We start from the raw sequence: 575354 nt of genomic DNA on the forward strand, positions 1-575354 counted from the left end.
CAAGGCACCTGGAGCCTCCAGGAGAATCTGGAAGAGGGAAGGAGGCGCCTCCCCTTGAACCTGCAGGGGAGCAGGGCCCCGCTGACACCATGATTTAGGACTTCTGGCCTCTAGAACTGTCAGAGGATGCACTTCCATTGTTCTAAGCCCCCAGGGCTGCTGGTGATTCGTTGCAGCAGCCCTAGAATAATGCAGAACCTTGGAGATTGGGGAGTAAGAGGACTGCATTCTCTCTTTAAAATAAGCATAATGTCTACAATCATAGCCACGTTAGTCATAACTGCCCCAAATGACAAACAACCTCAATTCCTATCAAGGGGAATTGAAAAAAACAACTGTGGTCTATTAACACAATAAAACACACTCAGTAATACAAACAAACAAACCAGTGATCCATCAACAAGGGCGAGTCTCACGAATGGCATGATTGTGAAGGAAGTCGGACACGAGAGCGATACCCAGTGTGATTCCATTTACCTCAAGTTCAAGGACAGGCAAGAACGACCCATGATGGCAGAGGTAAGGACAGAGCGTACCTTGGAGGGTGGCGACTGGGAAGGGGCTGGGGGGGCTGGGGGCGCTGGGGTCAAGTTCTACATCTTCATCTTAAGGGTCGTTCCTCTCGCTAAACATGGGAGAAAAGTCACGGGGCTGCCCACTTCAGAGGTGTGCACTTCATGGTATATAACGTATACCTTCATTTAAAAAAATTTAAAAGATGAAGATTAAAACTTACCGTGGCACAGGTAAGCCCTACAAAGAGCTAGAACCTCCTTTTAAAATGCTTTGACTGGCATTCCTGCCGTGGCACAGTGGCTTAAGAATCTGACTGCAGTGGCTCAGGTCTCTGCAGAGATGCAGCTTCAATCCCTGGCCTGGCGCAGTGGCGGGTTAAAGGATCCAGTGTTGCTGCACCTGCAGCAGAGGCCGCAGCTACAGCTTGGATTCAATCCCTGGCCTGGGAACTTGCATGTGCCATGGGACTGGCCATAAAATAAATAAGTTAATGAACGTGCTTTGACAAGGACAAAGAACGAAGGATCCATGCTCAGCACGAGGTCGTTATGCCGGAGTCCCAGGAACATTCCAGCAGCTCAGAGGATTTTGGCAGGGACTTGCTTGCCTTCACTAGGTACTGGCCCCCCCACCCCACTGCCCCGAGCCTGGGGCCTGTGCTGTCCACGCCTGCCATGGGCACCTGGCACTGGCCCTCAACTTGAATTGCTTTCAGCCTCCAGGGAGGTGAGACGGGCAGCACCCTCTAAGGGTCGGAGCTGCCAGGCACAGGAGCAAACAGCCTGGTGGACAGAGAGCAGGTGCCCAGCTGGCTATTTACAGGGCCGCTGTGCCAGAAAGGACGGGCCAGGAGGCTGCAGGGAGGTCAGAGTTAGGATCTGGAAGGAAGAACGGGGGTGAGCCTGGAAAGGGGAGCTGGGCTGGGAAAGGGTCTTCCCAGGCAAAAGGAACCACACGCCCTTCCACTGTGTGCAAAGATGCAGAGAATGAAAAAAGAAGATACATTCTATCAGGGAGCTGCTGCTGTGGCTGGGAGCAGGCTGGTGGTGGTGGAGGAACCGCCGTATCACATCGCCATGGAGACCCAGGGAAGCCAGGGCCAGCCATGGGGGAGGGCGCCCTGGGGAGGAGACACTCACCTGGCTTCCCTACCACCTCCTGCAGGTACAGCAACGCTCGAAGTGGTGACAAGGAGGTGCTGTGGGCTGGAAGCCATCCTCAAAGACTGTTCGCAGTGTGGTTGCTCCTGTGACCTCACAGGGGGTCAGTGAGGGCTCAGGATGTCATGCAGATCATCTGGTCCAGACACCAGTTCATCTGTTCATTCATTCACTCCAAGCATTGACTGAGGAGTTCCCATCGTGGCGCAGTGGTTAATGAATCCGACTAGGAGCCATGAGGTTGCGGGTTCGGTTCCTGCCCTTGCTCAGTAACGATCCGGCGTTGCCGTGAGCTGTGGTGTAGGTTGCAGACGCGGCTCGGATCCTGCATTGCTGTGGCTCTGGCGTAGGCTGGCAGCCACAGCTCCGATTAGACCCCTAGCCTGGGAACCTCCATATGCCGCAGGAGCGGCCCAAGAAATAGCAAAAAGACAAAAAAAAAAAAAAAAAAAAAAAGAATTGACTGAGTACCTACTACGCGCAGAGTCCTGCTCCAGGTGCTGCTGACAGAGCCATTTACGGAGACAAGGACAGATATGTTAGATGCTTTTGAGGGCTAAGGAGGAGGTCCCTTTGTGGCTCAGTGGTAACAAACCTCGCTAATATCCATGAGGTCGCAGGTTCGATCCCTGCCCTTGCTCAGTGGTTAAAGATGCGGCATTATGGGGAGTTCCCGTCATGGCTCAGTGGTTAATGAATCCAACTAGAACCATGAGGTTGTGGGTTCCATCCCTGGCCTTGCTCAGTGGGCTAAGGATCTGGCGTTGCCGTGAGCTGTGGTGTAGGTTGCAGACGCGGCTTGGATCCCGCATTGCTGTGGTTCTGCGTAGGCTGGTGGCTACAGCTCCGATTAGACCCCTAGCCTGGGAACCTCCATATGCCGTGGGTAAAAGACAAGAAAAAAAAAAAAAAAAAAAAAAAAGATGCGGCGTTACTGTGGCTGTGGTGCAAGCCGGCAGCTGTAGCTGCAATTTGACCCCTAGCCTGGGAACTTCCATATGCACCGGGTGCAGCCCTAAAAAGCCAAAAAACAAACAACAACAACAAAAAACTTAAGGAGGAAGAAGTTCGCATTGTGGCTCAGTGGGTTACGAAACCAATACAGTGTCCATGAGGCTGGTTAAATCCCTGGCCTTGCTCAGTGGGTTAAGGACCTGGCATCACTGCAAACTGCAGCACAGGTCGCAGATGCAGTTCGGATCTGGTGTTGCTGTGGTTGTGGTGTAAGCCAGTAGCTGAAGCTCGGATTCGACCTCTAGCCTGGAAACTTCCATATGCTGTAAGGGCGGCCCTAAAAAAAAAGAAGCATTAACCCAGACTCTTGGGTGCTATTTTGCAGGGCTCCACTCTGGCCCTCCCTAGTGGGCACTGGACCTTCATTGAACACATGAATCTCATCTTACTTCTCTCAGTCCTTTTAAAGAAACTGGAGGAGCCCGGGAGGGCGTAAGGTGTGGGCTCCACCCTCTAGACACAGCCATCAGGGGTGCTGCAAACACAGCTCAACCCTGCAGCCTGCAGAGCAGGGGCAGGGAGCAAAGTTCTGGGGGCTGGGATGGGGAGAGGGGCCTGGGATGGGGTGGGGGCGCTGGACCATGGGGGGGAGGGGTGGGGAGGAGGAGTGGGGAGCCGATGTGTGGGTCCGGCTGCAGTCAGGCAGGGGTGTTAATGCGGCTGTGGGGGCCCTGGCTGTCCCCTTACTGAGCAGGGCAGGAAGGGAAAATGGAAGCTACCTCTCTGGAGGGTGTGAAGTTTCCCATCCATTTCCTAGTTCCCTGTGTGACCTTGCGCATGTCACCTGACCTCTCTGAGCCCCAGTTTCCTCCTCTGAAACATGGGGTTAAGAATACTTCCAGGTCTGCTGAGAGGAGCAAGAGCCCATTACAGGAGCAGGCGCCACCACAAGGATTTGTGTCTTTGGCAAGTAGGTATTGAGCGCCTACTGTATGCCAGGCAAGGAAGCTGACCTGAGGTTGGACAGGGAAGGGCGCGGGCTCTTGGCTTGGCAGGGGTGGGGGGATGGCCGAGTCATCAAGGCTTCGAGAGCGCTTGGGGGGGGCTCGGGGCAGGGAAAGGCATTGCCCCAGATTGTGGGGGAGGGGAGCTTCCTGGAGGATGACTTACTGGAGGGCTTGCAGGAGGAGACGCTCCCTTAATGAGAGGAGAGGGAGGAAGAGCAGAAGCCAAGACCTGGGGCTGGAGTGGGGGTGGGCGTGGGGAGGGCCCTGACCCCAGGCCTGTCATGCTCCTGGGGGCAGGCCTGCCCCCACCACACTCGGACATCTGTCCCCACAATCCATGTATGGGAGCCACTGCTACCTGGTAGCTGCAGTGGGCAGAAAGGCTAGATGTCCTGCAATGTGCCAGCCGGTTCCCAGGACAGTGACGGGCTCTCGTCCCACATGACTGTCTGACGTCTCACCGGGCATCCACGTGGGCAAAAACCCTGCTTGAAATTATCTGCATCTAGAATCTAACTTCATCTTATATATAAATGCAAATTTTCTTTTCCTGCTCTATCTTAATAGTCACTGAATTTTCCAGGAGTGCAACCACCATGTCAGTGGAGGGAAGGTTATTCTTTGTCTCGTTTGGACGTTACCCAAGAGCTGGTCACCATTTCGGAAAACCACGTCACCAACGGCCTCACCCACGGGGCACACCTGTGACCGTCTACACGGCAGCCGTTGCCTTCCTGGCGATCCTGGTACAGGACAAACTTCTGATTCCTTCTTTATTTCTCTGAGGGGGGTCCAGTGTCCCCACGTGATGCAATGACTGATTACCTTCCTTTTAACCCTCTTTCGATTCTAATTAGGGTATGACATTGGTGTTTTGAAAAATCACACATACCGGTGAATTATATAGCTGTGAACTCCACTTGAGGATAGAAAGGCACGTTACAAAATATTAGTTTCATAAAAGAAGCATCGGGTGTGAATGTTGGCGAGCCCCTGAGTCAGGAGCTGAGTCGGGGAACTGGTTTTGTGAGGGTGTGAGCTGGGGCTGAATGGAAGGACCACAGCCCAGCACACCCACCAAGGAGACCTTGGGAATGAGTCAGGATGGGGGCTCAGAACCTCGCACCCCCGCCCAGCAGTGCCACCACATGGGAACCTGAAAAGTGCCTTTGCCTGGTGCCGCCCCAGCTATGTTCTCATGTGTGGGTCCTGGGTGAGGGCCACGGGTCCGAGAGCAGCCAAAGACACACGGCTGACCCTATTCGGCAGAAAGGTGGAGGCTCTTCACAGCCAATAAGACTTTGAAACTGAATATACCTGACAACAGTCAGCCTTTAAGGAGGGGGAAGGACCCAAGAGTGAGGGCAGGGCATGGCCAGTGAGAGAAGCTTCTAGACCCAATCAGCAGGTCCCTTGAATAGAGTACCTGCTCTAAAGCCCTTGGGTTCACCGAGACAGAGATGGTCTTTAGAGTCATAAAAAAAATTGTAGTTTCTCTTTGGGTAAATGTGCAAGTATTTTAAAACTATTAAGACAAGTATCAAATTTCCAAGCTCCTTGCCATGGAGGGACCCTGTCATGTCACTCAGACAGATGAGGCTGGAATGCCAGGCATTGTCAATTTGACCAAAGGCCTTGTAAATCATTTCAAGGAGCTGAAACTTAATTCCAATTAAAAAAAAATTTTTTAAGAGCCGTACCTGAGGCATATGGAAGTTCCTGCAATTGGGGTTGAATCAGAGCTGCAGCTGCTGCCCTATGCCACAGCAACATCAGGTCCTTTAACTCACTGAGTGAGGCCAGGGATCGAACCCACATCCTCATGGATACTAGTTGGGTTCTTAACCTGTTGAGTCACAGTGGGAACTCCCTTCATTCCAAATTTAATGGAAGCCTTCTGTGGATACTGAGCGGGGAGCAACATCATCAGATTTGCATTTTAGAAAAGTCAGTTTGGCCACAGGGTAGTTGATGGGTGTGATAGGTCGGGGGGTTCAAGACTAGCAGAGTCGGTCGGGGGCAGGCAGGGGGCAGGAGTCCCTGAGGGGCAGAGGACAGGCCCAGATTGGGTAGCAGGCAGGAGATGACAGTAGGGGCCTTGTAAGGGGTGGGGGGAATGAAGGTGGCCCAGGTGGCCTGGTGGGGAGGAGGCGGGGTGGCCTGGATTGTCAGGGGGCTGATGACAGAGGCTGGATTAACCAACAGGCAGATGCGACCCTTGTGCAGCCCGAGCCCTGGGCCGGCCCTGCTCACACAAACCTCCCAGCAAACCTCTATGGCAGGTCCATGATTAGTCCCATCAGGTGTACAGACGAGGACATGGAAACACACAGAGTTTAAACCCTTGGCAGGGTCACCCCGGTGGGACCCCAGCTTTGGCCACCACACACTCTCAGAGGTTCTGGGGCTTTTTCAGAGGCAGCACTGCCAGGTCCCATGACTGATCTGTGCTAAGGAAGAACACGCAGCTGCATGGACGGTCAGGGTCGGCCTAACCTCATTCAGGAACAAAGGGCTTAGGTTTTTCTGTCAAGCCTGCAACTGGGAAGGTGGCCCTGCAGCGGTGCCTTGCTGAGAAACGGGGGAAGGGTTCCCAGCGGGCAGCAGCGAAACTGGGTGGGGGCAGCCGAGAGCCTCTCGTTCCAGTGGACAAGGCTGCCCACCGCCCCCTCCGGGCAGTGGACCCTCAGACCCTCCTCCCACCTCCCAAGGTCATGGGCAGCTCAGCTCAGGTCCAGCAAGGGTGCAGGACGCCCCTCCCTTCCTGCTTCTCCACACCACAGCGAGAGTCACTTCGCCTTGTCCAGAGTCCAGTGGTCCTTCCGCGGGTGACCTGGCTGGGTGCTGGCTGGGTGCCGGCTGGGAGCCCAAACGCAGAGCCGCCCCTCCCCCTCGCCTCGCCTGGGCGACCGCGAGCGCAGGAGCCTCGAGCCCTATGGGTCTGGCGCGCCCTCTGCTGGACATTTTCGTGCGACGCCGAGACCGCTTCTGGAACTGGCTATTGAGCGTGTTTGCGGCAGTGGGGACGCGAAGGATGTGGGGAGAGGATCTTATTGACCCTCACGACGGGAAGGGGAGGCAGGCAGAGGCGGAAGACGGCTGGTCTCCAGCCACTGTGAAAGAGGATCCAGGCAGATGAGCCCACAGTGAATTTTTGCGTCCCCATCAACAGCGGTCAGCCCTGCTGGCGCCCCCCTCGACCCCTCCCACAGCGGTCTTTTATCGCATCTCTTACTTAGGATTCACAGTAGCTCACCGTTATCACAGTATTATAATGAATGTATCTGCTACTTGCTTTATTGGATATTATTTTTTGGCTATTGGATTCGCAGTAGCCCATGAAAATAGTATTGCAATCATTTTAATGGTTACTTATTATTCCTTATTTATTAGATATTATTTGAATGAATATACCTACTATTCTGATTTACGGATATTTTCTTCAGTATTGTTAGGTTTATTTATTTATTTTTTGGTTTTTAGGGCCGCACTTGCAGCATATGGAGGTTCCCAGGCTCGGGGTCCTACCAGAGCTACAGTTGACCGCCTACACCACAGCTCACGGCAACGCCAGATCCTTAACCCACTGAGCAAGTCCAGGGATCCAACCCGCCACCTCGTGGTTCCTAGTCGGATTCGTTTCCGCTGCACTACAACGGGAACTCCAGTATTGTTCGGTTTAGATATATATTGGATATAGGATATCACTGTGTATCAGATATTATTTATTGGATGTTGGATTCACAGTAGCTTGTGAAAATCATAGTATGAATCTCACTTAAATGGCTAAAACCACTCCTCATGCTAACTTATTGGATATTTGATTGGCTATTAGTTGAACGGATAGAGCTACCATTGCTAAGAGCCATCACTCAGTGGTGTGACCCAGGCTTCATTACCTCATTTACTCCTCACTTTGATTCTCAAGCCCATTTTTCAGATGAGAAAACCGAGGCCCCCAAAGATTACGTCCCAACAGGCCCAAGAAACAGGCCAGCACTCTCCCACCTTTGCCTCTCGGGCAAGCTCCCTCCCACTGACCCAGAGGGAAGCCCACCTCATCCCCCACCCCAGACCCCCCTGGAGGCTCCCCCCGGAGGTAGTTGTAAAGACCTAAGTGGGCTCCCTGGTCTCCTCTTAACTTCTGCCACCCTGTGGAGCAGCTGCTTCTTTGAGAAGCATCTGTGGTGGGGTGGGGGGGGTCTCTCGAGGGCATGTACTCACCTGAGCTCCCGCAGGGTCTTTGGCGCTGGGGGTGGGCCGTCAGAGAGTCTCAGGCGACGGAGAACGGCCCATGCCTCTCCCTGTGCAGAGGTGAGGAGGGCTTTGGCTGCATCCATCTGTGTGATCAGGAGTGTGGATTAAAGGAAGGTCATTGTCGTGGCTCAGCAGTTAACGAATCTGACTGGCATCCATGAGGACGCAGGTTCCATCTCCAGCCTCGCTCAGCAGGTTAAGGATCCGGCGTTGCTGTGGCTGTGGTGTAGGCCGGTGGGTACAGCTCTGATTCAACCCCTAGCCTGGGAACCTCCATATGCCACGGGTGCGGCCTTAAAAAAAAAAAAAAAAGTCATTTCTTGGCTGGGGAAGGGCAGCCTCTTCCAACAACGTTCTTTCAAAACAAGCCCATCTCAGCTCTGCGGGCTGTGCTTTCCAGGCGCCCGTGTTTCATGAGGGCCTGCCGTGAAGGCCTCGGGGGCCCCTCGGTTTGTGTTTCTGGAGACACACCTGAGAGACATGGGGGGTGGGGGAGGAAAGGCAGCTGAACACCCTCAACCCTCATTTTCCAGGCCCTGGGCCGGGTGTTTTCATTTGCTCTCTCAGCAGCTCATTACTCGCCCATGGGGAGACGGAGGCGCAGAAGCGGCAAACGGCTCCCTGGTCCAGGGTCACGTGCTGGGGCCTAGGACTTGAACTCCAACCCTTTCCCGCTCCAAACCCCCCATGCTTTCCCCGTTAAAGTGACATTCGTATTTGGCTTGTGGCCCCCTTTGACTCCCGGATCTTTTTCCACGGGAGCACAAGGCCAGTCCTATCCCACCGGGCAGCCATGTGGCGTTGTTTAAGTGCCAGGCTCAGGGTCAGCCTGTCTGGGATTCCACCCTGGGCCTGCAACTTGCTAGCACCAAGCAAATGGCTTCGCCACTGTGTCTCGCTTTCCTCAACTGCAAAATAGAGATGATGATAGGAGAACCTACCTCTGAAGGATTCTGCAAAGAGTAAATGAATTCGTATTTACATATACAAAATTCTTATTGCCTGAGACAAGATAAATGCTCAACAAATATGGGCTTTTAATCTCTAATGTAGTTGCTTTCAGCCCTCGTTGCGAATCCACCCGGGAGCTTTAGACAAATGCCAACATGTGGGTCCTATCTCAGGGGTTCTGATTTAATTGGTCTCCGGTGGAGGCTAAGTGTAGCTGTTTGTCACCGCTCCCCAGGTGACTCCAAGGCTCAAGCAGAGGTGAGATGCACCCAGCCCAAGTCTGCCTGGCGGGGCTTGTGTCCTGGGCACCCGGGAGAGTGGGTGGCGCCCAGCAGGTGTCAGGAAACGCTGGAGGGCTGCTCAGATGCCCTGTGGGTCGATGTCACTCTTTATCCCACATCAAGATCTCTCATCTTCCATCAGTTCAGAGGGAGGTCACCCACTCAGACGGAGGTCACCAGCCCTGAAATAAAGACAAGCTTTGTCCCATCCTGAAAGTCCCTAATCCAAATATGAAGTCATCCCAGCCCTGCCTCTGCCAAGGGCTGTGCGAGTTCCGCCCGGACGGAGCTGAGTCCCCAGGATTCCTGAGAAGGGACCCGCCCCGTTTCTCTCCTAGTCACAAGCTGCCGGCCTCTGGCTTCCCTGGGACGTGTCAGGAGGAGACGTTCAGGTCCAGGAAGATGTGGGGGCAGGCGAGGCCTCCGAGCTCCGGCCCCCCACTCTTAGGTCACCCAAATCCTTCTTCCGCTGAGGACGTTGCTACAGGTTGGCGCTTGAGCCCACTTGACAAATGACTCAACTCTCTGGGTCTCTGTTTCCTTGTCTGAAAATGCTTAGTGGGTTTCGGGAGGAGTCAGATGACGGAAGACACAGAGGAAGGCTGCACTAACCGTCACCCTGGTTAGGTGGCCAGAGCATCCTTCTGAATGGTGGGCTGCAGCCATGTGCCCGGATGAGGGGCAGCTGGCAGTGCTGAGTGGGGAGATGGCTGCTGGGGTTCAAGGTCCAGGTCTGACCCTGAGAGGAGGGGTCATTTGCTGCCGGAAAGCGAAGGGCAGGTGGCCCCAGCGTCAGACCCATCCCCTGCTCTCTGAAATGTCCCTAAGTGGGACCTGGCTGTGGACAGCGAGGACAGACTCTTGGGCTACCCCAGGGTTCTGTTTGCGGCTCTGGAGCCCAGCAATTTCATCTCTGTTCTTCCGACTCCAGCTGCAGACCCCACGCATGCTGGACCACGCCAGAAAGTACTCCCCCCGCTCCAAGACAGCATGTCCCCCCAAGGACATCAAGGGACCAACGTTTCCCTGGTGGCTCCAGGCGGGGCAGTACACGTGCACAGGTGCCGCGTGCATCTTGGCTAAGGCTCCCGCAGCCTTTCAAGGGGATCCCGGCCTCGGTTTCCATTTAAAGACGGCCGTGGCTGGGAGGGGTCAGAAGCTCCAGAATCCACACCCAAATTTGCTCAAGTGTGAAGCCGTGCCTTTTCTACTCTGTGTGTATGCTAGAACGGGATGTGGCCGAGAGAGCAGCCAGGGCTCTAAGGGACCTCCCTAATTTATCCTGGTAAAATAATGTGATGGAAGATGAGCCACAAGGCTAAGAATCTATCAGCTCCTCATGGAGGGATGGGTCACACTTACCTCTAGCCTGGTGTCTTGTGACAGAGGCTGGCATCACAAATGTTTGCTGAGCACCTCCTGGGCACTGGATGAAGCAGTAGGAGCTCAACAAGGAACAGACAGACAAGGCCCATGGGCTGATGGAGGCGGCACTCCGGGGTGTGAGTGTGGGGGAGCCGGGGGAGCAAGGAAGAAACCAAAAAAGTGAACAAATAATGATGATGAAAGCTTGTAATAAGCGCTATGTATCAGTTATCTTTTGCTGCGTAACAAACAGTCCTTGACATATGGCTTATAACAGCCATCATTTATTTCCTCCCAACTTTGCAATTTGGGCTGGGCTCGGCCGGGTGGGCGGTTCTTTTCCGGGTCTTGCCTGAGGGCCTTTGTAGCCTTAGCGTTTCAGTGGTCTCACCACTTGTCTCCTCTCTCTCCTTGGTTTCTTATCATCCAGTCGTCTAGCCTGAGGGCTTCCTTAAGTGGTGGCCAGAGAGTCCCAAGAGGACAAAGGCAGAGGCCATCTGGGACCCAGGCTTTGGGACTCATGCCATGTCACTTCTGCCCCTTTTTACTGGCAAAGGAAATCTCCAGACTGGCCCAGATTAGGAGATGGGAAAATTAACTCCTTCCTTTTTTTGGGTGTGGGAGACGATGCAAAATGATATGACCCCATTTTTCAATCCTTCCCAGGCCAGGAAAGAGAGAGACCAGGTGATGAAATTGGGCGGAAGTCAAAACTCAGGCCCAGAGACACATGTGCTTGGTTTCAACAGCGTTCTACTCAAAAAAGCAAAAACAAACCAAAAAAGCCAAACAAGCAAAAGGAACAAACAAACAAATAAAAGACCCCAGGCATTCCCGTTGTGGCTCAGCATTTGAAGAACCTATGTATCTGGAATCTAATCTATGGCACAAACGAACCTTTCCACAGAAAAGAAACTGAGGGACTTGGAGAACAGAGCTGTGGTTTCCAAGGGGGAGGGACTGGGAGTCTGGGGTTGCAAACTATTGCATTTTGAGCGGATGAGCGATGAGATCCTGCGGTAGAGCACAGGGCACTATATCCAGCCTCTTGTGATGGAACATGATGGAGGACAATGTGAGAAAAGGAATGGATGTTTATACATGTAAGACTGGGTCACTTCGCTGTACAGTAGAAATTGAGAGAACACTGTAAACTGACTATAATGGAAACAATAAAAATCATAAAAAAATTAAAAAAAAAAAAGAACCTGACATAGTGTCCATGAGGATGCAGGTTGAATCTGTGGCCTCACTCAGTGGGTGACGAATCTGGCATTGCCGCGGCTGTGGCGGCTGTGGCACAGGCCTGCAGCTATAGCCTGGGGACTTCCGTATGCCACAGGTGCAGCCCTCAAAAAAAAAAAAAAAGAAACAACAACAACCATAACAAAAAACACCCCAAACCCCAAACAAAACAAATTCACTTTATTTATGTTTTGTCTTTTGTCTTTTTAGGGCCACACCCGTGGCATACGGAGGTTCCCAGGCTAGGGACTGAACTGAAGCTGTAGCTGCCAGCCTACACCACAGCCACAGCAACACCAGATCTGAGCCATGTCTGTGACCTACACCACAGCTCACGGCAACGCCGGATCCTTAACCCACTGAGCGAGGCCAGGGATCGAACCCACAACCTCATGGTTCCTAGTTGGATTCATTTCCATTGCGCCACGACGGGAACTCCTCCAAAACAAATTCACTTTAAATGCAGAAACCCAGAGCACTTCACGTAAAACTCTGGATTTTCCAGTGTCTCTGGGAACACCTGGCCCACCGTCCCACATGGCTACAGAATATCTGCTGCAAGAGGGCTGCCTCCACCAGACTGGGCGTCAAATTCTCACCTCCCCTAAGGATTCCTAACCCTGAGGCTGAGGGTCCAGGGACATTAGGACCCTGCTGGCATTGTGCTCCTGACAGCAGAGCTAAGGAGAAAAGCGAAACCTCGCTCCTACCCGTGGAGAAATGAAAATGGAATGAGAAGAGCCCAGGTTTGGTTATTTGTATCGTGTTTGCCACTTGTACGTGTTTGCCGAGAATCAGCAGGTGGTTCGCCACACCTCTGCCTCCCCTTGGGATCGCTCAGGCCCTTGGGCATTGTCCACTCTTCAGGGTCAGAGGAGAGGAGCAGAGACGTTCTCCATAAAAGACAAGCCGTGGCTGTGCCCCGAAGAATGACAAGCCAGGATAAGCCCTTAGCTGAGGAAGCGGCATAGGATGTGCCAAGGCCCTGTGGTCACAGAGGGTCCCGAGGGCTGAAAGGGGAGGGCTCCGTGGCAGAGAATGAAGCTGCAGCAGCAGGCGAGGGACTCCCTGCCGTACTTCCAAGGCCACAGACTGAAGGTCGGGTTTCATTCTTAAGGCAGTGGGACCGCAGCAAAGAGTTTGTAAGCTCAGGGATGACAGTCGGATTTCTAAAAGCTGAGAGGGCAGCTCGTGAAGGGAGGGGGCTGGGACTCGAGGGCTGGGCTTTTAGAGATGCTGAGAGGATCTGTCTGTCAAGACGCCTGTCTGTCTGAAGGACGCCTGGGCAGAGAGAGGTCTCCCGTGATAAGGTGGCCCAGAGCCTCTGCTGTAGCCTCTGCAGCATACAAAGTTTGGGTGGCAGGGACCTGGAGGAGTGGGGCCAGCAACAAAAGCCTCGGCAATGTCCCGCCAACCCTGGAAGCAGATGCACCGTTTCCAAAAGTGTCTGGAAGACAGAGGGTCTCCTCTGGCTGAACAGGAGAGTCAGCTGGGGCCTGTTCCTGGGCCCCTCCTGAATAATCAAGGTCAGACTTGGGCGGGAGGGTGGGGTTGTGGAGTGTCCTTCGGCTGCTGTAACAAGGCACCACCATCATATATCATCTCGGGGTGCGGGGTCAGACGTCCCACGTGGATCTCCCTGGGCTAAATTCAAGGTGTCTCACGGATCGTCTTCCTTCTGGAGGCTCCAGGGCAGAATCTGTTTCCTGCCTTTTGCCACCTTCTAGAGGCCACCCACATTCCCTGGCCTGGGGCCACGTGTGGCCCCAACCTCTGCTTCTCTGCTCACCTCTCCTCTCTGGCCCTCCTGGTGCCCTATTATCAGAACCCCTGGAATGATGCAGGGCCCCCCTGGATAGTCCGGAAGCATCTTCCCATCTCAAGTCTTTATAATCACATCTGCAAAGTCCCTTCTGCCGCATCAGGTCACAGGGGCGCTGGGGGCCCATCAGGGACGAGGACACAGACGTCGCTGGGGGCCGAGGGTGGTGCTAGGGGCAGGGCACAGTTCCACTGATCACAGGAGGTAAGGAATCGCGGGGCCCCGGGCACCGCTGGCTTTTCTGGCCAGGTCTCCAGGCCAGGGGCATGGGGACCCATCAGAGTGTCAGTCCCCCCGGGTTGTGTCTCATGACAAAAAGAGACACCATGAAGGTGAGAGGACAGCTGTAGGAAGAAGCCAGGCCTGTGCATCAGAAACGCCCGTGTCCACACCCCCACGCTGCCTCTGACGGCCACATGACTTGCAACAAGGGACTCGACTGGCCTGTGACATTCTTATCCACTGGCTGAGGGTCAAGATGGCCCCTTAGGAACGAGGTGAGGATGGCCAATGGCAAAGGACCCACCACTAGGAAGGTAGCGTTGCCATCGATGCTGGTTCCCCAGAAGCCTCTGGGCAGCTTAAAGGATGGGAGGGAAGGCGGCTCAGGGGGCGCCGACACCCCAGGCAGGTGACCCCCCTCTTCCTCCTCCTTCTCGGCCTCCCCGCTGCACTGGGCAAACACAGAGATAGAGAATCTGGCCGGGCTGGGACTGTTAGTCAGTTTCCCCTTTCCTGGCCATAGCTGATAAGTATATCCTGCTGGATAAAAATACATCCACGCTTACGGTAAGATTCCCAGGCTGGGAATTCTCGGAGCACCCCGCCTCCAGCCTGGCGGGGGGCGTGTGTTGCCTTGCCCGACAAACGTTCCAGAAGAGGCTGCGGCTCCTGGGTGCGGGGTCCGGCGGCCCTGCCAGGCTCTGGGCTGGAGAGGAGGTGGTTACTGCTGCTGGGGAAGCAGCAGGCCAGGCGGGGCCGTGGGTCAATGCGCTCTGTTTATAACCTATGGTGCGGATGGGGCTGAGAAACCAGAGCCCAGGAGCTGGTGCGGGATCTGGCTGTGCACTGGCAGGGGCTTGGGGCCACAGAGCAGCCCCTTCAGCCCTCCCTACATCCCTAGGATGAGGCCACTGTCCCCAAGGCACAGGGGGCGAGGGGCGGTGGTGGAGACTGGCTTTGAATCCAGCAGGCTGGGGTTTACCGGGCTCCTGGTGAATCTAATTTAGCAAGCTGTTCAGGTTTTCAGTTTCCCGAGGGTGAGGAAGAGGCCTGTGGAGGCCCCAGACTCCAGCAGACACACCCAGACACTCAGCAGCGCCCCCCCCCGCCCCACCGTCTTCTTGTCTTCTCGCTGCACTGTTTTGGATAAGAAAGTGGATTCCACATCTCCTCAGGCTTCCCAACAATGCAGCATCTAGGGTTGGTCTTTCTTTCTTGTTTGCTTCCTACATTCCACCCCTCCTGTTTTTTTGAGGTAAACTTTGCATAACACAAAGGATTTTAAGGTGTGGGATTCAAGGGCGTTTGGTACATGTACGAAGTCAGGCAAGCATCGTTTCTTTCTGGTTCCAAAACGTTTTCTTCACTCGAAAGGAAACCCCAGGCCCATGAGCAGTTCCTTCCCACTCCTACCCTCCACCAGGGCCCCGGCAACCTCGGGTCTACTTTCTGCCTCTAGGGATCTGTCTTCTCTGGACATTTCATATAAATGGAATCATGTAATCTGTGGTATCTTGTGACTGGCTTCTTTCCCTTGGCGTACTTTCAAGGTTCTTCCTGTGGGAGGCCACATCAGTGCTTGTTCCTTTTTAATGGCTGAATAGCATTCCATCTAAGAACAGACCACGGGGTACGGATCCACTCATCTCTTGGTGGACATGCAGGTTGTCTCCACCTACTGGCTAAGGTGAGTAGTGCTGCTGTGAACATTTGAGCCCGCCTTCATCTGTCTTGGGAGCGGAATTGCTACCTCACGTGGTAAGTCTGTTTCACTTGTGGAACAACTGCCAAATCGTTTCTACAGCAGCTGCCCCATGTTCCACTCCCACCAGCAGTGCACTAGGGTTCCAACTTCTCTACATCCTCAGCAGCACTTGCTATTTTCTGTTGCTGCTGTTTCAGGATAGCCATCCTAGTGTGTGCCAAGTGTGGACCTGATGCTTTGAAAGTGGAGCTGGGACACCGCACAGCACCAGCTCCACTGGTCCAGCTGGGGAAGCGGGTTCCCAAGGTCATCCTGGAGCTCAAGCCCTCTGCCCTTGGCCATCCCAGTGCCTCTGCAGCCCCAGCGGTGACTTTATCAGCAGGGAAAGCGTGGCAGAGAAAGATCTTTGGGTACAAATGGCCTGGGGCCAGTGGAAGCTGCTGACTCAGCCCTTAGAAAAAATTTGGTGGGGACGGCTAGGGGGCATATCCTACTCTCACCCAGATTTCAGGAGCTGCTCTAAATCCCCACAGGCAGGGGACATGAATGGAGTCCCTCAAGTTCTCCAGAAGCTATAGGTTTCTTTTAAACACACACACACACACACAGAGCCTTGATTCCAAAAGGGTCTTGGATCTTGAACCACCACTTATTCCAGATGACAAAACAGTGGCGGCAGCAGCGCTGGAGCCCCGGATTCAGCTCCCATCTAGGAAGTCTTCCCTGACCAACCCTTCAGCTGTTTGATTTCCACCCTTGGCCATTAAGCAAACAGACGAGCAGCTTTCAAGAAGGTCTGTCCCCTCTCCCAGAGACAGGCCACTGGACCGCCTGGCCTTGAACCCAGCTCTGCCCTCCCACCACGGGGCCTGCGAGTTTGGCCAAGGGACAACGTCTCCAGGCCTCAGTTTCCTCTGCTGTAAAATGGGCTGTTGAGAGGATGATGTGTGTTAACATGCGAAGCGGTCGAAGCAGCCCCTGTTGCAGTTGGTCAACATGATACTATTATTCTCTAAAGCGGGCAACAGCGTCAGGAGGGGACCCCGTCAACACCTCGTGTCCCATCTCCAGGTCTTTGGGGTCATTCCCCCAGAACTGGGTTCCTCTGCAGGGCGGGCCTCGAGCAGACCGGCATTTCCTGTACGTTAGATGGATGAGAAATGGAGGCGCTGAGAGGGTCGACACGGCTGAGTTTCCTGGGAGGCGAGGGGCACAGCCGGGACCCCTCGGAGCTGCCAGCAGAGGCCTGGGCGTTGCAGGGCCGGGCTTCAGGCCCCGGCAGCTCTGACCACACCCTTCTGCATCCAGCCAACTTAGGCACTGGTTTCTGGCCAAGACTTTGTTTAAAGAAAGGGTTCCACAGCCACCTTCCCACCCTCCAAAGATAAAAGGCTTGCAAACCACTGGACCATGTAAGCATCTTGCTATTTATGGAAGGTGGAAAAAAATTAAAACCAGCTTCTAAACCTACCCGACACTATACTATATGATTGAGGAGGAATGTTCCTTCTCTTCTTTCTAAGGGATTTCAGAGGTGAGTCTGGCAGACGTCGCGGGAGGGTCGCTAAGTTCCCTGCCCCTGTCGTTGGTGGAGATCTGCCTGTGACATTCTTCAGCACCCCTGGTCTCTGTCGCCTTGTCATCTCTGGACGTTACCGTAAGAAGAAACTACAGAGAAGTCCGTTTGTCACCGAGGGAATTCTCCGGGATCTAACCAGACCTTTGAGGTCAAGGTCCTCTATCGTCTTACGCCTATTTCCTTCTCGCTTCCAAGCAAAGGACATCTTTCTGGGGGAGAGAGAACGGGGACTTATTCTCAGAGCGAATGGGAGACACCCAGGCAAGGCCTGTGGAGTGTGGCCAAAGGGTGTATTAGACACGGTGAGCCAGGATCCAGGGAGCTGGCACCCAAACCATTCCAGCTGTGGCATTAAGGAAAAGACAATATTCCATTTAGAAGCCAAGCCAAGCTGTATCGACAATGCTCACCTAGCAGGAACTGCTGTAAAAATCAGAACCGATCACAATGCCTTCCCCATCGAAGTGTTTTATTAGGCGAATTAAACAGCTTAAAGACGATTCTCTTGTTCGGTACCCTTCTAGAAAATATTTCAAGTTTTAAATGAACTTCCAATACATAAAACAAAATTTACTTTACCATAGACAAATTTCAGATCAAAATACAACACTCTGTTTCTGTTTTCTTACAGTTATAAAAGCCCGTCGATACAAACTACATAAAAAAGATAAAACACTTTCACTGATCCTTGGTACAAGAGAACAGCACAATTGCAGTATGTCCCCAAAGCACAAACCCTGTGCTCGTGAAACGGGATCAACCCCACGGTTACCCCACAATCAAATGAAGCAGGTAAACAAAGCACGTGCTACTTAATTCAAGAAGTTAACACACCCTCTTTGCATCAGTATTATTTGTAAACCATAAAGCGACTTGGTAAGAAAGGTTACTAAGTCCAAATTACTTCAGCATCACGAAAATGTCATACCGGCAACGGAATAGAAAATTACTTCTGCAGAACAAACGAATCCACTTGGACCAGAGGATGCTGGAGACAGGACATTTCAATGAAAGCACATCACCGCAATTTACTTCTCTGCTATCCTACTGAATGCGGGGAGTCTAATTCTACAGGTTGCAACTTCCCAGTGCTTCAAAGAGTTTAAACTTTCTACATCATGTCTTCTGTCTAGCTTATGTATATGGCGCATTGCAAAGCTCCGGTTTTCTCAGCAGCAGGTCTTTCTTTAAAAATCTGGATCCCTCAGTGCACACAACATAACCTCATCTGGGTACACGTCAATGTAGACTCCTCAACTTGGACCCTTACCAGATAATAAGAGCTGCAGGGTTTAAATTAAAAAACTATTCTATAGGCACGCCACGTCAGAAACTAAGAGATACACTAACTAAGCAAAGATCTGTGTTTAAGAGGATGAATTCTGATACGGAACTTCGGGAAGTCGGTACTCACGGACGTCATGGTATTAAAAGCATCAAAAAGACGAATCGAGAGTGTGCTACAACCTGACCAGGGTGACTGTCACGTACAGCGGCTGGTCCCATGCAGACAACCCGTCAACGGGAGGGTTGCTGGTGGTTCTGCTGGACCAGGGCCCGCTGTGAAGGTGAGCCCTGAACTTGGGAGGGTCAAGCTGAATTTACAGTCCTGTTTTAAGGAGTTCTCTTGGTCGTCTTCTCTCGGAGCAGAAGACGGCCCTGGTGATAGAAAACGTTTAGAATGAGTGATGGATGGACCTGGTTCACAGACAGGGACACGCATCTCTGTCACCAGGAACGCACAGTGAGAAAGCGAAGTCTGCCAGAGCCTGCTTGAGGGGCTCCTAAAAGCCAGTGTCTGAGGAGCGGGGAGTGAAGGGGTGGGGTAGGGAGGGGCTCTTGTTTAATCCACGGATCCCTCCCAGCTCCGCTGCTGCAACTGCAGAATGGGCTCTAAGGGGTGTTCCAAAGTTCTGCATGGTTATTTTTCATGGTCGTCACAATGCACAAATGGTAAGATTCAGAGTGGAACAAGTGTCACGACGTCACTAGCGACGTGAAGGGGGACAGGAAGGAGGAACCACACAAAAGCTGGGTTATAGGTGAGTCAAAATGAGAGAATCCCATCAGCAGACAACGCCACTGACGCTCAATTAATTAGGGGAGCATTGCTAACCGGCCCGCACTTTTCTCATCCAGAGGCCACTTAATACACTTCCCACCCTAAGGTATCTCCTCGTGGAATCTGGTGATCTCCGATGTCATGCGCAACTATCACATGCAGGTTCCCCTACAGGAAAACGATGCTGTAAACTCACCAACATTGGAGGCTTATTTTTAAGGTGATGACACCCTTTGGCCCCACGTATCAGATCCTACGTAATTTTTTACAAAAAGCATAAAGAGTCAAATTCAACGAGCGAACACAGAGATGACAAGAGTACACTTATTTTCTGGAGTTTCTTCTGAAGCAAAAAATTCCTTTTGAAAAAAAAGCCATGAGAAGATGCTTCTCTTCTTGTACACAAGCAATTCTGGTGTCTGATTTTAGTCTCAGCTGGGAGTGCGGTGGGTTCTGAAGTCAGAGCTAAAGCAGAGGAGACACAGCCTTGCCCTGCTCTCAAGAACCCACGGGGGGTGGCAGACGCCGTGGGGCCTGCGTGGCGCCTGAAGGCCGGGTGCTGAGGTAGTGCGTGCGGCGTCTGGAGCCCCTCTGTCTGGCTCCAGGACGCAGCCCTGAGAACCTCGGGGGCAGATGGGGAAGGGGCGGGGGGGCAACTCGGGCCTTGGAGAGGCTGTTCTGGTCAAGCTGCTGAAGGAGCTCAAAGCTGCACTTGGCCACGCGGGGGGCTGGGGGAGGCCCCAGTCCCCCCCCAGCCCCCCGTTCTCACCCGGGAGGGGCAGAGTGGTGCAGCCTCTGGGAGCTGCCCGGGGTGACCCGCCTGGCTCCCTGGCAGCAGAAAGTGCTGGTCGCAAAGGCTAGGTCGGCGGCTCCCGGAAGAACGCCTTTCTCCAAGTATTTTTAGGATAATGGTCTGGGGCACCAGAAGAGTCTCCCCTGCCTTTTTTGGGGGACACATAATTCAAGCAGTTAAAAAACCAGGCTGGGAGAGGAAAGGGGTGAGACGGTGGGACGCAATGTCGGGATTAGCCTGTAAGTCAGGGCGCTCTCAACACATGACCCAAACCATCTCCTTCCACCTGACTGAGCTCCTCGGCGGCCCAGCAAGGAGGCTCCACCTGCAGCCTGTGCGGGCAGAAGGGGACAGAAGGGGACAGAAGGGGACGCGGGGAAGAGAATGAACACTGGTCCAAACAGGTTATTCGACGGTGCAGACACCGAGGAGATGGGGAGAAAACCCACATGCCCGGGAGAGCAGAGCAGACAGCTCCCTCCCTAAGACCAGAACCTGGACCTGGATGGGAACTGGGGGTGCCCTGGTCCCCACTTGTTCCCTCTGCTCTGGGGCAGGGGGAGTGGGGAAGAGACTCAGACTCAGATGGGGGAGCGACACCCTCCCTCTCCCTCCAGAACCAGGAGTGAGACTGAGGGGGATGGGGTGGGGGTGGGGGTGGTCAGAGAAGGAGGAGAGGCAGAGCCCGAGGGGAGGCGGGTCCTCTGGCAACGCCTCTCAAGGGATGACACAGTAACCCTCCAGCGAGCGGACCCGTACCTGGAGGTGGAGGGGCTGGAAGAGGTCGGCCCAGCCGGCTGCCCCCGCCCATCCCCTGACAGCCTCCCAGGCCCCGGGGGCAGCCAGGCCCTGCTGAAAAGATGGTCACTCGGCAGCTTTCCTAAGCCTGCAGAGATCCTGAGAGATTTAGGAAAAACAGCACAGAGAAAGCAGGAATCACTGTTCTAGGTGACAGCACGGTTTGAGGGCCATCTCTAGAAATATGTTTGTTTCTGAGGGTTCTGCTGCTGCAGCTGTGGCCACAGTCAAGGGAAGGTGAGTGGGGGGGGGCGGCGGGGGGTGGGGGGTGGCATGGCGAAAGGACAAAGACGCCTCTCAAAGACAAGGTGCGAGTTAGAGGACGAGCCTTGCTCGCCTTCCCACTTTGTCACTAACCTGCTCGCCCAACCTCCTGTCTGCAAGAAGCTTTGCGGACTGGGACCCCTCTCCTGGCACCAAGCAGGACTCCTCTCGCTGACACCGAGACCCTGGCAGTCCCGGGCGCTGGGGGCCACCGAGGGGATGGCCCTCGGAGCTGAGCCCAGCGCTGCAGGGCCCGTTGTCTTACCAGGCAACTCTCGGTGACAGTTCTGAAGCTGATGGACACGTCCTGCCTCTACAGCTTTTGTCTGGTGGCCTGAGCGAGGCGCTCTGCTCGTCCCGAGGGCCGGAGCCTGGCCGCCAACCCAGCTGCCATCCTCCAGGTGGCCTCGAGGCTGGCTCAGCCTCTCTGGCGGAGGTGCGGGGCCCGGGGGCCCGGCGTGCGCGAAGCTGCAGAGCCACCTTTCTGGCTCCCGCCCCCACGCAGACCAGGGCACCGGGCTTGGGCGAAGCGGTTGGCTCATGTTCACATGATCCGCGATTCCCGCCTGCCCGCTCTTTCTCTCCCCTTCACATGGGAGCCATCTTCTCTGAACCTGGACATGAGGCTACACTTAGCCACGTGATTAGACTCTAAAAAGCACTGCAGAGCCTGGCACCCAGCACTGAATTCCGCCACCACTTTCCTCTGCTGTCTGTATTTTTACACAAGTTACTAATGAAAACGTTAAAAACAGACACTGCTCGAGTGGCTCCACCGACGACGCCAAGGCTGCAATCGGGTCAGCGCTGCCCGGTACTTCTCAGCCCTCTCACGTCTGCTTCTACTTCCTTTTCTCAATCACAAAAATACCAGGAATGACTTTATCAAATGTCTAACTGAAATCAAGATAAGCTGGGTATGTCACGTACCTGCTAAATCCGCCAGTCTGTGATCTGAACTGGAGAGGAAGGGATTTTATAAAAGGATTAAGCAGTTCACTTTGGGGATCAGTTTCTTAAATAACCCTTCTTTATCTGAAGGTACAGAAATTACACACACATACAACATAAAGTTTGTTTTTAAGTTTCACATAACATTCAAGCTCAGGAGTTTCCTTCATGGCTCAATGGTTAACAAACCCGACTAGGATGCGTGAGGATGGGAGTTTGATCCCCGGCTTCGCTCAGTGGGTTAAGGATCTGGCACTGCCATGAGCTGTGGTGTAGGTTGCACATGTGGCTCAGATCCCGCGTTGCTGTGGCTGTGGTGTAGGCCAATAACTATAGCTCCGATTCGGCCCCTCGCCTGGGAACTTCCATGTGTCATGTGAGGTGGCTCTAAAAAGCAAAAAAAGCAAAAAAACCAAAAAACATCCAAGCTCAGAAAGCATCGTTTAGGTCTACTGATCTCAAACAGAGGTCTTAAAATATCCTTATCTGACCAATGAAGACAACTACTTTTGATATTTCAGGGAAAGAAAAAAATTCCAACTTCAGGAAAGAGTTTTAAATATTAGAGTACTTCATTAGGCAAATCCTGAAATAAGAGATATTTATGACCACTCTAAACATTCTAAACATGTATTTTGGGGTTTCTACTCTCTAGAGTTATTGTGAATTTAGGTATTGGAGAAGCAGAGCAGAATCACGGATCCAGAAATTAACTAAATTTGTAAAAGCAAATGCACACATACTAGTGGACCCTGGGGTGGCAGACAGGAGAATGACAGGGCGCTGAGGCCAGAGTGGCTGGGGGCAGGCAGCGCGGGCCCCAAAGCCGCTGACGGCATACGTCACTCCAGGCTGGCGGGTGGCAGCAGCAGCCACGGTCATAGCTGCCCAGTTCTCACCTTCCTCACTCTGCTGCCCCCTCACAGCAAGCCTGGCAAGGAAACACCTGTTACCTGCTTGTACAGGGAAGAGCTGGAGCTTCAGGGTTAAAGGGCTTCCAAGCTCACAGAGCAGTCGGCGTCTTCAAGCCCATGTGCACCTGCAGCGAGACCCACGGGTGCTCATGACCACTGGGCTCGCCTGGGACAGGACACGGCCCATTTACAGACACTGTCCTCAAAAATAACTAAAATGGGAAAGCTGGGGCTTTCGACGGGTGAGCCTCGTTTCTCAGGAAACCACTCGGGGGGATCCCCCGTGACTGATGCTGGACGTGCTGCCACCCGAGGAGAACTTAGCTGAACTCTGCCGTCGGCAGCAAGCCCTTTCGTCTAAAAAGCGCGAGCATAAATGTGATCTCTCATTCATGCACAGGGGCAGTTAAGGTTTTAGATTTTACCCAGTATGGAAGTTACGCCTCGTACACTAAGTTTTCAGGAAGGGGCATATCTCTTTTGATCATGAGTGGTACTGGGTAATTCCTAGAAGAAATCACCCCCAGGAGGGGTCTGTCTATAAGAACTGATGCCCCCACAGCTGCCCCTAACTTACCCACCAGCTAAGCTGACACATGCGGGGCGGACAGCGCCCACGTGTGCCCTGTAGAGGCGCTGCAGGGGGAAGCTGGGGACGCTCCACAGACACAAACCGAAGCTGATAGCTTGTGATGGCAAGTATACTTCGATACTGTGTTGTTCGGTCACCTCAAACCTGCACTTTGGGAACACGCCAGCGTTTCCTTTTCAAACCCCAGGTTGTGAGAACTAAAAGAGGACAGGAGCTTTGTGATGAGCCCTCTGCTTCCATCAAAATTAAGATTCTTGGGAAACAAATTCACGAAAACACTCAAGAGATCCTTAAAATGCTATCCGTAGCACCTTATAGAAAATGAAACACAGTGGCCCCACGCATCAAAATTCCAAGCACTGGGGTCCAATTACAGAGAAAAAAAATGTCTCCTGTCTGATCCCACCGAGGATGGCAATGAAGCCGTCTATTTGCCACACAGCAGTGGCGTTTAAATATACGGCTTTTCTACGTTATGAAAACACAGCCTTGTAAAGACTCTTTAAAGTTCAAGTCGAGTTTCAAGTAATCACTTTGCAGCAGCTCTAGGAGAATTATTGTTCCTTCTGATTAAAAGTGCCTATTAAAAAAAAAAAAAAAGAGGCGGTAAAATGGAAACTACGCCTTAGAGAATTGTATTCGTCAAGGCCGCTTACTGCTTTGCTTCCAGGCTTTTGTTAAAGGACAGAATGTGTTGAATTCTTCTAAACTGGCAGCGGATCAAGCACAACACTACATAATGAGGTAGCTGAGAACGGTTTTTCCTATAAACACGCGGAACCAGGGAATAAGTGCATGTGTAATTCTCCTCCAATTAAACAGGAAACATGATAAAGCAAACTGCTTGCAGTCATCTTTCAGCCGCCAAGTTCCTCAGTTTAACTTGGAAAAAATGTAAGCCCAGGTTCTAAGGTACACCTTCTTCGTGACTGGTGGGTGAGAATAATAAAACTAAGATACTTAAAAGCCAACAACTTGTACTGAAATGCTAAAAAAAAGGTCTGAGACGTGTAATTCACCAAGCAGAAAGAAAGACGGACCTGCATCCACTTGGGATCTGAATTAGCTGAAGGCGTCGCTGGTCTACACGGGCCACGTGAAACGGCGAAGCCTCCGCATGTCACCTCCGGCAGTGTGTTGCCCACTCTCCCGGCTATCACCCTTCCTACCTGCGTGTTCTCTAATTCAAGTCACAGCGATTTCAGAATTAACTCTATAGGGCCACGAGGACATCGGTATCAAAAATTGTCATTAGCCCGGAGTTCCCTTTGTGGCTCAGCAGTTTACGAACCCGACTAGGATCCAGGAGGATGCGGGTTTGATCCCTGGCCTCACTCAGTCAGTTTAAGAAGCCGGTGTGGCTGTGAGCTGTGGTGTAGACTGGCAGCTACAGCTCCAATTTGACCCCTAACCTGGGAACTTTCCATCTGCTGTGGGTGTCGCCCTAAAAAGCAAAAAAATAAAATAAAATAAATTAATTAAAAATACACACACACACACACACACACACACATAATTAGCCCAAACTTCAATTTAGCAATTTTAAAAGATTAGTTTTTATCTCAAAATACAAAAAGAAAAGGCAAGAGACATGTCTCACGAGATCCTTACGCAATGTTGCTTTATGCGTCAGATAACTGATTTCGTAGGAAAGGGAAGAGTGCTCAGAGAACTTCGATGACAGAACTGGACAAGAATTAACTTTCCTGAACGGTATGCAACTGACTGTCCTATCTGAGCGTGCCGGATGTCTCATTTGCGATGAGACAAAGCTGAGATGTGCTTGAAATTCAAATACAAAAAATGTAGACTTTTTACCGGCTGGCTTGCCAAAAATATAGAGGAAGTCTCCAGCCCAATAGGACTGAGACTTCATGTCAGCAGGCAGGACAGACTGAACCCGAGTTCACGTTCTTCTCAGTGGTGGGCAAGCGGGGTGTCCTCACCCCTGTACCGTGCATGTCTATGGTTTCCACGACCAGCTGTAAAGACCGCTCTAGGGATGACCAGGAAGCTAGCAAAATGCTCTCAGCATCCTAAGACACAGCATCTTTCCCCTTGCTGATAACACGTGCTAAGAAAGGGAGTATAAATGAAGCTTCAGCTCTTCAAAGATAAAAATGACTTCTCCTTCAAACACACACACACACCCCACTTTCATTCTTAGGACTTGGGAAAGTTCTCAAATTTCCTATGGCTGACTGACAAAGAAAGCCAAAGATCGTTTAGTTTATGTTTGTGCAACTTACAAAGGGTATGTTGGGGGTTTAAGTTATACCACAAATGATCATTCCATGATTAAAATACCTGTAGGCCTAGGAGTTCTCCTGCGGCCCAGCGGGTCAAGGATCCCGGCTGGGGTCACGGCTGTGGTGCACGTTTCACCCCTGGCCTGGGAACATCCACATGCCACAGGTGTGGCAAAAAACAAAAACCAAGCAAAAAAACTGGTACACCTAGAAAAGTAAGTGACTGTTTAACAGACTCACCAGGAAAGGATCATTCGAAGACCTGATCCCGCGGTTGGTGTCCACTCACATCGGAAGTGGGGAGTGGAGCTGTGTCTACTGGGCCTCCGCCCTACGGAGAGCACTGCCCCACGAGAGAGGCGACATCAAAGCAGTTATGTTCTGGAGGGGACTCTGACCCGGGTGAAAAGCAGCAAACGAAACCCACCATTAAATGTGCATTAAATCATCAGGCGTGCTGCGTGCAGGGTCTGAAAAATCCTGCAGAACATGGGACCACAGAGCTGTGTGTCCCAGAGGCCAGGCATGTTTTAGTCTGGCCTGGTTTCCTGCTCTGGATGACGAGCCCGGCCCATCTGTGTACCACGTTCCTCATTTAAAATCTCCTTTGCAGCTAAGTCCTTTTCAGGGCGCTGAAGACCAGCGCCTGGATCATGAGGACACTCTAATCGGTGGTCAAACATGTACTGACTACCTCCTGCGTGCCAAGCACTGGGATTAGCAGAAGACTGAGACGGCGTCCCTGCCCACAGGGAGTTTGCAGTATTTCATCTGCCTCAATGCTGGGCTCACCAGAAACCCAAGCGGAGGTCTGAGAAAACGCTCAGTCAACATGACTGATCGAATTCGGGGCGGGCTTCTCTGCACCCGTCGGGGGCTCTCCTCTCCCCAAGGCTCACGGCCTCGCCCCTCCCTTCCCTTCCACAGGGTGCCCTGCCAGGGGGCTCCAGCATCTTTAAAACTGATGCAGTGGAAGTGCTGTCTCATTCTTTTTCCAGATAATCACGTCTTCTGACCACAGGCAGCCTCCTTCTGACTCAAGAGAGCCAACATTCTGGAAGTTAATACTGCAGTGCTTTTAGCGCTCCTTGGAAAACTTTTGGGGATCCCTGGTTTGGTGCACTGAAGCAGGAATGCACCGAACGGAATCCCAACGGACCAAGGCAGCTAACACGTCTCTCCAAAAACCTAACTTGCCGCCCTGAGTTACTGAAGTGCTGCAGCCAAGGGGCCCTGTCTTCCCATGTCCACACGAAGGATGCCTTTCCTGTGCGTTGCCTAGGGAACTCCCCACTCATAAATGACAAAAATGGCACTTCCAAGGCATCACCGAAGAAAGTGCCATCATTAAAGTGGTAGTGCAGGATAAGAGAACACTTCAAGACAAACAACAGGCCCAACAGGCCCTAAATATTCTTTTTTGGTTGTTGCACAGATTGACAAAAGCCTACTGCTAGCTATCAACTCCTCACAGCAATGAAAGAAGGAACGAATGAAAGAAACAATGAATTTCTGAATTTCTTGGGCTAAATCTTCGCAGCACACCAACTTACTTGTTGGTAAATACTGTTTAATACACTCAAGGAAAGAAACATGAAGGCTATGTCAATATACACACTCAACATGAGTTTAACACAGTAGTATTAACTGAAGGGCCACAGGCTCAAGAATTTATCTGAAGCACCAGGAGACAATAATATAAGTAGTTTGGAACGGCAATTCCAAAAGTAAACATGTACAAACAGACTGAGCAAGTCACCTCTCTCTCTCTCTCTCTCTCTCTCTCTCTCTCTCTCTCTCTCGCCCACACACACACACACACACACACACACTCTCTATCTCACACACACTTTTTACCTCTCACAGAATATAAGCACTATCATATACATACAAAATAATAAAGACTTCATTTTGAATTAAACTCTTAAATCTTTGAAAAAAATCTATATTTGGATGTATTAAACAAAGAAACAAACAAACCTACTTTATACCGTAGCCTGAAAGAGATCCTTTACATAGTCACTCATTCTAACCTGAGACAACTTTCCTTCTCTTGGTGGGACAATGAAAATAAATTGCACTTCCCCCAAAGATACTGTATTTAAAATTTTGAGATCGATTCTTTTGCCGCTAATTCCAACATACACTTGGTAAAAGTGCCTTATGGAAAAAGAAGTATCAAAAATTTATCAAGAAAGGATGTTTCAAGGCCTAAGCGGAATGTTAAAACACAAACCTGTGTGAAATGAGTTAAAATTTATTTCACAATACTGAAATAACTGTAATTTACCAAGAATCATGATTAATTTTGGAACATAATAAAATTAAATACATCCCTATACTTCAACATAGTATTTTTATGTTTATATATAGTAAAATAACAGTTTGGCACTTAGCAGCTTTTGTTGGTTATTGCATCCCATATTATGTGGCAAATATATTTAAAAAATACTACCTAATTTCGGCAGCTACAGTTGTCAATGAACTGAATTAGAAAAAAAAAAAAAAGAACTATTTTTATAAAATGAATTGACTGGGTTATGCAGGCACTGGTAATATTGCAACAGGGACCCATTCACTCCCAAACAATGACCTGTTTCCTCGGAGAGGCCTGGTGTGGACGGGGAAGGACCTGAAACTTTAGAAAGTGAAGAAAAGGGAATTGCTACCTGTCACGGCTTGAACAGGACAGCAGCTGCTACTTCAATGTACCTCAGTTGTGGCTTCTCAAGGCCAAGGTTCTGTTTCGTACGGGGCATTTTACCACAGAGAATTCACTTTTCAGCCATGTGTGTCCTCTAAAACTAGCGTCTCGTTGTGAAAAGCTGCAGTGGCCATTTGCAGCTCTGATTAAAAGACATCCAGGGTATCTGGGAAGAAAGTGTGCAGACAACGGACCGGCAGCCAGTACGAAGCAACGAGGCCGGCTCTGCCTTCCGAACCAAGCTCGGCCGTGCAACCCTGGCCTCGTGCCACCGACAGAGACAATGACAACCTCACACCTTCTCTGACCCACCTCCTGGGCCAGGGCGGAGAGTTACAGTGGACACACACGGTCCCTAGAAGGCCCACCGGCAAGGCTCCTCGGCAGCTGTTCCAGCGCGGGGACTGACCTCGAAGAGGTGTGAGAAACAAAACCGGGGGCAGGTTCCCCTTCCACTGTCCGTGGGTGGGAAAGCACAAGCCATGGTTCACAGGCACGGGAAAAATACACAAACAGTGCATGCAGGAAGTTTCTAGAAGAAATTCCTCTTCTCAAATTAGAACCAAATGATACATTGATACCTTTGTTAATCTTTAAAATCAAATGCTGCTGCTTCTGTATACTGGGGGCGGGGGGCTGTAGAAAACAATCCGAAATGAGGTGCTCCATATTAAACTGACCGGAAATCCGAGAGTGCATAAATTCAAATTATGAAGTAATCAAGCACACCGAAGCCCCTGGTTCCACACCACGGTGGCAGAATTTGAATGGAAAACAAAACGTCTCACAAGGTGAGCGCCACTGGTGACAGACGTCCTCCCCTCACGGGCAGCGGGGCGGAGGCGCCGACCCGGGAGTGAGAGCGAGCAGAGGAGGAAAGGATTAATTCATTCGACTAGGAACAGAACGAAATTAAGTTGAGGTAGTTGATTCTACCAGCTAAACCTTACTTGTAATTTGTCTAAAACTCGTACTAGTGAACGGCACTGAGAAAATTCTGCTACAAAGTCTAGATTCTTGACATGGATTTTCATTCTAAGACACGTTTTCCAACCCTAAACAGTAGTAAACAAGACTGTGTGTGCTTTCAGACAGATTGTTTTAAAAAGTTTTTGATCCCTATATATCTTCTCTGGACAGGTTTCTTTTCTTTTTTCTTTTTTTTGGTCACAGCAGACCTGTATTAGGTACCCGACCCAGGTCCTTCTTCTATAAAGTCGCCTCCGAACATCCTCATCTTTATAAAGTGGTTTTGGTTGCGCGGGGACGGGAGCAGGGCAGGGCACGAGGTCCTGCACCGCTCGGAGCGCGCCACCCCGGGAGTGGCGGCCTGGCACCCGCTCATCGGAGTTAAGACAGAAGCCAGCAACTCCCCTCCAGCTCATGGGAGGCCTGCCACCTGACGCATTCATGGGTCGCCTCTTCAGGTTACTAAGATAGAGTGTCATAAAGGAGACATTTTACCTTAGTTTCCATTCATCACAACACAATGTTAAAAAGGTTCTTAGGACAGAGTACTAGTAGTAAGTGGGCCTGGAGTCCAAGCTAACACTGCAGGCACAAACCTCAGCTTGTTGGGCAGAGTTAGGCATAGGATGTCCTCCCAAGTGCGGTAGAAAAGCAATCTTGGTATGTCTGGATATGTTGAGTTGCATATACGGATGTTTGTTTGTTTACCAAAGCCGGATACAGGTTCCCTCCAGGGAGAATGCACCTTAGTATTCTAACTTGGATATTTTACAGCACACCGATTCCCACTTCCCTTTTCCTTTGACAGTGACTAGCCCCGGGGGGTCTACAGACACATCTGTGGGAGGAACCGAGTCCTCCCAGGAGCTTCTCGGCAGACACCGGTTCTCCCCAGCAAGAGCTGAGGCCCAGGCTGCCGAGCGACAGCAAACCAGCAGAGTTACCACACAAAGGCCGGCGCGCAGAGCAAGGTTCGGCTGCCACCTCCGGTCCCCGCACGGAGCCGTGTCACGGCGCTTGGTCAGGAGCTCTGCTGCTGCTCTGCGTCCTCTTCAAGGGGAGTGAACACGGATCCGGAACAAGCCTTGCTGCAGCTGCAGGCGGAAGAGCTTGCAGTTGGCAATACGCAAGGCTGCGCAGCCGGTGCGGCGGAGGTCGGAGGGCAGCAGGGGCTTCGTGTGGTGCCAGGTCCCCGTGCTCCTTTTGAACTCCCGCACGTAGTCGTAATTGGTACCTGTGCCAGGAGAGTAAGCAGAGGTGACACACATGCCTCGGCATCCCTGGGAAACAGTTACGACCAAAGCACCCTAACGTCTGACCTGTGTCAAGATCTCCGATGACATAAATACTGGCTCCTATGGGTACGGCTCCATAAACAAAAGAGGAACTGGTGGGGATGCATAAATTCTGGTCATTAAGATAGATCCACCTGAAAACAGAGGGACAAAATTAAGGCAGTCGAGAGGATGGCCGCGACATCTGTGCAGACTGAGATGACAAAACTTGCTGAGCCACTCACAGCTCAAGGCGCGACCCCCCGCACTGCACTTCCGGGGACCCCGTGCTTCCTTCCTGGCACGCTCGAGGGCACTGTGCCTGTTCCAGAACGTCACATCTACTGAATCATCAGGAGGACGCACTTTCAATCTGCTTCTTTTGCTCAGCACAGTGTTTCTGGGACTCACTGGCGCTACTGCTTACATCAGTATCTCATTTCCTGTTATTTCCAGCGGTATTCCACTGCACGGGCACACGGAAACTTGTCAACCATTCACCTGCTCACGCTCATGGGAACTTGTCAACCATTCACCTGCTCACGCTCACGGGGCAGGCCATCGCCTGGGCTAATGGTTCGGCTATTGTGAGCAAAGCTGTTTGGGATGAAGCTCCTTTGTAGGCTTACCTTATGGACTTGCTGGATGACATGGTTAAAGGTACACTCCCCCCCTTTTTATTTTGCTTTTTAGGGCCACACCCCTGTCACGTGGAGGTTCCCGGCTAGGGGTCCAATTGGAGCCGTAGCTGCCAGCCACGGCCACAGCCACAGCAACGCCAGATCTGAGTCAAATCTGTGACCTACACCACAGCTCACGGCAATGGCAGATCCTTAACCCACGGAGCAAGGCCAGGGATCAAAGCCTCATCCTCATGGATACTAGTTGGATTCACTGCTGCTGAGCCACAATGGGAACGTCCAGAGGTATACTTCTTTTGATAGGAAAAGGCTGCACTGTTTTCCAAGTGCTGTGCTGTTTGTATTCCAGTTGGCAATGTATGAGAAAGGCAATGGTTCAGCTCTACGGCCGGCTCTTGGTACCATCATCTTTTTCATTTTAGCCATAGGAGTTCTGTGCTTTTCCCTGAAGACGAATGATGCTGTCATTTCTGCATGTGCTTATTGGACATTTTACATATCCACGTTCATGAAATGTCTGCTCAAAGATCTGCTCATTTTTCAAATTGGGTTTTCTGTCTTCTTATTGAATTTTAAGATTCCTTTTTTTTTCATGGCTGCAAGTCCTCTGTTAGATAAGTACATCAGATATTTTCCCCAACTAGCAGACTTAGAATGTCTTTTCTCTATCTTTTTTTTTTTTGGCTGCATCCATGCCATGCGGAAGTTCCTGGGCCAGGGATTGAACCCGTGCCACATCAGGGACAATGCCACATCCTTAACTGCTAGGCCACCAGGGAACTCCAGTCTTTCCATTTTCTTAACAGAGCCTTTTTGAAGAACAGAAGTTTCAAATTCTGATGAATTCCAATTTATCCTTCTTTTTTAAAAAAATAGTTCATGCTTTCCATGTCCTTCTAGGTAATCTTTGCCTACTCCAAGGTTGCAAAGCTTTTTAAATTAAATTAAAACTTCTGGAAATTTTATTGTTTCAGGTTTTTTTTTTTTTTTTTTTTTGTCTTATGTCTCCTTTTAGGGCCGCACTCTCAGCACGTGGGGCCTCCCAGGCTATGGGTCTAATCGGAGCTACAGCTGCTGGCCTACACCACAGCCACAGCAACGCCAGATCTGAGCCTCATCTGCCACCTACACCACAGCTCATGGCAACGTCAGATCCTTAATCCACTGAGTGAGGCCAGGGATCAAACCCATAACCTCGTGGTTCCTAGTCGGATTCGTTTCCGATGTGCCACGAGGGGAACCCCCTATTGTTTCAGTTTTCACATTTAGATCTTATGATAAAACTTGAGTTAACTTTTGAGTATGGTATGAAGTATAAAAGTCAACTCCTTTTTTTTTTTTTCCAACAACTACAGACATCTAGTTGTTCCAGCATCATTTGCTAAAAAGATGTTTCTTTCTCCACCAAATTGCCCGGGCACTTCTGTTGAAAATCAATCTAATAACCACTAAAAGGATCTGGGGCTCGAAGAAGTGGCTGCTTCCACAGCGGAGACAGAAAATACAAGATGAGCCTGGAGCATCTTGTGCTGCCAAAGAGGAAGTGCTTAAAAAAGGACGAGGGTGTGTCAAAAGTCCGCCGGAGCTGATGTGCAGAAGCCGGGACAATCTGAGCAACAAAATAATGACAGCGCTAGATGTATAACTTATAGAATAAATATCCAGGAGTCCATACTGATATAAATAAGTGACTGAACACATTAGAAAAGGGGGGAGAGGAGGGAGAAGGGACAAATCTTCTTTATAGAAACCCAGCTGTCAAACGTAGAAGGAATGAGGCAGGTAGAAAAACTGCTGTTAGGCCAACTCTGCAGCAATGATACTGTGAGGCTAGTCCATTGATGGGTGTTCAATTAGTGGCGGAAGTTTAAGGAGAAATAATATATTTGCATATTCTCAAATGATCTCTTCTGAGATAGTCATTAATTACAAAGGGAGAGAGAGTCACTTCGCAGTGGAGAAACCCAACGGAGGCCACCTTAAGCAAGGCGTCAAGATGAGCATCAGAGCAAGGAGACATGGGCCCCACGCTTCCCGCCACGTGGGGCAGAGGAGGGCCCCACAGCACTTCTGTGGGATTCCGGCCCCGAACACACCACCTCGGCCGAATCATGAGAGGTCTGAGACAAAGCCAGACGAAGAGACATCCTAGTAGAAAAGTGACCATTAACCTTCAAGGGGGTCAAGGTCATGGAGGGCGAGGAGCCGTCAGAGATGAAAGCATCTAAAGAAACACAACAACTGAAAGCAGTGTCGGCTCCTGGATGGGATCCCGAAGCAGAGGGAGAAAGGGTGTGATGAGCAGATGAGCTGTAAGATGCCAATAACGTCTATAGCTTATTTAATGATATTGTGCCTACACAAACATCCTGGTGTTCATACCTGGTATGTAAAGATGTTAACATTAGGAGAAGCTGGGTGAATGGTTTATGGGAACCCTGACTATTTTGCAATTTTTCTACCAGTCTAAAATTATTCCAAAATAAAAGGTTTTTTTGTTTGTTTGTTTTTAGCTGCTCCCATGGCAGGTGGAAGTTCCCAGGCCAGGGACTGAAGTTCCCATGCCACAAGCAGTGACCCTATCTACAGTGGTGGCAACACTGGATCCTTAACCTACTGAGCCACCAGGGAACTCCCATAAAAGGTTTTTTTTTTTTGAGCTTTAAAAAAAGAACAAGGGAGTTCCCGTCGTGGTGCAGTGGTTAACGAATCCGACTAGGAACCATGAGGTTGCGGGTTCGATCCCTGCCCTTGCTCAGTGGGTTAACGATCCGGCGTTGCCGTGAGCTGTGGTGTAGGTTGCAGACTCAGCTCGGATCCCGCGTTGCTGTGGCTCTGGCGTAGGCCGGAGGCTACAGCTCCAATTCAACCCCTAGCCTGGGAACCTCCATATGCCGCGGGAGCGGCCCAAGAAATAGCAACAATAACAACAACAACAACAACAACAAAAAAGACAAAAGACAAAAAAAAATAAAAATAAAAAAAGAACAAGAACAAACTAGACTCTGCTGTGTAGTATGCTCACTCAAGGTAATAATCTGACCAAATAATTTCCCTTTAATAGCTAAAGGCACAGCCAGGTCACAGGAGACCTCAGTCAGACCTCGGGAATGTGGCTAAACCCTTCAGGACGACCCATGTCCAGGCCTCCCGTCACCACTGGAGCCCGCACGTGCCCCAGCACTGCTCCCGCCTCTAACTCTAGGCCATCAACTGTCCAAAAAGCTGGCAGCTAAGGTCCACAGCATTGTGATATTAATAACAAATGTACAATTATTTCACGAAGAACAGCACTGTTATTTCAATGAACACTCTTCCCAGACTGTTATCAAGCAGTAGCTTCCGTATTTTGAATCCCAAGAAACACCAAAGCGGAATGATGCATCCGAGATCACGTAACAGCTCAGGAGCAAAGCGGCTGTGCACGACGCTGCGGTACTTCTGAGTGCCTTCGCCTAACGCTGGATTCCTCCAACATCTAGATGCTGCCTGGAGTCAAGCAGTTTGCTGCGACTGGGAATACTATGGCTCTTGCCTCCAATAAATAAGAAAAAGGAAAAAATCTAAGAGCTCGCACTGCAGAGTTAAGAGGCCTTTAAAAGAAACAGTTGTAACAATGTCAAATAGAGTAAGTGGCTCTTTCGTATTTTGTGTCTTCCGGGCTAGACATAAATAACTAAACTCTGACATTTAAATTCTTCCCAGGTCCTAAATCAAACAAAGCTGCTGAGTATCCCCTGCCTTGTGTGAGGCTGAGCTGCACCCAGGACATGCCTACGGGGGAGGCCTGTAGCTCCTCCAGCAAGTCCATTAACAGGGCCACACCCCTGCTCACCAGGGAACTGGCCCTTCTAAATTAGGACATATACGACTAGATTATCTAGTGAAAGAACACGGCAGAATACAAGGATGTTTCAGAGTAATTTTGTAGAGTTGAGAATTCAACATAACTCCTCCCTCGAAGAGTCCGACAAAGTTGAAGAAGTTGGTCTATACAGACAGTCTACCAAATTTCATCCAAAGCAGATCAATGATCTGGAGTCCCTGGGTTTCAAAAAAAATAATCCTAGGTGACCTACTGTATATACTGACGAGGCTTCTATTAAGAAAAAGAGGAGAAGCTAACTGGATCGTGCGTAAGCTGCTGCTTATAAAAACGGTATAAAAGCTACCTGGTCGGGCCTTTCTTTCCCTACTGTTTCCCACCTCTCTGGCCTTGGACAATGTAGCCAATGCCATCTCTCTTGCGTCACTTGTAAGGTGGGGACACTGTCACCAACCTCCAGTGGCTGTTGTGAGGGGAATGGAAGGTAAGTGCTCTGCTCAGTGTCTAGGACACAGCAGGCATCACTGAGGAAGGGTCATCCTGGGAAGGGCAGGGCGACAGCCGTCTTTAGGATGCTGTTCTCACTCACGGGCTCATCAGGAGCTGGGGCTACAACGATGTGTCCTCTGCTAACTCGGAGCTGAGAGTTAAAATACGGCACGGATCCTGGTGGCGAGCTTCTGAGAGAGCAGAGCAGGAGGAGGAAGACAGGCTCGGGGAGAGAGGGTGAGAAGAAGAGGGAGGAGTGGCGGGAGGGAGCTTGAGCGAAGGTCTGGCTGAGCCTCCTGCAAGGAGCAGCTAAGAACGCTGGCCAAAATACAAAAGACAACTGCCTGAGGGCTCTGGAGACAGCAGAAGCTGGCAGATTCCAGAAAGAAACTGAGAGTTGAACAAGCACCCCCCCACCCCCCACAGTGAGGCTCTGGTCCCTCGGTCTCTGTCTGGAGGCAGCCTGGGGCTGGCGGCTCAGGGAGCAAAGCCCCTAGAGAAAACCCTGCCGGCTCTCTGGCCTCCGGAATCAGGGGAGAGGAGAATCACCCAAGTGTGTGGGGGTCCCGGAAAGATGGGAGGTACACAAGAGCCCCAAAACTGAGGGCACCCACTGTCTTGTGCCTGACTGACACTGGATCCACGAATAGGTGTCCTGAAGGCTCGGAAGAGCCCCTCAGGGGTCACAGCCACAGTCTGAGTTCAGTCCTGTCCACTGCCTGCTAAACCCCTGGAGCAAGAGAGGAGACCTCAGGGCCTCAACAATGTCCCACTCACAACGCCACAGACACAATCCAGAATCACTGAGCCAAAGAAGAGCCAGAAAAATAAGAACCCCTTCCCAAGGAAATAAACCGTCAACAGATGCCAACTCTGAGATGAACTCAGATGGTGGGATTATCTATCCACCAGGCGGGGGCGTGAGCGCAGCTACCCTGACGATGCTCGATGCTTGGTAAGAGAAAGGAAAACACACTGTGATGAAAAGAAAGGAGACCGCAGCAGAGAAAGTTATAAGATCTGATATGCCGCCTGAAGAAACCAGAAAAGGAAGAGCAAAATCAGCTCAAAGTGAGTGAAAGGAAGGAAGTAACTCAGGCAAGAGAAGAAACCAGATGAAAGAGAAAACTTACACAGGGAGAAAATGAACATCCAGGCGCAGTGGCAGGCCTTGTCAACAGAGGGCGCTGGAGGGACTGCCAGGCTGGGTGGAGGCAAGGCTTCTTCCTGATGCCAGGGGCCTTTTTCTTCCTCCCACTGCTCTGCCCCCTCCAGAGAGCAGGACGCCCAGAGGTGCCCCTCAGCGAGCTCCTTGGGCAACCAGAAGGCGGCTCCCAGTGCACCAGCTCAGGCTGGCAGCTCGGGGCTCTGCCAAGACATGGGCCACGGCACCCCCTCCTCCGCTGAGGGGAATCCCAGCCTTGAGGGGTGGGGAGGAGTCGTCCCGGCTGCTCCTTTCTGGGTACGTTCCCGCAGTCCTACAGGTTGTGGCTGCACCTCCTTCACAGGCCGTATGCCTTTGCGGGAGGGCCCTGTCACCCGCCAGCAGCTCCCGCCAGTGATTGATGACACACGTGAAATCGTCCCTGCAGGTTACTGGCGTGGTCCCTGTCTCTGGCCAGGAGCGGGGTTCATCTCCCACCCTCCGGATCACACATCTTGCAAAAGCACGTTGAGTGCATGCTCCCTCCCCAGTCATCAGGTCCATGCGGCATAACCGACGCGGGGCAGACCAACGCGAGGTTTTATGGAACATCAAGGTATCAAAATCTCGGGAACTAGTACCACAGGAAGACAGCAGAACTGACACAGTCCTGGGGCAAGACGGTGCAGCTCCCACTGGTCCTGCGGGTAAAAGAACGGCTCCTGGCAGTCCCTGCAAATTGCTGAGCAGGGAAAGCGGCAGCTGCGTCGACAGCAGCCCACCAAGGCCAGGGATCGTGCTGCATGAAGACACCACTCGTGTGGAGTTCCCATTGTAGTTCAGTGGGTTAAGAACCCTTCCTATGGTAGCTCAGTGGGCTAAGAACCCAACTAGTAGAGCTCCCGTTGTGGCACAGTGGTTAACGAATCCGACTAGGAACTATGAGATTGCAGGTTCGATCCCTGGCCTTGCTCAGTGGGTTAAGGATCCCGCGTTGCCGTGAGCTGTGGTGTAGGTCGCAGACAGAGCTTGGATCCGCATTGCTGTGGCTCTGGTATAGGCCGGTGGCTGCAGCTCTGATTAGACCCCTAGCCTGGGAACCTCCATATGCCGTGGGAGCGGCCCTAGAAAAGGCAAACACACACACACACAAAGAACCCAACTAGTATCCATGAGAATGCGGGTTCAATCCCTGCCCTTGCTCAATGGGTTAAGGATCCAGTGTTTTTGCAAGGTGGGGTGTAGGTGGCAGATGTGGCTTGAATCTAGTGTTGCTGTGGCTGTGGTACAGGCCAGAGGCTATGGCTCTAGTTTGACCTCTAGCCTGGTAACTTCTACATGTCATGGGTGTGACCCTAAAAAGACCAAAAAAAAAAAAAAAACCCCCAAAAACAATCCAAAAAAACCTGTACATGGGACTGAGCCTGCAATCAGCCTAACTACGTAATTAAGTTTATGAAATTGCACAGATATTGTTGAAAACCCCGCTGACTTTTCTCAGTGAACTAAATGGGGATATAAGAGGTGGCACCACGCCCGCATTTCCAAGTCTTGGGTGGTGGCACTAAGGGCCTGCACATTCTTCCAGGAAGCAGTACTGCTTCTGGTTTTCCCAATTTTGCAGGAGAACCCTTGAACCAGAATGGTCTCCAACCCGCAGGTCAGAGAACCACACAGTGGGGATGCGGCCAGTGGTCAAAGACGTCTCCTCAATTACACGTCCGGCATCAAAAGACGAAAGGACAGGTGTTGACTGTTAACACAATTTCTCTATAAAAACGCCAGGCGGAGGGCAGACGGGCCGGGCAGACGCACAGAGGCACGAAGACACAGGATGGTTGTGTGAAGTGAGCGGGAGGACAGAACCCACGCGAGGAAGAAGGTGAAAAGGGTGGAACATGGTCTCAGCTTCAGGTCACGGAGGGGCCTGAGTAGGAGGCTCAATATTCTCGTTGGTAAGCAACGGGGAAACGGGAAGAATTTTCATCAGAGGCCAACGGCCAAAGTCAGAGTAAGCTCTCCCAAGTGCAGGCAGGTGAAACGTCTTAGAGGGACCGCTTAGCAGGCTAGTGACATAGCCCTTGGGACCGAGTGAGCGCCCTGGGGCAGGGGTAGAGGAGGACACGTGGGTATGTGTGAAAAACCCTAGAGTTCAAAAAAAAAAAAAGACCTGGCAACTCATGAGATGTGAAGCACTGGCGAGAATCCGGGACGGCCTTTTTTTTTTTTTTGCATACAGACCCCCAGGAGGACGGCGTGTTAGTAAGAGAACAGGGATACAGGGAACAGAAAGAGACAGCGTCTTTCTGGATATATCAAGTTGCTACTATGACTTGGTATAAATAATGGCAGTTTTTTGCTTTCCTTCAAATAGTTTTGTTTTTAGTCAGAAACACAGAAAATAATAAGATATGGCATGTTTCCAGGAAAGTTTTAACCTAAAAATAGGGAACAAAGACAGGAAAGACAAGAGATTACTTAGAAACAATAAATGGTCTCCAATCTAATGCAGACGGATCATCTGGCAATGGTTTCTAGAGTATGCAAATGTCACATACTTGGAAACATCTGATCCTGAGAGAAAGAAACTACTTACATATGGTTTTTCCCTCTTCAATAGGTATTTATGGGAAAGCCTGTATGTTTTAGGCAGTATCATGTGGTAGCTGAAAAGGTGGAACTCGGGGGCCAGAACAGCTGAGTTCAAATTCCAGCTCGGATACCTGCTACCTGTGTGTCTTCAGACATGTTACTTAACCCGTCTGTGTTCTGGTCTCCTCATGTGCAGGACAGGACTCAAAAGAGTACGTGTATCTCAGAGGGTTGTTCTCAAGAATCAATGTGTTAAGTGATTTAATACAGGCCCTTAGTGTTATATATGGGGCTTGTGTTATCTAAAAAGGAATCCTATACCATGACAACAGAAATCAAGCTTTCTTTATTCTATTTGTAAACTAACGTTAGAGAGCTTGAAAATAACAAAACTAAAGACACATGAATGTTACTTGCAAGTGCTTTTAAACAGAAAAGAAGTAACACTCATGTTTAACAATTATGAGCTGAAAGCAAAGAATGAGACAACAGAAAGAACAACTAAATATAATTAAAGAATACAGTAACTGAAATGAAAAATACACAGACGGAATCAATAGTAGACCAAATGAGGCAGAACAGAAAAAAAAAAAAAAAAAAAAGGAGTTCCCCTTGTGGCTCAGCAGGTTAAGAACCTGACTAGTATCCATGAGGATGTGATTCAATACCTGGCCTTGCTCAGTGCATTAAGGACCTGGTGTTGCTGCAAGCAGCAGTGTAGGTCGCTGATGCGACATGGATTCCGTGTTGCTGTGGCTGTGGTGTAGGCTGGCAGCTGCAGTTCTGATTTGACCCCTAGCCTGGGAACTGTCAGATGCCGTGGGTGCGGCCCTAAAATTAAAAAAAAAAAAAAAAAAAAAATATATATATATATATATATTCTTCTGCCACATATATATGGCAGAAGAATGGATCAGTGAGCTGAGAGACAGAGTAGTGGAAAGAATGAAGAAAAATGAGGCCAGTTTAAAAGAGCTTCTGGGACAACATGGAGTGTGCTAATCGCATTACAGGTGTCCCAGAAGGAGAAGGGGTGGGGGACTGAGAAAATATTAAAACTTCACTCACCCGGGGAAGCAAATAGTCACCCCAGTCCAGGCAGTGCAGAGATCCCCAAATGGGTTAACCCTGTCACTGAGGAATACACGTCTATCTAAAGCTCATCAACTAGTCACGTGAAACAACCGGATAGAAATCTAAAGGCTCTAAACAATTTACAGCATAGCAAGAGCAGAACGAAAACTTTATGCCAGATTTCAGTCCTGGACAGTCAAAACAGGGACAGAAAGTGGTAAAACCATAAGCAACCTTGATTCCTCCAGCAGCAAGTTACAGCACTCTGGCTCACAATGTCCAAACAGAAATGCAGGCATCACGAGAAAGGCTTATATCAGTATCTCCCCAGAAACCAAACGTTCTGACCACTGCTTGTTAATGAAATTGGGCAGACTGTCTCGAGATTCATTTGGCAGGAAGTTAATACACTACTTCACAGCTTGCACAGTCAGCCCCCACAGTAACACACTGAGGAAGAGGCTGTAGAAAAGTATTTGAAATTCTGCTCCTGACCCCCACCCCAGAAGTGCCCTCAAACTGCTCTCAGTTTGTCTAAGACATTTCCCTAAGATTGTCTGTCTCCCATAATTGAAGGAAAGAAAACAGCTATGCAAATATCCTACATTTAATACATGGTAATAGGTAACATTTATATCAATTTCTAAAATCTTAGTAACTGCCCATCGTTTGCCCTCATCTAAAATAATATAAAATTAAACATTGTATTATGCCGCCCTCTTCTGGTAACACGACTGAAATGCTACCACGAGATTCATTTCAGCACAGCACTTTCCCTGCAGGATGTGACCATATGACTGCAATAAAAACACCCTTTGGTGGCTACAACTATCAAATGTGTCAGCGGAGGGAGTGAGGGGGTTGGAAGGATGCTGCCTACTCTATAAGACGTACACGGCAGGCTGTTTTGTTGTTTTAAGCATCGCTGACAGCACATTCACTGAGTGTCTGATACAGGCCAGGTATGAGCCAAAGCTAGAACACAAAGCTGACAGAGGTGGAACTCGCCCCGAAGGAGCTTTCGGTTAACAATCCCCATCTGAGGGAGCGATGCTGGGGGACCACAGACCAAGGAGCCTAAGACAGACTGGGAGATGCAAAAAGGCTTTCTCTGGATAGTGATAATTCAACAGTTTTTGGAAGACGCCAAATTAACTGGATAAACATGGGAAGGGAAATTTTTGGCAAAAGCAACAGTACAAGAGCACAGAGCTGAGACAATGACAAGTTTTGGTGGAAAAAAAAAATCACTCAGTGGGACTCAAGTGAAGCATCTAGGTTGAATAATAGCAGAAAGAGTGGACAAAGGCCGTATCACAAAAGGCCATCCATGCTAAGTTAAGGAGTTTAAAGTTTCTCCTAAAAGCTATCAAAAGTGTCAAGGTCTGATTTACATTTTAGAAACATTTTTCTATGACTTTCCTATAAGCTACCAATACTTCTGAAGTCACTGAATAAATACCTAGTATGCATTAGACATAAACAGATTAAATTCAATGAAATAATTTGAAACAAAACTAAGTAACGCTAAAACAAGACTTTGAGAGCATAAGGAAAAAAAACGGCAGCAGCTGCATCAACCGTTCCTAGTTACCTTTTAAACTCGTCGTGGTAGAATTCCGACTTGCAAGTCACCATCTCGCCCCCCTGGATGTCCTCACGACTCCTGACGCCCCCGAACACATACAGTTCCATGGCTACTCCACAGGCTACCGCTCCAAACCTGCAAGGCCACACAGCACACCAGGTGTTGGATGTACAACTCACAGCCCGAGTCCCTCATTCCTCCTACGCTCAGCAACATTCAGTGTTTCACACACATGCACGTCTTTCTCTTCCAGGAAATGGACTGTTCGTTTAATGCTCTCTAAACCGGACGCCAGGTCAAACAAAAGGTCAGTTTGGAAGACGGGAAAAGCCAAAGCCAGGTGAAGGGGACTCTGCGCAGTCCACCCCCCGCCTTCTCACCTTCTCTCTTTCAGGGGACAGATCGCCGTCCACTGCTGGGTCCTCGGGTCATAACACTCCACAGACTCAAAGAGTTTTCCATAGGAGCCTCCACCCATGGCATAGATTTTCTTTTTCATAGCTGCATAGCAGCCGATCTGGACGGAGAAACCAACAGCGGGGGAGGCAACATTTAATATTTAAGGAGACGGGAGACTATTCGCTTGGCTAAAGCACACTGTATACAAAAGGGTCCGACTTCTAACAGAGAAATACGGTACCTTCCATTATTATAACACGAGGTTTTAAAAAGAGAAGAGCAAGGTAGCACACTGCTAATCCTCGGAAAGGGATGAACTCCCTCTAATACTCTTCCACTACGTGAGTTAAGTAAATAATGCTAATTTTTAAAGGCGCTTTCTAGTCTCTGTTCTTTCACCACTATTTGAAGATTCCAAGACGTCAATTCCATGGAGCAGGATGCCACTTAATTCCTGCCCCAAATAATTAGGTTGACGGCGTGCAGACAGTGAGAAATCACACGGTGAGCACACCCCAGTACGTGAGGTGTAGACCGCCTGGGCACGGACAAGGCTCTGGCCTGATGCGGCGTCTCCGGCCTCCACCGGGGAATATAAACAATACGAAGCTCTCAACGGCGAACGTGGGAGCCATCTGTTTCCACCTTACTCAGTGGGCAATGGCACTGCTCACGGGCCCCCCTCCGTCACCCAGGACGAGTAGAAAAACGGTCTGGGAGAGCCGATTCCTTCCTGGCTTGGTGTGCTCACCTGGCACTTAGCGAGTGCAGGCCTTGGACACGGCAGTGCTGCCCAAGCCTCCTGCCACACTCAACCCTCTCACACGCTGTTGCCCAGCGTGGCACGTGGCTGGAAACCATGAGGGCGGGCGCCCGACAGGGGACGAATTCTGTAAGGTTCATTCCTTCACCAGCCCAGTGGTATTAAAAGGCCCATGTAGGAAATGAAGCAACGGCAACTTTAAAATCCCATGTGTGAATTAGTCATCAGGAGATAGGAGTTCTCACCTTTCTAACCATGGTCAAATCAGGCTGCTTTGTCCAGGTTTTAGAGTAAGTGTCGTAACACTCCATGGAGATGAGCTCTTTCTCACCGTCTTCTCCCCCCAGCACGTACAGCATTCCGTCTATCTCCACGATTCCGAAGTTGTGTCTTGCCTGGAGAGACATCACAGAGCTTGGAACAAAGGCCAACTAGCAGACTGGAGGCTGACAGGCATACGCTTGATAAACACCACAGCCGTCCTGACATCCCAGCATTCTAGCCAAGAAACACCCGGCTCAAAACCACCTCTCAAACACTTCCGAGTTCCCTAGCCGTGCACGCTTCTACCACGACAGACAGAGAAGCCAAGGCCAGGAATTTCCCAGAACAAGGGAGTGACATGCATGGGGAAATGCACGGCAGAACCCCTACTTTTACTCACAAGAGCTGATGACAAGAAAAAGAACTGTTACTTCTGGTTCCACGCAGTGATCTTTGTACAGCAAGGGGCAGTCAGGTGGTTCCGAGCTGATGTGTGGAACCCAGTCAGACCCACAGCACAGGACTGCCCGTGGCCGGGAGAGGCGAAGGGGGACAGGTCCCCTCAATCCTGCGAAGGCTGCTGCCCAGAGCGACAGCGCCGCAGTATTTCACACCCCCATTCACACCACTTCCTGTTCTTTTTTAGGCCACGCCTCTGGCATGTGGAAGTTCCCGGGCCAGGGATCGAACCTGAACCATAGCAGTGACAACACCAGATGCTTAACTGCTATGCCACCAGGGAACTCCCCACACCGCCTCCTTAGTGCCCAGTGCGTCTCTCGCACTGAAGGGGGCACTTCCCAGACAGACAAGACCCCCGCCCTCGCAAAGTCTGTATGAGCAACTGAGAAAGACCGAGTATGTGAGAAGATGCTACGAGGTACGAAGTGAAGGAAAGCAGGGAGGGGACAGGAGCGCTGAGGCCTGGGGGGCGGCCTCACCAAGGAGCCACACGGACCACACAAAGGAAGCAGGCAGCGGGGCACGCGAGGACCTGGCAGAGGTCCTGAGGCAAGTGTGTTCTCATGAGTTGGAGACCCCACGAGGAGGTCAGACTGACCGAGGGGCAGGCATGGAGACCAGAGTGTGGAGGGGGCACTGGCACAGCAGGCGGGGGCTCGCCAGGGCTGCCACCTCTGCTCTTTTCTCTTTTTGATTAATTATCTTTATTAAAGCACAGTTGATTTTCAATGTTGCGCCAGTGTCTGCTGTACAGCAGTGACCCAGCCACACATACAAGTCCATTCCCCTTCTTACGTTAGCTTCCATCATGTTCAGCCTCAAGAGGCCGGAGAGAGTTCCCTGTGCTGTGCAGCCGGACCTCACTGCTTCTCCATTCGAAATGTCACAGGTTGCATCTACCAACCCCAAACTCCCAGTCCATCCCACGCCTCCCTCCCTCCTGCCAGGCAACCACAAGTCTGTTCTCTATGTCTGTGCGTCTGTCTCTGCTCTGTTGACAGGTTCATGAGTGTCGTATTTTAGAGGCCGCACAGCAGTGATGTCCTATGGTCTTTGTCCTTCTGACTGACTTAGGATGAGGATCTCTAGTTGTATCCGTGTTGCTGCAAAGGGCCTTCTTTCACTCTTTTTTATCTAGCACCTCTCTTCTTACACTCAAATGCAAAGCAAACAAAGGCGATAAAGGGAAAAACGAAACATCGACCAACTTCTAAAACCAGTATTTTACCTCGTTCATTGGTGGCAATGCAGTCCACGTATTTGCATCTGGGTCATACTTTTCTCCTGAGCTCAGGGTCTGCTTATTTTCATCTTGGCCCCCAAACACAAATAAAAATCCCTCTGCAAAAATCAAAGGAAATACGCAAGAAAGTTGAAACGTGAGTTTTCAACACCTGTCTCGCATCAGATATAAATGCCAGCTGGAGAGACGGCATGCGAGGAAACTTCCTGACGGCAGCGTTGAGCTCATCATCACACTTTGCCGGATCCCGGCGGGAGAGCCGGCGGGTGAGTCACTGACCATACACTTCACTGAGGATCTGAGTGGATTCCCACTACCCTGCAGCTTAAAGGAAGAACTGACACTGCCCAGCAGTCACCAAGCAGCCCTGGGTTATCTCGGTTCATCGGTTCTGTTCCCCGGCCTCTGTGATTCTCACTCAGCGTCTCAACCAAAGCCCCCACCCGCACATTCGAGACCCCGGGAACATTCAGATCCAGCACCTGAGTGCACTTTATATTCAAAACAGGATCCAGGAGTCATTTTGAACCTCCCATTCTGGGTAATGGTGTTTTAGGTTATTCTATCAACTCTTGTTCAAGACTATTTTATTTTGAAAATGTTTTACATAGCAATTTAGCTAGAGAAAAACACTTTCAAAATAAAACAGTCTTCTTAAAGGAGAAGAAGCCAAGGAGACAATATGGCAAAACTAAAGGGAGATATGGGCCCTGGAGAGGTTCCCATGCATGGAAACCACTTTGCTCTGAGAGCATTTGGCACTCCGGGAAAAACCAAACTTTCATTTAACGGCTTTGCGAGGATGAAAGAGACAGAAATCTAAATCCCAGTCCCACAGAGTGGCTTCTGGCAGGAAGACCTCTCCAAAGTTCTGACCCTCAGGATGAAGGCCAACCAGAACTAGAAGCCAGATTTAAGTCTCCTTGCTTGTCTAGGAGATCTCACAATTTGAATCTGATTTATAGTGGTTACAAATTAGCAGTGTTTTCAGGCAACTGGCAGAAACCATGGAAAATGTCAATGGAAGAAGTACCTTTATCTACATTTTAGTTTCTAACATTCTAAGATTTTAGAACATCATATTATTCCCACAAATAATTTTTATTAAAATGATCAGCACCCAGCCAAAGATATTCAGGTATGCAAAGAAACTAGACTCTATGAAGAAAAACCAGCAGAAGCAGAAAACAGGAACTAGTCTTATAAAGATTTCAAATTTCAAATATTGGAGTAATCAGAAATATGACAAAATAATAATGCCTACTTTGCTTAAAAAATCAAAAACATATTTGAAGATAACCCTATATAGATGGGACTACAGACGTGACATAGCAGATGGAAAGAAATGAAGAGAATTTCTAGAAATAGGAACAATAAAAACAAAATACAGTTTTCAATGGATGGATTTAGTGGCTGATTCATCACAGAGAGAATTCATTAAATGCAACATTAAGTCAAAAGAAATCAGGAGTTCCCGTCGTGGTGCAGTGGTTAACGAATCCGACTAGGAACCATGAGGTTGCGGGTTCGATCCCTGCCCTTCTCAGTGGGTTAACGATCTGGCATTGCCGTGAGCTGTGGTGTAGGTTGCAGACGCGGCTCGGATCCTGCGTTGCTGTGGCTCTGGCGTAGGCCGGAGGCTACAGCTCCGATTCGACCCCTAGCCTGGGAACCTCCATATGCCGTGGGAGCGGCCCAAGAAATGGTAAAAAGACAAAAAAAAAAAAAAAAAAGAAATCATAAAGAAGACAATATGGGGAGGCAAAAATATGAAAAATAAAACAAAAAGAAAGTAGAAAGCAGAAGATGGAGTAAAAAGGTCTAGCCATGTTTAATCTGACTTCCAAAAGCGCAGGGAGAGAACGGAGCAAGAACAACATCTGAATACAGAATAAATAAGAATTTTCCAGACTTGATGAAAAGACCAAGCTACAGGGTCAACAAGATCAACAATCTCCAAATGCAGTAAAATTTCAAATAAAATGTTCACTTAAGCACAGTGTAGTGAAAGGCAGAACAACAAAGACAAAAGGAGCCCAGGTAAAAGACAATTTTATTTTATTTTTTGTCTTTTGTCTTTTGTCTTTTTAGGGCCACACCCACAGCATATGGAGGTTTCCAGGCTAGGGGTCTAATCGGAGCTGTAGCTGCCGGCCTACACCACAGCCACAGACCCAGGGGATCCGAGCCGCATCCTCGACCTACACCACAGTCACAGCAACACCAGATCCGAGCCACGTCTGTGACCTCCACCACAGCTCAGGGCAACGCCGGACCCTTAACCCCCTGAGCGAGGCCAGGGATCGAACCCACAACCTCACGGTTCCTAGTGAGATTTGTTTCCGCTGTGCCACGACGGGAACTCCAAAAGACAATTTTAAACTGACAACTGACTTAACAGAGGTGGGTGGAAAACCTTTCAGTGTGCTGAACAAGAATAGATGCCAACCTAAAAGTTTATACCCAGCAAAAATATCCTTAAAAGATGAAGGCAAAATAATTACATTTTCAGACAAACAAGCAAAAAGAGTTTGCTACCACTAGAATCACATTAAAGGAAATTCAAAAGGATGAACTTCAAAGAGAAGGAAGACGATCCAAGCTGGAAAGTTTGAGTAAGAAGGAAAAACAAAGTGGTAAATATGAGAATGAAGCTAAACAAATACTACCTATACATATGTGTCTAAAACAAAGTAATAAACATATGTATACAGATATTTACACATAAGTAATCATATAGTTTGATTCTGTAAAACTGTGGGATGTGAAAAATAGAGTCTAAATGTACTGATTGACTTTTAGACTCTGTTAACCTAACAAAAGAGGCTGTGGTTTCTCAGGTAACCTTCAAAGGAATATAGATAAAGAATATAATTTCTAACTTGGTGGAGAGGGAAAAAAACTGAATGACAAAAAAAGTCAATTAATTCTTTTGAAAAAAGGCAAGAAAAGAAGAAACGAGGAACAGGCTGGACAAAGAGGAACTGCTCAATCTGGACATAATTCCTCTCTTCATTGTCTCCCGTTTCTGAAATGCCAATTCCTCTGGTAGGTGTGCATGTGTGAAAATTATACACATGTGTACACATTATGGGAGGAAAATTTAAGGAAGTTAATTCTGAGAAAACACAACAAGGAAATCAGACCCATCTCCTGTTGCCTACACCACTCCATCCTGCTGATTATTACTGATAAAAACTCCAATAACTGTGGGACCTATAAAATGATTCCACTTCTATTCAACAGCTTCAGCCATTTCTAAAATGGGGCACAGTGTGGTGTAACGTAAAACTGTTAAGGTAATGCCAGTGGGCAAACAGAGACCCTAAAAGAAGGACTCGCGGAAGACTGCCGAGAATAACGAGAATGAAGTGGGTGGCACCTGTGGAATGAACCCAAAGGCAGATCCAACATGAGGAGGAGAAGGACAGCAAGGCTGACCTTTCCATCACCTGCTGGAGCGAAAACTGCATAACATGGAGCTCTGCTCAACGTTTTCTGGAGTAAAATAACTTTAAGCCGTAAATAATTTAAGTAATATTTTCTCAAGCCTCATAGGAAACGCCTGCTTTTACAGGACACTTTTACTTTGGATATATTTACATGCTGTAATTCTAAGCTGCATGAATTTCAAAGATGGGGGACCATCACTGCTCAAAGAAATTCTGCATTTCAGGTATGATCATACAGCCAGCTGGTGGTAAGAGCCACTGAGTCTCAAAAACCGGGGCAAAAATGGGAACAATAAAGACCTCAGGCATTCTTCTTACCATAGTCTTGAAACCTAGAGCTACTTTGAAAATGTCACCACAGGGGGATAATCTGTATCTTTTAATCTTTTAATGCCTGTAAAAGGTTTTGAGTCATTCTGTACAACCCTGAAATTACATACTCCTTTATTTTTTGTTTGTTTGTCTTTGCTGTGCTCGTGGCATGCAGAAGTTGCCGGGCCACGGAGCAAAGCCATGCCACCGCTGTGACCAGAGCCACAGCAGTGACAAGGCTGGATTCTTAACCTGCTGAGCCACTGGGGAACTCCACATTCCTAGATCTTGTGTTAAGTAAAGTTGACCACACAGCATGGTACCTGCTGAGAGGACTCCGTGGTTAATTCTCGGCATGCTTAAAGGGGCCAGTTCAATCCAAAGCTGCCTGTTAGGGTCGTAAAGGGGGCACATGCATCGCATCGCCGCTGTTGGCTTCCGTGAACTAAGAAGACAAAGAGTCGATTAGCAGTTCATGTGGCTTGGGGAGCTCTGCTCATAATAACCATGACTAGTTGTACTGCTCTAAAGGATGTTTAAAATATTTGGGTTTTGGCCACGCGGAAGTTCCTGGGCCGAAAACTGAACCTGTGCCACAGCAGCGACCTAAGCTGCTGCAGTGGCTACTCAGGATCCTTAACCCGCTGTGCTGCAAGAGACGTCCCTAACATAGATTTAAAAAATCTATCAGTAACATGCTTTAGATACTGAAACATACTATGAATTCCTGTTTACGCGGAAATCCCTCTTTCCTGACACCGCCATCTCTCTCTGAAGCCACGCACGGCCACACTTACACCCGCTCTTCGCCACCGACGGTCACGATGCACTCCGAGTACCCCCGGGGCTTGAAGCTGGCGAGCATGGCCTCGCCCTGCTGCGGCTGGCTGAGCGGGATGTTGCTGCACTCCTTGACGATCTCGCGGACCAACGGCTCACTCAGCATCTGCTCCCGCAAGTAGCTGGAGTCCAACCCTGAAACCCAGAGTGCTGACATGACGTCTTTCATGTGGACCTGAAAGCACGGGCAGGGAAAACGCAAGAGAGCGACAGTTTGCAGAGTTTTACGTTTTCCGAAGCGCGGCAACTAAAATCGCTCAACAGGCAGGTAGTCAGGGCCAGCCCTGGGTGGGGGGGGGCCCGGGAGCCTTTCCCTTCTACCTCCCACGGCTCTGATAGAAAGAGGCTTAATGTGCAATAGCATCACTCCGGATTTACATGTGATGCACCGCTGTGAAGTTTCAATACTATTATTAATATTATTAATAATACATTGTTTCTATAATATTAATGTCGAGACATTTTCTCTATCTGGTTTACCATATTCTTAACCCACTGAGTGAGGCCAGGGATCAAACCTGCAACCTCAAGGTTACTGGTCGGATTCATCTCCACTGAGCCACAACGGGAACTCTGAATTTTTTTTTTTCTTTATACAGCTGCACCTGTGGCATAAGGAAATTCTGAGGCTAGGGGTCAAATTGGAGCTGCAGCTGCCAGCCTACACCACAGCCACAGCAACTCAGGATCTGAGCTGCAACTGCAACCTATGCTGCAGCTTTTGGCAATGCAGGATCCTTAACCCACTGATCAAGGCCAGGGATTGAACCTGCATCCTCAGGGATACTAATCAGGTTCTTAACCTGCTAAGCCACAACAGGAACTCCATAATTATGGATTTTAAAAGCCACTCTGGGGCGCTCCCTCAGCAGTTAACAAACCTGACCACGTAGGATCCATGAGGACTCAGGTTTGATCCCTGGCCTTGTTTAGTGGATTAAGGATCCAGCGTTGCTGTGGCTGTGGCGTAGGCCACAGATGCAGCTCGGATCTGGCGTTGCTGTGGCTGTGGCGTAGGTCACAGATGCGGCTCGGATCTGGTGTTGCTGTGGCTGTGGCGTAAGCCAGCTGCTGTAGCTCTGATTCAACCCCTGACATTAGACCTACGGAACTTCCATATGTCGAATGTACAGCCCTAAAAAGGAAAAAATGAAAATAAATAAATTAATTAATTAAATAAAAGCCACTCTGAAACCTAATATATTTCTTTATTTTTAAATACAGTATTTGGAGCTAGTCTCTAATGTACAAATATTAGACTTAAAGCCCTGTCATCTGGCTCCCTCCCCCAACATAGTAACACGGTGGATCATGAGCCTGATACTCCCTAAGACCCTCCCAGACTGTCACTCCCAGAACCCTCCTATTTGGAACTGCACTGCCACAAAAGCTCCCGAGGACTCTCCTGCTTTCTCCTTGGGTGACGCCAATCACTCCAGGGAGCGCCCACGCCCCTCACCCCTCTGCCAGAACGCCTTCTGCCCTTTTCTCACCCCACTCCTGCGTCAGAGCCCCTGCGGGGTTAGCGCGACTCCGTAGCAGGGAAGGACGCTGAACGCTGGGTGGGGTCAGGAGCACACATGGCGCACTTCCGTACCCTTCAGCTTAAGCGTGAAACACAGTTCCCATTAAAAGCAACATGCCGTAGTTCCCACTGTGGTGCAATGAGATCAGAGGCATCTTGGGAGCGCTGGGATGCAGGTTCGATCCCCAGCTCAGCACAGTGGGTTAAGGACCTGGCATTGCCGTGGCTGTGGCTCAGATCCCAACTATGGCTCAACTCTGATCCCTGGCCTGGGAACTCCATATGCAGCTGGGCAGCCAAAAAAGAGAATAAAAAAAGAGCATTCAAAGGATATTATATTGCTTTTAAGTATTAATACTTGCATTGCTGTGTTGTGGGTTACATGGACCTTGGGAGACTGGTCTGAAAGACCAGCTGCTTTAGTGATCCTACGGGAAGATGTTTCCAGGATACCTTTGAGATCACAACTCTAAACATTTTTCAAGGTGAAGGAGAAATATAAAACTGCCAGAATTTGGATTAAAAACAAACAAAGAGAAGTTCCCTGGTGGCCTACTGGTTAGGGACCCGGCGTTGTCAGTGCTGCGTGCGGCTCAGGTCACTGCTGTGGTGTGGGTTTGATCCCTGGCCATGAGTGAGGCCAAAAATAAAACACCATAAAAAAATAAACAAACAAATGAATATGTAAGGGGAAAGAGAAAGTTAGACCACGCTGTACAGTCCAGGTACCTTTCTTATTTCTGTGTCATGCGCTATCCACCGAATGACTGCTTCAAATACGTATCTTTCGTTGCCAACGTTTAACTTCTCAAGAGAAATCACTTCTTTAAGCTTCTGAGGACTCAGTTCTAGGAATTCTTCTGTGCTGCTGACATCTCGGAAGTGCGTCTCCAGGTATTCCGTGGCCAGGTAATGGACGTGGTGCAGGCAGTAATGAAGTGCAAAGTCTCGGATACCGATGCAGTTCTCGGCAGCAATGCAGCCTTCCAAAAACTCGCAGCACAGAGTTTTAAGATCCGTCAGCAGGAGCAGGTCTGCGGCCTGCACAACGTCCTGGATGGTTTCCTCGTTCAGCCGGATCTGTGAGCATCAGCATAGGAGGGTTATACTTGAGCGTCTCTATTTAGAAGCCAAACCACCCATCTACCGGGCTGAACCACATGAAAGCTCCACTTCTGCAGGTCAAAGACGACTGGAAGTTGGCAATTTCATGGGGTTCGACTTTGTTTTCAGGAGGAGTCGGCGGGCACCATGGCACCCTGGGACGCCACGGGCGGTGCGTGGCTGGTGGACCTGCCCCAGGCCTTCCCTTGACTTACCGACGTGAAGTGCCCATAACCCTCCCAAGGTGAGCCGTGCAGGCGCTCACGGCCACACTTAGAGAAAAACCTTCAAGGACTGAAATGGGGAGCCCTGCATTCTACGGTCAACCACACGTGATTTCTTTAAATGCAAGCACCTCAACTAATGAAACTCTTGCCTCTATTCAAATAAAGGTGGCCCTTCGACCAAATGGTATGTGAAAGAGAGTGCATGGCCCCTTGAAGAGAAGGGGCATCAGAGGGCCTGGGGGCCTCACTCTGAAGGCCACCCGTTGCACTTGGTGCAGCAGACACAATCAGGTCTCAAAGCTGCTTTCTAGAATAAATCCCTACAAAGATTAAAAAAAAAAATCATTGTGGGCATTTCCTTAATTTTCCTCAGTTTTCTGATGGATGCTTCTTCCTCCACCCACTTCACAGTTTCTCTACGCAACAGCAAGACAACATAAAGAAACAGGCCCCTAAAATTCTGCCACCATCACGAATGGTCCAGGCTTTCCCAAGGATGGGTAGCTATCCGCCGTTAGGAAACGTGCGGGAGGATTTCACAGAGAAGCACAGCGAGAAACACTGTACCCTGATTTCCACACTTTGCACCATAGACTTAAATGAAAAAGTACAACTGCCGGTACTTCCATTCTGAGCAACAAAATCAGAAAGAAGTGTGTTGAGGGAGCTGCAAATGAGGGGAAACGTCCCATTTACATGACATATTAAATTCAGCCAGAGGAGAGCCGACAGCTAGAGACTATGCGAATACTGGCGTGTGGAAGAAAACACTGAATTCTGTGTAAAGTAGACTGCCAAATTAGGACTTTGGTACAACTTACACTGCAACTAGGGTTTTTAAACCATAGTTAATTGAAATTAGGACCAAAATATAGAAGTCAATCTGTAAATAAGATTTCAAGTTTCAAATGCAAGCCTAAACATGAATATGCTCTTATCGGCTCATAACATGTTAGAACTGCCACTGAACCGATTTTGTAAGTTACGTAAGAGTGGGGCTCTAAGCCTGGTTTTGTGATGCCACAGAGCACCTCCAGGCTTTTAAGGGCTGTCACCGGAGTGATTTAAATTCATTCATTTTTAACTTTCATACACATAACCTAACTTCCACACAATCACCACCTAATGTTGAGAGAAAAGAGAAAGTGATAATATCATGAAGTGAACTTAAAACCTTCAAAAAGGATGATGATCACAGAGTCTGACTCTGGACAGAATGCATATTTGGAGAAAGTAAGCAGTACGCTCAGCGTATGTACGGAGGAGACCGAGCCTGTGAAAAAGGAAAATGGAAATAAGAAGGAGCAAGAAGGAATAAAGTGAGAGCAGGACGCGAGCCTTCAAAAGGAGTGAAGAAAAGGTACCCTCACGTAATCAGACGTAAGGCATCAGAATGTCTTCCTAATTCACACCTGAGATGATTCTTAGAGCGTCCTCATGCTGGACGTCAAATCACATAAATGGGGGGGGGGGGTAGGGGTGGAGGAGGGGAAAGGAGAGGAAAGGATGACCGGTCACCACTCACTTTCCTCCGTGGGTTTCGTGAAATCCCCAGAAATGTAAGTGGGTACAGAGAGCCAAGGAAAGTCAGAAAGAAAGAGTGCAGGTGGAGCAGGGGCGGCCCTGCTGCGGCATCGTGAAGACAACGCAGGGGCCTGTCACTGCGTGAGGCTGGAAGTCTCATTTCTACAAAAGAATCCCCCTGCTCAAGGAGGCTCCCGGGTGTGGGCACAAAGCAAGACTGGAATTAGGACGTGGAAACAAAACGGCGGCAGTGAAGGGAGCCCCCCAGGGTCTCCACGACCCAGACCGGGCGCGGGAGAAACCAAACCCGGGATCTGGCTGAGACCTCATGCGGTCTGCGTTGCTCTCGAGGGCAGGGGCCCGGAAGAATGCATGTGGCGCCAGGCCCTGCGGGAGACCCTGGCCAAGCACACAGCGACGGAAGATGGAGACGGCAGGGGTGCTGGGCCACAGAGGGGGTGGGGGGAGACCCGCACCCTGAGCCTGAAGACCCTCGACTCGGGCCTCCTTCCTTTGCGTCTCATCATACCTGCCCACTGAAGATGTAATCCAGGATCTCTCTCATAACCATTACCGATATCCCTTCAAGTTCAATCTTATAGGTTGATCCATCATCTTTTGGAGGGTTATAGTTTAACTTTGTCCTAAGAAAGGGAAAAAAATGTAAAATTTGTATGAAAGAACAGAAATAGCTAGAAATATTATGCACTGAATATAAAGCACATGAAACTTATCAGCATACGAATCCCACGGAGAACATTTTGTTACCTTCGGATCAATATTTTTTTATGACTTTCAATGACAAAGCTTTTGTTCCAGGATTCAGAGCGCTACTTAAAAATCAAAACGAAACAGACCCCCAAAGCGCTAAGGTCCACGTCAGCAAGGATCTCTACTTGACCTTGGGAACCCCAGGCCCTTTAGCTTATTTTTTCCATGTACTTAATTATCTAACTATTTTCAATACTGTAACAAGGACCCCACAAACCTACCACCCAAAATAAAAGCTACAATCTTGACAATAACCTGCTTCTAACCAAACCATCCTCCCCACCAACTGATTCTTCTGCCTCCCCATCTGAAATAACTATCATCCTAAATCCTAGGTTCAGTTTTTCCTCGCTCTCTTTTAGTTTTGTATCCATGAAATATATATATATGCTATAGCATAATGTAGATTTATTGATAATCAATGTATATACACAATTTTCAGGTTTTTTTTTTTTTTTTGGCTTTTTAGGCCTGCACCTGTGGCATATGGAGGATCCCAGGCTAGGGGTCAAACTGGAGCTACAGCTGTCGGCCTAGACCACAGCCACAGCAACACAGGATCTGAGCCACATTTGCAACCTACACTAGAGCCCATGGCAACGCCAGATCCTTAACCCATTGAGGGAGGTCAAGGATCAAACCCACGTCCTCATGGATACTAGTTGGGTTAATTTATTGCTGAGCCACAATGGGAACTCCAATTTTAACTTGTTCTTAATTATATAAAAGTGTTTCATGCTGTCTGTAATCTTTTGGTGCTAACTTTTTTCATTTAATATTATACTGCTAAGAGTCACTCATACTGCTGCATATCATACTGGTTCTTTTGTTCTTTCTGCCGTCAAATATGCCACTTTCCTGGTGACGGACCCCTGGGCTGTGGCTCCAGGATTTTGGTATTGTGAACAGCACTGCTGTGACTATTCTTTTTTTTTTTTTTTTCCCTTCTCTTGTCTTTTGTCTATTTAGGGCTGTACCCCCAGCATATGGAGGTTCCCAGGCTAGGCTGGAGCTGTAGCCACCGGCCTACACCACAGCCACAGCAACACAGGATCTGAGCCACGTCTGTGACCTACACCACAGCTCATGGCAACGCCAGAACTTTAACCCACTGGGTGAGGCCAGGGATCCTTGTCGGAATACGGTTGGGTTCGTTAACCATTAAGCCACAACAGGAACTCCATGGTTTTTTTTTTTTTTTTTGTCTTTTTTTGTTGTTGTTGTTGTTGTTGTTGTTGCTATTTCTTGGGCCGCTCAAGCGGCATATGGAGGTTCCCAGGCTAGGGGTCTAATCGGAGCTGTAGCCACCGGCCTACGCCAGAGCCACAGCAACGCGGGATCCGAGCCGCGTCTGCAACCTACACCACAGCTCACGGCAACGCCGGATCGTTAACCCACTGAGCAAGGGCAGGGACCGAACCCGCCACCTCATGGTTCCCAGTCGGATTCGTTAACCACTGCGCCACGACGGGAACTCCTGTTTTTTTTTTTTAAAGATTTTTATTTTATATATTATGGTTGATTCACAATGTTATGTCAACTTCTGCTTATTCTTTTTTTTTTTTTTTTTTTTTTTTTTTGTCTTTTGTCTTTTGTCTTTTTGTCTGTTGTTGTTGTTGTTGCCGTTGTTGCTATTTCTTGGGCTGCTCCCGCGGCATATGGAGGTTCCCAGGCTAGGGGTTGAATCGGGGCTGTAGCCACCGGCCTACACCAGAGCCACAGCAACTCGGGATCCGAGCCGCGTCTGCGACCTACACCACAGCTCACGGCAACGCCGGATCGTTAACCCACTGAGCAAGGGCAGGGACCGAACCCGCAACCTCATGGTTCCTAGTCGGATTCGTTAACCACTGCGCCACGACGGGAACTCCTGCTTATTCTTTTTTTAAATTTTTTTTATTTTAATTTTTATGGCAGCACTTGTAGGATATAGACATTCCTGGGTCAGGGACTGAACTCAAGCTGCAGCTAAGACCTAACTGCATCTGCAGGAATGCTCGATCATTTAACCTACCACACTGGGGTCGAGGATTGAACCTCCGCAGCGACCCAAGCCACTGCAGTCAGATTCTTAACCCAATGCGTCACAGCAGGAACTCCATGACTATCCTTATACATGCCAAAGAGTTTCTCTAGGGTGTATCCCTGGAGTAAATTAAGCTAAATTCTTCTCCCAAGTATGAGATAATGCGCCATTATTCTCCGAAGCAGTTGAGCCATTTTCAGCCTAGTGTGGTGTGAGAGAATCCATGGATTCGCAGCTCTACCACATTCGAGTTCAGGAAGCACGGTCACGCTTCCCAAATCCTGCCCATCCAGAGCGTGAACCCGGTCTCCTGCGACGGCTGTGATCTGCAGTCCCCTCGTTACCCAGGTGCCGTACAGCTGCATAGGTCAGTGGCCACATGTGTTTTCTGTGAAAGACACCTTCACTTCCGGTCTCATTTTTAGTCAGGTTATCTGCCTTCTTCATATTAAAGTGGAGGTGTTCTTAATTATATTCTTGATATTAAACTGTTGGCAGAATTGACACTTTTTTTTTTAAGGTGATGAACAATTTGAAGAATGGTTTTTTGGAGTTCCCAGTGTGGCGCAGGGTGTTAAGGATCAGGTGTTGTCACAGCTGTGGCATAGGTCGAAGTTGCAGCTCAGATTTGATCCCTGGCCTGGGAACTTCCAAATACCATGGGTACAACCAAAAAAGAAGGGAAAAAAAAGGAATTTTTTTTTCACAGTCAGTGCCTTTTGTGTCTTGTTTAAGAACGGGCACTTGACCCAAGGTCTCAAGGTTGCTCCTGATTTAGCAGCGAAGAAAGCTAAGACACAAGGTTCAGAAGTGGGAGGAAGAGGCAACTGCGGGCGGAGAGGTGGAGGACGAGCTGAGCATAGAACCGGAGAAAGAAGAGTCTCAGGAAACAGCGCGTTCCCAGACCCTTGCTCCACGTAGCTACACGACTGCCCGCCCCGTAGAGTAAGGCTTCCCAGCTCCAGCAGAAGACAGGTGACAAACTCATTAGAGTCTAAAACAGAGGAAGGGTCTCTGGACAGGGAGACAGCAGGTACAGCTGGGGGTAGGTGCCCTGTACCAAACACTGAGAGAGTATTTACACACTGAATGCTGAGATCATCAGTCTTTTTTTTCACAACTTTCCTCCTAAAATACTTAAAGCCAGACCTATATTCTTCAGGCAAACAGCTGGATGACTCTTTTAGAGAATGTGAACAGCCCCAAAGGAAAGAGCTACAGATAAGGGGACAGGAGTTTCCACTGTGGCGCAACAAGTTTGGCTGCATCCCTGCAGCACCAGGACGTAGGTTCAATTCCCAGCCAGGAACAGTGGGTTAAAGAATCTGGCATTGCTGCAGCTGTGGTATAGGTCACAACAGCAGCTTGAATCTGATCCCTGGACCAGGAACTCCATATGCCTAGGGGTGGTGAAAAAGAAAAAAAACATGGGCATAGATCTGCCTGGAGAAAAGGACCCAGCGGGAGCATGCAACAGTGAAACCCACATCAGTAAGCCCAACCCACGGGCTCTGATCTCACTATATATTCTGGTGAGCACTTCTGAAACTTCATGTCACACCACATGCAGAAAATATAATTTGACTCTGGGGTAGACACATGAGGCTGTGTGCAGGCCAGGTATGGACAGGGTGACCCAGCCTCCCCAGATTCCATCCAGCCACTCTGAGGGGCAGCCCAGCATCTTCACACACTGCAAAAAAAAATTTTTTTTGGCACATGGGTTAAGAAACTCTACTTTAGAGCCCTACACTTAAAATCAAACAAACAGGACTCAACAGATGTCTGACAAAGAAGAGAGACAGAAACCAAAACCAAGAGAAAAAAAGTCAGCTTGGAAGAAGTACAGATTATGCAGGATGAAAAGTCAAGGAAAAAAGAAAACTTCTCATTAACATTCCCAAAGTGAAAAGAGAGGATATTACACTCGTGAAATAAGAATAGGATGCTTAGAGTTCCCGTTGTGGGGCAGCAGAAACAATCCGACTAGGAACCATGAGACTGTGGGTTCAATCCTTGGCCTCACTCAGTGGGTTAAGGATCCAGAGTTGCTGTGAGCAGTGATGCAGGTCACAAACTCGGCTCAGATCTGGCATTGCTGTGGGTGTGGTGTAGGCCGGCAGCTGTAGCTCTGAAGGGACCCCTAGCCTGGGAACCTCGACACACTGCAGGTGTGGCCCTAAAAAGAAAAAAAAAGAAAAGAATAGGATGTTCCTAAAGGGAACACTCAGAGAACAACAAAATTTAAAGGGCTACAAAAAATTTTAATGTAATGTCAAAATAAAAAGTTGTAAAAATCTCCCAGAAAAGAAAGCAAAAAAGGTAAAGGAAGAAAATAGGAGAGACAAGTTAAGAAAACCAAAAGACTACTCTGGAAGGCTAAACATCTGAAAAATAGGAATGCTCACACAACAAAGAGATTATCAAGTAAGTGTTCACAACAAGGGATAAAGACACCCCTCTCCAAGGCACATCATCCGCGTACCCCAGAACACTGCAAACAGAAACATTCTTACGAACTTCCCGACAGAAAATCAGGTTACACGGAAAAGAATGGGCATCCGAGCGGCTTCATACTTCCAAATGGCATTAGACAGCAATGTGGAAATGACTCCGAAATTCTGAAGGAAGATTATTTCCAACCTAGATTTTTATAACCAGCCAAACTGCCAATCCAATGTCGAGACAGAAGAGACAGTCTCAGCTATACAAAGTCTCAAAACGACTGAGTTCCCATGCAGCCTTTCTCAGAAGACTGTTGGAAAAAAATGCCCCAACAAACGGCAAGAAAGAGGAAGATTCTGGACTGAAAAACACACGATCCAGCACAGGAAAGCAGTGAAGGGAATGGGGAAGGATGATTCCAGGGTAACAGCTGTGGACCAAGGGAAGGAAGCCGGGCTATTGCGGGGCAGCGGGAGGCCTTGGCAGACCTTTAGGAGGAAGAGATGATGGGACACACAACGCGTGTGAAGGGGTCAAGGCTATTTAGACAACTCTGGCCCCACCTGGGATCCTTATCAGCTTTTCTTGCCTCTGCAGTTTCTACTCCACTAATAATTTAACTCTAAAGGCATTTCTTTTCCGCTTGCTGCACCCTAGGTTTACACATGACTGACCCTTTTCTTAAAAGTAAAGGAAAAAATTTCAGTCAATTCTCAGTCAAGAAAGAAAAACAGTGTAAGTGGCAAGAATGGCACCCAAACCATTAACATTTGGCTCTAAAACATATCGTATGCAGACGTATCTTCCGGGAGTGTCTCACTCCGGAGTCGTGACTGCCCGTGTTTCTCAGCTGCTGTGCTCGTCAGCAACTTCCCGCCTCTCAGCTCCAAAGCCACCCTTTCTGCAGGCTCTGTGAAAACGGACCTGAGCCTTTTGAGGGGTCTTCCTTCCTTAATGGCAGGATGTTAAGCTTTTCAGTAGAGTGCTGGACGGACACTGCAGGGGGAGGAGAGCACGGGATATTATTATAGGGTCATCAAGTTCTCTTTGTTTTTTTCTTTTGGCTTTTTCGGGCTGCACCTGCGGCACATGGAGTTCCTGGGCTCCTGAGTGCACAGCACCCGAAGCACCCTGCAGCTTTTCTGGAGGTAGTTCTGCAGGAACCTGTTCCTGGGGAGACACCTCCCTGCTGACAGCCTTCCCAGACCCCTCAGAGGGTAGAAGTCTGGCAAGTTCCTGAGGGTTGATTTCAAGCAAATTCCACCAGTGTGGCTGCTCTGCCATGCAGTGAGCTGTGACGGTGTCCTGTCCAATAAAGTTGGGTCTCAGTCATGGGGGTGGTGGCTGCTTCTTATATCAGCTATTCCTTTATTTTTTAGAGTTTACTAGCCAATTCTTCATTACCCCCAATCTCCTGGTGTAGGCAAAATTTTTTATATTAAACTTCCCTTGTTCACATTGCTATGTCGTTTCTTTCTCCTGATGAGATACAGACTGAGAGAGTCTTGAACCTATTTAAAGGCAGATGCTCCAGATAAAGGAGGAGCACCTAGAATTAGCATTGTTCAAGCAGGAGCTGGCTGGGCCTGCCTGTGGGCTGTGGACCGCGTAGGAGGAGGGAGCCAGGCTGATGGGCAAAGCCGTTGACCAGGGGACCATTCATTGTGTCCCTTTTTATTTTGCAACAATGTGACTTTTTTTTTTTTTTTTTTAAACAACTACATAGCCATCCCTTGGTATCCATGACGGACTGATTCCAGGACCCACACAGATACCAAAATCTGCAGATGCTCAAGTCCCAGAGTCTGCGCTCCATATCAGGAACCACAGATTCAATCAATTTCAGCCCGTGTACAGCTGATCCTTGAACAAGATGGGTTTGAACTATACAGGTCCACTTACATGCGGATTTTTTGCCAGTTAATCAGTGTACAAGTAAACTCATGAAATATTTTTTTAAAAATCCATGTATACGTAGACCTGTGCATTTCAAATTCACATTGTTCAAGGGTCAACTGTACCATCCTATGTTTTCACAATGAAAAAGGATCCCTTTCAAAGAGTATGGGTTTCTCTCCACAGATAGCAGAGTGGAGACAATGGCTAAGAGGACAGAAAACAAAACAAAACACTAAACTCCTTTAAAGATGAGCGCTGACCACTTCAGACTTCTACAAAAGGTAAGCCTTTTCAAAGCCCAAGAAAAATGAGTCATTGTACTACTGAAATCTCTAAACATCTGAGAGTGAAGTTACAAAGTTTTATTTTAATTATGGTTTAAATTCAGACCCTTACACTTTGCCCCAAATTTCCCATCTTCCTACCTGGCTTTTGATCTTTCCTAATGTCATCCACGCAAATTCAACTGCTAATGCCTTCTAAAGACTAGTTTGAGTGCCAGTTTCACAAAAAAATGTCCCTATATCACTCCCTCCTGCCAGAGGCTGCTCGTCCACCCTCACCTCCTCGCAGGGAGAAATAATTTCTCCTGTTATAAATGTCCCCAGCACTTGATATTATGGGACCATCAAGTTCTGTCTCTCTTTTTCTGTGTGCTTTTTGGGCTGCAACTGAGGTATATAGAAGTACCCCGGCTAGTGTCAAGTTGGACCTGGAGCTGCTGGCCGCATCTGTGACTTAAGCTGCAGCTCACAGTAAGGCCAGAGGTCGAACCCGCATCCTCATGGATACTAGTCGGGTTTTTAACATGGTATGCCACAGTGGTAACTCCAGTTCTGTCTCTTACTATGGTATTCACGTACAAATCACATTTCCTCTCTCCTTTCTTTGGGGACAGAGCCCTCTTTATCACTGTAACCCCCACCTAGCCTGGCAGTTTACAAAGAACACATGATCAATAATTCTTTGTAAAGGAAGGTTTTGAATTGACGGCAGTCTTTAGATATTTGAAGGGCCGTCACAGGATCTCAGATACAGTGAAGCAGAACTAGAGTCAGTGTGAGGAAGAACTTTCTGACAGTTTCACCTGTCCAATGCTACTGAAGCGCAGAGCTTCTCAAACTTGCACATTTGTGCGAGTCATCTGGGGATTTTGTCAAATGCAGGTCCTGATTCAGAGGGTCCGTGGTGGGGCCTGAGGTTCTGCATTCGGCACAAGCTCTCGGGCAATGCAGATGCTGCTGGTCTGCAGACCACGCTGCAGCAGGGGGTCACGTGATGCTTTTCAACCTATCCATATGTGTTTTGTGTTTCTAATCCATCTCAGGTGATTCTTTTCCGTAGTACGATAAAAATGTAATGAGGATGTAAGATATAGCACAGTAACAACAGTTAATAATAACATATTGTGTATTTGGAAGTTGTAAGGGAGTAGAACTTAAAAGTTCTCAGCATAAGAAAAAAATTTGTGTAATAACCTATATGAGAAAATGATGTGAAAAGGAATGGATTCACTAACCCAGTAAAACAGATTCACTCTGCTGCACACCTAAAACTAACACAACTTTCTAAGTCAGCTTTATTCCAATAAAATTTATTTTTTAAAAAATTGTAGCTATGATGGAATACTCAGCCATAAAAAGAACAAAATAATGCCATTTGCAGCAACATGGATGGAACCAGAGACTCTCATACTAAGTGAAGTACGTCAGAAAGAGAAAGACAAATACCGTATGATATCACTTACATCTGGAATCTAATCTACGGCACAAATGAACTTTTCCACAGAAAAGAAAACTCTTGGACTTAGAGAACAGACTTGTGGTTGCCAAGGGTGGAGGGGGAGGGAGTGGGATGGACTGGGAGTCTGGGGTTAATAGATGCAGACTATTGCCTTTGGAGTGGAAGCGGTGAGATGCTGCTGTATAGCAGAGGGAACTATATCTAGTCATTTCTGATGGAGCATGATGGGGGATAAAGTGAGAAAAAGAATGCATGTACGTATGTGTGACTGGGTCACTTTGATATACAGCAGAAAAACAGAACACTGTAAACCAGCTATAACGGAAAAAATAAGAATCTTTAAAAATTAATAAAAAATTTAAAGAATAAATTAAAAAATTTAAGTTAAAAAATAAAAAAGTAAAATGGGAAAAAATCTGTAACTATGTCTGACAGATAACTAGACTTGTGGTAACTATTCTATAATATATACAAATATTACATCATTATGTTTTACAACTGAGACTAATAAAATAACGTATATCAATTAATTATACTTAAATAAAAAGTGAATGAAATCAGAAAAGTAATTTTTTTTTTTTTTTGCTTTTTAGGGCCGCACCCGTGGTGCGGTAAGTAAATCAGCTCTTCTGTTTTCTTTCTCTTTTTAGTGAAGTATAGCTGATGTACAAGTTACAGGTGTCACTACAGTGACTCACAATTTTTTTTTTTTTTTTTGCTTGCCTTTTCTAGGGCCACTCCCGAGGCATATGGAGGCTCCCAGGCTCAGGGTCTAATCGGAGCTGTAGCTGCCGGCCACAGCCACAGCCACAGCAATGCAGGATCCGAGCCGCGTCTGCGATCCGCACCACAGCTCACAGCAACGCCCGGATCCCCAGCCCACTGAGCAAGGCCAGGGATCGAACCCGCAATGCCATGGTTCCCAGTCGGATTCACCAACCACTGAGCCACAACGGGAACTCCTAGTGACTCACACTCCAGTTACAGTGATTATCAAGTACTGGCTTTGTCCCCTGTGGGTACAAATGTACTTATTTCATACCAAAGAGCTTGAACTTTTTTTTTTTTTTTTTTGCTTTTTATGGCTGCGCCCATGGAATATGGAGGTTCCCAGGCTAGGGGTCTAATCGGAGCCGGAGCCGCCAGCCTACACCACACCCACAGCAACGCCAGATCCAAGCCGCATCTGCGGTCCACACCACAGCTCACGGTAAGCGAGGCCAGGGATCCAAACTGCATCCTCATGGTTCCTAGTCAGATTCGTTTCCTCTGCACCGGGATGGGAACCCCAGATCTTGTACCTCTTAATCCTCTACCGAGACACAGCCCCTCTGTCTCTTCTTTTCTGTTTTCTATCTTCGCCCGAGGGAGATATACTCAGATGTAAACTGGAAGTCACCATATCCTTGCTTTTATTATGATATGATGTCAACTTACAAACTCTCTCCTAGAAACTGCAGTTGTCTTAAAATATCCCTTTGAGAATTTCAAAACACTCTGAAAAAAACTAGAAATAATGGGGAGTATTATGAGACTGGGCCTCTGGCGTCCAGACATAAATATCCCTGCCTGTCACATCCTTGCCCGGTTTTCCGTTTCTAGGACAAGACACTCCCCCTCTTTGCCCCTGTTCTCTCGTTTGTAAAAAGAAGAGGTTAAATCAGGCAATTTGCAAACTTCCCAGCCCCCAACACGCCCAGGCTCCACTGAAACAGAGCAAAGAGCTGCTGCAGAGACTCAGCTCTGGAGACCCATCCTGCTGGGTCCCAGAGGTCAAGTCCAGCCAACTCGGTCAGTTCCGTAGGATCTATAACCTGCCTTCTGGGGCTGATGCAGTATAAGTTTTATTTTTCCTCCAATCACCTATCCTTTGGGCAAACACTTATTTTCTGTTCTATTAAAGTGGAACAGAAGAGAAGAAAAAAAAAAAGTTTTTCTTGATAACACTGAAAAGAGGTTTTATATAAAGAAAAAAAGTTGTGGGCTAAGAAAGAAGGTGGTATCAGGCAAACTTGTACAGCCAAGAAAGGGGGCCACACTTTGAAGTAAGTGCCACCGAGCCCAAGGGCTCTGCTGGTTATACACTGGCCTCTTCTTACCGGCTCCTACTGGCTGGAAATGTTCAGTAGGTCTCAAAGTCACAACAAACAGTCCAGATCATCGGGCCTGACCCCCCTCTTCCTGGAATCGCTGCAGGCCTTGCTGAATGGGATGGGCTGGGACGGTGACAGAGAGCATCCAGATGACGTCTCTTCCCCTTGGATGCAAAAGCTGGTCTCCAATAAAAGCAAGGAAACATGCTCCAGCAGGACGCAAGAAAAAATGAAGTTCAAGGAATCGAGCTTTACAGAGAGTCCCGGGCAGTTCACAGGCGTTACTCATACGGTTCCAGATGGTTCCTGCCACCTCAAACCGGGCAGGGCCCCAGAGCGTGGGCCCCCTTAGGCCAGACCTGTGGGAAGCCTGTTTTACACACGCTCCTCCCCCTTTTTCATCTTCACGAGCTCCTAGAATCCACACCAAAATGGATTTTAGGGCAGAGACACTAGTCAGTAGGACAGCACGATGGTCCACACCCGGAAAACGTGCACCCAGGATGCATCCTGATGCAAGTCATGGACTCTGGGTGATGATGTGCCAAGGAAGATTCGTCCACTGTGACCAAGGCACCCTCTGCGGGGGGTCACTGCTGGGGGAGGCTGTGCACGTGGACCAGTAGCAACTAGACGTGAAACCTCTATGTTTTCCTCTCATTTTTGCTGTGAGCCTTAAACAGCTTTAAAAAAAAAAAAAAAACCAGTCTATTTTTAAAATGTATTTTGGGGTTTCCATCATGACTCAGTGGCTAACGAACCTGACTAGTATCCACGAGGACGTGGGTTCGATCCCTGGCCTCACTCAGTGGGTTAAGGATCCAGCGTTGCCTTGAGCTGTGGTGTAGGTCGCAGACGCAGCCTGGATGCTATGTTGCTGTGGCTGTGGTGTAGATCAGTGGCCATAGCTCTGATCGGACCCGTAGCTTGGGAACCTCCATATGCTGTGGGTGCAGCCCTAAAAAGACAAAAAGATCAAAAAATAAAACATAGAAAATAAATAAAATGTACTTTTTTAGTCCCAGTCAGCTTTATGAAGTAGCAACGTGCAAGTAACATTTCCATCAACAGATGGCATCCTCTCTCGACGAAGCCTGCTTTTCATGGAAGGGAGTGAGGAACCTGCTGCCTAGGAATTCCACGGAGACAGAAGGAAAGTGTTTCCACAAATGTCTGGGGTGGGACTGGGTTTCCCGAGGAGGAGACCCCTAGGCCAGTGGGACAAGCAGGTGCCACAGGCCAACCTCCACAGCCACTGTCCTCTCACACACCGCCACCGCCACAGGCCATCTCGCCCCCGCCATGCTCCTCCCACAGGACCGAGCAAGGTCAGGGTGGGAAGGACAGGAGGCCACAGAAAGCACAGCTGCGGTGCCGCGTGACCCTCCTGGGAACTGCCACCAGCCGGATACTGGTTCCCTCAGAGCAGGAGATGGCGAAGAACAAGCAGAAGTGGGGACACAGCCCTCTATTCCTCCAAGAGGTGACCTCCACGACAAGGGCGCACTCTCATTAAAGCTCAGGACTATTGCTTTTCCTTCCTTATTTCCTTTCAACTTCCTCTCCTCATTTCTCTCTGCCTCTAATTCTTTCTAGCCAGAGAGATTACGGTTTTTACTGACTTACCATCAAGCCTGTTTTCCTCATACAGATCCTGGAACGACTCATACTTTTAATGGCTTTTAGGAGTCGCTCCCCAAACTGCTTCCCAGAACCTTCGGGAGAGCTTCCATAGAAAAGCAGGTCCCTGGGCCCCCACTAGACCAGTTACGTCAGGTCCGAAACAATGTGCGTTTTAGAAGTTTCCCAGCTTTTTCTAACTCAGCCCCTCCTGCCTGGAACGTTCTCTCCACCTCCACTCTCCTCATCACACGTTCAGCCCTCCCTCGACGTCAGGGCTCTGTTCCATCAACACGTCCACAGAGCAACCCGGGTACCACGTGTCTAAGAATAACACCTCCACTTCCCTCCTTGCTCTATTTTTCTTCTTAGAATTTACCACCATCTACCAGGTGGCATTTGTTTAACGTCTACACCCAGGAAATTGGGGACTTTGTTTTGTTTACTTCTCTCCCTCGGCGCCCCTGGAACTGAGTAGGCATCTGGAAGACACGGCAGACCTGACAAAAGCACGCAGCCAGGCGGGGACCTGACGGAGTTCAGTGCTGCAGTGATCAGTTACTGTTTTCATTTGGCTCGGAAACAAAATGAGCTCAAGTGTCCAGAAGTGGTGTCATGAGCCAGCTCAGCCGGCAGCTGGGCGACTCCCTGCACAGCATCCACTGGTTGGTCCATCCGGGGGTGGGGGGAGGGGGTGACGCTTTCCCCCAGCATCCAGTTCACAGCATGCTGAGCTCAGCAACTCCAGAATTGAAGGCTGACCATGTAGCAATCATCTGCCTTTGTGCTGAGGCCCAAATGTAAACTGGACGCTGAGGCCGGCTGTGGGGGAGGCCTGTCTCCTGTGAACAAGCCTAACGCTCCGGCCCCTCCATCTCACCCGGCTTCACTGCCTGCCCCTCGTCCCCACTGGTGCACCGCATGGAAAATTAGGAGCTAGAGTGAGAGAAACCTGAAAAAGGTAGGAAAGCCTTCCAGAGAATCAAAGGCTTACTGTTCAGGTGTCAGCCCACGCCCCAGCCCCAGCCCCAGCCCAGGATGAAGCTGAAGCCGAGCCACCTGGGCACCGAGGATGCAGAGGCCACAGTCCTACGCCTCCCTGTCCCTGACCATGGGACACATGGGGAGCCACAGAGATGTACCCACCCCCTCCTGGTGTCACTGCATCCGTGCTGAAGATGAAAGGCGGCGCTTCATATTTAGATCCGATATTTAGATCCGCTCTGAGGAGCCACATCCAATTACAGGAATATCTGGAAGAACTATGAAAGCACAAAGCATATGCCTTCCAGAGTCATGTGGTTTGAACAAAAGAGAAATTTATCGTAGAGAAGATGCTGTTTTCTGAAAAGAGAAAGCGGCAAGTGTGATTTACAGCTCAAACAAGGACAGCCCAGGGACACTCTGCAGAGTGTGAGTCCGTGTGTGTGCTGGGGGACAGGCAGGCAGGGAGGGAGCCTGGACCACAGACTATCACAGGGACAGGGGGTGCGCACAACCACGAGTGACATTAATCCCCACAGGCAGAGACACAGCAATCCCTGGAGGGAAAGGTAAACGATGAGCAAAGCAATGAAAACCATGACTAGTTCCTTCGAGGTTCTAGGTACAGTACTCAACTCAGCACTAGGCATGGGATGAAAAACTGGATCTCAACTAGCTGGTCCATCTGAAGCCTTGAGCATGGTGTTCCTCTAGACCAAGGACCCATCATGCTCCACAATAAATCTTTTTCCCAGCCTGCTGGAAGCCTGTCGCTCCCCAGGCGGTCCCCATCTCAGTCAACAGCACGATTTTTTTAACCAGCTTCTTAAGCCTAAAATTTAAGAACCTGGTGGCTCCCATAGTGGCACAGTGGAAATGAATCTGACTAGGAACCATGAGGTTGTGGGTTCGATCCCTGGCCGCGCTCAGTGGGTTAAGGATCTGGCATTGCTGTGAGCTGTGGTGTAGGTCACAGACGCGGCTCAGATCTGGAGTGGCTGCGGCTCTGGTGTAGGCCGGTGGCTACAGCTCCGATGAGACCCCTGGCCCAGGAACCTCCATAAGCTGTGGGTGTGGCCATAAAAAAGACAAAGGACCAAAAAAAAAAAAAAAAAAGGTTAAGAGCCCGACTAGTAAATACAGAAAGAATGGATAGGTACAGAGCCTACGTGGATGCTCAAACCATCGAGTAAACACTGATGAGGAATGGAGTGTTTACATAATCTCAGTCTTACCCTAAGCTCCACCATATTACTCCTTCGTCCCAAAGAGGAAACAAGTGGGCTGACCTGGTGGACACTAATGCCACCAGTGCTGGGACAAAGGGCCATCACAGGCCTCCAACATGACACACTGAGGGGAGCTCGGGGTCATTCCCATGGTTTTCTTGCCAAAAACGCGTACCATCAATCTCATTGTAGGAAATAAACAAACCCAGGTCAAAGGACTATGCAAAAGAATCTGGACTTCACCTGGAGGGAGATGGGCCACTCCTGAGGAGGTCTGAAAAAACTCTCTTTATTCTGAAACAATTTTAGACTCACACGAAAAGTTGTTAAGAACTGTAGGCTTCCTACATTCCCTTCCCAGAGCCCACCGATGAATGTCAATAACTTACATCATCTTAGTACGATGATCGAAACTAAGAAATAAAAACCGGTACAGTACGCGTCAGTACACTATAGACGTTATTCACATTCAACCAGGTTCCCCCCCTCAGGTCCTTCCTCTGTTCTGGGACCCAAGCCAGGGTTCCAAACTGCATTCAGTTGTCCCCTCTACCTGCAACAGTTCTTCGGTCATTCTGGGTCTTTCAAGACCTGACACTCTGGTGAGCACTGGTCGATTCTTTTGTACAACGGCCCTGAAGTTGGGTTTAATTTCCGATGGTTTGGCTGAGGCTGTCCATTTCTGGCAGGAACATGACCCAAGTGAGGCTGTGCCTTCCTCATGCGGGAGAACGTGACGCGATGTGCTATTCCTGCTGACACGACGCCTCGGCCACTTGGTTAGGTGTTTTACCTGATGGCTTTCTCCACTACAAGCTACTGTTTTCCCCTTCCTAATGCATAAGTATATTGGAGGAGGTACGGTGAGAATATATAAACATCCTTTTTCCCCTAAAACTAACTGTAGTATCCACTGGGAGAGCTTGCCTGCAACCATTACTTCTCTGGTGTCCTAATGGTGATTTCCTATTCTCTTATTCCTTCTTCTACATTTTTTTTTTTTTTTTAATTTTGGCTGGGCCTATGGCATGCGGAAATTCCTGGGCCAAGGGCTGAACCCACAGCACAGCAGCGACATGAGCCAGAGCAGCGACAATGCTGGACCCTTAACCCGTTACACTGCAAGGGAACTCCTCTTCCTCGTTCATCATCTAAAATTCTTCTGTACGAAAGGATGGTCTCTTCTCCCCCATTTGTTTATTATTTATCCATCCACTCATTTATGCAGCCATAGACACACAGGTGTTTCTTTTACTGTATGGATTAAAATCCAATGTTGTTGTTCTTTCTCTTGCTCATATAGTTCCAGCTTTGGCCACTGGGACTTTTTTCTGGTGGGCTCTGTGTTCCGTCAAAAACCTCTATCTTCTTTGGAGCACCTCCTGACCTTCTGGCACACAGTATATTCTTCCTGCCCCAGCGCCTGAATCAACCAAATCTGCAGAGACAGCAGTGTTTCGAACATTATCTAATTACATTCTAGAAACTTCACTCTGGCGGCAGCTTGTGGAAGACTGATGGAGACTGGCGTGGAGGCAGACAGACACACAGCTAAGGGAAGCCGGGACGCCAGCAGCAGTGATGGTGCGGAGGAGGAGGAGACGGATGCCAGAGGCCTGAGAGGTCGAAATGGTAGGTGGTGGCATCAATTCGAGGGTGAGGGTAAGGGTAAGGGGAGGAGGCGGTGTCCCACGGACGCCTCGTTTCTCCCGGAGGCTTTGAGCACCGCATGGAGGGCCATCCAGCTGGGAGAGGGGCCTGGGGCTCAGGAAGGAGGGGCAGCAGCACCTGTGGAGGAGATGAGCATAGCGGGGTGGGTGGGGCAGAATCCTGCACCACACCAGGCTGGGGACAGACAGGAGGAGCACCGGAAAAACAGACTGTGAGGGAAACAGGACAAAAGGTGTCCCAGAAGCCCAGAGAGAACAAGTGTCAAGAAAATGGCCAGAGTGATAAGCATAGCACGCAGGCCAGGCAGGATAAGCACTGAGAGGTTTTCACTTGATTTGGCCACTGTATTTAGCAATTTTCAAAAGAACAGCTTTATGTTATTTTTAGGGCTACATGTATGGCATATGGAGGTTCCCAGGCTAGAGGCTGAATTGGAGCCGCAGCTGCCAGCCTGTGTTAGAGCCATAGTGACGTGGATTTGAGCCGTCTGTGACCACAGCTAAAGGCAACGCCGGATCCTTAACCACTTAGCGAGGCCAGGGATCGAACCCTCATCCTCACGGATACTAGCTGGGTTTTAACCCACTGAGCCACAAAAGGAACTTTTTCTCCAAAGGGTCAGGAATATTTTAGGCCTTCCAGACCACACATGGTCTCTGTCACATAGTCTTCTTTGCTTTTGTTTTAACAAACCTTTTAGTCAAACAAAAACAGGCTGTGGGTTGTAGTTTGTTGATCAGTGATGTTGCGTATTTGATTTTTAAATTCTGGACACGCAAACTCAACTCTGGGGCCGTCTTTAGTGCTGTTTAAATGTCGTGAGACGGTCTGCGTATGGGTCTTGCAGAGAGCAGAGGCTCGTTCCTGGCTCTCCCTCCGCAGCTTTCCCACCCCTTGTAGTCTCTTTCTTATACAATGTTCTGTTGTGTATCTTTTTCCTTCTTCTTCTTCTTTTTTTTTTTTTTGTCTTTTCCAGGACCACTCCCGCAGCATATGGAGGCTTCCAGGCTAGGGGTCTCATCAGAGCTGTAGCCATCAGCCTATGCCACAGCCACAGTAATGGGGGATCTGAGTTGTGTCTGCAACCTACACCACAGCTCATGGCAATGCTGGATCCTTAATCCACTGAGCAAGGCCTGAACCCGCAACCTAATGGTTCCTAGTCAGACTCGTAAATCACTGAGCCATAACAGGAACTCCTTTCTTCCTCTTTAAAATTTTTTCCCTAGCATAAAAGTGTGCCAGAGTCCTTTCCCACCCCCAGCACACAGGGGACTTACACATGTTGAATGAAGGCGTTTTTCAAAAGCAAACATATTTGGAGTTCCTGCTTTGGTGCAGTGAGTTAGGAATCTGACTGCAGCGGCATCTCTCTGCAGACATGAGAGTTCTATCCCCAGCCTGGCACAGTGTGTTAAAGGATCCGTGTTGCTACAGCTGTGTGGCTCAGATTCGATCCCTGGCCTGGGAACTTCCATATGCCACAAGTGTGACCATTTAAAAAAAAAAAAAAAGTAAAGGGAGTTCCCATCGTAGCTCAGTGGAAACAAATCTGACTAGCATCCATGAGGACACAGGTTCGATCCCTGGCCTCCCTCATTGGGTTAAGGACCCACCATTGCCATGAGCTGTGGTACAGGTCACAGATGCAGCTTGGATCTGGCCAGTGACTACTGCTCTCATTCAACCCCTAGCCTGGGAACCTCCACATGCTGCAAGTGCAGCCCCGAAAAAAAAAAAAAAAAAAAAAAGAAAGAAAAAAAGAAAAATCTCGGGGGAAAAAATCAGATCCACATTGCCAGGGTCTTGATATGATAATCCAGTCTTCCTGGAAAGTAATCTGGATTCATGTAACAAGAACAAATCTGTTTCTTTCTTTACCCACCAAAAATACAAAGAAAAAAGAACCAAGAGGGTTTTTTTTTCCTCTTTCTAATTTGTTTATAGTATCACTATTCAGAAGAGACAAGAACTAGAAATTAACATGTCAAAGGGAATGATGAAGCAAATTATACGGCAGAGCAGTGTGATGTCGTAACGAAAAGCTATAAAGATGCTTATGAACGTTACACTGAGATACAGGAGGGATATGAAATGGCTTCAAATGAAAAGATGAACCAGAAATGGTATGTACATAGAGATGACAACTTTCACAACATATAAGAACGCTGTTCAGAACCGGAATTGGTGGTGACATAAATAATTGAACTCTCATGTGGTTTTCCATAAAACTTTTTGTATAAAAAACAAATTCTTAAAATTCAAATCTAGTTCTTGTAATCTTGAAAGGAAAGCAGTCAATAAAATTTACCGCTTAAAAGACAAGTTTTGAAAATGCATGTTAAAATTTTAAGATGAGTTCAAAGACAGAATCATGATGCAGCAGCTTGTGAAGCAAAAAAATTCTTCTCAGATGAAACAAGCCTGATTCCTTGTTCTGGTCACACCCTGACCTTTTGGAAATAAAAGAAAGACATTCATGCCTCAACCTGTCAAATAGTTCCAGATTTTCTACTCAGGTCAGATTTTTCTGATGCATTTAAGAGGCCCCTCCCATAACCTTAAGACCCCATGAAAGTGACCAACTCCAGAGTAAGGCCCTTTGATGGGGGGGGGGCACTCATACAAATCTTCTCTATTAAAAACTGGTGGGTCTGGTTCTTCTTGGCAGCAGCGCACAAATGGCACTGAAGGCTGCAGGAGCTCCAGACGGCAGACGTAGGACCCTGTCTCTACTCACTTTCTATGCCCTCTCCCCACTGTGAAGAGTCACAAGGAGGGGGGATGCCTTTTCAAAGGGAGGGAAAGTGAAAGTACCAAATGAATATAAGAGAGAAGTAAGAATTTACGTGCATTTATTATTCTGTGTATTTATCCTTTCAAAGCCATTTCAAACCAAAGCACTAAGTATTAAGCATTAAGCATTCAGACTGTCTTTTTTCTTTTTAAAAAAGGAGACAGTGAGAGTAGGAAAACAAAAACCAAAACCCAACCACGGCCTGAAACACACCCCCTTTCAGCTCCCTTGAATAAATGAGAGGCAGCTCAGAGGGAGTTTGACTGCAGCGTTTTAAAGCCATCTTTCTGCTTCTGGCACCTCCTTAATTTATAATCTCCTGTTATAAACTTCTCCAAACAACTCGAAGCTGAAAATGCCTTCCAAAATGTTGTCAAGGGAATGAATGCTCCTCTGTTCATCCTTTAGTCATGCTGTAACAAAAGCTCTCTCACTTGGAGCTACTACTTTGGAATCAAGAATCTGGTGCCTTCTTCTCCCAGGTTTCATGGCACCAGAAACGGGCTTTGCGGAGCTGACTGTGCCATCTACAAGAGCACAAGATCAAATCTCTCCTCCAGGTTGCTCTCTGCTGCAGGGTAGTTTGCTCTGGCCCCACACAGACTTAGCTGTACGGCCAAACGCTATGTCCAGAGGTTTCACCTTATTTGGAGGCGTTGCACGTAGTAGCATCCTGAGCTCCCTTCTTGCACTTGCTCATCAGTCCTCACAGCCGGCAGTCATCTCAATTCTCTTACCTATAGCCTTTCCACTAATGGATTCAGTGCCTCTGGCCCTAGAGATGAAAGACGCTTTCAAACTACCCAGCCCAGCCCTCTGCTCCATTTCTCTCCACTGAATAAGACGGACACGTGCTGCACTGAAGATGCCAGCCATCCACTACAGGGGAGCTTGGAGAGGCGGGGATTATCTGGCAAAACTGGGAAAATGTTACAAAGGCAGAACTGGGTCTTGAAGGATGAAGAGGAATTTCTCTGCCCATAAAAAGCAGGAGGACAAGAGAGGCAGAGGTGAGAAACACGCATCCTCAGATCTGTGCCACGCTCCACAGAAGTGAAGGGCAGGATCACCATGTTTATAGAGGAGTGGCTGAATTCAAGCCATCAAAGACAGACTGTTACCTTCCCCACTCTGCGTAAGCTGCTGGACTCAAACCCTGTGAGCTCTTCCCGCCTCCTGAGCTTAGTTCCCGCATCCAGTTAGCCGCTGGCCCCTACGCTTGGCCTTGGCCGCAGCCACCACTACAGACACCTGCATCAGCCGGCAACGCCGGGGCCCTAGGCCTGTGAGCAAACGACAGCCAGGTTGCCTTCTTCAAGGAGAGTCCTGTTCCCAGTACTACTGGTGACTGACTGAGTAAAAACCTAGACCCGTCAGCCTGGCACCTGAGAAAACTGTCCTTATGTGCCCATGCACCTGCACTTCCCACCATGCCCATCCCAGCCCAGCCCCATCCAAGCAGTGGACTCACTACCCTGAGAGCATCCCTAAGGCCCTGCCCTGGCTCCTTGGTTCACCTGACCCATCCTCCTCGCCCCCTCTACCTACCCTGTTCGCCCAGCCACCTCCAGCTCCTCCCCCCCAAGGCCTCGCTCAACTCTGTTTCCTCCATGAAACCTTATGAATCATGCAAGTGGTTCTTCCTCCTCGGCATCCCTATGGTGAAGCACCCACAATTTAAACAGCCTTGGTTCTATCCTTTGCTCTCTTACAACTGCAAACTTTGAGAACACGTCCTGAACTTTACCGAGTCTTTTACAACTGTCCATAGAGTTCTTGCTGTGGATCAGTGGGTTAAGAACCCAACTAGTATCCATGAGGACGCAGGCTCGATCCCTGGCCTCGCTCAGTGGGTTAAGGATCTGGCGTTGCCATGATCTGTGGTGTAGGTCGCAGACGAGGCTCAGATCCAGTGTTGCTGTGGCTGTGGCATAGGCCGGCAGCTTCAGATCCGATTCCACCTCGAGCCTAGGAACCTCCATATGCCCTAGGTGTGGCTCTAAAAAGACCAAAAGAAAAAAAAAAAAGCTGTCCTTAACACTGACGGTAAGCGATGAGAAGTACTGCGCACTGGGGAAGAGAATCCAGCTGCTCCTGGGTTTTTCCTCGTTCTCACCAATAAGTCCTGCTGACAGTCTCTCTCCTCCAGCCACTTCACTCCAGCCCCCGAGAAGCCTTAGCCCAGGCAGCCTTGTGTCCTGCTTGAACCACTGCTGTGCCTTCCTAAATGGCTCCCATCAATGCCTAATCTAAATCCTTAAAACCCAAAGTCTCCCCCACAGACTAAACCAAGTGGGAAAAAAATTTTAGGTCCTTTTCCCACACCCGCCACCTCCCCAGCAGCTCCCCAAACACAGCTCTGTGGGGAATGTTACAGCGGAAGCCTGAGCTTACTGGGGAGCAGTGGAAGTGCCCACTAAGACTACAAGGCCCCTAATCTGTTTCCTGCCTTTCTACCCACTGCTCACCACCTCCTGGTGCGGGCCTTTGGCTCCCTGGGGGTGCCAGTCTGTTTCTGTCTCTTCTGCACTTCTATCCCCTGTGCCCTCCTCTGCCCCAGCTCTGCTTGCTGAGTTCTCCCCGCCCCGTCTCAGGTTAGACGGCTCTGACCGAGCTCCCCTGCCTGGTCCACAGCAGCACCACGTCCCTGCCTCACCTGTCTCTGAGATGAGACGTCTTCACTGTCTGCACCCAGCTGGCCCCCACGGATGCTGCGGCCATGTCGGTCCAGACACGGCAGTGCCACATGCAAATGCTCAAGAAATGCTGAATGGTACAAATGCTCAAGAAAAGTTTGATTGAATGAACAAGCATTTAGGGAATCTTGACCAAGGAACTATGTTCTCTACTTAAAAACAGTTGTTTCAGGAGTTCCCACTGTGGCTCAGCGGTAAGGAACCCATCTAGTATCCATGAGGACTCAGTTCGACCCCTGGCCTCACTCAGTGGGTTAAGGATCTGGCGGTGCCGTGAGCTGAGGTGTAGGTCACAGAACAGCTCCGATCCCACGTTGCTATGGCTGTGGTGTAGGCTAGCAGCTATAGCTCCAACTGGACCCTTAGCCTGGGAACTTCCATATGCCACAGGTGAGGCCCTAAAAAAAATTTTTTTTTTAAATTTAATTAAAAAAAAAAACAAACAGTTTTTCCAGAGTTCCGGCTGTGGTCTAGTGGGTTAAGGATCTGGCATTGCTACAGCTGTGGCACAGGCTGCAGCTGTAACTCAGGGTTGATTCCTGGCCCGGGAACTTCCATATGCCGTGGGTGCATCCAAAAATCAAACCAAACCAAACCAATGCCATTGTTTCTGTAATGTGATGAACTGGGGCCACCACCACGGCAGCAAGGGACTGGACGAGTCACTTAGACACACTTTTCACAGCAGACTTTCACAAGGGACGACTCCAACAAGAAAACCCATCTCTTCTTTCCCCATTCTTGAGAGTCTGGTACCACCACACGACACTAGGATATACAGCAGTGAAAAGTGAAGCCAACATCAAAAATAATTTAAAACCCATTAGTTTCCCGTTTCTTTCCTTTACTGGCCCCGCAGCCATAGGAAGAACACGTTGAGGGATTTAGGTCTCCACGTGCTTGGTCTCGGTTCCGACCCTGTTTACTGGAGACCACTGAAGGCACACTCGACGGAATCTGGCAGGCCAGAAAGCAGACGGAACCTTGGAAGGCAGAATGTCCTGGAAATCACCAGGTGGGAACGCCAGCCTGTCTCTCGGCACCAGACACCCCAGCACACAGCTGTGGCTCGTCTCCAGTTTATTTGCTGAATGAACGACTAACCCGAATTAGTCAACACTAGTTATATAAGATCCCTTCACAGGGAACTCTGCGATGAATTAATACACAGCACATTTTGGTCATTTTATTTTATTATTATTTTTTTCTTTTTACAGTCACACCTGCGGCATATGGAAGTTCCCGGGGCCAGGGGCTGAATCAGAGCTGCAGCTGCAACCTATGCCACAGCCACAGCCATGCCCGATCCACACCGCACCTGCAACCTATGTCTCACACAGCTTGCAGTAAGGCTAGATCCTTAATGCACTGAGCAAGGCCAGGGATGGAACCCACATCCTCATGGACGCTAGCTGGGTTTTTAACTCACGGAGCCGCAACAGGAAGTCCCCATTTTAGACAGTGCTGATCCCAAACTGCACTTTACTGCTGTGAGCACAACCCACAGCATACGGATTAAGACGGTGATGACATTTCTAAAGACTATGCCAACAGCTGGGGCAGTGGTACACATTCTCACAGGCCCCATGCCTACCGACAGGAAAAAGGATGGTAAAGGGAGGAGGCAGAGCAACTGCTCTGTTCCTGCTGCACTGCAGGAGGTGAGAAAAATGAGACTATTGCTCCCTCTCTGCCAACCATGGGGATTATCACTTTCAGGCAAGGGGCAAAGTTGGCAGCTCAGTTCACACAAGGCAGCGGTGTTAGGAAGCCAGACATGACAACAAACAACGAAAGCAGACCTGAAGGGAAGCCCCTAATCTGCGAGTTTAAGTTTGACCTCCCCACACCTCAGCACAGGAGGAAAAGCTGGATGGAGGGGGACGCTCTTCCCATAGCTGACCGAAGGGAACATTCAATAAGATGATAGGTTCTGCCGGCCTCCAATTCCATCCTGGAAGCAGTGGTGGGCTCTGGCAGGAGGGAAGAGCAGTGAGCAAGGACCTTTCTCTCTAAGGGTCCCCTCCGCCCTCTGCCATCCCACGGTCCTTACACCACTGGCCACTCCCAGGGAACCTGCTCTAGGCGCCAGAAGAGGCTCTTCTGACCTCACGCCCTAAATGTGGGGTCTCCTCCATTTCAAGGACTCATCAATTTCAGTGCCAAGAGCCTGAAAGCAGTTTGAGCTCAATAATACTAGACAATTTGCAATTATTCAGAGGCCTAGGTAGCTGCTTACTGATGAATGCAAACCTGACTATAAAACTATGTTTTACAGTATCTCTACTCATCAGGTTAACATGAAAATGACATGCATCAAATGGTTTTTTAAAGAGTCCCTAAAAAGACACAGAAATACTCAGCAGCTGTAAGAATCCCAAAATACCTATGAGCAAAAATGTACCTCTAAGGTTCTACATCCATTAGCACATTAACTCTAGAAGGGAAAACAAAGGACACTGCACTGGTCTATAACCCTCTATCACAGTCTATTTTTAAAAACCAGTCCGCTCTCCCGCTTCCATTTGATACGTGCTGCCTCTTGAAGCTTTACTGCCTGAAGGCTAACTCTGTTTCATCCAACAAAATATTTCACCACCATCTTATTTTCCCTAAGTGTTCTATTTCCCGAAAATCTCTGAAAAGAAGAAAAAACTATTATAATTTATTCCCAGGGAGCGATGGAACATCCGACCATCCTTCTCTGGCTAAGACACTCTTTGGCACTAAGCACTTAGGAAGAGGACTCCCTCCCTGCTCTTCTGCGCACAGGGGTCAAGAACCCCGGCTGAGTGACAGAGGATGTTGAGAAGGACACACGACCTTGAGCTTCCACAGAGCGACAAATGCCACCTTTACCTGAGCCCTTCCTTCTGTGGACTCGCAGTGTCTGAGGAGCAGAGGACCCGTGGAACTCAAATTCAAGGTTGCAACCATAACCTCCTACTTGTCACACCCACACTCCCTCATCTCCACCCTTAACCTAGAATTCTAAGTTACAAGTTATTCATTTGTATTATAGCTCTAGAGTACAAAATGATAGGCCTGTATCCTTCCGAAGCCTGATGCAGTTCCCCAAAGGATGGACTGTATGGTGCTCTAAGCCAAACAACTCCTTATTTGTCCTAATTATGTTTTCTTTATGGCTTATAAATAGATTTTAAGCCCCACTTTGATATCATGAGACACACTGATTCACAGGTTAAACAATGGATAAGGTGGTTCTGTAGTCTGGATGCTTAGTCTGTATTATCCACTCTAAATCCAAGGAACCAGACTTTCTACGTGGAAAAGCACTTGGCTTAACTCGCTAAATTATATAATAAAAACGACTTCACGAACACTGAAGAGGACTTGCGGGGAAAAGTACAAACTGTAAGAAGAGGTAAAGTCCACAGGTGAAAGAGGAGAGCTTATCAGTTAGTATTCACAGGAGCCAGGGTGCACGTCTGAGACATTACTGTTCCTCAAAACAGCCACCCTCGGCAAAGTTCTCCAATAAATCTAAGCATTCAACACTTCACTTTATGTTAGGCTCACTAGTCCAGCGAGAATTTTATTGATCTGTTTCCTCGCTTGAAACCTTCTGAAAACCACTCCACAATGAGAGCATCCACTGCTACTAAGAGTGGCAACCGCCGCCTTATATAAATAAACGCATATCTTTCCGCTGAAATGAGTAATTTGTGTTAAACTTAGAGCTCCAATGTACAAGTGCTTAGTTTCCTTAGATGCCCAGAGAAAACATTCTTTGATCTTCTAAAACTGAACATACTTTCATATCAGTTTTGAAAATCTCTCATTAAGAACAGGGTTTAATCAAATACGACTGCAAAAATTAAAGAGGAGGAGAAGGGGAATGGAGGTGATCGTTTTGAACCATGTGACTGTAATCCCATCAGGACAGATTTCATCTTTTCAAGCAGTTGTGAGGGATGCCTTACAGGTGATGGATAAAAACAAACAAGGCCTAGATCCCCGTTAAATGATATTCAGGCCCAACTTCTTTCCCAGCTCCATCAGAGGACAGCAAGAAACAGGTAGGGGTGATCTGATTTAAAGATTGCCCAGGATTCCGTAATCATCTCAGAACCTGGAGCTCCCTTCTAGCTGAACCCCTGAGCACGAAGAAACTAACAGCTTACAGTCACTATTCAAAACCCTTCTGATCATGATTCATGAGCTGCTATATACACAGGTGACTACGAACTCAAACACAAGTGAAAGACAGGGACTTGGGGGCAAAGAGCATGCTCTGCACAGAGCAGAAAACAGACGCCGAGTGCTCATAAACCACAGGGCAAATTTCAAATACCCAAAGAAAGGGTGATGACAATGTCTACACTACCGTGAAATCTGGACTCCTACAGAGACCACATTCCTCTCCTTAACAAGTTTCACCAGCATCGTCTCTGAGTCAAATTTTAGATTTAAAAGGCAAAACAGGCTCATTAATAATTAGGCCTTGGAACACATCCACATGAACAGCATAAAATAAATGCTTGTTAGAAAATAACTCTCCAGGGCTGGGTTTATACAGCTGAATATCCAACCAAGTCCTGTATGACCAAGCAAAGGAAAGGCTGTAACATCCATGTACAACAAAACTTTAGATGATGCAGTAAAGCTGTAAGAACAGAGACTGCTCCCCTCCCCAGGACACAGACACACAAAGCAGAACAAAACAGCATGGAGCCACCCAACTCAGACTGAAAGGGATCGGCCGCTCACACAGCCCCATCACCCTCACTTCACAGATGAGAAGCCTGAGGCCCAGAGAAGTTGTCCAAGAGGATCTAGGCTGGATTCTAGGCCCAATGTCTGCACTCCACCCTCCCCTGTCAAACTTTCTTGCAAAAATCAAGGGACAAATATGCCAATTCCTGTTGGCTAACTCATCAAAGCATCCCGAGGTCTTGGAAATCTCTTTTTCCTTTCCTCTTCAGGTCTAAAAGTTAAAAACACTCATGTCCCAACAGATTCCCTAGAAAAAACAAAATTCCCCCAAGTGGATACAGGACTGGGACCTGTCCGGAGCCACTAAAATGCCACTGTGGAATCACACAGCAATTCATTTCCAAATCCTTTTCATATGCATCACTCCCTAGAACCACGGCTCACGGCAGAAACGAGTCTGAACTCCACATCAGATCAATGGCACTGTGCCAGAATCAGAAGAGCCTCAGACAGGAGCAAAGCAAATTTTGCAATATATAAGAGAAAGGAAAATTTCCTCTAAGCCTCAGGGAACCTATCCCAGAAGTTCTCAGGGTTGCTGAGGAAGGAAGCCATGAATTCAATTTCATCCCCCTCACCTTTTTTTTTTTTTTTTTTTTTTTTGCTATTTTAGGGCCACACCCTTGGCATATGGAGGTTCTCAGGCTAGGGGCTGAATCAGAGCTACAGCTGCCAGCCTACACCACAGCCACAGCAACTCGGAATCTGAGACGCCTCTTTGACCTACACCACAGCTCAATGGCAACACCGGATCCTTAAGCCACTGGGCGAGGCCAGGGATCAAACCCTCGTCCTCACGGATCCTGGTCGGGTTCGTTAACCCCTGAGCTACAAAGGGAACTCCTTAATTTCATCATTTTTAAAGGTCGTCAGCTACGTATAGATTTTGTTTTCCCAAAGGAAAAATGTCATTCAGGAATCATGGGAAAATGCTGGGAAGAGGCCATGCTGGGAAAGCCACATTCCACTTCCAGAGCTGAGGGACAGACTGTGGATGCACCTGCCTGCATGATGCCCATAGCATGGGAACCTTAGGGCTGCCTGGCACACACCCCGCACCATCTTTTCTCAGGTTATCATTGGGGTTTTGTTGCCAAATGTGGGGTTTTCTGGCTTTTGCCTTTTATACTGAAAATCTTTCTTGTGTACTATGACTGCTAAGACTATTGGGAGGAAAAACAGCTGCGGAACCAAAGATAAAGCACAGGAAGAGATTAAATCCGTAAGTTAGGTTAAAAGACTTCTATACTCAGCAGAGGGTATATCAAATGAGTTGCTAGTGTGACAATGTTGGATGGATTCCTTCCGTTGATCTGACAGAAGCAGTACATAACATTGTTTAAAACCATACAATTTCGGACCCCCATAGCAGTTCTTAAAACTAGGCTAGAGACATTAAACAAAACCCAGACTTTTATACAACTTGAGAGACAACCAAACTCTTGAACACTCAATCCACATGTTAATGACATCACAGATCTCAATGCTTAAGCTTCAAAAGGGAAAGTAAGAAACATCAAATTCTAGAACATACAAATTCCTTTTGTTTCACTGTAATTCTTTACGTTCCTTTCAAACCAAACAGCCATGTTATAAAAGCCCAATATCATTGGTAGCAAAAACAGTTGCTAATCAGTGACGCAAATTAGTCAAATTACTTTGAAGAACAAATATACCACCTCAATAGCCAAAGAGACTTAGGGCAATGAGTCACTGAAAAAACATATAATGACTAATTCATATTTATCTGTAAAATGTCAAAAATATCAGCTCTACTTACTATCCAAGATGGCTGAAACTGAAAGGCAAAATCAGATACTATGTGAAAGTACTTAATAAGCACATAAATCATAACACATCGCAAGTCAGTAGGCCGGAGAGTTTACACAAAGAAGAGTTAAACACAAGCAAGGCTGTAACGTGGTGTGGTAACCAAATAGAAGACTAGGCATTATCAACCCAGAGTCTGATTCTAGTTCCACCGTTAAATGTTAGTAACCTCACTGTAATACAAATCATTAACACCCACTGAGGCTCACTTTGCATTTGGAAAGTAAGCGAACCGAACTCGAGGGGATCTGAAGTCCCTTTGGCTCTGCTACTAGGATTAGCAATATTTCACACCTAAATGACAGCTATTACAAATAACATTTCACGTTACTACGTACTGGCATCATGTGCCCCCATGCCACAGGCGGATTACCCCCCCCCTTTCCTGATTAGGTGGACAGAGCAGTGATACTGCTACCTTTGCAGACAGACCTATGTGCAGACCTGTGCGGGATTCAAAGAACTGTTACCTATTTCTTTACAGCGTGCGTCCAAGATTAAATGAGACGAAGATACATATTCTCTCTCATTATCAGACTAGTGAGCTGGAGCCAAGATGAAGTCCTCCACTGACATCTCACAGCTAAGAAGAGTGAAAGCTGGAAACAGAAGGCAGGTTCAGGGCTCTTCTCAATCGGGAACATGTGAGCCTCTGAAATGCAAATGCCAGAGCCGGTCCTCCTGTGTCCAGTCTGCTGTGGCAGAAAGGAAGGCAGTCCCTGCTTCTGCCCAGCTGCTAAGCACTAGGCACTGCATGCCAGGGATACATAAGGAACAAAAAGGAAAAGCCCCTGGCCTCAGGGAGCTTCCAGTGTGGCTGGAAAAGACCCACAAAGTAAATGAGTAAAATATAGGATATATCAGAGTCATAAGTGCTACAGACAAAAATGAAGCACAGACGGGGGAGCGCGTGTATTTGGTGATTTTCTTTTTCTTTCTTTCTTTCTTTCTTTTTTTGTTTTTTTTCTAGGGCCACACCTGAGGCATACGGAGGTTCCCAGGCTAGGGGTCTAATCGGAGCTATAGCTGCCGGCCTATGTCACAGCCACAGCAACGCAGGATCCGAGCCACGTCTGTGACCTACACCACAGCTCAAAGGCAACGCCGGATCCTTAACCCATTGAGTGAAGCCGAGGATCGAACCCGAAACCTCATGTTTCCTGGTGGGATTTGTTTCTGCTGCACCACGACAGCAACTCCTGTACTTGATTTTTGATTTTCTTTTAAGCCAAGTGGATGCCACTTAAAGAAGGGAAATAATGCATCTAAAGTAGTTTTCCTGAGCAATTCCCCCAACAGGGAAGAATACTCTGGATACAGGGAAGACTCTGGCCTGCTGATTTCAATTTTATGTTGATTGCTCACAGCTCTGAACTGCCAGCTATGAGCCGTTTGTCCTGTTGGCAATCTAAATTCCACACTAACGGCGACACCCCCCAAACCCATTATTAAATCCACAAGGAGTGCAAATGAATTTAAGAAGGAGAGCCAGGAAAGTTACCAGAGCGCTTGCATTGCTTCTGAGTTGGCACAAATGTCTCCTAATGCAAAGGTTAAAATGCAGTTTGTGTGTCGGATTTCTGCTAGGATAAAGCACTAAGAATACAGTACACATCATTTTGCTTTTTCTGACCTGTCAATTTCAGTGACATTCTCTACTATTAGTCTATATTTAACCAGCTTACTGGGCAGTTTCTATAGCTTTTAGCAGTTTTTTTTCCTTTTATTAAAAGACCGACCCAGTTTGCAAGAAAGTTGCTAAAACAGACCCCTTCCAAATGGGATACAATTGCAAGTGCACTGTGTCTTATCAACCTTTAATTCACCTCATCAGCTGAGCTAGCAAATCAGGTTAAGCTTTGTTTTAAAACGCCTCCTCTATGTCGCTAAAAGCTCGTGGTCCTCCGGGGGTAAGCATCCTGAGAACTAGTCCTTAAAATGTGCTACAGCTTAGTCTAACGTGTGTCTATAACGCACTACCCTTCCTTTTAAACACTTCCCACAAGGGATTGGAAAAGTCACTTTTGAGAAGAACTTGGGCCTTGAGGGATCAGATCATCCATCCTAAGGAGGAAATCCAATAGCGTTTTCCCTCTGCCCACACCCGAAGGGAGGTGTTTGTTTGGCTCCGCGAGAGGGGCGCTCCCTGGCCGCGTTCTCGGCGCCGGGCCCGGCCCACTGTGAGTCGATTTGGAGGCGAACGACGGGCCGGCAAACTTCAGCCGGGATCCGCGAGCTGGGCCCCGGCGAAGGGGCGGGCTCTTCCCCGGTGCGGCCCCGCCCTACTTGCGGGTGCGGGTCTGGGGCCTCCGGGGCTCGGAAGCCCGAGTGAGCGCGAGGTGGTGGGACCCTGAAGGGAGAGGATGGGGGTATTGTGGTGAGGGTTCAACTCCAGAGGGGCAGTGGTCCGGTGGGGGCATGGGCCCAGCCCGGGGGCGACCAAGGCCACAAGGGCTGTCCTGGGGGGCGGCGACGGGTGAGGCCCGGCCGGGGTGTCTACCTGGAGGGACACCGCGCTCAGCGGTGACCAGAGGGACCCCAGCGGCTGGGGGGTGGGGACCTTGGGCTCCCGGGACACGCCCGACTCGCCCCGCCCCTGGGATCCCGGCAGCGCGGCCCCGCCCGGCCCCCTCCTCACCTGATGTACGGGCTGGCAGCTGCCAGGATGTTCTTCTGCACCGGAATCTCTTCCCCGTCGAGGACCAGGTGCGCGTCGCAGAAGCGGGACTCCTCGCGGAAAGAGCTGAGCGCTCGCAGCAGGCGCGCGGCGTGCTGAGGGTCGGACACGGCGCTCCCCTCGGCCATCGCGGTGCCCACTCCTCAGCTCGTGGGTCCGGCTCTCGACACCGCCCAACTAGACCCCTCCAGCGGCCCGCTTACGGCGCGCGTCCCGTCTGCCCAGCCCGCGCGCGCCCGCCTGCCCGGCCCGGCTCTCAGCGCTCGGAGCACAAGCGCGAGCCTCCGAAACGCGCCTGCGCCATCCGCGGCGCGAAGGGCCGGCGCCTTTAAGGAGCCACGGCGTTGCGTCATTTCTCCGCGACGCCCCCGCGCCCTAGCGCCCTCCCTCGCGCCCGCCGTCGCCGGAGGCGGCCAATCAGAAGCCTCGTTGCTACGCGGGACCGGCTGGTGTCCGAAGGGCGCAGTGATGAGGGGCAGTCTACGGGTTGGAGAGATCCCTGCAGCGGTGGAGGGGTGCGCGGGCAGGGTAACTCTGTGGTTAAGCCCGTGGCCTCTGGCGCGGTGAGTCTGAATCCGAGTGTGAGCTCTTCCACTCACTAGCTGTGTGACCGTTGGGTAAGGTGCCCATCCTCACTTTGTCCATCTGCAACACGAAATCGATTTCTTAGTGTTGCTGCAGACTCCTATGAGGTAGCGCAAGTAAGCGAGGGCGCAGTAGGTGTAGCTTTTATTATTTACAGGGGAAAAGGCGCTTCCCAGGTAAGAGCACAGAGACTCGAGAAAGGGGGCCCTTAAAAGAGGGTTTGAGTTGCGGGCAAGACCCGGGGGGACATGTAGATGAAGAAGCAAGCAGGGCCTCCTTAGTTGTCATGAGGTTGGTCTTGACCCTGTAGGTGTTAGGAACCATGAGAGGGTTTTAAGCAGAGCGTTTGTGTGAAGATCAGTCAGCTGCTGCGTGGAGAATGGGGGGTGGGGGTGGAGTGTTTGCAAAAGGCAGAAACATGCTTAACTGTTGCTGTACTTGAGGGAAGGGAATGGTGGCCTGGATGGAATGGTGATGATGGAGGTGGACAGTAGTGGATGGCTTTAAAAGAACAGGCAGAAGGGGACCAGCATAATGTTCTGGGTTGAGTAACTGCATGATGTTAGTACGTTGCAGAGGGACATAGAAACGCTGAAGGAGTGGAAGGTAGCGAGGCCAGATGTTCATATACATCCAGGCTCCCCACCCAGTGAAGATCAAGGTGCTGACTTTGGATCAAGCACCTCCAGGTCAGGTTGGCTTGCAGGTTGTCTGACATTTCCTGGAACGTCGCTAAGGGTACATGGGAATGTGGATTGTAGCCCCCATTTTGTACAGACATTAGCTGCTCCACAAGCTTCTGAAGACTTAGCTGTTTTAGGAGGGCCAAGGACCAGAAGACTATGTTCAGCATTCTAGAGAAGGCCATGTGAGACTTTCACTGGATCACCTCAGTGTTTTCCTTCTGCCAACTCAGAAGCGCCAATAAAGTCCTGGATCTTTACCCTGAGCGAGCCAAGGCTTTGGAGTTACTGGCAACAATCAGAGTATGTAACTCTGGTGGAGTCACTGGCAAAAGAATAGATTGGGAGAATGATGTTACTAGTGGAAGGTCCAGGTAATACAGCCCAGTGTTTATGGATGAAATGATAAAAAGAAAAAAACAAAAAAAAACCATCTAGGATTGGCTTCAAAACAAAACGAAGGGACAAGGGAAGTGGGTGGGGATATAAATGAATCAAAGTAGTTTCTACTTGTTAAAGCCAGGTCCTGGGTACCTGGAGATTCATTGTACTAGTGTGTGTGTGTGTGTGTGTGTGTGTGTGTGTGTGTGTTTTAAGATGTCGTAATACAAAGTAAAGAGGATAAGCAGCTGGAGCGTATCTCCTCCCAGGATCCCAGCAGTCAACACTTTTTCCCTTGAACTTGTTGCTGTACTTTGAACATTGCTCTGGCAGAAAACCGACTGCAGTGGGTTTATTTTCCGTGCTGCCTGGCATGTATGTTTTAGTGCATCTCCATTTCCAGGTGCCATACTCAGTGACTGGCCCTAGTAGTGCTCACTGAATGTTGGATGGATGGAAGAAATTTAAAGAATTGTAAATACTGGGCATTTAATAAATGTTTTCTGAATTGTAGTCTGTTTTTAGTTTGTGTTTGTCTTCCTTGTCAACTGGGTTGTTGTTGGAGTCAAAAAGGATATATGTGACAGAGAGTTCATATCAAATATGTAGGTATTTGATAAACACTTAGCTGATTAATTACTTGGAATGCTGGTCTATTCTTCAAATGTCAGAGTTTCCAAAACAAAGAGCTCAAATAACAGAATCACCCTCAGGTAACCAGTTTTCCCAGAATGGGAGTGTTGGCTTAGTTGAAGGAAATGGAGGTGAATGGGGATTAGTCAGGCAGGCTCTTCCTGGTAGAGGTGAACCCTCTCTGGTGTTTTGACAGAAAGAAGCAATGAGAGGATGTGGGCAGAGAGTTGTAGCCAGACCAGAATCCATCAGGGGAAAGGTTGTTGCCAGCCTGAGAGGGCCCCCATGCAACGGGCAGCGACTCAGCAGACCTTATAAATACCTTCCACCCCATCCCTGCTGTCTGCATATTCCCACCAACCCCACCTGCTTGAACCACTCCTATCCATCCTTCAAAATCCAGCTCAGTGACCTTCAGGGAACCTCCAAGCAGCTTCCCAGGGAAGAGTCCCCATGCTGTGCCACAGTCACACCGTCTGTGTTGCACTTACCTCACCGCACTGTCATTACCTGGTTCATGAGTTGGTGCCCCTCCAGGGTAGGAGCTGTGTTGTGTTTGTTCACACACTTCAAGGGACTTGCTTAGTTCCCCCGAACGCTTCATATAATGAGTGAGAGGTGGCTGATTGGGTAACTGAGCGCAGGAGGCAGGATGCAGCTCTGAGGGGCAGGTGGGACCCCAGGGAGGTGAAGAACACACACCTCTTACCAGGAGGGACTGCTGGCTGACTGCTCCAGGGGGTAAGGGCCCAGTGGTGCCAGATGCAGTGACCTTTCAAGAGATCTGGAAATTCAGATTCAGATGTCCAGTGTTCCAGTTTTTCAGCAATAGCCACAAATTCCACTGGAGAAGAAAAATGCACCATGCATGCGCAGACAGGATCTGGCTTCCATTCATTTCCAGAGGCAATCAGAGGACCATCTTGGTTTACTGGGAAGGGAGTTAATCAGAAAGATGCTAGATTCTCAGTAAAAACTGTTGAGTTGAACTCAGCTGTCCCAAACCCTCCTGTTGGTGCTGGAGAGAAGGAAGAGGGCCCACGTGTGGGAGGCAGGATCTGTGGGGCAGCTGCTGCCAGAGCCACTCCTGGTTAGGCTGTGGACTGCTGTGCTGCCCTTGATATTGCTCAAATTGAGCCGCCCTTGGTTTTGTTTATGGCCATCAGAGTGGCGTATTTAGTGTTATTGTTTCCCTGCATTCCACAGATATCAAACATCAGCTGTTGTGAAAGGTGTAATCTAAGAGATTCGGTCTCGGCAGTTTGGATCTCTGCTGCTGTAACTCACCCCTCTTTGAAACTAAAAAGAATGGATTTTTTTGGGGGGGGGGGTCCTGAAGACTAAAAGGATGTTTTCAAGTGATACAGTAGCCATCCATTCAACAAATATTTATTAAGCACCTGCTATAGGATACATGTTGCAGATACACTGATGTCGAGAATAGGATACATGTTGCAGATACACTGATGTCCAGAACAGAGTTATCTCCGTGATGTCATTGTAGCAACTTTTTACTCTCTTTGTGCTTTTATGACCATGTATCACTCTACAATCAGGAAAAGGGTTTTCATTTGCAAAAAGAAAAGGCTATACTAAAAAAAGAGAAGAATCACTTTGGGGGTTGGGGTTTTATTTTATTTTTTAAAATAAATGTTAGAAAGAGGAATAAGTGTCCAGTAAAAGAAATAACACAAAGAAAAAAATTAATAGTTTGGAAGCTCTTTAGAAAACAATGACTCCAGTGGATTCATTTTCTTGAAGTGAAAACTGAAGCAAGATGGGAGAAGGACTCAGTCAAGGGCATGCATGTGACCCAGTCAGGGCAGAGCAGACAGGCCGAGAGCTTCTGCCTTCCAGCCCTGTAAGCTTTTCCATTACACCAAGTTGACGCTTCGTAAACATTAATTCGGTTGAGACAGTCTCTTCTGATTCATTTTAAGGCGGTCTTCAAATATTTTATTAGGTAAATCTGTCATTTGTCCAAATCTATATATAGCTCCCTTCTTTCTGAAAATCTGAGCTCTTCCAAAGTGCTGAGTCAGAGAACATCTCAGTCAGTATTTATAACTCTTGAGAGTTGATTCTATACATTTACACAATATTCAGAGAAGTGTCTCAGAAACCAGTGAACTAATTAAGTTGTAATGAAGACAGGAACTGTGTCTCTCCAAATCTGTGCTTTATTCCCAGCACCTGGCATGTGCCTGACACACAGTAGGTGCTCAGTAAATATTTGCTGAATGAATACATGTTAATATGTAGGAAGAACTGGGATTTTTTTGTCCACAAGTCATTACTGCAGATGTTTTCCGCAATCCCCCACTGACCTCCAAGCTGCTCCGTGCAACAGTAGGCTAACATCTCCAGTTGAATATCCAACAGACACCTGCAGCTTCACGTGTCAGAAAACAAACTCCTGGAGTTCCTGTCGTGGCGCAGCGGAAACGAACCCAACTAGAAACCATGAGGTTGCGGGTTCAATCCCTGGCCTCAGCAGGTTAAGGATCTGGCGTTGCCGTGAGCTGTGGGGTAGATCACAGACATGGCTTGGATCCTGCTGTGGCTGTGGCATAGGCTGGCGGCTACAGCTCTGATTAGACCCCTAGCCTGGGAACCTCCATATGCCACAAGTGCGGTCCTAAGAAGACAAAAAAGAAAGGAAGGAAGGAAGGAAACTCCTGATTTTACCCCATAAACCTAATCATTCTCCCTATGAAGTGGCAGCATCATTTACCCAAAGACAGCAGTTGAGGGACATTCTTGTCCTCTGTTCTCGTGCTCTTCATCCAGGTAATGAACAAACCGTGCAGCCCCTCCTGCAGACTCTCCTGAGTCATGATCCCACTGGTGCCACGGCAGTCCAACCACCAGTCAGCCCCTCTGGGCTCCTGCACTAGCCTCCCGGCTGCTCGCCCTGCTTTTCCTCTTGTCCCTTATTAGCTCTTTTTCCCCTTAAGTTAATCAGATCAAGTCACTTCCCAACACAAAACCCTTCCCCACAAACCTTGGGAAAAAAAAAATCCAAAGTCTTTAGGGTGGCCAGGAAAGCCCTGCACAACGTGGCTCTGTGACCTCGTTGCCTACCACTCTCCCCTCCCTCCATGTGCACTAACCAAACGGGCCTTCCTGCTCTTTCTTGAGCAGACCTTCACAAGGGCTCACCCCCGGGCCTTTGCACTGGCTCATGTCGCAGCCTGGAAATCTTTCGTCATATTCTCAAACACTGCCCTTTCTACTTGGATCAGAGCTCAAACGCCAACTCCTCAGAGAGGCCCTCACTTACCTTCCTACATAAAACCTGCCTCAACCTGCTTCTTTTTTCGCCATTGCATTCAATCACTACCTAAAATAATTTATGTTTATTTGTGTATTGTGTGTCTCCTCTGACTATGATATTGGTTTCATGAGTCCTGGCAGGAACTTCCTATATTATTTATCACCGTATCCCCAGCTTCTAAAATAATGCATAGGCATTCCCTGGTGGCTCAGCAGGTTAAGGACCTGGTGCTGGCACTGCTGTAGCTCTAGTTACAGCTGTGGCATGGGTTCAGTCCCTGGCCCAGGATCTCCTATGAGCCTTGGTGCATCCAAAAAAAAAAAAAAAAAAGCAAATAAAACAATGCATGGACTATAACATACACTATAAGTATGAACTTACTGAAAGACACAGTCTGAAGGGAGAAAATCTTCCTGGATCTTTTCCTCCCTTGCTGCCCAACCCGACCTTGCCGACATGGAGGAAGATGAATTATCAAGGGTGATTCAAAAGATGCGAACCTTCCAAACCTCAGAAGGTCACAATATAACAGCTCTGGGCAGAGGCTGCCCCAGGTACTTCTTTCAAACCAAGTCCTGTCCAAGAACCTTTATTTCCTCCTTCAAGCCACACCATTGTCCACGTTGTCCTCTTTAGTTTGGGTATTGTATGTTGTTAATACACCCGAAAGCATAGCAAAGATACTCAGTTTCCGTCCTCCCCCTAGAATTCTAGCCAATACGCTACTGGATGTAGGAGCTGGTTTCTTCTGCCGCATTGATGTCAGGTCAGTAATGTGCCTGCTCCTTAGGCCTGTTTACACGTGTGAAGTTGTTTGAATTCCCTTCAGTCATTGCATTTCCTCTCTTCGTCCTCTTCTTGGAGGCTCCAGGTAAATGACTCCACTTCCCGAGTTTCTCCCTGAAAAGAATCGTAGTAATTTTCCAGAGGGGCTGCGAGGATTAGAGGAAATCATACCAGGGAAACACTGACAGAGGGCCTGGTACACAGCAGGTGCTCCATGAATGCTGAGTGTTAGGCTTTTTATCACCATCACTGACAGAGGGTCTGGTACACAGCAGGTGCTCCATGAATGCTGAGTGTTAGGCTTTTTATCACCATCACTGACAGAGGGCCTGGTACACAGCAGGTGCTCCATGAATGCTGAGTGTTAGGCTTTTTATCACCATCACTGACAGAGGGTCTGGTACACAGCAGGTGCTCCATGAATGCTGAGTGTTAGGCTTTTTATCACCATCACTGACAGAGGGCCTGGTACACAGCAGGTGCTCCATGAATGCTGAGTGTTAGGCTTTTTATCACCATCACTGACAGAGGGCCCGGTACACAGCAGGTGCTCCATGAATGCTGAGTGTTAGGCTTTTTATCACCATCATCCCCACGAGCATCGTCCGGGTTTTTAGTCCCATCCTTCCCAGCTCAGAATTACTAGCTTCTAGTTAACTTTCAAATAAAAATTCTAGTCTCATCGCCTCTACCATCAGGGCCCTGCCAGCTACATCCTCTCAGGTCTGGGTGGACAACCTCACTTCTCATTTCTCCTTGATATGAATGCTGCGCTACAGGGCAGCTTCATCCACTGTCTGACTCCATCTGCCATTCTCCCCTCCTACTCTAGCTGTTTAAACATCTCATTCTGCTCCTTTTTATTTCATGCCCCCTGCCCTTGATTTTACTTTTAAACATTTAAATTCATTGTTATATTTTCTGAAATATGTTAGACCTCTCTAACGAGCAAGATTTGAAACTAACACTTACATATGTTTATTATCTTCGAAAAACATCTTGATTGAGATCTAACATGAAGTATGTGGCTCAGTGAGTTGTTCCATGTGGATACACCTGTGAACTCACCAGTGGGATCAAGATAAAGAACAGTGCCAGTGGCCCAGAAGGTTCCCTGAGGCCTGTGCCAGTCAGTACCTCCCAGAGGAAACCACTGTTGTGACTTGTCACTATTGATTGGCTTTTCCTGTTCTTTCTTGAACCTTTGCATTTGGTTTCTTTCACTCAATACAATGTCTTTGAAATTCTTCCATTAGGTGCTCACAGCAAGAGTTGGTTTGGAGCTTCCATCGTGGCTCAGTGGTTAACGAATCCAACTAGGAACCATGAGGTTGTGGGTTCGATCTCTGGCCTTGCTCAGTGGGTTAAGGATCTGGCATTGCCGTGAGCTGTGGTGTAGGTCACAGATGCCGCTTGGATCTGGCATGGCTTGGCTGTGGCTGTGGTGTAGGATGGCAGCTATAACTCCAATTAGACCCCTAGTCTGGGAACCTCCATATGCCGCAGGTGCAGCCCTAGAAAAAGACGAAAAGACCAAGAAAAAAAAAAAAAAAAGAGTTGGTTCTTTACTCCTGTGACTATACCATTGTATGACTATGTCACCGTTTCTGTCTTTATTTTCCTGTTGGTGGATACATGGATTGTTTTCAACTTGGGGCTATGACAGTAAAGCTGTTAGGAACATTTTCAAGTCTTTCTTTGGGTGGACTCTGAACTCATTTTCCTCGTGGATGTGCCCTAGTTCAGTTGCCGGCTCAGAGAACAGGCACATGTTCAGCTTCAGCAGATACTGCCGGTTCTCCAAAGTGGTTGCACCAAATGATACTCCCACCAGTCGAGCATGAGAGTCTCGGTTGCTCCACATCCTTCAATAATTGGTGGCGTCCGTCGTTCAGTTACACCCATTCTGGTGGGTGTGTAGTGGTATCATGTTTTAATTTGTATTTTCCTAATGAATAATGATCTTGAGCGCCTTTAATTATGCGTTTTGATCATGTGGATATATCTGTTTTTTCAGTGCTTAAGTTCTGCTTCATTTTAAAAAAATGGATTTTCAAACTGATTTTTAGGAGGTTTTTTTAATATATATGGAAACATAAATTTTTTCTCCCAACCTGTGGCTCGCCTTTATACTCTCTTTGTCTTGGATGAACTGATATTCTTTTTCAATATAAATTTTTTATAATGATTTTTATTTTTTCCATTACAGCTGGTTTACAGTGTTCTGTCAATTTTCTACTGTACAGCAGGGTGACCCAGTTACACATACATGTATACATTCTTTTTTCTCATATTATCATGCTCCATCATAAGTGACTAGATATAGTTCCCAGTGCTACATAGGAGGATTTTTTTAAATATAAATTTTATTGGAGTATAGTTGACTTACAAAGTTGTGTTAGCTTCAGATGCAGATATTCCTTTTTAGATAGTCTTAATTTTAATGAAATTTATCAATCTTCTCCTTAATGGCTAGTGCCGCTTTTTGTGTTCTAAAATCTTTACAATCAAGGTGATACCCTCCTATGCTTTCTTCTAGAAGCTCTTTTGTTTCTCTTTCACATTTAGATCTGTGATGCACATGCATTTTTCTTAAATCCAGCTCCAAATTCAGTTCTTCAGAGACTCATTCATTCATAATTTTAATCATTCATTCATTTAACGGAATTTTTAAGCACCTACCATAGGTCAGGTACTTGTGCGAGAACAAAAGCAATTAGAGTCAACATTTCAGGAGCTTACAGGCTATTAGGAGAAAGGACAAGACTTGCACATAAACAATATTTAGAAAGTAGTTATTTAGTTGGAAACTCTGCTGTGGCCTAATTATTCAGTCATGCCGCCCAGAGTAAGTTCCTCTTTGAACATAGGCATAAATGTCAACTCCATGCCATGACCCTCTCTTTCTCACCCTGCTTTGGTTCCCCAAGTCCCTGTGTCTGGCTCACCAGGTGTCTCAGCATCTGGCCCGCTCTTCCCTCTCTTCCTCTGTGCCCTCATCTTCCAGGCACCCACCCCCATCTGCCATCCCAAACCCTCTAAATTCCTGACCCAGCCGAATTCCCAAACAGAGCGAGCGGTTCTCCTGCCAGCTCTTCCCTCCCATGACAAACTGCTCGCCACTCCAGTACCTGCTCTGAGAAGCCTCTCCCAGCTTCTTTCTGTCTTTTTGTGCCTTGACTCTGCCTCTGAGCCAGACTGCTGGGTTCAAAGCCACCTTCTGTCACTCTCCGGCTCTGTGACCCTGAGCGTGATACTTAAACTGCTTACACCTCAGACTCCTCAGTAAGAAAAATTGTGGTTCCTGCTATATACGGTTTTGTGCAAATAAATGAGATTATCCAGGTACAACCGTTTTAACACGGTGTCTGGCACAGGGTAAGTGCTCTGTGTTAAAAAAAAAAAAGTCAAAAAATAGTCATAGCCATCATGCTAATGATGTTTATCTGTGAACATGGTCTTTTCACTAGATTGGGAGTTTCTTGAAATCAGGTCATTGTCTTATTATTATTTTTTCTATAATGGCCACCTCTCCTAGTGCCCCTTTGTGGAGCTCTTCATGCAGTTCCCTGCACAGGGAGATTTATGTCCATCACCCCAACAGGTCTGTGCAAGCGCCTCCAAGATCTGGGATCTCCATGCCATGGTTTACGAAACTCAGGCCCTGGCCCATGTCCCTCAGCTGCTTCATGGAGGAGCCAGGATTTTGACTCCCTGATCCCCTGCAGAGTTTGTGAGACACTCATTATGCATCCCTGCCTCTGGGTGCATGCCCCATCTCAGCACCTACACGGTGAGCTTGGTAAATATCTGAATTGAATCTAATAAACCCCAACCTACCCAAGTTTGCCCGAAATGAATGTGGGTTTATCCATGCTGCTGCTAGAGTTTGAACATGATCCTCAAAGGCCAAGCAATGAGAGACTGAGACTCTTCTCCCAAAACAGACAGCAGCTAGAGCAGGTGACTGTTTTCAACTTTCCCTTCTTGGGAAACAGCACTTTCAACATCAGTAATTTGTCACTTGAAGGTGTGCTCTTGAATTAATAAAATGCTGCCTTTCCAGAGGAGCCGGCTGTCACTTTTCACAAAATTTGTCCTATTTTTTGTTTTGTTTTGTTCCCTTGTTTTTGTCTTTTTAGGGCTGCACCTGTGGCATATGGAGGTTCCCAGAATAGGGGTCCAATCAGAGCTACAGCTGCCAGCCTACGTCACAGCCACAGCAACGCAAGATCCTAGCTGTGTCTGCGACCTACATCACAGCTCACAGCAATGCGGGATCCCTAACCCACTGAGCGAAGCCAGGGATCAAACCCACCACCTGATGGTTCCTAGTTGGATTCATTTTTGCTGTGCCACAACAGAAACTCCAAAATGTGTCCTATTTAATGAAACTTTTTGTTTGCTCTTAATTAGCTACCACCTCATCTGTTGCTGCATTACAGTCCCAAACTTTTGTTTGTTTGTTTGTTTTTGTCTTTTTAGGGCCACACCTGCAGCATATGTAAGTTCCCAGACTAGGGGCTGAGTCAGAGCTGCAGCTTCTGGCCTATGCCATAGTCACAGCAACTTGGGATCCAAGCTGCATCTACAACATACACTGCAGCTCATGGCAATGTCAGATCCTTAACCCACTGAACGAGGGAGTGAACCCACGTCCTTATGGATACTAGTCGGGTTCCTTACTGTTGAGCCACAACAGGAACTCCCCACGCTTTTAAAATGCTATGCCAAGAGTCTTGGGGAGATCCTTTTCAGGAAGCTTCTGGAAGCTTGGCCTCTCTAGCTGAGTTGTAAATATCTTGAGAACAAGAACTGCATCATACCATCTGTATCTCCCAGGAATTCAATACGTTTTGCCAAATCCATTATCTGCATGCTTGTTTTATGCTGGGTCCTGATCTAAGCCTTGGGAAGGAGAAAGGAGGAATCAGACTCAGATCTTACCCTCCAGGAGCTTCTAGTCCAGCCCAGAAGATAAGGCTCAAACATAAGCAACAAGCATCTGATACGGAAAATGGTGTTTGTGAGGGGATAACAGCAGAGAGCTACACTGGGGTACCCACCCCCCAAAACTTCACTTGTACTTAGAGATTGCTGGGAAATTCTTTATGATGAAAACAAGCATGGGCATAATGTGGAATACACTCTAACAGGTGCATGCATTTTACGGTAAAATACAAGGTGCTGTATCAGGGAGACCTATCCCCCTCCCTTTCTTTAGGCTGGGGCGCTCCTCTCTTCTCTGCCTTTAGGAATGTTTCAGTGCGCATGATGTTAAACACTGCCACTGGCATCACACAGAATTAGGTTTTCATTCAGGCTCTGCTCCATCATTTTCTAGCTGTGTGATTTTTGAGCAAATGGTCTGAGCTCCTTGGACCTCAGTGGTTTTTTGAGGATCAATGTTTTATAAAAAGCTTTTGTCACATACATGGTAGCTTTTATGCATGTTTTGAAGAAACACATTTGTGGGAGGGATGGCTAGAAGGAGGATGGGTGGATGATGGGTGGAGGATGGATTGAAGATGGAGGATGGATGGATGGAGGATGGATGGAGGATGGATGGATGGAGGATGGATGGATGGAGGATGGATGGAGGATGGATGGATGGAGGATGGATGGATGGAGGATGGATGGAGGATGGATGGAGGATGCATGGATGGAGGATGGATGGATGGAGGATGGATGGATGGAGGATGGATGGATGGAGGATGGATGGAGGATGGATGGATGGAGGATGGATGGAGGATGGATGGATGGAGGATGGATGGATGGAGGATGGATGGAGGATGGATGGATGGAGGATGGATGGATGGAGGATGGATGGATGGAGGATGGATGGATGGAGGATGGATGGAGGATGGATGGATGGAGGATGGATGGATGGAGGATGGATGGAGGATGGATGGATGGAGGATGGATGGATGGAGGATGGATGGAGGATGGATGGATGGAGGATGGATGGATGGAGGATGGATGGATGGAGGATGGATGGATGGATGGAATAAGGAACAAGGCAGTCTTGTCACATCAAAAAAGGCACGTATTCCCTTTGACACTAGTAATGTGCCATTCTATAGCATTCTATAGCACCCTTGAAGCACTTTCATATTCACACTGAAATCAAAGACAGTAGAGCCATCCCAAGTCTACCTTTGAGAAAAAAACAAAACAAAACAAAAAAATTGGACTTCAAGAAATGCCCAGAGTCATAGAAAAAGTGAGATTGGTCATCTTGAGATTTGAACCAGCACCTGGTTCAGCATCTCTAACCCAGAGCTTGGGGACTTGTTGGTGGGAAGAAGAAGGCATACCTTTCAAACTGCTGCCTTTCTGAGCTGTGTACAGCCTGTTAATTTAACCTGTATGTCTTAAGTCCCAGAGTCCTCGTTTCTGGGGCAACACACAAGTCCTTCCCTTTACTTGTTGAGAAGCTGATACAAAAGATGAGCTCTACTCTCCTTCAAATGTATAGACACACACAACTTTGGCTTCAGGAAGCCCCCCCCCCCCACCATGCCCCCTCAGGCGCTCAGGTTCCCTCTACAGCGACCACCCTGAGCCTGACCAACTGCAGAAACCACAAACCCATCACCTCCAGCAGACCAGTGGAAACAGTATAACCCAACCCAACAAACCCCAGCCACTCCAACCAGTGACAGCCTACCCTCCCAACCCTGCAAGCATCCACATTCGAACAAGTTTTATCCCTCAAAATACATCCAAAGTCAAACCATCCGTTTCCCTCTCAGAGTTTCATAAGTCTTGGTGGAGATGAGAATTGAGGTTATCTGTGTTTTGGAAATCAAAATTGCCAGTGTGTTAGTTAATAGGACAGGGTGGAGACCCATAAATAGGGTAATACAATACACAGGTTACCTAGAATTGACTGCCTTCACCAAAGGCAATGCCTTTGTTGTCATGAAAGCCCAGATCAGCCACAAAAGATAAAGAACCAGACTGGCAGCTGAAGAAAACATGGTGAGGCCATTCAGTTTGCATGTTCATTCAACCGTCACGTACCGAGCACCCGCTGTGTGCCAGGCACTATCCTAGGCCCCTCAGATACATCGGAGACTAAGACAGAAAAATCCTTGCTCTGAATGTCATCTTTGAGCTAACATTCTAGTAGGGAGATGGGCAAATACCAGTAAATGGAGAAATAAATGAACGTGTAGTATGCTAGAAGGCAACAGTGCTATGGGGAAAAAAAGTTGAGCAGGATAGAGCGTGTGTGTGACAGAGGAAGCAAGTTGCTCTATTAAACTCAGATCAGAAAATTGGCACTGAAGGTGACATTTGAACAAGACTTGAAATCAAAGAGACCACACACACGTCTTGACCACGAATCTTGAAGCCAAGATGATGCCAATGACAATACGAAATGGCTAACATTCACACTTTCACTCAAAAGATATTTATCGAGTGCACTGAGAGCTAGGTGCTTTGAGCTAGTCTTAGTAACGATCCCCAAAGATATCCAGGTGCTAAGCCCTGGAACCTGTGATGTCACCTATACGGCAGAAGGGCCTTCATAGATGTCACAAAGTTAAGGATTTTAAGATAGAGAAATTACCCTGGATTATCCAGTGGGCCCTAAATGTAACCCTAAGTGTCCTTCTAGGAGGGAGGCGGGGGAGATTTGACTATAGGAGGGGAAAGTGATGTGATAATGAAAGCAGGGAGAACATGGTGAGGTGAGGTGGGACCACCAGCTGAGGAATAAGGGAGCTGGAAAAGGCAAGGAAACGGACCCTTGCCTGGAGGCTCCAGAGGGAAGCTCCCCTTCTGACACCTTGATTTTATTCCCGTAAGACTCATTTTAGACTTCTGACCTTCAGAGCTTAAGAATAAATCTCTGTTGCTTTATGCCTCCAAGCTCATGGTAATTTGTTACAGCTGCCCTAGGAAACTAACAGCGCTATTTTAGATGGGGCAGTAGTGCAGAGCACTGATGACAATCCCTGCCCGTTGACTGTTCCCTCTGCCTGGTGTTGCCCACGCCCTTGATAGTAGGATCCTCTGTGAGCACATCAACCCCAGAAGACGGTTTCTATTTGAATTAAGACCATGTAACTCGACTATCTTGTTCTTTACCCTTTGGAGGGTCTTCTGATCATACCTGGTTAGACGGTTTGTTGTGCACTGGCTATTTTGGGCATGCCCGTGATCTGCTTATGTCATCTCTAATGCCACATGTCCCCTGGGTGGACTGGATTACTCTGGGTGCCTGGGCCACTGACCCCTTCCTTTCTGACCACTCCAGGATCACTTTCCAAAGAGAGGAGGACCAGCCTTCACTCAAGGGTTTACATGTAGCATCCTTTGCATGAACGGCCTACGTAATCTTAGCCAACTCAGGTGGTGTAACTAAGTGGCAGACACTTCTTCTAAGGGCTATAAAAACATTATTTAATTCTCACTGTAGCCCCATAAGGTGGGTTCTAATATTAGTCCTATTTCACAGATCAGGAAACAGAAGCACAGGGAAGTTAAAATAACTTATCGAAGGTCATATGACTAGTGAGGATTTCCGGGAGCACAGGTTCAAGCTCTTGACTATATTTAAGGCTCATTAATAAAATAGCTAAAATCTACTGAGCAACCGCTATGTGTCAAGAAATCTTCATTTAAGTTTCACAACCTCTTGAATGGGAGACAAGCACTACCTCTAGTTTATGGATGGCGAAACTGGGGCATCATCGGGTTTCAAGAGGATCAGAATCCAGGCAGCGAGGCTGGAGCCCCTGTTCTTACCTCTTGTGTTGTTCTTTAATGAAGCACCCACTGTTTCCCAGTTACTATCCTGAGTCCCGAGGTGAAGAAGTGAGTAAGATTAAGACAAGAGAAGTCGTAAAGGAGTTAGACTTGGGAGTCTCAGGAACCATCTGTGATCTTGGGCAAGTCACCTAACTGTTCGGAGACCCAGTTTTCTCACCCATTAAATGAGAATGGTACCAGGACCTACCTCAGGCCTGTTGTGAGGATTACGTGACAACCAGCACTTAGTGTGAGTTGTCAATACGTGTCAGCTGTTGTTACACTGTTACTCTTATAATAAGCCCTTAATTACAGAAGATGCCCAAACAATGTAAACATCACTGTTCCTCCCACATTCATTCTGATGGCAATTTAAAGAACCCTGAACTAGGCTAAGACCTCCTGCTTGCCCAGCCTAAGTGGCAGACTGAAGACACAATCAGAGGACCCATGCCTTTCACTGGTCCCAAGCTCCTGGAATGGGTTAGCCTTTCAAGGAACACCAGTCACGCCCAGCCCTCCTGGGACACAGTGGAGGTACCTAAGAGAAGAAAGCCCTGGAAAGTCCTACCGGGGGCTATGACTCTGAACTGAGCGTGCCTATGCTGGGCTCCCCGGGAACTTTGCCAGGGCCCAGGGATGAATGGGTGGGCAGATGCTGAATCTCTACTGGCTGAGGCTTCCATCTTGGTTTCCTTGTCTCTGAACCAAGGCCTTGCTGAGACCAGCAGAGAGCTGCTCAACAGCTGCTTCTCACTGGTTGAAGGGAATATCTTCTGGGAATGATGGAGGAAAAGGAGATACTTTTTTTTTTCTGTCTGGAGGCTTTATCAACCTTAAATCATGACTTTTATGCTGGGACAAATGGGCATCCATGTGCAAAAAAAAAAAAAAAAAAAAAAAGGTATGACTCCAACCTCTTGGTGTATACAAAAATTAACTCAAAATTGATCATAGACCTAAATGTAAGAGGTAAATTATAACATTCATAGTAGCAAATATAGGAGTAAATCTTTGGGACCACAGATTAAGTAATGGTTTCTTAGGACATTAAAAGTAGAAGAGATAAAAGAAAACTTAGATTGAACTGGACTTCATTAAAATTTTAAAACTTTTGTATTTCAAGGAGTTCTCATCAGGGTGCAGTGGAAACAAATCTGACTAGGAACCATGAGGTTGCAGGTTCAATCCCTGGCCTCATTCAGGGGGTTAAGGATCCAATGGTGCCTATCATGAGCTGTGGTGTAGGTCGCAGACACAGCTTAGATCTGGAGTTGCTGTGGCTCTGGTGTAGGCTGGCAGCAACAGCTCCGATTAAATCCCTAGCCTGGGAACCTCCATATACCATGAGTGCGGCCCCAAAAAGGCAAGAGTCCAAAAAAACAAAACAAAACAAAAACCAACCAAACAAAAAACCCACAAAAAATTTTTGTGCTTCAAAAGGCACCATCAAGAAAATGAAAAGACTACCTACCCACAGAATGGGAAAAAAATACTGCAAAGCACATATTTGATGAGGGTTTTATAATATATTAGTATATATAAAGAACCCTTATGACTCAATGATACCCCCCCAATATCCCCATTTAAAAACAGCAAAAGCCCTAGTTTCAAGGTTAACCCTCTTCCGCAGTCTAGAAACCACCTGGGACTCCCGCTGCCCTTCTTCCAGATTGGAAAATGTTCCTCGATATGCTCCACCAATGCTAACGCTTAGTAAATGGATGTAAGGTAAATGCACCCCACCCCCAACTGGCTTCATATGAAATTAAATACACTTTTTCTTTTGACAAGGTGATTTAATGTACGGGGTGCTGGGCATTATGCTATACCTAAAAATATTGTACTAAATAAAAGTCATAGTGCTAGTGAGTATTCACTAACATAAAATAAAAAATAAATAAAGATGGCAAAGGATTTGAGTAGGTATTGCCCCAAACACAATACACAAATGGCCAAAAAGCACGTGGAAAGCTGCTCTAGGTCATTAGCTATTAGGGAAACAGCAATGCACGTCACCATGAGACAGCACTTCATTGCATCTAGGAGGACTAAGATCAAAAGAGCAGACAGTGACAAACAGGATGTGGACACATGAAACTCCCCAACGCTGCTGGTGGAACTGTAAAATGGTGCAGCCACTCTGAAAAACAGTTTGGCAGCTCCCCCAAAATGTTAAACCCATTTATCCTACGACCCAGCAATTCCACTCCTAGGAAGACACTCACGAGAAATGAAAACACTGGTCCACGGTAACAACTTGAACGTGCACGTTCCTCAAGACAGCTAAAAAGAGGAAGCAGCTCAGATGTCTCCCAACTGATGAGTGGATAAACAAAACGTGATCTGTTCATACAATGGAACATTATTTGGTCACAAAAGGAATGAAGTACTGATTCATACGCCAACCCAGATGAACCTTGAAAACATTATGCTGAGGGAAAGAAGCCAGTGGTAAAACCCCCATACACTGCATGACTCAGCTGATGTGAAATGTCCAGACTAGGCAGGTCCATGGTGGTAGAAAGTAATGTGGGGTGGTCAAGAACTGGGCGGGGGGGATGCAGAATGAGGGGTGACTGCTAATGGGTGCAGGGCTCCTTTCTGAGGTGATGAACACGTTCTAACATTAGACAGTGGCGGGAGTTACACAATATGCAATATACTAAACACCACTGAACTGAATACTTTCAATGGGCGGACCTTATGATATATGAATTCAATCTCAAAAAAAGCTACAGTTAAACAAAATTACTATCAGTCCTTGATCATCCTTGAAGAAACATGTGGAGACTTCTCTTTGGTTAACGCCAATTTCACTTCTTACTGAGCACGGATAAACCGGGGTTCTGCCTTTTCTGCCTACCATCTATGCCACCGTGCCACCCCCACGGAGGTTCCTGGTGAACTTCTACCCTTACTTTACCAAGCTCTCTCCTGTGCCCACACCCTTCTTTTCATCTGCATTGTCAATTTCACCTGGTAACCTGCTACCATCCCTCACCTATCAGCCACCCCTGGCTTCCAAGACAGTAGAGGGGGTCCCTTGGGGTTCCCTTTTTACCGTCATTCCAGTGAATTAGGTTGGTTTGTTCCTTGGTGCTGTGTCTGTCATGATGCTACACACTCCCTGAGGACAGCGGAGTTGCTGTTTCTGTTGACCATATATGCCACCAACTAGAGTCACCACTGAATGAGTAAGTGAATGGGTGAGTGAGTGAATGAGAGAGTGAATATATGCCTGAAAAGAACAAGTATCTGCATGCAGTGGAAAGATACAGAGGATAAGAAAGACTGGAGCAAAGGAAGAAGGGAGGGTTCCGGTGTGGACCAAAGCTATATTCCCAGGTATCCATTTTTCCCCATTTCCTGAGAAATGTCTACTTCAACAGCCCTGCAGCCACTCTGACCATGTGAACCTCTCAGATTCTAGCATGGCTTCTCAGTTTCTTATGAGTCAAACCCAAACCTCTGGCCTTTCAAAGAACTCCTAACCTTGTTTTTCTACTCTTTGGCTCAGAAATCCATGGTTGGGAACCTAGCCAGAAAAAATGACAATAACAGCACCTGAATCCAGAGTGAGAGGTGAGGTGGACTCTATTTTGTACACACAAGGTCACTAATCTGGTGTTGTTCTGAACAGTCAAAAAGCTAAATGTCCAAGAGCAGGCTAGCATACATCATGCCATGTTCCAAAGATGGAATGATATGCACCATTAGAAGAATTTAGTGATTGGGGAAAATACTTTTATCTTACAGTAAGTGCAAAAAAGCAAGTTAAAAACTGGTGGGTTATAAACTGACCACTCATATGTAAACTGTGCATAGAAAAAATTTGAAACTTGGGGAAAACCACACCAGAATGAGTTGAGGGGTTTTCTTTTGGTTGGGACTATGGCTGTCTTCTTTCTTTCTTCCTTTCTTTCTTTTTTTAACATAAACAGGTGTTCTACCATGAATATATATGACTTTTGTAATCAGAGCAAACACACTCCCCAATTCTCCCACTCTTTCCACCGCTCTTTCTTGGGGAATTCACTCAACACCTGCTTTGTTCAGCGCCCCCACAGCCGCCTCCAGATCCTTGTCTTGAGCAGCATGCTCGGCATCTGGCCAGGGGCTCCTTCGGTCCACCAGGACACTCCCAAAGGTGCAGCTGTGCAGGAGGCCTTTCCTGGTCACTAGGAAGAGGGCAGGCTGGCCTGTCCCCACTTGCCCCAACACAGGGCTCCCACATCTCTCTCTGCTCACCGTGTCCAAGAAAACTTCTTTGCTGGGGCTTCACCTTAAGAGACAACTTCTTGCTGCGGCCAGGCGGCTGGTCCTATGTGGTCTGCGCCTGGCTGGTCGCTGAGTCCAAACGCCTAGAAGGACGTGGATGTGCAGAGGCCGTGGGTCCCACTTGTTGGATGAGGAGGGAGGTGGCAATGACCCTCTGCCTGCACGTCCTGATTTGCCACAGGAAAGACTTCTGGACATTTAAAAACCACCCAGTCTTCAAATAGCTGAAGTGATCAAAGGTGTTTGCCCTTAACCTGGACCAGCAACCTTCTCAATGGAGCCTGTCTGACGCTCAGGAACTTTGAGGGGAAATGAGAACAAACCAGTAGTGTGGATGGAGCTCAAATGCATGGAGATTTATCGTGGGTTGATTTGGCCATGTACACATCCAGCTCATTCCTGGGGTGGCATCAAATTAGAGAAACCCTTGAAGGAAAAGGTTAGTGGGTCAAACATTTGGGGACTTACCTGGCATATCGTGGAGCGCTTGTGAAATGCTGGGGCTTCATCAAAGCGGTAAACAAACCTGGGGGAATTTTTCCTGCAGAACTTCCTGGCCACGCAGGACACCCACGTGAAGCATAACAAGGAAGCTGTGCGGCCGAGACAGACTGTCTTGGCTTCAAGAGAGGCGCATGCGTCTTGGCTCCTGCGGCCTTTGGAGCTAATGACCCAGGCCTGTGTCTGAAATACGACGGAACCAAGGCTGAGGATTAATTGGATGTCCGGGCATCGACCTTCAGGATTTCTGGAACAGGAAAAGCTGTGGTGTGAAGGCTTCCTCATCGGTCCGGTATGCCAGCTGTCATCTCGAACAGGGTAAACAAACCACAGGCATACTTTCCTTCCCCGCAGAGCTGCGCCCTTTTGCCTGACCAGGTCTGGGTCCTGCTTGGCAATGGGAACTGAGCAGAAAAAAGTGGGGAGGCATTTTTAAAATATTTAAAGCGGAATAGCACACAGGCGAGTGACGGTCCCACTTGTCAGCTCTTTTCCATTCCTGCCACCCAGTGCAGGCCTCCATCGCGTCTTTCTGAAGTCACGATGGTTGACGCTCCCTCCCAATCTATCTCATCAAGGCTGGAGGTGCTGAGGTGCCCAGAGAGTCAGGGGAGCGAGCAGATGGTCTTCGTGCTGCCATCCCAGGGCTCGGGTTTCTGTCTAATGGGCTCTGTAAGCTGAGTGGGAAATGGAAAAGTTGGGGTGTAGGGGAGGTTTTCAGGGACCAATAGGGAAAGAAAGGAGAGACCAGGGGCAGCAGAGAGGGGAAGCTTTGTGGGGAATGTGGGGTGTTGTCATTGGGCTCCACATGAACTGTCTTCCTGGGAGATGTCAGTAAAATAGCTGTTTCTTTTTTTCATTTTGTAAAAAAAAAAAAAAAAAAAAAATCCATTTCTTGTTGGTACATGATGCAGGTGGATTTCTTTGTTGACGGAATTCATTCATCCGACACATTTTTAATTGAGAGCCTGTATCTCTGGGCAGTGTTCTGGATGCAGAGGATGGAGTGGTGAATAAAACACACCCGACACAGGACAACATGGGTGTAAACAAACCACCTGCATGAATATCCAAGTTCTGCTGTGAGGCAAAAGCCCATTCCCAAAGGTTAACACTGTGTGATTCTGCTTATGCGACGTTTCTGAAATGACAAAGTTTTGGAGATGGGGGTTACCAGCGGGTAGGAATGGGGGCTGGTGATGGGAGAGAGGTGAGTGTGGTGACGGCAAGCACCACGAGGGACCCCAGTGTGGATGTGGTCTTCACTGTCTCGACAGTGGCCATGGATGCAGGAACACACGCCTGTGATGAAACTGTATAGAACCACACACACACACACACACACACACACACACACACACACGCGGAAAATCAGAGAAATCTGAGGAAGATCTATGGGTTGACTCAAGGTCAATGTCCTGGCTGTCATATTAAACAGTAGTTTTCCAAAATGTTACAATTGGGGAAACGCCGTGAAGTCCATATGGGAACTCTCTGTGTTATTTCTTGGAACTGCACATGAACCTACAATTATTCCAACAAAAAATTCAATGAAAAAAATTCCCATATGGCACAAACGCACCTGTCTACAAAACAGATGCACAGACATAGAGAACAGACTTGTGGTTGTCAAGGGGGAGAGGGGAGGCGTGGGATGGTCCGGGAGTTTGGGGTTAGTAGGTGCAAACTATGACATTTCGAACGGAAAAGCAAGAAGGTCCTGCTGTACAGCACAGGGTCTCTTGGGACAGAACATGATGGAAGCAAATAGAAGAAAGGGAATGTACCTGTATGTGTGACTGGGTCACTGTGCTGTACAGCAGACACTGGCACAACACTGTAAATCAACTATACTCTAATAAAAAGTTTTTACAAGTAAGAAAATGAAATTGAAAAAAAAAAATACCCTGACCTGATGGCGCCTCCATTTGAGTGGGAGCTTCACGGTGGCTGCAGAGGTCTGCCCCTCTGTGTATCCACGCACTGTTCCCAGAGGTTCCTTCCTGTCCTCCAGACACATTCCTGAATCTCCTTGGAGGCGGAACAAAATCCCAACTCTGGGGAGGGGACAGGTGCAAAAAAAGCAGGTGATCCCAACCCCCGACCCTGTGACGTGTGTGTCTGGCCTGACGTGTGCGGCCGGCCGGCCTGCCTTTGGTTCTCTAAACCAGGCCCCAAGCACCTAGCAGACCCCCAAGGCGATGCCCAGATGCCCGCAGTCTCGAAATACTCACGCGGGACCCTGGTCGGCTTGCTCCCTCCATCTCCACACTGAGCTCCTTCACTTCTGCCCAGATGCCTGGTCTGCCCTGGGAGCTCATTTAGCTGGGGGCACCTCCTTTTCTATACCACTCTAGGGCCTCACTGCCCTGGTTCTCAGCGTCAGGCCAGACAGGACCCGATCCTGATGCCAGCTTCTCGGCCACCACCAGGCAGTCAGTGTCCAGCCCCCACACCAGTCTGCTGTCCCATCAGTTGTACTGTGAGGCACCTGTCAGGCCATGAGCCATCTGGATCTGCTGCTCTATGTTCTTTTTTCTTTTCCTTTGTCTTTTTAGGGCCACACCCACGGCATATGGAAATTCCCAGGCTAGGGGTCAAATGGGAGCTGTAGCCACTAGCCTACACCACAGCCACAGCAATGCCAGATCCTCTAAGCGAGTCCAGGGATTGAACCTGAGGCCTCATGGATACTAGTTGGGTTCTTATCAATGAGCCACAACAGGAACTCCTGCCGCTCTATTTTCCTGACTTAGAAGTTCTTCAGGGGAACAAAGCCATGTAAAATTAAAGTCTAAACAGACTTTAAATTTTTTATTATTTTATATTATGCTCTGCTTTGCTTGGAATGTCCACACAGCAACACACCTTCTCGGGCACATCATTTTCTAACAGAGCCTGATTGAGAGGCTAGACCTCCTCGTCTAGTCCACTGGAAAGAAGGGAAAGGGGGAAGGGAGGGAAGGCGGGGAGGAAGGCGCAATGATAAATCCTTCTGTCTCTTCTCCAACAGGCCAGTGGTTGCCCATTCTGCCAACAGTAATAACATGACAATACAATTTCTTTTCTTTTCTTTCTTTTTTTTTTTTTTTTTTTTTGGTCTTTTTAGGGCCACACCCAAGGCATATGCAGTTTCCCAGGCTAGGGGTCCAATCGCAGCTACAGCTGCTGGCCTACACCACAGCCACAGCAACACCAGATCCAAGCCTTGTCTGCAACCTACACCACAGCCACAGCAATGCGGGATCTGAGCCTCCTCTTCGACCTACACCACAGTTCATGGCAATGCCGGATCCTTCACCCACTGAGTAAGGCCAGGGATCAAACCGGCGTCCTCATGGATGCTAGCTGGGTTTGTTATCACTGAGCCACGATGGGAACTCCCACAATTTCTGATTCATGGTCATGGTCTTTACACTAAAGGAAAGGCACTTTCTTAGACGTGCTAGAGCTAATCAATAGAAATTTGATCGACTTTCAGATAGGGTTTTTACGGCCAAAATAAAATGAAGAAAAGATACTGACAAGCTCTATTACCATAACCTTGTCTCAAAGCAACCACAGCAAGAAGAAGCCCCACATGAAAGGAGGGACCCCCTCCAGCCAGGGAGGGACCAGCCTTGAGTCCCATGGAAGCTGTTCTCCTGGGCCTGAGCCCCAACCGTCAGGTCCGCGGGGCTACCCCGTGGTCCACCGCCCTACCCTGCTCCTCCTGGGAAGGGGTCTGCTTCTCCACATCCCAGGCTGTGCCCGGGATGAACAGCCCGTGGAGATCCAGGTGCATGTCTACGTCAACGGAAGCACGAGCCAATTCCGTAAAAGTTTTGGCATCCAGAACAAGCAGAAACGGCAGCTTCTGGGGATCGGTAGAGACGATGGCTGATAAGATAATTCCTTTGAGGAAAGGAAACAAAAAGAAACTCTTTATAAAAGTGCAGCCTTGAACCTCCTCCAGCTGCAGGGATAAGCTTCCCAGCTCTGGCTCCCTGTCCTTTGATCGTAAGTATCTAATCGAAACAGAAGGGACGTGAATTTGGTACTTCGCCCAAGCAGAAGGGAAAGACCAGGAAGAGCCGAAGGCTGGGGATGGGCAGATGCGGTTCCAGTCCTGGCTGGGCCAGTCCCTTCCCTTTCTAAAGCCCAGACTCTTCAGCTGTAGAGGGGCCCTAATCCTCCCACCCTCAGAAGGGCTGCTGAGAGGATCTGCACAGTCAATTACAACAGCACTTTGTAAATTACTGTCTGCTGTGAGGGGGGCTATTTTCCTACTTTTCAGAAACTCCAGTCACAAAGAATCAGCTTTGATGCCTCACTTAGGCTAATATACGCCACTCCACTAAACTCGGACCACTGTGCTGAGTGAGTCCAATTCATTTCATGCCTCTGCAGCACGCCTGTAACCTCAGCGTTCCCCTCTGTAAAGTGGGAACGTTCTAAATCCTTGCAAGGGAGAGAGGGCTAAATGAAATAATGCACACAAACTTCCAGCAAATATTCATGACTCCTCCCGAGGCCTCCCAGGTTTCAGAGGGACCGAGTGTGGGTGAGGTCAGATTGGCATGGATTCAAACCCTCCTTCTGTAGGCACTGCTTGTGTGACGGTGACGACATGACCTCACTTTCTGAGCCTCTCCCTTGCTAAAATGATGACCAGGCTGCTCTCTGCCCACAAGAGAACGTGTGGGACACCCTTGCCCAGCCCAGGGGGAGGCCAGCCTCAGCTGGCAGTGGTACCCCCCGACCCTGGAGGTGGCAATGACACGGGGTCCCCTGCCTGGCATGCTGTGCCATGTAGGTCGGTAGGAAGACGAAGCCTGGATAGAAAAACTACTCCCTTGCCACCTGAGGGAAGTAGCTAGCCGGCTCAGGGGGGCAGCCTGCCCTCCTCCAAAGGTGTGGGCAGTCCCACCCAGTGTTCTGATTACCTTCTAGCACCACCAGGGGGTGGGCAAGGCTTTTCTGGGGCAAAGGAAGAATCAAGGAGGGAAAGGACCATTGGGTCCCTTGGAAACCCAGATAAGAGAGGTGGGCCACATGCGTTTCTAGGGGCTCCATGGAAAATTTACATGCTTAAGCAGGAGTTATGAATTCCAACTCAGCCATTGCAATGAATTTTAAAATTAAGATTCTATGGGAGTTCCTGCGTGGCACAGTGGGTTAAGAATCAGACTGCAGCTGCTTGGGTTGCTGTGGAGGTTCGAGTTTGATCCCTGGCCTGGCACAGTAGGTTCAAGGATCCAGTGTTGCTGCAGCAACAGTGTAGGTCTCAGATGTGGCTCTGATTCAATCCCTGGCCCAGGAATTTACATATGCGGCGGGTGTAGCCATAAACAAACAAACAAATCAAAACAAACCAAAAAAACCCCTGGGAGTTCCTGTGTTGGCTAGTGGTAACGAACCCGACTAGTATCCCTGAGGACATGGGTTTGATCCCTGACCTTGATCAGTGGGTTAAGGATCTGGCATTGCTATGGCTGTGGTGTAGGGCGGCAGCTACAGCTCTGATTTGATCCCTAGCCTGGGAACTTCCATGTGCTGATGGTGCGGCCCTAAAAAGCAAAAACAAACAAACAAACAAATAAAACCTACACTCTGGGGGAGAGTAGCACTGCTCAGTGGAAAGAAAGTAGGATTTTGTGTTGCAAACTATTTCATCCCCCCAGAAAGGGAGGTCTGACCTTCTGCTCCTGGGAGACGACCTCCAAGCCCTTAGACCTTCGGCCCCATGAGTGTGCCTTTATTTACTTGGGGCTTTGCCATATAACCCATCCAAGCAAAGTAATTTCAGGGGAGGCTTTGGGCCACTGGTATCAGATTGACCTCCAGAGGGGCTGAAGACTAGAGGTCAGCATGTCCATGCAGGCTCAGACACAGGCTGGGTGAGCTTCCCTGGCTGCCCACCGCCCCTGCCCCCCGCATGTTGCTGGGGAAGTTGGCCTGGTGGTGACCATGACCCCTGCAGGAAGGGACCGGCAGAACTCCCTGCATGGGGCTCTCCTGGATTCTGCCCTACTCGCCTTTTCTCTTTCCATCTGTGTGCTTTCGCTGTGATAAATCCTGACTGTAACAGTTTTCAGTGTGTTCCACGAGTGCTTCCCCTGAAGCTGAGGGTGGTCTTGGGGACCCCTGAACTTGCAGCTGGTATCAGAAGTGGGAGTGGGTTTGGGGACTCCCTCACCCTACAGCTTTGGACTCAGACGCATCTGGGCTTCAAAACATGACTCCACCCGCTGTGTGACAGGGGGTCGCCTGTCCCCAAATGATGTCTGTCTGTGGGGTCATCACAAACACAGTGCAGCCCCTCCTGGGGCCTTACCGTCATCCTCGTCCTGGGCACCCGGCGTAGGCACGAACAGGGGCTCCGCGGGCCAGCAGTGCGCCTCACCCCAACTCAAGGACGACTTGGTGAGAAGGTCATATTTTATGACCTGTGTGTCCAAAGGGGAGAAACATGGGAAGGTGGCTGGAGAACATGCTTATTCCCTGAAACCAGGAAGTAATAAAGGCCCCAGAGAGAGGGGGGTGAGCCCCTCAAACGTGGACTCTGCCACTGGCACATAAACATCTCAAATCTGCCTCCGGACATGTCACAACAGGAATGAAAGCAGCTCTCCTTCTGCTCAGACTTTAAGCAAAGGTCCTCCCACTGCAGGGATGACACTACACAATGAAATTTTTTTTTTTTTTTTTTTTTTTTTTAGGGCCTAACCTGCAGCATATGGAGATTCCCAGGCTAGGGGTTGAAACAGAGCTGTAACTACCGGCCTACACCACAGCCACAGCTATGCGGGATCTGAGCATCTGTGACACTACACCACAGCTCACAGCAACACCAGACCCCCGACCCGCTAAGTGAGGGCAGGGATCGAACCCGCATCCTCATGGATACTAGTGGGATTCGTTTCCACTGCACCATGATGGGAACTCCTCACACTGAATTCTTTCAGAAATAAAAACCCTGGACTTGCCTGGTATTTGGCACTGTACTGTAATTTTCACACGTGTTAGAAAAACCAGTGTATTCAATGCAAATCTTCAAAGTATAATATGATTCCTTTGCTGTTGTCAAAGTGAGAGTCCCTGGCCTTCCCTCCAGCTGTTGTCAAAGTGAGAGTCCCAGGCCTCTTTCCCTTTAGGGTGTGGACCAGAGGGGAGTGACTTTGGGTGTGTGTGCATGTGTGCGTGTGCGTGTGCGTGTGCGTGTGTGTGTGTGTGTGTGTGTGTGTGCCTTCATTTTTTGCTTTGTACATTTCAGTACTGCTTACATTTTTAAAAAGAGATCATCCACTTTATTACTAAAAAATGAAGCTCCTACGAAAAGTGACGTCTGTACAGAACTCAGCATGGTACCTGGGAAATAGCAAGTGTTCAAAACCAAAATAAATCCTCTGAGTTTCAGCTCCACCCTCTTTGCTTGAGACAGTGAGCTGCCTGGGGGCAGGAGCTGGGATTACCCTCGCTTCTCTTCCTTTTCCTCAGGCCTACCATGTGGGAGCACATAGCTATGGCTCCATAAACATGCTTCCAGGGAGTTCCCTGGTGGCCTAGTGGTTAGGATTCAGCATGTTCACCCCTGTGGCCCAGGTTCAATCCTTGGCTGAGAACTGAGATCCCACATCAACCCACTGCATGTCTTGGCCAAAAAAAAAAAAAAAAAGCATCCAAAAAAGAAATCAGTGGATAAACTCCGGTCACCACCTCTTTCCTGAGCAATAGGCCCTTAGGTGCTATTCCTGTCTTGGTCCATCTTTGCTTCCAGTATATTTTGTCCCAAAATGACCTCACTCCCTGACTTAGACCCATCCCTGAGACCTGGGAACTCAGCTCAGTAGACAGGCACAACTGATACAGGCATCATCCCAGAGGGACCAGTACCTTGGTTGGGATGGGGCTCCACTGGACTTCGGCAGCAAAGACGTAGCGGTATGGCTTCCCGTTGTAAGCATAATTGATCCGAGGCAGCTCTAAGCCTATAAGGAAATGACAGAGCTGACAAGCCCCCCTTCACTGAGGGCTGGGACCACTGCCCTTCATGGCAAACAGTCTGGGCATCCTTTCTACAAAACCAGCTTCCGAGTTAGGATCCCTGAACTTGATTCAGGCCCTGGACTGGACCAACGGTGGTCAAAGGCAGAAGGAGGGGACCTCTGACAATTGCGCGGCTCTATTAGAAGCTTCAGGAAAAACATAGGATAGACCTGTTTTTGTTGTTGTTGTTGTTGCTGTTGTTGTCATTTTAGGGCCACACCCATAGCATATGGAGGTACCCAGGCTAGGGGTCAAATTTGAGCTGAGGCTGCCAGCCACAGCCACAGCCACAGCCACAGCAACACAGGATCTGAGCTGCATCTGTGACCTACACCACAGCTCATGGCAACGCTGGATCCTTAACCCACTAAATGAGGCCAGGGATCAAACCTGCATCTTCGTGGATACTAGTCAGGTTCGTTAACCACTGAGCCATGACGGGAACTTCTAGATAATTAAATAAAATATCTTTAATTATCCAAGATAGAAATCAAAGAGAATTGCATGATTAAAATCAGAGGCTGCTGCAATTTTTTGGAGCTCTTAAAAAAAATACATGTGTGCATACATGTGGGTGTGGGTGTAAATAGAAACTTCCGAGCCTATGGAAAGGTGTGTCAGTGGGGAATATTTAAATAAATCTGGTGAACTCTAATAACGTTATGTAAAAGTCATGTTTCTAAAGGATTTTAATAACACAGGAAAATGTTCACCTCACAAAGTGATTCGGTTATTCGTGTATTACTGTTTTTTCAGACTCTTTTCCCATTTGGTTATTATAGAACACTGAGTAGAGTTCCCTGTGCTCAATATGTGAAATTTTCATGACACCTATTCCTTTTGTAATCCAAAAAACTTAAAATTTTGTCCATGTCCATGCATATATATGTATATATGTCTGTTGTGTCCATTTAAATTTCTAAGGGCAAATACTGACATGAAATTCCCTCTTAAGAAATACTCCAGATAGTTGGAGCCAACTGCTGATGAAAATATAATGTCTAAGAAAAAGCAGGAGAGATGGAAGCATCAACCGTGTAGGGGCCTGCTGACAAGGATGCAGGACGTAAGGGTTACTGGGCTCAGTGGAGCAGGGAGGGGGGGACCACTGCGACAGGAAGATGCCTAATCCCACAGACGAGAACCATGAAATGGCCAAAGAGGTAAGGCAAGGTGAACGTGAGGATGGCATTCACACACTCAAGTCAGAAAAAGATGCCACTGTTGGTCCCAGAGCAGGCCCGAGACCTCCCGTGGCGCTCCCGGGCTCCTCACACCTGGTCTCCGCCACCCTCCCCCACTTTCCTCCGCTCTGTAAATGACCAGCTACAGGCACTTGGTTAAGCAAAATACGATTCACCCCTGTGAATTCCATGCGGCTATTAAAGCCATGTTCTTGAAGAATCTTCAGAATGTGGGAAAAATTCCCAAGCTACATTCATTAAGTAGAAGAAACCATTTCAGAACACTTTGGATGATATGGTATACTTTTTTTTTTTTCTTTTTTTTTTGCTTTTAAGGGCCGCACTCGCAGCATAAGGAGTTTCCCAGGCTAGGAGAGAACGCCCGGTAGGAGTGGCCTGGCCTACACCACGGCCACATCAAGGCTGGATCCGAGCCACATCTGAGACCTACACCACATTTCACGGTGATGCCAGATCCTTAACCCACTGAGCGAGGCCAGGGATTGAACCCGCAACCTCATCGTTCCTAGTCGGATTCGTTTCTGCTGCACCACATCAGGAACTCTGTAGATGGTATGGTATGCATCTTATATAGCTGTAAATGCAGAGGTTGAGGGTTTTCGAGTCAGGTCCTGGCTCTGCTGCCAAACTTCAGGCAAGTTACCAAATTATTCTCAGCTTTGCCATCTTCGCGCCACAACAGGAAAAATCTGCGGCAGCCCTGCCTCTTAAAGTTACTCTAATAATGGCTACTTTTAGCTGGACCCTCACTGAGGGCCAGGCCTTCAACTAAGGCCCTTTGGTTGTGAACACACCTCATGTGATGAGAACAGGATGAGACTGTTGGGAGGAAAGAACAAGAAGTTGGGAGCCCCTGGAAGAGGGCCTGGCAAGTGCCAAGCCACCCCCACACAATGAGAAGGCTGCATGGACGTGTGCAAAGGGCTGTCATGGGTGGAGGGTTATGAGGGATTTGTCTACGGTCATAGTAGTTTTCAGGGCTGCCCAAGGTTGCCACGATAAACAAGAATTCCTTCTCAGAAACAAAAAGACCTCAGTGTATGAAGCCTCCATCTGCCTACACAATGTGACAGGGGAGCGGAGATGGAAGCTGATGCCTTGAGAACTGGGACTGGAGTTTCCTGGTGGGCTGGTGGTTATGAACCTGGCATTATCACTGCTGTGGCGTAGATTCAATCCCCAGCCCGGAAACTTCTGCAAGTTGCAAGCACTGCCAAAAACAAACAAACGAACGAACCAACAAAAGAACTGGGAAGAACACTCTACATTCATTTCCAAAGACTCCAAACGGCTGGGGCGCCACACAGAACCTGCTACAGGATCCGCAGGATGCCTCCTGCAGAAGTGGTTCTTGGTGGGCAGATTTGAGGTCATCCTAGGAGAGTCCCCAGGGCTGTCCCTTCCAAACGCCTGGCATGGGGAGTGACTTGGGTAGCCAGCCTCCCAGATTAGAGCCACGCCCTGGCACTCCCCAGCCTGTGTCCTGGGCAGGCCCGTTCATTGCGCACTTAAGTACTGAGCCCAGCCTGCTCCAGGTCAGGCCTCTGTCATGTGCTGGTGACAACAGTGAGTGCAGAAACTGGTCCCCACCACAAGCGCTTCTATTCTAGGTGGTTCTCAATCAAGCTGGAGGCCAGGGATGCTGAGTTCAACATTCTCCAAAGCCCGGGACAGCCCCCACCTCAAAGAACGAGCAGACCCCCTCCCTAAACCTAGGAGAGAGATGCATTTCACCTTTGCAGAGCAGCTCCGGCTGGCAGTAGATTTGGTCATCTTTTTCCTTCAGGGCTCTGGCTGTAGTAGACGCCAGTTTGATTAAATTGGAACCCACGTCTGCATCCTGAAAGAATCGGTTTTCCAAAAAAAGAATAACTTGTTATCTAGGGCAAATGTGTGTCTTCTTGTACACATTTTAAAAAACGCTTCAGTGTCTGCCATCTTGTTCTGGCCTCTCATGAGCCACTGGATAAAGCAGGTATTATATGATTGGTCTTCTCAGTGAAACATGAGAATAGGGGGTGGAGAATGACTCCCCCAAGAGGGCATAGTTGGTGGGTGGTAGAGAGGGGGCCCCTGAACCCATCCATGGATCTTTCCTTTTGCTCTGGGCTCTGATCCCTCGCAGGTGCAATTAGGGTACTTACACAGTCTCACGTTTTAAATACCTGTAAAAGCCTGCATCCATCATTAAAAAGGTTTTTATAAAGAGTTCATAATTACATGGGAAATGCTCATGGTTGAATACTGAGTGGCAAAAGCAGTAAACTTACTGTACACGCAATCTGTGCTCAACCATGTTAAAAAACAAAAGGAAGAAAAATTACATTGAAAAGAGCCTGGGAGCCCCTGTCTTGGCTCAGTGGTTAATGAATCCGACTAGGAACCACAAGGTTTCAGGTTCGATCCCTGGCTTTGCTCACTGGGTTAATGAGCCGTGATGTGAGTCACAGACATGGGTCAGATCCTGAGCTGATGTGGCTGTGGTGTAGGCTGTCGGCTACAGCTCCGATTTGACCCCTAGCCTGGGAACCTCCACATGCTTCGGATGCGGCCCTAGAAAAGACAAAAAAAAAAAAAGAGCCTGGAAGAAATATACCAAATAGTAACAATACCGCATACAGTGGGATTCTGGGGACTTTAGTTTCTTATTCTATGCTCATCTGTAATTTCAGCATTTTCTCCTATGAAAATGTATCACTGTTGAAAAGAAAAACATGTAATAATAAAAATTACTTGGGGTAGGGAGTTCCTGTCATGGCACAGTGGTTAACGAATCCGATTAGGAACCATGAGGTTGCGGGTTCGGTCCCTGCCCTTGTTCAGTGGGTTAACGATCCGGCGTTGACGTGAGCTGTGGTGTAGGTTGCAGATGCGGCTCGGATCCCGCGTTGCTGTGGCCCTGGCATAGGCCAGTGGCTACGGCTCCGATTCGACCCCTAGCCTGGGAACCTCCATATGCCGCGAAAGCAGCCCAAGAAATAGCAAAAAGACAAAAAAAAAAAAAAAAAAAAGAAAAAAAATTACTTGGGGTAAAATTATCTATTAAGGACATCTCTTGGTCTCAAGTGACAATCAGACTTTTTTTTCAGTGCTTTACCATCATTGTTCCACCCAGGAGAGGCAATTAACACAATTAAATATTTATCGAGCATCTATTATTCCCACACACTTGCTACAGGACCTTGAACAAACGACTTAGCATCCCTGAAGTTCAGGTTCCCCATTTGTATAATGCACAAGCATTGTATAAATAATATATATGTCAGTGAGTTATTATGCATATGAAATAAAATCACCCATGTAGTTGCTTTACAAGACAGCCTGGTTAGCAGTAAATGCTAGACTAATGGTAACTGCTATTGATAATATCACTGTATTATTATTACTATTATTGCTACTAGCACTGGGGGTGAGTTCTGGTTATAGCATCGGAGGAAAATGAGGAACTAGACCGACAGTCCCTATGTTCATGGAGTTACTGGGGAGAACACTGCTATGCCTGACTTCTAATTTAAACTTTTCTTGAGGGAGTTCCCATTGTAGCTCAGCAGGTTAAGAAGCCGACTAGTATCCATGAGGATGCAGGTCTTATTCCTGGCCTTGTTCAGTGAGTTAAAGGATCTGGTGTTGCTGACAGCTGTGGGGTAGGTCACAGATATTGCTCGGATCTGGCATGTCTGTGGCTGTGGTGTAGGCCAGCAGCTGCAGCTCCAATTCGACCCCTAGCCTGAGAATTTCCATGTGCTGCAGGTGCGGCCCTAAAAATGAAAAAAAAAAATTTAAAATAAAAGTTTTCCTCTACTTTCCAAATTTTCCAAAATGGGCTTTTATAATGCAAAAGAAATCTATCTGAACAACAGCAGCTTTTTGTTGGGAAGGTGGGAAATTTTCTGCCCTCGAATTTGAATTGCAGGGGTCCTTTGAGATTTTGTTTAGTGTAATCCCAATTAACCGAAGAAGAAAAAGAGGCCCACGGAAGGAAAGGGGCTTGCCCATTGTCACACCGAGGGGAGCAGAGGCTGGGCTCAGACCTTCACAGTGATTCTCCTGCTCAGAAGCAAAAGCACAGCAGGCAACAGGCAAAGCAGGTGCAAAGGCCCTGAGGCTGCCGTTCCCTGACAACTCAGTCTGCAGTGTCCCGAGGCTGTGATTACATCCTTGATGGAACTGTTTCCTTCTTTCATGGTGTCTTCCCTATGAAGACAGTGGCCAGATTTTATTCAGTGCACAGCACACAGCTCCCAGGGAGTAACTGTTGAGGGACTGCATGACTCAATGAACTTTTCCTTCAGTCATCAAGGGGCAGAACGTGTGCTTTGCAGGTGCTTGTAAGAATCAGACAAAGGGCATGAAAAAGTCACCCAGTACCTGGCACATCAGGTGTCCTGTAAGCAGAAGCTCTGAATGCCTCCACCTGTGTGCACAGCCCCGCAAACTGTGAGAGGCCCTGCCTGGAGCCTCACGAGCCACGAGGCAGCCACAGGCCTCTGTGTGCGGCCCGGGCTTGATTCTCTACAGAGACTTTTCAAGCTCCAGCCTGAAACTGGTTAGACTGGTTGGGGCATAAAATGAATTTTTCCACACACAGCAGTAACCAACATGATTCGGCTGCTTTCTGCGGCCAATGTACTCAACTTGGGGAACAAATTGCTTTCCAGCCAGAATCCAACCAAGTCCTGAGACCTGGTTCTGAAAACATGCGACTCAAGGGAATTCCCAGCAGAAGCAGCCATGTCAATAATCCCATTAAACACAGGCTTTGGGGTTTGGCAGCTGAGGGTGTGACACCTCTCGCTACAGCTTTCCACTTGAACTTGAGCAGGCCTCCTTGAGCACGTGACCTTGAGCCTGCTTCCTTGTTTGTAAAACAGGAGACAATCTAACTTTTAGACAGGGGGTTAGTATAAGTGAGGTTCGAGCCGCATCTGCGGATTGTGGTTAGGATTAAATTAAACAGTGGTTATGAAAACACCCGGTCCAGGGCCAGGCCATTGTAGTTAGCAACTGAGAGCAAGCAGACATGCTTTCTAATCCAACTCAAATTTCACGGATGATTTCTGGGATGTTGGGAAAGTTACTTTCTCGTTCCTCTGCAGTCATGGAGACCTTAGAGAACTCCGAGGACTGTCATGGACATTAGGTGAGAAGCGGGCAAAGCATTTCACAGGCCCTCAAATGTGTGGGACCCAGGGTGAGCGTGGACATGTACCAGCCCCATGTCTACATATATCAAATTGTTAAGTAAATGCCTTTCTCTCCCATGTCCTTGACGCAGAAAGATTTATAATATTGTGGAAATGCACTGTCTAATACGGCAACCACAAATTTAAATGAAAATTAAGTAAAATTTAAAATCCCAGAGTTCCTATTGTGGCTCAGCAGGTTAGGAACCTGACTCGTATCCATAAAGACGTGGGTTTGATCCCCGACCTCACTTAGTGGGTTAAGGATCCAGCATTGCCATGAGCTACGGTGTAGGTTGCAGATACGGCTCAGATCTGGTGTTGCTGTGGCTGTGGTGCAAGCTGACAGCTACAGCTCTGATTCATCCCCTGGCCTGGGATCTAACATATGCCAGGGGTGCAGCCCTAAAAACAAACAAAAAAAAAACATTCCATTTCTGGGCTGCACTGGCCACATTTCAGTATCACTTGTGTCTGACAGCTCCTGCACTGGACTGAGAATGAGTTCCTTCACTGCAGCAGGTTCTAGCACCCAGTGCTGGTCTGGAGGGACTCATGGGAATTTAGAATTCCAGGACTCCTTGGCCTTCTGTGCTGGAACTGGGTGGGAGAATGTGGACCAGCCTCTGGTCCCGGGCTCCCTGCGTCCTTTTCTCCCTGCTGCACAACACCCCAGCCAGCCCTGCCTACCTCATGGGCCCCAGGCCGGGCCAGTGGCACAGCCTGCCCTTAGGAGGCCAGAGGCACTGCAGGTGGGCACGAGGTATTTGTGCAGGGAGTTCAAGGATCCCAGGTGAGGGTTGGAGCCAGGCGGGTGGGCGCCCTGTGAACTCCTCGTCCTGTGGAGAAGGAACACTGCTGGAAAAAGGCCAGATCCGGGCCCCAAGAGTGCCAAGGCCAGCACAGGGGCCCCTCTGACCTGGGTCCAAGAGCAGAAACAGCATCTAACACCAGTAGATGACCTCTCAAGAAACAGTGGCTTCTCTTATTGCTGGGTTTTCATTTTTGAGTTTGAAGACAAGACAAATGTGACCTAGGAGCTGAGCTACCCCTTCTAGGTCCAAGATGCCACCCCCACCCCTCCTGGAGGCAGCACAGGAGCCCTGCAGGACGAGGGCAGGGCAGATGGCAGGGACTGTCTGCCCTGGCCGTGCCCCTGAGGGCCCCGCCCACACGCCTCTGGGCCCTGCCCCACCTCAGACACCCCTGCGCCACCCTGCACAAGCCAGTGGAGGGTGCCAAGGGCCCCTCCTTCCTGTGACCCCAGCTGACCCAAACGCAAGAGAATCTGGGGCAGCTGGGAGGCCACAGACTTGAACATGCTTCACTACGGCCCGTTCCACGTGGAAAGCACGTCCCACTTGGGAGACGTTCCAAACGCTAAAGGAAGGCCTTGTGTCCTTTTGGAGAACTTGCTTCATCTTTTTCATTCATTCCTTTAAAACAGTAAAGGGCTTAATGAGGACCCTCCGAGTACCAGACCATGTTATGGGTGCAGGGGATAAACTGCTGACAAGAGAGAGTCCCGGCCCCGGGGAGCTTCAACAGGGAGAGGTGACGGAACAAGTTCCTTACACCCAAGACCAATGTTAGCACGGAACTGCAGGTGCTATTAGAATATATAAACCTGCTGAGGGGGTTAGGATGCCAGACCTGAAGTCGAGGGGGGTGGATGGAGCCGTGCCCAGCCCTGGGCCCCACCTCTGGAGGTTCTGCCTAGACTGGGCTGGTCTCAGAACCCCCAGGTGAGCTGGCCCAGAAAGGAGCAGAGGTCTCATGGGAAGAGGACAGGGTCACAGGGTCACAGGCAGAGGGACGGTGACGTGCGAAGGCCCCTGGACTGAAGGGCACTGGAGAAGGGGCAGAATCCCCAAGGCCCTCCAGCAGGATGGAAGCCTTTGGGCGGAATGAAATCAGAGCCCAGGATCTGGACACAGGCCGTGTCTGCCTGCTCCACTTTCCCATTTTGCCATGCAGGTAGGGGTGACTTCAAAGTGAAGAAAGGAGATATTTTTAAGAGACAATAAATAGCAATTGAAAAGCCTGGCCAGGAGTTCCCATTCTGGCTCAGTGGTATGCGAACCTGACTGGGAAACATGGGGTTGCGGGTTCGATCCCTGGCCTTGCTCGGTGGGTTGGGGATCCGGCATTGCCGTGAGCTGTGGTGTAGGTCGCAGACGCGGCTTGGATCCCGGCATTGCTGTGGCTGTGGCGTAAGACGGCGGCTACAGCTTTGATTGGACCCCTGTGCCATGTGCTGAGGGTGTGGCCCTGGAAAGGACAAAAAGACAAAAAAAAAAAAAAAAAAAAAGCGTGGCCAGAGCTACCCTTCCCAGCACTTGCTCTCCTCTGCTCATTTCAGAGCAGTAGATGGCTCATGCGGTGCCTTTTAAAAATATGCGTGCTCAGGAGTTCCCGTCGTGGCGCAGTGGTTAACGAATCCGACTAGGAACCATGAGGTTGCGGGTTCGATCCGCGCCCTTGCTCAGTGGGTTAACGATCCAGCGTTGCCCTGAGCTGTGGTGTAGGTTGCAGACGCGGCTCGGATCCTGCGTTGCTGTGGCTCTGGCGTAGGCCGGTGGCTACAGCTCCGATTCAACCCCTAGCCTGGGAACCTCCATATGCTGCGGGAGCGGCCCAAGAAATAGCAAAAAGACAAAATAAATAAATAAATAAATAAAATAAAATATGCGTGCTCAAATTCTTAGCTCAGTTCCAAGGAAGCAAATCATTTCTCGAGCTTGATAAAAGGTTATCAACTCCCGCGGTGTGTGGGCAGTGGATGGAGTGCTTCCTCTGAGTCTCATGCCCGGGCTGAGGTCTCCAGGAAGCGGGGGCTGGGATTTGCCACCTGTGTGCTCTGTGGCAGCCCCACCACATCCTGGAGCCAGGGGGACACTCCAGGGACTTCTCAGAGCGAGGGGCGCAGAGGCCAGTGGCTCAGGTGAGGATTTTCTGGGACACGGCCATTCATTCCACAGCCCTGAACTATGTGGGGAGAAAGTTCATCCCTTTTTCTCTTCCAATCTTTCCGACTGGGTCAAGGAGAGAGCCTCACTTAGGTGCCACTATGTCTCTAACACCGAATGCTTCCTGAGTGTTCTCTCAAAGGAAGAGATCGGGTCTTGGCAAGAGCAACGGCATCAGGCTAGAGCTTAGGGCCTGTGCTTTTTCCCAGAGCTTCCTGCTCATCAGCCCTTCTATTTGCAGCACGCAGTGCTGGCTTTCCATTGTGTCGTGATGTGTTTCATTCCAAAGGCATGAAGGAAAGAGTGAGTGGATTTAAGTGAAAACAGGATTTTGTAAATGTTAAATAGAAGTGATAGGAAATCCAGTGGAAATCAGGACACAGACACACAAATGACTACAGAAGGGGACGTGCTGGAGAGAAGGGAAGGGAGCCAACTCTGGAGTCAGACGAAGCTGGGCGTCAATGCAGGTCTCCTGCCCACTGGGTGGAAGGTGTCTGACCTCCTGCCTGGAGGAGCCTGGAGGGTAGGAGAAGCCCCCTGGGCATGAAGGAGCGTCTCCTGTCCCCTCGGCCTGCTGGGCCCTGAGAGGAATCTGGGCTTTTCATAGGAGTCAGGCCTGCTGGGGAGATCAGCCTAGCTATACCCCCTTGCCAGCTTCAAGGATGGGTTTAGAGCCCATCTTGACTCTGCTGCTGGGCTGTGTGATCTTGGGCACTTTTTTTTTTTTTTTTTTTTTTGTCTTTTGTCTTTTTGTTGTTGTTGTTGTTGCTATTTCTTGGGCCGCTCCCGCGGCATATGGAGGTTCCCAGGCTAGGGGTTGAATCGGAGCTGTAGCCACCGGCCTACACCAGAGCCACAGCAACGCGGGATCCAAGCCACGTCTGCAACCTACACCACAGCTCACGCAACGCCGGATCGTTAACCCACTGAGCAAGGGCAGGGGCCGAACCCGCAACCTCATGGTTCCTAGTCGGATTCGTTAACCACTGCGCCACGACGGGAACTCCTTGGGCACATTCCTTAACCTCTCTGGGCCTCAGTTTCTTCATCTGTAAAATGAGACTAATATGTGGATCTCTCCCACGGGCTGTTTGGATCATTAAGGGAGGTAAGGGAAATAAGATGCTTAGCAAAGTACCTGGCACTTAGAGCACATTCAGGAAAGATGAGCCATCAAAACTGAATTGAATTGAATTTGGTTTCATTTAAATTAATTAGGTCATGAAGTCAGTAAGTTTGGGAGCCAGAAACCCCTGTAGCCTCCAAGACCAAGCCTGGAGCCTTGGCAGCGTCACCCTAATTGAGGATAATGTCTGGCCAGTGGTCATGTTTAAAGCACGAAGGGGACTGTTCGACATCAGGGAACTGGCACTTGGAAATCAATCTCCACCACGGGCCGGCAGGTAAATATTGAAAATGAGGTCATAGAAGAATATTTAATGTCACAGAGAGATGTTTAGATATGCAAATAGGTGGAAAAAGCAGTACACAAGATAGTATGTACATATTCAGCCACAGGAACAAATGAGGCACTGATACAAGCTCCCACACGGATGACCTCAGTGAAAGAAGGCAGCCACCAAAGACTGTGTATTGTGTGATTCCACTTACTTGAAATGTCTAGAACAGGTACATCCCCAGCGATAGGAAGTGGCTTAGTGGTTCCGTGGGGCTAGAGGGATGCCCGGGCTGGGAGGGATGCTGATGGCTAGGGGGCACAAGGTTTCTTTTGGGAGAAATAAAAATGGTTTAAAATTAATTGCGCTCACAACTGTATAAAAAATTAACAAGAACCTATTGCAGAGCACAGGGAAATCTACTCAGTAGTTTGTAAAAACCTATGTGGGAAAAAAGAATGGAGATATATATATATATATGTATATATGTATAACTGATTCTCTTTGCCTTATAGCCGAAAATAATACAACATAGTGAGTCAACTATATGCCAATACAATTTTTAAAATAAAATAGAATAGATTGTGCTGATGGTTGTACAACCCTGTGAATATACTAAAAGCCAGTAAGTTGTACACTTCAAATGAATGAAAATGGGTGAATAGCATGGTGTGTGAACTATAGTTCATTAATGCTGTTAAAAATTATATACAGCATGATTTTCTCTAAAATTGGGAAATATATATTTCTATGTTATATATTTCTTAATTTTGGAAAAGTAAACCATACAGGAAGTGCCCGTTGTGGCTCAGCAGTAACGAACCTGACTAGAATCCATGAGAATGCAGGTTCGGTCCCTGGCCTCGCTTAGTGGGTTAAGGATCTGGCACTGCTGGGAGTTGTGGTATAGGTCGCAGATGTGGCTCGGATCCCAAGCTGCTGTGGCTGTGGCCAGCAGGGGCAGCTCTGGTTCAACCCCTTGCCTGGGAAATTCCATATGCAGCAGGTACAGCCCTAAAAAGTTAAAAAACAGAAAGAAAAGAAAAGAAAAAAGAAAAAGAAAAAAACCATATGGTATATTATTTTGAACAGCTTTGAGATACACAGCTATACGTATACATATGATATACATATGTATTAATAAATATGAATGTGTATGTATGTCTGCCTGTCTTCCTGTCTGCCTGCCAACCTGTCTGTCCATCCATCTATCGATCGATCTATCTAGAGAAAGACAGACTTGGGAAACAAAACAAATATATCCACAATGGGGTTTATGATGATTTTTTTTGTTTGTTTGTTTTTTGTCTTTTTGTTGTTGTTGTTGCTATTTCTTGGGCCGCTCCCGCGGCATATGGAGGTTCCCAGGCTAGGGGTCCAATCGGAGCTGTAGCCACCGGCCTATGCCAGAGCCACAGCAACGCGGGATCCGAGCCGCGTCTGCAACCTACACCACAGCTCACGGCAACGCCGGATCGTTAACCCACTGAGCAAGGGCAGGGACCGAACCCGCAACCTCATGGTTCCTAGTCGGATTCGTTAACCACTGCGCCACGACGGGAACTCCCTGTCCGTATTTTCTGAAGTTGCTATGAGTGTGTACCACATTGAGAAAAATAACAAAAGCGTTGTCTGTCTTTTAAGAACAGCTCATTCTGAATTTCAGGGTCCAAACTACTTCCACAGGGGCTCGCATCTCCCAGGACTAAGCGGTTACCTTGTCCACGTGGAGGGGCACCGCGAACCTCTTGAGGGTGGGCACAGAGGTGAGCCTGGAGTTCTCCTCGAAGTCCTCATTCAAGTGGGCCAAGTAGAAGAGCTGGTAAAGGCTGCTGTCCTCGTAGGCGATGACGTCAAACACGAGGCAGCCGTCCTCTTCGTAGGCGTTGACGTGATGAAACACCACCATGGGGTCCGTGTAGAACTTGCTCAGCACGGGCTTCCTTGTTCTTTGGTCAATGACGTGAATGTAAGTCTGAAAGCAGGTGCACGTCAGTGGTCGGCTCTCCCTCGCCAGCCCTGTGCTGTGGCATCGGCTGGGAGGCAAGATCCAGCCCCACCAGCCACTTGCTTGCAACCTTGGGCGTTCCCGCCCCTTTCTGAGCCTCCCTGTCCCACCTCCAGAGGGCCAGCCACTCGGAAGCTCTGGGGGAAGAGGGAAGCTTGGCTGCCGGGGCCTGGGCCTCACCAGGAGGACGGTATCTGGGGGAGGCCCCTGAGAACGCACTGTCCCCCCACTTTCACTTGACTGTGACTCCAGGTGGAAGCGCCAGGCCAGCTCCCTGGCAATGGGCAAGTTGGGGAGGTCAGGTGCCAGCCCTCTAAGCCTCCCCAAGCCCCATCCACGGTGAGAGCTCTTAAGACCCCTCCTGGGTCCTTCTCCTGACCCCTGGCCACTGCCTGAATTTTCCAGATTGCCAACATGCAGGTGCCCCAGCAACCCGGCTGCCCTAGAGGGCTGCTGTGCTGAGTGGCCAGCCTAGCTAGGAGCCCACATGGGTATCAGCTCGTGAGGCCTCTGCACGCACCTCTGGGTGCCACAGGCATATCACTCTGGGTGGCAGTTAGCCACATCTGCAGCCCAGTTGCCTAATCCAAGGGGAAAGGGTGTTTTCTTTCTCTTGGCAGCTCTGGCCTAACCATCTTCCTTCTGCAAGCAGGGAGGGGCTGCTTCAGGCTGCTCTTCCCCCACCCCCTCAGGCTTACTGCCTTTTTCTCCCTCTCCAGAATTGAGCTCTGAAGTTAAGCAAGGAGGGGCTGTGCCGAAGAGGAAGGCTTGGATGGCACTGGCGGTGGGGAGGGTTGGTCTGGAGGGGGTGAACACAGGCACGGTTTCTTTAGGGTTTTCTTCCCCATGAACCCAAAACCTCGATCAGCCACAGGGACTGCTCAGCAAGTTCTCCAAATACATTCCAAAGCCCTTCCCAGGATTTTCTGTCCTGCTCCCAAGGGCCCTGTCTTCTGGCTGTGGGACTCTCCAGGCCAGGGATCCCTGGGGCAGCAGCCTGTAGGCCTAGGGCGCCCTGACGTTCCTGCCAGCAGGTGCTCCTGGTCCCACAGGGCAGACCTGCTTCAGTTGGCTCCTTGCTGGCCCCTGTGCCCAACTCATTCATTCCACAAATATTTACAGAGGGCCTATGACATGCCAGACACTTTTAGAGGAACCAGAGAGGCAAAATAAAACCAATCCCCTACTTTCATGGAGTTGATATTCCGGTGGGGGCGAAGCCAAGAGGCAGTGATCAAATACACACCGGCTGGGGGATGACCGATGACATGACTGAGAAAGTGAAGTGGGGGTGGGGGGGTGGAGAAAGCCAGCGGGGGTCGCTGACAGACACTGGGCCTCAGGCATGGCGAGCACAGACCTGGAGTCACTGAGGGAGGAAGAGTCCTCCCGGTGTGGGGGACAGAAAATGCAAGGGCCCAGAGGCAGGAACGCGTGGGGCAGGTTCGTGAGTGGGGAGCCAGGGGCTGGGGTGAGGGTGGGTGGGCCTACCTGAGCAGGGGTGCCTTCCCGAGCTGGTGAGCAAAGCCTTTGGATCTTATTCTGAGGAGGACAGGAAAGCACCAGAAGGTTCTGAGCCGAGGAGGGACCTCACCTAACCCCTTTGTTCTCTCGAACACCTCACTCTCCTCCCCGAAAGGACAGGCCTTAAAGGGGTGGCCGGCCACAAGCGGGGGACATGTGCGCGTGCACCTGAAGATGACTCAGAGTACAGAAAGAGGAGCAGAAAGGTGTCAACGGATGGTGGCGGTTCCCTCTGGAGAGGGGGCTGCGGGGGGGCAGGGGGCGGGGAACGGGTAGGTGGTGGGGGACCTGTGTCACTCTCCACCCTGGTGTGCCAGCCGAACAGATGAAGAGAATTACTGATTATCTCTCACAACAGCGGCAAATACATACACACACACGCACACATATATTCACAGGCACGTGTGCACACACATGCCCACGTACACACACTCACGCACACAGACACTCGGAGCACCCCACCCAGGTGTGCCCGAATGGAAGATGTTCCTGGCACACCTGTCAGTGCAACTCTTCCATCACAATGGCTAAATAATCCACGGCACCTCCTCGCCAGCCCCGACATGGGCCAGTGGCGGCAGGGATGCTGAAAGGGCGGTGTCTGTGGACCGTGGGGGCTGGAGGAGCCCAGGGACCGGTCAAGACTGAGCAGCCGTCCCTTTGTCTCTGGGCGAGTGGGGGCTGCCTTGGCTGAGAAGGCCACCTGACCCAAGGTCACACGCTCCTCTGGGGACCTGTGGACATGGGGGCATGAAGGCCCTAACTGGAACCACTGTGAAGGACCGTCGCAGCTTCAGAACTCTCTGGAAGGCTGGCTGATGCCTCTGCGGAGACGGCCCGGCAGCTCCCGCCCCGCTCCCCGAGCCGCGCTGCCTGCCGACCCCGTCTCTGGCTCTGGCCGTTCTCGTGCTCCGGGGTCACCGGCCCGGCCTCACCTTGTCCTCCCCGTGGAAGGCCAGGCAGGAGGCCCAGCTCACGCCCCGGATGTAGGCGGTGGCCATCTTGAGGATATCCATCCGGAAGGGCTGCTCGAGGAAAACGACGTAGTTCTCGGTGACGCCGAAGCTGTGGTAGTAGCTCGGGGAGAGGAGGGAGCGGGAGGCGATGGAGCAGAACACCTCCGTGTGCTTCAGGGGCCCTCGCCCCTTCTTCCCGTCCTCTGGGGAGAAGCCGGCCTCAGGAACGGCGCAGGGCCACCGGCTCCTGCAGCCGAGCCTCTCAAACCCACCCTGCTGCTGAAAGGAACCTTCCAGCGAGAGCTGACAGCAAACGAGGAGAAGGGGCTGCTGCCTGGCGGACACGGGGAGGAGGGTCTCCTGCACCCCCAAGACCGGGTTTGGCCTCAGAAACCACTGCATCACCGGACCCCTGGGCCCCTGCACCCCTGGGCCTCCGGGCCAGGGATCTGCAACTCTGCCAACCCAGCCTCCACCTGCTCTCTTAATAAAGGGTTACCGAGAGCACGGCCATGCTGCCTCCCGCCTTTGGTGTCCCTGGCTGCTTTGCTTTCAAGACTGAGTTGAGCAGATGCACCAGAGACCATACAGCTGGCAAAGCCTCAAATACCTATTCTGGGGCCATTTATAGAGAGTGTTCGCCAACTGCTTCTCTGGAGCAATGCTCCTCAAACTTCCACATGTTCACGGATCATCTGGGGGGGTCATGAAAAACATGTGGAATCCGGGGCCTGAGGCCCTGCATTTCCAAGTGTCTGGATGATGGGCCAGCTTCCCAGGCCTTGGCTTTGGCTTTTTTCTTTTTTGGTCCTTTTAGGGCCACACCTGTGGCATATGGAGGTTCCCAGGTTAGGGGTCTAATCAGAGCTGTAGTCGCTGGCCTACACCACAGCCACAGCAACGTGGGTTCCAAGCTGCATCTGCAATCTACACCACAGCTCACAGCAACATTGGATCCTTAACCCACTGAACAAGGCCAGGGATCGAACCAGCAATCTTATGGTTCTTAGTCGGATTTGTTAACCACTGAGCCATGACAGGAACTCCCCCAGGCTTCAGCTTTGCTATGTTGCTGAGAACCATCATTTGTCATGTATTTCACAGGGTTCCCATGAATTTCCCCTGGCGCTGCCCGTTCTAAAATCACCAGGAGTGAGACTAAGAACCTATGGTGATATGATAGCTGTGGCAGTCAAGGCAGGCTGTGCAGTTCCCATTTTACAGAAATCGAGCCTTTGTGGGATAGTCCATCTTTATGGCCAAAGGCACAGGGTCAAGCCAAGGAGGCACTGCCCCCTCAGCCTGGCTGCCTCCTCGGAGGTTATGAGCAGTTATAACCTCAGAGGGAAGGGAGAGACTGAAGGGAATATTGCAGGAGCCCAAGTACCTCGCCCAGCGCCCAGCACGAAGGTGCTCAGGGCTGTTCGGTGTTCTTATTCCTCTGCAAGGATGAGTCACCCGCTGGCCAAAAGGCCTCCCCACCCAGGCCTGGGGCTGGGTTATAATGAGTTATCTGCAAGCGTCCCCACCTTTCTTTTGGCACCTGTGCACACTGTAAACAGCTGGCTGGTGGGAGGGATACCACGGGGTTTGGGCTAGTGCTTTTCTTCATCAAACAAATGGAGCACAAAGCAAACTGAAAGGAAAAGCACCCTGGCCCGGGCGGCAGGAGACAGGTGTGAATCCTGGTGAAGCGGCCAGCCTGGAGCAGGTGCACAGAGGGTACCTGCTTGCGGATGTTGTGGTTCCCATGAGCCTGTCACCTGATCCCCCTGCAGCTCCCAGTCCTCCTCTGTCACACAAAGTGGCAAACTCAAATGCCTAGGCCTTCCCCAGGTCTGACATTCTCAGATTCGGAGCCAGACCCTCTATCTCTTTATTGGCTTAATGAATGGACGTTCCATTTAACAAGAGGCCTCACTGTACCTCCTGACCTTGGGGGCTCACACCTGCCAGCAGTGCCTGGAATCTGCTCCTCAGGCTCTATGGGCTGTGAGGGAGGTGGCAGCCCGGATCACAGGCGGGAACCGGCCTTCCTAAACCAGGTCGAGCCAAGTGCCCTCGTGATTCTGCTCTGTCTCCTGAGCCCTGTGCAGCCACCCTCTCGAGGCCTTCGCTCCTGGGTGTGGTTCCCAAGAGGGTCCTGGACAAATAAGGGCCAGGAATCCCGCCCTCCTCCCCCTCAGGAACACTAATCACAACCGGCCTTGGCTCTGAGCCAGGTTCCTGGCCCTGAAGGGAGAAGGTCCAGAAGGCCAGGAGAACAGGGTGGGGATTGGGAGTGGATGCCAGCCGCTCTGAGCACCTTGAACAACCCTGGGAGCCTGGTTTCGGGGTCCGGGAGGAAAGTGGGCAGCAAAGCCCTGGCACAGGAAAGTTTGTCTTAAAACTGAAGATGAATGAATGAAAAGAAGGATGGATGGGCTGGGTCGGTGGAAGGATGGATGGACGATGGACAGATTGATATGTTTCATTGATAGATCAGTGGATTATGGATAAATGAATGAATGAATGAATGGGAACTTCAAGAAAATCAGGCTGGAATAGCAAAAGGATTCTCTTCCTTCAAAAGGAAGCCCAGCATTCTCTTCCCTCCTGAAGGAGAAGAGTGAGTTCAGAGCCCTTTGAATCACCTAGGAAGGCAAATGCCAGATTGAGTTTCGTGTTATCAACCCAAATCCAAACTCTTTGGAAGGAGCCGCCCTTGGTGTCTGTGCTTCATCTCACCAGCAGAATGACCCACCTGGTGCCGTGGCCGGGATCTTAAAGATCACGTATTTCGTCTTCCCCTTGTCCACGATGGATGTGCCTATGTTGAGAACGTTTCCAGTGGCATCATAATGAGGATGCGATGTTGCCACATTTACAGCCACGTATTTACGATAATCAACCTGCAAAACACGACAGCCACACGGCTTTTTAAAAAGGCACAGGGTGAAATCCCGCGAAAAGCTGACTGACTCCACGTTTTGAGGCAACGGTTATTTTTGCGCATCTCCTGATCTGAAAATAAGGCAGACATCAGCTTTCAGGAAGATGTTTCCTCTTGTGACCTGATACAACCTTGCTGGGGGGGCCTCCCACAGCCAAGAGGTTGCAGAGGACTTGGTGAGCTAGGAGTGTTTTCTGTGATGGTTGTTCCTGCCCGAGGCCTGGCTCTGCCGGGTGACCTCAGCCTGGAAACTGGATGCCTCACCACAGAGAGCTCCAGGCAGAGGCAGCCCGAGGGCTAATCTTGGCCACTTCTCTGCCTCATTCTGGTGAAGTCATTTAAATTCTCCAGGCCTCTCGCATAGTGTTATTCTGGGAATGGAGAGGTTACAAAAGCATTTGGTCAAAGGGAAACTCTACTAACAAGCTCGGGACTGACCCCCACTCTGAACAGGCCACAACCAAAGAGCAGTGGGGTGGCTGGGAACCGACTGTCCGCACTTCCTCCCCAAGAATAGCTCAACCTGCGGCCAGAAGTCAGACGAAGCCTCGTTCTCGCCCAGTATTTCCCCTGCAGCCTTGTGGAAAGCGTACAGCAGTTAGACCGATGCCTCCCTAGCTTAAAAGGAGCTGGACATAATTTCACAGCTTAGGAAAGCAATCCCTCTCTCAGATCGTTAAAATGCACTGCAAAGACATCGAGGCTTTGAACAGCCAGTTGGAGAAAAGTGCAAGGGGGTCCAGTGATCTTCACGAAAATGTTCGCTTGATTCTGCCCAGGCAAGGTCTCTGCTTGGGCACTGATTTTTGTACCCTTGCTCTCTGCCTAACGTCTCCCTCTTTAGGTCAATACAAGGCAGAGCCCAGCACGGTCATCCATGCAAATTTCCATTAAGCACCCACTCAATATCAAGGAGTGTGGACACTGTTAGGGGTTGAACTGGGTCTTCCAAAATTAGATGTTGAAGTCCTAGCCCCTGGTGCCTCTATTTCAAAATTGGGTCTTTGGAGATATAATCAAGTTAAAATGAGGTCATTCTGGATTAGGGTGGGCATCCATGCAATGATGTGTATTTTTTCAAGACACTGGAGTAAGGCACCTCTAAGCCAAGGAACCACCACCAGAAGCTGGAAGAAGCAACAAAGTATCCTTTCCTGGAAACTTCAGAGAGAGAGAGAGCAAGGTCCTGCCCACACTGACATTTCCGACTTCCAGCCTCCAGAACTGAGAGGGAATAAATTTCTGTTTTAAGTCCCTATGTTTGTGTTACTTCGTTATTGGAGTCCTGGGAGCAGATACAGACACAAAGATGAAAGGACACAGTCTGGCCATAAGGAAGCTTAGAATCTAGTGCTAAGGGCTGAGTTGGGAGAGCCCAACACCCAGCAGCGTCGGAGGAGGCTGCTCCAGGCCTCCTGCGCTCCCCCCATCCCGGGGTGGTGGGTTCCCGTCTTGAGTCGGGAACTCAGGCTGGTTGTAGACTCACGGATACCTTCTCCAGGGTCTCCAGGGTCAGCGGGTTGATTCTCCTGATGTAATTGGTCTCCGTGGTCGCATAGCAGTCTTCTCCACACTTCATGATGTTGATCAAGCAGTTGTCTGTGAAATCAGGGATGGTGTGGGACAGGTAGGAGAACGCCCTGGGGAGGAAACAAATCAACAGGCTCAATGGCTGTGTCCACCCAGCTGGAAAGTTCTACTGGAGAAAAAGTACTCAGCCCTAAGGGGGTCCTTTGATGCAGATGTCAAGTTACTCGAAAACACCACGGAGCTGAATTAGCTAAGAAGGGAGTCAGCTGGGACAACAAGGCTGCTGAGTGCTCCTGGGCTCCCCATATCCGAAGGGCTCCTACACCAGAGCCCTCGGGAGCTGGTGGATTATTCGCATGTGCTTTAAGAAGCTCTACGTGCCCATCATACACGTACCCATGATGGCCCCGCAAAGACTAGCACAACAGCTAATCTCTGCTTTTGACAGAACTGTGAGTCCCCCCTGGTCACCTCAAATTTGTCTAGGAAGTTAGTTTGTTTGTTTTCTTTTAAAGGTAAGCAAATTAATTATGAGTTAAGAACTGGTAATGTGATTAGAAGTCAAATTTCCAGCAGGAAGCCAAGTCCTGTGCTGGTTAGTGCTCCCCCTACTGGAAAATAGTGTAACAGCAAGAGTGCCCCACAGGCTAGAGGTTTAACATTCACTCCCTCCCCCGGCTCCGCCCCCCCATCTGCAAATGGGACTTCCCCACGGGTTTGGGGCGGGGTGGGGGGGTGTAGCCCTGGATCCTGGGACCGGAGAGATGACGTCAACTCTGGAAAAGCAGAAGCCATTTTCCCTGCCTGGGCCAGTCTACCCCTAAGACATTTCACACTTTTACGTCGAACGAGTATCAGAAAGGAAATCCTGCTGGCGAGCCCGATTCCCTGGCCAACAATTTAATTGTTGAATATGAAATGCACACATCACAACCCAGATGATTTAAACTGTATGCAACTGAAAATCTTCCCTGCTCCTTCCCCCACCCCCATTTGTGGCTTCCCCCCCTCCCTCAGGCATCCTCCCACGGTCAGGATAAGTCCCGACTTCCTCCTGCCTGCTTTCACAAATGACAGCATGTTACATGCTCTTTCTACACTGCTTTTTTCCCTTCACTTCACAGTATATCTTGAAAATCTTTCATTTGGTACATGGGAAGCGGCCTCATTCCTTTTTATGTACCTGGCATTTCCCTGTACGGTGTTCCAGGGATGTGTTTAACCTCTCCTCTGTGGGGGATCCTTTGAGTTATTTTCAGTTCCTCATATGACAAATGATTCAGCCATGAATAACTCTGTGCATTTGTCATTTCAGACACAAGCAAGTGCATCTCTGGACTGCAGGGACTGGGCATTTGCACTTTTGATAGATAATTCCAAACTGCTCTCCCACCAGCCACGTGGCGGAAAACCTAACACTCTGTCAGACCCTCTCTGCCTCTCTTGCTATCCGTGATCAAGAACTGCAGAGCATGTGTGCTCACGGGCCAGCCAGGGGAAGTTTTCATCCAGCCCTAACGACAACCATCAGAGGAGCAAACACCGGCTGTTCTGACCACCAAGGCGATCAGAAAGCAGGACCAGATTCAAAGTGGACGGTTACTTGGAAAATATGTTTTTGCAGGGGTCCGGATAGGCCATTGTTCCAAATTCTGACACCACGATCCTGTTCGCTTCGATATTGGCATTGTAGGTATCGCTTCTCAGGTATTTGCTTCTATAATAGACTTCACCTGAAAGAGAAAAAGCAGAATCATGCAGCACACGTTCCTTACTAGAGCTTAACACGTGCTTCCAGGGGTGGCGTGATTGTAACATGCAAAAAAGTAGCGCCCTGGACATACTGACATTTCATTCCCATCAAAAAGAGGCTGAGGAGGAGTTCCTGCCTCAGCTCAGCAGAAATGAATCTGACTAGCATCCATGAGGATGCAGGTTCAATCCCTGGCCCTGTTCAGTGGGTTAAGGATCCAGGGTTGCCATAAGCTGTGGTATAGGTCACAGATGCACCTTGGATATGATGTGGCTGTGGCTGTGGCTGTGGTGTAGGCCAGCAGCTACAGCTCTGATTTAACCCCTAGCCTGGGAACCTCCATATGTCGTGGATGTGGCCCTAAAAAGACTAAAAAAAAAAAAAAAAGAAAAAGAAAAGGCAGATGAAAGAAATGTCCATCCTCTAGCCACCGCTACAAGGATGGACTTCAAGGAGAGATTGTGTCCCAAGAAATTCTTGCCCAGGGCCTTCGTATGTTTTGAGGAAAGGAAATGGAACTAAGAGTTAACATTTATTGAGCAAATGTGTATGTACTAAACACTGAAAAGGCACTTTATATGCATGATCCAGTTTAATCCTCTGAACATCAGAAGTATGTAGAAGATTCTAACTAGAAATGTGTTCATTAGAGAAAAAAAATAACTTCACTGCATTTGCTTATTAACAGCAAAATAAAAATTAAACAAAATGCTTAAAGCTTGCAATTTTTTTTTTTTTTTTTGGTCTTTTTGCCTTTTCTAGGGCCACTCCCATGGTATATGGAGGTTCCCAGGCTAGGGGTCTAATTGGAGCTGTAGCCGCCAGCCTATACCACAGCCACAGCAACGGGGGATCTGAGCTGTGTCTGTGACCTACACCACAGCTCACAGCAACACCAGATCCTTAACCCACTGAGCGAGGCCAGGGATCAAACCCAAAACCTCATGGTTCCTAGTCAGATTCGTTAACCACTGAGCCACGATGGGAACTCCTCAAATTTCTTACAAAATGAAGTGCAAAGGGCTTAGGCACTCTGCAATGCAGACCCATTTCCCAGCTATAAACTGAGGCACAGAGAGGTTAGGTACCTCACCTGAAGCCACACAGCTAGCGAGTGGTAAACTTTACCCAACGGTCAGCAACGTGAAGATGCTGACACACATCAAACGACCATTCTGTCTGATCCTTGTTATTAAAAATATGTGCTACTCTAACGGTAGAGTATGGTGAATTTTCGCAAGCTAAAACCACTCCTATAAACTACTTTCTGATCAAGAAAGAGAATGTGAGCAGCCCTGGGAAGCCCCTGCATATCTCATCCTGGCACTAGCCTCCCCCACCCGACCTCTGCAGGGGAAGCACCATCCTGGCTTCTAACAGCCTTGGTTCGTTTTGCCCTCAGGGATGTGTTTTCACCTCTGCGTCTAAGGGCATGAGTGTTCGTTTCAGCAGTAATGACTCCAACCTGTGCACGTAAGTGGCCATGACAACAATAATGGTGACACTCATCAGGATAAAATTGGGAGAGACCACAAAAGACCTTCCAGTGCTTTCTTTGGGCTTCAGGAGGGAACTCGTGTGTCAGATGATCTGTCCTTATCGTAAACATCTTGTCAGGCGTGGCTACCATACACTGGCACCTGTGAGACACTTGGTAAGGAGAGCTTGGTTCTTGGGGCAGCAGGAGGAACATGGGGGAACGGTTAGGAGCTGGGGCTCTGGGTCACCAGACCCTGGAGTCATGTGTTTGATCAGTGTTTGTTAAACACACGGATGGACCGGATGTGAGTACACGATGGTGAGCAGGATAGCAAAATCTCCACCCTAAGGAGATTCAAGTCTCCACGTGGATATGAATCCTTGCTCCACTGTCATCGAGTGGCCATGCACTTGACCTTCGGTCAGAGGCAAGCCTCAGTCCTCTCTGCTCTGACCTGAGGATCATGATACCTGCCTCACTTAGCACATAGTAGGTGCTCAATAAGAAGGTACTTATGCTATGGAGATGCAGTAGGTGGAACGGGCAAGGATTCAAGGCTTTTGCTCTGGGCGAGTCCCACTGCCAGCCATGTGACCTCAGATGAGTCCCTTCATTTCACTGAACCTCAGTTTCCTCAGCTGCAAGTTGGGGATCACACAGTCCTCCCCAACTGGGATTGGCATTTTTAGATGAGTGGAAGGCGTTGGGCCCACTGGCACTTACCAGGCACTTGATAAGTGACAGCTGCATGAATTCTGGATCCTCCAAAATCCTAGAGGCAGGAAGGCTCAGCTGGGGGCTGGTGCGGCCACACACACTGGTCGCCAGCCATGTGCTACCAGACCCTGCTTTAGGGCCCCTGCCCTCTGAGGGCACTCCTCTGAGTGTCAACTCCTACAGGCCCTGGCCAAGGTGCTTTGCCTAAATTGCTGAATTCTGTTCACATGCAACACAAACACTCAGCCCAGGGTGGCAGTGGGCAGGCGGCCCATTTCCTACAAACAACCAGCCTGAGAGCAGAGAGTGCTTGTGGGGGTGGGGGGTGGGGGGTGCAGGCACTGGAAAACGTGTCTCTGGAATTGCTCAAGGCTGACACTTACTTTGAGGTTGAGATTAGAGGGAGGCACAGAGCCTTCTCCAGCATCCTGCTTGCGGGAGCCCAATTAGTCACATTCCTTCTAAAGGGACGCGAATAAACAGACGCGCTCCCTCCTGGGATCTTACAGAAATGGGTCAAGTGTGATTGTCTGCTGGAGTGAGATATATACATATATCTGTTCACATGCAACACAAACACATACATATCTCACTCCATTTTTTTTTTTAATTAAAAAAATGTAAAGCAAACTTTCCAAAAGGCTGCCTTGGAGCTCTAACAGTTGGAAAAAAGGCATCTTTGTAAAAGTTAAACCCTCGAGAGCTCTGTTTGTCTCTAAATCTCTGTGACCTTGGCTCTTAGAATCCACACGTTCAAATCCTCAAGGGACGACGACTTTGCCTCTTATTGGAAAACTCAAGTCTATCACTGAGGGGGGGAGCTGGATTTACTCTCCTCCATGCCTGCTTTATAAAAATGTTTAATTTGGAAGAATTCTAGACCTACAGCAAAGAGCGCTCCTTCACTCAGCTTCCCGTTTCCACTGTGCCTTTTTTATTCAAATCTTTGTTAGTTTTTTTTTTTTTTTCCTTTTCTTTTTTGGCTGCCTCACGGCACATGGAGTTCCCAAGCCAGAGCCACAGATGTAACCTGCGTCATGGCTGTGGCCACACTGGATCCTTTAACCCACTGAGCTGAGCCAGGGTTGAACCTGCGTCCTGACACGGCAGAGACACTGCCAAGCCCATTGCTCCACCGGGGGAGCTCCCGAATCTTTGTTAATTTTTGAAAGCATTATCTTCTGGTGGCCTCTACTGAAGGGGCTGAGGCATTCTTCTGTCTTTGGCTTTCTTACTCCAGTCCTTTCTTCCTGGTTTGGCACTCGTCTCTGTTCTCCACGCCGGCTGTACACGAGAACCACCTTATGCTTTTTAAAAACACAGAAGCCCGAGTCCCACGCCCTCGCTGTGCTTGAGGGCCTGTGGGGAAAACTGTCGGAAACACAGATGCTCGATCCCTACCCTTGGAGTCCTGGGCAGAGTCTCAGGATTCACACCTTAAATGAGTGTCCTGGGGGATTCTGATGTAGGAAGCTCACAGATCATCTTTTTGTTGTTGTTTCTGTTTGTTTGTTTGTTTGTCTTTTTAGGGCTGCACCCGCAGCATATGGAGGTTCCCAGGCTAGGGGTCTAATCAGAACTGTAGCCACCGGCCTACATCACAGCCACAGCAATGCAGGATCTGAGCCACATCTGTGACCCACACCACAGCTCATGGCAACACCGGATCCTTAACCCACTGAGGGAGGCCAGGGATCAAACCTGCAACCTCATGGATGCTAGTCGGGTTTGTTAACCACTGAGCCACGATGGGAACTCCACACAGACCATCTTTTGAGAAATACTGGCTTTGTGTTACCTGCAAATCAGAAAATACTGATTGCCTTGTGTGTGTCCTCTTAATTTGTGTCTAGCAGTTCACATTTTGGGTTTATATGTCTCCAGTTAGACAGTAGGGATCCACTGAGAGTTCCAGAGGAGAAGAGAGGTGAGGCCAGGCTGTGCTACACCAGCGTTGGCAATCTGGCAGCCTCGGGAGGATTGGGCTGGAGAGGTGGGGTGAGATGGTAGCTGGCAGGAGTGGTGAGTGGGGGCAGAATCACATCATAGTTGGGATTCTGAATTTAAAGGGCATCAGGTTGATATGTAACTACTGCTTTTTTTTTTTTTTTTTTCTTTTTAGGGCCATACCCCCGGCATATGGAAATACCCAGGCTGGGGTCAACTCAGAGCGGCAGCTACTGGCCTATGCCACAGCCAAAGCAATTCCAGATCCGAGCCATGTCTGTGACCTACACCACAACTCACGGCAATGCCAGATCCTTAACCCACTGAGTGAGGCCAGGGATCGAACCAGGATCCTTATGGATACTAGTTGGATTCTTAACCCACTGAGCCACAACGGGAACTGGATGTAACCACCACTTCTTAGCTGTGTGTATTTGGGCACATTTCTTGGCCTCTCTGGACCTTACATGCTCAAAGGGCCCCGAAAGTCTCTGATATGCAAACCAAGCCATCAGAGCAACCTCCCCACCCCCACCCCCCACCATCAGGTCCACACACATGGGAAGCAATGTTCTTCTGGCTTAATGGTCCAGGGCCAGGTATGAGGCAGCTAGGGGCCATCCCCATAGCCCAAAGCCCATCGCAATTATTCCAACTACAGTCCCAGGCTGTTTACTCTTGCCCTCAGAAACACCAATAAAGGCCGCGGTCTCAGAGTTCACCCCTGGCTCCTGACCACTTTATGTGCCATGCCTCCTGTCTCTGGCATCTGCAGGTATAATAACCTTTGTTTTTCTGAGCCTCTCTGTGTCTCCTCTTGTAGCTGCACCTGACCATCTCAGAAAAGAATAGAAAATAGCCACTAACCTCTGACAATGAATTTCTGGTTTGAAAATGACTAGAAGTTTTAAGAAAGTCTAAACCCTGAGGAATAACACTGGTCCCTTGCCTGTTTAGCCCCCTCAAGGGTTTTGGCGGTTGGCAGTCATACATCTGCAGTCCGGCTAGGGCCTGGTCCTTCCCCTTCAGGTCCCCTTGTCCCTGGCATCTCTAGGGAAGGATGCAGGGGCCACTTAAGCACCTGCCCCTTTGCAGGGGTGTGTGTGTTGGGCTGAGGACAGGAGAGATAGTTGTAAACTTGGACTTCAGACAGCACATGTTAAGATCACAGCCCTACCTCAGTGACTTTAGATGAGTCACTCAAGCTTCCTGAAGTTTCAGTGTCACAACTGCAAGGAGGGGACAAGAACACTTTGCACACATGTTAGTGGGAACACAGAAATGGACTGTGAAGGCCCTGGCAGTGGGTGAAGCAGGGCCTCAGGGAAGGCAAGCTACCAGCAATTTACCTTTCAGGAACCTCGTCCACAACAGCGTTTATGTCCCCAAGAATCACTGGGAACTTCTGTTTGGGAAAAAAGGGGACTATTAAAGCTGGAAATACCCACTCCATAGCTGAGTCACAGTGAAATCTGTGCATTTTTGCAAACTCAGAGCTCATGGCGTGGACTCATGTTCAATGAAATGTTAGAGTGAGTTGCTAGCAGAGTCTGCACTCAAAACAATTTGCTAACTAGCTTGGAAGAAATAAAGTTATGTGAAAATAATAGGTAATGCTTATTGAGCACGTATGATGTACTGGACATTATACAAAGCCTCTTACCCATATTCATTTGAATTCCACATCAATTCTATGGGACATGCTACTGACAGTTCCATTTTACAGATAAGACAACTGAGACACAGAGAGTGTCAGCAACTTTGGCCAAGGTCACACAGCTTTAGGTACCTGTTAGTAAGGATGGTGGAGCTGGGATTCAAACCCAGCAATAATGATGGTGGTTTTTAATCTACTGAGCATTCGGCAGCTATCAGGCCCTTGCTAGACACCGAGGACTTGGATCATCACAACAGCTTTCCAGGGAGGATGATCGAACTCCTTTTACTGATGAGGAAACTGAGGCCCAGGGAGGCAGAGGGATGGCGCTTTGCCCCTGCTGGGACACAGGGGTCAAAGAAAACCCCCACTATGCTAAAGCCCATGGTATAACCCTGAGCCTGTTCAAGTCTCCCACAACCCACCCTGGACCTTTTAAGAACTTGGCTCATGCGTTGTGCCCTAAGTTGGCCCGACGGTCAACAGCAGAGAGTATACAGTCCACCTCTTAAGTCAGCCACTGCAACGTGGTATTTCACCTAAGAGGTGGCGCTTGCTATTTTCTGCCCTGTGTTCTGTGTACACCTGGGGACATGACTGACATGGTGCTCCCTGGCCTGGCGAGCGATTCGCCTGGCTTTGTTCTTTTCTTCTTATTGTGATCTGATATGTGTCTGATTCCAAAGCCTGCAAGCTTCCACCTGTCCCTGCTCACCTTAAGAATGCATATTATTTTCCAGTTGAACTTGCTGAAAAAGAACCGTGGTCACCTTTGCAGGGGGGTTTGTGCTTATGGCAGGCTGAATGATGGCCTCCCCAAAATACCACATCCTAACCCCTGGATCCCGTGAATATGCTGAAGTAATGGGATTAAGGATCTTGAGGTGGGAGATTATCCTGGATTGTCTGAGTGAGCCTAGTGTAATCACAAGAGTCCTTATGAGAGGGAGACAGGAGAGTCAGAGGAGGAGAGGTGATGACAGAAGCAGAGAGACAGAGAGAGGAAGAGAGCAGCCACAAGATGCTATGCTGCAGGCTTCGAAGGTGAAGGTGAGGCCACAAGGCAAAGGATGTGAGCAACTTCTATTTGTGGGGTCGGGGCGGGGGGCTGTGCCCATGGCATGAGGAAGTTCCAAGGCCAGGGATCAGACTGGTACCACAGCAGTGACAACACCGAATCTTAACCACTAGGCTACCAGGGAACTCTCCTCTCTTTTCACAAGCCACTTCTAGAAGCTAGAAAAAGCAAGGAAATAGATTCTCTCTCTGGAACCTCCAGCAGGAACGCAGCCCTGCCAACATCATGACTCTAGTCAAGGGAACCCTGTTAGAGACTTCCAGAGCTGTAGGAGAATGACGTGTGTGGCTTTAAGCCCCTCCATTTGCGGTCATGGGTGACGGCAGCCAGGGCAAAGCACACGGCACTCTTACCATCTCTGATTGTGAAGCTGTGGAGCAAGGCCAGGCCATCGAACCAGTGGTTGTACTTGGTCTCGCCCACCGTGTGCATCCCGGGCCCGTTGCGGAGTAAGATTCCCTGCAGCCACGAGGGAATCTTGCCTAGTGAGAGAAAGAATGTTTAGTTTCCAGTTTCTGCATCTAAACAAAAAGCTCAAGAAGGGGCCGTATAGCCCCTGTACCACGTGCTGCATCTGTGTATTTCCAGAGAGTGTGTAACATGCCTGGCATGGTGCTAGCACTGAGGATACTGAGATGAAAAGGCGCCCTCCCTGGCCCCAAGCTGCTCCCCATCCATCAAGAGACAAAGCAAAACACTCAAGATACGCTGTGATAACAGTAATGCAACAGACTCAGCAAGGGTGCTACGTGGAACTGAACCCTACCCAGAGATGGGGTGAGAGCAGGAGGGTGAGGAATACTTCCTGGAGGAGGCAGCCTGGCTGAGTCCCGAGGGAGGGGAGGTATTTGCCTCACAAAGGTATGAGGAAAAGAACATTCTAGAGCTGTGCTGTCCAGTGTGGTAGCTGCCACCCCATGGGCTAGTCCCAACTCAGAGAGAGATGCTGTGAGAAACACACACCATATTTCAGACTTAGTGTGAAATAGAAATGTAAAACACTTCATTAGTAATTTAAAAATAGTAATTATATGGTGAACTGATAACATTCTGGATATGTGGTATTAAATAAAATATACTATCAAAATTAATTTCCTCTGCTTCTTTGCACTTTTTTCATGTGGCTATTTTTTCATGTGGAAAATTTTATTTTATTTTTTTGTCTTTTTTATCTTTTCTAGGGCCGCTCCCATGGCATAGGGATGTTCCCAGGCTAGGGGTCCAGTTGAAGCTGTAGCCACCAGCCTATACCAGAGCCACAGCAACGCTAGATCCAAGCCGTGTCTGTGACCTACACCACAGATCACGGCAATGCCAGATCCTTAACCCACTGAGCAAGGCCAGGGATCGAACCCAGAACATCATGGTTCCTAGTCGGATTCATTAACCACTGAGCCACGACAGGAACTCCAGAAAATTTCAAATTATGTGATCCAGCAATCCCACTCCTGGGCATATATCTGGACAAAACATTCACTCAAAAAAATAAATTCATTGTAGCACTATCCACAATAGCCAAGACATGGAAACAACCTAAATGTCCATCGACAGATGAATAGATTAAGAAGATGTGGGACATATGTACAATGGAATCAATGGAATACTACTCAGCCATTAAAAAGGACAAAATAATGCCATCTGCAGCAACATGGATGGACCTAGAGATTCTCATATAAGTGAAGTCAGAAAGAGAGAGACAAATACTATATGATATCACTTATATGTGGAATCTAAAATATGGCACAGACGATCCTATCTATAAAACAGAAACAGGAGTTCCCGTTGTGGCGCAGTGGTTAACGAATCCGACTAGAAACCATGAGGTTGCGGGTTCGGTCCCTGCCCTTGCTCAGTGGGTTAACGATTCGGCGTTGCCGTGAGCTGTGGTGTGGGTTGCAGATGCGGCTCGGATCCCACGTTGCTGTGGCTCTGGCGTAGGCCAGTGGCTACAGCTCCGATTCAACCCCTAGCTTGGGAACCTCCATATGCCGTGGGAGTGACCCAAAGAAATAGCAAAAAGACAAAAAAAAAAAAAAAAAAAAAAAAAAAACCAGAAACAGATCACAGACATGGAGAGTAGACTCATGGTTGCCAAGTGGGGGTGGGAGGGAGTTGGATGGACGGAAAGTTTGGGGTTGGTGGAGGCAAACCGTAACATTTAGAATGAACGGGCAACGGGGTCTCACTATACAGCACGAGGAACTGTGTGAGATTAGGTCATTTTGCTATCCAACAAAAATGGAAGAAACACTGTAAATCAACTATAATTAAAAATAAATCATGTACACAAGGCAGGCATTGCATTGCTACTGGAGAGCACTGCTCAGCAAACAGCAATGCAGGTGCTGTAGGGAGCCCCCTGCCCATGTCCCGTGGCATTGCCTCTCCCCAAAGGCTGCTTTCTGCAGATACCTGCAGCTCTCCACCTGCAGGTCTGCTCTCACTGTGGAGCAGCTCTGCCCACATGTGGACGAGCTGGAAGCACACTGGAGAGTTAATGCCCCCGGAAGTTGCTCTCACCCAGCAAGAGATGGGGTGCTGTGGGTCAAAGGCCACTCTTTGTCCTTGAGTGACACAATGAGAAGCATGTTTTATGCTTTGCCCAGAGGATTCAGTTCCAAAGGCTCCTGCTGGTCAACAACTTGACAATGCTCCTTTCATTGGCTCCCCTCCCAGTCTTCCTTGGGAAGTCCACCCCACGTAAACTACTTACCCTCGAATTCTTATCTCTGGAAGAACCTGAACCAGGAGCTCAAAGACCAGTTAAAAGATATGCAAGCTCTTTAGTAAGAGCCGGGCCCTAACTTTCAAGCAAGGATGTCGTAAGTATTAAAGCTGCAGAATGAAGCAGGGGTTAAGTAAAAAGTCACCGAGACCAAAGCTTGGATTTGGTGCTCAGAAGAATGGGACACCTTTGACAGTTAGAAGAGGGAACAAAAGGATCTGATTTTTTTTTCCAGTTTAAAAATTTGACATGAAACTCATAACAAAATTTACAATTTCAAAGTATGCAATTTGGGTTTTTTTCTTAAAGTATATTTCCAACATTGTGCCGTCATCACTACTAATTCCAGAACATTTCCATTATCCCAAAAAGAAGCCCTGTACCTATTAGGGGTCAGTCCCCATGCCCCGCCCAGCCCCTGGCAATCACTAATCTACTTTCTGTCTCTAAGGATCTTCCTCTTCGCATATTAACAGGATATGATCAGATTTGGGGTCTCAAAAATCCTGACTGTGGTGTGGAGTGTGGACAGGAGGAGGAGCCGGGATTGGGAGGGGGGGATATCAGAAAGAGGAGAAGGGAAGCAACAGTGGGGATGAAGAAAAATGGATGGAACAGAGACCTGGAGTTTGACTAAATATGGGGAGCATGCAAAAAATGGCAGCCGGGTCTCTTGCCTTGGGTGGGACTATTCACAGAAACCCAGGACACAAGAGAAGGAGCACAAAGACTTAGAGCGGCACGTATAAATCTCTAGATGAAAGAAGAAGGTGTTGAACTAGGTACCAGGCACTGTGTTGCAGGTGGATAAAATCATGTAGTCTTGGCAGCAACCCCAAGTGGTAGGTTTATGCTGGCATTATTAGAGATAGAGGAAACTGGGGCAGGAAATGTTTAAGTAACTTGCCAAGGAGGCCTCAGAGCCAAGAAGGCACAGTTGGACATGAAGCCAGAGCCTTGGCCTGGCCGTCGAGGGCAGACTGTCTACACAGGCATGTTTAGTGAGCTGTCTGCCGATGGACGCCGAGCAGTGATTAGCCTTGACCTGGGGCTGAGGGCCGGCACTGAGGCTGGAGCCTGTCCTCCCTGGCTGCAGGGTCTTGGGCAAGTCGCAGCTCCTCTCTGGCCCTTGACTTCACACCTCTTGCACAGGGAGTCCTAACTGACAGCAGCGGTCCCCAACGTGGAATCAGCCAGAAGGCTGTGAAAACACAGGTTTCTGGGCTCATTCAGTGGGTCTGAACTGGGCCCAGGAATTTGTGATTCTAACAGGATCCCAGGGGATGCTGACGCTGCAGGTCTGGGGACCATCCTTTGAGAACAGCTGATCCAGACCTGGAGGTTCATTCAGCTTCTCAGGCCCTAGGGTTCTTGGTTTTTCTAAAATTTCCAAGCGTTTCCATGCAGTCACTAAACATGAGGTGTAAAGGGAGTATTTAAGGCAAAATGTCCATGGTACCCCAAAGCAAAGGAAAAGTATTGTTGACTCCTTTTTTAAAAATAAAAAATTAAGGAGTTCCCGTAGTGGCTCAGTGGTTAATGAATCTGACTAGGAACCATGAGGTTTCAGGTTTGATCCCTGGCCTTGCTCAGTGGGTTAAGGATCTGGTGTTGCCGTGAGCTGTGGTGTAGGTTGCAGACAAGGCTCGGATCTGGCATTGCTGAGGCTGTGGTGTAGGCTGGCAGCTATAGCTCTGATTAGACCCCTAGCCTGGGAACCTCCATATGCCGTGGGAGCGGCCCCAGAAAAGGCAAAAAGACGAAAAATAAAATAAAATAAAATAAAATAAAAAATTAATAGTGAACATTTATTGAAAAAATATTTATATCTGGTCTATCAACCGATAATCTATCTTTATACTACCTATATTTACATATCTTTTAAAAACTTAAATAGCACTTCAAGAAATTATATTTATTCAGTAGCTTGTAATAACCTATAATGGAAAAGAATCGGAAAAAGAATTTATATATATTTATTTTATATTTATACATATATAACTGAATCACTTTTCTGTACACCTGATACTAACACAACATTGTAAATTGACTGTACTTACTATACTTCAATTTAAAAATAAGAACTTCAGGAGTTCCCGTCGTGGCGCAATGGTTAACGAATCCGACTAGGAACCATGAGGTTGCGGGTTCGGTCCCTGCCCTTGCTCAGTGGGTTAACGATGCGGTGTTGCCGTGAGCTGTGGTGTAGGTTGCAGACGCGGCTCGGATCCCGCGTTGCTGTGGCTCTGGCGTAGGCCAGTGGCTACAGCTCCGATTGGACCCCTAGCCTGGGAACCTCCATATGCCATGGGAGCGGCCCAAGAAATAGCAACAACAACAAAAAGACAAAAAAAAAAAAAAAAAAAAAAAAAAAGAACTTCAGAATAAAGGAACACGTATTCTTCTCCCTTAAATTTTTAGGGGATTAAATTTTCCACAAACTCTTTAATCTCCCTTCGAATAATAAAATGACTAAAAATGTTTAAAACAAGAGCACTTAAGAGATGGAAATACAGCTGAGTTTTATTTCCATGTGTTCTCGTTTGTACGTCCAAGTTTTATATATACGTAATAACACATATAAACAGATTACACATTATCTCTGTAATCCAAAAATATACGTAAAAGCTATTTTTTTTCCTTTCCAAAGCCTTCCAAGGCAATTCCTCAGCTGAAAAGCTCCAATCTGACTTGCTTGGCCAAGGACACTGCTGTCCTCTCCTTTTGAAAACTATCCATCTATTGAAAGAGGAGAACTGTCCCTGTGGCTGAGTCTACCGACTCCCTTGCAGTTCTCCTGGACCTGAGAGTTCAGACCCACTCATGCCTCGTGGAGCCTAAACAAGATGCTCCCAGGAAAGTGGCCATGCAGAAGAGGAAGAGAAAGCCCCTGAAAGAAGGTCTCCCCAGCGCCCCCCTGAGGCTCCCACTCTGGGTCTCTTTCATCAGCTCTGCACTGACTTGCATCCTGAAATCTCACCTTTGAGGAAGTCACTTAAGGCAGGCTCCATGTTGCCCCCCAGCGCGCATGTGCAGGAGGGGGGGCTCACACCGCCTTCTCGTATGACTTTGACATTAACTTAGGATGCACACATTTGCGCAAATGTATCCCATACTGGGGATGGGCCACAATTTGCAGAAGAATCCCACTGCCTATAGGCCAACCGCAGCAGTCCTGGACTTCTCCCTGGAAATAGCGGGGCCGAAGGACTCTCCTTGGAAGCTGAGTTATAATGCGTGAAAGCACACCTGCATTTCCATTTTCATCTGGATTATGGGTCATTTTCCCTCTATACCCCGTTTTCCAGATTTTCTAAAAATAATTTACAATAAGCATTGCTTTTATAAACTAAAAAGAAAAAAAGTGGACATCTAAATATATAAGAAGGGCCCACGGTTGATTTTACAAAATGCTCACCTGTCACTCTGGCCCTCACAGGCTCCAGCTGCTCCTTCTTATTTCTGCCAAATAGTATATCCATCGCGTGGATCGAGAGTGAGGGGAACAGTGAACAGAAGCTCCACGGTGCTCAAGGCGACTGCTCTCGGCCCCTCCTTTTCTCTCCTTCCGCCTCCCCTGCAGCTTCCTTCATTTACATCTCCTCTCCAGATGCCAACTGCTCTCCCCTCTGCTTTCCCCTGAAGGCCTGGTACCTCTTCTCACACTGTGTGGGCGTTATTTACGTCTGGTCAAAGGTAAATTCCCCAGCCGTGGGTCCAGCTAATCTTTAATCCTCTGACTGTTTCCCCAGCGCTCCCTTTCCGCTTCCACTTTTTTGGCTTAACCAAGAAAAGCTACTTTTCCCGCTTGGCTTAAACTGGCAGGATTTCATTTAGTGGTGCCTTCTGCTTAGTTCTGCTGCCTCAAACAATCCAACCCTGGGGGAGGTGGGGACGGTTTACGGGCAGAAGAAGAGAGACTGCCAGGACCACGAAGGGACACTGGGATTAGGGGAGCCCCCAGCATGTCACTCACATGAAGTCCTGCTGCACAGCAGGGCACCTGACTGCAGAGATGGAAAAGGTGTTTTATTTTGAATAAAGGTCCCTGAGCCTCCCTATGGGGCCAAGAAAAAAGAAATCATATGTAAGGAGCAATTTAACTCACTACATTTCTTTTTTTTGGGAGAAGTAAACAAAATATTTCACATACTCACAATACAGGGAACCGAAAACTCTACTCGAGAACTTGAAGGAATGTAAAAATCAGACTGGAGCTCCAACTTTCTGGCCCATCAAGAGCAAAAACAATGACTGGATCTGATTTGAGGATTCCTCGTATTTGTGAATCTCCTCGTGATGCCATTGCCTAAAATCCATGCAAGTGGCTGTGAATGTTGGGTGAGCAGTTTCTGGGCTCACCTTCGCTCCTACTGCTTTAAGAAAGAACCAGCTGTTCCCTCTCCGGGCGGAGTAAGAAAAGCGAGTGTTGCTGCTGTTACACACCCAGCTGGGTCTCGTTAAGGTCGGGGCTGGACCCAGACTGTTCCAGCATCACAGAGCTCAGTCCTGAGAGCCGCCTGGCCGGCTTTGCTCCCCCTGGGCTGCACATTCCTGTCATGGGGCTGGGAGCTTCCGTAGCGCCCCCACCAGGCCCCACTCCAGAGCCACAGATTTGGTCTCTGATGGTACAGCCCAGCCCTCGGGAGTCTGAAAACCTCTCCAGATGATTCCATGTGTGTTAAGACAGCCTGGTCCAGGGGAAGATGCTACAGTTGGGTATTGTAGGTTTACGTTGCTCTCTGTTCTGTGTCTGGGGGATGTTACCCTCTTTGAGCCTCCATTTCCTTGTCTGTAAAATCTCCAGAACAAGGAAAGTCAGTGGTCTAGCAAAAGCTCCCGTCCCCAAACAGTTAATGATGTGGCCCTTTCTGCCCTGTTGACTCAGAAGGCCCTTCCCTTTGACCCACATTTCCCATTCTGTCCCACGAGAACGCAACAATTTATTGTGCCCTCTGGTCTAAACACATGTTGGGGTTCCTTGTTCCTACGCTGTGAGTGCTGAGTCCTTGTGAGGCTTTAAGGAGAAGGTCTGGCACACACGGAGGACACGGGGTGGGGGACTCATACCGCCCGGGGAGGCAGCTCTGGGGCAGAAGAGAAGGGCTCAGGGCTTGCAGAGATCAGAAGACCTAGCTTGGGATCTCAGCCCTGTGATTTAAAAACTGTGACTTGTCACATGACCCCCCTGGACCTCACTTTATTCTGCAAAACGGGCTGGCAACGCCCATGTCCCGGGGTTTGCGGGGAGGATTATACTCAAGTTCTGTATGTAGGTGAAATCACGAGTGTGCTCTCCTTTCTTGTCCGCTCTGTATATTCAGAAAAGCAATGGCCCCATCCATCAGGAGCATTCTGAGTCTTTGTGAAGCCCAGCACGTACTGGCTTGCTCCGGCCCTACACAGAATCCTGTCAGATGGGTGTTCTTAGCCGCGTTTTGTGGATAAGAAAATGCAGGGAAGAGAAAATCATGGACTTGGAGAAGAGACTTGTGGCTGCCTGATGGGAGGAGGAGGGAGTGGGAGGGATCGGGAGCTTGGGCTTATCAGACACAACTTAGAATAGATTTACAAGGAGATCCTGCTGAGTAGCATTGAGAACTTTGTCTAGATACTCATGTTGCAACAGAAGAAAGGATGGGGGAAAAATGTAATTGTAATGTATACATGTAAGGATAACCTGACTCCCTTGCTGTACAGTGGGAAAATAAAAAAAATTATAAAAAAAAAAAAAAAAAGAAAATGCAGGGAAGAGAATCGGTTGCCTTGGATCACAGAGCTATTTCGAGATGAAGTTAGGAAGCAAAGCCGGGCAGCCTGACTTCAAAATATATCCTCTGACAGTTCCACACAGATCCAATGCATAAAGGATGTTTTCTAGATTTCTACTGAATGGCGTAATGGGTGGAGGACCCAAGAGGGCCCATCTTAGGTTGACAAGATGGCCTTGTTACAGAAAACTGAGGAACTGAGCTCCTTCAGTCAGGCCCCAGCTGCTCCCCAGGGACAATGATAAAGTGAAACGAAGGATTTTTTTACAGTGGTGATAATACCTTGATCATAGCAATAGGTAACTCTGTTTGTTTTCTAGGGCTACCAGGACAAAGTACCGCAGAAGTTAATCTTCCCACAGTTCTGGAAGCTGGGAGGTTCACATTCAGGGTGTGGCAGGGTTGGTTTCTTCTGGGGCATCTCCTTGGCTTGTAGACGGTCTTCTCGCTGTGTCCCACAGGGTCCTCCCTCTGGACCTGGGTATCCTGCTGTCTTCTTGTGTGTCCCCTCTTACAAGGACACCAGTCAGCTTGGGTAAGGACCCTCCCTAATGGCCTCGTTTTAACTTCATCGCCTCTTGAAAGGCCCTGCCTCTAGTACCATCCCCTCCTCAGGTACTGGGGTTAGGACGTCAACATATGGCTTTGGGGAGGGGATACAGTGGAGCCCATAACAATTACCATGGAGGCACAGTGAGTTAAGGCAAGATGCTTGGGCTGAAAGTAACAGGCTATCTGCCGAAACACCAAAGATGTGCATTTATCCCAAACATCAATCACCTGAGGGTCCTTGGGGCGGGGGGCTCTGAAGGCATCTGGGTCATCTTGCCAGGCTCCCACTTCCCACACTGTCATCCTCAGAGGGTGGGTTTCTCGTTCTTGGGCATGTTCCGTTTTGCTTATGAATGGCTGTCTTCCCTCCAGGAGTCACATTCTTGCATAAAAACTATAATAGCAGGGAGAGAAGATGGGGACAAAAGAGGCATTTTTTTTTTCCATTGTTCTTTCTATGCCAGAGAAAACTCTTTCCTATAACCCTCTAAGTAGCGTTTTCTCTTAGTCTCATTGGGTGAACTGTGTCACATGACCTCCCCTAGTCCAATCCGTGGCCAGGAGGACAGGAGTGCCCTGAATTTCCTTAAACCCTTCACAGGTCTTGGGAGGTGGGGCACATTGCCACCTGAATCATTTCAGGGTTCCTTTTCTTTTTTTTTTTTTTTTTTTTTTTGTCTTTTGTCTTTTTGTTGTTGTTGTTGTTGCTATTTCTTGGGCCGCTCCCGCGGCATATGGAGGTTCCCAGGCTAGGGGTTGAATCGGAGCTGTAGCCACCGGCCTACGCCAGAGCCACAGCAACGCGGGATCCGAGCCGCGTCTGCAACCTACACCACAGCTCAGGGCAACGCCGGATCGTTAACCCACTGAGCAAGGGCAGGGACCGAACCCGCAACCTCATGGTTCCTAGTCGGATTCGTTAACCACTGCGCCACGAGGGGAACTCCGAGGGTTCCTTTTCATTAGCAAGGAAGAAGGAGGGGATGGAGCCTGCAGTGTTGGCTGCAGGCAGGACAACGTTCACGCATTCTCACATTCATTCGTTCAACATACATTTCCTCAGCACCTGCTACATGCTGAAATACAGCAGTGAGCAAAAGAGGAAAAGAATGCTGTGCCTCCTTGGAACTAAGGCTGACTACATGCCAAGTTCTGAGGATAGAGAGGTGAGGATGAGAGTCAGTTCCTGTCTTCTTGGGCTCTCATGATGATCCTTCTGTTTGGGGGACTGAGTCTGTATATCCCAAAGGACTATTCATTTCCCAAGGCAGTGCCGGGGTTCATGGGACTGCCTTCAGGTCAAACCTCCATCCCCGCTCTTTATAAACAGAGATAGCAAGCAGCAGCTGTTTTCTTATTCTGTTTTCTTCTTCTTATTTTCCAAGAAGTTCTGGCATCACGCTAGAACCACAAAGGCCTGACCCCTGCTTTCTAGGTCTTTGCTAATATGGGAAGAGTGGGACCAGAGACTTGTTGCCTGCAGGAGCCTATGATAAACACTACTCACTGGATGCTTGATACAGGCCAAGTAGCGTGCGAAGTGTCTAATTATTAGCTGTCTTTTCTTTAATCTCTATGAAGGAGTCATTAGCAATCTTATTTTTACAGCCTCACATGTGGAGGAATTTGATCAAGGTCAACAGCTAGTCAGAACACATTCTTCCCCGGGACCCAGCAATGCTTCTCATCTTTGTGAAGCTGCTGGTGGAGGAACAGAGTAGATAAGAGAAAAAGAGTAGATGTTCAACAATTTCTAAAATGTATACGCTGCCTTAAAATGGGATGGAAAGTGGCCACTGCCTAAAAGAACAGGGCCATGGGAACGTGAAGGCAAGTAGCTGAGTTTGGCCACAGAGGTTTGTCGTGTAACAAACCACTCTAAGGCCTGTGGCTTCAAACAACCAGTTAGAGTATGTCTGTGGTCCTGGGGGCTCAGCTCCATGGGCTGACTGTGCTCTGCGGGTCAGTTCTTCCGCTTTCATTGTGTCCTAAGCCGAGACCATGTCCAGGAAGGCATTCATGTAGGAGTTCTCCTATACCATCCAATACGGTAGCTGCTAGTAGCTTGTGTCTGTTTAAACTTCAGTGTAAATTAATTGCTGTGACCTTAAGTTTTTCATCCATACTAGCCACATTTCAAGGGCTCTGTAGACACATATGGCTGGTGGCTGCCAAACTGGACAGTGCAGAGCATCAAGGCACCCTGGACGGTGGTACTGACAGTGCGGAGTTAGCAGAAGAGCTTCCAAGATGGCATGTGCGTGTGACTCCAGGGGACAGAAGCAGTTACGACTGCACAACAAGCCCGTTTAGAGGGTAGAGGTGTAAAGGTAAAAATGTGAATGGCTCACTCCTCCATTCATCTGTTCCACAGATAGAGCGCTACCTGTCCAGGGGGAACAGTTGCCATCAGAGGTGACAAAGAAGCAGGAGTGAGAAATCCTCGAGGCCAGGGAGCATGGTGAGAAGAGGGATGTCCAGAAGGCTTCCTGAAAGGGGCAGTGCTGGGCCAAGCGCTGAGCCAAGCGCTGAGGGACGGCCGGGAAACGGCCACACGGAGGAACTAGCGGAGTGGCCCAGAAGGGAAAGAGCTCATGCACAGACAGAGTCGTCACACGGCAGGGCCACACCACCTCATTCCAGACCACTGAAAGGGCAGGTGAGCAGGACAGGGGAGGAGGGCCCAGGGGAAACTAGCTGGCAGGAGAGGGAGGGAGGGGAGAGGAGAATTGCTCAGACTTGAGGCACCGCAGGCTGAGGTTGCTGAGAAGGAAGCAGGAAGAAGGTTGGCGTTTCCTTCCCTGAGCCGGGCTGAGCACTTGCTGGACTTCCTCCCAAGTCGCACGTGTTTACACAAGTCGGCCATGCTGCCTCCAGCAGCGATTCCCTTCCAGAGGATGGAGGCTTGGTACAGAACCGCACATCGTCTGCCCTCCACGGGGTCCAAGAGGCTCTCAGGGTCCAAGAGGCTTGGTCTCTTCTCTCAGGGAGGGAGAAAGAAGGGTGTTCCCTGCTCTGCATTTTGCGCTCATCTTCTTATCCTGGCAGAGGTCTGGCAGGCACTATTACTATTCCCTCTTTACAGAGGAAGCAACTGAAGCTTTTGAGATTGTGCCCCTGGGCCCGAAATCTCACACCATGTGGCAGGGATGGGAGATCAAATGTGGGATCCTCGGAGCTTGCAATTTGGGGGAAGGTGCAGGAAGAGAGGCTACCCTTCCCCAGGGCCACTTTTTCCATGAAATGTGCTGTGTCCATACAACAGTCTTGAGATGAAGAAGCTGAATTCAAAAGGGAAAGTTTCTGTGCTATAGAAACAACAGCCTTATTTTGCAATTCTATATCTTCTGTCACAAAGTTATGGCCTAAAATGAGTTAATATTTGCCTTTTGGAGATAATGTTATCATATCTAAATTACTTTGCAGCTTTCCAATTAAATAAGCTTTTAAATGGTGCCTCTAATTAGCCAGGGTGATAAGCGGAGCAGATAGTGTAGAAAGGGTTCAAGGTGACAGGCAAAGTCCCAGCAGAGGTGGCACCTGGCTCCTGGGGGGCAAAGCATGGGTGATGAGCTGCAGAAAAAGGATGCAGAGAGCAGTGGGAGAGCCTCCCTAGGACTCCTGGAGAAAACGTTCCACTGCTAAACAAAGACCATAAATTATGCCATTAATATTTAAGAGGACTGGTTACTTGCTCAAAGTCCCACCCAACAACAGAGGCTGCTGTCACATAGGGTATTATAGATAGAAAACTGGGAAATCATAGCTCCTGACCTCAGTGAGATCAGAGCCCAACAAAGGAGAAAGGAATGCAAATAATCACAATAATATAGACGTGCTGTATATGATCACTTATGTAATAATTTATCACACTTGGGAAGTGGAATTGACAAAACTGAAATGCAAACATCAGTGCTAGAAACCTAAAATCGATGCTCAATTTTCCACCCTGTACTTTAGGGCCCGATCAATGAGCCTGGACAAAAGTTCAATTTAAGTAATAACCGCTAGGTTATAGTCTGGAAGATGCCCTGACATTTCTATCTCCTCTGTAATCTTCCAGAGTGCGCCTCTCTCTCCTCCAGGCCCAAGTCACTGCCCTATTTCTGACTTCCTAGGAACAGCGTCCTCATGGGCTTCCAGTCCCACCCCTCCAATCCACCTTCCCTGCTGCCGCCAGGTGACCTGGCTGAAATTCATATCTGACGTCACCCTCCTATTGAAAAATCCAGAGATGAGCACGGTGCCAGGCACATAGCAGGTCTCAAGAGATATGGAATGAATGAATGGCATATGGCCTCACTGTGGTACACTGTCACAGTGTTAGTTTGCCAGGGCTGCCGTGACAAAGTGCCACAAACTTGGTGGCTTAAACAATAGAAATGTATTCTCTCACGGTTCTAGAGGCCAGATGTCTAAAGAAAGGTGACAGAATAGCCATGAGCCTTCTGAAGTCTCAAGGGAAGACTCTTCCAACTTCTGGTGCGGCCCACACTGTGAGATTTCTTGTCTTGCGGATGCATCACTTCAATCTCTGCTTCTGTGGTCACAGGGCCTTCTCGCCTCCGTGTCTCGGTGTCCACATCTGCCTCTTCTTACAACGACATCAGTCCCTGGATTGGGGCTCCCCCTTAACCCAGCAAGACCCCTTCTTAACTTGATCATATGTGCAAAGGCCCAGTTTCCAAATAACGTCACATGCACAGGTACTAAGTATCAGAATTTCAGCATGTCTTTCTGGAAGGTGCAACTGAACCCACAGTAGTTATTAACAACTCAAAAGTAGAAACTAAAAAGCTTGTAAGTGGATTTATTTTGTACATCTAAATTCTTGTAGTCTCTCTCTCATCCTCTCTTATTTTCATTTTTAAAGCTAAAACTTTTTTTTTTTTTTTTTTTTTTTGCTTTTAGGGCCATACCCACAGCACATGAAGCTCCTAGGCTAAGGGTCAAATCAGAGCTACAGCTGTCAGCCTACGCCACAGCCACAGCAATGCAGGACCCGAGCCACATTTGCGACCCACACCACAGCTCACGGCAACACCGGATCCCTGATCCACTGGGGAGAGGCCAGGGATCGGACGCTCATTCTCATGGACACTAATTGGATTCATTTCTGCTGCACCACAGCAGGAACTCCCTAAAGCTAAAAACTTTGAAGCGGTGCTTAAAAAGGGAAAAAGTGGCAATTAACTCCGATAGAGCCTGAGAAGGCTTCTGAGCAGAGATCTTGAAATGAGTCACTCTTGGAAAAGGGTGTAAGTGTGCAAGTGTAGAAGAGAAGGCATTCTCAGTGGAGAAACAGCTTGTGCAAAGGTGTGGAGGTGTGGCCATGCACGGCAGGCCGCCCAGTGGGGGATAACATAGGGTTTTGTAGTGTATGTGGGTTCTGGGGTACTGACACAAACGAGGGACTTGGCATTCTGGGGGTCTCTCTCTGAGACCCCCTTTCTACCAGCTCTCCCCCAACCCTTCCCTCCACCTCACCCCTTTCTTCCTGGCTCGCCCTTCAAGGTCCAGGTTACCAGGCATCCTCTAGAAGCAAACAACTGAGAAAAATGTGGGCCAACCCGGAAGGCTCGTCTGCACACATGTTTAAAAACTCAGGAGCATACCACACGCCATTCCAATGACCGAGGTCATTATCAGACCTGGTCCCCAAGTAGAGAACTGACACCATCAAGAAAAGTGTGCACACACAACTCAGCTGTGCAGGTGTGCTTCCCAGAACCGGACCCGGCAGCCTGAGCCTTCAAGAGGAGCAGCAACATGAACAACAGAGAGTTATTAATTTGGTTTAAGGAGGCACTGAGTCCATAGAAAGAATCACGAAGGTGCTCAGGCCCTGAGGGCAAGCATCCCAGTCCTGAGAACAGACTTGTCTGAACGTGGCTCTCCCAGAAGCAGACCCGAAGACAAAGACTGCAGAGTAAATGCTTTATCTGGGAGGTGAGCCCAGGAAACGGCAGCAGGGGAGTGGGGAGGTGAGTCAGGGAGGGGAGACACTAACGGTGCAATAGCAAGGCCATTACCATCTCAGCAACTGAGGCTCCATCTGGTGGGGGACCCCAGAGAGGGCATGAGCATGTCTCAGAGTGAGCTTTTTTTTTTTTTTTTTCCCACTGTACAGCAAGGGGGTCAGGTTATCCTTACATGTATACATTACAATTACATTTTTCCCCCAGCCTTTCTTCTGTTGCAACATGAGTATCTAGACAAAGTTCTCAATGCTATTCAGCAGGATCTCCTTGTAAATCTATTCTAAGTTGTGTCTGATAAGCCCAAGCTCCCGATCCCTCCCACTCTCTCCCCCTCCCATCAGGCAGCCACAAGTCTCTTCTTCAAGTCCATGATTTTCTTTTCTGTGGAAAGGTTCATTTGTGCTGGATGTTAGATTCCAGTTATAAGTGATATCATATGGTATCTGTCTTTGTCTTTCTGGCTCATTTCACTCAGGATGAGAGTCTCTAGTTCCATCCATGTTGCTGCAAATGGCATGATGTCATTCTTTTTTATGGCTGAGTAGTATTCCATTGTGTATATACACCACCTCTTCCGAATCCAATCATCTGTCGATGGACATTTGGGTTGTTTCCATGTCTTGGCTATTGTGAATAGTGCTGCAATGAACATGCGGGTGCACGTGTCTCAGAGTGATCTTGAGAGAGCTGAGGAACTGACCCACCAACTGTGGTCAATAAGGGTGAGAGTTTCTCCCAAGAGCCTCTAACGTCCAGCCACTTCCCTCCTGTTCTTTGTGTGCAGGGTGAGGCAAAGCCACAGCTGCCTGACACAGTAAGTGTGAGGGCTTAAGGCAGGGCATCGACAATGTCTGCTAAAACCCTCAAGAGGTAACTCAGCCAGCCTAAAGGGTAAGTGCAAGAAGATGCGCAGAGCAGTGTTGACCAGGACAGCAGACCTGGACGCATCACAGATGACCAAGACCACACAAAACATCTAGCAAATGGGAACGGCGTAGTGAATGTCCATTCACTGGAAGGAGGCTCGGCCACCCCCATGCTGCTTTTGGCACCATAGAAAGGGCTTGCTATCTCACGCTAAGGGGGAATGCAAGGTGCGATATGAGCTAGTTACACATACACCATGATTGTCTGGGTAAACATCTATCTGCCAAAGAAGAAGCAGTCGAAGGAATCACAAAGAAATGAAATTGGAGGAGTTCCCGTCGTAGTGCAGTGGTTAACGAATCCGACTAGGAACCATGAGGTTGAGGGTTCGATCCCTGCCCTTGCTCAGTGGGTTAAGGACCCGGCGTTGCCGTGAGCTGTGGTGTAGGTCACAGACGTGGCTTGGATCTGGCGTTGCTGTGGCTCTGGTGTAGGCTGGCAACTACAGCTCCGATTAGACCCCTAGCCTGGGAACCTCCATATGCCGCGAAATCGGCCCTAGAAAAGACAAAAAAAAAAAAAAAAAAAAAAAAAAAGAAAGAAAGAAAGGAAGAAAGAAATGCAATTGGAGAGGGACATGGGACCATGAGAATTCTTTTGCTATGTTGTGGTTGACTGAGTGGAGGGCAAAGAGTCAATGTGACTAATACAAAACCAACTGATAGAGAACAGTGTTTCCTGCATCCCCTCCCAGATAAACTGATTGCCCTTCCATTCCTGTCTCAGCTTCTGAGGGAACCTAAACTAAAACAGGTTTCTTCCCAAGACTGAGATGTCTGGGCCACAGGGCATGAACAGTTTTATGGTTCTTTTTAGGGACTCAATGCCCTACTTAAACAGAATTTGTTCTCTTTCTGTTTTCAATTGCTGATCCTACAAATCAGGATTTGGAGGCCCAGGCAGCTGGATCAGATCACTGGAATCACATGCACACGGACCCAGCCATGCCCTGCTTCCTTTATTCCCATGCACAGAATTTAAGGCACATGGTGAGCTGACATCACCAAGATGAAGTCTGTGCCCACGAGACTGCAGTTTATCGAATATAATGAATGTGAAATGGAATTTAGCCTGCAGATTTGCATTCCTTATCGAATGTCTCCAAGCATGTTCCATGAGGGACATAAATTAAGCCTTTACCCAGGAGATACATTATCTCTGCGTGTGGCCTTCCAGATAGTTTTCTAATGAAAGTCACTAGACGTTTGGCCTCTGGAGATAAGAGCCCTGTTCTGCCCAGCTTGGGTTCCAGCCTGTGAGTCAGCAGTGACATCAAATCCTGCCTAGGGCTCTGTCTGGCCGGGCTGCTGCACACGACTCAGAAGGGCTTCTGGGAAAGGGGTGGGAGGAAGGGTCAGCCCCCCAGGGACCTGGGAGATGGGGCCAGGCTGGCAAATGCTCAGTCCTACTATGTGCCAGCCAATGAATAGACAGAGATTAAGACACATTATTCCTTCCCCCTAAGAAACTGACAAAATAAAACAATCCACATGTCCATTAACAGAAAAACAGATGAGCAAAATGTGGTCTATCTTTACAATGGGGTATTATTCCAAGATTAAAAGGAATGAAGTTCTGGAGTTCCCATTGTGTCTCAGCGGTAACAAACCTGACTAGTATCCACGAGGAGGTGGGTTTGATCCCCGGCCCCGCTCAGTGGTTAAGGATCCAGCGTTGCTGTGAGTTGTGGTGCAGGTCACAGACATGGCTTGGATCTGGCATGGCTGGGGCACTGATTCATTCCCTAGCCTGGGAGCTTCCATATGCTGCAGGTGCGGCCCTAAAAAGACAAAAAGACAATTAAAAAAAAAAAAAAAAAAGGAATGAAGTACTGATACATGCTCTGATATGGATGAACCCTGAAAATGTACTTGTCACAAGAGTATACATATGATTCCATTTATATAAAATGTCCAAAACAGGTAAATCCATAGAGGGAGAGGTAATGGTTGCCAGGGGATGGGGCGGGGGGGGGAGCAAAACCCAAAAACTGGTACCTTAGGTCAGAGAAAGTTAACCGCTTAAAACCACACAGAGACAACGGTGTTCTCAAAGACTTTGGCCAACCTACTACGAGAAATGTTTATCTGACCCCTTTTTGGAAGGTTCCAGAGCCTCACCATGTTCGATGGCTCCCTTCTCCAACCTCAAATGACTAACTTCTCATGCCGACCATCTCAGCAGTGCTGGGATTTGTCATAATAGAATAAACCAGGCCCTCGGTGTCTCCCCTGTTGCAGCCCAAATGGCCTACATTGGTATTTTCCTAAAGCAGAAGTTCCCCAGAGGGACTCTGGGGTTAGTTAAAACAATGTTCCCCCCACTAAAGTACCACAGTGGTGGTGGCATATTTAATTAATTTGAAAGGTATCACGAATGTCACACATTACTCAGGAAGGCCAACAAAGAGCTCAGCTGGGGATGTATTCATTTTAAAAAGCCCTTCACTGAACTTTTATCCTATAAACTTTAACTGTGTGCCAGAAAAGGGGGGGGGGCATTAATACCTGCTGTGAGATGGATGAAACACGAAGACACTGTATGATCGTCAAAGAAGCCAACCACAAAAGGTCACAGAGCGTATGATTCCATTTACATGAAACTTCCAGGACAGGCACATCCCTAGAGATAGGAAGTACATTAGTCCTTGTCTGAGGGGAGGGGTGAGGGGGTGTGTGGAATGGGGTGAGAATGCTAGTGAGTACAGGTTTCTTTGGTGGGGGGAATGAAGGAAAAATGGGCTAACATTGATTGTGCTGATGGTTGTACAACCTTGTGAATATACCAAAAACTGTGGAGATAGATACATATATATATTTCTTGGGGGGGGGGTTATTTTGTTTTTTCTAAGGCCACACCCGAGGCATATGAAGGTTCCCAGCTTAGGGGTCTAATTGGAGCTGCAGCCGTCAGCCTACGCCACAGCCACAGCAATGCGGGATCCGAGCCATGTCTGTGACCTACACCACAGCTCACGGCAATGCCAGATCCTTAACTCACTGAGCGAGGCCAGGGATAGAACCCACAACCTCATGGTTCCTAGGTGGATTTGTTAACCACTGAGCCATGACAGGAACTCCTGTGGATGTATATTTTAAATGGGTGAATTGTATGGTGTGTGAATATACATATATATAGTCTTTTTAGGGCCATACCCACAGCATATGGAGGTTCCCAGGCTAGGGGTCAAATGGGAGCTGTAGCCACTGGGATACACCACAGCCACAGAAATGCCAGATCCGAACCACGACTATGACCTACACCACAACTCATGGCAACACTGGATCCTTAACCCACTGAGTGAGGCCAGGAATCGAACTTGTGCCCTCATGGATGCCAGTCAAATTTGTTTCCGCTGAGCCATGACGGGAACTCCATGAATTATATCTTAATCAACCTTTTATTTAAAAAAAGAAACTCAGAGGAGAGAGGCATATTATATGAGGCAAGTTCTACAAGGTTCATTAAGGAAGTATCTTGGAACAGATCACAGATCAGCTCAAGGATGATCACGGAAGGCCCCGGGAGAAGGGGGCTCGTGGCAGAAGGAATAGCACAGACAAATATACAGAGACACGAAGGAAGGTCACCCCCAATGAATTATGATAGGATATAATTATAATTGTAATCCAAGCTGTGACTTTTGAGCTTGTGGGGGAATGATGGACCTGTGAGATTTTTTTTTTAAAAAAAAGAATTTGTAATTTTGGAAGAGGTAATACACTCACGTGGTACAAAGTGGAAGTCTCAAAAAAGGTGGTCAACGTGACGAAAAATATCACGCCTGTCTCTGTCTCCCCCTGCCTCGTCCCCACTCTCCCGCCCTGGGCCATCACTACTGCCAGTCTTTCATGTGTCCTTTATGAGATATATTACACACGTACGAATAAATACGCACATGGGTTTCGTGTAAATGGGACTGCATCATCAACAATGTTTCACACTCTTCTTTCAGTACTAGCCCAAAACTTGAGGATTCTTTCAAACTTGTATACAAAAAACACATTCTTTTTTAGTGGGTATGTAGGATGTACCACGTTTGACTAACCAGTTCTCTATTAAGGGATGTTTAGGTTGTTTCTAATCTTTCTTTCTTACAAAATTCTGCAATGAATAACCTCAGACACAGGATGTTTTACATATGTCTGCATTCATCTGCCCGTGAAATTCCTAGAAATGAAACTGCTCCATTATAGAGCTTTTTCTTTTTTCTTTTTTTTTCTTTTTAAATTTTGAGAGCTATCATCATATTGCCCTCGACCGGGATCGTTCCAACTGATGCCTCCATCAACAATCGGTGAGAGAGGCTGCTCCTCTACATTTTGGGGGTCTGTGGGGAAACACTGTCAGAGACGAGTTCATTCAGGGATTTGAATACAAAGCCAAGAGGTTTGAACTTGATCCACTGATCATGGACCCTCTGTCAGAAGGTTAGGCAGTGGGTGAGGGTGGGCAAGTTTGAAGTTTTAAAGGCTTGTTTTCATGATGATACCACATGAATTTTGTAGGCAATTTTTTATGCTCAAACAGGAATGAGTGGTAATGTGATGAGGCAGAGAGTAGAAAAATATCTCCATTAGGATGGGAGCCCTGCTGGGGAGAATGTGATTATCAAGTGGGCACAGCAGCCGCTCCAGACAATGGGCTTGGGTATGGGCACAACGTGCTCTCTTCACTGCACCATAACTCTAGCGTTCCTGCCATTTTTCTTTTATCACATACTTCCCACAAGCTAAGGCGTCTCATGAGACATTTAGCCCCCAAAGGTCACAACACAAAACCAATAACAAGGAATTTTTATCAGACGCTAACAGTTGACTCGATGACAGGCAGACAAGTGATACAGCAACTTTATCTTTCTCTACAAGACCATTTTGCAAATTAATTGGATTTGGAACTGGCAACGAACAAAGAGCCGGAAGAAGCAAAAATGCAAACACATTCATCCTGAATCTTTTGTCTCTGAAGTAAGAGGTTAGTTGCTATTATGTGATACAGAAAGAGAAGGGAAGATGGATGGCAGTTAGTTGTGAAGGCACCAGCATATGAAGGACCTGAGAGCTAGCTCTACCCAGACATGCCAGTGGTGGTTCAAGGATGAGTGCCTTGACCTTGATCCTCGTGGGGCTTGCTCTGAGGTTTAGGGCCATCACTGCTAAGCCAGAGCATGACAATTCCTGCTCTGAGAACCAAGTGGGTTTCAGAGATGCTTGCTATGAATTTGTGCCTCTCGGCCGCACCTTCTATGGTGCCCAGAGCTGGTGTGAGGGCCAAGGAGGCCATTTGGTCTTTATTCGTGATGAAAGCACCCAGCAATTTCTGCAGAAGCACATTTCCCAAGACAGGGAATGGTGGATCGGACTCACAGGGAATTTGGCTCAGAAGGCAACCACGCAAGGTAGGTGCTGTGATATTTGTTTTATGGGGAATTTGTAGCTGTGATTCTCACCATAGCTTCTTACCCAGAACTCCATGGAAAAAATCACTATGTCTCAATTCTCATGGTAAGGCTCCCTTTTGATTGTCTTGTGGACCAAATAAAAAAATTCTTGTGCAGTTCCTTGCACAGAAACGGGCACATAGCCGACACTCCTGAAATGATATATATATTTTTTTTTTGGCTGTACCCAAGGCCTATGGAATTTCCCAGGCCAGGGACTGAACCTGTGCCTCAGCAGTGATCCAAGCCACCACAGAGACAATGCCAGATCTTTAATCCATTGTACCACAGTGGGAACTCCAAAATGACCGTTTCTTTGTATGTGCCTAAGACTAGCTATGACTTCTTCAGTTCTTGCTAGAATAGTGCTGGGTGCTGAGTGCTTTACATCCACTTTCACACTGAATTCTTCTCACAACTGATGAGTTGTTATGTGGTCCCTATGTTACAGATGAGAAAACTGGGTCTCAGGGAATAGTGACTACGCTATTTTCGAAGTGCTTCCACATGTCCTTTCCCCACTTGTTATAAAACTAAAGTGGGTCGAGTTCCCATCGTGGCACAGTGGTTAATGAATCCGACTAGGAACCATGAGGTTGCGGGTTCGATTACTGGCCTTGCTCAATGGGTTAAGGATCCAGCATTGCCGTGAACTGTGGTGTAGGTTGTAGACGCAGCTCGGATGCCGTGTTGCTGTGGCTGTGGTATAGGCCGGTGGCTACAGCTCCGATTAGACCCCTAGCCTGGGAATCTCCATATGCCACGGGAGCGGGAGCAGCCCTAGAAAAGACAAACAAACAAACAAAAAAACAAAAACAAAACAAAACAAAAAACTAAAGTGGGTCAAGGGCTCAGCACAGCTCAATTCCCATTAGACACCTCATCCTTTCCTCAGGGAGGGGTCCTCCCTCCAAACCCAGCACATTCAGGTGAGTCCTTCTCCTTGCACCTGGAGGACCTCGCGCACACCTTTAGGACTTTTAGCCTGACTTAAGTTTTCAGGTGTCTTTCCCCAGGCGATGAGCTCTTCAAAGGAAGGAGCTGTATGCTGGCCATCGTTGTTTTCCTGGCATCTGTAGGTGCTGCTACTCTTACTTGATGGATGAGGAAAACAAGTCCAGAGAGAGGACATGACTTGCTCGGGATGATGCAGAGTCCTGCCCCCTTGTGTTGCCCCACAGAGGCTGCTAGGTTTTAGAAATGAGTAGCTTGGTCTGGGCTGAGCACCTGCAGACAAGTGTCAGCATGGACGGAAAAGCTTGAACAAAGGAAGAGCCAGGGAAGGTCATTTTAGGAAACACAAGCCAAAGGGTTTGAATTCTGAAATGTGTCTTCAGGCAACATCTATTGAATGGTTTCTTGCTTTGAAGATACAGAAATTGCAGGTTTCTGTATATCAAATGTTCATCCACATGCACTTAAAGGAGTGTGTCTATTTAAAATCTCCAAGGGGAGTTCCCATGGTGGCTCAGAGGAACTGAATCTGACTAGTCTCCATGAGGACGCAGGTTCAATCCCTGGCCTCGCTTAGTGGGTTAAGGATCCAGCATTGCCATGAGCTGTGGTGTAGGTCGCAGACGAGGCTTGGATCTGGCCTTGGCTGTGGCTGCGGCGTAGGCCAGCACTTATGGCTCCGATTCCACCCCTAGCCTGGGAACCTCCATTTGCCATGGGTGCAGCCCTGAAAAAAAGCCAAGAAAAAAAATCTCCAACGGACACTGCATGGGTGTTACAGCAAACAGGGTAAATCTGAGTAGGCTATGTCCCATCCTCCAACGTTTGATGTTATTTAAGACGCAAGGGCTGTCCTGGCTGTGTGCAGTACAACAGCAATTGTGTAACTAGATGTCAGGCACTTCTAAGTGCTGACAAATGGACAAAATTCATCCTGGAACAATCTGCAAGAAACATAACAATTATGGGAGTTGTCCATAGATTGGAAAAGGGAAGATGTTTTCATTTTATACCCTTTGGCACTGTTTGAATTTTTAAACCCTATGTATGGATTTCCTTTCCTTTAAAAAAAAAATGACAAATGTATTTTTGAATCTTCACAGTAAATTTTTTTTCTTTTTAGGGATGCACTTGTGGCATATGGAGGTTCAGCTGCAAGCCTTCATCACAGCCACAGCAATGCCAGATCTGAGCTGCATCTGTGACCTATGCTGCATTGCAGCTCAAGGCAACACCAGATCCTTAACCCACTGAGTGAGGCCAGGGATCGAATTCACATCCTTGTGGACACTAGTCAGGTTCTTAACCTGCTGAGCCACAACGGGAACTCCACAGCAAATAGTTGATATTCAGTGTCTTCTAGATCTCTGGTGTCCTTGAAATACCTGTGTATCACACACACACACACACCTCTTCAAGAGTCGCATCAGTGTATTCAAGGCTATAAAGAGTACTGAAGTCATGAACACTGCTTCCATTTTAACTCAGTGCTGCAAATAGAACTGCCAAGGGCCCCTGCTTCTCTCGGGAGCATCTTTGCCACCGAGGCATACTTCCGTGCTCTTGTTTCAGACTATGGTTGGACACTGCCGGAAGTGTCTCGTTTATGTAACTGAACTGCCTTGGAAGGCTCTGGGGCTGCACCCGGGACTGCAGGTGGAGGTCTTCTGTTGGAGGATAATGGCTAGGCAACACCCCTTCGCTGGCTCAGGAACAAGAGGCCTCCAGCCTGTCCGCACGGACTGCACACCCACTGCACACGAGGAGGGGGGCTGCGCGAGCCCTGTGCTCACCAGGATCAGGAGGACATCTCCAAGTCCTGGTGGTCATGTTCCCATCCCAGGGCCCGCGATCTGGCTGGACACCTCAAACGTGAGCTACAGCCACTGGCGCCAAGGGCAGGATGCTTCTGCTCCCAAGCTCTGCGGCTACATGGGGAGAGACACTTCCTTTGGGTGGGTGGCCTCGGACAACTGCACACAGGAGTTCGCCTTCATCTGCGAGTTTGGTGAGCGGGCCTCGGCCGTGGAATCTCCCTCTTTCTGACTTTCTGTCTCTCTTTGACTCTGTCTCTCTGGGTCTCTTCCTCCATCTCTCTCCGTATCTCTATCCCTCTAAATGCCCAGGGTCTCTGTGAGATGCTCTTTGTCTCTCCAGCCCCCATCTCATTCTTCCCTGTCCACCTACCTCCCCGCAAGTCTCCCCTGTCTCCTCTGTCTTTCCCCCTCTTGACCCGCATTGGAGGGACATGCTCGGCCCTCTCTCCGCTCCCTCTCCAGTCTTCCCATGAAGGGAGAGGTGGTCTCACTCCCTCTTGACTCCTGCTCCCTTGCTTTGAGCCCCTCATGCCCATATCCCATCCCAGCTCCTGAATTACCCCGTGCTTTGCTCTTCTGCCCTTTGCAGCTGCTGCCCATGGTTGACCTCCTTTGAGGGCCCTGGGAGCCCCTTCCTGAGACTGAGTTTACGGGTCCTCACAGGAGTGACCCATGGTCCTGGCTACCATGTGGGGCCTGGTCTTGGAGCTGAGCTACCCCAGGATCCCCTGCCCCTCAAGCTTCTGGGCTTCCTGGGCCCAGCCCCATCCCTGGCTCTAAGCCTCTCCCTGGAGACTTTGGCTCCCAGGCCCTTTTCTGGGTTTGAACACTTACAGGGGCCCCCACTCTCCTTCCCCGGGCATGTCTTTAACTCCCCTGGCCTGGCTGATTCTGCAAACTCAGAAGCTTAGGGGGCCTGTGGGTTATGAATCTTCCCTTGCTTCTTACCAAAACGTCCCCCACTACTCCTTTCCCCACCCCAGTGCAGCCTGTCCCAGCACCAGCAGCCCCTAGGGCCCTGCAGCCTCTGGCACTAGTGTGACACTAGGAAGAGCTAATGTATATCAAGCAGGACTCCCGGGTGCTGAGCTCGCAGTCCTGCGTGCACTGACTTATCACACAATAGAAGCACCTCCTGTATTCTATTGCAGGCCCATTGTAAAGCTAAGAAAAGGTGAGGCTCAGAAAGGGGAAGTTCCTTACCCAAGGCCATGCAGCTGGGAAGTAACAGAGATGAGGCTTAAAGATGAGAGAGAGAGACTGGGAGATGCTGTGCTGCTGGCGTTGAAGGCAGAGGAAGGGGCCACAATGCAAAGAATGTGGGAGCCTCTAACAGCTGGAAAAGGCCTGGGAATAGATTTTTCTTCTCCAGAAGGAACCAACCCTGCCTAATAGGGCCCATTTGGAACTTTCGACCATAACTGTAAGAAGATAGATTTGTGTTGTTTAAGCCACAAAGGTTGTGGTCCTTTGTGACAGCAACCATAGGAAATGAGCATAGGTTTTGGTCTCAACCCCTGCCCTGTGGCACTCGCACCAGGCAGATGGGCCTGAGTTTAAAGCCACTATTTCCCACTTTCTGCTGTGCATACCTGAGCCAGGTCACTCTTGTTCAACAAATCTTTACTGAAAGTGGACCATGTGCCAGGAGCTAGGCTGGGGTGGGGTCTCAGCCCATGGACCCGGCAGAGCCCGATGTTACCAGTGGGGAGGATAACAATACAATAGGACTGGTATGAAGACTCGTAAAATCACTCATTCATTCAACAAATGCTTGTTTAGCATCTATTATGTGCCAGACATTGTTTTCAGATAAGGCTCAAGGAAGGTACTTGAAAAAGGCACAATAACAGTTGCCAATTTTACAGCCCTTAACCTACAAGTGCAGATTCATTTAACCCTTCCTACAACGTGATGAGGTGCCCCACTGACTCCCCCAAGTAACTGGCAGAAGGCCAAGCGGTCAGAGCGTGGCAGTCTGGCTCCTGAGCCATGCTCCTGCCCACCACGTTATATTTCTCACCTCTGCTGAGTCAGCTCCCACTGTGACCCTGCGCCTCATGCTTCTGACCCCCGAGACCCCTCCACTCCCCATCACCCAGGCACCTGCCCACCCATGACCATGAGGCCCCCTAAGGCGTTGGCTTACCTTTGCCACAGGTGTCGGTCAGACCCTGGCCTGCGAGGGCCTCAATGCGACCATGCACTGCGGCTCGGGGGATGTCATCCAGATCCAGGATGCTTTCTATGGCCGCCAGACTCCCCATTATTGCACTAAGGACGCCGGGCACCCCTCATACCTGGAGGAGGCATGCAGCTGGGTCAGCGTCAAGGATGAAGTGGCAGGTAGGACCCAAGGGCTCTGTAGCTCCGGGTGCAAGTGCACCTCCCGGTGTCCTGTGCCCAGCAAAGGGGTTTGGAAGGATGGGACCATCTGACCTTGGATCTCCGAAATATAGGAAAACCAGCCAGTCTCTGCCCACAGCACCAAGTAGGGGAGCAAGGGGGCCGTGGCTCCCCCTTCACCTGCCATCAAACCCACTTGATGGGAAAGGTGGGCGTTTTGCTCCCCACCCCAACCAGGTGCAAGAAACGTTGCTTTCTTTTTTTAATTTAAATTTTTAACGTTTTAAAATACTTTAAACGTATAAAACAGGAATAAAAAATATTTCAGTGCACTCCCATGGACCCACTACACATCTGTGTCAAATCTTAACCTTATGCCTTACTTGATTAAAATTCTCTGCTGACAGAAATGAGTACGTTACATTATATATCATCCGCCTTGATACAGGTACCAGTTTGTTTCATCTATGGTATAACCACACCCTAGTTTGTCTCTCCTTCTGTTGAGAGATGTGTGGACTGTTACTTAATGCTGGCTATTGTGAATAATCCCGAAACAAACCCCTGACTGCCCCCTGCCCCCAACCAGTAGCTCCCCTTCATGGGGGAGAGTTTCTCTAGGGCCTTGTTCTAAAGCAGATTAAATCTGACTCTGAACCAGGTCTGTCTGGTGACAAGGATTTTCCCTTGGAAACAGCTTGTTCCTCTCCCCCCACGTCCGCCCCACGTTGTCCCTGCTCCCCTTAGAGCAGACGAGGAGGGAGGAAATCAGCTAGGTGGCTCACTCCGACTGGCCTTATTGCCCCAGCCTTCCTGAGGCTGTGGCCCCACCAAGGAAGAAAGGCCCAGGCAGGATGGGCTGATGGCTGTGCCCCCCTCACAGAGGCACTGATGGAGCTCAGCGGCCGTTTTCCTCAAAGGCCCAGGTGCAAGTTTCTGCACCTTGTAGCCACACCCAGAGAGCACACTGGAGGGGAGCCCTGCATCCTTTGGGGAAGGTTGGAGAGAAGATCTGGGCGGAGCCCCAGGGGATCTTTTTGTACCACAATCACTCACCCATCTGATGAATTTGCCAGCACACACTGAGCACCAGCACTGAGCCATGCACTATCTTGGCTCTTCAGATGCAAAGATGAATCAAACACAATCTAGTTCTTCAAAGAGGTCACAGTCTAATGAGGGGACACATACAAATATGGCAATCACCTAACAGTGTTACACAAAGGGAACAAAGGCGCTGCTTATTTACTCAAGCAAAACTCATTTTGTACCTGCTATGTATCAGGTACTATTCTGTGTGCTGGAGAAGGAGCAGTAGACAAAAAAAAAAAAAAAAAAAAAAAAACCAAAGCAGAACAAAGATTACCTCTCTCTTGGAGATTGTAGCCTTGTGCTGTGGATGCACATAGCAGAGCACAGAACGCATATTGAGGGGTGTAGCAAACCGGGAAACAGAAATCCCGCTAGGACTTTCAACAGAGGGAATTAAATGCAGGGAATGGATGGCCCAAGTCAGAGAGGTGCCAAGAAGCCCAACAGGGGATGACCATGCAAATGCAAACTGGCAGCAGCAGAAGCCACTACCATGCTGAAGGGCAGGAGAGACAACTGCAGGGGATGTCTTACCAAAACCAGAAGTCAGGGCCATCCAGAAGGTGCTGGAAGGATGATGGAGGTGGCCTGTAGGAGCAAGGACACAGAGGGAGAGCCTGGCCAGAGGGAGCTGGAGCTACCGAGGAGCTGCAGTGAGAGAGAGGGTGGCAGGCAGAATTAGGAACCCCAAATTCCCACCCTCATCCCTGGAAGTGAGGGTATGATAAGAATACCTGCCCGTGAATATGTTAGGTTACATGGCACAGAGGTCTTTGCAGATGTCATTATGGTTGCTCATCTTAAAATACAGAGATTATCCTGGCACAACCTAGTCACGTGATCCCCGCCAAGCAAAGAATTTTCTCTGGCTGGAAGTGGAAGAGCACTCGGGTAGATGGTTCAAGTGTGAGACCTGATAGGTCCTTGCTGGCTCTGAGATCCAGGGGGCCACAGGGAAGGACTGGAGAGAGGCCTAGGAGCTTAGAGGGTCCCCGCTGTCAGTGAGAAAAGAAATGGGACCTCAGTTCAAGAGCCCCAGGGAACTGAATTCAGCCAACAGCGAGAATGAGATTGCAAGTAGATTCCTCCCCAGAGCCTCCAGAGAGAAAACTCAGTCTTGCCGACACCATGATTCCAGCCCTGTGACCCCTGAGCAGAGCCTAGCAGAGCCTACCCAGACCCCTGACCTCCAGAACTGTGAGATAATAAATGTGTGCTCTTTTATACCTCTGATTGTTGGGTAATTTGTTACGGCAGCCCTTAGGAGCTAATATACTGCATCCAATCTTCCACCAGCACCTGTCAGTGGCCAAGCTTACTTGGAAGCCAGTGCGCAGGGGAGTTTGGAAAATGCAGCTCCCTACAATCTGGAAACCCAGTGGGGTGAGGGTAGATCCGCAGGCCAATGGTCGAAGGACTGGCCAACTGGCCAGAGGAGGTGAGATCTAAGCTGGCACCTGAAGGTCTGGCCAGGGTTATGCAGGAAAAGGACAGTTGGGTGAATGGGGAGGGTGTTCTGGGGAGATGGAAGTGCCCACACAAGTCCCATGGGGGAGAAAGGGCGTGGCAGGTGAAGGGGACTGCAGCATGCTCAGCATGGCTCCAGCACAGGTAGAGGTGGGTCACAAGCATCCGAGGAACCCAGACTACAACCCTGGGGGTGGGGAAGCCCTGGAGGGTTTTAAGCAGGGGAGGGACATGGCCAGGTGTATTTTAAAGACACCCCCAGGCTGCTGTGAGTCCAGACTGATGCTGGGGCCGGAAGACAAGGGAAGCTGATGCCAGAAACCCAGGTGAGAGAGGCTGGAGGCGCAGACCAGGGCAATGCAGGTGAAGAGACGGACCGACTCCAGAGACAGAAGGAGGCACTGGTGGGACCTGTCAACAGTGGGAGTCCAGGGTGACCTGGCCCTGAGAGGAGAGCTGGCAGAGAAGCAGCGTGAGGAAAGGGGAAGAGGGAGATGGTATTTGTGTCCTAAGGCTGCCTTAAACCAAGTACCACAAACTGGGTGGCTTAAAACAAAAGAAACATATTCTCTTGCAGTCTGGAGGCCGAGCTCAAAATCAAAGTGTCAGCTGGACCTCGCCACCTCTGAAAGCTGCAGAGGGGTGCCCTTCCTTGCCTCATAGCTTCTGCTATTTGTGGGCAAGGCTGGGCCACAGATGCTGATAGATCCAGTCTCTGCTTCCAACTTCACACACCCCGTCTCTGTCCAAAGGACACCAGCCCTGTGGGATGAAGGGCTCACCCTGGTAACCTTGTCTTAACCTGACTGCGTTTGCAAAGATCTTATTTCCAGATAAAGTCACATTCATAGGTACGAGGGGGTAGGCCTTCGATATACCTTTTGGGGGCACACGCTTGAGACCAAGTCAGAGATTAAGACCTCCTTTCAGGTTGCAAGGGGCCTGGGGTACCCTGTGACATCCAAGTGGAGACGCTATGTGTCTGGACGTATAGGAAGGAACTCAAGGGAGGGCCGAATGAGATGTAGATCATGGAGTCATCGGCCAGGAGAGCATGTGAGGATGGGCTGGGGCTTGCTGGCTAGGCTATCAGACAAGACAAGAACACTTAAATATGCCAAACTCTGGAACAAACGTGGATTTCAAACAGGTGAAAGAGAACCAGGGAGGTGAGGAGGTGCAGGGCACAGCCAACGAGGAGCCAGGGCTGTGTCCCCTCTCCAGGCCTCTCTGTAGGCATCTCTCACGGCTACATGGGCAGAGAGAGAGGTGCTGGGATGACCCTGAAGTTTCTGGTCTGGGCTTTCCACACCCCTCCCTCCTGAGGGCACCTGGTGCCCCTGGCAGACATAGGATTCATAATCCTGTCCCCTCTTTGCCAGTTCTCAGGATGTAGGTTTCTACTTCAGGCCATCTGACCTGATGCCCCTGGACCACTGGCTCTCAAGATGGGGCCCCTGGGCCAGGAGAACTGACATCACCTGGAAGCCTGTTGGAAAAGCAAATTTTCAAGCTTCCTTCTAAATGTACTGAATCAGAATTGGGAAGTCTGTGTCTTCACAAGACCCCCAGGGCTTCTGGAGCATTCTAGAGTTTGAGAACCACTGTGCTGGACCCTGAGCTACTCGAGGGCAGGAATCCTGCTTCTTCCTCCCCCCAGCACAGGTGCTAGGTCTGGTCTGCAGGAGGTGCCAGCAGGTACTGGTTGGGGTAGGGGGGGAGTGAATTCAAGGGCATTCATCTCTGTCTGAACCTATCCCTTTATGTCTTTTCCATTGTTTCTGCTTCCGCTGGGATGTGGGTGCCTCCCAGGCCAGTGCCAGGGGCTGCAGGCCTGCCAGGTGGCAGCAGATGGGACCTACTTTGGAGACCTGTGTCCCGGCCGGGGCAGCTACCTGTGGGTGCAGCACCAGTGCCGGGAAGGTGAGTCCCCAACTTGCCTGGCTGTGGGAATCCCCTGCTTATCTTCATGCACATACAGCGCCCCTCGGTGCAGAGGGAGCAGCCATCCACGGGGCAGGTCTGCTGTGCTAAGAGAGCTTCTCAGGCCAGACTGCTGCCCTGAAGCCTAACACCCCTCCCCCGACTCCCAGCTTAGCCTCAAGGTAAAACCATTGAGGTCCAGTTGTGAAAATGCGACATCAAGCTAGAAGTTAAAAAAAAAAATTTAACCTTGGGACCCCCTTAAATTAAATTTCATGGGGCGACTTAATAACAGATGAAACCAAACTTACTTGATTGGAAGGAATCCCACATCCCACACCCTCTCAACTACTGCCCTTCCCATAGACTATCATTTTAGAATGCAAATCTTGAAAACCATAAAAATAACCCAAATTATGACAATTTATCAGAGTTTTATAGGGAGTTATCATCATGGCTCAGTGGTAACGAACCCAACTAGAATCCAAGAGGATGCAGGTTTGATCCCTGGCCTCACTCAGTGGGTTAAGAATCTGGTGGTGCCATGGGCTGTGGTGTAGGTCACAGACGCAGCTCAGATCCCGAGCTGCTGTGGCTGTGGTGTAGGCCAACAGCTGCAGCTCTGATTTGACCCCTAGCCTGGGAACCTACATATGCCCTGAGTGTGACCCTAAAAAGACAAAAAAAAAAAAAAAAAAAAAAAAAGAGAGAGAGTTTTATAAATCAAGAAGGAAGAACCCCTACCTTCAAAATTTTCAATCCTATCCCTCATAAAGAATTACTACTTATTGGGAGTTCCCATCATGGCTCAGTGGTTAACGAATCCAACTAGGAACCATGAGGTTGTGGGTTCAATCCCTGGCCTTGCTCAGTGGGTTAAGGATCCAGTGTTGCCCTGAGCTGTGGTGTAGATTGCAGACACAGCTTGGATCTGGCGTTGCTGTGGCTGTGGTGTAGGCCGGCAGCTGCAGCTCCAATTAGACCCCTAGCCTGGGAACCTCCATATGCCACAGAAGTGGCCCTAGAAAAGGCAAAAAAGACAAAAACAAAAACAAAAACAACAAAACTACTTATTGGAGTTTCTGTCATGACTCAGTGGTTAACGAACACAACTAGTATCCATGAGGACGTGGGTTAAATCCCTGGCCTCGCTCAGTGGGTTAAGGATCTGGTGTTGCTGTGGCTGTGGTGTAGGCCAGCAGCTACAGCTCTGATCTGACCCCTTGCCTGGGAACTTCCATATGCCTTGGGTGCAGCCCTAAAAAGACCAAAAAAAAAAAAAAAAATGATTACTATTAACATTTAGAATAAATTCTTTCCTGCTTTTTAAAGTGTTTTTTTAGACATGGCTGTGTAGGTATGTATAGACGTGTATTTCTATAAAAATATGAACAAGTTAAATATGTTAGTCTACAACTCATTTTTTTTCTCTTAATAATATATCCTGACATCTCTCCCGTCACTAACTTATTCTTTTAATGATCACAGTATCCACTGTCTCAAAATTCATTTCACCAGTTCCCCTCCTGATGCACCTCTGGGTTGCTTCTGAGTTTTCGCAGTGGTGCCTCCCTCTGCAGTGCTCTCTTGCGCATACATCACAACATGCACCTGGCATTATTTTTAGAGGCGCCAGCCCTCGGAGGGGAAATGCTGGGTCACACGCATGTTAAATGTTAATAGATGTGGCCAAATTACCCTCCAAAGTGGCTGTGTCAATTTCATTCCAACTAACAGTGTCTGAGTGCCAATTTCCCTCAGGCTGTGACACCACATTATGCCCCTGTCCAACCGATTAATCGGTCAGCAAATTCTGCTGAGGGCGCGAGCACTGGGGCAGTGAGCTCTGAAGGGAAAAGCTGAGTCAGGGAAGGTCGGGGTCCCCCGGGGGCCATGCAGGACAGTACGGCCTGTGGGTGCAGGAGCGGGAGGGCTGCACAGAGGAGGGGGCACAGGTCGGGAGGGTGGTGAAGTATGCGGACTGACTATACGTGGGTGGAATAAGAACAATCGGAGTGCCTCGTTCTATTTTCTGGGAACTGAGGCCATGTGGTTTGGCAGCACTTTCTGTTTGGTGGTTTTGCTCATGGACAAAGGCTGCCCTTTGGAGATCAGCCAGTGTTTGTCACCAGACAGCTGCGTAGCTTAGGGCACTGGGGGAGTTAAGTCTGGCCACCATGTGGACCAGATCTTCTGTCCCAGTGTTGATTTCAAATGTCCTGTTCCCTGTGATCGCCATCAGTCTCTGATTTGGGAAGGGAAGGACTTTATCCAGCAGTCACCTGATTGGTCCTGATTCACTCCCCAGCCTCTGTGCCCACAAAGGCCTGCCAGCATCCTGAGTTTCCTCAGATGGCTGTGGATCAGGACCAGTCAGGACCGCCATGGCTTTCTGACCATCGCAAGAAAATCTTTTCTTCAGCATTCGGCTTCTTAGAGCTTTTCTCTTCTCATTTGTGTCAGAAACCCAAAGAGTGTGCTTTACAAACTAGCTGAGGGCTGGAGGAACCCCCACAATTCTACCCCTCTCCCCATCCAACAGGCTAACTTTCAAAGCTCATGGTTTTATAAAACCTGCTGTGCACTAAATGGCTAATAATAATCCATCAGCCCCCAGCTGAGGAGATTGTCCAAAAGGTGCTTTGCTTTCTATCTGTTTAAACATTATGAAATACTGTTTTGTTTTTGGTGGCACTCACAGTATATGGACATTCCTGGGCCAGAGACTGAATCTGAGCTGTAGCTGGAACCCATGCCACAGCTATGGCAATGCCAGATGCTTAACCTGATGCACCAAGCGTGAACTCCCTATAAAATAGGGAGTTTAGACAATCCGTGGATCCTGGTTAAATAAATTAGGGTACAATGTGCAGCTATTAAAAGTACAAGGCTGAATTCATAAGCAACAATTTATAAGATATACTATGTAACAAAAAAAAAAAATGGAAGGTGCCAAATAGTGAACAGAACACCATTTGTATATATTTATATTTGTGTAAATATATATGTGCTTTTGTGTGTAGGTATCTCTGGAAGGTGACCCAAAAGACTGGTAACAACGGTTTCGTCTGGGGAGCGGAACTGGGGGACAGAGGGAGTGGCAGTGGGGGAGGGCTTTCTTTTCACTGTAGACCCTTTTGTACATTTCAATTTCTGTATCTTGTACATTTCAATTTCTATATCTTGGTCATGTACTACCTAAGAATGAAAAATAAATTGAAAAGAACTTTAAAAAGTAAAAATAAAATTTTAAAAATTAAAAAAAAACCCACTAAAAATAAAGGGCAAGTAAATAGAAGAGAGTAGGTTTTAAACATGCAGTCTTGCTTTGCGATGGCCAATGGTATTCTGCGTTTTGATCGGCAGGCCTGCATCTAACGGTGTCCAATGAGAGTTTCACCTTTGACAACGTCACCGTCTCCCTGACATGGCTCCTCTCTCCTTACATCGGAAACCTGTCCTGTATCATCAATATGGGAGATGGCCACACTTTTGACCCCTACTATCCTCCCAGGTAAGAGGAATCTCTGAGCCTTGAGTCGGGATGTATCAGTCAGCTTTCAATGCATAAGTTTTCATCCCCGAACTTAGTGACTTACAATAATAGTTATTATTTCTCATGGTTCTTTGGATCAGCTCGGTGCCTTTTCTTGCCTGGACTAGCTCAACTGGATGGTCTAGGACGGCCTCATTCATATGTCTGGCAGTTATCTGGATGTCGGCTAGTGGCATGTGTCACTCATCACCCAAGAGGCTAGCCTAGCCTCATGTGCATGTAGGCAGAAATTTCCAGCAGCAAGCGAGAGCAAGGCCCAATGGGCAAGCACTCTTAAATCATGACTTGTATCACATTTTCTAATGTCCCACTGGCCAAAGCAAGGTCTGTGGCCAAGCTCAAACTGAACAGGTAGAGAAGTAGTGTCCACCTATTGATGGGAGGAATGGCAGAGCCACAGGACAAAGGGTCATACGTACCAGAATGGGAGGAACTGGTGCTCACAGGTTTTCTCAGTGAAGAAAGTCACTTGAATCATTATGGGAGAGATGGGTCCTTTTGGTAGAATCTTCCTCGAGTCACCATCCAAGATATCAGTAACAGGGTGAAGACATTCACCTAGGTGTAGGAGTATTTTTTGTTGGAAAAGATAATGAAAATAATAATAATAATAATAATAATTAATAATCGTCCAGTCAAGCCACGCTCACACATGATCTCACTTAATCCTCACAACAACCCCTTGAGCCAGAGCTCTGCTGTCCAGTATAATAGTCACTCACCATATGAGCTTCTAGGCCCTTGGAATACAGCTGTTCTCCATTGAGATGTGCTGTAAATGGAAACGCACATGGGATGCTGAGACTTAGCCCCTCCCCACCAAAGAATGTAAAATATCTCGCTAAGTGGTGTTTTGATATTGACTATACATTGAAAGGAGAGTATTTTGGATCTACTGAGCTAAAGGAAATAAATTATTAAAATTAATTTCACCTGTTCTTTCTCACGTTTTACAATGTGACCATTAGAAAGTTTACAATGACACGTGTGGTTCACACAGTTTCTGTTGGATGGTGCCAAGCTAGATAATGATCATCTGGTTTCACAAAGCTGTTGAGGCTTAGACAAGTCCAGAGCACTGTCTGAGCCATGCAGCTAGTGAATGGCCGCTCAGCCAGGCAAGCCAGGGCCACCTGGAATAGCACAGCCAGGAAAGCTAGGCTGGCCCGGAATCAAAGCTCAGATTCTCAGGCCCCAGTGGAGAGCACAGCACACAGCTTCGGGGGCCCAAGGGCACTGGGCCCTGCATCCTCCAGGGAACATGACCTCCCCAACCTGAAGGCAGCTGAATACATGTGTAACATTTCAAAGTCCTCCTTGGGCCTGTGGCCAGCTCCATTCTGCCCTGCTGGGTGACCCCAGCTGGAGGGGTGCCCCAGACAGTTCTAGATCCTCCTTAGGTTCTGGCCCAGTTCAACATGGATCCCCAGGGAAATCAAGGAGGCCTATAAATCCCTCTCCTAATCCCAAAACATCTCCGGTTCTGCTCTGTGGGGGCTAGAAGTTCTGAATCCAGCCCCGGAGGTACCTGGCATTTCTGGAAGCCCTTGGTAGGCTGGGACAAAGAGAGGACCAGCCCTGTCCACAGCCCAAATCTGAGCCAGTGAGTTCGGGTCTCAAAGTCAGCATCCTCTGGGGCCTCAGGCATTGTCCCATGCCACCAAATTAAATGGTAGGGAGGCTGGGGTTCTAGTCACAGATATAAAACCAGAAAGAATCCCTGAGTTTCGGCTTCCTTCCCTGTCACATTTATATTGATGGCAGTCTTAACTGTTGCAAAGAGTAAAATGAGAAATTATATATGAAGATGCTCTGTCGGGAAAAAAAAAGTTTAAGGGATACCAGTACCCATGGCACTGTTCTGCAGGTTTCTTCCCCTTTGCTACCATTTCGTCCATTTGACAAGAAATGCTGAGTTACCCAATCTTTCAGTCCCTGAATTTTAAACAACTTGCATTTGGCAAAAGTCAAAATTGACTGGCTGTAGCCTTGCTAAGATCTTTAGTTACACAAGGACATTCCAGTGATAAACAAACATAGTTAAAAACTGGAGCACATGGGACAAAATGCAAATAGTTGTCTGCTCTGGATGGTAAGTTCCAGGGTGTTTATCATACTACTCCTTGGAATTCTCTGTGTGATGCACGTTTGTCCTAATCTAAGAGAAAGAGCAATAAGCCATGCTTTACATTCACAATCCCTCTGGGCGTTCACCGTAAGTGAAAGCCACTGGCATTGTTTTCCTCTTTCAAAAGGAAATAGCTGGTGACACGCTCCACCATCATCCCACCAAATAACCCAGTTTGGTCTACTTCAAAGATTTGATAGACCTTGAAACTATCCACTCACCTTCTTCTGTCATTGTTAGTACCATTGGGAGATACACTTCTGATGCTTCCTTATCAGCACTAGCAGCCTCAGCACTCAATCTACGTTGTCAAAAATGGCATGAATTTTAAGTATACGGAAGTCACGTATTTTCTGTGAACATCACCATGCTTTTTAAAATATGTTTGTATGGACTCCTACTTTTGCTTAATATTTCTTCAAGCTAAGAGGAGGGCATTTTCAAATCGGACCCTCCGCCTCCATCCTAGATAAATAACATGAGATAATGGGATAGGATCCAACCTCAAACAGAAACAGCTTAATATCAACGGATTTCTCCTTTAAAAGCTCCATCTCGCCTTGCACTTCCCATGTCTTGTGTTCATTTGCATGGCAAGTTGTTTCATTTCTCTGTTGCCGTGAGTAAATTTCTATATTTCTGAAATTATATTATGCGCCTTAAGGGACAATTTGCATAAGGTGATATTCGTCCAAGTCCAGTGCTGGGTAACTCAGCGCCATCTGCTGACAGATTTGGGGGTTGCCGTCATTCTTGGGCCTTCATTCAGCATCACTTCCCCGCACAGCTGAGAGGCTAGAGTGGACCTTTCCTTCCCATTAGGTTGTATCTCATTCATGTCAAGTATCAAAGCAATGTATACAAATCAGTAAGTGAGAAAGGTTCAAACTAATGTGTAAACCTTTTATCGAGGCATAAGACGTATACAGAAAAGTGCACAAAAAGATACAGTTCAATTAATTTTTACTCAATGAACTCATCCATGTAACCAGCACCAGATCAAGAAACAAATCATGGAGTTCCCATCGTGGCGCAGTGGTTAACGAATCCGACTAGGAACCATGAGGTTGCGGGTTCGGTCCCTGCCCTTGCTCAGTGGGTTAACGATCCGGCGTTGCCGTGAGCTGTGGTGTAGGTTGCAGACGTGGCTCGGATCCCGCGTGGCTGTGGCTGTGGTGTAGGCTGGTGGCTACAGCTCTGATTAGACCCCTAGCCTGGGAACTCCATATGCTGTGGGAGTGGCCCTAGAAAAGACAAACAAAGAAAAAGAAACAAATCATGATCCATCACCCAAGGGGATGTGTTCAGGATGTGTGGGTCCCTAAGGATACTGACTTCTAACGTCACTGATTATAGTGACGTCTTTTTGAAAACGATACAAATAGAATCACACTGTACACTTTCCTTTGCGTCTCACTTCTGCTCAGTAAGTATGTTTTTGAGATTTATCCATATCGTTGTGTATAATCGGGATTTCCTTTTCCTCACTGCTGCGTAGCATTCTGTTGTATGAATATTCCTCAACGTCCTTATCCATTCTACTGTTGACAGGCACTGGGGTGGTTCCCCATTTGGACTGTTACCTGTTGTGCAGCTGGGAACATTCTAGTACATGTCTTTTCATGCACAATGGACACATTTCTGTTGCTTTATATTTAGGAGTGGAATTGGTGGGTCCTAGGATCATAAGATGAAGTTCTAAGTTGTTGTCTCCATTACGCTGTACTCCGAGCAGAGCTTCTCTTTGTTGGCAGTAGTTACTAAAGCCACTTTGGGCTGCAACCTTGGGTGAGATCCCTAGGAGAGAAATCAGGAAAAATCCATTTCTCTGCTCTTTAACCCCGGGCAATTTTACTTGGCGCCAGAGTCTAGAGAATGGAAGAAATTGTTTCTTCCATCCAGACAGATCACTGAAAAACAGTCTGGATTCAAAACCATCCTTCGTACTTCTCTAAAGAGTTGATGAGTTCTCTCGTTCTGCAGTCTACATTGCTGATATTAATAATAGCCACTCCAGCATTCTTTTGAGTCGTATTTCCTGTGAGAGCTTTCTTTGATCCTTTTACCTCCAACCTATCTATATCATCATATTTATTTATTTATTTTGGTTGCACCTGTGGCATGTGAAAGTTCCTTGGCCTGGGAACAAATCCATGCCATAGCAGCAACTCGAGCCACTGCAGTGGTTACTGTGGTGCAGGTTCAACCCCTGGCCCAGGAAGTTCCACATGTCACAGGTAGAGCTCCCTCCCCTGCCAAAAATGGGCTTGTTGTAGACAGCATATGGTGAATCTTGTTTTTTAAAAATCTCATCTGGCACAGTAATTGGTGTGTTTAGGGAGTTCCCTTCATGGCTTAGTGATTAATGAACCCGACTAGGATCCATGAGAATGCAGGTTCAATTCCTGGCCTTGCTCAGCAGGTTAAGGATCCAGGGTTGCCTTGAGCTGTGGTGTAGGTCGCAGATGCGGCTCAGGTCTCACGTTGCTGTGGCTGTGGTGTAGGCCGACAGCTGTAGCTCTGATTCGAACCCTCTGGGAACTTCCATATGCCACAGGTGCAGCCCTAAAGAAAAAAAAATTGCTGTGTTTAGACCATTTACAATTAATATAGTTATTGTTATAGATTTTGGTCTACTATTTTGTCGTCTGTGTTCTGTTTGCACCTTCAGTTTAATTTTCCCTGTTCTTCTGTCTTGCCTTCTTTTGGATTACTTGGATACTTCCAGTATTCCATTTTAGCTTAGCTATTGGCTTTTTTGGTTATATCTCTTTGTATTACTTTTAAAGTGGTTGCTTTGGGGATTACAATATACACATCAAATCTTCCACAATCTACTTAGAGTAAATATTTTAAATATTTTTTACACTTCTCGTAAAATGTTAAGGCTTTACCAACATACAGCATTTTTGCCTGCATTATTTATTTATCTATCTATTTATTTTGTCTTTTTGCCTTTTCTAGGGCTGCTCCCACGACATATGGAGGTTCCCAAGCTAGGGGTTGAATCGGAGCTGTAGCTGCCGGCCAACGCCAGAGCCACAGCAAAGCAGGATCCAAGCCTCGTCTGCGACCTACACCACAGCTCATGGCTATGCTGGCTCCTTAACCCACCAAGCAAGGCCAGGGTTTGAACCTCCAACCTCATGGTTCCTAGTCGGATTCGTTAACTACTGAGCCACGACGGGAATTCTGCCTGCATCTTTTATATTATCATTGTTAACTGAAGGATATCTAGATACATTGAAAAGTCCTTTCAACAGTGATATTTATATACATAAAACTCAAAAGGGGGGGGAGCCTGCATTTCTAGGTATTTACCTTTTCATACGTTCTTCCTTCATTCCTGAAATTCTAGGTTTCCCTCTGATATAATTTCCCTTGCTGAAAAACTTCCTTCAGCATTTCTTTTAAAGTAGATTTTCTGGCAACAAAATCTCTTGGAGAATTTCTTTATTCCTGAGAATGTCTTTGTTTTGCTTTAATTCCTGGAAGATATTTTTACTGGCTATAGAATTATGTGTTGACAGCTCTTTTCTTTCAACACTTTAAAGATGTCACTTACTGTCTTCTGACCTCTGCAGATTCCAAAGAAACTTATTCAAATCCCTGTTTTCTCTATATGGAGTGTATCATTTTTTTAGACTGATTTCAAGGGGTTTTTTTAATTGTTGATTTTCAGCAGTTTACTATAGATGTGGGCAGGATTTTCTTTAAGTTTCTTTGTTTCCCATTTGGGGTTTCATGGAGCTTCTGGAATTTTTCAACTTAGGTGTTTTGCTATATCTGGAAAGTTTTCAGCCATTATTTCTTAAAATATATATTTCTACAGCAATCTATTTCTTTTCTCTAATGCTCCAATAACACAAACATTTTACCATTTGTTATACAGATTGCTGATGTTCTGCTTATTTTTAATATTACAATATTTTTCCTCTATGTTCTTTAGACTGGATATTATCTCTTGCTCTGTCTTCAAGTTCACTGGCCTTTTCCTCTGCCATCTCTGTTCTGCCACTGCACCCATCCGATGAGTCATATTTTATGTCACATACTGTGTTTTTCATTTCTAAAATTTCCCCTTGGGTCTTTTTAAGAGTTTCTATTTCTCTGCTGAGAATATCTGTCTTTCCATTCATTTCAAGAGGGTTTCTTTTTACTTCATGGAGCACAGTTATAACAGATGGGTTAAAGTCTGGTGATTTCAATACAAGTCATCTCAGGACTGACATCTACTGGTTGTTTTCTCTTGAAATTTGGCCCCATTTCCCTGGTTCTTTGTGTATCAGGCAATTTTGTATTGTACTCTGGACATCTGGGGTAGTCAGTTCTGAGATTCTGGGTCCTTTTAAAATCCTCTGGAAAGTGTTAGTTTTTTTGTTTGCTTTGTTTTAGCAGGCAAACAACCAGCTAGGTTCAGACCATTCTGACTTGCCTTCTATGAGCAGTGGTCCCCATGCCAGTTCAGTTTCCAAAGCCATCAGGGCCTGTCCCACTCATGTGCCATGCAGGGTACTGGTTTATGCTGCTATGTTCCTTTGGGTCTGTTCTGCACATGCATAGTTTCTGGGTAAGCTCATGATCATGCTGGGTCATACACAGAATTAGGGAATCCTCTTCTATATCCGTTTTCAGGACTTTCCCCACAATCTCCAGCCTCCATAGGCCCCTTTTCATGGTTCCTCTGGATAGAAAGATCGATCTTCTCCTAGGGATTTTGGTGTCTGCACCACCCCCACACAGTCAGTGCAGCTGACAGAGTGGACAGCCTGAGGTAGGTAAAAGAGAGACAAAAAAGAGAAGCGACATGGGAGTTCCCACCGTGGCTCAGCAGAAACGAATCTGACTAGTATCCATGAGGATGCAGGTTCAATCCCTTGCTCAGTGGGCTAAGGATTCGGCGTTGCTGTGAGCTGTGGTGTAGGTCACAGAGGTGGCTTAGATCCCACATTGCCATGGCTGTGGTACAGGCCAGCAGCTATAGCTCCGATTTGACCCCTAGCCTGGGAACCTCCATATGCTATGGGTGTGGCTCTAAAACGACCAAAAAAAAAGAGAGAGAGAGAAACAACATAAAACAAAACTGGATATTTCCTCTTTAGTGTCAGCCTCACTGGTCTCTCTTCCTGGGTCCCTGGCTAAATAGAGGGGATTTCTCTCAGAGTTTTTGTTTTGTTCACTCACTGTGCAGTCATGACACAGGCTACCCTAGGGAGAAAGTCAAGAGATAAAGGAGATTAACAACAACAAAAAAAAGAACAGAAATAAAATAGGAAACTCTCAGCTTTATGGATGATTCTTAAATGTTTGACTTTCTTCCCCAATCTGCCTGCTCTTGTTGCCTTTTCAGCATCTGTGAGTGGCTTCTTTTTGTATTATGTTCAGGTCTTTAGTTAAAATCAATGGAAGAAATAGGCTGCCATGGGCTAACTCTGTCTTGGCTGGCACCAACATTCTCAAAGCTTTTTCACAAATGTGTCCATTTGTAAACTATTTCTCAAGCACTCACCATGAGCTAGGCTCTGCTCTGGGTGCCAGGTATAGAGGGAGAAGGAGACAGACACGGTGCTCACAGCCTCATGAGAAAGAAGTGAGTAAGCAAGCACTTGTGTGTCACCTAGGAGAAGCTACAGCAGGTGTTCTGGGAATCTAAGAAGACTTCCCTGAGGAGGTGATGTTTAAGCTGAGAACTGAAGGCAGAACAAGAGCGTGGGTAAAGGGATGGGCAAGAACATTCCCAGCAAAGAGCGGCACACTTGGGGCCTTGGGGTGATGTGCTCTAGATACTAGAAAGAGGTCTGAGAGAAGGGGGGAGTGGCAGGAGGGGAGGAGGTGGACAGGAAGGGAGGTCACATGGATCCCTGCAGGAGATTCTGGAGATCTTAAATTAGTCCCCTCAGGAAAATGAGAAGCAAGACATGCCCACAATTTTGATAGGCTTGGACTCTGATCGCATTTTACAGATGGAGAAAACAAGGCTCAGAAGGTTTGTTGAGGTAGGCTGGGTCAGAGTATTTATACGAAGCAAGAAAGCCCAGGGAGGGGGTTTATACGAGCCACAGCGGGAACAAATAGCAGAAACCGGACCTGCGGGCAAATATTCGACTCCCTGGTTAATCAGGGCCATTGCCCCCACTTCTCACCTGCTCTGGGACGTCTCAAGGTAACCTTTACCGAGAGCCTGGCTTGGTTGTGGAGCATGGTTTTCCTCATTTTTATCTATGCACCCACGTGTGAATGTGCCTCTTTGTGTGTCTCCAACACTGGTCTCATTTCTGTCTGTTGCTGGCAGCTTGTCCAGCAGCGTGAGCCACCAGTTCACAGCCCCTGGGGAATTCACCGTGTTCGCTGAGTGTACGACCAGTGAGTGGCACGTGACGGCTCAGAAGCAAGTGACGATGCGAGACAGAATGGAGAGGCTCCGTGTGACTGGGTGCTCTGGTCTGTGCACGTCAGGCACCAGCCCTCTGTGCCAGGCAGTCTTCGGGGACCCTCTGTGGATTCAGGTGGAGCTTGATGGAGGTGAGTCTGCAGAAGTGGTCAGTGTCAAGGCAACTTTGATTTGCCCCAAATCTATCCATCCAGCTCCCAGTATTGCAATAAACACGAACAGTAATCACTCGTGGAGTTAGGTTTTTCTGCCATTCATTGAATACCTAGTGTATACCAGGAACGGGTCTAAGTGTTTTATATATACTAACCCACCCAATACATTTTACAAAGGAAGAAATGCTTAGAAATTTGGCCAAAGACACAAGGCCAAGAAGCTAGTGAGAGCTTCCATTCTTCTGAAGACCCTTCTTGGCAAGCCCATGGTCCCATTAAAAGAGCTGGACTTCCACGCCACTCCCTGTTAGGGGAGTGTGAACACGAGGGGCAGTGCTACCAGCTGGGCCTGAGCCCACCTCACTGCAGCCCACACTGACCAGCCTGGACACAGTCATGCTGCCCTCATTAGGGCTGATATTCAGCTGCACACAGTGGTACAGCCACAGCAGCCCCTGGTGTCCATTCTGACAGCTCACAGTTTCTCTTCTGATTGGTCATCATGTTCATTTTGATTGGTCACGGGATCCATCCAGATTGGTCACAGCATCTCTTCTGATTGGTCATAGCAATGTTTCTCATTGGTCACAACGTCCATTCTAATTGGTCACAGCATCCATTTGGATGAGTCGCAATGTCCTTTCTGATTTATCAGAACATCATTCTCCGTGGTGCCCATGCCGCTTCAGTTAAATATTTTGAACATAACCCCTTCTCACAAAAGAGGCCCTCCCACCTAAAACCCATCCTCACTCAAGTTAGCAGCTTTTGTCCAGGCCCAGGCCCAGCATGAGATGTAGACAGAGGCCTGTTGCAACAAACTGAGTGGCACAGAGCTGTGGAGGTGAGGACAGGGCTCAGTCCAACCTCACACCCCCTGGAGCCCCACTCAGAGCAGTAACTTCATGGAGCTATAATGGGGCTTCAAACACAATCCTCGGGGCTCCTTTCCGTTCTGGTGTCCTTTTTGGCTGAAGAGAGCTGCTTATGTGCACCCAGAAAACTTAAGATAATCTTTTTCATTCTACAAACTGAGTGACTACTCTATCCCAGGTACAGGGGGAGGTGGCAGCATACATGAAAGTCAGGGCTCCTGTGCTCAGAGGGCTCACATTATCATCACGTCACCACCACTCAAACGAGAGATTCGTTCGCTTGGTTTCTATTGGCAAGAATCTTAATTTAGCGACTTAAATCATATTTTAAGAGTCAACTATAACATTTAGCATCCAGGTAGGACAACCATCCCCACACTGTAAGGGAGCCCCATCTCAGCGTTCTCCTGATGGACAGGGTTTCAGGCAGTCAGCTGTGCAGGTGGAAAGAGCTTCACTACTTCTGGTTAAAACAAGCCTGGAGGCTAATTCTCCTGCATAAAACCCAGCCACACCCTTAAGAGAGGCTCCCTTTTGAGCCTTCCTCCCCACAAGGATGTCCCCATCAACAAAACGGTCTAAGATTTTTACTATAAACTCTTCAGTTTACAGGTAACACGTGCACAGTATGAGTACTTAGAATATGCAGATGAGCAGAGATGACCCTGAAAGAACGATCACTCATGAGTCCAACACTCGGAGATAATCAGTGTTAACACCGGCGGCGGGGCGTATATCTTACATATATCTTTATATCCATGTCCAGGTCTCTGAGCTTGAACGATCATAGTACAGTCTACTGCATGGTTGTGACTGACCTTCTTAAATGCTTCTTACTCCACCTAGGAACAGGGGTGACCTACACTGTGCTGTCGGGTAACACCTCCCTGGCGGAGTTCACCACGCAGAGGGGCCCGCTCCCCTGCAATCTGACCCTGGACAGAACAGTCCAGCAACAGACAGGCCCTGGGATGCACCAGTTAGAGATCCGAGCCACCAGCAACACCACCGCCTCTGCCCCCTCCAGAAACATCACCGTCCACTTCGTGGAGCCTCTGTCAGGGCTGCAGGCCTCTTGGGCTTCTGACCACTTGGAGCTTGGACAGGACCTACTGGTCAATGTCTCGGTGGCTCACGGCATCCCAGAGGGACTGACCTTTGAGGTGGCAGGACTTGGTGCCACCTTTTCCCATGAGGAAGAGAGCCTTGGAGGGCCATTTGGGACTTACCGCGTGGCAGTTCCTCGTGAAGGTACTTGGGGTGGTGGCTCCTCTTCCAAACCTCCCTCCTCTTCCTTTCCCCACTTGGTGTCCAGGGTCCTGCCAGCCAGGTTTTTGGTGTGTCCCAGACACAAACATGGTTCATGGTGTCCAGCCTGGGTCACAACACAAGGAAGTGACAGATATTATCTAACTCGTGGAGCCTGCAGTCACAGGGATTCTCAACTTTGGTACTTACGACATTTGGGACCAGATAATTCTTTTTTGCGGGGACCGTCCGGTGCAGTGTAGGATGTTTAGCAGCGTCCCTGGCCTCTACCCACTAGATACCAGTAGCACCAGCCCCCTAAGTCACGACAACTACAAATGTCTCCAGACATGGTCACTGGTGCTCTGGGGAGCAAAATCACCCCCAATGAGAGCCAGCAGCAGACAGCAAGAGGACTTGGATTTCTTGCATTATTTCTAGAGGAGAGTGTGTTTCGGGAAACTGCAACCCATGCCCTGTGGGGAGAGACAGGTGAAACTGAAGGGTGGGAGAGAGATGGACAAGAGAGGAAGTGTCAGGATGCTGGCTGGAGCAGAGATAGGCGACAGACTGGCTGGCACCATCCAGCCACAGCAGACGTGCATTTAATCTAGAGAGAACAGAGCGTCTGAGTCAGTGTGGTGAGGTCAGCAGGCAGCAGTGAGGAAGGTTGCTGAGTCTCCAGCCCATCCAGGCGCCCTGCCCTGGACCTCAGAGGTGTACGCAGAAGGGGGTAATACTGTGCATGGGTAGGGCTACCACGCCCTCACCAAGGGACCTGGCAAAAAAGACAGCAGAAGGAATGAGAGATTCAAAAAGAAAAACACTGCAATTTTGCCAGGTATTGACAAGGGTCCAGTTTGGAAAAATAGGGGTCCAAAAATGAAATGGAATGACTATGGGAAATACTCACACTAGAGAGGCTAGAATTCAAATGCAAATTAATTTTTGTCTCCTATAAAACTGACTCCGTAGGGGATAAGAGATTAAATCTCCATGCGCCTTGTGACTTTGGGGCTCCCTCTCAGATGATAAGCAGCCTTCTCCTCCCCAGAGAAGAATAGACCAGATGCCTCTAGGGATGCAGGGGTGAGGAGGGAGGAAAGGGAAAAGGTGGGACAGGAAGGCCCTCACTGGCCCTGCCCTCAGGGCCCAGCAGATATTTGCAAAGGCCTCTTGTAGGAACTTCTGTGGGCTCTTGAGGCTCCCTGCTGGGCCCCTCAGACCGCAGCTCCTGGGATGGGGGTGATGCTTCTCCTTTGGGCCACATCCACCCAGCTAATGCTTCTCCTGCCACCAAGAGGGTCCCTCTCTCCATTCTCCTCATTCTCTCTGCCTTCTCCAGCATCCCCTTTCCCCAGGGCAAACATCTGATCAGTCAAAAATTCTTGGCCTAGGAGTTCCCGTCGTGGCGCAGTGGTTAACGAATCCGACTAGGAACCATGAGGTTGCGGGTTCGGTCCCTGCCCTTGCTCAGTAGGTTGACGATCCGGCGTTGCCGTGAGCTGTGGTGTAGGTTGCAGACGCGGCTCGGATCCCGCGTTGCTGTGGCTCTGGCGTAGGCCGGTGGCCACAGCTCCGATTCAACCCCTAGCCTGGGAACCTCCATATGCCGCGGGAGCGGCCCAAGAAATAGCAACAACAACAACAAAAAAGACAAAAAGACAAAAAAAAAAAAAAAATTCTTAGCCTAAATGCAGAAACACCACACTTTGTTATCTCTGCTTCCCTTCTCTCCACCCGTCATGGATAATTCCTTCGAGGGCATGAGTAAGAAACCTGCCCATGAGGACCCCCAGCTCCAAAGAACGCATGCCCAGTTGCGCAAGGACCCTCTCTACAGGCCTCTTCTCTGGGCTTGAGAAGAGAAAGTAGAACCCACCCCCCACCCCCCACCCCCCGTGAGGCAGCAGCAGGTCTCTCCACATCCTCTTACAAATCTTTGTCTCCCCCACTTCCACTCTCTCTTGATGCTTTGAAAACCATGTGGTGGCCTCTCTGCTGCAATCTCCTCTCATCTGGCAGATAAGCATCTGCTCATCCTTTGAACTTCAGCTCTAGGCCCTGTCCCACACCATCAACCATTTCCTGCTCCCCCACCGCCCGCCATGCCAACTCCTACCCTGGAGTGTCCAACATGCCTATTAGACCACAAGGCCCTGAGGACAAGGACCATGTTTCATTCATCTCTGTGTCCCAGAATCTTGCACCAAGCCTGGCATACAACAGGGATTCATTAAATGCTTCAGTGATGAGTCAGATGCTGCCCTGAGAAGACTGGAAAAGCAAAAGCTGGGAGAAATGTCTCAGAGCCAGTTAAACTATTTTTTTTTTTTTTTTTTGGTCATTTGTCTTTTTTTGGGGCCACACTTGTGGCATATGGAGGTTCCCAGACTAGGGGTCTAATTGGAGCTGTTGCCAGCCTATGCCACAGCCACAGCAACACCAGATCTGAGTTTCGTCTGTGACCTACACCACAGCTCACAGCAATACCAGATCCTTAACCCACTGAGCGAGGCCAGGGATCGAACCTGCAACCTCGTGGTTCCTAGTCAGATTCGTTTCTGCTGCGCCAAGATGGGAACTCCAGTTAAGCAATTTATTACAATGCCCAGGATGCTCCACCCTTTGTATTGCAGGCACCTTTCTGGTCACTGTGCTGGTGAGGAATGCATTCTCAAACTTGAGTTTGGAAATTGGAAGCATCACTGTCACAGGTAAGAATTTTCTGCAAGGGAGGGAAATTTGTGACCTGGAGTTTAGGACACTGTAATTGCTTGGGATCTAGTGAGGGGCTTCTCAAAGCAGGGCTTTGAATACTTATTTTTTTCTACAGATATTAAGATTTCTCTGGTTACTCTAAATAGACAGTAGTGTATATAGTATAACATCCAACCATCGATACAGAATTCTAAAACATTTGAGTTTGTATTAGTTATGATGCTTTAGGCTGCAAGTAACAGAAAGCCCAACTTAAGCGGCTTTAAGTTCAAGTCTTATTATTTCACATATTAAGAAGTTAGAAGGTAAGTAGTTCTAGGGTTGGTTCATTGGCTGGGTGTTACCAGCAAGGACCCAGGCTCAGTCTGTCATTCTGCTCTGCCATCAGAACTTTTGCTCCATAGGTTTGTGTCTCATGCAATTAAGATGGCTGCTGCAGTTCCAGACATCATATGTCAACCCAGCATCAACCAGCAGAAGCGAAACCCATTTCCCCCAGCTCATCTTTTTTATTAAGGAAAAAAATCTTTCCCACTAGTCCCCAGCAATCTCTTCTTTATATTACCGTTGGTCAAGGTAGGGTCACGTGCCCAGCTATAAGGGATGCTGGGGGAGTTCCTGCTATGGCATCCTGGGTTAAGAATCTGAATGCAGAGGCTTGGGCCATTGCAGAGGTGTGGGTTTCATCCCTTGGCTGGCTCAGTAGGTCACAGCTGTGCCTTGGATTCAAACCCTGACCTAGGAACTTCTATATGCTGTGGCTGTGGCCATTAAAAAAAAATGGCTGCTGGGAATCCAGCACTTTTAGGCTTTGCAGGAGAGGATGGATTCTGACAGCCAAGAGGAAGGGCTAGGTTTTGGCTGCTGCCAACAACAGATGTCCCTGTCTTAAAGTTTGCCTTGAATACGTTTGCCAGGACTTCTGAGTAGCAAGAGACAGAGAAACAGTTCAAAATAGTTCACGTCAAAAGGAAACTTTATCAACTCAGAAAATAAAAACCCAGGGTTTAGGTCCAGCAGAATCCAGCCACTCAGTGTCTCCAGAAATCTGCCTCTCTCCATCTCTTGCCTTGGTGGGAACATCTGCACCACAGAAATCAGCAAGCACGCAGATGAGGGCTCCCCACCTTCACCCTTCAATTGGCAGGTAAACATTAACAGCAAACAGCTGCATGTCTGATTCTAAATCTTATCTTCTACCTGCACTGGCAGCTGTCTGCCTCTTTCTTACCTGTAAAGAGGTGTCTTTAGTCCAGTGGTGAACGTGATGGTTTTGCTTCTGACCCATTTCCTCTGACATGAACGTTCAATCTGTGTCCCTAAACCATGTCCAAAGACAGGCAGATACTCCTACGACATGCTCAGCATTCCCTCTGCCTCCGTCCTCTAGCGACCTTATAAACAGGAACCGTGTCTGACACCCATCCCCACTGTGTCCACAGCTCCTTCCAGCCTCCAAGAACCATCTGAAACAAAGGTTCCGGAAAACAACGTGAGTACTTTTTACAAACACTTAACCTCACAAGAAAAAGCACTGCTTTATTTTTAGGTTTGAGCTTTGTGGCGCTGACAGCCAGAGCGCTCAGGAATCACTGGGGTTTCTTCCATTTAAAAGAAACGCAGAAGGACTGAAATTAAATGAAGCATGTTCTCTAACCACAACAGCATTATGTTATAAGTCGATCATAAGTTGTCTAGGAGTGCCCTGGTGGCCTAGCAGTTAAGGATATGGCATTGTTATTGCTGTGGTTCAGGTCACTGCTGTGGCATGGGTTTGATTCCTGACCTGGGAACTTCTGCAGGTCATGGGTGCAGTCAAAAAAAAAAAAATTTCTAGGCTATGTAGATATCTCTTAGACATCTTGGAAATTAAACAGTACATTTCTTTAAAAAAAAATCATGGGTCAAAGAAAAAAATCACAAAAGGTATTTTAAAATATTTCCAAATGATACAGCCTATCCAAAGTTAGAGGGAAATTTCATTCTTTTAATGCTTATATTAGAAAAAAGCAGGAGTTCCCGTCGTGGCTCAGTGGTTAACAAATCCAACTAGGAACCATGAGGTTGTGGGTTCGATCCTTGGCCTTGCTCAGTGGGTTAAGGATCCGGTGTTGCCCGGAGCTGTGGTGTAGGTCGCAGATGAGGCTTGGATCCTGCGTTGCTATGGCTATGGCATAGGCCAGCAGCTACAGCTCCAATTAGACCCCTAGCCTGGGAATCTCCATATGCAGCGGGAGTGGCCCTAGAAAAGGCAAAAAGATCAAAAGAAAAAAAAAAAAAAAAAAGCCCCAGGTTCTTTTGTTTTATAGCAAGACTAGTCTTCATTTCCTTGCTGTTATCATTGCTCATACATAGATTTATTCAATAACAAAGACTTCTCCTGCCTCTACAGTGATCAAGGATTGGTATTAGGGGCTGGGAGTACAACAGTAAATAAAGAGATATGGTCCTTGCCTTCAGAAGCTTAGTGGGTAAGACTAACTAACAAATTAGCATATAATTGGGAATTGTGATGTGTCTAACTAGAATCAACAGGGTGCAATGACAGCAACTAAGAGAGGGCAGATTAGCAAATATGATCATGACCTCTTAACAGGTGACATTTAAGTGGTGCTCTGAAGGCAGGAGAGTCAGCCATCCAGGAAAGTAAAACAAGCCTCAGGGTGAGAAGGCCCTGGGGCCTGTTGGCCAGAGGAGGAGGATGTAGGCGATTACAGAGTGGACAGAGGCCAAATCACAAGGGGTCTCAGGTGCCCAGGCAAGGGGATTTGGGTCTTATTCTCAGGCCATGGAGACCCCTGGGGGTGGGTTCTGATGCAGACTCCTATTACTCCCAGGTCAAGCCCTCTGGGCCTGAGCTGTTTAACAGGTCCAACCAGAACTGATCCAGGAGCCCACCATGGCTCCAACCCCTTTCCTAGAATCCATGTGCTCTCCATTTTGCCCAGCTCACCCCAACTCCTCCTCCTTCCTCGTAACCCTGGGGTCCTGTCATCTGGGAAGCCTGGCCAGGCGCCATCTGCTCGTGGGGTAGGGCTAGAGCTCCGTGCCCTCCTCTGCTTCAGACACAAGAGGAAGTGCATTACCAGTTTTTCTTGTTTGATCCACAGCAACCCCGGGAGTGAGACACTATCAAACCCTCGAGGGGAACAGGTGCTCCTGATCTGCTGCCTCCCTCATCTACATTCTCACAGTCCCCGCGCCCCGCCTCTACTGTAACAATTTTTTTGTGTGTGTGTCTTTTGTCTTTTCAGGGCCGTACCCGTGGCATAGGGAGGTTCCCAGGGTAGGGGTCTAATCGGAGCTACAGCTGCTGGCCTACACCACAGCCACAGCAAGGCCAAATCTGAGTCACATCTGCGACCTACACCACAGCTCACGGCAATGCCAGATCCTTAACCCACTGAGCGAGGCCAGGGATCAAACCCACAACCTCATGGTTCCTAGTCGGATTCGTTTCCACTGTGCCACGACGGGAGCTTCTCTACTGAAACAATGAAAACTCTGTGTTTTCCTCATCTACCTGCCAGATTAAAGGGAAGGGCTGGGTCTCTATTCTTGTATCTCTAGGTATCAAGCACAGGCCCTGGCTCAGAGCAGCCTCTGTGAATGCCTGGCACCCAGCCCACGTGCAGGCTATTCACTTACCCCGTGATCCATCCTCTGTGGAGCAGGGGGATCAGACAGGCCTATCTCCACTGCATGCATTACACAGGGCCACCCCTGGCACAGACAGCAGAAGGTGGGGTGCCAACTGCAGAGGGCGTCTCACCAGCTACCTGCTTCTTCTGCAGAGAGATAAAAGTGCGGAGCTGTACGTGGAGCCTGGCCGGTACCTGGATCCTTTCACAGCAGTGACTCTGGGCTGGCCCGACAGTGACAAGGACTTACGCTTCCAGTGGTCATGTGGTAGGTGGCCTCAGAGCTCTGGAACCATCCTGTCTCATCTCAAAGTGATGCAGGGGAGTCACCTTGTGCTGTTCTTTTTCTTAACCTTCACACCAGCTTTGCTCATGCTTGACAGCTGTTGCTCATGCTTGTGTACCTTGTATGTGCCAGAGTGTGAATTCCACAGAAACTGCAGGGGGAGGCAGGCAACCAGGTGAGGCATTATCTGTAGAGAATTTAAGAGCAATAATTAAACCATAAGAGTCACTCTGCTTTTTGGAGTTCCTGTTTTGGTGCAGTGGAAATGAACCCGACTAATATCCAAGAGGCAGTGGGTTCGATCCCTGGCCTTGCTCAGTGAGTCAAGGATCTGGCATTGTTACTGTGAGCTATGGTGTAGGTCACAGATGAGGCTTGAATCTGGCGTGGCTGTGGCTATGGCCTAGGCTGGGAGCTGTAGCTCCGATTCGACCCCTAGCCTGGGAACTTCCATATGCTGCAGGTGTGGCCCTAAAAAAAAAAAAAAAAAGAAAGAAAGAAGGAAAACCAGGAAAAAAAAAAGTTGGTCTGCTATCACAACAAACATCAGTGATAAAACACTCCCCCCTCTTTTCACCTCCATGCTTTGGTGTGCCACTGGAAAGACAGTCTAGAAGGAAAAAATGATTGGGCCTTTTCTGAAAAACCAAGATGGTAGAAATAGTATTTATTTTTAAGAAATGGTTGTTCTCCATTTTATAGGGTTATATTCTAGCTACGCACACATTCTTTGAGAAACAAAATGAATGCCATTCATACCGTGCATATTGCTTTTGTTACCCCCTTTTTTCAGGTATATCCCGCATATTTGTATGTTTTGGTATCTTCTTCTCCCCTTGATTGTTACAACAACTGCATAATAGACTGCCAAGCTGGGAGTGCCCATTGTGGTGCTGCGGAAAGAAATCTGACTATGAACCATGAGGTTGCAGGTTCCATCCCTTGCCTCGCTCAGTGGGTTAAGGATCTGATGTTGCTGTGAGCTGTGCTGTAGGTCGCAGATGTGTCTTGGATCCTGCGTTACTGGGCTGTGGTGTAGGCCAGTAGCCGTAGCTCCAATTCTACCCCTAGTCTGGGAACCTCCATATGCCTTGGGTGCAGCTTTAAATAAAAAGTAAAAAAAAAAAAAAAAAAAAAGAAAAAGAAAAAAGAAAAAAGAAAAAAAAGACTGCCAAGTTGATGTATGACGTTTATTTACCAGTGCCCTCTTTCTGGACACTGATGTTGTTTCAAATCATTTGCCCTTAGTTTATGCAACACTGTGCTGAACAACCTTAGAGTTCAATCTTGTTTTGCATCTTGGATTATGTTCATAAACAAATTCCTACAAATGGAACAATAGGGTCAAAAGTCGCGTAATATTTGAAGTCTTCTGAAAATAACTGGTAAATGCTCAGGACATCCTTCAGCCTGTGAGTTCTCGTCACCTGAATTAACAGAAGATACCAATATAGACTTTAGGTGACTGAGCTGATGATCTGACATGATGGCATGTCCTGTGAATGACCACATACTGGGGGGATCTGGACTAGTGGATAGACATCAATCAACAGAGCTGAAGGGCAGAGGACACGCAGACCTACCGAGTTGGTATAAAGCAGAAGACGACATGCAGCCTCTCGGATGGAAATACAGCCTCTCAGGTCCCCAGTGTGGCCTACAAAGACAAAGAGCTGGGGACAATCCCTGACATCAGGGAAAAGAAGCTGCCTTGGATGCTCTCCCAGGTGGGGCCGGACATATCCCTGGTGCTTTTCCTGCTATAGGGTGGCCTGCTCCTCAGGGCAAGTCGCTGCAGGTTTGCTCAGAGTCTGGGTGAAGCGGAGGTTGTTTCCCCAGAAGCCTCCTTCTGCAGCACCAGCCCTGCAACCTGCAAGTGAAATTTAAAAATAAATAAATAAATAAATAGATCTATTTGGAACTGATTTTCTTTCTTTTTTTTTCTTTCTTCCTCTTTTTGCTTTTTAGGGCTGCACCTGTGGCATACGGAGGTTCCCAGACTAGGAGTCTAATTGAAGTTACAGCTGCAGACCTACACACAGCAGCGTGGGATCCGAGTGGTGTCTATGACCTACACCACAGCTCACAGCAATGCCAGATCCTTAACCCACTGAGTGAGGCCAGGGATCGAACCCGAAACCTCATGGTTCCTAGTTGGATTTGTTTCTGCTGCGCCACAACGGGAGCTCCTGGAGGCAATTTTCTTATCCATGATCTACTTCTTCTAAAAAGCCCCAAGCCAGAAGGTAGCCACAAGTGTCAAGTTCAAGGTTCCTGAGTGGATCACGGTATTGGCCCCCCTCTCTTTCTCAGGGCGTTGCTGGGCTCAGTGGATCGACTGTGTTGAGAGGCAGCTGCTCCACACAGACCAGAGGGAGCTGGTGGTTCCGTCATCCTGCCTGCCACCGCCTGACTCTGCCGTTACCCTGCGTCTGGAGGTCTGGAGAGGCCAGGAGCTGGAGAACCTGGAGGAGGAGTGCCTCTACATATCCGCGCCCCTGCAACTCAGGCCAAGAGTCAGGTGGGGGCACAAGAGCAAACTCCTGCAACAACTTAGGGGCAGGACGACAGTGGTGGGCAGAACCAGGCCCATTCTCTGTTCTCACCAGGGTTACCAGGTGCTCAGGAGTGGTTCACACAAATGAATGGGAGGAGAGAACACACCTCTATGACAACTTCCTGGACGAGGGGTCAGCGAAGGCTGCCCTCAGCAGAGATGTGAAGATGCAGGAGGAATTAACTCAGCTAGGAAAAGGGCGGAGCTGCAGAGGGAACAGAACAGCAGAGGGACGGAGCACTGAATAATCTGGAAGTGAAAGAGGCTGGTGTGGGTGGGGCACCGCGGAAGAGCAGACAGGGCCTGGCTCTGCTAGGGCCTTGAGGTTATGTCAAACACATGATTTTAGTCTTTTCCCTATGACTTCTGGAAAACCACCCAAGTGTCTTAAGCAGGCTAAGAACAAAATCGCTTCAAAATGCTCTGGTGGGGGGGGGGGTGGAGAAGAGGCTGGAGGGGCGAGAGGGGACTCAGGGAGATGCTAAGGCTCTTGCAGAATCAAGGTGAGAGTTCAAGGTTGTCAGCTGTTAGATGGGGACTCAAGTGAGTCCCCATCACTCGAACTGGGAACTGATGAAGAGTTGGATAAAGGGAGGAGGGGACCAACCCGGGAAGACAATGCAGGACTAGAGCAGGAGGAAGCCTGCAGGGCCAAGGGCGGGGGGTGGGGTGGGGGTGGGGGAATGGCATTCCTGGAACCCCGGGGAAGAGCAGCAGTGGGAGAAGTGCCTCCAGCAGAAGCCGTAGCCTTGGCCGGAGGAACACAGCCTCTGCCAAGTGCAGCCCATCTGTGAGGAGCAGTGACTAGCTATCCCAGGCTCTCTCCTCTCACATTCCCATGCCAGCCAATGGGAAGCAGAGGGTGTGGAGACTAGGGGACAAAGGCTAAGGAGGTCAGTCCCCTGGCACACAGAGCCACAGAGAGTTGACGGCGGGTAGGCCCCTTGGAAATCATGTGGCCCCTTGTACTAGGGCAGGCGTGAGGACGGAAGCAGGGAGACTGCAGAGCTATTGAGAAGCTGAAAGTGAAAGGACGGGGACAGGGTGGACACACAGCAGGAGCCCCAGCCACCTCTCACTGCTCAAGGGAGGGTGGATGACGGACAGAGAAGGCCCAGGACACGGGTGCAGGCATGCTGGCCCATGTCCATCCCCGACTCAGGAGTTAGGTCACTGGGACGGATCACAGCAACGCTCGTCTGCGTGTCTGCACTGTGCAGGCTCTCAGAGGGATGTGGTGAGCAGAGGGCAAGAGAGTAACAAGGGGAGTCGTTTACAAACGGTGGTGGGAATGCGGTCAGATCACAGCGTTCGTTTACTATCAGAACTAGAAAGAATCGAAGAAACTGACAGCTCTTAGCCCCTCGCTTTGCAGGTGAGGAAACTGAGGCTCCGGGAGGTTAAGAGACCTGTGCACAGTGGCCATTCCTAAGTGGCAGGAACGAGATTCGAGCCGAGGGCCCTGTCTCAGCCTCATGCACTTTCTGTATCGTTATCCCGTGCAGTGACCCAAACGGGAAATCGGGCAGCACATACATCTCCACCTTAACAACCACAGCCTGTCCTGGTTTTGGTTGGGGCAGGGCTGCTTTTATTCCATCTTTCACTTGAGAAAAGGCCATGTCCCACCTTCTCAAAGGGCTTGAGAAGAACCAGGCAAAAGACCTGGCAGGTGGCTGTGTGCCTGCGGCAGCTTCTGCTCTCTGTTCTCCATCTCCCTCTTAGCTGTGAGAAGAACTGCGGGCCTGTGAATGCCGGCGGAGACGTCAGGCTCAAGGTCACCCTGGGAGACGACTCTGCAGCAGCTGTGTTCAGCTGGTATTTAGATGAAACCCCGCTGGAGAAGGTGAGGACTCCAGGCACTCAAAGCCAGGACCACCTGCCCCCTTTGATGGACCAGACCTGTGCCACATGCCCAGGACTGAGCTGGGGGTGGGTCGACTCCACTTGGAGCCTGAAGAGTAGGAGTTGGGCCTGGGGGGTACGTTCCCCATAAGAAGATCAGGGCGCTGGTCAGAAGAAAGAACGGATGTGGGTGGCAGATGCTGTGCGAGCCCCAAGCCATCCCTTTCACCAGGCTGATGTACACAGCCCCCAGCCGCGGGGGAGTGACCCCCGAACAATAACCATGGGTCCAAGAGCCCAGCCCCCTCGACTCTCAGAGAGAAATTCTGAGGCACAGCTCATGCTCCAGAGCTTCCTGTGGGTCCAGGCTGAAAGAAGCTGGATGCCTCCTGAAACCACTTCTTTGCCTACTTTCCTTCTCCACCCCTTTCTGCTTCCCTGGCTCCCCTCCTGGCTTTCCTGGGAGCCCTCCCTCCTAAAGGCCCTGCATACGAATCCTCACCTCAGGCTCTGCTCCCCGGGAGTCTGACGGAGGATGCACACCCTCGTACAGCTGGAGACGGGCTGCCCTCGGGGAAGCAGGCGAGACTGCTGTCCATCCCTTGGAGACACATCCGAAAGGCCTCCCAGCGTCCGAAGCCACTGCCCTGCAGAGGCCTGTGGTCTGGCCGCAGCCTCAGGGACCCGGGCTGTGCTCTCTTTCAGGCTGAGCCACTCCCGGAGGCCTGCAGACTCCGAGGATTCTGGCCGCGTTCTTTACTCCTTCTTGAGAGAAACACCTCCACTCTGCTGTTGAAAGGCTCCTTCCTGAAGACCCGGGGCCAGGCCGCCCGAATCAGAGTCACAGGTGGGAGGGCCTCCCTCTGTCTCTGGTCAGGATCCCACCTCCTGCAGAGCGGGAACCCAGATAAAGCTGTCAGTGCAGGGTGGGTGCCACACACGGGCTCTGGTGTGAATCTCTCCTCGGCCTCTTTCTAGCTGGGAGACTTTAGGCAACGGATTTGAGCTCCCTGGGCCTTGGCTTCCTCACACCAAGAAACGGCTGCCTCAAAATTGTATGATGCAGGGTGATGAGACATCAGTGGTACAAAGCAGATCACTCTGGGGTGTGGAGCCTGCAGGATCCACCAGGACGATTCAGTGCTTCTCACTTAAAACGAGCTCAAAGCAGCAGAAAACGTAGGCTCTCAAAAAAGACAAACGATGGATGGATTCTTTTTCAGATGGAGTCCTTTGATTTGGTATTTCTCAAAGTGGCCCCTGGGCCACCCTCCCAGGGTAACCTGGGTACTAGTTTAGCATGCACCCTCTTGGGTTCACCCCAAACCTTCTAAATGAAGTCTAAGCTAAGGAATTCATTTTAACGGCCTCTCCCAGATTCTTTTTGAACAACCAGGATTAGAGCAGATGGTGTGGGGCGTTGCTTCAGGTTAGCTGGGGGCTCCTCATGATGCTATGGGGGCTTGCAGTTTTGGGTGGGATCTGCCTGTTTCCAGATCCTGGCTGTGGTCCTTCTTAGCTCGGTCTCTGCGCAAGTCATTACTTTTCAGTATACTCCTTGCTCAGCAAAGCCCCAGTAGTGGATGCTATTATTATTAGCGCCATTTTACAGATGAGCACCTGATTCTCGAAAAGGTCAAGGCCAAGGTGCCATGGCTAGGAAATGGCAGAACTGGGAGCCTATCTCTGCCCAGTTTCTCAAAGTGAGACCCTGGGATGCCTGTAGAGGCAGGGGAGGTGGTTGTTAGATATGCAGATTTCTGGGCCCTGCCTCAGAATATCCAGAATGGTCTCAGGCTCTGGAGAGGGGCCTCAGAATCTGCATGCTGGACAAGCTCCCCAGGCGATCCTGAGCATGGTGGTGTTTGTGGGCCCCACACAGCCCCCTAAGCACCCTCTGTCTTCACTCCCCAGCTGTGGCCGGGCACGCCTATGGGGAGGACACCTTTGTGATCAGCTCCCTGCCTCCTCCGGAGGCGCCTACCTGCACCATTGCCCCACAGGAGGGCACCGTTCTGACGAGCTTCGCCATCTTCTGCAACGCCTCCGCCGCCCCGGGCCCCCTGGAGTACTGCTTCTGTCTGGAATCAGGTATCTCCCCACAGCTCCTGGGCTCATCCTCCCCAAGAACAGGCGCCCGTCTCTCTCTGGGAGCTGCCGAGAATATGTTCCAGGAGTGAGGGAGGTTTGCAGGATGAACCTGAACCCCCACCCCCAGGCACACTGACCCAGCCACACGACTCAGCGAGATGTGAAGAGGGGCCCCTCAGTATCTCCTCCACAAGCATGGAGGCCAAAATACCCTCTGTCCTGGCATGAGGGGTGAGGAGAGATGATGTACAGAAGTAAGACCACTAGCAAGACACCACTAGCAAGACACCACTCCCCAACACACGCTCCGAGTAGCCCTGACTCTGGTCAGTCTGCAGCTTCTCAGGACAGAGATGGGCCCAGGTCACAGAAAGGTCAATAATGTTACTGACCCCACTTTTCGGGAGGCAGCAGGAAATGGGCGACGTCACAGAACATGCGGGGCTGAGACACTTGCAAAGGCTTACAGGAGGGATGAGACATGCAGAGCCCAGGCCAGTGTCCTGTCACCACAACCCGCACCCAGGACAGCAGCAGGGCATCAGCAGGAGAGACAGGGCAAGGGCCCACATTGCTTCTGCTCACCTGGCTGCGGGAGGGGGTTGGTCCTTGGAGGGTTCATCCGAGTCCTCGCCTACTCCTAATGGGCTCTGGCATTTTGTGACCCCTCACATGAGCTCGTCACATTGGGACCTTCTTCCAAACCTAGGCTCCAAGAGCATTGCTGGGGTGCTCCCCAATATCCAGCACTGAAGTCCACAATGATGTAAACTGAACACCCTGACTCCCCTTGAATGTGGAGGGGAGCTGCTATCAGACCCAGGGGAGGCAGTCTTCGTGGGGTGCCCCTCCAGGAGAGGGGGAGCGCAGGGCTGCTCAGGGGGCCGTGATTGGGTCTGAGCCTGGCGGGAAGCAATCCGAGGGAGGTAAGTAGATTTCATCTCAAAGCTGTGTCCTCCTAAACGGAGATGCCAGGCTCGCTGCTCCAGTTCCGACTGGTTACTTCTCTGTGGCACCTCCCTCTGCCTCCCTGAAGTGAGCAAGGGGGCAGGGGAGGGTGACCGTAAAAAGATGATGTGTCAATTACAATTCCATAACTGCGTGATTGTCCACACACCACAGTGAAGAGTGGTTCAGTGGCAGGCGGGTCCCCTTTAAGGATACAAAGGATACGCACTCATTCATTCATTTTTACAACAAACATGTACTGAACGCCAGGCTCTGCTCTAGGCACTGCATACAGAGCAATGAACGAAACAGAGGAAGTCTCTGACCTCACTGTATTTACAGTTAGTGGTGGAGACTCCTGGTGAACAAAGACACAGGACAGGCTGTGCTGTTTCAGACAGAGCAGCAGGGACGGCCCTTGTACCGGAAGTGACACTGAGGAGTTTGGGTGTGTTGTGAATTCCTGAAGATCTCCTCCTCCTCCTCTCTTTTTATAGTGTGGTTTACCACCTTGACTTTTTCTTTTTGTAAATGGGGGATTATTCCTCTGACAACTTTCACGGATTTTTGTAAAATTATCCCCGCGTCACAGCAGCATGGGACTGCCTAGAGAGGACAGAGGATCCGCATAAACGCCTGTCTTCTCCCTGAAAGTACGGAAGCCCCTGAGGGGGCCTTTGTATCCTAAGCCCCCTAAGGGGCTTCTGTGTCCTTGTCTTCAGGCTCTACGTTGGTGGGTTTCCAGCCTCCGTGGGGCCTGGGGATGCCCCCCTGATTGTTGACTGTCCACTTGCCAGGTTCCTGTCTGTACTGTGGTCCTGACTCTGCCCTCCCATCAGTCTACCTGCCACTTGGAAAAGAAAGCAATGACTTTGTGCTGACGGTGGTCGTCTCCGTCTCCAACCGCGAGGGGGACAGACAGCAGACCCACGCAGTGGTGAAGGTGGGCGGCAGCCACCGTTTCTCCACGGAGACAACTTCATGACCTGTCTGAACCTCACCAAGAGGTTGGCAGGGTTGAAGGGAGCTGAGCGCATGACTGGATGAGTGGCTGATTTATTCCCTCCTTCAACATGTATTTACAGAGCACTTACTGTGGTCCTGGGGATACAGCCATGGACCAGAAAGACATGGTGTCTACCTTTGTAGATCTTACGTCAAGTGGCCGGTGTGGGGGAAGAGTCAGGGGACCGGAGGCGGGTGGGGCAGAAGGCCAGTGGCTGCAGAGTCCAGAGGAAGATTAGCCAACAGGGCTACAAGGCAGACGTTGGAGCTAATCTCAAGCGAATTTCAAGGGTCAAGAGCCAGGTGGAAGGGAAGGGCCTGAGAGCCCAGTGAGGAAGGCAGAGAGGGGTGAAGCAATGACCTGTCCGAGGCTTGCTTGCTGTGGCCGTCACTCGTGGGTCCGCTGCCCTCAAGCCCGGGGAGAGTCCCCATGCCAGGTGCAAAGCCATCCAGCCCTGCTCAATTTTACTACGCGCAGCCCTGGGACTGGAGGCTCTAGGTCCTGAAACAAGAACCAGTGGGTTGAGATCCTCCAGCTCTGAGCTCGTCTCTGGTCTCCCCCTTAGGTGGGGCGTGAGGACACCCGTGTGGAGGATGAGGCATTCCAGGCTGCAGTGTGGGACACGGTCACTGCTGCTCTGCAGGGCGGGCAGGGCCCTGAGCAGCTCTTCCAGCTGGCCAGATCCGTATCATCCCTGCTGGACCAGCAGTGCCAGGGGCCAGGCTCCGGGCGGCCGCAGAGAGTGGATGCCAGACAGAAGGTACTCCTGAGGGGTCCCTTGGCTGGGGTCCCGGGTCTTCATGCAGGCATCAGGGGTGGCGGAGCGGGGTCCACGGATCTGTGGAGAAGCCTCTGGGGTTTCACAAGGTGCTGATGTCACCTCCCTCTTCTGGTCCTTTCAATGAGTGACATAAAATGAAGGCAACCCGCTTTCTCTGCTCAGTCTCAGGAAGGCTTCGAGGGTGGGAGGGAATTTAGAGGGTATCTCTCCAGTCTCTTTGTCTTAAAGAGAGAGAGAGGGAGGCCCAGAGGAGAAAAGTGACTCCGTCTTGGTCATACAGTTAATGGCTTGATGGTGTCCCAGCTCTGTCATTCACTCGCTCACCACCTCTACCGTCCCAGCTCTGTGACTAAAACTCTCTAAGTCTCTGTTTCCCCATCTGGAAAGTGGGGGTAATAAGAGTATTGTCCTCAGAAGGTTGTGGTGAGTGGGTTTTTGTTTTTTGTCTTTTTAGGCCTGCAGGCGCAGCATATGGAGGTTCCCAGGCTTGGGGTCAAATCGGAGCTGTAGCCACCAGCCTACACCACAGCCACAGCAACACAAGATCCGAGTTGCATCTGTGACCTACAGGTGGTGAGTGTTAAACAAGAATTATATGCCCTTTAGCTGTAGGTCGAATCGTATGAGTGGCCAACATTCAACCAGTTGTAATCCACAAAAATGGCCACTCCATATGTTACAACCTAGAATTACAAACAATCCTGACAGAGGGTGTGACAATTTCCACTTCCAGTGCACGCTAGGCGAGTAGGAACAAGCACACATGGGCACGCTACCTGTGTGCAGCACACTCGGCAGCTGTCTGTAGCACAGTGCAGAGAATGGGAGCAGCTTTCCCGGGGCCACATTCCCAGGAGGTGGTGAAGATGGGTTCAAAGCCAGGCTGCTCTTCCCCCCGTCCGCCTCCAGCCCTCTCATCCCAGCCCCCTGCTTCACATGAGTGCCCCCCCCCCCCCCGGCTCTTCTGCACCCTGAGCACTTCTTACAGCAAACCTCCCTTCGGATGCCCTGGGGTCCTGAGCACACTTCTGCACAGTCTGACCCAAGGTCTTCTCAGGAAACAGTGGGGTCCTGGCAGGGGACAGAAGTCAAGCCCTCGCTGGCTGATGGAGAAGACAGTTTTTAAAAGGGCTCTGTGGAGAAACATGGGGGCAAGGTTTCAGAAGCAAACGAGAGACAACAGAGGACCCCAGGGGCCCAGCCTGAAGTGACCAGAATCCGGAAGGGGCAGCTGCGTGTGGAGGGAGCTCCCTGCAGGAGCGGAGGCCTGGAAGAGTGAGGCAGGCAACCCTGGCAGGGAGGCCCCGGGAGCAGAGCTGCCAGCTCCTCTCCTCCTGCCCTTCAGCTCCCTCTGAGTGAAGCCATGGCTGGGAGGGTCTGCAGCCGGGGACACCTCCACGCAGGCAGCCTCCAGGATGGCGGCCGAGGACAGCAGGAAGATTTGCGGAGGCAAATAGGCGGTTATACCTGAGTTTCCCTCCAGAATATTCTGACAGGAGTCCCCTCACAGACAGGCTTATTCTTCCCTCCACCCAAGAATGGAGGCCTGGATGCACCCTGAGCTCATGGCAGACACACTCGAATGCCGCAGCTGCCCTGCAAGACTGTCGGATGGTTAGATGAGCAGCCTGTGAGCTGCAGGCAGGACAGGAGGGGTTGAGGGACCGCTCACTGGCATCTGCGCTCTCCCAAATGGCTGGCTGCATTTAAAGTAAAGTGAACTTCACTGAAAAAAAGTTAAAAATTCAATTCTCCAGTTGCACTAGCTACGTGTCAGGGACTATATATGCAGTCACCTTTGGCAATTGGCTATATTATTGCTCGGCATGGGGACAGAACTTCCATCAATGCAGAACACTCTGGGAGGTCCCATCATGGCTCAGAGGTAATGAACCCGACTAGGATCCATGAGGGTACAGGTTCTATCCCTGGCTTCCCTCAGTGTGTTAAGGATCCAGCGTTGCCGTGAGCTGTGGTGCAGGTGGCAGGTGGCAGAGACGGCTCAGATCCCACACTGCTGTGGCTGTGGTGTAGGCCGGCAGCTGCAGCTCCGATTCAACCCCTAGCCTGGGAACTTCCATATGTTGTGGGTGTGGCCCTAAAAACCAAAAGAAATTATATTCTTAGGTTTTTCTCTGCCACTGCCAAAGCCAGCCCCTAGTTAGGACTTTGTGGCTTAGAAAGTGTGTTCCTCAGAAGCTCCAGAAGGGCTGGCTTAAGGCAGAAGTTAAGGGATGGCTGGAGGGAACCTTGTCCCTATTGCCCTAAAGGCATATAGGGACCAAGTCTGCAATAAGATTCCATCCACACTGGGCCATCAAGTAATCTAGTTCCTGAATTTCATGCCATTTTAGTCACAATGACACTCTGAGACACGATTTGTTTTTGTTTGTTTCTGTCTTTTCTAGGGCCATATCTGTGGCATATGGAGGTTCCCAGTCTAGGGGTCTAATCAGAGCTGTAGCTGCTGGCCTACGCCAAAGCCACAGCACCACAGAATCCGAGCCGCATCTGTGACCTACACCACAGCTCACGGCAATGCCAGATCCTTAACCCACTGAGCGAGGCCAGGGATCAAGCCTGCAACCTTATGGCTCCTAGTCAGATTCGTTAACCACGGTGCCACAACGGAACTCCCATTTATTTTCCATTTATTTTTAAATACTGACAGATTTTACAGATTTGAAGATTTGGAGAAAGCTGGAGACATCCTGTGTTAGTTTCCTCCTGCTTCTATAACAAATGAACATAAATGTAAGGACTTAAAACTACATGAATTTATTATCCTACAGTTCTGGAGGTCAGAAGTTTGAAATAGTCTCACTGGGCTGAAGCCAAGGTGTTGGCAGGGCTGTGAACCATCTGGAGGCTCCAGGGGGGAATCTGTCCATTGGCTTCTCCAGCTTCTAGAAGCTGCCCACATTCCCTGCTCCATTTCCAATACTCGCATCTTCAAATCCCTGCCCCATTCCCTGCTCCCTCCCTTCCTCTCCTCCCTTCCCCTCCTCCCCTCCTTCCCTCTCCCTCTCCACCACCACTGCCTCCACCATCACGTCTCTTTCTCCAACTCTGACCCTGCCACCCTGCTCTTACAAAGACCCCTGGGAGTACATCGGTCCCACCTGGGTGATACAGGATACTCTCCCCGTCGCAGAATCCCGAACTTAAACCTCCAAAGAGATTCTGCCAAAGTGCCTTTCCAAGGCAACATATCCATGGGTTTCAAGGATTAGGACATGGCTATCTTTGGGAGGCTGTGGTTCTGCCCATCACACATCCTAGAAGAGAAAGAGAGGCTGACCAGCTTTGGAAAACCCCAAATGAGCCCGGTCACTTGCTCTGACCCCAAATCTTCTGAAACAGCTTCATCAAGCCACTGGGATTGCATTTCCTCTCTCTGCCTTCCTCCCTCTGTGCCAAGGTCAGGGAGCGTATCCTGGGGTCACTGGCTGTGGCCAGTGCCACGCTGGGGGACATGCTGAGGGTGCAGGAGCTGGCTGAGGTGCTGAAAGAGGTGACTCAGCGCAGTGAGGAGCTCACGCCCTCGGCTCAGGTGAGTAGTTCCCCCGCACTGAGCCAGGCCACAGGACACACAGCTCCGCAGTGGGTGGCTGACGACTAACCCCAGTCTAGGTCCAAGGTCCCTCAGTCACAGGGCCTTCAAGTCTTCTGCCATCTTGTTTTGAGGGTTCCATGTGGGCAGTGCCAAGGGAGGAAAGGTGCCCCTCCTGCAGCTCTGGGTCTCACCCTGCCTGTGGTGGCCTGGGTGCTTGCACACCTCACCCCCCACCAGCTGATGGGCAGCTCAATCTAACTAATCACTGGGTGGTCAAGTGTGTGTCCAGCTGCTGCTGCTGCTGCTGACCCACCTGTGTCCCCCACTGGACAGCTCCCAGCTCCTGCCTTTCTTAGCCTGAGGGCCTTTTCTGACCTCCCTCCAGAGTCCACTCTGCCCACCCCCACGGCAGGCTGGATATGTCAGGGGATTATGCCGTTCTCTGTGAGTAATGGGCTGTGGGGCAGTTACCCCGGCTCCCTGGTCCCTCTTGGTGGAGAACTCCCCAGCAGGACTGAGCCCCAGGTAATAGACTTGGTCACTGCAGACTGGCTTCCGACCCTTCCCTGGAGTCCCACTTCCCTACTCTGCCTCCAGTGTTCCCTGAGCTTATCTCCGAATGAATGACATTTTCAAATCCTTGCCTTGGTACCTGCTTTTCGGAGAACTTGAAAGAAATCGCCATGTTCCCAGCATTATGGCAGCCAAGTGTCCATAAAAGCAGTGAAGGAGGCAGCTGTCTGGCTCTGTCCTACCCACTCCGTCAGGAGGTCGTCCCCCTCCCAGTCCCTGTCTGGAAGCCAGCAATGCTGCTCTTTACCTTTGGGGGCCCCGGGGTCATCAATATCATACGTCCCACCTCCACAGCCACTTGCCCACGCATCCCGTCTACATGTACATACACATCCGTCTCTCCATCCTGCCACTCATTCATCCCCCCAGTAATGTATTCATTCATTCCGCACAAGCTCCCTAAAGGCCTCGTATGCACCAGGTACTACGCAACTCACTGAAAGTTCAGCAGCAAATCACACAGACGTGGCCTCTGCCCTCACGGTGCTTTTTGACCACTGGGGCAGCCAGGTGCTAAGCAAATCAGTCCAGCCAGCCAGCCCTAGGCAGTGACTGTTTACTGAAGGCCGACTACAGGCTGAGCGTCGTGCAAGGCACTCTGGGGAAGATTCAGAGCCGGACTGGGCTACTGTCCTGAAGGAACTCAGCACAGTGTAGGGAAGGAACACCCGGCCTCAAGCCAGTGACACAGGCAGCCTGTGTGATGGGCCTGGTTCTCCCTCTGAGTCCCCTCCCCCTTGCTCCCCTCCATGGCAGCGTGTGTCCCTTGAATGGCATAGGGGAAGGTCTGCTCCAGGCAGGGGCTCACGCTGCTCTTTCTCTTCCTCTGGGTGAGTCTAGCGGGAGGCCAGCTGGGCTCTGCAGCATGCCAGTGAGGCCTTGTTGGCCGTGAGTGCCAAGGCCCATCCTGAGGACCAGAGGCGCCAGGCGGCTACCAGGGACCTGTTTCAGGCTGTAGGCAGTGTGCTGGAAGCATCTCTGAGGGACAGAGCAGAAGAGCCCGCAAAGGCTAACGGCAGCCAGGTTGGTACCCCAGTCCAGACACAGACCTCACACTCACCATGTGCCCAGGTCGCACCAGCGTTTCCAGGTGGATCTTCCTCCCCATCTTGCAGATGAGCAAACTGAGGCCCTGAGGTTAGAGTCCTTTCTAGGAGCTGGAGGAAAGGCTCTGGAGACCGGAGCTTCAGTGAGGCAGTATGGGAGAGCAGATCAAGTGCAGGCTCTGAAGGAGGGGGCCTGAGTTCAAATCCTGCCCCTGTCACTTACGAGCTGCGGACAAGTGACACAACGTCCTGCAGCTTCATCTCCTCATCTGTAGTAGGGGGATGAGCTCTGCCTCATCCCAGAGAGGCCAACAGTTAGAGAGATTGTATATCCATGCTCACAGGTTTGTTTTTTTTTTCCCTTTTAGGGCCACACCCAAGGCATCTGGAAGTTCCTAGGCCGGGGTCGAACTGGAGCTGCAGCTGCCTGACTATACCACAGCCACAGCAATGCAGGATCTGGGCCGCATCTGCGACCTACAGCACAGTTCCCGGCAATGCCAGATCTTTAACCCAGTGAGCAAAGCCGGGAAATGAACCTGTGTCCTCATGGATGCTAGGTGAGTTCGATTCCGCTGAGTCACAATGGGAACTCCATGCTCGCAAGTTTGAATTCAACTTCTGGTTCAGGCAGCCAAGGGCATGGCATGATTTTAGAAGGGAGGCAGTCCCCAGGGTGAGAAGAAATGCAACGCAGTTATGTGGCCCAGCACCCAGGACGGCATCACGACGGAGCCACAAAACCCATCCTGCGCTGCTCCACGGCCCTGTCCTCTGTGGAGCCATCACTCTAGTCAAGAACACACACACACACTCACTCACGCACACCTCAAAACACTCACATTCATACATACATTCAATCACACTCACACATCCATTTATAGGCACTCACTTATACGCTCTCTCACACACACTCCTGCACATACACAGACACACATTTACACTCATATCTTCACACATGGCCACACAGCCACACAGATTCCCACAAATGGCTACAGGCTTACATAAAGCCACATACCCACACTCACTCATGCTCGCTTATACTCACACACCGTCAAAGCACACTCATACTCCCTCAGACACTCACACATACCCACATACCCACACCCAGATATGTACATGCACACACGGTCCCCTCCACACACACATTCACATTCACACACACTCAACACACACAGATGCACACACACACACACATGTGCACACACACACACAATCTGTGCTCTGATAGGTACTCTGCAAATGTCCAGAACTCCCAGGGCCCTCTTGCTGCCACGGCTTAGCGAGGCCACGTCTTCATCGGGGCTTTGGATGGGTGGGGATGGAGTCTGAGCCCAGGAGACCTGGTGGAATGGTTGTGTCTGTGAGTCTCTATTTTCCCTGTGCTGTGGCTAGACGTCAGGGTCCCGAGCAGAGAGAGGCACAGAATGTCACAATTCAGCGAGGACACAGGGGTCAGAAGCCCTGCTGTGATCCCAGCACTTCACGGTATCAGCGCCCGGCCTCTACGAGTCACTGACTCTCTCCCTGCCTCTGTCTGCTAAAATGGGGGTGTAAAAGCATCTGCTCGCCGAGCTTGGGATCCTGTAAGTGCTTACTCTTGGGTCCTCCAGTGCCTGGCGCTCAGTAAATGGCTTCCATCCAGGCTCGGCCCCGTGCCCCTGCCCTCTCCCAGTCCCTGCCAAGGGCCCGTGCTGGCCTGGTGGCAGTAAGCAGCGGTGGTATGGAGCCCAGCCTACAGCAGCATCCCCAGTTTTCTTTTCCAGACAGTCACAGTGTCCCAGCTGCTCAGAGCCGTGGAACGTGTCCAGGACACCCTCCTGCTGGGGAGACTGCCCGGGGGCCTTCCAACCACACTGGCCACACCCTCCATCTCCGTGTATACAAACAGGTAACTCGCTGTACTGCGGGGCCCTGAGAAAGCTCATCCCCTGACCTGGCTCATTCCACACCCACTTCCGAAGACCCTGTGACAGGCAGAGCCCAGGAGACCCGCAGAGGGGAGGTGATGGGACCTAGAAGTAGGAAGGGCTTTTCACAGAGTGAAGGTCCCTGTGTTGGGTGTCTATACAGCACAGGAAGGTGAATGCCACCCCAGTGCCAGAGCCACCCATGTGTCCTGAGAGACAGGTCACGTTGGGCTGTGCCAGCGAGGGGGCCAAATGAATGAAGGGGCTCAGCCCACTTTTAGCCTCGAGGGAGTGTCTGGCAAGCACACGGCTCCGTGCACCTGTGGGATTCAGGATGCGTGTGCTGTGGGAGTAGTTCCTTGGAGTGCCTGCCCAGCTCTCACTGGGCCCTCCAGTACCTTGGGGTGCCCTCCTCCTTCCATTCCTCCCCTTGATACTCGGGGCAGGCCCTGCTGGAACCCCCGGGGACAAAACACCCTCCCTTGGTTCTTCCTCCCAGAGTTGTCCTCTTGGCTCCAGGGGCAGTTTCCCAAAGCAACATTCTAATCAGGACAAGGATTTGAAACCAGGTTCCCAGTCTACTCCAATGGGACGAGGTCAAGGGCCAGTAAAGCTGGCTTTATGGGAGCCTGAGACATCAGAGATCAAGTAAGAAGGGGAGCTAAGTCTGGAGAAATGTCTAGGATATAGTCCAAGCTCAGGCATTCATTCAACAAAACATGTGCCAGGCCCTGCTCCAGGCACTGGGGTGCTGCAACAGGAAAGGTGGCCAAAGCCCCGTCCTCGTGGAGTCGCCAGCCCAGCCTGGAGGTGCCAGCTGCCTTTTATGCTGCCCCTACTGAGGCAAACATTCAGAACCATGTAAACGATCAAAACAGAACCACCCACTCTGATGCTAAAGCCAGGCTCCCTATAGAACAAGAGGCAGGCAGATCTTCCTCTGACCCTGACCTTCTCCTCTCTCCCTGCACCTCTGTTCTCACCTTGTGGACAGAATACTGCCGCAGGGTTGGCGAGGCTCCTCCGTGCACGTTGCTGCAGCCAGCTCTGCGACCTTCACCCTGCCCGCTGCCCCCTCCCTCGGCTCCATGGAAGACAGTCGGGAGCCTGTGGACATAAGGGTAACAAGAGAAAGAACCTCCTTGGGAACAGCCCTTTCCAGGTCGCAAAGCTCTTGCACAAAAGTTTGCTCATTTACATGGATAACAGCCTTGCCAATGTAATGGGTGAGGCTCAGTGATTTGCCCAAGGCCATAAGCAAAGTGGCAGAGGTGGGATTCAGACCCAGGCTTCTGACGCCCCCGGCCATCCTCTTCCCACTGTGCTGTGGAATTTTTTGGTCCAGTTAGTCACTGGAAATGAAGCTCTTTAAATTTTATTCCACAACTAGGAAACAGGCAGCTCAGGGCGCCTTCCATGCCCAAATGAGGGCACATTCGACTCCGTTCCTTGAGCCTCTGAGAAAGCAGACAGACTTTCCCCTCTTAGAGACTTGTTGGCTTTGCTGGAAGAAAGACTCAGACCGTTTACAATCCAGTAAATGTCTGGCGGCAGCGGGTCTGATCAGGTCTCAAGGCCCAGCTTTCTGAGGCCACAGCCTTGAAGGGCAGACAAATGCCAGGAAAGACAGCAGTAGCTAAAGGCAGGGCCCCCCCTCACCCCACAAGGCAAGGGCCACTTGTCCGTCCCATCTTAGGAAGCCTCATCCTTCACACAGAGACCTGGGCACCTTCCCGTCTTTGGGGGCCTTGCCTGACTCTCTTCCTTCTTGGTTCCAGATGATGAGTTTCCCACAAAGCCCCTTTCCAGCCCGAAGTCCCCTTGATGTCAGCGGAACTATTGGTGGCCTCTCTCTGACCAGCCCCAGTGGACAGCTCATCCCTGTGAAGAACCTATCAGAGAACATCGAGGTAGACTTGGGGTGCTCTCAGAAGTCAGGGGCATTTCTCTCTTCCTCTCCAACTTGGTTGGAACCAAAAGTTGATCCATTATGGAAAAAAGAAGAAATACATAGGAAAGGAAAGGAAAGAGAAAAAGGAATGGAGGGCTTCAGTTAATCTGAGGAACTGATCATATACGGTATGCAGAAGTTCCCAGACCTGAGACTGAACTCTTGGCACAGCAATGAGAACACCAGGTCCTTAACCTACTGAGCCACCAAGGAACTCCTCAGCATTGTATTTTTTTTTCCTTGCTTTTTTTTTTCAGGGCCACACCCACAGCATATGGAAATTCCCAGGCTAGGGATCAAAGGGGAGCTAGAGCTGCTGGCCTACACCACAGCCACAGCAGCATGGTGTCCAAGCTGCCTCTGTTACCTACACCACCGCTCACAGCAACGCCGGATCCTTGACCCACTAGGTAAGGCCAGGGATCGAAATTAGCATCCTCATCAATTCTAGTCAGATTTGTTTCTGCTGCACCACAATGGGAACTCCCTAAGCATTGTATTTTAACATAAAACTTAAACATATAACATTATTAATCTTTAGGTGTACAAATGAAAGTTCCTTTCAATCTGTTGATTGGAGGTTTAATCAGCTCCCTTACCTAAATCGCCCCCTTGACCTAATTAGATCTTTTTCCAAGTGAATAAAAAGTGTAGGCACACTGCAATACCAGTTCAGATTCTTTCAAAATTTGAATGACTTTTTGTCTAATTTTCTACAGCTTTCTCACCAATGACTAACTCAATCACAATTCTTTGCCACTCACCTTTACTGAGTGTTCTCAAAGCCTTGAACTTACATTCTTATGCAGATGGTTCTCTTCACACACTCTTGCTTTGTCCCTTTGTCACTATATGAGAAAGATCATCAAAATGGGCCTTTACAATCATAAGGACAACAGACCTAAGAAATCGGACACAACTGCCTATGGCTGAGAATCCAGACCCACTGGCAGGAAGGGCTGCCGGATTACAGAGAGGAGATGTCGCAGGCAGGATCCCTGGAAGCTGCCCATACTCCCTGTGACTGGGCAGCAGGTCCTTCCTGGAAGGAAGAGCTGGGTGGCATGTGCCCATGTTGACCACAGAGGGCCATCAGGAGCAAACAGAGTGCACAGGGGGTGTCAATCAGCCTGTTCTAGAAAGGGAATGGAGGAGTTTCTGTTGTGGCTCAGGGGTAATGAACCCCACTAGGATCCATGAGGATGTGGATTCAATCCCTGGCCTCAATCAGTGGGTTAAGGATCCTGTATTGCCATGAGCTGAGGTGTAGGTCACAGATTCGGCTTGGATCTGGTGTTGCTGTGACTGTGGTGTAGGCCAGCAGCTGCAGCTCCAATTCGACCCCTAGCCTGGGAATCTCCATATACCACAGATGTGGCCCTAAAAAGAAAGAAAGAAAGAAAGAAAGAAAAAAAGAAAAAAAGAAAGAAAGAAAGAAAGAAAGAAAGAAAGGAAGGAAGGAAGAAAGGAAGGAAGGAAGGAAGGAAGGAAGGAAGGAAGGAAGGAAAGGAAGGAAGGAAAGGAAAGGAAAGGAAAGGAAAGGAAAGAGAAAAAGGAATGGAGGGCTTCAGTTAATCTGAGGAACTGATCAGGTGGAGAACGGTTCTGAGAACTTCTAATGTAAGAGTAAAAGCAGAGGACTAGCAGCAACCAACTGCTGAGTGCTACTGGGTATCTGACACTTGGCTCAGTCTTCTGCATATGACAACATTTTTAATAATCTCAATGAGTCTATGCACTCTACTGATGACAAGAAACTGAGGTTCCAAGTGTTGTTTTTGTTTGTTTGTTTGTTTGTTTTAATCTTTTTTAGGGCCGCATTCACAGCATATGAAAATTCCCAGGCTAGGGGTTGAATCAGAGCTGTAGCTGCCAGCCTACACCACAGCCACAGCAACTCGGGATCAGAGCTGCATCTTCCACCTACACCACAGCTCACGGCAATGCCAGATCCTTAACCCACAGAGCGAGGCCAAGGATCGAACCTGTGTCCTCATGGGTGCTAGTCAGATTCATTTCTGAGTCACGACGGGAACTCCCCAAGTGGTTTGTTAATTGGCCAGAGATCCCAAAGCTAATGTAGGGCAGAGCCAAGGTAAAACAAAGGTCTCTCTGCCTCTACAGCTTGTGCTTCTAACTTAATCTTACTTGTTTCACACTTTGGTCAACAGCTTTCTGGTGCAAACTAGAAAGACGCACCTGTGTGCAGGTGTAGCCCTGAGCCGGGATGCACAGCTTGATGAGCATGGGCTGAATAAAGGCCTCCAAGACACCCATGTCCTCATCCCTGAGTTGTGGATATGGCCTCTGACCTGGCAAGGGGGACTATGCAGATGTAATTTCAGTTAAAGATCTGGAAATAGAGAGATGATCCGGGGTTATCTGGGTGGGCCCAGAGCCATCAAGAGGTTTCTTACAAGAGTCCAACAGAGAAGGAGTTGACTCCAGAAAAGAAAAAGGCAGTTTAATGACAGAAGTAAGAGGTTGGGTGACACAAGGAGGGGCCATGAGCCAACTTGAGGCACCTCCAGAAGCTACAAAAGGCAAAGAAGCAGATTCAGCCCTGGAGAATCTGGAGCCTCCAGAAGCAACCAGCCCTGTCAACTGTAGCCCAGTGAGATGTGGGGCTTCTGGCCTCCAGAAGAGTAAGAGAATGAATTGGTGTTGTTTTAAGCCATCAAGTTTGTGATCATTTGTTACAGCAGTCCCAGGAAATTAACAGAAGGAGCAGAGCACAGAGTGGATTTCAGCTGCCCAGGTGCTCCCCTGCCCAGCAGCCCTGACACTCACTGGCACTCCTGTCCCGCAATGTATGGAAGTTCCCAGGCTAGGGGTCCAATCAGAGCTGCAGCTGCCAGTCTACACCACAGCCACAGCAATGCCAGATCCAAGCCACATCTGTGACTTACACCACAGCTCACGGCAATGCTGGATCCTTTAACCCACTGAGCAAGGCTAGGGATCAAACCCCATCCTCATGGACATTAGTTGGATTCGTTGCTGCTGAGCCACAGTGGGAACTCTGAGCACAACCCTGATTTGATTGTTTCTGATGACAGATTCTGCTGCCTCAGCTTTCTGAAGGACACAGCAAGCCAACCGTGTTGAACCTGACCAGCCCCGAAGCTTTGTGGGTGAACCTGACTTCAAGGGGAGTGGCTTTGGGGATCCAGCTGCACTGGAGGCCCGACATACCACTCATGCTCAGCCTGGGCTATGGCTACCACCCCAATGAGACCAGCTATGACGCCAAAGCTCACTTCCCACCGATGGCTGCTTCAGGTAGTCCTAGAACCAGGCCAGTTTCTTGAGCTGCTTCCTGGGGATGTGACTAGCTTAAAACTTGGAAATCAGAAGTCATAGAGAAAAAGAAGAAGAAAAAAAAACACTTGCTACATGCAGTGCTTATTTTTGTTGGTGGTGTTATGATGGTATTATTATTATTATTATTATTATTATTATTATTATTAGGCAATAGTAGGTGAACACTATATACCCTGAGGAAGCTGACAAGCACTTACAGCACTGATCTCATGTCAATCCTTGAGGATGGGGAAATTTCCACTTTTAGGATACGAACAGAGAAGTTAAGTAACTGATCCAAAGTCATACAGCCAAGAAGGGACAGAGTTAGAATCTGAGCTCTGCACCCTGACCTGGGAGAGCCTCTCCTTCTCTGCTCCTGGTCTCATGAGGAGAGGGCACTCCTAGGACACTGGGGAGACCATCAGGATTGGCTCCCCTGCCAGGGCACCCTGGTGCTCCTCTCCCATCATGTCAGTGCCAGTGTCCATCGGGCTTCAGGCTAACCCAGAGCCACCCTCCCTGCAGACGGGCTGTCCACATGGATCCTGAGCCCAGAGGACCTATATTTTGGAGAAGGCATCTACTATCTGGCTGTGATCCCTGAGTCTGACCTGGAGCCAGCCCCTGGCAGGGACCTCTCAGTCGGCATCACCACCTTCCTGTCCCATTGTGTGTTCTGGGATGAGGTCCAGGGGACTTGGGACAACTCTGGCTGCCAGGTAAGGAGAAGGAGGCAAAGAAGACAGGGCAGCTTGGTTGGGTGTTTTCAGCTCAATTAGGGTCCCCTTTTAGGGCTTCTGGGGCACCACCTTGGGCCCCTCCACAGAGCCTTGCCATATGCTATTTATTCCCTGTGCCGGAAGTACCCCCCCTCCCCTCTCACTCTAATTAATGCCTCTTCAGATCCCACCCAAACTGTCCTTAATCCCCTGTGTGATCAGATTTCCTACCATAAACCCTCAGAGCACACACGCCCGCCTCCTCCATAGCACAAGCAAGGTGGTGTCTAACACCCACTTAGGAGATCACTGAAAGATGTCTGCTCCCTTGCTGCGCCAGGAGCCACATGAGACAGGTACAGTGTGCTTTGCTCACCCTCGGGGACAAATAACAACTGAAGGGACAGATGGCTGGGAAGCCTTGCTGACTCGGGGTTGCTGAGGGAAGCTACTCGTCTTTTCCAAGGAACTGAGCTCATAGCCAAGTCCTTTATCCTATGCCCGGTGCTGTGTTTCGTGCTTTATGTATATTATCTCAAAGGACCTTCAGGATAACCCTCCAAGATAGTGGGTATTCATGTTTTACAGGCGACCAAAGGCTCAGGAAATTCAACTAACTTGCCCCTAAACCTTCACCTAGGAGGTAGAAGAGCTGGAATTCAAACCCGCATCTGTCTCTAGAGCACAAGCGTTAAGCAACATGAGGCACCGCTTTTCCAGAGCCACACCCAGTCTCACAGAGCCCTTGATAGCACGTGGCTCTATTAAGTGCAATCAAATCCCTGTCTCAGGGCAGCTCAGCTCTGTCTCCAAGGAGCCAAAGCCCATGACAGTGTCCTGGTAGCAGATATTGGCTTTGAGGCCACCAGAAGCCACCTGTGGGGCATTTCTGTCCCTTTCCCTCCTCCATGCCTTTGGACACACTATTCTTTCCCTGAAATGCCTTTCTTCCCTCCCAGCTAAGAAAACTGTGCTTTTTGATATCTCATTCTGATGGCACCTTCTTGGGGAGCCCTCCAGAGGTCTGGAGGCCCCCTCTGTTACCTTCTATTTACCCCCAAGAAAAGAAACCTCTACATCGAGCTGAAATTTATCACACAACTGTCTCCATTTCCTAGACCTTATACCTTCTTTTATTCATTCTACAAATGAACCAGGTGCCAGGCCAACCAGTGGGGATAAAATGTCAAGAAAAACCAGTGAGCTGTCAGTCAAGCAGGGGACACGGACAAGACGCAAGGGGTGCACATGTCCAAGTAGTTTAAGAAGCCAGGTTCCAGCAGAGCTGCAGAAGGGGACTCAGCCGAGCTCCCTCCTGGTTTGTTTCTAATGCAGCTTTGGCTCTCATGTCAGCTCTTACCCTGGCTTCCAGCTGCCACACATAAGGAGTTCTCCAAAATGCCAGGAAGAGACAAGGGTGCACCGATATGTCCAAGCATCAGTGGGTCCCCACACCTGCAGCACAGGTCTTTATATCTTGTGAACGAGACCCTGGAGGGGTTGCAACCTTCTCGAGTCCTCATGCCCAGAAACTGTCTGATTCCCTCATTGCTGGCACAGAATGCTCACTGCAGGCTGCCCTCTGAGGCCTGAGGCTCAGAAGCAGGTGGTGCAGGGGCTGGCAGCACGGGCTTTGCCATCAGACAGAGGTGGGTCCAATCCCATGTCATCAGTACTTGCAAGGTGACCACGGACAAGGCACCCCACCTCTCTGAGCTTTCCATCTGAAATGAGGATTAAAGGATGGCTGCCACCTACCATAGGGTGGGACCCAGATGAGGTTAGGGGTGGTGCCTGGCACATACATAGTAAGTACTCCACAGATCAAAATGATTGCTGTGTTAGACTCTTGGAGTGTAGAGAAGATGAAACTGTACACAAAATAGAAATTGAGGAAACAATGGACATGGCATGGTGGTTTTTTGGGGAGAAGCAGGCTGAGCTAAATGTTAAGTTAGTGGAAAGTTCCTAGCTTTGGAACAGTGTCATGGGTTCCCAGGTGCTTGTTAAAAACATACAGCTACTAAGGCACATATACATGGAAGTGGGACATACAAAGGTCCCACCCTGTAGGAGTGTGTCGTAGCACCAAAATTATTTTAACCCAATATTGTATACCTGATGCTCATTAGAGACATAGATTAGATGCAAATATAGTCAGTCATACAGATATGTAGATACATATATAGAGATCACTGAGTAGCCATAAATAAGTAAATGGGGGAAAAATAAGTAAATGGGGTCATTAGGTTTGGATGGATAACCACTGCTGTATTCGCTAATTAACTAAAGAAAGTCCCAAATCTATGAACTACAGACCTTTTCAGGGCGTAAAGGCAGAATTATCCAAGGGGTTTGAGAACTCTCTTCCATCTTACACATTTTCTTAAGGGATACTCAAGCAGCAACTACTATCATGAGGGGATCTCCTGAAAATTTTCCCATCTCTCCAGATTAATTCCCGATTTTCAAAAGGGCTTTCGTGCTGCAAAAGACTGGGAAAGTTACCACCCTCCAAGTCTTTGTGAAAACCAGAAGGGCAAAGCTGTGAGGCACAACCCAGGTCTGGTCCCTGGGCTTCCAGCCCTGAGATGGTCTTGTCACTGGTACCTGCTTGGGGTTCTTCTCTAAAACCAGCCCCACCCCTCCTGGGTGTGCCAAGAGTTCCAGTAAGCCTCACAGCTGTGTGCCAAATGCCAACCAGGATTGGGAAACAGTGAGCAAACACGGAACTAAAACCCACGTGAAATCTGTCGATAAAAAAGTTCTCACCACGGTGTTGGAGGCCGATCCTCACAGGCTGGCGTTAAGGGTAAAAGATAAGCGTTACCTGCTGGGGCATGTTTGGGCTGCCAAGGGTCGTTCCTCACCAGGTGTGGGGCAGAGAACTTGCCCCATGCCAGGTTTTCTGTCACCTCCTACGTTATTACCTCGTGGTAGATCCTGCAATGAAAAGGTAGTGCTGGGTTGTGGATTTGAATTATATCTTCTTTACCCACCAAATGGCCCTGGGTGGAGTACAAGCTGGCTGAGGGCTTTAGGGAAGGCCTGCCCGTGAGTACAGAGAATGAATTCAGAGCCAGATGAATGAGGGGGGCCCTGCCCTGCCTCGTTGCTGCCTCCTCCCTTCCCTGACCTCAGTCCCACACCACAAGGGACCCTGTGCCCAACCTCCACCCACAGGCCCCATTTCCCCATGTCCTGTCACCCTTGTGCCCAGGGGTGGCCACGCCAGTAGCCAGTCCTCCACCCTGAGGGATGGGTCTGTGCAGTCCCTGGAAGAGGAAATGCTGAGGTCCAGTCTAAAAGTGGGAGTCCCGAGGTTCCCATTGTGGTGCAAGGGAAATGAATTGGGCAAAATTTTAAGAGAATTCTTTCCAAGTGCTGAGACACTGGCTTAGGATTTAAATACCTGTCTTTCCCTTTTTCTCCCATGGTTCCCCCAGTCTTCTTTTTTTTGCTCTTCAGTATAAGATGACCAACTGTCCTAGTTTGCCCAGGACTGAAGGAGGGCTCCCAGGATTGAGGACTTTCAGTGTGAACAGCAGGAAGGTCCCTGGCAAACTGAGATGAGTTGGTCATCTTGAGTGTCCTCTCAGCACCCGGCCCATTGCCTGGCCTGGAAGAAGCACCCAACAGGTGCAAAGAATGAGCACCAGGTAGGAGAATGGCCTGGAAGGATGCACATCAAGTGTGTGATAATGGCTGCTTATGTAGGATGGGGGATAGAGGGGACTTCAATTTGACCCATAATACTTCTTATCTAAAAAAGGCAAAGCTGACTAGCGAGATGGACTCAGTTGCTCATTGAGAATGACAGGTCAGAGACACTTGTTATAAATAACTCTCTGTATTTTAAAATTAGTTTCTACTAAAAGTACAGTAATGAAAAAGCCCAAAGGGAGTCCTGAGCTCCCAGCTGTCTCCCCAGCCCCTCTCCAGGACAGCATCCACCCCTCACTGTTTTCCTCCCTTGGGTTTAAGTGGGCTGGGGCTGTGCTTCTTGAGTATTTCTACCAGGGCCTCTTTGGGGCTGCAGGTGGGGCCACGGACCACCCCCTCCCAGACCCACTGCCTCTGCAACCACCTCACCTTCTTTGGAAGCACGTTCCTGGTGATGCCCAATGCCGTCGACATCCGCCAGACCGCTGACCTCTTTGCCACCTTTGAAGACAACCCTGTGGTTGTGACCACCGTGGGCTGCCTCTGCGTGGCCTATGTGCTGGTGGTGATCTGGGCGCGGAGGAAGGATGCTCAGGATCAGGCCAAGGTGAGGTTGCATGGTCCCTGGGAGCTGGAGGGAGGAGCAGGGACGGCTTCGTGCAGGAGCTCCAGGGGGTGAAGCCCAGGTCAGGAGCTGAAGGGCCAGGTCCCAATCCAGGCCTTGACCCCTGGTGTCATCTCAGAAAAGCTGGCCCTTCAGCAGCTTTACCTGAAAAATATCCTCGTTCATCAAATTATCAGGAGGATTATGATACTGACCCCTTATTGAGGACTTACTATGTGCCAAGTATTACCTCCATTTAATGCTCACAACAGCCCCAAGGGGAAGATACTGTGTTGAGAGTCCCTAAGACCACCTTCAAGTTCAGTGATTTGCTAGAACTTAAAAAAAAACTATTATCCTCGATTATGGTTTATTATACTGAAAAGGTACATTTTAAAATCAGCAGTGGGGGAGCTCCTATTGTGGCGCAGTGGAAACAAATCTGACTAGGAACCGTGAGGATTAGGGTTGGATCCCTGGCCTCCCTCAGTGGGTTAAGGCATGGCCATGAGCTGTGGTGCAGGTCACAGGCAAGGCTCAGATCCCAAGTTGCTATGGCTGTGGTGCAGGCTGACAGCTGCAGCTCTAATTCGACCCCCTAGCTGGGGAACCTCCATATGCCTTCGGGTGCTGCTGTAAAAAGGAAAAAAAATAAGATAGAAAATGAATAAAATAAAATAAAATAAAATCAGCAGTGGGAAGGCTCCAGGAGAGATCAGGCGAGAGCTTCCAACTGTCCTCTCCCAGTGGAGTCCTATGGACTGATGAAGTCTTCTAACAATGACGTGTGACAACACACTGGAAGTACTGCCAACCATGGCCTGGGGTCCAGGGTTTTCTTAGGGGCCAGCTCCACAGGTATGGAGCCTGCAGGACTGACTTTAGTTAGTCTCCAGGAACCACCGCCCCTCATCCCTGCCCAGGTCAGACTGATAGAGCATGGCCCAAAGCCCTCACCATAAATGGCATTGTTAGCACAGACGTTCTGGGATGGCCCAAGGTCCCAGGTCATTGGACACTATTATCATGCAGGATATGCCAAAGATTTAGAGATTATTCTCCAGGATCTGGCCGAAACCAGTCCCTCCTCTGGAATGTGTGGGGCTCAAACAAGCCAAGCCTGCTGAATGAACATTTTACTGCACACTATCTCTATTATCTTACAGATGAGGCAAGCAAGGATCAGAAAGGGCAATTAACGAGTCCAAAGCCAGAGTCCCCAGTGTGGCTCAGCAGGTGAAGAATCCAACTAGTGTCCCTGAGGATGCAGATTCAATCCCTGGCCTCCATCAATGGGTTAAGGATCTGGCATTGCTGAAAGCTAAGGTGTAGGTCACAGGTGTGGCTTGGATCTGGTGTTGCTGTGGTGTAGGCCAGCAGCTGCAGCTCTGATTCGACCCCTAGCCAGAGAGCTTCCATATACTGTGGGTGAGGCCTAAAAAAAAAAAAAAAACAAAAAAAAAAGTCCAAAGCCACCTCCAGGAGCCATAATTCAAAGCCAGATCTGCCCGACCACAAGTCAAGTCTGAGGATTGAAATAAGTTAACAATAACCAAGTGTGCAACCAATGGCTACAACAAAGCTCTGATTATTTTTCTGATATAGGCATCATGTCTGACACATAGTGAGCCCTCGATAAATACTTGTGTCTGAGTGAGCTGGTAAATGAATGCAAGGATGTACTGTCACAAAGCCCTGAAACGTTCAACATGTCCTACCCTCTGCACACACTGCAACACCTCTAAGGAAGTTAGGATGGCATGAAGCCTAAAAAAATAAGAATCGCTCCATTTATACTGCTGTCTTTGCTCTGCCCAAGGGATTAAACATTAATACTTTAAGTCCCTCAGCTGTAGGTTGGTTCCAGGCAAGCAGATGTCGAGATGGAGTTGAGTATACTGGGTATTTATCCAGGGGTAGCTGGGATCAGCCCCTGGGCAGGGAGGGAAGAAGGCAGCATGAACTGGGGGAGAAATTGAGCTGGGATGTAGCCCCATGACAGATGGCTGACCTCCTGGGGAGCTCTGGAACCAGCGACTTGGGTTGAGATGCCTAGATCTTGGTCATACCCACGTCTCAATTACACTCAGGTCCTGACCACACCCAGGCAATGCATCAATCTGTCACTGGATATGGGCCTCCCCAGGAGGGTGCCACCTTGACAGTGGTGGCTCTTGTATTCCTGACACCACTATCTTGGCAGCTGGGAGGTAGCTCATCACAGAGCCTTCTGCAGCTTCTAAACAACTCCACCTATACATTTTTTGCTAAACAGTTTAACATTCATTTCTTTCAAATTCCCTCAGAGGCATGATCTGGTTACCAATGTTACGAGAAATTACATATGAATACAGTTTGTACTCCTCAGCTCAAGCATCAAACATTCTCATATTAATAGCAAGTTCATTTCCAGTTTGACTACTTTGGATGATATTTAATAACGAATGTGCTTTTTCTTTCTTTTCTTTTCCTTGTTTGCCTTCTAGGGCCATACCCACGACATATGGAAGTTCCCAGGCTAGGAGTCCAATCAGAATTGCAGCTGCTGGCCTACACCACAGACACAACACAGGATCCAAGCCGAGTCTACAACCTACACCACAGCTCACTGCCATGCCAGATGGTTACCCAGTGAGGGAGGCCAGGGATTGAACCCACCTCTTCATGGATACTAGTTGGATTCATTATGGCTGAGCCACAACAGGAACTCTACTTTTTCATTTTAAAAGTTTTGATTTTCACTTAAAACTCTGCTTTGATAAAGAACAGTTCTCACCTGATGGGATGAATCAACAGCATATACAATTTTGCTTTTGCCCTTTAATTGTCATGAATGCCCAGCTCACTCTTGGCTGCTATTGTGGATGAATTCGCCGAGCAGGGCCCTCCTAACACCATCTTTCTGTCCAGGTGAAGGTCACAGTGCTGGAAGACAACGATCCCTTTGCCGAGTACCACTACCTGGTGACAGTCTATACCGGACACCGGAGGGGCGCAGCCACATCCTCAAAGGTACCTGACCATGTAAGCCCCCTCAGTAGATCAGGATGTCCTGCCCAGCACTGCACTTGCCAGTCCATTAAGTTGCTTCAGCCCAGCAGATTCTGTTGCAGTGTTTTTTCTCTTTTGCATTTTGGTTTTTGGAGTAATGTATCTTTTTGTCACACAAAATAATACCCTTAGCCTCAATATCTTAGAACATAGGAGGAGTGGGTTAAGGGAGAGGTAGGGTCTGACACTGCACCCCCGGTCTTCTCATTTATCCCTGTCAAATAATAACTGGTTAGTTGGTTACCTGCATGCAAATGTGTGCACATGTAAAGAACAATCACTAGGCTGTTATCAATGAATAAAGGGGGGAACAGAATTTATAAGAGAAAGGGGAGAAAGGAAAGAAAGAAACAATGGCAACCACTTGAAAATGTGCTTTGAATTACTTTTTTAAGGAAAACTGATGCGCTGGCATCCAGCGAAGAGGTCAGGCTGTCCTTGAGAAGGCTGACTAGTAAAGACACGATTCCAGTGGCTTAGGGATTTTCTGAAATCCTCTGACTTTAGCTGTGTAGTATTCAGCAGGTTGTTTCTGTCATGTCTCAGCATCCTTAGTTAAGTCTGGCCGGTGCCATACCCCTCATCAGAATGTATCACACCCTGCAGCAGCCTTCAAGGTTCCTTTTCTAAAACTGTGCCCCATGGAACACAGTTTGAGAACCACTAGCACTGGGGGTGTACTGTCCTGAAGAGTGCGGGATTTTTCCAAAATGAATTAGGCTTCATGAGAGCAGGGCAGGTGTTTACTTACTTTTTATTTTTAAAATCTTAGTATTTAAATTGTATTATTTTGTGTCTTTTTTTTTTTTTTTTTTGGGGTCGCACCTGCTGCATATGGAGGTTCCCAGGCTAGGGGTCCAATCGGAGCTGTAGCTGCTGGCCTACACCACAGCCTCAGCAATGCAGGATCTGAGCTGCATCTGCAACCTACACTGAAGCTCATGGCAACGCCGGATCCTTAACCTGCTGAACGAGGTCAGGGATCAAACCTGCATCCTCATGGATACTAGTCAGATTCGTTTCCCTGAACCATGACAGGAACTCCAAATTGTATAATTTTAATGTATGTCACACAGGACAGCCCCAAAGCAAGGAATCACATGACCAGGAATGTCTAGAGTGAAGACTGCTGTAGAAGCAGACTCTGAAACAAGGATTCAAACGCAAGTGGTTGATTCAAGAGGGAGCCCAGGACACCCCCTGGGGAGCAGGAAGCCAGAAGGGAAAGGGAAGGAACGAATAAAGGGTGCATGATCCAACTGTTCCCCCATGGGCAACTGCAGCCTAATCCCACTGGGGCACTCTGTAAAACAGTTTCCTGGCTGTTCCTATGTGGGCCTCAAGGTCATTCCAGCTGAGGACTGAGGGAACTGGGTGTCTGTCCATCAGTCCTGCCAGCCACTGGTGGAAGAGGGCTTGCAAGGGTCATTGATTTTCTGATACCTCTGACCTGCTGCTCTAACAGCCAAAGAAACCCACCGGGAAAGAGACATGGCTGTTGGCAGTTGGACCTGGGTGCAGACACCACAGTGGCGAAGCTGAAGGATGTCAGCAGAGCAGAGGTGCCATCTGCTTCAGCTGGTTTTGGCTTAGGAAATCAGCCTGGATGGCTTCAGAAAAAAATGCAGATTCCTGAGCCCTGTCCCCAGTACTCCTGGTAGGTCTGGAGTGGGGCCTGTGAATGTGCATTTTTAAAATAATGGGCACTCATTCATTCCTGTCTCAGTGCCAGGATCTCTGGGAGGCACTGGAACTATGTTCAATAGGGAGACACATTCTGTTCTTGCCCTATGGGCCTTTCAAATAAATACACGGGAATTTTGAAAAGGTCACCAGGAAGCATTTTATGAGTATCACTCATCTCAAAGATGTGAATAAAGATAGTGTCATCCCAAATCTTCACACAACTGAAAAATAACTCAGGAAGGCCCCAGATGGGAGGACAGAAAGTGAAATGGCCACGACTCACTGGGTTTCATTGGGTTTTGGACACCTTCAGTGAAACAAAGCCCGTGGAGCTCAGTTACCACGTGGAGTAGGCCACTCCGGGTCTCTGGATTTCAGGTGACTGTCACCCTATATGGTCTGGATGGAGAGAGTGAGCCCCACCACCTGTCAGACCCTGACATCCCGGTTTTTGAGCGAGGAGGAGTGGACGTCTTCTTACTCTCCACCCTGTTTCCCCTGGGGGAGCTGAGGAGCCTGCGGCTGTGGCATGACAATTCAGGGGACAGGCCATCCTGGTGAGTCAGGGGTGGGCAAACCACAAAGACCTACGAAGCTGGGCAGGTGCATGTGCTGCTTTCCTGGTCCTCACAAGCCTCCGTAGGACACAGAGAATGGAAACCCATTTCACAGATAAGAAAACCAAGGCTCAGAGAGGCCCACCAGTCCACAGGCCACACATAATGCTAGCCTCTCCTAAACGCTACACCTTTCTTTGTAGCATCAACCTGCCATTTAGCCCTCACCTTGCCTATCTGTAAAATGGGGATAGGGAGTTCCCGTCGTGGCGCAGTGGTTAACAAATCTGACTAGGAACCATGAGGTTGCGGGTTCGGTCCCTGCCCTTGCTCAGTGGGTTAATGATCCGGCGTTGCCGTGAGCTGTGGTGTAGGTTGCAGATGCGGCTCGGATCCTACGTTGCTGTGGCTCTGGCGTAGGCCGGTGGCTACAGCTCCGATTCAACCCCTGGCCTGGGAACCTCCATATGCCGCAGGAGCGGCCCAAAGAAATGGCAAAAAGACAAAAAAATAAATAAAATAAAATAATAATAATAATAATAAATAAAATGGGGATAGATGCCTGTTGCAGAGATAAACCCTGTCCAATAGGAGAGTGAGAGAGACACTGGGCTGATTGTCCAGGAAAAGAAGTAAGAACAGCTCTGCTGTGGAGCACTGAGCTAAGCCTTTCTGTGCTTCTCTCACTGGATGCTCAGAGAGACCCTCTGCAACAAATGCTGTTATTACCTTCATTTTAGAGGTGGGAAAAACCTAACTGACTTGCCCAAGGTCATACAGCTAGCAAGCTCAGAGCCAAGACTCTTCCCCATTCCGTCTCAGACCAAAACCAGTGACAGATGAGTGGCCTCCAGCCTCAACACTCATCAGTGGCTGGCAGCATTAGAAAAACAGAGCATTTAGAAGACTTGTCTTTGACTCATCTGAGGCATTAGACGCTAATACATGAATGCACTCCGTCCCTCAGCTGTGGGGCTGGCTCCTGGGAAGTGGACTCTGAGATGGAGGTGAACATGCAGGGCATTTATCCAAGGAGTGCCTCGGATCAGCCCCTGGGCAGGGAGGGAAGGAGGTAGGATGCACAGAAGGAGAAGGGCACTGATGCAGCCCCAAGACAGCTCCGCTAACCCAAGGGGAGCTCTGGAGCTGTCCTGAGTTGGGTCTTGCTCACACCCAGGTCTAGATGACACCCACATGCTGTACCCAAAGGCCACTGGATGTCAGCCTCCTCAGAAGGCTAAGTGGCCTCAGCAGAGGTGGCTCTCACATGCCTGAAGGGACTGTCTGCCCTGAAAGGTGAAAGTGGGTGTCAATAGCTTCTTGGCACCGTCCCCACTGTGCAATAAATGCTCACTAAAGAGAGCTTCTTGGTATCATCACTATTCTTAGTTCACTGTAACGCTGCAAGGAAAACAGCTGCTGATGGATCTGACTTCCCAGCAGAGGCAAGATGACTTCATTTCTTCCCTGGGCCTCAAAGATCTAAATCAAGGAGTTCCCTTCATGGCTCAGTGGTTAACAAACCCAACTAGTATCCCTGAGGACATGGGATCCATCCCTGGCCTCGCTCAGTGGGTTAAGGATCTGGCGTTGCTGTGAGCTGTGGTGTAGGTCGAAGATGTGGCTCAGATCCAGTACTGCTGTAGCTGTGGCGCAGGCCAGTGGTCACAGTTCTGATTCAACCCCTAGCCTGGGAACCTCCATATGCCACAGGTGTAGCCCTAAAAAGACAAAAAAAAAAAAAAGAAAGAAAGAAAAGAAAGATTTAAATTGAGTTGTATGATTCCCAAAATGTCTGAATCTGAGATGGATGGTAGGCTCATTCTGAGTAGAAGCCCACAGGAGGACCAGGCTTTGTGTGCTCAAGCCTATACCTCCCTGAACACACAATCTAGACAACTTGACTTTCCACACTTGCATTAGGACAGTGGCCGTGGGACTGCTGCCCTGCATCAGGGGTCGCAGTTTCAGAAGGCACCCTCTTGCAGTTTGTCTGTGAAAACCTGGCAGCCTCCAAACTGCCTGTCTACACTAGCTGAATTCTCCATCAGGCCAAATTCATCCACTGACTGGGGCATCTTCATGAAGGCACCAAGAGCAATGAAGAAAAATACAAAGTCTCTTGCCAGGACTTCTTGTTCTTGGGCTCAGGTTTGTGATGTGTTACCTTCACATCCAAGGAACTTGAAAATCCTCCACGTTATCCTCAAGTGTGGGTCCCTTTCAGGTATGTGAGCCGGGTGCTGGTGCATGACCTGGCCATGGACCGGAAGTGGTACTTCCTCTGCAACTCGTGGCTGTCCATTGACATCGGAGACTGTGTCCTCGACAAGATATTTCCGGTGGCCACAGAGCAGGACAGGAAACAATTCAGGTACTATTTTTTTCTTAAGCACATGCTCTTGACTTTGTCCTTTCATCTGTAGGGAAGTTGTATCAGAATCCGGTTGCAGCCAAATAAAAGCACGTTTCAGCTAGCAGGCCTGGGTAGCTCTGAGTAGGATATTAAGGACCAATCACTTTTTCTTATTGTGACTGAGGGGCCTGGAGGGACATGGACTCTCCAAGACAGAGTGATCTTCAGGTGGTGAAAATGGTTGCAACAGTTACCCATATTTCCTTATGAATGTCACAAAACAGTAATTGTTTTTACATTTATAGTTGTACAACGATCATATCAACCCAGTTTTATAGCATTTCCATCCCAAGACCCCCACAAAACAATATTTTTAAAATATGTGAACAAGGAGTTCCCATCGTGGCTAGTGGTTAACAAATCCGACTAGGAACCATGAGGTTGCAGGTTCGATCCCTGGCCTTGCTCAGTGGATTAAGGGCCCAGCATTGCCGTGACCTGTGGTGTTGGTTGCAGATGCGGCTCAGATCCCATGTTGCTGTGGCTCTGGCGTCGGCCAGTGGCTACAGCTCCGATTGGACCCCTAGCCTGGGAATGTCCATATGCCATGGGTGTGGTTCTTGAAAAGCCAAAAAAATAAAAAATAAAATAAAATATGTGAACAGACTGACCGGAATGGCGATTCAACATTTGGCCACCTGGAGTATCTTCTTCGTGTTACTTTACACTAGATGCATCTTGCAGCATGTTTCCCTTTGCTTTACTCACTCCCCCACCACCCCTCCTGTTCTGCATCCTTCCCCATCTGTCCCCAGACTCCTATAAGCAGATACAAATGTACACACACACACACACACACACCCCACCACAAATTACTGTTCATTTTGTATCTTTTTAAAATAGCATGTTACTCTAAATATGTTGCCTTTTTTTCTTTAACAATGTATCACACACATCCTTCCAGGAGGATATGTTTGCATCAAATTTTTCTTATTGGCTGCGTGATATTCCACAGAATGGGTGTCCTACAACCATTGTCCTATGGATGGGCATTCAGTCTGCTTCCAGTGCATTTACTGAAAGGCCTTTTTTCCATTCAGCTGCTACTTTAAGCAGCTCAGCCTCCAAAGGGAAAAAAAAGTCTGAATCAGAGAGACTTAGACTCCAACAGAGGTATAACACAGCTGTGGGCACAGATCACAAAGTCCCACACCGCTGCTGCTGACTTGCACCATAACCATAAGTAAGTCTCCGCCTTCGAAGTCTCAGCTTCTGTATCTGAAAAATGATGTGTTCAATGTGCCTACCCCAGAGGGGACCCAAGGTCCCATGAAATGATGGAGGTAATGTGCGTGGCACACTACATGGTCCAGACTAAGTGCTCAGCTCTAGGAGCAGATGTTATCTCCAATTGCATCAACACGGGTGATGCCTAGAAAGTAGTCATCCAGGAGCTCTCTGAAAGCAGGAGCATCTCATTCCTCCTGTGAATCCTGGGGGGCCCAGCAGAGCACCTGGGACACAACACCAAGCCCATCAAATATTTGTTAAAAGAGAATAGTAACATGGACAATCACTATTGTTGGCAACTGACCTCTCTCCTTCTGTACCTCTACTCTGAGTTCAGGCATCCACAGGCCCAAGTGATTGTCAAAGTATGGCACAAACCCTGGAGGGTGCTGGCACTGGCCAATCAGAACAGGCGGAAGCCGGGAATATCTGCTCTGGACCCTCTTAACAGAATCTGAGCCCTTGAATATCTCCTGTGGTTAAACTACATTTTACTCAGAGGGAAATAATGCAGATTATTTAGGAGAATGTGGTGCCATTTTCAGAGACCCTGTCTCACAATTTTTATTTTCTCAATCTGAATCTAAACTCAAAGCCTGGGAATGTTAACTACTATTCTCTAATGCTCTAATTATAACAAAACAAATCATAAGTTATATTAAGTTATATTATTATATTAAAATTACAACAAGGAGTTCTCATTGTGGCTCAGTGGAAACAAATCCAACTAGTATCCATAAGGATGCAGATTCCAATCCCTGGGCTCGCTCAGTGGTTCAGGAATCCAGCATTGCCCTGAGCTTGGCTGTAGGTTGCAGACATGGCTCGGACCCTGTGTTGCTGTGACTGTAGCTGTGGCCAGCTGTAGCTCCAATTGGACCCCTAGCCTAGGAACTTCCATATGCCATGAGCGTGTCCATAAAAAGCAAAAAAAAAAAAAAAAGGAAAAAAAAATTGTAACAAAAACCACTGCTAATACTGATGTCAAATGCTTTACAAAAATCATCACTTTCAATCCTTTCAACAACCCAGCAAGGCAGGTTCTGCTACTGCCCCCATTTTACAGATGAATAAACCGAGGTGTAAAAACTAAAGTAACTTGCCCACGATCACACGGCAGTAAGTCTAGGATTCCCACCACTCTGTCCAGAGTCCCCATCATTAACTCTAAATGATGCTACTATGATGCTGTATTTCTTTTATAACAGAAAGAAAATACTGATGATGAATTTCAGAAACAGAGCCCTCCCTCCATCCCAGGATTGCTCCAAAGAGAACAGTCATCTCCCCATTTTTGTCTCCCTATTTAAATGCCTGTCCATCTCCCCCGGCTTGTCCACAGCCACCTGTTTTTCATGAAGACCTCCATGGGCTTCCAGGATGGCCACATTTGGTATTCCATCTTCAGCAGCTCAGCTCGGAGCAACTTCACCCGTGTCCAGAGGGTGTCCTGCTGCTTCTCCCTGCTGCTCTGCACCATGCTGACCAGCATCATGTTCTGGGGTGTCCCCAAGGACCCGGCTGAGCAGAAGATGGACTTGGGTAATTCCCACTGTCACGGCAGTGAGGGCCACTGGTTCATGGACATGAGCCATCACTGCCCCAGAGATGGCACACGATTCCAGAGGTCCCAAGACCACCCTCAGGTTCAATAACTCACTGGAAGGACTCACAGAGGTCAGGAATGCCACGGCACTCACAATCATTACAGAGAAAGAATACAGATGAAAATCAGGAGGGGTGAGAGGCATGTGGAGCTGGGTCCATGGAGACCAGGCCTGGAGCCTCCAGTTATGTTCTGCCAGTGGACCCTGCTTGCTCCTCCTAACAATGACCTGTGACAACAGGCATGGAGTACTGTCAACCAGGGACGCTCACCCAAGCCTTGGTGTCCAGAGTTTTTATTGGGGCATGCTCACATAGACGCACGGCTGACCTTAGCCTCCAGCCCCTCCAGAAGATGAGGGGCTACTGTGAGACTGCTGCCCCGACCATAAGCCACTCTGTTGCATAGACTACACCATGTGGTCCAAGACCCCAGGTAAACAAAGGCACACTCACCAGGCAGGACATCCCAAGGGCGTAGGAGCCACTCAGGGCCAGACCTCTCTCTGGGCAAGGTGGATCCTTACTGCACAGTCACCCCCTACAAGGGAGGGAGGGGACTCTCCCCCTGACCCCTTCCCTCCATCTGTGGCAGGTAAAATCGAGTTCACCTGGCAGGAAGCAATGATTGGGCTGGAGAGCTCTCTCCTCATGTTCCCCATCAACCTCCTGATCGTTCAAATCTTTCGGAACACCCGGCCCCGGAGAACCAAGAAGCAGAGCACTGGGAGATGGGCTGGGGGGCCCCTCGTCCCAGCCCCCTCACTACAGCCCATGGAGGATGGCCTTCCGACGCTGGAAGCAGTGACCAAGGCAGGTTCTCAACCTCAGCAGTGTAGGGGGTGCTCTGGCCTGGGCAGAAGTGGGGGTGGGGAATGGGGCTTGGGGCCTGCAACCCATGTCGTCTGACAGCATCAGTCACCCAGATTTTCCAACTGCATACACACGTGCGCACACATGTGCACACACATACACACGTACACCTACACATGCATGTTTACACACATGCCACGTGAGCACACATTCACACACACACACACAAACTACACACACACCTAAAAATATGTACATGTGTGCACATGTACACGCATACATATACATACACCTGCGTGATGCACACACATACATGTACACACACACACACCTACACAGACATGCGTACAGACATGCTGCATGTGTACACATTCACACAGGCATACACACGTACACACCTACAAACATGTACGCATGTATACATACACATGTAAACACATGCATGTACCTGCACACTAAACACATGTAGACACACACATACACCTATACACAAATGCATACACATGCCATATGCACATTCACACACATTTACAAACATGTATACACATGCACACACATAAACACGTACAAATACACACCTGCATAATACATGTACACACATACCACACGTTTGCACACATGTACACACACGCACACAAACACCACAAACACCTATATATACACACATGCACACAAACGTTTTGTCTCTTTTTTTTCCCTAAGGGCCACACCTGTGGCATATGGAAGTTCCTAGGCTAGGGTTCAAATCAGGGCTGCAGCTGCCAGCCTACTCCACAGTCACAGCAACACAGGACCCAAGCTGCATCTACCTACGATCTATACCGCAACTCACAGCAACACTGGATCCTTAAACCACTGAGCGAGGCCGGGAATCAAACCTACATCATCCTGGATACTAGTTGGGTTTGTCATCACTGAACCACAATGAGGACTCCGCACACACACTTTTTGGGTACCTACTATGTACAAAATATTAAACTTTCATCAGAGATTACAGGCTGGAAGCACATATAAGGGACTCCCTTTGTATTCATGAACACATAAGCATTTATTGAACACCTAGCGTGTTCCACCCTCTGAGGAATACAGCCTGGAAAGTGTCACGTGAAATCCTAGAAGAGGGATTTTATGGGTGATAAAACGGAAGCTCGGGGGGGTCCAACATCATTTCTCAGTAGGCAGAGCTGGGATCCAGACCCAGACTGTCCAGCCCCAGGGCAAGTGCTCCTGGCCCCTAAGCCGCCTCCTCACCTGTAGCTCATGCTCTTTTACCCACTGGGTAACTTGCAGGATTTGTGGAGACTCGTCAGCTCCTTGTTCAAAGCTCTGAAGGTGCCACCTCCTGGCTCCTGCTGGGACTCCGGGGACTCGATGGACATCAACCAACTGCTGGCCTTGGTGGAAGACGTTGTTTGTCGGCAGCACAAGCCAGGGCAGGTGTTCTGGGAGGAAGCTGAACAGAGAGGGAGCCCTTTAACACGTGCTCTTGGGTCTGCACAAGCAAAAGGTAGGTCCTGACATTTTTTGCCGAGAGGGGGTGTGGTGGAGCCAAGCAGAGGCAGGACTGAGAGACTTGTGTATCGCCAGGGGGTCAAAAGCCCTGCCGGGGTCTCTCTCACCTCTACTCCAAACACTCACCATCTCTTCCCTCTCTGTATCGCAGGCATCCTGCTCTCCTCACAACACCAGGCTGTGATGCTGGTCCTCTGATCTAGAATGGTCTTTCTCCTCTCTTCACTTGGCCAGTGGCTACTCAGGCTTTATTCTTAGCTGAAGGGTCCCTTCCTCAGGGGGGCAACCCAACCTCTCATCCACAACAGGGTCTCCAGCCATGTCCTCTGTAGCTCTTAACACTGCTTTCACATCACCTGGTGCCAAATCGTGAACTGGGTGAGGCGCTGCACATACTTACTGCACATTACTATATTTTGAACTAGTCTCTGTCAATCTCCTCTTACCCCTTTCCCTTCCATCTTCCACCCAGATCACTATTGCTAGTGTTTAGACCACCCTGTCCAATAGAAATTCCCAGTGACAAAAATGGTCTACAGCTGCACTGACCAATATGGCAGCCACTGGCCACACAATAGCTACTGACACTTGAAATGTGGCTAGGGAACTAAATTTTTGTGTGTGTGTCTTTTTGCCTTTTTAGGGCTGCACCCATGGCATATGGAGGTTCCCAGGCTAGGGACTGAACTGGAGCTGTAGCTGCCAGCCTACACCACAGCCACAGCAACGCCAGATCTGAGTTGTGTCTGCAACCTATGCCACAGCTCACAGCAATGCCGGATCCTTAACCCACTGAGCGAAGCCAGGGATTGAACCCACAACCTCATGGTTCCCAGTCAGATTCATTTCCACTGTGCCACAATGGGAAATCCCAGGGAATTAAATTTTTAATTTTAATTAGTTTTAATTTAAACAACCACATGTGGCACGTGGCTGTCATCCTGGGTGGTGTGGGTTAGGAATGCTGCCATTTTTAACACACAAGGCTGGTCACTGACTAAACCTTGTTGAGAATACAAAAATGGGATCTACAGATTGGGGAATTTCAATTAATAACTCTTGGCTCCACCTCTGATACAGTGAATTAAATTTTCTGAGGTGAGGTCAGAAATCTGCATTTTTAACCAGTGGCTTTGGTAACTGCTATACACACTGACTGTTGAGAGCCATTGTTCTCAAGTCAAGGTTCCAGCTCCTTACCGTAGCACTCAAAGCCCTCCCAGCCAGGCCCATGCTGACCCCAAGGTCAGCCTCACTTTGATGCCCACATTCTGGCCACTCAGAGGATTAGCCCCAGAGAACTGGGCTTGGGCTGCCTGAGAAGGTCGTCCCTGCAGGAGCTCTGCTGATGCCCATACTGGACACTTGGCCCTGTTTGGGGTCTTCGGGGTTTGGAGTCATTGGCATCCACAGCAAGGGCCTTAGAACATGGACTCTGGAGTTGGCTAGACCTGGGGCTCTTCCGGCTGCAAGAGCAGCTATGCAAATCTGGACAGTTGCTCAACCTCTCTGAGACTGTTTTCTCCCGTATAAAATGGAAGGCAGCTCACTCACCACTAGACCACCAAGGCTGCACCCTCCCCTGTAAAATGGAAGCACTGATCCACCCAACTCCTTGACTTATTTTGAAGACCAAATGAGGTCACAGGCTAAGTGAAAAGTTTAGACCCCCGTCTGACACAAAGCAGGGATTCAGTGAGTAGTTATGACTGGACGTGATGTTTCTTCCTGAAACATCGCCAGAATGCTCGCAACATGAAGGCTGCTGAAGCTGGAACCTTTAGCTCTGGCTTCAGCGAAGGAGGCCCAGGAAGGATGGGGAGGGAGGAGGCTTGGGTCAGAGAGAAGCAGTCAGTGTTGCCAGGCCTTTACCAACATCTGGTCTGAACCAGAGCCTTCCCCACGTGTCTTGTTATTTTCTCATTCGCTTCTCACTGGTGACGGCGGAGGGGTCCTAGGGCCAGGGTGCTCTCCTGTGCCACGTCCTATATCCAGCGTCATGCACGCCTCGTGAGGATGAATACTGGCGAAGGAGGACCTGGGCCCGTCTCTCCACAGGAGCATGTGCCCAGCTGGGCACCAGCCTCCCAGCCCAGGCCCCAAGGGCCCAGGCCTGGTTCCACCCAGAGCGGCCCAGCTTCCCCTAGAAGGCACAGGGAACAGAGGAAACAATCAAATTTGATTTTTTTGCAAAGAGTATGTATTACCTATGTAACTGAAAAAAAAAAAACACCTTTTTTTCTTTTTTAACTTTTTAGGAAGCTGAAATTTGAACAAACCAAGTATAGAAAAATGCTCAGAGATAATCAGGGGAAACTTGACCATCCACTGGATATTTTGTGCTATTAAAGGATTATCATTAATTGTTTTAAAGACTGATGATGACATTGTGGTTTAGTTTTTAAAGAGTCCATTTCTTCTATAGAGACATATTAAAATATTTAGTGCCAGGACATGGAGCTTGGAATCTACTGTAAAATAACCCAGGTGGAGAGGGTGGATGGGGGCAGGTAAAACACACTTGGCTGTGAGCTGAGAATTTTCAATAATGGATACACATTCATCCCAGCATTCTTTCTATTTTGGCAATTAATTTTTTTCTTAATAAAGTTAAGAACAAAAGATGAAGACTTATACCATCTTTGGCAAACTTGGGTTCAAATTCAACTCTTATAGTTGCTGATGAAGGAACACTATGCCTAGGGCTTGCTTAAGGTACACCAGAAAGTAAGGCAGTAGGCGGAGACAAGATTGGCAAATGTGGGTAACTGCTGAAGGAGGACAATGCACATGTAATTCTTGTCTGTGTGAAAGGAAATTTGGAAAATATCTTGTTTTTTTTTTTTTTTTTTTGTCTTTTTGCCATTTCTAGTGCTGCTCCCGCGGCATATGGAGGTTCCCAGGAGAGGGGTCGAATCGGAGCTGTAGCCACCGGCCTACGCCAGAGCCACAGCAACGCAGGACGCGAGCCGAGTCTGCAGCCTACACCAGAGCTCACGGCAACGCCAGATCCTTAACCCACTGAGCGAGGCCAGGGGTCAAACTTGCAACCTCATGGTTCCTAGTCAGATTTGTTAATCACTGAGCCATGATGGGAACTCCAGGAAAACATCCTTGATAAAACGCTAAAAGAAGGAGTTCCCATTGTGGCTCAGTGGTTAACGAATCTGACTAGAAACCATGAGGTTTCAGGTTCGATCCCTGGCCTCGCTCAGTGGGTTAAGGATCTGGCGTTGCCGTGAGCTGTGGTGTAGGTTGCAGATGCGGCTCGGATCCTGCATTGCTGTGGCTGTGGTGTAGGCCAGCGGCTACAGCGCCGATTCGACCCCTAGCCTGGGAACCTCCATATGCCGCGGGAGTGGCCCTAGAAAAGGCAAAAAGACAAAAAAAAAAAAAAAAAAAACCATATATATATATATATATATATATATATATATATATATATATATATAGCTAAAAGAGGAACATTCAAATCTTAAGTGACCAAATAAGCTGAGTACCCCATCTTTTGGAACCTCAGATTTCTCCTGGCTTGTCACCTAGTAAGTAGGCGACGCAAGAAAGCTGTTACTAACACTACCTTTTTTTTCATTGCAGGCGGTCTGCTCTGTCACTCAGCACAAGCTGATGCTCTTTCCTGCCCTTGTCCTCTGGGGAAAATGCAATGTTCCACGCCCAAGGTGGGCTCAAGTGACACTTGGAAGGACCTTGCCTACAGGCAGTGTCTCTACCTTCAGCTGGAGCACGTGGAACAGGAGCTGCTGCTGGTGGGGACCCGGGGCTACTCCCAGTGTCAGAGCCACACCCAGGCGCTGAGACAGTTGCAGACCCTGAAGGACTACCTGGGGGAAGAGGCTGGAACTCTATCCCCAAAACACACCAGGTAATCCACTCCCCTGGGTGGAGAGGGCATCCCAGTCAAGCTTGGAAGGTTATTCATCCAGATCCACCCAAGCAGCAGCAATGTGGGGCTTTTGCACAGATGTAGGAAGAGGGTTTTGAACAGGATTATTTTGCCAAAAGACAAGGAGGGCCTTTTATACAGCACTTTACAGTTTATAACCATTTTCTGGGTGTTTCCCAGCATTTTCTTGGACAAGTCCCTCAACTTCCCTGAGCTGGTTTCCTTATCTGTACAATGGGAATGATAAAGCCTATCTCCTGACTCAAAACCAAAAAGAATTTCAAAGGGCCTGCTCCCTGGGGGGGCAGTATCACTTGAGATATCTACAAAGACTAGGTCTGGTGGGGCCTGGAGTCCCCTCCTGATCCGTTTGCAGCAGAGCAAACATCTGTTCACCAAACATTTGCTTTCACCCCGCTGTGAATTTCCTTCCACCCCTTTGAGGTCCCAAAACTTTACCCCTTTTCTTCCTCTCAAATGCCACATAAACATCAATTGCCTATTTTGTCCTTGGGCTCTATATTCTTCTGGTGCCCTATACATATGTAATTAAATTTGGTTCTTCTCCTGTTAATCTGTCTTATGTCAATTTGATTCTTAGACCATCCAGAAGAATCTAGAAAAGACAGAAAATTTTTTTTCTTTTCCAACCACAACATAATTTAGTGAGAAAACGATCATTTCTGAGATGTTTTCTAAAATAACTGATGAGTTTATGTTACGTATGGAATTTATTTTTAAATATTCAGCAACAAAAAAAAAGCAGATGAGGATTGATGAAATAAGTTTCATAAGACGATGGTTGTTAAAGGTAGTTGATGGGGGTTCACTGTGCACACTGATTTCTCTACAGTGGGGAATATAATACAAACTTAAAATTATATAGCACCAGTGTTTTGAACTTGTTGTGAGGACTCAGAGAGCAAACTGGCGTAAAGCAGTTTACATGGAGACCAGCTCCTAGCAAGAAGTGAATAAAGGTGACCTTGGAGTTCCCGTCGTGGCGCAGTGGAAACAATCCAACTAGGAACCATGAGGTTGAGGTTGCGGGTTTGATCCCCAGCCTCGCTCAGTGGGTTAAGGATCTGGCGTTGCCGTGAGCTGTGGTGTAGGTCGCGTACATGGATCGGATTGGTGTCACTGTGGCTGTGGTGTAGGCCGGCAGCTGTAGCTCTGATTCGACCCCTAGCTTGGGAACCTCCGTATGCTGAGGGTATAGCCCTAAAAAGCAAAAAATAATAATAACTGAATAAAGGTGACCTCAATAGAATATATGTATGTTTACTAGAAAGAATACAGAATAGGATAGAGGAGAAAACTGTGAAGGTCTGAGAGGTCAAGGAGCTTGGCCAAGGTCATGCAGCTGGTGGGGGTGGAGTGGGATGGGACCTTGAGCCCCAAATGGTGCCACTCTGATCATAACCACCCTCCCTTGCAGCTCCCTGCAGGCAAGCAAGCCCCCTCGAGGCCTGCCCTGGTGGTGTGTCCTGGTGGGCTGGCTCCTGGTGGCGGCCACCAGCGGAGTGTCAGCCTTCTTCACCATGCTCTATGGCCTGCACTATGGACGGGCCAGCTCCCTCAAGTGGCTCATCTCCATGGCTGTCTCCTTTGTGGAGAGTGTGTTTGTCACCCAGCCCTTGAAGGTCAGGATCCCTATGTGTCTGCCCTCTTCCTCTCTTGCCTACACTTTCCTTCCTGCCAGCTGTCCCATCCTTAGGCTTCAGGGATTACTTCATCTATTCATTCAACAAACCCGCATGGAAAACCCACCTCTGGGTGGACCCAGGCAGAAAGGCAACAACCAGGATAATCCAAGCTCCCTCACAATCACTCTTAGAGGAGGGTCCCCACCCCATTTTATCGATGAGAAAACCTAGCTTAAGAGGATAAAACCACCAAAAAACCTTGCTCTAGACCACACGTATAAATAGGAATGATGCCACATTTCCTCATCTCTAAAATGCTTTTGACTGTGAGATGAGCCAGCAACTTACAGGAATTTTACCTTCAGAAAAAAAACACCAAGTCATTAAATATGTGCAGGAACTGGAAATACGCTATTTCTGAAAATATAAAATTATGCCAGAGAGCAGTCAGAGTCAAAGAGATACTGAGTCCAGCCTGGAAGGACCCAGGCGGGCGGAATACTGTGTGTGGGTGAGGGAAGCCCGCACAAATGAAGGAATATTTAGACAGAATCTTTCCTCCTTTGAGGCATCATGGAATCCCTCACCCTCATTCTGCCCTGAACAGCCTTCATCAGAGACTTAAACAGCTCGTGTCACCTCCCCTGGTCTAGTCTGAGAATATTAAGCACACTGTCCCAAGCCCTTTTTCCCCAACCAAACCACAGAATCCTACCGCGCTAGTGCACTGCAGGTGCAGAGACAGGGTAGTGGAAGCAACTACTTAATACAAGAAGAAAGGGAGGGAGGAGGAGGCAGGTGCACCTCACTGAGTCAGGGGTACCAAGGAAGGACTAAGTCCCCAGGCTGAGATGAAAGAGAAAGGCGGGGCAGCAGGTGGGAAGTCAGGCTGAGCTCAAGGGTTTGCCTGTCACTCTGTCTGGTCAATGCCAAGTGCATACAAGTGCTGGCCCTACGCTTCATGACCACGTCCCCTCTCTGCCGAGGATGGGCCTGTTCCCATCGGCTTCCCCAGAGCACGGCTCCTATGCCCAGGACACAGCTGTGGCCCCACGCTCAGACCAGGAGTTGGTAGATCCCAATGCACACTTGGGGTTCACAGCGGGTGTCTTCCAGGTGCTGGGATTTGCTGCTTTCTTTGCACTGGTCCTGAAGAGAGTGGAGGACGAGGAGGAGCCTGTGGCCCCCCTTCCAGGATGTCTCTCCAGCCCAGGTAATGGCGCCCGGGTGCAGGCATAGGCCTGGAACCACATGAGGATGAGAAAGCCCTGTGGAGCCTGGCCACTGGGAGGTCCTGGCCTCAGACCCTTGCTCCCCATCAGCCTTTGCCCTGACTGGGTGGACCCTCAACCATCCAGAGACAACTGACTCCTCCGCTGTCTCTTGAGCAGCCTTGCTCCTTCTTTATCAGGGCCTTTCTCTCCGATGCCCAAGCCCGAAGGGGAACTGTGGGCTTCTGCTCTGCACTGGCGTCACTCTCTGTGTCATTTCAAGCAGGCAGCTTTCTTCTCTGAGTCTCAAGTCGTCAGAATGAAAAACAAACCAACCAACCCCAAAAGCCTGGGGTGGGGGCGGTTAATTAGGGCTCTAAGACAAGGGTCTGCAAACAACCACCAGGGTGCCAAATCCAGCTGAGTGCCTGTTTTTGTTTTTGTTTTTTTCCTTTTTACGGCTGCATCTGTGGCACATGGAAATTACTAGGCGAGTGTTCTTCGAATCAGAGCTGCAGCTGCTGCAGGCCTACACCACAGCCATAGCCACACTGGATCTGAGCCGTATCTGCAACTCAGAGCCTGCTGCGATGCCAGATCCTTAACCCACTGAGTGAAACCCAGGGATCAAACCCACATTCTCACAGAGACTATATCAGGTCTTTAACCCACTGAGCCACAATGGGAACTCCTCAGTGCCTGTTTTTGTAAACAGTTTTGTGGGGTTTTTTGTTGGTGTTTGTTTGTTTGTTTGTTTTTGTCCGCACCTGTGGCATATGGAAGTTTCTAGGCCAGGAACCAAACACACTCCAGAGGAGAGACCCCAGCCGCTGCAGTGACAACACTGGATTCTTAACCTGGTGTGCCACACAGGAGCTCCATAAAGGGTTTTTTTTAATAACACAGCCATGCTGATTCCTGGCAGAGGAGCCCAATAACCAGCCCTCTTCCACCAACCTGATTTCTCGCATCCCAACCAAAACTCCTGAGGGTGCCTACAATAATTACAAAAAACAAACAAGAAGCAAAACAGAAACAACACCCTAATCAGCTGTGCAGAGACTGTGACTTTCAGGGAAAATAAAACAGGAATAAACACCTACATTCCTACATCATCATGCAGTGTGGTGACCATGGGCCTGAATTCTTCTGCCCTACAATAGGGTTTTGGCTTTGCAGACCCAAAAAGCCTATTAACACCATTTTTCCAAGTCAAAAGAGTGATTTTTCTCCAAAGAGATGCCAGCCTGCCAAACAATTAAATATTCATTCAGTCATTCCTTTGGCAATTATCCAAGGAGTACTTGTGTGCTGGGCAGTAACAATGGCTGGAGAACATGATTTACATAAAATCTACTCACAGTAAGTATATAATGCATTGACTTTAGTAAATTTATAGAGTTGTGCAACTATCACCACAATTCAGACTTAGAGCAGCTGCATTACCCCCCACCCCCGCAGAGTTCCCTCGAGTCTGTCTGAAGCCAGTCCCCGCTCTCACCCTCAGCCCTGGTAACACAGCACTGACTGGATGGAATGGGTGGCTGCTCTTGCCATGAGCAGCCCATTTGGCTATTTATTAAACAAGTAAATGCACCAGAAGACAGGTAACTGTGAACTGTGATGAGAATGAGGGGCGAAGAATAAGAGGGTGCAGCCCTCTCTGATGAAGTGGTCCCTAAGCTAGCTCCTGAAGCATCGGAGAAGGAAGGGATTGAACACTGGGCATGTGCAAAGGTCCTGAGGCTCAGAGCTTGTCACTGTACAGCAATACCTGACAGTGTGGTCAGGGCACGGGGAGCTGTGTGTGCATGGAGGGAATGGGGTTTAAGATGAGGGCAGAGAGGCAGTGGGGAGCAGGTCACACAGGGCCCTATAGGGTCTGGGGCCATGCTGGGGTTGTGGAATGTTTTAAATAGGAGAGCAGCATTATCTGATTTGTGATGTTTAGGAAGATTATTGGGGCTGCTCTTGGAGACCAGAAGTATTGGGTCCAAAGGAGAAATGGGGAGGCCAGTAGGAAGTCTATTGAAAAGGTCCAGACAAGAGATGGCCTGCAGTGGCGGCGGGGCGGGGGCGGGGAGGGGGGCGGAGAAGGAATGAACAGAAAGGCGTGGATCCTAAAGACAGGAGTTCCTGTTATGCCACAAAGGGTTAATGATCCAGCTTGTCTCTGTGGCACTGCAGGTTAGAGCCCCAGCCTAGCACAGTAGGTTAAGGATATGGCATTGCCACAGCTGTGGCTTCAATTTGATCCCTGGCACAGGAACTTTCATATGCCAGGGGTGTGGCAGAAAAAGGAAAGAAAAAAAAAAAAGATAGTTGGGAAGATAACATACCTATCAGAATGGCTAAAAATAGTGATAATGCTGATAAGGCTACAGAGAAGCTACAGCATTCGTATGCTGCTGGTGGGAATGTAAAAGGGTACAGCCACTCCAGAAGACAGTTTGGTAGCAGCTTTCAAAACTAAAAATGGATTTACCATACATCCCAACAATTTACCCAGAGAAAACTTATTTTTATACAGAAACTGGTATACAAGTGTTCACCACTTCATTTGTTAATAGCCAAAAGGTATTTCGCCACTCCTAGGAATCTACCCAAGAGAAATGAAAATATACGTCCACATAAATACCTGCATGTGAACATTCTAGGCAGCCTTACTCATAACAGCCCAAACTAGGAGTAATCCAAATGTCCATCTATAGGCGAGTGGACAGGCGTTCCCATCATGGCGCAGCAGAAACGAATCCAACTAGGAACTGTGAGGTTGCGGGTTCGATCCCTGGCCTCGCTCAGCAGGTTAATGATCTGGCGTTGCCATGAGCTGTGGTGTAGGTCGCAGACGTGGCTCGTATCTGGTATTACTGTGGCTGTGGTGTAGGCCAGCAGCTGTAGCTCCAATTGGGCCCCTAGCCTGGGAACCTCCATATGCCATGGGGGCAGCCCTAAAAGGCAGGAAAAAAAAAAAAATAGGTGAGTGGATAAACGAAAGTAGTATATCCATATGACAGACTACTACTCAACAATAAAAAGAAACTAACTAATATACATAACATGAACTCCTAACCATTATGCCAAGTGAAAGATACCAAATACAAAAACTATGTACATATGATTCCAATTGTATGAAAACTTCAGAAAAAAAAAATCTATAGAGACAGTAAATTAATGGGACTGCAGGTAGGGATAGAGTAGGAGTGGAGACCAGCTTTGGGGTCATGAGGGAACCTGTAAGGGTGACAGAAATGTCCTAAAACTGGGCTGTGGTGATGATGGCACAGGGCTGTAAATCTCCTAAAATTACAAAGTTGTAGGCTTCCAATGGGCGAATTTATGAAAATTATAGCTCAGTAAAGCAGTCTGAAAAAGAAGATACTTGGAGAATTAAGACACAACAGGACTTGTGAGATATGCGACCCTGTCATCCTCCCATCTTTCAAAGTTTTGGAAGCACTGGGGTCCATCTTAGAAAGCCAGGAGAAAAGGCCTCTGTGCTTTCAGTACAAGCATCCTCCCGCTGGAGAGGAAGGGGTGGCATGCCGGGCACCAGGGGAGCCCAGGCAGAGGCAGAGACGGCAGGGCTGGGAACTGGCTCCCCAAGAGGAGGAAGGGTGGGTCCCGCTGGGCCAGGTAAGGGGAGTCTCCTGGTTGCGGCCGTACCTTGGTTCCACTGGCCATGTGGGGATCTGTCCTTGTGCCCTTGCTTTTTCACAGACGCTGCCGCCTTGTTCCGAGCACGAAGAAAGAGCAGAAGGGACAGCTACCAGCCGCCTCTGGCCTCTGACATCGAGAGGATGAAAGCCACCCGCCTCAAGGAACAGAAGGCATTTGCCTTGATCAGAGAAATCTTGGGTAGGCAGCCAAAGTTACCCACGCGCAACCTTCTCACTTGCCTGTTCTCAACACAGGCTTGAGCAGACGTGTCGTGAGCTGTGACAGGCCCACGCTGCTTCTGAGGCCCTCGTCCTAGATATCAACGCACCCCAGCTTCTCCCCTATAGTTAATATCTTTCCCCACGGCCACTGGATAAAGTCCAAAATCCCTGCCTTGACTTCAGCCACCAGGTCACCTTTGTCAGCCCCTTGGCCCCTGGGCTCCAGTGACACATGCCCTGCAGCTCCTGACCCCGGGCCTGGAATGCGCACTCGCCCTCCTCCTTTTCCTCTGGCGAGTTCCTTTTATTCTTCATTCCTCAGCCCAAAGGCGAAGGCGGCAGAGAGGCTCCCCTGGCCTGCTGCCAAGGGGCTTTCAAACTTCATTGTGTGTCTAGTCTGGGTTCCCCTATAAGCTGCTCTAGGTACAAGCAGCTGGTTTGGGAGGTGACCCTGGGAAGCACTGATAGGAAAAACCACAGGGGAAGAGAAGGAAGCCCGTGGAAGGTGGTTGAGGAGTGGGTTCCATGTGGGCAACTGGGGCTTGGTCCTGCTGGGACCTAGGTGGGGGGACGCAATACACATCAGTGGCCACTCACCAGGTCACTGGTGAGGGCTGCTTCTGAGAAGGGCACTGACCCTTCAGCAGTCCTGGCCTGCCCTCCTGCTGGCTAAAGCAGAGTCAGGGAGCCTGCCTAGGAGTTGCATGCACAGAATGCAAAGCAAGAAGGGCATGGGCAGAACCCTGACAAGTCATCTCAGGGTAGGGGCAGGGGAGGGATTTCCCAGAATGGCTATTCCCAGGCATTGGACTCAGAGATTCTGGCTCAGTAGGTTCTGCATCCCCAGTGCGATTCTGATGCCAGGCCTCCTAAACTACATCTTTGAACCTAGTGCGCCCTTAGGTCACACTCACCTGTCTATAGGGGAGCTCCAGGAGGGCTGGAAACACACCTGTCATCTTATTGCTTTGTCCTCAGCATTGCAACACGGCAGGGCTCCATTTTTAAAGAATTTTGTTTAAGAAACATTCACATGGCACCAAGTCCATGCAGGCACTATTATGAGTGCTTTATAAATATTAATTTGTTGACTCTTTCACAACAATCCTATGCAACAGAACTGTTATCCCCACTTCACAGATGAGGAGAGTGAGGCACGAAGGGGTTAAGGCACTTGGGAAGGGCACACGGAGAGGAAGTGGCAGGCTCGGGATGGGAACCCAGGCAGGAGGCTCGCGGTCTGAGGATTTGACTCCTTTCTGCTCTCTCTCTAAGGACTGGGTCCTTTGTCACCAGAGGGCCCAGGGGCTGGTCTATAAGACCTCCGGTGTTCTGAGCCTTGTGCGTTTCCGTTTCCTACACTAGGCTTGGTGGGGTTGGGGCCTCTGCCTGATCAGGGCTGTCTTTCCCTCCCAGCCTATGTGGGCTTCTTGTGGATGCTGCTGCTGGTGGCCTATGGGCAGAGGGACCCCAGCGCCTACCACCTCAACAGACACCTCGAGCACAGCTTCACCCAAGGCCTTTCAGCTGTGCTGGGCTTCCAGGAATTCTTCACGTGGGCCAACACCACACTCCTGAGCAACCTGTACGGTCATCACCCAGGTGCTGTCCCCCTACCCCAGGACATGTGTTAGCCCCTCGTGTAGACCCCTTGTGGGAACAGATGTGGGTCAGTGTCAGCATCAGCCTTATAAGGAACCAATAACCACAGAATTACGCTATAAAGAAGGGAGCTTCTGAGGACCCCTATATCTCCCTGGGTGCAGAGCAGAGAGCCTCCTTCTCAGATAACTGAGCCGGAACCAGCCAGGCAGAAACTATGGGCCAGGCAGAATGCACAACATGAAAAAAGGCAAGCCTGAAACAACCAGGCACTAGACTCCCTGGAACTACAGAGCACCGAGAATGGCTACAGTGTAGAGTAAGAGGACCCATGAGAGGCAAGGCTAGAGAGAGGAACAGGGGCCAGATCAGGAAGGCTCTCAAGTTCATAGTTTATGTTTAAGGAAGTAAGGAGCCACTGACAGCTTCTCTGTGAGAGGGTAACATGATCAAATATGTGATATAAGAAGGATCGTTGTGGACGTGTGTGGCAGTCGGAGTGGAGGGTAGGTAGGTTAGGATAGTGGGGAGAAATGGTAGGGCTGATATAGCGGGTGGTACAGAGATGGGGAGGGGTGCAGACAACACTGAACGAGTACTACTGATGGGCCTTGGTGACTGTTAGGATGTGGGCATTGAAGGAAGGTCATAAATGGTCCCCAAGTTGATGACCAGTAGTGGGGCTACCATTCCCCAAGGGAAGCTATGCAAGAAGTAGAAGAGGTCCATGGTGGGGAAATGGTGATGAGTGGCTGAATGTAATCTGTGGCTGGCCATGAACTTCTCCTGGCTGATTCTATAATGGGTACACTGAAGTCCATGTTAGCATTCAGGCCAGGGAGCTCCGGGTACATTAAGAAGATACTGATGGCTAGATTTACCTACCTTTCTTTCATCTCCAGGATTTATCACTGATGGGAACTCCAAGCTGGTTGGCAGTGCCCAGATTCGCCAAGTGAGGGTCCAGGAAAGCTCTTGCCCTCTTGCCCAGCAGCTGCAGGCTTCTCTTGATGGATGCCGTGCGCCATATTCCCTGGATGTCGAAGACTTGTCAGACTATGGGGAAGGCTGGAATGCATCCATCTTCAATAAGAGCAATGGCTTTCCCCAGGCTTGGCAGTACAGGAGCCAGAGCCAGCGCCGAGGGCATCCCATCTGGGGCAAACTCACTGTGTACCGGGGAGGAGGTTACGTGGTCTCCTTGGGGACGGATCGCCAAAGTGCCTCTAGGTGAGCTCACTTGATTGATGTGCAGCTGAGGAAAGACATTTGCTCGATTCTAGGTCTGCCTGGCAGGTGCGGCCTTCAAAACAGGGCTGAGCCAAGCTCGTTTATATCATTGTGGGAAGGGGCTAGGGGAGTCCGAAGCATTCAGGTCATATTTTCAGGCCACTGAAAACTGCAATCTGAGTTGGAAGAGAAGTCCTGCCCCAGGATTCTCAGGCCCTGCTGGAGCTGGTACAGAGATGGGGAACTCAGTACCACACAAAGCATCCACCACCAGGCAAATAGGATGTAGTTTCGGCTCTTAACCTTAACCAAGAACTATGCAGAGTCTGAGGTCTTATCCTGCTCATCATCTAACATACTAGCCTGTTACTGTTTCAAGGATGCTGGCAGAAGACAGAAGCCTCCTGATCAGAGACAAAGGACTGTATTACTCACAGCAAAAGCAGTAGCAGAGCTTCATGGTGGTTGGAGTCAGCTCCTCAGGCAAGGCCAGGATAGAGGCTCGCCTGTGCAGTCAGTTAGAGCACTGAGGAGGAACACTGAGCTTGGAGCATTCACTGTTTCTACAGTGGCAGAAGCAAGCCTGCTCTTTGTCTGAAGGAAGGTGTCACCCCACCCCTCAAGGGTGTTCACTGCAAACTCAGCCCTGAGATGTGGCCTGGGGAAAGCTCAGCCAGGGCCTTGCACTCCAGGAACGCCCAGCACAAATGCGCAGGGACGCTCAGGGCCCTTGCACACTACCCCTTCTAGCATACTCTAGAGTCAGAGAGCCCTAAATTTGAAACCCTGACATTGCTCCTGTTAGTGTCTCCTCCACTGAATTATTACAACACCCAGGAACACAGGTTACAAACCCCAAAAGAGAACAACTGGCTGCGGTCCCTGGAATTAAGGACAGGCTGGGAATACTCTACTTCCACATGAGAGGTATTTTCCTGCCACTCGGAACAGCTGACACTCTCTCTGCTTCTATGTACCAAGAAGGATGCAGACGCACCAGTGACAGGGTATCTTTTATAACAGGCCCATCACCACTGCTCTGAGTAATAACAGCTATTATTACCACACATGTGCACGCGCGCGCGCACACACACACACACACACTCTTCAGTTTTCTCTTCACAAAGGTCCAGAAGCAGTGGTGTTTAACATCACTGTAGATAAGGAAACAGAGGCCTGGAGAAGCAATCAGCTTGCAAATGAGGTAGGTAGGATTTGAACCCAGGTCCCTACAGCACATGCTCTGCCCAGGACACCCATGAGCAGATCTCCAGAAACGGGTCTCGTGAACTACCAGCCCTGGAGGGACCTAGACAGTTGCAGCCTGCCCGAGCCCGGCTGTTCTTTGCGGCTCCTCGAACAGTGTAGTCCTCAAACTTCAATACACATCACATACAAACTACCATGTATGAAACAGATGAGCAACAAGGATATACTGTATAACACAGGCAACTATAGCACTTACTCTAGGAGTTCCCGTCGTGGCGCAGTGGTTATGAATCTGACGAGGAACCATGAGGTTGCGGGTTTGATCCCTGGCCTTGTTCAGCGGGTTAAGGATCCGGCGTTGCTGTGAGCTATGGGGTAGGTTGCAGACGTGGCTCGGCCTTGGTTGCTGTGGCTCCTGTGTAGGCCGGTAGCTACAGCTCCGATTAGACCCCTAGCCTGGGAACCTCCATATGTTGTGGGAGCGGCCCTAGAAAAGACAAAAGACAAAACAAACAAACAAACAAACATATACATAGCACTTATTCTGTAATAACTTTTGTGAAGTAAAATCTATAAACATAGTGAATCACTATGCTATGTACCTAGAAATAACATTCCAAATCAACTATACTTAATGAATAGGTGGCTGGATAATGTTCAAAACAAACCAAAAAAACGCATCATAAAAAAAACCAAACGCATCATAATCCTTTGGCCAGCTCATCAAAACACAGATTCCCAGGCCCCACCCTTGGAGTTTCTAACTGGGGGGGATATGGGGTGAAGCCTGGGAATCTGCATTTCTAACCAGTTTCCAGATGATGCGATGCTACCAGTCTGGGGACCATACTTTCAGAACCTCTGCCCTAGTGGCCAGGAGACCTTGGCATGTGGGATGGGAAACTGACCACTTCCAGGAGCAGCCTTAAGGCCCTGTGGCCCTGAGACACAGAGTCAGAGGGAGAAGTTTTTTGGGCCACACCCATGGCATATGGAAGTTCCCAGGCCAGGAATCTGAGCTGCAGCTACGACCTATGGCACAGCTGCAGCTTCCCACTGCTCCAGACCCAGGAATTGAACCTGTGCTGTTGCAGAGACAATGCTGGATCCTTAACCTGTTGCACCACAGCAGGAACCCCTTTTTCTTTCTTTCTTTTTTAGAGGGAGAAGTTCTGACAGGAAGACTTGGGCTCCTCCCTGGGGTGAGGGAGCAGGGAGCCCCTGTGGATGGAGAAGCCCCTAAATAATCCTTTTCCACAGAACTCTCCAGTACCTCTTTGACAACACCTGGCTGGACAGCCTGACCAGAGCCGCGTTTGTGGAGTTCACGGTCTACAACGCCAACGTCAACCTGTTCTGCATCGTCACTCTGACCCTGGAGACCAGTGCCCTGGGTGGGCAGGCTTGCCTGTGAATCCCTGTGCATGCTACCCCTTCCTCTGGGCTAGGGCTCCTGGCCCTACTGGGCCTGGCCACCCCGGGACAGAACTCCAGGGCAAATGTTTTGGGAAATTCTGGGGGGTGGGGGGTCTTCATTCTCCATGGGCCCACAAAGCCAAGGTTTCAGGGCTGCTCTAGCCTTTTTCCTGGCTGCCTGCACTTCCTTCTGGTCTGTCTTCCAGGTCATCCTAAGGAACCTGGCTGGGGTCTGAAGGTAGCTCAAATCCTTCAGCTTCCCACTCTATCGGGAGTGGGGTGGGGTACTGGCAATGAAGGGCTGGGGAGGGGGTGACATGGTAAACTTCACCTAAAACAGTATTTTACCACTTGGTAGTACCTCAGTGTACACTGCAAAGTTCATTTCACATTGTATTTCAACACGCAGACATACAAATACACATGACCATAACTGAGACAAAAGCTTCAGAAATAATTTCCTTAGCTACATGCAATGAGCTCCATTTTGTGTTCTACTCTTTCTCCCCACTGCCTGCCTTCCACCCTCTAATCACGATCTATTGAAAACAATAACTTCAGGCCTCTTCAGCTAATAATCAATTTTCCAAAAACTTAACCACCTCTCCTTAAAAATGAAACTTTTTAAATATTAAATTACATTTTAACTAAAAGTCACATTTGTAGTTTTAAAACATTTCAAGATCATGCAAAGTGGAAAGTAAAAGATCTTCAACTTACGTTATCATTCCCCACTGTCAAGCTTCTTTCAAATCCCTTCTGGGGGATTTATTTGCATTTCTTGTGATCACCTACTTCTTTTTGCCATTATTTTGGCTGTTGAAGGACCTCTTGTCTCAAAACACATCTGATTAACTTATTTCTACAAATGAGAAGTGGTATAGGTTTCTGGTCTGGTTTATCCAGCAGCCCAATGATGTCAGCAAGCACCCAGGTTGTCTGTATTTCTCCATTCTGCCATTCTTCGGATTGGCTTTGTCTTTGTAGGCCTTATTAGTCACATTAGTTTTAAAAAATTATTGCTAAAAATCATTACATTACAAAACAAACAAACAAACAGGAAAAGACACAAATGGATGAACGATAATTCAAAAGAAGGTTGAATTTTAGGCATATTGGTTAACAGCTGAATTGATCTCCAGTGATCTCTTTAGATGAAATGGCTTTAAATGAGCCAGCTTGCAGTAAACTGATGTTAAGTGGGTGGGAGTCCGTGGCTGGAGACGATGAGTGCACAACGCTGACACCAAATGCAGAGGGTAGGAGGCGGGTCTTCCACTGCAGCCCCCTTTGTGCCTGCAGACATGTCCACTGCTTTCGGCCTCCAGTACATGTCCCTCCCTGTTCAGCTCCTTGGGTCTGTGCCTCTGAAGGACTTTAATCTCGTCTTCTGCCAGCGGCCACCGTCAGAAGGGCTTGAGTTTGTTTCATTGCACTGATGACTCCCCATCAGAAGCGGTGGTTCTGAGTGGATGGGCGGCGGTGGGTGAGCAGAACCTGCTCTGCGTTGCAGGAACCTTCTTTGCGCACGCGCACCTGCAGAGCCTGCGCCTGTACCCCTTCACAGACGGCTGGCACCCCTTTGTAGTAGCGGCAGAGATCGTCTACTTCCTGTTCCTCCTCTACTACATGATCGTGCAGGTGAGGGGCGGACTCGTGGCTCTGTAGGCAATGGATGGAGGTGGTCGTGGGCCTGCTCCCTGTCCCTCTTCCTCTTCCCTGGGGGTCGGGGTCGGGGTGGGGGGGAAGAAGGGAGAGGAAAAGGTTCTGTGTAACTTTATGCCATGGCAGTCTTTCAATGTCCCTGCTGGTCCCCAGGGCTGACCCAGCTCAGGCGCCTCTCAGGAACTGAGAGGTAGATCATGGTCCTTCCTGGGAGGTCTCTGGGATGTAGGGAAAGTCCCCTTTGCCACTTTGCCACCATGTTGCAGAGTGAAGGCGCAGATGTTGACAATGACGGCTTGAGGATGCTGAGAACTCAGCTGAGGCGCCTTATAAACCCTGCCCTCCTCCAAATGCAAATTAGACACCTTAAAGGGGCATCTCAGCCCTCACCCTGCTCAGCACTCACTTTAAGGATGTTACTTTGCTTACTACATAGCAGGCACTGTGCTAAGAATGTTATGTGGATTTTTCTCCATTAATACAAGGAGAAAGATTATCTTGGCTCTCTTTCACAGAGGTGAAGTCCAAGATTTTAAGTAATTTATCCAGGGTCAGAATTGAATCCAGAGTCTGACCCCTGGCCTTCACACTTAACCCTATGCCACATTGGCCAAAAACTGGATCCCACAGGGTCTCAAGGCACCGCCAGTTCAAACCCATCAGCCAAGTTACCGAACAGCAACTTAAATCTTTGCATTTCTCTAAGAAGGTCAAAGGAGGACCATCTCTCACCCTCCTCTGAGCTTCTTCCTCTCCTCTCCATAGCCCTCACACTCGGCCAGCAGCTGCTTCAGAAGGCCTTTCTCTAAAACCCTTAAATCTTTCTCATTATGCTGCTTGAGCTGTTTAAGAGCTCCCCCTCGCTCCATCCCTTTGTAACAGGTGAACTTAGCCTCTTTCCTGCCAAACACCAGTCCTTCCTCTTAAGAGTGGGTAAGAGGAAGGAAATGGAACAGACAACAGAAGATCTCTTGAGTGGAGGGAAAAAGAAGGTCGAGAGGGAGGTCAAGAACACACACAGGATAATTATTTCCAACCTGTGACACCTCTTGGGAAATGAGAATTAAAGTCTCCTGACAATCCAGAAAACATCTCCACAAGAACAAAAAACAAAAAACAGAAAACATTTCCACAAACGTAGGAAAAAAAGAAAACTAGTTTAACGAAATTATTTTTCAGTGTGGTAAATAAATACAACATAGAATTTGCCATTTTCACCATCTTTACATATACAGTTCAGTGGTGTTCAGCACATGCACATCATTGGGCAACCACCCTCGTCGGCCATCTCTAGAACTCTTCTCTCGCACAGCTGCAACTGTCCCCTTTCAGCAATAACTCCCCATTCCCCCCACGAAAACAGCTTTTATTATTGAGTAAGCATTAAACCAGAATATGTTATTCACCCGAGGCAATCTGAAAAAACGTTGCAGAGACAAGAAATCCGACCCTTGCATATCTCCAGGCACATACCACCCACTACATAGCCATTCTTTAACATTAGCCCTTACCCGGATTGGCAGCACCCTGTATCCCTCTAATCCGCCATGAAGTCACCTGGTAATCGCCGGCACCTGAGTTTACTAATTGCCTTTATCAAATGAAAAAAATAGATTATGCCTATCTTTACAACAGGAGGTACTTCTGCAACGTGTAGCCAGGTGGTTTGGCTCCTTACCCTCCCAGGGAAACTGGGAGTTAGGGGCACTACTTCCTTGATGATTACATTTCAGAGAGGCGGCTTCTTGGTTCTTGAGAAAAAAAATGCCTGCCCTACAAAACTGGCAAGGGGCTTGTTTAGCTTTTCTAAAGATTTACATACATCTCAAAGAAGCAGAGAAAGAACTCACAATTATGTTTTCTAAAATAAATGCTCTACTGAGGGGAAGGTTTTTTCCTCCCCTCCCTTTGCCATCAGAGAGAATTGAACGCTTTTCTTATTGCATGCTGTACTTACCCTTACACACCCCAAATCCTGAGGTCCTGATTTCTCACTTTGTTTTTAGGGCCGCACCTGCGGCATATGGAGGTTCCCAGGCTAGGAGTCGAATCGGAGCTGTAGCTGCCAGCCTAGACCACAGCCACAGCAATGCCAGATCCAAGTCGCGTCTGTGACCTATGCCACAGCTCATGGCAACTCAGGATCCTTAACCCACTGAGCAAGGCCAGGGATTGAACCTGCATCCTCATGGATATTAGTCGGGTTCGTTAACCACTGAGCCACGATGGGAACTCCTGATTTCCCACTGATGATAGGAGCAGACTGGGTCCTTACACAAGGTTGAGGCACTTTTTGCATTGGGGCCCAAAGGCTTTGAGACATCTCCAAGGATCCAGTAACCCTCTCCCAGAGCGTCATCCTGAGTTCTGGGGGGAACCTGTGTGTTTGTGTGTGTCTTTGTGTGTGTTGGGAGCACCATTCTGGCCACAGTTTTCAGTAGAACCTCTGGCTCCTTTTCCAGGGCAAGCTCATGAGGAAGCAAAAGTGGTGTTATTTCTGCAGCAAGTGGAACCTTCTGGAGTTGGCTATCATCCTGGCCAGCTGGAGTGCCCTGGCACTGTTTGTCAAGAGAGCCATCCTGGCGGAGCGTGACATCCAGCACTACCGGAAACACAGAGAGGAGTGAGTGGCTCTGCCTCAGCCCCCAGCTCCCACCCCTGACCCTGCTTCCTCCAGCTCTGTGTGGCCCAGGGGTCAGAGGGAGGCTTTTGAAATCTTTTTGACCCTCAGAGGATCAAGGGTCACTCTTAAAAAAGTAACTATACCACTTAGCACTTAGATTTAGGTTTGGGGCCTAAAGCATACATAATCCTGAGGGGGACTCTTTAAGACAAAGTAGAACAATTAAAATCTTTTGCAATTCTTACCAAAGCACAGGGCCATGTGACACTCTGTTCAAGTCCCTCCCAGCCTTTTGGGTAGCGTCTTTGCAGGTATTAGTGCCCAGTCAACCCACGTCTGCTACTTTTTACCAGTGTGCGGTCTGTGCTATGCAAGAGGCATGAACCTACTGGATCCTCAAGAGAACCAGTGGAGGTAGATGTTATCATTACCCCATTTCACAAATAAAGAAATTAAGGCTTAGAGAGGTGAGGTGATTTCCCCCAGGCCACACAGCTAAAGAGTGGCAGAGAAATAATTTAAACCTAACTTATGTGGTCTCCAGGATCCAGTCCTTACTTTCAACCACTGTGTTTCTTGACTGACTCACTGACTGTACGTATAGATTTAGCTAACATTTATTGAATCATTGCTGGTTGCCATACACGGTCATAAAAACACTTCGAAGGCATTACCTCATCTACTTTAATCTTCCTGGAACTTCTAAGAGATATTATCATCATCCCTTTTTTACAGATGAGGCAATTGAGGCTCAGAGAGGTTAAGTTGTCTGTGCAAGTCACACAGCAAGGAGACGTAGGGTTTAGAATTTGAACTCTGCACTCCACCCTAGACTGTTTTATTTAACAAACCAGCACTGAGCATTTCTTTGTGCCACACCCATGCTGTCAACATTAAAGACCATGACATAAACTATCCTCTCTAGAGGCTCCCTTCTAAAAAAATATCTATCAATTGAGTTCCTTGAGTTAGAAGAACTCACTTTTCTTTTTATTTAAGCTTATTGTAAACCTTAAGTAGAACAGTTATTTTCAAAAAATAAAGATCTTTCAGGGAGTTCCTGTCATGGCTAGTGGTTAATGAATCCAACTAGGAACCATGAGGCTGTGGGTTTGATCCCCGGCCTTGCTCAGTGGGTTAGGGATCCAGCGTTGCCGTGAGCTGTGGTGTAGTTTGCAGATGCAGCTCGGATCCCGCGTTGCTGTGGCTCTGGCGTAGGCCTGCGGCTACAGCTCTAATTAGACCCCCAGCCTAGGAACCTCCATATGCTGCGGCAGCGGCCTGAGAAAAGACACCACCTGTTTTTGTAAATAAATTTTTTTTTTTTTTTTTTTTTTTTTTACTTTTTAGGGCCACGCCTGCGGCACATGGAGATTCCCAGGCTAGGGGTTGAATCAGAGCTACAGCTGCCAGCCTACACCACAGCCACAGCAACGGGGGATCTGAGCTGTGTCTGTGACCGACACCACAGCTCATGGCAATACCAGATCCGTAACCCACTGAGCAAGGCCAGGGATCGAACTCACATCCTCATGGATACTGTGGGGTTCGTTAACCACTGAGCCCTGATGAGAACACCTGTAAATAAAATGTTATTGGAACAATACCTCACTCATTCTTTTATGTCTATGGCTGCTTTCCCTGTAGAGGTGACTCGTTGGGACAAACTGTCTGGCCTAGAGAGCCTCAAATATAGGTCATCTGGCCCCCGATAGAAAAACTTTTGTCAACTTCTGCTTAGAAAACAAAGCCTAAAGCTCTAGGAGGAAGAAGGGTGTTTGTTTTAGGTCGTACGTGACTGTCACTGACAGGCGGTGTGATTTCTGAACCATCCCCATCCCCGCGTGGGCCATGCGTTATGATTCCTTACAATGACCTCAAACATATTTGACTCTTCACACCCAAGCAGACAGGCTTCTTGCTTAAAGGAGTTATAAAACAATTTTACAGTGAGAGTTTTCTCTCTCTCTCTTTTTTTAATTAGGGCTGCACCCAAGGCATGTGGAGGTTCCCAGGCTTAGGGGTCAAATCGGAGCTACAGCCACTGGCCTACACCACAGCCACAGCCACGCAGAATCCGAGCCTCGTCTGTGATCTACACCACAGCTCACGGCAACATCAGATCATTAACCCACTGAATGAGGTCAGGGATTGAACCCACAACCTCATGGTTATGAGTCGGATTTGTTTCTGCTGCACCACAACAGAAACTCCCCAAGAATTGTCTTTTCACACTGAGTCAGGAATCTGCCACTTTTGATAGAAACCTGAGTATAGTATTATGTGAAACCCTCAGTTGAATTTGATTATGCAATAAAGTTAGTTTGTATTTATTTCAGAAATTCATAAATGTTGTTTCCTTGTAAGAATAGATAAGACCTATTATAGCCAAATCCTGAATTCCAAAAGGACATTTTTTTCTTTTTAGGGCCACACCCACAGCATATGGAAGTTCCCAGTCTAGGGGTCCAATCAGAGCTGCAACTGCCAGCCTACACCACAGCCACAGCAACACAGGATCCAAGCCCTGTCTGTGACCTACACCACAGCTCACAGCAACGCTGGATCTTTAACCCTCTGAGTGAGGCCAGGAATCGAACTTCCATCCTCATGGACACTAGTCGGGTCCGTTACCACTGAACCACAATGGGAACTTCCCAAAGCGCGTTTTAAGACCACATCATTTGCTTCATGACTCCCTTTAATGCTGCTGTTCTGAGGATGGCTTCTCGGCAGAATCACCCAGGCCACATCCCAGACCTACTAAATCAGGATGTCAGGATAGGGTCCTGGCACCAGTATTTTTAATGTTCCTCTGGTTACTCTCACATGTAGCTGAGGTTGAGAACTGTGCTTTTTTGTTTGTTTCTATGGCCACTCCCGTGGCATAATGGAAGTTCCCAGGCCAGGGATCGAATCAGAGCTGCAGCTGAGGTCTGTGCCTCAACCATGGCAACGCCGGATCCAAACTGCATCTGCAACTTATGCCACAACTTGTGGCGATGCCTGATCCTTAACCCACTGAGCAATACGTGCATCCTCACAGAGACCACATCAGGTCCTTAACCTGCTAAGCCACAAAGGGAACTCCAAATTGTGCTTTAATTGGGGTTAATTTCTGTAATAAAGGAGGTCTTACATTGCTAGAATTTCCACATACATGAGCAATTAAATGGCATGAGAGAGGGTTAGGTGTTTTAAAAGAGGCAGGAAAAAGGCGCTGTAGGAGCCAGAGGAGGAAGCTACCATCCATACTGGCAGTGCCAATCTGCTCAAAGGGGAGGAAGATTCTGGGAGGCAAGGGATTAAATAGAAGCATGACTTTTACTGAGGCATTACATATTAAATGCCCTTACAAACTTGAGATCATATAATTTTGTTCAATAACCTGTTCTTCATCCTTGTCAATAGATAACAAGTCTAGGAGTTCCCGTTGTGGCTCAGTGATTAACGAATCCAAATAGGAACGATGAGGTTTTGAGTTTGATCCCTGGCCCCACTCAGTGGGTTAAGGATCCAGTGCTGCTGGGAGCTGTGGTGTAGGTCGCATTGCTGTGGCTGTGGTGTAGGCCAGCAGCTACAGCTCCAATTCAACTCATATGCCGGGAGTGTGGCCCTAAAAAGACAACAACAACAACCAAAAAGACTGAATGTAACATGCAAACAAAGGCACAAGAGGGAAATGAAGGGCAGGGTGGGATGGAGAGAAGGACCCAGACTTTGGAATGAGACACAGCTGGATTCCAACTCTCATTCTTCTACCATTAGTTATGTCCCTATGTCACTAGCTGTGTGACCTTGTGCCAACTCTCTGTCCTTATCTGTAAAATGGAGATAGCAATACTTACCTCATCCAGTGGTCGTGGAGGTTAAAGGAGACCATGCGATCGAGCTTCCTTAGCACAGCAACTGGACGGTCCTTCCGTCATTCCTTCCAACGTAAGGATGGTGTGGACATACATCAGACAAGTGTGCAGCAGGATGTGGCACCTAGTGACCCCCAAACCAAGAGGGGAGGCTCATGGGGCCCCCTCACCTCTATCTTCTTGACCCTGGGAGTATTCCCCCTGCGTCATTCTTCCGTAGCTCTGCAGCTATTAACCAAGACCCCTAGGTAATGGCCTCAGGACCCCCCTCACCATCATCATCCCTTTCATATGAGCCAGGACTCTGACCTTCACCATGACCACCAGTTCATCAGCTCTGTCTCCCACCTCTGCTGTAGGAAGTGATGGCCTCTGAGATCATGATAAGGCTAATCTTGCTTTTGGACTTAGCTGAGACTGGATGAGCTCTGGCTGAAGCCGTTCAGATCTCTGACCAGATCTCCCTATTTGTCCCATAGGGGCATCAGTTTCAGTGAGACAGCAGCAGCCGATGCGGTCCTTGGCTACATCATTGCCTTCCTGGTACTCCTGTCCACAGTGAAGCTTTGGCATCTGCTCAGGCTGAACCCCAAAATGAACATGATGACATCAGCCCTGCGTCGTGCCTGGGGGGACATTTCAGGCTTTATCATCATCATCCTTATCATGCTCCTGGCTTACTCCACTGCAGTGAGTGGCTCTTTTGGGAAAACTTCTGGACTGGTCTGCTTGGAAGGAGGCTTCTCAGTAATGGAGGGTTGTGGGGGGCAGTCAGGGCTAGGAAGATTCTTCCACGTCTGGGGCCTTTTAGCTGGGAGCTCATGAACTGTTCACTGCAAATGGAAGAGCTGGGCAAGAGTGAGAAATCTCTGAGACGACAATGACCAGCTCTCTCCAGTGAAGAACTCCCCTCAGTCTGCATGTGCCAGTTCTCCTGACATCCCAGTCACTCAGACATGCACAGAGCCCTCCCTGTGTGTCAGGGGATGCAGAGATGCAGAAGTGAGTGGGCAGACCCTGTCCCTGAGCTGGGGCAGAGGTGGGGAAGTGAGGAAGACTCATTTGCAAGCCATGTCAACACCTGATGCCTTGCACATGAGGCATGAACTTAGTAGGGCCCAAACCATTTTATTTAACCGCTAAACACTGAGAGCATTTTGACAACCACATCTCTTGTGGGACTGAAAAAAATTTTGTTTAAACTATTAGTTCTTTTTCATTATCAAGTAATATGAGAAAAAAAGACCCTCTGCTACATCCTGGTCTCCATCTAAATATGCCCCACCCTCATCTTCTCCAAGTCCATGATTCCCACGGTAACCCAGGCTCTACTCCTCTGTGACCTTCCACCCCGTCCTGACCCACTCCCCGCCCCAGCCCCTTTCCTAATTCTCCCCCTGGCCCCAGCCGGCTCTCACCTTCCACCATCCCCCGGATGGACCCAGCAGTCCATCTTATCCTAGTCCTCATTCTGTCTCTAACCCTCTCCCTGCCCCTGACTATCACCGCAACCCTGGCCCCCAACTCCATCCCTGACCCCACTCCTTCCTCGCTCACTCTCAGAAATGGGATGAAGTGCAGTGGTGAAGTGAGGGAGGGCACCTGCTGAGACTCTGGAGTCTGGTTTTGTCAAAAGGGCCCCCTCTACACCCCTTAATTCATGTAGATTTCTTCCGTCCTCCATCTACAGTGCACAGGCTTCAGGGACACGCAGTGTCCTCTGGGACATGGAGTCCCCAACTCAGAACCAAGGAACTGCTGGGCTTCCCTCTGATGCAACAGCCCTGGGGAAATCTTTGGGGGTAGAGGGGATGCTGTGGTGAGAGGAAAACACAGGGAGGGGAAGGTCCTGCCCAGGCAGAACCAGCCTGTTGTTCATCCAACCCAGCTCCCCTATAAGAAATAGGCTGGGGACTCGAGAGCCCAGATGCACTGCTGAATCTTAGAAGAGCCATCTGGGAGACCACAGTCGTGGCCTGGTGGCTAATGTCTGAGCCCCAGGAGTGCATGTGCATTCCCTCCAGAGCTGGGTGTGTACATGCACTGACCTGCAGGCCCCTGTGGGTACGAACAGCCCCTCCAGGCAAGGATGTGGCTGACCCAGACCACCGACTCTGCTGTCAAACAGTGGGCCTTGGGGGACTGCATGGTTTCTTTCCTTGTTCATGAGGACTCTTTCCGTAACAGTCAAACTTAATATTTGGTTGGAAACTCCGTTCCTACAAAACCCTCTTTGATGCGGCAGAAACGATGATCAGCCTTCAGCTAGGAATCTTCAACTATGAGGAGGTAACGGGGTGGGGTAGGGGCACATGGACACTGCACTGACATCAAACCTTTATGAAAATTAGGAAAAGCACCCCCCTCAAATGTCTCCCCAGTGGATGCCACATCTTGTTTTTTGTTTTTGTTTCAGGACCAGCACCTGCAGCATATGGAGGTTCCCAGGCTAGGGGTCCAATCGGAGCTGTAGCCGCCAGCCTACACCACAGCCACAGCAACTTTGGATCCGAGCCACTTCTGCGACCTAACCACACCTCATGGCAATGCTGGATCCTTAACCCACTGAACAAGGCCAGGGATCGAACTCGCAACCTCATGGTTCCTAATCGAATTCATTAACCACTGAGCCATGACGGAAACTCTAACACTGGATTCTTAACCCACAGAGCGAGGCCAGGGATCGAACCTGCGTCCTTATGGATGCTAGTTGGGTTCGTTAACCACTGAACCACGATGGGAACTCCTGGATGTCACCTCTTGAGTCCACAGCCTGGCAAGCACAGAGCAACTTGGGACAAAAAGGTTCCCTTTCCTCTAGGCAGAGAGCCTCACACCAGGGCCCAGAGCCCACCCTGGGGACCCTTGCTTGCAGAAGAGCATTAGGCACTGGCTTCTCAGGGCAGGGCTGTGTTGTGGGGTGTCTGGGAGGGAATGCTCCTTGCCCAAGCCAGAAATGGTACCCATATTGGAAATGGCAGCAATGGGGAGTAGGTGGTGCTATCCTTGCTCTCTCCTGGCAGCTCTTGAGAGCACTGCCCATACTCTTACTCCTTGGCAGAAGGGAAACATCCTGGCTCCAGGATCTGCCTAGCGCTGAGGACCAGTTCTCTGTCGGAGGGTACTTAGCAAGGGGAGGTGCCACCTAGGACACAGGACCCCTGAGGATGACTCTGGTTTTCTTCCTGACAGGTCCTGGACTATAGCCCAGTGCTTGGCTCTTTCCTAATTGGGTCCTGCATCATTTTCATGACATTTGTGGTGCTGAATCTGTTTATCTCTGTCATCCTAGTGGCTTTCAACGAGGAGCAAAAATACTATCAGGTGAGTCCCTTTGGCCTGGTCTTCAAAAGTCATTGTCCTTGAACTAGGAAGAGGCTGGCTGAGACATCAGACATCAGGGGGGCCTGAGAAACCACTGTAGCTCAAGGCCCTCATTTCATAGGAAGGAAAACTGAGACTCAGAAGGAGGAAATGACTTTCCCAAGATCATGGGCAAAAGAAGGGCACATTAGAAGCAGGTCTCCTGATTCCCACTGTGGGACTTTGTTCAGTACAACAGTGATTCTCAGCCCAGACTGTACATTAGAATCACCTGGGGGCTTTGGAAATGCCTGCTGCTGCACTTGAGATCAATAAAAACAGAATCCCTGGGAGAAGGATCCAAGCGCTGGTATTCTTGATGGTGTGGTTTGCATATACATCCAAGGTTGAGAACCTGTTGGAAGACTGATTAAAGAAAACTCAGGTGATGACAAAACTGACATTTCATGAACTGCACAGTCTCCGTTTGGAGACCTGCAAAGTGGGGTGGAAGGGAAGAAGCTTGTATATGATAAAGAATAAAGAACAAGGAAGAGAGAAATAGAAAATATCTGATTGGCTGTGGCCACAGAATCAACCTTATTTGGAGCAAGTAGGAAGAGGAAATAAGTATAGGGCCGAGAGCTGGCCTGCTGTGTGGAGACTGGCTGACTGGATATACTGCATTTCTGATCAAGGGGAGCCTTTACAGAGACACACAGTTTTGGTTTGCTGACATGGCACCTCAAGCAGTGGCAGTTACATCTTTGGCCTAGAAATTTATTTCAAGATGTCACATGGGAAGTTCCTGTTGTGGCTTAGTGGTAATGAACCTGACTAGTATCCATGAGGATGTGGGTTTGATCCCTGGCCTTGCTCAGTGGGTTAAAGATCCGGTGTTGCCATGAACTGTGGTGTAGGTCGCAGAAGCAGCTCAGATCTGGCATTGCTGTGGCCATGGCATGTGTAGGCTGGCAGCTGCAGCTCCCATTCATCCCCTAGCCTGGGAACTTCCACATGCCGAGTGTATAGCCCTACAAAAAAAAAAAAAAAAACAAGTCATGTGGTACAGCAGGTTAAAGGATCCAGTGTTGTAACTGCAGCAGCCTGGGTCACTGCTGTGGCGTGGGTTCAATCCCTGGCCCAGAACTTCCACATGCCATGGGTATGGCCAAAAAAAAAAAAAAAAAAAAAAAAGTCATAGTAACTTTGGTTTAAATTTTGAAAAACCACCAAACTCTTTTCCAAAGCAGCTGTACCATTTCACATTCCCAATAGCAATGCATGAGGTCTTTGTACCCAAATTCCTAACAGTCTCTGTGGGTATTGGTGAAGGCCATTTTGTCATTCTCAACAGAGGGAAAGAAGGAGCGCCCCGAGGATAAAGGTGAGACCAAACACCCTTGGGATTCTCGGAAGGAGGTCAGTTCCAACACATAAGAAACTCTAAACAGTGAAGTGACTTTGGCAGGGACCAAAATGGACAATAAATAATAGTTTCCCTTAGAAAGAAAAGCCCCCAAAGAGAATGGCTCTACCTAAATCGCATTGTTGTTTCTCCCTCTGTAGCTGTCGGAGGAAGGCGAGATCGTCGATGTGCTACTGATGAAGATACTCAGTTTCCTGGGCATTAAGTGTAAAGGGCAGGTGCCCAGAAGCAGCAGTGAGCCGGCTGAGCAGCTGTCAGAGGCCTGGCCCCCTCAACTGGAATCATCTGTGCCCCAAGTTTAAGCTGCTGGTCCACATACCACCATCTGTAGAATGGGGGAAGACCAGTACCTTGTTCCTGTGCCTACCAGTGATTCTATAATGTCTCTCCAGATTAATATTTTTCTGTGTCCATAGAAGCCTGGCAAGTAAAATAAATAAATAAATAAATAAATAAATAAATAAATAAATAAGAAAAATACATACCTACATACACACAGTTGCCACCACCATGATAGAGTGTTTGTTCAAATATATTTCCTCCTATAAATAAAACAAATATGGTCTAGAGTTTGTGGAAAAATAATAAGACTAGTTATTCCATCTTCTTGGTAGGTCAGGAGTTGCCTTTGAATTCAGATTCTAGTTCAGGGTTTCTCAAACTGTGTCCAAGAGAGCCTAATGAGTGTCATATTAGTTTGTTAGGGCTGCCAGAACAAAGTACCACAAACAGTGTAGCTTAAAACAACAGAATTTTGTTCTCCACAGTTCTGGAGGATAGAAGTCCAAAATCAAGTTCTCACCAGGGCCATACTGCCTTGGGAGGCTCTACAGAGGAAACCTCTTCTAGCTTCTAGCATTTGCTAACAACCCTTGAGGTTCGTTGGCTTGTAGATGCATCATTCTAACCTCTGCCTCTTGTCACATGGCCTTCTCCCCAGTATGGGGGTTAGGATTTCAGTCTATCTCTTCAGGGGACACAATTCAACTCATAACAGGTGTCATCCTCCCCAAAATGTTTCTAGATTAAATGTGGGAAAAACTAGATACACAAGTCTATAACTTTGGAGTTGTTAGAGCTTTTAATATGCTAAATGTGCACTGTGAGTCTCCTGGGATGAGATGAGTGTGAGCAATAAAGTGTGTGATAATTCCCAAACCCCTATGACCAAGGCATCTGGTATTTCAGCACCTCAGTCAGGGATAATGTCCCTTAGGAGATACTTAGGAGTTGTTTTATCTACACTAGTGGTTCTTTTTTTTTTTTTTTTTCATTTCACATAAATTTTATTTTATTTCATTTTTAAAAATTACTCAATGAATTTTACTACATTTATACTTGTACAACAATCATCACAACCAAATTTTATAGCATTTCCATCCCAAACCCTCAGTGCATCTCCCCATCTGCCAACCTGTCTGCTTTGGAAACCATAAGTTTTTCAAAGTCTGTGAGTCTGTATCTGTTCTGCGATGAAGTTCAGTGTCCTTTTTTTTAGATTCCACATGTAAGTGATAGCATTTGATGTTGGTTACACTAGTTGTTCTTATCTTGGCTATACACTAGAAACCCCAGACTTCATTCCAATGTATCAGAATCTCTGGGTCCCAGGAATCAGTATTTTTTAAAGCCGCCCAGGGGATTCCAATGTGCTGTCAGACTTGGCAAACATGCTTTAAATTCTGGGGGATCACACATCTGGATAATAAAAGTCTTCCAAGTGTCTATGTGAATAAGCGCATATTTCCCCTCTCCTATGCAGGAGAAACACCTTGAAAATCCTCTCCTATCCTCTTGTCACTCTTCCTCACACACCCATTGTAGCAGATACTCTAGGTTGACTGTCCCAAATCCATTTCATGCTTTCCTTCTTGCTATCAGAATCCTAATTAATCCCCTCCCTTTTTTTTGGCTTTTTAGGGCCTCACCTGTGGCACATGGAAGTTCCTAAGCTAGGAATTGAATCTGAGCTATAGCTGCCGGCCTATACCACAGACAGAGCCACGTGGGATCCAAGCCAAGTCTGCGATCTATATCACAGTTCACAGCAACTCCGGATCCTTAACCCACTGAGCGAGGCCAGGGATCAAACCCACAACCTCATGGTTCCCACTCGGATTCATTTCCACTCCTCCACGATGGGAATTCCCAGAATCCCAATTTTTTTAGGCAGCCACTACCCCTCCTCCACAAGACTCATGGTAAAGTGACCCTATAGCCACCTTAAAGTAAATCTTGATTTGTCTTAGTAATGGTAATCATAGCCCTTGATAATGAGCTATTTAGAGTGGCCACATGACCCAGTATGGCCAATGGAAAATGAGGGTACTTCTGGGAAAGGTCTGCTTGCTAATAAAATCCAACATGTCTATTTTGAGTAAGATTGCTGTAACTTTGACAGCTATCTTGAGACCACGGAAGACAACCTGAAGACGTCAGAGAAGAAAGATGAGAGGAACATTCACACTTGATGAGATCTTTAAACAGCTAGCTAAAGCCTATCTGGATGACAGCTTAAATATCCTTTTATAATGGTTGAACCAGGATCCCACCCTACCACCCTGACAATCAAAAGCCAAAATCCTTTATAAACAGAGAGACACATAACATGGCAATACACAAAAAACCTTGGGGATTTATTTTCTATCCACCCAAACCTACCATCCATTCTTTATTGTGTCAGATATAAACATGAGCTATATAAGCAGATACTCATCAAATAAGTCAGAGCAAGGTGTACACGTCTCCTGGAAAACTAGTACAGAAATCTGCCCTGATACATACAGTCTGTTTGTTTTAAACAAGAAAATTTCTAAGATTTGCAAAAGCTGTAAATTCTTCACCTCTCTCTCCCATCTTTCCCATCTACTCTTCACTTCTCTATTAACTGTAATAACAAATTGGAGGAGTTTCCATTGTGGTGTGACGGAAATGAACCCAACTAGTAACCATGAGGATGCAGGTTCCATCCCTGGCCTTACTCAGTGGGTCGGGAATCTGGTGTTTCTGTGAGCTGTGAGGTAGGTTGCAGACTTGGCTCAGATCCCATGTTGCTGTGGCTGTGGCATAGGGCAGCAACTGCAGCTCTGATTCAGCCCCTAGCCTGGGAATCTTCATGTGCTGCAGGTGTGGCCCTAAAAAGCATAAAGAAAAAAAGAAAAAAAAGAAAAAGAAAAAAGAAAGAAAGAAAAGAAAAAAGAAACTCCTTCAATTGTATTGTTTTGAGAGAAAAAAAAAACTCACTCAAAGAGATGAGCTGGACTCTATGAGACACCTGAAAGAAATGACCACCTGCATTTTCAGGTGCCTGTACCAACTGTGCAATGAGACGACCTTTCAGATCTCAAGCCATGGATGTTACAAAGAAAACCAGCTGGGAAAAAAATTTTTTTTATCTTCTCAACATTTTCCACAATTGAAAAATAAAACACACTTCCTGTTGCTTTGGCATAAGGAACTGTGATATAACCCACACAGTGATACGTGATCTTGTTCTTTGCACCAAATGAATCAGAGGAGCTGGGAATAAATATTTTAGAGCATAGCTTTCATTATGCTGCACTGGCTTATAACAAAACACTAAAAACAGAACACTGACATTATGGAAACTAACTAAGATCTGGAGATTAGAGTAGACCACTGTGAGCCAGGCAGCATCCCAAAGAGAGGCAAGTAGAACAGAGTTTAAGAGCAGTTGATTGTGGGAGTTCCCACTGTGGCAGGGCGGAAACAAATCCAACTAGGATCCATGAGGTTGTGGGTTCAATCCCTGGCCTTGCTCAATGGGTTAAGGATCAGGCAGTTGCCGTGAGCTGTAGTGTAGGTTGCAGATGTGGCTCAGATCTGGCATTGATGTGGCTGTGGTATAGGCCAGCAGCTGTAGCTCCGATTCAACCCCTAGCCTGGGAACCTCCATATGCTGTGGGTCTGGCCCTAAAGAGCAAAAAAGCAAAAAAAAAAAAAAAAAAAAAAAAAAGATTTAAATTAAAAAAAATAATAATAAAGCAGTTGGTTGTGAATCAGAAGTGCAGTTCTGCTACTGCCACCTAGTAGCTGCTTAAGCCACAAAATGCCTTCCCCATTCCACCCTGGGCAAGTTAGTTAACCATAATACCTGCCTGAAGGGTTTGGAGTGTTTTAAAAAGAGAATGCTGTCCACTTTGTAATACTGAAAGTGTGGAGATGGAGGTGCTTTTTACTTGTCTTTTACTCCAATGCTTCCTTGCTGATTCATGCCCTCCCCATAAAATCTGTGTTAAAGGTGAGGTCTTTCCCAAAACTTAATTATTTCCTGCCTCCTTGGATTGGGTGGGATGAGTCTTCTGCTTTTCTCGAAAGGCTTTCCTCCCAGGACTGCTGAAGTAAGGAACTGATCAGATGGGTCTCAACTTCCTGCCTTTTGATTGCTCCAGCATTAGCTGACTGGCTCCAGTCCACACTCCAGCAAGAAGCCACTCCTGACCCTTGCTCAAGTCCTTGTCCCTCTGTGTCTCATGAGTCTGTGTGTCCTGTTTGGGGACCATGGGTCTTTGGGGATTTGCAAGGTCATAAAGTGGGTTCCTGGACGGTTTTCAAAATTTCAGAAAGTCAAAGAGAAACTGCATTTGGGTCAGAGCGCTTTTGACTAATGCCCAACAACCACCTTTGGGTGGAATGATCGTTTGGACCTGCTATGAATCTCTGCTCTGGGGGACCCTGATCCTCTGAAGAAGAACGGAACCGCACCTTTTAACAAGACTAGGAGAACCCTGCGTCCCCTCGGGTTACCAGAGCCCGAGAGCCCAGCAGAAACACCCTTGCCTGGAGCCCTCCGCAAAGCCCAGTGGGAGGCCAGAACAGCTGACCTAGCCAGTTCCCCAGCCTAGAAGCGACGCCCCAGGCCTTCCTCCGTCCCTCCCCGGGAGGCCCCGCCCCGCCCCGCCCCGCCCCCTATGAGCCGGGGCTCTGCCCTGCAGCGCTAGTCCTCCGCTCCGCATCCCCGCCCTTTCCGGGACACACCCCTCCCGCGTACAGGCCTATCGGGACCTGCCCCGCCCCGCCTGGGGCCCCGCCCCCGAGCCCCAATCCAGCCAGCTCGCTCCGGCTCGCGCCGGCCTAGGCCTAAGCCCGCCCCCACTCCGCCCCGCCCCCCAGTGGCCGGGGTGCTGGAGGTGCTCCGTCGCGACCCTCTGTACCCCTGCGAACATGGCGCTGCGAGCGGCTCGGACTCTGCGGGCTGCAGTCTCCAACCTACGCGCCGTCTCTGCACCCGCAGCGCCCTGCCTGCCGCGGCCTTGGGGGCTGCAGGCGGGCGCCATCCGGTTGCTGCGCACCAGCCCTGCTCTGCTCTCGGGTAAGTGCGGGCGGGCACGTGGGGCTGGCAGGGCTGCCTCGAAGGAAGCTAGGGCCTCGACCCTTACCTCGATCCCCGCTACTGATCGCTCCGGGTCAAGCGGGACGACCCCTGCGCACGCTTTTTATTCCGGGGATCCCGTGTTGCGTGGCCGCTGCTCCCCTCCTTAAGTGGCATGGACGACCCTGCAGCCATTGTCCTGATGGCCGGGAGCTGGGGGACCCGGAGGCCTGGAGAACACTCGAGGCTGGTTCCTGCAGGAATGGCAGCTTCTCGCTGCTGGAGACCCGGGCAAGCGTCTCTGGCCTCCTTCGTGACCTTAGGTTTCTCGCGTTTGTGAGCATGGTGGACCCTAAGAATGGAGAGAAATAATAGGCTCTACTTTGCTACACGGATCGTCACTGAGAATTCGTAAGTAAAATTAAAGCAAGAGCATCTACTGAAATTTAAAGCACTGGTTCTAGGTCTTTACTAGCTAAACCAGCCTCACTTTGAAGACAGCTTTTCCTGGAACAGTGAGATAGAGTGGATGGACTCTACGACATAGAACGTTCTGCTAAAGTATATATTGAGTCATGCATGGATGTGTGTTAGGCTGAACTGAGGACTTAACTGGGACACCTGCCCCTAATTGTCTCGGCCATCTGTGCCCCTTTAGTACAAGCTATCCCAGCGGAAAAACGGGTTTCTTCTTGCACCAATACTTGACAGTTACTGCAGAGTGTAATCCCTCGGCTCTGTTGGTGCCCACGCAGCAACGCATTAGCCACTTGAGTATAAAGGAAAACCGTTTCTCAGCTAAGAACTGAATTTCAAGCCTATGTTTTCTGGATATTCAGCGTTATACTGTCACTAGCTTTATGCATTTTCACGTTATCTAATTAAATATTGCCCAAGATATCAATACCCATGATCTAGTTGAACATCTAGGTTTTCATTAATACCAGAGAATGAGTTCCAGTTTTGGCTCCACGCCTTATGAGCTATGTGGTCTTAGGCAGTCACTTAACTTCTCTGAGTCTGACCAGAAGAATGGAAATGACAGTCCCTACTTTACAGACTTGTTGGATGCAATGAAATAATGTGTAACTGCTGTACCTATAAGCTGTTACTTGCTTTTAAATATTAGTGTATAGAATCAAATAAATAGTGGAAAATTGACCAAATGTTAATATAGTTTATCTGACTTAGTAACTTTGAAAGGAGGAAAATGCAAACTTTTACTAAATTATTCAAAATGCCTAATTTTCTGGGCCAAAACCCATGCTTTCCAAGGCTCAGAAGAAAGTAATTATTTACCTATTCTCCTGTCCACTTTTCTCCTGTTGGGCCAAGGGTTAAAGGAGAATTGAACTAATCATTGTCTTTAGCCTAAATTGCATGGCCTAGTACAAAGATTTAATGGCCTTTGAAGTCAAGGGGACCTAGGTACATTTACCTTCAATGTTGCCACCTTTTCCTCTAAACTTACGGTTGCTCAGTTGCTAAACTGAGTATGAGGGCACTCTTACTATACTAAGGTTATCTATGTACTAGATGTTTTGCTGAGTGAGAATCCTCTTAAACTTTAAAAAATTCACAGAGTTCCCATCGTGGCTCAGTGGTTAACGAATCCGACTAGGAACCATGAGGTTGTAGGTTCGATCCCTGGCCTTGCTCAGTGGGTTAAGGATCTGGCGTTGCCATGAGCTGTGGTGTAGGTCGCAGACGTGTTTTGGATCTGGTGTTGCTGTGGTGTAGGCCGGCGGCTACAGCTCGGATTAGACCCCTAGCCTGGGAACCTCCATGTGCTGAGGGAGCGGCCCTAGAAAAGGCAGAAAGAAAAAAAAATCACTTCACACCAACTTTTGAGTATTTGCTATATGCCCAGCATTGTGTTTAGAACTGGGAATAGAAATGAGGTAAACCCTGCTTTTGCTTGCTTTGTCCTTGGTCTATTGCCTGGAGGAAACTGATGAAAGGGCTGTGTCTACAGCATGTTAAGTGTGTTGGGGGTCAGGGTGGGAAAGTGGTGCAGAGTGCTAGGGGAGCAGGTTGGATGGCCCTGGGACCCACCCTCGAGAGGCTAGGTAAGGCTCCTGGCAGGAAAAGCTTCTAAGTTAATATCTGAGTCAAAAAAAAAGGTGATGGGGAGAGTGCTATAGTCAGAACACTAAGTACAAACCTTAACGTTAGGGAAACAACAGATTACCTGAAGTAATTTGAAATGGAAGGAAGCAAAGCAATTTACTCTGACAGATTTTGCAACCTCTTCCGTTGAAGAGTATGACATTAAAGTTTTTTGGGTTTTGTTGTTGTTACTTTCTTTTTAGAGCTGCACCTGTGGCATACAGACCTTCCCAGGCTAAGGGGTGAATTGGAGCTGCAGCTGCCGGCCTACACCACAGCAACGCAGGATCCGAGCCGCACCCTCCTTGTAATGCTAGATACTTAACCTACTGAACCACAGGGGGAACTCCAGAAATTAAAGTTTTTTAATGATTAGAGGTAAAAGAAAGTAATGTTAATAACTTTACATTCTGCTGCATATCACAGCTAGGCAATCAAAGCAATTTAATATAAGTACACCTATCTTTTGGGTAAGGAAGGGGTAAGAGGAAACCAGCAATTTGTATTTTAAAACAGTATTAGGGAGTTCCCATTGTGGCTTAGCAGAAACAAATCTGACTAGTATCCATGAGGATGCAGTTTGATCCCTGGCCTCACTCAGTGGGTTAAGGATCTGGCGTTGCCATGAGCTGAGGTGTAGGTCCCAGATGTGGCTCAGATCCCAAGTTGCTGTAGTTGTGGTATAGACAAAAGACCAAAAAAGGATTAGATTTAATGAACCGTTATTAACTTTATTATTGTCTTATTAACTTATTTATTATTGGAAAAATACTACACTTCAGAATGTGGTATGTACCTAAGAAGGTAACACATGCTTTTTTAAAAATTTATTTTATTATTATTTATTTATTTACTTTTGTCTTTTGTATTTTTAGGGCCACGGCCGCGGCATATGGAGGTTCCCAGTCTAGGAGTCTAATTGGAGCTATGGCTGCCAGCCTACCCTACAGCCACAACAATGCCAGATCTGAGCCGCGTTTGCTGCCTACACCACAGCTCATGGCAACACTGGATCCTTAACCCACTGAGTGAGGCCAGGGATCGAACCCGCAACCTCATGCTTCCCAGTCCTATTAGTTTCCGCTGCACCACAAACAGGAACTCCTAAAAATTTATTCTTTAAAGTAAACACTTTTAACATTAAATCCTAAGTAATTTTTTTTTTAAAAGACTTGAAATTTGGTAGGTTTTTCTTCAAGGGATCATTGAATAGTTTGACCATGTCTTTGAAGAGAAGCAGCTCTATAAAGCCAAGGGCTAACCTGTCTAGTGGATGTTGGTGGAAGCAGAGCTTGCCTTTCCACTCGTTAATGTCTTAGTTCTGAGGTGACTGTTGAGTTCTGATCCTATATATAATTTGCTTCTTTAAACGATAGTAGCCACTTTAAGGGCAGGCTTGAATTTAAAGTGGAATCATGAACTTAGTCAAGTTATAATTTTCCAGGTCGGTTTTATTCCTATTAAGAGTCTACACAGCTCTACCTAAAGAGGCACATTATTTATTTTTATTTGTTTTCTTTTTCTGCCACACCTGCAGCATATGGAAGTTCCTGGACCAGGGATCGAATCCAAGCGTCTGCAGCCTGCGCCACAGATACAGCAATGATGGATCCTTAACCCTTTCTGGGGATTGAACTGGTAATGCCACAGAGACAAGTTGGATCCTTAATACACTGCGCCATAGGAGTTCCCGTCATGGCTCAGTGGATAACGAATCTGAGTAGGAACCATGAGGTTGCGGGTTCGATCCCTGGCCGCGCTCAGTGGGTTAAGGATCCAGCGTTGCCATGAGCTGTAGTATGGGTCGCAGACTCGGCTCCGGCTACAGCTCTGATTAGACTCCTAGCTCGGGAACCTCCATATGCCACAAGTGCAGCCCTAGAAAAAAAAGGCAAAAAGACCAAAAAAAAAAAAAAAAAAAAAATACACTGCGCCACAGCAGAAAGTCAGTGCCAATAAGTCAAACACAAATACTAGGAAGGTCTTGTCTTTTGACAGCATTTATAGGAAAAAAAAAGTTTTTAAGAAGTGATGCCACTACTTTTCTAAAATACTTCTCTTCTATTTTAGTGCGAAAATTCACAGACAAACATGAATGGATAACAACAGAAAACGGCATTGGAACAGTAGGAATCAGCAATTTTGCACAGGTATTAGATTGTCTTGAAATACTAAAAACAGTCTTCTCTTGCCTAAAGTGGATTGTCTTTACCTTTTGAAAATTGTCCCCTTGGTATTTTGAGCCCTTTAAAGGCCCTTAGAAGAGTATCAGTCCTAGGTGGATCTTTATTGGCATATCTCTGTACCTACTGAGGCCCAGTACAGAATGCTGTTTTGAAATATTGCATAAGTATTGATTGTCCTTACCTCCTGGAGTTTCTCTATGAGGGGGAATCACCTACCTGGAAAACAACATACAAAACATTACATTATGGATGACTTGAGTGGTTCAAGGCCACTCACATGATGGAGAGATCCCTTCTTATTAGAGTCAAGGTATAAGCACTGTGAGGTACTGAATCAACGTGTAGGATTTCAGCAGATGCAGCAGGGGAAACCATCTCCGTAAAACTGCAGAGGTGGAGGAGTTCCCGTCATGGCTCAGTGGTTAACGAATCCGACTAGGAAGCAGGAGGTTGCGGGTTCGATCCCTGGCCTTGCTCAGTGGGTGAAGGATCCAGCGATGCCGTGAGCTGTGGTGTAGGTCGCAGACGCAGCTTGGATCCTGCGTTGCTGTGGCGTAGGTGGGTGGCTGCAGCTTCGATTCGACCCCTAGCCTGGGAATCTCCATATGCCGACGGAGCGGCCCAAGAAATGGCAAAAAAGAAAACAAAAAACGGAAGAGGTGGAAAAGCATAAAGTGTTCTCTAAGAAAAACCAAAGAATTTGGCCCTTTAAGTATAAAGTATGTATTATCTGAATTAAAAGTTTTCAGTGTTTGGTTTGTTCCTGTTTTCTAGGTTTAATTTGATTTCTTAAAGGTTTGTGTTTTTTTGTTTTAAAGGAAGCTTTGGGAGATGTTGTTTACTGTAGTCTGCCCGAAGTTGGGACAAAATTGAACAAACAAGGTGAGGGTTTTTTCTCAACCTGGTTTGACATGATTCATGCCATGAATTTTCTTAAACTTGAATGATAACTTGTTTGCACCCAGGATCATTTACAGTGCTTTTTCCTCAAGTATGAGGAAATGTAAATCAGAGTAGAATGAACAGGGCTTCGTTATATCTTGAAGCAGCAGCCCTGGAAATAGGTAGCTACAGAAGGTTATCAAGGACATAACCTCTGGTACTCTTCCTGCCTTAGCGTGCCAAAGACTCTTCAGGCATCACAGTCTCAAATGACACAAGGCAAAAGCAGGAAGAGGACAGTCTCTCCTTCTTCATCTCTTAATTGGGAAAAAACCTTTCAACCAGGAATCTCTTGGTACATCTTTTCTCATCTGTTTCACCAGGTCTGGGTTGCACTGCCACCCTTAATTGTAAGAAATGATGGTGAGGAGACTAATAAGCATTTTTAGCCTTTATATGAAATGTAGGAAGAAGTAGAGGGAAATGGCTCTTAGCACCCTCCCTGCCACACACTGCTGAAGTTTAAGAAATAAAATTTGTTTTTCTTTGGAGGCAGTAAAGAATATCAGGAAAGAACATGGGCTCATGAGTCAATCTAGTGGGGTTTTTTTTTGTTTTTTTGTTTTTTGTCTTTTTGCCTTTTTCTTGAGCTACTCCCACGGCATATGGAGGTTCCTAGGCCAGGGGTCGAATCGGAGCTATAGCTGCCAGCCTACACCACAGCCACAGCAACTCGGAATCCGAGCCACATCTGCGACCTACACCACAGCTCATGGCAACGCTGGATCCTTCACCCACTGATCGAGGCCAGGGATCAAACCTGCAACCTCATGGTTCCTAGCCAGATTCGTTAACCACTGCGCCACGACGGGAACTCCATGAGTCAAAATCTAGTTTTAAATCCTGGCCCTTCAACATGTCAGCTGTGTGATTCTGGGGAAATTAATACAGGTCTCATTTGTAGGTTAGGATAATAAAGCTTACCTCATAGAATAGTTTTAAGGATTAAATATGAAATTAGTGCAGTTCCCACCATGGCACAGTGGGTTAAGAATCCAACTGCAGTGGCTTAGGTTGCTGCAGGAGGTGCAGGTTCAATTCCTGGCGGGGCTTAATGGGTTAAAGGATCCTGTGTTGCTGCACTTGTGGCATAAGTCACAGCTGTGGCTCAGATCTGTGTGCGGCCATTAAATTTAAAAAAAAGGGGGGGGGAGAAATTAGCATAATGTCCAGCCTAAGATTAGTGCTTGATAAATGTCAGCCAGCAGAACCACGTATATTATTCATGGGTTCCTTGACATATATAAGATAGCCCTACAGAATTTAAGTATCTGTTTTCTAAATATCTTTGACAGTGTCAGTCATGTCTTTTTCTGTTTAAACTTTCTCTCTCATTTATCTTATTTAAACTTTTTCTGCTTCCTGGCTCTCAATATCCTGTTTAGCCATTATATAATATAGGCCATATCTCTCATTTTGAAGGTATTCCTAGAAACCTCTTCTCAAGTAGTAAGTCCCTTGTGATTGACAATCTTTATTCATTTTTCTTTTTTTCTGTATATTCTTGTTTTCTTTAATCATATTTTATTCTGTGTACCCACTCTGCTGCCCTGAAACAGGGTATTAGAAGTTTCTGAACATTTCTTTATAGCAAATGAGCAGCATGAACCTACATCTTGTGCTTAAAAATGTATTGTCCGGCTCTTTATTTTTAGGTCTGTACCTGTAGCATATTATAGTTCCCAGGCTAGGGGTACAATTGCAGCTGCAGCTGCCGGCCTACACTGCAGCCACAACAACACCAGGTCCAAGCCACATCTGTGACCTATGCCACAGCTTGTGGAAACCCCGGATCCTTAAGGCACTGAGCGAGGCCAGGATCAAACTGCATCCTCATGGATACTTGCTGGGTTCTTAAGCTGCTGAGCCACAACGGGAACGCCCATGTCTGGCTTCTTTTGTCTAATGTCATGATTTTGAGAATCATTCATATTGAATGATCAGTAATTTGCTTTTTTATTGCCAGAAAATATCCCATTGTACGAATATAACATATTTTTATCCTTTCTCCTATTGATAGATTTTAGTGGTATATGTCTTTGTCTTCCTTTCTCTTGGGTAAGTGGAATTTGTCCTACAGTGTATGTATATGTTTAACTTTATAAGAAACTACCAACCAGTTTACCAAAGTAGTTACACCATTTTATATTTTTAGCATCTTTCTTTCCATGTGCTTTTTGCCACTCACATCTTTTTTTTGTGAAGTGTCTTATTTTTTATTTGAGTTATCTTTTTACCAGTGGTTTTTTTTAGGCATCCTTTAATAAATTCTAGACACAAGTCTTTTTCCAGATAGTGTATTTTATGAATACTTTGCCATATTTTTGTATAGGACATTGTGCCTTCTCTAAGAAATCTTTGTCTCTGTGGTTCTCAGACTGTATACCCGTGCCATGAGGTGCTTTGGGTTATTTTTAATTTTTAACATTTGTTGGACACAGCACAAATAAATATTCAATGCAGTTAACAATTTCAATGTTAGATCTTACTGTATTACTTTGGGTAACACATATCTTTGAAACAAGTACAGTATAGTCAGCATGGAACATCAGGTAGAGCAGCAGTTGCTGTGACCTAATTCCCCAGTGGAGAACTTACAGGGTATGCACCAGACACACATATCTGTAAACTGTAATTAAGAATGAAAATTTTTTACTAAGTAGTTTGGACCTGACCTCTTAATAAACTGAGATGTTAGGTGTTTGTTTTGGTCTAGGGATCACCATAAAACGTTGACTGAAACACTAGGGGCACTGTGAACTGAGAAAGTGGGGCACTCTGGCCTATACCAAGGTTCACAAAGATATTCTCCGTGTCTTCTTGAAATTTCATACAGTTTTAACTTTCATGTTCAGGCTTTATTCACTGGCTCTTGTAGAGCTTTGTAGATTCCTTTGAATCTTTCATGTAAGCAATAATATAAAAGTTGTATTTCTACCTTTCAATCTTTATGCATTCTGTTTCTTCTCTTGCTTTATTGCACTGTCCAGACCTCTCAGGATAATGTTGAATAAAAGTGGTAAGAGTAGACCTGACCTTAGGAGAGGAAGCATTAACATTTCATCATTAGGTATGATATTGAGCTTTGGGGTTTTTCATAGATGCCCATCATCAGTTGAAGAGGTTCCTTTCTATATCTAGTTTGCTGAGAATTACCGTGCATGGATGTCAAATTTTTGTCAAATTATTTTCTCTGTCTTTTGACATGATAGATTGTTAATGTGATAAGTGATGATTCATTTCTGAATGTTCAACCAACCTTGCAGTTCTGGTTGTCATGATACAGAAATTATCTCTTTTAAAATATATTGCTGGGGAGTTCCCATTGTGGTTCAGTGGGTTAAGGCTCTAGCATTACTGTGAGCTGTGCTGTAGGCTGGCAGCTGCAGCTCCAATTCGACTCTTAGCCTGGGAACTTGCACTTGCTGTAGGTGCGGCCCCGAAAAAGCAAAAAAAAAAAAAAAAAAAAACCAGACCAAAAACAAAACAAAACAAAACAAAACAAACATGGCTGGAGTTCCCTAGTGGCTCAGCAGGTTAAGGATTAGGTACTGTCACTACTGTGGCACAGGTTCAGACCCTGACCAGGGACCTTCTTCACGCCACAGGCACGGCCAAAACGGCCCCTACCACCAAACAAACATACTGCTTGGTTTGATTTGCTAATAACATTTTCATTATGTTCATGAGAGATACTGGTCTTTTCTTACAATGGCTTTGTCAAATTTTGGAATATGTTGTATAGGCCTCACAGAATAACTTTGGAAAAGTTCCCACATATTTTCTTTTTCTGAAAGAATGTGCAAGATTAGTACTATTTCTTTAAATGTTTGATAGAATGTTTTTTGATAGGCAAGAAAGATTTATTAAGATAGGACACTTGTAAGAGGTGAAAGCGGGCAGGCACAGAAGCTCTGCCTAAATAATAGAATTAACCAGTGGAATATGAGCCAGATTTCTTTGTGAGAAGCTTTTTGTATAAATTTAATTTCTTTAAAAGATATTCAGATAGTCTGTATTATCTTACATTGATTTTGTTAGTGAATTTTTTTTTTTAGGAATTTTTCCATTTCATGTTGTTATATTCAGCATAAAGATGATCATTGTTTTTCACTAATTATCCTTTTATAGCCATAAGATCTGTAGTAAAGAATCCTTTTTTATTCCTTCATGCGTGGTGATTTTCTCAATCGTCTTACTGGCTATTTTATCAACCTTTTGAAAGAACCAAATTTTTACTATGTTGAATTTTCTCTATTTTCCATTTCATTTGTTCTTTTGTTGGTTTGGGTTTTTTTCTTTTTCTTTTTTCTTTTTTTTTTTTTGCTTTTTAGGGCCGCACCCTCGGCATAGGGAGGTTCTGAGGCTAGGGGTTGAATTGGAGCTGTAATGGCCAGCCTATACCACAGCCAACATCAGATCCAAGCCACATCTGCGACCTACACCACAGCTCACGGCAATGCCAGATCCTTAACCTACTGAGCAAGGCCAGGGAGCAAACCCACAATGTCATGGTTCCTAGTCAGATGTATTTGTTTCCACTGTGCCACAAGGGAAACTCATTTGTTCTTTTGTATCTTCCTCCAACCTGCTTAGATTTAATGTGCTCTTTTTCTTACTTCCTAAGGTAGAAACTTGGGCTTTTGTTGGTTTTCACAGTTTTTTTCTTGACCTTTTTTACCCATACTGTAAAACATTTGTCTCCCTTGTGGTGGGTGGCAGCTAAAATCTTAGTTTGATTCTTTTAGCCTTGGCTAGGACACTTGGCTTCTTCCCTATGCACACATGGTTCAGGGGTCATCAGAGACCCAGGCAGAGTTTGGGGCTCTCCTTTTAGTCTCTCTTACTTATAATAGCTACTGTAAGGTTCTCTGCTAATTCCAACATGTGGGTCTTTGGGTCATTTTAAGATCTTCTGGTTGAGTACTTTTTTTCTAAACCAGAGAGTACTTTACTCTTTCTAGAATTTCATCTCTACTTCTTGCCACTTTACAAACTGTATAAATGAAGATCTCACCCACGTTGGGTCCTTTCTTTCAAGGACTGACCCCCCTTTTGGTCACTCTACATCAGGTTTTGCTTAACGGTTTTTACTTGTTATATGCAGGAAGGTTGATCTGATGAGGTATGTCACTTCATTTTAATTAAGGATATTTAGAACTTTTTATCATGACTGTATTAGATGTGATCACTTCTCCATATTTTGTCTTGGGGTTGCTAACTTTTGACATTTATATTTTCTTCAATTTTCTCAATTTAGAAGAGTTCGGTGCTTTGGAAAGTGTGAAAGCTGCTAGTGAACTCTATTCTCCTCTATCAGGAGAAGTAACTGCAATTAATGAAGCTCTAGCAGAAAATCCAGGACTTGTCAACAAATCTTGTTATGAAGATGGTAAGTTGTTGCTAGGAATTTTTTAAAAGATTATTTACTGCAGTTAATGTTTAATCTAGAGTTTAAAGCAAGCTTTGGCTGATTGTGACTTCTTTTCATACTTTGTACTAAATAAAGATATTCTGCTTTAAAAAAGGAAAATGCACATAAAAAATTAATTAAAAAAACAGATTAGCTGAACATATAAGGTTATGGTTTAAGATCTCTCTCAATAAAAAAAAACTGCCCTATTTTACAGCATTCTTAGTATCATAGTGTAGACTCAATGGAAACACTTGCAAAGTATTCACCTCTTTAGTCATAAAGTATCCAGTCACATTATGTGATGTAAGTAGTGAAAAGAATAATATTTATTGCATTAATTTTCACTTGCCTCATATTTTCATCTTCATAATAACCTAGTAAGGTAAGCCAGCAGCCCTTTTTTCTCATTTTATAGATGAATTGAGGCCCCCCCCCCAAGGATTTTTCTGCTAGTTATACTGCCTTTTTTTTTTTTTTTTTTTGTCTTTTGTCTTTTTGTTGTTGCTATCTCTTGGGCCACTTCCGAGGCATATGGAGGTTCCCAGGCTAGGGGTTGAATCGGAGCTGCAGCCACCGGCCTACGCCAGAGCCACAGCAACGCGGGATCCGAGCCGCGTCCGCAACCTACACCACAGCTCACGGCAACGCCAGATCGCCAACCCACCGAGCAAGGGCAGGAACCGAACCCGCGACCTCATGGTTCCTAGTCGGATTCGCTAACCACTGCGCCACGACGGGAACTCCTATACTGCTTTTTAATGACATGCATCTCAGTAGTTATAGCACCACTGTTCCTTTTGCCATGGAAAGATATAACTGGCTTTGTATATTTGGAACCTTATGTAACATCTTCATTGTCAGTTCTTTTTTTTTTTTTTTTTTTTTTTTTTTTTTTTGGTGGGATTTAAAAATATTAACTTGAGATTGCAATAATTTTTTTAACCAAATATCATGGCTGGCAATTCTGATAAATTTACAGCTGTAATATTCCTAAAAGGAATATCTACATATTATGGCCTATGAAATACAATCTGCATTTTGCAAATCAGTATAAAATTTATCCATCATTTTTTACATTCATTGTCAGTTCTTAATGCTTATTACAGTCTAAGAATTCTTTTTTTTTTTTTTTTGTCTTTTTGTTGTTGTTGTTGTTGTTGTTGCTATTTTTTGGGCCGCTCCCGCGGCATATGGAGTTTCCCAGGCTAGGGGTCCAATCGGAGCTGTAGCCACCGGCCTACGCCAGAGCCACAGCAACGCGGGATCCGAGTCGCGTCTGCAACCTACACCACAGCTCACGGCAACGCCGGATCGTTAACCCACTGAGCCAGGGCAGGGACCGAACCCGCAACCTCATGGTTCCTAGTCGGATTCGTTAACCACTGCGCCACGACGGGAACTCCACAGTCTAAGAATTCTTAATCCATTATGGTAGAATCTCCCTGGTTCTTCTAGTTATATGCAAGGATGTTCTTTTCTTCTTCTTCTTCTTCTTTTTTTGTCTTTTTAGGGCCATACCTGTAGCATGTGGAGGTTCCCAGACTAGGGGTCGAATTGGAGTTGTAGCCACTGGCCTATGCCACAGCAACGCCAGATCAGAGACACATCTGTGACCTACATCACAGCTCATGGCAGTGCGGGATCCTTAACCCACTGAGCAAGGCCAGGGATGGAACCTGTATCCTCACAGATACTAGTCAGATTCATTTCCGCTGAGCCACAATGGGAACTCCCTGAAAGGAGATTCTTAAGGATAAAATTTAAAGCCCTTTGAACAAAAAATTAGCAATTTATGTAAGAATACAGATTAATTTTGAGGCACTCAAAATTGACATTTGGAATGAATTTGACTTTTTCTTTAAGGTAATTTGGAATATAAGATACTTTTTTTTTTTTTTTGGTTGCAGGTTGGCTGATCAAGATGACACTCAGTAACCCTTCAGAACTGGATGAACTAATGAGTGAAGAAGCATACGAGAAATACATAAAATCTATCGAGGAGTGAAAGTGGAACCCCTAAATAAACTAGTTTGAAACAACTTAATCTAGCACAGTTGTCTTAAATTAGTGGTGGATAGATTTTTAAAAAGCAACTTTTAGCAAAAGAAACTACTTACAACAATGTTACCAGAAAAAAATACCCCTTAACTTCCTAATAACTTCAAATAAACACTATGCATCTTTTGCACAGCACTCTATGATTTTTAGACTAGGCTCCAGTTAGAATATTCAGAATTCTTGAAATTATCTTTGGTAAAACTACTTAGAAAATTACATAATTCAAGGATAACACTGTTCCCTTAAGCCTTATATATATATATAATATTGTAACTTGCTTGCCGCCCCTGGATTTGGGTCAAAGTACTTAATGAACTTTCCACTGGAAATAACTGGCTTTGGAGAAAAATTTTTGTTAGTTGTACAGTGTCAATGAAGAACATTACTATCTTAATTTCGCCATATATTGTGTTTGCTGGTGCTATTTTTATACAGTGAAGCAACAGTCTTGCAGAAAAATAAGGAAACGTTTAATAAAATATTCAACTTGATTAATCATGGTTTTCGTTTTGCTGTTAAAATTTCATTTAGTGACTGTGCTAGTATTTGTTAAAGATGCTAATTTTAACATATGGAAACTTCTTTTTAAAGGCTATTTAAGCCATAAAAAGCAGAGATCTAACTGCTTGATAGCATGATAGCAGAAAGTACTATTTTTTGGTCTCTAATATTAAAGAAAAATAAATCACTGCTAGTTTTTTCTATCATGCTAAGTTAGAAGAGAGATGAGTAAAAAACAAGAAAAGGTGAAATTTTGATCAGCATAGCACATGGCATCTTTAAAGTAAACAACACTCATATAAGGCTTCCATTCTTTCCAGAATTGTGCCAATGGCCCTATGAAGGCTAAGCTATGTCTGATAGCAGTCAGGTTAATTTGACTATCTGCTTTGGAAATAGAAAGGGATGAGTAATAATTGCTCATCTAAATGGTTAGATTTACTCTTGTTTTAAAGGTATTCATATATTACCTTCTTTGATCTTTAAATAAGAGCCAGAGCTGGGTAGGGCATATCCCTAACTACCACTATTTCACATATTACGAGGGGATATGAGATTATTACAGAATTGGGCAATCATGATTAGGATTTTCACATTTCCTGGCTCACTTTTTTTTTTTTTTTTGGTCTTTTTGTCTTTTCTAGGGCTGTTACCATGGCATATGGAGGTTCCCAGGCTAGGGGTCGAATCGGAGCTGTAGCCACCAGCCTACGCCACAGCCACAGCAATGCGGGATCCAAGCTGCTTCTGTGACCTCCACCAGAGCTCCCAGCAATGCCAGATCCTTAACCCACTGAGTGAGGCCAGGGATCAAACCTGCAACCTCATAGTTCCTAGTTGGATCGGTTAACCGCTGCGCCATGACGGGAACTCCCTGGCTCACTCTTTATTTCCTTAGCAGATGTAAGTTAACTGTAAAACATACTTAAATGGGAATCTGGAAAGGGGTGGGAGGATAAATGTTCTCAAGGTGGGAAGCAAAAATGGCCATTCTAGAAGAAAGGACATCATTGATTGTCCTTTGAGACTACAGAGATGGGCACGTTTTTTTCTCCCATCCTTTCTCCAGGATGCACACGCTTTCTCCGTTACACGCACTGCAAGTTTTTTCAAAGAATAGAATTTTATGACAACTTGCTCTTTCACTGTTAATAATATAGAGCCAATTCGACCCTCATTTCTGTCACAGTGCTGTCGAAAATGGCAGGTGTTAGACGGCTTCCAAATGGGCTAAGTCAATAGACTTCATTCTCAGAATTCATTCCTATAAGTGGTTTTGGTCTTAGAGCAGCTTAAAGATTTTGAATAATGCTCTTTATTAACTAAAACTCAAGAAATCAGGAGTTCCCATTGTGGCGCAGCGGAAACGAATCTGACTAGTATCCATGAGGATGCTGGTTCAATCTTGCCTCACTTGGTGGGTTAAGGATTGGGCATTACCATGAGCTGTAGTGTAGCTTGCAGAAGTGGCTGGGATCTGGTGTCCTGTGGCTGTAATGTATGCCAGCAGCTGCAGCTCTGATTTAACCCCTAGCCTGGGAACTTCCACATGCCGTGGGTGTGGCCCTAAAAAAGCCAATAAACAAATAAATATAAATAAAAATTTTTTAAAATTCAAGAAATGGGACAGGTTACCCTGGAAGTGTTTAAAAAATTTTTTTTCATATCACCTTCCAGGTTGTTTAAAAAGTTGACAGTATTAAGTTTTAATAAACCACTAGAGGGCTCTATGTAGGCATGCTGGGGTCAAAAGGAGGGTAGTATTTCAGATCAACTCTCAGCAAACCAATTTTGGAATTTCTGCAGCTTTTTTTTTTTTTTTTTTTTTTTTTTTTTTTTTTTTGTCTTTTTGCTATTTCTTGGGCCACTCCTGTGGCATGTGGAGATTCCCAGGCCAGGGGTCCAATCGGAGCTGTAGCCACTGGCCTACACCAGAGCCACAGCAACGCGGGATCATTAACCCACTGAGCAAGGGCAGGGACCGAACCCGCCACCTCATGGTTCCTAGTCAGATTCGTTAACCACTTAGCCACAACGGGAACTCCTCTGCAGCTTTTTTAGGGCTGCCGAAATGTCAGAATACCACTCACCTTTGGTTTTTAAAATTATGCTAATTTTAACTTTTCCCTCATTACCCCTCAACAATCACTGTATTATTTCACACCTAATTATACATCAGACTTTCTCAGTGGGGCCTCTCACTTAACACAAAGATTAGTTTTTTCTTCCCAGTAACATGGCTTTACTAATGCCCACCAATCCCCATCAGTCTCTCTCTTTTTTCTTTTAAGTACTTTTTTGAGAGTAGATTTAGATTCAAAGTTGAATGGAAAGTTGTTTCTACATACCTCCTGCCCCCATCTGTTTTGAAACACCCCTTTGCCAACTCAGATCTTATTCTACTAGAGAGCTTTTGTATCTTTATTCTCCCTCTACCTTGGCTTTTTATAAATGCGACTAACCAAACACACTTGTCCCTTAACGTTTCTGCTCGGTCATACTATCAGACTTTTACCTGCTAAACTTAAGCCCATTTACAACAGGTATGCAGGCAGCATTAGTGTGAAGGAAATCAGTTGCTAGATCTTCCAACTTCCACAAGTACTAAGGAGAATGTGCTTACAGTCAAGAAGTTTAATTAATAGTCATTTAGTAAATCTTAGTTAAGACTTTTGGTATACTTCCCAGAAACAGAATGCTGTTTAATGACGAGGTACCAAATCCTGCCAGTCAGGTGGCTTCAAGTTAATTTTCTGTTTTCAACAGAAGGAATCCTTCCTAACCAAACTGTCATCCGCTAATTTTTTTTTCTTTTTTTTTCTTTTTTGTCTTTTTAGGGGAGTACCCTCAGCATATGGAGGTTCCCAGGCTAGGGGGTCTAATCAGAGCTGTTGCTGCCCGTCACAGCCATAGCCACAGCCACACCAGATCCCTGACCCACTGAGCGAGGCCAGGGATCAAACCCGCAACTCCATGGTTCCTAGTTGGATTCGTTTCCACTGTGCCAGGACAGGAAATCCTGTCATCTGATAATTTAAAAAAGAAAGAAAGAAAGAAAAAGAAAGAGAGGGAAAAATAAAAAACTGTTGCTATGTGATTTCTGGTGTGGCAAAGGGTTTAAAAAGTTAAGAGACACTGCAAGAACAAAACCCCTTTTGTCTTCATATCAAAGTATTTCACTCAGCTTAGGGGCTGAATCAGTCTCCTTCTGGCAACAATTATCTACGGTAATATTTATCCATAGATACATGAATTGGCAAGAGGGGATGAACAGCCCAAGTGATGTAACATTTTAAAATGCCAACATTCATGATCATCTGTATATTACATCCCTTGCTACTATTAAAATTTAAGATTAAAATGTTTTAACACAAAAAAGTGGAATGAGGTATGCGGTTTTGTACTGTTCTTTTGAGAAGTATTTGGGCATGCCATTAATTCTAAGTTGCGAAATACAAAAGATCCAGAAATGTGTGTGTTAGATAAAGAACACCTTAAAAAGTAGAAAAGCACTTCTGACCTCTCAGAATAACGTAATTTATACGTCATAAAATATGGCCTTTCCAAAGACTTGATAGGCTTTCTAATTAGTATTGTTCCTTCTGTAGGAAAAAAACCGTAGTACACACCCATCTTCCCAAACGGCTTTTAATCACCGTGGTATAAGAGGCTTATATTCTAATATTTTTCTCCAGCAGAAATAGTCACACTTTAAGAACTATTAAGCAGAGGGGCTTTGGAATCAGACCGAAGTTGGGTTCTACCACTAATGCCTGACTGGGCACAGGAGTCCACCCCTGGCTGCATCTCGGGATGCTCGAAAGTGGGTGGCTTTTCATTGTCTTCAACCAGCGCTTTAACGACGTGGAGCTACTTTTCCACATTTGTATAAAAGATGCCAATGGTCCCCCTCACAGGCCACACGACAGCGGATTCGAACCAGTCCCGCCCAGCCAAGTGAGCGGCATAAATTCCCACTGTGAAGTTTCTGACTTGCACTACCCTGCCACAGTCCCTACGGAGGCGGGGCGACTCGGGGACAGCTGGCAAAGTCTGGGGACGGTTTTGGTCGTCAGGCACCTAGCGGGTAAAAACCAGGAAAGCTGCTAGCCACGCCCCCGAGACCCAACCCGCGCCAAGGGGAGCGCTGCGCGGGGAGAGAGGTCCTAGATCTCTGAGAGGAAGCTGGTCCCAAAGCCTTCGCTTTCTAACTCCAAGGGCCGACGGGCACCCAGTCCCTCGGTCGCTTTTCCTGAACGGCGCTTAGGGCTACACTGGTACCTCGCGAAGCGCCCGCCGCTCCTCACGCGCTGGTGGAAAGTTCGCAGCCGCGCAGCCTGCTGGGAGCACGAGACCGCCGCGGTCAGTGAGCGTCGCCTACTGCGCTCAGCTTGGTAGCGCGAGGCGGGTGTACGTCACTTCCGCCGCGGACCCGCCCACCACCCCGCCCCCAGCGCGTCCGTAACCCAGGGCAACTGTCTTGGTCGCCCGCCGGCGGGGACTAAGCTGCCCGGGGGCCTTCCACCCAGCTGGCTCCACTGGAGGGTGTGAGCGGCCGCGGCCGCTTCCCCGCCTCCGGGCAAGGCCCCTGACCTCTCCACGGGGCGGCAGAGCGAGACGTCCTGCCCAGTTCGGAAGGAAGCCGCCCTCTCAGGCGAGGAGGCAAAAGGGAGAGGTAGCGCGGGCCTGGGCTGAACTAAGAGTAGGCAGGGTTTGAGGAGGAGGGCGCGGCATGGGTGGGGCAGTGGGAGGAGCCGTTGACAGGGCGGAGCCCTGGGAGGGAGGAGCCAATGGAGGAAGGGGGCTTGGTGGAGCAAGTAGGGCCGCTTTGCAGGAGGGCACAGCTGTTGAAATACGGGAAGACGTCTTTTTCGGTGAGGTAGGGCCCGGGGGAAAAAGGGGAGGAGCTAAATGAGAAAAAAGAAAGATCGTGGAAGGGGAGGAGCCTGCGGGGAGGGGGTGGGGCTACTAAAGGGAAGTGGAGCCGTCTGTGAAGTGCTTGGGCTTTAGGAGCGACAGGTGTGGTGTGTGTTTGACGGCTTAAATTTTCTTGTACATTGTTTGCTGTGTGAGAGCTGGGAGGCCAGGCCTTGCTTTATTTACCATTTTACTGCCAATGTTACGCATATAACAGGCACCTAGTGAGTAATGAGTAATAAATGTGAGTGGAAAAAAAAAGAGTCGAAAACTGAGATTGGAGTAGAAATGCTCTACTCCATAGGGAGGAATGGGTGTAGAAACCGCGCTCCTAGAAATCATTCTATGAATAATCAAAGCTGCTGTGCTCTGTGGGCATATAAGAAGCGTAAAGATAATTAATATGGGGAGATAAAATTTACACTCTTGAAAATGCAAACAAATTGTTCCAATTGGGTGGTGCATATGCTCAGCTTTAAGGCAGAGTTTCAGTTGCCCGCCAAGTTGTGGTCTCAGACTGAATTAGATTGGAATCCCGGTATCATTTTCCGTCGAAACTAGGAACAGCTATTTTCCTTTGGAAACAGTGATCAGCCTGCCCAGGACAATCTTCAAGACCTATTTAACCAGTTCATATGCTTGAAGCTTAAGTCTTTAGTAAGAAACTTAACTTCCGTCAGTGCTAACAGTGTTTGTATTCTTTGATTTTTTTCATTCAACACATATTGATAAGGATCCACAGGAATATCCATTTATAATTTTAAATGAGGCTGCGTGTTTCCCTGGCTGATATTCTGACATAGATTCAAGATCCTTTTAAACCTAAATTGGGTGTAGGAGCTTGCTGTAGAGCCCGGGAGTGGTAAGGAGTTTTGAGGGAATGCTGCCTGCCTTTGACAGAAACAACTCGCTTTTGTCTTACACACTCTGCACTTTTCACATTTTCTAGCCTATCCCCTCTCATCATTTACTGATTAAGGGAGTTCTCTTATGGCACAACGGGTTAAGGATCTGGCGCCTCTGCAGCGGTTTGGTTGCTATGGTGTGGGTCATATCCCTGGCCCAGGAACTTACACATGCCACAAGAGTGGCCAAGAAAAAAATTTAATTAAGAATATGTCAACCAGAGAAACTGGTACAACATTGTAAGTCAACTATACTTTAAAAAATTAAAAATTAAAAAAAAAAAAGAATGTGTCAACCAGGTGTAGGGATCAAGAGTAAGGCATGTGTAGTCTGTCTGTATAGATTAGTGATAGCAAATATTTGGCAAAGATGGTAGCAAAAAGATAAAAATGTGTTGGCATTCTTCAAAGCCAGTAACATGCCTCCAATTTCTCTCATGCTTTGAATCTCTGTCTTTTGCTGCTACTGCTCCTGGTGCCACCCAGAGAAAACACCCAGCTTTTAAAGGGCTCATGTCACTAGATTAGGCCTACCCAGATAAACCAAAATAACTTCCCTATCTTTGGGTCAGTTGATTAGAAACCATAATTACATCTATAAAGTCCCTTTTGCCAGGTAATATAAGTTATTCGAAGATGTTACGGCTCATTGTATTCATAGTCCCAGAGATGAGGATGGGAAATCTTGTAGAGGGAGGACTTGCAGAATTCAGTTTACCGCACTTTCGTTCAAGAACATTGTAGAAAAGCTATTTCAACAGGTATTTTTTAACCTATTTTCTCTCCATGAACATAAACTTGTGCACAATTCATCCTCACCCCAGAAACAAAAGAACAAAAAAAAAAAATTCTCACCCTAATCGGAGTTTTATCTTTGAATTAAGTACACTCTTGGTCTTGCAAAGACATGGAGCCAGTATTCTGATACTTTCAACCCGTAATATTCATCTTTTACTCTGACTTTATGGTATGTACCCACCTGGTTTTGTACAGAATACCTATGGTTATTTGTTCCTTCCTATAGAGTTAAAACGTGCTCTCTTTTTTTTGGTAGTATTTCACAGAAAAATTGCAAATTAATTTTTCTACCTTCCCTCTCTATCATTATGCAGCTTTATGTACAACAATAACAATTTACAGGATTAAATAGCACTCTAGTCCTTTTAATATGTAACTCCTCATCAAGTTATTTTAAAAGCTATGTTATAGGTAAGCAAAGAGATCCTGCTGTATAGCACAGGGAACTCTATCTAGCCACTTGTAATGGAACATGATGGCGGATAATGGGAGAAAAAGATAGGTATATATATGCATGACTGGGTCCCTTTGCTGTACAGTAGAAATTAACAGAACACTGTAAATCAACTATAACGGAAAAAATAAAAATCATAAAATATAAAACTATGTTATAGCTGGTTTCTTCTTTTGCTTCAGGTATAATAGTTAAGTGAATCTGCTCTAGAAGCAGAAGGTTCTGGCCTTGCAGTCTCAGCTCTGACACTAACAGTCTCAGGGACTGTGTTCATCAGCAGAGGACAGGCTCCACGACAGCAGCAAACAGACCCTAAAATCTCCACAGTGTGTTATCATTCGTGCACAGTCTAAAGAGGGCTTCAGACTCTTGTGGGGGTTCTCCTCAAAGCTGTGACTCAGGATCCAGGCGTCCTTCGTTTTGTGGTGCTTCCAACTCAACGCGTGACTTCCAGAGTCTTAGCGGGAAGAGAAGGGAACTGAAGGGGCACATTACCTCGTAAGGGCGTCATCCAGGAAGTGATATAATCAGTTGCACCTGTTTTGCTGGCTCCACTGGTCACAAGGCTGTGCCTCAACAGCAAGGGAGGCCGCAATGCAGGGAAAAACAGTGGCTCTTTGGGGAGAACTTTCTCACAGTGACCTTGGAAATTTTCCCAACCTTCCTATATGTTTTCTCATGTATAAAATTATACTAATAAGGAGTTCCCATTGTGGTGCAGTGGAAATGGATCCAACTAGGATCCATGAGGTTGCGGGTTCGATCCCTGGCCTCGCTCAGTGGACTGAGGATCTGGTGTTGCCGTGAGCTGAGGTGTAGGTTGAAGATGCAGCTTGGATCTGGCATTAGTGTGGCTGTGATATAGGCCAGCAGCTGTAGCTCTGGTTCAACCCCTAGCCTGGGAACCTCCATATGCCATGAGGTGCAGCCCTAAAAAATTTTTTTAAATTATATTAATAAATCAGTAAATGTAAGTTATTCTCCATCAAGTTCAATATAGGTACCAGTTATAAATATATACTGACATTAATTTTCCCAGTATCTCTGAGTTGGAACCATTGTTTCTTTTATTTATTCATTTATTTTTAAATTTTATTTATTTATTTTTGCTTTTTGGGGCTGCACCTGTGGCAAATGGAGGTTCCCAGGCTAGGGGTAGAATTGGAGCTGTAGCTTCTGGCCTACACCACAGCCATAGCAACACAGGATCCTTAACCCACTGAATAAGGCCAGGGAGCCAACCTGCATCCCCATGGATGCTAGTCAGATTTGTTAACCACTTAGCCACTACAGGAACTCCCTTATTCACTGATTTAAAAAAAAAAAAATTATAGAAAATTTCACACTGACGCAAAAGTAGAGAGAGTAGTACAGTTTACCTCCATGTCCTCATGCCTTTCTGCAACAAACACAATTTGTGGTGCTTTTGTTTTCCTCATTCTCTTTAACCCAGGCACCTACCACTCCCTTCCAGAATTGTTTGTTTATGTTTTTTTTTTTTTTTTTTTTTTTTGTCTTTTGTCTTTTGTCTTTTTAGGGCCATACCCACGGCATATGGAGGTTCCCAGGCTAGGGGTCTAATCAGAGCTGTAGATGCCAGCCTACACCACAGCACAGCAACGCCAGATCAGAGCCCACAGCAACCCTGGATCCTTAACGCACTGAGCGAGGCCAGGGATCGAACCCGCCACCTCATGGTTTCTAGCCAGATTCGTTTCTGCTGCTCCACAGTGGGAACTCCCCCTTCCAGAATTATTTTGAAGCAAATCATAATGGCTTATGTTTAATTGGTAAAATAATAAACTATCTTGCAGGGTTTTGTTTTTGTTTTTGCTGATTATGTCCTTTCCATTTCGGTTTACTTAAGAAAAATCCTCCTAGAAGAGACACTGGCTGGATGGTGAATAGGCTCTGTTATTTAGACTCTCATTCATCTTTATTTCTTTTCCAAACGTCTTAAGTTCCTTGGATCATTTTCCTTTGGGTTTATCCTTGTTTACCCAAACAAGTACTTTGAGGGCTTGGACCAAAATGTTCTTCTTTGTACATTTTGGTTCTAGTCACTTCAATAACATATGTCATAGAATTTAATGCCTTCTGGCATACATCTGTGTGCTTTCCTGCTTTATACTCCAAATCCAATTTTCTAGTTGCATCTGCAAATGTATTTTCCCATGGGAGCATTTTCACTGTGATCTTTGTGTTTCCTTGATGTGATTTTCTTGGAAAACATATGGACTTTGATGTATGCTTATATCTGTATTTCTTAAACCAAATCAGGTTGTGAGTTCTGACTTACTTCAAATATGTAAACGGCATAATTTTACCACGAGCAAATATGAGTATTATTATTATTATTGGTCTTTTTAGGGCCACACCTTTGGCATAAGGTGGTTCCCAGGTTAGGGGTCGGATTGGAACTGTAGCCACCAGCCTACACCACAGCCACAACAATGTGGGATCTGAGCTGCGGCTGCAACTTACACCACAGCTCACGGCAACGGTGGATCCTTAACCCACTGAGCAAGGCCAGGGATCAAACCCAAGTCCTCGTGGATATTAGTCTGATTCATTTCTGTTGAGCCACAATGGGAATTCCCACATATGAGTATTATATCAATGCAGTTTTCTCCATTCCAACATAAAAGGAAAATAGCCAGTAATTTGTAAGAAATCATATAGCCACTCTTTTAGCTGATCTTTGATTGCTTATTGCATATTTCTTTTTGTCATCTCTTTCATGAGCTGGAGGACAAGAAGGGGCAATCAATCCTGAAGGTGCGTTTACAAGAGGAGAGCTTAAAATTAAGATAATTCTGGAACTCCCATTGTGGTTCAGCAGTAACAAACCCGACTGGTATCCATGGGGATGCAGGTTCAATCCCTGGCCCTGCTCAGGGGGTTAAGGTTCCGGTGATGCCATGAGCTGTGGTGTAGGTCACAGAGACGGCTCAGTTCTCACCTGGCTCTGTGGCTGTGGTGTAGGCTGGCAGCTGCAGCTCTGATTAGGCCCCTCGCCTGGGAACTTCCATATACTGCGGGTGTGGCCCTAAAAACCAATACATACATACATACATACCTTTTTTTTTTTTTTTTTTTTGTCTTTTTGCCTTTTCTAGGGCTGCTCCTGCGGCATATGGAGGTTCCCAGGCTAGGGGTCTAATCAGAGCTGTAGCTGCCAACCTATACCACAGACACAGCAACTCAGGATCTGAGCCACGTCTGTGACCTACACCACAGCTCACGGCAACGCCAGATCCTTAACCCACTGAGCAAGGGCAGGGACCGAACCCGCAACTTCATGGTTCCTAGTTGGATTCGTTAACCACTGCGCCACGACGGGAACTCCCATACATTAGTATTAAAGGCTAAGTTCCATTTGCATTTCAAACTACAGGAAGAAGATGTTAAAGACTTTAGTCAACTATCATAGTAATGGATCTTGGTCAGAAAAATGAGACTGAATTGGAAAATGGTGAAAATAATGAAATTCAAAGAACAGAAGAAACTGAATTAGTCTATACTTGTCCAGATGAAAGAAGTGACGAGAATCATGTTTGTTGTCTTCTCAATGTCAGTGACATTACGCTTGAACAAGATGAAAAAACCAAAGAGTTTGTCATCGGAACTGGATGGGAAGAAGCAGTGAGTATTTTCTCGAGTTAGCTCCCTTGCATGTCATTGTTTTATACGGCCTTTTTTTTTTTTTCCTACTAGTTTCAAAAATAGTTGCTGTTGCCAAAAAATGTGTAAATGATGAAATATAGAAACTGTTGGCACAGAGTTAATGATGATAATAGCAGTAGCTTTCAGAGAGTATTTATAGCCACACAGTAGGGGCAAGCACATCAAGTACAAATACTTAAAGCACATCAAGTCATTTACCCTCTCAGTAGTTTTGTGAGACAGTTATTATCCTTTTTTGGATAAGGATACCAGAGCACCCAAAAGGTGAAATGTCTCAAAGAGCACTCAGGCAGTGGTCAAGGCAGGACTTGAACCTAGGTCTTCTGGACTCTAGAATTTAACCCAAGCTACTTCACTCCCAAAGAGACCTGAGATTTCTGTCCTGGTGGTTCTACTGAGAACCCTGTGGGTTTATTCTTAAACTATTCTCAGATTCAATTCTAGAAATAAGAGTTCCAAATTTATAAATACACTTCTAAATTTAAGGAACTCTGGTCTAATCCAGTGATTCTCACTTGGCAAGGTCACACCTGGGGGTGAGGGGAGCAGATGCTCCTGGCTGTACTGGGTAGAGGCCACAGGCGCTACTCTACAAACTGCAGTGCCCAGACTGGCTCCCACCATGGGCAATGATCTGGCCCTGTCTTTTTCGGGCTGCTGTAACAGAGTACCGTAGGCTGAGTAGCTTAAGCAACAGACATCCATTTCTGACAGGGTGCCAGCATGTTGGGGTTCTTGGTGAGGGCCCTCTTCTTGGTTACAGCCTCACATGGCCTTCTTTGGTGCATGTGAGCAGAGAGAGCTCTGTTATTCCTCTCCTTATAAGGGCACTAATCCCATCATGAGGGCCCCACCCCCTTAACTTCATCTCACCCCAATACCTCCCAAACACCCACCTCTAAATACCGTTGCACCAGAGATTAGAGTTTCAACATAGAAATTTGTGAAACCACTGGGAACTCTATTTAGTCACTTATGATGGAGCATGATAATGTGAGAAACAAAGGATCTATACATGTATGTTCCATGCTGTGCAGGAGAAAATTGACAGAACACTATAAACCAGCTATAATGAAAATAAATTAAAAAAATATATATATGAAAGAAACTTGTGGGAGGAGGGGAGTGGGAAGGTACACAACCATGCAACCCATAAAAAGCCCCAAATGGGAGTTCCCATCCTGGTGCAGTGGAAATGAATCCAACTAGGAACCATGAGGTTGTGGGTTCGATCCCTGGTCTCTCTCAGTGGGTTAAGGATCCAGCGTTGCTGTGAGCTGTGGTGTAGGTCGAAGATGTGGCTCGGATCTGGCGTTGCTGTGGCTCTGGCGTAGGCGGGTGGCAACAGCTCTGATTAGACCCCTAGCCTGGGAACCTCCATATGCCGAGGATGCAGCCCTAAAAAGACAAAAGACAGAAAAAAAAAAAAAAAAAGCCCCAAATGGTAGTGCTGAGGTTGAGGAACCTTGATCTAATTGGCTTACTTTAGCAATATGGAAACTGAGGCCAAATAAGACAGAGTGACTCACCGAAGTCCACACGACAGTTGCAAGCACCATGTCTTCTAGGACTTACACTGTAGACACAGCACAGTCACCTTACACTGCAGCTTGGCTCCAAGTCCTGGTGGACATCCACACCTTTTTGGCAACTCCTAGCCTACCTGTGACACCTGACCTATAAGGACCAAAAAGACAAGGTGTCACTCACCCCTGCCTTGGGACTTGGATCCCCTGCCAAGCCATCTGAACACCCTGGAGAAGCAGACCTTTTGAACTAGGCTTACATGTGGTAGTTTTTAAAATCTACCTTCTCAAGCCCCTCTCCTGAGTGCTGGCTTAGTAAGTTGGGGTGGGCCTCAGGAACCTGGATATTATTATTATTATTTACTTTTTAGGGCCACACTTGTGGCATATGGAAGTTCCCAGGCTACAGGTCAAATTGGAGCTGCAGCTGCTGGCGTATGCCACAGCCACAGCAGTGTAGGATCCGAGCCAAAGCTACCATCTGTAGAGAAGCCAGGTAGCCTGAGGGCCTGTTAGCTAGCAGGCCCGGACCCTGGCTTTTCTGCAAAGGCTGGAAAACCACCTGGGGAGCCAGGGTCCAGAGCAGAGAAGCCTGGGGCAAGCAGCGTGGTCCTCTTGAAGATGCAGTGTAGACTCTGGAGCATGTGAAGGGAGGGGTTCCCGGAAGATGTTCTCAGGCCGACCCAGTGTGCAGCGCTGGTCAGCGGCCTGGCAGCCACCCAAGAATTGAGACTTCACTGTGCTTTTTTCCGTTGTGGCTCAGAGGTAACGAATCTGACTAGTATCCATGAGGTTGCAGATTTGATCCCTGGCCTCACTCAAAGGGTTAAGGATCCAGCATTGCCATGAGCTGGGGTGTAGGTCACAGACGTGGCTCGTATCCCACGGTGCTGTGGCTGTGGTTGTGGCATAGGCCGGCAGCTGCAGCTCTGATTCGACCCCTCGGCTGGGAACTTCTACATGCCATGGGTGCAGCCCTAAAAAGGAAAAAAAAAAAATACTGTTACAAATACTGTGGCTTAGTATGAGGCAAAACTAGGTATGAAGAGTTGAAACAAACAAAAAATTACGTCAATTTTAAGAAAAATATTGATTCAAATAGGACAGCCCATATGGCTGGGCAGCTGGGCTAAGATTGAACGTAACACGCTGCTTTATTTGCAGGTCCAAGGCTGGAGAAGGACTTCTCCAACTGCGTGCATCTGGCCCAGGAAGAAGCTTAAAAAGGCGAGAGCGGGAGAAAGTGCCAGCAGCTGCTTGCTCTGTGTCAATCTCTCCCAGGGCAGCCTGGAGGCCCGGCTTCAGTTGGAGGCAGGGAAGTTGGAGTCCGGGGCATCAGCTCTGGTTGAGGCAGGCCCAGAGAAGGAGGGGCTCAGCCTCTCCCAGACTCCAGGCCTCCCCCAAGGCCCCACCACTGCCTCCAGGGAAGTGAACAAGATCTGCTTTCCCACCTACAGTCAGGGAGAGAAAAAAAGCCTTCAAATAAAGGAGTTTATTTGGTGCCTAGAAGACTGGACTACACCTGAGACTGTTAGGGGCAAGGGTCCCAGAAGCCCTGGTGGTCCCTCCCTCTCAAACTCCTTGACCTCCAAAGCCCTTTTAGTTCTGCCTCCCCTGAAGGCCTCACCCCCAAATGGCTTGGATGTTCTGGGTAAGAAGAGTAAGAACTTGGAGCCGGACGAGAAGGTGCTGAGTATGGAAAAGGATGAGTGCGTGGCTTGTGCATATGGATTGAAAGCAGTTGATGGGACAGGTGAAATGAGACCCATTGAGCTGGCCAAGCCTCGCAAGGTCAAGGAAACACAGCCTCTTCCCACCCCGGTGGCTCGGACATCCCTGCTGGCTGCCCCCCAGCCCTGCCGCCTGCCCTGGTCCCTCCTGCCTGAGAAGAACCTGGCGTGGCCCCCCTACCCCAGCAGCATTCGCTATCTCGCCACCTTGCAGTTTTTGCAGAAACAAGGAGCACGGAGCCACAAAGCCAAGCTCAGACCCAGAGAGCCGAGACCTCCCGTGGAAACCCCAAAGTGTGTTCTCACAGAGGCCAAGCAGGAAAACAGACCCCAGACGTTGGAGACCAAAGTGTTCTCAAGGCCCCTCCTGCCGTCCCTCACAGTGAGCAGAGTTGTTATTCCCCTTAACACTCACAGACTCCTCTGAGTTCCCACAATATAACTCCCTGGGAATACGCACTGTCTGAAAGTCATTCACCCTCTCTTCCTTCCTCTCCCCGCCCCTTGCTCTTTCTCCTGGTCATCTTCCTCCTCTTCCTCGTTTTCCTGCACACTCTTCCATCTCTCTCTTTGTCCTTTTTGTAGTAGAACCAGGGGAAATTGAATCTCATGGTATGGGTTTTGATTTACTCTCAAAGCCCCCATATTTATGTGTTAGCCGCTTCTGTGGCCTAGCCACTTGCAAAATGCAAACTGGTCATGCCAGTCTCAGCTTCTGCCTGGCTCATCTGGCTACTGAAAGACAAGTGGATGGTGGGGAATCTGAAGGGCTGCCCTCAGTGATGCCCCCGTGTCAGTCCTGAGCCAACTGTCAGGGGCTCTTTCTGCTCCTTCAACCAAGGGTGCTAGGCTTGTTTAGACCAAACTGTTTCCTAGCAGATGTCTTCTGTTGCCTTATTTTCTCTTGCAACACAGATCTGCTTTAATAGAAACAATGTTATAATAGAAAGTTTCAGCCTGTGTCCAAATGAATATCCTTGTGTCCAAGGAGACACATCCTTATATTACATTCATGGAAGAACTATATCCACTGGGCTCTGTGTGTCCAAGCTGACATATATCCGTGGATGGACCATATCCACTGTATCCTCTGTGTCCAGATTTCATATACATACAGTTTCATGCTAGTCTCTGTGTCTGGGAAGTTTTGGCTACAGTTGTACAAAATCCATCTTGCGAGTGAGGTTGCAAAGAACCACTTTTTAAAAAAAAGTGTCACTGTGATTATTGTCAGCCCACATGCTTCCTGCAATCTTACCTTCCATCGAGTATTTGGGGACCCTACAACCCAAGACAGTTATGCATTGGGGCTGTAACTTTTCTTCCTTCTCCTATCTTTCCTCCCCCTCATTTTGTCCCAGTGCAGATTTCCTGAAGTGGTATATAAATTAAACGTTTGTATGAGCTGTATATTAAATATGAAGTGACAATGCTATGCAGAGAAATGCTCTAAAAAAGTATTTTGTGATATGAATAACCATTTAGCCGCTCTGTAATTACATAGTTTGCATTTGCTTAAGGTAGGTTGTACTTGAACTCTAGATGTTCCATGTCTTAAACATGGGCAGACAATACATGACTGTACCTGTAAACTTCCCCTTTCCATAACTGGTCTTTATAGTGTCTGCTTACATTTAGGTATTTTGGTTTTGTTTTGTTGATTTGTCTTTATAAAACACGAGAAGTGCAGGAATGATTATAGTACCACAGTCATTAAAAGATAGATTTTGCCTGTGGAATCTGGACACTTTACAGGCAAGAAGCCTTTTTCAGGTTCCATTGCCCTTTCTTCTCTGAATGAAGAAATCACCCGGATTCACTCCCCCAAGAAGAGTCCCCGATTTCCCGCTGTGTATGGACAGTGGTATGGACAGGGGAGGGGGAGTGTGGACTCGTTCCGAGGACCCTCCAGCTCTGGCAGCCTGTCCACCTAAGTCCCTCTTTATAAGCAGCAGAATAATGAATAAGCTCACTATGTAAAACAGTCAAAGTGTTTGGGAGGGATGGAGTTCCCGTCGTGGCTCAGCAGTTAAGGAAGCCCCACGGACTTGACAGGAGTGGGAGTTGGGGCTCAGGCCCAGGAGAACAGCTCCCATGGGACTCAAGGCTGGTCCCTCCCTGGCTGGAGGGGGTCCCTCCTTTCATGTGGGGCTTCTTCTTGCTGTGGTTGCTTTGAGACAAGGTTATGGTAATAGAGCTTGTCAGTATCTTTTCTTCATTTTATTTTGGCCGTAAAGACCCTATTTGAAAGTCGATCAAATTTCTATTGATTAGCTCTAGCACGTCTAAGAAAGTGCCTTTCCTTTAGTGTAAAGACCATGACCATGAATCAGAAATTGTGGGAGTTCCCATCGTGGCTCAGTGATAACAAATCCAACTAGCATCCATGAGGATGCCGGTTTGATCCCTGGCCTTACTCAGTGGGTGAAGGATCCAGCATTGCTGTGAGCTGTGGTGTAGTTTGTAGACACGGCTTGGATCCTCCGTTGCTGTGGTTGTGGTGTAGGACAGCAGCAACAGCTCCAAATAATGGACCCCTACTCTGGGAACTTCCATGTCACAGGTGTGGCCCTAAAAAGGAAAAGAAAAAAAAAAAAAAAAAAGACTTGGTTGCGTTCAGACAAGTTTGTAGGGCTTTGGCTACTTAGGGAGACTTCCCCTAATTTTTAGCTTTATTCTTTTTATTCTGGACTTTGCCCCCATTGTGAAATTTACCTGTACATATAAGACCATGCTGTAAAATGACTTGAACCCAGAGTCAAATTTGCTTTCAATCTCTCCCTGTCCCTATGTGCAGGGCCCCCAGTCTCTCTCTGTGGGCTCCTCCAGCTGGCCAGGCAGGCTGAGCTGCACAATTGGGAGTCCTCATAGCTGGGACTTTTGGGGGTGTCTGGACTTGGGACCAATGCAATCTGGGTACTGCAGTTTAGGGGCTACTAAAAAGCAAGATGGGCAAAAGGGCAGATGGGGGTGGTTCCTGGTACCACGGGAACATTCTCCCTCTGTCTGCCAGCCTCATTGTGACAGCAGAGCCAGGAGACATTCAATGCTGTACTCTTGATGCCCAGGCTAAACTCTGTCCTGTGTAGCTGTGACATGATACAATAATCCCACTTGTATTTGCAAGGCACTGCTCTTTCTAAGAGTTCAGACCCTCTCCTGGGTCTTATGTCTTTTAATCCCAAGCAAATGTGTGAGGGTCAGGGATCATTTTCTCCTGTGACCCAAGGAGAATCCAGCCAACAAAGAGCTTGTATTCAGTCAGGCCAGGTCTGCAGCTTGGGCATCTGAGGGCTCCAGTGTACCCCCAAGGCCAGGGATAGCTGGAGCGCTGGGGGGAAAGTCTGACATAAGGCAGGGAGGAGGGCTTCAGACCCTCCTTCCTTCCTGCCGGATGGGAACAATTACAGACACGGGATGTGGTGAAGATGAGGAGGTGATGCATGTAAAATACCACCAGAGATTGCTGGCTTGCCTGAATACCTTGATCAGGTCAAATGCAAACAGCTGGATCGTTTCCCTTTAATGAATGCCTGGCTGTTCAAAATAGTTGAGAAATCCTATGAGCATGGCCCATTGTCATTTGGAATTTGATGGGTCTTTACTTACTTAAACATCCTCAAAACTTAGCTTCCTAACTTGTCGACCCAGGGTCCCTGCTTGGCACCATCTTCATTCACGGGCCCTCTTCCTCACCCTGTTTTGCTTGTATTTCCACCGAACCAGTGTAAACACCATGGTTCTGCAGGTCAGTGCCATTCCTTTCATACTGATTTTGTGTCATCCTGAGGTGTTTCAGTGAAAATTTTACTTTTCAAGTTTCGTCTCCCAGATCAAAGCTATTGTCTCTCTTCCTGAACAGTCTGAAGATACTCCAGTATCCAGTGCAGTAAGGAAAACTAGCACTATTGTCCTTACCCCAGAAGCTGAGAACTAGACCTTTTTTTTTTTTTTTAATAAATTCTACTTTTGCTACTGGGCACCATTGTCTCTGCCCTACAAAACGAGGGGATTAATACCTAGGGTCCTTCCTAATTCTGTCATTTTACTTCCATTAACTTGTCTGTAAACATTACTAGAGACTCAAAATGGTCAACAGTTATTTCTGTCACAGATGTGTGATCACATTTGCTCTGGATGCTGGCTTCTGTGGTGTGAAATAAAAAAAGAAAATCTAAGTGAATTTCACTTGGTACATTTCAAAAGTTGCTTATAGTGAAAATCCTAGAGATAAAAAAAATTTTTTTAACATAAGACTATGACTGTGAGAGCTCGACTTTCTCTACTAACACAAACCCTTTTTTTTTCTTTTCTTTTCTTAGGGCCACACCCTTGGCATATGGAGGTTCCCAGGCTAGGGGTCCAGTTGGAGCTGTAGCCACCAGCCTACACCACAGCCCCAGCCACGTGGGATCCGAGCCTTGGCTGTGACCTACACCACAGCTCATGGCAAGGCCGGATCCTTAACCCACCGAGCGAGGCCAGGAATGGAACCCACATCCTCATGGATGCTAGTCGGGTTTGCTAATCCCTGAGCCATGATGGGAACTCCGTACTAACATGTATTTTCTAAACAATACACCTACTTCTTAAAGGTTCCAGTGGTTCAGTTGATATTGTACCTATAGCTATGCTTAAAATTCTACCCCGCCAACTGGCCTTATCCCTAGGGTAGGACTTTCCAGCCTTGGCATTCTTGGCATCAGGAGCTGGGTAATTCTTTGTGGCGGGCTCTTCTGTGCACAGCAGGATGTTAAGGAGCATCTCTGGCCTCTTCTAATGAGGTGCCAATGTACCCTCACGCCACCCCCGCCAGCTGTGACAATCAAGAATGCCTTCAGACACTGCCAAGTGCCACAAGGGCAAGACTGGCCCAGTTGAGAGCCAGTGCTTTAGAGAATTAGTCATCTAGAATTTGATGCCTCTGCAGCATCTCTAACAGCTTGTTTCTCTCCAGAAGGAATAGGCTTCAGGCCTGCTCTTCTCTGAGACAATCTCTGAGTAACATTAGGGCCCATTTAGCCAGTGCCAGGAACTGTTGGCATTCTCTTATCCCTCTTTTAGGAGAATATGTATTATTGTTTGGCAAGGTTTTCAAGAAAATTCTAAGATGTTAAGTTGATATATTTGCATTAATGCCATTTTTCAGAATTCTTTTTTTCTTTTTAGGGCCATCCCCACGGCATATGGAAGCTCCCAGGCTAGGGGTCTAATAGGAGCCATACCTGCCAGCCTATGCTGCCGTCACAGCGACACCAGATCTGAGCTGCATCTGTTACCCACTTCCACGGCTCACAGCAATGCCAGATCCTTAACCCACTGAGCAAGGTCGGGGATCAAACCCACGTCCTCATGGACACTAGTCAGATTCATATCCTTTTTTTTTTTTTTTTTTTAGGGCCGCACTTGCGGCACACAGAGGTTCCTAGGCTAGGGGTCCAGTTGGAGCTACAGCTGCTGGCCTGCACCACAGATGTAGCAACGCTAGATCTGAGCCTTGTCTGAGACCTACACCACAGCTCACAGCAACACTGGATCCTTATCCACTGAGCAAGGCCAGGGATCGAACCCACATCCTCATAGATCCTAGTCAGGTTTGCTAACCACTGAGCCACGATGGGAACTCCAAAATGCTCTACTTTTTAAGCAATGCTCTCTTCACATACACTCTGCTAAGTAGCTGTGAATATTGAGAAACAGCCAACACATGTATACCCTCCTCAGTAACCACCGGAAAATTGATACCTCAAAGGTATATATAAAAATAGCTTATTTCTCTACCAGCTTTTCTTCCCTACGTATGTTTTAAAATGAAACAATTTTTTGCCTGTTAAAACTGAGGACTGCTAATTTGAAAACTACTAGCACCATAGGAAGGTTATGACTAGTCACTAAGCCACTAAATGTAAAAGAAATGTTAGCAATTTCATTTGCTTTAAAATCTGCATATGCTCCAAAGAAATGTAGAAATCTAACTACTTTGAGAAAAAAACCCCACTGGTCCTGATACTGCTCAGGACTCTGCGAAGGCTTAGTTTTGAGGCTGTTTACCCAAATCCTCATGACTGGCCTTTTCCTTTCTTCCTTCCTCCCTCCCTCCCTCTCTTTCTTGCTTTTTAAGGCCACACTCGAGGCATGTGGAGGTTCCCAAGCTAGGAGTTGAATTGGAGCTGCAGCCACTGGCCTCCGCTGCAGCCACAGCAACTCGGGCTCTGAGCCACCTCTGTGACCTACACCACAGCTCATGGCAATGCTGGATCCTTAACCCACTGAGCGAGGCCGGGATCGAACCTGCATCCTCATGGATCCTAGTCAGGTTCGTGCACCACTGAGCCACGACGGGAACTCTATGACTGGCTTTTCTAATGTAATTCCAGGAAAATGGAGTGTCAGGGAGATACCATTATGTAGCCAATAAGAACCTGAAATCTGGAGACTTTAGGGACATATCTCATTAGAGAAGTGGGATTTAAATGGTTTTAAAATACACTACATCTTACCAAAAGAAGTGAAAAAGAAAAAATTGAGGAGTTCCTGTCGTGGCCCAGTGGTTAACGAATCCGACTAGGAACGATGAGGTTGCGAGTTCGGTCCCTGGCCTTGCTCAGTGGGTTAAAGGATCCGGTGTTGCCGTGAGCTGTGGTGTAGGTTGCAGACGTGGCTCGGATCCCTCGTTGCTGTGGCTCTGGTGTAGGCTGGTGGCTACAGCTCCGATTAGACCCCTGGCCTGGGAACCCCCATGTGCCACAGGAGCGGCCCTAGAAAAGGCAAAAAGACAAAATAAATAAATGAATAAATAAAAAAGAAAAAATTGATACCAGCTTATAATTCATTAATAAGTGACTAGATTCTCAAATATAGTTAAACAAAAACTATTAACTACAAATTGAACTGAGACAGTATAAACGGTTCCTAAAGCATACTGTGTCAAAGTTTGGATGGTTTCTCAAAAGTATACTAAGAGTTCCTGTGGTGGCTCAGCGTAAACAAATCTGACTAGTACCCATGAGGACGTAGGTTTGATCCCTGACCTCACTCAGTGGGTTAAGGATGTGGCATTGCTGTGGCTGTGGTGTAGGCTGGCAGCTGCAGCTCCAGCTCTGATTTGACCTCTGGCTCTGGAACCTCCATATGCCACAGATGTGGCCCTAAACACACACAAATATACTATAAAAGAAGTTTGGGAGTTCCCTGGTGGCCTAGCAGTTATGGAGTTGGTATTGTCACTGCTATGTCTTGGGTTTGATTCCTGGCCTGGCAACTTCCACATCCCATGGGTGTGGCCAAAAAAAAAAAAAAAAAAAAATATATATATATATATATATATATATATATATATACTATAAACTCTTGAGATTTGAAGGCACACTTTCTATTTTCTTTTCCTTCTATTTTTTTCTTCTTAGGGCTGCATCTGCAGCATATGGAAGTTCCCAGGCTAGGGGTTGAGTCAGAGCTGCAGATGCTGACCCATGCCAATGCCAGATCCTTAACTCCTATTTTATTTTATTTTATTTATTTATTTATTTATTTTTGTCTTTTTGCTATTTCTTGGGCCGATCCCGCGGCATATGGAGGTTCCCAGGCTAGGGGTTGAATCGGAGCTGTAGCCACCAGCCTACGCCAGAGCCACAGCAACGCGGGATCCGAACCGCGTCTGCAACCTACACCACAGCTCACGGCAACGCCGGATCGTTAACCCACCGAGCAAGCGCAGGGACCGAACCCGCAACCTCATGGTTCCTAGTCGGATTCGTTAACCACTGCGCCACGACGGGAACTCCTCCTATTTTATTTTAAAAAATATTTTGGCCATGTCCACAGCATGTGGGAGTTCTGGGGTCTGGGATTGAACTGTGCCGCAGCAGCAACCCGAGCTATAGCAGTGAAAATACCGGATCCTTAACCTGCTGAGCCACGAGGGAATCCTGAAGGCCCATTTGTGTGTGTGTGTGTGTGTGTGTATCTTTTTGTCTTTGTTGTTGTTGTTGCTATTTCTTGGGCCGCTTCCGCGGCATATGGAGGTTCCCAGGCTAGGAGTTGAATTGGAGCTGTAGCCACCGGCCTATGCCAGAGCCACAGCAACGCGGGATCCGAGCCGTGTCTGCAACCTACACCACAGCTCACGGCAACGCCGGATCGTTAACCCACTGAGCAAGGGCAGGGACCGAACCCGCAACCTCATGGTTCCTAGTCGGATTCGTTAACCACTGCACCACGACGGGAACTCCTGAAGGCCCATTTTTTAAACAGGGAAAAGTCTTTGAGGAGAATTTTAAGATTAGATATCCTTTTGTGATGATTTAGATGCATTGATTTCTGCCAAATTTTTATTGCAGCACGAGCTCTACATTTTCTGAAGCCACTAAATTTCTCGTTACAGCACAGGAAAAAGAAGATAAAGTAGGAGAGGGATCAGTTTCAAATTCAGTCCTAAGCAGCAACATGTTTGAGATGCAATCATAAAACCAAATATTTCACCCAGGACATGGAAAAAGCAGTGGATCACAAGAAACAAAGAGTTAAAAGCTGCAAGTAGAGGCAGTAAGAAGTACCAAGCTTGGAATAAGGTCTTATTGACACACACCATGCTAAGAAGCTCACTCCTTTCGGCCAAAAAAAAAAAAAAAAAAAAAAAAAAAGGCTTTGTTCACATTGAGGTAACATATATACTAGAACACAGTTGCTATGGAGATTTATTTTTTTAAACATTTTTTCATTTTCTGAAATATTTGACTATTTTACTGATAAACTAAAAAAGAGTATTATTTGCTTTAACTTTGTTGTTTCTCTTCTGTAGCCGAGTATGTCCTGAAGTACTAACCTGCTTGATGGTAAAGTACCAAAAGCTAATGGAAGGGCTTTAATAATGAGTTTCTCCTATGACAACCTTCACTGTTTCTGATTTTGTGGATTTAAAACCAAGTTACAAATGTGTTTATTATGTTATTTAATAGCAAGGCAGTTATAAAATTTAGATTTTTCTGCAGTTTGTTCCAAGAACTGAATATTGGTCCTCTTTCAGTTTGAGCATTATAGACAATGCTCTTAATTCATTCACATACGTTGGGCATTTTGCTTCTTTCAAACAGGCATATTTTATTTATTTATTTATTTATTTATTTATTGTCTTTTTGCCTTTTCTAGGGCCGCTCCTGCAGCATACGGAGGTTCCTAGGCTAGGGGTGTAATCCGAGCTGCAGCCGCCACCTGCGCCAGAGCCACAGCAACACCAGATCCGAGCCATGTCTGCAACCTACACCACAGCTCACGGCAATGCTGGATCCTTAACCCACTGAGCAAGGCCAGGGATCAAACCTGCAACCTCGTGGTTCCTAGTCAGATTGGTTAACCACTGAGCCATGACGGGAACTCCCAAACATGCATATTTTAAAATACAGTGCCTAAAATTGTTAACTTGAGGACACCAAAAATCTGAGAATCCCTTTCATTTGCTCTTCAGCCTGCCTCTTGGTATGTAAATAAGTATATCTGATAATTATAAGTACAGTTCACACAACTGAGAGAACTCTGGATTTAAACACTGTAAAACAGTGGTATTTAGTGGACTATCTTCTTGACCATAAGAACCTTACACCAACCAACATCTTGGTGAATAAGCTAGATGAAAATTCGTGTCATTTAACAGGCTTTTAGATGTTGGGAGCGAGCAGTAAGCCAAAGAACTGACGTGTCCTCTCCCAGTGTCAGATCTCATCAGTGGTGCTTCATACACTTCAGATGAGAACACATATATATTATGAGATCTAAAGAAAATAAAAACTGCGTAATACTTGAGACTTCAAAGGTTCCATTTCTAAACCCCTCAAAGTTGCATATTCCTCCTCCTCTTTATTTGTTTATTTTTGTCTTTTCTAGGGCCACTCCCGAGGCATATGGAGGTTCCCAGGCTAGGGGTCCAATTGGAGCTGTAGCCGCCGGCTGACGCCAGAGCCACAGCAACACGGGATCCGAGCCACGTCTGTGACCTACACCACAGCTCACGGCAACGCCGATGCTTAACCCACTGAGCAAGGCCAGGGATCGAACCCAAAACCTCATGGTTCCTAGTTGGATTCGTTGATCACTGCGCCCCGACGGGAACTCCCTTCCTCCTCTTTATTTAAGAGCCTTCCGAGGATAAGCTTGAGACACGCTGCTTTACCAGATAGTAAAAGTAAGCGTTCTTCAGAGGAGTCAATGTTAGATAACAAGTTTGGACTAAAACTAAGATAAACATTCTAAAGGCGAGACCATGAAGGATTACATGAAAATATCACCCTGTCATTGACCTCTAGTGATACAACAACTCAAGCCCACGACTAGACTGACACATACATTTCCTTCCAATCAAAAGCAGACTGGAAACTTACTCAGCATCTTTCAGGGTAGGTCTACAAAAACTGTCTGCTTTTATTTCCCTTTCTTTCAAAGGAATCAAACACACTGACTTGGCTTTCCTAAAATTACTGACTGAACAAAGAACTACTCACAGTCTATCCCTCTCATTTTTGCTCTTAGGCCAGAACCACATTACTTACAAAGAGAAAAGACATCCATTATAAAATGGTGACATGTGGACGAACAAAACGAATCCGAGTAATTTTCCCCAAACTTAAATCCTAGGGTGGAAAGTTTTCATCAAAATAAAAACTTTACATCAAAATAGAAGCTTTGGTGATGGAATGTCTTTTCATTTTCTACTAGGAAAACTGTTAGCATATATTCATGAACAAAGGTAAATAATAATGAAAATAACTAGGCATTGTCATTTCATCATGTAACTTTCAGAACATGATCAGTTTATGAAACGTTAAGGCCACAAAGTCAGTCACATTATGAGTATGTTGAAGAATTCGCAAAAATGGGTAGAATTCTCACTTTTTAATCACTGAGTTTCAGCTTTTACAAATAATCTTAGAACAATTCAGGTAACTAAGGTTTGGGGAGACAGTTCTTACTTGTACATGAATATTACATGCTCCATTTTTCTGTAAATAACTCAATAGGCTGGATTAACAAACAATGTCACAGAAACACACAAGAAATTTAAAGCCATAGATCGCTGCGTATCTATTTACAAAAAGCCATCAACAAACATGCATTTCTCCTTTAGCAGGAGAACTTAAATAGATGTTTGAACATTAAGGCAGTGATGATTCTAAAACATAATGAAATTCTAAGTTAAGGCTTTATGTTTGTTTGGAAACCCATATTCGTAGGCAACTGTGACCAAAGCAAGCTTTCATCTACCAGGTTGAGTTCGTCTGTGCAGGAGATGTCACTTATCCAGTACCCACAATTCTTGAGGACAGGAATTAGTAGCAACACCACTGATTTACTTTAACGAATTCTTAGTCCCCTCCTTCGTTTTATTTCTTTTGAGGATTTAGCCTTCAGCAGCGAAGCACATGCCACAGAAGGAACACAGCATTTTTTTTGCGATAAACTTAGAAAAGTTTACAGGCTTCACTGATTTCTACTTGCCTGGAAGTTGGCCAACAATCGAGAACTCAGGATGTCCTAAATAACCCCCCAAAGCAGACCTGATCACACATCCATCTCAAAACACACATGTTCTTGATTACCGAAGCCGTCAGTCTTCACCTCACTTTCTTGGATGGTATTCCCCCCTTGGAACGACAAAATGCAAAACGCCATAGCTTAGACGGCTCTAGACTCTAACTGCTATCCTCAAGGCACAAACACTGTCCTTGCGAGACCAGTGTGTTTCCTCACTCAAGGAAAAAGTGAGAGGTGGATGACAAGATTCACTTTGACACAACTGTCGACTGCACTCCTGCCCTGTCAGGTTCACGCCAAGTACTGAAATTTAGCGGGGAATGTCCTTTTCTCCAGACATTTTTTCCTCTTAACATTTAGAGTGACCACACTCGGAGTCACTGGTCGGCCGACTGTGGGAGGAAGAGGAGGGCGCTCGTAGGGCACACTCCAGTGAGAGCCAACGGGCATGGTCCCGAGGCCCAGCCTTGCCACAGTGCGGTGACGTACTGTCGTTCAGACTAGAAAGATCGCTGTTTATACTAAGTGCTTGCCGCTACTTCCTGAAGCAAATATTTTACAGCGACACCTCCTGTGAGGAAAGTACTATATACGTACAGCGGCATCGGTAACGGTGCATGTAGAGGAAGGATGGCACTGACTAGAGGAAAACTGGCAGGCGCTAAAGACAACTGGAGCTTTCCTTTTGTCTTCAAACTGGGGAAGAGTAAGATGGCACAGCAGATGAAGCTGCAGGCGACACGAGTCTCAAACCATCTAAGCGCTGGTGTTTCAATCTGATGGTGCAGCATCAGATATCTTTAGGTATTACCGTGAAACAGGAATTTCTAACAAGCACTGGCAAAAAATATTTTAGGTGCAATTTAAGTCATACTTTGAACTACAATGTTTTGAAGATTTGAAAAGTTTGTACCCTAGTCCTGGTGAGCTTGGCTTCAGCTGAACAGCTAGATGGGTTTTAAAGGTATGAAATACATTTTTTTTTAAAAGAAGGGAAGACTACACTGAAAGGGCAAATGTAGGCGACACAAAAACAATCATTTTGAGATCAACATCTTACACTTTATAATACTCACAGGTTTTTACACAAATTTCATGTTTACAAGTACAAAAGGCAAAGAACCTCAAAGAATCGAAGTAACTGGATCATCAACTACATTCAGTAGAGTTAATACTGCTGTCCCCCTTCTCCCTCCCTAAAGCCAGAGGGGAGGTGCAAATGCCAGTCCCCACGCCGACTCCACCCTTAGAAGTTGGAGACCGGGTGCAGTTCTGCACACGTCTGGGTTTCTACAGAGCTGAACTGAGATTCCATCGTGTTCCAGGCCAAATCGGCCAGAAGAAAGTCATCCATTGCTGTCTGCGTTTCATTGCTGGTGAAGAATAAGCTCCCCAAAGTCTCAAAGCCAGAATTCATGGTTTGTGTTTCTGCGCTGTTCAACTGCACTTTGCTTTCCAGAGCAGGGATGTTTTTAGCAGCAGAGATTCCTTCAGTCTGGGTCTCTGTGTCAGACGAATCGGTACTCATGGAGAAGCTGGAGTGTTTCAGAATACTTCCCAGAGGCAGATGAGGGCTACTGTCTAAAAAGAAGTTCAAGTCCGTCTGTGTCTGCGTGTCAAACATTTCAAGGCCTAAGAAGTTAGAGTTTCCCCGACAAGTGTAGGACTGGGCAGAGGTGTCTGCCAGCAAGAAGTCAGTTTGGGTCTCTATGTCCAGCGACTCCAAGACTGGCTCAGTGGTCATGGTGCTAAGCTCACTCTCCTCAGTTTGGGTCTGGATATTTGAAGCTGAAAAGAACTCTTCGATATCAAAATCAATTGCAGGATTCTGGGCTGGGCCAGATGGGAGCTGGGTGTCAGGTCCAGTATTTGCGTCAGACAAAAGACCACGATTGTCCAATGTCTGGGCAGGCAGATTACTTGACAGGATGTTTTCTAGGTCGCTTAGTAAATCTATGGTTTGGGTCTGATTATCTGTCATGTTCTGTGAAGGAAGCAAACTATTCTGTGTGCTAAAGTTTATAATTGGTGCAGATTTCTCAATATCTTGACTCAAAATTTTGGGGTGGTTCTGAGGTAACAAACCATGAGTTACAGTCTCTGCTACTAGGCTGCTGCTTATAATATTGTCTGCAGAAACACCATATGATGAATGGACACTCTCAAAAATGTCTCCACACATTACAGCTTGGTCCATCTGTTCTCGAGCATCTGCCGGGCTTTGCATTCCACTGGTTTGAGTTTCTCTGGAGATCCCACCCGGCTGGAAACAGGCCTCTATAAACCCATCAGTCTGAGCAGCTATAGATGAGGTCACCTTAGAACTGGGCAAAAAAGTCTGCGTATGAACACTAATGGGAAGGGAAACTTGAGAGCCAAACGTCAAATCAGTTTGAGAACAAGACGATACAGAGGAATCAGGGCTAGCCCACTGCGGAGAAGGTATAAAGGGTTGTGTGGTGTAAGACAGATCTGTCTGTACGTTGATTGAAGAGATGCTGTTCTTCTGACAGGGGCTCCCTAGTTCTTGTAAAGGGTTCGATGGACTTTTACCCAAGTTCACTTGAACACCTGTGCTAACTGGCTCAACAGCAACAGGATTTACAATTTTTGAAAGAGGGAGGCTCTCCTTGAGAGAGCAGGCCTCTGAATCCAGGCCGAGGATCAGGGTCCCTATGGACAAGGGCAGTAAGTGCACAGCACTGGGGGCAGCGCCCTGCTGATCGACACCCAACACCACAGGCTGGGCTGAGGAGTCTGCCGTAGGCACAAAGACAGGCACAGGAGAAAACTGCATAACGGGGAGTTTTACCAAGGCCACTTTGGGCTTTGGTAAAAGCAACTTCTGAGGATACCTTGGAGGTGGTGTCAGAGTCTGCTTTCTGGCATTAGTGCTGCAAGAGTCTTCGAAAGAAGCCGCCAGCTTTATTTCTGAGGTTTCTAGTTCTTGAGTGTCTGGCCTAGGGGTTGGTTGGTTACGCAGTGATTCAACAGTCTTACTGGACAGCTTCTGGTTGTGCAGGCAGTTTTCCATTTTCCTTTTTTTACTAGGTGGATCCCTGAAAACAGTGACCAAGTAAAAAGGGAAAAACAATTTCAAACTGCAGCTTTCTTCATCAACCCTGGCACTGTATCTTCACTAATTACAAACACTACTGCCCACATCTAAAGCAGAGATTTGCTGGGTCAGATTCAACCCAGCAAAGAGAAATCCCTTCTTTTGTAACTCGGCCCATTTTACAATAGATAGATGTTCAGAAACATGCACACAGGGAAAGAGGAAGCATACCTCTGTTGGGGGTAAAGCTCTAAGTATTAGAACTCAATTTAGATCCGTAAGCATCAGGAAGCCAACAGATTATATAATGCAACTATTATCATTTCTGAAGCAGGAGGCTATTAGTCCAAATATAAACCTGACCTTTCAAATGAAGCATGGCTTCATGATAAAAACTCATCAACAATCTAGTATCTCTCTTAGCAGAAAATGCTGAAAGTTTCTGAAGAACTGAAAACCCGAAAGATTTAACTGGCAATGTTAAGGGACCTTGGAACGGAGGTGGTACAAGAAGAACAAATGGGTCACCTGCGAGTACTGCCATTTCCCAAAGTCCCCGTCCACATGTCACATCTTTTCTCGCCCCACTAACAGTTCTCCAGGTTTCGTTTGAAACTCGTCCCAGAGCTACTGGCTCCTGGGCCGCCATTGCCGCCCTTTACCTGTGTTCTGCAGGGATCTCGTGGCCAGTTCGGTAGATGTGGGACTGCAGTGCAGTTCTGCTGGCATAGGGACAGCCGCACGTGCACTGGAAGGTCTTGCCACAATCCTCTGCGTGTCTTTTCAAGTCCCATTCAGTGCCATATGAATTGCTGCACTTACTACATTTATGCTTCTTTTCAGCATGCATTTTCATAAAGTGCTAGGAAGAATACAAAAAGATGAAAATGAAAAACTGGAACTGCTCAAAGCATTTCAAAATCACCATCAACATGCCAAAATTAACACTGGCTTTACATGATGAAATACAGCAGTTCAAATCAAAAGAAAGTGAAAGCAGGCAGACTGCAATTTATCGTCAGCTTCTTCTCCCTATCACTCTGGCTTAAGGAAAAGTTGAGGAGACTGGGAAACAATCCCCAGTATCCACCATCTAGGTTCTGATCTACAAACCTTGCATGCTTTTCTCAGGATCCCCTTCAGCAAACCCTCAGGGAAGTAGTTCAGCTACCGATGTCCTCCAATCCAGAATCACCTTGTTCCCGACTGGCTGGGTCCCTCCCTCCTTAGACAGACGCTTCTGAAATTTTTTTCCTGCAGCTTCTCACTCCCTGGGTAGAACATCTCCTTTATGCCTTTGCTCCCCGACCTTGAAATCATCCAGATTCACACAGAGATCTGGAAATGCGCATTTTTTTTTTCTTTTCTTTTTAGGGCCATACCCACGGCATATGGAGGTTCCCAGGCTAAGGGTGGAATCGGAACTGCACCTGCTGGCCTACACCCACCCACAGCAACAGTGGATCTGAGCTGTGTCTTCGACCTACACCACAGCTCACGGCAATGCCAGATTCTTAACCCACTGATTGAGGCCAGGGATCGAACCTGCGTCCTCATGGATACTAGCCAGGTTCGTTAACCACTGAGCCACGATGGGACCTCCTGGATATACATATTTTATCCTCCTCTGCTGACCTGCTCTTCTCTTCTTTCTCTCCAAATCCGCTTCTGGACCTCTTCCCCACCGGAACAAGCCACGTCTCCTTCGCTTACACCCCACTCCTTTTCTCCTTTGGGCTGCTGCCCTTACAAGCAGCTTTCTGCTTCATTCTCTAGTTATGATTGGTAATTACCTAGAATACACATTAGGTTTATGACATCTGCATTTCTGCATTTCATTCTCAGACAAGTATACCCAAGATAAGATACCTGTTTTACAAGAGAAAATTGAGAAAACGGTCTGTCAGGGCCTCTAGGGCATCCTTCAATTGGACAACAGTAGAATTTCGGTACAGTTTTCAAATCTTTTCTTATTGTTGGATTCACTATGCCATCCTGCAAAAGAAAAATTACATTAGAAAATTATTACTTTTTTCTTTTTAGGGCCGCATGTGCGGCATATGGAAGTTGCTAGGCTAGGGGTCAAATTGCAGCTGCAAGCTGCCGGCCTACGCCACAGCCACAGTAACGTGGGATCCAAGCCATGTCTGAGACCTACACCGTAGCATGCCAGATCCTTACCCACCGAACGAGGTCAGGGATCAAACTGCATCCTCATGGATATTAGTTGGGTTCTTAACCCTCTACCTCCCTAAACAATTATTTAAAAAAAACCAAACAAACCGAAAAACCAATAGAACAAGCTGGGAGTGACAGCAAGGAACGATGAAAGATGGGCACAAGGGTCCTTTTTAGGATGATGAAAATGTTCTAGGAGTTCCCACTGTGGTGCAACTGGATCGATAGCGTCTCTGCAGCACCAGGACACAGGCCAGGTTTGATCCCTGGCCTGGCACAATGGATTAAAGGACCAGGTGTTGCTGCAGCAATGGTGTAGGTCACAACTGTGGCTTGGATCTGATCCCTGGCCCAGGAACTCCTGGGACGGCCAAAAAAAGAAAAAAAGAAAATGAAAACGTTCTCATTCCTATAACATTCCTCCGTTTAAACTTAAAATCTCTGCCCTTAAAGCCAGCTTCTCCATTTGTAAATGGTACATTTATATCTTCTCGGGCTTAAGACTTGGTATCACCCTTAAAGTCTTCCCTTCCTTTTTATCCCACCCCAATAATTAGTAAAAACCTCTGCTGACTCTGACCTAGGACTTCCTGAGAGAGCACTGTGACTTTCTCTGATGACCACACTGCCCCCTAAAGCACCTAAGCTAGCTGACACAACTTTTACATAGTCGTTTGAATACAGGCACTGTGCTCTGAGCTTCCCAGCCAGGATGCGGCAACACTGGATCCTTAATCCACTGTGCCAGGCTGAGGAATTAACTCTCACAAGCACTCCCAAGATATCCACTGATCTGGCTGTGACACACTGGGAGCTCCGACAGCTCATTTCTTTTGAGTGCTGAGTAATACTCCACTGTCCATATGTTCCACCATTTATTATCCATTTACCCACTGAAGGATATTGTGGTTGCTTTCATGTTTTGGCAATATTTTATTTATTTTATTTTATTTATTTATTTATTTATTTTTATTTATTTATTTTATTTTATTTATTTTATTTATTTCATTTCATTTCATTTCATTTCATTTTATTCTTTACTGCACTCCAGCACATGGAAGTTCTGGGGCCAGGGATCAAGCCCATGCCACAGCAGGAACCTGAACCACAGCAACACTGGCTCCTTAACCCACTGAGCCACCAGGGAACTCCAAGAGTTATTCTTTTAAAATGTCTTCTACCACTTGCCTTTCTTTTTGCACTGCTACAAGCATTAGTTCTCCTGACTCTGTTTGGATTTTGTCAGTAACCTAACTAATTTCTAGAATTTCAATCTCTTTTTTTATTCACACTTTGCCAGATTCACATAGGTATAGCTCTGACCATGTCATTACCTCATTCAGATATTTTCTTTTCTTTTTTTTTTTTTTTTGTTGTCTTTCTCTCTTTTTAGGGCCACACTCGCGGCATATGGAGGTTCCCAGGCTAGGGGTCTAATCGGAGCTATAGCCGATAGCCTACGCTAGAGCCACAGCAACTCGGGATCCGAGCCGCATCTGCCACCTACACCACAGCTCTTGGCAAAGCTGGATCCTTAACCCACTGAGTGAGGCCAGAGATCAAACCTGCATCCTCATGGATGCCAGTCAGGTTCGTTAAGCACTGAGCCACGATGGGAACTCCTCCTGGATGTTTTCAATAGCACCTCAATACAACCAAGTCCAAGTTCCTCTAGCAATTAGGACAAAGTCCTGTACTATATAGCTTCCAACCACCCTTCTTTTCTGTCATTTCTTTGTTATATCTAATGGAACTACTTAAAATTTCCCAAACCTTTTCAAGGAGAGGAATATATATCTTCTGTTGCATTTGGGGATTTTTTTTTTTTTTTTTTTTTTGATTGCACCCAAGGCATGTATAAGTTCCTGGGCAGGGATCGAATCCATGCCACAGCAGTGACAACACCAGATCCTTAACCCAGTGCGCAAGAGAACCCTAGGAGTGTTTTAAAAAGATTAAATGTTCCATAAAAACTTGGGGCATTGGGAGTTCCCGTCGTGGTGCAGTGGTTAACGAATCCGACTAGGAATCATGAGGTTGCGGGTTCGGTCCCTACCCTTGCTCAGTGGGTTAACGATCCGGCGTTGCCGTGAGCTGCGGTGTAGGTTGCTGACGCGGCTCAGATCCCACGTTGCTGTGGCTCTGGCGTAGGCCGGTGGCTACAGCTCCGATTCAACCCCTAGCCTGGGAACCTCCATGTGCCGCGGGAGCGGCCCAAGAAATAGCAAAAAAGACAAAAAACAAACAAACAAAAAAAAACTTGGGGCATTATACTGATTACATTCAAATGAACGTCTAAGTCAAAAGTGTATCATGCACCGGGATGAGACTAACGGCAGCTGTACTGGAATCAATGATCTCCCTGTTGCTCTCATTACAAGGACAACGACAACTTGATACTGTTTGGTTTTCTCCTTTCTGAGGGCCAATTCCTCAGCCCTCGCTAGCACCACCTGAGTTCCTGACCTTCTTCCCATTCTTGTTCAGAGACAATAAACTCTGAGATGAGAACAGAGGAGATAACAGTGATGGCACAATAAAATATGAACTGCAGTAAGAAAGTGATGTTTTCATTCTGAAGTGCTATATATATATACATTCCAGCCTCCAGATGCCACAAGCGCGGCCCTAAAAGGCAAAAAAGAAAAAAAAAAAAAGAAAAAAAAAGAAAAAGGAAAGGATTGTAAGAATCATGGCAGAAAAATAAGGGCATTATAGCTACTCTAGCATCTCTCTGCCTTCATAGAAGAATATCTAAGAAAAGTAGTTCATTTTGTTGTCTTATTGTAAATTTAAAGTATAAGTTTTTGCACCATCTGATCTGTAGAGCAACTTGGAACCTTTCCTTTCCTTAAAAAAAAAAAAAAAAAAAAAATCCTGGCACACCATTAAGAGCAAACCCCTGGACTGAACATAACATAAACCTCACTAAGCCATGTTTTAAAAATGTGTTGCTGGTTTTTAAGGGTCCTCCTGTCCACTATTTTCAAACAATGAGTAATAAAAGACTCTAACAATCAAGCAATGCCCATTTATTCCCACTCTTCTTCTTGCCTGAATCACCAGCTTTTAATTCTCCACGGAGCCTACCTGTAGGCAAGGTTGGACTAGCATGTTTCCAGATTTCCTTACATGATATGGAACACAGGCATAAATCTTAAGAACCCACACAGACCCAAAGGTAGCGTGTACCTTACACGTTACAATTCACCCACTTTTACCTATCATCCTTCAGAAGGATTTGTTAATCATGATGCAACCGACAAGGGCTTAATCTCTAAAATATACAAACAATTTATACAACTCAACAGCAAAAAAACCCCCAACAACCCAATGGAAAAATGGGCAAAAGCCCCGATAGACATTTTTACAAAGAAGATATACACATGGCCAACAGGCACATGAAAAAATGTTCAACATCACTAATTAGAGAAATGCAAATTAAAACTACTATGAGGTACCACCTCACACTGGTCAGAATGGCCATCATTAACAGGTTAACAAATAACAAATGCTGGAGAGGGTGTGGAGAAAAGGGAACCCTCCTACACTGTTGGTGGGAATGTAAATTGGTACAATTACTATGGAAAACAGTATGGAAGTACCTCAAAAAACTAAATAAAGAGCTACCATATGATCTAGCAGTCCCATTCTGGGGCATGTATCCAAACAAAACTTTCCCTGAAAAAGATACATGCACCTGTATGTTCACAGAGGCACTATTCACAATAGCCAAGACATGGAAACAACCTAAATGTCCATCAACAGATGAATGGATAAAGAAGCTGTGGTACATATACGCAATGGAATACTACTCAGCCATAAAAAGAACAAAATAATGCCATCTGCAGCAACATGGTTGGAACTAGAGACTCTCATACTAAGTGAAGCAAGTCAGAAAGAGAAAGACAAATACCATATGATATCACTTATGTCTGGAATCTAATCTACGGCACAAATGAATCTTTCCACAGAAAAGAAACTCATGGACTTGGAGAACAGACCTGTGGTTGCCAAGAGGGAGGGGGAGGGAGTGGGATGGACTGGGAGTCTGGGGTTAATAGATGCAAACTATTGCATTTGGAGTGGATAAGCAATGAGATCCTTCTGTATAGCACAGGGAACTACATCTAGTCACTTATGATGGAACATAATGGAGGATAGTGTGAGAAAAAGAATGTATATGTATGTATGTGTGACTGGGTCACTTTGCTGTACAGTAGAAATTGACAGAACACTGTAAAAGAAGTATAGTGGAAAAAATAAAAATCATTTAAAAAAAAAGAGAAGGATTTGTTAATCATAAAAGGGACTATGTGCCTGAGGGCCAGGTATCTCCCCAAGAAAGATTAAAATAAAGAAGCTTACAGCAACTAATGGGGAAGGGAACAAAAGATTAACATAATCTAGGGAGAGAAAAAACCCTAGGAAAGAAGCTAGAATTATGTAAGTAGCTGTAACCAAGAGAACAAAGGGAAAATCTCCACTGAATATGACGCAGATCTGCCAGGCAGTTATACTCAAGCTTCAGGGCTAGCAGGAGCCCACCTGACTGGTAGTGGAGTCTCTGGTCCAAACACAGATCTCTCTCAAAACCACAGGGTGCTCCCAAGTCAGCTCTCGTCCTTAGGCCTCCTTCTTCCCTCTCCCCACTTCCGATACTTTGAGAACATCAGTGTAAAGAGTAATGTTTGAACCCAAAGGCCTGCTACTGGAGATCCCAACCAAGCGTATGGACTCATGACACTGTGGTAACACTACACAGATATGGCTGTTTTGTCACACAGGTCACCCTCATTAAAAACAACCCCCTTTCCACCAAGACAGCAGATGCTCAGGGGCTGCTGGGCATCATGGTTAGAAAAGCAGAACAGGGCAGGAAAGGGAGCCTGTTTGACAAAGAAAAAACAACAGTTCCGGGCGAGTTTCTTTGATTCCTGTTGAAACAGGTCTCCCAGTGACTGAGGAAGTAAACACAGGGGACTCCATTTTTCAGTTGTTCAATGTTTTCAGTTAAGAAAGGCATCTCGAGTGTACGGTGCTATCTTTAGACAAGAGAAATCTGGAAAAGGGCTGGGACTAGAAGAATGGCTTCACACTGGCTCTAAGCAAGGGAGGATACTGATGCTCCGTCATGCTAAAATCCTAAGTAAAGATCTGACTGTCAAAAAAATTTGTATTTGCCCCAAACAGAGTCATTCTTTTTTTTTTTTTCCTTTTTAGGGCCGAACCCTAGGGGTCGAATTGGACCTACAGCCGCTGGCTTACACCACATCCACAGCAACCTGGGACCTAGCTGTGTCTGCGACCTACACCACAGCTCACAGCAACGCTGGATCTTTAAGCCACTGAGGGAGGCCATGGATCAAACCCGTATCCTCATGATCCTAGTTGGGTTCGTTAACCACTGAGTCACAAAGGGAACTCCCAACATATTCATCCTTCTTAGGCCAATTATATGCTCAGGATTGTTATCTTCAGAATTCCTGAACCTTACATATTTTAAAAACATAATTAGAAATAAACCTGTACTACCAAACTAGTCCCAGCAAGTACATGGTATCTTTATGCTTAACAGATGCTCCACAAAGTTTTGAGAGAGATACAGCTTCTGACAGCAATTCTATAGATAAGAACGACACAAAGTGTTAGTGCTTGTTCGGAGTTCCCTGGTGGCTTAGTGGGTTAAGGATCTGGTGTTGTCACTGCAGTGGTGCGGGTTCGATCCCTGACCTGGTATTTCCACATGCTGCGGGGAAGGCCACACACACACACACACACACACACACACACAAAAAGTGCTTGTTAGAGTGACTGTTGTTCAGGCCAACAGGAAGAGCATCCTGGTTAGACTGGCAACTTCCTCTGTGCTTAGAGATGTCTGCCTTAGTGTCTATTACTGAGGGGTGATACTGAAGGTGGGTGATGGTTGCTATATACGAGCTAAAGTGAAACCACGGATTAGGCTGTAGGATTCCTACAAATACATGGTTCATTCACTCCAGTCAAAATATGGTTAAGAAAAGGAAGTATTTCACGAAAGTTTAGTAGGAAAGAGAAAACAGGAGATTGAAGGCCATTCCCAGAGTCAGTGCACTTGTGTCGTGGAAGAAGCCCCCAAACCGAGGATAATTCCAGCCCTACCAGGAGGGTCTTCCTCAGCTCACCTCTCCAGGTTTGTTTCCTGACTGTGCCCCCTCATCTGCACGTAACAATGTTGTTGCCTCTATACTGGGTTGGTGCTAGAAGAGTACTGCCCTTTATGGCTAACACATCGGCCCTACCTCAGACGATAAACTCGAACGTTCTGCTGTTCCACCTTATCAGAAGCCTGATTCTAAAAAAGTTTCTGAGGAAGACTGACCTGAAGGGCAGAGAGAACACACAACAGGCTAGGTCATTTGAGCTTACTCCCGAATCGATTCCGACCGCCCAAAGCCACAGAGTCACAAGACTGCTTTCAGTGACACGCTTTGGAAGTGTCACTGTCGGCAGAGGAAGACTTCAAGAAGTGGTGGAAGGCAGCTTCCTACTGAAATGACGGGGAAATTACGATTTAATGGGTGGGGCTGGATATCTGGATTTTTAATAAGCTTTCTACAGATGCGCACTAAAGGCTGAAAATCAGCGCCCTAACCGACGTAAGGCGGAAGGGCTGTCCGGACTACTGTCCTGTTATTCTATACCGTGGCCCCTCTTACAGCAGATCCGCGGGAGAAGTTTCCCTTAGGTCTCATGCCTGAGCAAAGCCGATTTCACCGACGCTATCAAGCCTGGGACGCCCGAGCTGAGGGCCAAATCTGCAGCTCCCTGCCAACAACCGGGCAGGACCTAGAGGCCTGAAGGAGGTGTTGTGGGTGTGGTGGAGAGAGCACCGCCTTCGGAAGCCGAGCCCAGGTTTAAACCCCAGCCCTACGCAGGCTGCGTCATCGGTTTCCCATCAATAGGATGGAGGAGCTGCGGGGGCTCACGAGACGGACGTGGGAAAGACCCGGGCCGCCAGGTGCGAGGCCGGGGGTCCCGCCGGTCCGAGCCTGGCAGCCCAGAGCCATGACACAGGGTTTTCCCGGCGCTGCGCCTCCCTGCGTTCTAGCTCCCACTCTCCCTGCCGGGCTCCCTCACCAGTCTGGCCCGTTTTAGGGTCTCGAAGCGCCTTCCGCCGCGGCCGGACCCCCGGCGCGTTCCCGTCCGCGTCCCGCGCCCGCCCTGGGAGTCGGACCCGCGCCCTCGGCCCCGAGCGCCCGAGGCAGGCGCTTGGTCGCGCCAGGCCCCGGGGGGCGCCGTGCGCGGCGGGCTCACCTGCAGGCGGTGGCTCTTGACCAGGTGCATGTTGAGTGCGGGGCTGTTGGGCAGGATCTTACCGCAGCCGCGCACCGTGCACAGGATGTTGGTCCGCACGGCCCGGGACAGCTCGCTCACCGACGGCTGGATGAGCTCCCGCGCCGGCGGCGCCGGACCGGCGGACTGTTGCCTCGCCCCCGCGGGTCGCGGCCGGCTGCCCCTCAGCCGCCCGGGGGGTCCCCATGGGCCCGAGGCGGCGGCGGCTCCCCTTGCGGCCGTCGGGCCGGCCGGGGCGCCCGAGGCCAGAGCCGCGGGCCCGGCCGCCGCCGCCGCCTCAGAGGCCGCCATGGCTCCCGCTCGGCAGCAGTGCCGAGCCTGCAGGCCCCGCCTCCTGCTGCAGCGACTTCCGGTAGGGGGCGGGGCTCCCAGGCTTATTAGCATCCGGCGGGTCCCGGCGGCCGCGGCGCCCCCTCCTGGGGGCGGAGTGCGTGCTTGCGGGAGTCACTGCCAGGTAAGGTGGTCCGGTTGAAAAACCTCGTAGGGGTTCCTGCAAAGAGGTAGAGGGTTTTCTTTCCGTCTTTCTAGAAACATGACCTCGGTCAATAACTGGATAGAATAAAAAGCATTGCGAAGTTCTCCTTGTGGCGCAGCGGGGACGAATCCGACTAGGAAACATGAGGTTGCTGGTTCGATCCCTGGCCTAGCTCAGTGGGTTAAGGATCTGGCGTTGCTCCGAACTGCGGTGTAGGTAGCAGATGCAGCTCGGATCTGGCGTTGCTGTGGTGTATGCAGCAGCTGTAGCTCCGCTTGGACCCTAGCCTGGGAATCTCCATATGCCTAAGGGGGAGAAAAACAGCATTTCCTTTTCAGGATCTTCCCAAAAATTAGAAATAACCCAAATATTCAAAGGCAGGAGACACAAGCGTATGTTAACTACGCTCTGGTTTTACCAGAACTGGGGAATGCACTTTTCATTGACTATCTGATTTTGCCTTTAAAACAGCCACAGCAGGTGTTTTCTTCCATTTGCAGAGTAACTAGCCTGAGGTCACATTAAACAAAGGAAAGGATTGTTATAATTGACAGTTAATCATTTTAACCGCTGAAATTTGATTACTGTTTGGGAGACCATAGCTCAAGACAGGGTTCCAAAACCTAAGTAGGAAGCATGACTAGGTAGAGTAGGAAGCCAGGTGTAGCCAAAAGGGGGGGGGGGAGGTGTGCAGTAAAATGGGATACAGCCTTTCTTTATTATTTTTAAATTTTTATGGTCATGCCTGAGGCATGTGGAAGTTCCCAGGCCAGGGATCGAACTCACACCACAGCAGTGATCCAAGCTGCAGCAGTGACAATGCCAGATCCTTAATCTGCAGAGGCACCAGGGAACTCTACATCCATTGTTTAGAGATGGCAACTGTGGAGTTCCTTGGTGGCACAGCACAGTAAGGATACAGCATTGTCACTTCAGTGGCTCAGGTTGCTACTGTGGTGCAGGTTTGATTTCTGGCCTGGGAACTTCCAGATGCTGAGGGCCCAGCCAAAACAAACAAAAACAAAACAAAACAAAGAGGTGGCATCACTGGACTAATTTTGCAAGATTTCATGTGAAAGCATCCAAATTTTATATATTAGTAGCCCTATTTGCTTTCTATTGCTGCAATAACAAATTACCACAAACTTGGCTTAAAACGACGTAGATTTTGCTACCTTACCATTCTGGAGGTCAGAAGTCTGAAATGAGTCTACTGCTGAAGATCGAGGTGTTGGCCTGGCTGCATTTCTTCTGGAGGCTCGATGGAAGAATCTGTTTATTTGTCTTTTCCAGCTTTTAACGGTGATTAACGGTGAGCTGAGTCTTCTTCACATCACTCCGATTTCTTCAGTAGTCACATCTCTCCCTGCTCTCTTCTCTTCCTCGTCCACTTTTGAGGACTCTTGGGATGACGCTGGGTTCATCCAGGAAATCCGGGATAACCTCCCCATCTGCAAAGTCCTTTTGCCTTGTCAACTAACAGACTGGCATAGTCCAGGGCTTAGGTGGGGACATCTTTGAGAAGGGTACTATGCTGCTCACTGTAGTAACTAATTCTGATTTTAAAAGTACTGTGGGCTAACTGCCCCCCCATCTATGTGTGAGATGGCATCCATGGACTATTATTTCTTCCAGCATTGGGTCTAAAAGTGCAGCTCTGAGGAGTTTCTGTCATGGCACAGCAGAAAGGAATCCGACTAGGAACCATGAGGTTTTGGATTCGATCCCTGGCCACAGAGGGTTAAGGATCTGGTGTTGATGTGAGCTATGGTGTAGGTCAGACGCAGCTCGGATCTGGCATTGCTGTGTCTGTGGCATAGGCTGGCACCAGTAGCTCTGATTAGACCCCTAGCTCCATGTGCTGCGGGTGGGGCCCTAAAAAGACGAAATAAGTAAATAGATAAATAAAAGTGCAGCTCTGGGAGTTCCCGTAGTGGCGCAGTGGTTAACGAATCCGACTAGGAACCATGAGGTTGCGGGTTCGGTTCCTGCCCTTGCTCAGCGGGTTAACAATCCGGCGTTGCCGTGAGCTGTGGTGTAGGTTGCAGACGCAGCTTGGATCCCGCGTTGCTGTGGCTCTGGCGTAGGCTGGTGGCTACAGCTCCAATTCAACCCCTAGCCTGGGAACCTCCATATGCCTCGGGAGTGGCCCAAGAAATAGCTAAAAAAGAGAAAAAAAAAAAAAAAAAGAAAAAAAGAAAAAAAGTGCAGCTCTGGAGCCCAATTGCCTGGAGTTAATGTGGGCTCAGTTACTTGCTACCTAGTACCAAGCTTCGGTATTCACTTCAATAGAAGAAGTAATTTGGCCTCTGCCTTATAGGATTATTATGAAAATAAGATGCATATAAAATACGCAGCATAGTGCCTAGAGCTTTGTGGATCTGCATTTACTCCATCTGGTCTCAGGACTGCATTTGAATGCACGATGTGTCTCTGGACCATCACGCACACAACAGGTCAGCGTGCCATGTATTCTGGTTTCCTAAAGCAGGAGACTCTGTCTGGGAGGGCTGCATGGTGCAGGTTCAGATCATTCCCCTGTAGGCTGGATGACATGATTAGCATCTTTCTTGTTCAGGCTCTAACTGCACATCCCTGCAAAGCACCAGGAAGGGCTGCGAGCCTGTGTGAAACCATCCTGGGAACCTATAGGGCCTCTGTACAGACCTAACGTGGGAATTCAGGCACCAAGCAGAAGTGCCCTGTGTGCACACAGGGACGGATGCTCTAAAGCATGACTATGGTCGACAAAAAAATTAGCATTATTAAGCCCCAACAGACTCAGCGCCTCACTCTGAGATAGCTCAAGTGTCTTTGCCATTTGCTATTAAGTCTAAAAGCATATTTTTCACATAAAATACCTACAATCTCTATGCACTACCATCACATTATATTGGTATAAAGCATTGTTGAGCCCCTTCTTTCTGACTCTATTTATATATTTGTATATTAAGCCTCTTTTTTTTTTTAAATGGCCAAACCCATGGCATATGGGAGTTCCAGGCTAGGGATTGAATCCGAGCCACAGCTGCACCTTACACCAGAGCTGTGGCAATGCCAGATCCTTTTTTTGGCGGGGGGGCCCATCCCAGGGCATGTGGAGTTCCCGGACCAGCAAGCTGTAGTTTCGGACCTAAGCCACAGCTGCAGCAATGCCAGAACCTTAACCCACTGTGCTGAGCAGGGGACGGAACCTTCGTCCCAGCACTCCCAAGATGCTGCCAATCCTGTTGCACCACAGCAGGAACTCCAATGCTGGATCTTTTAACCCACTGTGCGGGGCTGGGGATCGAACCTGCATCCCTGCAGCAACTCACGTTGCTGCAGTCAGATTCTTAACTGACTGTGCCACAGCAGGAACTCTTAAGCCTCTTTTTGATTTTCATTAGAAGTAACTGATATACCAATTTTCAAATGTCTTCATTCAGAAATTAGTGTTTTAGGGAGTTCCTGTCGTGGCTCAGTGGTAATGAAACTGACTGGTATCTAGGAGGACATGGGTTTGATCCCTGGCCTCACTCAGTGGGTTAAGGATCTGCCGTTGCTGTAGCTGTGGTGTAGGTCGGCATCTGCAACTCTGATTTGACCCCTAGCCTGGGAACTTCCAAATACCTCAGTGTGGCCCTAAAAAGACCAAAAAGAAATTAGTGTTTGTGGAGTTCCCCTGTGGTGCAATGGGTTAAGGACCTGTCACTATGGTTGCTTGGGTTGCTGCCATGGCACGGGTTTGATTGCTGGTCTGCAAATTTCTACATGCTGTGGACACAGCCAAAAACAAACAAACAAACAAAATCGGTGTTTTTTCCTCCGCTCTGGGCACTGGCTAACTTCATCCAAATTTTCCCACTTCTTCTAACAGTTGAGGGGCACCTGTAGGTTCTTATATGGTAATCTTACCTCTAGTTTTACTTGTCCTCCTATTCTTTTTCTGTACTTCATTTGCCCAGATTTCCACACCTTTTAATTTTTTTTTTTTCTTTTTATGGCTGCACCCACAGCATATGGAAGTTTCCAGGCTGGGGACTGAATTCAAGCCCCAGCTGCCGGCCTACACCACAGCTGCGGCAATGCTGGATCCTTTAACCCACTGCACCTGGCCAGGGGATCAAATCTGCACCCAAGCAGTGACCTGAGCCACTGAAGTGGGATTCTTCTTTTTTTTTTTTTTTTGTCTTTTTGCCATTTCTTGTGCTGCTCCCATGGCATACGGAGGTTCCCAGGCTAGGGGTCCAATTGGAGCTGTAGCCACCGGCCTAAGCCAGAACCACAGCAATGCAGGATCCGAGCCGCGTCTTCGACCTACACCACAGCTCATGGCAACGTCGGATCATCAACCCACTGAGCAAGGGCAGGGACCGAACCCGCAACCTCATGGTTCCTAGTCGGATTCGTTAACCACTGCGCCACGACGGGAACTCCTGAAGTGGGATTCTTAACTCTGCCACAGTAGGAACCCCCCACCTCCCGCCCCAACCCCACCACCTTTTAATTTTATCATAACTGTAACATATGCTGTTATAACCCCAAGTCCTGTGGAATAAGATAGGGACTAGATTTCTAAAATGTTATTATAAAAGGACATGTTATTTAGTGATGATTACTGAAGGATTTTAATCAAAAGTGACTATGTGCCAGTTTTTAAATGTCTTTATTCACAAATCCATATAACATTTGGATGCCATATGTATAAAAAAGATTTATAAGAAATATCGAAATATCATATTTACAATGAAATCATTATTTTATATAGCTGAGTAATCTGATATTCTACCTCCTGCAATAATAATTTTATGGCCCCTTTGATGAACCAATTTTGCAATTCTCCTAGGAAGTTTTGAGTTGGGTATAGTTTCTTGGTGCTTTTTTTTATGATTCAAGGCTTAAGAGAAAATCCCTGGAAACTATCAAGTAGAACCAGACCTCACCAGGATCAAGAAGAGCCAGGAGTGGGGAAAAAAAGGCATCCTGTCACTTTTTAAAGGCCCACAACTGCTATGCTTTGCAGGAGGAGGAAAGAATCAGTCCCAAGAATTATATTTAACATTTCTAAATTGTCAGTATCAAGGATGAATTTCTAAAACAAGTTCATAGATAGAAGCTATCCAGCTTGCCATTAACTAAAATGCATATGCACACAGTCAAGGATGCTGTGCTTACAAAACCAAATACACCTTATTTATCTCTAATTTTAAAATAATTCATTCCCTTACTGGGTATGCAAGTGAGCAATGGAGAAAGTGGTGCATCTGCAATACCTGAAATTAAAAAGAAAGAAAGAAAGAAATTGAAGATAATCACAGGGCAAAGATTTGAGTCTTTTTTTTTTTTTTTTTTTTAGGGCTGCACCTGCGGCATATGGAGGTTCCCAGGCTGGGAGTCAAATCAGAGCTACAGCCACTGGCATATGTCACAGCCATAGCCACGCAGCATCGAGCCATGTCTGCGACCCACACCACAGCTCACAGCAACGCCGGATCCTTAACTTACTGAGCGAGGCCAGGGATGCAACCTGCATCCTCATGGATCCTAGTCGGGTTCATTAATCGCTGAGCCACGAAGGGAACTCCCTGAGTCAGTTTCAGAATGACCAAGATTATTGGTGGATCATGGACCACCATTAAGTGAAGCAGAATATGCCAAACAGGGCCTGACTACAGCTGTGAGAAAGCTCAGGGGCAATGAGTCAGCAAAGAGCCGGTCGAATGCAGTTCATTGTTAATTCTTCGGGCTGCTGATATAAGCTGACTACTTACCGGCTGGTGCTAAGGATTTCAGTGCTTCCAGAAGATGTGGGCTAGAGAACTTCACCAGGCACCGGAGGGGTTCTTCTCTGTCAGCCAAGATGCCCCCGTTTAAGTCACTTCTGAATTTTGTTTCAAGCTGTTGACAAATATATTTGTAAATGACTATCAGACACATCAGTTGGAATGGCAAAATATAAAGAAACAGGATTATGTATTTCATGAGTGCTTGTTATTAAGAAATACAGGGTTTAATGGGGGTGGGAACCATTTAATTTGCTAGTTGCGAAAGTTGAGGGCAACCAGTATCTCAAACAATATTGCGCACAAAATACCAAGTATGCGCTGGGCCTGACACACAGGTGAGCTCGAATGTCACTTCTGCCTTCGGGTACACCCCACACTTTTTTTGGCCACACTAGTGGCATGCAGAGGTTCCTGGGCCAGGGATCGAACCTGAGACACAACAGAGACAATGCTGGATCCTTAACTGCTAGGCCATCAGGGAACTCCCAGGTGCCATTTACCTGAGCATTAAGTTTGCATTCTTTTTCTTTTTCTTTTTTGGCTGCACCCGTGGCATGTGGAAGTTCCCAGGCCAGGGATTGAAGCCATACTGCAGTTGCAATCTGTGCCACAGCTGCAGCAATGCTGGATCCTTAACCTGTGGCGCCTCATGGGACCTTCCTAAATGTTCATTCTTAATGGAAAATGAGCACTGTTTTGTAATGTGTTATTTCAGTGTAAAAATGTCATGTCTTTTGAGTCACTACCACAGTTTAACTTCTTATATGGATGATTTAAAAAAAATATGAGTTCCCATAATGGCTCAGTGGTTAATGAACCTGACTAGGATCCAAGAGGACACAGGTTCCATCCCTGGCCTCCCTCAGGGGGTTAAGGATCCAGCATTGCTGTGAGCTGTGGTAAAGGCTGCAGATATGGCTCGGATCCCACATTGCTGTGGCTGTGGCGTAGGGCAGTGGCTACAGCTCCGATTCAATCCCTAGCCTGGGAACCTCCATATGCCGTGAGTATGGCCCTGAAAAGACAAAAATAAAAATAATAAATAAAAAAATAAGTAAATAAAATAAAAAATATACAAAAATAAGAAGCACAGTGTAGCAAGTCCCCATATGCACATCACCCAGATCACGATATAAACCTCAAATTTTTCTAATGGTGGCAATGGCCTTGCCCCGACCTGGACTTCCTGGTGGGCAGGGGCTCATTTTTGGCACAAGCCAGGTCTGCAAGCTAGTCGTTCTTCTCCACGTGATACCGACTGGGCTGTGTAATGACTTACGTATCCACTCTTTCGACAAGTATTTATGAGCGCTGACCACATGCAAACATTGTTCTAGGTGTGGGTGGGCTAGAATGGTATAACCTGTAAGTTTTTTCCTGAGAACTACAGATCACAGCTGGTTAAACATAACTGAATTAATGTGAAAGGTGAAATGAAAAGGCAAATTCAAAACTTCTAAAAGCTGGAGTTCCCGTCGTGGCGCAGTGGTTAACGAATCCGACTAGGAACCAGGAGGTTGCGGGTTCGATCCCTGCCCTTGCTCAGTGGGTTAACGATCCGGCGTTGCCGTGAGCTGTGGTGTAGGTTGCAGACGCGGCTCGGATCCCGCGTTGCTGTGGCTCTGGTGTAGGCCGGTGGCTACAGCTCCGATTCAACCCCTAGCCTGGGAACCTCCATATGCTGCGGGAGCGGCCCAAGAAATAGCAACAATAACAACAACAACAACAACAACAAAAAAAGACAAAAAGACAAAAAAAAAACAAAAAAACACAAACTTCTAAAAGCCTCATTTGCAACAGAGGAACTTATGAAATATGAGCAACAAGTCTATTTTAACTCATAAATTTATTATACAAAATTAAAAGTGACAAGTGAATAAGAGACAGTTTCTGAGAAATGTTTTCTACTTCAAGTTTTTATGCTTTTTAAAAAATATCACTCATCGTTAGTTTATAGCCACGTCCTACCTTATACTGTGCAAACTCTAGTCTTGGTTGGGGATAGTCTCCAAAAATTTCCCGAGTCACTCCTTGGACTCTTTCTTTTTCAATTCTGTTTTCATGAATGATCCTTGAATCCACTACAGATGGAAAATGTCAAGAGAAGTGGCTGTTAGGAATAGATTTCATCCATAAAGTATATCCTTCATTCTTAACCTTTCTACTTTAAAAAGGATACTTTAAAAATAATGTTTACTGTTTCTTCTTTTGATTGTAATAATTTCATATGGTAGAAAAGTTGGAAAGTACAGGCTGATAAAAATGAAAATATAAATCACCCATAATTCTACCACACAGAGGGAAGTACTGTCAACATGTTCATGTATTTGTCTAACCCCTATTTTAGTAAGTCAAAGAGATGTATTTTTTAAACAGGTATTACAAAATACATACAATTTTGTATCTTGCTTTCTTAACATGAAATCAATAGCAATTCCTATGTCACTGGAAAGTCATAAATATGTTTAGTTCACAATGGCTATATCATTTCATTTTATTGAAAAATCAGTGCCCAAAGATAGGAAAATTTTCGTTTTTATAAATCTATATTGTACCCCACCACTTTTCTGTACTTTCTGATCCACGTTAGTGGATTCATACCCTTTTGTCTTGGGTGCTAGAGAGGGACTCATGTTGCTTGTGAGCAATGATAAAGTCACAATTCTGATTACAGGCCCACCTTGGAGTAAGCCAGCGCATTTCCAGCCTGCCACCATACAGAGAATATCGCAATAAAGTGAGTCACATGAATTTTTTGGTTTTCCAGTGCATATAAAAGTTATCTCTATATGGTGCTACAGTCTATGTGTGCAACAGTATGAGGTCTAAAAGGACAATGTATGTTCCTCAATTAAAAAGTACTTTATGGAGTTCCCACTGTGGCTCAGTGGTAATGAACCTGACTAGTATCCATGAGGATGCGGGTTTGATCCCTGGCCTCGCTCAGAGGGTTAAGGATCTGGGGTTGCTGTGAGCTGTGGTGTAGGTCACAGACCTGGGTTGGATCTGGCAGAGTGTAAGCTGGCAGCTTCAGCTCTGATTAGACCCCTAGCCTAGGAACTTCCATATGCCGAACATGCAGCCCTAAAAGCCAAAAAAAAAGGACTTTGTTGCTAAAAAATGCTATCTTCTGAAGCTTCAGTGAGTTGTCATTTTTTGCAACAGTAACATCAAAGATTACTAATCACAGGGCAGGATAACAAATACAATAATGAAAAAGTTTGAAATATCTAACATTTGAATATTGCTAAAATGTGACACAAAGACACGAAGTGAGCAAATACTCTTAGGAAAATGGGGTCGATAGATTTACTCAAGGCAGGGGTGCCACAAACCTTCAACTTGTAAAAACGCTTATACCTTCGAAATGGGATACAGTCCTCAAGAAGCAGTCTATCCGGTGCCTTGGCTAGATTTGGATTTCGCTCCCAGCTTTGCCAATTATTAGCTATGTGACTTTGCCTAACAAGCTACTAACCCTCTCTGAAAGGTTCCTGATGAAAAGTGCTTGTTCATGGGACTACTGTGAAAATTAAGGAAATGATGCATATAAACACCTTAGGAAGGTGCTTGGCATAGAAGAGATGCTCGACAACTCTTAGTTAATTTTTGTTTTTGTGGTGATTATTATTAGACGTCGTTCTAATAAATTCTAAGAGACCTCTGGTAGCTTAGCTTCCCCATTTCAACAGAAACTTAACTTTCACGGTGTTTTTTGAATCACCGTCCTGGTAATAAATGTTTTACTGGGTGACAGAAATCCAAAAAGGAACGTCTTTCCAAATTTCAGTTTTTATCTTAAAACACACATACTATGTATATCCAGCCCAAGGCTTCTTTCTTGTAGAGGTATAGAAGAGTTGTGAGTTTCAAAGTTCTAGGAAAAAAGAAAAAAGAAAAACGTGAATGTTTTCCCAATTTTGTTACATTGAAGAATAGCTATTAATTGGTTTTAGTGCATAAAACTATGGCGAATCCTATCTTTGGAGTTTCCCAACAAAAAGAGAGTGAGGCCATAGGCAGACTGAGTTGAACACTTTTCCTAGAGTGGATACTGGCGGACTCCGCCAGGCCAGCAACTCGGCCGCTTTGTTTCTTTCCTTTTTTTTTTTTTTTGTCTTTTCTCCTTTTCTTGAGCCGCTCCTGAGGCATATGGAGGTTCTCAGGCTAGGGGTCGAATCGGAGCCATAGCCACCGGCCTATGCCAGAGCCACAGCAACGAGGGATCCGAGCTGCGTCTGTGACCCACACCACAGCTCACGGCAACACCAGACCCTTAACCCACTGAGCAAGGCCAGGGACCGAACCCGCAACCTCATGGTTCCTAGTCGGATTCGTTAACCACTATGCCACGATGGGAACTCCGCGGCTGCTTTGTTAGAGCTCTACACCTTGCTAACATAAAATGGATCTGGAAGAGGTATGGGTGTGAGTGCAAAAGCTAGAGGAGTCAGAGGCAGCATTTACAATGTGACGGCTCAGTTCTAGAGCCATGTCTCTAATTTTTGGCTTTTTAGGGTCACACCCAAGGCATATGGAGGTTCCCAGGCTAGGGGTCGAATTGGAGCTGTAGCTGCTGGCCTATGCCAGAGCCACAGCAACCCGGGATCTGAGCCATGTCTGCAACCTACACCACAGCTCATGGTGATGCCAGATCTTTAACCCACTGAGCGAGGCCAGGGATCGAACCCACCTCCCGACGGATGCTAGGTCAGATTTGTCTCTGCTGAGCCACAATGGGAACTCCTCTATAGCTATGTTTTTATGACCATTAAACACTCATTGAGGAGTTCCCGTCGTGGCACAGTGGTTAACGAATCCGACTAGGAACCACGCAGCTGCAGGTTCCATCCCTGGCCTTGCTCAGTGGGTTAAGGATCCGGCGTTGCCGTGAGCTGTGGTGTGGGTCACAGACATGGCTCGGATCCTGCGTGGCTGTGGCTCTGGTGTAGGCCGGTGGTTATAGCTGCGATTCAACCCCTAGCCTGGGAACCTCCATATGCCCTGGGAGTGGCCCTAGAAAAGGCAAAAAGAGAAAAACAAACAAACAAACAAAAAACTCCCAAAAAACACTCATTGAGATTCCTTTTTGGAAAAATTACTTTCCTTTTGAGAGTCTGAGTTGCTCAAACCCCTTCACTCACTTTCCCCCACTAAGGCCATTGTTTTTATAATTAAGTGTCTGACAATATGAGCTTTCCTAGAAATGCAACCATCATAGCAGAAGAGTTGACAGCACTGTGGTAGGAGGGTGGCAGGTAGGAGCGAGGGGGCTGCACAGAGTCATCACCTCCTTCTACTTAGAACAGATGAAAATATGTCAGTACAACATATCTAAGGCCTCAAAGACATACCCCGAGCCTTAACCATCCTACAGGCATCTGAACACATGAGCACACAGATGCCACGCAGAGAAAACAAAACCCCTGAGCCTGGGAGCAAGGCCAGATCTGCTAAAGGGAAACAATCATTCAAATAATTGTGACAAATAAACTGTGGGACTTAATAAGCCAACACCCTCTCCTTTGCTTCTGACCCCTGCATGGGCTGCTTAACTGGTGGGACCAAAACTTCTGCTTTGTTCTTGCCTAAGAGAATAATTAATATAAGCAGCTTCAAAAGACAGTGTCAAGTTACACCAAAGAGAAAATAAATTCTGATTGGACTAGCTGATTTGGAAATGGAGATCGATAAGAAAGACTCCAATGACTACTGAACAAGTATTAAAAGATGAGAAGATGAAATAAAAAGCAGCGAGGAATTAGCTTCTTTCCTTGCATGTTAACTGAAAACTGTCTCCACTTGAAGAATATCTGACATGACCTCCTGTTTTGGAGGGAGACTTTCCCATCGGCTCAGCTGCTCAATTATGTGTGAAAGAGAAAATGGAGACAACTTTAGAGTCACTGATGGGCTCACCTGATTATACTGTTTAAAAACAATAGCCTTCAGAGAGTCCAGGTAGCGGCTTCTCAGGTCCATTTTCACAATCTGATGGTGTTTGCTTGCAATTGTCAGTGCCTTGAAGTGAAAATTAGCAAGACTATTAGGATTACTGTGTTTATCTCTGCATTTACAATATTTTTAAAGGAAAAAACGTGGGAGCTATCAGTGAATAATTTCCCCTTAAAAGTGAAAAGAAATCCAGAAAAGTTAAATCTCATGGCCTGTTACTCTACTTGAAAAACAATAGTGGCGAATGGCATTATGATGGTCACAAGTGGCAGGTCTTTTGTCCCACTTTTAGAAAAGTGATCCTGTTTAAAGTTAGGAATTATAGGAGTTTTCTTATAATCAGTCGCATAGCCGGTTGAGGGTGTGACATCATCACTGCAGCAGCTTGGTTTGCTACTGTGGTGTGGGTTTGATCCCTGGCTTGGGAACTTCCACATGCTGAGGAGGTGGCCAAAACAGAACAGAACAACCAATGTTAGGAATGAATTAAGTTCAGAGTTAAGAATAAACAATGAATACGCAAATGTTACCATTTTTGATTCCTGGTCATTAACACTACAATGACATATCCACACAGAAATGCAAACGCTTTAGGACAAATATCGAAGAAAAAAGTGCATATTCAAGGCAATTTATACAAGCTTCCCATCACCTGGGAAAACAAGTTAGAAGACTGAAATAGAAGAGAATAAGATATTTATCTGGAAGTAGAAGGCAGAAATGAACTTTGCCTTAAGAGGCACATTAGAAAAGAACATTAGCTTTGGGGGTGATCCTTAAACTGGGTGTGGCAGAGTGGACTCACTGGGCTGTCAGGGGATGGAAAACCACTATTTATTAAGGAGGAAGGGGCTCCAGACATAAGGACAGTTAAGTGTTAAAAAGAGACAGTGCCAGGGGGAGGGGGAGGGAGTGGGATGGACTGGGAATCTGAGGTTAAGAGATGCAAACTACTGCACTCGGAGTGGATAAGCAAAGAGATCCCGCTGTATAGCACAGGGAACCATATCCAGTCATTTATGATGGAACATGATGGAGGATAATATGAGAAAAAGAATGTATATGTGTGACTGGGTTACTGGGCTGTACAGTAGAAACTGGCAAAACACTGTAAACCAACTACAATGAACAAAATAAAAATCACTTAAAAAAAAAAAACAGAAGGGAGAAGCAGTAGCAATCTTTCTGCCATTTCAGTCAACAGCTAAGGAATTTAAATGACGAGCAGGAGTTCCCGTTGTGGCTCAGTGGAAACAAATCTGACCAGCATCCCTGGGGAAGCAGGTTCAATCCCTGGCATTGCTCAGTGGGTTAAGGATCCAGCGTTGCCGTGAGCTGTGGTATAGATTGCAGACACAGCTTGGATCCGGTGTTGCTGTGGCTCTGGCGTAGGCCAGCAGCTACAGCTTCAACTGGACTCCTAGCCTGGGAACCTACATATGCGTGGGTGTGGCCCTAAAAAGACCCCCCACCCAAAAAAAAGACAAGAAAGTCTGTCCGCCTGCAGGGCCTGGTGCTCTCTGGGTGCTGGAGGTGAAGCAGCCAGGATGGCGGAGCTACCTACCCACAATCAGCTCTGGGACCAGCGGAGGCGCCACTGTGGCTGTCACCATGAATAGTGGAAGCAGCCGCAGCCACCAGGCTAATTTTGGAATGGCTCCTTTTGTGGGGAGGTGCTAGGAGGCCTATGATACCCAAGGCAGAACCTAAAGAGAAGCAGACTTTGACCAGAGGACCATCTTCTATGACAGCAGCCTTCTTGTGTGCAGAATGTGGGGGAAACGGGGACAAAGGAAAACAATGTCCATTAACAGGCAAACGAGGCGGGCCTGAAAAAGGGGTGAGGTACATTCATACGTAACCTGGCTGGAATGTTGTTAAGTTAGAAACAGCAAATTACACACCCTATGTACCCCCCTAGTTTTTGTAATAAAACCTCTGAAAGGAAACAGCAAACCCCTTAAAAGTTTGGAAATCTGGGTGAATGGGACCAGGAAAAGGGCATGAAATCTTAAAAGACTGCATCTTTAGAGATGCCTGTGTTGGATTTTTACATTGAGCGTGCATCACTTCTTGATTACAAGACAATAACAAAGAGTTCTAAACCAATGCTTCTGCCATGCTCCCCGGGAGAGTAGTAACACTTTTTGCTCCTTGTATTAGGAGAGTAAGAATTACATGTGGTACTTTCGATCATGGTTTTTTTCGTTTTTTTTTTGTCTTTTAGGGCTGCACGTGCGGCATATGGAGGTTCCCAGGCTAGGGGTCCAATTGGAGCTACAACTGCCGGCCAACACCACAGCCACAGCAATGCAGGACCTGAGCCGTGTCTGTGACCTACACCACAGCTCATGGCAACGCCAGATCCTTAATCCACTGAGCAAGGCTAGGGATCAAACCCGCAAGCTCACAGTTCCTAATCTGATTCGTTTCCGCTGTATCACGATGGGAACTCTGGTATTTTAGATCAAATGAGAGCGAGCAGTTTAAACCTACACAGGTCTGAGCTAAGAATAATACAGTTTTTTTTTCTTCTTCTTTTTAGGTTCACACTACGGCAAGGGGAAGTTTCCAGGCTAGGGGTTGAATTGGAGCTGCATCTGCTGGCCTTATACCACAGTCACAGCAACGCCAGACCCGGGCCGCATCTGTGACCTAAGCTACAGCTCACGGCAACACTGGATCCTTACCCCACTGAGCGGGACCAGGGATCGAACCCGTATCCCCTTGGATCTAGTTGGGTTCATTACCACTGAACCACAATGGGAACTCCCAAGGATAACACAGTTTTAAAGCCTATAGTAATTGGTTCCATACCTGACCCAGAAGGGGAAGATTGCTCTTCAGCTGGGAGGAAGAAATGAAGGCGTATGGAGCTTGGGAATAATATACCACGTAAGTAGGTTTGTACTGGTTTGGCTTTCTATACTGTGTTCCCCAGGCAATTCGAATCCACACTGCATTCTCCTCAGCATCTCTGAAGCTGACTGTCACCTTATTTAAAAAAAAAAAAAAAAAATGATGTAAGTTCCCTAGTTAAAAATCTCATTGTGGCACCAACAGGTACTTTTTAAGGAGTGAAGGAAGTCACCATAATCTGGCATGCCGGCTGTGATCTGGTGGTCTCTTCTGGCTTCGATTACAGCGTTTTGGAAAATCTTTTGTGCGGTTTTTTTTTTTTTTTTTTTGGTCTTTTTGCCTTTTCTAGGACCGCTGTGGTGGCATATGGATGTTCCCAGGCTAGGGGTCAAATTGGAGCTGTAGCCACTGGCCTACGCCACAGCCACAGCAACGCAGGATCCAAGTCGCATCTGTGACCTACACCACAGCTCACGGCAACGCTGGATCCTTCACCCACTGATGGAGGCCAGGGATTGAACCCACAACCCCATGGTTCCTAGTCGAATTAGTTAACCACTGAGCCATGACGGGAACTCCTTTTGTGGCTGTTTTGTAAAGACACTTTTGTGCCTCGAAAAATCCTTTGGAAGGGAAGATAAATTTTAATCCTGTCAATCAGGGTATAACATCACAAATGTTCGATAATTTTTTGGGCTTGTCCTGAAAAACTGTAAGAGTTTATGGATGAAGGCAGCCTTACGAATGAGTTACCTTATAAGGAAGCCTTTTTAGCATTGAACCTGACGTGCACTGTAGTTTTAAGAGTAAGATTTTTATGTAGCAATGGGTTTAAAAAAATACCAATCCTGGAGTTCCGTCACGGCTCGGCGGGAAACGAATCTGACTAACATCCATGAGGACGCAGCTTCGATCCCTGGCCTTGCTCAGTGGTTAAGGGTCCAGCATTGCTGTGGCTGTGGTATAGGACGGCGACTACAGCTCTGATTCGACCCCTAGGCTGGGAATCTCTATATGCTGCGGGTATGGCCCTAAAAAAAAAAAAAAAAAAAAAAAGTTAAGAAAAAACACCCAATCCTAACTAATGCTTTTATGCATTTAGCTCAAATGCTAAAAATTACCCCAAAGCAAGGTTACATGGTGAGAATGTAGGAAATTCTACATGGTTTTCATTTCATGGATAAAATGTAGACCTTTCTAAACTTTTAAATATGACTGCCAGTTGCTATGGAATTTCATAGCCCACTTCTAGATTATCAGTCACCCCCCACGCCCTCCCCCGGCCACTCAGACCCTGGAAAGGAGGCACTTGAGACATGTGTACTTGGCTTGCCCACGTCTCTTATTTCCTCCTCTTGTGTCTTGTTCTAGGAAAAGCGGGTGGTCTAGTGGCTGCTGGCATCAGCTAAGAAGGCAGTTAAAGTTGTCCCTCGGCATGCTGGGTGATTGGTTCCAGGACCCCCTCCCGATATGAGGATGCCAAAACCCAAGGATGCTCGAGTCTGCTATATAAAACGGTGTCGTTACCGCAAATAACCTATGCAGAGCCTCCCCCATACTTTCAATCATGTCTGGATTACTTACAATACCTAATACAATGTAAATGCCACGTAAATAGCCATCAGTTAAGTGTGAATGCTCTGAAAACAGTTGTTGGCACAAAGCAAATCTAGAATTACCTTCCTGGATATTTTCAATTTGCAGTTGCATGAATCCATGGATGTGGAATCCACGGACATGCAGGGCTGCCTCCATTTTCACTCTGCCCACTCCCTACCTGGCTGCTTCCCCAAATTTCCTATGTATCAGTCAAGAACCCACAAGCCCAGGGTGTGAGGGGTGCAGGGCAGCCTGGGCTTCCCCTGACCTCGGCCCCCACAGGCACACAGTGGGCCTCTGCCAGCTTGAATGGACAGGACAGGGTCTCATTCCGCAGAGCCGCTTTGTGGCTCATCACAAAAGCAGTAACACCTAAAAAATCGAGACTGAATACAGTATCTAGAGGGCACATTTTACTAGGAGAGAACTGGTAGCATTCAACACTCTGGTGGTCTCTCTAGAACAAAGAGAACATAAGTGAGGGCGCATGAAAGGGCTTAAAGAGGTCTGTGGCCTCCTGAATTGGAGGCACAGCTGGATGGACATATTAAAAGGTATGCTTTTCTGCAGAGGGGCTCTATCTCGGAGCAAAATTGTCATAAGGGTCTGTGATCCAAAAAAGGTTAAAAATCAATGGGCTAAGAGAAGAGGGTGTCACAGAGTCAGTACAATCCTGGCCGGGCAGGCTGTCAGCTGTTCCATCTCACACTCTTTTGTTCGTTTGTTTGTTTTTGGCACACCTGTGGCATGCAGAAGTTCCCAAGCCAGGGACTGAACTCCAGCCAGAGCAGTGGCAATGCTGGATCCTTAACCTGCTCGGCCACCAGGGAACTCCCATCTCCCATTCTAGTAGTAAAGAAGATTGCTCAGATATACAAAGAGGTAGGGACCAAATACAGATTTTTATTGTTTTCCCAAGAAACTCATGGAGTTCCCACTGAGGCTCAGTGGTTAACCAAACCCAACTAGCGTCCATGAAGACGAGGGTTCTGAGTTCCCGTTGTGGCATAGTGGTTAACGAATCTGACTAGGAACCATGAGGCTGCGGGTTCAATCCCTGGCCTTGCTCAGCGGGTTAAGGATCCGGCGTTGCCGTGAGCTGTGGTGTAGGTTGCAGACGCAGCTTGGATCCCGCATAGCTGTGGCTGTGGCTGTGGCCAGTAGCTACAGCTCTGATTAGACCCCTAGCTTGGGAACCTCCATATGCCGTGGGAGCGGCCCTAGAAAAGGCAAAAAGACAAAAAAAAAAAAAAAAAAAAAAAAAAGACGAGGGTTCAATCCCTGGCCTTGCTCATTGGATTAAGGATCCAGTGTTGATGCGAGTTGTGATATAGGTTGCAGATGTGGCTTGGATCCCGAGTTGCTGTAGCTGTGGCTGTGGCCAGCAGCTGCAGCTCTGATTCTTCCCCTAGCCTGGGAACCTCCATATGCCTCGGGTGTGGCCCTAAAAAGACAAAAAAAAAAAAGAAAAGAAAAGAAACTATCTCGTTATATATCATCCTGCAATACCTGGGTAAAGCATTTTCACAGAGAGCTCAGATGAATACTGCTCAAGCTTAAGCTAGTGCAGCCAAGGGTCCCAAGTGGCTTGGCTAACCGGGGACTGTTCTGTTGTCCCGGGTCCCCTCTGGTAGCCGCAGACTGTCAGTAACTGGCCAAGACCCACAAGGTATGGACCATGTGTCTTAGAAAATACTTAGCGTGAGGATCAAATGAAGCTGACGATGCACAGAATGACCACATGTTTAACACACTCACCTATTTCACACAGACCATCAATCATACTCCACGACAGACAGGCATAAAAAGGGACAGTAAATGCGCCACCTTTTAACAACTGAAACATACTCTGTAGTTTGTCTCTTCTTTGTAAGTTTTTCAAGAGCTTTCTAGTTTGAACTCTCACCTGATAAGATGTGCAGTTAATCCTCTCTCTCTCTCTCTCTCTCACACACACACATACACACACACACACACACACACACACACACACACACACGTGCGCCCGCCCCCATCACTCCCCAGCTAGGCTCCCTGCACCCTCTCACATCAGCTTCTCTCCCCCAATGGTTCTCGGCAGGAGTTTTTTTTTTTGTTTTTGTTTTTGTCTTTTTGCTTTTTCTGGGGCCGCTCCTGTGGCATATGGAGGTTCCCAGGCTAGGGGTCGAATCGGAGCTGTAGCTGCTGGCTTATACCACAGCCACAGCAGTGCGAGATCTGAGCCACATCTGCGACCTACACCACAGCTCACGGCAATACCGGATCCTTGACCCACTGAGTGAGGCCAGGGATCAAACCCACAACCTCATGGTTCCTAGTCAGGATTCGTTAACCACTAAGCCACAATGGGAACTCCTGGGCAGGAGTTCTTAACCTGAAGTCTAGGGTTAGGATTCAGGGTGTCCATAGACTTGGTGGGAGAAAAATTCCGTCTTTATTTGTACTTATTTCTAACTGAAATTTAGTATCTCCTTCCATTGTGAAGGTGGGCATCAAAGCAGTAGAATTTTTGCACCTGTTACTCTGTTGTCCACAGAAATCCCAAATAGTCTTACCACATTCCAGTTGTTGCACATGCCTCAAAAATATCATTTACACCCATGAGTACTTCGCAACTAGTTGTTTTTAAACTCATCGCAGGATTACTGATTGTGTTAATAAAGAAGCGCATGCACTACTGTGTCGCAATTTGGGATTTTAATACCTTAGTAACTATTTTACGATAATTTGTTTTCCCTGAGATTCCATGTGTTTTAATTTCTAGCACCGAAAAACACTCTTCTGAGAAGTGGTTCATGGGCCTCACTAACAGCCAAATGGTCGGTGGCACAAAAAGGTTAAGATGCCCATCCTAGAGCAGCAGGCAAGTCAGTCTTCCCTTCTGGGCACAAGATGCTACCTAGCAATGATATCCCCATCAGCAGCCCTTGGGAAAGTGGGATTATCCAGCCACTAGTTAAAGTGAGAAGCACAGTGAAGGCAAGTTGGGAGTCCTCAGTCACCTTGAGGAAAGGGGTGAGGACACGTGGGCCGGCGTGGAGTGGAGGGACGGGGAGACACAGGGGCTTTACCTGTTCATTCTCATCGTCTAACACCTGCAGTGTACACATCACATCATCACTAGCTGGTCTTTCAAGCAAGACAGACAGGACCAATAGAAAAGCTCCTCTGACCCCCTGGGAGTTCCCTGGTGGTCTAGTGGTTTGGATTTGGTGCTTTCACCACTGCAGCCCGGGTTCAATCCCTGGTCTGAGAACTAAGCTCCCACAGCAAGCTGCTCCATGTTGTTGTCACGCGGGGGGTTGGGGGGGAAGCAAGCTCCTCCCCTGCCCAGGACAGGGGACAACCAGTCCAGAGGTCAAGGGAGCACTGTTTAGGGGGAGGGGAGAATGAGCTGTGCAAATGCCAGGTGGTGGCAGTTATTCCAAGGAGAGGGAACAGCCTTGGCAAGTTCCAGAACTCAGCATAGATTAGTTCACCTTGGCTGGAGTGTGGAATGCAGGCGATGACCCAGGAGGCAGGCAGCAGATCCAGGAGGGCAGAAGAAAGAGATGAAGAAGCAGAACACAGACTCTTAAAAGTATGGATGAATTGGTTTGAGTCCAAAGATGTGAAACCAGTGGAAGACAGGCTTTAGTCATCAAATGGCATTAGGACACCTCCTTAACTTGAAAAAGAAATGGTAAATGGCTCGATCCTAGCTCCCTTCTTTCTTCCACCGCAGTTAAGTTCCTGCAGCTTAACCTTACGGGAGGAGGGCTGAGTGTGGAATCCTGTGGGATGCTCCAGGGAAGGGTGGAAGCAAAGGAAGGGAGTTAGTCATGGAGACAGCAAAGGAGCGGTTCAGGATGGGCGGAAGACAACTGGGAGAAGACAGTCCCGGGATTCTGTGATCAGTATCACTGCTGCCCTTCAACAGGGAGATTCTCAGACTGGAATGAGCACCAGTGTCCCCTGGAGGGCTTGGGCCCCCACCCCCCAGAGTGGCTGATTCAGCAGGTCTGGGATGGAGCCCAAATGTCTGCTTGTCTAACAAGTTCCCAGTGATGCTGACATTGCTGCCTAGGGAATCACACTGGGAGAACCACTGTTTCAAAACTCAGTTTTGATATGGCGGCAAGGACAGTAGCCAGAATGCAAAGGGCTTAAGCATGAACTGGCAAAGATGGATTACTCTTTTAAAGGGTCTTTTTGGGGAGGTCTTTGGAGGGGGTCAGTTAGTAATATCCCTCTTCCCTGTCCCTCTGGACTGAGAAATAAGGCAAAAGAGTTGGCAGGTTGGGAGTTCCTGTCATGGTGCAGTGGAAATGAATCCGACTAGGAACCATGAGGTTGCAGGTTCAATCCCTGGCCTCCCTCAGTGGGTTAAGGAGCCGGCGTTGCTGTGAGCTGTGGTGTAGGTCGCAGACGCGGCTCAGATCCGGTGTGGCTGTGGCTGTGGTGTAGGCTGGCAGTTGTAGCCCTGAATGGACCCCTAGTGTGGGAAGCTCCACATGCCGCTAGTGCGGCCCTAAAAAGAAAAAAAAGAAAAAGAGTTGGCAGGTGGAGGCCAACCTAAGTTCTATTACCAAAAAGCTGCTGACTGGCTCATATCTCCAGGCACGTGGCCCTCCTGATACCAGAGCTGCAGACATGGCCAGAGGGGTCTTCCTGCAGGGGCAGAGCCGGCCCTGGAGGAACAGGCCAGAACAGGTGCTCCCTGCAGGCAGCTGCTCTCACTCAGGTTAAGCCCTTGCTCCTGCTGGGAGAAAAGCGAAGGCGGCTGTGCATGCAGGACAAATGTGACCTGATGAGGAGCAGGGAAGAAGGACCTCCCTCCAAGAGTCCTGAGGAAGAAAGAACAGAGCTTGATACTGAGGCTGGAGGAAGGATGTACCTTTATTGAGACTCGAGCATGTTTATAAGCAGGAGAGAAGGAGTCAGCAGAGGAAGAGATTAAGGAGGCCAAAGAGATGAGAGAAAAATAAAGCAGGTCTGTTGGCGGAGGAGACGGATTCACAGCACACCCTGAAGGGTCACTGGGAGAAAAATGAGGGGATATGTTGTGAGGAGCGGAGGAGGAGAAAGCAGGACCAGTTTCAGACCAAGCACCAGGCAGGAGGGGGGGGGGGACACGCCAAGGAGCTTCCGTATCAAAGAAGAGGGACCAGCACCATTCCAGAGAGGATGGCCCCAGCATGGTGAGTGGGACCGACTCTGCCCTGGACAACTAAGGCAGCCTGTGGGGTGAAGGAGAGGAGCCTGTTCAAAGGCAGTGTCTCGGTCTATGGCTAGATGTCGAGGTGGTCCCTGTGGAAAGGGAAAGGCAGCTGAAGACCCCGGCGCTCTTGAACGTCACTGACCTCCACAACCACGAGGCCCCCAGAGCTCTTTAACTAAAGCGCAAGCAAGACGAACACGTCAGGTTCACAGTCACACCAGCCACACCGCCCCCCCGAGTGCTCAGGAACCACGCGGGCTACGAGCTGTGTACGGGACAGCGCCGATCTAGAACGTTTCCATCAAGCAGAGCTCCGGCCTGGAGAGGGAGGCACTGCCGCTGGCCTGAGAGGTGAGGAAGGTTCTTACAGTGCGCAGCCTTTGCCTTTGATGTGGATTAGAACAGCATGGAATATTACTAATTGAAATTCTTCCAGATTAAAAACAAGGTAGTAGCCAATTTTAAGGGCACAGATGCCTTGAAATTGAATTTCAAGGAAATCCTGATAAATTCTATTCTTACATTTTTTAAGGCTCTCTGAAGAATCTTCTTGAATGAACTTTTGAATTGCTCCATATCAAAAAGGTCAGTGTCTCCACCTGTGAGGGTGAAAAGAAAAATCAAGAAGAATCAGGGGAGCAACAGTGTCTTCCATACATTTGCAGACACTCTGAAGGTAAGCTTCTGGTATAGACTCAAAGAGCAATAAAGATCGGATCACCCAGATGCTGCTGGGACCTCTCACAGAGCATCACCAAATATATTTCTGATGTTTCTGTAAATGAGTCATCATCACTTCATTGGGCAAGAAGAGGCTTGAGAGGAACACACTGCGATTCGTTTTCCGACGGCCCAAATAGCAAACGCAAAGGTTCAGTTTAAAAATGGAGACTCTTACCTGCGCCTTTACTCATCTGAAAAGCATCCCAAACTTTCTGGTGCCGATGAAACTGCGTATCTGATAGAGGGAGGAAAAGCTTATTACTATCATGGCGAAGAGCTTTCAGGAAACATGCTTATAAATACATAAAAATGTGAGAGTGGAGAAAATAACAAGAATTTACTAAGTAAGTTACACAGATTTTTATTCAAAACATACATTTATATGGCTTAGATTTACTCCAGACAAATAAAGCAAGTCCTAAAGAATGACTCGACATAGTAGAAACTTGGCATTTTTTCTTATTTGGTCAGACCATTGATTCTGTCCACACAGGCCCGCTCCGCGGAACAGATTAAAGCCCTGGCTGCATCTCTCCTGCTGGCCAGGGATTACCTGCTCCTGGACGGGCGTTTCCCTAGGCTCTTCCCTCGTTGGGAGCACATTTCTCCTAGCTCACTGCACACCTCACTCTCGTCTCTCCTAAAACGCCACCACGCAGAAAGGCCTACCCTGAGCATCCTCCCCAAACGGCCCCCCATCCTGCCTTGCTCAAGTTTCCTTCATAGCACTTACCACTATCACTACCTGCCATTAACAGCAGATATTTATTTATTTATGCTTTTTAGCGCCACACCCTCGACACACGGAAGTTCCCAGGCTAGGGGTTGAATCGGAGCTGCAGCTGCCGGCCTGCACCGCAGCCACAGCCACACCAGATCCAAACTGTGTCTGCGACCCACTCTATAGCTCACAGCAACGCTGGATCCCTGACCCACTGAGCGAGGCCAGAGATCGAATCCACATCCTCATGGATACTTGTCAGATTCTTAACCCTCTGAGTCACAAAAGGAACTCCAGCTTAAAAATTCTTGATTATTTGTTTTGTCTAATTAGGTACAATGTGATGCTTGCCCAGCAGACAGCATCCAAAGGGTTTTGTTTCTTTCTGGCATTTTCTTCCTTGGTTCTGTGTTTCGGAGTTCAGAGGGCCTGCTAAATGATCTATGAATAAGGCTGTTCTAATAATAATGGAAATTAAACATATTTTGTTGTTAATGATTCTTTTAAACCCCAAGTAGAAGTTCATGATAAATGGCAAGGACTTAAATATAAATGAAGACATTTCTTCCAACAGAACACGTCCTAGACTAATCCACCATCTTTGTGACAAGCGTGGGCCACCTCTGGCATCTCCTGTCTTCGCCAGGGATCCACTTTCCCTCTAGTTGCAAAAGCAGACCCCAGAGCCGTGCCCGCCCTTCCCACTCAGGCCCCCCTTGACCACACCACATGCAAGTCCAGCCAGTGTCAATCCTTATAAGCGGCAGTGTAATTAGAACAAATTCTCGGAGATCTATTTCTAAATTATATTAATAATAAGGCCTGACAAGTATTTACTATGTGCTTGTTATATGCCAGTTACTGTGTTAAGAGCTTTTTAAATTTCACTGAATTCTCAGAACAATCCTGTGATGGAGATGCTGTTATTATCTCCACTTTACACAGGAAAAATCTGAGGCCTAGAGGTGATGCAACTTGGCAAAGGACATAAGACTGGTAAGTGACAGAGCTGAAATATGAAACCAGGTCACCTTGATGCTGGCATCTGGGCTGTCACATACAAAACTGCCTCTCTGATGAAACTGGATGAGTTAAGAGTAAATACAAATGACCCAAACTTACAAATGATGTCTAAGAGGGCTGCGTCCTGGAGACGTGCACGCTTCTCCTGAAAGAGAGGATGACGTATTCAGTAACTGTTGCCATGGGTTTGCTTCTACCCCATTTATGGCGCATTTTAGAATCGCTTAGAGCAATGATGAGGGTCCTCCTGATGCTTTACTGACACCCTGTCTCCAGTCTAAGGTCTCCTGTTCAGTGACAAAGGAACCTCTGAGGTGTGTCTCAGTACAGGCTCTCACACCTGTTCTCCTGCGATCTTTTTCTCATTTACCAGTTTCCACTTTTTGTTTTGTCTTTCAGGCAAGTATATCCTTCTAGGCTTCCTCTGTACCAGGGTGTTTCAACTGCGCACGAGTCACTAGTCATTTGGTCAGATAATTCTTACTGTGGAGCGCGGTCCTAGAATGATAACGAGCATTCCTGGCCTCTACGAAGCCAGCGACACCCACTTCCACAGGTTAGCCAGAGCAAGCTGTCGCCAGGCATTTTGTCCTTTGGGAGACAAGATCATCCCAGCTGAGAACCGCTATTCTATACGTGCACATTTAAGTTTGCATATTATACAGTTTTAAATATTATATAGAAAGACATGGTTTATTCTTTTTTTCTTTTTTGCTTTTTAGGGCTGCACCTGTGGCATGTGGGAGTTCCCAGGCTAGGGGTTGAAGTGGAGCTGTAGCCACCACAGCCTTAGCAACGCCAGATCTGAGCCGCCTCTGTGACCTACACCGAAGCTCATGGCAATGCTTGGATCCTTCACCCAATCAGTGAGGCCAGGGATCAAACTCACATCCTCATGGATACGAGTCGGATTTGTTACCACTGAGCCACAATGGGAACTCCAGAAAGGAACTAATTATTAATTGGCTTTTTCACCTTACAATGAGTGCTTACAAATTAGTGGGGAGAAAAAAGTGAATACTTAGGGAGAAGAAACAGACAATTAATACAAGTTAAAACAAGGAGGAGTATTCTTTTTTTTAACCTATCAGACTATCAAAGATGAGAAAATAACTGTATTCAAATACGTTGGTCAAATTGTACAGAATGAGGCACCTCTTTCACACATATTTATTTACTTATTTGTATTTTTATTTTAAAATGATCTCAGCCAATTAAAAATTCGTTCCTTTTTGGAGTTCCCATTGTGGCTCAGTGGTAACAAACCCAACTAGTATCCATGAAGAATATAGGTTCGATCCCTGGTCCTGCTCGGTGGTTTAAATATCCGTTGTTCCAGATGGCCAACAAACACATGAAAAAATCCTCAACATCGCTGATCATAAGAGAAATGCAAATCAAAACTACCATGAGATACCACCTCACACCAGTCAGAATGGCCATCATTAATAAATCCACAAATAACAAGTACTGGAGGGGCTGTGGAGAAAAGGGAACCCTCCTGCACTGCTGGTGGGAATGTAAACTGGTACAGCCACTATGGAGAACAGTTTGGAGATACCTTAGAAATCGATACATAGAACTTCCATATGACCCCACAATCCCACTCTTGGGCATCTATCCGGACAAAACTCTACTTAAAAGAGACAAGTGCACCTGCATGTTCATTGCAGCACTATTCACAATAGCCAAGACATGGAAACAACCCAAATGTCCATCGACAGATGATTGGATTCGGAAGATGTGGTATATATACACAATGGAATACTACTCAGCCATATGACATAATGCCATTTGCAGCAACATGGATGGAACTAGAGAATCTCATCCTGAGTGAAATGAGCCAGAAAGACAAAGACAAATACCATATGATATCACTTATAGCTGGAATCTAATATCCAGCACAAATGAACATCTTCTCAGGAAAGAAAATCATGGACTTGGAGAAGAGACTTGTGGCTGCCTGATGGGAGAGGGAGGGAGTGGGAGGGATCGGGAGCTTGGGCTTATCAGACACAACTTAGAATAGATTTACAAGGAGATCCTGCTGAATAGCATTGAGAACTTTGTCTAGATACTCATGTTGCAACAGAAGAAAGGCTGGGGGAAAAATGTAATTGTAATGTATACATGTAAGGATAAACTGACCCCCTTGCTGTACAGTGGGAAAATAAAAAAATTATGAAAAATAAAAAAAAAATAAATATCCGTTGTTGTCATGAGCTGTGGCATGGGTCACGCTGCTGTGGCTGTGGCTGTGGCGGACAGCTGCAACTCTGATTTGACCCCTAGCCTGGGAACTTCCATGTGCTGTGGGTGTGGCACTAAAAAAAAAAAAAAAAGTTCCTCTTCCACTCTAGTGGTACATAGTCCTTGTCACTCCTCAGCCTGGCAGCTGCTTTACATGTCTTTTGGACTAAGGAAAGGAAAGAAAAACCTAAAGGGTAGTGTGACGTCCAAGGTTAATGATTTTGTGTGTGTGTGTGTGTTTTTGTCTTTTCTAGGGTCGCACATGCAGCATATGGAGATTCCCAGGCTAGGGGTCTAATCGGAGCTGTAGCCACCGGCCTACACCACAGCCACAGCAATGAGGGATCCGAGTAGCATCTGTGACCTACACCACAACTCAGGGCAACACCGGATCCTTAACCCACTGAGCGAGGCCAGGGATCGAACCCGCAACCTCATGGTTCCTAGTTGGATTCATCAACCACTGCACCACAATGGGCACTCCAAGGTTAATGATTTTGAATGTTGTTACCTGACAGAGCAGAACCAAGTCCTGAGCAAGAGACTCCTTTCTCTGCCGGAAGTTTACGGCCTGCAGTTGACTTTCAGACAAAAAATCCCAGGCTTTTAGGATCGTCATCATTTCAGTCATTGGGATTTTCAAGATGGTCCTCCTGAAAAACTCGGCAACGATGTCATCCATCTCTCTGGCACTGTAACGAAACTAAACCCAAAAACAGCACAACCTATTAATCAAACGCAAAAGGGTAACCTAGTGAATTTTTAGCATCATATTTTTAGACAGATTTTTGATTTGTAGATCAAAGACCCAAATGTTTACCGTTTAGGCACTCTGTGAGGAATAATTCAATTGAAAGATTTAATTATTTTCTCCTTAAGCGTATACTTAAATATGTTTGAGAGTTGGTTTTTTTTTTTTTTTTTTTGGTCTTTTTGGGGCCACACTGGAGCTGGAGCTGCTGGCCTACACCACAGCACAACAACGCTAGATCCGAGCTGTATCTTCGACCTACACCACAGCTCACGGCAATGCTGGATCCTTTAACCCACTGAGGGAGGCCGGGGATTGAACCTGTGTCCTCGTGGATACTAGTCAGTTTTGTTTCTGCTGAGCCACAATGGGAACTCATGTTTGAGAGTTTTTAAAATCAGCGTTCTCTTTCCTTTCTTGGCTAGAGTATTTTGATCTTTTGATGGCAATAATATGTGAATCATTCACTCATTTGCTGATTCATGTATCAAATTACTGGGCACCTGGGCATGCCAGGCACTTTCTAGGCACTGGGGATAGATAACAGCTTTAACCGAAAAGACAAAAATCCCTGCCAATATGGAGCATCCATTCTAGTTGGGAGAGATGGATGGGCAACAGGAAAATCACGGCGTGTTAAAAGTGATGAGTGCTGAGGAGAAGATGGGGCAGCATTAGGATGCTAGCAGTAGTGAAAAAATGGAGCAGGTTGGGAGTGGGTGGGGAGAGGGAGATGGAGAGCAGGCCTCAGAGAGCAGGTGGCATTTGAGCCAGTCCTCGGAGGGAGAGTGAGCCGTGTGCCTAGCTGGTGGAGGAGCTTTCTGAGCAGATGGAACAGCAAGTGCAAAGGCCCTGGGGCAGAGGAGGAGGCCTTCAGGGAGGCCAGAGTGGAGAGTGAAAAGGCGAAGAGGAGCGGGTGAGATTATGGCGGGCCCGGGGGCAGTGTCAGGATCATGGCTTTTACTCTGACAGAACCAGGTACTGGCAGGTCTTGAGAAGAGGTGCGATGAGCTCTCACTCAGGTTTTCTGCCAGGATCGATCTGGCTACTGTTCTGAAATTGTGGTCTAGGAGGAAGGGCAGAAGCAGGAGGCCAGCTGGGAGGCTGCTGCAGTGAAATGATGTAGGTGAGGGATGAGGGTGGACAGAGGTGGAGAGGGTGCAAGAGGTCAGATTCTGGATATACCTTCAAGAGAGAGGTCATGGGATTTCACAGTGGATTAGAAGTGGGGCGTCAGAGAAAGAGGTGTTAATCAAAGATGATGCCAAAGTTTTTTTGTTTTCCTCTTTTGTTTGTCCCATGGCACATGGAGTTCCCAGGCCAGGGATCAGATCTGAGTTGCAGTTGTGACCCAGGCCGCAGCTGCGGCAATGCCAGATCCTTAACCCACTGTGCCAGCCCAGGGATTGAACCTGTGTCTCAGTGCTCTCCAGATGCTGCTGATCTCACTGAGCTACAGCTAGAGCTCCGAAGCCAAAGTTTTTACCAGGTAACCAAAGGAATGGAGTTACCATTACTTGAGATAGGGAAGAGGGGGGTTGGAGACAGAGGAAAGCTCAAGAAATCTTTTTTTTTTTTTTGGCTGTGCCTGTGTCATGTAGAAGTTCCAAGGCCAGGGACTGAACCTGAGTCACAGTAGCAGCCAGAGCTACAGCAGTGACAGTGCTGGCTCCTTAACCCACAGAACCACCAGGGAACTCCAAGAAATCCAATTTTTTTTTTTGTTTGTTTTTTGGTTTTTTTTTTTTTTTGTCTTTTTGCCTTTTCTAGGGCAGCTCCCGTGGCATATGAACATTCCTAGGCTAGGGGTCTAATTGGAGCCGTAGCCACCAGCCTACGCCAGAGCCACAGCAACTCGGGGTCTGAGCCGTGTCTGCGACCTACACCACAGCTCAAGGCAACGCCGGATCCTTAACCCACTGAGCAAGGCCAGGGATCGAACCTGCAACCTCATGGTTCCTAGTCGGATTCGTTAACCACTGCGCCACGATGGGAATGCCCAAGAAATCCATTTTGAACATGTATATTTTCAGGTTAATTGGTAGACTCCCAGTGGAATTACTGACTGAGCAGCTGGATTTATGAGCCCATAGGACCTAATAAAACCTGGAGATGGAGACGATTGTGGTCTCTTTCTCTTTAAGGCATCACCCAGTAACAGAGCTATTACCTAGGCCTTCCTGCCCAAGCCTGAAGGTGAGATTCTTCCACTATCCAAAAGGTCTTGAGCCCCATATCTTGTGTGGGTCCCTCAAAAACAGACAGGGACAGAGACCTTCTGGAGCGTGACCTAATGGCTCTTCAAGTTGTGGCCCTGGGCAGAGGCCTCTGAGTCTCTTCCTCAGGGCAGAGGCTGTGGGTCAAGGGTAAGAGCTGATCTCAACTCTGCCACCTCATTTGGAGACACTGATAGGCCTCTCTCTTTTAAAGAGAAAATAAAAAGCAAGCAAGAATACTTTCTAAAAGATTAAGCAGGACGTCTGCAGACTTTACATTCCTCTAACAACCTATCTTTGAAGAAAGGGGTGTCCGTGTTTATGACACGAGGCAGAAGTCAGTCAGTCAACCTCATATGCCTCCAGCACTAATTGTGGGATTTCCAAAGACAAACAGGACATTCCTCTAAAAGAATCCTGGCTGTGACTTATTTCTACCACTCGAGTGTTTGTTGAACATGGCATATAATTTATTACTATTGCCCACTTCTTAAAAAGATGTGGCTAGTTGAAGGTATTTTGAAAAGACACTAAAAAACAATAGTTAAAATTGAAGAAGAATGACCAGGAGTTGTTTAGAGAGAGAAAAATAACTGAATTAAGAATGTGGGAGCAGGGGTTCCCATCGTGGCACAGTGATTAATGAATCTGACTAGGAACCATGAGGTTGCGGGTTCGATCCCTGGCCTTGCTCAATAGGTTAAGGATCCGGCGTTGCCTTGAGCTGTGGTGTAGGTTGCAGACGCAGCTGGGATCCCACATAGCTGTGGCTGTGGCTGTGGCCGGCGGCTACAGCTCCAATTAGACCCCTAGCCTGGGAACCTCCAAATGCCGTGGGAAGCGGCCCTAGAAAAAAAAAAGGCAAAAAGACAAAAAAAAAAAAAAAAAAAAGAAGAAGAATGTGGGAGCAGCATCAGGATCATGAAGACTGAGCCAGATTTGTGTCCTTGTCCAGATATAGGACCCACCTGCCTTAATGACAAGACAGACCCTCACCTTGGTCCACAGGGTCAGTGTGGTTCGGTTTGCTTCTTGCCTCCCTATCATTTACCACACTCTCCTTGGCTTTCTGAGTTCCACCTACAGTGGCCTTTGAGTTTCTCTGCTACAAAGTGATCACTCGAGGTAAGCATCACTCTGCAGTTACCCCTGCCTGGACAGTTCCTCCTGTACCCTTGGCTCTTGTAATTCAGGTCTCAGCTAAACTCCTTCACAGACTTATTCTGACCACCCAGTTTAGTTATTTCCCTGCCTGTCTTTACAGAAATTACCTGAAGGAGTTCCCGTCGTGGCGCAGTGGTTAACGAATCCGACTAGGAACCAGGAGGTTGCGGGTTCGGTCCCTGCCCTTGCTCAGTGGGTTAACGATCCGGCGTTGCCGTGAGCTGTGGTGTAGGTTGCAGACGCGGCTCGGATCCCGCGTTGCTGCGGCTCTGGCGTAGGCCGGTGGCTACAGCTCCGATTCAACCCCTAGCCTGGGAATCTCCATATGCCGCGGGAGCGGCCCAAGAAATAGCAGCAACAACAACAGACAAAAGACAAAAAAAAAAAAAAAAAAAAAAAAAAAAAAAGAAATTACCTGAAGTTATCTTGCTTACTAATTACTTTATGGCATTACAATATTCGATTAAGCTCCACCAGGGCAGGAACTATGTCTTATTCATTGCTGCATTCCTAAAATCTCGAACAGGGTCGGTCTAGGCAGCCCGAGAACTGTCTAGTGGAAATAACTGAGAAATACCAGCAGCAGTACCTGACGAGGTAAACAACCTGAGAAGAATTAGGGTCCAACGGTCAGTGAAAGTATCAAACCGACGTTCCATCAAAAACACTGGAGGTGTGGGTGGTTGTTGTTAAAACACAGATTTCTGGGCCCCAACGACTTAAACTGGGGGGTGGAGTGGACCGAGAAGGGCTTGAGATTTTTGCATTTTTAGAATAGGAGTCTTAGTTCTGGCTAAAGCTGGGGAATGCCATTCTAAAGAATTCTGGTAGAATGCACTCGATCTTATCAGTAAAGTTTCAAAGCCCTTGAATAAACTTCGGATTCTGATACCTAATTTCTTTGTATTTCCTAGCACTTAACACAACGCCTGGCAAATAGCAGGTGCTTGAAATACAGTAGTTGAATGAACACATGACAAAAAAGATCTGCTTTACATAACTTTCCTGTAAATCTACGGAGCCGAAAGGCTGCCATAAGGACCAGAAGGAGTAATGCGAGAGGCTACAAAGACTAAAAAGGATAGACGCTACGGTTAACCAAAACCTAAACATCCGACTCTGGGGAAAGGAGCAACCCAAGGTTGGGATAGTTCACCCCGTGACAGCTCGGGGCGGAGCCAGCAGGACGCAGGCCCTACGTTAGGCCCCGCCCCACCACGGGCGGACGTGACGTCACCGCCCAGCATCACCGCCCTCCTCGTCTCGGCCTCAACCGTAGTCCCCAGCCCCCTGCCCGAGACCAAGAGCCCACTCCACGACGTGGGGCAGTTGAGAAAGAGTCGCCTCAGAGGCGTGGGATGTGGCTTCTCCAGGGCTCCTGCCACACTCGGGGGGCCCGATCCCGTGCCACCAGCGGCTGTCTTACCGTTCCACATCGCAAGCCGGCTCTCTCCTCATCTATTCCCGCCTGCTGCACCTTCAAAGCTACCAATTGCAGTTCCCGCCGCCCTCGAGCCCCGCCCACTGGAGCTCAAACTTTGGACTGTACCCTCGGCACAGGGGACCGCGTGGGGAGAGCGACCGGAGTGAAACTCGCTCGGCTTCCGCCTTACTCTTGTTATCCGAAAATACTGTCTGAATGCAGTAACTCTTAGCCATGAAATATGGCTTGTCAGTTTGGCCTCAGTGTACGCCCTGCCGGCCCTCCGTGGACTCGCTCTCCCTCCCCCCACAGCACCTGAAAATGGGCCCGTCCAAGCCGGGCGGCACATGCGCCTCAGGCGGCGAGAGGTGGGGGCCGGCCCGGCAGGGTCAGCTGTGTAGGGCGCCCGGCCGCCGCCACCGGGACCTGTACCGGCGCCAAGGCCGCGGGCCTTTGAGTGCAGCGTCTTCGCTGGTGAATACCGCTTCCGCTCTCCGCGTGTGGCTGCGAGTCGGGTGAGTCTCCGGAGGGCTTTCTTCCGGGCCGCGGTGCCATTGGAGGCCGCTGGACACCCACCTGTCCCCGCCCAAGGTCCTTCCCTCGTGCGCCCCGCTGCGTCCCGTCCTGCCGAGACTTCTCGCCTCCCTCGGAGGTTGGGACCGCCGCTCTGGGGATTGCCTGAGCCCCGAACCCTCCAGCATTCGCCGAGGACGCGCTGGTAGTTGAGAGTAGGCTTTGGTGTAGACCTTTCCTCTGCTGGAGTAGGCCCCGCTGCTCTCTAGCCTCTGACCTTGGGCGAGCTGCTCCTAACCCTGGGCCTCAGCTTCCTCGCCTGTGAAATGGGTGTAACACATCGCGTTGGTTGTGAGAAGGGATGCCCTTAACGCTGTGTTTGCCACGGTGAGCGCTCGCTACCTTGTGTGCTTATTGCTGTTACTGAATAGCTGGGAGTAGAGAAATTGCCTGCAGAAGGTGGGATCCTGTTAGGGCGCTTCTCAGCTGCGGCGAAAGTTGCCACCAACTCGCGGCGTGAGAATCCAGATTGCCAAGATCCCCAGCAGTACACTTTTCAAGGAAAGTGACGTTCAAATCCCTTTTCTTGGGTTTGAAGATTACCTTGCTTGTCGTTTCACAATGAGTGCTTTATGAAGAGTCTTAAATAAATCCGAGTTCTGGAAATCCTTCGTTTGAAGATTTAAATATGTAAAAGAACTTTTAGCTGGCAAAGGAATTTTGTTGTGACAGCCCTTGAATCTCTCCTATACATAAAAGCTTCTGGGCTTGTTTGGTGGGTTTAAAATGAGCCTCATTTCCATTCTTTTTTGTTTGTTTTTCTTAAAAACTATGTTGCCCTCTGAACCAGTTCTCAAAGCTGTGATAATCCTGCGTTCAACATTGGGCAAACATGTATTAGGCATTGATTGTGTGCCTTTAAGGAGAATATTCCCTTCCTCACTAGCCAGTATGGTCTTTGAGGTATATGAACTACTTTTTTTTTTTTTTTTTTTTTTTCCCTGAAACTCACTTGATTTGACGGAGTGCTCAGCACCAAATAAGTGCTGATAAATATTAGTTTAGAGACGGCTACCACTGGGCCCATCTCTTAGAAACTCTGTGCATTGCTCTCCAAAGCAGTGGGTCATGGTCTGTAGTCTGGGAGCACTTGTCACTTTCTTAGCAGCATCTGTTGAGATTTGGTCGCTTTGCGGCTGTGATAGGTAGATGTGGGTAGGTTGAGTAGTCCCCTGCTGCCTCTGTTGGTTATGGTGCAGTTTGACATAGAGACATGCTAATTCAACTAACTCCAGTGCTTTCTGAAATGTAGGTTTTAAAAGAAAAGTATATTTTAGAAAGCCTTAAGTATTATTTTACAGTTTTTCCTGGAGATTCTTAAGTTTCTGAACAAGAGACTTCTGGCCTTGTTTTAAAATGCCATTTGAAATTTTAACTGTAGGGTAAATTTCTTTCTGGCAAAGCTGCACAATGGCAAAACCTTTCTAAAGAAAACCTGAGTGGCATTAAAATGCAGGGTTTCCCCCTTTTGATTATAGATCTATTATAGATCTACCGAAGTGTGTTATTAGAATGCTTATTCCCTTTTCTTCCCCAGAGTTAATGTATTGCTTACTGTCGGGGTTTTTTGTTTTTTGTTTCTTTTTTCCTAAAATTGTGCCACCTGGTGGTTGAAATCCTCTGTCTCAGAGTACTCAGGAAAATTTGACCTCAGAGTCTTGGCAGATAGAATAAGGTGAAGTAGCGACTAAGACTACTTAGTTTTACATAATTTTTGTGTCTTTAGTGAGAACACCCTACGGCTTGGACCCTCCCAGCATACCCCCAAGTAAAAGCTGCAGTTGCGTTGCGGGGGCCTATTAGTTATTGAAACACAGATGAGCATTTTTAAGACTTTGAGCAGAGTGTTTTAGTATCAAGGAAAGGGATGGGGTTGGCAAGGGGAGGGGAGAGTTGTAATTGTGACAAGTTAATTGTGCTGATGTTTTCTAAATGCCATTGTAGAAGTGGGTCTGAAGTTTTATGTTTAACTAAATAATAACAGTTTGAATGGGATTTATCCCTCTCTTTCTCACTGCAAACACCCGGGCACAGTCTTATCTCTACCTTTGCTTCAGCGCTGTGACTGGTGTTCATAACTACTCGACACCACCTTTTGCAATTGTTTTCTGTATTCTTAGTGGTAACAGGTGTTTATCCTTTGAGTGTGAATCTTATTTTTGGAAATGGCTTGAATTTGGGAACTTAGTTTTGAGAAGAACCTTAAGAATGCAGTGTAAGGATATACTCTGACATCCTTAACTGATGTAGCCGGTCTCTTTTGGGCACATTAGGACAGATAACCAAGTTCACACAGCAGCCTGTTTCATTGTTGGACAGCTCCAGGAAGAGGACATCTGCCTCTTTATTTCCACACTTTGGCTTCCAGTCGTTTCCTTGGACACACGTCAGAGTCAGTTCAGCCCAGGCTTTCCCAGCATGTGACCGAGCATTTCAGCTATGCAAATAATGCTTCCCATATGCTGCTCTCTTCCGTGTTTCAGACCCTCACATGTTTTTTTTAAACCTCTAATAAGTGAAGAACTAATTCCATTTTATGAAAAAAGAGACTTAGGTCTTAAGTAGCCAAAGTGATATAATTTGTGAAGAGCTGTGTCCACAACATTTGCCTTCAGACCCACATCTTCTCCCTGCACAACACTGTAAACCAGAGGTAATGGAAAAAATAAAAATCAATATGAAAAAAATCCTTTGCTTGTCCCGCTTACCCAGGCTGTTCTTGCTATCCATCTCTCTTGTGGGTTTCTCTAAGTTAGGAAATAGTCCCAGTTTCATTAATGACATCCTGTTTAAACCTAGTGTCTGAGCTGTCTTCGTCCTGAGCATCCCCCCCCCCCCCCCGGCATGTTCCCATTGCTGATATTCTGGACATGGCTGATCAGGGCTTGGTATAGACAGACCGACCCTCTATTTCTAACAATACAGGATAATATTACATTTATTTCTAGGCCTAGACGTGGTTCCTGTTGAACTTGTACCTAACCAGAGGTTTTTTGGGAAATAGTTTTTTTCTGTCTCAATTTATTTCTTTCACAAAGAATTGCTGGGAAGGCAATTCTTTCCTGTTTACAACTAGGGGAGACATCTGTCATGGTGAGAGATTATGTTGGGTAGTGACTCTACCACTTACTGTGTGACCTGGGGCTTAGTTTTGCTCTGAAAATATGAGTAATGCATATTTTGACCTATAAAAAGGCAATTTCATACGGTTCGACTCAGTTTAATAAGGTACCTACTTCCTACGGTTATTGGGAGGATCATAACACTTGTGCCTGCACATGGTAAGTGTTCGACAAATTATTTTCTACTCTAATAATGTGTGTATATTCTTAAGGCTTTGAAGAAATTGAAAAAATAAGCATTTGGAATATATATTTTGCTTTTATCCATTTCATAAAATATTACTTTTAGTTATAATAGTGTTATTAGAATAGGCTTTTAAAGATGACTACTGGAAGGGTTCAGCACTGATTTAAAGGTGCTCTAAGGACGGTGTTATTGTTTGTACTTTATGTATCACACCTACGAGTGCAGCAATATGTGTGCATGTGTGCCAACAGTGAGGCAAAGCCAGTGGTTAGAGGGAAAGGGGAGGAAGGACGGTCTAACTAAAACCTTAGGGTGGAGGAAAGAGGGGACTGATTGACGAAGCAGGGAGTTTGTTAGATAAGGGGTAAGATGGGTGTTTAGAGCTTTAGCCTTCACCAAGAAAAATAGGAAAAGCAACTGTATGAAGCCATTTTCTTGTTTGGCATAATCATCTAGGATAAGGAAGTAGACGGGAAGGCGTCTTGTTGGCACTGAGGCTGGGTCTACAGCAGCGTACATATTTGAAGTCAGTTTTTGTGCAGGGAGGAGACGGATGTATCATGATACGCATTTACGCTCATGTGCGACGTGCATGTGTGTATTTATCTGAGCAGCCAGGTGTCTTCTTAAATATTTTCCTTGCCACTTAGAGAGGTCATTTCAGTGCATCATAAGCTTGTTTCTGAACTGCCAAAGCTGTTCAAGGGCTGGTTGATAGAAATATGCAAAAATATTTTGTCCAATATATTTACAAAATAAAGTGTTAAAGACATTTTCCAGGTGACTAAACCAGTGTACATCTTCCTTCAGAAAGAACAAAAGCAAGGCAGAAGCCAGATGACTAATACTATACTTAAATGTGGGTGTATAATTATTATTACTTTTTTGTCTTTTTGGGGCTGCACCTGCAGCATATGGAAGTCCCCAGACCAGGGGTTGAACCGTTGCTACAGCTGCTGGCCTACACCACAGCCACAGCAGCATGGGATCCGAGCCACATCTGTGACCTACACCACAGCTCATGACGATGCAGGATTCTTGATCCACTGAGCGGGGCCAGGGATTGAACCTGGGTCCTCATGGATACCCATCGGGTTTGTTACTGCTGAACCACAACAGGAACTCCTGGTGTATATTAGATGACTTAAATTACTGGATCGTATGAGACCTCATTTTTCTGAGACAAAATTTTTATATCATTAGGAAGTTTTCTTTATGCCATTTGCAAATTAATCCCCACTCTCACCTTCACGCCTCAGCAACCATTGATCAGCTTTTTGTCTCTGCACATTTACCTTTTTAAGACGTTGCATATACCTGGCATCATACATTACAACCTTTTGTGTCTGGCTTATTTCATTTAACTTTATGCTTATGAAGTTCATCCATGTTGGCAGATGTATAGTCCATTTCTTTTAATTGCTAGATAGCATCCTATTTTATGGGTATACCGCTCGGTTTATCCAATACTTGATTATTAGACATTTGGATTGCTTCCAGTATTGGCTGTTAAGGAAAATGCTGTGAACTTTCACATCTACCTCTTTGTGGAGACGTATGCTTTCATTTCCCTTGGGCTGGTTCTTAGGAGTGCAATTTCCTGGTCATATAGTGAGTTTATGTTTAACTTAAGAAACTGTCAAGTTGTTTTCCACAGTGTCTGTGCTATTTAACATTCCCAGTAGGTCGTGTGAGGTCCCTTCCGGCCACATCCTAACCAATGCTTGGTATTGTCTGGCTTTTCCATTACAGTTGTTCTGATGGCTGCGTGGTAGTGTCTCATTGCGGCTTTAATTTGCATTTCCCTAATGACTAATGGTGTTGAGCATCTTCTCATGTGCTTAACTAACCGTTCCTCTGTCATCTTCACTGAGGTATCCCTTCACATCTCTTGCTCTTTTGAAGGGTATATTTTAAACATGGATGTGTTTGTAAGCATTCTTTATGTATTTGAGGTACACTTTGTCAGGTGTGATTTGCAAATACTGTGTTTTAGTCCGTACCTTGTAGTAGATTTCATTTTTTAGAGTAGTTTGAGGTTCTCAGCAAAGTTGAGGGGGAGGTACAGAGATCCCATCGGCCCTCACCCCCACACATACACCGCCTCCCCCACTGTCACCATCATCCAAAGCTCATATGTTTATTACAGTTGAGGAGCCTACATAGACATGGCATTGTCACCCAAAGCGTGGCTTGTCTTTTCATTTTCTTAATTTTGAAGAGGGAAAGTTTTTAATTTTGGTGAAGTTTTACCAGGTTTTTCTCTTATGGACTATACTTTTGATGTGTCTTTGCTCATGGTCATGATTTTTTCCTATGTTTTCTTCCTTGGAACTTTTAAAAGATTAAAGCAAGTCATTGGTTCTTTCTTGTGATTATATTTTCTGAGTTAAAAATAATTTTTTAAGAAAGAATAGGTAGATAGTGCTACATAACTATAGCAGACACCTCAAAATAATGTTTTCTCTTAGATTTTGACTGTTAATTTTCTACCTTGTGAATGAACCAAAAATTTTTTTTCAGGGGTTTTAATAACTTATTTCTTGTTTTCATTCTAATAATTGCATTTTATGGGTATATCTGCTAAATTTGAAAAAAAAAAAAAAACTCCACATCTGCTTCTTGTTTTCCTACATGGTTTAGACTTTCCCGTCTAGATGTTAGGGAGAAAACATTCTATTTAAAAAAACAACAATTCGGAGTTCCCGTCATGGTGCAGTGGTTAATGAATCCGACTAGGAACCATGAGGTTGCACGTTCGATCCCTGGCCTTGCTCAGTGGGTTAGGGATCCGGCGTTGCCGTGAGCTGTGGTGTAGATTGCAGACGCAGCTGGGATCCCGCATTGCTGTGGATGTGGTGTAGGCTGGTGGCTACAGCTCCGAATGGATCCCTAGCCTGGGAACCTCCATATGCCGCGGGAGTGGCTCCGGGAAAGGCAAAAAGACAAAAAAAAAAAAAAAAAACAAAAAAAAAAACAAAAAAAACATAAAAAATAAAAAAACAACAATTCATTTTTATTGAAATTAGTTCATTTATAATATTGCACTAGTGTCAGGTATACAGCACAGTGATTCAGTTACACACACACACACACACACACTCTTCTTCAGACTGACTTCCCTTATAGGTTATTACAAGATACTGAGTAGAGTTCCCTGTGCTATGCAGTAGGTCCTCGTTGGTTCTCTCTTTTATATATATTAGTGTGTATACGTTAATCCCAAACTCCTGATTCATCCCTCCCCCCCCAAAGCAGTCTGTATTAATTCACACTAATGTGAGACTTACTAATAGCCTTCAAACCCTGTTAGAGCAATATGCATTTAAAAAGGATTAATAAACCAGTTTTCTTAATTGGTAGAATTTCATCTGAACAAAATAAGTTGTTATCAATTTTAGGAAATATAGGGAAAAGAGTTGAAGTCCAGCTTATGAATATAGGCATGCTGTTTCTGCTTGAGCACCTGTTTCCAGGATTGTGGCTCTTGAGGAATCTTTTTTCTGAACCTGCATGTTCTCGAAATGCTGCTGATAAGCTGCTGAACTGTGTTAAGTCATTGAATAAGGAAGCTGAGGCTCAAGTTTGATCATTTGCCTGAGGTCAGCCTTCTTTTCTGATAAAGGTCACTGCAGATTCTTAGAATAGTTTGAGGTTGCATTAGCAAATCCAGTCACATGTATTCAAGGCACTCTTGTATCCACAGGTTGCTCTGCTGTGTTCCATCTCCTTCTAAAGATGCATCCTGACTTATCTCCACACTTGCACACTGAAGAATGCAACGTCTTGATTAACTTGCTTAAGGAATGTCACAAAAATGTAAGAGTTCAGAAAAATGACTAAAGCAAAAATGAAACTTAGGTACAACCCACTGATGTAAAATGTGATCTCCATTAGGGGAAGGGAGTGAGAATGTCTCAGTAAGAGATCTCAGCTTAGGAAATATTAGAGGTTGATGCATGTGATTTTTTTTTTGGAAACCCCTGCCTTTTAAGATTAGTAGAAATCAAGCATAGCAGTTTATTAGGGAGCCTCTGAAGTGAATGTAATAGTTAGAATCCATGTTCCTTGTTCTTTGATGTCTACCATTCATGTTTAAAGGAAGTTGAGACATTTTTTATAATTAGATGGTAACTAAATTTAAATTATGACTGGCCTCGTTTGTCAGGTTTACTTAATTGTTAGTGGAATGGAAGTAGAATTCCATGTTTAAGACAAAAACAGAAAATAAGCCCATGCATTAAATTAATTTGATATTTTTACAGATGTCAAATATTTAAATTTTTTTATGTATTTGATGTATGAAATAGTTACAAGGAGCATTTGTGTTTTTCTTTAACTTTGCATGGTACATTATTTCTCTCATGTTATTCATAAACTGTAGATAATATCAGACTCTTTTAATAATGAGTATCGTTTAAATGAGTAAAATTTTAAGACTAAAAGTAAAGTAGTAAGTAATTCCTATGAACTGTGAAGTCAGATGTTTATACTGGTTCAGAGAATGTTGTTGATGATAATGTACTTTAGGCCATAGATTTCCCCATACATCTAGATCAAGAATTGATACTGTGAGTCTTTTGAACTTTAGCCCTTCTGTGGATGTGTAACAGTGTATTTGGTTTTAAATTGTGTTTCCCTGATGGCTGATAACTTTAGGCATCTTTTCATGTGCTTATTGGCCATTCGTATAACATCTGTTGCCTGTAATTAAAAATCGGGCTATTTGTCTTATCAAGTTATAAGAATTCTTTTTATCATTCAGTATATAAATCCTTTGTCTCGTAAGTGTATTGTGAATATGTCCTTCCAATCTGTGACATCCTTTTTCATTTTCTTAGAGATGTGTTACAAAGAGCAGTTTGTAAGTTTGATGAAGTTTAATTTATCAGGTTTTTTTTTTAAATTGTTTTTGTGTTCTAAGGAGCTTTGTATATTTCCTTTTTTTTATTACTCAAATGAATTTATCACATCTGTAGTTGTATAATGATCATAACAATCTGATTTCACAGGATTTCCATCCCGCAGCCCAAGCACATCCCTCCACCCCCCAAACTGTCTCCTCTGGAGACCATAAGTTTTTAAATGTCTGTGAGTCAGCATCTGTTCTGCAAAGAAGTTCAGTCTGTCCTTTTTTCAGATTCCACATGTCAGTGAAAGCATTTGATGTTGGTGTCTCACTGTATGGCAGACTTCACTTAGCATGATAGTTTCTAGGTCCAGTCATGTTGCAAAAATTGCTGGTATTTCGTTCTTTTTAATGGCTGAGTAATATTCCATTGTGTATACGTACCACATCTTCTTGATCCACTCTTCTGTTGATGGACATTTAGGTTGTTTCCATGTCTTGGCCATTGTAAATAGTGCTGCAATGAACATTGGAGTACCTGTGTCTTTGCGAGTCATGGTTTTCTCTGGGTAGATGCCCAGGAGTGGGATTGCTGGATCAAATGGTAGTTCTATGTTTAGTTTTCTGAGGAATCTCCATCCTGCTTTCCACAGTGGTTGCACCAATTTACAATCCCACCAACAGGGTACTAGTGTTCCTTTTTCTCCACACTCTCTCCAGCACTTATTGTTTGTAGACTTTTGGATGATGGCCATTCTGGCTGGTGTAAGGTGGTACGTCAGAGTGGTTTTGATTTGCATCTCTCTAATAATGAGTGATGTTGAACATCTTTTCATGTGTTTCTCGGCCATCCGTATGTCTTCTTTGGAGAACTGTCTGTTTAGATCTTCTGCCCATTTTTGGATGGGGTTGTTTGTTTTTTTGGTATGGAGCTGCAGAAGTTGTTTATAAATTTTGGAGATTAATCCCTTGTCAGTCGATTCATTTGCAAAGATTTTCTCCCATTCTGTGGGTTGTCTTTTTGTGTTGTTTAGGGTTTCCTTTGCTGTGCAGAAATTTTTAAGTTTGATTAGGTCCCATTTGTTTATTTTTGTTTTTGTTGTCGATACTCTGATAGGTGGATCTGAGAAGATGTTGCTGTTGTTTATGTCGGAGAGTGTTTGGCCTATGTTTTCCTCTAAGAGTTCGATAGTGTCTGGTCTTATATCTAGGTCTTTAATCCATTTGGAGTTTCTTTTTGTGTATAGTGTTAGGGAGTGTTCTACTTTCATTCATTTCCATGTGGCTGTCCAGTTTTCCCAGCACCACTTATTGAACAAGCTGTCCTTTCTCCATTGTATATTCTTGCCTCCTTTGTCACAGATGAGTTGGCTGTAGGTGCGTGGGTTGAATTCTGGGCTTTCTATCCTGTTCCACTGATCTATATGTCTGTCTTTGTGCTAGTACCATGCGATTTTGATGATTGTTGCTTTGTAGTATAGTCTGAAGTCAGGGTGCCTGATTTCTCCAGCTCCATTTTTCTTTTTCAGGATGTCTTTGGCTATTCTGGGTCTTTTGTGCTTCCAAACAAACTTTAAAATATTTTGTTCAAATTCTGTGAAAAATGTCCTTGGTAATTTGATAGGGATTGCACTGAATCTGTAGATTGCCTTGGGTACTATAGTCATTTTGATAATATTAACTCTTCCAATCCACGAGCATGGTATATCTTTCCATCTATTTGTGTCATCTTTGATTTCTTTCATCAGTGGCTTATAGTTTTCAGAGTACAGGTCTTTTGTCTCTTTAGGTAGGTTTACTCCTAGGTATTTTATTCTTTTGGATGTGATGGTAAACGGGATTGCTTCCCTAATTTCCTTTTCTGCTCTTTCATTGTTACTGCATAGAAATGCCGTCGCTTTCTGTGTATTGATTTTGTATCCTGCGACTTTGTCAAATTTGTGGATGAGCTCTAACAGCTTTCTGGTAGTCTTTAGGATTCTCTAGGTATAGTATCATGTCATCTGCAAATAGGGATAGTTTTACTTCTTCCTTTCTAATTTGGATTCCTTTTATTTCTTTTACTTCTCTGACTGCTGTGGCTAGGACTTCCAGGACTATGTTGAAGAGTAGTGGTGAGAGCGGACATCCTTGTCTTGTTCCTGATCTCAGCGGGAATTCTTTCAGCTTTTCACCATTGAGAATGATGTTTGCTGTGGGTTTGTCATATATGGCCTTTATCATGTTGAGGTAGGTTCCCGTTATGCCCACTTTCTGAAGGGTTTTTATCAGAAATGGGTGTTGGATTTTGTCAAAGGCTTTTTCCACATCTATTGAGAGGATCATATGGTTTTTATTCTTCAGTTTGTAAATGTGGTGTATCACACTGATGGGTTTGTGAATATTGAAGAACCCTTGCATCCCTGGGATAAATCCCACTTGATCATGATGTACAATCCTTTTAATGTATTGTTGGATGCGGTTGCTAGTATTTTGTTGAGGATTTTTGCATCAATGTTCATCAGTGAAATTGGCCTGTAATTTTCTTTTTTTGTGGGATCTTTGTCTGGTTTTGGTACCAGGGTGATGGTGGCCTCATAGAATGAGTTTGGGAGTATCCCTTCCTCTGCAATTTTTTGAAATAGTTTCAGAAGGAGAGGTGTTAGCTCTTCTCTAAATGTTTGATAGAATTCGACTGTGGAGCCATCTGGTCCTGGACTTTTGTTTGTTGCAAGTTTTTTAATCACAGTTTCAATTTCAGTTCTTGTGATGGGTCCATTCATCTTTTCTATTTCATCTTGGTTTAGTCTTGGAATATTGTACTTTTCTAAGAATTTATCTGTTTCTTCTAGGTTTTCCATTTTGTTGGCATATAGTTGCATATAGTAGTCTCTTATGATCCTTTGTATTTCTGTGATGTCCGTTGTTACTTCTCCTTTTTCATTTCTAATTTTATTGATTTGAGTCCTTTCTCTTTTTTGCTTGAGAAGTCTGGCTAGGGGTTTATCAATTTTGTTGATCTTTTCAAAGAACCAGCTTTTCGTTTCATTCATCTTTTCTATGGTTTTCTTTGTTTCTATTTTATTGAGTTCTGCTCTGATCTTTATGATTTCTTTCCTTCTACTAACTTTAGGTCTTGTCTGTTTTCTCTTGAGCTGCTTTAGAGGTAAAGTTAGCTTGTTTATTTGAGCTTTTTCTTGTTTCCTGAGGTGGGCTTGTATTGCTATAAACTTTCCTCTTAGGACGGCTTTTGCTCCATCCCATAGGTTTTGGAGTATCGTATCTTTGTTGCCATTTGCTGCCAGATATTTTTTCATTTCCTCTTTGATTTCTTAAGTGATCCATTGGTTGTTTAGTAGCATGTTGCTTAGTCTCCACGTGTTTGTGTTTTTTGCAGATTTTTTCTTGTTGTTGATTTCCACTTGTATAGTGTTGTGGTCAGAAAAGATGCTTGATATGATTTCAATTTTCTTAAAGTTACCGAGGTTGGATTTGTTGCCCAGGATGTGATCAATCTTAGAGAATGTTCCATGTGCACTTGAGAAGAATGTGTATTCTGTTGCTTTTGAATGAAATGTCCTATAAATATCTATTAAGTCCATCTGGTTTAATGTGTCATTCAGGGCCTGTGTTTCCTTATTGATTTTCTGTCTGGTTGATCTGTCCATTGCTGGAAGTGGGGTGTTAAAGTCCCCCACTATGATTGTGATATTGCTGATTTCTCCTTTTAAGGTTGTTAGCAGTTGCCTTATATATTGTGGTGGACTTGTGTTGAGTGTGTAGATATTTAAAATTGTTATATCATCTTCTTGGATTGATCCTTTGATCATTATGTAATGGACTTCTTTGTCCCTTAAAATATTCTTCATTTTAAAGTCTATTTTGTCCGATATGAGTATTGCTTTCTTTTGATCCCAGTTTGCATGAAATATTTTCTTTCATCCTCTCACTTTCAATTTGTATGTGTTCCTAGAAGTGAAGTGGGTCTCTTGAAGACAGCATATATATAGGTCTTGTTTTTGTATCCATTCAGCCAGTCTATGTCTTTTGGTTGGGGCGTTTAGTCCATTAACATTTAAGGTAATTATTGATATGTATGTTCTTATTGCCATTTTATTAATTTGGATTCGTTTTTGCTGCTCTTTTTTCTTTCCTTCTTCTCTTGTTCTTTTATGCCTATAGAAGTTTCTTTAGTATTTGTTGTAAGGCTGGTTTAGTGTTGCTGAATTTTTTCAGCTTTTGCTTATCTGTGAAGGTTTTGATTTCTCCTTCAAATCTGAATGAGAGCGTTGCTGGGTAGAGTAATCTTGGTTGGAGGTTTTTTCCTTTCATCGTGTTGAGTATATCATGCCACTCCCTTCTGGCCTGCAGAGTTTCTGTTGAAAAATCTGCCGATAACCTTATTGGGGTTCCCTTGTATGTTACTTGTTTCTTTTCCCTAGCTGCTTTCAAGATGTTCTCTTTGTCTTTAATTTTGGTCAGTTTGATTAGTATGTGTCTCGGGGTGTTCCTCCTTGGGTTTATTTTATATGGTACTTGTTGTGCTTCCTGAATTTGAGTGAGTGGTTCCTTTCCCATGTTAGGGAAGTTTGGGGCTGTTATCTCTTGGAATATTTTTTCTGTCCCCTTCTCTCTCTTCTCCTTCTGGCACCCCTATAATATGGATGTTGGTGTGTCTAACGTTGTCCCAGAGTTCTCTGAGACTCTCTTCATTTGTTTTCAGTCTTTTTTCTCTTTTCTGTTCTGCATCCGTAATTTCTACTAATCTGTCCTCCACCTTGCTTATTCATTCTTCTGCCTCGTGTATTCTGCTGTTTGCTGCTTCTAGTTTTGTTTTGTTTTTTTTTTTAATAAATTTCAGTTATTGTATTTTGCTTCTCTTCTTGTTTAAGTTTTATATCTTGTATCTCTTTGGTCAGTGTTTCCCATAAGTTATTCCATCTTTGCCTCCAGTTTATTTCCAATATCTTGCATCATCTTCAGCATCAACAGTCTAACGTCTTTTTCCTGGAGGCTAAGAATCTCCTCCTCGCTTAGCTGTTTTTCTGGGGTTTTTCCTTTCTCCTTCATCAGAATTATAGTTCTCTGTCTTTTCATGTTTATAGGTTTTTGGTGTGGTGACCTTTTTTTTTTTTTTGAAAGTTCTTTTTTTTTTTTTTTTTTTTTGTCTTTTTGCCATTTCTTGGGCCACTCCCGCAGCATATGGAGTTTCCCAGGCTAGGGGTCTAATCGGAGCTGTAGCTGCCAGCCTGCGCCAGAGCCACAGCAATGCAACCTACACCACAGCTCACGGCAATGCCGGATCCTTAATCCACTGAGCAAGGGCAGGGACTGAACCCGCAACCTCATGGTTCCTAGTCAGATTCGTTAACCACTGCGCCATGACGGGATCTCCTGTGGTGACCTTCTTACAGATAGTAGAGTTGTAGCCTCTCTTAATTCTGATGTCTGCCCCCCTGTGGCTGAAGTCAGTATGGGAGCTTGCTGTAGCCTTCCTGATGGGAAGGTCTGATGCCTGCCCCCTGGTAGGTGGAGCCGATTCTAATCCCTCTGGTGGGTGGGGCTTAGTCTCTGGATGGGATTAGAGGCAGCTGTGTGCCCAAGGGGTCTTTAGGCAGCCTGTTTACTGAGGGGCGGGGCTGTGATCCCACCTGGGTTGTTGTTTGCTCTGGGGCTTCTCAGCAGCTGACTGAGGATGGGGCCAGATTTTCCCTAAATGGCCACCTCCAGAGAAAGGCACTGTTGCTGAATATGCCCAAGAGCTTTGCTTTCAATGAACTTCCCTCATAACAAGCCACATTCACCCCTGTTTTCCCAGGATGTCCTCCAAGAACTGTGATCAGGTTTGACCCAGATTCCTATGGAGACTTTGCTTTACCCTGGGACCCAGTGCACGTGGAAAGTCTGTGTGCGCCTTTTAAGAATGGGGTCTCCATTTCCCCCAGTCCTGTGGAGCTCCTGCGCACACGCCCCACTGGCCTTCAATGCCAGATGCTCCGGGGCTCTTTCTCCCCGTGCCAGATCCCCTCACGTGAGAGTTTGATGTGCGGCTCAGAACTCTCACTCCTGTAGGTGAGTCTCTGTGAACCAGTTAGTTTCCCGTCTGTGGAGCTTCCCACCCAGGAGGTATGGGGTTGTTTATATCGCGAAATCGCCCCTTCTACCTCTTGATGTGGCCTCTTCTTTTTCTTCTGGAGTAGGGTATCTTTTTTAAGGTTTCTGGCCCATTTGGGTGAAGAGTGCTCCGTCTCTAGTTGTGAATTTTGTTGTTTTTAGGAGAGAAGCTGAGCTCCAGTCCTATTCTGCCATCTTAATCCCGTCTCTGTATATTTCCTAATCACACAGATTTTCTCCTGTTTTTTCTTCTGGAAATTTCATAGTTCTATCTTTTAACATCTAGGTCTATGATTCAAATTAATTTTTGTGTATGGTGTGAGATATGAGTCAAGGTTTATTTCTCTGCCTCTGGATACCCAGTTAGTTATCCCAGCGCCATTTGTTGAAGAGACACTCCCCAGCAAATTACCTTGGTGTCTTTGTTGAAAATCAGTTGACTATATGTGAGTGGGTCTAGTTCTGGGCTCTCTAGTCTGTTCCACTGATTCATAATATGTCTATTATTTTTTTTTTTTTGTCTCTTTGCCATTTCTTGGGCCTCTCTCACAGCACATGGAGGTTCCCAGGCTAGGGGTCAAATCAGAGCTGTAGCCACCAGCCTACGCCAGAGCCACAGCAGCGCGGGATCCGAGCCGCATTTGCAACCTACACCACAGCTCACGGCAACGCCAGATCCTTAACCCACTGAGCAAGGACAGGGACCGAACCCGCAACCTCAGGGTTCCTAGTTGAATTCGTCAACCACTGTGCCACGATGGGAACTCCTAATATGTCTATTCTTAACAGCAGTTGATTCCAGCATTATCTTACTGGGGACACCTGGTCCCATGACTGTTTTGTCCTCTTCTCTGTCCTGATTCAGTTTCTGCACTGCATCTGGAGTGATCTCTCAAACATAAGCCTAATTGTTGTTCTCCTTTAATGGTTCCCTTTGCTTGTAGAGTAGAATCTGAACTTCTTTGTGTTTTGAGGCCTTCGCAAAACTGGCCCTTCCTTACTCCTGGGCTTCGCTGTCCCCGCACACCCCTCTGCCCCTCCTTCCTGCCAGCTCCTGTCTGCAGTGGTACTGGAGCAGCTTCCTCTCTTCTAAAGCTTTGTCCTTGCTTTGCCCTTTGCTTTACTTAGCGCCTTCCTCGCTGTCTCTGCTTCCCGTTTGCTTGACCAGGTTTTATCATTCTCCAGACTTTATTCTGCTTCATTCGTCATTTTCTCTCTGTTTTCTTTCCTGGCCTAGATTCCCTTGGCATCACTCTGTGTGCTGTTAACACCATACGTAACACATTTCCTCTTTTATGGCAGTTACTCTCACCCGTTTTGGTCTCAGGACTCCTTTATACCCTCAAAAGTTATTGATGATTCCAAAGAACTTTTGTTTATGTGGACTAGGATATGAAATTAAAACTGAGGCGTTCTCTCATGGCTCAGTGGGTTAGGGATCTGGCATTGTTACTGTTGTGGCTCTGGTTACGGCTGTGGCATGGATGCAGTCCTCGGCCCAGGAATTTCTGCATGCTGTGGGTGTGGCCAGAAGAAAAACAAAGAAATCAAAACTGAGAAATCTAAAAATTTGGCATGGAAGGTCCCATGCTAGGGGTCACATTGAAGCTGGAGCTGCCAGTCTATACCACAGCCGCAGTGGCACTATGTCCGAGCCGCATCGGTGACCTATGTTGCAGCTTGCGGCAATGCCAGATCCTTAACCCACTGAGCGAGGCCAGGGATTGAACCTCTATCTTCATGGATACTAGTCAGGTTCTTAACCCACTGAGTCACAACAGGAGTTTTAAATATATATATTTATATTTTAAGTAAATTTTATTATATATTATAAATTATGACATAATTTGTATTATAATTATACATTTATTATTTATATATGATATAATTTATTATTTATTATATAATTATATATAAATATATAATAAATTTATTAAAAATTATATAAATTTATTTAAAAGATTGAAAATACAGCTGGGCTCATATTGGCCTCTGTGGTGATATGACACTTAGTGTAGCCTCTGGAAACTCCCCCTGTACCCTTGTGAGAGGATGAAGGTGAACAAAACACGTAAGGTCTTCGCTTATCTGGAAGATTGCTTTGACCTTATGCTTTCCCTTCCCTGCTTTATAGCGATCACTTCATCATTCGGCTCTTCTCTGACTGGGAGCCTTGAGAGGCGGGCCCAGGGCTGTGGGCCTCCGTTGTGTCCCGAGTGCCTGGGCCTTGTCTGCCAGACTTTGATTCATTCGCTCTTTCAGTCAGTTGTTGCACCAGTTTGTTCTCTCGAGATGGAAAACAGGCAGCAGAGGCTTCTGCCACGTGTATTCAAGAGAACTGCCGTCCGCCGGCCTTTCTTGTACCATTTCCACTGGGAAATTTCGGGTTTGTCTTTCATGTGGTGTCACAAGAGTACAATTCTCAATTGGGCTCGAGGTAAAAAGTGAAAATATAAACTATTTTTTGTCTTGGATTTGAAAAATAAGATGTAAGTGTGTGGGAGGATACGAGTAAAGGGAACTTAACTATGAAACACTGCCCTCCATTCTCAGAGTTTAATCCTTTCTGTTGTTTCTGCTTGGCCAGAAGTTGTGTGAAATGCATTGTCCCTGTTGATTTGTTGTTGAGGACGTCATTTATACACAGGAAATAATTTATTCTGAAACGGTCGGTCATTAAGTAACCAGTAGGCGATCTGAAATGCTTACTAGAAAAACTCACTGTTTATTCAGTGTGGACCAGAAAAGTCCATTTAAAGTGGTGAAGAAACAGGAAAAAAAAGAAATAGCATGAGGTATAACTTACTAAGTATGTGTTGTCTGATTTCCATGAAAGCCTTAACTAGAAAGAAAAGGAAGAGCTGTGCTTGTTGTTAAAACGACAAGTTGGGCATTTCTGGCGCGTGGCTGCAGGTGAGCACCGTGCCCTCTGACCGGCCCCAAGCATGGCGACGGGCACACACCCTCATCGTGGCCCTGCCAGAATTCAGGGTCTCGACCTCAGTCTGTATCTGCTTTTATACATTTTGCCATGGTAATAAGTCACAGGACTCAAAACCACTAGGAGATTTTTATTTTTGCTTTTCAAACAAAGCAGACTTTGAACTTCAGACATGGATTTCCTTATATTGTGAATTAGTAGCTTGTTTACATGACCCATAGAGCCTATCTAATAATAGTATTGTGTGCTTCTAATTTATTTTGATGACATTAGATAGAGGCAAATGGGAAAATGGCTTTGGCACCAAGCATTCTTTTTTTTTTTTTTTTGTCTTTTTGCCTTTTCTAGGGCTGCTCCCTCGACCTGTGGAGGTTCCCAGGCTAGGGATTGAACCGGAGCTGTCTCCGCCGGCCTATGACAGAGCCACAGCAATGTGGGATCTGAGTCACGTCTGCAACCTACACCACAGCTCACAGCAACGCCGGATCCTTAACCCACTGAGCGAGGTCAGGGATCGAACGTGCAACCTCATAGTTCCTAGTTGGATTCGTTAACCACTGAGCCACGACAGGAACTCCTGGCACCAAGCATTCTTTAAGTAACTTCTGTGGGACGGGAGTGTTTGCTAGTGTAGGAAGTTATTGGTCATGTTAGTATGACTGCCTTGCACTTTGACATGGCTGTCTGGAATAGAGGACGATTATCCTGTGATTTTAACATGCCCTTCAGACAGGGGTATAGATAGTAAAATGCTTTACACTTGGTCACTGTGGGGTTTTGGCAGTTAATAGGCTTCTCTTTGATCAAAGAAAAGTCTTTTTATTTTTTTGTTTCTACCTATAGAGCATTCATTCCTCTTTTGTGGGAGTGCCAGGATAAGCTTGTTTATTTGTAAACTTTATACTTGTGTTTAAGTGTTTGCTTGTTGTCAAGATGATTCATTACACTCATTTCTGTAGGAATAAATATTTCAATTCTGTGTGCCCGAGCCCTTAGCATGTTATAGGATGAAATATTTTACCCCTTTTCTTCCTTTTAGCACAGCATTCTGAAGTTTTTTGGTCATTGCAATGATCTTGATCGGGAGATGAGAAAATGCTTGAAAAATGAGGTAAGAAAAATGTTAAAGGATGGCAATGATTAAACAGTAGACAAGAACATTTTTGGACAATATTATATGTTACTACCATAGTTCAATTTTGGGGCAAATTTTATGTCACAAATTGACTTTGTATGTATATTTTCCCCTAAAACTAGGAGGGAAAAATAAAAGCCTCTTCTGGGAACAGTTTTAGAACATTGCAACTTTTTTTGCATGTGCATAAATAAAAACAACTATCTTGTAATAATCACTATAACTCCTCTGGAAGAATGTTAAGATTTGAGAAACTGAATCTGTAGTCAGCAGAAAGACTTGTCTATCAGCTTTTAGCTCTAGCAGGTAACTAAAACTCTCCTGGCCTCAATTTTCTTACGTAACATGGGAAGGCTACACATGGGCTCTTTCCGACTTTAAAATTTTGAATTTCTTTATCATGATAGTATGTTTAAGCCAGAGGCATCCATTTTGAGTTTTTTTGAAAGACTCATTTCCTGAACACAGTTTTTGGCTGTGAGTTGGACTTGGGCAAATAGCCAAAGTGCATTGTCTTTTTGCAGGTACTGCAAACCAAGCAGAGTGCATTTTAAATCCTTGGAAAGAATTTAATTCCACTTCTACTTTGTACATCAGATATTTTCTGTCCAGGTCCTTTAAAAACAAATAACTACTAGAAATCTGCTTTCTAGTGTTCATTTTGTATACTTTTGAACATTTTTTCCCCTATGAGCCTCATTATTGAAAAATATTAGGTAAAATATTTGAAGCCCTCCAATATCTCTCTTTATTCTTTTTTTTTTTCTTTTTTTGTATTTTCCACTTTATTTATTTATTTCCTTCCTGGAATTTCTTTCCAACATCTTTACTGTTTGAAGAACTTTCTAGAGTTCTGATAATCTTCCTGTGCACAAACGCTTATATGTATAAGTGTTTTAAACTGGTTTTTGAAAAGAGTTTTTTCTTCATGTGTAACGGCTAGTTTATATAGAAGCTAAACCTAGGGCTGTGTTCCTATTTTAATAAGATTATGGAAAAATAAAGCCCATACTGTTTTATTTGGTATAGTTGTTTATTTCTTACACACTTTCAGTTGTGTAAGATAGATTTTTCCCCAAGTTTAGATTTTTTTTTTTCTTCAGTTCATTGATTGTGCCTTTGGTTTGATGATTAGATCTTCATATGCAATTTTTTTCCCCCAAGTGGTTGGTAAAAGAATGTGTTAGATATTTTTCTTTGTTTTTCTGAGTTTGTTTTTGTATAGTTTTCAGATTTTCTCCTTGACTACTTTCTTTTTTTTTTTTGTCTTTTTGCCATTTCTTGGGCTGCTCACGTGGCATATGGAGGTTCCCAGGCTAGGGGTCCAATCGGAGCTGTAGTCGCCGGCCTACTCCAGAGCCACAGCAACGCAAGATCCGAGCCGCGTCTGCAACCTACACCACAGCTCACGGCAACGCCAGATCGTTAACCCACTGAGCAAGGGCAGGGACCAAACCCGCAACCTCATGGTTCCTAGTCGGATTCGTTAACCACTGCGCCATGACGGGAACTCCTCCTTGACTACTTTCTAAGTCCTCTGTGTGGTTTTCATGTTGCTCCGTTACCTGATTTATAGATGGTTTTTGTCTATTCTTTCATCCTTCAGTTCTCTCAATCTGTGCTAATTTATTTCCTCTCTGTTTTTAAAGCTTCCCAGTTTACCATTTACTACTTCTAATGTTCTCCTCCTTCCGTTTCCTCCATGTGTCATTTAATACTTTATTCTTTGAAGCTTTTAGCTAGAAGAAAGATCTGGCCAGTTTTTTCTGACCCAGTCTTTGTGCTCGTTGCTGCTTTTGTTCTTTTTCTTGATATAATCACTAATACTACTTTCGAGCCATCCTCTTTTGTCCCTCTTACTGGTTTTGTTTGCTTTGGGTTTTTGGTTATTGACCTTCCATTCTGTCTGTGTTGTTTGGTGGTGTTTTGTGAATAATATTGTATTCACCTTTTTTTCCTTTTATCCAAGGGTCATCCCGACTCCCTTAGGGGACATCTTGTAACATATATTTCAATGTAGACTTTTAATTTGCTCTGTGACTTATTTTATTGGCCTGCTACAAAGTATTCTTTGAAGAGTTAGCCTGAAGACCTCCTTCCAACCTGCTTGCTGGAGGCTTCATATGTTATAATTGAAGGTATCAAGTATTTTCCTCCAAGCAGGCATCCCTTCTTGTTCTAGAATGATTCTTTTTTTTTAAACCTTTTAAAGCAATGAAACATCCTTTCCCCGCCCAACACTCTTAAGAAGAAAATTAATGTATGACGGGTAAAAGGAATGTTGTGGTTAAAGGAACCTGGTGCTTCACCTGTAATTTGAAGTGGCCCTTTGATGAGGAAAAAAAAAGTTTGAAAACCACTACCATTCTAAGTCAAAACTTAAGACCTAGAAAACTTACTTTTTTTTTAATTGTAGTTGGTTTACACTGTTTCTTCAATTTCTGTTGTATAGCAAAGTGACCCAGTCATACACAGTTCCCTGTTGCTCCACAGTAGGATCCCATTGCCTATCTATTCCAAGTGTAACAGTTCGCATCCAGCAACCCAGAAAACACCTTAAAAATGATCTGGCAGTTCCTCTTGTGGCTCATTGAGTTAAGAACCTCACTTGTCTCTGTGAGGATGCTGGTTCAATCCCTGGCCTCACTCAGTAGGTTAAAAATCTGGCTTTGCCACAAGCTGTGGTGTGGTGTAGGTCACAGGTTTGGCTTAGATGTGGTGTTGCTGTGGCTGTGGCCAGCAGCTGCAGTTCCAATTCGATCCCTAGCCTGGGAACTTCATGTGCAGCAGGTGAGGCCATTAAAAAAAAAAGATTATCTAGCCCAACTCCCTTTTTTTTTTGCTTCTTCGGGCTCCCCTGGTGACATATGGAGGTTCCCAGGCTGGGGGTCGAATTGGAGCTACAGCTTCCAGCCTGCACTTCAGCAACTTGGAATCTGAGCCAAGTCTGCGACCTTCACCACAGCTCACAGCAACGCCGGATCCTTGACCCACTGAGTGAGGCCAGGGATTGAACCTAAAACCTCATGATTCCTAGTTGGATTCGTTTCCTCTAAGCCATGACGGGAACTTGCAGCTCCTTATATTTGAGGTTATTGGCCCAGAAGATGAAGTAACTCAAAGATTTGAATCTCAGGGCTCAGGGCAGGGGAGCCAGGCAGGTCTCTGGGTAGCACTCTGTCACTATTCTTTTGTTTCTGTGGCCTCTTTCCATCTCTCTGGCAGCTGAAAGATTTTGATGTTCAACTATTGACACTTTCTAAGTGTTTTCAACTTGAATTTGCTTCTTCCCACTCTGCATAAGAACCCCTCTTGCCCCTTTAAAATATGTCTGTGTTGGTATATATATTATAAGCGTGTAAATGTATACTTATAAAATCAGTTATATTCAAGTTTTTCTGCTTTAAACAAGTACTTTTTCTCAGTGCTAGACTCTGGCTTTCTTGTTAATTATAACCTACTGGCCAGATCAGAGTACTAGTCTGAAAATCTCCAAGGTGAAAACTACATTTAGATGCAGCTGATTGCAGAAACATCAAATTTGGAGAGAATCGGGTTTGATGACTATGCATGATGAAAAAAATCCTGGAAAATTCAGTGTCTATAAGTTTCCATATGAACCATTAGGATAATGTGGTTAACTAATAGCCAGTTACTCTTGATAGTACTTAGAGAAATACTATAAATGTGTATAGATCATAAGAACTAGTAGGCCCCTGTGTAGTCCACATCTTCTAGACTATTTCTAGAACACCAGAGTATTTAATTCTGGTTTAGTTTTTTTAAAATAAGGAGTCTTTATATTGAAGTAGTGTATAAAAGATACCTTATGGATGAGCCATTAGAAGGCAAGAGCTGTGTTCTGTGGAGCAGTTGAAACCAGTGATATTTAGCTTGTAAAGGAGATAGGGAGTGGGTTATCTGTAATCAGATATGTGGAAGATGATAGCAGGCAAGAAGACATAGAGGGAGTAGGAGAATTTATAGGGAAACACTTCCTGGTTCAGCAGAAGAAACGCTGAAACAGGTGGAAGCGTGCAGCAATTAAACAGGCTGCCTCTAGGGGCAGAAGTGTTGAAGTGGAGCTTGGATGGCATGCTGGATTGTGAGCTTTTGGAGAACAGGGACAAAGCACATCCATCCTAAATGTTTCTTGACTTCATTTGTTTTGTTTTGTTTTGTTTTGCTTTGCTTTTTAGGGCTGCTCTTGCAGCATATGGAGGTTCCCAGGCTAGGAGTCAAATCAGAGCTAGAGCTCTTGGCCTATGCCACAGCCACAGCAACGTGGGATCTGAGCCATGTCTGTGACCTACACCACAGCTCACAGCAACGCCAGATCATTAACCCACTGAGCGAGGTCAGGGATTGAACCCGCATCCTCACGGGTACTAGTCAGATTCTTAACCCACTGAGCCACCGCAGGAACTTCATGACTTCATGCTTTGGAAGAAATTAACTTTGCAGATATTTCCGCAGTTATAGGATGTTGGGGCTGTACTGTATTGAATGGAACTGTACTAAGTGGCCTCTAAGGTCACTGTTTCCACTTGCAGATTTAGTGAAGTAAAAGCCATGTAAGAATTTAGTCAGTAAAAATGTTTTTATTTTGGAAATCTATGTCAGTGGTGATAAAGTCTGCTGTCTCTTTTCTCCCCTTCCTTTTGTTTTCCAGTACATGGAGAAGAGGAACAAGAGCAGGGAGCATGGCAATGCCATGAGAAAGAGACTTCTCAATCTTCCAGAGGAGTCTGAAAAATAGATCATAACGCCACTGGCTGCCTTGGCTGAGAGAAGACCTAGAGACTCTTGTTGGCAGCTGAGGGAATCCTGTCTTACTTGGTCTCCAGAATCCTTGGAGTGGAAAGTGCCCCGTGAGAAGCTGTGGAGAAGTACGGAAACCGCGGACCTGGATCTAGAACATCTGAAGAGCAGGCGCGCCCTCTCCTCTCCCAGCACGTCTGGCTTCTCACGTGTTTCTTCCCTTTGCCTATGGCCCATTAACATCCAAGTAACTTACCTCCCTCAATAAAAGCATTGAGTTTAATTGTATTTTCTCTGTTCTCTGAGACTCTCTTGGAGTTAGAGCAAAATGGTGCCATTAGACTTCTCTTTTTGACAATGTGGCAACTCTGGAGACTAAACATTGAAGGCACAGCTAAAGCAAAAAGAGTTTGGGGACATCCCAGCTGTGTTAGTTCTGTGAAAAATGTTCCAACTGGATTGTTTTTAAAGAGCTGTTTTCTAAGAGGTTAAAGGTTTAACATTGACAAAATTGCATCTGATTAGGTTTTGGGTCTGAGCAGACTTAGCTTCGCCATTTGGTTGAAGGGGCCCACCCTGAGTGACGGTAATCTCCTGGGCATCAGCCTGAGGCCCGCCTGCCTCCTCTCTGCTGGGTGTAGGGCTCGTCTTTCCCAGATTCATTTCTGGCCCTCATTCCACCAGTGTTCCTTAACCAGGTGTTTCTGAGACCTGTGCCAATCTGGAGGTTAGCTTCTAGCCATGGCCACAGTAAGGGCTTGATCTTGTCAGATAAAGCGTCAGCAGCCTGTGAGCTGTTAGCTCCTTGTAGTGAGCTCTGCATACACATGCAGCTTGAGGCCTTGTTGCATGTCCATGTTTAATAGTGATTTCCCCATCGTGGGAGGTGTTCAAGAACCCGGATGTTCATTTATTTGCTTGCTTATTTATTTGCTTTTCAGGGCCGCACCCGTGGCATATGGAGGTTCCCAGGCTAGGGGTCGAATCGGAGCTCCAGCTGCTGGCCTACACCTCAGCCACAGCAACATGGGATCTGGGCTGCGCCTGCGACTTAAACCACAGCTCACAGCAACGCCAGATCCTTAACCCACTGAGCGAGACCAGGGATTGAACCCACAATCTCATCGTTCCTAGTCGGATTCGTTCCTGCTGAGCCACGATGGGAACTCCTGGGTGTTCATTTAGCAAGTTGTTACACAGGGTAACAGACATTTGATGAAGGGAGGGAGGAAGAAGCAGAATTAGTTCTGAGGTTCCTTTCAATACAGATTTATGAACATTTATTCAAGCAGCCCTCTCCCCCATCCCTCCCTTGAGTATCAGGTAGTACAGGTGCAGAAGTGAGACATTTGCCTTTAGAAGCTTGTAGTAAACTGACAGGTGGGCTTTTATAGAGTGTGTTAAGTGCCATGATAAGGTAGGTGTCACAGAAAAAATGGAAAGGGTATCCACGCCCACCCCGCCTTCTGAAATAAGGAGCCATTCCAAGAAAGCTGCTTAGCAAAGGTGACCTTGACCAATGGAGTGAAAAGGGAATACATTCTCAGGAACTTAAGGTTGTGTGGCCTGACCGGAATACAAGAGCTATTGGAAGATCACAGACGGCTTTGAATTCTGTTGAAATTTATCTTCAGTGCTGTGGTGGCCAGTTGGGGATTTAAGAATGGTGATTAAGGGTTTGCAGAGGGGCCTTAGCTGGAAGGATGATGTGTTTCAATTTGTATTTTAATAATATTTTTCAGGTTATGGTTTGGGGGATAAATTGGAGTAGATAGGAGATTACACCCAGGGAGACCAATTAGATTTTTGTTCTAACGTAAGTGAGAAATGAGGGCCTGTGTTAAAGAAGTGGCTTGGGGATCAAGAAGAGTGATTAGATTTGAGGGGAATTTGAGCCTGGAGTCAGCGTTCTGACTAGGTGGAGGGTTTAAGAAGGGTCTGGGGAGTTCCCATTGTGGCACAGTGGGAACGAATCCAACTAGTATCTATGAGGAGGCAGATTTGATCCCTGGCCTTGCTCAGTGGGTTGGGGCTCCAGCATTGCCATAAGCTGTGGCAAAGGTCACAGACAGGGCTCGGATCCCATGTTGCTGTGGCTGTGGTGTAGGCTGGCAGTTCTAGCTCCGATTTGACCCCTAGCCTGGGAACCTCCATATGCCGAAGGTGCGGCCCCCCAAAAAAGAGTCTGGGAGGTCTCAGGCCTTTGATCTGTGTTTCCATGCCCGTGGTACCCTGCCCTGAGCGGGAGGGAGTACAGCAGAGGTGTGGTGTGCAGTGCTGAGTTTGCAGTGTGTGTGTGGAAGATGCCAGTGGAGATGGGTTTTAGGCTTCTGAGTGTTCACCCCTGGGGCTTATTAGAGCCTCACCTGAATTAAAACAGAATTGGAAATCCTATAAAATTGGATTGTGATGATCACTGTACAACTACAAATGTAATAAATTCATTGAGTAATTAAAAAAAAAAAACAGTTGGGAAATGGCAACATGCAGGTGGCATGTAGGTGGCGGCTAAAGCCCTGTGGGCCAGTGTTGGGAATGGACTATGGGTGTTTTGTTACAGAACAGAATGAGATTTTGTGTTCTTTTAATTTTTTTTTTAATAAGGCCACTTTCACGGCATATGCAGGTTCCCAGGCTAGGAGTCTAATCAGAGCTACAGCTGCCAGCCTACACCACAGCCGCAGGAGTGCCAGATCCTTAACCCACTGAGCGAGGCCAGGGATGCAACCCAAAACGTCATGGTTCCTAGTCGGATTCATTTCCGCTGCTCCACGACGGGAACGCCTCTCTTTTTTTTTAAATCTTTTTTTGCTGCCCCACCCCCACCCCCACCCCACTGATTCTGTTTGTGCCACAGTGGGAACTCCTCATCTCTTATGTTTTATTTTTTGCTTTTTTTTTGTTTTTAGGGCCAGACCTGCGGCATATGGAGGTTCCCAGACTAGGGACCTAATTGGAGCTACAGCTGTCAGCCTATACCATAGCTGCAGCCATGGGGATCCGAGCCACATCTGCAATCGATACCACAGCTCTCAGCAACGCCGGACCCTTAACCCACTGAGTGAGGCCAGGGATCAAACCCACATTCTCTTGGATAGTAGTTGGGTTCATAACCCTCTGAGCCACAACAGGTATGGTTCTTCTTTATAAATGCATTCAAACTGGAGGAATAGAAACACTTCCTCTGCACTTTGGTAGTTGTACCATTTGGCTGCCCCATTTGGCCAGGGCCCCAGCAGAAGGCTGGGGGATCTGCTTGCTATGTGGCAGAGGAGGGGCTAGGCTGCTAGAGCAAAGAAAGTCCTTTCCTCCTGGGGATTACTGTTCTTTTAAATTTTTAAATTGCTTCCATGCTAGAAGACTAAGCTGCGGGGAGATAAGGTTGGGGAGGACCAGTTGCCTTTTTTAAGCACCTGGCTTTGTGGTGGGTGCTGGTGATTCAGTGATGAACAAGCTGGACAGAGTCCAGGTGGGGGCTTGTGTCACGAAAGACCTCCTAAGTCCTGGTACAGAGTTGGCTTTCCTTTCGAGGGCACTGGAGGATGCTGTACGGTTTTATGTGGGATGCAGAGCTAAGTGATAGATTGACTTAGTGTCACTTTCCACTGCCTGTGAGTCATAAAGGACCGTCTCTTGAAGAGTTCAGGCCAAGGGTTTTCCTGAGAAATCTAATTTTGCAGAACACTGTGAGCCTCATGTTCTGGTCACAACAAATTTATTAGTGCTGTGTTGCGAGAAGTACTACACAATTCTACTTAAGAGCGAGGATGAAAAGTTGAGCTTTTTTTCTGACCCTTCTTAAATGCAGTTTAAAATCAGGTTAATTTCCATGGAGTTTGTAGCTCAAAGCTCAGAGTGAGTTTCCTGAGAAAGAACTTGGGCTCAACCGGATAAGATGTCATTGGATGGCCAGGTTGACACACTCGAGATCATTCTGCTCTTAGCAAAAAACAAGTCCCCGGAGTCCCAGGTGAGCTGACGTTTCCATCAAACACTCAGATGGAAATCAGTGCCCTTTAAGTGACATTATATCCAGAGGTTCAGATGTGCCACATCCTGCCTTCATCCATAGGCATGCCTGCCTCTCCCAGTGAGGTCACTGCAAGATCCATCCACAGTGGAGAGTGCAAGGGAAAGCAGAGGGCTGCTTTATTGTGACCTGCCACCTGCCTGCTCTTGGTGTCAGAGGTGCAGCAAATGCCCCCGCCTGGAGGCCCATGGGACCATCTCTGTCTAAGCTCAAGTCTGATCCCACTGGCAGGTGGTCGCATGGGCAGACAGGAGGCTGAAAATGAGGCTGATGGTAGAGGGGGAGCGAGAGAGTAAGTTGTGTGGACGCCCCTCTGACACCTTTGCCTTAGAAGCGTGCCACACCCCTCTTTATGCTAATATTGCCTCTTTTTGTAAAAGAAATATTTCAGATTTATAGAAAAATATAGAGACTATATGAACACCCAGGTATCCACCATCTAGCCTTATTAAGTTTAGTATTTTGCCGTACATGTTTCAGGGTTGTGATTTTTTTTCAGGTCTTTTTTTTTTTTTTAAGTAATGTGTTAAAAATGTGGGTGAAACTGCCAGTGTATCTCCCCTCAATCCCATTCCCCTTCTTCCTTTTTCAGAGTTAACTACTACTCTGACTTTGCTATATTACATTCCCATGTATGATTTTATACTTTTCGTTTATAGGTAAGTTATCTGTAAACTGTATTATTTTGGATGTCTAAATATTTTAATTAGAAGTCACCATGATGTATGTAGCCTTCTGTAGCTTGCTTTTTTCAGAAAATACTATGTTTTTTTGGTAACGATTTTAATTTTTTCCATTATAGCTGGTTTACAGTAGTCCATCAATTTTCTACTGTACAGCAAGGTGACCCAGTCACACATACATGTATAACAAAATAGTATGTTGAAAAATGAAACTCTTGATTCATCTTGCCTTCTATGTGGTATTCCATTTTATTCGTGCATTTCTCTGTTGATGGCCATTTAGATAATCTATTTTTTGCTACTATACACAGTGGTTTAGTAGCATTCTTACCTGTCTTCTTGTGCAATCTCTTGGGTATAACCTGGGATTTTGACTGATTGTTGAGCTGTGGGGTATGCATCTTCAACTGTACTAGGAGTTTCTAAATTATACTTCAAATGGTTATAGACATAAAATTAATACATCCTAATGCTAGTAAGTTTTTCTCTTTTTAACTGAATGCATTTTATTACATTTATAGTCGCACAGTGATCATCTCAACCCAATTTTACAGCATTTCCATCCCAAACCCCCAGCCCAACCTGTCTCCCTTGGAAACCATAAGTTTTTCAAAGTCTGTGAGTCAGTATCTCTTCTGCTAAGAAGTACACTGGATGCTGTTTTTAGATTTCACATATAAGTGATAGCACATGATATTGGTGTCTCACGTCTGGCTGACTTCAGATGTGTTTCAGTTTTCCATTGCTCCTCTCTCCATCTTGTAGCCGACTCCTCCTAGGTCTAATTACTTTGTTTCCGAGAAACAAACCTTAGAAGTTGTTTTAGTCAGGATCTACTCCTTGTGAGCTCTTTCAGGGTTTGTCTGAGACTGTAATTGGGTTCTCGCCTGCTACGATATTTTGGCTCCCTGTAGCCTTCTACATTTTGAAGAAATTTTCTCTCATCATTTTGAAGAAATTTTCTTACTGTTTTCTGGCTTATTGTTGAGTCAGTCAAATCGTTACTTCTTTGAAGCAACTCTTTAGTTTTAAAATCTCTTTGTTTTCAGTGCTTTGCAGTTTCATTATGATTTGTCCTGATGTGGGTTTTTAAAATCTTGCTCGAGGTTTTATCTTCTTCGTGAATATGAGGATTCTTGTCTGTCTTTGAAAATTCTCAGCTACCATTTCTTTGTTTCCTCCATTCTCTTTATTTTCTGCTTTTAGAGCCCCTATTACACATGTGTTGGGTCTTCTTATTCTCTTTTCTGTATCTCTCAAACTTTTTCAAATTTTCTATCACTGCAACTCTCTGTGTAATTTTCTCAAATCTATTTTCCAATTTATTATCTATTTTGCTTTGTCTTCTCTGCTGTTTAAACAGTCCTCAAGTTTTTTTTTTTTTTATTTCAATGACTATAATTTTCCCTTTCTAGAGGTCCTAGTTGGTACATTTGCATATTTATCCTTTCTCTTTTCATAACGATATTTCATATATTCTCAATTCTTTTTCTGTTTTTTAAATTTATTTATTTTACTTTAATTTAATTAATTAAATAATTTATTTTTGCTTTTTAAGGCTGCACCTGTAGCATATGGAGATTCCCAGGCTAGGGGTCTAGTCGGAGCTAATACTGGATCCTTAATCCACTAAGCGAGGCCGGGGATCTAACCCACAACTTCATGCTTCCTAGCTGGATTCATTTCCACTGTGCTATAACAGGAACTCCTCTGTTTTATCTTTAAATCATTTCCTTTTAATGATTTTTATCCTGTAGTTCAATTATTTGAAGTTTTTGATATCTAATGCTTCTGTTCATCTGTTTGCTGTCTCTTCCTCATGGTTGATTGTTTCCTTGTATGTTTTTAATGTCTTTATTTTTAGCACATCTTTAGCAGGGTTTATTTAATTGGACTTTGTAGTGTAACTTGAGGGTGTGCCTGTACCAAGAGGTCGGTCCTGTATTTGCCTCTGCTAGGTACCCAGGGGTATTACTGACTCAGAGCCACCTTTTATGCTAATTATGCTGGTTAGAAATTCATGGACAACTTGAATAATGACAATTTCTCAAGTTTGAGTGAGGGAAAACCCAAAGTTCTAGGTGAAATTTTTTTTTTTCTGCTCGGAGCCCAAGATGAGTCAGATTTTACTCTTGTCTCTTTGTGCTGATGAGTGGATGTTTTCTAATTTCTTTTTCTTAGAGGGGTTCCCTTTGGTCATCCTGGCACTATGTGGAATTCCTGTTTCCTATATACCACTCATCATACAGACCCAGTGTCTTTCACTTTGTTTCAGTGTGTGAATAAAAACCTATTACCAGGTGACTGGAACTGGTCCAGTATGCACAGCATCTGCTAATGCTCTTACCTTTCTGGTTTAACAGTGCTTTCAACACCCAAGGATTTTCTTTTCTTTTCTTTTCTTTTTTCTTTTTTCTTTTTGGGGCCATACCCATGGCATATAGAAGTTTTTGGGCTAATACAGCTGCCAGCCTGCACCACAGCCACAGCAACGCAGGATCTGAGCCGTGTCTGCAACCTATACCACAGCTCACGGCAATGCCAGATCTCCAACCCACTGAGCGAGGCTAGGGATTGAACTCGCATTGTCATGGATACCAGTTGGATTTGTTTTCACTGTGCCACAATGGGAACTCCCCCAAGGATTTTCTTTACTCTCTTGCAAACTCCACTATACCTTAAGAACTCATATGAAATATGTTCTCTAGTATTTTTAACATAGCTTTTTAGTAGGAAGGTTTTCAGATGGAGATAATCAGCCATATTACCAGAAACACATGTCCCATGCATAACATTTTAACTTGCTCACTAGGAATGGTTTTTTTTTTTTTTTTTATCTTTTCTAGGACTGCACCCACCACAAATGGAGGCTGTTAGGCTAGGGGTCCAATTGGAACTGCAGCCACCGGCCTATGCCAGAGCCATAGCAATGCGGGATCCAAGCCGTGTCCTCAACCCACACTGCAGCTCATGGCAATGCCGGATCCCCACCCCACCAAGCAAGGTCAGGGATCGAACCCGCAACCCCATGGTTCCTAGTCGGATTCGTTAACCACTGAGCCACGATGGGAAGTCCCAATGGTTGTATTTTGAACAGTTAGAGGAATTATTTTTCGTGCCTAGGGGGTGAGTGAAGAGTGAAAGGGGTTAGAAGGAAGGGGGAGGTGGAAGGGGCATGAGAAGGAGAGAAGTTGCAGGGAGCATTCTCTTTCCAGGTGCCTTCACTGAAGTTGGGACTTTAGCTACCTAACTGGTCCACGGAGCAGCATTTTCAGCATCACCTGGGAGCTTTGTTAGAAATGCAGAGTCTTAGGCCCATTCCAGGCCTAAAGACTGAGAATCTGCATTTTAATAAAATCCCCAGGTGATTTGTATGCACATAAAAATTTGACTTAGACTCTTTCTGATATAACTACCTTCTGTAAAATGACTACTTCTTCGAGGTTAAAAATCTTCCTCCACTCTTGTTGACCGCTTCTCTGGCTTTGTCCTTTTTTTCCAGTTAATTTTTAAGCATCTTGAAGCACTTCTCTGAAGTGACCTTTGTATGAAGGGTTTTGAGAACCTTCCTGTTGGTGATATATTATATTGAGGAAGTGTTGATATGACATATCATCGTATTGAACATGACAGCAAAATCTTTCTTGAGAGCAAGGTCATTATCAAATTCTCAGACTGTTTGCTCTCTGCTCAACTCCACAAGGTAGATGACTGAGAAACTAGAGCATTCTGTATAGAGGGCTTTAGACCTGGCTGTGTTTCTTCTGCACAGGACTCATATGTCCCAGTATCCCAACAGTGTATGAGGATTCCCTTTTCTCCACATCCTCACCAACACTTACCATATCCTGTCTTTTGATGATAGCCATTCTAACAGGTGTGAGGTGATTCTTACTGTGTTATTTTCATTTTATTTTATTTTTTGTCTTTTTAGGGCCATACACACAGCTTATGGGGGTTCCCAGGCTAGGGGTCAAATTGGAACCTTAACCTACTGAGCAAGGCCAGGGGTGGAACCCACATCCTCATGGATGCTGGTCAGGTTCGTTAACCTCTGAGCCACAGTGGGACCTCCCTGTGTCCTTTCTGATTGGCATTTCTCTGGTGTGTACTGATGCCGAGCATCTTTTCTCAGACCTTTTGGCCCTCTGTGTGTCTTTGCGAAAAGTCTATTGCGTTCCTTTGCCTCATTTTAGGTTGGTCGTTTTTTAGCTCTTGAGTTGTAGGAGCTTTTTTATATATTTTGGATATTGTCTTCTTAATCAGGTACATAGTTTGCCCGTATTTTTTTCCCGTTCTCCTTGCCTTTTCATTTTGTTGATGGTTTTGTTGGCTGTGCAGAAATTTTTAGTTGAGTTGTTTATTTTTGCTCTTGTTGCTTATACTTTTGGTGTCATAAACCAAAAATTGTTGCCAAGACCAGTATCAAGGAGCTTTTTCCTTATTTTTTTTTTTTTTCTCTCCCTAGGAGCTTTACAATTTTAGGTCTTATGTTTAAGGTTTTAATCCATTTTGAGTTCATTTCTTTGTGAGTAGTATAAGATTAAGAGACTTAAGAAACGTAAGAACAGGAAGTTCTCATCATGGTGCAGTGGAAATGAATCCGACTAGTATCCCTGAGGATGCAGGTTCAATTCCTGGCCTTGTTCAATGGGTTGGGCGGGGATCCAGTGTTGCCGTGGTGTAGGTCGCAGATGCAGCTTGGATCCCGTGTGGCTATGGTTGTGGTGTAGGCCGGCAGCTACGGCTCCAATTTGAAAAAGAAAAAAACATAAGAACGAATTGCAAAGTATGAATCTTGTTTGGATTCTGATCAGAACAAGCCAGCTAAAAAAAGGCATTTTGGGGGACACTTGGGGAAATTTGAGTACGATCAGGTTTCAGATGATGTTAAGAGATTATTGTAATTTTGTTAAATGTGATGATGACTTTGTGATTGATGTTTAAAAAGGTGTCCTTATCAGTTAAATATGCGTTATGGAAATATTCACAGGGGGAAGTGATATATGTATGGGATTTGTTTAAAAATACCAGCAAGCAAAGTGAGTATGGGGGTCACATATGAAGCAGGATTGGCCATGGGTCTGTAGCTGTTGAAACTGAATGGTGGATTCATAAAGGTTTATTATGCCATCTTCTCTTTAATGAATGCTCGAGAATTTCCATAATAATTTTTTTAAAGAGCCCTAGATTTTTAGAGTCAGGAAGCAGTCTCATCTAGAAATATAACTTGTCATAAATGTATACTTTTCTGAGAAACAGACTCCGTACTCTTGGTTCTATTTTTCCTAAACGCTTAAGATTTCTTTTGAATTTTTTGACTTTGAAGAATTCTGGACTTTTCTGCTGAAGATCAAGATAGCCTTTCCAAAAGGCAAATACTGACCATGAAAATGCCAAGCGTGGAATAGGAATATGTTCAAAAGGTGATATACATGTGCCCACCTAGAAACCCACTCATAAATATTTTGAAAGCTTCTTTTCTCCCCAGGGCTCTATTTTCCATGACAAAGTCCCACACATCCCAAATGGCTGTTTCAGACTTTGTTGAGCGTCAGAATACTGCCACCATCAGCAGTTTGGAATCAGACAGACCTGTATTCAGATCCCACCTCTGTTGCCTATGAGCTGTGCTGGTGGAGGGCAAATTTACGCAAACTCCCTGGTCCTCAGTTTCTTCAGTTGTGAAATGGGGCGATTGATCGTACCCACCTCATAGAGTTGTGGTGAGGATTAAATGATGGCACTTCACTTGTGGTGAGGTTTAAATGAGTTTCAGTGATCTTGTTCTTGGAATAGTGTGAGTGTCCATGGAATCCTAGCTTGTGTGTATGTATTAGAAATCTAGAAACTCAGGAACATATGGCCCCATGGAGACCAGTGCCTCTTGTCTGCCTTTAAAACTCCATCTCAGTTGTGATACATCATTTCCTGTGTCAGTGTAAGGAATTCACTCCTCTGAAGTGAAGTTGTGTAAAATTCCTCCTTTTCTGGAGTGGACAGCCCAGAAATCCAGTTCCATGTATTTGTCTCATTTCCCTTTGGACTTAACTTTGCAACTTCCCTGGGGGGAAAGAGTGAGATGTGAAAACCGGGCTTCAGGACCACTTGACTGATGGAGGAAGGCCCTGCCCAGTGCCACCTGGGGTGCCCAGGGGAGCAGGACCGGGTCTGTGTTCCTGGAAGGCCTGGACATCTCTCTGTGTCTTCAGGGAAGAAGGAAGAAGAGGAAGTTGTGCGAAAGGCAAATTTTTGAGTCAGAATTTTTCACTGGAATCTTGGCCTCCTTGCATATCTTTGGCAAGTCATCTCCTTATGTCTTTGAACCCCAGTTTTCTCAGTTATAAAATGGAGTTCTCTGCTTCAGCAGTGGTTGTGTGGATCAACGGAGACCGTGGCTTTGCTTTTGAACTGCAGAGGGCCACGCAGTATTCACTGATATTCTCTAGAGAGAGTGTCCAATTTCTCTTAGCATCCCCGCAGACACCTGAACAAGCAGGGAGCTGCCCTGAACACTCTGTAACCTCTCCTGGAGCAACAGCTGGGTCGAGGGAGAGTCTGAGGGAGCGTCTAGCCCCACCGTCTTGTTCTCAGACCCCCTGTGCTGCTCCTGGGCCCAGAATGTGGTCCTTGGCCTGTGTTGCAGCATCCCTCAGAGCACGTGGGAAAGCCTGACCCGACAAGAGGCAGTTCGAGGAGTCACAGCCCTTCGTGCCACCCTGCGCCTTCGTGCACATCCTTACGGGGCCCCCAGGGCACGCCAGCCAGTGTCCATGGTGTGGGAACATAGTCTGAACAGACGGATGTGGGGTTTTTAAGGTCAGTGAGAAGTCCACTGGGCCTTCCATGAGTCCGGCCCAGTACTTGCAGTCGAACATCCTGTAATAAAGGGAATGTTTATATGTCCATGCCGGGCACCCGGTAGCTTTTAGCCACATGTGAGAGGAGGACTCTTGAAATGGGGCTCATATGATTGAGGAGACTGAATTTTTTTTTTTTTTTTTCCTTTTTTGGCCACCACAGCATATGATATAGCTGGGCCAGGGATCAGATCTGAGCCTCAGTTGCAACCTATGCTGCATCTGTAGCAAGGCCGGATCCTTTAACCCACTGTGCCGGCTTGGGGATTGAACCTGCATCCTGGTGCTACAGAGCTATACCTATCCCCTAGCACTGCACCAGGAATGCCAAGGAACTGAATTTTAAATTTTATTTACTTGTAATTAATTCAAATTTAAACAGTAACCTGTGGCCTGTTGCCGCCAGAGGGGAGAGTATTGTAGAGCCCTGGAAACAGTCTGAGAAAGTTAGGAGGGTACCCGCACAGGCCAAAGGCTGGACCTCCCTTCCTTAGAAAGAACTGCGCGACTCAGAAGACCTGGTTTCAGCTCTGCCTCCCACTGTGGGTGGATTTGTCACGGCCCTTGGCCTCCTCTCTGATGTATCAAACAGAAACACAGGGAGGATTGCATTAAATTCTTTACAGTGCTAAATTCTTAACTCTCTCTGATCTGCCTTTTATTTGCCTAGTTATACTAGTGTGCTATGGTTGCTCTAACAAAGTGCCACAGACAAAGTGCCTCATAGGGGCTTCAAACAACAGCAATTTATGTCCTTAGCTTTGGAGGCCAGAATTCCAAAATCAGTTCCATCGGGTCCTAGTCATGGTGTCGGCAGGACTCTGTTTGTGCTGGGAGCTCTAGGGGAAAATCAGTGTCTGGTGGCTGCTGACATTCCTTGGCTAGGGCTGTGTCACCGTCCCTGCCCCCGTGGCCATAGGTCCTTATCTTCTGTGTTTGATCGCCCTTTGCCGGACACTTGTGATGGCATTTAGGGCCCATAGATGATCCAGGATAATCTCCCTATCTCAAGATTTTAAATTTAATCACATCTACAAAGACCCCTTTTTGCATATAAGGTCACAGTCACTGGTTCCAGGTGTTAGGACCTGATGTCTTTGGGGCTCATGATTCGGCCTCATACACGTAGTGATACTGAGGGATGGTGGGTTTGCTTCACATCCGATACTGTGGCGTGAAATTGGATGGGTGAAAATTGCAGGCTGCACACAGGCTCTCCTGGGGAGGATTTTCCCACTGTTCTGAATGGGGACCGAGTTGGGTTTTTTTATTTTTAAATTCCCCTTCCCTGTTCCCTCGTTGATTTGTTTATGCCAGAGCATCTTTACTAAAAGACTGATGAACTCATGAACATGCCCCAATTCACATTCTCCTGGTAGGGAATTAATCCCCCGATCCCCAGCCATCTCCGAAATGTGTGGAAGGGGCTTTGGTTGCGATTTGAGTCAAGAAGACCCCAAACTGTATTGCCTGGGAGTGAGAGGAGAGAGCATTTGCTGCATCAGCTGGTAAGTGATTATTTTCTAGTGGCGGACTCCTAAATTTGAAACGATAAAAGATTGGCCCTGACACAGTCCAGGAACAGCTTGTAACTGATCTGGAACGTCATGTTTTACTGTTCCTTCATCAAACTGGAGAGCAGTGGTTGCGGAAGTGGGTTCTGTAAATATTGCTTGGAAGCTTTCATGTTTCCACAGAAAACAGATGCCAAGTGTTTTCATCATTATCGATGTTTGAAGTTACTGGATTAAGCACTCGTCTACTCCCTGGAACAGCCAAATGTCAGCAGTGGCCTTGGGTGGGGAGGAGATGGAGGGTGGGGGAAGTAAAGAGAATTTGTATAAGTTTGCGGAGTAAGTTAGCTGGAGGGCCTTCGTTTTCTGCAAGTGAGGCCTAAAAGTGAAGTATTTATCATCTCAGAGATAGAGAAACAGAATCATCATTAACATGAGTCACAATGCTGTGTTGTTCAACAGGGAACAAGATGACTTAGGGGCAGAATAAAACGACTTCATTTGTGTCTCTTAGGAACACAGCATTCCGTGGTCTGCTGGTCTGCATAAGCCCTTGGGTAAAAGAATGGCCACGTGTCTGTTCTGTTCCCCAAGGTGATCGGCGGCTTTGTTACTGCCGTCCCTCTGGGGTTGCCTTTCAGATAATTAACTGATGATGGCGATGGTGTGTTTCTTCAGATCCAGGCACTGTGCTTTACTTGTACGATCGTCTAATCCTCACATTGTCCTCTAGGGTAAGTGTCATTGTCCCTATTTTATAGATGAGGAAGACAAGGCTTGGAGAGGTTTGGCAACTGCCAGCTCGCTACTAGGTGTCCCAGCCGAGGTCTGACCCTTTGGCTTCTGATCCAGAGCCCGGCTCTTTGTCCCTCGCTCTCTCCTCTCTCATTAGATGAGCTTGGGAATTCCCTTCACTCTCGCTCAAAAGCCCACGTAATTCCTTTGGCAAAGTTTGCCCCGCCGGGTTCATTCATGGCCATTGTTAGGCAGGTGAGGGTGCCTGTAAGGTTTTAGCTGCTTTGTGAAGTCTGAGATACAGATATGTTTCCCCTGCCCCCTCCGGCAGGAAGGATAATTTCCCCTCAGATTCCTATCTTTTTCTGACCGAGGAGTTAACACCCTGGTTTTCAAGGTGTGCTTGTAGTGGGCCCTTGAGTTCTGCAGGCTGGGGCGGTAGAATACCACGTTCACACATGCCTTCGTTCCCTTAGCAGGTGTTTGCGGAGCTCCCATCCAGGCCAGGTGTTGGGGACACACTTGTCCTCAGCCTCCTGGAGCCCGCAGAGTTTTTTAACAAGGGAGCGATGGGCATGTTAGGCCGGACAGTTCCTCCCTGTGTGGGCCTGTCCGGCTCATGCTGGGTCTCACTCCTCCCTGCCCCTGACCCATTCAATTCCCAAGCAGGGAAAAAGCGAAAAATGCCCGCACACACTTTCATAGGCCTCCAGAGGGCGCCCCTGCCCCCGAATTTGTTAGAAACAGAAAAGTTTGGATGCACGACTTGGGTGTGGTGCACACTTGTCTTTTTCTAGGAATTTGGCCCATTTTAAGTGAGGACAATAGAAGGAGGAATTTAAAAAGCAGAAGGACCACCAAATTCCTTTATCAGAGTCCTGAACTGAGAAGTTGAGGTTTGGGATGCTGCCTGCTGGGCGGGACCAGGAAGACTGCCTTCCTCCTCATCCTCCGACCCCCCCCCCCCCCCCCGCTTCCCTGCCCCCATCTCGATCAGAGAGTAAACCAGATGGACCTGAACGACTGAGCCTGAGCCAGAGGCTGAGGGAGACCCTGGCCAGGAGACGTGGAGAGGGGCTAGTGACCCAAAGCTCCGTGGGGGAAGGGCAGGGGACAAGGACTCCTGGATGAGGCTGATCTTGAGGAGACTGATCGGCAGCTGGAGGGCCGCCTCTTTTCCCCACCCTGCAGACAGAGCGTGTGCTGATTCAGCTCATAGCAAGCCTTTCCCAGCACCTCCCACCCGCCCTCCGTACTGTTAACGGCATAGCCAAAGATTTACGCAGAGAAGGTGGCTGGGGCCCTGGCTTCAGTAAAGCTCAGCATCTGGCCTTCTTTCCCTCATGAAACTTCCTAAGTGCTGAGCACTGTCCAGGGTCTGGGAGAGAAGGAAGTAAACAGTCTTTGCCTCCGTGGAGTTTGGAGACCAGCAGGAGTGACAGACCGTTTCAAGAAGCCTGACTCCTTGGAACAGGCAAATGCCAGTGGTGACCTGGGGAGGGGAGATGTTGGACTCGCATGTGCGGGCGAGAGTGTGTGTGGGGGCAGAACCATCACGCCCAGCTGGTGGAGACCGAGCATGGTACAGCCTCTACGGAGGAGAACAAAGGTTAAGATTCCTGTACCTTAGGACTCAGGGATGCTGTTCTTACTGATACACTGCAGAGAAACTCCGCTAGGAATACGGAGTCGTGTACCGAGCCTGTTCATGGCAGCTTCCTCTGTAGCCGTTAAAGCATCCTCCTCAGTGCTGAACAGGAGAATGAACGAATACGTTCACACATCAGGAGGTGTCTGTGAAAATGTGTGAACCGAAACTTCATGCCTGTGGACGTGTCTCACGAATCTGGTCATGAACAACAAAAGCAAGTTGCAGAGTAATACGTGCAGGATGATCCCACTGATACCAAGTTTAAAAACACACCGAAGAAGGCAACATATTGCTTAGGCATACAAGCATATATAGGAAAGATGGAATGAAGTGCATAGGAGTGAAAAGCCCTGAATTTAAATTAGCAGGTAACTTTAGGGAGGAAGAAGGGGATTTGTTTGCATGGGCATGCAAGGATCGTTAACCATGGCCCTGTTTTATATTCAAAGGTGAGTGGGATGGTGGGTACGTTGGTATTGTTGCATTATCATTTATATTCAGTGCCTACACATCATCCGCTTCATCTGTTCCCTTCTGTCCTTCCTGATAAAACCTCCCTTTTGTTTAGGCATCTACCCTCCCTTTCGGCATCCTTTGGGGGCCTCAGGGAAGCTGACCCACCCTCAGGCTTGGGGTACATGGACTCATCAGATTAAGGACCCATCCTTCTTACCAGCAGTTGGTTCAGAAAAGGCCATGTGTCCATTTGCGTTCAATTAAAGTTGGCAAGGTTTGCTGAAGTCTTCCGGGAAGCAGCACTGTCTCTTAAGAAGAGAGCTGCAGGAAGCCTCTCTGTCTCTGTCGCCCAGGCTCTGTCTTTCTTCCTGGCCCCAGAAGAGGAAGCAGATAGCCTGGCTTGCCATGGCCGTCCTCCTCCAGCAGTGGGCGGAACAGCCTTACAAAGCAACCAGCACTGTGAGTGGTGGAGTGGAGAGACGATCAGGTGTGTAGATTGTACCATGCTGGCTCGGAGGGCCGCCTCACCTTGGCTCTTCTAAGAATGGGAGCCAGTAAACATTCCTGAGATGTAAGCTACCTTGGTCTGGGCTTTCCATTGTCTTGCCGCTGCGAGCATTCTCTCTGTGCCACAGAGGTTGCTATGGAAGCACAGAGCACACAGCAGTTTCCTAATCAGGAAAGCTAAGTGTTTCTTAATTCACTCAACTTTAAGCTTTTCTCCTGTTTTCACTATAAACATTTGTCCTGCTCGCAAGGGTTAGCCATGGAGGAAAACTCATGAACAGGAAGGAAACCAAAGGTTTAATGGAAAAGATCTGGAAGAATCTGGAGTGGTTGACTTTTTCTGAGAACACGTGTATTAGTTTCCTGTGTTTGCTGCAGCAAATTATTATAAACCAGGGAGAGAAACAACAGTATTTTTTGATCTCCCAGTCCCGGGGCCAGAAACCCAAAATCAAAATGTCAGCAGGGCAGCGTGTCCTGCAAAGGCTTATTATCTAAGGGAGGTTTCTGTCCCTTGACTCTTCCAGCTTCCGGTGGCTCTTGGCATCATTCTCATCTCTACCTGCACCTTCACAGAGTCTCCTCCTTGTGTGTCTGAGTGTCCCCTCTTCTGTTTCGTATAAGGACACGTGTCATTGGATTTAGGGCCGCCTGGACATTCAGGATGGTCTCATCTCAAAATCTTTAACTTAATTATATCTGCAAAGACCGGTTTGCCAAATAAGGTCATGTTCACAGGTTTGGGGATGTGGACATACCTTTTTTTTTTTTTTTTTTTTTTTTGGTGCCAGCATTCACCCCACTATAAAATAGTTTTCCTCTGTCATGATTTTATATTGCAAACAGGTAACATAGTTCTCAAAAGTGGTTCCTGAGTCATAAAAATAGGAATAAATCTGAGTTCCCATAGTGGCTCAGCGGAAATGAATCTGACTAGCATCCATGGGGACGCAGGTTCGATCCCTGGCCTTGCTCTGTGGGTTAAGGATCTGGTGTTGCCATGAGCTGTGGTGTGGGTCACAGATGCGGCTCAAATCTGGCCTTGCTGTGGCTGTGGTGTAGGCTAGTGATTACAGCTCTGATTCGATCCCTGGCCTGGGAACCTCCCTGTGACGAGGGTGCGGCCCTAAAAAGACCAGAAAAAAAAAAAAAAGGAATAAATAGGTTGACATCAACTGGTGCTCCCCAGAAAGCATGATGTCTTCTCTCCTCCAAGTCAGATAACGGCTTCGTAAACCTCGGAGAGGTGGGTGGGTTTTTTGTTGTTGTTAAGATGTTAGCAGCGGAAGTGAAGTCGCGTGACGTAAACGTTGGACAACATGTTCTCGGTGTAAATTCCCGGCTCCCTGGGAGATAGATGGTGTTCAATCCCAGCCCCGGCCCCGGCCAAATGTGGACCAAGAGGCCCCGCATCAAAGACAGGCGACCGGAAGGGAGGAGTATGAGCAGAATTAGCAGAGAGCCGATGGCTGTGCGAGGAGAAAAACTAGTTCTGTTTTGAGACCACTTCGTCTCCTCTGAGAGGCAGTGGATAGATCCCGCAAAGGCAGCTGTTGGAAAGGAAGGAAGGGACGTTGGACTCGGAATCAGATAGACCCGATTCCCGTTTCTGACCTGTTTCTCTTTGCTCTTGGAGCAGTCAGGTGCGCTCCCTACATCCGTTTTTTTTTTTTTTTTTCTCCCCTAAATCTTAGGAAAATTGTGCTTCCCAACGCAAGTTTATTTCATAAAAAACGCGAAAGGGGACACATACCTCAGGGTTGTTGCGAGGACAAACCAATGTGCCCTCTGCAAGAGAACCTCATCCACGGTGGGGGCTCAGCTCGTGTCTGTTGCATGAGAATCTGAACTAGGAATGTCCCACAAGTGGCAGGTCGGGAACACGTGCAGTGTGGATGTTACCCTGTTCTCCAGGTTCCCCAGTTTCTACAAGGCCTCCACTGGAACTCGAAAGGCCCAGATGAACACATTGGCCTTCCCTTTCTAGCTTTAATGGAGTGACTGGTGTGCATTAAGCCCCCTACTCTATCACAGACAACTATAAACCCAACACAATGTATGGGGCAGCTTTTGTCAGACAGTGGGCAACAAATATAGCAAGAATGTGGTCCCTGAGAGATGGGAAACTCAAGAGTTGAGTCCCAAAATCATCCAGTACCCTGCCTGGGACAATATTTCGGTGGCATGAAGAATGGGGATTTGAGCAGAGCACAGCGGTCCCACTGACTGAAGGAGGCAGAGATCAGAGTCCGGGGGAAGTGAAGAAGCTAGAATCCATGGGGTGGGATGTCTCAGAGGAGGGCGCTGTACAGGAAGCGCTGTGGGGGTGGGGGTGGGGGGAATCCCCTTTGACCCTGTGGCCAAGAGACTCATGTGCAAACAGGACCACCCGAGGCATATCAGAGAGCAGCAGCCACAGGGTTGAGAGCAGAATGGAGGTACTAGAGGATGAGCTGTGCTGGGGCTCATTGGTTTTCGGTCCTGCCAGAATGGAGAGGAGAGACCTCCTTCGTGGCTTGTTACTACCCTGGCATCCAGCTGTAGGACTGGAAAGGCCATGCCTTAGGAGTAAAGACTGTCTCAGAGCAGAGTTTCTCAACCTTGGTATTATTGCTCTTTTGAACAAGAGAGTTCTTTGTTGTAGGGGCTGTCCTGTGCATCATCGGATACTTAGCAGCATCCCTGGCCTCCACTCACCAGATGCCTTCACCACCTTGTGACAACCAAGGATGCCGCCAGACATTAACAAGTGACTCCTGGGGCAGAATCACTGAAAACGCTGCCCTAGGTTAAGACCTACTCTGTACCTTCCCTAACAACCCCCACCCCCCACCCCAGTGTCATAACAAGATTTGCAGTCAAGGTAGAGTTTAGGGTCAGGGCTGAGTCCTAAAGTTGCGTCCTAAACAAGTTGGAGGGGCTGGGCTTTCTACAGGTCCACTCTAATATCCTCAAGCTAAACCTGCACTAGTTCAAGATGGTTTGCCAGTAAGTGAACCGCGGAATCGGTACCTTTCAGGAGATGATAGCAAAATCCAGATATACATATAGTTAACACACACCCTACTATATATTAATCACAGTGTCTGATTTTTAATCAAGAAACATTAGAAATAGGGAAAAAAAAGTGATCTCTAGTTAAATAAAAGGCAGGCAATAAAATCTAAACTCAAGATGACCCAGCTATTGGGTTTAGAAAATGAAAGATTTAAAGCAGCTCTTATAAATCTATTCAGAAAATTAGGGAAGTAAATTGACAATCTTGGCAAAGAAATGGAGACCACAGAAAAGAACAAATGGAAATTCTGCCAGTGGAAGTAAAAACTGAAATGAAAAATACCTGAATGTATTTAGCAGCAGATTTGAGATAGCAGAAGACAGGGTCAGGGAACTTGAAGGCAGATGAGTAATAATGATCCAATCTAAAGACCAGAGAGTTAAAAGGGTTTTAAAAATGAACTGAGCCCCAGGGACCTGTGGGCCAATATCAAATCTTATCTTTGTGCATTTAGAGTCGCAGAAGGAGAAGGAGGCTGGGAGAGTCCACCTCCAGCAGACCTGCATTGCAAGAAATGCCAGAGGATATCATTCAGGCATGAAGAAAATGACACTGACACATACAGACCAATCTAATCTAGGGCCCATGTCATAGTAAAGCAACAAAAGCAATATAAATTGTGTAGTTACGAAAAAAATCCAGGCCCCCAGTAACATCCAAGGGAATTAAAATCACAATCCACAGTAACACTCCCTTAAATCCTTTTGGTGGTTTTAAAATACGGCCACATATTTCTTTGATACTCTGGCCTTCAAAAGATGGAGACGGTTGCCTTCCCCTTGGGTGTGGGCTGGACTTAGTGACTCACGTCTAATGAATCGATTGTGGTGGGAGTGACGGTGAGTGATTTTCAAGGCTGGGTCATCAAAGGCCTGCGGCTTCCTCCTGGTTCCCTCTCCTGCATCCCTCACTCTGGGGGAGTCAGCTGCCACGTTGTGCAGACACCCAGACAGCCCGTGGGAGAGCCCTTGGGATGCAGAGTCAAGGCCTCCCACCCACAGCCATACGAGTGCGCCCGCCGTCTTGAAAGCAGGCCTTCCAGTCTCTCAAGCCTTCCCAGGACGTCAGCCCTGGCTGATAGCTGAACGGCACCCTCGTGAGAGACCTTGAGCCAGAACAGCCCCGCTAAGCCTCTCCCAATTTCCTGACCCAGAGAAACGGCAAGAGGATAGATCTTTATTGTTTTGAGCTGCCACATTTAGGGATAATACTTATGCACCAATAGATAATCAATCCAATCCGTTTCCTCGGTGGATCTCAGTTACCACCTGACTCTATGTAGCAGCTCCCAAATCTCTCATCCTGTTTCTTATTTCCCCCTCTTTTCAAAATCTTAGCAGATACCCTTAACCGTTCAGGCCCAATTCTCCCCCTTTGTTTCTTTCTCACTCTCTCTCCCCTCTTTATTTATTGCTTAGTTTTGGTTTTATGCTGCTTAGCCCTTTTTCCATGACAAATTCTCACCCCCATGTCTCTGGTTCTTCTCCCACTAATGAGCCAGATTCCCCCCAAAGGACCCAAGAGTGGAGGAGAGTATGGAGAGGAGGTAGAAGGAGGAAATGGTGGCCTGGGAATGCCAGCTTTTCTTCAGTGGAAGGAGGGGAAAGCTGTGAACACACATCTAGCAGTCATTTCGGTCCTTATTATAGTGGTATTTATGACCAGAATTTGTTACTGGCTTGCAAAATGTTAGGTACAGTGCCAGGAGCTTTAGATTTGTGTATTTAATCCTAAAAACACATCCCAATGAGGTAGATGCTATTATTATCCTGTTTTTCAAGAAGAAAACTGAGGCACAGAGAGAGTAAATTACTTGCTTTCAAGCCCCAGGGCCAAGGTGTAAATGTCTGTATTACTCAGAAGCCTGTGGCTGAAGTGGTTATGCATATTGCATCAAATTTTGCTCTCATTGGTTCAGTTTCTCTTTAACTTGTACAAAACCACAGGGCTGACTTCCCACAGAGGCAGTGCTACTAGCTAAGACATTTTTAAGCCCGTTGTTGCCTCATCTCCCTCTTGAACCAGAAAGAAATCCAGAATCTCCACCTCGTACAGAACAGGTGCCCACTCTTCCTCAACCTTGGATGGAATCTGTGTGGCCAGTTCCTAGGACATCGAGGTTGTGGAAGGGAAGTCTAACTGGGTCACATACAGAACCTAAGGAAGAAGATTATCCTGATCCCCACCGTTCTACCTGCCAGTCATTCCAGTTGGTGGCTGGACCACCTGCCCCTCAAGATCGAAATTATGCACCCCTGGCGCATCACCTGAACACAAACCTCCCTCAGCATGGCGGGGTTTGGTGTTGAAAAGGAGTTGCCTCTGCTGCCCATGCTGTTTTAGGCTTCAGCAAGGGTACATGTCTTTCAAAAATGCTCGTTTTTATAATTAAGAAAGTGGCATAATAGCGTAATAGAGAACACATGAAATTACTGACAATCCAAAGCCTTGAAACAGTGATTATTCTTATGACACATTCGTCGGGTTTCCCCTGGGCGATTGTGTTCTGGCCTTTTGTGAGGCCGCTATTTGGGCTCCAGATGTCAAAATCTTAGCTCCCAGGGCTGTTTCTGTCACCAAAATCTGGCCTGTCTGCAGCGGAGGCTCTGTCTTTGCTCAACTCAAAAGTCCAGGATCTTTGAGTCTCCTCCCATCAGCCCTGCTGCGGGGGGGGGGGGCCCTGTGATGACAGGTAGATTTGTCATAAGTTCTGTTGATCCAGTATATGCTCATTTCTGGGTATGACTGGTCGAGTTTATTGTCTACAACCATCTTCTTCCTCCACGGGAGGGTCTTATACATCCATACCCTTTGCCACGTGACTTCCGGGAATGATGCCAGTGAGTGGAGTTACTCCACTAGGTGGAATGTTTTGCCAGCCTTGGCCGTGTGACTTGCTTTGGCCAGTGGAGTGGGTGTGAACGTGATCTAGGCCACGTCCAGGCAGAATGACCTTGCACAGTTTGCCCTGGCCTCTTTCCTTCCTGTGTTCTGCCATCAGACCATCGCTTCCCAAATGCCGACTGCTCCTTCGGCCTGGGCCCTGGAGTCAGAAGATGCGGATCAGAGTTTAGAGAGCTGGTTGTAAGCCACTGCGATTTTTGGAGTAGTTTGTTAACAGCACAATACTGACTGATGCCTGGGCTCTCTAGGCAAGTGAGAGGAGTCCATCTTCTGGGGCACATCTTCCTCTTTGGAGGTATCTAAGCCACTTCTGCCATCTCCCTCCCCACACGGAGGCATCACATCTCTGTGCTTCACTGGTGGGACTCAGATGCTGGCGCACGTGTCCATCATGTTGAGGACAAGCCCCGTGACGTGGTGATGGAGCTGGAGCCCTGCCGCTCACTTCTCTGTGACCCTGGCCAATTTGCTTAGCCACTTTGTTCCTTATTTCTCTCCTTTTGGTAAAAAGAATAGCACTTACCTTAAATTTTGATGCAAAGAATAAATGCAGTGAAAGATTACAACGGAGTTTATGGTTATTGTTCTTCCACCACCGCCTGACTCCATCTGTCCGGGCTTTTAGGAGAGATGTTCACAGAATGCAAAGGAGAACTTCTAAAACTGGAGCTGGGCACCCACAGCGGCCTGAGTCCTGCTGTCCAGCTCTCATCTCCTCTGGTTTCTTCCTTCCTTCCTCCCTCCCTCCTTCCTTCCCTCCCTCCCTCTCTTTCTTTCTTTCTTTTCTTTTCTTTTCTTTTTTTTTGTTCTTTTTGTCTTTTCTAGGGCCGTACCTATGGCATATGGGAGTTCCCAGCCTAGGGGGTCCAGTCAGAGCTGTAGCCACCAGCCTGCGCCAGAGCCACAGCAATGAGGGATCTGAGCCGTGTCTGCAACTTACACCCCAGCTCACGGCAGCACTGGATCCTTCACCCACTGAGCGAGGCCAGGGATCAAACCCGTAACCTCATGGTTCCTAGTCAGATTCGTTAACCACTGTGCCACGACGGGAACTTCTCCTCTGGTTTCTGATTGACTTTATTCTCTCCTCTTGAAGATCGGTTTTCCCCAAGACCCCCAAGGCAAATTTCCATGCTGTCCTCACTTACACAGTCCAGGCAGGAACTCTGACGGTCCTGACGTGGGTTGTGTTTTCATCCCTCAGTCAATCTCTGTCCGGGTGGCATCGGGAGGGTGTTTCCCAAACAGCCATGCCTGGGTTCACATACCTGAGTTCACACTGCAGTGGATCTCGCAGGATCCACTGCAGGAAACATGTGGAAGGGGGATCAAGACAGTAGCCTCATCACCCAGGTTACTGCAAAGACCAACGTGTGATTACTGTCCCTTGGATGTGGTTCGCCGTCATTGTTGGCAGCATGAAAACACATGGTCTTGGAAGTTAGGATCTTGAGGAAATGTTTAAATCCCTACAAACCTCGGTTTTCTCATATAAAACCAGGAGATAATAATTTCTCTCTCCCTGCTTTGTTATGATTAAGTCAGATAACCTAAGAACGTGCCTGGAACATGCGCTCAGCAAATGCTAGTTATTATTCCCCAAGTTCTGCTATCCTTGCACCTGGGCTGCCTAGGTAATGCACTCCCCCCCTCCCTTTCGATGTCCCCATTTCTTACTTTGCAGTGAGGAACAAAGCTCTCAAGTGGGCCAAGCACCCCCACCTGTTCCTCACTACTCCCTCCCTGATGGCAAGCCACATGGCAGGGCAGATTATCAGAGGGTAGGGTCTTGAGAATGAGACTGGAATATACAAAAGAATTTGGGTGGTTTTAAGACGAGTGTCTCCACCAGGATGCCTGAAACACTTTCATTTGCTACATTAGCAACTCAGTTCGTCACCTACTTGACGTAAGGAACCCCCCTGAGAGTCTGATTGAAACTATGGATACTCTTCTCTGAAAGATGCACAATTGTACAAGTTCAGGAAGGGCACAGAGTTTTAGGAAGCCCAGCCATGGGAGCCCAGGTTCAGAGCCCCTGCACTAGATGGGGAATCTTGCTAGGGAACCCCTGGTACCTGCTAACCCAGATGGTGCTTGGATGGGCACTGCCCACTCTCCCTCCATGACTCTCCTTTGTCCAGTCACCTGGGTCTGACCAACCCTCTTTCTGATGGACTCTTTTTTTGTCAGGGAACCAACGAGTCTAGACATGATGTGTGACCTCAAGAAGTCTTTGTTCACTTAGGTTTCAGTCAAGAACTGCGGCCTCAGGGCCATTCTGTCTCTTCAAGTTGACCCCACACTTCTATTTTGATGCATGACCTGTGGATTTTAAAGGTTTTATATCAAGTATTCTTATTTCACTGTCTTTGAGGGATATCAGGATTCTTTTGTGTGCAACAGGTGGAGAATCCAGGTTCAAAATGGTATAGGCAAACAGAGGGAATGGCTCACACAAGTGAAAAATTCAAGAGTCATGTCCCACGTCAGGCACAGCTGCATCTAGGGGCTCAGACATCACCATGAGGCCTGGGTCTCACATCACGTACTAGCTCTTTCTTTGTTTGGGCTCCATTCCCAGGCAGTGTTTCCCAGTTCATGGCAGAATGGTCTAAACATCTTCTCTACTCAGAGATGTAAAGAAGCCCATTTCAAACCAGCTTCCCATCTCTGCCTGGGAATAAAGCAAGCCTAAGACTATCTCCTTTCCCCATCCAGCCAGAATGTGCTCATTTACTCATCCTACTCTTTGATGCGGGGCAGCGGTCAGGGGGACAAATTGACAGGTGACTTGTAGAATGAATACACTGTTGTCAAAGATGTGCCGTAGTAGAGTTGGGAAACAGGTGCAATGGGGACCCAGAGGAAGGAGTGATAAATTCCGCCTGTGAGCCTCAGAGAAGGCTTCCCTGAATAGGGGATGTTCGAGCCTCATCCTAAAGCACAAGGAAGAGTCTTCTAAGTAGTGAAGAGGGTGGGAAACAGCACACGCAAAGGCTTGGAAGCCCCAGAAAGCAGAGAATGTCCAGGAATCTGTGATGAATGTGGTACAGCTAGAGAAAGGTGCTGGGGTAGGAGTGTTGAGAGAGAGGAAGACATGGGACAGAGTGGCAAGAGATATGAGGCCTTGATTATCAGGATAAGGATTCTGGGCTTTCCTGAGGAGTAAGGGGCAGAGAACTGAAGAGTTTCAAGCCCCTGATGGAACCAGATGGCAGATGTTGGCCAGATGGCCCTGGCTAAGCATGGAAGACGGGTTGGGGGAAAAAGGTCCTGAGACAGGGGACTTCTTCCTGGAGAAGCTCTTGCCATCTTCCGGTAGAACCGAGGCCGATGCAAGAGGAAAGGGTTTACAAGCTCTGTAGGAGGGAGAATTGACAGACCTGGAGACCAGATGGATGGGGATCGAAAAAGGAAGGGCCTAGGGTAATTCCCAGGTTTCTCCGATGAGAAACTGGGTAAATGGTGGCAGCCTGCACTGAGTCAGGGAACACGGGAGAGGAGCAGGCTGAGAAGTGAGGGGAGGACGAGGAGTTCAGTCTTAAGCATGTCCGTGATCTTGAGACATCAGCTTGCAGCTGTCCAGGTGTCAGCTGGCTTCCTGCATCTGGAGCCCTGGGGAGAGGTGGGTCCGGGGGACACACCTGAGGCCAGTGGGCTGCAGGTGGTGCTGGTGGTGGAAGCAGTGCTAACCTAGATGGGGCACCACCACTAGAAACAAAAAGCCCCACAGTTGTTATTATTGTCATTTTTGGCGTTACTCTTTTCTTCTGTCCTTGCACGTTCTCTTCAAGATTCCAAGTGCTGGTGGAGGGAGAGTCCACTTGGCTAGCGGAGTCATGGGCCTACTCCTCGGCTTGGGGAAGGCACGAGGGCTTTCATTCACCCGAGATGTCATCAAGCATAGAAAGGGGGCATGGACCCCCCCCCCCCCCAAATAACATATAGCTCCATTTCTTGCTTCAGTCTCAGTTTTCTTCCTGGTGGTTGCTGCTGAAAGGCTAAGAGGGGTATTTCCCCTAAGCTCTGCTCCCCTACTCCCATCTGCATCATAGCACTTGCTTTCTAAGTGTCTATGAAGTTTTATACCAATAATCCCAAACCTGGATCTTTAGGTAGTGGGCCTGGGGCCCACAATTTCACATGAAATACTTTAGAAAGGAGGCATTTTCCCAAGCCCTTGGCTATTTCATGTCTCAGGGAACCTATGATGCCATAAATCACTGCTGACCAGGTGTGGATAAAGCGGACCTGGCCAGTGCCTGGAGCTGTTGGTGGTGCCGCCCGAGGAAGCAGCCTCCCCACGAGCCCACAAAACAACATTTGAGCACCTAGCATGTACCAGGAGCACAGAACATGTGCCCAGCGTCACTCTGGGCACTTCCACACACCGTATTTTATTCAATCCTCACCCTCACCATGAGGTGTAGGGGGCATTTTCTCCATCTGAAAGAAAAGCAAGAAAGATGGGACCCCAAGGCATCAAGTGACTTGCCTGAGAACGGGAGGTGGAAAGTGGCACAGCTGAGCCTGTCAGCCCACAAGTCCTGGGCAGATGCAGGGAGGCTGGCTGGACCAGGAGGCAGTGTGTGTGTGCGTGCTTACAGTGTCACCACATGGGCCGCCCTGGGGCAGGGAGCATCCCAGAAGGCACATTAGCGTTCCTGGTGAAGGTCTCAGAGCATGAGGCTCCAGTCCTGTCCCAGGGAGAAGGGAGCCCACTCTCTGGCTGGAGAGCCCATGGGGTTTATAGACAGACTCCCAATCTCTCCAAGAAGGCTTTCCCCAAGTCTGCAAAGGGATTCCCGCTTTTCCATGGAAGCAGATGAAACTGACAGCTCTCTGCGGAGGAGGAGGAGCCATGGGCTGGCCGCTGGCTGGGCTTCCTTGAATCTGTGCCTCTCACCGAGGCACCGGGCTGTCTCAACAGTAGTTCTGGCTGCAAACAAATCGGCCCAAGAAAACTAGGTCAGCATGCGGCCAAGCAGCACTTCCTGCTGGTCCGCGCTCCCCACGCTCGCGCTCGCGCTCTCGGGCTGCCCTCCCTTCCCCACTTCTCCGCACTCTCCGCTCTTCGCCCCTCTTCGGTTCCCCTGCTCTCATCCCTCCTTCTTGCCCTCCCCTCTTTCTGGTCCTCTGCTCCTGTCTCTCCTGTGTCCTCTCTGGCCATCGGACATCCTCCTCTCCGTCCTCTCTCCTCCTCTCACACTTCTGGAATCAGTACTCAATGAGACAACCAATCTGTGGTTTTTTTAAACAGACAATGCGCTTGTTTTAAAGAGATCAGAGGAGCAGAACAGAAAAGTTCACACATGAAAAAAAGGCAAAATCCTACCACTCAGAGTTAACCTTGGTGAACACTATTCCAGATAAATATTAATGCATACATGTACATATTTTTATGCATTATGTATATAGTAGAGGATAGATATAGAATTTTATTTAAATGAGATGTTTTTTAAAATGTAAAGGTATTTAGTTTGAAAAATTTCTTTTATTTAAATTCAGTACAGGAAAATAAATTATGAAATGGAAAGAATTGTTGAATTTTAAATAAATGTGTCTTTACCACAGGAAACAGAATAACAAGTTTCTTTAGAAAGGGAGGTGGGGGGACAGAGAGAGAAAGAAAGAGAGAGAAGGGTTGGAGATTTGTAAAAGCTACATGTTTTAGTTTTTCACTAGTATAATTAATCCTTGCCAAGAAAGATGGGAGAATTAACATTTTCCTCCTCTCACTTCTCTGTTTCCTGATTTTTAGAAGTTGCACTATGATTATTTTTAATTTCCCAGGCTTATAATATTCACATTCAGTTGTGTGTATACATATACATATATATACATATATATATATTCATTCAGTTATGTATATTTCCCATAATAACCATAGTAAAACACATTTGCTATTGGTTCTATGTCTAAACAGATTGAGTGCCCATCACCAGTACTTTTCCCATGTTTTTTGCATTCCTGAATTATTTATTTAAGGTCCTCTCTCACTTGTCTGGATTTCATTTTGAAGTCATTGTCTGAAGAATGATTTACAGGTCCTGTACTGGGCAGCATCATGGACTGAGTGTAACCTTCTCAAGATACTCTGCTTTCACTTACAACGTTGTACACATGGTTCCATTGTCTTCTGGCATTTGTGCTGCTGTGGAGTTGTTTGAGCATAGCTAGACTTTTTTTTTCTTCTTCCTTGTAGGTAGTTTTTAGAGGGTGTTGGAACAATTCTTTCTATATAATTCCAGTTTAACTGGGATATATTTGGTATTGTGCACCCTGAATAAAATTTTCCTCCAATGGACTATGCTCTTAGAAGCTGAAAAGTCCTTTCTCTCGTTATTTCAGGAAAATTATTCATACTCTGTCGTCTTTAAGTACACATTCTTTGGACTTCATTGGCTTATCAATTTAAGGAATCAAATATGTATGTATTGGTTAATTTGTCTTCCATATCTGTTAGTTTCTAACAGCTTATTTATTTATTTATTTATTTTGCTTTTCAGGGCCGCACCTGCGGCATATGGAGGTTCCCAAGCTAGGGGTCAAATCGGAGCTACAGCTGCTGGCCTACACCACAGCCACAGAAATGCAGGATGCAGGATCCCAGCCGCGTCTTCGACCTACACCACAGCTCACAGCAACGCCAGATCCTTAACCCACTGAGCAAGGCCAGGGATTGAACACGCAACCTCACGGTTCCTAGTTGGATTCATTTCCCCTGTGCCACGACAGGAACGCCAGTTTCTAACAGTTTAAAGATATTTGTCATTTTGATTGTAATGCAAGGCTTTTATTTTCGTGATTCAATTTTCAGCACAAGATCTGTTCTCTCTTTGCTGTCTTGAATTATGCATCAGTCCCATAATATTGTTGTTTTTGTCCTCAGTTTGTTTCCTTAGTTCTTCAGTCTCCCTTTAGAGCATCTCACTCTGTTTTCTCTTCTTGTTTGGAGCTCTTGTTTTATTGACGTTCATGTTTTCATTTGTTGCTGTGTCATATGAATCCCGGATCAAGGTTCACTCCATTCCTTTGGGCGGCGTCCACCCATTTCCCTGGGGGCTGGGATAGCCTTGTTTTTTGTTTTCCAGTTGGCATATTGGTTTGGAGCCTTCCTTTCCATCTGTTCACTTTTCTCTGTTATTTCCTGCCCTCTCCTTTTTTCTTCCCAGCAGCCCTTTCCTTTATTTCTATATTAGAAGAGAGAAAGATAAGAATTGGCAGATTTAGTAAAACTTGCCTGGATTTTGTGGATTAATGGGTACAGTTTCTGGGCGAAGAGGGTGGCTTGCTCCATCATTTTTCGTTTCTTTCCTTCATTGATCTTTTATTGGTTTTTACCTTTTTGATCTTTTTTGAACACTACTGAGGACTTTTGGGGTTTTTTTTGCTTAACCATTTTGCGTGTTATATTTGATGCCAGGGCTGGGAAGTTTTGAGGTGCAATTTCAATCACTGTCCTAACCTTTTAACCTAGAATTTCTGAAGATGTACTCTGTTCACCCAGTTTTCCATGGGCTCACAACTGTGCTTTTTAAAAAATTCCCCAGCCCTTGTCCATGTTTATTCACACAATCATTCTTTCGCTCCTTCAGTCAACATTTGTGTCAAGACACCGATGATAGACTATTTCTTCACTGTTCCTTCCAAACCGCACAAACTACATGTCCCTAACTCAGATTCACCCAGACAGTTGAACTGAATCCAGAGTATGGTCCCAGCATGTAAGAACTACCCCAAACATGGAAAACTAATGAAACTCTTTTCAAGTTGTTAAATTTAGCTCGAGGAATAAATTAAATTGTAAATGTAGTGTTTCAATTTTAAAAACTCTTCTAGCAAAGTTCTCTTTAAAACCAGCTCATAACCCCCCCCCACCCCCCCCCGCCCGACACACACACACACATACCCCCCGCCCCCCCACATAGACCCTGAAGTTGTTTAAAATCTTAGGTCATCAGTCCTGCTATTTACTAGTCTTCCACCTTCCTGTTGAACCATTCTCTTAACTTTTTGGTATTTCCCGGTAATTGCAACACTTTGTTTATATAGTGCATTATATAGTTTCTAAAGTGTTTTCCCCTATTTTTTCCTTTTCTTTCTTTCACACTCCTTTTTTTTTTTTTTTTAATTTTACACTCATTATTTACCTCAATTTACAAATGAAGGAACCAAGGCTTAGAAAGTGAGTTTCCTACACAGCTGGTAAAGCAGAAAAAGCAGCAGAGACATGGAATTCAACACAAATCCCTCTCGTGTTTTCCAAATATTATTGGCTCCTGCTCTCTTGAAATATATGGGATATTGTTGTTTATAGGGGATAAAATTTAGTTCATGTTTACGGTGAGAAACCATTGTATGTACAATTTGGTATCTTATCTTTTTTTTGCCCAAGACTATGTATCATTAACATTTTATTTATTTATTTTTTGTCCTTTAGGGCCACACCTGCGGGATATGGAGAGTCCCAGGCTAGGGGTTGAATCAGAGCTGTAGCTGCTGACCTACACCACGACCACAGTAACGCTGCATCCAAGCTGTGTCTGCGATCTACACCACAGCTCACGGCAACGCCGGATCCTTAACCCGCTGAGCAAGGCAGGGGATCGAACCTGTGTCCTCTTGGATGCTAGTCAGATTCACATCCACGAAGCCATGATGGGAACTCCCATCGTTAGTATTTTCAAATTCTCCTCAATGTTTCCGATGTCATTTAGTGGCTATCTCCTCATTTACGATGCTGTTTTCTAGTGTTGGACATCTAGGTACTTTCTCGTTATTGTTATTTTCCTGTAATAGCTGAGAAAGTAACATATTCAGCACATATAGCCTTTTGCTTTTGTTGGATTATTTCTTTAGGATAAGTTTCCAGGATTGAAATAATTGGGAATGTTTTATACTAGTGCTTGCCGCAGAGGTCATTTTAATTTATAATGGCACTCACAATGAATGAGGCTCTGGTTTCACTCCAACTTGGCCCAAGTTACATATTGTTTATATTGTGAGATTTTGCCACATTGAACAGGTTTAAAATGATATGTCAAGGGTGCTCTAGCCTACATTAAAATTTAATAGCATTGAGTTCCCATCGTGGCGCAGCAGAAACGAATCTGACTGGGAACCATGAAGTTGCAGGTTCGATCTCTGGCTTCACTCAGTGAGGTTAAGGATCCAGCGTTGCTGTGAGCTGTGGTGTAGGTTGCAGACATGGCTCAGATCTGGCTTTGCTGTGGCTGTTGCATAGGCTGGCAGCTGCTGTAGCTCCAATTAGACCCCTAGCTCAGGAGCCTCCCTATGACACGAGTGTGGCCCTAAAAAGACAAGAGACAAAAAAAAAAATTTTTTTTAATAGCATAGGTTTTATTTTCTGTATGCTTTTTTGCCATTTGTATTGGCTCATATAAATTATCTATTTACAGGAGTTCCCATTATGGCTCAGTGGGTTAAGAACCTGACTAGTATCCATGAGGATGTGTGTTCAATTCCCTGGCCTGGTTCAGTGGGTTAAGGATCCAGTAGTGCTGCAAGCTGTGATGTAGGCTGCAGATGAAGCTCAAATCTGGCATTACTGTGGCTCTGGCTGTGGCCGGCATTTGTAGCTCCGATTTGACCCCTGACCTGGGAACTTCCATATGCCACAGGTGCGGGTTTAAAAAGAAAAAAAGCAAATTACCTATTTATGTTTTTTATCTGTCTATTAGGTCTCGAAGTGTCCATAAAAATCTGAATTACTTCAGGGTTTGACAGTTAATCTAAATATCTTCCTCTGTCGTCGTCTTCTTTTTTTCTTCCTTTTCTTCTTTTTCTTTCTTCCTTTTTTGGCTGCCCTATGGCATGTGGAGTTCCCAGGCCAGCGGTCAGATGTGAGCTGCAGTTGCGACCTATGCCACAGCCGGGGCAACGCTGGATCCTTTAACCCACTGTGCCAGACTGGGGATCGAACCTGCATCCTGGCGCTGTGGCGATGCCGCCGATCCCGTTGCACCACAGCAGGGACTCCTGTCTGCTTTTTTCATATTTAAAATTAAAAAAATTGAAGTACAATTTACACAGAGCAAAGAGCCACCCTTTGTAGAGGTTTGACCAGTGCCTGCCGTCGTGTCAGCCCCAGTACCATCAGCCGTTCCATTACCTCCCACATCCTCTCGTGGGCCCTTTGTAATGGGCCCCTTCTCCCAATCCCAGACCCAGCAACCATCCATCAGTTTTTCTGCCCCATAGTTTTGCCTTTTCCAGAATGTCGGATAAACGGAAGCATGCACTATGCAGCCTTTTGAGCCTGGCTGCTTGCCCTGAGCGTGGTATATTTGCCCTGTGTCCTTTGTGTGGCCTGTCATTGCTGAGTCACAGTCCATCATCTGGCACAGTTTATTTGTCTCCCTCTCTGCTTTAATCCTTCTCTTTTTAGTTCTGTGACATCTCTTTCTAACATTTTTGATTTTTAAATATTTAAGTCTATCCACCAGTCTTTTCCTGTGTAATCACTGCTCTTGAGAAGATTTTACTTAAGCCATTCCTTTTGCAAACAGGAGAACCCTAAGAAGCCTAATCCATATGTCTGTCCATGCTCCTTTCATAAAGTGGCTGTGAATTGTCATTTTCCACTACTATGGACTGAATCCTGGGCATCTTGGACAAAGAGGCATGATCCTAGGAGCTCCCCCCAGCAGGGAGCTCTTGATTTTAGTGGAATTTTAGTAGTTAGTGGCAGAAACAAAACATGTTCTCCTGGAGGTGGTGGGGGGGGGACGACCTGGTAGGGCAGGGGTGCAGCCACTCTGAGAAGGATGAAGAAGTGAGCTGGCATCTCACCAGGCTGGGGTCCCTTGGTACACTGAGAGCAAACATCACTTTAAATTCAAGGAAGTGGGGAGTTCCTTTTGTAGCTCAGTGGGTTAAGAACCCGACACACTGTCTGTGAGGATGCAGGTTTGATCCCTGGCTTTGCTCAGTGGTTAAGGATCCGGCATTGCTGCAAGCTGCAGTGTAGGTCGCAGACATGGCTCGGATCTGGTGTTGTCATGGCTGTGGTGCAGACGTAAGCTGCAGTTCCAATTCGACCCCTAGCCCAGGAACTTCCATATGCTGCAGCTGCAGCTGTAAAAGGAAAAATAAAATTGAAGGAAGTGGTTTGTTTTTATACCAGCCGAATACACACGTAATCAGATGTTCTCCTTGACAACTTCTGAAAGCAACCGATGGAGTTTTTCTTTGTCCAGGCCACTATTAGGATTGGGCTTTCATTGCTTGGAGATAGGGGAGCATCCCATAAGCATTTGGGACCCGATTTACATAAGGACTCTGGTAACCTGCAGGAAGGAGAGCCTGGGACAAAGATTCTGTTTGTTTGGTTTTTTTCCCAGAGCTCCAGACACGGCCAGAGATGCATGAGGAATCTCTGTATTCCCCTTGGAAGATGCCTTGATGAACAGAAATAGCCGCTTTGAGCCCCAGAATTAATGCCGTTGCCACCACTAGACTCTAACTTCCATGACGGCAGGGGCCATGTCTCTTTCTGTTTCTCTCATATCGCAGAACCGAGTGCTTGATAAATATTTTATTAAGGGGATGGACGAACGAACAGATGAACTAATGACCTGAAAACTTTTTGGTTCACTTCTTAAAGCAGCAAAGGCAGGCATTGCCGAAGTCTATTCGGGGAGCAGACCATGTCCCTGTGTACTGAGAAATGGGTTAGGAAGGCAGACCTGGAGCTGGGGCAAAGGAGCCACCTAAAAGGCTTTTGGCTTCAGCATCCAAGACGCCAAAGGTGTAGATGAGAAGTGAGCCCAAACCTGTGCTCAGGGTTCAGCAATGTCCAGTGCTCCACGAGGAGTTACGGAGGGTCTGCCACTGGTTCACTTTGACAGCCAAGGCTGGGAAGGTGGGGCTCAGCCCGATGGGGGTTCTCTCCTAGAGGTAGGGGGAGGGGAGAGTCAAAGGAACAGACGTGAGACAGCTCCTTGGCACAAGAAGCTGCCCCGACTGGGCTCTTATTGGAGTAAAACCCTGTCAATCATCTGAGCCTATTTCCTGAGTCCTGACACTCTCGTTCCCATCCGTCCTTTCTTCCTTGTAAGATGCCTGGTAGGAGCTGAGTCTTCAGCCAGCGGGGGGTCATGGAGGTTGTCCTCACAGACTGTTATTCTCAGCCTAATCTGAGTGACACTGAGCAGTGTGACTTTCTGAGTCCCAGTGTGTTGCAAACCTGGGGGAGCGGGTCCCTGGGTCCCTGGATCCCTTGAATAAGGGGAGAGGGACATGTCCTTGGGTTGGCAGGTGCTGCGAGTGGAGGGGGTGCAAGCCTAAACGCCTGTGTGAACCCGTTCCTTAGTTTCTGCTGGTTGGTGGATTTTGAGTGTTGATACTGTGTGGACAAAACAATACATTGTTTAGCTTTTTCTCTGTAACCATTTGATTCAGAATTAGGTGAGAGTCCTAAACCCAGGATCCAAGCAGAGAAATAGCTAATGACCAACGTGGAGGGACTTGATAGGAACAGATGCTATTCAGGGCACCTGACAGCCAGCCACAAATGGCAGTACACAAACCACACTCCCCTCCCCCATGCTGGCCTCCAGCTGGAATCCCAAGAAGCCTGGAGCTCCGTGTGTCCAAAATCACACTCCTCCCATCCCCGGGTGTCCACCCTCTTGGTGACTAAGGCCACGAAGAGATCTACATGTCTGCGTGGAAACCCATGTGTCACCTCCGTGTCCTTCTCCCCTTCATGCCATACCCAGCCACTCCCCGGGTCCTGGTGACCCTGCCTCCGAAATGTCTCTCCAGTCCTTTTCCTTCCTTGCCGTCGAGGCTCCGGCTGTATGATCCTCTTTCGTTCCTCCAGTGTGTGGGCCACTGTCTGCATTTCCCCTCCAGCCCAGCCGTCGTGGCTCTGTCATTCCCATTGCTGGCTAGTTCCTGCCCATCTGTGAGGTCTGTTCAGACGTCTCTCCTTGCCCCCCAAAGCTGGCAGGGTCGGGGGTGGGGGGGCTTCCCCTGCATCCCTCTTGTGTCCCCTCTTTTCCTCCGCATGGCAGGTGTCAGGCCATATCATCATTGCCTGTTGATTGTGTGACTTCATTGCCTAGCACAGAGCCTCACACCTCGTGCGTACTTAGTAAATGTTACGCCAAGGTTGACTGAACAAAAACAAGAGAGAGATTGGCTTGGCACCAAATGAGTCTCTCAAGACCCGAGCGGTTCCCAGGATGTATAAATGAGAAGATTATAACTTTCTGGGTAATGATAATTTTATTTCGAATCCCCACCCTTCTTTGCTGTCCCTTCTCCTTTTCTTCCTCCTTTCTCTTTGGGCTTATGTATTTTCTAAAATTTCTATGATCAACACGTATTTATTCTGCAGTAATACAAGAAAAAAATGAGTCATTGATTTTATCTCCACAAGGAGTGAATTTTGGAGTTCCCATCGTGGCTCCGCGGATTAAGAACCCAACGTAGTGTCTGCAAGGATGAGGGTTCGATCCCTGGCCTCACTCAGCAGGTTAGGGATCTGGTGTTGCTGCGGCTGTGGTGTAGGCTCTGATTCAACCCCTAGCCTGGGAATTTCCATATGCCATCGACACAGCCTTTAAAAAACAAACAAAAAAAAAAGAAAGTGAATTTTGCATTCTGGGTTTTGAACTTTAGCTCTGAGGATGAGACCTTGAACCCTGTCTGCTGGTCCTTGAAAGCCTGCAGCAGCCCTCATTCCTGGTTGTGTTTTTCTTGTTTAGCTACCTTTCAGCAGTTCAAGGATTTTTAGCCAATTAAGATGAAAATACTTGGACAAAACGATTAAAAAAATGTCTTTAAAGTGCTAAAAGTTGGCAAAATAGCCAACGACATTTAAAAGGAAGCAAAAAAGCTCTGAAGGGATGAAAAGCTACATATCATGGAAAAAGGAATTGCTTTTGACAGTTGCTTTGCTACAAATTTGAAATTAAGGTGGACGTGTCCTTGAGTGAATAAGCGGAAAATGCTCAAGAGTGAAAGCAGGGAAATGACGCCCCGTGTGTGCGCTGTGCCCGGCCCCCGGGGTGACCTGCTGTTTGTTCTAGATGGTCCTTAGCCATGAGGTCCTATTTATCCTACCTGCCGGTAGGCAGCTCCTACCTGCCGGAAGAATTTCTTCCTCAGCTCAGCTTGAGGGGTGGGGGCTCCTCAGTCTCAGGCCAGGGAGAAAAAGCATCCTTCTTCATCTTGGGATCTTGTTCCTTGGATCTAGACTCCAAGGAATTGAAATGTCTGGCAAAGGGCTTCCGCTTCCGGCCAGTTCCGCTCTCTGCGGCCGTTCTGGTTACCTAGTGCTGCGTGATACATCCTCCCCAACTTCCTGGCGTCAAACAAGCATTTTTGAATTGATGCATTCCGTGGGGGAGGAGTTCGCAACAGGACACAACGGGGATGGCTCGTCTCTGACCCCCCCAGTGTTGGGATCCTCAGCTGGGGTGGTGCCCCGAGCCTGGAAACTGGAGTCATCTGAAGGCATCTTGTAGTCATCTGTCTGGCGGTTGATGTGGCTGTTGGCTGGGGGCCTCAGTTTCCCTCTATGTGGTTCTCACCACGTGGGGTTTCCCGGGGGGGGGGGGGGGAACCTCACATGGCTGCGATGAGCACGTGTCCTAAAGGGTGGAGCCAGGCAGGAGCTGAAATCTTTGGACCACCTGCCTTCCAGAGTCACATAGCCCTTCTGCGCTGGGGAGAGCAGTCCCGGCCCCCAGCCTGACTCCTCGGGGTGGGAACCGGGACCCCACCTCTCGGCGGGCGCATGTCCCAGTCACAGCGGAAGAGCGTGTGGGATGGAGATCTTGCGGTGGTCATTTAGCATCTCCCCTGCTTGAAGACCTTCTGTAAGATTCCATTACAGGCCTGGATAAGGTCCAAGCTCTGTGTCAGAGAGCCTGGCCCCCTCCCCTTGCCCACTGAGAAGCGTCCCCGGCCTTCTTTCTGGTCTTCTGACACACCAAGGACTTTACACAGGCTCTCCCCCTGCCCGGCCCCATCTTTGCAAGGCTGGATGTTCCTCCTCAAGTCTCAGATTAAAGGGTCCCCCCCCCTCGAGAGGTCTTTCCTGATCACCTACATCAGCTCGGATGTTCTGTATCACCAGACCTCACTTCCTTCCCTGGCCTATTCCACCCTGGGATTATGTATTGATTTCTTTGTCAAGCATAAGACCTCTGCTTCTTTAACTCACAGTGTAGCCTTTGCCTAGTACAGTGCCTGGCACATGGTATTCACCCAGTGGAGATGTGTTAAATGAACCCCTACATTGTGCAAGCTGCCTACCCCAGGGAGACTGGCTGAGAGCTGGATTCTAGGGCTGACCTAGGGCCCCAGATGATCACATTTCCAACAGGTCAATGTGTTTCCCTCCCTTTTGCTCCCCCCCTAGTATTTGCAAACCCTGATTACATGCTTTGCCCTTTAAGGGGCATTAAAGAAGTGCTGTGGTTCCTTATCAAAACGGGGCGGGGCGGGGGGGGGGGCGTTAAGTGGGAAGCAGCGCCCCCTAGCGGCCAGCATGGTGGTGCCTGGGACGGATCCCAAAAGAAGACCTGTCTCTACAAGGAAGAGTTTTAGACACCCACCTGCACCTTCCTACGTGGAGCTGCAGAGCTTCCTTTTCCAGCTCTACCCTTAGGGAACTAGGGGTTTGTGGGTATTAGTGGAAGTCACTTTTAATAACAGAGGCAAAGGCGAAGACCCCATCACACAGATGTGCTTACAAAGGGCTGTTGTGTCATGTATAAAATGTTGCAATCAGTTATAAAGTGTCGTTTAGATAATGGCCACTAGGTGAGCTGACAGAGCAGCTTTCGCTTGTAATTTCCATGAATAAAAACCACATAAGTATGCCCTGACCCCCTTGCTAATCCTTTTCCCATCATGCACTGTGCACTGGCCCAGTGGCTTCTTTGCTAAACTTGAACCGGTGCAGAATGCCCACATCTCAGGGCCTTTGTGCTCGCTGTGCTCTCTGCCTTAACTCACCTCCGCATCTCCTTCAAGTCTTTGCCCAAAGAGCAATTTTCCCATGAGTCCTTTCCCTGGCCGTCCTCTTGAAAATTGCGTCCTATGAAAGCAGGTCCTAGCCTATGTACCACAAACTTAGCTCCTTTTAATGTCATGTAATAATAATCGTTATTTTTCACTAATTGTCTGACTGCTCCACCAGACTGTAAGCACTAAGAGCACAGGCATTTTTTTTTTTTGTCTGCTTTCTTCACTGCTGGATCCCTAGCTCCAAGCATGGTGCCTGGACCATAGTACATGCTCAATAAATACTTGTCAAATGAATGGATAAACAACTCTGTTAGTAACATCCTTTATTCTGGGCATTTAGTAAATAGTTTTTCTAATCCACCCTCACAGCCTGTGAGGTATTTCTTTTCGTCTCTCTCTCTCTCTCTCTCTTTTTTTTTTTTTTTTAATAGAAGAATAACCTGGGGCTCAGGGAGGTCGAATCATTCACCTGGGGGAGCCCAGCTATGATGTGATTGAATTTGAAATAGAATCCAAGTGTGCGTGACTCCAAGATGAATGTGTGTTCAGCCCTGCATTGTCTTCCTGTGGATGCAGACACCGCAGAGGGACCCAGCCTCACTCTGTGGCTGGGTGAGGACAGGCAGGGCCGAAGAGGAGCTGCCGTACAGTTTCATAGTTGGGAACTATGGTCTGGGCAGAAAGAATCAGGGGGGTGGGCTGTTCAGGCCAAGGGGGGCATCAGGGGGTGGTTTTCCACAGCATCTCACAGAGGTGGCAAACTGGAGGAAATGGACATGAGTTTCAGGATGGTTCTGGCTGTAGCAGCCTGGCCTGTAGGAACTGGGAAGACATTCCCTTAGATTACACTCCAATCAAATTTCCCAGCGAAACTGTTTCTGAAGTAGTGGAATTCAAGAATTCCATGTCTCCATGGATAATCAATATTACAAAAGCTTTTAGACTAGGAGTTCCCTTCGTGGCTCAGGGCTTAACGAACCAGACTAGGATCCATGGGGATGTGGGTTCAATCCCTGGCCTTGCTCGGTGGGTTGGGGATCCAGCATTGCCGTGAGCTGTGGTGTAGGTCACAGAGTGGCTTGGATTCTGTGTTGCTGTGGCTGTGGTGTAGGCCTGCGGCTGTAGCTCCAATTAGACCCCTGGCCTGGGAATTTCCATAGGCTGCAGGTACGGCCCTTAAAAAAAAAAAAAAAGATTATGGGCTGTACCATGACAAATACAGGGAGTCTTTTTCAATACAAGACACCCCCCCCCCTTTTTTAACACAAGTCATTTTAAACTAAGTGCTGGCTCTATGACTGCTCAGGGCTAGATCTCAGGGGGGATTCAAAAGAAGGGGCCAGTGGAACTAGAGACTCTCATACTAAGTGAAGTAAGTCAGAAAGAGAAAGACAAATACCGTATGATATCACTTATATTTGGCATCTAATATACAGTAGAAATGAAACTTTCTACAGAAAAGAAACAAACTCATGGACTTGGAGAACAAGTTGCTGAGGGGGAGGGGAGGGAGGGGGTGGACTGGGAGTTTGGGGTCGTGGATGCAAACTATTGCATTCGGAACAGATAAGCAATGAGATCCTGCTGTATAGCACAGGGAACTATAGTCTCTTGTGATGGAACATGATGGAGGATAATGTGAGAAAAGAATATATATATATATATACATATATGAATGACTGGGTCACTTTGTTGTGCAGTAGAGATTGACAGAGCAGTGTAAGTCAACTATAATAGAAAAAATGAAAACCTGAAAAAAAAAAAAAAAGAAGAAGGTCCAAAAGATTACAGTCTAATGCTGTGAGGTTCCCTCTAGCAGCCTGGAAATGTGCTGGACCGAGAGATCTGAGTTCTGAATGGGGCTCTTTGGGCCCCCTGAGCCTGAGCAAGGGAGTGTGTTGGTTCAGCCTGGTGCTTCTCAAAGTGTGGTCCCTGGACCAGCAGCATCAGCATCACTTGGAACGTGTTAGAAATGCGGATTATCCCCACTCCCCTACCCATTGCTGATCTGGGGTCTGGCACCCTTTTAACAAGCTCCCCAGGTGGTTCTGAAGTTTGAGAACCACTGCCTTATATATTAATGCAAAAGTAAAGCCTCCATGGCCTTCTGGTTCCTTCAGTAATATATTCCACCCCATGGGTTTGAATGAAAGTTTGAGTGCAAAGGTAGATAGTTTCTCTGCGCTTCAGTTTCCTTGTCTCTAAAATGGGGATAAAGAACACCTGTCTTATAGGTTGTCCTATAACATTAAATGAAACATTGCATACGGGGTTCTTGGCACATGGGAGGTATTCCCTACCTTCCTTTGCCTCTTTTTTTCCCTCCTCCCTTAGTCTGGACTTTTTAAAAAACAATGAATATTTAATTTATTTTTTTTAATTAAACTATTGTTGATTTACACCGTTCTTCAATTTTTGCTGTTCGGCGCAGTGACCCAATCGCACCCAGGTCCCTGTGCTGTATGGTAGGACCCCATCGCCCGTCTGTTCCAAGTGTTACAGGTTGCATCCACCAACATTTTGAGGGGGCGGATCATGAATAACAGTAAGCAATTCACAGCTGCTTAAGGAAAAAGAAAAACTCGAAGGGTTCAAGAATTCCTTGAAGACTTGTCCATACTTGCTGCCTCCAGCCTCTTTCATCGCACGCATTTCTTGAACCTCTCCCCCCATCAGGTTTTTGTACCTCTACTCACTGAACCTGCCCTTGTCCAGGTTTGCAGTGGCCTCCTTGAGGCTAAATCCAGGGGTTCTTTCTGGGCCCTTATCCGATGCGTCCTGTCAGTCGTCTTTGACACGGTTGATCCCCTTGTCCCTGATATGCTTCTGGGACAGCCTGCTCTCTGGATCCTGCTCCATTTCTGGGCACCGGTCTTCTTTGCTGAGGTCCATTGCTCGTTTGCTCTCTGCAGGTTGAAGTTCCCCAGGGCTCAGGTCTTGGGCCTCTTGCTGTCCATGGTCTCTTGCCAGGTCGTCTCATCCAGCTTCACACTCCTAATCCGTCCATGTGCTGCTGCTGACTCCCAGATTTATACCAGCCTGGCCCTCTCCCCAGTCTCCACTCTGGAGTTCACAGTGTTTCCACTTGGATGTCGAATGGTTTTCTCCAAGGACCAAGTCCAGATCCCATCCCCATACCCTGTGTGCACAGTTCCCGCTCTGACACAATTTGCGAATCTTTTTTTTTTTTTTTTTTGTCTTTTTGTCTTTTCTAGGGCCACACATGCGGCATATGGAGGTTCCCAGGCTAGGGGTCTAATTGGAGCTGTAGCCACCAGCCTACACCACAGCTACAGCAACATGGGATCAGAGCCGCGTCTGCGACCTACACCACAGCTCATGGCAACGCCGGATCCTTAAACCACTGAGCAAGGGCAGGAATCGAACCCGAAACCTCATGGTTCCTAGTCAGATTCGTTAATGGCTGAGCCACGACGGGAATTCCAGTTTTGATTAGTGGCTGTGCCACTATTCCTGTAACTCAGGCTGAAACCCGGGCTTCATTCTTGGTGCCTCCTCTTGGATCCCCTGTCTAGTTGGCAGAGAGTCCCATTGGCTTACTTTGTGGATCTATCCACAAGGAGTCTAATTCTCAGCATTCTGTGTAGGTCCCCATTATCTGTTACTTGGATTCTTGCAGTGGCCTCCTAAATGCTTATGCCCTTATTTTGCTGGCAGGTGATCCTGTTAACATGTAAATCAGACTATGCAACTCTCATGACCCAAATCCTCCATGTGTCTCCATGGCCTCTCTGTAGGTCCTAGAGCTGCCATAATAAAGCACCATAAACTGGGCAGCTGGATTTTCCTCTCTCATGTTTGGGAGGCCAGAAGTCCCAAATCAAGGTGTCAGCAGGGCCCCCTCTGAAGGCTGTGAGGGAGAAGCTATCCTGGGCATGCATCCTAGCTTCTGGTGGTTTCTGCAATCCTTGGTGATCCTTGGCTTGTTCTCACCTCTGCCTCCATGCTCACACAGCCTTGCCCTCTGTGTGTCTCCCTGTGTGTCTCTTGTCTTCTTATAAGGACCCCAGTCATTGGATTTAGGGCCCACCCTAACCTATCGTAACTAATTACATTTCCAGATATGGTCACATTCTCAGGTTTCAGGTGGACAAGAATTTTGGCGGGAGGATCTGTTCATCGCAGTCCTTTCTCTAACCGCACACCAGCCACGCTGCCCTCTGCTCAGCTTCAACCACCCTGCCCTCATTCTGCTCCTTGATCACACCAGGATTTGTCTCAGTGCCTTTGCCTTCTGTCTTCCCTTTGCCTTTATCACTTTCTAACCTACTATATGTTTTAATTACCTTCTCTTTTTTGTTGTCTGTATACGCCAGTAGAATGTGAGCTCTAAGAAGGCAGAGGTTTTGGTCTGTTTTATTCACTGTTCTATTCCCAGCACCCAAAAGAGTACATATTAATTGCTCAATAAAACTTTGTGGGCAATTTCTTGAATTTATGAACTGAATCATCTGGGAGTGAGACTAATGCAGCTATTGAAATTATTATTTAAATTTAAACACCAACCCTCATTTTCAGGCCATGTTCTTCTCTTATTTGGGGGCAATGGCCACCAACAACTCTAGGTTTGTATCTTACCAGCTTGACAAGAATCTCAGTCAGCTGTTGCTGCCATAATGCTGCATAACAAAATACCCAAAGACTCAGTGGCTTCTTACAACACATACTTCTTTCTCTGGTGCACAGTTTTCAGCTGGTTGGCCGAGACAGCTCTGCTCATGGTTTGGAATTGCCTGGGTGACTTCTTGTGTTTCCATTTTCTGCCTGGATCAGCATCTACCCAGGAGATATTCTCTTCATGGCACAGGGTGGGAGCCCAAGAGTGCAAGTGGAAATATGTGATGTCTTTCAAGGCTCCAGCTCAGAATGAACACATTGTCACTTCTCACCACCTCCCTGTGACAAGAGCAAGTCATCTAGATGGTGAGGGATCAAAGTCCATACACTGCAAAGTCACATGAAAGGAAGGAGTGAAGAACTGAGGACAGCCATGTAATGTCCCACAGCAGGCTCAACAGAAAGAGACAGTTGCTCAGGAGTCTCAGGGAAGGTCTTGGGCTGACTCGTATGATTCACTCCATTCATACCCACCCTTGACTTCATCACAGATATTGCAGCGATGGGTCAGATCAGTGTCATATGCTCTTTTCTGGAATTGGACAGTGGGTTGGGGGTGGCAAAGGTTACCCTCTCCCAAGCCACTCGATTGAGGGTCAGAAATAAATGTCCTTCTTAAGGAAAGCTGGATTGTTGTTACCTTGAGATGGGTGAATGGGTGCTGGGAAAAGAAAACCACGAGTGCTTTCTTCCATCTCACCCTAGTTGAAATATCTGGCAGGTGGCACTCTTGGGAAGCAGAGAGCAGCATGCGGCATGGCACAGAAGCTGTGGCACTTGGGTTGAGAGTCTGAAGGTAATTCCTTCTCTAGGGAGCCCCTCAAACTGATGACTAGTGCCTGTGCGTGGGGAAGTGGGCTGCTGTAGCTGAGGCATCTTCCAGCCCCACTGGCTTACGATTCCTACCCAAGCTGGTCCCATCACAGGGAAGGCCAGGACTTGCCCAGGAGTCACTCAGAAGAGGATTTCTCTCTTTTCTGCCGGTCATGTGCCAGGGAGGATACGAGGACAAAGTCTGTCTGAGCTGCAGCCAACACAGCCGAAGTTAAAGCTGGAGAGAACCTGGTGATATTGTTCAAGACCCAGAATCCAGCCATTTCATGTCAATGAATTTCCCTTTTTTGCTTAACCGTGTTGAGTCATCTCTAAGTGAAACGCTCCCCTCCTGACACCAGGCTTCTGCTCGGGACCAACTCTGCCCCTCGCTTGGTCTCTTTTGATCCTATTCTGCATTGAACATTTGCTCCCCTGTGGCTTCAACACCTGTGTAATTTATCAAAGAGGACTGCAGACAAGGTGATAGGTCATCAGCGACAGGTTTTCTGAGTGGAGCAAACTGTCCTCAAAATAGGATACTTTGTGCTCTTCCATTTGAAATAGCTTCACCTTCAAGTCACAGAGAGAGGTTTTGTCCCCTACATTTTAAGTGTGTAACATTACAATAAAGACCCAAGGAGCAATTTCCCTTTTGGGGGATGAGTAAATATAGAACTAGCCATGGCCAGAAACCAGTGGGCTAGATGAATGTACTCTCATAAGAGAATTATTTTACTTATATTTCTACCAACTTAACTGGCATATTATAGGCTAGGTATAGTGCTTTGTGAAGAGTTTCATAAATCTCATCTGATTGAATCAACCTAGGTTAAAATCACCCCAAGAGGTGGATTTTATAATTCGCATTTTATAGGTATAGAAACTGAAGTTCAATGAAGTTAAAGTAGGTCACACAAGTTCTCCAGCTAATGAGGATCAGAGGTGGAACTGGAACCCAAGTCTCTTGGTTTTCACAGTCCTGTGTTGTTCATACCACACCACACTGGCAGAATGAGAAAGTATGTGGCATTTTGGATGGATTTTAGCTTGGAGTCTATTTTTTATTCTTTACTGCCAAGACAATCTTCCATGACTTCTTGAGACTATTGATTAAGGGTCATAGAAACATCATTGTCCTCAATGGAAAGCAGTGTCCGTAGTTAAGAGGTCACCAACCTGATCTTCTTCCCTACACTTTCACCAAGTCCTGTTGGTTTGACTTCTCAAACAACCATCAAACCTGTCCCTGGCACTTCACCTTCATTTTGTTTGCTGGGACCACAGCTATTTACTCTTCACGGGTCCAGCCCATTCTTCAAAATGCCTGAGAATGAAGAAAACACAGTTCAGATTATGTCACGTCTCTACTGAGGACCTTTCAGTGATTCCATCTTCTCTTGGGATAAGAATCAAACATCTCATAAAGGCTTTTGCAGCCATGGCCATGCATGGTCTGGCCTGTGACCTCTCTAACCCCATAACTCACATCTTCCCCTGACATCTAAGCTCTAGCCACACTGGCCCTCTCTCAGCTTCAGAGGTACCTCAGTAGAGCCCAGCCTAAATCAGCCAAATTTTACCTAACTTGTAGACACACATTATGGGTGATGATAAATTATTGTCATCTTAAGATAAAAAATAATGGTTTGGACACATTGAGGTTATTTGTTATACAGTTATAGCTAGCTGATACAATCTTCTATGAAAACACTGCTCCACTGGAATCAGCCATTTATGCTGGTGCTTTGTGCTCCATGGCCAACGGTGTGTGTGACTCTTCTTTTCCTCACATTTGGTCATGTTTATGCTCAGCTTCTTGAACAGTCTTTCTTGAATGAAGCTCCTTCCACTTTTGGCCTTTTCCCCTTCTTCCATAGATTCCAACCAGAGGCTAAGTCCAGGTAAAGAGGCAGTACTCATGTCATTCCCTCCATTAGCCTGCTCTTTGCAGTGCCCAAACCTAAACCCCATCATCCTCTTTCATAAAAATAAATAAAATAAATGAAAGCATCCTTGTATCAACAGGCATGCAAACCCAAGCAAACACCTTCCTGTTAGGCATCAGTGGCCTATTCATTCTGGCAAACTGCCCAGCTTTATGTGATGGATTGGGTCTGCAAGAAGCAGATATTAAGATGGGATTAGACAAGCAAAAACATTCACTGGGTGATTTGCCTGTAGGAAGATGTAGGATGAGTCTTCAGATTAGATCCAAGTCTGACATCTTTGGAAGCAGAGTGGGAAGAAGGGAGGACTTGGGGGAAGAGCCTAAGATCACAGCACAGGTCTAAGAACATCTTGGCCAGGCTGATAAGGAGTCCTCCAGCTAAAGTCACCCCTGAGAGGAGTCCCATGTCCTGTGGGAAAGGGCTGGCATGGACTCTGCTGTGCTCAGTCATTGGGTGGTATAGCCTTGGAGAAGCGTAGCCTCATTGTGAACATGGCACATCCCAGTAGGTGACAGCTGGGGCTGACAATCTACTATGTTCCTACAGCAGGAGATCTGAACAGTGCATTTCTGTGGCACCATACTCTTAATCCTGGATGTCCCTCACCCACTGTGTCCTGAACAGAGAAATGTATTTAAATAAATACATATTGAGGGAATGGACAGTTGGGAAGGGAAGAAATCAGGTCTCTCTAAGGAGAGAGTCTGGCCTTTTTAGAAGACATTCATGTGGAGCAGACATATGGAATACCTTGGTGCAGAGACAGGTACCCAAGAAAAGGTGTTTACCTCTGTCTAAATCTGGAGCACGAACCAGATGGCTTCGGAGCAGGCGGCAGTTCTTGTGGTTGTTCGCCCAAATGGTGTTGATTGTCAAAACGCACAAGGTAGCAAGTCTGGAGCATGGGAATCACTTCTGCACTGTCCCCTTCACAGTGAAGGAGGAAGGTCCACACAGCCCTTAAGACCTGCCCTTACATACTCCAGGCACAGGAGAGAAGGTTCAGGGTCAGAATGGTCATTCATTCAGCAATACCAATTTCACGCAAGTGCTCAGAACCGCACCGGGTGCTGGGGAAAGCTCCAGGTAGCCTCCATGTGCCCCTTCAGACCTGGTCTCCACCCTTCCCCACCTTGCTTCGGTCTCGGAAGGCTGACCTATCTGGGCAGCAGCAGGCTCCAGTGGTCTCTGGCTTCTGGTTGGGCTTCGCCAACAGAGGGTCCTGGCAGGAGACTGGGAAGAGGGAGGGTGGGATCAGGCACTTCCATCTCTGGCTCCCTCTGTGGTCACCTCACATCTCTATGACTGTCACGTTTGCTCTCAAGGAGGCAGATTTGACATAGTTCTCCCCTCTGTAGCTTCTGTAATGACTCCCCGCTTCCTTCCTTGAAGCCTAGGGTGGTAAATTCTGGCTTACAGCCCCTACCCCCACCCTTCACTGTAAACAAACCCTCCTCCACTCAGCCACTTCAGATGTGCTATCAGTCTCCCTGGAGGCCCTGGAGTGAGAAAGGAGCAAAAGACAGACTTGGCCTGTCTGGGGTCAACAGACATTATCTTAATCAGCTCTGGCTGCCATAACAAAATACCATACTGGCTAAACAATAGATATTTATTTTTTGCTTTTCTGAAGGCTGAAGGTCCAAGTTCAAGATTTGGTCCTAGGAGAGAGCTCTCTCTCTCTCGCGCGCTCTTTTTTTTGTCTTTTTGCCTTTTCTAAGGCCACTCCCGTGGCATATGGAGGTTCCCAGGCTAGGGGTCTAATCGGAGCTGTAGCTGCTGGCCCATGCCAGAGCCACAGCAATGCAGGATCCAAGCCGCGTCTGTGACCTACACCATGGCTCACGGCAACGTCAGATCCTTAACCCACCGAGCAAGGGCAGGGACCGAACCCGCAACGTCATGGTTCCTAGTCGGATTCATTTACCACTGTGCCATGACGGGAACTCCTAGGCGAGGGCTCTCTTGCTGGTTTGTGGGCAGCCACCTTTTCTCACTGTGCCCTCACATGGCAGAGAGTGTGTGGTCCAGCTCCAGTCTTTCTCCCTCTTGTTATAAGGATGCTCATCCCATCATGGTGGTCCCACCCTCATGACCTCATCTCAACATGCTTGCCTCCCAAAGGCCCCATCTTCAGATACTATCACACTGGGGGTTTAGGGCTTCAACACAGGAATTGCAGGGTAGAGGGCTACATAATTTAGCTCACAGCAGGCATCAAACATATGATTCCACAAACATTTTAAATTATAATACAATAAAATCTGCAATGGAAAAGTGCTTGGTACCTCCTGTCCAGGGTGACGTAGGCGTCAGTAAGGGCTTCCCCCAGGAGGTGATATGCTTCCTGTGCCTGCACTGGGCCTGGACCATACGTTTCAGGCAGAGCAAAGGCAGGCGTGAACGCCTGGGGTGGGAAGGAGCGGGGGTGTTCAGAACCAAGAGAAGGCTGGCGAGTGGGCAGCAGCCTAGTGATGGCCGTGGGAACAGTTCATGCAAATCCCTCTCTTCTCTTTCTTCTCGCCAGTCTCTCCTCCACCCCCTTTATTATTTTCTTTATTCGTGGGCTTCAAAGAGGCCTCCAGCCCAAGGTCACCTGCTGATCTTGGGAAGGACAGGGTCGGAGGCCCCTGGCTGAGCCAAGGTGAAAGTCTCCAGGTTCAAAACACAGCCTGGGATGTTGCCTTCGGCTCTGCTCTTCCTCTGGGCGGCAGGGTGTGTGGGATGATTAACTCCTTGGGATCTAAGTGATGAAAGGGAGCGCATGGCTCAGAAGCAGAAGGAGCCTAATATGTAGAGGGCTGGTTATGAAGGGTTCACAGATGCCGGACAGACAAGACAGAGTGCGCTTGGCAGGGCACTGTGGGACCTCATTTATTGGATCCATTATCTGAATTCAAAACAACTTGAAATTATGACCGTGAGATAAAAATAAAAGATAAAGAGTGTTTGCAGTCATCCTTGCCCCTGCCTGTCTCTATTGTGAGCATTGTAGAGGCCTCTCCTGCCTTTCTTTATGTTTCAGATCATTTAATTAAATTTAACTAGTCCTTCTGGACCAGAAAGGGAAGGAGGGAGCCAGCATTTACTATGCGCTAGGCACTGCATTAAGCATGTTGATCCTGGAAGCTACACACGGCAGTTCAGTTTCTCATTTAATCTTCCCAGCAGCTCTACACAGAAGGTGTTATTATCCACATTTGATGGGTGGGGGTATGCTGCAGTTTAGAAAGATCGGATCAATTGTAATCCCTTAGTTAGAGGTATACATCTTTTGGTCCATCTGTCCATCCATCCACCTGTTCGTGTAGCCCTCCATTCATCCATCTGTCCATCATCCAGGCAGCCATATCCGTCCATCCACCCACCCATAAGCAGTACTTACTGATCATGCTTCACATGCTCTGAGGCACTGAGGTATCATTGGTCTTCTGCCTTTGGAGCCTGCAGTCTAGTGTGTGTTGGGGGGGTGCTCCGACCTCCCTAGGCCCTTTGGATGGGAGACCAAAGCCCCATTCCAAGGCCCCCTACACAGTCTAGGTCTGGACTTGAGTGTCTGGAAAAACTTAGGGCTTTTCAGTGGCACACGAGCTGCTCTTTGCCCTTAAAGAGAATGTATTTTGTGTGGGCAACTGTCTTGAGGGGTATCCCAGGATATGGGCCTTAGTGCTAAAACCAGAGAGTCCTGGGCCGACTTGGATGGTTGGCCACCATAATTCAGTGCTTCTCAACAGCAGGGTGATTTTGCTCCCCTACCAGGAACACTTGGCAATGTCTGGAGACATGGTTGGTTGACACAGTTGGGGTGGCAGAGCAGCTACTGTCATCTAGTGGATAGAGGTCAAGAAAGCTATTAAACGTCTTACTCAGGGCAGCCCCCTTCACAAAGAGCCATCTAGTCTAAAATGTCGACAGTGCCCCAGGCTCAAGAGAGGGGCTGAAAGTGTGGCAAAATTGCTGATGCCAGGAGCAGCATTCAGCTAATGGTAGGTGGAGTTTCTAATACCAAGAGCATTCAGCCAATGATGGGTGGAGTTACTGATGCCAGGAACAGCATTCAGCCAACGGTAGGTAGAGTTTCTGATACCAGGAACAGCATTCAGCCAATGGTAGGTGGAATTAACTGATGCCAGGAACAGCATTCAGCCAATGGTAGGTAGAGTTTCTGATACCAGGAACAGCATTCAGCCGATGGTAGGTGGAATTAACTGATGCCAGGAACAGCATTCAGCCAATGGTAGGTAGAGTTTCTGATACCAGGAACAGCATTCAGCCGATGGTAGGTGGAATTAACTGATGCCAGGAACAGCATTCAGCCAATGGTGGGTGGAGTGTCTAATATCAGGAGCAGCACTCAGCCAATGTGGGTGGAGTTGTCAGGTAACTACCCCGACTTCTTTACCTGTTAAGTTAGAAACTCCCATGCGTGGTCTGTGTTCTCTCTCAGACTTTCCCAGTGGAATTGAGCCCCTGGTTGCCCATGGTGGTTGCCTGCTCAGTAACACAGCCCTTCAGTGGCTGTCTTTCATTTCCTGACTCATCCCTCACTCCCCTGCAGACCCGCCCCTGGAACTACTTGCACTCAAGTTCTTAACTGACGGTCTGCTTCTGATGGGACCCGGTTATCTTTATACATGGAAAATCAAACATGGCCAGTTTTATTAAAAGATAACATTGGGTTGGCCACTTGGAAACTTCACTCTTCTTCTCACCATTTCTGTCCCTTAAACTCAGTGCTGGGGTCCTGCTGCATAGCCACAAGCAGGTGCAGGAGGGTGGGTGGCCACAATGCCCAGAAGTAGTTCATGCATAAGCCGCTGGTGCATGGCCCTCTTTGGGTGACCTCGGGTGCACACAGATAGGCCTAAAGGGACATGAGAAGGGGTGCTGGTGTTGAGGCAAGATGAGGAAGGGAAGTGGAAGCAGTAAGGCAGGCTGGGTTTCTTCTGACCTGGCCTCAGTGACACAAGTTGGCCTTGTGATTGTACACCTGGGCTTTCTGTACCCTCAGTTGAGTGTGGGTTAGTTGGGTTAGTATAGCAGGATGCATGATGTTCCAGGCTTTAGAGTCTGAGAGAGTTGCGCTTGAAACATAGCGTTGGTATTTACCACATCTCTGCCCTTGAATGACTTAACTCAGTCCCTTGCTTCACGTGATTGTCATGAAAAGTAAATGATAAAATATTAAATGATAGAATGGTATGTATTGTGCCTGACGTGCCATATACATAAATGTAGGAATTACAATATTGCGGTGTGTGTGTTCACACATACAAAATATATATGATGTATGTAATCTGTGTGTGTCTGTGTGTGTGTGTGTATGTGTATCCCAAAATATAATTTTGTAATTTGCAAGTTCTCTGAGAGCTGAGAAAATGTGATGTGGCCAGACCATGATCCAAAGTGTGTATCTGGGTGTTTACATTGTGGCTCAGCTGGTTAAGAACCTGACTAGTATCTGTGAGGATGTGGGTTTGATCCCTGGCCTCCCTCAGTGGGTTAAGCATCCAATACTGCCATGAGCTGTGGTGGAGTTTGCAGATGGAGCTCAGATCCCACATTGCTGTGGCTGTGATGTAGGCTGGCAGCTGAAGCTCTGATGCAACCCCTAGCCTGGGAACTCCCATATGCCGTAGGTAGAGCCCTAAAAAGAGAAAGAAAACAAAAATAAAAAACAAAGTGTGTATCTGCAGAGATAAAATCCATGAATGGAGGATAAAGACCTGTTTTCATCCATTTTTTTTCAATATTGACATTTTCAAGTTTATACAAAAGTAGAAAAAAATAATAAAATGAACTCCTAAATATCCATCACCCCAACTTCAGCCATCATCCAGTATCTTGTTTTATTTATTTATTTTTTTGGCCGCACCTCTGGCATGTGGAAGTTCCCAGACTAGGAATCCCACTCACGCTGCAGCAGTGACAATGCCAGATCCGTAACCCACTAGGCCACCAGGGAACTCTAGTATCTTGTCTTATCTATTCATGCCCCCCCATATTTTTTTTTCCTGGACTATTTCAAAGCAGATTCCAGACAACAAGCTATTCAGCCGTCCTCTGCTGCTTACACTGTAATGGGCTTAGCCTCACTCTTCACCCAGGGCTGAAGACCCTCTGGGGGAGTGACACGAGGACTGGCCGCTGCCCCCGGCCACGGGGGTCTCAGTGGTCCCTCCCCACAGCGCTGGGGACTGAGGCCCTCGCCGCCCCACCTGTGTGCTCTCTCCTCGCAGGCTGTTGTTTGTAATGATGGCTTTGAGGTCGGAGCTCATTTATACCCAGGTACCTGCCTCCTGTGTCTCTGGACTCCGCCGAGGTAATTCATGCTGAGCGTCTGTCTCGACTCCAGGAAGGCGCTGCTGCCTCCACATTTCGCAATAAATATCTTTTTAAACGGCCTGGTGTTCAGGCTCGTTTCTCATTTCCAAGGAGGCTTTTGACGGATGACCTAAAGAATTGCCTCCCCGTGACTGACAGGGTAATGCAGAATCTCAGCCATCCTTAACTCTCCCTCCGGGAGGCTGGGTCAGAGCTATGACGCCTGGTGCCACGGGCTGCTTCCAACTGAGGCATTAACCCCCGTGGCTGCCCGTTTTCCTCTGCGCCTGCGAGGCTGCTGGCTGCTAGGCTGGCCGTCAGGGCCATCGTGGGGCTACTCCGATGGGATGCATTTTTGCAGAAAATCAACATGAAAGGCCTCCACGGGCCAGGTGAATTCGGGCTCCCTGTCTGCAGGCAGCCCGCCAAGGCACAGTTTTATAAAGACTTTGAAATCCACGGAACGCGAAAGCTCTGCAAGGCGGGGAGGTGCAGTTAGAATTCTCTTGACATGCCGCCCCCCCCCCCCCCCCCCCCCCCCGCCATGGCAAAGGCAGGCCGTTTTAAGATCTCCATATGCACAAGAGGCCCCAGGCACTCTTCCTGCTTACATCCCATCCATCATAATAAAATGTACCCACATCCTGCATGAAATGCAATTCCTGCATAAGTGTCGGGTTGCAGATAACTAGAGGCACGGAACAGATTCTTTCCTAGAGGCATCAGTGAGATCATGGCCCTATTTGTGCTACCGGTGAAAGCAGAGAGGCTTAGAAAATGATGGTTCTCTATTCTTCCACTAGACTTAGCGATCTAAGTATTATAGAATCCTGAAGGGCCTAAAAAGTCACCTGCCTTTTTTAGTTACATTTTTCTGTGTCCTAGGGGAGTTATATCTTGCCTAGATTTGGAGTTTTGTGATTCAGAAATCAAGCTTTCAGTTCCAGGTAGCTCACGCTGGTGGCCAAAGAAACCTACCCTTCTGCTTTTTAGATGCCCACGGAGGTGTGCCCAGCCTTTAGGTGTGAGTGGAGTCCGCTGCGCAGTGACTGATTTAATTCTGCTTTTATGACTGATGATGCTTCAAAGCCCCTCACCAGCTCCATCTCAGAAGTCAGTTGATAAAAAACAAAAGGGGGAGTTCCCATCGTGGCTCAGCGGAAACGAATCTGACTTGCATCCATGAGGACGCAGGTTGGATCCTTGGCCTCGCTCAGTGGGTTAAGGATCCGGCGTTGCCTTCAGCTGTGGTGTAGGTCGAAGACGCAGCTCGGATCTGGTGTTGCTGTGGCTGTGGCGTAGGCCGGTGGCTACAGCTCCAATTAGACCCCTAGCCGGGAACCTCCATATGCCACAGGTGTGGCCCTCAAAAAGGACCAAAAAAAAAAAAAAAAAAAAAAAAAGAAGAAAAAGAAGAAACCAACCTTGATGACATCTTGATCTTGGACTTCCAACCTCTGGAGCTGTAAGAAAATACATCTCTATGGCTTAAGCCACCCAGTCTGGTACGTTTTTACAGCTGCCCTAGTTTTGATAATGGACTTGTGACCCAGTCTTTTTCTCTAGGAAATACTGCCCTGCCCCTCCGCTTGCCCCAGTCCAATGTTTATAATCCCTCTGCCAGGGCCTGTTGTCTGTTGATTGTGTATCTATTCTCTGTTTATACTTTTCTGGAGCCAGTTCTCAAGGATTATGAAGTCACAGCTCTTGGATTCCTTGCCGAGATGCTGCTGTGGGTCTTGCTGGCCTATCACACTTTTGGGAAACCTCCCCTTTCCCATTCCATGTGTTTTTTGGAGGGCTGCTAGTCATAGCATCTGCCTTCCCTCCACTGAATCACCCATCTGGACCAGTATTCTTGAATGAGAAACATTTTGGAGGGAGAATCTAATGGTTTGGGTGGCCAACTGAATATGGGGTGAGAGAGTAAAAAAATCGGTACCTTGGCGTGGGCATTTGGGTGGATGGTTATGAGACTAGAAGCACAAGAAGGAAAGACAAGTAGGGAAAAATGATGAACTTTGGCTTTCAGCAGCGGAGAAGTGAGCTGATAAGGAAGTTTTCAGGAAGTCTGGTTTAGGATTGATGGAACTCTGGAGGCTGGGTGACCAGGGAAGAGATAATAATTAATCCAGGGGTGAGAAGAGGAATGATAGTATTTATTAACCACTTCTGCCTAACGATGCCAGCAAATGCCAGGTTCGGCTAAACATGGTTTGCAAGAGCGGACCCAGAGCTGTGCTGGGGAGTGGAAACTGGGGAAGAGTCCAGTATTTTGCAAGACGGAAGGGAATGTGAATTCCCAGGGGTAATCAAGAAGTGAGGGGGTGAGAGAGAAAGATGGAAAAGAGGAAGGATGGGAGATCAGCCTCTCTCTGGGGCTCCTCGTGGGGTCAAGAGACTGGTGAAGACAAAGAATCTTCAGCACAACCTTAAGACAGCCAGTGTTTAATTCCAAGTTCTCTGCTTTGCTTCACCCCCCACCCCCCGCCTCCAAATTTCACTTGTCCCCTCCGCACTGAAACGTCTTTGCTCTTGCTTTTCAAAGGAAATTGAGAAAGGGTGTGAGTATGGATGATTTCAGCCAAGCGAGAGCACCCAAGATGTGACAGGATGTACACACCGCGGGTCGATGCTGGGTTTCACTTAAACGGTTCGTCATTTGCCTCAAGTCTGAACTCGCTGGCTGGTCCTAGATTTCTCTGTTCCACCGCACCCTGGAGGTGCCCGGCAAGCGTTCACTGCTGACTAATGTACTCTAGAAGTCTCCGAATGACCACCTCCTGGTTCTGTCCAGTGGCCTGACCTGGAGAATGCTGTTCTAAAGATAGCGCAGAAGTTGCCCCCCGCCACTTGCACATCCCAGTAAGAGAACTGGCTGCACTTAGAGAGGCAAGGTTCACTCAGCAGCTTCAAAAACATTTTTTTTTTTTTTTTCCAGTCAAGTTTCTGTTCTGCTCGCAGTTCTTGCTTGTGACCTAGAAGCGGCCAGTGCCCCAGGGAACGATGCTGTCTATACTTCCTCCTATTTCCTGGCCTCCCCTCCCCCACCCCCCACGCGGGGCACTTGGGCTTCCCAGCAGCCTTTGCACGCCAGCCCTTCCTGAACCCCTCCTCCAGCCACAGGCCTGCTCGGAACCCTCATCCTATCAGATGCGGGCCCGCAGCTGGACCACAGCCAATGGCAGCCATGAATGTTGGCACCGGGCTTAAATCCACACTGGCCTCCCTCCTGCCTGCAGCGGGTCCAGTCTGGTCTTCCTGTGCTCACTTCTCTCTCTGCTCTGGCTGGGACGCGTGTGCCTAGTTTCTTGGTCCAAATCATACACGAACCGTCGGGATTTGTGTTACTACACGTGTAGTCTGAACTTTGTGGCTATGTGCTCTGGAAATGTTGTGTGTAAATTAATTTTTCTTCTATGCATTGGTTGGTTTGAGCCATTACTGTATACACCCGTCCACTTTAAGACATTTTCTAGAGTCTTCTCTTCCTTGTCTTTGAAGGGAAATGATTACTTGTCTTGTTGCCCAGATCTGGCTGGGAGCTGGGCCAAGAATCCCCTCTTACACACACCACTCAGTACCCACACCCGTCCAAAATCCTCTTGAAAACATTGACTCATCCTCTGTATCACCATCATTCATTCATTTGCAAGAATATGGGACTATTGGGCTGTGCTGGGTGCTAAAGGCACAGGGCCAGAACAAAACAATGGCCCTGCCATCCTGGAGCTTGGAGTCTAGTGAGGGATATAAATAGGAAACAATTTCATCCACTGATGTAATAGGAAAAGATGGATCAACTGCCCAGACTTGGAAATTCAGGGAGCTCTGTAGGAAGAAATGCCCTATGCATGGAGCCTACAACAGGTTGACATTAGACACGGAGGGCTGGTTGATAGTGGCATTAGTGGTGGCCTTATGCCATGCTGTGCATCTGTCCTTCTGGCAAATCCCATAATGGCACCAGACATAAGGAAACCGGGACAGACCTTGACTCCATGGAGTTTTCCATTTCTTGGTTCAAAATGTCTTCATTGGCAGCCTGTACAAGTGGAATTGCCGTGAGTTGCTTGTACGTTTACACTTGTAGAATCTGTACTTTGTAGAGTCAAGACTTGTTCATCATCTGAATAAACTTATTACCCTATGGTAAAGCTCCACTTGGAACCGGCACCCCCCCCCTCCAGAGTTATATTTTTCTCTAAGCCCCACTTTCTGGATTATGACCATAAACTTCTCAGAGAATGAATGCTTTGACAATGTATTATATACATATATATTTGGTTAAATATGTATATAACCAAAATATGCAGTAACTTGGGAAAATTTGTTGCATTCGGAGTTAGTTCAGGTAACCAAGAGCAGGTGATCTTTGTTGGGTGCTTACTGTGAGTTAGGTGCTTAAGTGCTTGATGTGTGTGACCTCGTTTCATCCTCATGAGCATTCCTGGGGTTAGGCAATGGCCAGGCAGGGGTGAGAGCTCTGGGTTCCTTGCTGTGGAGCCTGGGGTCCCGACCATACTGACTCTCAAGAGTACTACTTGCGGAATTCCTGTGACTCATTGGTTAACAAATCTGACTAGCATCCATGAGCATGCAGGTTCAATTCCTAGCCTTGCTTGATGGGTTAAGGATCCAGTGTTGCCATGAGCTGTGGTGTAGGTTGCAGATGTGGTTTGGATCCCACATTGCTGTGGTTGTGTTGTAGGCCAGCAACTACAGCTCTCATTTGACCCCTAGCCTGGGAATCTCCACATGCTACAGGTGTGGCACTAAAAAGCTAAAAAAAAAAAAAAAAAAAAAAAGTACAATTTGCTCTTGCAGTTCCCTGGTGGCTCAGCAGGTTAAGGGTCCACATTGTCACTGCTCTGGCTCTGGTCACTGCTGTGGCATGGGTTCCATCCCTGTCCTGGGAACTTCCACATGCTGTGGGCATGGCCAGGAAGAAAGTATTACTTGCTCTTTGGTTTTTCATGCACAGAATAGAGCTCCCTTCAAGCTTTTGATTCTTCAGGTTGAGGAGATGTTTGGTCTGGGGAATATGGGCATGAGAAAAGATCATGGAGAGAGAGTGTTTGTGAATTGGCACTCCGCAGCTGCCTTGGCCAGTGGCCAAGGCTGTGGACTCTTCTTACAGGTTCTACACTGGTTCTGGGCTACCAGGAGTGGGTGGGTGGGAGCTGAAGTCCAACATAGCTTCACTCATCAAGCACAAGGGGGCGCCCTTTTCCAAATCTGCAAAGGCGCAGTAAGGGCTCTAGCTCTGGCCCGCTCCCCTGCATATCAGCACTGGACAAATGCTGCCCCCCTCCCAGATGCCCAGCTCCGTCTTATGTCTTGCCTGACCCTAGGGGCAGACCCAGCTCTTCAGAGCTGATTTTTTGCCTCTGGACCTGCCCCGTGTAGATTTGAGACTTTGTTCTCCTTGCCCTGCCCTAGACTCTCATTCAGCTGGCAGAATCTAACACCAGGCAGTGGGTTCATGTTTCTGCCTTTCTGGGGAGGGGAATTCCAGCAAGAGCAGGGCTTTAGGGAAGAAGATCAGAAGAGGATGAAGCAGCAGCGTGGGGGTGGGTTGCTCATGGGGAGTCACTCATTGAAGCCTTAGGAGAAGGGGGCCACCTCTCTTTGGCCAGGTGTAATCCCTGGCCAATCCCCCTTCTCAGCCCTTCCCAGCTAACATGGGAGATGAGTTAGATCAGATGGGATCAGCAGGCATTTACAGAGCTTTGGGTTCAACGTCCCGCAAGTTACCCATAAGAAATATTAAAGGACAGATATGGAATCAACTAAATATATCCTTGGAAAGCCAACTTCTCTGGCCAGAGTTAGAAATAAGATGCCATTTGCTTCTTTTAAAGCAGTCATCCATTCCTACAATATAGGCGGGCGATCCGCTTCTGAATGCGTGCATATGTGTCTTTAGTTGTGCCTGCCTAGGTGTCTCCGTCCTGGTGTGTGACTGTGTGTTTGCATGTGTGCCCATGGGGCTCTCTGCCTGCAGCATCAGTCAAGCACAGTGTTTCGGTTGCTTTGGAAACAGCACTCCTGCCCCCTCACCGCTGGGGACAAGGGGGCATGGCAGGCTGTGACATGGCCACGTGACTGTGATGCTCTCGGGCAGTGGGCTTCTTTTTAGTCCGTGAATACACATGGGCTTGGTGGGGTGACAAGGTGCAGGGAGGTCTCCCTTAAGGAAGTTCTGAAATGCTCATTTGGAGGCAGATCTGGAAAAGAAAGCCAGCTGGCTGTGTAGACGTGCTCTTAAATCCTTGCTTTCTGCTTCCTGAAGGAGGGTACCAGTTCCAAAGGAAGCAGGAAGTGGGGTGAGGTGGTGCCCCTTTCTGGCTACTGGGGGACACGACTTAGGGCATCCTAGGGACCTTCTTATATTTGTTTTACATAATGAAACGTTAGCAGCCACGTTGTATTTTGGGGGAAAAAAGATTTGGGGGATTCCTGCTGGGTGAATGAGAAAAAAACCCAGTTAAGAGTAATGGTCTGGGGAGTTCCCTTTGTGGCGCAGCGGAAATGAATCCGACTAGGAACCATGAGGTTGTGGGTTCGATCCCTGGCCTCGCTCAGTGGGTTAAGGATCCGGCGTTGCTGTGAGCTGTGGTGTAGGTCGCAGACTCGGCTTGGATCTGGTGTTGCTGTGGCTCTGGCAGCTACAGCTCAGATTAGACCCCTAGCCTGGGAACCTCCATATGCTGCGGGTGCAGCCCTGGAAAAAAAACGACAAAATCCAAAAAAAAAAAAAAAAAAAACCAAAAAACCAGAGTAATGGTCTGTGGGAAAGCTTTTAAGTACAAATGTAGATTTATATTGAGTGTGTTCTGTGGGCTTTTTCATGAGGGGCTTATTCTCAGACCTTAATAAATAATATCATTAAATCACTTAAGAAATCTAGGAGTTAAACGACGAAGATCCAGGGATGCACGATCCAGTCCATGTTCTGCCAGGAGTTCACAGAGAGTGGAGAAAGTGTTTAAATAAGAGATAATTGCAACAAAGTGTGATTTGTGTGAAAAAAGAAGTACCAGGTGTGGCGGAGCACAGGAGAGCGAGGGCAAAGCAGAGGAGGTGGGGGTGGGGGTGGGGGTGGCGAGCTGATTCATAGCAGCCGGGAACTTGACGTTCCTGACCAGTGAGTCAGGAGAGGAGAATGGTCATCAGTGAAGGAATGTCAGTGTCAGTGTTGCTTGGGGGAAAAACAACCCACCGCGGCAGGCTGGGCTGGCTGGTCACCAGCCAGATGAAAGCACCGACTGTAAATTGGTGCCGCTGTGAGTGCTCACGCTCATGACGTCACAGGGACCACCGAGTGGGCGTGAGCCCATGGGTACCGATGGTCACGACAGGCACAGCTGTCATCTGTATGCTCTGCAGGATGGCGGGCGCTGTGCAAAGGACCCTGCGCCCCCCATCTCATTTAGTCTCCACGCTTCCCCCCTTTCCCCAGTGTTCAGTGGGGTTAATAGGCAGGGAAGCTTCAAGTCTTGATGTCTCAGTCGTTTCCATGGTCCCCCACACCCACGGCAGACAGACAGAGGGACAGACAGTTTATGTGCGTGCAGTTGGAGTGGGACTTCTAGAGGGGGATCAAAATCAGCTTTATCTCATTCTCCCCTCTGCCCACTCCTACCCATGCGATGCGACAGGCTCTTTCTTGCCTGTGGTGGAAGCTTCGGGATGGGCCCTCTGGCCTTTCCATCCACTCTCAGATAATACAAAATACCCAGCTCACTTTATGAGCCCAGCCGAGGGTTCTCATTTCAGTAACGAGTGGGTGTGTTCCATCCACTGGAAGGGTCCGAACTCCAGACTCCCTGCTGGTGAAACTTCTGCCCTGGAAGCTGGTGGGGGAGAGGCTGTGTGGTTAGCTTTGGCCCCCGGCCTTGCCTCTCCCAGCTTGGTGGGCAGTTTCTTTTTTTTTTTTTTTTTTGTCTTTTTGCCATTTCTTGGGCCGCTCCCGCGGCATATGGAGTTTCCCAGGCTAGGGGTCTAATCGGAGCTGTATTCTCCGGCCTACGCCAGAGCCACAGCAACGCGGGATCCGAGCCGCGTCTGCAACCTACACCACAGCTCACGGCAACGCCGGATCGTTAACCCACTGAGCAAGGGCAGGGATCGAACCCGCAACCTCATGGTCCCTAGTCGGATTCGTTAACCACTGCGCCACGACGGGAACTCCAGTTTCTGATCCCGCAGGGTCCAAGTGGTGGAGGGATGAGGGGGAAGGGGCCGAGAAAGGTCTTATTCGTCAGGTCCTGTCTTGAACTCACAGCCATAGCAAATTGTGAAATGAAGGGAAAATTTTAGCCCAAAAAAAGAGAGGTAGAGTTTTTGAGTTTTTGGAGGAAAAGGATCAGTGGGAAACAATAATGATTAAAACTATTTGAGCCCCCTTTTTTTGTACTCTGCAAACACATACATAACCAGAGGTGGCTACGATTACTTTTCCCCATTTTATTGTTAGGGAAACTGATGCCCTGAGAGAGAAGTAATTTGTCAGAGAGCTTGTTAAGGGCAAAAGCAGGGATGTGGGCTTAGAGAGTTTGTTCAGAACCAGATCTCTTAACGGCTCTGCTATCAGAAGTTGGAAATCTATCAGGAGAGGAAATTACTATTCCTTACCAACTTGACAATTTGTCTTTTCTTATTCTAGGAAATATTACCAGACCTGATAGCATTTCCTTTTAATAGCTGGTATCAAAGCAAATCTAATGAAAATGTGTAACCTGGAGAGGAAAAAAAAAAAAAACCTCTCTGAAATGGTACTAATTTATGATCATAAAGGGATCTCTTGTGTTGAAAATAACCACCAACTCCATTGGGTGGTATGTCAGGAATTAGGAAAACAAAACAAATCTCAGGGGAACGAATTTGTGTAACGAGAAACTATCTCAAGAGAATTATTTATTGCATTCTGTGATACTTGGGAGCATGTTTCATACAATCAGATTTGTACCTGGAAATAATTTGTTGTCGGAAATAAGAAACCCTCCGCTCAACTGATGGCTTGGAGGGAGAGAAGAAGTTATCACTGACGATGGCTTTTGCGCATCAAGCTGCTGTTTTAGTTGTTGGGATTTGTCCCTTTCTCGATGCTTTAGTTTGTGCTCGAAGCAGCACTGAAATGCATTTTACATATTGCAATCTGCCCATTTTTATTTGAAAAGATTGAAATGTTTGGGGTGGAAGAGGGTGTTTTGGAAGGGGTGCCTTCCGTACCCCAGACCTCATCCCTTTATCCACGCTGTCACCCCTCCATATCTTCATTGTCTCTACGTGTTGAACTCCTATGCATCATGCAAGGCCCACAGAGAATCACCTCTTCACAGAAGCCTTCCTAATTGCTGCGAGCAGATACTGCTGTGTGCCTCCATTGGCCCACAGAGAGTTTTGCAACATTTTACCTCTTGTGAGAGTTGTCTATCTTTGTGTCATTGTTCTAATTAGAGAGTCTTCTCTTGGTAGGTAGCCTATTCCAGCTCTAGAGCAGGGGTTGCAAACTATAGCCCAGAGGTCAAATCCAGCCCCCTGCCTGTTTTTATATAGCCCTTGGAATAAGAATGGTTTTGAGATATTTAATTGGTTGAAAAAAAGTCCAAAGAAGAATACTATTTCATGACATAAAATGAAAATGATATAAAATTCAGCTTTCCTTGTCCATAATTAATTTTTTTTTGTCTTTTTGCCATTTCTTGGGCCACTCCCACAGCATAGGGGTCAAATCGGAGCTGTAGCCACCAGCCTACAGCAGGGCCACAGCAACTTGGGATCCAAGCCGCGTCTGCAACCTACACCATAGCTCACCGCAACGCCGGATCCTTAACCCACTAGCGAGGCCAGGGATTGAACTCACAACCTCATGGTTCCTAGTCGGATTCGTTAACCACTGCGCCACAATGGGAACTCCCATAATTAAAGTTTTATTAGCACACAGCCACACTTATTTGTTTATGTGTTGGCTTTGACCGCTTCTATGCTACAGCAGCAGAGCTGAGTAGTTGCAACAAAGACCATCTGGCCCAAAAAGCCTGGAATATTTTCTATCCTGCCCTTTACAGAAAACATTTACTGACCTCTGTTCTAGAGCAGGTGTTCTAAAATTTTAGTGTGTATCACAGTAACCTGGGGGCCTCGTTAACACAGCCTGTAGGGCCCCAGCCCTATAATTTCAAATAGGAGGTCTGAGGTGGGTCCTGAGGATTTGAATTTCTTTCTTTTTTCTTTTCTTTTATTTTGTCTTTTTAGGGCTGCACCCGAGGCATATGGAGGCTCCCGGGCTAGGGGTCACATTGGAGCTGTAACTGCCAGCCTATGCCACAGCCACGTCAGTGAGGGATCCAAGCTGTGTCTGCAGCCTACACCAGAGCTCACGGCAACGCCGGATCCTTAACCCACTGAGGCAGGCCATGGATCGAACTCACAACCTCATGGTTCCTAGTCTGATTTGTTAACCAGTGAGCCATGACGGGAACTCTGGAACCCACACTTTTCAAACCCCTGTCCTGGACGTAAGGAATGGTCTTGGACATCACAGATACATCTTGAACTAATGTGTTATTTATCAAGCAATTAACCTCTCTGAATCTCAGTTTCTTCATCTGTAAAATGGGGCATGTGATAACCAGGTTGTTTGAAGATTCAGTAGATAAAGTCTGGGAATGTTCCTGAAACACGTGGTAGGGATTCAATGAATGGGGACTTCTTTCTTTTCCTCCCTCCCTCCTTCCCTTTTGCTAGTCTCTCTCCCTTTCCCTTCTCTGAGAAGGAACAGTAGGTACTTATTTTTGCACTACCTCTGAATTGCATTCCTTCCTGAGCTTCTTGGGGATTTTACAGCCGTGTACAGCTCATGGTGTCCTTCCTCCAACATGGCGCTTGTCATGTCACCCAAGCACAGCAGGCTGGGACAGCCCTTCTTCCCTAATTCACTTGAGTGCATGCTCTGTACAAGTTTCTGTACTTACTAAGGAATAAAATTAAGATCAAGGACTGAAAAAAAAAAAAAAGATCACTCATCTACCTCTCAGTAGAGTACATGATATAGGCAGAGGCCAGGTTTTAAAAAAGTAATGGTTGCCCTTTAGCTAATTGTAATCAGGGGGTTTTGTCTTCTTTCCCAGGAAGAATGGTAAACGGCAAGTGCTTTAGAAACAAAACCATGCCAGAATCTTTGAGGAACTAGGTATGAGGACACCTAAAAGAAATGAAGGTAATTAAAAAAAAAAAAAGAGCGCTTTTCTTGGGCCTGGCTTTAAAAAGACGATTAAATTAAGCACCCCAAAATATTGTTTTCCCTAGGAATTTTTTCTCCTTAAAAATTTTTTTAAGTCATTCCTGCTTCATAAAAATTGTTCTGAGAGTCAGATGAGATAATTAATATAATTGGATTTGAAAATGATAAAGTACTGTTTCAATGCAAGGGACATCAGTTTTCCCACATTAAATCACAATCTCACTAGAGAAGAAAGAGCGCCGTATATTGGATGAATAGCAGAGGGTGCAGAGAATTAGGGAGATGCTAGAGGACCCCGCTTCTTTCCATCTTAGCCCCTGGGAATCTATGCACCTGAATGAACCCGTTAATTACAGAGAAGGCCTTTTAACCTTCTTGCTCGCGTATTTCTTATTTTCTTTCTCTCCCTGGCAGAACCTGAAGGCTGAGGACCTAACCTTATGCATAATCCCTCCATACAAGGCACAAAATATCAGTTGTGTACTCCCGATCAGCCCGAGTTAGAAGGAGGTATTTTCATCTTTATATTTTCGCTTTAGTGCCCTCCTCCCTTAGCTCGTTGGCTTCTTCAGCTTTGGCTACATTTGCAGTCCATGTTTCTGTTAGTCATTTCCTTCTATGGAGCAAAACATGTTTTTAGGTGGTGGTGTGCTGGGAAATGCTTAGCAGCCGGCTCTCTGGGAAAATGGATGTATATGTGTTTGTGTATTTCTTGTCACTGTTACTGGTATAGAGGATGGGTAGCACGCAATTTACAAATAAAGATACAATCAGCAGTACTCTTGTAAATTCCATAGAGCCGATTGATTTTCACAGGATGTTTTTGCTGATGTGCGCCGAATTCTTGCATCCGTACAACCTACTATGGCTATTGACCAGCAAGTGTAGTTCCAGCATAATTGTTGGTGGATGTTTTCCTTTATGTTAACTAGTAAGACGAAAGTGAAATAACCAAAGACATGTGTAGGGAGCTTGGTCCATGATATGAGTGACTCCTTTGCTGAGGTGGACACTAGCTGTTGAATTCTGAAAGACTATTTCCTTAATTTTTTTTTTTTTGTGGTCACGACTACCGACACAACACACATTTAATTTTAATTTTAATGCATGCTCACATTTTCTCCATCACTTTCCTAAGCCTAGATCGATAAACAAAGCAATAAATCAAGGCCTGACTTGGAGCATTTGTCAATTTCTGTGGTGTAAATACTCCCATTGCTGGGTACCCAGGCCCCTCCACTGACTTGGGAGGTAGGACATTATTCATCAGATTGGTGGAAGGGCCACCTGGCTCCCTGGCTTGTCCTCACTTTAAGTCTCTGTGCTCCCAGTTGGGTGAATCAGCCAAATGTTTAATGTTCACTATGAAGTCTTTGCGAATTTTACTTCTTTTCACCTGTTTCTTTCAACTTTGGGAATGGAGTTCTGGATATTGGCCTTGCAGCTGTCATGCTTAGGGGTTTCTCGTGTTTTCAACATTGTAGAGAATTTTGAACATTGTACAGAGGAAGAAAATGAAAAGCAGCCATTAACCATCATTTCTCAAGGTTTTAAAATTTTTTTTACAAATTCAAATATTTGTATTATAATATATTCAAATATTATAAGTTTTAGACAAAATATAAATATCACAAGGTAGTATTATTTGTCATCCCCAAAACATTAGACAATACCTCAAAGTCCAAACATAGGAAAAATGTTTTATTCCTCATTTCATTTGATTATTATTTTAGAACTTCAAGTATAATTGGCCTACAGCACTGTTAGTTCGAGATGCACAACAGAGTGATTTGATATTTCTATACATTGCAAAATGATCACCCTGTTAAGTGTAGTTACCGTGTGTCACCATACAAAGACATTATAATATTATTGACTATGTCCCAAGCTGTACATTTTGATTCATTTATTTTATAAGTAGAATTTTGTGCCTCTTAATCTCCCTCACCTATCTTATTCATCTCCCACATCCCTGCCCTCTGGCAACCCCCTGTTTGTTCTCTGTACCTATGACCCCGTTATCTGTTTTGTTATGTTTGCTCCTTTGTTTTGTTTTTTAGATTCCACCTGTAAATGAAATCATATGGTCTGTGCCTTTCTCTGTCCGACGTATTTTACTTAGCATAATACCCTCTAGGTCCATCCATGTAGTTACAAACGGCAAGATTTCATTCTGTTTTATGGCTCAATAATATTCCATTGTATATAGGCATTCTTCTACTGATGAACTTCTAGGTTATTTCTGTATCTTAGCTATTGTAAATAATGCGGCATTGAATACGGGGATACGCATTCTTTTCAAATCAGTGTTTTTGTTTTCTTTCGAAACATACCCAGAGGTAGAATTACTGGGCTGTATGTTTTTAACTTTTCGAGGAGCCTCCGTACTATTTTCCATAGTGGTCATTCCAATTTCTATTCCCATTAACAGGGCGTGAGGGTCCCCTTTTCTCCACATCCTTGCCAACACTTGTTATTTGTTGTCATTTTGATAATAACCATTCTGAGAGGTATTTAGGTGGTATCTCATTATGGTTTTGATTTGCATTTTCCTGACCATTAGTGATGGTGAGCATCTTTTCATGTGTCTGTTGGCCATCTGTGTGTCTTTTTTGGACAAATGTCTATTCAGTTCCTCTGTGACATTTTAAAATTGGGTTATTTGAGTTTTTTGATATATGCTTTGTATATTTTGCTTTTTTTTTTTTTTTTTTTTAGAAGCCGCGCCCACAGCATATGGAAGTTCCCAGGCTGGGGGTCGAATCAGAGCTACAGCTGCCAGCCTACTCCATAGCCATAGCAATGCCGGATCCCCGAGCCACTGAGCAAGGCCAGGGATCGAACCCTCACCCTCATGGATATTAGTTGGATTCATTTCTCCTGGGCCATGACAGGAACTCCCTGTTTTTGTATATTTTGTATATTAACCTTTTTTTCAGATATATCATTTGCAAGTATCTTCTTCCATTTGGTAAGCTACCTCTTCATTTTATTGATCGTTTCCTTCACTGTGAGAAAGTTTTTCTTAGTTTGAGGTAGTCCTGTTTGATTTTTTTTTTTTTTTTTTGCTTTCATTTCCCTTGCCTGAGTAGTCCATCCAAAAAATTATTGCTAAGACCAGTATCAAAGAGTTTACTGCCTGTGTTTTCTTCTAGGAGTTTTATGGTTTCAGAACTTAATGTTTAAGTCTTTAACACATTTTGAGTTTATCTTTGTATAGAATGTGAGAAAGTAGTCCAGTTTTTTGTTTTGTTTTGTTTTGTTGTTGCTACACCACAGCACATGGAAGTTCCCAGGCCAGGAAGTGAATCTGCACCGTAGCTGTGACCTACACCACAGCCACAGCAATGCCTGTCCTTAATCCACTGCACTGGGCTGGGGATTGAACCCATGCTGTTGCAGAGACAACACTGGATCTTTAACCAGCTGTGCCACAGCCGGAACACCCCCGTTTGATTCTTTTGCATATACCTGTCATTAAAAAGGTTGCCTTTTCCTCATTGTATTTCTTGGCTCCTTTGTCATAGATTAATTATCCTTATAAGTATGGGTTCATTTCTTTTTTTTTTTTTCATGTGTGCTCTTGAAGTTTTATTTATTAAAAAATTTTTTGAAAATTAGAGTTGATTTGCAGTGTTATGCCAATTTCTGTTGTGCAGCAAAGTGACTTGGTCATATATATGTATATATGTCCCAGGAGACTGGGTATAGTTCTGTGTGCTATACAGCAGGATCTTGTTGTTTATCCATTCTAAATGTTGGATTCATTTCTGGTTTCTCGATTCTGTCCCATTGATCTATGTGTGGTTTTGTGCCAGTAATACACTATTTGATTACTGTAGCTTTGTAGTATAGTTTGAAATCATGGAGTGTGATAGCTCCAGCTTCTTCTTTGTCAAAATTGTTTGGGCTGTTCAAATTTTAGAATTATCTATTCTAGTTCTATGAAAAATGGCATTGGTACTTTGATAGGGCTTCCACTTAATCTGTACATTGCCTGGGGTAGTAAGGTCATTTTGACAATATCAGTTCTTCCAATCCACAGGTATCGTGTATCTTTCCTTTTGCATCATCTTCAATTTTTTCATCATTGTCTTATAGTTTTCTGAGTACAGGTCTTTTATCTCCTTTGTTAGATTTATTCCTAGGTATTTTATTTTTATTTTTTGATGAAATGCCACTTTCTCAAGATTTTTTTTTTTTTTTTTTTTTGTCTTTTCTAGGGCCTCTCCCGAGTCATATGGAGGCTCCCAGGCTAGGGGTCTAATCGGAGCTGTAGCCGCTGGCCTATGCCAGAGCCGCAGCAACTCGGGATCAAAGCTGTGTCTGCAACCTACACCACAGCTCATGGCAATGCCAAATCTTTAGCCGACTGAGCGAGGCCAGGGATCGAACCTGCAACCTCATGGTTCCTAGTTGGATTCATTAACCACTGAGGTACAGTGGGAACTCTACTTTCTCAAGATTTTCATGTAGTTCTGTTGGTTGCTTTTCTGATACACTCACACATACGATCTCATTCTTTCGTCAGCCAAATTTGGACCATAATATACATTTTAAAGCATTTAAAAAAATCAAGATATGACATGTGCACTGAAAAGTGTACAAATTGATAAATTGTGGCTAATTGAAAATGGCTATGTAACGATCCCCCAGGTAAAGAACTGGACTGTTACTAGCCCCTCTGAAACCTCTGTTCAAGCCCCCTACAAATGTGTACCCTCTCCCTTGTGATAGATGACAAGAATATTCTGTCGTCTATCATAAATTACTTTTGTCTATTATTAGGCTTCTGTTTATAATTAGAGGCATATTGTATATACTCTTTTGTGTCTGTTTTCTTTTTTTCAGCATTACATTTGTGAGATTCAGCCCTGTTGTGAGTAGAGTTTATGCATTTGCACTGAGGGTTTTTTTTTCCCCATTGTATGAATCTACCATAATCTATTTTCTAAAAGATTTTTATTTTTCTATTATAGTTGATTTACAATGTTCTGTTACCATAATCTGTTTATCCACACTATTTTTGATGGATGTTTGGGCTTTTCCAGGTTGGGCCTATTTCGAATAATGCTGTTATGAACATTCTTTTAATAGATCTTTCAGTGCATACGTGCCCTCATTTCCATTGTGTAACTGCTAGGAGTGCAGGTTCTGTTCTGATATCAGCTTGCAGACATCAGTTGGAGGCTGCATATCTACAAGTTCAGGAGATGATGCCAAACCGCTTTTCTGAGTGTTTGTAGCCATTTACACTCTCATCACTGCCTTAGGACTCTTCCTGTTACCTCGCTTTCTCACCAACCCTTGTCATTGTACTTTCGGTTTTGAACTTTTAGCACTTAACATCACCTTGTGAACATTGTCATGTATTATTAATGCTATTTCAAAAAAAATTTTTAAATGACTGCACACAGTTTATCATATAGAGCAGGGGTCAGCAAACTTTCTATAAAGGGCCAGAAAACAAATATCTTCCATGTTGCCAGCCACACAGTCTCTGTTGCAAACCACTCAACACTGCCATTGCAGCACGAAGGCATCCGTAGACAACCTTTAAATGAATGAATGTGGGTGGCTATGTCCTAATAAAACTTTATTTATAAAAACGGGTGGTGGGCCAGGCTTGGTTCACAGGCTGTAGTTTGCCTTCCTCTGGTAGTTATGCAATCCCCTGATTATATTTTTCAAACTTGTTTTTTATCAGGAAAAATTAATTAAATCTATAATAAATATCATCTATTTGTTGAATATCTATTATGAGCCAAGCCCTGTGCTTAACTTTGGGAACCTGGTTGCACATCAGTCACAGACGATTGCTCTCCCCCCATACCCCCCCCAAAGTGAATCTTAATTGGAACTCGATATGTAAAATAGAGAAAAGGTTAACTTTGATTTAGAAATAAAGAACTCAGAGTCCTAACAACTTGACCACTTTTCTGGTTCCCCCCACTTTTATGGGTCCAACTCTAGAGTTCTACTGAAAGTAGCCTGAAAACCATGACCAAAACTATCAATTGTAGGATGTTGACAGCTTTTTTTTTTTTTTTTTTTAATGCCACTGCTTGGAATTTTTTGGTTCATAAATCTTTGATATTCTACCTTATTTTCTATACTTGAATTCTAGCAGAGTATTTGAGAGGTCAAAGGATATGAATATTTTGAAGGCTCTTGTTTTATTTGCCAAAACATTTTTCAGTTGGTGCATCTATGAGCACCCTCACAAGAGCTGTGTCTCACCCTTGCCAACATCCAGTATTGGCATTTAAAGAGCATCTGCAAATGTGATAGGTAAAAAATGTGACATTGTTGTTTTAATTTGCATTTCTTGATTAGTTGAGTGCTGAACATTTTTTCATATTTATTACTCATTTGCATTTTCCCCCTGAAATGATGAGAATAGGACATTTTGAGAATAATTTAAATAGAATTTGGAGGAGAGATTAACAAATCAGTTTTTTTTTTTCCCTTCACCTACCAGATTTTGAATTGGAATGAGGTCATGGTCAAGAAAAGCAGATTTCTATAGAACTCTCCTAGGTACCCAAACCTGTTTTTTATTCTGCACACATTACTATTCTCAACTAGGTAAAATAATACCTTTTCGAGTGTTTAAAAACACTAGTTGAAAATTTACAGGCAAAGGTTTAGGCATGAGAGAGAAACAGTATGACTTCAGCAGAAAGAGAAAATAAAACTAGACATAATGATCTAATGATTGTAGCTACATGTACACTATTCGCTGGAAATTGGTGTCCCCCCAAACCCCATCCATATGTTGAAGCCTAGGTCACCAGTGTGATGGTGTTTGGAAGTGGGACACTTGGGAGGTAATTAGGTCATGAGGGTGGACCTTCATGAATATGGTTAGTGCCCTCTTGAGGGTTGATACGAGAGGAGTTCCCCGGTGGCTCAGCCAGTTAAGGGTCCGTGTTGTCACTGCTGTGGCTCAGGTTCGATCCTTGGCCCAGGAACTTCTCTATGCTGTGGGTGTAGCCAAAAAAAAAAAAAAAAAAAAAGAAGAAGAACAAGAAAAGATAAGATGCGATGACCTCTCTCTCTGTTCTCCACCCTCTGAGGATTCCAGATGATGACTGGTCTGCAAAGAAGGACAAATTCCCTCACCAAACAAAGGAGCGCCTCACATCTTGATCTTGGATGTCTCAGCCTCCAGGACTGTGTGAAATAAACTTCTGTTGTTTAAGCCATTCCAGTTTATCATGTTCTGTTACAGCAACTCAAACTAAGATAGAAATCTGTATTTGTCAGGGTTCTCTGGAGAAGCAGAACCAATCATCTATGTATATACATATATGATTAGCTTGTAATAAAAAATAGCTAAGAAAGAGATTTATTATATTAGCTCACACAATTACGGAGGCCGGGAAGTCCCACAGTTTGCTCTCTGTGAGCTGGAGACCCAGGAGAGCTGGTGGTCTAAGTTCGAAGTCCTGAAGGCCAGAGAGCTGATGGTGTCGGTTCCATCCAGGTCTGAAGGCCTGAGAAGCAGGAGAACCAAGGCTTGGAGGACGGATGCTCCAGCTCGAGGGGTCAGGCAGAGAGCAGAGTCAGCTCCCCTCTTTTTCTTGTTCTATTCAGGTCCTTAATGGATTAGATGATGCCCGCCCCTGTTGGGATGGGCCAGCTGCTTTATTAGAGTCTCTGCATGTGCTCACCCCCACCTCGGCCACTCTGCCTGTTTAATTTCTGTTTCCCTTAAAGGTTCTTGAATGTCCTCAGGGAAGCCTCACCTGACCCCTGAGGTTACGTCAGAGCCCCTGTTCTGTGAATCCCTTGACCCAGGGCTTCTCTGGCATCATCGCAAAGGTAATTAAATAACCAGTTGTGCAATTCAGCCTTTGATGTCGGCGTTCTGCTTGCCGTGTCAGTTACGGTGGAGATATTTGGGAGGCGGAATCAGAGCAGGTTTAATGGCCACATAAAGCCCCTCACCTTATACCTGTCGGGTACCACCGCAGTCCAGGCACTGAGGGGGAGAGGCAGAGAGAGCTACGTCTATACTTCTTTTGACGCTGCCTTTCTCTTCTCTCTTCATTGATTCTGATCCTGATGGAGAAAATGTGACCCAGGGTGGCAGGATACGTGATCTGTTGTTGCTACCTTTTCCCTTGTTTTCTGGGAGATTTCCCCCACCTTCTTAAGAGCTTCTGGGTCTCTGGCTTCAGCTTCTCCCCCGACGTGCTGAGGACACAGGGTTTTAAACATCCCAGTGCTTATTCCCTCCCCACCCACCACTTCTAAAAGGTAATCAGGAAACCACCTGAACGTTACCGTCACCAAGGGAAAGGGGAAAAGCCAAAGGGTTATCACCTGGTGAATCGGCACCAGATAAAGGAAATGCAGGGGGGAAGTGAAGCTTTACCTAATCAGACCCCCGATGCCTAACTGTAGAGTGTGCTCCCCGATTCCACGGACGTTATCACATTACCGCTGTCAGACCAAAGCTAAGTGGTCAGTCTCGTGAGTGTGGGGGAGTCCCTGGGGGTCTTGTTCACTGCTCTGTCCTTGCTATCTCACAGTAGCCTAGCTTGTGAATTTGTGCTTGGTAAAGATTTGTTAAATGTATGGAGGGCTTAAGCTCTTTCATCCATTTAGAATTGATTTTAGTGTAAGCTATAATTTAGAGAACTAAATTTTTTCCGCATAAATGCTCGTTCCATAACTTTGGTGGCACGTGTCAAATACTTTGTCCTTTTCCTCTTGACTTAAAACACTGCATTTACTATATACTAAAACCATATATATATATATAAAATCATAAAGTATATATGTGGTTGGTGCTGTTTCTAAACTTTCTATGCTGTTTGTTGTTCTCCCGGTCTATTTGATCCCATAACCACTTTTTAAAAAATGGTTTTGGATTATCATTTTTCAATGGCTAGTAGAAACATACTTATTTTTATAGAAAGATGTTACTTGCATAAATTGTTATAAGAAGACAACACTTGAATATCTTTGAAGCTCAGAGCCAAAATGACAGAATACCAAAATATTCTGTGGTACACTTTGGTTAATTTATTCAGCACAACCAGTCAGTTTATTTCCAACTGTGGCCCATTTTAAAAATAAAAATATAGTCCTACTGAAGATGCTTGTTTACTAGGTTAAAGTAACTTTTAGCAACTTGTAGCGATGTCTTCTCTTTCTCTGGACAATTGTGAGTGAGCTGGAAGAAGCTGAACTTCTCATCTTCTGGAAGGAAGTAAAAGAAATTGTAGAACACATCATGCATTTCTGGAATGGCTCCTCTTTCCTCATTCCTAATTTTCAAAATCTTCTTGGCTATTCTCATTCACTTATTATTTCAGATAAACCTTATAATTATTGTGTCAAATTCTGAAAAGAAATCCTACAGATATTTTGACTAGAATTGAATTACTTTTAAAGATGAGAGTTTGGAGAATTTTTAGATCTTTGTAATATTGAATGTTTTCCTCCAAGAATGTGATGTGCCTTTTGAAAAAACTCATTTCTCTCTCTCTCTCTTTTTCGTCTTTTTGGGCCGCACTCATGGCATATGGAGGTTCCCAGACTAGGGGTTTAATTGGAGCTGTAACTGCTGGCCTACACCACAGCCACAGCAATGCAGGATCTGAGCCATGTCTGTGACCTACACCACAGCTCACGGCAACACTGGATCCTTAACCCACTGGCTGAAGCCAGGGATTGAACCCCCCACCTCATGGTTTCTAGTCGGATTCGTTTCCACTGCGCCACCACGGGAACTCCAGTTCTCTTTGCTGTCTCCTAATAAACGTTTTTAGCTCTGTGAGTCCTGCATCTTCCATGCTCCCTCTCTTCTTCCTGTGTTCTCTCCCGTTCCTCCCTCCCTTCCTCCCTTCTTCCCCCACCCCCGCCTGTGTATGTCACTCTCTCTCTCTTATGTCTATTGTGAATGCTTGTTTTTTACCCATTAATTTTTCAAAACTAGTTATTCCTTTAAAAAATAATGATTGAGTACCTGTATAGTGCCAGTCTGATACCGAGTGATCTAAGCCACTGACATTTTTTATTTGGTAAAATATAAGTAACATAAAATTTACCATTTGAAGCATTTTGAAGCATACAGTTTCGTGGAATGGAATATATTGTCAGCGTTGTCCAATCACAGCACTAACCACATCCGGAATTTTTTTTACCGTCCCCAAATGAAACTCTTTATCAAGACATTGTAACTATGTAAACAGACACTTTAGAAGACTTTCCTGTTAGTTTCAATGGTTTTACAATTGATTTGTTGTTGTTGTTCAAGAGATATACTTGTGTTGTTTACGAATAAAGAGTATTACAGTGGTACACAGAACTTCCACCATAATCTTTAAAAATTTTTTTCTTTAAAAATTTTTTTATTAAACTTTATTGGTGGATAGTTGACTTACAATGTTGTGTTTGTTTCAGGTATATGGCAAAGTGAATCAGTTTTACATATACTATATCCATTCTTTATCAGATTCTTTTCCCCTATAGGTTGTTACAGAGTAGATTCCCCTGTGCTATACAGTAGGTCCTTGTTAGTTGTCTATTTTATATATAGTAGTGTATACATATGAATCCCATCCTCCTAATTTATCCCCGCCCCCTTGACCTTGCCCCTTTGGTAATCGTAAGATTGTTTTCAAAATCTGAGTCTGTTTCTGTTTTGTGAATAAGTTCTTTTGTATCTTATTAGAGTCCACATATTAGTGATCTCCTATGAGATTTATATTTGTCTGACTTACTTCACTAAGTATGATAATCTCCAGGTCCATCCATGTTGCTGCAAATGGCATTATTTTGTTCCGTTTGGTAGCTGAGTAATATTCCGTTGTGTATAGGTACTATATCTTTTTTACCCATTCCTCTGTTGATGGACATTTATGTTGCTTCCATGTACATGCTGATTCCACCACAATCTTAAATAGCAGAAGTGACTGTGGACTTTCTTATCTTGTCTATTTTAATGAGAATGCCTTTGGTGGGGTTTTTTTTGTTTACTTATTTATTTTTATGATAAATATGCTGTTACATGCTTACTGGTTGATTTCGATATTCTTTACTAAATTATAGAGCTATATTTCAATCCCTATTTTGTTGGGAGATTTAAAAAAATAAGAATGGATGTTCTATTTTAGAAAATGCTTTTTTAAAAAAAGTGGCAGTTTCAAAGGTTTTCCTGTATAGTCCTATTAATATGGAACCATATTTGCATTCCTAAATTCTATTTTGTTGTAGCTATGGATATTTTAATATGTTGCTTTGTTAGGCTTGTTTAAATGTTATTTGGATTTTTATGGTTATACTTAGAAATGAGATTTCCCTGAGAAAAATTTTATTTTTTATCCTTCAGTTTCCCCCTCCGCCCCATATTTTGACTCTTTATTTTTAATGAATGATTTTTTTTCTCATCCAAGTAATTCAGTTACATGGTTACAAAATCAATTAATACAGAGGAGCTTAGGATAAAAAAAAAAACAAGTCTCCTGCTTGACCTCTCCCAACTCCTCCTAGCCTCATACCCAAGGCTACCACTTTTATCTTTCTTAGATGTTTGGTTTTTCTGTTGTTGTTAGCAATTTTCATATCACTTGTAGGCTTAGACCAATATTTCTAGATTTATCAATTAACTAATCACTTTTGAAACTGGCCATATTTCGTTTTTTTTTGGTTATCATCAGGTGAACACTTAGACATTTGGTTAAACCAAATTAAACATGCATCTCACCAACAGGGCTTTTTATAACTTATGGGGCCACTAGATTATTAAAAGTTATCTGACAAGCATTATTATCTCTAGGTAGTGGGTAATGGGTCACATACATTTATTTATTTATTTATTTATTTATTTGCTTTGACATTTTTTCCAAGTTTCTTATGTAAGAACTTTTTTTTAACTCCCAAAATTTAGAAAACCACGTGAATAAAAATTAAACATGGAGATATCTGGTTAGACACAGTGAAATAAAGATATTGAGCAAAACAACAGAGAGAGAAAGAAAGAACGAGGGGTGGGAAGTGAACCCCATCTTCATTGTAGTTATAAAATATCCACAACTCATATGTTAATTTTTATCAAATAAATGAAATACACAGAGACATAACATGTACCTTTATGTTCTAACATAACAGAAAGTTTTCTGTGTTATGTAGCAAGGTCTTGAAGAGCCCAAAATACAGTTCTCTTATTTAGGACAGCAAGCTCAAGGGTTTGAGAGGCTATGTGTACAACACAGAATTCTTGCTTCTCTGGGGATAGAGGGAGGGGGAGCAAATGAGGAAACCAGCCCACATACTATCTTCTCAAGGAGTCACCTTCTGCTGTGACTGGGTAGGTTTTCTGCTTTTCAGCTGCCACTAACAGCCAGCTGGAGAAAAATAAGCAGGTAAGACAATAAGGGGGGAGAGAGATATTTGTGGCATACAGGACTGAGCCATTTGGCATAGAGATTCCCTTCTTCCTCAGAGGGGTACCAGAAACCCTGAGAGTGCAGAACAGATATACTATGAGGGCAGAATAAGTAGCAGAGTTGATGAGAAGGTGTTTGGAAACAATATATGTGAATTTAACCTGCTCTCTCTGCTGGGAGTGCTGGTTACCCTCCCAGCCTCTTTTCATGTATATTCTAGACAAGAGGTAGTCCCACAAGTCTAATTTATAATCAATTAGAATCCAGTATAGACAAAAACATAAAAAAGAAGGAATATAATACAACAAACAAAGACTATTCTTTCTCTTTTTGGCCATGCCTATGGTGTGCAGAAGTTCCCAATCTAGGGCTCAAACCTGTGCTTAATGTTTTCTATTTGTATTTTCTCTCTCAATTTTTTTTTCTTGTTAAAATTGCTAGCATTTGCTTAATTGGTCATTTCGAAGAAATACTTCTCAAATATATTGGTTTTACTGTATTTTCTAGTGTAAAAATTTCTACTTTATTATAATCATTTATTTCATTTTCTATAGGTTTATAGCTTCCTATGTCGAATGCTTGTTTTTATTATTTCTTATTTAATAATAAAAATATTCAGGACTATGAATAGTCCTCTGAATACAGCTTTGGCTGCATTCTGTGAAACACGCTGTTTATTATTGTTGGAGAACTTTCCTAAATTGTCTTGAAGTACAGATTTTATTTCCAACCTGACCCAAGAGCTACTTTGGAAAGTGTTTAAAGTTTTATAAGTGATAAAGTGGTGAAAACACATGGCCTGCACAAATTTTAATTTTGAAAAGATTTTGAGGTTTACTTTGAAGAGAAATAGATAATGAGTATATATCTTGGTATGTATATTTGTCTACTTATTTTATTATTTTTACAAATCAAGTGTTTTATTTTAACTTTATGTCAGTTTTCTCTTAAAGATCTTACAGCTATTGCTTATATATTTTGATGCTTGTACATAAAGGGTCTTGACTATTGTATGTTTATTGGTTATTGTTGAACTTGCCTTTACCAGTTAGTTACATTTTATATGAGGGAAGTGTTCCTTACAACTTTGAAAATCCAAGGCTGATTTTCCAGTTGGAATGAATGAAAATTTGTGTGTGACAGTATTCCTGGTGTGTATAAATCTTCAGCTATTATATTTTTGCTATATATGATTCTTTTTTATGCTGAGTAGTATTCCATTATATACATGTACCACATCTTTTTTTATCCATTCCTCTGTTGATGGACACTTAGATTGCATCCATGTCTTGGCTATTAAAAATTATTATTATTATTATTATTGGCTCTGCCCATGGCATGTGGAAGTTCTTGGGCCAGGGATCAAACTCATGCTGCAGTAGTGAACAGATCCACAACAGTGACAATACCAGATTACTAACTGGCTGCACCACAAGAGAATTCCTTATGTTATGGCTATTGTAAATAGTCCTTCAGTGAACATTAGGGTGCATGTTCGAATTATGGTTTTCTCTGGACATATCCTCAGGAGTGGGATTGCTAGATCATATGGTAATTCTATATTTAGTTTTCTTTGAGGAGCCTCTGTGCTGTTCTCCATAGTGGTTGCGCCAATTTACATGCCCACCAACAGTATAGTAGGGTTCCCTTTTCTCCACACTCCAATATTCATTTTTTAATTTCTTTTTGCTTTTTAGGGCCACACCTGTGGCATATGGAGGTTCCCAGGCTAGGGGTCTAATTGGAGCTACAGCTGCCAACCTATACCAAAGCCACAGCAACACAAAGACATGGGATCTGAGCCATGTCTGAGACCTACACCACAGCTCACCACAATGCCAGATCCTTAACTCACTGAGTGAGGCCAGGAATTAAACCTACAACTTCATGGTTCCTAGTCAGATTCGTTTCTGCTGTGCCACGATGGGAACTCCATTCTGATCATTTTTTAGTTGGGTTGTTTGTTTTCTGGATATAAAGTTGCATGAGATATTTGTATATTTTGGAGATTAATCCTTGTTGGTTCTTCATTTGCAAAGATTTTTTACCCTTTCTATGGATCTTTTCATTTTTTAAATTATTCCCTTTGCTGTGCAAAAGCTTTTAAGTTTAATTAGGTCCCATTTGCTTATTTATTTTTTATCTTTATTGCTCTAGGAGGTGGGAGAAATTATTAATTTAAAGTGAACCTTGGAATTCCCTGGTGTGTCAGCAGGTTAAGTATCCAGTGTTGTCACTGCTGTCACCTGAGTTCGATCCCTGGCCTGGGAACTTCTGCATGCTGTGGACATGGCCAAAAAATAAAATTAAGATTAATAAAATTAATCTTTACCCTCTCTTTGCAGTTGTTAGCCTGTTGTTCTAACACAACCTATTAAAATCTCTTCTCTGCTTTTGGATACACCTTCAATATACACAATAGGTTCTGTTTCTCATTGTTTTGTCTTCTTCCCTTTATCTGTTCTCAAATAGTATCACACTCCGTATTGCACTCTGGGGACAGCTATTAGGGCTACTCTGCCTCCATTGATGTTATTCTTTGATAGCTTTATCTATTTATTTATTCATTGATGTTTATTTTAAGAGACAAATTATGAAGGGCAGTTAGAACATGGGCCTGCAGTTGGACTTCTCAAGTTTAAATCCTGCATTGACATCTACCAGCCTTATAACCTTGGGTAGGTTGCTTCAGCTTCCTCATTTGAGCATAGCAGTAGTATCTTCTTTGAGAACAGAGTAGTATCTTCTATCAGGACAATAATATCATCTTCTTCTTGGGGCTGTGGTGAGGATGAATGGAATTTAAACCTGTATGGTACATAGATTAATACCTGGCACATGGTAATTTCTGAATAGTACTAGTTATTATCATACTGTCAAGTTCAAAGCTCATCCTCCTGAGATATTGATTGGAATCATATTCAACCAAACCTTTGCATTGGTTTGAAAAGATAACTCCCTCTTTAGGGGCATAGCTTGATTTATTCAAGTCATAGTGTACATTTAATCAATGAGCATTTGTAATTTTACCCACACGTACTGTTCTGGTTGGATTCCTAGTTAACGAGAAAATTTAAGATCTAGGTAGAGAGGGGGATTTGGATTATCCCAAACCCACTCCTGATCAGTCTCTTGAAAGGATAAGACCCTTTGTTGAGTGTGGTTGGTAAAGAGGATAGGAGTAGCTTCAGCCATTACTCTCTGATGGGGAAGTCTTAACCCTAGGGCAGACCGCCTTTGGTCAGGATATTCTTTCTGGGTGAGATGTGGCTGACTACAGTGGCAAGGTGGACTAGGCTTGAGCTGCACACCGTAATAGTCTTATTGCCGAGAAAGTCAAGGGTTGAATACCTCCACCTTCCCACTGGGATCAAGCCCTAGACCTTTTTAGAGCTGCACACCTGCTCCATGGAGACCTAGGAACCCTCAACACCCCAGGCCTCCCCAAGCTTTTTCCATAAGGAGCACTTACATGGACTTATATCCTTTATTTTACTCACCTGGTCGAAGTTTGACAGAAACTCCAGCATTCTTATAGTTAGTCCGTGCTCGCAGGCTAGCGCATTGTGGTTCTTTTTGCTTGCTTATCAGGGACTTGCTGTTCATGAACAAATGTGAAACTTGCCCTCCTTTCCTTATCACTCAAGGCCAGATATCTCTGTATAAACAGAACTTATTCCATAAATATTTGTAATTTTCTTCATAGGCCATACAAATTGTTTGTTTTTTTAATCGAAGTATAGATGATTTAAAATGTTGTGTTAGTTCCTGGTGCACAGCAAAGTGGTTCAGTTATACATACATATAATCTATTCTTTTTCAGATGCGTTTCCCTTCTAGGTTATTACGGAATATTGAGTATAGTTCCCTGTGCCATACAGTGGGTCCTTGTTGGTTATCTATTTTATGTTAGTAGTGTGTATATGTTAATCCCAACCTCCTCATTTATCCCCCACCCACATTTCCCTTTGGGTGGTCCTAAGTTTGTTTTCTATGTCTGTGGACCTATTCAGGTTTTATATGCAAATTCATTTGTATCATTTTTTTAGAGTCCACATGTAAGTAGTTTCATATATTTGTCTTTGTCTGGCTTGCTTCACTTAGTGTGATAATCTCTACCTCCACCCCACGTAAATTTCATTAAATGTTTTATAGATATTAAAATTCTGGGACTTCCCATCATGGTGCAGTAGAAACAAATCCGACTAGGAACCAGGAGGTTGCGGGTTCGATCCCTGGCCTTGCTCAGTGGGTTAGGGATCTGGCGTTGCTGTGAGCCCTGGTATAGGTTGCAGACGTGGCTCGGACCTGGTGTTGCTGTGACTGTGGTGTAGGCTGGCAGCAACAGGTCTGATTCGACCCCTAACCTGGGACCCTCCATATGCCGCAGGTGTGGCCCTAAAAAGACCAAAAAAAAAAAAATTCTTTTGCTATTATTGTGAGTTGGGTTCCTTTTTTCCCCCTAATTTATTATTACTGATGTCTCAGGGAAGTTATGATTTTTTGAATATATGTTTTTTTTTTTTTTTGGTCTTTTTGTCTTTTTGTTGTTGTTGTTGTTGTTATTGTTGCTATTTCTTGGGCCGCTCCCGCGGCATATGGAGGTTCCCAGGTTAGGGGTCTAATCGGAGCTGTAGCCACCGGCCTACGCCAGAGCCACAGCAACGCGGGATCCGAGCCGCGTCTGCGACCTACACCACAGCTCACGGCAACGCCGGATCGTTAACCCACTGAGCAAGGGCAGGGACTGAACCCGCGACCTCATGGTTCCTAGTCGGATTCGTTAACCACTGCGCCACGACGGGAACTCCTGAATATATGTTTTAACAAGCCACTTCACTCTTTTCCCTTTCACAACTTCTACTGAATCAATCAAGTTTTCCTTCATAAGTTTCCCCTCTCCTCCTCTGGTTTAGAACTATACCTTCTTTTTTCTATTCTTTTATTGTCTTCCTTAATTTTTTCTTTTTTTGGCTTTTTAGGGATGCACCCACGGCACATGGAGGTTCCTAGGTTAATGGTCAAATTGGAGCTGCAGCTGCTGGCCTACATCACAGCCACAGCAACGTCAGATCCGAGCTACTTCTGTGACCAACACTACAGCTCGAAACCCCAGATCCTTAACACACTGAGCAAGACCGGGGATAACCTGCCTCCTCATGGATGCTGGTTGGGTTTGTTACTGCTGAGCCACAATGGGAACTCCTGTCTTCCCTAAATTTTTAATAACATATTTGACTTAAGCTTTAATTGATATCTTTGTCCTCTTTTCAAACACATGAAAACCTTAAAATGAATTAACTCTGATCTCCCCTGCCATCTTCCATATTTTTTATTATTTAGAGGTTTCATCTTTTCAAAAATATTTTCTTTTGACATAATTATAGATTCACAGGAAGTTGCAAAGAGTACAGAGCGGTCTCTGTCTCTTCCACTCAATTTCATTTATTTAGTTAGTTAGTCTTTTTGTCTCTTCTAGGGCCGAAACTGCCCGCACGTGGAGTTTCCTGGGCTAGGGGTCTAATCAGAGTTGGAGCTGCTGGCCTATGCCACAGCCACGCTGGATCCGAGCCACATCTGTGACCTACACCACAGCTCACGGCAACGCTGGATCCTTAACCCACTGAGGAAGGCCAGGGATCCAACCTGGAACTGGATTCGTTAACTACTCAGCCATGACGGGAACTCCCACTCAGTTTCTTTCAGAAGTTACATCTTGAATAAATATAGTTCAGTATCAAAACCAGAAAGTTGACATCAGTACAATGTTCACTTATAGTTTTGTGTCATTTTGTCACGTGTAGGTGAGTGACCACTATTGCCGTCAGGACACGGAACTGACCCACCACCATAAGGCTTTCCCCTGGGATAATCCTTCACAGTTTCATCCTCAGCCCTGCTCTCCCACTGTCTCCATCCACTGGCAACTACTAACCTGCTCTCCATCTCAGTCATTGTGTCATTTCAAGAATGTCATCTAAATGGGACTGCACCTTTAGAGACCTTTTGAGACTGGCTCTTTGCACATGGCATAGTGTCCTTGAGCTCTATCCAAGTTGTTGAGTGTATCAATAGCTTTTTTTTTATTGCCATGTAGTATGCCACTGTTTTGGTTTTATCCCCTCAAAGTTTGTTATTATGATTGTTAGTACTCACACGTATAGGTGTGTTTCCCAGTTTCTCTTCTGTCTCCTGGATCAGTCTGCTTCCTTCTGAGTTCAATTTCCTATTTCCTGAACTTACTGTAGAATTTCTTGCAGTGAGAGTTTGTTAGTGCTAAATTCTGTACATCTCTGTGGATCCAAAATTATCCTTTTCCTCCTTTACTTTGGTTTTTTAAAAATTTGAAATATAAGTGATTTATAATATTGTATTAGTTTCAGGAATATTGAAAAATGATTCATATATATGTGTGTATATATATGTTGTGTGTGTATATATATATGATTTGCCAGTATAGTTTTTTTTTTTTTTGGGTCTTTTTGCCATTTCTTGGGCCGCTCTCGCAGCATATGGAGGTTCCCAGGCTAGGGGTCAAATCGGAGCTGTAGCTGCTGGCCTACGCCAGAGCCACAGCAACGTGGGATCCAAGCCGCGTCTGCAACCTATACCACAGCTCACGGCAACGCCAAATCCTTAACCCACTGAGCAAGGCCAGGGATCGAACCCGCAACCTCATGGTTCCTCGTTGGATTCGTTAACTACTGTGCCACAATGGGAACTCCCCAGTATAGTTTTTATGAATTATTGAATGTAGTTTCCAGTGCTATGCAATAAATCCTTATTATTTATCTATTTTATATATATAGTAGTGCGTCTCTGTTAATTCCAAACTCCTAATTTATCCTTCGGAAACCATGTTTGTTTTCCCTATCTCTGAGTCTGTTTCTTTTTTGTAAATAAATATGTTTGTATTTTTTAGATTCCACATGTGCTATGACATAACATTTGTCTTTCTCTCTTACTTTACTTAGTATGATATTCTCTAGGTCCATTCATGTTGCTACAAATGACAATATTTCATTCTTTTTTATGGCTGAGTAATATTCCATTGCATATATATATACCACATCTTCTTTATCCATTCCTCTGTTGAAGGACTCTTAGATTGCTTCCACGTCTTGGTTGTTGTAAATCATACTGCTTTGAACACTGGAGTGTATATATTCTTTTCAAATTAGAGTTTTCATTTTTTTTCTGGATATATGCCCAGAAATGGATCGTATGGATCATACTGCATACCCACTGGTTCCCTGGCTGGATCATATGGTGGCTCCTCTTTTACTTTGTCTTTTGTCTTTTTTTTTTTGTTGTTGTTGTTGTTGCTATTTCTTGGGCCGCTCCTGCGGCATATGGAGGTTCCCAGGCCAGGGATTGAATCGGAGCTGTAGCCACCGGCCTACGCCAGAGCCACAGCAACGCGGGATCCAAGCTGCGTCTGCAACCTACACCACAGGTCACGGTAACGCCGGATCGTTAACCCACTGAGCAAGGGCAGGGACCGAACCCGCAACCTCATGGTTCCTAGTCGGATTCGTTAACCACTGCGCCACGACGGGAACTCCTCCTCTTTTACTTTGAATGGTGCTTTTGGTGAATAGATATTTCTAGATTCAAAATTATTTTTTTCATGAAACTTTGAAAATATCATACTTTTTTCTTCTGACTTGTGCTGTTGTTGAGAAGTCTTCAGTCAATCTAATTACTATTCATCTGCAGGTGGTCTTGTTAACTTTCCTCTGCTGCGTACCTGAATCTCTGCTCCCTCCATAGCCTTTAAGATTTTCTTGGAGTTCCCATCATGGCTCAGAGGTTAACGAATCCAACTGGGAACCATGAGGTTGCAGGTTTGATCCCTGGCCTTGCTCAGTGGGATAAGGATCCGGCGTTGCCATGAGCTGTGGTGCAGATTGCAGACATGGCTTGGATCATGCATTGCTGGGGCTGTGGCATAGGCCATCGGCTACAGCTCTAATTGGACCCCCAGCCTGGGAACCTCCATATGCCACAGGTGCAGGTCTGAAAAGACAAAAAAAAAAAAAAAGATTTTGTTGTTGCATTTTGAGGTCCACAGTTTGACTACCATGTTTTTAAATTGTGAATTTATTTTTATTTATCTTAATCTCATCTTAGAACAACTTTTGAAAGTAAAGATTCGTGACTTTCTTTAAGGCATGGAAATTCTTAGCCAACATATCTTCAGTATTTTCCCCTTCCCTCTAGGTGCAGGTTTATTGGAATTCCCTTGTGGCGCAATGGGTTAAGAATCCAGTGTTATCACTGCTGCAGCTTTGGTCACTGCTGTGGTGCAGGTTTGATTCCTGGCCCAGGGATTTCCGCGAGACATGGGCGTGGACCCCTCCCCAACACACACACATACAAAAAGAACACAAAGTCAGGATTGTTGAAGAGCAATTTACACACAGTTAAGATGTATCTTATTGCGATAACATAATTGGGTGAATTTTGACCCACATGGTTGTGTAACCACTAGTCCAGTCATAGAATATTTACATCCTCCTCGAAGGCTCCAGTTCCCTCGTTTCCTTTATGGTCAATCCCCTGTTCTCACCCCAGCCCCTGATAACCGTTTCTCTGATTTATGTCTGCAGGTTTGCCTTTTCCAGATTGCCATGTGAATGGAGTCACACAGTATAGAGTCTTTGTGTTCGGCTTTTTTCCACTCAGTTTAAGGCACTCGAGCTTTGCTAATGTTGTGTATACTCAGTAGTTCCGACCTTCTTATTCCCATGTAGTATTTCATTGTGAGGCTATATACCACTATTTGTTCATATGTTCACCAGTTAATGGACAATCTGTGTCATTTTTTGGTTTAGGCAATTATGAATAAAGCTGCCAAAAGCATTCATGTATAGATCTTTGGGGATGTATGTTTCTTTCTCTCAGGGAAATGTGTAGGATTGGAGTTGCTGGGTCATATGGTAATTGTATATGTAGCTTTATAAGAAAGTGCCAAACTGTGATTTACAACACTTTCTATTCCCAGCACCACTTCTGTATAGAGCTCTGATTGCTCCATAGTCTCACTAGCACTTAGTATTGATGTTTTTTCTTAGTTGTTATTCTAATAGTATAGTGTTATCTCATTGTAATTTTAATTTTAATTTCCCTAATAACCAATTATATTGAGCACCTTTTCATGTTCCTATTTTGCCATCTATATATCTTCTTTGGAGAAGTGTTTGTTCAAATCATTTGCTCAGTTTTCAAATTAGGCTTTAAAGGAGCTGCTGTTGTGGCTCAGCAGAAACAAACCCTACTAGGGTCCATGAGGATGCTGGTTCGATCCCTGGTCTTGCTCAGTGGGTTAAGGATCCAGCATTGGAGTCTTGTCGTGGCACAGCAGAAACAAATCCGACTAGGAACCATGAGGTTGCGGGATTTGATCCCTAGCCTCGCTCAGTGGGTTACAGATCTGGCATTGCCGTGAGCTGTGATGTAGGTCACAGATGTGGCTCGGATCTGGCATTGCTGTGGCTCTGGTGTAGGCCCGCAGCTACAGCTCTGATTAGACCCTTAGCCTGGGAACCTCCATATGCTGTGGGCGCGGCCCTAAAAAGACAAAAAGACATACAGAAAAGAATCCGCATTGCTGTGAGCTGCGGTGTAGGTCACAGACAGTGGCTCAGATCTGGCGTTGCTGTGGTTGTGGATTCAACCCCTAACATGGGAACTTCCATATGCTGCACCAGCCCTAAAAAGCAAAGATAAAATAAAATAGGCTTTAAAAATTATTGTACGTATTTTGAGAGTTCTTTGCATGTTCTGAATATGTCCTTTATCAGATATATGTTTTGCAAATATTTTCTCCTCATCTGTGGATTATCTTTTTCTTAACAATGTTTTTTGAGAAGCAAACATTGTAAATTTTAATGAAGTTTATCTTTTTCTTTTCATTGTCTATACTTTTTATACCCTGTGTAAGAAATCTTATCCTTTTCATGATCACAAAGATTTTTTCTTATCATTTTTCCAAAAGTTTTATAGTTTAGATTTTATATTTAGGTCTATGACTTAATTTTCACATATTTTGTAAGGTAAATATTGAAGTTCCTTTCCTCATTTCCCACCAATTTTGATCTGTTTTGCATTCGTTTCCAGTTAGTTCAAAGCACTTTATAATTTCCCTGATATCTTCTTTGAACCATAGATTATTTTAGAAATGTCTTAGTTTTCACATATTTGGGGATTTTCCAGAAATCTTCTCTTATGGGTTGCTAATTTTATTCTTTTATGGTCAGAGAACACATTTTGAATAACATGAATATTTTATGTTTATTGAACCTTATTTTGTGGCTCAGAATATGATCTATTTTAGTGTTTTATGTACACTTAAAAAGAATGTGTAATTTTGCTGTTTTTGCCAGAGCATTCTGTAAATGTGAATTAAATGTCAATATGTTAAGTTGATTTGTATTTTCATTCAAATCCTCTGTACTTACTGTTTTTCTCTTTGTTCTATAAATTATTTAGATGGGTTTTGAAATAAATTCTAATTTTGGATTTGTCTATATCTCCTTATAACCCAATAAGTTTTTGCTTCATGAATTTTGAAGATCATTGTTAGGTACAAAATATTTAGGATTTTATGTCCTCTTCATGAATTGAATCCTTTATCTTAGGAAGCAATTTTATTTACCCTTGGGGATATTCTTTTCTTTGAAACCTACTTTGATTTTAATATATCTTTCATAGATTTCTCTTGGTTAGTGTTAACATCTTTTTACTTACTTGTGCATTTATTTATTTATGTAGTCTTTTTAGTGCTACACTTACATCATATGAAAGTTACCAGGTTAGGGGTTGAATTGGGGCTGCAGCTGCTGGTCTACACCAAGCCACATCTCACAGCAATGCTGGATCCTTAACCCACTAAGTAAAGCCAGGGATTGAACCTGCGTCCTCATGGATGCTAGTCGGGTTTGTTATTGTTGAGCCACACAAGGAACTACTGTGTTTTTATATTTGAAGTGATTTTCCTACGGGTAGCAAACAGTAGAATCTTAATTTTGTAATGCAGTCTGATAGTCTGTACCTTTTAATTGGGGTATGTAGATAATTTATATTTAATGTGATTAGTAATATAATTAAATTTAAATCTATAATCTTACTATTACCTTTCTCTTTGTCTCATGTATTCTTTGTTTTTTTCTTTTCTTCTGCCTTCTTTTGGATTAATTAATTTTTTTGTGTGATTCCATTTTGTCTCCTTTGTTGGCTTATCACACATAACCCTTTCTTTCATTTTTTCCATGAGTGCTTTAGGGTTTATAGTATATATCTAATATATTACTGTCTACTTTAAAATAATATTATGGAACATTGCAGATGATAACTTTATAACTGTATACAGTAGTCTCCCCTTATCCTGATTTTACTTTCCATGGTTTCAGTTACCTGTGGGTTACCATTGTCTGAAAATATTAAATGGAAAGTTCCAGAAATAAACAATTCTTAAGTTTTATTTATTTATTTGCTTTTTAGGGCCACACCTGTGGCATATGGAGGTTCCCAGGCTAGGGGTTTGATCGGAGCTACAGCTTCTGGCCTATGCCACAGTCACAGCAACACCAGTTCCTAGCCATGTCTGTGACCTACATCACAGCTCACAGCAATGCCAGATCCTTAACCCACTGAGCAAGGCCAGGGATTGAATCCACAACCTCATGGTTCCGAGTCGGATTCGTTTCTGCCGTGCCATGACGGGAACTCCAGGTTTTTTATATGTATATATATATATATATATATAGAATGATTTTTATTGTTTTCATTATAGCTGGTGTTCAGTGTTCTGCCAATTTTCTGCTGTACAGCATGGTGACCCAGTTATACATACATGTATAGTTTCTTTTTCCTCACATTATCATGCTCCATCATAAGTGACCAGAGAGATTTCCCAGTGCTCATAGCAGGATCTCATTGCTTATCCATTCCAAAGGCAACAGTCTGCATCTATTAACCCTAAGCTCCCAATCCATCCCACTCCCTCCTGCTCCCCCTTGGCAACCACAAGTCTATTCTCCAAGTCCATGATTTTCTTTTCTGTAGAAAGTTTCATATGTGTCATATATTTAATTCCAGATATGTGATCTATGATATTTGTCTTTCTCTTTCTGACTTACCTCACTCAGTATGAGAGTCTCTAGTTCCATCCGTGTTGCTGCATGTTGTTACATCCATGTTGTTCTTTTTATGGCTGAGTAGGTATTCCATTGTGTATATATACCACGTCTTCCTAACCCAATCATCTGTCAATGAACATTTAGGTTGTTTCCATGTCTTGGCTATTGTGAATAGTGCTGCAATGAACATGCTGGTGCATGTGTCTTTTTTAAGGAATGTTTTTGTCTGGATATATGCCCAAGAATGGCATTGCTGGGTCTTATGGTAATTCTATGTATTCTATGTATAGTTTTCTGAGGTAATTCCATAGTGGTTGTGCCAACTTACATTCCTACCAACAATGCAGGAGGCTTCTCTTTTCTCCACACCCCCTCTAGCACTTGTTATTTGTGGACTTATTAGTGATGGCCATTCTGACTGGTGTGATGTGGTATCTCATGGTAGTTTTGATTTGCATTTCTCTAGTAATCAGGAGTGTTGAGCATTTGTTTCATGTCCTTGTTGGCCATCTGTATATCTTCCTTGGAGAAATGTCTATTTAGGTCTTTTGCCCATTTTTCCATTGGGTTGTTGGCTTTTTTGTGTTGAGTTGTATGAGTTGTTTGTATATTCTAGAGATTAAGCCCTTGTCAGTTGCATCCTTTGAAACTATTTTCTCCCATTCTGTAAGTTGTCTTTTTCTTTTCTTTTTGGTTTCCTGATATCAAGATACATGAACCACAGAGGGCCAAAACAAATTGGACCTAAATAGGCCCACCCCAAGACATATTATAATGAAAATGGCAAAAGTTAAAGATAAAGAGAGGATTCTGAGGCAGCAAGAGAAAAGCAAAGTGTTAATTATAAGGGAACCCCCATAAGGCTATCACCTGATTTCTCTACAGAAACACTACAGGCCAGAAGGGAGTTGCAAGATATATTTAAAGTGCTGAAAGGAAAAAATTTGCAACCTAGAATACTCAATCCAGAAAGAATATCATTTAAAACAGAAGGGGAAATAAAGAATTTCTCAAACAAACAAAAGCTAAAAGAGTACAGCAATACTAAACCCATTCTAAAAGAAGTACTGAAAGGGCTTCTCTAAAAAGAAAAAAAAAAAAAGAAGAAGAAGAAGTAAGAAGAAAGAGGATGGAGGAAACCACAATTGGAAATCACTTACATAAGCCAGTGTACAGATCTAAACATGAAGATGTTAAAAAAAAGATATCAAAATCATACAGTGTGGGGAAGGAAAGTAAGAAAATATAGATTCTTTTTTTTAAATTTTAATGATGTGTTTGAGCCTATACGACTATCAGGCTAAAGCAAGCAGATAAAGGAAGGGGTTAACATACTTAAAAAACAAGGCAACCACAAATCAAAAGCGAACATTACATTCACAAAAACTGAAAAGAAATGTACTCAAGCACAAAATAAATGGAAACCATCCAACCAAAAAAAGAAAGGAAGAAAAGAGAAACATAGACTCTACTGGAAAACAAGGTTTAAAATGGCAATAAATACATATCTATCAATAATCACCTTAAATGTCAATGGACCAAATGCTCCAATCAAAAGACACAGAGTGGCAGATTGGATAAAAAAGCAAAAACCTTCAATCTGCTGTCTACATGAAACTCACCTCAGGGCAAAGGACACATGTAGATTGAAAGTGAGGGGAGGGGAAGATATTTCATGCCAATGGACAAGACAGAAAAGCAAGAGTTGCAATACTCATATCAGACAAAACTGACTTTAAAATGAAGGCCATACAGAAAGACAACAAAGGACACTATTTAATGGTTAAAGGATCCATTCAAGAAGAGGATATTACAATCGTCAATATACATGCCCCTAATATAGGAGCACCCAGATACCTACAAAAAATACTAACAGACATAAAAGGAGAAATTGGTGGGAATACAATCATAGTAGGAGACTTTAACACCCCACTTAAATCAACGGACAGATCCTCTAGACAGAAAATCAATAAAGCGGCAGAGATGCTAAAGGACACAATAGATAAGTTAGACCTAATTGACATTTTCAGGACACAACATCCAAAAAAATCAGAATATGCGTGCTTCTCAAGCGCACATGGAACATTCTCGAGGACTGATCACATACTGGGGCACAAAGGTAACCTCAACAAATTTAAGAGTATAGACATTATTTCAAGTATCTTCTCTGACCACAATGGCATGAACCTAGAAATCAACCACAGGAAAAGAAATGAGAAAAAACTTACTACATGGAGACTAAACAACATGCTACTAAAAAACCAATTGGTCAATGAGGAAATCAAGAAGGAAATTAAAAAATACCTTGAGACAAATGATAATGAAGACACAACCACTCAAAGTCTATGGGATGCCACAAAAGCAGTGCTCAGAGGGAAAGTCATAGCAATACAGACTTTCCTCAAAAAAAAGAAGAAAAATCTCAATTTGACAACTTAACCCACCACCTAAATGAATTAGAAAACGAAGAACAAACAAAACCTAAAGTCATAAGTTTTAAGTCACTTGCCATTCTGAGTAGCATAAGTCTTGTCCTATCTGTCTTGTCCCAGGACATGAATCATCTCTTTGTCCAGTGTAACCATGTGATATATTCTACCTGCCCTATAGTTACTTAGTTGCTGTCTTGGTTATAAGATCAATTGTTGTTGCATCACAGTGCTCATGTTCAAGTAACACTTATTTTACTTAATAATGTCTCTGAAGTGCAAGAGTAGTGTTGCTGGCAATTCAGATATTTTCTTGCTGTTCCTAATTTATAAATTAATTTTTTTCATGGATATGTATGTACCATAGGAAAAACATATTAGGGTTTGATACTATCCACTGTTTCAGGTATCCACTGGGGGTCTTGGAACACATGCCTACTGCTGGGGGAAAACTGTACTTCCATTTCTCCCTTCCCAACCTTTGTGCTATGATGTCATACATTTTATTTTTAGGTATGTTAAAAACCCCATTCTATGTCTTCATATTTTATATAGCCAATTGTGCTCTTTAAAAAACAGCTTTATTTAGGTATAGTTTACCCATTGTAAATGTACAATTGAACCATCCTTAACACATTTATAAAAGTGTGCAGTCATCACCATAATCCATTTCTACCACCCCAAAATTTCCCTCATGCCCATTTGCCATTAATCCGCACTTGCAACTTCAGCTCTAGGCAACAATTCATCTGCTTCCTCCCTCTACAAATTACATTTTCTGAAATTTTACCACATGTAGTCTTTTGTGGCTAGTTTCTTTTTTATTATTGTTATTTTAAAAGTTTTATTGAAGTATAGTTGATTTACAATGTTGTATTAATTTCTGCTGTAAGAAAAGTGATATGGTTATACAGGTATATACATATATTCTTTTTCTTTCTTTCTTTTTTTGTCTTTTTAGGGCCACACCCATGGCATATGGAAATTCCCAGTCTAGGGGTCGAATTGAAGGTGCAGCTGCTAGTCTACACCACAGCCACAGCAACGTGGGATGCAAGCCCATGTCTGCAACCTACACCACAACACATGGCAACACCAGCTCCTTAACCCACTGAGCTAGCCCAGGGATTGAATCTGCATCCTCATACTAGGTTGAGTTTGTTACCGCTGAGCCACGATGGGAACTCCACATTTTTTTCATATTATTTTCCATCATCGTTTATTACGGGATGTTGGATATAGTTCCCTGTGCTACACAGTAGGACCTCGTTGTTTATCAATCCTTTATATGAGCCTAGTTTCTTTCACTTAACACAATGCTCTTGAGATCCATTCATGCTGTTGCATTAATTGCTAGGTTGTTTACTTTTGTTGCTGAGTAATATTCCACTCTGTGGACATATTTGCTCTTTTCATTTGCACATTGCAGAACGCTTAGGTTGTTCAGTTTTAGGCTATCCCAAATAAAGCTGCTGTGAACATACATGTTCCAATTTTTTGTGCAAACTCAAGTTCCTTTTCTCTAGGACAAATACCTGGAGTGCGATAACTCAATTGCATGTTAGTGTATATTTAACTTTATAAGAAACTGTCTTTTTTTTTTTTCCAGAGTGGCTTTCGCATTTTACGTTCCAACTAGACATATGAGCCATCCAGTTGGTCCAGTTAGTATTGTCAGCACGAATTTTAGCCATTCTCATAAGTGTGCACTGGTATCCCATTCTGCCTTTAATTTGTATTTCTCTAATGGATGGCAAAGCTGAATATCTTCTGGAGTTCCCATCATGGCTCAGTGGAAACGAATCTGACTAGCATCCATGAGGACACAGGTTTGATTCCTTGCCTTGCTCAGTGGGATAAGGATCCAGCATTGCTGTGAGCTGTGGTATATAAGTTGCAGACACAGCTCAGGATCTGGCGTGGCTGCCGTATAGGCCAGCGGCTACAGCTCCAATTGACCCCTAGCCTGGGAACCTCTATATGCCATGGGTGAAGCCCTAAAAAGACAAAAAAAAAAAAAAAAGCTGAACATCTTTTCACATACCTTGTTGCTATTTGTATATCCTTTTCCTCTTTTGCATTACTCAGGGTCATGAAGTCTTTTTCTAATATATTCTTCTAAAAACATTTTTCTTTTTTCTAAACATTTTATAGTTTTGTTATAAAAATGATCCGAAGATGGCTTCTATTTATTGGCCCCAGGTTGTTTATTTTTTCACTGCAGGTTGAGACATATTAACAGCCCGCTGGTGCCAAACTAAAATTTTTACACATTTAATTATTAAAAAAAATAGCCCAAACAAACATGTTTAGAGCCTGCCTCCTTTTCATACCCTGTATAACCTCACAGGGCATCCGCTGATCACTGGTAAGATAGAGCTTTGTGGTTGGAAGACCCCAAAGAGCTCTCTAAGAGATGCTCTGTGGTGTGACTGAGGGGCAACACCTATGCATGAAATCCGCCTCACAGATCCTTCTCTTCCCCAGGAGTTCCTTGGCCCTCCTCCCATTCTGGGTGGTGGCCCCCACGCTAAACTCTGTATGGGCTCATGCTGTGGGGGAGTTTCCCTCTCAGGCAATCCTATCCAATCATTGCCCAATAAAGCAGGTGTATTCCTGCCTTTCATAGTCTCCAAGGTCACGTCTTTTTTTTTTTTTTTTTTTGTCTTTTTGCTATTTCTTGGGCTGCTCCCGTGGCATATGGAGGTTCCCAGGCTAGGGGTCCAATCGGAGCTGTAGCCACCGGCCTACGCCAGAGCCACAGCAACGCAGGATCCGAGCCGTGTCTGCAACCTACACCACAGCTCACGGCAACGCTGAATCATTAACCCACTGAGCAAGGGCAGGGACCGAACCCGCAACCTCATGGTTCCTAGTCGGATTCGTTAACCACTGCGCCACGACGGGAACTCCGTCACGTCTTTTTTGCTGATCAGCCAAATCCCTTGAATCCCCTATAATATTTTACATTTAAATCTATGATCCCTACTGAGTAATTATTTTTGCATGAAGTAGGAGTTCTTTTCTTTTTGCTGAGTTCCAATTGTTCCAGTATCATTTGTTTAAAAGATTATCACCTAACTCTGGACAGCTGATCGGCTTTACCTATGGTGCTTTGCCTTTAAACAGAGCCTGTGACGGGACATTATTTCAGATATGTCTATAAGACTGTTTCCTGAACAATACGATGTATGAAAGAATGAGAAATAATTTTTCTAATTAAAAAAAAATCACCTATCCATTGAATTACTTTTGCATCTTTGTTGAAACTCAATTGGCCATACTTATTTGTGTCCATTTCTGGACTCCATATTCTTATGTTTCATTATTTTATTCTATTTTGATACCATTGTGAATGGAATTGTTTTCTTAATTTCATTTTTGGATTCTTCATTACTAATATGTAGAAATACAATTGATATTTGTATGCTGATCTTAAATCCTGTGTCTTTGCTAAACTTGTTCATTAGTTATTATGTTACATTATATTGTTATATATATATTTTTAATTCCTTGGGATTTTCTGCATATAGTAGCATGTCATCTGTCAATAAAAGCAGTTCTAATTCTTTCTTTCCAATTTGAATGGCTTTAATTTGTTTTCTTTTATAGCCTTATCTTACTGTCCAGACTATCGATTATGATGTTGAATAGATTGACTGAAAGCAGACACTATGCCTAGTTCCTGATGTTAGGGAAAATAGTTCAGTCCTTCATACTTAAGTATGGGACAAGCTATGTATTTTTCATATGTGCTCTATTAAATTGAGGAGGTTTCTTAGAATCTTTGTTTTCTAAGAGCTTTTTCTTTTTTTTAAATCATGACTCGGTGTTTAATTTTATCAAATACATTTTATTCATTCACTAAGAATATCATGTGGTACCAATCTTGCATTCCTGGGTAAATCATGGGATAAAATAGGTGTTTGGTGTGTCACATAATTTGTTAGGCCATAAACAAGTGAATTCAGTTTGCTAATATTATGTTTGAGATTTTTGTATCTATGCTACTGGTCGATATTAATCTGTAGTTCTTTTGTTGTAATATCTTGACTTTGTTATCAGGGTAATTCTGTCATCACAGAATTCATTAGAGCGTGCTTCCTTCTCCTTTATATTTTGAATAAAAATTGTGAAGAATTGGTACTATTTCTTCTTTAAATATTTGTTAGTATTTGCCTGTGAGGCAACTTGGCCTTGGCTTTTCTTTGTGAAAAGATTGTGATTATTGACTCATTTCTTTACTTGCTGTAAGTCTATCCAGAATTTCTTCTTCTTTTTGAATGAATTTGGAATTTCAAGGAATTTGTCCATTTCATCTAGGTTAGCTATCTAATTTTTTGGCCTAACTTTGCTCATAATGTTATCTTATAATTCTTTTATTTTCTGCAGGGTGAGTAACAGTGTCTTTTCTTTCAGTCTCTCCCCCCACCCCCCATTTGGACACACCCACAATATGCAGAAGTTCCCAGGCCAAGGATCGAACCCATGCCACAGCAGCAACCAGAGCCAATGGGTCCTTAAGTCAAACTCCCTCTCTTTCAGTCTTGATTTTGCTTGTTTTCTTTTACTCTGTTCTTTTCTTGGTTGGTTAACTTAAATGTTTGCCACCTTTGTTGATCTTTGCAAGGAATAAGATTTTGGTTTCTTTGTTTTTCTGTTTCCTGTGTCATTTATTTTATTTTTCTTTTTTAGTCTCTTATTGTAGATTTCGGTTATTAATTTAAGACTATTCTTTTCTGATATAGACATCTAACTTCATTTCATAGCCCTTAATAATATATTGTGCTTTATTTTCATTCAATTCGAATATTTTCTAATTTTCCTTTTGACTGTTTCTTTGAGCCATTAGTTAGGTTAAAGTATATTATTCTTTCTGTTGTTTATTTATAATTAATTACATGGTGATTAGAGGACATACTTTATAGGATTTCAGTTCAAGTTTATTGAGACTTGTTTATGGCCTAACATACAGCCTATCCTGGAGAATGTTCTGTTTGTGCTTGAAAAGGATGTTCATTCTTTCTTTTTTTCCTCTTTCTTTCTTTCTTCTCTTCTCTTCTCTTCTCTTCTCTTCTCTTCTCTTCTCTTCTCTTCTCTTCTCTTCTCTTCTCTTTTCCTTGTTAGGGCTGCACCTGCAGCATATGGAGATTCCCAGGCTAGGGGTTGAATTGGGGCTGCAGCTGCCAGCCTATACCACAGCCATAGATAGCAATGCTGGATCCTTAACCCACTGAGTGAGGCCAGGGATCAAACCCACAGCCTCATGGTTCCTAGTCAGATTTATTTCTGCCATGACAGGAACTCAAGAATGTTCATTCTTTAGTAATTTGATGGTGCATTCTCAATATGTTAAGTTGAATGATAATGTTGTTCAAGTTTTTCTTATACTGGTTGAATTTCTGTATAGTTCTGTTGATTATTGAGTGTGATTTATAGAAATATCCAGCTGTTATTGTTAAATTGTCTATTTTTTCTTTGGTTCTGTCATTTCTGATTCATATGTTTTGTGACTTCATTATTAGCTGCATAGATACTTATTTTTGTTGTAGATTTATGATATATATTGACCATTTTATCATTATGAGATATTCCTCTCCTTAGTATGATTTTTTGTTTTAAAGTTTGTCGTAGGTTAATATAATCACTCTAGCTTGATTATTGTTACTGTTAGCATTGTAAATCTTTCCCCATGCCTTTACTTTCTACCTATTTGTTTCTGAATTTAAGGTGTTTTCCATAGATAGCATGTAGTTGAATCTTGACTTTTTTACGTCCAACGTGATAATCTCTGCATTTTGATTGAGGCATTTAAACTATTTATGTTAATGTAATTACTTATATGGTTGGATTTACACTGGTCATTTTCCTATTTGTTTTCTGTGTTTTACTTCCTTCTATACAAAAAGTTTTATGTTTCTACTTTAATTCCTCTGTTGACTTTTACTATATTTTTAGTTGTTTTTCTCAGTGATTACAATAAAGATTAGTATATGCATCTCAATTTATCACAGTTGCCTTTAAATTAAAATACTCTCAATTTTCCTAGAATACAAAAACTGCTGCAATATGGCTCCATTCCTATCCCCATTTTGTACTACTATTGTCGTATCATTACATCAATACATGTTAAAATGCAACAATATAACATTATAATGATGGGTTTATGCAATTTAATGTCTTTTACGTTGCTTAAGAAAAGATACAATATATTTATGAAAACTTTTATAATGACCTATTTAATATTTTCTGTGATTTTTCATTTCCTAGTTGTCTGTTGTCAGACTTCTTTTATTATTACTTTTTTTTTCTCTTTTTAGGGCTGCACCCATAGAATATGGAGGTTCCCAGGCTAGGGGTCTAATCAGAGTTGTAGCTGCTGGCCTACGCCACAGCCACAGCAATGCAGGATCCAAGCCATGTCTGTGACCTACACCATAGCTCATGGAAATGCTGGATACTTTACCCACTGAGCGAGGCCAGGGATCAAACCAGCAACCTCATTGTTCCTAGTCAGATGCATTTCTGCTGTGCCATGATGAGAACTCCATATTATTACTTCTAATATTGGTCTACTAGCCACAAATTCTCTTGATATTTGTTTATTTGGAAATATCATTATTTCATAATCATTTTTGAAGAATTTTTTTTTTTGCTCGGTATAAAGTTATTGGCTGAGAATCTTCAGTACTTTAAATGTCATCCCATTGCCTTCTGGCTTCCATTGTTTTTGATGAGAAGTCTGTTGTTTATCCTGTTGTGGTTGTTGTGAGGGCAAGTGCTTTTGCAGTAACATGGGGCTGTGGCCAGGATAATTCTGACATCACTGTCAGCCTCCTAGAATCCTGCCTCAAGCACTGCCTCCAAATATCATCTCATGCTGGTGTGGTTGGAGCTTGGAGAAAATGATATAAAAGTGGCTGAGTAGTGCTTGCAACTGACATAACTGGGACCAGGACAGGGGTGGATCTGTGCCCCCAGGTCAGTGACAGCACATCTCTGGCCAACAGGACACTTGGCTTTGTCCTGATTTCTCTTGGACTTCATGTCTTTTTTCTTGCTACTTTCAAGATTTTCTCTTTGTCTTTGGGCTTCTACAATTTGACTGTGATGTTTCTAGGTGTGGATCTCTTATTCTTAACATACTTTGAGTTTGTTCAGGCCTTTTTGATGTATATGTTAGTGTTTTTAGAACCTAGGAGAAGTGTAAAATCATTATTTTTTTAAAAAAATCTCCTTCCTTCTCTGTCCTATTACATGTATGTTGGTGTGCTTGATGCCTCTTCATATATTTCTGAGGCTCTATTTATTTTTAAAATCTTTTCTTTTTGTTTTTCAGATTGGGTAATTTCTGTTGCTTTGTATTCAAGCTCGCAATTTCTTTCTTCTACATTCCATGGGTTTGGCCAATACATATGATATTTCCATCATTACAGTAACATACAAAGTATTGTCTCTGCCCCAAATATCCTCTGTGCTCCCCTTATTCATTCCTCCCCTCTCCAGTCCCTCACAACAAGTGTTGATTTTATTCTCTCTATAGTTTTTCCTTTTCTAGAAAGTCATATCATTGGAATCCTACAGTATACAGTCTTTTCCATTTTACTTTTTTTACTTAGTGATATACATTTGTTTCCTCCTTTTTGTTTCATGGCTTCATAGTTCACTTGTTTTAGTGATGAATAATATCCCATTGTCTGAATGCATCACAGCTTATTTATGCATTCTCCTACTGAAGGATTTATTGGTTGATTACAAGTTTTTGGTGATTATGAATAACCTTCTATAAACATCCATGTGTAGGTTTTTGTATGGACATGTTTTCACCTCCTTTAAGTAAATACCAAGGAACATGATTGCTAGATCACATGGTAAGAATATGTTTAGTTTTGTAAGAAGCTGCCAAATTGTCTTCCATTGTGCTTGTACCATTTGCATTCTCATCAACAATGAATGAGAGTTACTCTTGCTCCCCATCTTCAGCAGTAACTGGTGTTTTCAGGGTTCTGAATTTCAGTCATTCTAATAGATGTGTCATGGTATGTCATTGTCGTGGGTTTTTTGTTTGTTTGGATTTTTCAGGGCTGCACCCATGGCATGTGGAAGTTCCCAGGCTAGGGGCCGAATTGGAGCTGTGGGTGCCGATCTATGCCACAGCCACAGCAATGTGAGATCCAAGCCACGTCTGAGACCTACACCATAGCTCACAGCAATGCCAGATCCCCAACCCACTGAGTGAGGCCAGACCAGGGATTGAACCCTCATGCTTATGGATGTCAGTCGGGTTCATTATGGCTGAGCCATGACAGGAACTCCTGTCATTGTTTTCATTTTCATTTTCCTGATATCATAGGATGTGGAGCATCTTTTCACATGCTTACTTGCCATCTGTGTGTCTATGTGTGTGTGTGTGTGTGGTGTCTATTAAGGTCTTTGTCCCATTTCTACATTGGATTATTTGTTTTCTGGCTAAAAAGCTTAACTCAACTGAGGAGAAAAGAGAATCGTCCCCGAGGAAGTGGTTTCTGAAGAAGAAATTTGAATGATGAGTCAGAGTTGGGTAGGTTGAGAGATATGAAGTAGGAAGGAAAGGAAAATGTATAGACAAAGGGAAAATTATATGCCAGCACAAGGAGTTAAGTAATAGGGGGCCACAATTGATGAAGTCTGGATGATAATCTAGCAAAGGGGAGAATCCTGCCTAAAGTGTGCAGGGTCATGGGTTCAATAAGATTATTTGAGATTTGAGGTATTTTCCTAAAAGAAGAGCCAAAATGAAATATTTTAAATAGCTACAGTGGGTAGGTTTGGGAGGGTAACATGATCATATTTCTATTTTAGAAAGATCTCTCTGGTTGCAGAATGGTGAATGGATTTGGGTGGGTTACAAGGTGGTTTGCTAGGAAGCCATGTTTGAGGTACCATAAGAACCTAGTTGAAAGATGATCATGGCTTGGGCTCTGGTGACTATAGTGTGGATGGAGGAAGATATATTGATGTGAGATATACTTAACATGTTGAATCAATAGACTAGACTTTCGAGTTGAGAAAGAGAGAGAGATGGAGAAGTGGGGGAGAGGGAATAGTCAAAAAATATTCTTGAGATTCTAGTTTGAGCATCAGAATAGATGATGATGGCATGTATGGGGCTGGGAACAACAGCACAGGGACAAGCATGGGAGAGGAAGGGAGAAAAATTCTGACGCCAGATCTGGCATAATTCAAGAATAAAAGGTATGGAGCTGGAGCTTGTAGGCGAGGACTGCTTTGGAGATACGGGATTGAGAGTTGTTGGCATATCCATGGCGACGGAAGCTTGGGGAGAAGCTGTGTAGATGGAGTCAAGAAGAAAGACAGAGCCTGGAAGATGGCCTAACATTAAGGATGGATCCAGGAAAGGAGAGTAAAGGTGCTTAGAAATGATGAGAGGGGAACCAGGGAAATTTGGCACTCCTGAAACCAAGGAAGGGTTCTTTCTCAAAAAAGAGTAGTCAGGGTATCAAATTTTGTTGGTAGATCAAGCAAGATGAGGGCTAAAAGGGTCCTTTGGGTTTGGTCTTAAGAAGGCATCTATTTTTCTTGCTGAGAGAAGTTTCAGTGGAATAGGCGGAGTAATGAATTAGTTGAGGACTAAGCTGGTGGTAAAGAAATGAATGCTGTGAGCTTTGAGTCAAGAAGTTTGACTGTCACCCTGACTTCTGGGTTGCCTAATCCAAAGGCCACTTTCCAGTCTTTCGTTTTTTGAACATTTGACCATTGCGTGTTTTGGTGAGGAGGCTTAGTTGTCAATTTTGCCTGAAATATAGTCGATTATCTCATTCTCAAAGTTTAAAAAATGCCTAGTTTGTATAAATATTCTCTTATTATACTTTAGAGTATTGCTTTGCTCTATTTGCTTATTTTCTGCATAAAGACCCACTCATTAGTTTAGTCTTTAAATGTGTTCAACTTACCTGCCAACTGTTCTGATATTTTCATTTTCATTCAATGTTGCTTTAATAGTTGATTTGTAAAAAAGTTGTGTTGGTGTGCTATGCCTCATTTAATCACGTTTGGGCAGCATTGTCTTTACCGTGCCCTGTACAACTGTGATTTTTTAAATTAGATTTTTTAAATATTAGTTGGTGGTTTATATCAGTTTGTTCTTATTTAATAGAAAATATATCTCTCGTAGTCTACTGAACATCTGAACATAAGAGGTGGCTCTTTTATGAATCATTCTTTTATTTCATGAAGTTTGGTAGAGTATCATTTATCCAAGAATCTAAAGATGAGTATATGATGGAATTATTACATTCTTGTTATATCTTTATATTTTTTAAGAGAAAAGACATTGCCCACTTTTAAAAATCATTTATTATAGTAACTGAGGAATGATTTCCTGAAGTAAATGATCCGTGGTGATGCTAAGCTTCACTGAGCTGGAGCTGTGGATGCGAGAGTTGAAATGGATGGATGAAGGATGCCTTTATCTGATGCTGTTTTATACTGTGAAAAGCCCATAAATTTCATTGGGCAAACATCATTTATTACTGAGCAGAAGATGCCTCAAATGTAGAGGCTGAAAGAGAAACCTGAGCAAGAGGCAGCAGAGGAAGGAAAAGCAGATGACGGATCTTTTCATCAACGTGGCGGCCCTGTTCCATTCTCAGATTCTGTGCCACTGTTACATCATATTCTGTTGATAAGGGACCATAGCCACATCCCTGTCTTCAGATCAAGAAGGATTTCCTGGGAAATAAACACTTCCTTTTAAGAAGTAATTTATCATTTTTATAATGTGTCATTTTAAAGGAAAGGAGTGTAAAGCAAATTCTCTCTGTGTGAATGCATCAATAGGTAAAATGTGTTTGCTGTGTTCCCATGATTAAATATTAGTTATATGCTCTTTTTCCATTTTCAAGTTAATCCAGGTATTTTTCCTGGGGTGTAAGATGAAGGCTTATGTTTAGCATTCTTCAGTTAGATTTCATGATACATTTATATTAGATAAAACTCTCCTAGGATATATAAAACTTTAAAACGAATCTATTTTCTACCATGCCATAGGTGCCATGTAAGAGTCTCAGATGCCTTTTAAAAAAATGTTGTGCTTGCTTGAAGCTAAGATGAATGGATCTGGCAATTACATTGATGACATTGTTCTGTAAGAGGCTGAATCCTGGCCATTCTTGTAGAATGATCTCCCATTGTCCAGCTGCTTTATAGGAACTCTTTTTTGAACCTTACTTAAAACTTCACACCTTTCTCTTGAACTTCAGAGAACATCTTATGATCTCTCTTGATTTCTTACCAGGGCATCTGCAGGTGGATTCGCCCTTTTTGGTGTGGCAAGGAACAGGAAGAGCAACTGATTGTTGCCCCAATAACTGGCACTGCTAGTCAACATTCAGAAATTGTCAGACGCAGAGGAATGGATAAAGAAAAGTGGTACATGTATACAGTGAAATATTACTTAGCCATAAAAAAGAATGAAATCATGCCCCTTGTAGCAACATGGATGGACCCAGAAATTATCATACTCAGTGAAGTCAGTCAGACAGTGAGAGACAAACATCATCTGATATCACTTATATGTGGAATCTAGAAAAAATAGATACAAATGAACTTATTTGCAGAACAGAAACAGACTCAGACTTTCAAAAACTTAGGATTACTCAAGGGGACAGGTAGGGGAGTGGAGAGGGATGGACTGGGGGTTTGGGATTGGCACATGCACACTGAGGTATATGGAATGACGGCTAATAGACTTGCTGTATAGCACAGAGAACTCTATCCAGTATTCTGTGCTAATCTATGTGGGAAAAGAATCTGAAAGAGCATGAATGTGTGTGTGCGTACAACTGAATCACTTTGTTGTACAGCGGAAAGTTTCATGACCTTGTACATCAACTATATTTCAATACAACTTTAAAAAATGGGGAGTTCCTGTTGTGGCACAGTGGAACCAAACCTGACTAGTATCCATGAGGATGCGAGTTCAATCCCTGGCGTTGCCATGAGCTGTGGTATAGGTTACAGATGTAGCTCGGGTCTGGCATTGATGTGGCTGTGGTGTAGGCTGGCAGCTATAGCTCCGATTCAACCCCTAGCCTGGAAACTTCCATATGCCACGGGTGTGGCCCTAAAAAACCACAACAAAAAAACCCCAAAAACCTTTAAAAATGGGGGAAAAAAAGTAAAACAAGTAAAAAAGAAATGAAATGTGCAGACTTCCTGCTACGGCACAGTGGGTTGAGGACCCGGCACTGCCGCGGCTGTGGCACAGATTGCAGCTACAGCTCGGATTTGATCACTAGTCCGGGAACTTCCATATGCCACTTGGGTGGGGCCCAAATTTTTTTTTAAATTTAAAAAAGAGAAATTGTCAGGCAAGTAATTTCATCATCTTGTTCGCCAATTTTTAACTTTTATTTTCTATTTTTATTTATTTATTTATTTAGTCTTTTTGCCTTTTCTTGAGCCGCTCCCGTGGCATATGGAGGTTCCCAGGCTAGGGGTCGAATCGTAACTGCCTACGCCAGAGCCAGAGCCATGCGGGATCCGAGCCGTGTCTGTGACCTACACCACAGCTCACGGCAACGCCGGATCATTAACCCACTGAGCAAGAGCAGGGATCGAACCCGCAACCTCATGGTTCGTCGTCGGATTCGTTAACCAGTGCGCCACGACGGGAACTCCCCTGTTCGCCAATTTTTTAATCGCACAGCGCAGCTTTTAAGCAAGAGAGGCACATCAGCATAGACGGTTTCCTCTTGCAGACGTGGAAGCTTACAGATGGGAAGAATCGCTGCGATGATACCAGAGGAAGGTGCTCAGTGTCCCTTTTACCCCCAGAGAGGAGTTTATTATCTGTCGCTACAGAAACCCCTCACCGCGTTGTCTCCCCACCCCCCCTCATTTGCATTTACATTCTTTAGCGGGTCTGCAGTCTCAAGTGTTTTTCTAATGCAGATGTGATTTTGATTTTGATTTTTAAAATTTATTTTTCTATTAAAATTGTTCGAAATTGAAGTATAGTTGATTTACAATGTGTTTCAGATGTCTAGCACAGCGATTTATAGACATTCTTTTTTAGATTATTTTCCCTATGGGTTATGAAATATTGGGTAGAGTTCCCTGTGCTGTACAGTGGGTCCTTGCTGTTTATTTTATGTATAGTAGTGTGTATATGTTAATCCCAACTGCCTCATTTACTCCTCCCCCACCTTGCCCATTCAGTAACCATAAGTTTGTTTTCTACGTCTGTAAGTCTATTTCTGTTTTGTAAATCCGTTTATTTGTATCTTTTTTTTTTTTTTTTTTTCGGTCTTTTTAGGGCTGAGCTTGTGGCATATGGAGGTTCCCAGGCTAGGGGTCCAATCAGAACTACAGCTGCTGGCCTACACCACAACCATCACAACGTGGGATCCGAGCCAAGTCTGTGACCCACACCACAGCCCACAGCCATGCGGGATCCTTAACCCACTGAGTGTGGCCAGGGATGGAACCTGCGTCCTCATGGTTCCTAGTCAGATTCGTTTCCCCTGCGCCATGACGGGAACTCCTTGTATCTTTTTTTGATTCCATTGTTTAGTGATTTCATGTGATATCTGTCTTCCTCTTTCTGACTTAGTTCACCTAGTACAATCATCCTAGGTCCATCTACGTTGCTGAAAATGACAGTACTTCCTTCGTTTTTTTATGGCTGAGTAATACTCGGTTGTATACAGAGTCTTTGTCTTCTCTCTCCATTTATCTGCCAGTAGGCACTTAGGAGGTTTCCAGGTCTTAGCTGTTGTAAATAGCGTTAACAGTAAACACTGCAGTGCATGTGTCTTGGAAATTACAGTTTTCTTTGGCTACATGCCCAAGAGTGAGGTGTTTCTTTAATTCTGATTCAGTAATTCTCTTTCAGCCACTGCCTTACATTCTAAATAATCCTATACCTTCATCACCATGTATGGAACCTCATACAGTGTCCACTTTCCAGGTGTAACATTTAACCAGACCTAAATGTCTTCCAATTGAAGGCACTATGTTTCAGTCTTGATCCTTATGGACCCATCAGACTCTACATCGATTTTTATTTTCCGCCCACGCCTTCTTGAAGGTAGAGTAGCATGGGAATATCCAGTGTTGGGTAGCAATTAGGATTGTTCCTAAAGCTCTCAGGGATGCAGATGCTGGCTGATAGCCTCTCCCCCGTCTGAGGTTGAGAGTGGCTTTGCATAGTGTGCATAGCACATGTTTAATGAAATTTCCCAAACATCCAAACAATGGAGGCAAGATGAAAGGCCTTTGTCAGTAGAGTTGGGTTTTAGGAAATGAAGAACTATGAGACTCATCAGTTTTTAAAACCCTGGTTGTGAGATTACTGAGGCCACAGCTCACAGAAGGGTTGAAGGTTTCACCTTGATTGTGGCGATGGACACACAACTCTGAACGTGTTAAACGCCCCTGAGCCTCCTAGGGCAGAGAAAGGCAGGGGTGGTAAACAGATGTGGAAGGCTGAAGGTAGTAGAATGTCAAAGAATGAGTTTAAGTATTCATTCTTTTTTAACTATTTTTGCTGATTTCATCAGTGTTATTCTTTCTATTTTTCCTTCTGTTTTCCAACTTGTTACTTTGGGTATTTTATTGACCTTTTCTGTTTCATTGTGTTCCCTTTTGTTGTGTTCAGAAGACAGCTATATATTGTGCTTTGCAAACATGGTCCCACCTGTTTCCTAAAGAAAGGCGTTAATTTTTCCCCCACCATGGTGTTCCGTGCCCCGTGTGTCTCCACCCCTGGGGAGTGTCCCCCCCCCCGCCCGGGATCTGCCGTTTGCACACTGTCTCAGGTTCTCCGATGCTCGCCTCATGGGTCAGCTCTAAGGGAGGAACCAAGTCTCTGCCCACTGGAGCCCATTCTGTCCCACCCGCAGTCTGTCCAGACAAGAAGCTGACCCGCTCAAAGGAGGGAACAGGCAGTGGAAAGGGGAGACAGCGCAGAATACCTCGTAAGACCTGAAAGTTGCATTTTGCTTCAGAAAATAACTATCAGATTAGGTGTGTGTGAAAGACCTGTAAAAAATTTAGGAAAAAAAATATTAAACTCTAAAAGAATTCTGCTCTCAGTGTGTGTCATAAACATCTTTAAATCCTCACCCTGGAGTTCCCATTGTGGCTCAGCAGTAATGAACCCGACTAGTATCCATGAAGATGCAGGTTCGATCCCCGGCCTCACTCTGTGGGTTGGGGATCCAGTGTTGCTGTGGCTGTGGTATAGGCTGGCAGTTGCAGCTCCGATTCAACCATTATTCTGGGAACTTCCAGGATATGGCCACAGGTGCGGCCCTAAAAAACAACAAAAAAATTTATCATCCCATTTTAGTGTAATCAGGACTGAAAATCAGAGAGGAGGCATATGGGGGTGGTTTGTGCAGGAAAGATGACACTGGAGTCATATCCTGTTTTGTTCCATGCAGCACACCCATGTAGCTGTGGTCACCTGTGACTGGTGAGGACCACATTAGGACAGGTAGAGAACATTTCCATCATCACGGAGAGTTCTGCTGGATGGCACTGCAATCGCTTGTCCCCACTCAGAAAAGTCCTTGCCTCTCCATTACAAACACCCGTGTGCGTGTGTGTATCTTATACATTTAACATATGTATAGTTTGAATGGCATACTGCTTTATCTAACTAACATTTTAAAGCAATTAACGGTCAGTCTCCCCAATCGCCTTGGGGAATAACATTGTACTGTGGCTAAAAGCTATTATGTGAAAAGTGAAATGATCACAGAATGATTCAGAAGAGGACAGGGTTGGGGGGGGGGGGAGCAAGCAGGACAATGACCAGTGGCTGGAGCCTCTGTTTTTGTTACAGAAAAAAATAAGTGCCTTTTTATTTAGTTAGAAAGCACTTCTTTTCAGAAGGGACTTCTCTGAGGGTGAGTGATGCAGTACTTTTGCCCAGGGTTGCGCAGGTGAAGGCATTGTAGTTCTACCAGCAGGTTGGATGGCAGGTTGAGGAGCCTGTCCTGGCTCGGGTTCTGTGGCCTGGCTGATCCCTCAGGGCCGCCCTCTCAGGCCCACCCACCAGACTCAACTTTGTTTCTCTTTGACTTGTAATTTTCTGCCTCCCACTATAAGCTCCCTGAGGACAAGGATCATGACTGGTTTTGTTCACCACTGTATGCTTGGTATCGAGCACATAAAAGGACATCAACAAATATTAGTTGAATGGAAGATTAAATCAACAAAAAAAGTTTCAGAGCTTGAAGATCACAAGTGTGCCCCAAACGGGGCTTATTCCTTCAAGGAATGAGAGACTGGCCCCCTCTGGAGATGACAGTATATTTCATTTACATTTATGCATTTGACCCCCTACCTGTCATTGGGTTTTAAAATGCATTTACAGTGGTGGCTGGGAGAGAACTGCAAACTCAAAAATAACCAGGCCAGTTAAGACAGAAGGAAAAACAGTGGAAGAATTAGATGCTTGTTTTAAAAAACTCATTTCACATTTTCTTTTCCTTCTCAAAGAGACAGGAAGCTCAATGCGTATAAATGCCCCCTTCAAAGTGAGGACAGGCTCTTAAGCCTCTCTGTTAAGCAGTCTCTTCATGAAAGTTTGCAATGTGTTGGGAATAGAGCATGCTAACTGAAGCGCAATGCACAGGAGAAGAAGAACACTGCGAAAGCAAAAAACGAACTGTAATTTTATTTCATTTTGAATAATGACTGATAATTACACAAGAAATAATGAGGATTACACAGATATGAGCAGAATTTACGTTTCTATTGACAGCTTAATTGTGTACCCTTGCTCTCAGCAAGAGGAGTTAAGTTCATTTTCAAGGACTTGAAATAAAAAGGCAAATAGCAAAGCAAATGCCTAAACAGGCTGCTTGTGAATGACTTGTTATCCCAGGACTCAATGCCTTTGTGAGAGAAATAGCAATAAAGAACCTCCTTCTTATATAACTAAGCTGAAGGAAATATCTTGATTTTTAGAACTGATAGGATTTCAAAACAGGAAAGTCTTCAAAGCAGATGCATTAAAAAAAAAAAAAAAAAAGAACAGAATATTTCTTCCCAAGGCAACATTCATGCTCTAGAAATAGCTGAGCCATCTCCCTGTTGACCTTTCCCCTTGCTCTGAAAACTTTAGTGGTGGCTTGGGTACCATCTTCTCAACCTGGTCTTGAGTCGATGTGTTGCACTGAGGTTCAGTCTCTAAAGAAAAGTCTCTATTTAAATTCTCCACCCCGAGAATGAAATATGCATCTAAATCACAAGAAGGCATGGGTATGGCAGCTTTACGTTTTTCTCATTTGTGGAGACAGAAGGAGTCCTTCAAACACCAGCTGTAGGTTTCCCCTACAAAATCCTCGTAATTCCTCTATAGACTGACTCCTTTCCAGAATCCTGGGGCACCTCAAAGACTCGGAGCTGTATAAATACAACACACTCTTTGTTGGAAACAGAAGAGCTTCTTGTCCTCTTTTCTTTGTCTTCTCACTGTTGGGTTGTGAGCATTTATTTGTAAATGTGGCCACCTGAAAGCAGAAGTGGAGTGGCCATAAGAATGGCCGTGTAGCAGCTGAGCCTTCTGGCTTCACGTGTGACTGAGCTCTTCTGTTCCTATACTGTTTCTTTCTTTTATAAAAAATCCTTTTTAAAATTGAAGGGTAGTTGCTATACAATATTATATAAGTTACAGGTGTGCAATATAGTGATTCATAATTTTTAAAGGTTATGCTCCATTTATAGCTGATATAAAATATTGGCTACATTGCCTGTGTTGTACAATATATCCTTGTAACTTACTTTATTCCTAATAGTTTGCGCCTCCTAATTTCCTACCCCTATATTGCCCCTCCCCGCTTCCTTCTTCCAGCTGGTAGCCACGAGTTCGTTCCCTTTATCTGCGAATCTGCTTCTTTTTTGTTATATTCACTAAATTGTTGTATTTTTTAGATGCCACGTATAGGTGGTATTGTGTAGTATTTGTTTTTCCCTTCCTGACTTATTTCACTTAACATAATGCCCTCCAAGACCATCCATGCTGCTGAAAATGGCAAAATGTCATTCCTTTTTGTGACTGAGTAGTCTTCCATTGTATATATGTACCACATCTTCTTTATCCAATCTTCCATTGATGACACTTAGGTTGCTTCCATATCTTGCATACCTTTCTTGACCATCTCCTCCATCTTGGCAGGCTTGTTCCCTTAGACAGGGCTGATGTGCAGCTTAACCCTTAGACCCAGCTGATGTGCAACTTAATTCCCCTTCCTGTTGGAGAAGAGCCTTTGCAGGTGTGTTGGAGATTCTTCTGATGGCCTTTTTTTTTTTTTTTTGGCTGCACCTGTGGCATGTGGGGGTTCTCGGGCTAGGGACTGGACCTGTGCCACAGTAGGAACCTGAGCCTCTGCAGTGGCAATGTTGGATCCTTAACCCACTGCACTGCAAGGGGAACTCCTGGTGGCCATTCTTTTGTGTCCTCAAGTAGAATTTGAGACTCTGGTCAAGGGGCAAGATTCCTGAGAAGAAGGTTCCTTCTCTAAGACTCCTTCCTTCTTCCATCCTCTCTTGTAGTGTGGTGAACCATTCTCCTTCAGCTGTCTTCTCTGTACTCCATGAGACTTCTGTTTTAGCACCCAGCACACTTGGCTGCATTAACTGTTCACTTCCCTGAGCCCCGCCCCACCCCCTGGAGCTCCCTGAGAACAGTGGGAATAGCATGAAGAAATATCATTACCACCATCTCATCTCTCATATTTATAGAGTATTGACTGTGGGCCAAGGCCTGTGCTAAGTGCATTGTATCACTGTCACATTTAAGTTTTACAGTACTTTTATAGAAGAGTAAACTGAGGCTCAGGAAAGCTGAGGGACTTGCACAAATTGGTACATGGCAGAGCCAGGATAGGAGCAAAGATATATCTGATATGGGGATCTGAGTTCCTCATTGTCATGTTCTGATTCCTCAAGACTTACTCAGGAGTTCCTGTCGTGGCTCAGTTGTAATGAACCTGACTAGCATCCATGAGGGTGCAGGTTCCATCCCTGGCCTCGCTCAGTGAGTTAAGGATCCAGCATTGCCATGAGCTGTGGTGTAGGTCAAAGATGCAGCTCAGATCTGGCATGAGTGTGGCTGTGGTATAGGCCAACAGCTGTAGCTCTGATTGCACCCCTAGCCTGCAAACTTCCATGTGCTGTGAGTTCGACACTAAAAAGACAAAGAAAAAAAGATTTATTCATTCTTGAATCTGCAGTCACTAATGAAGGTCATAGCGCACAGTGGACCTTGGCCAAGATTTACCGAAGAGATGAATGAATGAAGGTGGGGAGAATTGAATGGAACAGCCCAGGAAACTGAATAGACAGAAGCAGGGCCGCTCTCAGCCAAGTGTGGAAGGAGGCCAATGTTTTCCTTGCCCTTATTAGAAGGGATGTCCCCTTCTAATATTGCACCAGACTACATCAATCTTCTCATTTTCCTTTCTAGCTAGGCTTATTTTTTAAAGGGTAGTATCAATTTATTGATGTGGTCAAGATATGACCCTCCTTCTAGGAGCAATGGTTTGTAAGGGCATATCAAATTTTAAAGATGACCCTGAAAAAACAAACAAACAAACTTGGCCTTAGCCATTTCTGTTAGAACTAAGTTTATAGGGAAATTCATGGGGTTTTATGACCTGCAAACTACTCAATTTAGATGTTAAACAGCCTTGTTCCTCCTGACTGTACCTCAGTTGAACTGTGTTTTCTTGACATGAAGCCCCCAAATCTAGTGAAAGACGGAAGAATTCATTCTCTCATTGGGATTTGTTAGCATACCGAGAAGTGGATAAATTAATGTTCGACCAGATGTTTTGGCTTTGGCCAGCCAGACAAAGCCAATTTCTCTATTTGAACTTCTTGGGCGTCTTCCTCAAGGATTTTTTTTTCTTTTCTTTTTTCTTTTTTTAATGATCTTTATTTTTTCCATTATAGTTGGTTTACAGTGTTCTGTCAATTTTCTGCTGCACAGCACGGTGACCCCGTCACACATATTTCAGGGATTTCTTGATGGAGCTCTTCAGGGTCAGCCCGTCTTCACCCACGTCCATCGCAGGAGTCCTGAGTCCCAGCCAACACCTCATCCACACTGGTTTCTTTTGGAGATCCGGAGCTATTGTCAAGCGGTTTTTCATAGCCCCCAGGAGCTACAAAAACCAAATGACCAGGGCACATCATGTTCAGTAGACCAGTGGCTGTCCACTGGGGCCATTTTTCCCCCGGCTTATATTCAGCAATATTGTGGGCTGCTTTTGGTTGTTACAAATGGGGAGGGTGCTACTGGTGCTCCAGAGACATGCTTTGAAGAAACATGAAATCTACTCCGAAATTCAATCCGGAAATGAAATATGGAGGGAAGTGGATTCATTGACGGTGTTTGTCTTGCTCTGTCTTGAGAAGGTCATGAGGCGGTGTGGCAGAAGGAAAAAAAGGGCTATGTCGTGAAAAAAAAAAAAGAGGGTGAGGTTTCTGCCATTTAGGGAAAGAAGAGCATGCCTCTTGGAGTGAATGGCTCTTTGATGGAGTAAAATACTTTGATGGGGTTGTGTGGTTGAGAAAGATGAGACTCTGTCTTGCTTCTTTGCCAACTTCCAGGCGAAGACTAGATTTGCAAGGGTGAGAGAGCTCAACTGCTTTCTATAAGGGAGTAAGGGTTTTGAGGGTTGGTGGGCAGCCCAAGAAAGAGGGTTGGAGGGACCCAGCGTCTGAGAAGAGGAGTATTATGGCAACCAGCAGCACCTCAGGGAAAATTGCAATTCCCCAGAGAGGAGGAAATATGGGGACCTAGGAAAAAAATGATGCCGCTTTAACTTAGGTGTTGTGTTTCTCTGGTTGTGAAGAAGTAATTTTGTAGAAACCACCTCTCCTGTCCTTGAAAATCACAGTAAAAGTTAACCACACATATTAGCCTTGGACAGTGTTGTTTGCAGGGAGAAGGGAGGAAAGAAGATGAGTGGTGGATGGAAGACGCAGGAAGAAGACGTGGCCAATAGAAACACAAGCCTTGCCCCACTGGGACCTCCTCCCCATTGCCATGCTCTCAGATACTCACAAAGAAACAGGGCTGCTCAGGGTACTAAGATGGGGGTTTGAGCCCTGTTACTTGGACAATAAAAAGAAATGTACCCTCAGCAAGCCAGGAAGTACTGGGGACATCTGGTTTACAGAGCTGTGTTCATGACAAGAGTTGTCACACGGGGGTGCAATGTGGGCTCTGCCCTGGGCACATGTGTCCTCCACAGATATCTGTGTCTGTGGCTTTCTCAAGACCTTTTGGTGACACATGCAGCCTGAAGCTTTCCCGAGGAGCCTGTGTTGAATCCTTCTTGCCCAAGCTGGCTCCCTGAGGGAGAGGAAGGGAGAGGCGGTAGGAGATGGCTCTGAGATGGGGGTGGCCTGGGGCTGAGTGGGCTGGAGCCCAGGCTTTCTGCCGGCATCACTTGCTTCAGAAGATGGGTAGACTCTCTGTCGTCTTCCCAAGTTCCCTTGGTTTTGCGGCATCGCACAAATCATGTTTGCTCTGTCTCCCTGCATTTCTGGGAGTTCCCAGCTGCCAGTCACAGCACAGGAGGCTCTTAAGAGGCTGTTTGCCAGAGGTGAAGAGTTGGAGGTGCCCAGGCATTTGCTGCAGTCATTTTTCTTGCCCAATATTTGTCATCTTCCATTAGTCAGGAGTGCTAATGAAGAGCTGGGGTGTCCAAAAGACAGGAATTCAGCTCTCCCCCCCAATCCTACCCGGACTGTTTAAAGGCTGCTGTAGGAATTGCAGTGTTTGTGTATTGCCGTAGTCTAGGTCCCATGGGCTTTTCCTTCTCCTAGAGTTTTGCTCACTGAATCAGCCCTAACCCTTGCCTCTCCCCTCTCTGTCTTCCTTGGCTTTTCACTAAATCTTGCTCCTAGAGGTTCATTTGGTTGGTTCCTCACCATGGCTCATGTCCTAGTTCAAGTGTCTCTTTGGAGAGACTGTCACTGCCCATCCCTGCCCCCACCCCACCTAGACCGTTCCTCCCCTGCCTCTCTCTGCCATTCTTAGTAGTTTTGTTTTTTTTGGTTTTTTTGTTTTTTTTAGGAGTACTTACCACTAACTGCATCAGCTTGTTTGGTTCCTCCTTGGCTATTGACTTTCTCCTCCCACTAGAAAACAAGCTCAGTGACAACCAGAAACTCCTCGAACGTGTTCACCTCATATCCCCATTACCCACACTGTGCCCTGCACATCATAGACTCTCAGTAAATGTTCCTTAATTAATGGACAGATGAATGAATAAGTAAAACTGTTCTTTATAACGTATAACCTCATTGCCTTTTCTCAGATCTCATTCTCCTCCATGTCCCTGCTGGTTTTCTCACCACACTCAGAATTACTTTTTATCTTTCCGTGCATACCCGGCCCTCCCTCATCAGGGACTGGTCTCTTTATCTTTTTATCTCCTACCACCCTTGGTCTTGCTCCAGTCACACTGTCCTTTTTTAGTTGAACGTGCTAAGCTCATTCTTGATGATCCAGAGCATAGGCTCTGGACTTGGCTGTGTCTGGGTTGGAACCCCACTCTGCTTGTTGCTAGTAATGTGATGATGGGCAGATTCTTCACCTTGTCTCACCTTCATTTCCCTCGTTTGTAAAATGCAGGTCATGAAAGCACCTCCCTCCCAGGTGGTCACTGCATGGGGCCACATACTGAAAGAATTAAGGAAGCCTCAAAGAATGGTGATTCTTAGAGACACAGCATGTATTGGGTCAAGGTTGCAGATTTCAGGTTGCAGGCCTTTTTCGCGAACATAAAAAGGCAGTCCTGGGTGTGGCTGAGTTCTCTAGTGGGAAGAGTGTGGAGCAAGGATGAGGGATAAAATATCAACTTGTGTGTTGTATCCAGAGCAAGATGGGAAAGCCTCAGAGAGAAGGCATCAGAAGGCCAGCAAGCAGATGAGGGCAGTGGTCTGGGGAAGCTGGGAGAAGTGTGGGTGGCTGGAGTGTGGCTCTAGAAGATGAGAGATATGGGATGGTGGCCGAGTCTGTGGGCCCTGAATATCATCCAGGACATCCTGAATATTGTCCCCAGAGCTTGGGATGTCCTTTGTCCTTACCAATTTAGGGTCATGGATCCCTAGTAGATTGAACGGTGTCCTCCCAAAAGTCATGTCTGCCCCAAACTTCAGATTGTGACTTTGTATGGAAATAAGAGTCTTTGCAGATGCAATTAGGTGAGGATCAAGATGAGGTCATGCTGGATTTTTGTGAGCCCTAAATCCAATGAGTGTCTCAATAAGAGACAGGAAGGGACATATAGAGACACATGGATGAAGGCCACGTGAAGATGGTAGCAGAGAGTTGAAGGATGTGACCACAAGCCAAGGAACCCTAGGAGCCACCAGGAGCTGGAAGAGGCAGGAAGGGAGGCTCCGTCAGAACCTTTGCATAGAATGTGGTCCTGCCAACACCTTAACTTTGGACTTCTGGCCTCCAGAGCTGTGAGAGAACCATATCTGTTGTTTTAAGCCAGCAAGTTTTTAGTGACTTTGTTATGATTGCTTTAGAAAAATAATCCAGGAGTTCCCACCATGGTGCACGGGGTTCAGAATCTAACTGCTGCAGCCTAGGTCATTGCAGAGGTGCAGGTTCCATCCCAAGCCCAGCGCAGTAGGTTCAGGATCCAACATTGCTGCAGCTGCTGTAGGTCACAGCTGGGGCTCAGATTTGATCCCTGGCCCAGGAACTTCCATTTACCTCAGGTGTGGCCAAAAAAAGAAAAGAAAACTAATCCAATCTCTTAGAGAACTTAGCAGAATCTATGGATTTTTTTTTTTCTCCAGAAAAATATGCACACACACATACAATTTTGCTTTCAGTGTAATGGATATTCTGAAGCTCACCCATGGGTCCCAAGGTTAAGAATTCTTCCTCCAGAAAATGGGGCACAACTGGCTCTGGGGTTCAGAGCAGTAATCATGGAAGCAACGTCAAGATGAGTAGGAGCTAAAGGAGATTTTAAATACAAAGGAATTACAATGCAAGCACTTCTCTTTTCACATGTTTGCAAAATACTGCAGTATTTCTTCTGGAAATATTTAAATACAAGTGAAAATTAATAAGGTTGCTTATCATGTGTCCCAAAGCAGGATTTTTAGTAAATGAAAAGGAACAATGATATAATTTCTGCAATGTGCTCAAAAATGATGGGACTGCTCTGAAGGTGGAAAAACGCCCAAGTGTAAATCCTGTTTTGTCCCAATTGACTGGGATTCAGTGGAAAGGTGAGGGACACGTGGGTAGAGTAGTTGAATTTTGTGATTTCTGGAGACAATGGGGAGGCTCCTCCCGAAAGTCCCATAGCTGGGGCGAGGCAGGTGCCTGTTGATGTTGGAGGCTGTGATGGAGCAGCTCTGGGAAGAGACAGAAGAGTGACGCTCTTTCAGAGCCGTAGAGAAGGGGCAGCACATGAAGTGATGCTCTCACCTCCTGGCATCTCAGCTCTATGGCAACAGCCACTCCGCTTTTACAAACTTGGGTAAAGATAAAGATAGTGCTACTTGGAAGAGTCTTTATATATTTGTGAAATAGCTTTACTCCACATTGATGGAGTATGTTTTCTAAGTGAGTGGTGTTTTTTTTTTTTTTTTTTTTTACTGCCATTGTGTGATCATGGAGAGAGGAATAGCAAAGGTTCAAATTCAAATTTAGCCTTGTGTGCATTGGGACAAATCATGTATGTAAGGCTCAATTTCCTTAGAATAAAAAAGTTATTGTTAGTTTAAATGAGGCAATATCTAGCTGGTGTATATTGTCTGTAGACTACTTAGTAGTCTTTCAACCCATTTTTTTTGGGGGGGGCTAATAGCATCCCAGTTTCTATCCATTCTATTTCAGGATAATAGAATCCTATCTCAGCCTGGGGGCCTGTGACCTAGATCTGCATAAGGACATGAAAGGGGATGTTTGCTGAAGAAGAAGAATTTTCCAAAAAAAGAGATGAAGTCTCACAGGGATAAAATCTTTGTCCTTTCCTCCTCATTTTGCTTTGAACATTGGATGTGATGTCTGGTGCTGCAGCAGTCATCTTGTAACCACAAGGTCTCTGGCAGTATCACTAAGACGTTGAGCCAAAGGCAGCAACCACTGACTTCTAGGCTTTTTGTTGGAGAAGTTAAATAAATTCCTGTTTTCTATTGAAGATGAATGCAATCCTAACTGTGAATCCTAAGTGTGAAACCAAATGTACTCATCCCAGTACTTGGCAATAGTGAGTATCAATAAATGCCAAGAACTTCCCCTTCCCTCCTTTTGGTGTGATTTAAGTTTTGCTTTTCCTATATCATTTCCCAAGGATGCCATTTCTTTCTTTTGCTCATACCTTCATTACACATTTAATTTTATTCGATAACATCTTATTTGGCCAAATGTCACCTATCAACCAAATCTACCTTTCTTCAACATTAGCCAAGGATCCAGCAGAAAAAAACAAAAACAAAAAACAATTAGTGGTGATTGTGCAGAAAATTAGATGTGAGAAACTTCATTCTCTGAAGGCAGTATGAATCTAAAAGCAGAATCGAAGCAGAGAATCTCAGCTTTTGCTCATAGCTTATATATTTTACTTGGGCTGCATTTTTTAATCAAAACTTGGTTAAATGGTTAGAAGCCTGCTTAAAGCAAAAAAGTGATGATAACATTGGAGGAGACCAAAAAAACTATAAAAAGCAAAAGTATGAAGTGAGCATTAGAGTTGCTCTCAGTCATTTCCTGTAGCTGCAGGCACCCTGTACTCTTGAACATCCCCAGGGAAATCGCTGTATCACAGCAGAGTGTGAAAGCTGACATTCCTAATTATCCAGAGACAGATAGAAAAGGTTAATCTATGTTCCATATATTCTGCCCAAGGCAGGGAAATGCTTTAGCTTCTTTTGAAAGATTCCCACTTTTTTTTTGTTTAGTTGCCACCGTGTGCAGAAACTTGATGTATCTCGGTTCCCAGATCGGGGATTGAACCCAGGCTGTAGGGGTGAACATGTCAGATCCTAACCACAAGACCACCAGGGAACTCCCAGATTTCCACTTTTTAAAAAAGCTTTTGCTTGAAAACAGTGAGCTTCCCATATCAGAAACATTTTACTTTAAATATTTGGATATATGTATAATCTTGTTGCCTAGACATCTCCCATGTTTAGAGTTTATCACCCTTAATTCTTAATTTATAGCTCACACACACTTCCTCCAGAGATAAACCATGATAGACGGACAATAAAGGCCTGTTGGTCTGACTTACCTTTACATGTAGAAGCTGCTGGGTGTTATAACTTCATTTAATCCTTGAGCTTTTACTGTTTAGAGTTCGTGTCACACTTAGTAGAATTTACATGACACCAGTTCTGGTTGGGTGGGTGATCTCAGGGTCTCAGGGGCCTTCAGAATGTCTTGTCTTTGAGAGAAAAAGTACCCTCTCAGAACCCCATGTTCGAAAGTGTGAACTGGCTGCGTAACAGTCCCCTAGGGCTCGCTGCTGTAGTCTTGGAGTGGAAGGGGGTGATGGGTGTTCAGTTTGGGTCCCGAGCATCTGTAGTCTTGGAGTGGAAGGAGGTGATGGGTGTTCAGTTTGCGTCCCGAGCATCTGTGCCCTTTGATTAAGGAGAAGAACAGAGGCCGTCCTTCATGCCATCATTAGAATAAGATGCTGCAAGAACAGAACAGGCATAGTAGACACAGGTATAGAACATAATGCAGGTGCAAAAGCTGAAGCACCACTGGACACGGATGTAGAGACTCCAGTGTGGGCAGCGTGGCATCTCAAACTCAGGAAGAGCAGAGCAGAGCAGAGCAGAGCAGAATGTGTTTCTTCATTTCTCTTGGCTGTCCTGGTTAAGGAAATTCACACAGGCCTTCAAAAGGAGAGACATTCAAATCAGGACTCCTGTATATACTTCCTAGTTCCTTGTCTCTAATGATGGGGAATTAATGATGCCTTTCTCATGACAGACCTTGTGATCATTCATTCTCAAAACATATTTTGTCAACTTAATAAAGCACTACATTAAACAACACTGGGTCTTGTTCATTATAGATACTTGGACTGAGTGGACCCAAGGTTATGACATCCAGAGTAGACAGAAGGCAGGCGTATGAATGATACCTATATGTCAGCGGCTCTTCATCTAGATTAGATGTCCATGGTTTTATATTCAAGAGGAATGAGAAGTCACTAGAAATCCAAACAAAATTCTATATGGGTGCTTCCAAATGTGTGCATTTTCAAGGTCCATATATTCTCAGAGATCTGTGACCCTGATGGGGTTTAAGCAACATAGCTTTTTAGAAAACTTAAAAATGTACTATCTTTCTAGGGAGTTCCCTTGTGGCCTAGCCCTTAAGGACTGCGTGTTGTCACCACTGTGCTTTGGGTTTGATCTCCCAAAGGGGAACTTCTGCATGCCATGGACATGGCCAAAAATTTAGTATCTTATACATAAATTTATTATCTATTCTTATGCATTGTTGAAGTTTTAAAAAGTGCATATGAATGAAAGAAAAATATACTCAAAACTCATTATTTAGTTATCCCTCCAGTTTTAGATATTAAAAAATTATGTATGTATATAAATTGCACACACAGCTGAAGTGTACCTATGTAAATATTATTATACTATATATTCTTAGAAGGAAATAGGTGGATATAACTAAATATTTAAATTTTTTTCCCTTTTTAAATCATGAATGTCTTTTCTTATAAATATATATGTGTAATCATCCTCAGTGGCTTATTGTATTCTCTTGTATAAATGTATCACAATTTACTTAGCCACTTAAGATTCTAAAGATATTTCCCTATTATAACTTATAATGAGATGCATATGTATTTTTTCCCATTTATCCAATTATTTTTAAGGATACATTCTAGGAAGTAGACTTTCTGAGTCACTTCCTAAGTCATCTAAATATTTTGCCCAACTGCTTTTCAGAAAACTTATACTCCTAAGAGCATTATAAGAGAGTGCCTCTCTCCTCATTTCTTGCCAATGCTGGGCATGATCCCACTTTTTATCTCTGGTAGTGAAGTTGTTAAAACAAGGAATCCCAGTATTCATTGGCATTTTTTGGTAAAAGTGAGATTCAATATATTTTAACGTTTTCTCTGGTTATTTATATCCTTCCTTTTGAGAATTAACTTTTACTAATATCCTTGGCCCCTTAAAACATTAATTTCTTTTTACTTGTTAGAACATTTTACGTACAAATCCTTTGTCATACACACGGCGCACATTTTTTTCTGTGTGCTGTTGGCTGAGTATTTTGTAGAAAAGAAATTTTTACCTTTTATGTAGCCAAAGCTTTAAATTGTTTCATTTAAGTATTGTTCCTCCATGTTATATTTAAATGGACATAGGATTATGTGAAGAGTCATTAGTATTTTCTTCTAGAGACTTCACAGTTTCTTTTTACATTTCGTCTTTCTCTTTCCTTAGGTTGTTCATGGCAGTGAATGTTTCCCAAATGTTAAGGGCTGGTGACAATTCATATTTATTTCTCACTCACTTTACAGATTGACTGCAGACTAGCTTTGCTGCTGTTCAGGTGTGCCTCATTCTGGAGCACCTCTGAAGGAGCAGCCTCTGTCTCTGTCTCCTGCTAGAGGGACAAAGTGCCATGGTGGCACCATGCATTGATTGGCACATGGAACTTCTACTACAGTGCAGCATATTCATTGGCCAAATCAGGTCACAGGGCTAAGTCTTTGTCGCAGGGCGTGGAAGTCTAATTTCATGGGAAGAGGAGTCAATAATTCAAAACTAAGTGTAGTCTATCTTATATTTGTGGTAGGGTCTAACTTTTAATTTCTCTAAGTACTTAACCACTTATTTCAATACATTTGTTAGTAGTCTCATTTTCCACACGGCTCTGTGATGCTACTTTTATCACATGCTACTTTTAGGTCCTTCTTTTAGTTTCTGGACATTCTGTTGGGTTTCATTGCTCTCTTTTACTAGTCCTGCACCAGGGACTAGTTGTACTTTTAAAGTCAACTAGGGAAAGGCTCACTTCTTTCCCCCTTTATTTAATAAATGTCTTGAGGATTCTCTGGGTTTATTATCCCAGTACATTTATTTCCAAAAAGAATTTCTGTTGAAGTAAGGTTGGGTTGCATTATATGTTTGGATTAATTTGGAGGAGAACTGATTTGTTTTAATATTGAGTCATCTCATCCATGAACATAGTATGTTACTTTTTTTGTCTGAACTATTTTTTAAGCTTTCTCAGAGTTCTATAGATATGAAAAATTCATAGTTTTTGCTACTTTTAGGAAACAATTTTACTCCCCAAGATATTTTATAAATGATTGTAACTGGTATACGGGAAAGCCATTGTCTCGGTTTATTTTTTTTTAAATAAAATTAAAACACTGAACTTATTTATTTGTTTATTAGTTTTAGTTAATTCTCTTTGGTCTTTTTAGAACAAATAGTTATATGTATTATTGTGATTTAAATAGTATTTATTTTTCTGATTTACTGCACTTATCAATAATTCCATGACAATACTGAATCGTGGTTATTTCAGGAGTCATTTTCTTATTTGCAATTTTAGGAAAGGAAATATTACTGATGTTTGTGAACTGTTCTTCTAACTGTAGTGTTAGGATTGTCTAACCAGGCATGCAGTTGAATTTTGTTGAAGTGTTTTCTTCTTATACTTCAAGATCTTCACAGGATTTTTTTCCCTTTGAATCTGTCACCTTGGTGAACTAGATTGATGATTTCATGCATTGAGCTATCCTGTTACATCTGGAAATAATGCCCACTGGACACAGTGTGATATTCTTGACTATATAATTTTACTTATCTTTTTATAATTTTTAAATGTTGTTCTTTTTTGTGGATATGTTTATCAGATTTTTTATGTTAGAAATTGATCATTTGATTTTATAAAATTAGAGAGTCTTTCTCTTTGTCTACATTTTGGAGCAGTTTCAATACTGTAAGTACTTTCTTAAAAGTATCTCATTTATAATACTGCCTGGCCCTAAAACATGCTGGGGAAAGCTTTTTAAAGAAATTTGGGAGTTCCCACTGTGGCTTAGTGGTAATGAACCTGAATAGTATCCATGAGGATGCTCAGATCCCCCATTTCTGTGGCTGTGGTATAGACAGCAGCTGTAGCTCCGATTCGACCCCTAGTCTGGGAACCTCCATATGCTATTGGTGCAACACCCCCCCCCCAAAAAAAAACTCTTATGTAGTCTTTTGTGTTTTTGGCTTTTTTACTTCTTCTCAAGTCAGTTTTAGTGATTTATAATTTCCAACACGTTTTTCCATTTAATTAAGATTTTAAGATTGACAGCATACACAGCAAAAGGAACTATCAACAAAATGAAAAGGCCACCTACTGAATCGGAGAAGATACTTGTAAATTCTATGTCTGATAAGGGGTTAATATTTATTAAAATCTACAAAGAATATCAAATAACAAACAGCACAATTACAAAATGGGCAGAGGACCTGAGTAGACATTTTTCCAAAGAAGACATACAGATGGTAAGCAGAAACATTAAAAGATGCTCAGTATAACTAATCATTAGGGGATTGCAACTCAAAACCACAATGAATTTCACCTCATACCTGTCAGAAAAGCTGTTATCAAAAAGACAACAAATAACAAGAGCTGGCAAGGACATGGGGTCAAGGGAATCCTAGCACACTGTTGATGGGAATGTAAATTGGTGCAGCCACTGTGGAAAACGGTATGAAGAGTCCTCAAAAGAATTAAAAATAGAATTACTATATGATCCATCAATTCCAATACTGGGTATTTTTTTGCAAAGAAAACAACAACACTAATTTGAAAAGACATAGGCACCCCTAGGTTCACTGTAGCATTATTTATAATAGCCAAGATATGGTAGCAAATTAAGTCCATTGTTGGATGGATAAAGAAGATGTAGTATAGATACACAATGGAATATTACTCAGCCATAAAGAAAATGAAATTCTGCCATTTTCAATAACATGAATGGACCTGGAAGGCATCAAGCTAGTGAAATAAGTTAGAGAAAGACAAATACTGTATGATTTCACTTATATGTGGAAGCTAAAAAACAAAACAAATAAACAAGCATAACAGAACAGATTTATGGATACAGAGAACAAACAGGTTTTTACCAAAGAGGAGAGGGCTTGGGGAATGAATGAAATAGGTGAAGGAGATTAAGAGACACATATTTTCAATGACCAAAAAATGAGTCATGAGAATGAAATGTAGGAGTTCCTGTCATGGCGCAGTGGTTGACAAATCCGACTGGGAACCATGAGGTTGCAGGTTCAGTCCCTGGCCTTGCTCAGTGGGTTAAGGATCTGGCGTTGCCTTGAGCTGTGGTGTAGGTTGCAGATGCGGCTTGGATTCCACATTTCTGTGGCCCTGGTGTAGGCCGGCGGCTACAGCTCCGATTGGACCCCTCGCCTAGGAACCTCCATATGCCGTGGGAGTGGCCCTGGAAATGGCAAAAAGACAAAAAAAAAAAAAAAAAAAAAAAAAGGAATGAAATGTAAAGCATGGAGAATATAGTCAATAGTATTGTAATATTTTTGTAATGTGACAGATGATGACTGGACATGTCCTGGTGATCATTTTATAATGTATAGAAATATCAAGTCACTGTGCTTTACACCTGGAGCTAACATAGTGATGGAGGCCAATTAAACCTCAATCAAAAAAGAGGTAGACCCTGTGAGGAAATGAATCAAAATGATAATGATGGCTCCCTCTGGAAGGTGGGGATTATGAGTGACTGCTAATTTTTACTTTATGCTTTTATGTGTTTCTCATTGTCTTCCATGAACATTATTGCTTGTATGATTAGAAAGAAAACAATAAATACCATTAAACATGAAAAATTGACATAGCATCTAAGGTATCTTGTACCATTTAAAATCTTCAGAAGCTATACATTTTAAATAACTTAGAATTTTCAATTTGTAAGATTGTTTAGATGTGAACAAAGCCAGAGCAAAGGTGTTAACTCTGTCTGCCACCAACAGATGGCGATGGCGGTCACTGTATGTTGTTAATTTCGCTTTAAGACAAATGGACTTTGAAAGTCCTCCAGGACCTGACCTCTTCGGAAGGAGATCTTTTTACCATTCTTAAGGTTATATAATATATGGTGCCCTGATTATTTTTTTTTCTCCGCTTCCCTTCTCATTTAATTTCCCTCTCCCTCGCTCTCTCTTTTTCCTTCCTTTCTTCTTTCCTCCTTCCCTCCCTCCCTCTCCTCTCTTGCTTAGCTTTGGACTGTGTTGGTTTTTAAAAAGAATCAGAGTTTAGATTTATTTTTGAATGCTATTTATATCTTTAATTCCTTATTTTAAAATTCCATATCTTTTCCCAGTTTTTAAAAAGTTAAGTGCCTAGTTTATTTATCTTCAATACTATTTAATAATGAAAGCATTTGATCTTAAAATTTCTCTACTGATTTAAAAAAAAAACCTGGACTCTCTTCCATTAGTTTTGGATATTATCTGTTTTCATTGTGATTCACATCTAAATAATCTGTCGTGGCAAGTTTGGCGTCTTCTTACACATAATTATGTAGGATAGTTTGCCTTACATTCCAAGAAGGGGAGATTTCAGTTATCTCACTCCCTACAGTTACGAGGTTGCATAGAGGAGCAAAACTGTCATAACCTGAAATGTGCATTGATGAATGAACTATTTATAAATTCCAGCACATCTTAAAGGTCCCTTCACTGCTAAGACCAGGGTCTTTACCTGGCCATCTGGTTGATGAGTGTCCTTTAGTTGACTGTTGGATGTTTTCCTGACGAATCAACACACACACACATAATATTTGATGAAAAAGAGAACTTACAGAGTTTATAGGGTCGAAGGGGATGTTGGAGAGTGGCTGGAGTCACCCACGTTTCTTTGACAAATGAGGATCTGGCAGAATGCAAATGAAGGAAAAGGAAAATCACAAGATGATGGCATTTTGTCAGAGGAGAACCATTTCCGTGGAAAAGCATTGAAAAAACCCTTGAGAAACTGATAAAGGCTTTGACTTTTTTTCCAGAAAAATTATTTTCTTTTACTACGTATGAAATGTGTTGTATCAGGAGAGCACAAATTTTGTCAGAAAATGCCTAAATCAATCTTTTTGCTTTTTAATTTCATTAAATAGGCAATGAAATAGACTTACCTTGATAAATTTTTGTTTTTCAAGACAAAATTCCACTCCAACATTTCTTCAGTGCTCGTGAAATTTTGAACTTCTTTTAAAGGGGATTTACTTTCAAAGGATTATTCTCAGAATTAATTATCCTCAAGTGATGTCTTATTAACATATAATTGTATTGAATTTTTGCATTTTACTCGTATGTGTTTTGTGTTTATAATTGTTCTGTAATTTCCAGGAAAATGTACTCTCTCCTCACCCCATTTAAAAAATCAAGCTTACTAATTTTATGACCTAAATCTTTTATATTTTTGTTTATTTTTCTCTAACTTATGTTCCCCAAACAATAATGGTATGTTGATGCTTCACAAAATTACCTTTTGTGTCAGTTTTTTCTTTTGTATTTCCCAAGGATTGTCTTTTTTCTCTATATACTTAAATGAAATATTGTAAGCAACATAGCAACTCAAGAAAGTTATACACTTATTTTAAATATTAAGTGTGTCATGCATTTTTTTTTGTTCTTAAAGGGCTATGGGAATTGAGTGTCTGCTGAATATTGCACCATATCTTCATTTTGAGTTACATCCCTTATTACTGTAAAATGTCCCCTTCTGTCACATTTAGTGTTTTTTCCTAGATTTCTTTTTTCATTTAACATTCATTTTACAGTTATACCATGTCTTTTTTTTTTTTTTTTTTGGTCTTTTTAGGGCCACACCCATGGCCCATGAAGGCTAGGGGTTGAGTTGGAGCTGTAGCCACTGGCCTACACCACAGCCACAGCAACACCAAATCTGAGCTGCAGCTGTGACCTACACCACAGCTCATGGCAACACCAGATCCTTAACCCACTGAGCAAGGCCAGGGATCGAACCTACGTCCTCATGGATACTAATCAGGTTCATTTCCACTGAGCCCTGACGGGAACTCCTTTTTTTTTTTTTTTTTTTTTTTTTTTTTAAAAAAAAAACGTGTTATATCGCTTTTACTTTATATTTTTATCTTGTGAAAAACATACAGTTCATCCTTGAAAAATATATGTTTGAACTTCAGGGATCCACTTTCGTTGGACTTTTTCAGCAGTAAAACCTACAGTGCCACATGATCCGCCCTTTGATGAATCCAAAGATGCTGTATCTTGGATGCCCAGAAATAGCGGATTCAGAGAAAGGTCGGGTGTCGAGGGCGGACGTTAAGGCATGAGGAGATTTTCTGCTGCCCTCAGAGGGTGGGCACTCCTTACCCCCAGGCTGTTTCAAGGCTCCTCTGTAGTTTTCGACCTGACATGCTTTCGTGCCCCAATTTAAGAGACTTTGTCTGCTTTTGTCCTTATAGTACATGCTACCCTGTCATCTTCACTCACGTTTTCTATTTTGTACACTTCTTGCTATCTCCGTTTTCTATCTTACGCTCTACAGACTATATTGTCTTTGATTTTATATTTGTCTGATAGATCATGTAAATTCCAGGAGGGGTTATCTTTGGTGCCTGGGATTTGTTCTCTGATGTTTCCCCATAATTGTGGGGTTAGGAGCAAAGGGATAGTTGGGGGCTCCCCGACCCACCATCTCCCATTGGAGACAAAGTTTTCAGTACAGTTTATTTCCCCCTTCTGCACAATCTTAGTCCCTGAGGTCGTTACATTGTTACTTTTACATTCACTTTCAGTTTTGAAAGTAGATGTAAAATATTTAGACTTCACTATTTTGACAAATTTCAGTGTTTGTTGCTGGTTTCTTATTTTATTATTTAACAAAATTTTAATTAAAGTATAGTTGCTTATGATGTCGTGCCAATTTCTGCTATACAGTAAAGTAACTCAGTTTTTTACATACCGTATATATATATATATATGTATGTATACATATATACACATTGTATATGTGTGTGTGTGTGTGTGTACTTGTTTATATTCTTTTTCATCATGGTTTGTCCCAGAATATTGGAGATCATTCCCTGTGCTATAGAGTAGGACCTTGTTGCTGCTCTCTTTATGATGCTTCCCTTCCTGAGGCTGTTTTTGAGTTTATGATCCTGTAAGGATGTCATCGTGATGCCTTTACATGTAAATAAATGACTGCTTTCTTGGTATAAAACAGTCGACATTTAATTTCTATCGAGGGGGTACATCTTTAGCATATCACTGTTTTCTCTTAGGAGATCTTCAGACCTCGCTTCTGTTTTTCCTCTTCTTTAGGGACATTTAAAAAACAAATCGAATCTTTGTTCTCCACCCTCCATCTTCCATAACTCTCCTCTTTTCCCTCTTCTTCTCAATCTCTTTGTCCATTTCTTCTCAATTCTGGAAGGTGTTCTTAAGTTTGCTCTCCTAATCACATACTGTCATTTATTGTCTTTAATGTTGGTTTTAATTCTGCTACAACATTTTAAGTTTCCTAGGGATGTGTCACTCATTCCCCTTTTCATTTTTTTTTTTTCCTTTGCCTAGTCATCACTCTCTTGTTTTAGGATACTCTGATCATTACTTATAGAACCTATTATTTTGTGTCCTTTGGAATGCCCAACCAAGTTTTGAAAGTTTTCTTCTGAATTTTGCAGTAGTTCATCTTCAGAGCCAGGTTCTTCCCTGGATTCTTCCTCTTTCCAGGTTTCCTGTCGTTTAGGTGTGGCTTTTCCTCAGATGAACCCATTATTGTCCTTTTTACTTTGTGATAAAGAGTGAAATGACAGCCTTATGGACATCTATGTATTCAGGAAAATGTTAACATTTCATTCTTCTCTTAACGAAGAGAAAAATATTCCTCCTCTTAGTGCGTATTTTTTTAAACTATCCTGTTAATTGTAATCAATACCATAAAATTTTTCTCCAGAAAAAAAGCCTTGCCTTTAATGACCTCCTTCAGAGCCCTGCAGAGATAATTTCTGAAAATGCTTTTCTTACATTTTGTTACAGAACTTTGCTTTAAAAAATGAACTTTCTTTCTTAGAATGATTTTGCATTTACAGGAAAACTGGAGAGATAATACAGAAAGTTCTTATATACTTTTCATCTAATTTCCCTTATTATTAACACTTTACATTAGTATGGTATTTATCCCAGTTGGCAACTAATGCTGATAAATAACTCCTAACTAAAGGCCATACTTTATTTACATGCCCTTAAATTTTACCTAATATCTTTTTTCTCTCTTCGAAGATCCCATCCACGTTACCACATTGTATTTAGTTGTCATATCTCCTTAGACTCTACTTGGCTGTGACAGTTTCTCAGACTTTTCCTGTTTTTAACGAGTTTTTTTTGAGGAGTACTGGTTGCATATTTTGTGGACGTGGAATGTCCCTCATTGTGGGTTTGTCTGATAATTTTCTCTTGATCTGAATGGGGTGGTCGGTTTTTGAGAGGACGATCACAGGAGTAGAGTGTCATTTTCATCACATATCAAGCGGGCCTGCTATCAGCATGACCTGTCACTATTCCACCTTAGTCTTAGTCACCTGGCTGAGGTTGTGTTTGTCAAGCTTCTCCGCTCTAAAACTACTCTTTCCACCTCTTTTCCATATGGTGCTCTTGGAAAGGAACTCACTATGGGCAGCTCACACTTAAGGAGTGGGGAGTTAGGTCCCACTTCCTCGAGTGTGGAATATCTACATAAAGTATTTGGAATTCTTCTGCACGGGGAATTTGTCCCTTATCACTCATTTATTCAATCATTCATGTATATTAACATTGACTCACGAATATTTATTTTATACTTTGGAGATAATCCAAAACTTCTAAATTTTGATACTCACGGTGTTCTGGCTCTGGCCATTGGGAGTTTTTTCAATTAGCTTCTTCGACATTTTCTCATCATTGTGGGTTTATTTTTTCCTTTTGAGCACTTCCTTATTTTCTGGTACTCTAAGATATTCTAGGTTCGTTTTGTATATTTTCTGCCTTAGTCCTGGAATCAGCCATTTCTGTCAAGAGCCCTGGTTCTTTTTACTGGCATGGTAGCAGAAACCAAGATTTGGGCACTAGGTGTTCTCAGTGCTACTGAAGTGTCCTTACGTCTGTGCCCTCTCAGCTGGCAGAGCAAGGACAATATGTGTGTATACTAATATGTGTATATAAATATTTCTGTATGTAACTCCTTGTGTCTATATTAAGCTAAACATGCCGATGTCTCCAACTGCAACCCATTCCCACATGAATCATTCTAGCCTCCTGCCATTACATCTCTGTAAATTTCCACTCCAGAACCTTGGTTTACTTTTAAAATAACGTTTCCTTAAACAAAATGTCTGGATTCTATAAATGTGTCTGTGTCTGTGTATGTGTACTATATGCTCCTTGTAGAACATTTTAAAAAATTCAAGTGGCTGTGGAAGAAAGCCCAAATCTTACAGATTCGATCACTGTTAACGTTTTACCACATACACAGTTACACATTTACACACACACACACACAATTTTATGAATGGAAGCTGTAATCATACTGGATACACCATTTTTAATCTACCTTTTCCATTCAACAATGGATAATAGGAGTTCCCGCTGTGGCGCAATGGAAATGAATCCGACTAGGAGCCATGAGGTTGCGGGTTCGATCCCTGGCTTTGCTCAGTGGGTTAAGGATCTGGCATTGCTATAAGCTGTGACATAGGCTGGCAGCTACAGCTCTGATTAGACCCCTACCCTGGGAACTTCCACATGCTGCAGGTACAGCCCTAAAAAGACAAAAAGACAAAACCAAAAAACAATGGATAATAAACTTTCCCCCATCTTATCAGCTATTCTTAAAGGTCCTGGTTTTAATTACCTGCAGAATATTAGCCTGTAAAATATTTACATTTTAATAAGTTTTGGTATTATAAATAACTATCATAAATACTCCTAAACGTAAATCATTATACAAATACCTGATTTTTTATTTAGAATAATTTGTGGAAGTGAAATTACTGGGCCTTAGGGTAGGGCCATTTTAAGGAGAGTGATAAACAATGTCAAATTTCCTTCTAGAAAAGACAGCAGCAATTTAGCTTCCTACAAACATTGTATATGAGCCATTTTCTACATTCTTAGTAACACTTAGTAATATTGGACTAATTTTGGAAAATCATCAGTTGATTAATTAAATTGACATCTTGGTGTTATTTTACATTGCATTTACTTTATGACAAATGTGTCTGAATAGTCTTTTCCTAAGTTAATTGCCTATTCATATTTCCTCATTTCCATATTACTTACACCCTCGCCCCTTTTTTGAGTTAGGTATTTTTTTATTATTTCAAAATAGCATTTTAATTTTGAAGGAAATGCATATTCAACATAAAAATATGTTAAAAACAAAGAAAACTAATTTCCCATGATCGCATCATCATTCTGAGTTCATTGCTATCATTTGCATTTTGAGGTGTCTATTTACACACCAGAAATCAATATTTTACATTTTATAAGTGGTTGAGTAGAATAATGGTACCCTGGCCCTCTTGTTTTACAGCCTGCTTACTAACCACTTAATATTACACCTTTAATATTTCCTTAGCTAACCCACAATGGTCTTTTTCTACTTAAAAGAAAAAAGCTCTTAGGGCTTAGGGTCTATGCATCTATGTCCATTTTCTGTGGCCTTCTTTTATCAGGAAGTCTGACTCCTCCAACCAGGTTGATAAGGACCCAAATCTGGACCGTCTCTTAATTCGATGACACCATTCTCTGTGCTACAAGGATTTCTGTAGGGTTAGCATTCCCACATCCTGGAATTGTGAGCCACTTGTGTTCCCTTGAGCTGTTTCTGCTGCGACCCTGCTGCCTTCGGGGCAGGGGCGAAGGAGGAATGGCTACTCTCTGCTTTATCAGTACATTCCAATCATACATACAGGCTTGACTCTGAATTTCCCATAGCATAACTAAGATAGCCCTGCAACATTTCACAAAACTGAAGACTCTGAGATAAAAGAAGGGTTACTGACCATAGAGAAGTTAAAACTAATTGTTGGGCTATTCTCAGAGCCCACAGATCTGAGTTCCTCCACCAGAGTCCCCAGCAGGCACTGCTCGAGTCCCTTCCTAGTCCAGGTAATTCTGCTAGAAGTCCACCTCACTCACCTTTTCTCCAGTGGCTTCTTCTAATGGCTTTCTCTTTTGAGGGGCCTCAGGTTCCCTCCTCACTGCAAGGACTCCTATGTCATCTCCAGATTAGTTACCTGCCATAGTGATTGACAGTTGTAAGAATAAACCTAGTGCCCTGCCCACAGGGGTGGGGCTTGTTTCTGGGCACCCTCTTCCCACAGATTGTAATGATCGGTCCATTTTCTTTCTTTTTCTCTTTTTAGAGCCACACCCTCAGCATATGGAGGTTCCCAGGCTAGGGGTCGAATTGGAGCTACAGCTGCCAGCCCACACCACAGCCACGGCAATGCCGGATTCTTAACCCACTGAGTGAGGCCAAGGATCGAACACGCAACCTCATGGTTACTAGTCAGATTTGTTTTTGCTGTGCCACAATGGGAACTCCGATCAGAATATTTTCCGACATCGAGTTATTCAGTAAAAAACTGAAATCCTGCTAGAGACTAGCCGAAATTTAAAAAGATGAAGGCATAAATCTACTCGTTGCAATATTATTTGTAACTGCAAAAGACTCTCCATCTACAGGGACCAAATGAGTAAAGTGGGGTATTATGCAGCTGTAAGTGCTTCTAAATAATGCTAAAAAGTGATCTACAGGATGTGACATTTAGTGAGAAAAGCAAGGTAGAGAAAAGCGTGTGCGTATACTAACGTTTATCCAGGAAAGGGAGTATATGGGTGTATGTGCATCTTTATTTATATTAAGAATTCAACAATAAACTGTGAAATAAAATAGTTACTTATATGGGGAAATAGGGAATGAAGTGGGGTGGGGAGGAATGGTAGCCTTCCCTAAATATACTTTGCTTATAGATTTAACTTTGGAGCTATGAAAATCCTCATACAATTAAAATTTTAAATAAAAATAAAAATGTAATCTCTAAACATGTAAATCAAAATGTACCCAAACGATGCTAAATGTGCAGTGAGTTGTGGTGACTTAACCAAGCTCAGAGAAGTTATTTCAAGTGATTTTGAAACAAAGCAATGTGGCTGGACATCCCTTGTGGGATGGACCCTAAGAATTAAAAGAACTACAAAAACTTCCTAGCTTTGTTCATTAAAAAGTTCTCGAGGGAGTTCCCGTCGTGGCGCAGTGGTTAACGAATCCGACTAGGAACCATGAGGTTGCGGGTTCGGTCCCTGCCCTTGCTCAGTGGGTTAAGGATCCGGCGTTGCCGTGAGCTGTGGTGTAGGTTGCAGACGCGGCTCGGATCCCGCGTTGCTGTGGCTCCGGCGTAGGCGGCGGCTACAGCTCCGATTCAACCCCTAGCCTGGGAACCTCCATATGCCGCGGGAGCCGCCCAAGAAATAGCAAAAAAAGACAAAAAGAAAAAAAAAAGGTCTCGAAACATTGACCAACCTGTAGTTACAAGCTGATATTCAGTTTATAGTATCTTGATGCCATTTCTCAGTGACAAGAACCAGGGATCGGTTGGGGAAATTGTGGCCTCCAGAGGCAGGAAGTGGTCACAGTGCCTGAGCATCTTTTCCTGCCAGAAAGCTGGGATGCATTCAGAGATTCAGGAACCAAATGCAGGAGGCTCCTGCTGGTCAAAACAGGAGCGGTTTGAGCCTCAAGAAGGGGAACAATGACAATGGGGCTCATAATATTAAAATTCATGGGCTCATAATGACAATAATAAAAAAAAACTGTACGATCTTTTGGAGGGTCTTAGAGAACCAACTCATGATCTGGAAAACATAAATAAAAGTTTAATGAAGCATTTAGCTAGCTTTTCCTTTACGGATAGGCCTTAGGGCAACCAAAGTGTTGATCATGGAAGATTTCATAGAAATATCCCGCTGATGAATCAGGAAGGAATGACAGGCGATCACCATTTTGCAACTATAATGAAATGTGATCTAGGTAGAGCTCACTGGTGGCTGCTAAAAATCACAAAAAGAAAGACAGGCAGACACGATGTGCCTTCTGGTGGGGGTGTACAAAGCCAGGTCTGAAGTAGTCTTGCTCCTGAAACAAACCCCAATCTAGATCTAGCTACCACTGTATCAGGAGATAGTGGATACAGAAGCACAGGCTAAATGACCCTGCTGACAAATGATCAAGTTTCTCTGACAAATAAATTGCAAGAAAAAAAAAAAAAAGGGCAAGGGTCGTGATATATATAAACCAGCTGTGAAAAAGTACTTATGAGACGACTGAGGAAATCTGGACATCAACTGAATATTTGATATCTAAGACTTAGTGTTACTCTGGGTGTGATGGTGTGTGGTGGTTACGTGATACTAGTTGTTCTAAGTTATGGGAATTGACATATTTTCAGATGAAGTGATGTAATTTCTTAGACTTGCTCAGAAATAATCTAGCATGTGGGGCGAGGCAACGGGGCAGTAGGGATGAAATGAGAACTTGGACGGGTAGTTTTTATAGCTGGTAATGGGGATGTGCAGGCTCACTGCATTAGGCTCTCTACTTTTGCATGAGAATTGGAATTTTTTAAAAAAAGGTAAAAAAAATAAATGAAGAAGGAGAAGAGGAGGAGGAGACAAAGAAGGAGGAGGAAAAGGAGGAGAAATCCCCCTACAGAGCTTCTTCAGTAAACTCAAGTTGCGTTCCCTGAGGATTCCTCCAGAAGCCTAAGGTGAAGAAAGATGCTCTCGGGTCCTGTGAGGGGCCTCTGAGCATCTATTCCTGGGCTCCTTTGAAAGGGACTTTGTGAATGAGAACTCACCTCCAAGATGTAAGAATCATGCTAAGTGTATTTAGATATTTGTGTATAATCTTCAAAGATGCAACTTTACCCACAAGAGAGGCAACCTTTTACACAATTCTGCAGAACAGCAATTCTCAAAGAGTGGTCCAGGTCCTTCAGGGTCCCTGAAACCATTTGAGGTATCCATATGGTCAAAACTATGTACGGGAATTCCCATCATGGTGCAGCGGAAACGAATCCGACTAGAACCATGAGGTTTCGGGTTTGATCCCTGGCCTCGCTCAGTGGGTTAAGGATCTGGCGTTGCCGTGAGCTATGGTATAGGTCGAAGACGCAGCTCGGATCTGGTGTTACTGTGGCTGTGGTGTAGGCCGGCAGCTGTAGCTCTGATTCGACCCCTAGCCTGCGAACCTCCATATGCCACGGGTACCGCCCTGCAAAAACAAAAAAGACCAAAAAAAAAAAAAAAACCAAAAAACGAAAAACAAAAAACACCCCTATGTTCGTAGTAATACCAAGATATTTTTGCCTTTTCACTCTCATTCTCTCACCAGTGTATGGAGAACTTTTCTAGAACTTTCATGATTCTCGTTAACTTTACTGCTCTGGCAACTAATGGAGTGTGTTGTGTGCTTGTGTGTTACTTTTATGTACAGCGATTCCCATTTACATTTTTTTTCAACTGAGTTTCTAATACAGTTAATATCATATGTAGCTATAATCTGCATAAATACAAGCTCTTTGGTGTTCCCGACCATCCTGAAGAGTGTCAGTGGATCCTGAGACCAAAAGTTGAGAGCCTCTTATAGAGTTTCGTCACTTGAAGCCACACTGATAAGACACATCTATTTCATAGATTTACTATGTACGAAAAATTTGCATTTTGATCTTCCTAGACAAGGAAGTGTTGTGTCAACAAACTTAAGTGCAACTGTCTTCTTTCTACAACACACACACACACACACACACACAGATACACAACTAAAAAACCGATATTGCTTGCTTCCCAGGATCCACCCATCTCCTTCCCCAAGATGTCAAAATCACAAGATCAATTCTTAAGTCTTTAAGTCAAGACTTAAAGCCAAACAGGTGGGTAGTCTCTGTAAGAAATAACTTTTTTCCCATGCAGGAAGTCTGGGTCTGATTAAGGCCACAGACCGTCTCCCTGCCCTTTCGGGAGCCTATCTCTAGGGTCGTGACCTCTACTTCTTACCTCTGTAAAATGGGGCCAATGGTTCTTCCCTTGTTGAAATGACAAAATGATGCAATGTGCATATAATAATTGAATTCTGCACACAGTGTCTAGAAGAGTGGCAGATTCACTCCACTGAAAATCCCTGGAAACAAAACATGGCCATACATGTACAGCACACAGCTCAAGGCAGCTGCTCATGAGTGGCAGCCGCCATTACTGACCACACCATTTCAAGAGTCCTTGTCACTTGCTGTAGCCCTTCTCACTCAAAGAGGGTTCCATTTCATCTACCGTTTCTACCTGGCCCCCGTGGTACCACACTCTATCTAGCTTAGGTTTGGTAACCGTCATCCTTTCATTATAGTCACTTCCTTCCATATACTCAACTCCACGTTGCCTCTCTCCTTCTACCCAATTCCCAGGGTGAATTCCACCCTTGGTTAAACCCAATGCCCAGGGTGCCTCTGAACAGCTCAGTGTCATTGGGTAAATCACAACCATGCTTACTGGTCTGACGGCTCTGATTAACATATGGCCATGAGCCACATTGCTGTGTTTTCCTGGTCAGTCTTCTCTTCTCCCCAAGTCCACTTTTCATGTTTCAAAATCTTTACGCAAACATCTAACACTTGAAAAACTATATGTTTTTGGTCTGAATCTAGGTAGCCTGCAGAGTGAAAAGGGGTGTTGTTAGCAGTTTTGGAAGGGGAACCACAGACTAAAGAATACTGTTCCAGGCAAATCACATTCCCCTACCTGATACATTTCCTTTCCCCTCAATTTCATCTGATGATTTCATGGCTTACTTCCTGGAGAATATAGAAATAATAGAAGGGAGTTCCAAATTTGCCAATGACTTCACCTTCAGCCATGTGCTTGGCCTGACTTGTTTTTCCAAAGAATGGTATATTAGCTTCCTGTGCTGGTCATAACAACTTGCCACACACTTGTTGGCTTATAGCCACAAAAATGTATTTTCTCACAGCCCTGGGGTCTAGAAGTCCGAAATTGAGGCGTCAGCAGGCCCACAGTCCTCCATTGGCTCTGGGGAAGAATTCTTCCGTCCTAGTCTCTGGTGATTGCTGGAAATCCTTGGCATTCCTTGGCTTTTAGACACGTTGCTCCAATCACTGTTTCCATTGTCACATGGCCTTCTCTCTATTTCTTTCTGTCTGTCTCTATTTTTAGGTCACTAGTTATTGGTTTAGGGCCAGCCTTAATCCTGTATGATCTCATCTTAACTAATTACATTCTTTGAATAAGGTTACATTCTGGGGCTCCAGGTAGACATGGGTTTTAGGGGGACAGTATTCAACTCTATACACTTTGACCTTCTGCATCTCCTCTCTGTTGGCCTTTTCAAGGACTCTGTTTCTGCCCTTCTCTGTTCTCTCTTCTCTCTACTACACCATGTCCTCCTCTTTGCTGTGTCATTCCTATCATTGTACAGACATGTTGTATGATCTATATTGAAAACCCTTCCTGCATTTAATGCCTCTGCTCCATCTCCTGACCCACTTCTCTGCTCTTTATAGCCAAAGACCTTGAATGAGTCACCTGTGCTCAGCATCTGTACTTCCTCTCTGCCCAAGCTCTCCTTTACTTCTAGTCTAGCTTTCAACTTCACTGCTCCACCAAAACTGGTTCTGGCAGGGTTGCCAAAGATTCCATGTTGCCAGATCCCATAGTCACTCCCCTTCTTACCCAACTTCCCATTGATACTTAATGATCTTTCCTCTGTCTGAACACACTTCAGTCTAGCTTTCACCTTTACTGCTCCACCAAAGCTGGTTCTGGCAGAGTTGCCAAACCCTGTCTGTCATGTGGCTCTGGGATCCAACACTCTCTCGGTTCTCTCCTGTTTGCATCCCCCGTCTCAGACGCCTCTGCTGGCTCCTCCCCCTCTTCTTGACTTCTAAATGCTAAACTGCTCTAGGGTGCCATCCTAGGTCCCCTTTCCTACCTGGGCACAGACCTTTCCATCCAGGGGCTTATCACTGCCACTATATCCAGCCCGAGTTCCCGACTCTCATATTGAGTACCTGCTCATTTCCACTTGGATATCTAAATGCACCTCAAAATTAGCATGTTCGAAAACTGAACTATTGATGTCCCCTTACCTGGTCCTAATGCAAATATAAATACCTGGAAAGTACGTTTCTCCCCAGTTTTCCCCATCTCAGTAAATGGCACCTCTATTCTCCCACTCACACCAAAAATTCAGGATTCTTCTACTTTCCTCATAATCCACGTATGTATCCTCTATATACCTCCAGTCCATTTCTCTTGGTCTTGACACTTTCTCCCTTAGTCCACACCCCTAGGGTCCTACACCTGCACTTCCGGGATGGTGGCCAGTATCTCCCCCCGCCCCCCGCCATGGTCCATCTTCATTCCAATTCCTGCCTAGGGGCCAGGCCATCCAATCATATCATGCCCTTGTTCAGAGCTCCCCCAATGACCACACACATCACTGAGAAGGAAATCTCTTTCCTTACCTGGAAATATAGCCTGCCCTTCGTTAGCTCTCAAGCTGACCTCTACCTGTGCTCTTTCTTGCCCACTTAGCTTCAGCCCCTCACTTAAGAGGACATACTAAGCCTCTTCAGCTCCAGGGCTCAGCCTTTGCTGTTTTCTCTCTCTGACATTCTCTGCCCTCTGATCTGATTTGTATTCTCTCTCACTTTCTTTCAGGTTTCAGCTCAAATGTCACTACTTTAATGAGTTCTTGCCTAACCTCCTTATCTAAACCAGCTCCCTCTCCCAGCCCCGGCACACACCTGTCTCAGTTCCTCTGTCTCTTTCCCTGGCTTCGTTTTTCTTAGAAGTGTTCAGTAAGTACGTGAAATAATAATAGATATGTTATGATGTTTTCTTGGTTTATTCACTGTCTCCTGCACTGTACTGTAAGCTCCTTGAGGGCAGGGCACTATTTGTTTTGTTCAGTGAGAATAACAACCAGCATGCTGTAGACCCTGAATAATTATGGCTTTACATCAATTACTATTATTGTCATCATCACCATCATCATTATTATTAAAGTAAAATCAATGCTAAAGATAAGTTTAGTAGCAATGGTTTCTACATGGCTTCAGAACAATATTTTATTTGAAGGTTTTATTTGAATTAATGCCTTTCTACAGGAATCTTGAGCATTCAGAGATATTAGTGACACATATAAGTTGAAACTGGTGGAATTCCTATCATAGCTCAGCGGAAACCAATCTGACTAGTATCCTTGAGGATGCGGGTTCGATCCCTGGCCTTGCTCAGTAGGTTAAGTCTCCGGCGTTGCCATGAGCTGTGGTGTAGGTCGCAGACACAGCTCAGATCTGCCATTGCTGTGGCTCTGGTGTAGGCCAGCGGCTACAGCTCTGACTCGACCCCTAGTCTGGGAACCTCTGTATGCTGTAGGTATGGCCAAAAAGACAAAAAAAAAAAAAAAAAAAGGTTGAAACTGGTAAGAGTAGTTGTAATATTAGTTATAACAAGTACCATTATTCAGCCCTTCTTAGCTGCAGGTGCTTTGCGTGAATTATCTCATCTATCCTCAAAACAACTCCGTGGGTTATCCATTACCTCAGTTTACAGATGTGGTGTGGTGGTTTTAAAATATGGCTACACATTCTTTGAGAGTCCTACCTTTAGAAGGCAGAGGCTAATTCATCTCTCTGTGAGCATGGGCTTGGCTAGCTGCTGCCAAATCCCTAAGCTGCAGAAACTGTGAGATGAGGAATGGCTTTTGTTTTAAGCAACTAAGTTTGGGGGATCATTTATTGTGTAGCAGAAACAATAAACACATTTAGAAATGGAAGGACAGAGGGGTTAAGTAAAGAGTGTCATAGCAAGGATAATTCAAGAAATGGAAACCAGGCAATCTGAACCTAGAGCCCATGCGTTCAACAACCCCACCACACAGGAGGTCAAGATCATGTCTCTAATAATACCAGAAGGAGATTATTGCCACTTTCTAATGTCACTGTCAGGGCAATGGATACAATTTGCCCTTGGATATTAAACTGGCTGTTCTTGCTCCATTGCAAGGCCATGTTCTAGGCAGCCACTGTCCTTCCTTCTAAGTTCCCTTTCTACTCCAGGCTTGCCTAGCATACAGTAAACATCTATCTCCCCAGCATTCTTTCCTCCATCTCTTTGGGCTTCTGCTCAGCCTCAGTTCCATTCAGGTAACTCTGGTAAAGCTGCCAGTCACTGCACCTATCCTGCCCTATTAGTGGGCATGTGACTCGAGCTGGCCAGTCACAGAATACTCTCAGTGACTGGCTATAGTAATTGGCCAACACAAGAGCATGTGGTCTGTATTGGCCAATCAGAGCTTTCCCCTAGGATTTAGAAATACTGTATGAGGTCTCTAAGCTGGGATGATGTGGGCTGCCAGGTGTCATATTCTCAGCTGCTTGGAGGAAGTCCACCTTCAACAGGAAGGAAGCCAGCTGGGGAAGGAGGCAGAGAGTGAGAGAGACATTTCCTATCCTTGGAGACCCCGAATCCAGCCAACCCCGAGAGCAATTCCATCCTTTTCTAATATGTGTGAGTCCATAAATTCTTTGTTTTAACTTAGTTTAAGTTTCTACCAGTTGCCCTTAATTATGACTGGTGTGAAGAGTCTATCTCAGTTGGTGGATAATAGTAGGTATCTTCCATTCTCTGTGAGCAAGAGTGGTTCTGAAGAACCTGGAGCAGTTCATGACGGATGGGGAGCTCAGTCACTCAGTTTAAAACCTTAGTCATCTCTGTATCCTTTCTTTCCTTTGTTGCTCACCCCTTCCCTCAATTCTGCATGCACACGTGTGTGCACGTGCACGTGTGCACACGCGCACGTGCGCGCACACACACATCCTGTTAGTCATCAAGTCCTGCTGATGTGGATCAAACGCTTTATGGAAGTAGGTGGAGTAACCATAATGAAAGTCTGTGGCCGGCGGGTTCTTCCTTCTGAACATCCTGCAATTCCAGTTTTTCTTCTTCACTTCTACCGCCACCGCCGTGGACCACTGAAACTGGTCTCCCTACCTCTAACCCCAACCCCATTTCTCATGTCTCTTCTAGAATTTGTCTTCTAATGCACACTTTTAGTTGCCCATGCCTCGGATGGATTCAAAAATGTTCACCAATTTTTCATGGCTGCCTGGCCAAATTGCAGGCTTCTTAGCTTGATGTTCAAGACCCTCCACGAACAGACCCACCCTCGTTATCCAGTGGCCTGAGACTTCCTCGAATCAATCTTCTAGTCTTTTCACTCCTGCCCGCCCCACTGCAGCACTGCCTACCCCTTCCCCTTCCCTCTTTCCCCAGAGCAAAACGCTGTCCCTCCTTTGCCATAAGCGTTCAAGATCCATTTTGTCACCGCCACCCCCATAAAATATTCCGAGTGTGCCAATCACAGTGAATATCCCCTTCTGGGAACTCTGTAAACAATTGTTGTCTAGACGAAGGTTTTTTAAATTGTGCTCGCATTCCCAGGGAGTATTTGGCCGGCGCAAGTGAAGTTTTTGGTGTTTTTGTAAAACTACTGATTATATATTCAAATTTGGCTGAGCATATTATTTCCAAACCCAGTTTCTTTCTTGCCTTCCACTTCCAAATTACATCCTCATGCTATGGTAGTGCATTTATTCCCAAGTACAAATTAAGGATCATTAAAATTTGTTTTGTGACCTACAGATAGAGAACCACTTATTATTATTATTTAAACCATGACCATTGGGAAAATATCAGTATGAATATGGATATAGAGAACTCATAACAATTTCCAGTTTCTAAACCAAATACACTTTATTTCCACAGTTCCCCCCCCCCCCCACTATTTTAATGTTGGATTTTAACTAGAAATTGGTATAAAATCTGTTTTGTTGATATAGTCCCACAAATACTGTGTACCCACTCTGTCAGGAATAGGGATAGATGCTTGTGATTCGAAGATAAAACAAGGAAGAGGACGCGTTTTCCAGATGGATTCAGTGGGGAAGGACGTTCTAGGCAGAGGGAACAGCATATGCAAACACGTGTCCTAGAATGAGCTGGACAAGAAAACTTTGTGGATTTTTTTTTTAAACTGAAACATTTGGTGACTTTTAAAAATGGACAAGCCCTGGATTAAACCCTTCCCTTTGTTGTAATTTCCCCTTGCCATCTCCTTCACAAGGGCAGTTCAGGGTCCAAATTCAAACACAAATAACCTTGTGGAACTCTGCTGGGAGAGGCCACTTCAAATATACAGAGATCCTTTGTTTACTTCTCCCATTCCCTTGGGTGCGTGCTACCATCTCCAGTTTAGAGATGAGGAAAGCAAGGCTCAGATGGGTAGCGTGACGTGGCCCAAGTCTCACAAATAGGAAAGGACCGAGGGAGGATGTGAGTTAAGTCCACGTCACAGCTGGAGAAAGTGACCAGTGGTGGGGGGGACGAGGAAGACCTTTCTTCCAATTACAGAACAGCCTGCCTGCCCAGGTCCTGAGTTAATTGTATCTTAAACAGAAAGGTGACCCCTTATTCCCCAAGTAGGAAGACATGACAACGTATTTGCATTTCAGAGAGCTTCCCAGGTCCCTCCTTCGCTGGAGCCTGGCACATAGTAGGAGCGATTTTTTTTTGCTCCCTTTTGCCGAGTGACTGAATCCTCCTCACGGTCGTGTGGTTAATCTCTCCTCTTGCTTTCAAAGTCCCTGGTGGGCAGGGTCCCAGTCATGCCTACCAAGGAACACAATGCAGTTGGGTAGACGTTGGAAGATGTTTGTTGAATAATGGATGAAATGGATGGTGAATGGATGGGGGCTGGGGGTGGTTGGAAGAAGGCCACGCCCGGCTCTGAGGACTTTCCAGGATTTACCGGGGTGCTGTCCTGGCTCTCTCGGGAGCCTCTGGAGGGGTCAGTTCGTCCCTCCTCCCTCCACATCTCACTAACCAGACTGGAGGGAGGGGCCCTGAAGCCGGGGAGGGGCCCCCAGAGCCCCGAGGGGCCAGGTCTCCCGGGGAGGGGCCCCTTGCTCCCCGGGATGCGGGGGAAGAGGTGAGGCCCCCGGGCCGGCCGAGCCCGCCGGGGGCTCCTTCCCCACCGGGCCCCGCAGCCCTCTACCTGCCTCCCGGCCGCCCCTTCGCAGCCGGGGCCGGGTGCGCTCGGCGGGCACCTGGCCCGCCACCCCCGGGGGGCCCCGCCGGCCGCCGCCGGGGCCGGCCCAGGGCGGCGGGGCGGGCCCGGGCGCTCCCCGGCTCCGGGACCGGTCCCCCGGGGCGCGGCCGGGCGGCCGCCCCCGCCCCCCCCGCCCGGGGGGCCGGGCCGGGCTCCCGGGGGGCGGGGACTCGCCCTGTGGCAGCAGCAGCGTCCGGGCCGGCGGCGGGCGCGGGGCGGCTTCCTGCAGGCGGCGCCGGGGCGAGCCGTTGCCCGCCGCAGCCACCGCCGCCGGGTCGCCGGGTCGCGGGGGCCGCGGCGCTCGGGCCGCGTCGGTGCCTCCCGGGCGCGCTGCGCGGCCGTCGCTGCTGCCCGCGCTCGTGCCGCCGCCGCCGCCGCCGCCGCCGCTGCCGGTTACGCCAGCCCCGCCGCCGCCCGCTCTGATTCTGCGCATAGGCAGCCCCCAAGCCTGTCATTCTGCAAAAACACAGTTTACTCAACACACCACACACACACACACTCACACACACACGCGCGCACACACACGCGCACACTGGCCCCCTCGCGCACACGCACGGAGGGCGCGAGCGAGCAGACGCGCACACCCGGCGAGCCAAGTTCCGCAGCCTGGCATGGCTTCTGGGGACCTTTACGAGGTACGGGGACGCGGGGGCGCGGGCCGGCCCCAGCCCGCGGGCGGCGGGCGGGCAGCGGGCGGCGGGCGGCGGGGACCGGGCCGGGGCCGGGGCCGGGCGCGAGCCGGAGTTGCCGAGCCCGCGGCGGCGGCGGCGGCGGCGGCAGCGGCGGCCGGAGGGCGGCGGGGGCCGGGCGCGCCTCCCGCCCGCCGCCCGCCCGCCCTCCCGCGGCGCCCGCGCCCGCTCCCTCTTTCTCTTTCTCTCGCACACACACTCTCTTACTCCATCTACTTTGCGGCCTTGGAGGGGAAGGAGGAAGCCGGGCGGAGCCGGGGCGGGGGAGGTAGCGGTCCCGGGGAGGTGTTTCTCGCCCGACGAGGCGCCTCGAGTGCAGAAAGTACAGGTAAAAGTCGGCGCCGGACGTGCCGAGAATGCGGGGGGCCGCGCGGCGGCCGGCGGGGGTGCGGGGCCGGGGGTGCGCGGCCCGGGTTGGGCCGGGGGCGCGGGAGGGGAGGGGAGCGGGCCGACGGAGTGGAGCGCGGCCGGAGCCAGCCGGGGTCCTGGGGGGGCGGCTGCGAAGGGGGCGGCCGGGTAGGGGCCCGGGAGACACCCTCTAAACCGCTCCCCCGGGCCACCAGGCCACCTCCCCCCTCCCCCCACCTGCTGCCCCCGCCACCGGCTGGGGGCTGGGGCGTGGGGGCGGTCCTTGCGGGTGTCGTGCTCACCGGGGACGAGAGGGGGCGCTGTAGAGGGTCCTTGGTGGAAGGAGGAGCACATGGAAGTTGGTGGTGGGTGGTAACACTGTTGCTGGAGGACATGGGATGCCAGCTCTGCTTCCAAGGCCAAGTGTCACCCTCAGTGGATACCTGTCTCCAGGTCCACACAGGTAGTGTCCAGCATCCGATACTTTGAAAGCGTCTCAAAAGTGGTCAAGGAAGACATCAGTCTGGCATCTTTGAAACAATGGAGAAATAGCCATGGCCTCTGGGAGCTAGATTTTTTTAGCTCTGGACAGAAACATTCTTGCTTTTGGATTCCCGACAAGTGGACTAAACAAGAAGCAGCCCCCTCCCTCTGGGGAGAATGCCCCAAAGAGGTGTTGACCTCAAGAAAAGGTTCAGGAAGCTAAGAAACCAGCCATCTTCAACCAGAAGGCCTGCTGATCCTCCAAGAAACCAGACTCAGAGCTCCGCCTGGACCTGGATTCCCCTGCGCATAAATCCATTAACACTAGCCCTGGTTCTTAAGGCTTTTGGCTAAATTGAGATGAGCACCCCAAGGGGTGGAATTAACCTTCTGGGTAAGGGATTCCAGGGGTGATTCGCACACAATGAACTTCTTCCTCTGGGCCTTCTGGACACCTGAAGCTTTTCAGGTGGTGGATTTGCTGGCTGGCGAGAGAGAAGAATGGAGAACAGGCAAGGTACCATTCCAGCTTCCTGGGCAACCAGGGCCTTTTGGATGATTCTGGACTTGATGAGGCCCAGTCGTAGACCACTAGCCCATGGGCTCAGGTGCCATGTCATGAGAGGAGAGGTCCATGTAGTGAGAAGTTGAGACCTCCTGCCAACAACCAGCACTAACTCAGTTTGTGCGTGAGCCACCTTGGAAACAGAACCAACAGTCCCAGTCAGGCATTCAGATGATCTCAGCTCCAGTCAACATCTTGACATAAAGCCCCTGAGAGATCCTAGGGCAGAACCATCCAGCTGAGATGTTCCTGGGTTCCTTGAAAGAATGATGCAGCTTGGCCTCTTCTCTACTCTCCTGCCTTCCTCATCCCTATGCTGATGGAGAAGATGAAGTTGGATAGAGTCAGATTGTGGCCAGTGGGTCACCCAAGTACTTTGACCTGTTTCGGGATGGTGGAGCAATTTCTGAAACCAAAAGTTGAAGCACAGTAAAATGGGATGTTTGATTGAGCTTCTTGAAGTATAACCAGCACTGTTAAGACATTGGCCAAAAGTAGATATTGTTCAGGGCTAAAGCTCATCTTGGGAGCCTGGATTTTTCCGCCCATTGTATTGAGTCATCTTAGAGCTGCTGACCTTGCCTGGGTGAAAAGTTGCATCAAGAAGACATTAAGAGGATGTATTAGGAGCTGTCAATATTTCTCCCTTTGAAGTTTGGAACTTAGGAACCTTCTGGGGATAATTTCTTGTTTAATGTTCATCCGAAATGCCCTCCTTAAAATTGATAATTATAGTTGCCAGATGAGTCTGTTAAGAGGGGCGTTTTCACACCAGCCTACTGGAAGTATTTAAGCACCTCAGGGGTTCTTACTGAAGTTCAGTAAGCAAGACAATAATAATAATTACTTCCGTGATAGTAGGTACTAGATATAAAATAGTTTTCTTGTGGCTGATCATTTGCGTAGTCATTACTAAAAGGGCTAAATTGCATTACGAGAATATAACCAATGTCAACATTTTTATAGCCTCTGTCTACATTACATAACGTGTACTGAGGAATTTAATTTGTTGTCTAAATTTAGCTGTAAAAACAATTAAGAAGTGCTAAATGTACATTAGCGTATGTATTTCTAACTATAAAGTTGGTGTTGGTAAAAAATGAGATGTCGATTTAAGGATAAAAATTGGAATATCTGGTACATTGACCTTTAAAGAAAAAAGGAGAAGAAAACTGATACCATATTAATTAAATATTATACTCACGAGTATATAACATGGCTTCTCCTAACCGCGGGCCAAGAAACCACATTTTGAGTAGGCTAACAGCTATTGCCTTTGGAATTGATGCATTTCACCTGTGTGTGTGCTGACACTATCCTTGATCCTTCATGGGGAAGATGTGATGTGGATTATAGAGATTCTTCAGCTTCTCATTGGTACTTCAGACAATTGTTAAGAGCGAACCTTCCCTGCATAGCATCTTTTAAGGAAGAGGTGCTGGTTTTAAAGATGCCAGCAAATGAATAGTTTGGTTACATAATGGCACTCTTCAATCATAATGAAGACATATGGAAGCAAGCTCAGTTTCTAAAATTTTGGCTCTTGGATTGTGCTACTTTGCTTCCCCTGTAGCTGAGTTATTACCTTCTGGTGTATTATGGCCATCACCTGTAGAAAGGTGATCTTTTATATGGGTCGATCCTTTTAGAGTCGTGAAGAGTCGTGAAGTGGTAGTCTGTGAGCCAGGTCTGGTCCATCTCTGCCCTGAAGATAGGTGAGAAAAATGGATTTGCGTACTTTTAGATGGGCCATGTGATAGCTAGTTTATAGTTGTCCTGGTGCTCGCTATTACCAGGTTCCCTTTCTGTTTCACTCTTAACATTACTTATCTGGGTCCAACAGGCATTAGGGTTTGCACCCCTAGGGTGCTAGTCAATCATTCGCTAAGATGTTTGGGTATCAGGAAGACATAATCAAATACTTGTTGCCCGAATCAATGAACAAAAGACTGGCTTATGTATCGATGAAGTGCCTTGGCTGACCTTTGTCACCCTGTGTTGAGTGCAACCTTCTGTTCTCTTTCTGCTCTGGCTTGTGGTCTCTCCTTGGTGGTCACACCATGTGTAGGGGTTGCTCTCAGTTCCCTCTAGATGTGTGGCTGAGTCCCCTTCCAGAGAGCCGGACTACTATTCATTAAGATTGAACGCATCTCAGCGTCAGCGTTGTGGTTTTCTTTGTGGCTGTTGGGCGGTATTTTTATACCCTTTCCCTTGTGATTAAGCTGACCTCATGGCAGAGGTTCCATTTTGTTGGCAAAAATGTTCAAAGAGAATGCTGCACGTCTTTGGAGGTCGGTAGCAGCTAAGTGGAAATTTATGCAGATGGGCCTAACAGTGGCAGTTCCTGGTGACTGTCAACATTTAGTTTATTTATACTTCCAAATGTTCTATCTTAAAAGGAAGGAAGGTGTCAGATAGGTTTTTTTTGAGAGGGGAGGGGATTGATATACATGCATGCATCTATATCTATCTCATATATTCATGTGTGATGAAACATATTTGTGTGTTTGTATGTATATTAAAAACACTGCTTTCATTGCATTCAAAATAAATAACAATAATAATAGGATTTTAGTTTTGTTGGAAGAAATTTAGCTAAAAACCAGTGCTACCACAGTGCCTTTTCTCTATAGCACTATATATGCACCTCATGTCCTGCAGAATCACACCCTGAAAATAATGGCTCATGGGAGAACCAGGGTTGAGGCCAACTTTGGAAAGCCCTTGGAACTTTGTAACTAGAAACAAAAACAAACCCAAATGTAATAAAAATATAGCTCTCTGTTCAATCTCCATCTGGCTGCCGTTTGCCCTCACCAGCTCGGTCCATCCTTTGTGGCCTTCCGCTTGGGCCAGGTCCTCCTTCTTCTCTGTGGATCGCAGAGCCCATTCACTTCTCATAGAGACCGTTTTCACTGACAGTTACATCTGGCCCAGAGCACAGCCCTCTGCCCTCATCTGTACAGGGAGAAAGCTTTCTGTAGCTCCTTCATCTGTAATTTGCAGCTGTGCTGGTTAGCTTAACCTAGTGGAAAGGCAGTAGTTCTTGAAGCCACCACAGCCACTGCTCTATGGAAGATGGGCCCTTGAGTGTGTTTCCAGCTTTGTTCTGACATGTCTTCAAACATCGCTGTGGCTTTCTCTTTCCTTGTGAGAGCTCGTTCCTGTGATTGCTTCAGAATATTAACACTATGAAAAATCAGGTGAGAATCCACACACCCCGTTTTACTGACATATTCCCCTACTTACCAATCGTGCCTGAGGTAAAAACGAGTCATTGCAGAATGGACGGTCGGTGATATAACTTCTTGAATCTCTGCACCAGTTTTTGAAGAGGCAGGTATCATCAAGGAATGTATCGGAAGAGTTGAATTGATTCCTTGGCACATAGTAGGCACCTGCTGAACACTGAGTGCATTTCTGATTCTCCCAGCTTTTGGAAGTTATTTTGAATTATTCTCTGTGGGTGCATATCAGCGTATTTTCCAGTACCATCAACTTGTGTGTGAAGTCATTCCTCATCCCATAAAATAATTCCTTTGGAGGCTTAAAGTGTTTTTGAAAGGCGTTAATACAGCTTCTTGCAGCCAGACCCATCGCTAAGGAATGATTCAGGCACGGTGATGGTCGAAGAGCTCAAGTTTTGGAGACGCACATTTAAGTTCCAAAAATGTGGGTCCTTCTGCATCTCGTGCCTGGTGGAGAGGTGGAGGTGCGGCCGAGTTCGCCACAACATCATCCATCTGCTCATTTCACATGAACCGAACACCAAATACATGCCAGGCGCTACACTAAGGGAACAGTGAGATTCTGCCCCTGAGCCTGTGGTCTGGTGTGCGATACAGTTAAGAAAACAGGCAGTTTACAGTGCGGTGGGAAAAGTGTTAGTACAGGGAAAGATGGGGTTCTCTTGGAGCGTGAGCCTCGGAGGAATGAGAGAAGACCGTCCAGAGGAGGTGATGACTCTGGGGCAGTTGAAATTAGGAAATGGCATGTTCAGGTTTGCAGGACTTACTGAGAATATTTTTTTTTTGCTTTGAAAGCAATTTATGTTTACTGTTGCATCTTGAAAAAAATATAAGCATAAGAAAAAATTATAATACCTCAGATAACTATTACAATTTAGCATACGCTTGATATTTATTAAATACCAAGGTGCTATCTGAATTAATTAAAATGTTAGTTTTGTTGGTGTAGATACAAATGTAAGAGTGAAACTAGTTTCTCTACATGTTTATGTAATTTAAAATATCAAATTGGAACATAGGGTAATACTATTTTATAACCCATTTAATTTTCATATATATTGTATATAATTTCATATGTATATAAAATGAGCATTTCTTATCTTAAATATTATTCTATATCATGATTTTTTTTTTTGCTGCACCCATGGCGTGTGAAAGTTCCCAGGCCAGGGATCAAACTCGAGCCACAGCAGCCACCCATGCCACTGCAGTGACAATGCTCGATCCTTAGCCTGTTGCACCGTGAGAGAACTCCCTCTGTATCATGATTTTTAGTGACAGGTTAATTTTTCTCTTGAACAGATGTACTATTTTATAGGTAACGAACCCCCTGTTGTTGGCCATCTAGATTGTTTTTGTTGATAAACCTTTTAGATACTGCTGTTATTAGCCTCCGTGAACTTACTGATTTATATTCCTATCTCATTGTCTTCCTCAGGATAAGTTCTGAGGAGTGAAATCACTAGCTCGAAGAATGTTAACACCATTAATGCATAATCTCAGTTGCCCCTCAAACATGGGCAGGGGATTTAGATTGGAGGAAGATTAAAAGCATGGTGACCAGTTAATAGGCTCTTTCAAGTACATTGAAACAAATGGTCTTGGTGGCTTGAACCAGAGGAGAGGCAGTAGAGGTGGAGAGAAATGGATAGAATTGAAAGATTTAAAAAAGAATCAGTGTAATTTGGCATGCTCGTCAGGGTTATGTTTGGCTGCTTATAATAGAAAATGTATAACAACAGTCGCTTAAAAAGGGTTTATTTTCTTACATGAAATAAACTTGGAGTTAGGCAGTCCATGTTTGGTGTGATTCTTTATAAAGTTCTCAGAGTACCAGGCTCCTTCTGTCTCTTTCACCTTCAGCTGTGGCTTCTGTCCTCAAGTCACTGCTTGATCCAAGGGAACATGGAGCTCTAGCCATCTTTTTTTTTTTTTTTTTTTGTGAGAAAATGGGGGAGGCAGGAAGAAGGTGAGGGCAAAAGTGGAGTTAGTCTCTCTAAACAGCTGTCTGGAAGTTCCATACACTTCTGCTTTCACCTCTTTGGCCTGAATAGTTGTATGGTCACACCTAGCTGCAAAGGAGGCTGGAAAATGTGATTTTCATCTGTACTTTCCCCACCACCCCCCATCCCCAAGTGAACCTTGATTGACAGTAGGTAGGGATTTAGGAAAAGGCAGGAGTTGAGGGATACTTTTTGGTTTCTGTTTTGGTCCATTAAGTGGATGGTGGAACCAGTCACGGAGGTAAAGAGCCGAGGAAGAAGCTTTGATGAGAGCAAGTGGGGACAGCAGAAAGCATAACGAGTTCACGGTGACTGTGGGGCATCCACGTATGGATGTTCAGAGCGGTAGGTCATGTGAACCTGAGACTTAGAAGCAGTATCTGTCATGGAGATAGAGATCGAAGATCCTTACTGTATAGATGAAAATGAAAGCCAAAGGACAGTGTATATACATGAGGAGAGTCCAGTGGTGGAGGACGGGAGAAAATGGACATTTACAGGACGGAAGAAGAGAAAGATCAGATTTACAAGGAATAGCAAGAGAGGTAGAAGGAAAAATGGGAGGCTTTGCTGTTGTGGAAGGCAATGGAAAATTGCATTTCAAGGGAGAAGTGTGGTCAGCATGGCCATTTGGGTGTAACAACCAGTAAGTCTCTGATAATCTTAGGGAGCATCTGTTTCGTAGAGTGTGTTGGTGGGAGGCCTTGATTGCAGTGTGATGATGAATGAGAGGGTGTGGGGAATGTAGATGTAGGGACATCTTATATAGATGACACTTCTAAGAATCTTGAGTGTGAAGGCCATAAAAAAGAATGAAATAATGCGCTCCGCAGCAACATGGATGGACCTAGAGATTATCATACTAAGTAAAGTAGGCCAAAGATAAATATCACCTGATAGCACTTTTAAATGGAATCTAAAAACAACGATACAAATGAACTTGTCTACACAACAAAGGGAGACTCACAGACATAGAAAGCAAACCTATGGTTACCAATATGGAAGGGTGGTGGGGAGGGATAAATTAGGATTTGGGGATTAGCAGATACACACTACTGTATATAAAATACATAAATAACAAGGTCCCACTGTATCACACAGGGACCTGTATTCAGTGTCTTGTAATAAACTGTAATGGAAAAGAATCTGAAAAAGATTATCTCCCTTTTTCTGTACACTAGAAACTAACAAAGTATTGTAAATTAACTATACTTCAATTAAAAAAAAAAAAAAGAATCTTGAGCATGCTAGTGTAGAGAGAGTGAATGTGGTATCTGGGTGAAGGGGGAGAATGGATCAGCCATCTCCATTCTCCTAGTTCTCCACATGCTCTGCTACTTTGGATGACTTGGGTAACAGAAGGATTGTGATACAGACTTTGGACGGACATTCTTAGAGGACGTGATTTTCCATGAACCCTCCAAGCCCCTCTCCTGCTGACCCAGGAGAGCTGGTTCCAACATCCTCAGTAATTTTAGCTGGAGAAACATCATAGAATGTGTTTAATATAGCCACCTAGAACCTTTCTAAGTAAAATTCAGTCAAGGAAAAGATCTTGCTCAATCGAGGACAAGGAGATAAAGTTCTTCATTACAGGGAGTGATATAGCAGCAGTTTCCAATATTAAAATAGGTCACATATTAAAATAGGTGTTGCCATGAGTTATTTTGCAGATGTGATTAAGGTCCATAATCAGTTGACTTCAAGTAAGAGAAATGATTCTAGATAACCTCGGTGGACCCGATTCGGTCAGTCGAAACGCGTTAAGAATAGAACTGAGGAAATTTCATCTGTGTGTGGAGAGCAGCTCCAGCCTGGAAGCGTTCCAGCTTACCCTTCCTGATGACCTGCTTTATGGACCTCGGACTTCCCTAGCCAGTCCCACAACCACATAAGCCAGTTCCTTGCAATAAATCTCTTCATGTATATAGCCCAGTGGTTCTGCTTCTCTGGCGGAACCCTGATGGTACAGTCAGCGTTCTCATCCATCCACCACCATCTGATAACTCCTCAGTGCAGCTGGCCCTGTCCTTGAGTCTTTTTGAGCCTTGATGCCCTTTGCTGTAGAATAAGAGCTCTTCTGTTACTGAAATTCCTCCTTCTGATTGAGTCTGTTATTTCTTCCTACGAACATCTTACTTGTTAGCAGTTGTCGTCATCTTGTTTGTATGCTGGTGTGAAGAGCGCCAAGCCTGGAGCTTTGAGAGGCCTGCCATTGCCTGGTGTTCTGTTACAGTGGAGGTGTTCCCTGGGGCCCAGCTCAGGATGGCAGGCAGAGGTGGCGCTGGAGCCCTGGGCAGGCATCCTCTGGGACGGAAACTCACCTCTGCTTTGCGTCAGCCCCTGCTCTGGAGGTTGTAGAACAGCTCCTTCAGGCCTGATACCCCCCACCCCTTGTCTCTCCTTTCAGCTCACTGTCTCACCCTGACATTGTCTAGTTAGCCTCAGCCCTGCGTGGAAGCTGCTGCCTCCAAAGGTCCTGTCACTCCAGTGAAAGGCCCATCAGTTGATCAGGCCTGACTCAAGCTGTGATGGGGTTCCTGAGAAGCCTTGGAGGGCCATGAGTTTGCCATTTTATGTCTTGATTTCTCTTAATATTTTTATTATTTTCTAATAAGTATAGTTGATTTATGATGTTGTGCCAGTTTTTCTTGCACTGCAAAGTGACCCAGTCATGAACACACCCCCACTCCTATTTATACATGCACATGCACTCACACACACACACACTCACTCCCTCCCTTTCCTAGATTCTCTTCCATCGTGTTCTATCCCAAGAGACTGGATCGAGTTCCCTGTGCTCTACAGCAGGACCTCATTGCTTATCCATTCTAAAGGTCACAGTTTGCATCTGCTGACCCCAAACTCCCAGACCATCCCAGTCCCTCCCCACTCCCCCTTGGCATCCACAGATCTGTTCGCCATGTCTGTGAGTCTGTCTGTGTTTTGTAGATGGGTTCATTTGTGCCATATTGTCTTGCTTTCTCTTGATTGTGTGTTTTTTAATGGAAAACCTAATGCAATTTATAATCATAAATATTTAAATCAATAACATGTTAAGTAGCACAAAGAAAAGGTATTCCTTCTTCACTGCAATCATCTCATCTCTCCCAGAATCCCCCCAGTGCTGACCCATTCACTGCATTACTCTGAATGACTCACAGAAGCATCAGTGTAAGAACTGGAGGGACACGGATGCAGGCCTGGGGCTCTGGGCCGCATGCTGACACACCAGAATTCCCCTTATTCTCAGATTCTTGATCAGGGAATTTTCCTCTTCGATTTTCACGTCATTGTCCATTGTTTTAAAAAGTATGCCTCAAGGGCTCTTCATAACAAACCATGGATCTTATACAAGTGCTGGATTTGAAATTTTTTTGATATTTCCCCAATACAATTTTTTTTCTACTGTACAGCATGGTGACGCAGTTACACATGTATGTACACATTCTTTTTCCTCCCATTATCATGCTCCATCGTAAGTGACTAGAGATAGTTCCCAGTGCTCTGCAGCTGGATCTCATTGCTAATCCATTCCAAAGGCAATGGTTTGCATCTATTAACTCCAAGCTCCGAATCCATCCCACTGCCTCCCCCTCGGATTTGAATTTTATTTAAAAATATTATATCTGTTCAATAATCCATCAATCAAATATTTGCTTTTCAGCTATGTGCCTAGAAGCATCCTGAGTGCTGGGGCTGCAGCCACGGATGTCTTTTAAACTGTTGTTCAGACCGTGGTCATTTAAAAGACATAACACCCATGTATGGGTGTATACCACATTTTTAACACGTTGCAGTGTTCAGTACCTAAAAGGGGCAGCCAGGTCAACTCTCTTTTGTGAGTAGACCTCAGAATACAGCTTTTCCTGCCATTTCTGGACATAGATGTGAACTTCTGGTAAACACACTTTGTTAGCAGCATTGTAGGCCTGCAACTCTCTTAAAAAATTTTAGGCCAGTTCGTTTCTCCTTGCGTGAACGTGCACAAGCAAATATGTTTTATTTATGGCACAACAAACACCACTCCGTTAAATAACAGTCAGTTCAGGTGGTGCAGTGGTGAATGTTCTAGGCATGGTGTGTTTATCAGTGTGTGATGATCACTGAATTCTAACCGTTTGTCACCTTACGTTGTATAGAACTTGGTGTGGGGGTTTATTTAGAGTTCTAGGTCCTTCTGCGCTGACTTCTAAATTTGAGAGAAGAAATGTGAGCCACTGTTACATGTTCCAGGTTCAGCCATGAAGCAAACGTCTCCTTGATCCCTTCGGCCAGACTTCAGCATTGCGTAGAGGTGAAGGGCATTCTGAGATTTCAAGACAAGATGATCCAACCAAGCCAAACCCGATACTGCTTGTAGCTGCTTTTCATAGCAAATCAGAGATTGTTTTCTTGTAGGCAAGCCAACCACATGCAGAAATAAATTGCCAAGGCTGTTATAGGAAGACAGTAACATCCTCAGACCTCATTTAAAAAGTTTGCTCTTAGTTAAAATAGGCTTTATTGTCTCCTGTGTTAACTCAGTGGTAGGAAAGTGTCATTAGTTATGCTTAGAGAAGACATCTCCACTAAGAAGTTATCACACAGACCTGACTTTATAGGTTCGATTTCCTGGGGCATTTTGATTGGGGCAAAGGGTTCCATTGCTGAATGCCAGCATTTTCCGGTGGATTCTAAGCTCGTTGAGGTCAGGGACTGTGTCTGTATTTTTCATGATCATATTCTCAACTCTTGGCATTTTGCTGGGTGCATAATAACCTTTCAACAAATATCTGTTGATTGCGTCATTGAAAATGTTCAAAACTCTTGCTTCTAGGTCACCTGGGCTTTCTCTGTAGTGAGGATTCTTTATCGTTTCCTCTCTCCCTTTTCTAGGAAGATTCCTTCAGGTTGTCCTTGAAATTCAAGTTTCCATTTGGCCTTCCACGAGATCTTGTATAGATTTATTAGGTAACAAAAAGTCCCATAAAGTGAATCCAAACATTCAAGTCATTGTCCTTCATTATGAGTGACGAGCGGATCGAGAGTGGCCATTCTCTGTTAAGTCCTGCGTGTGACAGAGCCCCTTTCACGCTCACACACACAAAGGCCGCCCTATGGTTTGCAGCTGCCTCTGCCATGGGCAGCTCTGCCGCTTTTCTCTACTCTAGCCTCAGTGTCTTGTCCCAGTTTGATATGCAGTGTCTGTTTTAGGTTGGGCTGCCTAGAACTGGACTCTGAACTGGAGAATGGTACCCAGTGGGCTAACTGAAGGATGCTCTTGGGAGATCCACCTGTAAGGAAGTGAGGAAGGCAGGACTGGACAAGTGGTGAAGCAGACCTGCAGTGGGGTTGCAACTGAGGTCTCCCGGGATCCTGCAGAAGGCTTGGGAGCTGGGATGGCGCTTCAGAAATTTCCCGGGTTGAGGCCAGAGCCCTGGACCCCATATTCCTACATCACCAGCCATTGCTGTGAGGCTGCCCCATGGGGAGTGTGTAATCTTGGGCAGGGCAGTTCCCTGCGGTGGAGGGAAGTTCCCTTTGAGGCACATCTGTGAGCCCTTCTCAACAGGGATATTCGTGGAAGCTGAGGGGAGGGGCGCATTGACCCTGAGAAGGGGACCTGGGTGGAATGTCCCATGATCCACTCACTGCATCATCGCCTCTCGCTGTTCCCTGATGGGTGAGTCTGGATCCTCTGGAATACTCCTCTCGCCTCAGTTGTATTTTAGGCTATGGTTTCCTCCCTTGAAGACGTCATTTGTCATTTGACAGCTCCTTGGGGCAGCCCAGGTCTTGAGCACTGAGACCCTGGCCATGTGCATGTTAGGATCGTACTCATGAGTCTCTTCTGTCTCCATACAGCGTGCAGCACAGGACCCCGTGCGGGGACACATTTCAGGAGTGGTCATTTCTTTTGAGTCTCCAACCTTTATTCTTCAGACATTTTCCTTGGCTGGCTCGCCCACTCCTCACTTGCCTTTGTGTCCTCATCTTCTGCTGTCTAGTCCTTAAACTTTGGAGCTTCTTACAGCTTTGACCCAGGGTCCTTCTGTTTTCTCATTGTGCTATAGTGACTGCACGGGTGATTCTGAGGTCTCTAACACTTGCCTGGGTTTTTTGTTCCTGAGCCCCAGTGCTGTCCATTTTTTTTCTCCCCCGAGCCCCAGTGCTGTCCATCTAATTCCCTTGGACTCTTTAGACTCAAAATAGCCAAAGTTGAACTTATGTTCAACCTGTATAAAATGTGCTTTTTTTTTTCCTGAGTTCCTAGCCTCAGTAGTACCTCCATCCACCTGTTTCTTTAGCTGCAAGTATGGCCACCACTTCCATTCAGGAGACGGCTCCCATTGCTGGGTGACGCCAGTGCCTCTCAGCTGATCACTCTGCATTTAGCTCGGTTTTTCTCTGTACTGTGCTCATAGAGGTCTTTCTAAAATCCCCATTTTATTACATCTCTCCTGTGGAAGTATCTTAAAGCGATGCATAGGCTCTATGATTTGGCCCCTTCTCATCTCCTACTAATTCTCTACTTGCAGCATATATTCTGTCCAGAAAGACCTGCTCTTAGTTCTTGAATGTTCCATGCACTCTCCTTTAATCACACCCTTCCAAGGGACTGGGCACTCTTCATTACCAACCCTGCTTCCTTAATTCCTGCTCATCCTTTGGTCTCAGCTCAGATGTTGTTTGTGGCCAAACTTCCCCAACTCATCGATGGTTTTCTTTGGCTCCTGTAGAACCTTGTTCTTCTCTCCTCACAGCACTCATGTTAATATGTTGTAATTTATCATCTGGTTTTCTGAATCTCCCACTGCACAGTGAGTTTTGAGAGGGCAACGATTCCCTCTGACTTGTTCCGTCTTCAGCACCTAGCACAGTGCAAGACTCAGAAACCAGTCTGTTTAATGGAAGAATTAATATATTCAGATCTTTCATTTACATGAAAGTTGAAGTGGTCTCAGCTGTTTCTGCAGTGGTTTGTATGAAGCTTGAAAGCATTTTCAGTCTTTCCATTTTCCTAAGGGCGTAGAAGTCTTGAGTCTATTTTTTGTGTCTTTATGGATCAACTAATCAATGGGCATTGGCTTTTCCTGAGCAAAACTCATGGAGAGCATTCATCTTTGTGTTATCAGTAAAGCTAATACAGTCTTCAAAGGATTCTTGAGTCTTAGAGTTGGATGGGAGTTTTGAAGTCATTTACTTAGTCTTCCACTAACCTCCAAAAAGTGATCGAAAGTGAGTGACTCTTTTGTTCTGTTGAAGGAGACAAATGCTTGAAATACTCAAACTGGCTGTTTGGCTTCACGAAAATCTGAGTGTTTCATTCACAGGACAGAGATGATATCTTCCTAGACTTTTCTGGAGAGTTGCCTTGGCAATCTTGACATCATATTACCTTCTTATGCAAGACTTGGTAAAGGAGGCCGGTGAGGTTCAGCACAGCCTTGAGTCTTGTTTAATTCTCTTGCTGATGAAGAACGGGCTCAGGACTTGCCTCAGCACCGGACGTCACCGGCCTTGACATTATGGGGAACCCTTGATCTCTAAACTTTTCCTGGAAATCCAGACTCATTTATGAACTGTTGGAAGTCAGATCAGTCATATCATCCAAAGCGCCCATTGCATTAAAAAGTGAGTGGGTAACATTTCAGTGTCCTGATGCGGACAGTGCTGTGTTTGCTGGTCTGTGTTGCCACCTAAAGCCAGGTTCACTTTGAAGACTATTGTACATGTGGTGTTTGTGGAATAAACTTTAGTAACAGTCTTGCAGTTATTAGAAAGAGGAAAGAAGCCACACAGTGGCTGCCTTTCAGATGTAAAAACATGTGGACCTTCTTCAAACTATAAACCTAAACCTAATTTTCTCTTCAAATGGATGTATATTTTTTGGTACCATGTAAAAAGTCATAGATTGTTTTCTTACTTTGGTTGTCAAACATGACAGTAATTGCAGAAGTCTTTAATATCTTGAGGCATTTCTTTTTCTTTGTTTTCTTTTTTTGGTCTTTTTAGGGCCGCACCTTCGGCATATAGAGGTGCCGAGGCTAGGGGCCGAATCACAGCTGTAGCTGCTGGCCTGCACCACAGCCACAGCAATGCCAGATCCAAACTGCATCTGAGACCTACACCACAGCTCATGACAGTGCTGGATCCTTAACCCACTGAGCGAGGCCAGGGGTTGAACCTGCATCCTCATGGATACTAGTCAGATATGTTTCTGCTGAGCCGGGATGGGAACTCCAGTATCTTGAGGCATTTCTATGTTTTATTGTCCCCTATTCTCTCACTCTGTGTGTATGGTATTGACTTTTTGGGAAGCTGGTGCAAATCCCATTCGCTTTTGACTAAATGAATTGATGCATCTTTTGAAGAATTCTCATCTCTTTGCCTGATTGATGCATAAAGACATTTTCGAAGTGTAACTTCCTAAGATTGTTGTATAAAATAATCTTATGAATAATAGTAAAAACAGTAATAATGGCACTTAGTGGGTGTTTACTGTGTGCCAGACACTGTCTTAATTGTCATATGCATTATCTCATTTAGCCTTCCTTAGGGGATCCGTGCTAGTGTTATCTCCGTAATTACGATTCAGAAACTCAATAGCTATCCCATGGTAAAACCAAGATTTAAACGAGGTCATTTGCGGTACTCGTCTCTTGATAAATTATAAAACGCCCTCAGTTTTCCTTCTAACCTCCTTCCTTTTGTACTAGGTGGTATTTCCACTGTAGCACTCTTTTGCACCTGTACTTTTGCACCTGCAGAATTGCAGTGGTAGAGGTCAGTGAGTGTCACACCAAAAGCAAGAAAAGGAACAAGAAAATCGTTCTGCTTCTTCATGCTTATAGCATGAACACATAATTGTGTGTGTTGTATTGTTCAAGACAGTGGTGACAGAGGCCAGCCTGTGTGTTGGCCTGTGAAGGAGTTCCTGTGAAATGAGTTAATTGTAATCAGATGGACATTCTTCTGTTTGAGTGTGTCTGGGTAGATGTTTTTCAGCATCGCTGTAAGTCATGCTGCTTCAGAAATCGTGATGGCTCCACCCACCTAGTAATTATGATGGAGGGACCAAGGGCAGTGTGGTCTTTTGGCCTTTACCGAAGCTTTAGCATCGAGGTTTTGAGGGAAGTTGGTAGCATTTCTTGGTTGGTGTCATTTTATCCTTTCAGTGTATTTATGAGCCTCAGCACATGTTCCCATGTGCTTTTGTTGTTGTTGTTGTTTTGTTTTGTTTTGTTTGTTTTGTTTGGCCTGGTGTTTGCATCCCTTCATGGCTGGAATTGTCAGGATGGTGTGTTTGAAGCTCTCTTTTTACTGCCATATACTGTATTTGTAGATTTATTGCCTGGGGGACAGTGGTGCCTTGGTTGTATGGATTTGTGCTCAGAACAGCTAGGCTTGCCCTGGGTGAGGCAAAAAAAAATCCCAGATTATAGCAAGTGGGTCTGCACAGTTGGCTTTAAAAAACATTAACAGAGCATACACTTTTCTAATATTTACTAAAACTAAGTTAATATGTACAAATAAGTGGAGGCTTTATACCATACTTAAAGAAATGCAAGGAATCAGAAAGAGATAAATAGTACTATTTATTTACCATCTGCATGACAAGCTGCAAAGTACCGACGGTCATTTATCAGTGTATTTTTCTGTAAGAAGCTCAGCTGGAATAGAGAGGAAAACTGAGATAGGAGATAATACATATGCAAACAGAAACACACATGATTTATTTCTTTCCTCGATGTTTTATACTGAGTTGTCCAGAGGGCCTGACGTTTCTGTTGATTTTAGCAAAGCGTCCTAGAGGTTGGTCGTGATGTGTTAGACATCGTCTAGTCTAATTCCTCAGCCACCACGTGTACTCTTCACGTACGATCACCCAGTTGCTCTTAGGCATCTCTTAAAGGAAGTGCTGTCTTGAAGGGCAGCCTCTGCCATTTTGGCACTGCGTGCTGGCTGTTGGGAAATGCCTCGTTCGAGTGACCATGGTCTGCCTTCCTGTGCAATTTCTACTTGTTGGTCAGAGACATGCATTGAGTCACCAGGAGCTATCAGATTCATTTCCGAGGTAGCTCCATTTCCCCTCCTGCCATACTAGTCCAAGCCATCCTTCTTCTTTCCCTTCTGGAAGAAACCGTAGCCTCTTAGCTGGACTCTCAACATTTCCTCTTTGCCACTTTCTGTTCTCATACTGTATCCAAAGTGATTGCTTGAAAAAGTAATTCTGAACATGTGCCTTTCTTCCCAGAGTCTTCAGTGGCCTCCTGCTGCAGTTGGGCAAAAACCCAAAATACTTAGCTGGAACTCAGCCTGCCTACCTTTCCAGGTCAACTAAGACCCTTCTCCCTTTTCTTTTCTGTGTCCACGCTCCCTGCCTCTTTTCAGGCATCCAGATGTCTTCTGCCTTAGGACCTTTGCTCATGCTGTTTCTTAGGCCTGAAATGCCCCTGGCCCTGCCTGGTCTCTCTTCCATCACTTCTCATCTCTAAAGGTGATTTACCAAGGATGCCTTCCCTTGTCCCCAGGCCAGGATAGACCTCCCTCTTAGGTTTTCTTAAGCCTCCTGTGCTTCTCCTTCACAGCATTGGTCTTTAAAATCGATTGTTTATTTTTGTACTTAATTAAGGACTGTCTCCTCAGAGTAATATCTGGTTCAGCAACGTATCTGCAGCACCTGGAGCATAAGAAGTGCTTGTAGAAGTCTTCCAAGTGTTTTAGGTCTGGTTACTAGACTTAAGGACTATTTTCTCCTTCAGAGTAACATCCCTGTCTTTTTTCCTGCTATTAATGGATTTCCCCCCCAGTTTTTACCTTCCTGGTTGTTCTCTCCTGGATATCTCTAGTCTGCTTAACACGATACTTTAATGTATAACCTAGAGTAATTCTTGGTGTCATCAGCAAGCTTCACTTCTTGTAATTTGGACACTGGATTTTTTTTTTTTATTAATTTAGTCTCATGGAAAACCAGAATCTGGATTGCAGAATAAATATTTTAAAAATGACATGAATAAAAACAATAGTCATAGGACTTCTAGGCAATGGGTAAAGAGTGGTGCTTGGAGGAACATTTATAACCTTAAAGACATATGTTAAAAACAATAAAGAGTAAACTCGGCCTTCAACTCAAAAAGTTAAAAAAAGCATAACAAAGTGAATGAAGTGAAACCATAAGGAAGGAATAAATGTAGGTAAAAATGAAAACATTAATAAAGTAGAAAAGAGAAGAATAGTAGAATAAGTGTATTGAAAGCTGTACTAGGTTTTTTGGGAGGATTATCAAAAGTTTTACGTATATATGTGTATATATATATTTTAACTTATTTTTAATATTGGTAAAGTATACACAGTTGATCCTTGAATGCTGTTAGGGTTAGAGGCACTGACCCTCCATGCGGTTGAAAACCCATGTGTAGGAGGTGGGATGGATGGAGAGTTTGGGATTAGTAGATGCAAACTATTACATTTAGAATGGGTACGCAGTGAGGTCCTTCTATACAGCACAGAAAACCATATCCAATCTCTTGGGGTAGAACATGATGGAAGGTGGTATGAGAAAAAGAATGTATGTATACGTGTATGCCTGGGTCACTATGCTGTACAGCAGGAATTGACAATACTGTAAATCAACTATACTCTAATAAAAGTAAAATAAACATAAAAGAGTTATAACTTAAAGTTGGCCCTTGTTTCTGTGGTTCCTTCATATCCAGTTCCACATCTGTGGATTCAACCAGTCTCAGATTGTGTAGTACTGTAGTATTCATTATTGAAAAAAGCCTATCCATAAGTAGACAGGTGCACTTTTAAGTCTGTGTGGTTCAAAGGTCACCTGTATGACATAAAATTGGCCATTTTAATTTTTAAGTATACAGTTTAGTGGCATTTAGCATTTTCACCATGTTGTGCCACCATCACCAGTGTCTTGTTCCAGAACATTTTTTTGTCACCCCAAGAGTAAACCCCTTTACCTATTAAGCAGTCAGTCCCCATTTTCCTAACCAGTGTCAACCGTTAATCTGTTGTCTTTATGGATTTGCTTATGTTGAATATTTCAAATAAATGGAATCATATAATACATGGCCTTTTCTATCTGGATTTTTTTTTTTAACCATAGTGTTTTCAAGGTTCATTCACATTGTGGTATGTAGTCAGAATTTCCTTCCTTTTTGTGGCTGAATAATATTCTGTAGTATTTTATGTATGCCACGTTTTGTTTATCCATTCATCTACTGATGGATACTTGGTTTGTGTCCACCTTTTGGCTCTGGTGAATAATGCTGCTATGAGCTTGGCTTATCAGGTATCTGGTTCGTTCGTCAGTCCTTTTGGGTATATACCCAAGGGTAGAATTGCTGGATTATATTATAATAATATGTTGAACGTTTTGAGAAACTGCCAAACTATTTTCCACTGTATCTGCACCATTGGTGTGTTGAGAATTACTGTTTCTCTGCATCTTTGCTTGTACTTGTTACTTAGCTTTTAAAACAATTGTAGCTGTCTTTGTAGCTGAGAAATGTTATCTCACTGTGGGTTTTGATTTGCATTTCCTTCAATGACTAATGATGTCAAGCATATTTCTATGTAGTTATTGGCATTTGTATATCTTCTTTGGAGAAATATCTATTCAAATCCTTTGCCTGTTTTTAATTGGATTGTTTGTCTTTTTGTTGCTCAGATGTAGGAGTTCTTTATATATTTTGGATATGAAACCCTTATCAGTTATATAATTTGCATACGTTTTGTCACTTGCCATGGGTTGCCTTTTCACTCTCTGTCCGTGTTACTTGATGCATAAGAGTTATAATGTTAATGAAGTATCTGTTTTTAATTTTGTTGCCTGTGGCTTTGGTGTCATATTTAGGGTACATTGTTGAAAAGAAGTGGAGAAAGTGGGCATTGTTATCTTGTTTCTAATGTAGGGAGAATGGGTTTCAATGTTTCACTGTTGAATATAATGTTGGCTGTGGATTTTTCATAATTCTTTTGACTATGTTGAGAAAGTTTCCTGTTCCCAGTTTTCTGACATTTTTATTATGAAATGTTGTTGGATTTTGTCAAATGCCTTTTCTTTGTCATTTGAGATAATCATATGTTTTTTCTTTATTCTGTTAATGTATTACATTTATTGATTTTTATATGTTGAACCATCCTTGCATCCCTGGGATAAATTCCCCTTGTATGATCCTTTTAATATACTGCTGGATTTTGTTTGCTAGTATTTTGTGGAGGATTTTCATATCTATATTCAAAATAGATATTAGCCTGTAGTTTTCTACTTTTATAGGGTTTTGTGTCAGGGTAATGTTTGTATCATAGAATGAATTAGGTTTTTATTTCCTCCTCTTCAATTTTTTTTTTCAAGATTTTGAGGCAGATTGGTGTTAACTCTTCTTTAAATGTTTGCTAAAATTTACCAGTGAAGCCATCTGGTCCTTCCCTTTTCTTTTTTGAGGTGTTTTTGATTGCCAGTTCATTTTCCTTACTTAAATATCTATACATATTTTGTATTTATTCCTGAGTTAGTTTTGGGTACTTTGTGTGTTTCTAGGAATTTTTCCATTTTTCGAAGTTTATCCAGTTTGTCATGTAGGTTATCTAACAGGTTGAATAATTTACATGAACAATGGTATTTGCTCAGAGCATTCTCTTATATGTCTTTATTTCTCTAAGGTCTATAGTAATGTCATTTCTTTCATTTCTCATTTAACAATTTGAGTCTTCTCTGTTTTTTTTCTTTGTTAAAGGTTTGTCAATTTTGTTGATCTTTTTAAAGAACCAACTTCTGGCTTAATTGATTTTTCTCTATTCTTTTCTGTTCTCTATTTTGTTGATCTCATCTCTATTATATCCTTTCTTCCACTAACATGGACTTAGTTTGCTTTTCTAGTTCTTTAAGTTATACAGTTAAGTATTGATCTATAATTTTTCTTCTTTTTAAATATAGGGATTTATAGTTATAACTTTCTCTCTGAGCACTGTTTTCACTGCATCCCATAAGTTTTGATATGTTTTCCTTTTGTCTTCATTTGTCTTAATATATTTTCTAATTTCCCATGTGATTTTTTTTTCTGTGACCCATTGGTTGTTTAAGCAAATGTTATTTTTCACATAATTATAAAATGTCCCATTTTCCTCCTATTTCTTATTTCTAATTTTATTATATTGTGGTCAGAAAAGATACTTTGTGTGATTTCAGTCTTTTAAAATTTACTAAAATTGTTTTGTGGCCTAGCATATTATCTATCTTGGAGAACATATCATGTGCACTTGAGAAGAATGTGTATTCTACTGTCGTTGACCATTCTGCATACATATGCTAGGTGGAATTGGTTTATAGTGTTCTTTACATCATCTGTGCTTTTATTGATCTGTTTGGTTGTTTTATTCATTTATGAATGCAGGGTATTCAAGTCTCCAGTTATTGAAGAACTGTATATTTCTCCTTTCACTCTGTCAGTTTTTGCTTCATATATTGGGGGGCTGTGTTGATAAGTGCACATTTGTTTATAATCATTTATAATACCTTCTCGAGAGCACAGTGTTGGCATTTTACAAAAGGTATTTTATCATTTGGTTGGGTTGAATCTTGAAGTCAACTAAAACCTCCTAGATTTCTTTTCATACAACCAGTTCCCAGTATTGTATCTGTATAGCCTATGCTAACAGATGCTTTTCTTTTGGTTTTCTAACCTAGATGGGTATATCATAATGATTTCTGTTGAATTTGCATCTTTGCTACTTTAGTCTATTGAAATTATTTTGAATATCTGATTGGGCATTCTCTCCAGTCTGTGTGGGCTTTTAATTTCTGGGCTTTAACACAGGTAACATAGAGAAGTGTGTTGGACAAGTAAATACCAGGCATGAAATGGGGCAAGTTAAAACATCACAAAATTTGTTGTTCTTACTGAGATTCAGAAATTTTTCTTGAAAAAGTGCCCTGCTCCCTGCCCTGCTCAATTGCTGCAAGCTTTTGGTTAATCTCCAGAGTTTTGAAAAAGTTGGTTCTGACACTCTTTGTCAGTTTTCATACTACTTTTAATGAGGAGACAATTTTTGGAGGTCCTTATAGATCATTCTTTTTAAAAAATGACATGACTTCATGTTATTGACATTTCCTACTCTTTTGCTAAATGATACGGAAGATTTTGTCAAATGGTTTGTTGCTTTTAAGATACTGTACATCTGTATAATATTTTTTTTGTGTGCAATTTTCAAATCCTTTTAAAGGAAAAAAATGAGATTGGTGTGAAGGACTTGCTTGTTGTCATGGCTCTATGTTGTTATTGATAAATCCTTCCTTACTTTCATAAAGACCTAAAATCTGACTTTTTAAAAAACCTCTTTTAGGGTTTTCACCCAGAATTCACAAAAACTCCTGAGCATTTTGTAGAATAGGAAAATCATATGTATCTCTGTTCTACATGCAATGCTTATTTTTAAGGGTTAAAAAAAAAAACGCTGTCAGTTACACTTCTACAACTTTCCTTACAAGATTGTTTTCAGGTCCTCAGATTATAATAAGTTTGAGTGTAGAAGTTTGAAATCAGCTATTGTGGTGGATACTTGTATGTCTTCTTTTCAACTAACTCATTGCTTTTTCTTATTATGTGTTTTCTTAATAAATGCATTGAAAAAATAAGAGTATGAAACAAATAGGTATTCACTGTCAAAAATTTTAAAAAGTAAAAAACCAGAAAACAAAATAACTCACAGTTCTTTTATTTAGCAATATCCTTTAACATACATACATGTCCTTCTAATCTCTGTACACTTACAAAAGGAATATCTAAATGCATATATAATAACTGCATACTATAAAATTATGTCCATATTATACAAAGCTTTTTTTTCAAGTCTACAGATATTTTCTGACTTTATTTAGTAGTGTCCAAAACAATTTTAATGTACTGTACCATGTAATTTATCACCTTGTTGTTGTAGTATCTTAAATTCCATACTTAGCTTGCTTTGAAATTTTCACTGTTTTACTTTATTTATTTAAAATAATTTTAAATTAAGATATAGTTGGTATACAATATTATATATATTTCAGGTATATATCATAATGAGTCACAATTTTTAAAGGTTATACTCCATTTATAGTTTTTATAAAATATTGGCTCTATTCTTTGTGCTATAGAGTGTGTCCTTGTAGCTTATTTATTTAATACATAGTAGTTGGTACCTCTTAATCTTCTTTCTTTATCTTGCCCCTTCTCCCTTCCTTTTCCCCACTGGTAGCCAGCAGTTTGTTCTCTGTGTCTTTAATTTGCTTCTTATTTGTTATGTTGCTAGTTTGTTTTATATGTTAGCATCCATATATAAGTGATATACAGTATTTGTCTTTTTATGACCTATTTCACTAAGCATAATACCCTCCAACCCATCCGTGTTGTTGCAGATGGTACAGTGAAATGTTCAGTGTTTTAAATAGTGGTATAACTAGGCTTTCTTTAAAAATCTTTGTGTATGTTGGTAGTGTTTCCTTAACATACATTTCTAGATAGGGAAGTTCAGTGAGTGTGCCCTTTATAAAGACTTTTGCTAATACTATCAGATTGCTCTCCAGAGAGGATGTGCTTGCCACTTAGAAAAGATATCGCCAGCAGTGACTGGCCCGTTTATTTCACTAGGCTTTCAGCACTACTGGTGTTACTGTTAAAAAATGCAATTGGAAAGGTGATTTTCATGTCTTATTGATATATAAATATTTCAAAAACTATTAATGAGCTTAATCTTTGTCCATCACATACATTAACACAAATATTTATTTTTCTTCCTGGTGAATTGTTAATTTCTGCCTGTTTTAATTTTTTATTAGGACAGTTACAAACTTCTCTCCTAGATTAAATGTATACATATTTGGGGTTTCTTCTCTTCTCTCTCTCTTTTTTGCTTCCATCCTTCCTTCTGTTCTTGCTACTTTCCTTCCTTGGTGTAGGGAGAAAGCCTTTCTGGTGTCGAAGTTTCTAACTATTGATCTTTAGTCTCTTCTCTTCCTTTTATGGCATAATTGAGGCGCACTTAATATAGCAGCAGTTTGTTTTACTATATGATGTGGAGTGGGGATATAGTCACTGCCATTGTTAATCTATTGTTCAACACTATTTGCTGAGTAACTCATTATTTTCCCTCCGATGTGAAATGTTATATTTATCATTGGTGAAATTATTGCTTATATTGTTATGAGCATTCTCTTGTCCTCATTTTTAGTTATCGTGCTTTTAGAAAACATATTATTGTTTGGTAATTTGAGTCTACTTTCGTAATTCCTTTCTCAAAATGTTTTTGATTATTTCTGTTGATGAAGTTCCAAAATAAAATCCAGATGAGCTTCTTCTTTTAATTGCGCTAGCTTACAAGTCACTTGGAGGATCTTTGTAACATCTTTGTGATTTCGAGTCTTCTCATCTAAGAACATATTTCTCTCCATGAAAACTTCCTTTTTTGTATGTTCGTCAAGTCTTCTAGTTTCTTTGATACAGATCCCAAGTTTATTACTAGGTAATACAAATTTTTGTTGCTTTTGTAAATAGAATTTTATTTGTAAGTTATTACTGTTTACAACTAAGAAGATTTTTTTTGTCTTTTTGCCTTTTTATGTTGACAACTAAGAAGATTTTTGACATTGGTTTTTAATGTTTCACCTTCTGAATGCTAATCAGTCTAATATATTTCATTCCGTTCTTTCTGGAATTTTAGGTGGTCACATCATCCTTATATTATCTTGCCTGTCATTTTTATTAGTTATACACTTACATTTTTCTCCTCTTCTTGTATTTGCCAGAATTTTCAGAAAGCACTAGATAAGAGCGTGAGAGCCAGGACAGTGTCTTGTTTCTTGCTTCTGATTTTACTATTAGTTGAGGCACTGGCTCTTGGTAAAATGTAGATATTTTTCCTGTTAATTAGAGTTCCTATATCTGTGTACTTTTTCTTTTTAATAAGGAATGATGTTACATTTTATTAGGTGCTTTTTTTGATAGTGATCATGTAATCTGCCCCCTTAACATAAACTTGGTTTAATTTAGTAACTGATTTCTTAAGGCTAACATTGTGTTTTTAAATAAGCACACTCGGCAATAATGCATTTCTATTTTAATATTTTGCTGAATTCAGCTAGCTGCTATGTGTGTGTAGAATTTTAGTATCACTACTCATAAATATGTTTGATCTTTGGTTTTGTTTTTGTGTGTGTACTAGTTTAGTCAAAATTTTAATGTCATGATAATGTTTCATGAAAGTAATTGATTAACCTTTTTCCCTCCTGTTTTCAGGTCTAGTTTAAACATGTCAGTTAAGCTGTCTCTTGAGTGTTTTTTGAAAGAAATAAGTTAAGTGAAGATGTTTTCTGCATCTAGAATTTTATTTTATTTTTTGCAATTTTTTTTTTTTTTTTACTTTTTAGGGTTGCACCTGCAAGCATATGGAAGTTCCCAGGCTAGGGCTCAAATCAGAGCTGCAACTGCCAGTGTACACCACAGCCACAGCAATGTAGGATCTGAGCCATGTCTGTGACCTACACCTCACCTCACGGCAATGCCAGATTCTTAACCCACTGAGCAAGGTCAGGGATCGAACCTGCGCCCTCATGGATATTGGCTGGGTTGTTTCCACTAAGCCATGACGGGATCTCCTGAATCTAGAATATTTTTAAAGACATTTTGATAATGTTTCTAATGGCTGTTGATTTTTTTGTATTTCCTCTTTTTGAGTAATTTTTTTTGTACTTTATACCTAGCAAGGACATCATTCATATTGTCCCTATTTTAGCATTTATTTGAAGAGATGCAAATAGTTTTACATTTTCAGAATAGCTCTTTTACATTTTGTTGTGCAGCAGAAATTAACACCACATTGTAAATTGACTATACTTAAAGAAATCTTAAAAAAACCCAAATATCTCTTTTATATGTGTTAATGCTCTTCTTTTTCTGAGGTTGATAGCTTTATGATTATCTTCTTTTTCAGTTGTCAGCAGTTTGTCTCTTATTTTGATTTTTTTTTTTTAATAAAATCAACTCTTAGCTTTTTTTCCTATTGCTGTTATCTGCTTTATAGTCGTCATTTTCTGGTTATCATGATTCACTTCTTCACCTGTTTACTCTTTCTACTTTTAATTGTGAAATAAAACATTCAAAAATATACTAATGTAAGTGTGTTAATAATAATAAGAGTAATAATTGCACCAGTCACATAATTTAAATAGTAGAACATCTTTTTTAACCCTCTCTGTGCTCCCTTTTCAGTGAATGCCCATCACTATTCTGAATTTCTGGTTAATCATTTCCTTCACTCTCTCTATATTTTCACTTATGGACCCTTGAAATGGATGTTGCTTGACTTTTCCTGGTTTTGAAATGTAAAGAATTGGAATTGAATTGCATGAATTCTTCTGCATCTTGCTTTTTGCTCACTGTTATGCTTTTGAGCTTTGTCCATGTTAATGTATATTAATTGGACTATACTATTTTTAATGGAGTATATTATTTCTTTATAGGAATATATGCAAAATGTTGAAAATACAATATACAGTATGTAATATACAAATACAGGATATGCAAATGTATTGAATTTATTAATCTGTTCTATTGTGGGTGGATATTTGACATTATTTGTTTGTTTTGTTTTACAGTGTGGCTATGAATATTTTCTGTAGCTGTCTATTGGTACATCTGTATGCGTCATAAATACGTAGATGTGGAATTCCCAGGTCCTTGTTTACTCACGTATTCTACCACTACTTGATAATACTGAATTTACCAAGTTATTTCCAAAATATTTATATTCCTTTTAGGCCTAATTTGCTCTTGATTTTCTAGCTATTTGGGTTGAATTCTTAACTTACTTCTTTTTCCATTTGATGTTTGAAAATAAAAAAGAACTTTTTTTCTTTTTTTTTTGGCCTCACCTGTGGCATGGGGAAGTTCCTAGGCCAGGGGTTAAACTTTTATCACAGCTGTTGACAGAGCCACAGTGCTGACAATGCTGAATCCTTAACCCACTGAGCCATGAGGGAGCTCCAAAAAGGGAAAACTTTTATAGTTATTAATTTGTTTCAGAGCATGGTCTTAACTACAGAGTTTTATTATGAAGCCTTCTAATTGATATTTTTTTCTAAGTAGAACATATTTTTGTTTATTATTTGTTCTTTTACCCAAGAGTTAATTAGGAGAGTGTGCTATTTTTAAATTTTGTTTATTTATTAATTTTCTTTCTTTTTTTTTTTTTTTTTGTCTTTTTGTCTTGTTTAGGGCCACACCCCTGGCATATGGAGGTTCCCAGGCTAGGGGTCTAATCGGAGATGTAGCTGATGGCCTATGCCAGAGTCACAGCAATGCCAGATCTGAGCTACATCTGTGACCTACACCACAGCTCACAGCAATGCTGGATCCTTAACCCACTGAGTGAGGCTAGGGATTGAACCCGCAACCTCATGATTCCTAGTTGGATTTGTCTCCGCTGCGCCACGACAGGAACTCCAATGTTTTAATTTACTTTTATCTTTCAGGTCTGCACTTGCGGCATGTGGAAGTTCCCAGGCTAAAGGTTAAACTGGAGCTGCAGCTGCCAGCCTCAGCCACAGCAACGCAGGATCCTTAATCCACTGAGCAGGACCAGGGATCAAACCTGCATCCTCATGGATACTAATTGGGTTTGTAACCTGCTGAGCCACAACAGGAACTCTAAAAGAGTGTTTTAAATTAAAAATTAAAACAATTTTTGACTTAAAATAATTAAATTAGTATTTTTGACTCTTTCTGTTGTTTGTAACTTCAAGTTTTTGTGCATTGTTGTCAGAAATCAAGATGTATATTTAATTCCTTTTTGCAGTATTTTGGAGTTTTTTCTAACTTAATATATGATCAACATTTTATTAATAGTTGAAAAATGTATAGTCTCTAGAGGGCAGAAAATGTAGTATCTATATTATATAAATAAATCTATATTGACAGTTGATATATATATATTAAATAAAGTTGATTAATTATATCAAGTAGATTCCTTGGATTCTTATTGGTTTTGTCATGAGACTCTAGTTTGAAGTCTTAAGTTCTCCTTGTAGATGTATTGCATAGGTTTCCATGTCAGTTCATATAGATTATTTTTCTTGTGAATACTGGTGTGTTTAGTTATTTATGAAGCTGTATTTTATATTTTCTGTTTACATACTTTCTTGTTTCCTTTTCTTGGGATTGATTTTATGTGACTTTTTTTTCTTTTAGTGTTCTTGTTATATTTATGCTTCTTGTTTTTGTAATGGTTGCTCTTAATTTCGTAAAGCAATTTGAAACTATTTTTTCTGCTAATATCTAGAGTTAAACACTTGTTAGAACTTCCCTCATGAACAAGGTAAGCAGCTTAGCTGCTCTTTGTTTCCTCTCTACTGACCGCCTATGATTTTTAAATTTAATTATTTAAATGTTATATACAGATTTTTGTTACTTTTATTTTTATACTATACATACTTGTTTAGGCTTTGAATTTTAACATTTAAGCATAATCAATTATCAATAATTATTGAGATATAAATATAAATTCACTTATGCCATTACTTTTTACACTTTTATCTATTCCACAATTTTTTTTCTTGGACTGTGTTCCTTGATGCTACATCCTCAGGTAGGTCTTTCAGATAGGGACTGTGCGTAGACAGTCTTCTGATTCCTTGAATATGTTATAATTCTCTAATTAAAAAAATTTTTTTTTCTATTAAAATCTTTCTCTTTTGATCACTGAATTTTTACAGCAAATTTCTTAATGCTAACCCTCTGTATTTTGGAATAAATCCTTCTTGATGATGATTTTTTAAAAGTTCTGATCACTTCATCCGGCTGCTAGGCTTCCTATCCTTCCTCTTAATGGCCTTTGCCATCTTACTGCTCTTACCTTTATTTTTTATGCTTGTCCATTCTGGCCTTTCTACTGACCTTGGATGTACAGTGTTTCATCTTATGAACTATTAAAAATACTCTTCAGTCTTTTCCTGGAATGCTGCTCCCTTGCTACAATTACTACTTCGTATTAGTTTTCTGTTTTTTCAATGACTCTTCCTATAGGCAGTCTTCCCTGACAGCCAATACAGATAAGTTTCCCCTGTTTTATATTCTCGAATCTTCTCTTTTATTTTTTTCATAGCACTTATTATGGTTTGGAGTTTATTTGCCTGACTAATTGGTTAATATCTGACTCTTCTATGACTCATGAGAGAAAGAACTCTATTTGTTTGTCTCACTATGATGTAGTCCTGGGCCCTAGTATTGTGAGTGATACATAGTAACATGCAGTCAGTATCAGTTGAACTAATTCTGCTCTGTCTGGACCACTTAAGCTTTTTTCCGCTTCTCTTTTCTTTGTGTGTTTTACCTATTTCCTTATGTAGAACATTGTCAGAACCAAGATATCCTCATGTACTGAAGTGTGTTCTTAATAGTCTTTTATCTTTTTAAGCTATATGGTGATCTTCCCTTTTTCATTCCTGAGACTTCTCATATTTATCCCCTTGCTCCTTTTCCCCTAATAATTCTTGTTATTGGTTAACTTTTTTAAAATTAAGTTTAATTAAGGTAATTAAAGTAAGTTTTAAATTAGTTTAAAATTGCACTCAGCTTTGTAGGTTTTTGTTACTTGTTTTCTGTTTCATTTATTTCCACGTTTATTTTTATTATTTTCTTTCTTCTACTTTTTCTGTATTTGGTTTCCTTTTTGTTAAAAAAAAAAATCTTGACATTTGTTTTAGTTCTTTAACTTCCACCCTGCTTTCCCCCCCAAATATATCATTTAAAATTATACATTTTTATTTACCCATTGCTTTAGCTATAACCCACAGGTTTTAATATGTAATATTTTCATTATTATTGAGTTGAAGACATTTTCTAGTTTCCGTTTTGTTTTAGAAATGTATTTCTTAATTTCCAAATGTCAGGATTTTCTAGCCATCTATGTTTGGGATTAATTATATCGTTAGAGAACATATTCTGATATTGACACTTTAAAATATGTTGCTACATGGAGTTCCTATCTTGGCTCAGTGGTTAACGAACCCAGCTAGCACCTATGAGGACGTAGGTTCGATCCCTGGCCTCGCTCAGTGGATTAAGGATGTGATGTTGCCGTGAGCTGCGGTGTAGGTCACAGACGCAGCTCAGATCATGCTGTAGGTCACAGACGCAGCTCAGATCATGCGTTGTTGTGGCTGTGGTGTAGGCTGGCTGCTGTAGCTCCAATTCAACCCCTATCCTGGGAACCTCCATATGCCGCAGGTGCGGCCCTAAAGAGACAAGAAGACCAAAAAAAAAAAAAAAAAAAATGTGTTGATACTTGCCTTGTCATCTGGTATGTGACTACTCTTTGTGTGTTTTATGTATGTTAAAACCATGTATTCTGCAATTTTTGGATAGCATCATTTTACTTTCAACTTTTCTGTGTCTGTATGTTTTATGCATGTCTTCGTATGTCCTTTAGGTCAGTATTTTGAATTGTATATTAAAATGTTTGGTGTTGCTTAGTGTTTGGTCTGCTAGTTCTATCAGTTATTGAGAGGAGTGAATAAAAATATGTTTTGATTGTCTATTTCTCCCCATAATTTTATCGTTTTTGTATTTTATATGATATAGCTTTTACATTATATATTTTGAGTTTATGATATTTGGTGCATGCAGATTTATGATTTTTATATCTTCCTTGGAAATTGATCCTTTTCCCATTGTAAGCGAATCTCTTTTTAACTCTAGTTAGCTTTTTCCTTTGAGGATTACCTTATCTGCTCTTAGAAGAGATCTTGTACATTCTTTCAATAATGTTTGTATGGCGTTTTATCCATCATTTTACTTTCAACTTTTTTGTGTGTTTTATGTGTCTTTGTATATAGTATATAGTTAGTTTTTTTTAATCCACTCTGATAACCTTTATGTTTTAATTGGAATTTTTAGACCATTTATATCTAATGTAATTATGTGTATATTTGGCTTTAAAACTACCATTTACTGTGCTTTTTTGTTGTCCTACCTATTCGGTCTTACTTTTAATCACTGTTCTTGTCTTTTTATTAATTTATAAATTTTATTGTCCCATTTTCTATTATTTTTTCCTTTCTTTTAGTGATTGCTCTACAGATTACAGTATACACACTTGATTTAAATTCTGCTGTTCATTGACTTTTTATAATATTCCCAAATGATGCACAGGCCTTAGAAATCTTTATGCTGCAATTTATGTTCTTTTGTGTTAGAGGCTATTGTTGTTTAGTGTTTTATTTATATATATTTTTTTACCTAAGAGGACATTTTCATTATTATTTTGACTTTGCCTTATTTCCCATTTTGAGGGCTCTTTATTCCTTCTTCCATTTCAGACATTTCATCTGAAATTATTTTCTGAGGAACACTCTTTATTTCCTTTAGTGAGAGGCTGGTAATAGCAAATTTTCCTCATTTTTCTTCACTTGATCTTAGCCAAAAGGCCGAGAAGCGATCCTCCTCATTTTTCTTTATCTAAAAAAATCTTCGTTGCACCTTCATTCTTTTTTTTATTCCAGTTTTATTGAGATATAATTGGCACATTTACACTCTGTAAGTTTAAGGTGTCCGCCATAACGATTTGACCTGCATACACCATGCAGTAAGTTTAGTGGACATCCATCATCTCATGTAGATACAAAAATGAAAGAAATTGAAAAATTTTTTCCCTGTGTGGAGATCTCTTAGGATTTATTTTCCTAATAACTTTAATGTGTAACTTATAAGTGTGGAGATCTCTTAGGATTTATTTTCCTAATAACTTTAATGTGTAACTTATAAGTGTGGAGATCTCTTAGGATTTATTTTCCTGATAACTTTAATGTGTAACTTATAAGTGTTAATTATATTTATCATGTTGTACATTATCTCCCTCCTACTCGTGTATCTTATAACTGGAAGTCTGTACCTTTTGACTGCCTTCATCCAATTTCCCTTTCCTCTACCCCCTGCCTCTGGTAATCACAAGTCTGATCTCTTTTTTGAGAGGTTTGTTTGTTTGTGAAGTATAGTTTACTTACAATACTATCTTAGATCCTGTGACACAATATAGTGATTCAGTATTTCTATACATTTCAAAATGATTAGCATGATAAGTCTGGTTTTGGTCTGTCACCACACAAAGATATTATATAATCTTTGACTATATTCCCCATGTTGTACGTTTCATACCCATGACTCATTTATTTTGCAACTGGAAGTTTTTAACCTCTTAATCTCCCTCACGTGTGTTTCTCCTCCTCTCACTCACTTCCTCTCTGACAGTCACTTGTTTGATCTCTAGATCTATGACTCTGTTTCTGTTTTGTTGCATTTGTGCATTCATTTTGTAGATTCCACATGTAAGTTAAATTAGCCAGTATTTGTCTTTCTCTTTCTGATTTATTTCTCTTAGTATGTGTGTTGTTGCTTATAGCAAAATTTCATTCTTTTTAATGGCTGAGTAATACTCCATTGTGCGTGTATGTGTACCTTCTTTATCTATTCATCTATTGATGGGTATTTGAGTTGCTTCTGGTCTTGTTGTAAATAATATGGCAGTGTATATAGAGGTGCATATATCTTTTCTAAGTAATGTTTTTATTTTCTTTGGATAAATACCCATGTGTAGATTTGCTAAACTGTGTGGTAGTTTTAGTTTAAATTTTTTGTGGAATCTCCATACTGTTTTCTGTTTTCCATAGTGGCTATACTAATTTACATTCCTATCAACAGTGTGTGATGGCTTCCTTTTCTTCACATCCTTAACTACACTTGTTATTTGTTGTCTTTTTTATAATAGCTATTCTGACAGGTATGAGGGGATGTTTATTGTGGTTTTGATTTGCATTTCTCTGAAGACTACTGATGCTGAGCATCTTTTTATGTGCCTCTTGGCCATCTGTATATCTTCTTTGGAAGTATATCTATTCAAATGCTCTGCCCACTTTTTAATTGGTTGTTTGTTTTTTTAATGTTGCATTTCATGGGGGTATTTTTTGGTGTATTTTTGGATATTAACCACTTATGAGATATATCATTTGCAAATATCTTTTCCCATTCAGTAGGTTGCCTTTTCATTTTGTTGATAGTTTACTTCACTGTACAAAAGCTTTTTAGGTTGATGTAGTTGTGTATTTGTTTGTTTTTGCTTTTGTTTCTCTTGCCTGAGGACCTGAAGATACATATCCAAAAAATATCACCAAGACCAATAAAAAGCATATTGCCTATGTTTTCTTCTAGGAGTTTTATGGCTTCCGGTCTCATATTCAAGTCTTTACTCTTAAACTGTGTCCTCTTTGTCTCTTTAAGTGTTGTAGTTTCTTTTCTCTCTTTCTTTCTTTCTTTTTCTTCCTTCATTCCTTCTTTCCTTTCCTCTTTCTTTCTTTCTTTCTTTCTTTCTCTCTTTTTTTCTCTCTTTCTTTCTCTTTCTTTCTTTTCTTTTCTTTTTTTTCTTTCTTTTCTTTCTTTTTTTTTCTTGGCTTTGCCCCCAGCATGTGAAAGTTCCTGAGCCAGGGATGGAACCCCAGTCACAGCAGTGACAATGCCAAATCCTTAACCACTAGGCCACCAGGGAACTGACTTCAATTTCATTCTTGTTGTATTCCAGTTGACCTTCCATTTCACAAATTATTTAATCCTCTGTATCTTGTTTTAAAATTCTTCCTCTGAGACTTTTTTTTTTTTTTTTAGTTCTAGAAATCTGTGTTATTTTTTGGTTTCCCCTTTTTTGTTGTTAAAATCTTCAGTGTTTGGAGTTCTCATCGTGGTGCATCAGAAAAGGATCTGACTAGGAGCTGTGATGTTGTGGGTTCAATCCCTGGCCTAGCTCAGTGGGTTAAGGATCTGGTGTTGCCCTGAGCTGTGGTGTAGGTCACAGATGTGGCTGGGATCTGGCGTTGTGGCTGTGGCTGTGGCTGGAAGCTAAAGCTCCGATTAGACCCCTATCCTGGGACCCTCCATGTGCTGCAGGTGTGGCCCTAAAAAGCAAACAAACAAACAAACAAACAAACAAAACACACTTCATTGTTGTATTTTAGATCCTCGAACATACTAAGCATCGGTATTTTAAAGTCTTTGGCGTTTCATCATCTGGAGCCCCTGTAGGTCTGTTTGTACTGCCAGTTCTCATTAACATTGTATTTTCTCCTTTCGTATCTGTTTATCTTTGATTGTGTACTTGAAATTGTATATGGAAAAAAATCTTTGTAGAACTAAACTGAAACCTAGAATGATTTTAGTTTGTCTAGGTTGCATATTCACCTACTTTTGGGGAAGGATGGGATCATTGTGAACTATTTATAGGGATGGAGATTTTCTTGGCTGCCCAGATGAGTAAAAAAAATCTTGGCCGTGATCTTCATGAGGCTAGTTTACTTACTCTTTACCCGACTCCTGGAGGAAAGGATTTTAGGGTTCCAGTACAGATTCCCAGTGGGTCTAAAGCTTTGTCATCCTCTCAGCTGACAGTTCTGTTAAGGAAGTGCCCTCCCATGGCCCCAATTCTAGAGTAATTCCCTGGCTTTCCACTTTCTCCAAGTTCTAGGCTGGGTAATTCATCAATACTTTTTAAATTTTCTTGTTTCTTTGTCAAAAAATAAATAAACAATTTTTAGTGGTTGTAAAACTTTTCCCCAGCTTTTGTTGCAATAACCAAATATTTTATATTTGCTTTTATGGGTTTTTAGATAAATGTGTCTTATTTAAGGAAAGAATAACAGTTGGTCTTTATATAGTTGCACTGTGAAGAAATAGACAACAAATTTTCATTTTACTTTTATCTTTGTGCTTATCATGAATTATTTGGTGGCACATCTGCCTCATTTAAAAAATTTATTTATTTCCCCAATACATTATTATTATTTTTTTCTACTGTACATGGTGACCCAGTTACACATACATGTATACATTCTTTTTTTCTCACATTATCATGCTCCATCATAGGTGACTAGACATAGCTCCCAATGCTACACAGCTTTTCAGCAAGTATTGCCGGGAAACCTGGACAGCTGCATGCAAATCAGTGAAACTGGAACACACCCTCACACCATGCATGAAAATAAACTCAAAATGACTTAAAAACTTAAATATAAGACAAGACACCATCAAACTCTTGAAAGAGAACATAGGCAAAACATTCTCTGATATCAACCTTACAAATGTTTTCTCAGGTCAGTCTCCCAGTGCCTCATTTTTAAATTTATCATTTTGATCCACTTATTGGTTAGTGGTGTAATTCTTTTTGTTTGTTTCAGGAAGAACAAATGTGTGGGTGATGTACTTTGTGGGTCCTTGCAAATCTGAAGTTGGAAAAATGTTTGTGATTTGTTTGTTTTTTGTTGTTGCTGTTCTTCCACATGAACAATATTTAGCTTGGCTGGTTGTGAAGATTTTGTTGCACTTTTTTTTTTTTTCTGAAAATCATAGTGTGGAGGAGAAGTCTGATGTTAATAAGATTGAAAACTTAACTTTTACTTCTGGGTCTTGTAAGATTTGTTCTTTATCTTTTTTTTTTTCCTTTAGACCCGCCTTTTATTTTTTTAATTTATTTTTAATTTTTTCATTATGATTGATTTACAGTGTTCCATCAACTTCTGCTGTACAGCAGTGACCCAGTCATATATATATAATCAATATTCTTTTTCTCACATTATCCTCTATCATATTCCATCACAGGTGTTTAGATATGTAGCTCCCTGTGCTATACAGCAGGGTCTCATTACCCATCCACTCTAAATGCAAGAGTTTTTCGTCTACCAACCCCAGACTCCCAGTCCATCCCACTCTCTCCCCCTCCTGCTGTCAAACTTGAGTCTGTCCTACATGTCCATGATCTTTTCTGTTTTGTAGATACATCATTTGTGCCATATTTTAGACTCCACATATAAATGATACCATATAGTGTCTGTCTTTTTCTGACTTACTTCATTCAGTATGAGGGTTTCTAGTTCCATCCATGTTACTGCAAATGGCATTATTTTGTTCTTTTCATGGCTGAGTAGTATTCCATTGTATATTGTGTACCACATCTTCCTAATGCATTCATCTGTCAATGGGCATTTAGATTGTTTCCATGTCTTGATTATTGTGAATTGTGCTGTAGCGAACATATGGGTGTGTGTATCTTTTTCAGTGAAATTTTTGTCTGGATATATGCCCAGGAGTGGGATTGCTGGATCATATGGTAGTTCTGTATTTAGTTTTCTGAGGCGTTTCTATACTGTTTTCCATAGTGGTTGTACCAATTTACATTCTCACCAACAGTGTGGGGTCCCTTTATTTGCACATCCTCTCCAGCATTTGTTTTTTATTGACTTGTTGATGATCACCACTCTAACTGGTGTGAAGTGTAGGACTTCGTTGTAGTTTTTTTTTTCCCCCTTTTTTTTTTTTTACTTGCAAAGTATATTATACTCAATGAACAAACACCACCCCCAATGGTGGTCTGCTTCTGAAAGCAACCCTTGCGTTTTTCCCATCTAGGCCTGTGTTATACAACGGGCCAATGAGCCCCAGCACTTCCTAAGGCCCCTGTGCACTCTTTTTTGTACAGGGTGTTTCAGTAGCTCAAAACCCACATGAAACATGTTCTCTTTTGTGGAGAGGTCTGATTTAGTATGAAAATGCCTTCTTTTCACAAGCAGGGTGAAGCAGCCCTTAGAGAGTTAGGGCAATAATCACCTGAAGTCAGTGTCACCAACTCCAGAAATAAAGAGGCTAGAAGCTTCCTCCTGTCAAAGTATATTATACTGAGTGAACAAACAAGCCCTCGAAAGGTGGTTTGCTTTGGAAAGCATGCCTTACCTTTCTCCCATCTAGGCCTGTGTTATACCAAGGGTGAATGTGCCCCAGCACTGCCAAATATCCTCCATGCACTGCTTATTTGCAGTGTGCTTCAGTAGCTCAAAACCCACTCAGAACATGTTCTCCTTTTTGGGGAAGTCTGATTTGGTATGAAAATCCCATCTTGAAGTGTTGTATCTTCATTGTCATTTGCTTCTAGGTATTTTTTAATTTCCTCTTTGATTTCCTAAGTGATCCATTGGTTGTTTAGTAGTATGTTGTTTAGTCTTCTGGTGTTTGTGTTTTTTGCATTTTTTTCCTTGTTGTCGATTTCCACTTGTATAGTGTTGTGGTCAGAAAAGATGCTTGTTATGATTTCAATTTTCTTAAAGTACTGAGGCTTGATTTGTTGCCCAGGATGTGATCAATCTTAGAGAATGTTCCATGTGCACTTGAGAAGAATGTGTATTCTGTGCCTTTTGGATAGAATGTCCTATAAATATCTATTAAGTCCATCTGGTCTAATACTTCACTCAGGACCTTTTCCTTATTGGTTTTCTGTCTGGATGATCTGTCCATTGCTGTAAGTGGGGTGTTAACATCCCCCACAATTATTGCGTTATTGTCTATTTGTCCTTTTAAGGTTGTTAGCAGTTGTCTTATTTATTGTGGTGAACCTATGTTGGGTGCATAGGTGGATTGATCCTTTGATCATTATGAGGCGTCCTTCTTTGTCTTTTAAAATATTCTTCATATTAAGGTCTATTTTGTCTGATATGAGTATTGCTGCTCCAGCTTTCTTTTGATTACTTTTTGCATGAAATATTTTCTTCCATCCTCTCACTTGCAATTTGTATGTGTCCCTAGAAGTGAAGTGGGTCTCTTGAAGACAGCATATATATGGGTCTTGTTTTTGTACCCATTCAGCCAGTCTATGTCTTTTGGTTGGGGATTTTAGACCATTAACATTTAAGGTAATTATTGATATGTATGTTCTTATTGCCATTTTATTAATTGCTTTGGATTTGTTTTTGTTGCTCTTTTTTCTTCCCTTCTTTTCTTGTTCTCTCCTCTTGTGGTTTGATGACTATCATTAATGGTGTATTTGAGGTGATTTTTTTTGTTTGTGTATCATTTGTAGATTTTTGGTTTGCAGTTATTCCGAAGTTTTGATATGAGTCTATACATATGCAAGATAGGTTTTTTTGGTATGTTTTTAAATTTTTTTCCCACTGTACAGGAAGGGGATCAAATTATCCTTACATGTATACATTTTTCCCCCACCCTTTGTTCTGTTGCAATATGAGTATCTAGACATAGTTCTCAATGCTACTCAGCAGGATCTCCTTGTAAATCTATTCTAAGTTGTGTCTGATAACCCCAAGCTCCTGATCCCTCCCACTCCCTCCCCTTCCCATCAGGCAGCCACAAGTCTATTTTCCAAGTCCATGATTTTCTTTTCTGTGGAGATGTTCATTTGTGCTGGATATTAGATTCCAGTTATAAGTGATATGGTATTTGTCTTTGTCTTTCTGGCTCATTTCACTCAGTATGAGATTCTCTAGTTCCATCCATGTTGCTGCAAATGGCATTACGCCATTCTTTTTTATGGCTGAGTAGTATTCCATTGTGTATATATACCACATCTTCCTAATCCAGTCATCTGTTGATGGACATTTGGGTTGTTTCCATGTCCATTGTGAATAGTGCCGCGATGAACATGTGGGTGCATGTGTCTCTTTTAAGTAGAGTTTTGTCTGGATAGATGCCCAAAAGTGGGATTGCAGGGTCATATGGAAGTTCTATGTATAGATTTCTAAGGTATCTCCAAACTGTTCTCCACAGTGGCTGTACCAGTTTACATTTGCACCAACAGTGCAGGTGGGTTTCCTTTTCTCCACAACCCCTCCAGCACTTGTTATTTGTGGACTTATTAATGATGGCCATTCTGACTGGTGTGAGGTGGTATCTCATGGTAGTTTTGATTTGCATTTCTCTTATGATCAGCGATGTTGAGCATTTTTTCATGTGTTTGCTGGCCATCTGTATGTCTTCCTTGGAGAACAGTCTATTCAGGTCTTTTGCCCATTTTCCCATTGGTTGATTGGCTTTTTTGCTGTTGAGTTGTATAAGTTGCTTGTATATTCTAGAGATTAAGCCTTTGTTTGTTGCATCCTTTGAAACTATTTTCTCCCATTCCGTAAGTTGTCTTTTGGTTTCTTTTTGGTGTTCTTTGCTGTGCAAAAGCTTGTCAGTTTGATTAGGTCCCATGGGTTTATTTTTGCTCTTATTTCTATTGCTTTGGGAGACGGACCTTAGAAAATATTCATGATGTTGATGTCAGAGAGTGTTTTGCCTATGTTCTCTTCTAGGAGTTAGATGGTGTCTTGTCTTATATTTAAGTCTTTCAGCCACTTTGAGTTTATTTTTGTGCATGGTGTGAGGGTGTGTTCTAATTTCATTGCTTTGTATGCAGCTGTCCAGGTTTCCCAGCAATGCTTGCTGAATGACTTTCTTTTTCCCATATTATGTCCTTGCCTCCCTTGTCAAAGATTAATTGACCATAGGTGTCAGGGTTTATTTCCGGGTTCTCTTCTCTGTTCCATTCGTCTGTCTTTCTGTTTTGATACCAGTACCACACTGTTTTGATGACTGTGGCTTTGTAATATTTTTGAAGTCTGGGAAAGTTATGCCTCCTGCTTGGTTTTTGTTTCTCAGGATTGCTTTGGTGATTTTGGGTCTTTTGTTGTTCCATATAAATTTTTGGATTGTTTGTTCTAGTTCTGTGAAAAATGTCATGGGTAATTTGATAGGGATTGCATTGAATCTCTAGATTGCTTTGGGTAGTATGGCCATTTTTATAATAGTGATTTTTCCAATCCATGAACATGGAATATCTTTCCATTTCTTTACATCATCTTTGATTTCCTTGATTAATGTTTTCTAGTTCTCAGTATATAAGTCTTTCACCTCCTTGGTCAGGTGTATTCCCAGGTATTTGATTTTTTAGGGTGCAATTTAAAGGGTATTGTATTTTTGTATTCCTTTTCTAATATTTCATTGTTAGTATACAGAAATGTGACTGATTTCTGATGTTAATCTTATATCCTGCTACTTTGCTGTATTTATTAATCAGTTCAGGTAGTTTTGGGGTTGAGTCCTTAGGGTTTTCTATGTATAGTATCATGTCATCTGCGTACAGTGACAGTTTTATCTCTTCTCTTCCGATATGGATGCCTTTAATTTCTTTTGTTTGCCTAATTGCTGTGGCTAGGACTTCCAAAACTATGTTGAATAGCAGTGGTAAGAATGGGCATCCCTGTCTTGTTCCATATTTGTGCAAGATAGTTTTAAGTTTTTGGTCTCTTAATTTCAAGTGCATCTTCAGTGTTCTGCATTTGTACCTTCCTCTTCTCACGATTTCTGGTTTTGGTGGCATAATTGTGCATGGATGATTTCGTGTCTTTACTGTATATATACCTTTACTGATGAGCCTTGTGATTTGTGGTATTTTTGTTTCTGGTTGTGGCCTTTTCTTTTCTTCCTGGAGAAGTTCCTTTAGTGTTTGTTGTAAAGCTAGTTTAGTGTTGCTGAATTCTCTTAGCTTTTGCTTATCTGTAAAGGTTTTGATTTCTCCTTTAAATCTGAATGGGAGCCTTGATGGGTAAAGTAAGCTTGGTTGGAGGATTTTTCCTTTCATTGCATTAAGTATATCCTGCCATTCCCTTCTGGCCCGCAGAGTTTCTGCTGAAAAATCTATCCGGGTTCCCTTGTATGTTACTTGTTTCTTTTCCCTAGCTGCTGTCAATATTTTCTCTTTGTCTTTAATTTTGGTCAGTTTGATTAATATGTGTCTCGGGTTTATTTTTTATGGTACTCGTTGTGCTTCCCAGGTTTGAGTGAATGGTTCCTTACCCATGTTAGGGAATTTTTTGGCTATCATTTGTTCGAATATTTTTTCTGTCCCCTTCTCTCTCTCTTCTCCTTCTGGCACCCCTATAATACGGATGTTGGTGTATTTAACATTGTCCTAGAGTTCTCTGTGACTCTCTTCATTTGTTTTCAATCTTCTTTCTCTTTTCTGTTCCACATCCGTGATTTCCACTAGTCTGTCTTCCACCTTGCTTATTCCTTCTTCTGCCTTCTGTATTCTGCTGTTGGCTGCTTCTCATGGATTTTTTTTATTTCAGTTATTGTATTTTTACATCTCTTCTTGCTTAAGTTTTATATCTTGTATTTCTTTGCTCAGTGTTTCCTTTAAATTATCCATCTTTGCCTCCAGTTTATTTCCAATGTCTTGCATCATCTTCAGCATCAACAGTCTAAAGTCTTTCCTGGAGGCTGAGAATCTCGTGATAACTTAGCTGTTTTTCTGGTTTTTGTTTTTTTCTTTCTCCCTTAGTTATAGTACTCTGTCTTTTCATTTTTATAGGTTTTTGGCATGGTGACCTTTTTACAGATGATAGAGTTGTAGTCTCTGTTACTTCTGGTGTCCGCCCCCCTTGTGGCTGAAGTTGGTATGGGGGCTTGCAGTAGGCTTCCTCATGGGAGGGGCTGACGCCTGTCTGCTGGTTGGTGGAGCTGATTTCTGTCCTTCTGGTGGGTGGGGCTTTTTCTCTGGGTGAGATTAGAGGCAGCTGAGTGCCTGGAGGGTCTTTAGACTGCCTGTTTACTGATGGGTGGAGCTGTGATCCCACCTGGATTGTTGTTTGGCCTGGAGCTTCTTAGCACTGATGGGTGGGGTCATTTTCCCAAAATGGCCACTTCCAGAAAAAAGCACACTGATGAATATTCCCAGGAGCTTTGCTTCCAGTGCCCTTCCCCCACAACAAGCCACAATCACCCGCTATTTTCACAGGAGATCCTCCAAGAACTGCAGTCAGGTCTGGCACAGATTCCTATAGAACCTTTGCTTTGCCCTGGGACTCAGTGCACGTGAAAGTCTGTGTGCACATTTTAAGAATGGGGTCTCCATTTCCCTCAGTCTCATGGAGCTCCTGCACACAAGCCCCACTGGCCTTCAATGCCAGATGCCCGGGGACTCTTTCTCCCAATGCCAGATCCCAACACGTGGGAGTTTGATGTGGGGCTCAGAACTCTCCCTGCTATAGGTGAGTCTCTGTGAACCAGTTACTTTCCAGTCTGTGGGGATTCCCACCTGGGAGGTATAGGGTTGCTTATGTTGCATAATTGCCCCTCCTACCTCTTGATGTGGCCTCCTCTTTGTCTTCTGGAGTAGGAAATCTTTTTGAAAGTTTCGAGTCCATTTGGTTGAAGGTTGCTCAGCATTTGGTTGTAAATTTTGTTGTTTTTAGGAGAGAAGTTGAGCTCTAGTCCTTCTATTCTGCCATCTTAATCTTGTCTCCTCATTGTAGTTTTGATTTGCATTTCTCTAAAAATCAGTGATGTTGAGCAGTTTTTCATGTGCCTTGTTGGCTATCTGTATGTCTTCTTTGGAGAAATGTCTATTTAGGTCTTCTGCCCAGTTTTCAGTTAAGTTGTTTGGGTTTTTTTTTTGGTTATGTTTTAAATTAATACATTTCAGAAGTATGTATCTAGTGTACGGTTTTCATTAATACAGTTTTGTATCAGGTCTTTTGATCTGTGATAAAGTCCTTCAAAATTATGTCACTGGATATTACTTCCTTAATTATGTTTCATTGGTTAATATATTGTATTTTTTGGGGGGATATACCTTCAATAATTCTCTTATTTTACTCAAAATGTGTTTTTCCTCCTTAATTCTCAGAGGATTTTTTTCATTTGTATTCTGATTTTCTTCATTTTTTTTTGATGCAGTGACCCATTGCTGACTCCATTTGTTTTGCAAAATAGTTTTATTGTTTTTATAAAACTTTGTACTTTTTAAGTATTATAGAAACTTTAAAAAATTTCATGCCTTTTGCAGTTATTTTATTCTTAAACCCTTCTTTACTTTTCATGGGTACGAATATTCTCAATATCATTGAGAATGCATATTGTATAATATATAAAGCGTCATGAACTGTTTCCTTACTTTCCCTGGGAAATGAGGGATCTGATTGATTCCCCAGTTTAGTCTCCTGAATTTTGTCTATGCAGATATGTCCAATTTTTTTTTTCAGTATCATTATCTATGTTTATGTTTCCAGTATTAGGAGTTGAGCTAAGTTTCTACCAGTAAAAGTATTGGTCCCTGTTCAGATCATTCAGGCTGAGACGAAGGGAGCTAGGAAAAGTTGATACTTCCCATACTTTTTCTTTGCCTTATTAGCAGAAGGAGCTGTAGCAGAAGTGTTGATTTGACCAGAAGCTTTCAGTCCCCACTGAAGGATTCCTTCCTATGTTCTCCAGCCAACTTGGCTGTTCATAGGGTGCCCCTTCTTTTACTCAGCATGCCAAGACGAAGGGATAATGAAACGTACCTTTTACAGTATGAAAATTAGTTGAGAGGCAATGCTTGTTAAGCTTTAGGTTACCTATTTGCACATAGTAAGTGCTCAGTAAATGTTGGCTTTCCCCATTGCTTCCTTCAGCTTATGCTGGGGTTGATGTTTTTCTAGTTTTACCACTAGACCCATTTTAGACCTATTATTTCAATCACATAATGACCTAATTATAACTGATTAGCATGTGTCCTTATTGCTAAATACACCTGATCTTAAAAACGGAAGTACTTCCATTTACCCAGGAAATGTTGAGCCATTGGCTCTGGGCATGGCTGAAGCACATGGGCTGAAGTTAGGGGAGGTTCATTGTAATGGGTGTTTGGTCCTGGTTGATGAAGTCCATCATATTTCAGGCTAAGAGGGCGGGACTAGGAGTGAGCCATCGAAGGCTTTAAAGGAGGGGGCTGGAGACCAGAACAGGCTTTATAAGGAATAGAGTCATATTAATAATGACAGGTGATGTTTATATGCTTACATTCCATTTGCTCCTCTGTGTGCTTTATCTGCATCATCTTTTAAAATTCTCAAGCACCTTTAAAAAAAAAAAAAAAAGCAGACGTTAAAACTAAGGCACCAAGAGGCCAAAAAACTAAGTGAGAAAGCTGATTGATAGAGGAGGCAGGATTTGAACCTTGATTTCATGCTGCTACTTTGCTGACTTTACAATGTAGAGTTGGTACCTACTGCCCATTCTAAACCCCTTCCCCCTCACTCAGCACAAGGCCAGCTTCTCCCAGGCCAGGTATTACTTCAGGATGGACGTGGCTGGTGATGGGCCTTGCCCCAGATCCTCTTTCCATTTGCTTGTTTTGTGTTGTTGGGAGAAGTCCTCAGAGTTAAGCTAGTCCCCAGAGCATCCCTGAAACAACAAGGTAAGTCCTAAGACCACCCCGGTTCCTGGCATGGCCTCTATTTTCTTAATAGTCCCTCGCTCCTCCTGTGGGTCCAGCCTCCACATGTACTTTCTACCCAAAAGTACCTGGGATCTGCAGCCTTTTCCATCTGAATCTGGGCTGGACTTCTCGTGGCCCCACTTCTTATCAAAAATTAGTGTCAGGAATTGAGGTCTGCATATGATGTTGGCCTCACTACTTTATGTCGCTTAGGGGGCTCAAAATAATCTTCTGACTGTGATGAAATTACCTCTGCCTCATTGCACAGTTATATGAAAACGTACTATCAGACCGTAAAGGTAGACAGAATGCTTTGTTTTTTGTTTTTATTTTAATTCTTCTATTTCCAAAAGGAAAGAATAATAACAATGGTTTGTGGACATTCTCTGTTACCAGACTGACACTGCTCATTTGCTCATTTTCTAGTGAGATAAAAACCAGAACTTTAAGAAATCATGTATGCCATATTAATTTAGTTTTTCTTGATATCTAATCAGTATGGAATTAATTTGGGCACCTTATGTGAAGGTCTGAATCCTACTCCAGTGTTATTAACCGGTTGAACCAGCCTCATTTATTTATTTTATTTATTGAACTTCATTCCCCACTGATGGAAATGACTTCTGCAGTGCATATTAAAGACCATTTATGCTGTTACAGGCAAAAGAATGAAACCGGACCATATCTCACACCATACACAGAAGTTAACTAACAATGGTTTAGATAAAGACTTGAATGTAAGACCAGAAACCATAAAATGTGGGCGGTAACTGCCTTGACATTGCTCTTGATGATAGATTTTTTTGGATCTGACTCCAAGGGCAATGGAGTCAGCAAAAATAAACAAATGAGACTACATCAATCTAAAAGAGCTTCTGCACATTGAAAGAAAAACCATCAGCGAAATAAAAAGGCAACCTATGATTGGGAAAAGATATTTGCAAACCTATGTCTAATAGGGGGCTTTTATTCCAAAACATATGAGGGACTCATACCACTCAAAATCAAAAACCCAGTTCAGTTAAAAAATGGGTAGAGGATCTGAATAGACATTTTTTCCAAAGAAGATACACGGATGGTCAGCAGGCACATAAAAAGCTGCTCAGCATCATAAAGATCAGGGAAATGCAAATCAGAACCACAAGGAAGTATTATCTCACATCTGTCAGAATGTCTAGTGAAAAAGACCACCAATAACAAGTGTTGAAGAGGTTGTGGAGAAAGGGAACCCTCATACCTTGTTGGTGGGAATGTAAATTAATGTAGCCACTGTGGAAGGCAGCATGGAGCCTCCTCAAAACAATTAAAATTGCCATATGATCCAGCTATTTTCCTTCTGAGTATTTATCTGAAGAAAACACAAAACACTAATTCAGACAGATCTCTGCCCCTCTGTCTTCATTTGCAGCATCATTTCCAGTAGCCAAGATATGGAAAAACCTAAGTGTCCATTGATGGATGAATGGATAAAGCAGATGTGGCATCTATATCTAGATCTAGTCAATGGAATGTTATTCAGCCATAAAAAAGAATCAAATCCTGCCATTTGCAACAATGTGGCTGGACGTAGAGGATATTATGTATATTATGCTGAGTGAAAGAAGTCTGACAAAGACTAATACCATGTGATTTCACTTATATGTGGAATCTAAAATACAAAACCAACACAATAAAACTAAATAAAATTTATAGATATAGAGAACCGCCATAATATATTGGTGGTTATCCGAGGGGAAGGGGGTTGGGGGGTGGGCGAAAAGGGTGAAGCTGGTCAGTTGTATGGTGATGGGTAGTCACACTGTGATGATCACTTTGTAGTGTGTGCAAATACTGAATTATGATGTTGTACTCCTGAAATTAATGTCATGTTATTTACAGATTTTTTTACCTTAAAAAGGGAGCGTTTATGCTCATACCTCACCACAAGACAAAATGTACACTAGCAAGTTTTTAATCTCTCTGTTCTTTTCTGTAACTCTCGCTCTGCTCTTGTCCCAGCAATATCCACTTTTATTCATTAGAAATATTTTAGTATTGATCATTCTAGCCTGTTTTAATTACTTATCATAAAAGGTTTTGATGCCTTTTTTCCTCTTGGGATGGAGATTGGAATTGCATCAGTTTTCAACTTAATTTGGGGAGATTTTGATACTTTAGTCTCTTTGTTCTTCCTCTCCAAAATAAAACCCCTAGTTCTCTTGTTGAGAATCTTGTTTGAAATTTCTCAGAACCGTTTTGCAGTTGTCTTTATATAGGTCATGTATATTTCATAAGGCCGTTCTTAAGTAGTAGTTAGCTTTTGAGGCCATCATATAATGTTTAAAATCATGTTTAATAGTAGTTGTTGTTGGACTGTCAGAAAGTAAGTGATTTTTATTTATTCATCTTCTACCTAGCCACTTTATTAAAGGCTTATTTTTATCAAATGCTTAAGTTTCACATTATTCTTTTTTAAAAAACATTAAGTCATACCATATTAAAAGACTATTTTTTGTCTTGTCCTTTTCAGTATTTATAGCTCTCTCTCTCTTTTTTTTTTTTACATCTCTGATTTCTCCCCTACTTTCCCTGGGTATCCCATTTCATCTTCAACACCCCTCCGCTATTTCATATCTCCTTCCCTATTTTGTCTTTTCCTCTAGTTCTTAATGCTCTTGGACATACTCTTTATTTCCTTTAAAGAGAAACAACTTATTTATGATGTCTCCGTAGCATATCAGCTCCACTGTATCTCAAGGAAGGGCACCCCGCATCATGCCTCTGCACATATTTGTCGAATGAATGAATTTGCGGTGTTTTGGAACTCTAGATTGTCACTCAGCCTGAGCTCAGAGGTCTGAAACTTTTCAAGTGACTTGGCTTCCCTTCTCTTTTTCTCTCTGTTTTGCCCTTTCTGAATCGAAGAGCCTCCTCTCTGTGGGAGACGATGGAAACAAATTAGTTTTCGAGTAGCTGCAGTTGATTCTCATTATTTGCCTTGCTTGTTAGTCATGGCACTTGTGTTCTTTATCAAGTCCCTGTGAACATGGGATGTGCCAGGGCTTGGCCCCTCCATGCCCATGCGTTCTGCACCCACAGATTCCACCACCTGTGGATAGAAAATATTGGGGTGGATTGGGAGGAATTCCAGCAAGTTCCAAAAAGCAAAACATGAATTTGCCACGTACCAGCAACTACTTACATTGGTGTGAATATTGGAGGTATAACCACAGATGATTTAAAGTAGACAGGAAGTTGTGCCTAGGTTATATGCAAATATATTGGTATCTGGGAGGGCTCCTTGAGCCAAGTCCCGGGCATACAGAGGGATGGCTGTGCTGAACCATTTCCCTGGGGGGCAGGGGGCGGGGAATAAAGGGGTTCGTTCTGGTGAGCCTTGTGTCACGTTTTGGTCAACCGGTCAGTACATAACCTCATCCTATGTGTGTTTCTGTTCAGAGACACCTTATTTTGCATATTATTGATTTGGTCATGCTGAACTCCCAGCCAGCGGCGCTATAAACGCATCCCGGAAGGGTGATCTGGCACCCACGTTTTCTGCATAAGGCCCGTCCCAGTTTTCTCAAGCTTGAGGACTAGGCAGCCCTTCGGTCCTGCACTTGGAGCCATTTTAGACAGCAAAGCCACCGATAAAAAGCAGCAAAATGCGAAGATGTGGCACTAAATTGACCACGAAGGCACACTTCTTTGCAGTATGACAGCTGAGACCAGAAGGCAGTGTGTCCTCTTGTTCAGTCTCAGCTGGGTGTGTGCTAGTTTGATGACTCAGAATTGTCCCCACTCGCTGCCTGTCCTAGAATGGCCACGGAATCCCCTGGGTGTTGGTTTTGGGGTTAGAAATAAATTTAGGAAGGGAGAGCTCGCAAATAGCCTGTGAGTGATGGGGATCAGATGTGGCTTCCTACAGTGTGACGGCAGCAGCTTCTCCAAAGGCGGAGGGTGGTGGCGGCTTTCCTGAGTCAGATTTTGCTATGAGTGACTTGATGGTGTCCAGCAGCTCTTGAGGTCTGGTGTCCCAGCGTCACCTCTCTTTCGGACCAGGGTCACATTCTGCGCCTCTGCCTTTGCCCCATGTCCCCGTGGAGCCCAGGCTCAGCCTTGCAGTCACGCTTTTCCTTAGGGACTGTCTTCTTTCTCTGTCTTGGCATCCTCTGCCCTGGGTGGTCAGAACTTCACTCTGGGGGTGACTTTCTTCTTAGCTCCCCTGGACCGCCGACATCGCCTTTGAATTTCAAAATGTTTTGAATCTGCTTTCCTGAAGTTCGGGTTCTCAATTGGAGGTGCACGTCTAAATCACCTGTGGGGTTTTTTAAGCTGCAGTCCCCCCCGAGCCTCGCCCCAGACCTCCCAAGTCCGCAGGTAAAGGTCGTGTCTAGACATGTTATAAAAGTTCCACAGGTGATTCGGATCTGTGTTGGGGGGGGGTTTGAACACTCCGGTAGTGTTAGATGAACCCAGTAACCAACAAAACCACTGCCATCGACCTTAGGCTCTTTATTAAGCTCTTTGTGTGTGGTCCTCTTACAGACCTTTGCTGTAGATACGGACGCTGATGACCCCACTTCACAGATGAGAAAACAGAAACTCCTAGTGGAGACTCACATAGCTCCTTGACCAAGGACTGGAGCTCTGGTGGCTCCTTAACCACCAGGGGTGTAACCTGGAGCGTGCCCTGGAGGGCTTGTTAAAGCAGGTTAGCAGCCCCACCCTCTGAAGGTCTGATTCTGTAGGTTTGGAGTGGGACCGGAGAATTTGCATTTCTAACAAGCTCTCCCCTGGGCCTTTTTCCTTTTTTGGACTGAGCCATCTCAGTTGTAAAATCTCTTAGGCATGAAGTAAGCTGCGGGGATATATTGCGCAACACGGGGAGTAGAGGCAGTCTTTTACAATAACTATAAATGGAGTATAACCATTAGTAAAAAAGAAAAAAGCATCTACGTGGCGTGGTGCATTTGGCTTCCACAATTTTCACCTGCTGAGTTAATTTGCTTTGTCCCACGGGTGCGTTAACGTCCACAGAGGCATCTGTTCTCAGAGAGTCTTAACCTTTTGAGAGAAAACTTGTCTTTGGGGTGAGTCTGACCTTGGTTTCTGTAATTTTGAGAATGTGGCTCTAGATAACAGCTCACCTCTGAGTCTTCTTGCTTTCCTGTCATTTTTCCTGCATCTGAACGCCTTGGTGTTGTAGTTAGTGATCCATTTAGTGTGTAAGATTTTCGTCCCCCCTCCAATAATAGAGCCTAGGTGAGAAGATGCTTGCAGGGAGTCTGACTCTTTTAACACTGTGTTTTACAAACCAGAGGCAACACACTTCCTCTTAGGAAGCAGGATGCTGTCTTAGGGGCAAATGCTATGAAGTTCTTGCCTAGCTTAGGTTTGCCTTGGCTGCCCCACAGCGGAACACATTCCCAAATTGGCTATTTGCATGAGGGTAGCCTGCTATTTTTAAAGGAGCCATGTAGCAAGCCATCTTTGTAAAGTAAACAGTGGCACTTAATTTATAATTCTAGGTGTTCACTTTTCCTTGAAATGAAATATGCCTTCTGGTTGGAGCACTAATCTCTACACAGAATCTTTGTGCTGCTACAGTTAATTTACCCGCAGACAGTAATTTCTAGTGATTCTAGTAATTCTAGTAATTTCCAAATCATCTGAGTCATTTCTCATAGAATTTAGGACAGGAGCTGAAAGGAAAAAGAAATATAGCTCAAGATTTTTCCACATGTTTCAGGGAATCTTAGAATTCCCCCGATAGTTTCCTGGTCTCAGGGAAACTTGTGTGAGTATGGTTAGACTCGAAGTGGTTGGTGCAATCTCACAGTTTGTTATTGTTCTAAGTTTGCCTGTTAATTTTTTTTTCAGTGCAATTCCTCCCACGAAACTTCACCTCTGTAGTTAAGCATTTGCTTCCAGGTACCATCTTACACTCACAAGTGTGGTCTGTTTTGCCATCTTCAAGAGGAGAGTGGGTTCTGACGCCCTCTTCTTAGCCATGGAGGCAGCAAACACCACCCCAAACCAAAGAGGATAATTTGATTGCCGTTCTTATAACCATCATGACAGAAGTACTCCCTTGTTTATAATGATGATGATTTATTGTTTTTTTCTTGGCCGTCCTTTTAGCATGTTATTTTAAAGTGAGATAGCCTTCCATTGGTATATAGGTCACAACTCGAAACAGTTAAAATCTTTTGGTTAACCTGAGGGTACACATTTGAGGGCAGTTCATATTGAAGGGCTTGCCAAAAAAAATCACATTACTTACAACTAAACTCTCGTTGCTTATTGAACAATTTTGAATACTTATTATACTATGTAATTATATAATGATGTATTTAATTATATAACATGTTATTTGTGTATATTATATATAACGATATAATATATATGTTTATATTTATACATAATTATATTATACTTTCATTCTTATATTTCAAAATTTCTTGACTACACTGGCCCATTGTTCCTCCATATGAATTTATGAAACCAATTTTCCAGCCAAATAAAATCTTAGTGGCTGAGATTATAATGATATTTAATTTATTATTGAGCTTGGGAAGAACTGACTTATTTATAATTGGCCAATTGGCTTATCGCTCTAATTGGTTCAAATCTCATTTACATCTTTCTGTAATTGTTTGCTGTTGTTGTGGATGTGGGTTTTACATATTTCTTGGTACATTTTCCCCTAGGTACTTTGTTCTGTTCAGTTTTGTTTTTGTTGTTGTTGAGAATACATCTCGCTCTGGTATTTTTTTTTTGTATATTAATTTTTAGGGTAAATTGTTGGTTGTTGGTCCTTATTTTGTAGCCTACCATATTATTGACTCTCTATGAGTTATTATAATATCTTGCTTAATTCTACTTTTTTGGGGGGGTTCTTTTTGTCTTTTTAGGGCCGCACCAGCGGTACATGAAGGTTCCCAGGCTAGGGGTGGAATTGGAGCTGCATCCCCCAGCACACACCACAGCCACAGCAACGCAGGATATGAGCCGCATCTGTGACCTACACCATAGCCTCACAGCAACGCCAGATCCTTAACCCAGTGAGCGAGGACAGGGATCGAACCTGCATCCTCATGGATGCTAGTCGGGTTCGCCAACCACTGAGCCACTATGGAAACTCCTAATTCTACATTTTTTGAGTTTAGTTTTGTTTTAAGCAAATAATGGTCAATTTATCTCCTCTCTGAAGATGGAAGCTCTTATTTCTTTTACTTGCTTTGTTTACCAGTATTAATACTAGTTGTGATAGGAGCCTTATCCACGATTTTGGTGGGAATGCCTGTGTTATGTCACCTTAAGTTTGATGTTGGCTGGTGGTTTGAGACTAGCAATGTTCTTCCTAGTTTGCTGTATTTTAAAAACAGGGAACACTGGGAAGTTCCATTGTGGTGCAGCGGGTGAAGGATCTGGCACTGCAGCTGAGGCACAGGCTGCACCTGTGACTCGGGTTCCATTCCTGGCCTGGAAACCTCCACATGCCATGGTCGTGGCCAAAACAAACAAGGAATGACTCTCAGATGCCTTTAAAAATTAATGAGATCGTGTGATTTTTTCACTAATCGATATGATTATATTCATTCATATTATGGGGGGGATAAAATCCTTGCTGATAGAGGTATTTTTTTAAATTATACTAATGGATTTCAAAAATGTCTTATTTAGAATTTTTTCATATATATTCCTAAGTGATACCAGGCTTTGGTTTTAGTTTACATATGAGTGTGTGTGTGTGTGTGTGTGTGTGTGTGCGTGTGTGTGTGCGCGTGAGAGAAAGAGAGAGAGAGAGAGAGACTGATTTTTCTGTCAAGGTCACTAAATGTCATAAAATGAGTGAGGACCTGTTCCTTTTCTTAATGCATCTGTAACATTTTATAAAGCTTCGGTAACCTTTTCAAATTCATCTAGAGCTTTTGCCTAATTTGTTGTTCTTAATTTTAATTTAGTCAGTTGTGTTCATTTTTATTTATCCAGAAAACCCTCTATTTCATTGAGAAATTTCAAATGTAAGTCAAATAATCTCCTGTCATTTTGAATTGCTGCAATATATATTTTTTTATCATTTTTCATTCTTTATTGTGTCTATTTTGGTTTTCTCACTATTTTCTTTAATTAGACTAGGTAGAGGTTTGCCTCTTGGTGGTAGTTTTTGTTTATAGTAGTATTCTTTTTAGAGAACCATCTTTTGAATTCTGCTTTTTAGTTTTTGATGAATTTATTCCTGCTTTTAACCTCATTAATGCCTTGATTCTATTTTTCTTAGGTTTTATTTTTATTTTTTTAACTTGAATTGGGTGGTTGGTGCATTTAGTTTTATTCTTTCTTATTTAAAGCCATTTAATAATTTTCTTATGATGATGGTTTTGACCATATCTCTCCTAGAGTCGTCTATATTATCATTATTGCTATTTTTCAACAAATCTGTAATTTCTTTATCCATTTACTTAATAACTACTGAAGAGAGTTATTTTTCTCAACAGCTAAGGGTTTTGTTTATATGTTTATAATTTCTTTTTTTTTTTCTTTTGCTTTTTAGGGCTGCACTTGTGGCATATGGACGTTCCCAGGCTGCCGTGAAATTGGAGCTATAGCTGCTGGCCTATGCCACATCCACAGCAACGCCAGATTTGAGCCACCTCTATGACCCTACACCACAGCTCACAGCACTGAGGGAGGCCAGGGATCGAACTCGCATCCTCAGGGATACTAGTTGGATTTGTTACTGCTAAGCCACAATGGGAACTCCTAAAATTATTGTTTTAGGATAGGTTTCTAGAAACAGGATTAGCAGGTCAAAGGTGAGACTATGTTCTAGGCTTTTGATAGATACGGCCAGGTTCATTATTGGCTCTTCTGTCCATCAGGGGCAGCCATGCCTCTTCTTGGTTGTAGGTGTTACAGGTCATTCCCCACACGTGTCAGGTCTCCGTAGACAGTGAGGTATCGCAGATGGGCTCCGGTCCCCTGTGACTCCTCCTCTTCCTGTGTGAGGACTCCGGGTGCAGGGGCCCAGGAAGCCCTTCCTCTTCATCCTCATCCAGATGGGAGATGCCCCGACTCCTTGGTAGACTAACAGGTAGGAATTCGAGAGAGGAATTCACAGTGTCCTCCACTCTCCAGGTGCAGGCAGTCTCCGAGCATCCCTGCTGACACTGGCGGAACATCCAGGACACGTCAGGCCTTTTAGACACTCTGCCATCCTAAAACACCTCTGTGCGTTAGACAGAGTGCGAATGAGGGGACCCCGACTCTGAGAGGGGAGCGAGGGCTGGAGCCTGAGCCCCTCACCGGCGCCTCCTCTCACCAGAAGTGCAGGCTGTGTTGCTGGCCAGCTGCCCAAGTTCATCAGTGAAGTTCTGAGGATCCCTCTCCTGGGACGTCATGGGGGGCTTCTCACCCTCTCAGCAGCGTCCCCCTTCCCATCCACAGGAGGGTCTTCTGGGAGCCTGCTGATCTCCCAGTTGTTAATGTTTGGGAGGAAGGAAGGCTGGACCCTATCACACTCCCAGTGGAACTTTAAAAATCTCACCTTAGCAGCTTTCTGCACTCCGTGGAGTCTCCTCCTTGATGGAGGGTTGTTCTCATCTCCATTGTGCAGATAAGGGGAGTGTGTCTTGGTTGAGTGGCCTCAGTCTTAGGAGAAGGTCCTAAGAGCACTTACTTAGGGGAGTAAGTCCTAGTAGAATGACTCGGGTCTCCCCTCGGATGAGCCGTGGGGCCACGTGGGCTGACACTGGGCTGTCCTTTTCTGTAGTGTCCCTCCTGGCCACACGAGGCCACACTTGATGGATCATGATGGATGTGATGTTTTCTCAGACTCTAGCCTATTTTCCAAACCACATCAAGTTCCTCTGCAGAAAATTCTCTAATGGCAGCATCTCATAACTTCTGGGATTGGGGCAGCCTTTGCTCCCGCCTTCATCTCCGTTTGTCCTGAATCCCAGACGCTTGTCCACACAGACCTCAGGAAGCCACGTAGTGTGACTGTTTAATCTTGGGCTCTGCCCGCATGGGGCCTGCAGCCCCTCTTGCCAGGGCCCTCCTGGCTGGGGCACACAAATTGGCAGGGGTTGATTACTGTTTGTGTCTCACCAAGCATTGCGGTCCCCTTTCCTGTGCGCGGGGGTGGCTCTTGGGAACCCGGTGGAGACCAGGATTGTGTGGAGCCTGTAAAATGGGGATAAAAATTTGCTCTTCCCTCAAAGGATTGTTGTGAAGATCAAGCAAGATGACGCATAAGGTGTGCTTCCGTCACCGTCATCCCATTATAATCCCTTCTCCCAGTGCCTCCCACATCTCCTCTTCCCAGAAATCTGATGATTTACCCTGGGTTTTGACAAAGTGGAAAGTGCCTTCGTTTTAGAACTAAGTTCTTTGTCAGAAATATGCACGTATTCTACATATCTTCTCATGATCTACGGACTATTTTTTAAATTTCTTAATTGTGACTTTTGCTCGGCAGATGGTTTTAATTTTAATGAAGTCCCGCTTATCCATCTTGCCTTTTACATTGGTCCTAGTTTAAGGGAACTTCCTACCTGACGGTCTTGAATATGTTCTCCTCTGTTATCTTATGGAATAGTCACTGTTTCACCTTTTGCATTTAGATAGGTGATCATCCGGATTTGATATTTTTGTACATGGTATGAGGTGTCTGTCTGTTGAGGAGGGGGTCAAGATTCTTTTTTTTAAGTTGGGAATCCGTTTCTGGAAAAGGTCCCTTTTTCCTATCACACTGTTCCCTGTGTAATATAACTGATTGGCCATATGTGTGTAGTTCTGTCTCTCTTACTTATTAAAGGCTGATGTACATGCGAGTTTTACTGCTTCCCAAACCTTGAGGGAACTTTGACTCCTTTTGCCCCCACTTCTTCTTTGTTCATGTTGCCATGCCTTTTAATTCTACATTATTTTATTTAAAAAATTGTTCAAAATTAAAAAAATTTTTACTGTAGTTGATTTAGTGTTCTGTCCATTTCTGCTGTGCAGCAAAGTGACCCCATTATACATATAAATACATTCTTTTTCTCATATTATCTTCGTTCATGTTCTATCACAAGTGATGGGCTATAGTGCCCTGTGCTGTTCAGCAGGATCTCATTGTTTTCTACATTATTTTAAAGACCACATGCCGTTGTTATTCATTGAATAGAGTATCCATTAATATTTACTCACATATTTGTACTTTCTTGTAGTTCCAAATTTCAGTATGAAAGACTTTTTCTTCTGCCTGAAGAAGACCTTTTAGTTGGCCAGTATCCGTGGCATGCTCCTGAGACCTGACTGTGTGCATCTTTTCCCAACCCTGCATTCTCTGATGTCACGTCAGTGGCTTAAAATGAGCTGTGGTGGGAGTATCTGCATCCCAGAAATAGAAAACTACAAGTCAGTGTAGTTTGTTACACATGTCCTAGCGCTTCACTGGTTGGTGGCAGATTCGCTCAGCTCCTGTGCATCTAAGTGTCTTTATTTTACTTCACTTTAGAAGGATGTTTCCATAGGATACGAGTGGCATTTATCTTCTCTCAGAAATTCTGTTCTTTTTATCGAGAACTGAGCTGTTGGTTTTATCATTGGTTTTTTTTTTTTTTTTTTAAAGATAATGTGACTTTTTTTTTTCTCCTGTAGCCACGTTTGAGAACTTGTGTTTGGTTTTTCGAAGTTTTACTCCGGTGTTTCTAGATATTTTCTTTTTATTTATTCTGCTTGGAATCTATGACTTGATATTTTCTGTAGTTTTGGGAGATTCTTGGCCATCGTCTCTTCACATAATGCTTCCACACCAATCTTTCTCTCTTCCTCTTTTGGGTTCCTGTTGCACATATTTAGACTTTGCTACCATGTTCATCATGCCTACTGTGTGTTTTATTTGGTTTTGTATTTCTACCAGTATTTGTTCTTTGATTGTCTGGACATTTTCTTTTTTTAATATTTATTAAAAAAATTTTTTTTGGTTATTGCCCCAATACAATTTTTTTCTCCTGTAAAGCATGGTGACCCAGTTACACATACATGTACAGATTCTTTTTTCTCCCATTATCATGCTCCATCATAATTGACTAGACCTAGTTCTCAGTGCTACACAGCAGGATCTCATTGCTAATCCATTCCAAAGGCAATAGTTTGCGTCCATTAACCCCAAGCTCCCAATCCATCCTACTCCCTCCCCCTCCCACTAGGCAACCACAAGTCTGTTCTCCAAGTCCATGATTTTTTTTTTTCCTGTGGAAAGGTTCATTTGCACTGTATATTATATTCCAGATATAAGTGATATCATACGGTACTTGTCTTTCTCTTTCTAACTTACTTCACTCAAGATGAGAGTCTCTAGTTCCATCCATGTTGCTGCAAATGGCATTATTTTGTTCTTTTTTATAGCTGAGTAGTATACCATTGTGTACATATACCACATCTTCCTAATCCATTCGTCTGTTGATAGACATTTGGGTTTTTTCCATGTGTTGGCTATTGTGAATAGAGCTGCAATGAACATGCAGGTGCATGTGTCTTTTTTAAGGAACGTTTTGTCCAGATATCTGCCCAAGAGTGGTATTGCTGCATCATATGGTAGTTCTATGTATATATTTCTAAGGTACCTCCATACTGTTCTCCATAGTGGTTGTACCAGCTTACATTCCCACCACCAGTGCAGGAGGGTTACCTTTTCTCCATACCCTCTCCAGCATGTGTTATTTGTGGACTTATTCATGATGGCCATTCTGACTGGTGTGAGGTGGTATCTCATGGCAGTTTTGATTTGCATTTCTCTAATAATCAGGTATGTTGAGCATTTTTTCATGTGCTTGTTGGCTATCTGTACATCTTCCTTGGAGAAATGTCTATTTAGGTCTTTTGCCCATTTTTCCATTGGGTTGTTGGCTTTTTTGCTGTTGAGTTGTTTAAGTTGCTTGTATATTTTAGAGAGTAAGCCCTTGTCAGTTGCATCCTTTGAAACTATTTTCTCCCATTCTGTAAGTTGTCTTTTGATTTCTTTTTGGTGTTCTTTGCTGTGCAAAAGCTTGTCAGTTTGATTAGGTCCCATTGGTTTATGTTTGCTTTTATTTCTGTTCCTTTGGGAGACGGACCTTAGAAAATATTCATAAGGTTGATGTCAGAGAATGTTTTGCCTAAGTTCTCTTCCAGGAGTTTGATGGTGTCTTGTCTTATATTTAAGTCTTTCAGCCACTTTGAGTTTATTTTTGTGCATGGTGTGAGGGTGTGTTCTAGTTTCATTGATTTGCATGTAGCCATCCACGTTTCCCAGCAATTCTTGCTGAAAATACTGTCTTTTTCCCGTTTTATGTTCTTACCTCCTTTGTCGAAGATTGATTGACCGTAGGTGTCTGGTTTTATTTCTGCATTCTCTTTTCTTTTCCATTGGTCTGTCTGTCTGTTTTGATACCAGTACCACACTGTCTTGATGACTATGGCTTTGTAATATTGCCTGAAGTCTGGGAGAGGTATGCCTCCTGCTTGGTTTTTGTTCCTCAGAATTGCTTTGGCGATTCTGGGTCTTTTGTGGTTCCATATAAATGTTTGGATTGTTTGTTCTAGTTCTGTGAAAAATGTCATGGGTAATTTGATAGGGATTGCATTGAATCTGTAGATTGCTTTGGGTAGTATGGCCATTTTTACAATATTAACTTTTCCAACCCAGGAGCATGAAATATCTTTCCATTTCTTTACATCTTTAATTTCCTTGATTAAAGTTCTCAGTATATAAGTCTTTCACCTCCTTGGCCAGGTGTATACCCAGGTATTTGACTTTTTGGGGTGCAATTTTAAAGGGTATTGTATTTTTGTATTTCTTTTCTAATATTTCATTGTTAGTATACAGAAATGCGACTGATTTCTGAATGTTAATCTTATATCCTGCAACTTTGCTGAATTTGTTGATCAGTTCTGGTAGGTTTTGGGTTGAGTCCTTAGGGTTTTCTATGTATAGTATCATGTCATCTGCATACAGTGACAGCTTTATCTCTTCTCTTCCTATTTGGATGCCTTTAATTTCTTTTGTTTGTCTGATTGCAGTGGCTAGGACTTCCAATGCTGTGTTGAATAGCAGTGGTGAGAGTGGGCATCCCTGTCTTGTTCCAGATTTTAGTGGGAAGACTTTCAACTTTTCTCCACTGAGTATTATATTTGCTGTGGGTTTGTCATAAATGGCTTTGATTATGTGAAGGAATGTTCCCTCTATATCCACTTTGGTAAGAGTTTTTATCATGAATGGATGTTGGACTTTGTCAAATGCTTTTTCTGCATTTGTTGAGATATTCATGTGGGTTTTGACTTTTCTTTTGTTAATGTGGTGTATGACATTGCTTGATTTGCATATGTTGAACCATCCTTGTGAACCTGGGATGAATCCCACCTGGTTGTGGTGTACGATCTTTCTGATATGTCATTGGATTCAGCTGGCTAAAATTTTGTTGAGAATTTTTGCGTCTATATTCATCAAAGATATTGGCTGATAGTTTTCTTTTTTGGTGGTATCTTTGTCTGGTTTTAGAATTAGGGTGATGGTGGTGTCATTGAATGTCTTTGAGAGTGTTCTTTCTTCAACCTTTTAGAAAAGTTTAAGGAGGATGGGTGTAAGTTCCTCTTTGTATGTTTGGTAGAATTTGCCTGTGAAGCCATCTGGTCCTGGACTTTTATTTGTATGTTTGGTAGAATTCGCCTGTGAAGCCATCTGGTCCTGGACTTTTATTGTATTTGTTTTTATGACATATTCAATTTCATTTCTAATGATCGGTCTGTTTAGTTGATCTATTTCTTCTTGATTCATTTTTGGTAGGCTGTATGTCTCTAGAAAGTTATCCATTTCTTCAAGGTTGTCAAATTTGTTGGAATATAATTGTTGATGGTATTCTCTCATAGTTTTTTGTATTTCTGTAGTATCCATTGTGACTTATCCTTTTTCATTTCTTATTTTGTTTATTCGGGTTTTTTCTCTCCTCTTATTGGTGAATCTGGCCAAAGGTTTGTCCTTTTTGTTTACCTTTTCAAAGATCTAGCTCTTGGTTTTATGATTTTTTTCCCCATTTTTTAAAAATCTCTATTTCATTGATTTCCTCTTTGTTCTTTATGATTTCCTCCCTTCTGATGACTTTAGTTTTTTGTTGTTGTTGTTTTTGTTCTTCTTTTCCCAATTCATTTAGGTGGTGCGTTGTCAATTTGAGATTTTTCTTCTTTTTTGAGGAAGGCCTGTATTGCTATGAATTTCCCTCTGAGCACTGCTTTTGTGGCATCCCATAGATTTTGAGTGGTTGTGTCTTCATTATCATTTGTCTCAAGGTATTTTTTTTTATCTTTTTGTCTTTTCTAGGGCCACTCCCATGGCATATGGAGATTCCCAGGCTAGGGGCCCAATCAGAGCCATAGCCACTGGCCTACACCAGAGCCACAGCAACATGGGATCCGAGCTGCATCTGCAACCTACACCACAGCTCACGGCAACGCTGGATCCCTAACCCACTGAGCAAGGCCAGGGATTGAACCTGAAACCTCATGGTTTCTAGTCAGATTCGTTAACGACTGTGCTACGATGTGAACTCCTGTCTCAAGGTATTTGTTCATTTCCTTCTTGATTTCCTCATTGACCTATTGGGTTTTTAGTAGCATGTTGTTTAGTCTCCATGTAGTAGCTTTTTTTCTCATTTCTTTTCCTGTGGTTGATTTCTAGTTTCAAGCCATTGTGGTCAGAGAAGATACTTGAAATAATTTATGTACTCTTAAATTTTTTGAGGTTAGCTTTATGCCCAAATATATGATCAGTCCTTGAGAATGTTCCATGTGCACTTGAGAAGAATGTGTATCCTGATTTTTTTGGA

The 575354-nt window shown here is 45.6% G+C and overlaps 9 protein-coding genes and 3 long non-coding RNA genes across 55 annotated transcripts in view; 7 read left to right on the forward strand and 5 right to left on the reverse strand.

Moving 5' to 3' along the window:
• Positions 1-27223: 27223 nt before the first annotated feature.
• On the reverse strand, positions 27224-85623 carry GAN (gigaxonin). Of its 2 annotated transcripts, XM_003126840.7 has the most exons (11): positions 85283-85623; positions 54633-54747; positions 51978-52328; positions 49681-49898; positions 49207-49328; positions 45105-45217; positions 43396-43545; positions 42369-42505; positions 41995-42123; positions 30680-30789; positions 27224-30594 (listed from the first exon to the last, which is right to left on the reverse strand). In XM_003126840.7, the coding sequence occupies exons 1-11, from the start codon at positions 85447-85449 to the stop codon at positions 30413-30415; spliced, it is 1794 nt and encodes a 597-aa protein (XP_003126888.3). In that variant the 5' UTR covers positions 85450-85623; the 3' UTR covers positions 27224-30412. The 2 variants fall into 2 exon arrangements, with proteins under 2 accessions (XP_003126888.3, XP_084815598.1); XM_084959472.1 differs by lacking the exon at positions 54633-54747.
• Positions 85624-89212: 3589 nt separating this feature from the next.
• Positions 89213-107268, reverse strand: LOC146402181 (uncharacterized). 2 transcript variants are annotated; one of them, XR_014805378.1, is made up of 4 exons: positions 107124-107268; positions 105237-105615; positions 104476-105136; positions 89213-90125 (listed from the first exon to the last, which is right to left on the reverse strand). It is a non-coding gene; the product is annotated as an uncharacterized LOC146402181 (long non-coding RNA). The 2 variants fall into 2 exon arrangements; XR_014805377.1 differs by lacking the exon at positions 89213-90125 and having other exon boundaries at positions 104348-105136; positions 105237-106352.
• Positions 107269-107998: 730 nt separating this feature from the next.
• On the reverse strand, positions 107999-284913 carry BCO1 (beta-carotene oxygenase 1). 7 transcript variants are annotated; one of them, XM_084958113.1, is made up of 46 exons: positions 284811-284913; positions 271794-271828; positions 267385-267669; positions 262471-262527; positions 257236-257318; positions 249820-250818; positions 246130-246499; positions 243428-243576; positions 234873-235143; positions 233127-233356; positions 232740-232941; positions 219956-220295; positions 218636-218806; positions 214038-214191; positions 211640-211779; positions 210871-210994; positions 205925-206080; positions 203789-203935; positions 200653-203366; positions 199961-200130; positions 198479-198864; positions 195158-195444; positions 193539-193761; positions 193296-193435; positions 190879-191113; positions 186908-187053; positions 176852-176901; positions 176549-176687; positions 169718-169831; positions 169148-169263; positions 167895-168045; positions 160042-160156; positions 150855-151020; positions 148461-148612; positions 148280-148361; positions 147722-147968; positions 141932-142060; positions 134550-134679; positions 132909-133056; positions 131228-131375; positions 128464-128687; positions 125714-125971; positions 116179-116284; positions 113087-113181; positions 111528-111639; positions 107999-109105 (listed from the first exon to the last, which is right to left on the reverse strand). In XM_084958113.1, the coding sequence occupies exons 36-46, from the start codon at positions 147783-147785 to the stop codon at positions 108876-108878; spliced, it is 1644 nt and encodes a 547-aa protein (XP_084814239.1). In that variant the 5' UTR covers positions 147786-147968; positions 148280-148361; positions 148461-148612; positions 150855-151020; positions 160042-160156; positions 167895-168045; positions 169148-169263; positions 169718-169831; positions 176549-176687; positions 176852-176901; positions 186908-187053; positions 190879-191113; positions 193296-193435; positions 193539-193761; positions 195158-195444; positions 198479-198864; positions 199961-200130; positions 200653-203366; positions 203789-203935; positions 205925-206080; positions 210871-210994; positions 211640-211779; positions 214038-214191; positions 218636-218806; positions 219956-220295; positions 232740-232941; positions 233127-233356; positions 234873-235143; positions 243428-243576; positions 246130-246499; positions 249820-250818; positions 257236-257318; positions 262471-262527; positions 267385-267669; positions 271794-271828; positions 284811-284913; the 3' UTR covers positions 107999-108875.
• On the forward strand, positions 147885-156810 carry LOC146402182 (uncharacterized). The gene is made up of 3 exons (XR_014805379.1): positions 147885-147999; positions 153001-153285; positions 155538-156810. It is a non-coding gene; the product is annotated as an uncharacterized LOC146402182 (long non-coding RNA).
• On the forward strand, positions 160849-262567 carry PKD1L2 (polycystin 1 like 2). Of its 3 annotated transcripts, XM_084959469.1 has the most exons (40): positions 160849-162932; positions 175940-176087; positions 184550-184779; positions 186525-186929; positions 189566-189643; positions 191090-191139; positions 193442-193556; positions 195888-196095; positions 197857-197977; positions 198682-198823; positions 199891-200067; positions 201813-201958; positions 202587-202781; positions 206224-206355; positions 207772-207954; positions 209744-209868; positions 210882-211008; positions 211666-211797; positions 214898-215120; positions 215670-215863; positions 219903-220133; positions 223041-223142; positions 225246-225424; positions 227652-227798; positions 230413-230612; positions 231271-231488; positions 232779-232995; positions 236598-236883; positions 238343-238547; positions 239667-239763; positions 243482-243619; positions 245059-245244; positions 246147-246474; positions 248944-249077; positions 250613-250740; positions 253227-253387; positions 257733-257943; positions 259441-259542; positions 260446-260577; positions 262126-262567. In XM_084959469.1, the coding sequence occupies exons 1-40, from the start codon at positions 162632-162634 to the stop codon at positions 262285-262287; spliced, it is 6996 nt and encodes a 2331-aa protein (XP_084815595.1). In that variant the 5' UTR covers positions 160849-162631; the 3' UTR covers positions 262288-262567. The 3 variants fall into 3 exon arrangements, with proteins under 3 accessions (XP_084815595.1, XP_084815597.1, XP_084815596.1); XM_084959471.1 differs by lacking the exons at positions 160849-162932; positions 245059-245244; positions 250613-250740; ... (3 more) ...; positions 260446-260577; positions 262126-262567 and adding exons at positions 165686-165936; positions 167906-168091; positions 172463-172573; positions 205474-205556 and having other exon boundaries at positions 201813-202022; positions 248944-249752; XM_084959470.1 differs by lacking the exons at positions 160849-162932; positions 175940-176087; positions 184550-184779; ... (7 more) ...; positions 260446-260577; positions 262126-262567 and adding exons at positions 192803-192862; positions 205474-205556 and having other exon boundaries at positions 248944-249752.
• On the forward strand, positions 267082-280519 carry GCSH (glycine cleavage system protein H). 5 transcript variants are annotated; one of them, XR_014805369.1, is made up of 5 exons: positions 267082-267317; positions 271497-271576; positions 272431-274258; positions 275938-277946; positions 279878-280009. XR_014805369.1 is itself a non-coding variant. In XM_021097052.2 (5 exons), exons 1-5 carry the CDS (start codon positions 267170-267172, stop codon positions 279973-279975), a joined length of 522 nt encoding a protein of 173 aa, XP_020952711.1. In that variant the 5' UTR covers positions 267082-267169; the 3' UTR covers positions 279976-280519. The 5 variants fall into 5 exon arrangements, 2 of the variants coding, with proteins under 2 accessions (XP_020952711.1, XP_084815621.1); XR_014805370.1 differs by having other exon boundaries at positions 272431-274219; positions 275962-277946; XR_014805371.1 differs by having other exon boundaries at positions 272431-273238; positions 275919-277946.
• An 89-nt stretch (positions 284914-285002) lies between the features above and the next one.
• Positions 285003-303324, forward strand: C6H16orf46 (chromosome 6 C16orf46 homolog). Of its 14 annotated transcripts, XM_084959486.1 has the most exons (5): positions 285003-285204; positions 290349-290381; positions 291001-291248; positions 293981-294928; positions 302886-303229. In XM_084959486.1, the coding sequence occupies exons 3-5, from the start codon at positions 291039-291041 to the stop codon at positions 302904-302906; spliced, it is 1179 nt and encodes a 392-aa protein (XP_084815612.1). In that variant the 5' UTR covers positions 285003-285204; positions 290349-290381; positions 291001-291038; the 3' UTR covers positions 302907-303229. The 14 variants fall into 14 exon arrangements, with proteins under 14 accessions (XP_084815612.1, XP_084815610.1, XP_084815607.1 ...); XM_084959484.1 differs by lacking the exon at positions 290349-290381 and having other exon boundaries at positions 302886-303324; XM_084959481.1 differs by lacking the exon at positions 290349-290381 and having other exon boundaries at positions 302930-303324.
• Positions 303325-305415: 2091 nt separating this feature from the next.
• Positions 305416-318993, reverse strand: ATMIN (ATM interactor). The gene is made up of 4 exons (XM_021097045.2): positions 318605-318993; positions 310997-311122; positions 309790-309989; positions 305416-309128 (listed from the first exon to the last, which is right to left on the reverse strand). Exons 1-4 carry the CDS (start codon positions 318932-318934, stop codon positions 307316-307318), a joined length of 2469 nt encoding a protein of 822 aa, XP_020952704.1. The 5' UTR covers positions 318935-318993; the 3' UTR covers positions 305416-307315.
• A 1304-nt stretch (positions 318994-320297) lies between these two features.
• Positions 320298-333435, forward strand: LOC146402183 (uncharacterized). Its single transcript, XR_014805382.1, has 3 exons — positions 320298-320430; positions 327561-327623; positions 333387-333435. It is a non-coding gene; the product is annotated as an uncharacterized LOC146402183 (long non-coding RNA).
• On the reverse strand, positions 323751-350848 carry CENPN (centromere protein N). 7 transcript variants are annotated; one of them, XM_021097068.2, is made up of 12 exons: positions 350774-350848; positions 349763-349953; positions 345728-345919; positions 343066-343111; positions 341398-341457; positions 341022-341098; positions 333659-333835; positions 330806-330907; positions 328700-328763; positions 326855-326967; positions 324872-324998; positions 323751-324373 (listed from the first exon to the last, which is right to left on the reverse strand). In XM_021097068.2, the coding sequence occupies exons 3-12, from the start codon at positions 345896-345898 to the stop codon at positions 324291-324293; spliced, it is 1020 nt and encodes a 339-aa protein (XP_020952727.1). In that variant the 5' UTR covers positions 345899-345919; positions 349763-349953; positions 350774-350848; the 3' UTR covers positions 323751-324290. The 7 variants fall into 7 exon arrangements, with proteins under 7 accessions (XP_020952727.1, XP_020952726.1, XP_084815618.1 ...); XM_021097067.2 differs by lacking the exon at positions 349763-349953; XM_084959492.1 differs by lacking the exon at positions 333659-333835.
• Positions 350849-350906: 58 nt separating this feature from the next.
• CMC2 (C-X9-C motif containing 2) lies at positions 350907-374719 on the forward strand. Of its 5 annotated transcripts, none has more exon segments than NM_001435425.1 (4): positions 351142-351285; positions 358359-358471; positions 369575-369646; positions 374343-374719. In NM_001435425.1, coding segments are annotated over 3 exon segments (240 nt in total). In that variant the 5' UTR covers positions 351142-351285; positions 358359-358390; the 3' UTR covers positions 374430-374719.
• CDYL2 (chromodomain Y like 2) overlaps positions 351141-575354 on the forward strand; it is a 350650-nt gene continuing 126436 nt past the window's right edge. For 3 of the 7 annotated variants that reach the window (XR_014805368.1, XR_014805367.1, XM_021097053.2), the window contains exon 1: positions 515267-515722. Coding sequence is in view for 1 of the 7 variants with exons in the window: in XM_021097053.2 (XP_020952712.2) it covers positions 515699-515722 (24 nt within the window). In the remaining 6 variants the exon portion in view is untranslated. Of the gene's footprint in view, positions 351286-438235; positions 438332-445543; positions 445649-515266; positions 515723-515948; positions 516105-564337; positions 564594-575354 lie in introns of those variants that run through there. The other 4 variants (XM_084959476.1, XM_084959475.1, XM_084959474.1 and 1 more) reach the window with 4 other exon arrangements.

Source organism: Sus scrofa, chromosome 6, assembly GCF_054392235.1.
Source record: "Sus scrofa isolate SSC_HxYL_T2T_F1_AM1 chromosome 6, Sscrofa_HxYL_maternal_Yorkshire_Landrace_v2.0, whole genome shotgun sequence".
NCBI classification, from domain to species: Eukaryota; Metazoa; Chordata; class Mammalia; order Artiodactyla; family Suidae; genus Sus; species Sus scrofa.

Coding starts and splice junctions, on each gene's coding strand:
- BCO1 (XM_084958113.1), bottom strand. CDS start 147,785: ATGGATATACTATTTGGCAGAAATAAGAAGGAGCAGCTGGAGCCTGTG. Junction 128,688..131,227: donor GATCCCGGCCACGGCACCAG/GTGGGTCATTCT, acceptor GCTTCTCCCCAG/AGGACGGGAAGAAGGGGCGA. Junction 113,182..116,178: donor GCCGGAGCTGCTCTGCAAAG/GTGAAATGCATC, acceptor ATTTCCTTATAG/GCTTAGAGCTGCCTCGGATC.
- CMC2 (XM_084958543.1), top strand. CDS start 358,391: ATGCATCCTGACTTATCTCCACACTTGCACACTGAAGAATGCAACGTC. Junction 358,472..369,574: donor TTAAGGAATGTCACAAAAAT/GTAAGAGTTCAG, acceptor TCTTCCTTTTAG/CACAGCATTCTGAAGTTTTT. Junction 369,647..374,342: donor GAAAATGCTTGAAAAATGAG/GTAAGAAAAATG, acceptor TTTGTTTTCCAG/TACATGGAGAAGAGGAACAA.
- C6H16orf46 (XM_084959479.1), top strand. CDS start 291,039: ATGGATCTTGGTCAGAAAAATGAGACTGAATTGGAAAATGGTGAAAAT. Junction 291,249..293,980: donor GAACTGGATGGGAAGAAGCA/GTGAGTATTTTC, acceptor CTTTATTTGCAG/GTCCAAGGCTGGAGAAGGAC.
- GCSH (XM_021097052.2), top strand. CDS start 267,170: ATGGCGCTGCGAGCGGCTCGGACTCTGCGGGCTGCAGTCTCCAACCTA. Junction 271,577..272,430: donor GAATCAGCAATTTTGCACAG/GTATTAGATTGT, acceptor TTTGTTTTAAAG/GAAGCTTTGGGAGATGTTGT. Junction 272,495..277,814: donor GACAAAATTGAACAAACAAG/GTGAGGGTTTTT, acceptor TTCTCAATTTAG/AAGAGTTCGGTGCTTTGGAA.
- CENPN (XM_021097067.2), bottom strand. CDS start 345,898: ATGGATGACATCGTTGCCGAGTTTTTCAGGAGGACCATCTTGAAAATC. Junction 330,908..333,658: donor ATCTTCCCCTTCTGGGTCAG/GTATGGAACCAA, acceptor TTTCACTTCAAG/GCACTGACAATTGCAAGCAA. Junction 324,374..324,871: donor GAAATCCTTAGCACCAGCCG/GTAAGTAGTCAG, acceptor TTTTAATTTCAG/GTATTGCAGATGCACCACTT.
- ATMIN (XM_021097045.2), bottom strand. CDS start 318,934: ATGGCGGCCTCTGAGGCGGCGGCGGCGGCCGGGCCCGCGGCTCTGGCC. Junction 309,990..310,996: donor AATTTTCTCTTGTAAAACAG/GTATCTTATCTT, acceptor TATTCTTCCTAG/CACTTTATGAAAATGCATGC. Junction 309,129..309,789: donor GAGATCCCTGCAGAACACAG/GTAAAGGGCGGC, acceptor CACTGTTTTCAG/GGATCCACCTAGTAAAAAAA.
- PKD1L2 (XM_084959469.1), top strand. CDS start 162,632: ATGAGTGCCTTGACCTTGATCCTCGTGGGGCTTGCTCTGAGGTTTAGG. Junction 223,143..225,245: donor GCGCAGCCACATCCTCAAAG/GTACCTGACCAT, acceptor TCTGGATTTCAG/GTGACTGTCACCCTATATGG. Junction 238,548..239,666: donor TTGTCACCCAGCCCTTGAAG/GTCAGGATCCCT, acceptor GGTGTCTTCCAG/GTGCTGGGATTTGCTGCTTT.
- GAN (XM_003126840.7), bottom strand. CDS start 85,449: ATGGCCGAGGGGAGCGCCGTGTCCGACCCTCAGCACGCCGCGCGCCTG. Junction 45,218..49,206: donor CCACGGAGTCCTCTCAGCAG/GTACCATGCTGT, acceptor TGATTTTTGCAG/AGGGATTTTTATTTGTGTTT. Junction 42,124..42,368: donor TGTCCCCTGAAAGAGAGAAG/GTGAGAAGGCGG, acceptor GTGGCCTTGCAG/GTTTGGAGCGGTAGCCTGTG.